Source organism: Panthera leo, chromosome F3, assembly GCF_018350215.1.
Source record: "Panthera leo isolate Ple1 chromosome F3, P.leo_Ple1_pat1.1, whole genome shotgun sequence".
NCBI lineage: Eukaryota > Metazoa > Chordata > Mammalia > Carnivora > Felidae > Panthera > Panthera leo.
Genome location: NC_056696.1, coordinates 50,369,363 through 50,946,078, shown reverse-complemented (window position 1 = coordinate 50,946,078; position 576,716 = coordinate 50,369,363). Strand labels below are relative to the sequence as shown.

Here is a 576,716-nt window from a genome sequence, read left to right as displayed (position 1 = left end):
TTAAGGGTGTGCCTGAAAGTTCTATTCTCCTTTATACCTTAAGGGAGAAGACCTATGGAAAGGATCCAAGTGAGTCAAGCAAACTATTGTCTCAGCTTCTGTGTATTTGTTAAATATAATCAAAATATTAACAAAATTAACCATTCCTCCACATCACTTTATGTTCATGAACATATATTTATTAAAACTCTTATCAAGTACTCATAGACTGAAGATATATATACATAATCAATCAAAACAAAATGACAAATGATGATATATAAAATTCTCAAACAGATATAGTTTGTAGTTTGTACATCATATATACTCTTATCTTCCCTGAGGATGAGGTATAAAGCAAATTAAGTAATATACATGCAATACATTTTATAAAATACAAAAGGAGGTCAAAATGACACATACAAGTTAATGTTATTCTTCATTGGATTCAGCAAAGCATTCGTCACCTCCTTGATGATCCTAGATGTAAGCAAAGAAGTTTAAAGGACTAAGGTACACTTAGACCTTTGGACAACCCCTTTCCTTAATTCAAATATATGCATTGTGTATTTAATCCTCTAATATTAATCAAAGAAAAGTTATTTTGGAAAAAAAGAAAGCTTCTAAATACTGGGTAAATTAACCCTTTGTGACTATGTCTTCTCTACTTTCATAGTGTTGAGCCAGAATATATTATTGAAACAAAATTATAATTGTTACCAGAGCTTGATCTTAAAAGCCAAATATTGTAAGAGGAGTGAAATGTTGAATTTCAATATCACAGCAGATGGTGGGGGGTCTGTTAGTATTGTTCTCTACTGCTGCTTCAAGTCAAAAGTAGAAACTCTCATCCTTTTCTCTGTGTTATCCTGGCTTTGGTGAATTTTTCCAGTGGTGGTATTTTCCTTGTTCTTGGTATAACAAGTTATTTCTTTTGCACCCTAGACATTTTGAATATCGTGTTATCAGGCCCTGTATTTCATTTAAATCTTCTGTTTTATCAAGCCTCCTATAACACCATGCCTGTAGGGGGAGAGGCAATGTCTCATTACTACATGTTGGGGTAGAAGTTGAGGTTCCTTACTTTGCTCCTTGACATCCCAGCGGATGCCAGGCAGGGTGAAATTCAGGTTCTCCATTAGACCTCTGCTGACATTATTATTAGAATTTTTATGAGAAACAATAAGGATCTAAATTTGGGGAGTGGCTTTGGGAATGATAATCAAGGGGTGGCTGTAAAAATACTGGGATTCCAGGAACCCTGGAGAGGACAACGGAAGAGGACTCAAAGATGCCATCCAGATTTATGTTTTGTGAGTCAGAGATTAGTGATATTATATCAAAGAACACAGTTTTTGTCATATTTACAACTTAGCAATACTATTATATACAATAATACTTATCTTTAATAATGTATAACTACCTACTGTTAAAGCACATGGAGGTTTTTATTTATTCAAATTATTCGTATGTTTTTCATTTGGTCTGACAAACACAGGTACACCTGCATTGATCTTTTGGATTGCATGTTCTATACATGTTCCAAAATGGTCTTACTAACCTGGAAAAATGATTTACCTAAAACAGCTTGGAATATATCACATTCAGTTACAAATACCTTCAGTAACTCATTATCTTGTATTTATATGGATTATACATTTTGATATTTAATACAAACATAAAAATAATACAATATAGGATGTGACTAATTTTATTTATTTATTTTTGTCTACAAAAACAATAGCCTTTATGGCTAATAGCCTTTATGGAATCTTTATATAGTCAGTCATATTACATCATTATTGGTCAGAACATTTTCTCAGATCAAGATTTTTAATTGGGTTGTATTTATGTCTGAAATCTTTAGTCTGTTATCTATTTTTTTTTTAAGTTTACTTTTACTTATTCTGAGGGGGAGATAAAGAGCAAGCAGGGTAGGGGCAGAGAGAGAGGGAGATAGAATCCTAAGCAGGCTCTGTAATGCCATCACAGAGCACGGTGTAGGCTCAAACTCACGAACTGCGAGATCATGACCTGAACAGAAGTCAAGAGTAGGATGCTTAACTGACTGAGCCATGCAGGTGCCCCCATATCTATTCTTTTTGATATTCTACTTGTTGAAACTGATTTGGGAGAGTAAATAATTCAATTTCTCACAAGTCCCATTCATCAAAATAAATTTCAGATTTAATAATTAATTAAAATTAATTACTGTGTTTAATTAAAATATAGTAAAAAGTATCCTGAAGCATAAAATTTAAATGTAGAGAGGTAAATTTGAATATACAAAATCTAAAATATAAGATACATCTATAAAATAATAAGCACAGTAAAAGGACAAAAATAAAATATGTAAAGTTTTGCTTCAAATATAGCAACAAGAGCTAACATTTAAAAAAACAATTGCCAATAAATAAAAAATAACCTAATTAAAATTGGGAAGGAAATATAAATAGAGAATTTCTAAGAATTTAACTTAGAGCTAATACACTTATTGACAAAAAAATCTTTCAAAGTGTGTTGAATTCCTTTATTTGGAATTGTCTTTAGATCCATCGAAACAATTTTATAAATATCATAATGGTAGTATACAGTTATCCTTTGGTACTGGGCTTGGTTTTCTGAAACCACACAAGATAGGCCTGGAAATAAGTGGATAAAGGAAGCCGTTAAGGAATTAAGGAATTAAAGGTTATTGAGAAATAGACAAGAATATCATCTATTTTCAGGAACGATGTGTAGTCGGTGAGATATTCATATGCTGTTAAGTTAGTAGAGAGAGAAAACCTTTGTCAAGTACATTTAGCTCATCCTGAATTGCTTCCTGGCCTTTTGGCTAAGATCAAGTGTAACTCATCCTGTGGATGGAGTGCAGGAGAAGTAATTATCCAAAAGCAGCAAAATTTGAGCTGAATCTGGAACAATTAGTTTGAAGTAGTTGACTAGACAAAAGTTGAAGTAAGGTTCTTGGCAGAAGAAGTAACATGGAAAAACATGGAAGGCTTCAAAGTTGATGCACTTTCGAAGGAACTGTATGTAGCTAATTCTGGCTGAAAAGGTAGTAAAACCTTGTGAGTATAATTTGTGAAGTATCATTTGTTCTGAAAACATGCCGGTAGTCCAAAGCACTTGTATATAAAAGCAAATTTCAAGAACCATTGGTTCAGTTGTGGTCATGTGACATTCAGTGTCATGTTGCAAGATATTGCTCGTTTATCAAGTTAAAATTTAGAAATGCTTGCTCAGGGGCACCTGGGTGGCTCAGTCGGTTAAGCATCCAACTTCGGCTCAGGTTGTGATCTCACGGTCCGTGAGTTCAAGCCCTGCATCAGGCTCTGTGCTGAGAGCTCAGAGCCTGGAGCCTGTTTCAGATTCTGTGTCTCCCTCTCTCTGCCCCTTCCGAGCTCGTGCCCTGTCTCTCTTTGTCTCTCAAAAATGAATAAACGTTAAAAAAATTAAAAAAAAAAAAAAAAAAGAAATGTTTGCTCATCTTCTGGAACACTTACTCAAACAAATCCATGGCTTTGGAAACATTTTTGGAAGGAAAGCATATATGTTGTTAAAGTTAATCCATTAGGAAGCTGATACAGTAAGCTGAGAGAGAAACATTTAACATTTTTCCCACCTCAAAAATTTGTGTCACATACATACTATTTTGTATTTTCTTTTGTTTTTTTTTTCAATGTTTATTTATTTTTGAGAGACAAAGTGTGAACAGGGGAGGGTCAGAGAGAGGGGGACACGGAATCTGAAGTGGGTTCTAGGCTCTGAGTTGTCAGTCCAGAGACCTACATGGGGCTCAGAGTCTCGAACTGTGAGATCATGACCTGAGTCAAAGTCGGACGTTTAACCAACTGAGCCACCCGGGCGCTCCTGTATTTTCTTTTAATCACATTTAACCGTGTATTTGATTGACAGTTTCTGAAATAGTCAAGGGTAAAGGAAAAATACAAACTATCCCAACTTCACATTTTTTTCCCTCAGAAATACCCAAGTAAAATTATCTTGACGTCCTTCTGGATATTTTTCTTTTTAGATTTCCAGCTGTAGCTGATTCTAGGCTTCACTTTTTTCCTCCTAAGTTTACTTAACCAGAATCACAACTCTGTTGGTTCCTAAAACACTGAGGCAGATACTGAAATATTATAAAATACTGAAAAATATAGTTATATATATTTTAAAATGTGGTTGTCAGAAATGGACTTTCAGAAGAAAACTGGAAGAGACACTCATCACCATTTGCGTTGCTTGGATTCTCACCAGATGCAGAACTCTGATACAGATGGACAAGGTGGGCAGGGCAATGAAGTCCTCTACCTTTCTCAGGCTCTGGCACCTGGTTGGGACAATCAATACACAAATCATGTACAATATTTTCTGAAGCAATCTTACCCAACTTAGGCTTATAACCTTGACCTGTGTATTCAACTTTCTTTTCAATTTTCTGAAAATGTTTTCTTTTGGTGATAATTTAGGATCATCCATTTTAGTAGATATCATTCATTTAGTATACTAAGTGGAAGGGAATAGGATTCAATTTTTTCTCAATATTTGTCTAATATTAGAATAATTCCCCTTTGTATTGGATTTGTTGTCTTAAAGACTTTTTTAATCATAAAATTTTGATGCAACTAATGGTGTGTAAATTAGAAAACAGAATGTTACAAAAATTTCTTTCTTAACTCATTCTTAAGACTGCCTGAATTATGAAGTATTCATAATTCTTATGCCCCAATCAAAAGTAAGTGCTCTGCCTCAATTTACCCTCACCCCTCCAGCAGCTCTTATCTGGAATATTGTATTTACCATTTCTTGAATTTATTTATGATTTTATCACTAACCCCCTATGTTATAAAGTTTTGCTTGTTTTTAAACTTTACCTGCTCAGATTCACATATCTAAGATTAAAAATGTTAGATATTGGAAGGAGCGTCTGGGTGGATCACTAGATTAAGCATCAGGCTCTTGATTTCAGCCCAGGTCAAGATCTCACAGTTGATGAGTTCAAGCCCTGCATTGGGCTCTGTGCTGACAGTGCAGAGCCTGCTTGGGATTCTGTATCCCTCTCTCTCTCTCTGGTATACACTGGTAGGTGATTTATTTTCTATGTTGAATGTTAATATATGAAATATACCACTGTTTAGTTTACATTCTCCATGAGCATTTGGGGTACTTTTATTTTTTTATATCATAAATTATATTACCATAAATGTTTGTTAAAATATCTGCTAACATACATGTCTACATAGTATAGAACCATTTATAGAAATTTCAAGCCAAATAACATTAGATATCTTTACAAAGCCAACCTAATTTCTTTTTTAAGCTTATTTTTATTTATTTTGAGAGAGAGAGAGAGAGAGAGAACGCGCGCAGGGAGGAAGGAGCAGGACAGAGAGAGAGGGATACAGAATCCCAAGCAGGCTCCACTCTGTCAGCACAGAGCCCAATGCAGGGCTTGAACTCATGAACTGTGAGATCTTGACCTGGGCTGAAATCAAGAGTCTGATGCTTAATCTAGTGATCCACCCAGATGCCCCTTCCAACCTAATTTCTAAAATATTTTGCCAGTATATACTCTGACTTTGTAGTTTTCAATTTATGCTTTTGAATCTGATGTGTGCAAAATGTATCACTTATTGGTGTGGGTACATTTCCCTGATTAACTGCTTCTGTATTAGATACTATTTTTAAAACCCAGTTTAATATTCTTCATTAACCATGTAACTAAACCTTGGTTATCCTGTTCATCATCATTGAACTTTTCTAGTGGGTGAAAGCAAACTGTAGGTAACTTACCTGGGTAATTCACAGCCTGGTTGTTTGTCCCCTACCTTACACTTGCTCCTGGTTTCAGTTAATAATGGCTTTTCTTTCTGTTTGTGGGTCAGGGAGGCTTAAAGCATCATTTCCCTTTATCTTCCCCGCTGAATAGTTTCCTGCCATGCTTTACCCCTGTGTCTGTAATACAAAAAACATCCGTCCTACCTAAATTACCATTCAAGTGTAATACCTTTTTTATTTAACCCTGAGTGCATGACTGCTCCCTTTAATCCTACTCAATCTACCCTGAACAGGGAAATATCTAAAGGAGAATTTATGGTCCCAAGCTTCAAATGCTATTTCTCAGTGTACTTGGAAATGGTTTCAAAATTGATGTTCACTGAAGTTTTAGATCAAAAATTGAGCATAGATAAAACCAAGGTCATGACTACTCAGCTCACAATTATTTTTGTAAAAGCTTACCTAGGGAGAGTAACCCTGCTGTGCTTTGTATCTCAAATGTTGAATTAGCATGATAAATCGAATTAAAGTATTATGGAATATGGACCCATGATCTGGCCAAAAAAGTATTCAGGCATGACCTCACAAATTAAGCCACTAAAGCGATATGACAGACAGGTCAGACAGGTTTAAAGAATGTCTAGAACTCAGATAGTAACTGGGTTCAGGTGAACATGTACAGAGCAAAGGGACGAGTACAGCAATAATTTTTGTATTTTAAAATCAAAAGTCAAAACTGTTTTCATGGGTTCTCTAGAAAGTTCTCAGCAATTATGCTCCCTGATACTAGAATATTTTCCTCTTGTCTAGACAGTTGATAAGCATTCAGTACTCATTTCCCTCCCAAGTCCACACTTTCCAATGCTTGCAAGGCAGATGTGGTAATGTACTCATTTACATACCTTCTGTGGTTGGAAAGGTGGTGCTAAGCTCTAACCCCTTGTCTAATATGTAAAGAACCAACAAATGATCCCTAGACCTTACCTTTTTTTCTATATGGTATATTTCTTGTGTTTTAATGAACTTATATTAATGCCTACATAAACATATATACAAAGCTCAAATTTATCTTAAAATTTTAATGACAATCGTATGTCCCAAGATGTCAAATAAATATAATTTGTGGTTATAGAAAAGGGAAATGAGGACACTAGTATCAATTACTTTCTAATGTTTGAATTATTTCATATTCTAACATCCTCATTGCAGAGAAAAAAAAACATTTATTTTTTTAATAGCACATTGTATCAGTTTTCTTTATTCTTCACCATATTTTTTTGCTCAGAGACTGACAGCTTCCTAAGATGTGTGTTCCTTGACTCATTGTGAAAACTTATCAAGCACATATTTGTCTGACCCGTGAACTGTAAAAAATCATTTCTGACTTTTTTAACCCAGGTTTGAGATATGGATCAAGCAGGGACAAGATATAGGCAAGCCCATAAATATAGCAGTGCAAAGTGCGAAGAGCCGAATGAAACTGAGAAAATGATCAAATCAAAGCCAGTTCTCATTGTGTTCTATATCAAATGTACTCACATTAAATTGAGGGAAAATATGAATGTCAAATACTAACAAGGCAAGCCTAAGTTTGATGTTATTGAAGTGAGCTAATTACCGTTACAGAATGTGCTTACCATGTTCTGGAGGTTGAAAAAATAATGTAATTTTGTAGTTTTTGCTATAAACCCACACTTTCCCCACTCCGTAGAAGTAAATGAAACATTGAAAAGGCTGGATTCTAGCCCTCACATTAAGTCAGTCTATAAATGAGATGACAAGCCTAGAGTCACTTTGAAAAGTATAAAAATGACTGTGAAATATTTACAGGTTTTAGGTGGTTTCATAAATTGCAAAATAAATGTATTAACCAATATAGCAAAGCTTTGATGAGTTAACTATGGCTTTTCCTAAAAGTGAACCCAATCAAGGCCTGGTCGTCTCCAGTTTGTGTATAAACAAAGACCACCCCCCCACCCCCATTGGCTGTGGGACACCTTCCAGACTCTGCAACATTTCTACCAGTATCCTTGATGGGGTGACCCTCAGGCTCATCACCCACCACCTTGCAACTGCTTTAGACTTTCCCTCATAACCTTTGAGCTATTCACTCAAAGATGCTAGAAGACTTTGGAAGATCTCGGTGCCTTTGGCAAATAAGTCTAGTCATAACAAGAGTGTGTATGTCCCTTTTATGCTCAGCTCACACACTACCTTTCTGATGAAACTTTCCTGACCATGCAGATAGCACTTATTTTTTCCTCATGTGAGCCTTTACTTCTCTTTGTACATATTATTACATTAAATATATGATGTTTTAGCTTTGATTTGCTACCGTGTCTGCATCTTTTCATTAGGCAAAAAACACTTAAGGGCAGAGTACATTTCAGAAGATTTTCCTATTCCCATTCCCCATGGTAGCCTAGCCACAATCATATTTTATGGACTGGACTCTCTGTCATCATGAATAGTACTCTCTTTTCTTTCATAAAATAGTATTATGGCTAATCTTAAATATAGTAAACAATAGAGAAAGTTACTATGCAAATAAAACTTACTGGCAAATAAATAAAAATGTCCTGTTGGAATTAAATAAAAATTTAGAGTGCGTGATACCTCCAAAAATATTGCTAAAAAATATGTTATTTTCACATCTACTTTGACCTCGAGGAGCTTAAAACCTAGCCAATTAGATACTTATGAGATTCTTTATAAACCAAAACAGAATAATCTATCATGTATGAGCTCTTTGAAAGTTAACAATGATGAGAATATTATCAATTTAGAGACTTCAGATTAAAATTTTTATCCTGAGTGACATTCAAGATGAGATTTAAAAACCAAACTGATTTGGATGCATAGAGTACATTTCATGATTGCTGGGATATACTGAGAATATAGCTTGTATCAATGCCTATAAGATTTCAAAAGTCAAAGTAGCATTTTGTACGTAAGTTATTAAATAATGTCAAGCTAGTGAAATTTTAGGACTAGAAGAATCGGATCATCAGGAATACACATTTTGGAAAAATTAAAATAAGTTGCTGCATACAGAGGATTGTGAAAACATGAGTAAAATGCCAAAGGGCGAGGTAAGGACAAATAAACAATGACAACAATACTGAACTATGACTTGAAACAAAGTAGTGGCAGTGCATTGGGAGATGAAAACGATAAGAGACCTAACATGGATGGATGTAGACTTAAATGATTTATCAGCCAACTCATTCATAGAGAGCAAGGGAGGAATTAAAGATGAATCTAAAAAATTGAGCCTGGATAACTGGAAGGATTGTGGGCAAAAAACAGGCTAAGAAATTAGTGAGAAAGATGTTTTTGAAAGAGAATGATGAGGACATAGTAAGCAGTTACATAATGATTATAGCATCACACATTCTACAGTATAAATCACAATAGTAGTACTTTCTCTTTGCATTACTTAATCTTTTCTGCAATACTGAAAAACAAAACGATGTTACTCATTTGTAGCTCAAAGATCTATGTAACTCATTCAAAATTACACTGCCATTAGGCAGGCAACATTCAAATCCACCAAACTTTAAACTTTCGAAAGGACTCCCCGACTCCTCCCCCGAAATGATCTGCCATTTAGTTTACATGTTTAACTGGTGGCGTATGGACAGTAGTGTTGGGCAGCTGTCATTTAGAATAGGCCAATAATTAACATATTAATTCTTCTAAAACCGTAAACTTATTTTTATGCTAGATAATAAACAAATCCATTAGTATAGCATTTTCAGTAAGACGAGCAAGTGAAACAAACAAAATAGGTATTTTTCTCTGTTCTCTTATACTTTACTTGATGGGTAGCATAGAGCCACTTTCATGAAAAATAAAAGCATTAAAACTAAAAAAATTTAGTCATCCCAGCCACTACTACCTTTTGTGTATAGAATACCAATGAATCTAACAGACTTTTTGCAGTAAATTTACTGAGTTGATGATTATCCTGTAACTGAAAAGGATGCTCAAGTGATTACTTTTGTTAAAGTTTATCCCTGCCTTGATATTGTTTGATGTAAGTCAAGTAAGTAATAAGTAAAAATAGAAAATTGGTCTGCACTTATTTATTGTTTATTTTCTATTTAAAAATGCAATTCAATGATGAAATACTGGGTATATTCGAGAAGAAATAAAATTTTCTTTTGGAAAAAAAATCATTGTGTCATAGAGAGTTCCTAAAAGTAATTCTTTTCATGGGAAAAAAAACATGTTTCTAGATTTAAAACCTAAATAATTATTCTTTCACTTAAGACATTGCTTCTAATAAATGGTTATTTCACCTATGTTTTTAAGTGACTTACTAAAAACAAATTTACAGGGTAAAAGAAACTTAACTGAATGACAATAAAGAGTTAATTTCCAATTACCATAGTTTCTTATTGGTTTTTCCTGATGATATTTATATTAAACCCATATATATATATATATATATATATATATATATATATATATGCCATTGATTTATACTATATGAAGTTAGTATAAATGTTTTAAAATAAATATTTGCTAGTTTAGAACACTTGGTTTTGTATTGTTAAGTTATAGATACAAAATGATATTTATTATATCAAACATGTATTTATGGCCTCTTGGCCTGTTATTATGTGCAATGGGACTACTTTGACACAATTTATTGTTAGAAATTTTTCAACTTCACTTGTGTCAGGACCTGCTGAATTCTGCGGTCTGTAAATACCTCTTTACACTCCTTTATTTAGCAATCAACATTAAGCACATATTTCTTGAGTTCTTATTCTAAGCCAAACACTATCTGAGAGAGAGAGATACAGCAGTGAATAAAACAGTAAAAATCACTGCCTTTACCATGCTTGATATCACTTGCCCTAGAATAATGCCTGTGTTAATTTACACCCTCAGGAGCTTCATGGGTGAAATCTGAAACTGGCTGCGATACACAGAAGGCAAAGAGAGACTGAAGAAAGAGACAGAGCACTCCAAATCGGTAAGTGGCTTGATAAGCAAGTGAACTTACAGGCAAAGGCTTGTCTTGGGCAGGCACAAGGTGTTGTCTGCACCCACCCAGCAGAATCTCAAAGTTTATATAGAGGCCTTAACTGAGTTTAGTCACCTCCATAGAAGGCCTTAACCATACAAAGTCTAGACTGTCTCAGCACCACATCGTTCTCTCAAGGCTGTATCCTTGGGGCAGCTTCTGGGAATGAAGTCAAGTAGAACACACATTCTAAGGACAGGGGAGCGTGTGAGGAGCTGCCTGGGTCCAGCTTATTTGTCAAACCAGAGGTCTTATCTTCTGGTTGACTTCCTCCATAACTGGCATCAGCCAGAGAAACAAGGAATTCTAACTTGGGCCCTCTCTCTGACCTTTAGTATTAATTCACCCCTTAATTCTTGTCTGAGACCAAACTTGTACATACCTATATTAGCTGAGCTTTTGCCTTAAACCTGAGAGCAAATCGCTTACAGGTGGCCAATTTCTCATAACTAGCTCACACTAATGGCTTCGGCTTCTGAATCCTGGTTGGGACAAAATACCTAGCAATTCAGATCCTCCAGTACTAATGTTCTTTTCCATCATCTTCTTAGGAATAGGAATCCCATCCATAATCACACAGTGGAGAACAGGCTTAAACCCCTTACAGACAGACCCTGCTAACATGTGTTTACTTGCCTTGATAGAGGCAGATTTCTCCTGCTACTGAAATCATCTCTGGCAACCCTCCACTATAGGAACACCCATTCCTTCATGATGTAACTGCTTTTTACTTTTGCCAAGACCAATGATTGCCTGCTGGCCTTCATGTCTTACCACTCCTGGCCATGCTTCAACTTAATAGTCAATATAGTTCCAGAGTACTATCTTTTTCATTCAACCCCTCATAGAATGAACTAAGTTATCTGTGCCCGTGTCAAAATCTATAACAGCTTAGAATGAATGGTGGAAGATATCAACCAAGACATTGAGTAGGCAAGGGAAAAGCTGGAATAACAAATATGGAAATCTAAGCCCAACTTTCTAATTTGTTGACAGGTTTCCAAAGCAAATGAGTTTAGAAACTAGACCAAAAATTTGCAATCAGTTCAATAGGAGTAGAATAGAGGAGATGTAATTACATTAATCAAGTTTCACAATGAGTTTCAATAATTAAGGCATTTTTCTCTAAGCAGATCTGAAAGATTATGACAGGGTCAGTCAGACAAGCCATCATGAAAAGGAACCTAGGAGCAAGACACAACCACTGTTGAACTGGTAACTTACCAGCATCTATCAGGCCGGCTTCTTATGCGTGATGGACAAGCACTAGCAGATACAGGACCAATGATACGAGACACCAAGTTTGGAGGGATAAAGGGGTACTCAGATACATAATTACAAGCATAATAGCATTGTAGTTTGGAAAGACAAATAGCATGTGATTTCACTCACACGAGGAATTTCAGAAAGAAAACAAATGAACAAAGGAGACGAACCAAAAAATAGACTGTTAATTATAGAGAACAAAGTCCTCTGGTTACCAGAGAGGAGGTGGTTGGGGGGATGGATGAAACAGGTGAAGGGGATTAAGAGTGCACCTGTCTTCATGAGCGCCGAGTAATGTGTGGAACTATTGAATCACTATATTGTATACCTGAAACTAACACAACATTCTATGTTAACTACACTGGAATCAAAATTAAAAAAAAATTATTTCTATCTTCAGATAGAAATTATATCTTCAGATAGAAATCTCCCTCTTTAAAGAAGGGAGATATGAAGGTCTTCCTTTCTTTTTCTTTTCTTCTCTCTGTCTTACTTCTTCCCTCTTATTCTTCCAGCCTCTTCCCCTTCATTCTTTCTTTTTTGATTTCAGAGATATTTAAGAGAGTTTATCATGCTCCTCAGTGCATCCACATCATCACCAATGGTTTTTCAAGGTCTTTGCTTCATATAAATTATTATTATTATTATTATTATTATTATTATTATTACCTTACCTACAATACTTACCCAGCTCCTCTAATCCTCTCAGTATATATATGCATATATATATACATATATATATATGTGTGTGTGTGTGTGTGTATGTATGTATATATATGTGTGTGTATGTCTGTTCATATATGCACATATGTGTATATGTATATATGTGTGTGTATATTTATATATACACACATACATGTATCTTAATAAACTAATAAATGTTTTGTTTTTGTAGCCATATGAAAACCTGTGTATTTATATAAAAATGACATTGTGTTATGAGAATAACATTCTTTCTTAGCACTTAAAGACAAAATTTTGAGTGTGAGAGTGATCTGGCTCCGACATCTGTCAGCCCATTGATTTCCCAGATTGATGCGGTTGATCTGGCTGCCTAGGAAGGTATCCCCTTCCTCCCTCACCGTTTCATGTGTGTCTCTGAAAGCTACATGCTCAGTAGAAGAGGACGATCTTCCCAGACAGAGGAGTACTGGTCTTCAGCCAGGAGTGAATGTGTAAGCTGGGATTCTGTGCTAGCAGCTCAATACAAGCTCTCAAGGTCCATTTGTTAGAGGACATAGGATAGTCACACTTCCAGAGTCTAGACATATCCAAGTGAGGTGCTGTATATGGCAATATGCCTTTCTTAAAAAAATTAGTTGTATATGAGTACATATTTTACTGTTTCGAGATGTTCTATAACATTGTACTGCAGGCTTCCTCCACATTTTGCCGCCTGTTTCCTACAGATAGACATCTAAGTCGCCTTCATAGGTAAGTGCTAACAATAACGTTCCTGCAAAGATCATTTTGTGTACATGTTCCTCATGGAACTGTACAAGCATTTCTGGGCCTCATTCAGGATTTGTATTGTAGGTCACAAGTTATACTCGTAATTAATTTCACCATTTCCAGCTATCTTCACAGTGGCCTTACCAATTACACTACTTCCAATACTGTATATGTGTTTTCATTTCCCTCCATCTACATCAAAGAATTTATACAATCCAATTTGCTTTTCTAGTCATATCAGTACAAAATGGTATATCATTTTTAAATTTCAGTGTATGACTACTGGTAAAATTGTCAGTCATTCATGTGTCCCATATATAAGCTGCCTATTTATATACTTTGTTCCTGTTTCTCCTATTGGATTTTGTGTCTTTCATTTTATTTCTGTGAGGGAACTTTTTTCTTATGGATTATTTAAACTTCATTACTTTACTATTTCAAATATATTCCCACAGCGTATCACCTACTAACTTCTTAAGTTCTGTGTTAATTAAAATTGTTAATTTTAATACAATAAAAAAGGTATTTTATCCCATTTGGGGGGGTTGGTTTCAGAAAACTTGTCATGGATAACTTTTTCATCTTAATGGTTTTTACTTAGTGTATGTCTGGGTTCACTTTATATATATTGTGAGTCAATTATTCTTTATTTTTCTCCATTTAATGCACCTGTTCATGAACAACATCCACTAAACAATCTTTCCCCTACTAATATTTGGCTTCATCTATAAAATATCAATATGGGTCTGTTTCTGAGCACTGTATTTTATTCCATTTCTCTGGGGACAGAATAACACAAAGTTAATTGTTATGGTCTAGTTGCATTTTTAAAAATCTGTCCTAATAAGCCCTTCTTTAAATAAAACGTACTTAGGTATTTCACCTTTAATCTTTCATGAAATCTTTATTTTTCGAATGACCTTGCTGAAATTTGCATTGACATTGCAGTGATTTTATAAATCATTTGGATAAAAAGACAATTTTACGGGGACGAATTTTGTCTCTGCATTTATTATACTTTAGATTTTTATTCTTTTGCATTCGGGGTAGGTTATTTCCTAGAAACATGGTTTTTGTTGCTGTAAGTCTTACTATGTTTTTTAGTTGACAAACACCATTCTAGAAAGACATTGTTAATTGCGTAAGTTGATAGTGTACTTCATCACCTTCCTAACCTTTCGTTACTGCTGCTGCTACTACAGCAGCCCCAAATTCCTGCACCCAATTGGCCCTCTGGAGTATTGAAACTAAATTTTAATGAAGGCCATGAAAAAGAATTGGTAGCTTATCTGAACAGCACAAACTCAGCGAATGCAAGCTTCCACCTGTGTCTTTCAACCCCTTTACAAATTTTCGCTGTCATATATGTTTAATGCATCCCTAACTCCCTGTGCTTCAAGATGGGCTTCTTAGAATGTGGCAAAAGTGAAACTAAAACCTCATCGTGTCACTACACCAGGGCTGGCGTTTCCTCCAGCTCAGTGTCCTCTTACTCATCATTTAACCTCTACTCTGTGTAGCATTTATCCAATGGACAACTCTTCACCCCAGTCCATAATTAATTGACTTGTTAGCCTTGATAAAATGACAGTCTTTAATTAACCATGATTTACAATGTACTTTTTAAAAATGCTGATGAAAAACAAACATTTTTGAATGCACACTATGGTCACACATTTTGCTGAGTACATTAAATGCAGTGGTTTCAGTTCACCTTATAAAAAGCTTAAATATTGTTGCAGACTCCTGCTTAAAAATCAAATAGACTGATTTTTGAGCTCTTAATAGACTTTAAGTGGCAACCTTCCATTTTCTTAGCAATCAGTAATTTGTATCCGTCACCAAATTAAATTTATTTATTCTCTCTTACTAGCTTGCTTTACTGTAATGGAAATACTTTTTTTCTTAGTAAGTCTTCTTTTAGTATCAATGGTCAGTAGTTTCTTTATATCATAATAAATACATCGATATTTTCAAATTACGCAGACTTTAGAAATGCACTAGATTGTTGAGATATGCATAGGCCATGTCAACTGATTGAACTCATTAAGAGGAAAGAAATCTGAAGCATTGAATAGTCTTTAGAACAGAATATGATCATTATATTAAATTTCAAGATATGAGTTTACTTATTATTTAATTTTATCTGCACTATTAAATCTTGTTTGAACATGAAAAAAATGAATCAGTTATTTAAATTGGAAAGAGAAAGTGCACAAATATTCCTGAGGAAGCTTATGCTTGCAGTCCTAAGCTTTCTGTTGGCAAAGGGCCCAAAGCTACAGCTATAGGAAAAAAAAAACCACAATGGTAAAAAAAAAAAAAAACACCATTAGGGCACCTGGGTTGCTCAGTCTGTTAAGTGTCTGACTTCGGCTTACATCATGATCTCACATTTTGTGAGTTCGAGCCCCGTGTTGGGCTCTGGGCTGGCAGCTCAGAGACCGGAGCCTGCTTTAGAATCTGTGTCTCCCTCTCTCTCTGCCCCTCCCCGCTCATGCTCTCTCTGTCTCAAAAATAAATGAACATTAAAAATAAGTAAATAAATAAATAAATCACCAGAAATACCAACTAAAGAAAAATATGAATTATTGTATGATTATTTAGATTATTGATTCACTGTAAAACTGTAGTCTTAAAATAATTCAGATTGCAACCAAATGGAAAGATTTCAAAGGAGTCTAAATAATAAACTTGGACAGTATAACCAAAAAAGTTAATTTTCATTTGTGTTTTCATTCACAACTTTTCTACTAGCTTCTCCACCATATTCATTTTTAATGAAGAGATCAATTATTTTTAATGAAGAGATTGGTTATTTATTTCAGTCTTTGTATATATTCAGTCTCTATCAAAACTTTTGATTAGATTCTTCACTTGATCTTAGCCAAAAGGCCAAGAAGCGATAAAACTTTTGATTAGATTCTTGACAGTTGAGAGTCTTGTGAGCATAGAGAGGGATATTTACTATTACTTATACATTCTATATTTCTTTATAAGTATTATAAATATGTTAACAAGTGTTTTGCATATTTAAACTTTAGTTATGCAACAATGGATAAAAATCAGTAAAACTAAAACAAACTGAAAAAAATAATAGTTGCTGACTAAAAATAATTAAAAGCCATCTGGAGCTTTAATATATAATTACAAAGTTAACATAGCTTTAAAAAAATTTTTTTAATGTTTATTTATTTTTGAAGGAGAGAGAAACAGAGTGTGAGTGGGGGAGGGACAGAGAGAGAGGGAGACACAGAATCCGAAGCAGGCTCCATGCTCCGAGCTATCAGCACAGAGCCCGACGCGTGGCTCGAACTCACAGACTGTGAGATCATGACCTGAGTTGAAGTCGGACGCTCAACCGACTGAGCCACCCCGAGAATCCCTACATGGCTTTTTAGAAGAATAGTTCACACATATTAAATAGATAAAGGATAAAAAATATCATAGTATTCATTATAACACATTTGTGTGAAAATAATATCAAAGATCTAACTTCTTCACTATCTCCATATGTTCTAATAGGCTCTCAGAATTCAGTATATTAACACATATTTATTTCTCTATTTTCTGGATGATATTAGCATTATCAGTCCCGAGAAAACAAAACAAAACAAAACAAACAAAACGAAACAAAGTGAAATAAAACAAACCCAACTACTCCCACTTCATCCCATGTTTTAAGTTATGGGTTACTAACTGATTCCTGGGGAAGATGTGACACTTGCTAGCAAACATAAGCCTATCCTAGTCAGCAGACCAGCTTGCTAGAGTTAATGCTCTGGGGGCCCTGGGTGGCTCAGTCAGTTAAGCAGCTGACTTTGGCTCAGGTCATGATCTCACAGTTCATGAATTTGTAAACCAGGCATCAGGCTCCCGGCTGTTAGCACAGAGCCCACTCTGTCCCTCCCCTGCTCACTCTCTCAGAAATGAAAAAAACATTAAATATATGTATTTTTATACCAATGGGTTTTTTTTTCAAGCTCATAGCTTCTACAAAAGTGTAATTCTCTGGAAACTTGTTCTTTTTTATTGTCTCCTTTTAGCTTTGCTTTCCAGACATCACCTGGTCAATTGGCCTGTCACTTTTTTCATATTGACCCGGTAGTTAGTACTATTGATAAACTGTACTGATTTAGGTAAAGCACATTCTAATTGACAGCATAATTATGAAATTTTATTTCCTAGGTCACAATACATTATGTCGACAGAGCCAGCTTCCCCATTTAGAACATTCTGCTAATCCATAATTTCTGGAAAACACGGTTTGACCCCCTTCCCTTTGTTTTTATTTTTGTTACAGGGTTTAAAGCTCACAGAAAAAAAAAAAAAAATGTCCGCAAATTATTTACTACCTTTGTCTTTAACAGATGGGCCCGAATTCTCCTCCTCTTAAGTGTAGCAAAACTTACAGGCTTGTTCCTAACAACTTGAATAAAGTGAAAGTGGTGGTGTGTGCCTTTGGAGGCGGGGTTATAACTAGGCCCTGCGGCTACCATGCTGATCACTTTATCTCTTGCTCTCTTTGGAGGAAGCTCACTTTGGGGAAAACCAAGAATCAGAAGCAACTGAGAAGGTCTCCAGTCTAACAGCCCTCGGGAATGGAAGCCTGCCAACACCCATGTGGATTAGCTCAGAAGCAGATCTTCAGTGAGACAAACCTTGAGGCGACTACAAACTAGGGATGAACAGAACTACCCTCAGAAGCCACACCTAGATTCTGGCTCCTTTGAAACTGAAATAATAAATGTCATTGTTAAGCTGTTGAATTTGGGGGTAATTTTCACACGGCAAGAGATAACAATTACAATGACATTGGTATTGATGAATACGTAAGACTGTTATGACCATGGATATACCTGCTAGTTCTTCCTGTTTGGGTGCTATTTCCCACCTTTGCTAGAGTTCACCTTGAAAAGAAAATATAAAACATATTGTATATCATGTATTTTATCTAGTGTGTGATATTACATACTTTTATATATTATACAATTTTAGTGTATATGATATCTTATATTTTATAAATATGAATTATATTTTGTCCTTTCCATGTATTTGCATTATGAGGTAGTCGTGCCTTTTGATGGATTCAACATATTATTATTATTTTTTCTGATGCCCAAATTACTACAATTTTGCCAAAAGAAAGCTGAATTATTTTTGGTCTTTTAGCAATAACCCAAATGTTGATAATTTTATTCTTCTGACTTGAAATCACTAAAAACTTCTAGCAACAGGTGTTTCAAACACATCCTATCTTATTATTATTATTATTATTATTATTATTATTCTTTTTGAGGAGGGGGGCTATGTATATGAAAAGGTATATATGCTTCAAAGCTGTATTGCTTTGATTCCTCTCAGGCCATAGTCCAGACACCTGCCTGTCTCTTTCCTTCTCCTCAGTCCAATGCAAAATTTGGCCTCCACTGAAAGACTGTCATGGCTTTCCTATCTTTAAAGACCCCTCTCATCAGCAATTTCAATTCTCTTTTCTTACGGTGCTTACGTAACCATATGTGAGATTAATTATAAAAATTACTTGTACCTTTTTGTATCTTGGAGTTTGAAAATACATCTTTTAAAAATTTTGATCTTTGAAAAAATGTATTATATTTTTTTCCCAATAGGTAAATCAATTTAAACTAGGAAGCAAATGTTTTTTACTCTCTCTCTAAAGTTGTCTAACAACAAAGTGGATGATTATTTCATCGCTGAGACTAGTTGCAATTCTAGCTATTATTATTTAACATTAAGAAAATTCCCTAAATCATTTCCTAATTTCCTGGCCTAAGCTGAAAATAACAATAGCTAAGCTTTATTGAGGACAAACGATGTGCCCTGTACAGCACCGTATGCCTTTTGTGTAGTCTTATTTAATCCTCAAGATTACCCTATGAGGCTGCCACCAGGCTTAGCCTCATTTTAGACTGAAGGGAGTAAATCAGAGGGAGATGGAGTTTCTGGCCCAAGGTCACAGAGTCAGGGCACAGTCAGACTTTGAAGTTAAACAGTTGGAATTCTTAAATTCATGACCTTGACTACAATGCTATACTAGTTGTCTACCACAAGATTTCTGGAAAAATCTATTTCATGAATGTAACATAAAATTTGTGACACACTTTGACAGGCACATTTTTAATTTATTATTCCTGTAGAAATCTAATTCATCTAGAAATAAAGCACTTACAGAAATTTCAAGTAAAGAGAAAGTTTTTGTAATTCAACTATGCAGAAAAAAATCTTCAAACTTGGACTATACTTATACTATACTAAATGCTTGTGAGGGAAAAATTAATATGCTTCTTAGTAGTAGGATGATGCTAGGAAAAGAGGTCCCAATTGACTGGCTGCGTCAACATGAAGACAACATGGTTGGGGGATTTTTATTCTTATTTTTATCCATAGCTTCTTAAAATTAAACTTATCTATGTATTTGCCTTGTTTATTATTCACATTTTGTATAAAGTAACAGCTGTATAAAGTGTGTGTGTGTAAATATGTGTAACGTGTTTCAAAAAGTATCAATATTGCAGCCTAGAAAATATGAATTAGTTTAACCAAAAGATCACTGTGATTTGAGTATAAGTTTCTAAGAACAATCTTAATTCAAATTTTGGAATGATCTCTTGGCTGATACTTGTTTAGCCCACATGAAAGAATACATTAAACTTGAAAGCACAAGATATTTTGTTTGTCCTCACATAATATTACTCTAAATTTTAAGAGGTTTATAAATTATGTTGCCCTTTCAATATTATTATTTTCAGAATACATTAGACTGTCAGTTCTACAAAGTTGGGTTACAAGTGTTAGAAGTAATTTTTTTTAATTTAATTAACTTCTCTGTTTTTCTTATCTTTCTGTCTTTTTACTCTTTTTCCTGAACTAAAAAGACCCTTCATCAGGAGTTTGATAGGAAGAATATAGGGCTTAATACATTTCAATTTTATCTTTGAAATGCAAAACATAAAGGTAAAAATGAATAATTCAGTGCATTATCTACTTGTCTTGAAGATATCTAGTTATTTACATTCACTTGGCCTTAGTTTAGTCATCCACTAGAAACTTCCAGAAAAGGGACTTGGAAACAGAAAAGATAATTTCTTTCTTCTCTCTCTGTCTTTCTTTTTCTCTTCCCTCCCTCCATTCTCTTTCTCTAGTCCTTACTATCATTTCCCTGTCCTCTCTATAGTTTGGTAAAGATATTGCTTTCCACTTATGTAAGGAGTTAATCATCTCTTTTTGATGATTTTAATCAAAAGAGACTTGCTTGGGACGCCTGGGTGGCTCATTTCGTAGAGCCGACTTTGGCTCAGGTCATGATCTCACGGTTTGTGAGTTTGAGCCCCACATCGGGGTCTGTGCTGATGGCTCAGATCCTGGAGCCTGCTTTGGATTCTGTTTCTCCCTCTCTCCCTGCCCCTTCCCTGCTAGTGCTCTGTCTCTCTCTCTCAAAAATAAATAAACATTAAAAGAGAAAGAGAGAGACATGCTTAACAGAAGGAAATAAAAGAGCTGGTGGACAAAGTCCCATGGCATTTGCATATTTTAAAAATTATTATAATTTTTTTAAATATTGTATTAGATTTTCAAAACCTACAATACTTCTGTATCCAAAGGCAAGTCATAGAATCCAAAGACAAAGTCATCTGGATACTGTTTTTTAACTTGTCTTATTCATGACCATCCTGTTATGGTTTAATAAACTGAAGCAAATTTTGCATCAATCCCACATGCACATTAGAAATGACTAATGAGGACATTTTTTGTTTGTTTGTTTGAATTTATAGAAACCACACTTAAGGCAAAAAGACATCATCTCCAGTCTCAAGAGCAGCAAAAGAAAATCTTTAAAAACATTTCCTTGTGAACCTGCTGCATCTACTTTCTCCACCAGTCTTGGCTCACCTGTCGTGGGATGATTTCATTCTACCTGGAGGAGGTGTTCTGATTAGCCATCCATGGTTTGAGAAAGCTCCATCCTCCTGCTGGATATGAAGGTTCTCCTCTTATGCACATCCACCTTCACACTGAAAATTCCTTGTAAGGTATCCATTTTACCTTTTTCATATTATACATGAATCCTACTATAATTTTCTTTTGAGTTTCTTTTTTTGATGTAAACCAAGATTTACTAACGTGCAAAATGTATATCAGCCAACTCTTGTATATAAAGATGTGTGTTATTTCGTGTATTGTACCCATATCTATGACAACATAGTCATAGAAATTCATATTATAACAAAGACAATTATCTCTGGAATCTGGCCCCCTTCTGTTCATTTCTATTGTAAGCTCTTAGTTCAATTTTTTTTCTTGTCTAAATAATCATAAAAAATGATTTTAACTATTTTCCGTATTGTGTATATTTCCTTACTGTAATGCCTAGGGAACTTCTTGAAAGTCTGCTCAAATAATGGCAAGTTTCCACCATACTTTAGAGGGAGACAAAACCCTTTGGCCTAATAGGTGCATGATATTTGTCTACATTTGATATAACAAGCTTCTCTACATTTATGAAGCAACCTAAATTGCTGAATAACCTGGGGTTATGCTACTAATTGCTTCCACCATCATGCCTTTCTTCATGCTTTTCTCCAAAGAAATCATTGATGTCACATTTAGTCATTTCCTTACCTCCACATTTTCAAATACTGTATATTCTAAAAAGGTAATGACACCCCCCCCTCTATGAAGTTCCCCTAAGTAACTAGAATTGCTCTCTTCATCAGTGCTCTGATAGTACTTAATTTATAGCTCTCTAAAGCCCCTCATCACTTTTTACTGTCTTTGAGTTATTTGTGTTCATGTTTTACTTCTCCCAATAGACACATATTTGAGAACCAGAATAATTTATTTATGATTGAATCACCCACAGAGCACAGTGCAACATCTTATACAGAGTGAGATCTTTGTAACCGTTTTTTTTCTTTGAGGGGAGGTGGCATTAATGGATTATGCTTAATATATCCAGGCTAAAGTAAGATAATTAAAGTAGAGAAGTAAAGAAGAAGAAAAGTAGTTCAAGAAAAAACTGTTCAACATTTCAAAAATAGCTTAAAGGCCATATAACAACTGATGAACATTTCATTTAGCAATTTTTAGTTCATTTATTGATATATCTAGAAGCCTAAATACAGTGGACAGGACATCAGAAGGGTTGACATTATACTGAACATTTATTATGTACCAGGTCCTTTCAAGAACTTTAATTAGATTAATTCTCACTAGAAGCATGTGAGCTTGGCATTATCCCCCCCCCCCCTTTTTTTTTTGATAAGTATACTGAGGCATGGTGAATTAGAATAATTTATTTAAGGTTACATAGCCATTATGAGAAGGAACCAAATCCAGGTATTTTTTTTCAGGCTCTAGAACATACCCTTATAGGTAATGCAGCCAATGTCTGCCTGAGTATAAAAATATGTTCTCCCACAACAACTTTTCATGATAAAGATAATAATTAGGTTGACTTGGATAAATTATAACAATAACTATTCATAGGAGCATAAAAACAATTTTAAGAAAAGTGGCAGGAAAGATATGAAAAGTAAAAATTCACAAATGAAGCAATAACATTGACACTCAAGTGTATTTGTTGACAAATTAAAGAGGATAATTAAAAAAAAAGATATGAAATAATTATTGAAAAATGTGTTTGCTTATGCAGTTTTCTAAAGACAAACAAAGACTAAGTGGGCTCTTCTCAGGTGGACTCAAAAGTCTTCAACCTGTGGAAAGTTGAATGAGCTTGCTTTCTTGATGAAACTGGAATCAGAGTCTCCAAATAATCAGACATAGATCCATTTCACCAGATTAAAGTTTTTTATAAAGAAAATTATATTTTTGTGCACCTTGCCCCACCATTGACACACACAAAACAAAAAAGCTCTGTCTTAGTCCACTCAGACTGTCATAACTGTAACAGAAGTACCATAGACTGGGTGGCTTGAAAAATTCATTTCTCATAATTCTAAAGGCTGGAAAGTCCAAGATTCAGTCATCCACAGATATGGTGTCTGGTGAAGAACTACTTCCTGGTTCACAAATAGTAATCTTGTCACTGTGTACCTACGTGGCAGAATGAGTGAGAGAGCTCTCGTGGATCTTTTTTTTATAAAGGTGTTAATTTCATCCATGAGGGAGCCACCCTCATGACCTAATAGCCTCCCAAAGGTCCCACATCCTAATACTGACACTTTGAGAATTGGGATTCAACATATGGATATTGGGAGGATACAAACATTCAGGTGATAACATCTTGCAAAATCTCTGTTTGCTTGCTGTCTACCTGATTGACAATTGATAAATAAAGAAAAGAGATGGAAATGCAAGATGTCTAAAGAAAATCTTGAAATTTTATAAAATATACATACACACACACACACACACAGATACATACATACTACTTAGGGTATCTATCCAAACTACTCATTTCCAATGGGTTATTGTTAGTATGAATTTCTGCTGTAGGAAGGTTGTTGAAGTATTTGTGTGTAACTTTTTGATGAATAAATCCACTAAAGAGTACAGGAGAAGCAATATCCATTGGCCGTAGGCATTAAGAAGAATAAGACTTTGTAGAAAAATTTAAAAAAAATAATAAAACTGCCTAAAATCAGTCATTTCTTTCATTATCTCCATGCACTGGAAATTTTAAATAATGTCAATGACACAGCATTTCCCTGTGAAGTTTTTTTTTTTTTTATAAAATCAAGATAATCATGTAGTTATCATTGTTTTATAATGTGATAACAATTCTAATTCCTAATTTGCTCAATTTTATTACTCCCTTAAATAATCTATGTATTCTACATAAAAGTTAATTCTGAAAACTCTCAGTTACATGGTCAAACTCTACTCAAGCAGTTCAGCTAAGAAGTAAGTTTCAAAAGGTTAGTGGTAGTGGTTCAGAATGAATCAAACTGATTTTGAGTGCCAGTCTTGTCTACAGCTACCATATAATTATATATTCCTCCCTTTAATAGTAGATTTACAATAAACCATGAAAGCACAGTGATTGTAAACAGGCAGAAACAAAATTAGTTACATCTATTGTCACTCTATGTGCAAATTTTTGCCTAAACTTGGCAGAAGAATTTCACCAGGAGCTTTTCCTCTGGTGTATTTTCCCTTTTTCCAAAAATAACGTGAATGCAAAACACAACTGATAAAGAACCGCTATTTAAAATTACAAAGAACTCATAAGGTTAACAACATGAAAATAAACTCGATTAAAAAATGGCCAGACATCTTAACAGACACCTCACCAAGAAGATATGCAGATGGCAAATAAACACATGGAAAGATGCTCCACATCACATGTCATCAGGGAAATGCAAATTAGAACAATGAGATGCCCTTGCACACTTATTGAAATGTCCAAAATCCAGAGCATTCATAACACCCAATGCTGGAAAGGATGTTGAGGAGCAGGAAGTCTTATCCTGCTTATAGGAATGCACAATGGGAGGGACGCCTGGGTGGCGCAGTCAGTTAAGCGTCCGACTTCAGCCAGGTCACGATCTCGCGGTCCGTGAGTTCGAGCCCCGCGTCAGGCTCTGGGCTGATGGCTCGGAGCCTGGAGCCTGTTTCCGATTCTGTGTCTCCCTCTCTCTCTGCCCATTCCCCGTTCATGCTCTGTCTCTCTCTGTCCCAAAAATAAATAAAAAAAAAAAAAAGTTGAAAAAAAAAAAAAAAAGGAATGCACAATGGGGCAGCCACATTGAAAGACAGTTTAGCAGTTTCTTTCAAAACTAAACACACTTTTACTGTATGGTCCAGCTATCATGCTCCTTGGTACTTACCCAGAGGACTTAAAAACATAGCAACACAAAATCTGCACATGGATGTTTATTGCAACCATATTTATAATTGCCCAAGCAATTGCCAAAGCAACCAAGATGTACATCTGTATCTGAATGGGTAATGCGCTTCTAGGACATCAAACAATGGAACATTGTCCAGTTCTTAAAAAATAATGAACTATAAGTCATGAAAATATATGGAGGAAACCTAAATGCATATTACAAAGTGGAAAAAAACAATTTGAAAAGGCTACATACTGCATAATTCCAACTATATGACATTCTGGAAAAGACAAAACTATGGAGATAGTAAAAGGATGTATAAATAGGCCGAGCACAGAGGATTTTAAGGGTAGTGAAAATGCTCTGCATGATCCAAAATGATGGACACATGTGTTTATGTTGGTCTGAGTCTATTTATCGTGATGGTATTGCTAGGAATGTATGAAGCACTCTCCTAGACCTGTACTCCTTACTTGCAGTGAACCACCTTAGACATTTCCCCAACCAAAGTCAATGTTGTGGATGGACCGACACATGTAGCATAGATGTACCTCAGCAACAATCATCAGGAACTTTGAAATAACAAGAATTTTTACTGGCAAGTCCTAAAGAATACAGAGAAAGGTCAGAAAGATGGAATGAACCTGGGGTTCTGCCTTTAGTGGGGTCAAGCGTAGAGTGCCTAGGGTATCGGGTTCATTCTTTTTGGTCAATTTAAAACGTAAGAGAAAAAAATAAAATAAAACATAAGAGGAAGAATTAAAACATGGGAAGGGAAAAGCGGGGTCATTCAAGTGGTCAGTTAGGTCACCGAGGGTTTTCTAAAAGAGGAAAATCATGGGTGAGTCGGCCTGGCCTTTAATCCAGTTGTGTGGCTGGCAATAGTTTATCTGAAATACATGTTTTTTGAAAAGAATGCCTTGGCAATCAAAAGCTTAATGTTAGGCACTTACATTGTAATCAGAAAATCTAGTTGTCAGGCACTTACACTATATGTATGTCATTGAATAACTGTCCTAACCTATAGAATGTATAACACAGAGAGTAAACCTTAACCTAAAGTATGGACTTTGGGTGACGATGATGTGTCAGTGCAAGTTTTATCACTTTTAACAAATGTATCGTTCCAGTCTGGGATGTTGACAGTGAAGGAGGCTGTGGCTACTTGAAGCAGAGCCAGGGGAATATGGAATTCTCTGAACTTTCTGCTCAATTTTGCTGTGAACTGTAAACAGCTCTAAAAAGTAAATTCTATTTTAAAAAAGGAAAAAATTACTTTCATGTAACTAAAAAAAATGTTTTTTATTGACTTGTCTATACATACAAATTTTTATAAAATTTTTACTATGTCTTTTATAGCTATTATTAGTATTCATTTCATGAATAATAAATTTCAAAATCTTACAGTATAGAGAAGAACATATTTAAAAATGATCTGTTGCAGGTGTTAAATTTTATATCAGAATACAACCGTTGGTACTTTGCCCCAAGGCGGCCTTCTTAAAGTCATCCATTCCTCAAAAGCTAACCCCTTGCTTTGAATCAAATGAATATACCTGAAATTTATGTCCATTTAAGATAAATTTTTTTGCTGCTCCCACCAGTCTACCAGAAATAGTTATGCTACTTTAAAGAAATTTTAGAGGCTGTGTCTCGAATATTTTAAAGAAATAGTTTAAGAACAACAATCTAGTAAATTTACACATGAAAACATTTTTTCCCTTAGATTTTTAGTTTGTCAGGGTTACTTAAAGGTATTGATGCAGATTATAATTGTATGGGTGCTCCCCAAAGCTGTTCTGTGGCATCCTGCTGAAGTTCGGGCTCTTTATCTCAATGTCCCCCAATATTAAACAGCTTTCTTGTTATAACTGAAAACAGAAATGTATGAAATACTTTAGCTCATTGCACAAGGTAATAACATAGTAATGGCATTTATTTTTCACAAGGAGCTTTTTGATCCCAATTATTAGAGAAATCTGATTTTATGGTATCAAGGCAAGTGCATTTTATTCTAAGTGCGTATGGGACTGAAATATGCAACCATCTGTCTGCCGAGCAATGTAGAGGCAGTGAATCCAAAGGTGCATAGGCCGTTTATTAATGAATCTGAAAAGGAAGTAAGAGAAAGAAGAAATTTAAGTAACTTTTACCTGATTTCCTACTCTCTATATTTATACACTTTTTCAAACCTCGTTTTGGCTAGATTATTTGCTACTGATTTTGTATTTATGTATTTCTGCTGGTGAGTGCATGAAAATAAAACATTTCGTTTATTCACAGAAAGGACTCAGAATCTGTATCAAGTGTATATTACAGCATCCCCTGCAGGGACTCATTAAGGATAAAAAACTCTCTGTCAAGGAGCATTCAATCTTTCCTTGCATAGATATGACTTATATATATAATTTTAGCTGCTATTGTAGGCATTTATCATTCACCTTGTTTCCCATTTTGTTTGATTAATAAAACTTCTAAAATATTTTAATTGGTTCTGAGAATAATTGTGTTTAAATATCAATAAAGAAATAGATATCCAAAAATACTGCATGCATTTGCAAATGTGTTTTTCTAAATATATCACTAGAACCCAGGAAGAAGAGAGAAATATAGTTTATAACTGCTACTAAAATAAAGTCAATTTTATCTTTGTTTTTGTTACTATTTAATTTGGCTAGTTTTCTTTTTTTTTTTTTCTCCTTAATGTTTCTAAGGTTTTCTTACCACTCAGACTGTGAATTTGTAGGTTATTCTGAAGGGGATTTAATTATTATGTTTTCCAACAGAGAAGAGTGGAGTTCTTTCTTACTGGTATTCTTTTTGCAACTCAAAGAATTTAACACATCTGTTATGTGAATATGGAATTGTGTATCTGATTAGAGGCACCTGGGTGGCTCAGTCGGTTAAGTGTCCAACTCTGGATTTCGGTGCAGGACATGATCTCACAGTTCATGGGTTCAAGCCCCACGTCAGGCTCTGCACTGACAGTATGGAACCTGCACAGGATTCTCTCTCTCTCTCTCTCCCTCTCTCTCTCTCTCTCTCTCTCTCTCTCTCTTTCCCCCTCCCTCGCTGGCATGCTCTCTCTCAAAATAAATAAATTAAAAAAAATTGTGTATCTGATTTAAAATACTTGATTAGTGGTGTGTTTGGGTGGCTTAGATGGTTAAGCATCTGATTCATGGTTTTGGCTCAGGTAATAACCTCATGGTTCGTTAGTTCAAGCCCCACATCTGGCTCTGCACTGACAGGATGGATCCTGTTTGAGATTCTCTGTCTCCCTCTTTCTGTGCCCTTCCCCCTCTCACTCTCTCTGTCTCTCAAAATAAAACCTTAAAAAAATACCTAATTATCATTCATACAGAGTAAAAATATAATGTTTTTAGAATTGATTTGCCATTATGCTTATTTTTGTGTTGTGCATTAGTTCTAAATTCATCATTACAAAATTGTTGAAATGGAAGAATTTTTGCAAGCAAAAATGGAAATGTAGAAAAATGGAAATCGTAGAAAAATAGTTTATTAAAGACAAAATTGGGATATTCTTGGGGTATGTAGTGCTGAAAAACAGAAATATAGGGGCATCTGGGTGGCTCAGCTGGCTGAGATCCTGACTTCAGCTCAGGTCATGATCTTTTCCTTTGTGAGTTAGAGCTCCATATCGCATCCTTTGTGAGTTAGAGCCCCATATCGCACTGGCTGCTGTCAGCACAGAGCCGGCTTCAGATCCTCTGCCCCCTCTCTCTGCCACTTCCCCGCTTGCACTCACTCAAAAATAAATAAAACATTTTTTTAAAAGAAAATAAAAAGGGAAATATACAATAATATATACACACACATTTTATATCGTTCCTACAAAAACACATCGTGTATGTGCAGCAGGGAGGGTGTCTGTCTTTCAACAAGCATTGACCTACATTCTATAAGCAAGACAGTTTGAAGCAAATAAACATTTTGTAAATGAATCATGCTATTTAGTGAACTCATTTGCTATAGTACATTTTACAAATCTGCTGTGGATCTTATTTATTGGATATGATTCTGTTACTAAAATTTAAAAAGTATGAGACTTTTTGAAAAATTTTAGCTAGACTAGTTTCACACATTAGAATAAATATCTCCTTAATTTTTATTTCCTGTGATATAATACCAGGGTGTAGGCACACATAGAATACACCATACCAAAATGGTAAAATTTATTCAAAATGGAATGGATTAGTCAAGTATCATGTATCTTCACTGAAATGGCAAATGTACTCCTGATACGGCTAAACTCCATAAGTTGACATACTAACTCCTATTCAATACCCAACAGGTCAATTAACAGATTTTTCTTTTATGCTGCCCTGAGATTTTATAAAATTTAAAATAGATTTTGAATATTCTGTGCACATGGTGATGCAAGAATATTACTGTGAAAACCATGTTGAATAAATATCCAACATTAATTAAATTAACCCTCTATAGGTAAGGTTACAATTTTGCATATATAAAGAAAGAAACTGTAATATTTTCAACACTCAAAAATTTCTATTCATTCCTCAGTTAATTTTTTTCCCATTTAAACAGTAAATTTCAATTTGTGTTTTCATCTTGGTATTACTCCTAGAATAATTGGTACTTTGTCATAGTTATTCTGCTGGCAATAATTAGAAACACATAACTATTTATCAAGTTCTTACAAAACAAGAGGAAATGTATTTTACAAATTGCCAATTTCAATATCTTAATTATTTTCTGAAGAGATTTTTAAAAATAGTACACATGTGGATGTGTTTCTGTGAAAAGCAGTTGAGAAATATATACTTTCTTTAGACATTTTCTATTTTAAGGATAAAAAAAAGAGTTAAGTACTTTAGAAATAATAGTTTAAATATCTAGCATTTAAAATAATAAATCACTCTAGGGTGTCTGGGAGGCTAAGTAGGTTAAGCATCTGACTTCGGCTCCCGTCATGCTCTCAGAATTCACGAGTCCAAGCCCCCGTCGGGCTCTGTGCTGACAGCTCAGAGTCTGGAGCCTGCTTCAGATTCTGTGTGTGTGTCTCTCTCTGCCCCTTCCCAACTTGCACTTTGTTTCTCTCTCTCCCTCTCTTAAAAATAAATAAAAATTAAAAATAATAATAATAAATTACCCTAAAATCACATTCATGTTTGGAATCCAATGACAGTATATACTTTTAAGTCACCAACAGGTGTAAAATAACTCATAACAATAGTCAGTATTCCAGAACACAATCTGTGAATGTTTCCCATGTTTTTGACTAACTTTGGTAAGTTAATTATTCATTTCTTCTTTTAAATGTTCAGAAACACATCTAGATTTTCACATATTTGAATAATATTCTATGAACATCTGAGAACACTGTTAACATTTTGGAGTTCTTCCTCTCAGGAAATAGCATTACAAAAAAACCCAAGTATGTGGTTGATAGCATTGTGAAAATTGTGCCTCTGTAGTTAAAATTGCTGAAACCTCATCAAGTTTTTAAGCTGGCCACACATCACAGTCAGATAAACTCTGATTTTCTGCCCCTGCAATTTCATCATGTCCATCTGAACATTAATGAAACTGAAGAAAGTCTCTGAAAAAAAAAAGTCCATTTTTGTGCAAGTATCTTGAAAAATGGCATCAATAAAGGTTAATTTTACATGAATTTACACAATTTGTACACGTCTTGAAATCAAAAGAAGAATGTTGTTTCTTCCATGTTTTTCACATCTGAATTCTAAATCTCTAAAACACTGTGTTTAAAATTTTTTTAATAATGGCAGACTGATTACACCATTTATCCATTCATTCAACATAGAGTTTTGGAACACTGACTATGTGCAGGTAGGTGATTACCAGGGGTATAGCAATAGAGGGAAAAATCCAGACAAGAACCTTAACCCTTAACCTTTTACAAGTTAAAAATCTAAAGTTGTGATCAATTATAAGATTAATAAATTAAATATCTAGCAATAGTCTTCACATTTTGAGCACACAAAGTTTCTACACTAACCTAAACATTTCGTTATGATTGTAGATAATTGCAAAGGATATAGTTTTGCTCTTTATAAATCTTATCAATATTTTGTCAAGAACTGGAAAGGGTCTAAGATTTTACTCTATTTTCAAGCTGACACGTTAGCATGGCAATGTTTTATGGATGCTGGCAGAAGAAAGACATGAGTCTCCTGAGTCAAAGACAAAGGATCTTCATTATTTCTGGCTGAGAAGAAAGCCCAAGCTTCAAGTTTGTAAATCCCGTGAGGGTTATGTGGGGGTTGAGGGGGCTGGTAAATGCTGTACACACAGCTGAGAAACTGTGACCTTAGGAAATCCCCAATGTTGTAAGAGTGGGCTAGGAAACTGCCCAATGAGTGCTCTGGAGGGAGATGTTATCTTTGTTATACTGTTCCAAACACCAGTGTGACCTCTGTGCTAGAAGGAGATACTGTGTGCATCTTCATGGTTATTCGCTACACAGACTGATTTGGAAAGAGAGTCTGGGACAAAAGCTGTTACAAAAGGTATAGAATTGTTTTACTATAATGTACGGAATCATTGTACTATAACATTACAATAAAATTATTGCAATACTTCTAAACTATCCAATGGAATCTAAAAACTATTATGATTGTATAGCTATTATCGCCCTTTTTTTGCATTGGATTCAAATTTCCAATTATGTGCCCATCAGTATATTATTTATCATGTTTTGTGCAAAACATTATGTAAATTGAAATTTAATTATTTTGTCCATTGTACATAAGACTACCATTTAGTTCTGCATTCAGGTATCTTATAATTATTAGTAGTATGCAATTTATCAAAATAATAAATTTGTTACAAATAAAATATAAATATAAAATAACAAATGCAGTATAAAATTTAAATAAACTGAAGTTTAACAAAAAGTATAATTTTATTAAAGTGTATCTCTTAATGAGATGGGTACCGCCTGTCTCCAATATATCCATTAATGTATATTAAAAACTGATAGATTGAATTGAGTTTCAGCAGCAATTAAGTTTCTTTTTAAGTAATATTAAGTTTAAATGTTAAAAATCATTGTTCATATAAATAAATAGATGAGGATATATTACTTTCATTACAGAGATGTCACTGAGTTATTTGATTTTTTTAATTGTATGCAAAATTAATATAGTGATAAATCAATAAATTTACCTTTATGAGATATTAGCTAACAATTAAATGAGGTCTTCTTCAATTTGTTAAAAGCAAAGATTTGAAAATCAACTGGCTTGCAAAAAAAAAAAAATTGTTAGCATGCCAACAGAATCATTCATGACCCAGTTTCTGGGAAGTCCACCAAAAATGATTTAGCAAGTGTTATCAACTGACTATTAATTACATCTGTTATTTTTTCACCTAGAGACATGTTATTTAATCTTATGTACTCAGAAAGGGTTATGAAAATTGGAATACTTTTCATTCTAATTTACACTTGCCAATGCAATATTTGTTAATAATTTTTTGATCCCCTCACACAACCCAATTAAGACAGCCGGTCTTCATTGTTAAACTAATTAAGCAAATCACAGTTGGTTTCTGTCAAAATAAAAGCCTACCTTCATTGTATAGTTCAAATACATATGCTAATCCAAAGTTCAAGATATATTATGAAACCACTGTGAAAACTAATTGGCATGTGGCCACAATATCATTGCATTATTTGTTAATAACCGAGAGAAAGCATTAAGCATTCCATAAAATATTACTTACCCTTTGAAATAAATTAGGACTTCCCATAGTATCTAATATGAATATGCTATGCGTGCTTGAAAAGAATGCTTTTCTGTGTGTTGGGTGAGGTGCTTGTTTTGGTCAGTCCAGGCTGCTAGAACACAATACCATAGTCTGGGGGGGGGGGGGGGGGGGGGGGGCTTCAACAACAAATGTGTAATGAAGGCACATGCTCTGGTGAGAGCATTCTTCCTGGTTTCCAGAAGATCTTCTCTCTATACCCTCATGTGGCAGATTTTAATTGCTTTTTGATGTGCCTTGTAACTTTTTTCTTGATATCTGACATGATGTACTAGGTAAAACGCCCCCTGATTATGTCTTAGTCTTGAGGTGAGCCTATGCCGCTAGATGGTGTGAACTTCCTAAGTGTTTCTCAGTTTTCTTTATTTTCCTCCCCTTTGTGGGGGGGGGGGGGGGCAGGGTGGCTAGAGGGAGCAGGAGTTATATTTATCTCTTCCAACATGTGAAAGCTTAGAGCCTGCTAGAACTGGATATTTCTCTTCCTCAGTTCATTTAAACTCTAATAATACCTTAGCAGTTAGGCTCTGGTTAACTGCTGTCCCCTAAGGGCAGGGTTTGTTAAGGAAACTAGATCGCTCTGGCATATTTCAAAATGGTGCCTTTCTTTTCCTCCTATTAGGATACTGACAAGATTTTTCTCGATTTTTCTGAGGGAATCAAATCAAGCTCCTGGAGGTAAATCTCACTATACTGTGAAACCCTCTGGGTCCCCCCCAGAGTTTTTAACTCTTGGGGTTATACATACTGAGTTTCTAGCAATTTCTTAATACAGTTCAGGTTTTCTATCCAATGATGGTTCCCTCAACCCAGTTTCTTCTAGTGAGTCTGCTCCATTAAACCATGGTACCTCATATTCTCCCATCTCTCCATTCGAGGGGTCAGTGGCTTGCCCTGTGTCCTCTCCTCCTTTATGGATCCAAGAAGCGTTGCTTATTTTTCAGTCTGTTTAGCTTTTTACGTGTTGTAAGGATGGAGCAGTAACTTCTAAGCTCCTTTTACATGCAAAACTGGAAACCAGAACACTTGGGTCTTTTTTATTTCCTATTTTTGTTTTACATTGCTAGTATTCTCTTTTCTATCCTTACAAAATAATCTTATGTTTAATTATGTTTAATTATTTGTCTTTCTCTTTAACTAACTTTCCTTTGGTGAAATATGTTTTTCAGATACAATAAAACCTCGGTTTGTGAGCATAGTTGATTCTGGAAACATGCTTGTAATCCAAAGCACTTATATATCAAAGCGAATTTCAAGAACCATTGGCTCAGTTGTGACCGTGTGACATTCGGCATCATGTCCTTCTCATATTGCAAGACATGGCTTGTTTATCAAGTTAAAATTTATTAAAAATATTTGCTTGTCATGTGGAGCTCTCACAGAACAAGTTACTCTCAATCCAAGGTTTTAGTGTATGAATGTGTATTTTATTTACAGTCTCTAGTTATGTAGTTTTAGTCTATAGATTTGTGCTTTCAGTGCAACAAGCTATTTTGATAAGATTTGTCATGGCTTCCGTCCATGAGTGAAGAGCAGGAGGGGATAGCCTCAGAATGGTAGGCTCCAGTCACTTCAGAACTAGTGTGGTCACTGTCTTGCTCTCCTTCCTCAATACTTTTTCTTCCACAGGCAAACTCCTTTGTTCTTAGTTTTATCTTCAAATTTTCAAGGAGTAACAGCATATGCGGAAACAATTTCCTGGGTACAACTTACCCAGGGAAGGGAGAATTGAAAGCTCAAGAAGCAAAGCTCTAAACAGTGGACACATTTTTAAATCAACTCTTCACTCCGCCAAAACTTTTTGCACTGCCTTGATATCCTGCAGACTCCACTATCAGCTGGTGTTGCTGATTTCTGCAGCAAAAGGTCAGGCAATCATTTTTCCAAAACAACGTGGGGAGTAAAAGCAAGAGCCAATTTTTAAAAGACTTACTTCAACCTAACCTCTCAGGGCTGCTTCTAGCTGCCCTCTGATCTCAGCCTGAAGCTATGCATCTCCCACAGTCCCCTGTCTCCTGCATTGTCTGAATGTACAGCTTATTGTTTTCATTTGTTTCTTGAATTTGTGTTCTCTTCTTGCTCTTATACGTTCTTCAGTTTGATTTTGGGTGAGAAAATCTACTTGCCATACAACATATCCTCCTGAGAGTAACTAGATTTCACTTCCTGAAATCTCCATGATTTTTTAAAATATAATGCAGACTTTTGTTACAATTTTTTTTTAATGACAATTACTGAGAAAGAAATCCTGAGGTGTGACAAAATTACTGCATGAATGGAATGTAATCAGAAATGCTTGCAATGAAGGAGGCAGGGATAACCAAGTTTGGAAATGAAGAAAGGTGTTTTCAAGGTAGAATTTCAGTTTCAGCAGAACACGACACTGGTAAAGTAGAGAGATACCAAACAAATATCATCAACAAAGTGATGCTAAATGCCCTATCTTGCATTACCATGTTTATTAAAATGTACAACTTTTGCAAACAGCCAGCAGAAATATGAGTTAAGATTCACAAATTACAAATTTGATAATCCTGTACTGGTACCAATATTTTAAGGGAAGTTTTGGTCCTTTTATCTGGAAACCTATTTTCAAAATACAGTTTATCTTTCACTGTAACTGATTGAAAGTACAACTTCAAAACCATTGTTTCTAGGGGCATTTGGGTGATTCAGTCCTTTAAGCTTCAGACTCTTGATTTGGGCTCAGGTGAGCATCTTAGGGTTGGTGGAATCAAGCCCCCTGTCAGACTCTGTGATGATGTCAGTGGAACCTGCTTGGGATTCTCTCTCTCCCTCTCTCTCTGCCCCTCTCCTGCTCACAAACTCTCTCTTTCAAAATAAATAAACATTTTAAACATTGTGTCTATTTTCATCTTAATGTTTTATATGCAAACTGATGCACATTGGTTTTTATAACAGGTATATTTTAATGATAAATAAAATGCACACATTATGCACAAAGTTCCTTTACTGAGCAATGCGTCCAAACAAGACTAAATGCTTTAAAGCTCCAGTTCCATAGTTGTTGCATTCATATAGCAGAATACAGAGGCAAAGTTATTTCAATTTTATGCTATGGTGAAACTTTGATTGCAGGTCTACTGATCTACTTGGTAAATTATTTTAGAGAAAGGAAAATATTTGCATGGTTTTCCTAATGAAAATTCCAATAATTAAATTTAAATAATAATGCTAAATTGACTTGAAAGTTAGAACTCTGAAATAATTCTAGAAATTGTTTTCCCAGCCATCTGCTGTCTTTACAATACCACAGTTGGGCATCTTCCCCAGTCTGGACGTCGTACTCTACATAGCACTTAGGGCGTGCGCTGCATCTAAATTGTCACCTAATTAGAGAATTAGCCTGAGGTTGCTTAGTATGAATCAATCGCTTCTTCCTTTGAAGACCCTGCTGCCCCTGAAACGGAAAGCATAGATCCAATGGTATGTCCTGTTTTTGGCAGTGTTTCCAGAGAAGGCTATGTTGTCTTTCAGTTAGTTATTACACTTGTAGGCCTTTCAGCTTTCAAAAGATGGATTAGATTGAATTTACAGAGCGATGGTTTGGATTATAGAAATTTACATGTGATTTAAAGAATCATAGCCATTGAGGAAAAACAAATCTATCATACAGCAGTGGCCTCTGAATCACAAGTATGGATTTGTATAATCTTTGTGTATCCAGGGACACTTCTATCTAAAGTGCCTTTACATCTATGTTTTAAATTTTGTATTATCATTTCTACAGTTACTTTCATAAATTGGCTTTTCAAATAGAGATTTTAAAGAATTTGTAGGGAACCTTTGGATTTTCTTTCTTAAAACTTGTTGAAATTCAAAACTGCCTGAAAGAAAACAAACATGTACTATATAAATTCCAAACCTTCAATCCTAACACCTTCAGTTTATTTTGTCTTGTAACATGCAGTGCTAACCAATAGTAAAATCTCTCTATGGAAATTCACCTCCTCAAGCTATGGTGGTCGGTTGATTTGTCTCTGAGTCTATCTGACTCAATTCACAGTTTAACCTTTCCTTTCCGACTTTTTGTAAGTGGCCATATGGGAAGAATATTCATGATTTCTGCCCTTACCGCAAAAGGAACTCAGTAAAATCATCAGATAAAGTCTTGAGTTGAACACTACCTACTCTCAAGTAATGGTGGAGCTGAAAGAGACTACTTGAGGTTGGCACTTGAAGGACCTGACCTTGAAGCAATAATGAACTGTGAAGGACATGTTGAGTTTTGGAACACTGGAAATCACTGACATAATTTTTTCAGTTTCAATGAATATTTTAAAACGTTTCTATTATTTTCTGGAAATTCTGGAAGTTACTCTGTTATATATAAAAAATTGTTGAGCAATTCACGAATGCCACAGAACTCTGGTTTTCTTAAGCAAGCATTATAAACTTTGTCTAGCCTGCTTTTCTGTAGGCGTTGTTTCTGAGATCTGACAACACTTGAATATAAGCTCTCATTGTGATTTCACAGACTAGTTACTGTTAAAATGTTTAGGCATGGACTAGAGAGCTGGAAATATTTTTCCTGGGAATTTAACAACTATTTTCTTAGAAAGTTTGGGGTAATATAACAAAATATCAAAAACATGTTGCCTTATAGACAAAATCAGGGTGCCAGTGCAGTTAGGTTTTGGTGAGAGCCATCTTCTGTCTTACAGATAGCCATTTTCTCATTGTATCCTCACATGATGGTGAGCAGAGCAGAAGAAGCAAACTCTACCATGAATCTTATATGGACAAGAATCCCCTTCATGTGGGCTCCTCTCTCCATGTCCTCATCTAATTCTAATTATCTCCCAAAGGCCCTACCCCCAATACCATCACATGGTGGGGGGTGGAGTTTCAGCATGCAATTTTTTGGGAGGGGCACACAAACATTCATTCTGTAACAATTATGCATGAAAATAATGATCTGTTTAGGAAGACTGTGTGCTAAATTTTTAGATATGTATTCATTAATATTATTCTAAATGCAGACACATGGTTTCTGGGGCAAAGCAGATTTGTATTTATTTACAGTCAATAACCATGCTGATTCTCCAAGCCCCAGTTTCCTCTTCTAGAACAACATGATGAACAGGAAAAAAGATCACCCACAAACGCTGGATGGAGTCTGTGCTGTCGGCAAGAACCCTTGAATATATGAAAAGAGGAGATTGTGTAGAAGTGAGCCAACTCTCCTTTCCTCTCTTCCTTAAAGATAGGGAGGGATCTTTTGCTCCTAATATAAACAATTCTTTTGGGAATTCAAAAGGCAAGGATCCTGGGTTCTTATCCTTGGGATACAAATTTATATTTCCAGGGGAAAAAAATCAACTACTCCCCGTGGGCTTTAGAACCCCTGGGATAGCTCAGTGGTCTTTGGGTTATCCCCCTTGAAATGTAACTGCATATATCTCTTGGGGCAAATCTCTATCTAGAATTTTGTATCTAGTAGATCAAAAATTTAATTTTCAAGGCTTTTTAGTCCACAGAATTTCAGTAAAATTTTCACAGAAAACCCTATTTATTTATTTATTTATTTATTTATTTATTTAAAAAAATTTTTTTAAATGTTTTTATTTATTTTTGAAGGAGAGAGAGACCGAGCATGAGCAGGGGAGGAGCAGAGAGAGAGGGAGATATAGAATTTGAAGCAGGCTCCAGGCTCTGAGCTGTCAGCCCAGAGCCCGACGAGGGGCTCGAACTCACAAACTGGGATATCATGACCTGAGCCGAAGTCGGACGCCTAGCCGACTGAGCCACCCAGGTGCCCCAGCCCTAAGTACTTAAAAACATAAAAAATACTTTCTCTACAATCCCACCCTAGGTTTTTAGCTAAAATAGATAACACAATAGTCTTATAAAAATAATGCGTTCTTTGTCATTTCATTCACAAAAGTGGTAGAAATTTGATAAAACATAATGGAAAACCTTCATAAAATGAAAACATATCAAATAAATATTATCCTTAAATTATTTATTATTTTTAAATTTTATTTATTTATTTTTGAGAGAGATACCAAGAGAGAGCTAGTGCAAGGGGAGGGGGAGGGGTAGAGAGAGAGGGAGAGAGGGAGGATCCCAAGCAAGCTCAGCTAGAAGCCCTGAATGGATTCAAGAGCCTGACCTGGGACTTGAATCATGAGATCATGACCTGAGCTGAAACCAAGAGTCAGATGTTTAACCTACTGAGCCACCAGGTGCCCCTCCTTAAATTATTTATAAAATTGCTTTAAAAGCTATTCAAGAGAGGTGCCCAAATAAAAATGATGTGATCATTTGTTTTTGTTTTATTAATAGAATAGGGGAATATTCTAATGAAAAAAATTGACAAAATTATTTTCATAATATTTTATTATTTGATGAATAATCTTAAACAGAGATTCAAACTCATGATAGTTAGGTTTACAGTTTTGTTTTAGTATATTCATTAATGGATGAAATATCTTGTAATTCAAAAAGAAGATATACCTCAGGAAAGAATACAGGAAACAATACAGTCATCACGTATTACTCTTTTTTTTTCAAATTTTTAAAAATTTTTTTTTAATATATGAAATTTATTGTCAAATTGGTTTCCATACAACACTCAGTGCTCATCCCAAAAGGTGCCCCCCTCAATACCCATCACCCACCCTCCCCCCCTCCCACCCCCCATCAACCCTCAGTTTGTTCTCAGTTTTTAACAGTCTCTTATGTTTTGGCTCTCTCCCACTCTAACCTCTTTTTTTTTTTTTTCCTTCCCCTCCCCCATGGGTTTCTGTTAAGTTTCTCAGAATCCACATAAGAGTGAAACCATATGGTATCTGTCTTTCTCTGTATGGCTTATTTCACTTAGCATCACACTCTCCAGTTCCATCCACGTTGCTACAAAAGGCCATATTTCATTCTTTCTCATTGCCACATAGTATTCCATTGTGTATATAAACCACAATTTCTTTATCCATTCATCAGTTGATGGACATTTAGGCTCTTTCCATAATTTGGCTATTGTTGAGAGTGCTGCTATAAACATTGGGGTACAAGTGCCCCTATGCATCAGTACTCCTGTATCCCTTGGATAAATTCCTAGCAGTGCTATTGCTGGGTCATAGGGTAGGTCTATTTTTAATTTTCTGAGGAACCTCCACACTGCTTTCCAGAGCGGCTGCACCAATTTGCATTCCCACCAACAGTGCAAGAGGGTTCCCGTTTCTCCACATCCTCTCCAGCATCTATAGTCTCCTGATTTGTTCATTTTGGCCACTCTGACTGGCGTGAGGTGATATCTGAGTGTGGTTTTGATTTGTATTTCCCTGATAAGGAGCGACGTTGAACATCTTTTCATGTGCCTGTTGGCCATCCGGATGTCTTCTTTAGAGAAGTGTCTATTCATGTTTTCTGCCCATTTCTTCACTGGGTTATTTGTTTTTCGGGTGTGGAGTTTGGTGAGCTCTTTATAGATTTTGGATACTAGCCCTTTGTCTGATCTGTCATTTGCAAATATCTTTTCCCATTCCGTTGGTTGCCTTTTAGTTTTGTTGGTTGTTTCCTTTGCTGTGCAGAAGCTTTTTATCCTCATAAGGTCCCAGGAATTCACTTTTGCTTTTAATTCCCTTGCCTTTGGGGATGTGTCGAGTAAGAGATTGCTACGGCTGAGGTCAGAGAGGTCTTTTCCTGCTTTCTCCTCTAAGGTTTTGATGGTTTCCTGTCTCACATACAGGTCCTTTATCCATTTTGAGTTTATTTTTGTGAATGGTGTGAGAAAGTGGTCTAGTTTCAATCTTCTGCATGTTGCTGTCCAGTTCTCCCAGCACCATTTGTTAAAGAGACTGTCTTTTTTCCATTGGATGTTCTTTCCTGCTTTGTCAAAGATGAGTTGGCCATACGTTTGTGGGTCTAGTTCTGGGGTTTCTATTCTATTCCATTGGTCTATGTGTCTGTTTTTGTGCCAATACCATGCTGTCTTGATGGTGACAGCTTTGTAGTAGAGGCTAAAGTCTGGGATTGTGATGCCTCCCGCTTTGGTCTTCTTCTTCAAAATTACTTTGGCTATTCGGGGCCTTTTGTGGTTCCATATGAATTTTAGGATTGCTTGTTCTAGTTTCGAGAAGAATGCTGGTGCAATTTTGATTGGGATTGCATTGAATGTGTAGATAGCTTTGGGTAGTATTGACATTTTGACGATATTTATTCTTCCAATCCATGAGCAGGGAATGTCTTTCCATTTCTTTATATCTTCTTCAATTACCTTCATAAGCTTTCTATAGTTTTCAGCATACAGATCTTTTACATCTTTGGTTAGATTTATTTCTAGGTATTTTATGCTTCTTGGTGCAATTGTGAATGGGATCAGTTTCTTTATTTGTCTTTCTGTTGCTTCATTATTAGTGTATAAGAATGCAACTGATTTCTGTACATTGATTTTGTATCCTGCAACTTTGCTGAATTCATGTATCAGTTCTAGCAGACTTTTGGTGGAGTCTATCGGATTTTCCATGTATAATATCATGTCATCTGCAAAAAGCGAAAGCTTGACTTCATCTTTGCCAATTTTGATGCCTTTGATTTCCTTTTGTTGTCTGATTGCTGATGCTAGAACTTCCAGCACTATGCTAAACAACAGCGGTGAGAGTGGGCATCCCTGTCGTGTTCCTGATCTCAGGGAAAAGGCTCTCAGTTTTTCCCTGTTGAGGATGATGTTAGCTGTGGGCTTTTCATAAATGGCTTTTATGATCTTTAAGTATGTTCCTTCTATCCCGACTTTCTCAAGGCTTTTTATTAAGAAAGGGTGCTGGATTTTGTCAAAGGCCTTTTCTGCATCGATTGACAGGATCATATGGTTCTTCTCTTTTTTTTCGTTAATGTGATGTATCACGTTGATCGATTTGCGAATGTTGAACCAGCCCTGCATCCCAGGAATGAATCCCACTTGATCATGGTGAATAATTCTTTTTATATGCCATTGAATTCGATTTGCTAGTATCTTATTGAGAATTTTTGCATCCATATTCATCAGGGATATTGGCCTGTAGTTCTCTTTTTTTACTGGGTCTCTGTCTGGTTTAGGAATCAAAGTAATACTGGCTTCATAGAATGAGTCTGGAAGTTTTCCTTCCCTTTCTATTTCTTGGAATATCTTGAGAAGCATAGGTGTTATCTCTGCTTTAAACGTCTGGTAGAACTCCCCTGGGAAGCCATCTGGTCCTGGACTCTTATTTGTTGGGAGATTTTTGATAACCGATTCAATTTCTTCGCTGGTGATGGGTCTGTTCAAGCTTTCTATTTCCTCCTGATTGTGTTTTGGAAGAGTGTGGGTGTTTAGGAATTTGTCCATTTCTTCCAGGTTGTCCAATTTGTTGGCATATAATTTTTCATAGTATTCCCTGATAATTGTTTGTATCTCTGAGGGATTGGTTGTAATCATTCCATTTTCATTCATGATTTTATCTATTTGGGTCATCTCCCTTTTCTTTTTGAGAAGCCTGGCTAGAGGTTTGTCAATTTTGTTTATTTTTTCAAAAAACCAACTCTTGGTTTCGTTGATCTGCTCTACAGTTTTTTTAGATTCTATATTGTTTATTTCTGCTCTGATCTTTATTATTTCTCTTCTTCTGCTGGGTTTAGGCTGCCTTTGCTATTCTGCTTCTACTTCCTTTAGGTGTGCTGTTAGGTTTTGTATTTGGGATTTTTCTTGTTTCTTGAGATAGGCCTGGATTGCAATGTATTTTCCTCTCAGGACTGCCTTCACTGCGTCCCAAAGCATTTGGATCGTTGCATTTTCATTTTCGTTTGTTTCCATATATTTTTTAATTTCCTCTCTAATTGCCTGGTTGACCCACTCATTCTTTAGTAGGGTGTTCTTTAACCTCCATGCTTTTGGAGGTTTTCCAGACTTTTTCCTCTGGTTGATTTCAAGCTTCATAGCATTGTGGTCTGAAAGTATGCATGGTATAATTTCAATTCTTGTAAACTTATGAAGGGCTGTTTTGTGACCCAGTATATGATCTATCTTGGAGAATGTTCCATGTGCACTCGAGAAGAAAGTATATTCTGTTGCTTTGGGATGCAGAGTTCTAAATATATCTGCCAAGTCCATCTGATCCAATGTATCATTCAGGGCCCTTGTTTCTTTATTGACCGTGTGTCTAGATGATCTATCCATTTCTGTAAGTGGGGTGTTAAAGTCCCCTGCAATTACCATATTCTTATCAATAAGGTTGCTTATGTTTGTGAGTAATTGTTTTATATATTTGGGGGCTCCGGTATTCGGTGCATAGACATTTATAATTGTTAGCTCTTCCTGATGGATAGACCTTGTAATTATTATATAATGCCCTTCTTCATCTCTTGTTACAGCCTTTAATTTAAAATCTAGTTTGTCTGATATAAGTATGGCTACTCCAGCTTTCTTTTGGCTTCCAGTAGCATGATAAATAGTTCTCCATCCCCTCACTCTCAATCTAAAGGTGTCCTCAGATCTAAAATGAGTCTCTTGTAGACAGCAAATAGATGGGTCTTGTTTTTTTATCCATTCTGATACCCTATGTCTTTTGGTTGTCGTATTTAATCCATTTGCATTCAGTGTTATTATAGAAAGATACGGGTTTAGAGTCATTGTGATGTCTGTATGTTTTATGCTTGTAGTGATGTCTCTGGTACTTTGTCACACAGGATCCCCCTTAGGATCTCTTGTAGAGCTGGTTTAGTGGTGACAAATTCCTTCAGTTTTTGTTTGTTTGGGAAGACCTTTATCTCTCCTTCTATTCTAAATGACAGACTTGCTGGATAAAGGATTCTCGGCTGCATATTTTTTCTGTTTAGCACACTGATGATCTCGTGCCAATCCTTTCTGGCCTGACAAGTTTCAAAAGAGAGATCAGTCACGAGTCTTATAGGTCTCCCTTTATATGTGAGGGCATGTTTATCCCTTGCTGCTTTCAGAATTTTCTCTTTATCCTTGTATTTTGCCAGTTTCACTAGGATATGTCGTGCAGAAGATCGATTCAAGTTACATCTGAAGGGAGTTCTCTGTGCCTCTTGGATTTCAATGCCTTTTTCCTTCCTCAGTTCAGGGAAGTTCTCAGCTATTATTTCTTCAAGTACCCCTTCAGCACCTTTCCCTCTCTCTTCCTTCCTCTGGGATACCAATTATGCGTATATTATTTCTTTTTAGTGAATCACTTAGTTCTCTAATTTTCCCCTCATACTCCTGGATTTTTTTTATCTCTCTTTCTCTCAGCTTCCTCTTTTTCCATAACTTTATCTTCTAGTTCACCTATTCTCTCCTCTGCCTCTTCAATCCGAGCCATCGTCGTTTCCATTTTGTTTTGCATTTCGTTTAAAGCGATTTTCAGCTCCTTGTGACTGTTCCTTAGTCCCTTGATCTCTGTAGCAAGAGATTCTCTGCTGTCCTCTATACTGTTTTCAAGCCCAGCGATTAATTTTATGACTATTATTCTAAATTTCTTTCTGTTATATTATTTAAATCCTTTTTGATCAGTTCATTAGCTGTTGTTATTTCCTGGAGATTCTTCTGAGGGGAATTCTTCCGTTTGGTCATTTTGGAGAGTCCCTGGAGTGGTGAGGACCTGCAGGGCACTTCCCCTGTGCTGTGGTGTATAACTGGAGCTGGTGGGCGGAGCCCCAGTCAAACCTGATGTCTGCCCCCAGCCCACCGCTGGGGCCACAGTCAGACTGGTGTGTGCCTTCTCTTCCCCTCTCCTAGGGGCGGGATTCACTGTGGGGTGGCGTGGACCCTCTGGGCTACTTGCACACTGCCAGGCTTGTGGTGCTGGGGATCTGGCGTATTAGCTGGGGTGGGTAGGCAAGGTGCACGGGGGCAGGAGAGGCAGGCCTAGCTTGCTTCTCCTTAGGTGATCCACTTTAGGAGGGGCCCTGTGGCAGCGGGAGGGAGTCAGATCCGCTGCCGGAGGTTTGGCTCCACAGAAGCACAGAGTTGGGTGTTTGCGCTGAGGGAGCAAGTTCCCTGGCAGGAACTGGTTCCCTTTGGGATTTTGGCTGGGGGATGGGCGGGGGAGATGGCGCTGGTGAGCGCCTTTGTTCCCCACCAAACTGAGCTCTGTCGTCTGGGGCCTCAGCAGCTCTCCCTCCCTTTGTCCTCCAGCCTTCCTGCTTTCTGAGCAGAGCTGTTAACTTATGACCTCCCAGACGCTAAGTCGCTAAGTCGCGCTTGCTGTCGGAACACAGTCTGTCCGGCCCCTCAGCTTTTGCCAGCCAGACTCGGGGCTCTGCTTGGCCGGCGAGCCGCCCCTCCGCCCCGGCTCCCTCCCGCCAGTCCGTGGAGCGCGCACCGCCTCGCCGCCCTTCCTACCCTCTTCCGTGGGCCTCTAGTCTGCGCTTGACTCCGGAGACTCCGTTCTGCTAGTCTTCTGGCGGTTTTCTGGGTTATTTAGGCAGGTGTAGGTGGAATCTAAGTGATCAGCAGGACGAGCGGTGAGCCCAGCGTCCTCCTACGCCGCCATCTTCCCTCTCCGATCTCACGTATTACTCTTAGAAGAGTCGTAAGTGCATAAAAGTCACTCTCTATATATGGAGATCCCTGCACAGCATAGGGGTGTCCATATGAATATAATAATGGCATTTCTCACCAAAGAAAGAAGAGGTTTTAGAAAAATAAATTTTGGAAGGTTTAAAGGATATCTTATGAAAAAAATTTCAAAAATGTAAAGGATAGTGAAGTAGAAATTAACAACAACAACAACAACAACAACAAACACTTGGTTGGTATAACATTAATACATTTTTCTGTGTTTGTAACTGACATTATCTTGATAATTCAAATATATTTTTGTCCTCAGGTACCTCATTAGCTGCTGTTTTTGTATAATATCTAATTTGCAAACAATGGAGTCATGCCATGGGATAAAAGGAAACAATGAATTGCATTTTATTCTTTCAAAAGCAGTATCAGAATAAACTTTATGAGGCAAGAGAATCATTTTAAAATCTTTTTTTTCTGTAAGTATATTAAAGAACTTGTATGCAATGTGCAAGAGAGAAAAATGAATCTTATTCAGTGTTACTTTAGACAAGTAACCAAATTTCAAATTGCATTATGTAACTGCATTTATAATATAGATGGTTTTGATTGATAGCTTTATTTTGCTAAAAAAATAAAACAACAAAAACAAAAAACATTATACCAATGGGAAGATACAGATAACTTATGCCCTGTGAATAATGCAGATACAATACACTAGAAATGTGGATACACACAGCTAAGTAGACATCACTACCTTTCCTCTGACTACAATTTTATTTATTTATTTGTATTAATTCCAACCAGGTATGTGCTGTGAAGAACCCAATCTATACACTGTGCTCTTGGTGAATGTATGGATTCAGTATTCATGTATTCTTTGTCAGAGGTGTGCATTAGCATACTGATGAGTCAGCTTCTCAATCTCTTGAATAGAATATTGCTTTAAATGTTAGTAAGCTAACTTGATTGCCTTTTTATGTTTTTAATAGGTTAGCTTCAATAGCTTCATAATGTCAATAGTCATTTAGAAAATGATGTTATTTGGAGAGAATGGTGATCTCCCTTTCCCTGTTGGCATCTTCAGGCCAGACTTCCACAGCAAAGTGATGAGGAGCTAGGAGGCAATTAAACAATAAATGTGAAGTCAGCCTCCTCACTTTTCCTCAGAATTGGACTAACTCCACCAAACAGATTGGGCAAACACAACTAAAGCCAAAACCAGAGGTGACGATTCCAAAGAAAAGAGGGTATTCCAAAACTCTGTACATGTGCTCTAGACCATAGGCCAAAAGGAGAATTTTCCAATGGTTTATGTGAACGTATGACTCTCTTCATTCTTAAATACATAAGTGATTGCCTCTGTCATTCCTTCATTTCCTCTGTTCATGGGAAATCTGGTACACTTTCTATTTTTCTCAAATTGGTGATCCAAATCCAAGCTAAATGAAATATAATAATTCAAAACTGTAAGGACAGGTAAACACAAAATCATCATTACAATTCATAAACTTTCCTAACCATCGATGCTTTCTCTCATCCTTGTGAGTAGAAATACTATTTCGTGTTGTACAACCTGTGAGAAATCTGTTTCACTCCACCTTTAATCTGTCAGAGTTAACTGGCATCTTTTATACCATCACTCTGACATTTGTAAGAGAAAATTTGTGCTTTAATGGAAATTTATGCATGCCTATAGCACACTCTCCAGGTTATCTGAGTCTGATATTATGAGAACACTTTTATAACTTTGTAAGTTGTTAGATAACTGATAGCAATGCAAAATAATTGTTTTCTATAGACATACAAGTGATCTCTCTTATGAAAAGACAACTGTGGGGGAAAAAGAAGCTTTGCCTCTAAAATAAAACTAAAGTGTGCTCCTCTTTACATATGTAGGAGGATCATGATTTTGTTCTTTTTTTTAAGTTTATGTATTTTGAGAGAGAAAGAGAGAGGTAGAGAAGCAGAGAGGAGAGAGAATCTCCATGTTGTCAGCTCAGAGCCTAATGTGGGCTCAAACTCATGAACCATGAGATCATAGCCTGAGCTCAAAGCCAAAATCAAGAGTTGGTCACTTAACCAACTGAGCCACCCAGGTGCCCCTCTTTTTTTTTTTTTTTTTTTTTTTTTTTGAGAGACAGTGCATGAGAGAACAGGTGGTTGGGGTAAGGGGAGTGAGAGAGAATCTCAAGCAGGCTCCAAGTTTAGCCTGAAGTGGGGCTTGATCCCACAACCATAGGATCATGACCAGAGCTAAAATCAAGAGGGTACACTCAACCTACTGAACCACCCAGGTACCCCTCTTTTTTTTTTTTAATTACCTTTCCATTCATGTTGGCTCCGTCATAGCTGGTATCTCTCATGTGGGATATCCTCTGCCCAGTGTTCCCCATTTTATGCAGCTAAATTCACCAGTACTGCCACAGGCAGAATAAAAAGACATTTAGGATCCAATCCAATGTTTGATTAATTTGTATGGTCTCTGATCCTTTTACATAAGACTAAACATCATTTTAGTTTTATAAATCACCTGTGACAGCCAGGTTTTTAAGTTAGTCAAGAAAAAAAAATGTTGATACCTGAAAACCTTCAAGATAAAGGAAATAACATAACCAAGTTCAAGGAGGTCAGAATGCACTGAGTAACAATAAGGACATCAGATTCACAGGAATTCTGACTAAATACCTAGGAGAACCAGAAGGCAAACTGTGAAAAAAATCCAAGGATATGTTTTGAGGAGAAAGATGTGATCATGTTTCCCAGTCGTACTCAATATTTTGTCTTAAAAAGTGTCATTATATTTGTATCTGAATAACTCAAATGGTGAGTAACTTTAATTATACTCTTCCTTTATATGGAAAAATACTGAAATTAAATTAATTTCTCAAGGAGCTGATATACTGTGTGTGTTTTTGCCTTCTCAGATTTTCTGTTAGCTGTAGCATTACAATGAAACAGGTATATTTTGAATTAATATATGAAATGCATTATCCAATAATTCTGACAATATTTGGTTAGGGGAATCATGTACAAATGGCTAATTATTTCAATGTTCTTTAAATAATGTATATCATCTTCATTTTTTCTTATTACATTTCTTGAGTAATAATTATTTTCTGTTATTGTCCTTTAGTAACCTATACTTCTGAATTTTCCTAACCCTGTAACATCTGTAATGTATAGTGACCCTACAGTGTGGCACCAAGATGTTCATGAAATGCTGCTCTCAGAAATGATAAGTGAAAATACACAGTGACAAGAGTAGACTCAAGCAATGGTGAGATTTTTCTTTTTCTTTCTTTTTCCCTTTCTCTTTCTTTCTCTCTCATTATTTAATGTACTCTGCCCTGGGGATATTGCTCAGAGAAGGAGCAGCCAAAATTGCTTCTTCTTCTTTTGGCTCAAATGTCTTGGAAAAATTGAGAACCCCACAGAGCTCAAAGGAAGAGTACCCAGAGCGTTGTGCAATTTTCTCATTATAGTTTCCTTTTCCTTTGTTATGGATCTTTAAAGACTAAGATTTGTTGTAGGCTTTAAGTTTAAGGAAAAAGCATTTCAAAGAAAAGCAAAACATTTGTGAAATGATAAATGTTATGTTTATATCTTGTTAGTGAGTTTCTTGAAAGTGCTTATAGCTTTGAGGTAGAGTAAAGAATATTGGGTAAATAATATTCCCTGCAGAGTGAAAGTTGTGCATAGAGAGAAATCATGCAGAGAAACTTAGAAAGCCTACATCGTAAGAAATGCTTTTCAGCAAGGAAGTCTCCCTCTGAACTTACACATAGGTCAGAATGACAGAAAATGCTTCTTTATTGATAATGACAGAAGTTTAAATAACTTTCAGATGACGTCTATACAAAACCTATAAATTGAATCATAATTCAAAGTTTCAATTTGATCCAGTAATCCTACTTCCAGAGCAGAGAACACTCCTGATGTGATAAATCAAAATGGAGTACAGAGTTGACACTGTTTTCCGGCAAAATATTGGATTTTTCTCAGAGTACTACTGTTTACAAATTGGCAAAAAAAAATATGAAACTGAAACTGACAAAAACTATTTGTTCAACAGATATGTATTACATACCTACTGTGTGTTGGAATGGTTCTAGGTGCTGAAAATACAATAATAACAAGCATCTGTTCATCGTAAGTTACATTCTATTGGAGAAGACAGCTATAAATATATTGACAACTGTATACATAATACATATTCAAAGAGTAATAAGTATTATGAAGAAAAGGAGGTATGGTAGTTATAGGGAAAGAATGTTCATGTAATTGAGGAGTGGAAGCTACTTTGACTAGGATGCCCAGAAAATTCTGAGAATGGTAAAATTTGAGCAGACATTCAGATAATAAGAAGGATTTAAGTATTTAAATATCTAAAGCACCAGAATCCAGCGCAAGGAAATAAGATACCCAAAGGTTTTGAGACTACAATGAGTTTACATCTTTTGGAGATGGAAAACATCCAGGGTGGCCTGAACATCGTGAATATTGATACTGACAAAGGGAAAAGTAGAAATGAGGGAAGAATTGGCTTTCTTGGGTAACCATCTAAATTGCCAAACATCCAGATAAAATTAGGGAAATCGGGGGAAATGTGGAATTTGGTTAAAAAAAAAAAATCTCCCACCTCCTCCAAAATGCATACCTAATCAAAACTAGGAGACTTCTTCAATTTTTTTGTTTATCTATATGTGATGGTTAATTTTATGTGTCAACTGGGCTAAGGGATGCCCAGAGAGCTTGTAAAATAATATATCTGTGAAGATGTTTCCAGAAAAGGTTAACATTTCAATCAGTATACTGAATAAAGAAGATCTTCCCTCACCAAAGTGACATGAGGATCTTCCAATCTGTGAGGGTCTGAATAGAGCAAAAAGGCAGGGAAAGGGTGAATTCCTCCCCCGCCAACCCCCCCCCCCTCTTTCTCCTTGAGTTAGGATATTCTACTCCTGCCCTCTGACATTGGAGTCCCTGGTTCTCAGGCCTTCGGTTCTAGGACTTACACCAGCAGCTCTCCTGGTTCTCAGTTCTTTAGGATACATATCCTATTTCTATGTTTCTCTGCAGAACCCTATTGCAAATATGTAAATCATATTAGAAAACAGCAGTGCCTACTCTGGATTCCTTATTGTTTCATAGAGACAAGTAAAAAGTGAAAATAAGGAAAATATAGCAGAGTCCCAAGAATGGATACATGAGTAATATCACCTGCAGAGGCAAAAGTTTTGACATTGCAAGAGGTTTTGAAATGGTCCAAGAACCAGTGGATCAGATCACTGACTACCAGGGGACCTAAAGGCATTGTTGGTAAGTGCGTTCACAGTCACAATAGTGTTTAGAAAAAAAACAAATTGGAGGGCCAAAAGTAAGGGTCTCATTACAAAATCAGATTTACCAAAACTTCTCTATCAAAAAAAGATGCCATGTATTTAAGAAACTGCATTTACCTACCAACAGGAAAGGGCCCCTAGAGGTTAACCTCTCTTTAGAAATACTTGTAATTGTTGGTGCAGAAAACACACACACACACACACACACACACACAAATTAAAATGAATGGGAAAAGGCAGGCATCATCCATAAAAAGAAACAATGAGTGTAAAACAGGAAATAATCAATATTAATTAGTAATAAAAATACTTCCCAAAAATCCAACCACAAAGGGTTCTCCCTTATATATAACACAATATTTCAAAATTAATTAATTATAATTAAATAAGCAATGAAAGATATAACAGGATACCACAAGTCAGAAATTTAAAAACTTAGAATAGAAGTATGGGGTGCTTGAATGGTTCAGTCAGTTAAGCAGCTGACTCTTGATTTTGGCTCAGGACATGGTCTCGTGGTTCGTGGGATCTGGTCCCATGTCGGGATCTGTGCTGGAAGTGTGGAGCCTGCTTGAGATTTTCTCTCTCTCTCAAAATAAATAAATAAACTTAAAAAAAGAGAGAATATACAAAAAAAAAAAAAAAAAAGATCTGTGAAATCAGGGTTGATAGCACTCAAGAAAAAAAAATTAAATAAGAAAAAAAAATAATCTCCAAGAGAAAAAACTAAATCAAAACATACCAAAGGATCATATTTAGTGAAGTGTAGGGATGTATGTTAGAGTAATATAAGTCTCCGTTGCTCTTATGGTCACAGGATTATATGCAATTGGCAAAATATTTCAAAGTGTTTATCTAGATTGAGTGCATTTTATCACATGAACACAGGTTTCAATAAAGAAAAGTAAAAACTTGCACTTTCAGGTGGTTTGTGGTAGATTTCAAGATTTTCACACCTACAAAAATGAATAAGGAAAGTCAGATAAATTATAAAAATTATATCTTTCACTCTACATCACACCTGTGGAGACTAGTCCTTCCCAGGTGGCCTGTTTTCCCCTAGGAAGTATTTGATCCTGAGCATAAGCTGAGATTCCAGTTTGCCCCCCCAGCAGAGGGACAGACACTGTGGGAGAGCCACACCAGCGGTGCGTTATGGTCACACAGGACTGTTATGGTAGCATGAAAACTGAAGGAACTTCAAAGGGGACAATGCATTTCCTACTATTCTGACTGATTTCTGGAGCAGACGGTCTGGTAAATCAGCATGAAATCTCTTACTGTGCTCAGGAGACAAATGTACTCAGAGGAAGTAGCTGCCTCAGACAGGTTACCAGGCGGCCCAGCAAGACATCTGCCAAATTTTTCAGCCACAGGAATACTGGGTGAAAAATTAATTTAGAAATTGCTCATGGGCAAACCTGAACTTCACAGTCTTTCAGGGCTCTGGAGACAGAGATCCATCCTGTTCTCAACCAAAACCCGAGAGGGTCATATTCAACAAAAGGAAACAAATCAAATGGGGAATAAGTCTCAACCAAAGTTGAAGCCCAGACCTGCCTTGACTCTATTCCTGACAGGCCTGAAGCAGTCATTCCCCCATGGGGAAAAGGCATCATTTGAAGAAGTCTCTATGATACTATGATGCGACTGTCAAGCTAACAGTAAAAAAAAATTATTAAATATAGGAAAGTCAGGAAAATATGGCCAATATCAAGACAAAAAATAAATAATAAAGGCAGGTCCATAGAGAATTCAGATTTTTGAGTTAGCAAAGACTTTAAAATACCTCTAAATGATCATTTTTTTCCCAAAAAGATAGAAAATGGTAAACCATGTAACCAGAAAGAGGCCCTTTCTCAGCTTTTAGTGTCCTTTGCGTGCCTTCTATTGGCACAGCCAAACACTATGCCAGCTTGCAAAAGAAATGGTTACAGGGCCTACTTCAAGCGTTGCAAAGCAGGGCAAAACAAGGTAAATTTGGGTCAAGAAGTGATAAACTGATAACTGCAGAGTAAATGATGCTGAACTCTACATCATTTTTGAGAAGAACAATGAATCTAGGTACATAGACTTGGGGTTGAAATTTATTTTATTATTGTGACAAAATTGATACTTTTCTAAAAAGGCACAAATATTTCCAATGCACCTATCTTTAAGCAATAGAAACTACAATTTATATTAACAAAATACAATTAGCAAAATACAATTTATACATAGCAAAGTGAGATAATACATACATAAATATTTTATGAACTCACATAACTAAATTTCAGGAAGAATAATGGTGGAAGTTGTCAAAAAGATGATTATTGTAGAAATCCCTATCTCTCAGGGTGCCTGGGTGGTTCAGTAAGTTAAGCGTCTGACTCTTGATATCGGTTGAGGTCCTGATCCCCTGGTCGTGAGATCAAGAGCTGTGCTGGGCTCTGAGATGAACTCAGAGTCTGCTTGGGATTCTCTCCCTTCCTCCCTTTCTGCCCCCTCCCCCATTCCCTCTCTCTCTCTCTTTCTCTCTCTCAAAATAAATACATAAACTTAAAAAAAATTTATATCTCTCACATATTATTCTCTTTTATTTATATATATTTTCTTTCTTTTCTCACATGGTGGGAGATGCAGATTTGGCAGTAACAGGCATGTTCATATCCTTAGATCTACTTCTTTCGGAAGTGTGATTAAAAATATTCTAAAGATTTTTGGTTTGACATGTGTCAAATTATCCAGTAGGATCTCATGCTGCAATCAAACGAATAAAACATTATGATTCACTCAGCGTGGGTCACGTGAATCCTGCTTGGATTCATGGTTACAAGAAAGGATGGAGATGGTCCTTGAAGACTAATTATGAGCCAGTTAGCCATGTACATTCTGTGCCTATTATAAACAGCATTAAAAATAACTACATCAAATTGCAATTGGAGATAATATCACATTTACTATAGCAATAAAATTATAGGGTCTTTAAAATAAAACTAGGAAGAAATGTGCAGGATAGGTATAACCACTTCTACTCTCTTTAGTGGCTATTTATAACATTTTCTTTATTGTTTTTAATATGTTATAACTTCTCCACGGAAACTGCATATACCTAGGGGGGTGGTTATTCTATTTTTGTTGGTTGGGACTTGTTAAATTCTTTAAATTTTTGGATTGCTATCTTCTATCAGTTTGGGAAAATTTTAGTTCTTATTTTTTCACACATTATCTCTGCTATGTTATGTATCTTCTTTCCTTGGATCCCAACTCAATGTATATTAGATCTTTCCTGTATCTATTAAGCTTATTAAATATTTTTTAAATATTTTCAACCCTTTTGTATCTGATGTTTCATTCTGGGTATTTTATTCTAGACTAGCTTCCAATATAATAATTCTTTATTAAGTTATAGCCACACTCCTGTTAAACCACTAAATTCTAATTTTGCTCATTGAGATATTAAGATGAAAATTTTTACTACGGATCTTTAAAAAATCTGCTTCCACTTTATGCAGTCTCCAGGTACTTGTTGGAGTTTTAAAATTTAGCTTTTAACGCTATGATCACACTGACCATGCTTGTTTTACAATCTTTGTACATTAATCTAGTACAACATGTCTTGTACTGCGTGTTAATCATCTTGTCCTTTATCCTAGTGTGCTTGAGTATCTTTGATTGTATGATAGACATTAAGTCTGAAAATTAAAACAATTACAGAATTAATTAGAGGGTAAATTTATGCAATTTTTTCCATAGAGTCCTTGATTTTTATTTTGAATTACTCACCTCAATCCAGTTTCGAATCTTGAAATTTTCTAGGCAGGGACAATAATTCTAAGCAGGACTGAAATCCTTATGAGGGAAAATTTATGTCTGATTTGCACTTGCTGATTTTAAGGTAGCTTGCATTTATTTTTTCAGCCCTCTAAGACTGCCAAGAGCCCTCTTTATCTTAGCCATCTCTGGGATTCCACCTTCTTCCCTCCTCTTGTTAAAAGATGGTCCCGTTACTGGGTCTACCTCTTGAAAATTATTTCTCAGTATTGTGGCCAGTAATTTTCAACTATTTGTTAGCTAAGTGATATTTAAAATATTAAAAAAGTATTTTCATCCATCTATTTTTTCAGTTGTTTTTAGTAGAGTACTTTTCTAAAATTGCTAAATTCATCCATCCTTACTAAAAGTCATACTCTCTCCTGGTAACCTTCCAGTATTTTTTTTTTAATGCATCTGCTTATTTGAAGGTCAGTCTTCACTTTTTAGTATAAACTTATTCTTTTCAGAAGCAAAGGTGTTGATTAGCCAAAAAGCTGGCAAGGGACGCACGGATCTTTATTAAACAAAGAGTTTAGGATACAATTAAAGAAGACTGTAGCATTAAATACTGACTAGTCCAAAACAACCCTAACATCATTTGCTGGCATGGAAAACAAAATCAACACAAATAATATTTATAAAGTAATAGTGTTTTCTTATACTTTAAGTCAAGCAATATACAAACATAATCTTCACAGGACAATGTAAGTTTAGTTATTATCTTTGAAAAGCACTTGAGATGTTATTAGAGTTCAGGATTTTGTTCAGTGGTTTCTTGGTTGGTTTAACTCCACTCTGTTATAAATGAACTCAATTAAAGGAGACTATTAATTGCTGCATTTGTGCCATTTCATTTACAAAGAATTACCAAAGCCAGTACAACACTGAAGAGAAGACATTTTTTTCCCCCTCAAAGCAGCTGGTCATAGAGAAGGATTGTTCCCTCAAGAACCATAAAATTCTTCCATTTGACAGCCAAGCAGAAAAGGTGAGAACAAAATAAACAGCACCACTAACAGGATCTGTCACCATGATGAATGCTGATGAGCAGTAATTAATGTGGATTCTTTTAAGCAAAGCCCAGAGGTCTAAGCTTATGCCCACTCACTTAGAGATGGGGAGGCAGGATAAAGAATCCAAGAGTGAAGAAACCAGAGGAAACACTGTTTGTTTGTTTATTTGTTTGTTTGTTTGTGTCTTTAATGGTAAGGAAGACTATTAGAGCTGTGTATCATGTCTGACCTCTTGCCTTTTTTTAGCTCTTGAATATTATTCAGTTCCAGAACCAGTATATAACAAATACAACCTTTAATATATATGATTTCTCTGCTGATATTTATTTACTTGTCTACTATTCATCTTATTCATAAACTGTAGGACAAACACTTATTGACCATAAAGCAATAGACAATTTTGAAAAATTAATACTTTCTTGTTCTTTTTATACTCTACAAACTTTTCTACCCTGCAAAAGTGTTTTTTTCAACCTTACACTAAATTATTTCAATAAAAATCTGAAGAAAAATTGTACATTAAAAATAATGGTGAATATTGCCATGTTGGTGTAAATGAGATTTCATAAATATTTTTATAACCACATCATCTTACGCCTGAGGCTAGAGATAAACTCTAGCATGATACTTGCGATGTTATCAGGCATTAAATTTCTTCAGCAGATCATTCTTTGGTAAAAAAACAACTTCCATAAATTATCCTCCCCAGGCTTAGACTTACGTCTTGGATTACTGCATATTCGCCATTAATCACTACCATACAGGTGTGTGTGATACATTTAGCATGTCAGGCATCACACACAAAGCAGGGTAGCATTTTCCAGTATTACTTTTCCAGCCATGTTCTGTCAACTCAATAGCAGCAATCTGTGTACCTTTATTGTAATCCATAACATACCTGCAAGGAATTCTCAGCAATCATCTTTTTAGGGGCTGGAAATGTTATGTCAGAAAAATACATTTATGATGAAAAGTCCTTTTCAGCATTGAGGCAACCACCAGACATCATGATCAGGCAATTCTTTTCTGGAAATGTAAACACAGTTTTCCAAGTTCTGGTTTTCACCAGTGGAATTCATGTAACTTATCATTTCAAGCTTAACCTTTTTTTTTCTTAGTTTAATTCTTCTCTAAAGACAGATGGTGGTTATTTTAGAACCACTTGATTTTTGGTTTCTCATTTGTAAGCTAATTAGTCTTTATAATCCTTTGGTAAGACAGGCATTTCCAAACTGGAAGGAAAAAAAAAAGTTGCTCTGCAGGTAAGAGAAAGGAAAAAGGGATGAGGCATCCAAGTTAGTACAAAGATGCCAATGTCACGGGTCAACTCACAACCTCTTCTGGGAATGACTGAGACAATTCTCTCTGAGCACTCTGAATACCATAAATTCTCTTCCACTGATCTAGCCTTGGCAGAATCCCTTTTGGGTCATTGCAAGTCTAAAACAGAAAGCTGAACCATAAAACCTTTAAAATAATTGCCTTATCTTCTCTGACAGCCATTTTCCCAAGATCTCTTTTGTGTGCATGAACACACACGTGTGTGTGTGTGTGTGTGTGCACGTGCACAAAGATATGCAAATAATTTTTTCATATGTATTTGCTATTTTTGATATTTTCCCCGAATTGTCTGTTAATATTTGATTAATTTTTTTCTTCTGTGATGCTGGTTATTTTTTTTACATGTTATTTAGTAAACAAATATTGCTGAGGTCCAATAATGTTCAAAACAATATTTTAGAATTTTTTTCTATTTTTCTTTTTTTTTTTTCCTTTTTTGGGAAGTGTCATTGGTATCTTGATAGGGACTTCATTGGATCTGTCAACCTCTTTGGGTCATATGGCCTTTTTCATAATATTAATTTGTCCAGTTTTGTATACTGATTCTGTATCTTCCAACTTTACTTAACTCATTTATTAGTTCTAACAGGTTTTATGGTGGAGTCTGTAGGGTTTTGTGTATACAATATAATTTCATCCGCAAACAGAGACGATTTTATTTCTGTATTTCCAGTGTAGGTGCTTTTTATTTCTTTGTCTTGTCTATTTGTTCTGGCTGGGACTTCCAGTGAACAAGAGTGGCAAGAGTGGATGTTGTTGTCTTGTTCCTGATCATAGAGAAAAAGCTTTCAGCTTTTCACCGCTGACCATGTTAGCTGTGTGCTTGTCATATGTGGCCTTTATTATGTCGAGGTACATTTCATCTAAGTTCAATGTTTTGAAAGATTTAAACATTTTTTTCAGGTTTATTGTCATATAATTGACAAATGATATTAAGTGTTAAGAAGTGTAAGGTGTACAGTGTAATGATTTGATACATGCATATATTGTGAAAGGATTACCATAATAAGGTTAGTTAACACATCCTTCAGCTCACATAACTGCCATCTTATTGTTGCTGTTACGGTAAGAACACTGAAGAACTACTCTTTCAACAAATATAAAATCTACTCTTGCATATATAAAATACAGTATTGCTAACTAGGTCTCTATGTTGTACATTAGATCCCTGGAAACTATTCATCTTATGACTAAACGTTTATACACTTTGACCAATGTCTTCCTATTTCCCCTACTTCTCAGCCCCCAGCAATGATAATTCTGTTTCTATGTTTCTATGTTACTCTGTTTCTATGGGTTTGATGTTTTACACTCCACATAAGAGATCATATAATATTTCTCTTTTCCATTCTGTGTGTTGCTTTTCATTCTGTTGATTGAATTATACCAAACTAAAAAGTTTCTGCACAGCAAAATAATAAACAAAACAAGAAGAAAACTTATGGAATGAGAGAAAATATTTTTAAACCACATGTCTAATAAGGAGGTAATATCCAAAATGTAGAAGATACCCATATAACTCAATAGAGTAAGAAAGAAAGATGAAAGAAGAGAAAGAAAGAAAGAAAGAAAGAAAGAAAGAAAGAAAGAGAAAGAAAGAAAAGAAGAAAAAAAGAAAGAAAACAAACACCAAATAATCCAATTAAAAATTGTCAAAGTACCCAAAGAGACGTGCATTTATCCAAAGATATTCAGATGACCAGCAGGTACATGAAAAGGCACTCAACATCAGCAACATCAGGAAAATGCCAATTAAAACCACAAAACCACAATGAGATATCACCTCTCATCTATTAGCATGGCTATCATCAGAAGGATAAAATATAAAAAGTGGCGGCAAGGAAATAGAGAAAGGGGACCCCTGTAAACTGTTGGTACGAATGTATATTGATACAGTCATTATGGAAAATAGTATGGATGTTTTTCAAGAAATTAAAAATAGAACTATCAATCAGAAATTCCACTTCTGTATGTACATCAAAAAGACGCGAAATCATTATTCCAAAGTGATATTTGCACACCGTGTTCCTTGCAGCACTATGTACAATAGTGAACATGGAAACAATCTAAGTTCAGACAAATGGGAAAAGATGTGTTTATATGATTATGTATTATATATTATAATGTATTTTGTATACACATATATACATTATATATTATATATAATATTTTATGTAATTATATATTATATTACATATATAATATAACATTATTCAGCCATAAAAATAAGAAAAGTCTGCCACTTGTAACATCAAGAAATGACATCGAGGGCATTATGGTAAGTGAAACAAATGAGACAGAGAAAGACAAATACCATATAATTTCACCTGTATGTAGAATTTAAAAAGTAAACTCATAGAAACAGAGATCAGGTTGGTGGTTGCCAGAGGTAGGGAGGTGTGGGCTGGGAAAATTGGGAGAATGTGGTCAAAAGGCAAAAGCTTCTAGTTGTAGATTAAATAAGTTCTGAGGATGAAACATACGATATGATGACTATAGTTAACAATGCTGTATTGTACATTTGAGGGATGATAAGATAGTAGATCTTAAAAGTTCTTATCATGAAAGAAACAATTTGTAACTATGTGATGTGATGGATGTTAACTATACTTCTTGTGGTGACTATTCCACAATAAATACATATATCAGATCATGTTGTAAACCTTAAATTTATGCAATGTTATGTGTTAGTTACATCCCAATGAAATTGGAAAAAATGAACTAAAAAAAAAGAAAGAGAACATAACTAAAAAAAAAAAAACCTTTTAGAGAAAAAGTTTTTTAAAGTAAAATAGTTTTTAAAGAAAAAAAATAAATTTATGTGATGAAGTCACGCAATAATGTATATGCTTTTAAGAATATGATATCAAGTGATAATAAGCTTTCAAATTAAACATAATTACTGTAAAAAATTGCTAAATTGCAAACATTTGTGGCTGACAGCACAAAGAAGATAGTGAAGTGACTTCCAAAATCTCAGAAACAAGAGAAATGAATGACAATATAGTGAATCAATATAACGAATCATATCAAATACAGAAAAATCAATTTATAAGTGATAAATGGTTCCAAGCATTGAAATACATTTGTATAAAAATATTCCAAATTAATTTAATTGTCATATAGCTGGGTTTTAATTTTAAGAATTATTTATGGTTACCCTAAACTCCAGAAATATCCAGAGCTCCTAGCACAAGCCCACTATCACTACATGTAGAACAGAGTAACCTCAGGGGAAGGATTCAAGGCAGAGAGATTTAAGGTGCACAATTAATTGTTAAGAGCTTGGGGCATTAAAAGGACAGAGTAGTGTTCTCCAAATGGTGCTCCTCAGCGTGTAGAGTTTGTGTTTTACTCATAGGTAGAACAATTGCAGCAAAAACAAGTTGTACACATATACACAGATGCGTGCGCACGCACGCGCACACACATAGTTCAACATACGTTGAATTAAAAACTATGAAACATTAAAAATAAGCCATTAATAATATTGGTATCTGCAACTGTTAACAGCCTTTGTATTCAGGCATCGCAAGCCCAACATAGATACCGGCAGGGGCAGGTCAATGGCATCCAGTAGTTTAGTGGGACATTGGGAATTGATGTGTTCAATGTAAACATTGACATTTTGAACATTATATAATACCTCACGGTAATATCTTTGTGGTTTACTCAATAACGCTATTTTTGGGGGGGACTGGGGGCAATAGAAACATACCATGTACATGTATAAGGGGCTGAGTAACAAAGGAGAAAAATGATAGATCCCATGATAGAGTCAAGGGGACCAATTTGAGGAGCAAACGGGAAATACCACTAGGTTCTCTAAAAATAAACTTGAGGAAATTGGGGGTCAGCATGCAGTGCTGGAAAAACAGTGTTTTATAGCTATGGGTTTGGTTGGGTTTTTTTTGTTTTGTTTTGTTTTGTTTTGTTTTGTGTTTTTTTGGTGATATTTGTGAGATCTTTGAAAGGACTTTTATGTCTTAAAAAAAAGAGAGAGAGGGGCGCCTGGGTGGCTCAGTCAGTTAAGCAGCCGACTTTGGCTCAGGTCACGATCTCACAGTCCGTGAGTTCGAGCCCCGTGTCGGGCTCTGTGCTGACAGCTCAGAGCCTGGAACCTGTTTCAGATTTTCTGTCTCCCTCTCTCTGACCCTCCCCTGTTCATGCTCTGTCTCCCCCTGTCTCAAAAATAAGTAAAACGTTAAAAAAAAAAAAAAAAGAGAGAGAGAAACACATTGACAGTCAGCATTGTAACGTAGTACTCCACGAAATCCTGTCTCAAGGGCTCAACTGGGTTTAGAAGCATTTCTATGTGGTAGAGGCATGTGTACTGTGCTCTCATAGTTCATAAAGCTTAAAGTATATAACTTAATTTTTCCAAAGTTACACTATGCTTTTCCTGAAATTCTGTGGCATAATAGTCATCATCCCTTTTAATGTGAAATGTCTTTGAAAGTACAGAACGTGTGTATCTTTTTTAAATATTACATGCCCAGTGCATGACATATAGGAGGGACCTAACAAATATTGGTTGGTAATTTTTTTTTCAGTAAATAAAGTACTTGCCAAATGACACAAATCTCTTGAAAATTACATTTTTCCTGTTAAATTGGTCCTCTGGTTTATCTATAATTCAATCAGTTTAGTTCTAAGTCAATTTTTCTGAGTCTGATCAATTCAAAGTTCTAACAAGATCAATTTTGTGAACCCACAAGGTTGACTGTCGTCTCTAGACAATGCTCAAATCATTGGTTCTATTCTGGGATGCCTCCTAATGTCCATCTTCACTTCCCACAGTAACATGTTTCTTTTCCTAAAACTCGTCTTTCAAACAGTTTCTGGTTTTTAAAATCCATTTTTTTAAATTGATATATCTTGACACACAATGTTAAAAAACCCAATTTTAAGAAGGGATAATTATGTGCTTGACAAGTGTCGGAAATCATTTTATAAGCTATTTCTGCCACCAGCTCCTGGATTGAGTAGTGACTTTGATTAGTAAAACAATTCATTCAATCAGTTTATTTATTAAAAGATTTAATCTCTTCTTATGGGAAAAATATGAAATAGAAAATTAAATTGATACTAGAACTTATGAAAAAGTTGGTCATCTATACAAAACAGATGAAAGCTCTCTCCTGATTTTGCTCTCCATAAAATAGATTCACTGAGCAATTTAGTCTATCACACATTTAGTAACAGGTTAATGACTAGAAAATTCCATCAAAACAGTTAAATCGATGTGTGTATATAGACACCATCAATAATTGAACATCTTTAGATTTTTTAAATGAACTGAACAGGACTCATCTGAATAAACATAGTTGAAGTTATATGTGTTCAACGGGATTTACACGACTATTAAGAGAAAACTCTCATTAGCAGTTTCATTAAGAAACAAAGAAAACAAAAAAAAAATTTTGAAAAGTTTGCTTAAAAGAAGACCTTAAGAGAGACCAGGATAATTTGATCAGAGAGCTTAATTGTCCCATATCAGGTTCAGGAAATACTACTTAAAAGACTATTATCTAAACTAATTAAGAAAAAATGTTACACACACATGAATTTTATATGATATAATAAAGAGCATTGGACATACGAGGAATTTTGAACCCTGACGAATATATCGCATCCTTAATTTCTGAAAAATAGAGTGCCAAATATGACTCCACTATATCAAGTGATTTTTGATTGATTATGTCTGAGTTTGATTATGACCTCCCCGGAGAACCTCTTCATTTTAAATATTTATGTGAATATCTAAGTACAACATTTTTACATGCCATACATGCTATTTACAATTCTCTATAGGCAGCCCTATCCTGAGTTGGCTTCATTTGAAATAATTTTCCGCTTGAAAAAATATCCTGCAGAAAGTAGCAGGGAAAAAACATCACTACCTAAGTGCTACAATAGTTGCTTTATATGAGCTATAATTCAAAAAGGAATAAAAAAAAAACTTAAAGGGTTGTATTTCAGGAATTTCTCTTGGGAGACACTTAGATAAATATCTGAATTATCTAAATCTAGATCTAATACAAATGTTATATATTGAGGACTAAAGTATTATTAAATATATGTGTCAATAAATGCTTAGGAGATACTGGATTTTAAATATCACTAGAAAAATATGTTTTAAACACTTCACCGTTCACTAAAAAAGTTGAGAGATATGTCTGATAGATATGTATTTATATATTACACAACCATTAAATAACTCAGAATTTATTACTAATCTAAACATTTACAAGTATTAGCTCATTTAACCTTCATAGATACCATTATAACCTTCATGAGAGAGGTATAATTATTAAGTGGATTTTACAAATAAGTAAATTATAGTAAAGAGAGGTAATAATTTATCCAAGATCATTCCATTAGAAAAGTGGCAAGGTTTTTATGCAAACTCAGGCTGTCTGGTTCAGTTTGAAGGCACAAGTTTATTTATAGGCATCCTGGGGAAAATACTTGGACCAAGTAGGATGAACTAGAATGTAGTAGATTATCTCATTCCCTTTACCTCGATTCCTTTATATCTTTATATCTTACAGTCAGCCTCATCAACTCCTATGCCTGTCTTTCCCCATTGGTATATACTCAGTTGCTTTTTTTAGGGTAGCCAGGAACATTACATTCTTTCATTCGCCAGTCAGTAACTTCCTAAAAAATCAACTCTTGGCAATAAAACTGCAGTTTATGTAGGAAGACAAGTCACTTCCTATGTGGAAGGTCACAATGAAAAGAGAGTGGAACTGAATAAATTGTTGCGACAATATACCCTGGGATTTATAGTTCTCATTTACTTTTTTTAAATCAAGAGACCGAACACTAAACTGCAGACTCATTCATATTATTCAGAAATGAAATCCAATCCTGAACATTTCTAATGGGATTAGAAATAGATTCCTTTTTAGAGGAGTCAATTCATATACTAAATAGACATCTGGAAAAATACCTGAGAGTTTGCTGTGTATACTTATCAGCCTACCAGAAATTGTCAGGAGGGAGGATTCGTAAAGCAAACACATATTTAGGAAGTGAAGATAAGATAATCCATACACCTATTTATGGAAAACATCAGGCCTGACTAGTTCTCTCATTCACAGACGGATAAACAGGGCTAATGAAAAATAAAATCAGAATGGGTATTATGGTATGATCCTACAACATAAAGGAAAATACACCTTTGACATTATTAATACATAGCTGTTGTATTTTGAAATAGATTTAGTATTGAACACAGAACAAATAAAAAAGTTAAACAAATTAACAAAGTAAAAAACAAATTAAAAAGTATCTGCTTGGCACATTATTAAATTTTGGAAGAATAGATTATATATGATAAGAGAGGAAAAAAGGTAATAAGAATACTGCTGAATTAAAAGAGAAGATGATTGAGAATTAGGAAAAAAATAAAAACAAAAAATGGTAAGGACTTAGTTTAAAAAAACAATATAGTTTTAGAATAAATATTAGTGTTATTAGAAGTTTATGTTGGAAACAACATACAGAAAAAAATGTGATGTAAAAGATATACTTACCCAGAATTTAGAAAAAAAAAATAGATTAAAACAACCAGTGAGAAGATGACAGAAACACATGTCAGAAATGGAGATATAATAAGCCATTACGTATATTGATTTTAGAAGACAAAGGAAAATGGAATTGAAGAAGTTTACATACAACAGGAAAATAGCTCTGAGCTAAAGAAATATCATATTGCATGATTTAAACACTCTGTTGTCCACCAGAAAAAATCAATAGCCTGATACATACACATTAACACACAACTAAATGACATTTTTTCATTTTGATGATAACATTACCTAAGCAACAAGTATCAGATTTACTCTAAAATGAAAAACTGTTCCATGTGGAACAACCCAAGAGGCCTTACTTTGAGGATCGCATGTTAGTTAGGAAGGATGTATGCATGGCTGCAAAATTTCTTTCTTGCACCTTTTCAAACCTCCAAGTTAATTTAATAAAATGTTTAATGATGTCAGGCTCCTATCTAACAAGAGTTTTGTCGTAGAACTGGTAGAACATGTATTTGTTCCAAATAAATTGGAGACAAAAAGGAATCAGTTCATATCTCAAAAGTAAAACGGTACAAAACCATGCCATGGTTATGGAGTACAGTAAACTGGAAAAGTAGCAGAATTTTAGATTCATGATTCAAATGTCCTTTAAGATTGGACACTGGTGTATCCAGCCATCAAAAGGAATGAATGCTTGCCATTTGCAGTGACATGCATACAGATAGAATATATTATGCTAAGCAAAATAAGTCAATCAGAGAAAGGCAAATACCACATAATTTCACTTTTATGTGGAATTTAAGAAGAAAAACAGATGAACGTATGGGAGTGAGGGGAAAGAGAGGGAAGCAAACCATGAGAGACTCTTAAAGATAGAGAACAAACTGAGGGTTGATGGAGAGAAGTGAGTAGAGTATGGGCTGGATGCCTGATGGGTATCAAGGAGTGTATTTGTGATGAGCCCTGGGCATTGTATGTAAGTGATCAATCATTGAATTCTACTTCTGAAACCAATATTGCACTGTATGTTAACTAACTAAAATTTAAATTAAAAAATGAAAAGATTGGACACTGTGGAAAGAAACAAATGACTCTGAGCCAGAAAGCACAAAGAAAACTCTGAAGACAGAGACAATCCTGTGATTGTACATTAAGGGTCAATGTAAAAGATCATTATTACAATTATTATGTAATTCTATTACATAATTATATTTATTCTAAAGTTAGATAAGAAACTGGTACATCACTGAAAGCCAACAGTTTCATTGAGAAATTTCCAAAATTATCATTAGCAATTGTTGGTGATCGAAATAAGTATTTACCAAACTACCTATATCTCATGGGGTTGCAGTGTCATTAATGGAATTTGGTCAAATAATATAAAAAAACTTCATTGTAGAGTTCTCCTTTAAACATATGCAACACATCAACAAATTAAAACTTTTTTTCGTAATGATATGTATTTTACTTTCCATTATTTTAATCTTTTTTGGCATTTACTGGTTAGTATTCAGTAGACAAATGTTTACCAGAAATCAATGATAGTAAAAGAGAGAGAGAATAGTATACAGATCAGAAGGTAAATAACAATGGAAACTTACAGGAAAAATGAAGTGCTTTGGAAGAGTTTGAGGATTGGCATTAAGTCTTCTTTAAATGTTTGGTAGAATTTACTAGTGAAGCTATCTGTTCCTAGGACTCTTCTCCCTTGGGAGGAGACCAAACTTGGGAGGTTTTTGGTTGCTGATTCAATCTGTTCTGTTCAAATTTTCTATTTCTTTCTGACTTGGTTTTGGCAGGCAGTATGTTTATACAATTTTTTTTTTCATTTCTTCTAAAATTTCTTTTCATTTGTCAATGTTATTGATGTATAGTTGTTCACAGTAGTCTCTTATGAGGCTTTGTGTTTCTGTGCTGTTATTTGCGTTCTTTCTCCTTTTTTTTTCTTGGTTAGTCTAGCTAAAGGATTGCCAAATTTTCATTTCTTTTCAAAGAATGAACTCAGCTTTGTGAATCTTTTCTATTGTTTTCCAATTTTCCCCTTTAGTTATATCTGCCCTAATCCTTATTGTTTCCTGCCTTCTGTTAAATTTGGGCTTAGTGTGTTCATATCTAGTTCTTTTAGATAGATAAATTAGGTTGTTTATTAGAGGTCTTTATATTTTTATTTATTTATTTATTTTTCTTTATATTTTCTTTTTTTAAATTTTTTTGATGTTTATTTTTGAGAGAGAGAGAGAAAGAGAGAGAGCAGCACAAGCAGGGGAAGGGCAGAGAGAGAGTAAGACAGAATCTGAAGCAGGCGCCAGGCCCTGAGATGTCAGCACAGAGCCTGACGCGGGGCTTGAACTCATGAATTGGGAGATCATGACCTGAGCCGAAGTCGGACGCTCAGCTGACTGTGTCACCCAGGTGCCCCTGAGATCTTTCTATTTTCTTAAAGCATGAGTTTATAGCTCTAAACTTCCCTCTTATAACTGTTTTGCTGCATCCTATCAGTTTTAGAGCATTTTGTTTCCATTTGTGTTTATCTCAAGATTCTTTTTTCCTTTTTAATTAATTTTTTAAAAACATTAGTTGTTCAGTAGTGAGTTGTTTAATTTCCATGTATTTGTGGATATTCCAATTTCCTCCTGTTATTGACTTCTAGTTTCATATACTGTGGTCATTAAAGACACATGATATGATTTCAACCTTTTTAAATTTGCTAAAACTTGTTTTGTGGCCTAACATACGATCTATCCTAGAAAATGTTTCATGTGGTGTCGAAAAGAATATACATATTTTGTGGTCATTGTATATAATATTCTGTATATGTCTGTTAGGTCCATTTGATTTATAATGTTCAAATCTACTGTTTCCTTGTTGATTCTCTGTCTGGATAATTTACCCTTTCTTGAGAGTGGAGTAGTAAAGTCACCAACTATTATTGCATTGTTCTTTATTTCTTCTTCTAGTTCTGTTAGTATTTGCTTTATGCATTAATATGTTTAGGTGCTTTAGTGTTGGTGTATATTTACAATTGCTACATCTTCTTGAAGGATTGACCCTTTTGTCATTAGATAATAACCTCCTTTGTCTTTTTTTTATAACCATTTTCAGCTCAAAGTCTATTTTGTCTGCTATAGGGGCAGCCAGCCCTGCTTTTTTTTTGTTACCATTTGTTTGAAATGTCTGGTTCAATTCTATCACTCTCGGTGTAGGTGTATCTGTAAAATTAAAGTGAGTGGATCATTAGCAGCATATTGTTGGATCTTCTATATGTGTGTTTTGGTGATGTTTTTGGTAGCAATATGATCTGTCTCCTTTATCTTAATCTTTTGTGTAACTTCTACTGGTTTTCCTTTGCAGTTATCTTGATACTTTGCATTTATAATCCACTACTTTGGGCTGCTATCATCTTAAATTCAATAGTATGCCTAAGTTTTATACTTTTACTCCCATCCCTCTCACATTTTAGGTTATCGATATTACAGTTTACATATAGTTTTAATAAATTAAAAGTTCACTTAAATAAATTAAAGTTTACTTATTTACTGTCAGAGAGAGAAGGAAAAACTCTTCAACTGGCTCAGTACTGTCAGCACAAAGCCCAATGTGGGGCTGGATCTCACAGACTGTGAGATTATGACCTGAGCCAAAATCAAGAGTCAGATGCTTACCTGACTGAGCCACCCAGGTGCCCCTACGGTTTACATATTTTTTCATATGTGCATCCAATAACAAAATTATTATAGTTATGGTTATTTTAAATTTGCTTTGCTTTTTAAACTTTTAAACTAGATTTATAAGGGTATTATACACCATTACAATATTAGAGAATCTGGTTTTTACTATATATTTACCATTGAGTAAACATATTTCTTTATCAGTGAGTTTTACACATACATTCATATGTTTCACAATTTTAATTAGTATCTTTTTATTTCTGCTTGAAGAACTCTCCTTAGCATTTATTCTTTTTTTAATATAATTTACTGTCAAATTGGCTTACATACAACACCCAGTGATCATCCCAACAAGTGCCCTCCTCAATGCCCATCACCCATTTTCCTCTCTCCCCCATCCCCCCTCAGTTTGTTCTCTGTATTTAAGAGTCTCTTGTGGTTTGCCTCCCTCCCTTCCTGTTTGTGACTATTTTTTTCCCCTTCCTGTCCCTCATGGTCTTCCATTAAGTTTCTCAAGATTCACAAATGAGTGAAAACATACGATATCTGTCTTTCTCTGACTGACTTATTTCACTCAGCATAATACCTTCCAGTTCCATCCACATTGCTGTAAATGGCAGGATTTCATTCTTTCTAATTGCCAAGTGGTATTCCGTTGTATATATAAACCACATCTTCTTGAACCATTCATCAGTTGATGGGCATTTAGGCTCTTTCCACAGTTTGGCTATTGTTGAAAGCTCATCTTTAGCATTTCTTCTAAGACAGGTCTAGAGATGATGAACTCCTTCAGCTTTTGTTTGTCTAAAGAAACCTTCATCTTTCCTTTATTTCTGAAGGGCAGCTTTACCAAGTATAATAATCTTGGTAGATAGTTTTTTTTTTCTTTCAATATTTTTAATCTATCATCCCCTTTTCTCCTGGTTTGTCAAGAGTCTGTTGACAAATCTTCCTATAGTCTGATGGGGCTACACTGGACGTAATGTGTCACTTTTTCTTTGCTACTTTCAAACTTTTTTCTGTCCTTAATTTAATTATAATGAACGTCAATATTGCCATTTTTAGGTTCAACCTATTTGTGGTTCTGGATGAATCAGTGAGTAGATTCCTTGGGCAGATGGGGCTTGCTATTTGGGACTATTCTGGGGTGAGACAAGGGGGGTGAGCTGCTGGCTGGGAACAATTGGATAGGACTGCTGCCTCAGTTTCCTGCCTAATCACAGTGCCTGGATGGGCTCTGCACTTGCCTGGATTCTCCAGTCTGGCTTCCTAGTTGGGTTGGACTGGGTAATAAGCAAAAAAAATAATTAAATTAAAAACTAAGGATATCTTAGTACAGACAACAAACAGCATTGCTACAACAGAGGAATTGGAATAATACTGGTCTTCAAATAATACAATGAGGCCTCCCTTCCAAGATTATGATTTACTAACCATGGAGGACCATGGGGAAGCAATGTAATTCTCTGAGTTCAGTTTTTCTCTTGTGCAAGTGGAGAGTGTTAATTGTTGGCCTCCCTACACACCACTGTTGTTCAGCTAATGATGTTAATGGATATTGGAGTAATCTGAGAGATTATAAAGACTACTCAATTTTGTAATGATTATATTTACCAATGAACACATTTATTGAGCTTCCTTTCACTTTGTATATAATTCTGAAATAATGTATTGATTTTGGAGGATGGTAATACAGGAGAATAAGAGGAATATAATCTATTTTTTTAGCATTGAGCAGACAAATCTTTATGGCCTCCTGAAGAATATGAATAAGTAGGTCACAAGGGGGGTCTATCTGTTCATGGATAAATTTTACTTTTCTTTAGAGTCTATTTAATCTAGTCTTTGCTGACTTCAGATTAATATGCAAATAAAGAATAGAAAATTAGTTAATAAGTATTTATGAATACATATTTAGTCATTAGTGTATTCATAAATGAATAAGCATTTAATGCTTATGTAAAAAACATATAAGATGGTGTTCTGTTCGCTGTAAAGCAATATTCTAAAGTTAGTTATGTTTTTCAAATGTTTATTTATTTATTTTGAGAGAGAGCACATGCAACGGAGGGGGAGAGAGAGAGACACAGTCCCTGAAGCAGGTTCCAGGCTCTGTGCTGTCGGCATAGAGCCCGATGTGGGACTCAAACCCACAAGCTGCAAGGTCATAACCTGAGCTCCAGTCAGACACTTAACCAACTGAACCACCCAGGCACCCCTTAAGTTAGCAATTTTTCAACCTATACATTTTCCTATTTGCTCCATGATGTATTCATTCAATCTTTACAAAAACAAATACTGAGTGTCTGTGAGTTTTCAGGCTGTGAGATATGAGGAACACTGCTCACATCTGCCTGGTTTTCAAATAGGGACAGTTTGGGATGTAAGACTATCAGAATCAATGCCCACAGAAGATATTTACCTACATGGAACTAAATCAAAACTGTTTTTCAGTATCTACCTACATAGAAGTTTTTTTTTTAACTTCTAGAACCCAACAAATGATAATTTTGATGAATGAATTTACAAATATATGAATAAGTATAGGAATACATGGAATGAAGGAAGAAAAACATGAAAAAGTTATATGTCATAACCTTTCTTCTTGACATGAGCTTTTTCAAAAAAATTAAAGTGGTCAATAATACTACTTAATCTTAAGTACTAAAGTATTTTGAATTCATATTCCTTGTCTTTTAACAAAACATGTGCTTAAATTCTGATTAGTAACTTATGGGTTGGGGATTTAGACATGGAAATGATAAAATAGTCAAATCAATAAATCTCGGTATAGCTATATTCAGTGAGAGATTTCGTTATTTTTATAAGCAAAGCATCAAAAACACCATTATTTTTTTTAATCTCCAAACTTTGGGCCTTTGAGCATGCACACAGCATCCGTGTGTTTTACACAGTGGCATGAGCTGTAATAGTCATTTATCTTGCAGAGAAACAACACTTGCATTGTGTGTAACAAAATATGGAGAAGCTGCTTCAACAGATATCTTAGTTGTCAAATATGACAGTCCGTGTGTAGAAAAGCTGTATTCCGGGGCGCCTGGGTGGCTCAGTCGGTTAAGTGTCTGACTTCAGCTCAGATCATGATCTCGTGGTTCATGAGTTCAAGCCCCACATCAGGCTCTGTGCTGACAGCTCAGAGCCTGGAGCCTGCTTCAGATTCTGTCTCCGTCTCTCTCTGCCCCTTCCCCACTCATGCTCTGTCTCTCTCTCTCAAATATAAATAAAACATTAAAAAAAAAAGAAAAGCTATATTCCAACACAAAGCAGAGGGAAAAAAAACTTAAAATATAGAATGAAAATTAGATACAAGAAGAAATCTTTAGCAGGGAATACCAACTATACAACCTACATACTTGTGTCAGTAAACATATACTGGCACACAACATTTTCGTTTGTTTCCTTTCAGTACCTAAATTATTTGAAGTCTGTAATGGAATATGTATCTAATAATATACTATATAATTTATGAAGTGATATTGAAATTGGTATTCTATATTTAAATACCGTCTTTCCCTTTTCCACATCTCAGCAATATATACAAATTGGAAAATCTGTTGTGTCTGACTTTGAAACTACAGTAAATCCTTACTCTTGTATTATTTACTAATATGTAATTTTCGGTGATTAAACAAGTTTACTTTGGGATTCTCCTTAGACAATGAGTACTTGACAAGAAAATTTTCAGATTTAACAAAATTTCAAACTACTTCTAAGACTTAAACTCTTTATACATTTTAAACTTAGACTTAAACTCTTTATACATTACTATATATATATATATATATATATATATATATATAGTAATTATATATAGAATCCCACTTACATCTCAAGTTTAATCTGCTGTATTATATTGGTCTTTTATTTTTGATAATTAATTGCACAGAACTATAATAATTATGCCTTTTTTGTGAATTAGGTACATTTTTATGATCGAATGTGTAGAACAGACCTTTATCCCCGAATATTAAATCTTGGTTATGTTGTCATGAAGTGTCTAGGATTTTACTCTCAGTGTAAGATAACAAGTCAACTTATCTTCTAAGGTTGATTGCTCTATAAACATCCTTGGAAATCTAGTCTGTAATAAAAGCTGTTGGTGCCTCTGCTTACAAGATGTGCGAAAATACTAGACCCATGGAGGATTATCTCCCAACACAGAACTTTTATCTTCACACACTAACGTTTAATCCATTTTTGAATTTAGAACATTTGGACTAGTTATTTGTATCAATCATTTATTGCTGCAGTGATATAGAGTAGCAATCATTTTAAACTTAATATCTTAAAATATCAAGTGTTTACTACTTGGTTCTGTGTTTACAAGGCAACTGCTGCACTTTGGCCGATCTAGGCTGGCTTGGTTTCAGGCTCTTTTTGTTGGGTTAAGCACATGCCTCTGTCTGAGTCACGGACTGAGTAACAGCAATTGCCTGGAGGATGTTTTAGAAACCAAAAACTGGCCAAATCATTGGAACGCACTTTGATCCTTTGTTCACATTATTTCTCCCTCATACTGTCATCCAAAGTAACTCACATGACCAACCCCAGAGTCCTTTGGACAGAAAACATGTCTTTCTCCAAACAGAGGGAAAGTTGAGAGGCTATTTGTTGAATATTCCAATTAACCCCAACATTATTTAAAGTTGTTTCTCATTCTCAATGAATATGGGTTGACTTTACATCTGCTAATTATGGCAAAAATAGAAAGAAATATTCAAAGTTTTATAACACTTGTTGACAGCTTGAGTGAAGAGCCAGTCATGTTTATAAAAAGACTGGCCGATAATATTTCAGTCTCTCTGTGTTTATAAAGAAGTAATATGTTCCAAAAGCCAGTACAAATAACATGTTTATAATTACTCCACAATATCTTGAAGGGCATAATATATATGTTATCACCATCCAGAACAGAAGACAAATAATAAGAACAGAAACTAACAGTGTACATGATTTTACAGTTTTTCTATGCATGAAATTTCTTGGACTGCCCCAAAGAACAATGGAGATGGAAGAAATGAAATTGTTAGTCCTCATTTTTCTAACTAGGATATTAAGGTTTGAGAGGTAATTTACTATGGCCATACCATACAAACTTGGGCTCAAGCTCTCATCTTTAGAACCACGCTGAGTAATTCACCTTAAAAAATTTAGCAGCATGTCATTAATTAACTTTTTTCTTATATTAAAACAATATGTTCAGCTAGAAGACATTTTGTTAATCAGGTTTATTAAGTGTAGAATTAGTATTCTTTCATAAAAAATCTGTAATTCAGAATACATCATAGGTTTTTATTGACCTTAAACTGATTTATTAATGTTTTAAATATGTCCAATGACTTTAGGGTGTTTTTTAACCTTAACTTAGTTTTCACTGTAACTCTTCCTTATATTTATTTATTTATTTTTAATGTGGCATTAAATCTCTTTGTAAATTAAATCTAACAATGATGCTTTCACAAAGAGAGATTGCATGAAAATCTGAACTTCAGAAAAGCCCGTGCAATTGAATTTTAAACTCTGTGATGATTTCAGTTGCCTTTAGCTTACCTTACCTTTTACAAATATCTTGGAATCCCTAAAACCCACCATGCATAAACATTTTAGACTTCAACCTTCATTTTGGTCCTACCACATCACAAATCAGTAATTTATTCTGTGTAGTTTTATGCAATAAAGTTTTTTTTTTAAAATTTAATATTTATTTTTGAGAGAGAGACAGAGAGTAAGGAGATGAGGGGCAGAGAGAGGGAGAAAGGGGGACACAGATCCAAAGCAGGCTCCAGGCTCTGAGCTGTCAGCAGAGATCCTGAGGCAGGGCTCGAACTCATGAACCATGAGATCATGAACTGAGCCAAAGTCGGATGCTTAACCGATTAAGCCAACCAGGCGCCCCTGCAGTAAAGCTTTTAATGTATTCAGAATTATGAAATACAACAGAAATGTATATCTATTTATCTGTGTATACATAATTCAGATTATATTACAAAATAGCCTTTTCCCAACTAACGGGAGAAACACAACATACTTTGCCAAGTAAACTTTACTATTATCTAAATATTAATTGTGATAGATTTATGCCCTGTCCACATCCTGGTCCCCAGAATTTTTTTTTTTCTTTTGGTCTGCAGCTGTTGTCCAATCTTTCTTGTCCTTTGTTTTGCATTTTAAAGTGCTTCATTCAGTTTGAAGTTTCTTTCATTAAGTTTTATTAAGCTCATTAAGCGGAGAGAGTAAGTGGCAGTTGACACACGCAAAAAGAACAAGCGACACAGAAATATTTCACCAAGAGACTAAAAAACTTACTATCGTTACTGTCCATGCAATAATTCTAGGTTTTTCTATAGTGAAACAAATTAAAATCACACATGAAGAGACTAAATAATTTACCTATTTGACTACATAATTTTTCAAAATGTTTTATTTGATCAAATTGGCCAAGCGTATTACTTGCTTCTTTTGTATATTCTTTCTTAGTTTATGTTTTAATGTTTATTTATTTATTTTTGAGGGGTAGGGAGGAAGGGGCAGAGAGAGGGAGGCAGAGAATCCGAAGCAGGCTCTATGCTGTCAGCACGGAGCCTAATGCGGGGCTCAAACTCATGAGCTGCAAGATCGCGACCTGAGCCGAAGTCAAGAATCAAGAATTAACCCATGGAGGCACCCAGGTGCCCCTGTTATTCTTTTTAAAAATTATATCTTGTTAGTAACAGAAAAGTAACTTGAACCTGGACAACCAGGAGTGGTGTTTGCACAGTTCAGTGTCCTTTGGACACTTTGTGCCATTTGAATGCAATTCTGACTCGGAGCTCGTTTCACTCATCCATTGAAGCTCATAAATACCATGTGTTCTCCTTATCGTGTCCACTTTTTTCAATATTGCCTCTGAATTCAGGAATGTTGCATTTCCTATTTTTTCTAATTAATATTATGACATATTTCTACGAATTATGATCAGTACTAACTAACTCCTTACGTATTTCTGGAATTTCATTTTCCTGTAAAAGCTAGCCTCCTTTTGCATGTCTCAAATCTTTTTATTTCAAACAGTGGTATTTACAAATCATCTGTACAGCTTATGCTTTAATTTCGGGGGAGATAAAAGTATACAAGAGGTCAGAAAAAGACCAGATTAAATATTTTAATGGCCATCTTATTCCAATAACGTGACATGGATGGATTGCTTGGCTAATTTAGATCGGGAGGACCCATTTTATTATGAGCTAGAGAATTCTGGATGTTCTCTTTTGTCTGGATCATCAGACTTTGAAGTGCCTCTGGGATAATGCCCTAAATCTGAGCTCAAACAGATTTGACATAACAGCAGAGTCTGGGGAAATACAATTGTTTCTGGCAAGAGCACTCCTTTGTGTGTGTCGGGGGGGGGGGGTTGCGGGGGGGAATACACACGCACACACACACACACACACACACACACACACACTGTAATTGGAAAACCTTAAACTAAGTTGAGTCTTAAACTTTTGTCTTCAAAATGGTTATTACAAAACACTCAGGAGCTAGCTGATATCAAAACCAGAAGCAGAATGACATTGCTTTACTAGTTATAAATCTTTTAAAACATTGTCACAATGTGACATATATTTATCTTAAATGTTTAATAAGTTTTAGAATACATACATTTAGAATGCAGCTTCTACCTAAATTACTGTAATTTATCTTACCTTTAAATTCTCAAAACTTTTGGAGCTTATATTAACTGTTTCAAAAAAGTAGGATACAACTTATTACCCACTCCATATCCATATGTTTTCAAAGACCTGAACTCATGAAAAAAAAAAAAAGATTGGGATGCCTGGGCAGCACAGTCAGTTAAATCTCCACTCTTTTTTTTTTAATATATGAAATTTATTGTCAAATTGGTTTCCATACAACACCCAGTGCTCATCCCAAAAGGCGCCCTCCTCAATACCCATCACCCATCCTCCCCTCCCTCACACCCCCCATCAACCCTCAGTGCTCAGTTTTTAAGAGTCTCGTATGCTTTGGCTCTCTTCCACTCTAACCTCTTTTTTTTTTCCTTCCCCTCCCCTGTGGGTTTCTGTTAAGTTTCTCAGGATCCACATAAGAGTGAAGCAATATGGTATCTGTCTTTCTCTGTATGACTTATTTCACTTAGCATAACACTCTCCAGTTCCATCCATGTTGCTACAAAGGACCATATTTCATTCTTTCTCATTGCCACGTAGTACTCCATTGTGTATATAAACCACAATTTCTTCATCCATTCATCAGTTGATGGACATTTAGGCTTTTTCCACAATTTGGCTATTGTTGAGAGTGCTGCTATAAACATTGGGGTACAAGTGCCCCTATGCATCAATACTCCTGTATCCCTTGGGTAAATTCTTAGCAGTGCTATTGCTGGGTCATAGGGTAGGTCTATTTTTAATTTTTTGTGGAACCTCCACATAAACCTCCACTCTTGATTTCAGCTCAGGTCATGATCTCATGGTTCCTGAGACTGAGCTCCATGGGTAGGGCTCAGTGCTGGTGGAGCCTGCTTGGGATTCTTTCTCTCCCTTTCTGTCCTCCCGCCCCCCCTCAAAAAAAAAATAATTTCCTTTTATTGTTTATATCACCTACGTTTTTAAAGGAATATTATGTAGAAAACTTTTTTTCTTTTAGTGTTATTTATTTTGAGAGAAAGAGAAAGAGAGAATGAGTGGGGGAGGGCAAAGAGGAAGGGAGAGAGACAACACAAAGGAGGCTTCGAGCTGTCAACACAGAGCCTGACATAGAGCTCGATTTCACGAACCGCGAGGTCATGACCTGAGCTGAAATCAAGAGCCAGATGCTTAACTGACTGAGGCACCCAGCAGCCCCAGAAAATTTTTAATTGGTGAATAAATGTTAAAACATAACCAAAAATATTTTTGTTATGTATCTCATATAAATAAATTATTTGGATTGCAATAAAGTATAACAACAATTTAATGGTCGTACCTAAATAATATTTAAAAGAAACTAAACTGTGGCTTATGCACTGGATACATATGGTGATATGTCATATCTATCTATAGATTGTTAATAAAGAATCTCTGGGCAAGTTGGCTGAACAAACACAGGAAGTTCCACCTCACTCTCCACATATTTAGAAATGCAAGATACAATCAATAAATATACTTTGGAAGATCTAAGGCAAGAAAGAAAATTTCTGGATATCAAAAATTAATAGCTATACCACAGCATTGTTATCAGAAGTTACCACATTTTATCCGGTAGCAACAAAGATCAGATACACTCTTTGATAGCTATGACGGCCATCATGCAAACTGCAGCCTAGGCCACAGGAGTTGAGCTGAGGCCAAGCATTTGAGTAAGAGCCAGAAAAGATCTATTATACCTGTAAAAGGGAACTTGAAATAGCTTTCCATACTCCTATTATTGCTGGATGTTAGTCTGTGGGTAGAAAAGGATTTCTCTGTGAGAGATTACAACCCCAAACTGTGTCTCAAAGAGTTGAGGGACATGAGAAAATTAATATCATAACAAGGTACAGAAGGACAAAAGAAAAATGGCAATCAAGGAAAAAAAAAGAGATAACGAAGTAAAATAAAAGATGCAAGCAATGCTTATATTTAAAATGTTCCATCAAGTTTAAAATATAAATTGATAAAAAAGTAAGAAAATCAAAATATAGAATTGGCAATATAGAATTGGTGAATATTTGAATGATCAACCTAAAATAGAAAATAAAATATTTTGAAATTTGAAAAATATTGTGAAAACTTTAAGAAAGGTAGGTAACTGAAGGAGTAAAAATTTGTATAAACATTAAAATCTTTAGCTTTATTTAAACTATTATTTAATTTATATTCATTCATGTATTAATTCATTACTGGTTTATTCTTCTATACATACAATATACACAGTTATTAATAGCTGTGGCTAGCATTAATAAAATACGTGTTTCTTCTGATTTAAATGTAAAACCTTTAAAATTATGGTGTAAAATACAATATATAATATGCATATATTTTAATATTTTTTCCAAAACTCTTTTTTTCTTATGTTTAAATATATTAACAATATAAATGATATATTTTTATATAATGTAAGGAAAAATTCAACTTTATTTCAGGTGGACAGCTAATTATTTTTTAAAGCAAGCATAATTTTGGGGGAGCTACTAGGTGGCTCAGTCAGTAAAGATTTGGGCTCAGGTTATGATCTTACAGTCATAAGACTTAGCCCTTTGCTGAGTGTGAAGTCTGCTTAAAACTCTCTCTCTCCCACTCTCTCTTCTCCTTCACCTTCCCCTCAAAATAATAAAATAAAACAAATATAATTTTCTTACTGAATTATATAAAAAACTTTTGTTATATACTAAACTTACAAACATACTCAGAAACCTATGATTGGTAGTATAAGGAAACAAGAAAATTCAGTTAAAGGAGAATAGAGAATCTATTTTTAAGCATTACATAGAAATGAAAATAAATAAAGAAATCAAAATGATTGAAAACTATAAAACATATATTAAAGAGTTTTTCTACAATATATAGAAACTACTTCTATCAGTTGTTAAGAAAAGACAATAATGCCAAAAGAAAAGTGAACTAATGAGATTTGACAAGGCAATTCACAAAACAAACATGGCAAAAACACATTTAAAGATGCTCTCAACATCTCCGGTTGTCAGAAACTTTCAATGTATATTAAAATTAGGAGTTTACATATACAAAAGCCAAACAATTTTAATTCTGGAGCTGTATATCAAAAAATGAATTACACCATTACCATAATTCAAGGATGATACATATTAGATTTAGGCAAAGTTCAATTACCTCATTAACATGAATGGGACAGGTTTTTGTCCAGTAAATGGTAAATATTTTCATGTGACATTGTGTATTGAGGAAGAAATTAAGTTCTATATGGGATGATTCAATATTTGTAAAGTACAAAAGGAAACAATCCTTTATTTGTGTGTGTGCATGCATGTGTGTGTACGTGTGTGTGTGTGTGTGTGTGTGTGTGTGTGTGTGTGAAGGGCATCACTACTTGGAGTGATAGAAGACAGGAAGGAAGGAAATTGGCAAGGAAAACAAAAAACAGATTGCAGCAAATGTGAGAGCAAAACTAGATTAATTCTAACTGAAGATAATATCAAAATATTTTTAGGAAATACATAAACATTGAATATATATATTGGCAAGAATTACAAGTTGAAATTGATAAAAATGTTTGCTGAGATAACCAGAAACATCTGATGCAGTCCTGTGAGTGTAGTCTTGGACTTTCATCATCTTACTGCAGTGTTTACAATTAAACTATTATTTTCACTTAAACAAGAGTCACATAATTTATCATTCATACAACCCATACTCAAACATCTTGTTAAATAATTATATCTATTAAATATAGCCAGAAAAGTTACCTAACAGAGTTTATTAGCCTTTCAAGGTCAGCCCAATTCCAATAATTAGTCACTTTGGGAAAAATATTCTATTGTTTTTTCATCCTGATAAAGATGTTCATTCAAGTTGTCAGCTAAGATAGGTACAATAAGAAATCAATTTTAGCTGTGAAAATACAGTTTTATCTTGGCAGTGGTCTAGGATATCACTCGCTTCATTTGTAATTCTAAGATATCTACAAGATATCACTTGATATTTGAAATGCAATGTATATCAAGGAAAAAATCTAGATCAGATATGCCTGTATTCTAACATATAACTACCGATTGCAATGAACTGGTTTTGAACTGAGTCATTAACTAAATGATGTCATCACATTAAATTATTAAGTAGCTTCTAACTCTATACAGTTATGCTTACTTTAACATTTATGCTTTTATTGAATTCATTTTTTCAATTACAAAATAATTAATATTGTAAAAGTTTTGTGTAAATTTCACTGAGTCTGAAAAATAAATTTTTATTGTTATTTCTTGAAGACAATTTTCCATGTATCTTATGTGATTAATATATTCATGACTTGTTTTCAAGTTTTTCCATTTCTAGAAATGTGTTCTAAGGAAATAATTAGAAATACGAAAGAAATTTGCCAACAAGAATTTTTACAACACGTTATATACTATAATACAAAAGGAGAAATTAATACAATGCATTTAATTGAGTATTTCATGCAGCCATTTTATAGGATGTTCTTAGGTGTGGCAATATAGAATAAACTTTTGTTCAAAAACTATGCTAGTTAAGGGGTGCCTGGGTGGCTGAGTCAGTTAAGTGTCCAACTCTTGGTATTAGCTCAGGTCTTGATCTCAGGGTCATATGTTCAAGTCTTCATTGGGCTTCACGTTTAGGTGTGGAGCCTACTTCAAAAAAAGGGGAGGGAATGCCTGAGTGGTCCAGTTAGTTGAGTGTCCAACTCTTGGTTTTGGCTCAGGTCATAATCTCATGGTCATGGGATTGAGCCCCACATGGAGACTGCTTGAGATTCTCTCTCTCTTCCTCTGACCCTTTCCCCTACTTGTGCTCTCTCTCTCTCTCAAAAATTAAAATTAAAAAACAAAAGTTAGTTAAAACCAAATGACATGCTTTTTTTTTAAATTTTCAGTTCAAATATCCCTAAATTCAAAGCAATGAATCTAATTGGTAATTTGAAAGAAGTACAATAAATCAATAGCTATCTAAAAATAAGGAAACATGGGAGAGGTGGAGTAAAATTTGAAGTATGCTATCTGGGAGGGATAATTTTAAAAGAGTTACCCCATTAAACATCTAGCAATTGTTTCATCAAATTGAACTTTTCAATAATACCTTCTCCATTATGCCACTATTTATTTCCATTACCTGCTTCCCAGATCATATGCTGCAAGTATTTCTACCTTCCATCTGCACTAATTTGGCCTTTACAGTGCCAACCTCTCAACACAACAAGCTTCTTTAAGTGCTTTTATGCTAGGAAATTCTGTAACTTTGCAAATTAGGCACACAGCTTCTGCAATCCACTCAAAAGCTGTTATGTGTAATTCTTGTTATTTTAATGTGAACTTTTTTTTTTAAAAAAGCATAGAGACAGAGATTTTAACTTCTAAAAAGTGACTTTATCCCCAAACTACACACCTCTTCTGTTTCACCAATGTCTACCATCATTATATTAGATACATGTAAGCGTGTTATTTATTGTCAGTAATCAATCCCTGCCAATTTCTGCCTCAAACTAATTCCATCCAGTTACCAGCTGAAGCAACTGATGAATGCAAACTGGTGAAAAAAAAAAAAAAAATATATATATATATATGTATATGAGACTCAGTGAGACAAAGAAAGAAGAGGAAAATCAGATGGGGAGATATTATCAACATAAAAAGAAGTAAATTCCTATTCTTGGATGTCAAGCATCTGAATATTGTAAGATTTTCTCAACTGTGCAGCACACCAATGTAGGAAGATTGGTATGCAATTACAGAATACTAGAGATAAAATTTACAAACTGGAGAAGGAGGGAGAGAATATTCTCTAGTTGCTAAACTTATGGGATCCTCACAAATCCTGCATAAACAATCATCATGACGAAAGTGAACAGTTTGTTGACACAAATTTCCTCAGAAAACATTTCAGGTTTGATTAAATGTGTGTAGCTGTAGGGATAGAATTCTTCATAAGTGACGTAAACTGGCCAGACAGAAGTCATTCCTGAACAAACCGGCACGAGGAGCAAAGCAGAGGATCTGCAAAACCTGTACCTGCCTAGAGAACATCTGGACACAAGTCACTGGGAAGATAGGATTTAAAGTGATTAATAGAAGTACATGGCATAGTAACTGAGTTTGGGGAGGTGTGTGCGAATGTGCTTGTACATCTGTAACTATGCTTACCTGTTCTGAAACCAATATCATTACTGTTTGATAATATGATTTCATTAATTCTTATAAAATCATTTAGTGTTCTTTACAGACTCTCATGATGCACAACTCGTTCAGATACCGTCAAGTGCAAAGTATAACCTGAGAAGACTGAATACTTGACATCAAGGTACATTTTACAAAATATTTATTCTGCCTTATTTGTGTGTGTGTGTGTGTGTGTGTGTGTGTGTGTGTGTGTGTGTAAAACATCCATTTAAGCAAGAAGCATTTCTGGCATGTTTAAATAATTAATTAGTTTTGAATTATAGTTTAAGTCTTTGTCTAAGTGTGCAGGAATAAGACTCCATTGGATTATTCTAACTTGTGGAAAACACCATTTGGAGTCCCTGGTTATTCTCCACTGTATATTATATTTATTCCACGGCTGTGTCAGTGCTCTAAATACTTTGCCATCTTGTATAGTATAGATTATCTTCACAGGATTTGAGTGCCAGCTGGTGGTCTGTTTTCTTCGGACAAGACATTGATGGTAATTGCTCAACTGTCTTGCTTTGCTGATGAGGCTTTCCACCTCCGTTCTAGCTGGTGCTGCTAAACTTTAAATACTTATCTGAGTTCTTCAGTCTCATGCTTCCGAGAAGCAGGCAGGCACATAAAATTTGCTCCTCAGCTACCAGTGTTCTTTCCCTAAGGGTTATTTGAAAGTAAATGTATCATTTCAAACTGATACATACCATGGGGAACAAGAAGGGTGTTGGATTAAGTTTTATCTCTGCCTCATACATTACTTAGTTCTCTCTGATTTAATATGATTAGTCCCATATTGACCTAAGGCTTCTCTGAGAAAAACGTAACCTCCAAAGTCTCTGTCAAGATGTGAAGGGATAGGTGCTATATTAGTTTGCTAGGATTGCCGCAGAATGGTACTATCGACTGGATGGCTTAAAAAATAGAAATTTAGTTTTTACGGTTCTAGAGGCTGGAAGTCCAAAATCAAAGTGTTAATAGGTTTAGTTTTTCTTGAGATCTCTGTTCTTAGATTCTAAGTGGCCACCCTGTCACTGTGTTCTTGTATGGTCTTTTTTCTGTGACTATGTATTACGGGTGTCTCTTCGTCTTCTTACAAAAACACTATTATATTAGATTATTGCCACGTCTTTACGATCTCATTTAATTTTATTTACATATTTAAAGACCCTATTGTCAAATAGGTCAAATCATATTGGAAATTATGGCTTACATGTGTGAAATTGAAGAGTGGTATTTAGAGGGGGGAATCTATAATGAATCCCAATGTCCTCAATCACTCAAAGCTATTTGGATATTTTAAAACTCCAGTGATGCAGCCAGTGACCTGCCTTACACATTCCTCAGTGAACAGTCACTTCTGTAAGTCCTCTGAAAATTCCAAATCTCCAGGTGCCAAATTCTTTCTCCAGAATCTTCTCGTCACTCCATGCTTCAGTAAATAAACTTTTGATCCTGACTGCTTAGGGCCTCCTTGACCCTATTCCAGTTCTATGGTGAACATTAGGCCTGGTTGATTAAGATTGATCATATTGTCCTTCTTCTCTGAAAAAAAGGATTTTAACAAGAGGTTTAGATGATATATATACTACCTCAGATGACAAAATGTTTAGAGGAATTAAAACATCAATAGAATAAGTATAAAATATGGTAGGTGATAACGAATGCTCAGTGCTATTCCAACGGCCTGTTTAAGCAAAGACGGAAAGTAAAACCCAGAATTAATTAAGTAGCTAATTAACAAACCAGGAATACATAGGGTGGTTGAATGCATTAAAAACAAAATCTATCTGATGCTTAGCAGAGACTCACTTTCTCTTTAGGAAACCATTCAGGTTGAAAGTAAAGTAATCAAGGTATTCCATATAGTAACCAAAGGAAACAGGGTGGTTATACTAATATCAGACAAAATAGACTTTAAGTGTAAGAATGTCACAGAGACCAGAGAAGGCTGTTAGATAATGAGAAATGAGTCAATTCATCAAGAGGAATCAATAACAGTTATAAATAAATATGCACCCAACATTGAAACACTTAAATATATAAAGCAAATATTAACAGAACTGAAGGGAAAAGTAGACAGTAATACAATAATAGTAGGAACTTCAATATTCTATTCTCAACAATGGCTGGATCATCCGAACAGAAAATCAATCAAGAAACAGAAGACTTGAATAACACTTTGCCCAGATGGACCTCTTGGACATGTGCAGAAGATTCCATCCAACTGCAACAGACTATACATTCTTCTCAAGTGCACACAGAATATTCTCCAGAATAGATCAGATGTTAGGTCACAAAACAAGTTGTAACAAATTTTAAAAGATTGAAATCTGGGGCGCCTGGATGGCTCAGTCGGTTGAGTGTCCGACTTCGGCTCAGGTCATGACCTCCTGGTCTGTGAGTTCAAGCCCCGCGTCGGGCTCTGTGCTGACAGCTCAGAGCCTGGAGCCTGTTTCGGATTCTGTGTCTCCCTCTCTCTCTGCCCCTCCCCTGCTCATGCTCTGTCTCTCTCTGTCTCAAAAATAAATAAAACATTAAAAAAATTTTTTTAAAAAGGTGAAATCATATCAGGTATGATATGATTTCTGATCATAACAGAAAGAAACCGGAAGTGAATAACAGGAGGAAAATTAGAGAATTCACCAATACATGAAAATTAAATAACACATTGCTAAACAACCAATGAATCAAAGAGGAAATCAAATGAAAATTTTAAAAAAGCCTTGAGACAAATGAAAATGGGAGCACAATGTACTGAAACTTGTAAGATGCTGCAAAAGCTATTCTTAGAGGGAAGTTTATAATAATAAACACATATTAAGAAAAAAAGAAGCATGTCAAGTAAACAAGCTAACTTTACACCTCAAAGAAAGAACGAGCAAAGCCCAAAATTGGCAGAAGGAAATAATAAAGATTAGAGAAGAAATTAAAAGACAAACAAACAGAAGTCTAGAAAGAATTAACAAAATTGACTAACCAGAAAAAAAAAGAAAGAAAGGACTCAAATAAAATAAAGTTTTAAATAAGAAAGAAATTACAACTCATGCCACAGAAATACAATGGATCATTAGAGACGACCATGAACAATTGTACACCAAAACAGTGTGGAACTGCCATGAAAATAGACGTATAAACTAATGGAGCAGAATAGAGAGACTAAACTAATCTACATATCTACATTCAACTGATCTTTGACAAGTGTGCTAAGAATACTCAATGGGGAAAGACAGTTTCTTCAATAAATGATGTTGCAAACGCTGGATATCTATATCCAGAAGAATTAAATTGAACTCTTACCTCACATCATGTGCAAAAATCAACTCGAAATGGATAGAAGACTTAAATGTCACACCTGAAACTGTAAAACTGCTAGAAGAAAACAAAAGGAAAAGTCTTGACATTGATCTTGGCAAGGAGATTTTGGATCTGGTAGCAAAAGCAGAAGACGCAAAAGTGAAAATAAGCAAGTGGGACTATGTCAAACTAAAAAAACTTATGCAAAATGAACACAGTGAAGACACAACATATGGAACATGGAAAAATATTTGCAAACCTACAGGGCTAATATCCAAAATATATAAGGAACTCAAATAAGAAAAAATCAAAAAACACAAAAAACACAAAACAAAAACAAAAACAAATAACCCAATTAAAAAATATGGGAAATGAATAGATGTTTCTCAAAAGACGTACAAATCACCAACAAGTATATGAAAATATACTCAATATCACTAATTATCAGAAAACATACATCAAGACCACAGTGAGATATCACTTCAAACCTGTTGGAATGGTTACTATCAAGAAGACAAAGTTAAAGTGTTGGTAGAAAAAAAAAGTGTTGGTGGAAAAGGAAACCTTGGTACCACTGTTTGGCGAGAAATAAATTGGCATAGCCATTATGGAAAATGGCATGGGAATTCCTCAAAAACTAAAATTAGAACTACCATATGATCTAGCTATCCCACTTCTGGGCAGATAATCAAAAAGAAATGAAATTATTATCTTGAAAAGATATCTACACTCCCATGTTCATTGCAGCATTATTCACAATATCTGAAGTATGAAGACAACCTAAATGTTTATCAATGGATGAAGGAATAAAGAAAAAAGTGGTATATACATACAGTGGACTATTATTCAGCCTTAAAAAAAAGAGAGATCCTGCCATTTGCAACAACATAGATGTCATTATGCTAAGTAAATAAGCCTGACACGGAAGTGTGAATATTGCATTTCACTTCCTGTGAAATCTAAAAAAGTAGATCTCATAAAAGCAGAGTGGAATGGTGGTTGCCAGGGAATGGGACTTGGGGTAAAATGAGAGATGTTGGTCAAAGTGTAAAACATCTTAGTCATACACAATGAATCAAATCTGGAGATACAAGGTACAGCATGGTAATTATTGTTTATAATACTGTATTGATATTTCAAATTTTCTGAGAGTAGATCTTCAGTGTTCTAACCATGAAGAAAAAAAATAATTATGTGAACTGATGGATATGTTAATTACCTTAATTGTGGTAATCATTTCACAATGTATACACAGATCAAACTTCATGTTACCTCCTTAAATACATACAAGGTCTCCGTGTCAATTATGCCTCAATAAATCTGGATAAAAAAAAAAAAAAAAGACAGTCCCTAAAGTCCACTCTAGCACTCCAATTTCTCAATGAGTCAGAAAATTGACTTATTTAACACTCAGTCACTTGTACCCAGGATAACCTAACAGGTGCAGCAGGGCAATATGATTTCCAGAAATTAAAAACAACTTTAATATTTCAAAAATATTATTCCTGTTGTAAGATTCTATATGAGAGCAAACACAAATAATCCTGGGCACTAAAATGATCTATCGGTTCTTTGTCAAAATAAACTCTTTCAACCCAAAAGATTTATGCTTAGCAGCATGAACTTTTTATGGGACAAGTGCCTGGGTTATTTATTTATTTTTTCCTATTGATTTTGTTCTTTTATGAGTATTCTAAGAATTAAATATGATAATATTTGTAAAGTAGTTACAATATTGGCTGTCATGTAGTATGGACTCAATAAATATTACCTATTTTTATCTTTATTAAGATGAGAGTATGCTAATTTTAAGATTATCATGAACAATAATTATAAGAAATTATGTATCTTCAAGTATATATCCACAAACCCACCACAAATCTGTACAATTTGAGAAAATACTAATTTATAGAAAGTTACCTTAGTCCAGAAATAGCTGTCTAGCAGGAGTTGTGCTCCCTTTTCTATTGTGTATAGTCATTTTTGGGAAGAGGCTATTCAGACAAGGACTCCAAATTCCAATTGCCCTAAAGTTTAAATGGTATTACATGACTATTTGTCACAAAAAAAAAGAAAAAGAAAAAAGCACACACAACACCACCACCACCACCAACAAACACATTAGTAGAAGTGATGTTACAGTGTAGTAAAGAATTTAACCTTGCTCGAAGAATGGTCTAGGCTTTGTACTTGCCTCCGGGGAGATGATCTCTAAACTCTCAGAATGCTTTGCCTTATAAACGTTCCTTAGTATTCCTGGGTGCTTTGGGCCATAGTAGGTAGTCTAACAATGTGATTTAGGGTGGGTTCTCTGGGTTACATTGTATGAGCTTGAACTCTGGAGTTGGGAAATGAGTAGAGATCAGGTCAGTCATGTAGGCAGCGAACCAAGCCTCTGTGATAAGCCCTAATAAAAATTCTAGACACTAAGGCTTGGGTGACTACCCCAGTGACAAGATACCTCATGCATATTGTCACACTTTCTTTCTGGGAAACAGCATTGTCCGTGACTCCACCGGAAGAAGACAAGAGGAAGCTACACACATAGAACATGCTTGGACTCCTCCTCACAGTCTCTTCCCTTAACTGTATTTAATCTGTGCCATTTTCCTATAATAATTGTAACTGTGAATATCAAAGCTTTCAATTAGTCATATAATTTTTTCTGTAGTGAATTATTGAAGTTGAGGCTGATCTGGGGGCCACCAAATTCTTTAGGTATTCTCAGAGATGAGAGTGGACTATTCTCTAATTTCAACACCAACTTCTGACTTTGGAATTTAAGAAGTGCATGCACCTTCTCTAAGTTTAGAGAATGTTTGCAAACTTGACCCAAAGTATTTTGAGGCCTTGGCAGCTAATATGCTCTCAGAGCAAAAGGAGTCTGGTCCACAAACCAAGCTTGTGGGTAACTTGTAGAAATTCTGTGCACTAGCCGGTAACATCCACATGGCATCGTTTCATGAGCAAAAGGTAAACTGCCATTATTTAAGTAATTGATATTATCGCCAATATTATCATAGTGTTGCCAGAACTAATATATCTCTCATCAAGTTTTTAATCTTTCTTTGATTGAGGCATTTTCTTTGAAAAAATGACTTGTAAGTTTAAACAAAAAGTAAACAAGCTTATTGCAAATATATCAAATAGTGTTTGTCACTATAATATGTTGAATTTTGAATCCATATATTCTGGACTCTTTATGTTTGCAGTTCTGGTAGATGCTATTAGGAGTATTTTGAATAGCAAAATTATTTTACCAGTAATGACTATTCCCATTCAACTAAAAAGTATACCCATCTTATAACTTATTGTTTTATTATAAATATGCTTCCACATTATAATATGAATGAGCAAAAGTTACTACTTCTACATCCTCTACAATTTACTTTAAAGGAACATAATATTTTGAAATTTATTTAAAGAAACCAAAACATCTATTTAAAATTAGTTTTAGAATTTAGCCCCACTTAATTGTTTCACTATTTCAACCTGTATCAATTGCCATTTAATCTACCTTAGCTCTGTTTTCCTCTTATTCCTATTAGAATCCTCTTTGAAATTTCCTGGCCATTGAAATACAGCCCCGGGTTTCTGCAGCCAATAGTAATTCAGATGTCAATACTACAGGTTTGAAAGATCAGTTTCATTAGCTTGAAAAAGGTAATTTATTTAGCTCCTTTCTAGCAATGTTGGACATTCAGTATGTGTTGAAAATCTGCAAATAAAATAGCATGCTTCTCTACAATGACCCTTGAAATATTTTTTTTTAACTCAACAGGGTTAAAAAGTAGCTTTTCACACCATATTTCAAGCTTTTACAGGAAGTATTGGCTATTAGAAGATGACTTTTTAAAAAAACAAAAAAACAAGAAGAATATGTTTTGATCCTATGGGTTTATGTAAAAATCAATTTAAAGTTTTCAACAGATGTCCATCTACTTGATGTTACAACATTTTGCCTGGCTTAAAAATAATAAGCAATGGGGTGCCTGAGTGGCTCAGTCAGTTGAGCAACCGACTTCGGCCCAGGTCATGATCTTGTGGTTCATGAGTTTGAGCCCCATGCTGGGCTCTGTGCTGACAGCTCAGACCCTGGAGCCTGCTTCCAATTCTGTGTCTCCCTCTCTCTTTGCCTCTCTCCCACTCATGCTCTGTCTCTGTCTCTCTCAAAAATAAATAAACATTAAACAAATTTTTAAAAAATAATAGAAAGCAATGTGTATCAAATAAAAATGAGCAATCTACTTTCTGTGGTTCCTTTTTACAGTCAAGTTATTTAATAGGAATTTAAAAAAAAAGTAAATGTAGGAAACAGAAAACTTCTGAAGCAAGTAACAAAAATATTTTTCATTTCCACATTTTATGTGAATATGATACACAACCCTAGTTGGGAATTTGATGTTGATTTTGTGAAGACAAAATTCATATCATGCCTCTGGGAAAACATATTCAATCATTTTGTCCCAAATGGAATCCTTTTGGAAATATACTATTATGAACTTTTATTCATTAAGAAATTCTTGCACATTCTCATCTTTTACCAAATTATTGATATATATATCAATGATATCAAAGTTTGACTAGGTTAAAATATGATTCAAGCCCGTCATTAATTCTTTTTGTTTCCTTGTAATTTTTCTCTGTTACACTCAGTCTGTTCATTTCAATGAGAAAGGATTTCCTTCAGAAGGCCTGAAGCTTTGCATCCACAACTAAATTAAGAGTCACCTAAAATACACTTTAATCGTAACAAAACAATCCTCCCAAATGCAACCCTGCCTTTTAACAATACCAATTATGGATCAGCACTTTTGTTCTCAGGATCATTCAGGATATATCTCTATGTGTCCACTTGCTTTTAAATTATTTCCTCCACACTCCTAATTTCATTATTTTTTTCATTTCAGAATCTTGTTGTCTGTAATTAAACTGGAAATGTTTATGTTTACAGTTTCACCTCTACCAAATTCTTAGTTTCTTTTTTATTCAGAGTTTACCTTCATTCTTTCCATTGGTTCCTTATCTTAGCCTATGTACATGACCATGGGCTTTCCCGTTTACAACTGCACGATAGCAATTTTACTATGACCCCTCTCTTATATACAGGAACCATCGCATTCCTTCCTAAGGAGTACTTAAGGAGTAGATCTTCCTCCTCATACTCTGGTTTCAGTATTTTCCCAATAGGTTGAAAAATAGGGAGGCTGTGCCAGGGAAGCCAAAGACCAGGAAAAACATTAATATTGGTACAAAGGCAAAGTAATAGTAACATGAGTTAACTTATGCTGGAAGATGTGCAGACAGTCATATATGTTTTATTCTGTGTCCTTCTCCAGTTCTTCATTTACCAGGAATGCATTTAAAAAGCATCTGCAGACTGCATTTGGCACCTTTGACAACCCATGTGAAGATATCAGGAGGCCAGTGCAGATGAACCGTTAGGCTACATCACATAGCCAGACTTCTTTAAGAAGAAACTACGTTTTCTAATTTTTACCTTATTTCCCATCCCGTTTTAAAATAAGTAAGAGCATCGTTCCATCGGGTTATGCCTTGGAAATTCTCTTGCTAAGATCATAAGCATGACAATCTTTGTTCCAGCAGCTATCCATGGCCTATGACTTTCCTGAACACCCTCTTCTTTTATTTGTTGATTTGTAGGAAGAAACCAAGTTTTCCCATTGTTTACATTATTTGTTGCCACTTGTTTTGTTTTTGTTCCCTCTGCCAGTTTCTTTTCTTGTACGTATTTGTTCCGAGTTTTATCTGAGATACTTTTATGATAATGCATATTCATTGTGCAATAGTTTGTGTCCCTTGGATAATTTCAACTAAAAGTTTTCTAGGAGTGTGAATTTCAGTGTGGCCAAACTAAACCCCTTATCCTTTTTGCCAACCTTCTCTTCCTGCCACGTTGCCTATCCTATTGATGATAATACCCCTTTTGATCAGACAGTCCGAGATAGACTGTTGGAATTAAATCTAAGCTCCCAATTCCTCATGACTAATTTAAAATAAATTTCCCAATCCCATCAACTCTTATGTTTTTAACCTTTCCTCCTCTTCTTTCTTTATCTTTCTAAATCTGGTCTCTACCCTACTACCTATTCTTCTTGACTGAAAAAGACAATTCTAATTATTTTATTTCTCTGCTTAAAACTGAATCACATTTCTATGTCCAAACTAATTTCACTCCACCTGCCCACATGGATTGCCATATATGTATATATGTATAACTATGGTTATTTTCATGTGGTATTTCCCATATTATTTATCACTCACACGACTAGAAAATTTCTGTTGAGCATTCAGGTCACAGGTCACAGGTTGGATGTTTTCTTTTCTGAGACCCTTGTTATTAAACCTCCATTTTTTTACTTATAATACCACTATTCATCAATTCTTTGTATCAGTGTTATAGTTTCAGTTTATATTCAATTTTTATTAGTTTTTGGGCTATTTGAGGGATAGAATTATGTTATTTCAGCCTTGTGTCACCAACTTGAATCACAGGGACTGACATATATAGACTTTAAAAACATCTTGGGTAGTGACAGCATTGTAGAATAGGTAACCCCACACCTTCCTTCCCCATAGAGACAGTGACTTAACAACAACACATGGACCAATCGACTTGTTAGAAACCCAGAGAGCAGTTAAGAGTTTCCCACCTTTCAAGCAAGGGATAGCCAAGAAGATCTGCACTGAATCTAGTAGGAAAATCGGTGGCATTTACATGCCATGCCTCTTCCTCTGACACCCTGGTACACAATCAGGAGAAAACTCCCAATTCCTGACTTCTTTCTGAGGATAGAAAAAGAAGAATGGGACACATGTCTCATGTTCTGTGTTTAGGGGGAGGCTGCCTGAAGATTGGTTTCTGATTTGCCTCAATCTAAATGCTGACACGAATGGGCACCGGCTCGGTGGCCACTGAGTAAAGAGGACTTCACTATGGCTTGGTCTAGGACCGGTGTTTGCAGAGAATTACCACACATAGACACTAGGGGAAGCTCCATGACCATGGCTTGTTACAACACCAGCGACCCTTCAGTATAGTAGACTCACACCTGAGTAGAAAGAAACACACCTGTTCAACTAGGGGGTTATATGCGCAAGCCCAGAGAAGATGCATTACCAGAATGGGCTTGAGAAGTCTCCAGGATTTCTAGCCAGGCTGACTACACACGGAAGACAATGTGAAGTCTGAGGCAGAAATTGGAGTGATGGTTGTGGGAGCTAAAATTGCAAGCAGCCACCAGGAGCAGCAAGAGACAAAGAATGGGTTCTCCTCAAGAATGTCCTCAGAGAGTATGGTCTTGTTAGCACATTGCTTTCAGCCCAGGAATAACGATTTCTTACTTCTGAGCTTCAGAAATGTAAGAAAATAAATTTAAATTATTTTAAGCCACTCTGTATGTGGTAATTTGTTTCAGTAGCCACAGGAAAATAACACGGTTACTAACTTCACATGGATATGAGTTGTGCTTTGAATGCAAACACACAAATAACGGAATGAATGATTGATGTTGACTGAGTTAAAAAAAATGTAGCTGGGAAAGAAAAAAGTTAAGAATTAAGGACCCAAGGGATATGGTTAGCATTTGAGAAAGTAATTTGGTTATAGTTTTAAGTATACAGTAATTTACATATGGCTAAAGGAAAATTAATTTCCAGAGTTTTTATACTATCATGTGTAAGCACTCAATTATTTTAAGTAAACACAAGTGCAACAAATGAAGTAATTGAAGTGAATGGATAATTAATGCATTTTAAAAATTAGCTAAAATTATTGTTCTGTACCTAACAACACGAGTCATCTATGGTCCCTAAAGGTTATTTATTTATTTATGAAGAAATTGAGAGTATGATTGAAGTTGCTAAGTTTAAATGCATATACCATATTGCAATTTTTTTAAAAAGAGATTAAAAGTATGACACTTAAGAGCATAGAGTTTGGGACTAAAAATGCCACTGTTTAAGTCTGATTTTATTATTTGCCAGTTGATTGACCTTGAGTATACTATTTTACTTTTCTGTGTCTTAGTTTATTCGAGCTGTAAACTAGTGATTTAAATAGACTTCACTGGGTTGATCTATGAGCTAAATGGATTGATATTTATATAATACTTAGAACTACACCAGGCATTTGGTACTTTAAAAATGTTTTTTAATAAATAAACAAGGTAGGGGTGCCTGAGTGACTTGGTCGGTTAAGCGTCCCACTTCGGCTCAGGTCATGATCTCACGGTCCGTGGGTTCGAGCCCCACGTCGGGCTCTGTGCTGACTGCTCAGAGTCTGAAGCCTGTTTTGGATTCTGTGTCTCCCTCTCTCTCTGCCCCTCCCTGTTCATGCTCTGTCTCTTTCTGTCTCAGAAATAAATAAACGTTAAAAAAAATTAAAAATAAATAAATAAATAAATAAATAAATAAACAAGGTAAACTTGAGATACTTATCACTCTGGGCATGAGCTAAGTTTATGATCTTTAATAAGGCGCAAGTGATTTTAAGAAATTTTGCCAACGTTATAATTGTGAATCCATTCAGATTATTATAACAAAAATACCATAGAGTGGTGGCTTAAACAACAAACATTTATATTTCACAGATGTGGAAGCTGGAAAGTCAAGACCAAGGTGCCAGAAGATTAGTGTCTTAAGAGAGTCCATGTACTGGTGCATAAGTGACTGTGTTCTACCTGTGTCCTCACATGGTAGAAGGGATGAGGGAGCTCTCTAAGGTCTCTTTTATAAAAACACTAATCCCATTCATGAGAGCTCCACCATTATGACCCAATCACCCAAAGGCCACACCTCCAAATACCATCACATTGGCAATTAGGTTTCAACATATAAATTTTGAAGGACACAAACTTTCAATCTATAGCAATAAAAAATTGCTAGTTTTGGAAAACCAGAACTAAAAATAGGTACTACCATGTTAATGCTTCTTATTAGGAGTAACATGTTTCAGAAATGTTAACATGGAAAACAAACATTTAAAAGAGGAAATAGGGGCACCTGGCTGGCTCAGTTGGTATAGCATGTGACTCTTGATTTCAGGGTTGTAAGTTTGAGCCCCACATTGGGTGTAGAGATTACTTAAAAATAAAATCTTTAAAAAAATAAAAGAGGAAATAGACTGATCAGGGCAGGTATGCTTCAGGATGGTTTGGAGAACTATGGATGAATCATGATTCTGGAGCTCCCCTTTCTTTAGAACCCATATAGGCAACTTTACTTTTATTGAGACATTCTGCCTTTGTAAATGGCAATGCAATTGAAAAGCTTACAGCCTTCTTTTACATTGACCTATTTATTTTTTGGTTTTTGAGAGAGAGAGAGAGAGCATGAGTGGGGGACAGAGAGAGTGGGAGAAAGAGAATCATAAGCAGGCTCTATGCCCTGCATGGAGCCCAAAACAGGGCTGGATCTCATGACCGTGATATCATAACCTGAGTCGAAATCAAGAGTTGATTGCTTAACCAACTGAGCCACCTAGGCACCACTACATTAATCTATTTTGAGGACCTTTTTTTTTGTAAAAAGAAAAAAAAAATTCAGAATACACTGGTGAATCTGTTATGTGTTGATTTTAAAGGTTCATCTTTTTGAAAGATATCTCTAAATTTTATATATACTTTTTGGTAATCCCTGTAACGAACATGACTAAAATAAATTTTCAAGAATTTGGTTTATTGTACAAAGTGAATTAATCTGATGAATCATTCTTTGTATATTCTTTTTATTCCACCAGTCATTATGGTACAATTATGGTTTTAGCAATTGCTGTATTGGCAAATTTAACTGTGGCTGTGTTACTGCAAATGCCAAAATATATCTAATTGTGCACAGAAAGTCTTGCCAGTGGAAAATGGCATTAGTTTTTCAATCTCACTGAACAACTGAGTAAACCACTGTGTTTATCAGTCTTAAAAAAATGTTATATTTTCTTAAAAAAAAAAAAAAAAAAACATATTACCCCAACCCATCCAGTTTATTCACAACGGCCTAGAGTAAACTATGTATTCAGTATGATTTCTGATATTAATGATAATGAGAGTAATAAAGTCAGTTGAAGTGGAAACAGTATGTAATTTTATATGTATCAACAGTTTGACATAACTGACATCAACATTAATTAATAAAATTAATGATTCATTAAATGAAATCAAATATCAAAGAAACATGTTTTTATATAGCAGGGTACAATGAACATATGCTCAACCATATTAAAAGAGTTTAAGATCACTTAAATAAATAACTTTCTACGAGTCTACCTATTCAGTTTTAATTTACATCTCAAGAAAGTAAACATAATGATAATAAACATTCAACTATACGGGTATTGAAATAAAATAAAGGCAAATTTACAAGGTGGCCTTTTGAAAATGTATGTATGGAACACTTGGCATCTGACCAAGTGCTCTAGCGAAGAGACTAAAATTTGCAATAACTTATACAAGATTTCTATTTTTATCTCTTATGATAATGAGGAAATAGGTAGCTAGACCAGGGATAACGGGTAGCTGTTCCATTGTCATCTCTTTTACTTCTGCATTCATGGCTCTTTCAGGCCTTGATCTAAGTTTTGTATCCCAGCAAGTGCAGAAGGAAGAAAAGTACAAGGACTATTTAACCGCATTCTTATTAAGAGGCTGCAAAGTCAGATCCCAAGGCCTCAGCAGATTCCAAAGGTATCTCGTTTAGAAGGGTCCCATGCTTGGGACCAATGCACCACTGCCACCATCTTGAAATTCTTAATAATTTTTAATAAGATCCCTGCATTTTTGTTCTTCATTGAACCCTGCAAATTATGTATCTGACCCTGAGAGAATGACTCAAGTACACATTCTTTCTTTTCACCTCTTATTTGCCAGAATGTGGCTATGTGACCACAACTTATTCTAAGAAAACTAAGGACTGTAATATCTTGCTGGTAGCCAATGCCAGCTAAAACTCAGGAGTTATAATATTAAAAGAAGAAAATAAAGAATGTTACTTATAACCAGTGTACGTAGCCACATGCCCATATTTTCCCTTGTTTATTCCCAGAACCTAGCAATACTATAGGCACATGGTTGGTGTTTAACATGCTTTTTGTTGTTGGTAGCTCAATGAATATATGGTTCAATAACTGAGTAAATGGAGGTAAAGCAAACTAAAATCTTTCCATTTTAGGTAGATGCATGTCATCAAAGCCATTAGGAAAATGAGACCATCCCAAACTAGTAATATTTAATGTTAAGTACACATTTCCAAAGATTAGAAAATACACAAAATCCTTGATACACAATAGGCAAAATTAGGTTAGTAGTAGTCCTGTGGAGTTCTATTTTCATAAGTATAAATCATATTTGATCAAACCATATGTTCAGAGGTACAAAAATCTCATGTTCTCTAATCGCTGAGTGTATCAAATGACTCTTGGAAAATAGTCTTAATTCAGGCATAGTTTGGTATCATAACTTCCTTTTTGTAACCACTAAGAGTAATACATAAAAAAAAAAAAAAAAAAGAAACAGTGTTAGGACAATTTCATGTGATGCTAGGTACCCAAATGATAGGCTAATGTTTGTGAAAGTGACATAAACACAAAAATTATAGCAACATCTAGTCCTCTAGTAGAGAGCAAAACAAGCTTATTTCCAAAATAATCACTATGTTTTATACGTTATTACAACAGCCTAAGATAACTGATGGTCATTTTGATTACTTGCTATCTTTGTATAAGGAATTTAGAAAAAGCTCAATCAAAAGAATAACAACAAAACAGTTTGAGGCCATAAAAGGGATGTTAAGGTTTGTATATTTGGAAAATATTCTTATAAAAACCTAAAAACATTTTTATATCTTGTACATTGTAAATTTTTTGCCCATTTCTATAAAAACACATAATACTCAATTAAAGGATGCATTGGAAAGAAAAAGTAATGCATAGAGTGTGTTACTGTAGTTTAATAAAAGCTAAACAATAATTTTAAGAAGATTTAAAATGGAATGACTCAAAAAAGAGAGAAATGAATTCTTCTCTTCCATAATATATAGTATGGGTACGTAGGGTCTGCTCAGAGTATTCATTTCAGAGTAATTAGGGGCTCTGCTGCCCTTGAAACATGATTTTCCAGGCAGCTCCATTAATGACCATTCATAGGCAGGGAGGAAAGTAAGAGTGAGTCCAGGCTAAGTTTCTTTTTTCTTTCTTTTTTTTTTTTAATTAAAAAATAGTTTTATTTATTATTGAGAGAAAGAGAGAGAGAGAGAGTTTAAGAAGGAGAGGGGCAGAGAGGGAGACACAGCTGTCAGCACACAGATGAACTTAGGGTGGAAACTTACAGACTGTGAGATCATGACCTGAGATGAAGTAGGACACTTAACAGCTTAACCCACTGAGCCACCCAGGCGCCCCCAGGCTAATTTGCTTTTAAGCAAGTGAGGTGGGAGCTGCTGATAGGATTTTCATTCACATTTCACCAGTTGAAAATTTAGACATAATCACACTTACCTACAAGTGAGGCAAAGAAATGCTGTCTACCTAGGAAGGTTTGTATTTAGGGAAAAGTAGATTAATTTGAGGTGATAAACAAGAATTGTAGCAACACCTCATTTAAGAATCGAGATTTTTGGGGCACCTGGGTGGCTCAGTCGGTTAAGCGGCCGACTTCGGCTCCGGTCATGATCTCGTGGTCCGTGAGTTCGAGCCCCACGTCGGGCTCTGGGCTGACAGCTCAGAGCCTGGAGCCTGTTTCAGATTCTGTGTCTCCCTCTCTCTCTATTCCTCCCCTGCTCATGCTCTGTCTTTCTCTGTCTCAAAAATAAATAAACGTTAAAAAAAAAAAGAATTGAGATTTTTGTTTGAAAATTATTTGTACTTAGGAAATTTTGAGCAATAGACTGAATGTCTTAATGGACTTATGTCTACAACAGCTTTTACTTAGAATAGATTTAGATTTATGGAATAATGATGAAGACAGTGTTCCCATATATTCCACCCCCAGTTTCCCCCGCTATGAAGACTTTATATTAGTATGGTTACAATGAATAAATATTGTAACATTATTATTAACTAAAGTTTGTATTCTATTCAGATTTCCTCCATGTTTACCTAATGCCTTTTTTTCATTGCTGGTATGTAAGAAAGAACTGACAGTGTTAACTTTGTAACCTTGCTTTGTTAGTGGCTAAGGCCTAGCCACAGTAACAGCTCTGTGGCCATGAGCACATCCTAGCGCCCAGATCTTGATTACTAATGCTTTTCTCCAGTAAAAGGAAAGGGAGCTGCTTGGAGAAATGGCTAACTCTAGGACCAGGATAGGAAATATATGTGAGCTGAAAGCATCATGTAGTGATAGAGAGTAAAAAGGTGCTAAAAAACATAAACAAAATCACCATGACACTGACAGGCCAAAGGCACGCAGAAGTCACCTTAAAGAACTTTCATAGCCAAAGCTGAGGGTAAAGTAAGTAATGGCAGGTTATAAGGCCAAGTATAAAATAAATATTGATGATTCCATACTGACATAAAGAGATGAGGGACAAGAGACTTTCCTCCCATGCAGAATTTCAGTTAAGTTTTGTAGCTCCTGTATTCTCAAGGAGGTTGAGCATAATTACCCACTCAAGTGTGTGGGGAAGAAAGTAACTTCCTTTCAAAGAGTATAATAAGGAAAGGGGGAAATAGTAAGTTTACAGTGCACAACTCTTACAAACACTACTTCAGCTAGATCATCAAGGCTGACATCAACACCAATAATTCAAATGGATAGTTTGTACCCTTTATATGATGTAATAAATGCCAACACGTGGCTTTTTCCCAAAAGTACAGAGCCCCAGTCTAATCATGTTAAGAACATGTACTCCACTGTTGCTGGATGGAGTATTCTATAAATGTTGATTGGAACAACTTGATTGATAGTTCTGCTCAGGTCAACTATATTTTTATTAATCTTCTGTCTGCTTGATCTTTTAATTACTTGGAGAGATGTTGAAGTCTCAAACTATAATAGGAGATTTGTCTAGTGCTTTTAGTGCTATCAGTTGTTGCCCTATGTATTTTAATACTCTGCTCTCAGGTACATACATGCTAAAGCTGTTGTGTCTTCTTGAAATTGACCACTTTTTCATTACACAATGCCCATCTTTATCTTTGATAATTTTCCTCCTTCTGAAACTTGTTTCATCAGTGATTATAGTTACTTCAGCTTTCTTTTGATTAGTGTTAGGATGGTATATCGTTTTTCATTCCTTTATTTTCAAGCTATCTGAATTTCTATATTTAAAATGGTTTCTTTTAGATAACGTCTTGTTTAATTGATTAGGACAATCTGACATTTAATTGGTGTGCTGACACTATTCACTCTCTTATTGTTGATATACTTGTAGTTATACCTACTATGTTTCTAATCATTTTATATTAAGTGAATTCTTATTTCTGTTTTATTTTTCTGTCTGTTTCTGCCTTCTCTGGTTACTTGATAACTTTGTTATTATCTTTTATCTCCTTTCTTAACATATCAGTTATATAGTTTTAAAAAATATATGTACAGTGGTTGCTCTAAAATGAGTAATATATAGGTATATATGTATACCTATATATTACATATATATACATACACATATGTATATATATACACATATACAAATATGTGTATATATACACATATACACACGTGTATATATGTATAAGTGTATATACATATGTGTATATATATGTGTGTGTACATGTGTATATGTGTATATGTATATATATGTGTATATATATTACATATATATAATACATACATATATATATGTGTGTGTGTATATATATATATATATATATATATATATATATATATTTATATTTATATATAAAACTGTCTTAATTCCAAGTTCAAACGACACTATACAACATCATGTTAATTCAGGTAACTTGTACCAGAGTATTTCTAATACCTTTCTCTGATCTCTTAAGACATTGATCTCATTTATTTCACTTACATATGTGCTATAATTATCTATCAAATTGTTGCTTTTTAGAATTTAAGCAGTTATTTTTAAATCAACTAACAAGAAAAATAAATTATTAACCTAAATTTTTCTTTTATCAATGCTTTTCTTTCTTTACACAGATCAAATTTCTGACTGATATAATTTTCTTTCTCCCTGAAGAACTTTTTAAAAACATTTTTTGTTAAAAAAGATCAAATTTGCTAGTAATTAGTTCTCTCATTTTTGGGGGGGGATTATAAAGGAATAGACTTTAGACATTTTAAGGAATAATATAACTGGGCATAACATTCTGAGTGTGTCTTGTTTTTGTTTTTGTTTTCTCTCAGAACTTAAATATTTTATTCCTCTTTCTTCTTGCTTGCATGGTTTGAGACTAGAAGTTTAATTAATTCTTATTCCTCTTTGATTAAAGTTACCCACCCCACCCCCGTCTGCTTTCAAGATTTTATCTTTGTCTGGTTTTCTGTGACTCAAATATGACTAATCTAGGGTTAGAATTTTTGATATTTATCCTATTTAGGATTTTTTGAGCTTCCAGAATCTGTGGTTTGTTGTCTATTGTTGGTTTTGGTGAGTTCTTTGTCATTCCTGCTTCAAATATTTTGTTCAAAAGTTCCTGATTCTTCTGTTATTATGATTATCTGTATGTTACAGCTCTTGAAATTGTTCCATAGCTGCATTAGCTGGATAAGGCTTTCCTAAGAAAGTACCACCAACTTGGTGGCTTACAGAAGAGAAATTTATTTTCTTACAATTCTGGAAGCTAAAAGTTAAGGTGACTGTAGGATTGGTTTCTTCTGTGGCCTCTCTGATTGCCTAGGAGGTAGCTGTCTTCTCCCTGTGTCCTCACAAGGTCTTCACTCTGTGTGTCTGTGTCCTAATCTCTCTCTTCTGTTTTAAGTTTATTTATTTATTTTGAGAGAGAAAGACAGAGAGTGAGAGGAGGGGCAGAGAGAGAAGGAGAGAGAGAATCTCAAATAGGCTGTTGACTCTCAGTGTCAAGCCCGATGTGGGGCTCGAACTGATGAACCCTGAGATCATGACTTGAGCAGAAACCAAGAGTCCAACGCCTAACAGACTGAGCCACCTAGGCACCCTGTGTCTTAATCTCTGATACGGACATCAGTTATATTGGATTAGGCCCCATACTAGTGATCCTCTGTTTTAGTTTAACCTCTTTACGACCCTATCTCCAAAGTCAATCACATTCTAAGGTACTGTTGATTAGGGCATCAACCTATAAACTTTGGGAGCACACAGTTCAGTTTTTGGATGTTCAGATGTGTTTTTATTTATTTTTTCATTCATTTTTTTTCTCTTTGCTTTTCAGTTTGGGACATTTCTATTAATGCATCTTTAAACCCATGGATTCTTTGATTCTTTCCTCAACTGGATACAGTCTACCAAAAAACTGATCAATTAAAGTTTTCATTTCTGTTAGGGTGTTTTCATTTCAACCATTCACCGTTGGTACTTTATTAGAATTTCTGTCTCTTTGCTTACATTACCATTATGTTCTTGCCTTTTGTCTACTTTCTCCAATAGAATTTTTAACATGTTAATCAAAGCTGTTTTAAATTCCCAGTTAAAAAATCCAGTATCTTTCTTTTTTTCCCTTTGGAATGCCTTGTAATTTTTTTCTTGAAATGTAGAGACATTGTATCGGGTAATTGGAATTGAGGTAAATGTGCCTTAGTGACTAGTGATGATGTTAATCTGGATGGCAGTTGGGCTATTTTTAAAGCCTTCTGTACCTACAGATGCCCGGACTTTAGTTCTCTTGTTTTTGTCTCCCATGTTCAGTTGGTTCTTAGTTCTCACTCCCTCTTGGAAAGAGTCTGCTGTTTCAGCTGTGATCCACAGTTACTGTATTGGAACCCTATTGCTATCATGGTAAGGCATCAGGGCAAGAGACAATGCATTCTATAATCTTTTGATTAAATAGTAGTCTCTTAGTGGATCTCTGCCTCTCACTGTGACCAAGTGTTTTTTCTCTAGTGGTATTCCTACCTTGTCACCCTTTTCACAAGACAAGTGGGCTAGTGAGACCAAAATAAGCAGAATGCCCTTCCATAATGTGGTATAAACTCTGGCAAAGGTTTTCTCCTGAAGAGTAATCCTTTCTTAAGGAGAAATCTCTGGGCATATTTCACAATAATTCTCTTCCTCTCGTTCTGTCAGACCTATGTAGTCATTCTTTTTGATCTTCACCATGAAAATCTATTGGTGTTCCTAAAGGTAAAATTCACAAAGGGCGTGGGTAGTGGGGAGGCTAAGAATGGCCCCCAGGAGACTGTTAATTTTGTGCCGGACCAAAATCAGCTTTCAGCATTTCATAAAATTACCATGTAGGTGTTCCCATCAGTTTATGGCGCCAGCAGCTTCTGTTCCAGAGAGGCATATCTTGGCTTTTATTCTCTGGGTTCATTTGTTTCTCCAGACTTTGAGGTTGTGGTTTGATCTGCAAATTCAAGTTCTTTAGTTCTCTGATTGGTTCAATAAAAGTTAATGATTTTCAGGTAGTTTAGTTTTTCTTATTGTATGAAGAGGAGTGATGACTTCCAAGCTCTTTCTATGTCACCATTGAGTCTGAAGGCCAGTTATGATGTTTTATTTTGTATATTTAACACATTATATTTTATTGTATATCATTTTGCTATTAACATATACAATTTATTAAATAACATATTTAATTGAGAGCATATTGCGTGATTTTATTTTTAAAAAGTTTAGAAAATTCCATCGGCTTTCTGCATGAAACTAGATGTTTATTATAGTCAAGTTAAATTATATAAAGTAAACAAGATGAAAACCCAGACTAGAAAATTAAATTTCTGAATTGTCATTAATTTTGTTACTATACTTCCACTATCCCTTTCATTACAGATACAAAAGTAAAAGAGTAAAAGCTCTCTTGACCCTACCTTTTTCTTATTTATGTATGTTTGTATTTATTTATTTATTTATTTTTAACATACTCAGGTCCTTAAGAGAAGTGATCACATTAAAAATCTTTGTACAATCGATACCTAGCACTGTCTATGACACATATAGTAAATTTTTATTTGGTAAGTGAATAACTGATTGAGTAAATACTGATAGAAATGGGATAACTTAAATATAGGAAAAAATAAATGATAAGCAATAATCTGGAAAATGAATGATCAGGGCTTTGAAACTGTATATTAATCTAAATTAATTTTAAATCAATTAAATTTGAATAAGGAAGACATGCTACAATTTTTTTAAATTAAAAACAAGCAAGTAATTTATAACTTTAAGTTTATGCTATTAAAATTTGTAACAATATTTCTAGAAAAAAATCACAGATAGTACTAAGGCAAAATAGATAGTACAAACATGCATGTTTTTTCCTCCTTATTTTCTTTTTTTAATCCAGCCCAATATTAAATAATGAATTTGGTGATTTTCCACCAAATATGTTTTATTAAAATAATTAATTATATTAGCTCTGTTGTATGAAAATCAAGGAAATGAATTTTCTTGAAAGAGTTACTCATTTTCCAATCTTTTCTTTTTGTGTCAGGTAGCATAGATGTCTTGCTAAGGGAAGGTCATCTAAATTTATATCTGAATAACTGCTTTAATCATCACCCTTTATTACATACATATTAAATGATGATGTATCTCAGGTAAATGATACCAAGCTCTAGCAGTGGAATCAGCCACATTTTGCTGATACAATGATGCTGATACATATTCTGCTGATACAATGATCAATGAATACTATTTAAAGGATTGAATGATCATGTTTAAATTTAAACAAAAACATAGTAAATTGCTCATTGTGTACTGTTCACTCTTAAGTCTACTGATTTCAGATTTAGTATAATATAAGGAATGCACAAGGTTAAAATATTTATTAACGTCAATCTTTCAAGGAATTTTTTTAGAATCTTTCAATTCAGAACAACCTATCCATATCAGTTATTCATAGAACCACCAGTTATTGAACTTAAAAAAATGTGCTGGGTAATAAAGACATTGATTTCCGCATTGTCAATAACTGTAAATATTAAAAAATATGAGTATGTACAGCTTCTGCTTTCTAAAAATCTACAATCTAGGGTCACCTGGGTGGCTCATTGATTGAGCATCTGACTTTGGCTCAGGTCATGAACTTGCGGTTCCTGAGTTACAGCCCCACATCAGGCTTGGTGCTATCAGCCTGTCAGTGCAGAACCCACTTTGCATCTTCTTTCCTCCTCTCTGTCCCTCCCCAGCTTGTACTCTCTCCAAATAAATAAATATTCAAAAAAATAAAAATAAAAATCTACCATATAATAGGGATATAAAAATTAGTACAGTAAAATATCAAAAAAAAAATGTGTATTTTTACCTAGTTGCAATTGGAGTATAAAAGGAAATAATCCATTTTACCAATGGAAAGAGGAAAAATAAATTCAAAGATGAGATAATTTTTTTATCTGACTCATGAATGAGAATTATTATTACTTTGCTTTTTAGAAGATAATCAATGGTAAAGGGTGGAAGAATGTTGCAGACAGAAGGCAGGAGGCTGCATAAGAAAAAGCCTGGAGGCATGAAAGAACATGTCACACACACGTATATATGTAGATTATAGTTTGACATGAAATAAATACTTTGAAAGAAGAGGATAGGGAAATAGCTAGGAGCTAGATTAAGAAAGGAATTACATGCCAAATAAAGAGTTAGATCCCTATCCTGTAGAGAGTTGTGTAACATTACCATTTTAAAAGATTTATAATGTAAAAGTTCATGCTGGTGACTAGACAAAAGATGGATTGGAAAAGTATCAAGAGGAATTAGAAGAAGACGAATTCTAGACTTGCATCAATACAGAAGACTCAGCAATTTGAGGGGATAAAAAGATCCTTAACAAACATTTAAAACTGACAAATTAAATAAACAACTATGCAACTGTCCTTTTAAGCAGAGATAACAAGTAAGAAAGCAAGAGAAATTGTCAAAGTCCACAAATTAAACATAAATTGAAACACAGAGGCTGCTATGAACCCTGGGATCAAGTAGGAAGTGTAGAGGTAGGATAATGAGGAGCAGTTGGTGAGCAAGCAGAGTCATGCTAATCAGTTGGTTCAGATTTTAACCATCGTACAACATAGGAAAAACCATAAAAGTATTTATTTTTTTATTTTTTTAAAAGAAATTTTTTTTAACGTTTCTTTATTTTTGAGACAGAGAGAGACAGAGCATGAATGGGGGAGGGTCAGAGAGAGAGGGAGACACAGAATCTGAAACAGACTCCGGGCTCTGAGCTGTCAGCACAGAGCCCAACGCGGGGCTCGAACTCACGGACCTCGAGATCATGACCTGAGCTGAAGTCGGACGCTCAACCGACTGAGCCACCCAGGCGCCCCAACCATAAAAGTATTTAAATAAAGATAATGAAAATATTCACACAAAATCTTATAAAATGTAGATAAGAAAAAGTTTAATCAAGGTAACAGTCTCCCACCTAGAAAAAGTGAATTCATAGGTCAGGCTGCTAAGGGAAAACAGCAAGAATGAGGGTCACAGGTTGGAGCTGCACTGTCAAAACAGTATCCATTGACTACTTGTGAGCCCTAGAAATGTGGCTAGACCAAAATGAGATGTAAATGTAAAATATATGTCAAGTTTCCAAGAGATGATACCAATAAATGATACAAATGTCCCACTGATAATAGTTTCTTGTCAATTACACTTGAAAGTATAGTATCTTAGATACACTAGTTTAATTAAAATATGTTAAAATTTCTGTTTCCTTCTACTTTTTTAATGTATATTTATTTACTTAGTTTGAGAGACAGAGGAAGGAACAGAGAGAGAGAGAGAGAGAGAGAGAGAACACCAAGCAGGCTCCCTGGCACCAGCATAGAGCCTGACATAGGGCTCAAACTCATGAACCTCGAGATTGTGAGCTGAGCTGAAATCAAGAGTCAGAAGCGTTAATGGACTGAGCCACCCAGCTCCCCCTCTTTTCTTCTACTTTTTAAAAAATAGATGGCTATAAAAAAATTTAAATTACATGCATTCCTTGCATTTGGGGCTCAACTTATCTTTCTATTGGACAGCTCTGCCCTAGGGGATGACCTTTTAGCACTAAGATCTCCCAGTTAGTAACTACATTATTTTTTGTTTATATTGTTAACTTCCTAGGACACTAGAATTTAATTTGGTTTTTGCTTTTGCTTTAAAATATAAATTTGATTAATGAATCTCCTTTTCCAAATAGAAAATCAAATGCTCCAGCCAGTATGACCACCTTCCCCTTAAAATGGCAATTTTATCATAAATGCCATTTTCACACCTTTTATATTTCTTGATATTACATTTTTTTCCACCACTTATACATTCTAATGTCTTTTGATAGAAGTTCCCACTGATTGGTCTTATTTTCTTATTGATTTGTTTGTTCAAAACCATTAGTTTCTCCAAACACGTTTCAAATTATTGTGTTATGTTTATATTAATAAAAGATTCCATTAAATCTTATTTAACTGGAAGTAAACTTAAACATTATTTTGGAATGAAGTTTACATCTTTTATAAGAAATTTAGTGTAATTTTCTTTCTTTCTTTTTTTTAAATCAGAGATCTTGTTTACTTTTTTTAATGTTTACTTATTCTTGAGAGAGAGAAAGAGAGAGAGACAGAGAGAGAGAGAGAGAGAGAGAGACAGGGCTCGGGGGGGGGGGGGCGAGGGGTAGAGAGAAGAGGGAAACACGGAATCTGAATCAGGCTCCAGGCTCTGAGCTGTCAGCGCAGAGCCCAACACAGGGCTCGAAGCCCAGAAATGGTGAGATCATGACCTGAGTTGAAGTCAGATGCTTAACTGACTGAGCCACCCAGGAGTCCCACTGATAACATTATATGTATTTCCCAGACCATCAGTTTTATTTTGTATTTTTCTTGATAATATTTTAAAATTTTATTTCTTATATTTAACTAGTTAAGCTTCTGTCTTTTACATTATAGTTTCTTCTTATGCATTAAGACTTTTTCAAACTCTGTTAAGAAAAATATCCAATTATATTAGAAATTAGGGTCTAATAGCTCATTTTTGCTATAAAAAATAAAAACCCTTTTTGTTCCCATTACACACTCATAATTGTTGGTTTAGTTAAAAGCATTTTAAACATTTATTATTCTTATTTTCATAATATTTTATGTTAATTACCCTAGATCTCTTAAACACTAAGTATAAAATCTACATAGCTGAGAGCATATTCACTCTATGGAGGTATTTTTACTAATTTTTCCCTTACTTTCATGATTTGAAATTGGTGTATTTTTAAAGAATCTGCCCACATTACTATAAACGAACAAACAAAACTATAGTTTTGATTCAAAAATCAAGAATATATGGGATGCTTTTTCAAATGCTTTGTGTAAATCGTGAAGTTGATTTCAGTTTTCTGTTGTATATAGTTAATTTTTAAATGCATTACTGTTGACATTTTGAATGTCATGTTCTGTATTATTGCTACAAATCTTTTTTCTGAGCCCCTTTTTTTTCTTTCTCCTATTTGTTCGTCATTGCACTTTTGAAGATCGTTTCAGGACTTTTTTACACCCATTGTAATGTTGGTTAGAGGGAGAGGCAGGTCAGGTCACTACCTTACCTCGAAATCTTTGTATTCACTATATATACCCTCAGAACAGTGCTTTACTCATGGTAAGTACTGCACAGGTATTTAATTCATCAAATAGAATATGGGATAGTTATTATGTGATAGCTATACTCCACAATCACGGAATGATATAGTACCAGTCATGAAATAGTCTGCCAGCAGAGGAGATAATTTCAAATGTGGGATGTTTGCTTCAGATAGAATTTCATTTACGTGTGCTAACTTACCACAATTGACTGCATGTCGTCAATATCGAATGATTTGATGTGGGTATTCCAATTCATCAGGCACTCATGATTCATTAAAATGGGTAATGTTAAAGATAATGGAGATGTTGGTAAACATTTCCACCTAACATGGACTTACCAATGATTGGAATATTATGGAGTGATTGAATTATGATTTCTATTTCTATGTCCAGGAAAGCCTGCAGGTAGAAATATAAATCTGATCACGTTGGTGGAGAGGCAAGTGGAGTCAATAGCAGCAGAATAGCAGTGCAGTGAACGGGCATGGCAAAATAGAAGCTGTCAGATGTCAAAACTTCAGCTGATTGCACAATTGTTGCCTAAGAACACCACAAGTTTACCATCTGTGACTCTGTGGTTTCAAATTATAAACACCATACTTATGACCAAAGGGAAAATGCAGTTTTGCTCAAGGATCATCATTCTAATTAAATGATCTAGGCACCATATCAGAATGAAATTGCTGTTACAGCTTCTCTGAGCTGGATTTATGTAAATTTTTTTTTTCGAGTGCATCGATTTGAGAGACCTATGTGTAGCTTTTTAAAACCTTAAGCAAAGTCTATTCCTTAAAATTAAGTTGTGTGTTCTACCAGGTTTCCAAAATTTCAACTTTCCTTTCAGTTGAATTTCTATATTTTGTAAGTTCCATTTAGCAAATACACATAGTTTTATTTTGTTCTCAAATTGTTTTAAATGGTGAATAAATTTTAGGTCTGTTTATACAAAAGGGTCATCAATATCCTCATAAAAAGAATAGGGGGCTCATTCACAAAGAAGAAACATAAACTATTAGAGAGCAGTACCTGGTCCTGGTTCCTCCAAAATATTTTTTTCTTATTTCGACAAGAATCACCAAAAAAAAGGAGAGAGAAAATTAATTTTCTTGCATTATTTAAATGCAGTTAGAGAAGGCCATTAGCTACTTTAGTTTATTTTTTATTTATTTATTTTCTGACACTGATCGTTTGACTATTGATGCAACTTGCTAAAACTCAATTTGACAGAAATTCCAGGGATAAGGAGGCAAGTCAAATTAAGATAGTCATCAAAATAACTATAGCACTAAGAGATGTTTCTGGAGGAAATGTATTCTCAGTAAATTTCTGATTTTCAGAATTTCAAGTTTCAGAAAATTTATTAAATTCAATTACAGTAAAACCTTGGACTGTGAGTACCTTGTTCTGCAAGTGTTCCATAAAATGAGCATACATTTTTAATACATTTTAACTCAATAAAAGAGCAATGTCTTGCAATTTGAGTAGTACCTGATGCTGAGTGCCACATGATCACAGCTGAGCCAATGGTTCTTGAAATTTGCTTTAATATACAGGCGCTTTGGATTACAAGCATGTTTCTGAAACAAATTATGCTTGCAAACCAAGGTTTTATTTTAGTCCTTAATTTAGAGACCTAAAGTAGAAATACTGAAAAAGAAATAAAATACCCCATCGTTTATTTTCATTTTGTTGTTATTTTTTTCAGTTTACTTATTTATTGTGAGGGAGAAATAGCACGAGTGGGGTAGGGGTGAGAGAGAGAGAGAGAGAGAGAGAGAGAGAGAGAGAGAGAGAATTCCAAGCAGGCTCCATGCTGTCAGTGCATAGACCGATGCAGGACTTGAACTCACAAACCATTAGAACATGACCTGAGACAAGATCAAGAGTCAGATGCTCAACCTACTAAGCTACCCAGGCACCCCACCCACCTTTTAAGATATGCTTTTGCATATACACCTCCTGATATTTTGCTCTGGATAAGATTTTGACAATAAAGCTATATTTATTTTTTTTTCAAATTCCTAAAGTAATAATGAGCAAAAATGTTGCATATAAGTTAATTCAGGAAAAATGAAATGTTTACAGGCTATTTCCCCATACACTGGCAAACACATTTTGTATTAAACTAGATTATATTTTCTATTGCTTACTGGACACTCTCTAATAGCTGGTAACACATGAGAAATAGAAATATAAAAATGTATGCTGATTATTTATCCCTTAACTCTGTAAAGCACTCTAGAATTTGTTTGATGTGTTTACTTACAGTGTATTTATGTTACCTTAGATAAAACATTCAGAGAAATGCATTCATATCACTTTTCCACCTTGAGGGGGAAAGCTGACTCAGAGATATAAAGAATTCACTGACAGTGTTACCAAGACTGTTGGAACTAAGATAATTTGATCATATCCAATGGGACTTTTGTGCCAACTCATACCAGGCACAAGAAGTCCCAGGACTTAGCCTAGTTATGTACTTTCTTACCTGTGATTCTAGAATCTTCTCTTGCCTGAGCCAGCTACGTCAGAGTGAGCTGAGCCATAAGTCACATTACTGACAAATTTCCTTATGTTCCAAGGAGTGATTGCTGTTCAGAGTCAATTGGTGACCATGCATGTTGCTTGGTGGTTTCTAGGTTTCTAGGCCCAGATATCTGGGCCTCCAAGACTCTTCTGGAAAAAGTCCTGTGGCAATTCTTGACTTTACAGTGAAAATATTTTGAAACACATTGTTTATATTTGATAAGATTGGTCATTCTGTAGATGATTGATGAGGGATGATAAATTCTTGTTTTATTTAATTGTTCAAATGTACTCTGAAAGTATGTGTTTTATAATGACTTAGACTTCAATTTTGTGAGTGATTCTTATTTTGCCATAAGTCTTTGCATATAATGGGATTAAATACAGAAATAAGATGATTCATTTAAAGCTCAGTGATGCACTGAAAAGAAGATAGATTCATTCCAAAAGAGTCTATCTTGGAGTCTTGGTCTTTCAACTTCTTGGTTTGTGATCTTGAGGAATTTGACTAACAACACTGAGCCTGTTTTTTTTGTTTTTTTGTTTTTTTCTACCAAGAAAATGGATATAATAATCCATAACCTAGTGGTTTTGTCCAAATTAAGAGAATGTCTGCTATGATACCAGAAATACAGCATTTAATGGGTGTGTATTTTTTTTATTCATTAGCAGAAAAAATTAGGTGAAAAATGAAAGATAATCAGCTACTCAGATAACAACGGGTGGAAAAACACAAAAAACTTCCATGCTGTTCTGCCATCTTGGCTCCTCCTCAATGGGTGGAAAAACAATGTCTTGCCTACGGTAAATTAAATAAGCATTTGCTGTCTGAGCTGTTGTCTAAAATGCTTTGGAACCAAAAACAAACAGCCCAAGAATCTAGAATGTCTGTGTAATGTTTTTGTCATCAGTCTTATCTTTTTCATTCATGTCATAGGTTCCTTTCTCTATGCCCTGAGAAATACTCCATGAAATCAACAGGAAAGCTGGCCTGAACAGTGTTTCAATTATAAGAAATGTGTGTAGGGCACATGGGTGACTCAGTCAGTGAAGCAACCGACTTTGGCTCAGGTCATGATCTCACAGCTCATAGTTCAATTCCCACGTTGGGCTATGTGCTGACCGCTCAGAGCCTGGAGCCTGCTTTGGATTCTGTGTATCCGTCTCTCTGTGCCTCCCCCATTCGTGTTCTCACTTTCTCTCTTAAAAATAAACGAATGTTAAGAAAAAAATAAAAAAAAAAGAAATATTTATAAAATATTTAGACAAGTGCTGAGTGACAAATATCATAACCACACTACAGATACAGCTATGTGTCTAAACAAAAATTCAATTTAAATTTCTAGAAAAAAGTACAAATTATATATCTAATATTATATCATGTGTAATATGGGAGGTCAACTTAAATTTCAAGCCAAAACTCTGAACGAAAATCAGTTTTATACTGAAGGAGTTTAGTCTTCAAAATATACTTTAGTAATAGCAGTTTCTCTGAGAGAAAAACAAAATGTCTATTTACATTTGAATTACTTATTTGCTTCTTTATTTTATACCAACACATTACAACTTGTGAATTCTAGAAATGTTATTTTACTGACTTTGGTAAAGTGCTGGAATAACTAGGGTTTTCAGTACTTGAAATGAAAATGATTATTCAGAGTATGCTGATTATTGGTTATTAGAATTTAGAAAGAAAAGCAAGACCAAAGCACGTTGCTAAGGAAATAAAGGGTTTACTTTCTCCATGAGCTTCTAATCACACTGACTCTTCTTTATGTTTGCCAGAATGTTCTCATATTTAGTTGGGAAATAGTCTATCTGTTTATTTTAATAATGATGGTGTCTCTAGGAATGATTTATAAGCACAGGTAATAAAGTTACCACTGCCATTCTGCTGTCGACCACGAAAATACAACTGAATACTAAACATTCTACCTAGTTGGGTTCTCTCTAAAGGCTATTGAAGGGGACCTTCAAATGTTAAAAAACTCTTGGTGAATTTTCCCCAGGTTCTAACAAGCTGCATCAAAATAAAACTCATTTCATGGAAAAAAGGAATCCCACAGCACTTCTTTTTAATAACTGTTCAGCTACAAAATTTTATTGGTATCTTTTTATGTTCCCTCTAGAGGATGTAATGCACAAAAGCATTGCCACGGAACATATAAAATTACAAATGAAATTTATTGTAAAAAGTAGAATGTCTTCTAGACTGGTGTCAGTATTTATTTCATTCATAAACCAAAACTGCAGTATAATATATTCATTGTCAGCAAGTTCATGTGTGTAAATTGCCATCCAATGTTATTGACTGATATAAGACAGATATTGAAAAGACAATTTAAATGTACTCTTCCAAACATAAACTGTTCCACAAAAGCACTGTAAAAACTCCTTCAAGATTTTGGGTTGTGCTTGACATTTATGGTTAACTACATAATTTGGTCGTGTCATAATCCACTGTGTTTGGCAATTTGGCATTAAACGCCTGCAGAGCAGATTGGATCCTCACCACCTCACTGGTAGACAGCTTGAGTCTATGACGAAGCAAGCAAGAGAAAAGATCTAGACGACGCTGACCAGGTGGGGAGAGTTTATTTACACGGTCTCTTATCTCTAGAAGTTGCAAAAGTGCTGAGTCCTGGGATCCCTGAGTATAGGGGTAGTCCAGCTGCAAAATCAAGTCCCGAATTGCTTCAGGGTCAAAGTGCATGCTGTAACCAAACACTTGAATGTTATTGATTTTCATATAACCCAGGTTCCGGGAAGGGTCAATGAATTCCAGAGGTTCGTAGTAAATGCTCTCATTGCCATTGGGGCCGTTTGACTTGATGCGACTCCTCAGGTAGATGTGCACTGTCTCAAAAAATGTCTTCCATTTGTTCCCCAGAGTCAGCGACCAGTTATAACACTGCAGTGGGAGGTCCAGCTTAGTCCGCTCCCAGTCTGGAAAGCTGTTTTCATTCACAGGCATAAACCAGCTCTCTGAGTGGCTGCCTCCGAAGGGATTGACGTAAACAGCCAACACTGGCTCCAGGGTGCTGTTTTTAGTTAAGCAAATCTGTAAGGAGAGACCCAAGATCATGTGGACCAGACTTGACTTGTACTTGTTGCTCTTCAAGGTGAGGAGCATCCGCTTGCGCCAGGAGGGGTCGAACCAACTATTGAGGCGCATGTCGTTGCTGATAAAAATGGCATGGACTTCTATTCGTCTGTCCGTTTTCTGCAACAGGTATTTCATCTCGAGGTCCTGCAGGTCGGTCTCGAAGCCGATGTAGTGATCGGTGGACTCGGCGACCTCCGGCTTGCAGAGCCCCTGGCTCAGCATGTAGCCGGTGTTGCAGGTGCCGCAGCGGGTGCGGTTGTCCGGGGCGCAGGTCAGGCAGGCCGAAGCGTCGCCCACCGTGCAGGGCAGGAACGCGGTGCACACCACCTGGTCGTTCGGACACGTGCACGAGTGCGTCTCTTCCGAAAAGCTGCCCAGGAGGCCGTTCTCGTTGCAGTAGAGAAAAGACTGGATGCGAGTGAGCCAGTAGGTTGAGGTTCTAGAAACACAAAACAGCACGGCTCCGTGTAAATACAAAGACATGTTCTTTGTGTACCGCAACAAAGTTAACCTTAGCTCTGAAAGCTTTATCATTTCTTCAGGTTATTTCCAGTTACTTAACTGAGGTAAAAGAGCTATACGGCTTATGATGGAAAACGATACATATTTATATAACATTTATATATGTTATATATATTTATACTGTATAATTGTTTCCATTCTTCACTGCACAAGATTAGATCTAGAATAGCCCACGGGATACCTTCCAATGAGATTGCATGCCATTTCACTAGGGTACTCAGAGGCTGACTGTGAACGTAATTGGGTCGGTTATTGTTTTGAAATGCTATCCAGCAACAGGAAATAAAAGTGATATTATCGTAAAATATCTACAGTAGAATTACAGCGTATACATGAGGACGGCTCATTCATTCACTCTTAGCTTCATAAAGCACTGATGTGGTAGGCAGCTAAATAGAAAGTAAAATAAAAATGAAAGAAAAATAAACAACTCTAAAATGTCAATCAATGTATTTAAATCCCGGGGTGTTATCAACATTGACAGAACAAGTACCCACTGAGAGGGAAAATATTATTAAAACGTGTTTGGCTTTATTCTTACAGGCTGCTTAACAATATTGTTGAAAATATCTTGTTAAAACCAACTACAAGTTGTTAAGTGTGCCAGTTTGACGTGTTTGATTAGAATCATTAACATTTTTTTCTTCATGATGCAAATGTCAGATTTTGCTTTTCCCTGTTTTCCCACATTATTCAAACTCTTTTGGTGTGTTTAAAATCTCAGTAAAATAACGAAGTGAAATGTGTGGCCCTGTCATCAGATAATTCTTTGTTTTTATCATGCTGCTATCTCACACTAGCCATATGATTAGGGAGAAGTTGAAGGGCGTCTGTAACCTGTCGTTCTCTCACGTGAAGAGTGGGAATAGTGATGTCTCCCATATTGCATTCTTGGGAAAAATAGGCTCAGACGGTATGCTTGTGTTTAGAATATTTCACAGTGTATCCATCTTTAATATTCTTATGCTTTTCTGGTGTTCATTATTTAGTACCTATGAGATTTTCAGCGAAATCTATTACACTCGATCCTTTATACCTGTATGCTGCTGCTGTTTAAAGAATTTGTTTATGGAGACGATTGGTAAAGCACAGGTATTAATCTGTGCAAATAATCAATAAAAGCAATCTATTAAGATACTCAGAACAATATTTGAGCTATTTATATTACATAGTCATTTTTGGTCCCTGCCCAGCCTCCCCTTGCTATGCAACACTTACTTTTTTTAAGTGAGTTTTTCTTTGTTTTCCCAAATAAATTAAATGACTCCTTTCTTCCCTCTGATAACACTCATTTCTTTTTTTCATGGTACCTTTTTTTAAATATTAAATTTTATATTACTGGTACCTACTTGTCCGTACTCTATTTCCTCTGTCAAATATAGTAACCAGCTTGCCAGAACCCTGTAGGCCTATTTATCAGTATACAGCACAGTACCAGGTAGCATGCTAGGAGATCACAGCCCGTTAATGTTTACGGAATCTTAAGTCAAATGCACAGATGAATTAAAAGACATTTTCTTCGTAAGTGTAATTTTGAGTGAAATTTAAAGCTCTAAAAAGAACATTTAATTCAATTGTAAAGACCTAGCTAGGAAGTGGAGTTACACAACGTACACTTTGACATTTCCACAATTAAATATATGAAAAGCCTTTCTTTTCCACCTTTACTAAATGAAACTGTTTGCTATAGACCCAGAAGAAAAGAAGAAAAATAAATAAACCAAACTCAACCAAAGCATAAAATACTGTCCTCTTAATTATTTCTCACACTGAAAAACACTGACAGCAAAACTGAACCTATTAAATTCACTTCGAACTTTCTCTAGATAATTTAAAAACAAGTTCTCAGAAAAAAAAAAAAAATTTCCCAGGAGTACACTCAAGAATTGTGAATGATGTGAGGCTCTTTGGCACTTCATGAGTCAGACATCTATATATGATGCTTCTTGTTTTCTTCCCACAGAAGAAATGTGCAAAAAGCCTCCTTTTGTGGTTTATGAAATAACTTGATTTATTTCTGTATTCAGTCTAGATACATAGAAATTATTACTAATTTTTAATATGTAGTTACTGATACATATATTTCATCAATTTTCTCTTTCACAGGCCATTAATGTCTTGCCCTATTGACTTCTCTCTATCTCTTTCTTCTCTCCCTTTTCCTTCCTCCCTCCCTCCTGTCTGTCTCTCTCTCCTTCCTTCCTTCTTTCCTTCCCTTCCTCCTCCCTTTCTCTCTCTCTCTGTCTTCTGTAACTCTACTTTTGTCTTTCTAATATAAAGAATATAAAATATATATCCTATCTGGATTGGAAATTATATTTTCCTCCCTGAAACCAAAGCATAAATTCCCTTAGCCAATTCATCTTTCACTGTAAGCTCTAATCATGTTTCCAAATCATAAGGACAAACAAACAAACAAAAAAACGAAATAAATGGACCTTAAGGCTAAAGACAGAGCTCACAAAACTAGGGCACTGTAGAGAGAAGCATTTGGACACTTTAGAAAAGCAATGGCTTTTTCAGCTTTCAATCTCCTCCAATCCTTTTCACATCCCCACAGATGCATTACTGAAGGAATGTGTTTCAGCTTTGCGGGTTTCAGCTTGTCATGTATGAATATTGATAACTTGGCACGCTGTCAAAGCTCCCGTACCCTGGGCTGGAAGAGTTAGCATGTGGATTTTCTTCTTTTTTGCTTGTCCTTTCTCCCCTACTACCTACCTTTTGACTATTTTACTTTATTTCACAAGTAGGGAATAGATTTTTAAAGGAAAAAATAATCCTGGCAAAATCTAGGCTAAACAAGGAGCCAAAAATAAAGAGAGAAGCCTACCCTGGATTTTTCACTTACCCAAAAAACCACGTACCTTTATTTTTCCCAGCAAAGAAAAATTTGACTGCTTTTTCTTTACTTTAAGCAATTTTAAATTGGAATATAAATATAAATTTATAACATAAATTTATATTTAATATATATTTAATATAAATATAAATTTTAAATTTATTTTAAGTGAGTTTAATGGTTAAATTTATAAATTAATGTAATTAATGTAAAATAAATGAAAAGTAGGCTGTATTGAGTATTTTTTTAAACACTGTTTAAAAAATACCTAAATGTTTAAGCAAAAGAGTACCAATTTTTTGTTTTTTTTAAGTCTGGTACACAGCTTTTGTTCACACAAGCTATCTGGTGTCACTAGGGTTAAGGATAGAGGTTGCAATGCCAGAAGATGGGCTACTGGCAGGCAGGTCTTTTGCTACTCTTTGTCAAGCATGTGGTGTTGTGTATGACATCTACTTAATTGCACTTCAATAAATATTTACTAATACAGGAAGTAAGAAAGGAAAGGAGAAAGGAGGAAGTAGAGTAAGGAGGGAGGGAAAGACAACTTAAAGTGAAAGAACTATGGATTATGGAAGAACAGAAGACAGAAATAGTAGAAGACAGCATTGGGGCACCTGGGTAGCTCAGTCAGTTAAGTCTCTTACTCTTGATTTCAGCTCAGGTCAAGATCCCGGGGTCGTGAGATCGAGCCCCATATAGGGCTCTGCACTGAGTGTGGAGCCTTCTTAAGATTCTGTCTCTGCTTCTCTCTCTGCCCCTCAACCCCACTCCCTTGTTCTCTTAAAAAAAAAAAAAAATGAAAGACAACATTTAAAAAAGCCTTTGACGTGTGATAACTACTATGATATATAGCATTTCAGGAAGGGGAGGAACTCCTTATCTATCAGGAACAGAGTTTGCATTTTGAAAATAATTTCTACAAAGCTTTTATGGGATAGTATTAAAAAGAGAAAACTGCCTTCCAAAATTAAGTGAAAATGTAAAATTTAAGTTAAAAGCCTATAGCATGTTTATATTTGAGGAATCCCGTGGCATCCTAACTTGAGAACTTTAGACAGCCGTTTAAGCAGTTTTCCCTGTTTGACATGTGATGTTCCCTGTGTATTTAAGATCTGTTCTTCTCCACAGGATACATGTTATCTGAGACTGGAAGATGGATACCTCATTCTGGGGCCAGAGTTTACCTGGTGATCTGGGACGGGTCTGAATCTTAAGCAGAGGCTCAAAAAAACACTGGTTCAAAGTTTGGTTCTGTGTGACCCTGGGGACTGCAGATAACTGTCTGAACCTTCATGCTTTAATGTGTGACTGCACTTGCCAGCCTTTGACCAGGGTGAAATGATGTAACATATAAACCCCATCATCACTGTGTCACACACAGTAGCTGCTCATAATAAAACAGTATGAATGAAATGCTTATATCTTTTGAATGATAGTAAGTGTGATTGATGAAACAGATTCCTGGGCCTCACTCCAGAGATACTATAAGAATTTCTAGGAACAGGGCCCGGGAATATGCAATCCCAGAGGACATTATGTACACGTAGGCTGTAAGAAAATTAACAACCCAAATATCTACAAGGGCTCTTTAAAAAGAAGCTGGCCATCAGCATGTAAGAATATGTCCAAAGGGGGCACCTGGGTGGCACAGTCAGTTGAGCGTCCAACTTCGACTCAGGTCATGATCTTGTGGTTCGTGAGTTCAAGTCCCACATTGGGCTCACTACTGTCAGCCTGTAGGTGCAGAGCCTGCTTTGGATGCTCTGGCCCCTCTCTCTACCCCTTCCTCACTTGCGCTCTCCCCAAAAGAGGTAAGTATTAACAAACTGTGTCCAAAAAGGTAGAGAAAAGTTAAGATTTCTGTGGAGAAGAGTCACCAGCAAATGACTTTGAATTTACATGTATGTGGGGCTTGTGGCCACCATATACACTAAAATTTGTAAACCTTACATTAGAAAAATTTGCCATGTGCATTCACTGAAGACAAAGCAAATACTAAATCCTGCCTTAATAAATGAATTCTACTATGTTACAGTAATATTAATTATTTAGTGAATATCTCCCATGTCATGGGCCAGCTACTTTGTATTCATTATTGAAAATTCTTCACAGTTGCTTCTAAAGGTTAATGTCATTTTAATATTTAAAAAATACTGAGGTTCGTAGTTTCAATGACTTTCTCCATTACACATCTATTAACTATTACAATGAAGACAAACTCAGAGAAGCAAATTCAAATATTATTTTTTAAATGTTGTCGAAAGTGTTCCATGGGATAGCAAGAAAAAGTGCTTAACAAATGACTTTACGGAAAGTATCTATGTTTTGCTATAGGCAGACAGCATCAAAAATAAAATAACTTTTAATTATGATATAAAGTTTAGGTTTTTGAGTCACACAACACTATATTGGCTTCAATCGCTTCTGGGGAGCCAACTATCAACTTTGAACCTTGTTTCACTTACCTCATATGTAAATTGGGAATAAAATATAGGTAGTTGTAAAAATTAAAGTACAATTTCAAAAGTACTTAAGAGTGCCTATGCACAGAATAAATGGAAAATAAATGTAAATGCTTAGTCCTATTATCGCTGTTATTACTAGTGTTATCTTTTAAAGAAATGTCGCTGTATGCAGTTCCTTTAATACAAATCCTTTTTTCCTCCAGAAAACTGAAGATTTTATTTCTTCTATGACAATTCATGCATCACATGCATATTACACTGTATGTCTGTGTTTCACCTTTATCAAAATAGACCTAGTTATTGATAACACAATTAAGACTGTATTTAAAAGTATATGTACAGCCTCTTTGTGACGGTTTTGAAACTCTAAACCATGTGTAAAGGCAATATTGCTCAAGTTCAGGACATATATTGTGATGTATAATGGTTTGCACTGAGGTATTAGAACATATGTTGATACAAAAACAATTACCTCCTCTCACGGTTAAATCCTCTCTGAGCACTAATAATCTTATTTCAAAGGTCTCTTATTTCAACCTTCTAATCTTTTATTGCTCTCCAAATCTGTGCAATGTGGATCCAAATCTTAAAACCTAAACAATATAATTTCAGCATCTTTTTGAGGTTCAATATCAGTTTTTTGCATAGAGAATTTTGTTTTAGCCTTCATAGGTTTGTGTTTCTCAGACTCTAATACCTTAAACTAAATATGAATTTGGTATTAAGCACCCACGGCTATTTAAACAATCATAAGCTGATTATTAGCTCAGTCACAGGCAGGTAATAACCAGATAATATTCTGTCACTCGCCGTCTTCCATTTCTGTTGTTCTGGCCATCTCAGCCTTGGCGATGGGGCCTGGGGCTCATGGTGATGCCTCCTCCAACACATAATAGTAGTTTCACTCTTGGAAACAAGTTTACACCCCAAGAAAAAGAATGTCATCATCAAAAAGTCCCCAAGGAAGCATCTATATACTACGTGGGTATATCGATATATATCTAGAGACCTATGGACACATATATACACACATTTTGATTTATTAATGTAAACTGAAGTATCTACTAATAATTTGGCTTGCAGGAGGACAACGAAGAAGTGAGTAGAACAGTTGTAGGTGTTTGCCGTATTCTAAAGAAATTATTAGCTGATAAGTAACGTTCATCGAGGATTTATCAGAAATACAGTACGTTAACAGGCGTTATTTATTTACTCCTCATGATTCTCAGTACTCACAGTAAGGATGCTTACTGCCCCAATTTGTAGATAAGGACATGCCTTTTAAAGCTGAAATAACTTAAACCTGCCCCAAGTCCAACAGCCAGTAAGTGATAGAACTGAAAACACATCCCTGGTCTTTATTACTCCCCGTGATTTTGTTTTTGATATGACATCAAAAGCACAAGCAACAAAAGCAAAAATTAATGCATGGGACAACATCAAACTAAAAGGTTTCAGTCTAACTAATTTGTAATTCATTTGGTTGAATGGTGTAACAGAGACCAATCTGCTTACTTCTTAGAGAGCGACTGAAACGCTTTGTCCCCAAAGATGCTGCATTTGATACTATAGTTCAAAAAACATCAATAAATATGTTTTTCTTTTACTTGTGACATAAAATATGAAAAGAAACAGGTCAACATTCAGGGTGTGAAATGTGAAGCACGTGAAAACGAACACAATTACGTTATTATAAATAAAGAGAAGATATTACCAAAAGAACCCCAATATTTTCTTCATTAGGGTTCACATTTCATTTTCTTCCAAAGATTACCAAAAATTGGAATACCTCGCTCATTAAATCACATTAGATACTAAGTTAAAAAGATTTAAAAAGTGGGGCTCCTGGGTGGCTGAGTCGGTTGAGCATCTGACTTTGGCTCAGGTCACGATTTCAAGGTCTGTGAGTTCAAGCCCCGCATCAGGCTCTGTGCTGACAGCCCAGAGCCTGGAGCCTGTTTCGGATTCTGTGTCTTCCTCTCTCTCTGCCCCTCCCCTACTCACGTTCTGTCTTTCTCTCAGAAATAAATAAACATAATTTTTTTTTGAAAAAAGGTTTAAAAAGTATTTATTATGTGCAAGTTCAGCTATTAAAAGTGGTTAGTGTAATTGATGAACATTGACACAAATGTAATTATTTCACAAAGATGGGGAAATCTAGCTTCTCCTAAGTGCACCCAAGACGTCCTGGTTTTCATCCATTATAATGCCCTTTACACTAAGTTATTATTACCAAATAATTTATGTCTGTCATTATATTACACATTCTGTGAAGAAAAATATATATTTGCTTACTTCATCAATACATGCTAAATCAATTTATGATGTCTATGATTAAATTCCCCCATTAAAACCTTCTAAACCTTTATTGGTCTTAAAATTGTGCATTATGGATCTAAATTTGAAAATCTAAATAATATAATTTAGGAATTTAAAATAAAATACTTATGAAGAGACCACTCCATTTCATACTTCACAGATGTGTTCATCTCTGATCCTAATACTTCAAATGTAATATAAATTTTACATGAGTGAATAAATTAGTGAACAAGAGAGTAAGTTGAAAGAGCAAATTTAAGACTAAATTGGAAATGTCCATTGTACTTTTTTGTTAATATTTCATATGTTTTCTTGATATCCAGTAAGTGATGAACCTTTAAAAAATGTCTTATTTTTATTATATCTAGTTTTTAAATATTTTTTAAAGTTTACTTATTTTGAGAGAAAGAGACAGAGAGAGAGAGACAAAGAGACAGAGAGAGAGAGAGCATGAGCAGGGGAGAGGTAAAGAGAAGGGGAGATAATACCAAGCAGGCTCTACACCCAGTGGAGTCCCATAGGGGGCTCAATCCCACAACCGTGAGTTCATGATCTGAGCTGATATCAAGAGTTGAACGCTTAACTGACTGAGCCACCCAGGCACCATCCATAATATCTTTTTTTTTTTAAGTATGGTTCATGACCAATTTCTTACCAACTTAGAGAACATCAATAAAATGTTCTCTACTAACTCTACTATTTAAATGATTTAAAAGATTTTAACATTTTTTTCTAAAACTAATAGCATACTATTTACATTTAAGGCATATTTTTCAATTAAGTAAACACAATATAATTTTCCCAAATCTGGTGTCCATCTATTCTTATACCCATGAACATAATTATGACACGAACTGTCTATGATATACCTGTGTTTGTCTGGGGAGCATCCTTCCAAGTAGAATGTCTCTGAACTTACCATTTTCTTCTCTCTTAATACAACAATCACTCTTATCTGCAATGGTGGATATCAGCTTAACCCTTTGTGCCCCAAGTAAAGCAAGAACCTGGTTTTTAGAAGCCTTGCACCTGCTCTTTTTGTCATTTTATTACATTTGTGTACTAGCAAACTACCCTTAAAATTGATCCATTTTTAATTGCATGACACCCCAATTTTTTTCATATATACTATGCGTTTTGCCTAATTTTGAATCCCTTTACGAACTGACAACACTTAACTTTCATTGTTCAGTTCAATATGTCCTCCATTTAGGCTGCTCCTGTTTCCTTCCCTAAATATATGATTCGCGATTTCAACTACATTGAATTTTCTTGTTTTAGAATTGAATGTCCTTTCTCCTCTGCTTAACCAGCTCAAGATGCAAATTGGACCATTTTTACTCTAAACAGTCTCTTTTGGACAATCTAATTAACTACAACTTAATTCTTTGAACAAATGTATCAGTTATCTATATTACTGTATTTGTAATTAAACCATGTATAAACATATATTGTGGTTTAATAGATTCTTATATCATTTCAACTGAAGTATACTATTTATGATAATATCTGTAATTTTCTACATGTCAGTTTTCTCTTTTTTTTATTTTTAATGTTTATTTCTTTTTGAGAGAGAAGGAGAGAGAGAGTAAGTGGGAAAGGGACAGAGACAGGGGGAGACACAGAATCTGAAGCAGGCTCCAGGCTCTGAGCTGTCGGCACAGGCCAATGTGGGGCTCGAGTCCACCAACCATGAGATCACAACCTGAGCTGAAGTCAGACGCCTAACCGACTGAGCCACCCAGGCACCCCTACATGTTAGTTTTCTTAATTGGAATATAAGCTCCTCAGAAAAAAGAAAATGCATATTCACTGCAATTCCAGAGACCAATAAAATGCCTTCCTGACCCTCCCAAACCAAACTGCTAAATCAAAATTGAATTATGGACTTAAGTCTGTGGAAAAACTCAACACAAAATGGCAAGTAATTCTGGCAATAATTATTTTTAATGCATTTATGATATGGAAAGTAAGATGCAGTAAACTTCAGAGGCTGAAACTGAAATAAAGAACAATATGAAGGAAGATGTACATTTGCTTGATCTGTATCAAAGACAAAGTCTGGTACACTTGAAAGGCAAGAAGTTGAATTAGGGATCCACTATGTTTGGAAAGACAGACACTATGGATTTAGAGTCAGATTAAAAAACAACAAAAGCAATAGCAATAAACATCTAGTGAAGGAAGAGAGACAAATGAGTGCTTGCCCTCACCTTATTGTTAATAGAAGGGAAAAATGCATAATCTCTACATTCAAAAACACAAAATAATTACTTTTTTATTTTTTAAATTTTATTTATTGTTATTATTATTACTATTATTATTTATTTTAGAGAGAGAGTGAGCAGGGGACAGGGCCTGGAGGAGAGAGAGAATCTTAAACAGGCACCATGTTCAGTGCAGAGGCCAGCATGGGCCTCTCTCCCAAGACCGTGGGATCATCACCTGAGCCGAAATCAAGAGTCTGTTGCTCAACTGACTGAGCCACCCAGGTGTCCCCTCGTACATGTATTTTCAGCTCTTTGTTCCCACTTGGCAAGAACTTAACCCTGATTATCTCGATAATAAAGGACAAGAAACTGGCAAAATCATGTTTTTATTACCACACGAAGAAATTTGAAAATCTGAAAGCACTATAGTTATAATTTATAAGACATCAGTATTACATATATTATTTATGCTTCTCAAATTATTGAACAACTGTGAGTAGTATAAGAATGACATTGATTCTATAATGTGAATACCAGTGCTGTACTCTAACTACAAAACTGAAAAGGTTTCATTGAATTTATGGCAATTACAAATGTAATATTGCAGAGGATTATTTTCAGACTGCTAATTTAATTATTAATCTGTACTACGGAGACAAGATAGATATGAAGTAATTTTGAAAAAAACAAAAAAGATTATCTCCTAACTCAGAAATTGGAACAAAAGAATGTAACTTCAGACTCAGTAATTGCATTTGCATATGTTTAATACTGTTTATCTAAATAAAGAGGATGGAAACATGAGGACAAAGAAAGCTGGGGATTCAGTATAGTGATATTTAGCAATGTTTATCTAGCATTATCTGAGCATGAGGTTGCCCTGACAGAACGGTGAGTGGACTCAGACCTCTTGGTAAATTAGCATTTGTGACCTTAATGTATCTAGATGTCAAAATGCAATGCCATTAGGAAAGAAAGTCAATCAACTAAATCACTTGCTCTTATTCCATGATCACTAAGAACTTTTATGATAATAATTTGGATTCCCATATAAGTTTCTTAAAGGAACAAATCTGACTGACCAAATTATAGAAGATTTATAAGTTATATAACAGCTAGGACAGCAAATAACAATGTAGCCTTCTGGATTGTATGTTATTCTTTAAGAATTTTGTTGACTGGACTATGATCCCCAAACTGGTCATCTTTAAGGTGTTAACGTAAATGGCGATTCCGGAGCTTTATCGTTGTCAGAAAGTAGACCATTGGGGGAGGGGGTGGGAAACACCAAAAAAATCGCCTTCCAGAGTTCTGTTATCCATCAAAACTGTCTCAGAGTCACATGCTCAGGGCCGTGGCTTTATATGAACATTGCCTACTGTTGGAGATAAAATACTATACTCTGAACCATAGATATAGTTAATGATTATACCACAATCTCAGAAAAAAATGGGTGCTTCTGCCCCTAAAATGTCACCTTTTATAGGAATAAGGAAATATTGTGGTTTGTGTGTGAATGTGTTAAATGTTGCAAAATTTGTACAATGATGTAGGGAATAACTATTTTAAAAAGTTGGCTTACTTAGCTTGCTAATATAACTATAACCTGTGGCCCTATTTCACATAATTTGGTTCATCAGAAAGAAAAGTATGCAGGTATTACAATGGACCAGATGTGTATATGCACTCAAATTTTATATGTTGAAACCCATTTCTCAATGGATAGTATTAGGAGTTAGGAACTTTGGGAGGTAATTTGATAATGAGGATGCAGCCATCATCCATGGAATTAGTGCCCTTAGAAAAGGGATCCTAAACAGCTGTCTCACCTTGTTTCCATCATGTGAGGACACAGTGAGGAGATGGCCATCTATGAAGGAGGAAGTGACCCCACACTAGACACCAAGTCTTTCAGCGCCTTGATCTTGGTCTTCTAGCCTCCAGAACTGTTTGACATAAAAGTTCATTGTTCGAGTCACCTAGTCTATGGTAATTTTGTTATAGCAGCCCACATTGACTAAGACAGGTATTATCTCCTAATTTTTCTACCAACTTAATATCACATTTAAGTCTGTGGAAAAGAAACGTGGAGCAAATGACTGTTTAGAAAACAGAAGCAACTCAGTAAGTCTAGCCTTCCCCGGCCTCATTGTTTTCCAAATGAGACTACAGAAAATGATGAATTACCTCAAATGACCATTCCACATCTATTCAGAAAACAAATAGTAGAGCAATCACTTTAATCCTTGGGTTCTCAAGCAGACTTACATTATGTAGAACATCGCTTTTTTCCTCAGCGCACAAGACGTTCCATTAACCAAAATATCATCTGATAGGGAAAAAAATGAGTCACTCTGGAGGATATCAGCAGTGACACAAATCAAACGGGTATTCAAAATGTATGGTTCTCTTACTTGCAGGGTGAACCACAACAATACAAATGGGAGCTTCTTATCAATTGGCAGAAAGACAGAGAGAAACTTATGTCACTTCAAGAGCTTAATCTGTTCTGTTGGCAGGGGGAAAAATCCACAAGTTTATTCCTTAGTGCTGCAGGTTTAGCCTTAATTTAATTTTTGAACCATAAATCCATGTTGAAATTATTTGGAAATTAGTTATTATTATTGTTTTGCTTACAAAATAATTTTAAATTACCTTAGTTTTTGTTTTCATTTATTACCATTGTCATTTATTATTTTTTAGTAGCAACAAATTTATTTAGTAAATAAATAAATTTAATCTTCCAAACAATCCTTTGGAAAATAAAAGGAAAAAGACATTATAATGCAAATACCTGCTGAAACCATGATGTAAAACAATCAGATAATTGATTCTTTTTGTGTGGCTATATATGAGACATAGAATAAGTACCTATTCTAATACAAATAGTATGACCTTATAAAATCATATGTAATTTGCAAGCCAAGGGTTAACAAAGGCCATTCCAGAGCTAGTTGGTCAGATCTACAGAAAGTGTATATACTAGAGGTCAAAACCACATTCTCTTCAGGCCTCAGAGCCACCACCATAATCACACATCCTCATGTGCACGATTAAGTAATAATCACAGATACATAAAGAGCACTTACTATATGCCAAGGACTGTTTAAGCATTTTACATATATACATTAACATTTAGCCCTTGCAACAAGTCTATGAAGTGAGTACTATCATTTTCCACAAGGAACCTCTTAAGCAACAGCACACACTGTCTATAAAAATGAGCAAGCATCCATGCTCTTCACCACTCCGTTATTTTATCTATGATGTTATGGACCCGATAAAAGGCATATATGAAAAAATGTCCAGAAAGTATATTTTTCTAGATAATTATTATTTCAGTCTACCTCCTCAGGTGACAATTGTCTGAAATGTTTGGACAGTTCACATAAGCTTTGGAGAAAATGTGAGCCACTAAACTGTTTCTGGATTAACAAACAGAAAGTGAGATGAAAACATAGTTCACACTGACATCTTAATATCATCATAGTGTTTATAATAATCTTAAAACCATTATTTTATAGATTATGTTAAAGCCATGTGACAGTGAAAAGGAGTCATGTTGTACAAAAGAGATTTTTTTTAAGTTGAAGTTTTTTTGTATTTCTTTTAACTTTATTGTGTGTGTGTGTGTGTGTGTGTGTGTGTGTGTTTCCTTTTTTTTTTCAAGTTCATTTATTTTGAGAGAGACAGTTCCAGTGATGGAGGGACAGAGAGAGAGAGGGAGAAAGAGAGAATCCCATGTAGGCTCTACAGAGCCTGATGCAGGGCTCGAACTCCCAAATCACAAAATCATGACCTGAACCAAAGTCAGGCACTTAACCAACTGAGCCATCCAGGTACCCCATATATGAAGGATATTCTGAAGTAATTTGGATCAGTGTGTCTCAGAGCTGTTCTATCACTAAATTGAAAAAAGGGTAGGTCCTACCTCAGCTTCTGTTTGGAACAGTAATAAATAGACTTTTAGGTCATATGTATCTTCCATGAAAGAGAAACAACACCTACGTGGATCCAGAACTAAAACCAACTTGTCTTTGATTCCGGAAGTTAAATTGTTATTATTTAAACATTTTTAGTCATGTTTCCTTATTCTTCTAGCATAGGATAAGCCTATTGGAGAATAATCATGAACTGTTTTCATGGAATGTTTCACCTAGGGAAGGGGATTAGTTTTATCATAATCACATCCTTATCTAAACATAGTAGTTTATTCAAGATTTCTTTCCATTCTGAATTTTTTTTTTAAGGGAGGTGGTTTATTTATTTATCTTGAGAGAGAGAGAGAGAGAGAGAGAGAGAGAGAGAACACAAGCACAAGTGGGGAAGGTCAGAGAGAGAGAGGGAGAAAATCCCAAGCAGACTCAGAGCTGTCAGCACAGAGCCCCACATAGGGCTTGAATTCACAAACTGTGAGATCATGACCTGAGCAGAAACCAAGAGTCGGACACTTCAAGGACTGAGCTACCCAGGCGTGCCTATTCTGTTTTCACTTATGAAGTTATCTTAATATATATCAGATGTTATAGCATCTGGTTGTGTAAGAGGCAAAGTCAAGCTGTATATTTATATATATACACTATATAAATTAAGAATGGATATTTTATTTGCTGTTAATTGCCTATGCAAAATCCCATGGGTCCCTTATTTCTACAAATAGAAGCTTGATTTTGTTCAGTGTGCCAAAAATGACCTACTTTCTCAGTTTTCCTTGAGGTTAGCACTGGGCCCATGTCACAGTTCTGATACAAACAGAACTCTGAGGTGGAAGAGCCTGAGGTAGCTTCTATTTTCTGAAAGAAGTCAATAGCCATGGCTCACCACACCTGTTCTTGCTACTGATCCTGAAAATGATTCTGATGTCGAAGCAACAAGAACTGTCCCATGGTTTGAAGACAACAGACATGCAAGAAAGGTTGCAGGGAAGACAAAAATAAAAACCAAACAAACAAAAGCATGGAAACTGGTCCCATAATCAAGAACCATCAACAACAGCAACATCTACAACATCGAGTTGCAGAACCATTGCCAATAGCGACTTTCTACAGAATTCCTGTTACTGGAAAAAAAAAAAGGAAAAATCTTTCCTTTTAGGGTTCAATTCACCAAGTTTTGTGTTACTTGTAGCAGCATATTGATTACTAGTAACAAGATGAAAAGTTTCAGAGAAGCATGTAAACTTTGAAACACAATAATTCCTTGATCTTCTTGTTCCTGGGGAAAAGAAAGAAAGAAAAAAAAAAAGAAAGAAAGAAAGAAAAGGAAAGGAAAAGAGAAGAAAAAAGAAAAGAAAAGAAAAGAAAAGAAAAAAGAAACCAGTTGCACTTAGGAATGGAGGGCTATCTTAGGGTGGAACAACTTTAAACAACAAACTTACAAATTGTGTACTAACTATAACAAAGTTTTAGAAGGAAATTCAACAAAAAGTGACTAATTTTTAGCAAAACTAAAATAAAACCCAAGCAAGCCAAATTCTTGGAACTTATTGGAATCAAAATATATAAAGACTGACAATCTGAAGCAGAAAATTGAATCTACTGGCTTACTGGACAAGTGATTTTATGTCACTGAAAAAAGACGGAAAACACTTAACAATCAACAAAAGTATTAACAACTTGGGAAAGAATATGGATTCTTTAGGCTTTATTGAATACACCTGAAAGATTTTCAATGCTTGTCTAAAATAAAACCTGGACGTGGAGGTATGTAAAAAAAAAAAAAAAAAAAAAAAATTAAGTCAGGGGCGCCTGGGTGGCTCAGTTGGTTAAGCGTCCAACTTCGGCTCAGGTCATGATCTCACAGTTCGTGAGTCAAGCCCCGCATCTGGCTCTGGGCTGACAGCTCAAAGCCTAGAGCCTGCTTAGGATTCTGTGTCTCCCTCTCTCTCTGCCCCTCCCCTGCCTCTCCCCCCCTCAGGCTCTCTCTCTCTCTCTCTCTCAAAAGTAAACGTTAAAAATTTTATTTTAATTAAGTCAGTGCTTTTAGCCTCAGCCATATCCCTATAATGCAATTATTTTTGAAACAATGTCAAATGAATGTTCAGAGTTTATTTTGTTTTCTTAGTTCGTGAGGATTTAGTAGAATTTCAAAAAAATAATAAGTCATTAACTGATATTATTGAAATGATTGGCTATTTCTATGTATTAATATATTCTGACCCCTTTGACTGTGCCACCACATAAGCCAAGTCGAATATTCTATATATTTTGGAATGCCTTTTGTTTTGCAATGAAAGGTTTGGAGAATCCATGTGCAATTCTAGATTGTGAAACAAAGTAAACCAATAAATATGTACCGAATTTTTAAATCCAATGTATGCTTTTCCTTTTTCAGTGAATCAAAAGTGTGGTTTTAGTGTCTTCGATAGTAAGTATTTGGACCCTTACAAGAAATGTTTTATTTCTCACTTCAGTTTATTCCCACATATATTACTCCCTCAAATGACCTGAAGTACAACCTCTTCCTACTCCAAACTGAAAGGCGCCTGTCACCATATATCAATGCCACAGTTGTTTTGGTGGGAGTTGTGCTCAGGCACTACATTCCCCCAGGAAAGAACCCAGGATTAAATTAAATCTACAACTTCCATTTCAATACTCAAGGCATGTTTTTCAGATGAAAAGAAAATAGCAGAGTATGTTTTCTTCCTAACAAGTATTGAAAACAATTGGGTCAAATTCATCCACTCCTTCTCCTGCTCTCCTCTAAGTGCCTTTGAATACATTATTATTATCTAGAGAACAGAGGGATTGAGGTGGCACTGACTGTCTCTGTGAACATTTAGTTCCCAAATTCTTCTCTTCTGATTACATTGTGATTCCATTAACGCCTATGGTAGGATCATCACCCCTCAGATCAAAACCCTCCAATCATCTCATTTAGCATAAAAGTCCTTAGAGTGACCTCTAAGATCCTGCATAACCATGCCCCCTAGCACTTTCTAACCTCACCAGGATTTTGTTCCCACACTCTAGCTCCACATCTGCCTCACTGCGTCCTCACCCCTTCCTGAACAAAACACTCCTTTACTCCTGCCTCTGGGCATTTACATTAGCTTTTTCCTAGTCCTGGGACTCCCTTGATCATACATTTGTTTGGTTTTTTATTTCACCTCCTTCAGATGTTTAAACTTCTATTCTCTTAGCTGAGGCTTTCTGCAAATATCCTGTTTAAAATTGTTGCCCACCCCAGTCCTCCCTATCACCCTTCTTTGCTTTATTTTTCTTGGAGTATTAATTTTCATGTTGTTTTAAATGTCTCTCTTCACCAGAATATTAGCTCCAGGGAAGGTAGGAATTTTTATGTCATTTATTTACAGTTTATTCCCAGAAACACTATCTGGCTTATAGTATGCATTCAATAAATTATACTGACAGATAAATGAACTAATTCCTTAGAAAATTTATAAAGTGAGAGGCATATTTAGCAGACACAAATACGCATAGCCTGTTCAATTTGCCTATCTTCAATTTTCAGAAGGTTCTTTTAGATACAGTATCAACATTTCTCAGCAAAGTAGAAATACCTTTGCCTGAAAATTATTACCCATTTCTTTTCCTTTTGTTCCCAACTTTATGTTCTATGCTTCAACAATCAAATTTCACTCCATTTAGTTTTCTTTTGTCAAGCACAGGGGTATTTGGAATAAAAATCCCACTTGGGGAAATGTTAGAATAAAGCAAAATTGAAGAGCAAAGAGAAGGGTCAATCTTTGAATAGATTTCTCACCTATAACTTGACAAATATTTCTAGATCCTAGCTTCTTATAACATGCTCTAGAGAGCATCTATCTGCCTTTCCCCTGAAGAGTCAATGGGTATTACTTCCATCCATATCAAAAATCTCTTATTTTATCATCAATATCTGAGTTTATTATTTACTGCATTTCTTAAAGAAAAGAAGAACATGGGAAAGAAGCTTAATGTTTTTATGTATTAGCAATAGAAGTCAAGGTTGAACAATTAAATCAAATAACTTAGGATGACTTAATAGCCCCCTATGCTCAGTGCTTTCTGTACACAGGGAGATGTAGAGACATTCAGACTACGAGAGAAGCCTGCACATCACAGTCACGGATAGCTGCAGAAAAGCAAAGGTGACAGTTTTTTATTGTAGCTTTAATATTTGATTTAGTAATATTTTGCTTAATGGCTCTGATTACATATAAAACACAGTAGACAAAATTAATTTTCTGAACACGTTCTAATTCAGCTTTCTATTTGGCTTCCTTACACATGAATGGGGAAATGAGATTTGAAGTAAATGTATATGTTTCTCTGAGGAGTCTTCTGAGAAACAAAGCAACTGTATTATCCCAAACAGCTGACAGCCACTGGGGGAGTTTTTTGGTGCATCTTAACTTGCTAAACCATTCACTCTATTTCTGTTCTTTTCCTTCCATTCCACTAAGACCAATAATCAACATTCATTGCTTCCTGTGTAGTGTCAAATCAGAGGCAAAATGAAGTTGTTCCCTAAAGCTGTGTACAGTACTGCTTATACTAGGTAATTTTTATCTACATGATGCTACATTGCAATGGATTCTGGCAGCCATAACTTTCTCCTCAGAATAAACTTCATGTTGCTCCCAAAAAATACTAATTGGAGGTATCTGCCTTTCACAAATGTAGTTAAAAGCTGCCGTTAATAGCTGAAAATTGATTGAAGTAGACAACATCTGCTTTTCGAACCAAAGGCTCCAACAAATAATATGGTGTTCTGGCAAGTGGGAATACACACATTTCAGATATGCTATGGCATGTCACATACTCGAGAAAATTAGCTTTCAAAGTGGTATGTCAACATTAATTTTCATAGTTTTGTAATATCTCTAATCATAACCAATGGGGTTAGACAAAAACACCTGCTGTCTTTTCTGTTATTTGTTTGACAAATTAAATTCAAAGTAGCATGACCGCCATATAACTGGATACCCACCCTGGTGTAAGCCCATCAAACGTTCTTGCAATGTCAGCAGTTGCTGTAAACATAACATTCTAAAGGGACTAAACACAATTTCAAATGAATACATTTCCATTACCTTTCTTAATAGGTTTTCTGATTCAAAAATTAAGTGAGATAAATATGAGATCTTATTTATGGAGCAGTTACCTGAAGAGAATTAAAGGGATGACCTGAAGCTATATTTAACTATCTACATATGAAATACTTTTGATACATTCATGTTTGCCTTTTGCTCAATGAATTTGAGAGCTTTGTGTTTCCTGAAAATTCTGTACACAAAGACAGATTTCTGGTTTCCTGTATGATTGTTAAAAAACAAACAAACAAACAAACAAACAAACAACAACAGCAACAAAAAACAGTGTTTTGGGTATAGGGATGCCATAATCCTTACAGTTATTCTCCAACTTAAAAAAGATTATTACCTCTTTAAATCAAGTCAAAGTTGGCTAAAATGGAGCAATTGTCGCTACTTTGGGTATTTAAACTCCTACTCTATGCAAAATATAACAACCTTTTCAATATAATGCTTTTGCAAATTGTAGAACTAAAGGATCTAAATGCCTTTGTAATCCAATTGTTCTATCCTAGTGCTTTTTCATTGTTATTCGGGGTAAATTAAGAAGAAACTTCTTTTTAAAGGTTTTAAAATTGTAGTATCCACCTTTAAACTTTTTTGTTTAACACATTTCTACAAACATCTTGTGTTAGTATAAACTAAAATGTGCACATAACAATACATGCAATTTGATAGCTATTTAAGTTCGTACTCTGTAAATTGTTTGAAGTCCGGAAAGACATACTAACTAATCTTAAGGACGCTACAATCAATTTTTTAATTAATTTTAAACAATTTTCTAGTTTGAAATTTTTTCTTAGTTTTTTTTTTTAATGTTTATCTTTATTTTTGAGACAGAGACAGAGCTTGAGCGGGGGAAAGGCAGAGAGAGAGGGAGACACAGAATCCGAAACAGGCCCCAGGCTCCAAGCTGTCAGCACAGAGCCCGACATGGGGCTCGAACTCCTCAACTGTGAGATGATGACCTGAGCCGAAGTCGGAGGCTCAACTGACAGAGCCACCCAGGCTCCCCAAATTTGAAATTTTTAAATGCACACCAACAGTAAGAATTCCACTCAAGTTCTAAGTATTCATTCATTAGTCAGCCTCAACAACTACCAACATTTTATTTTACATATTTTATCTACCTCCTCCCATTTTATGAGGGGGGTAGGTTGGGATAGTTTAGAAGGTTTTAAGGCAAATCTTTAATTTCACTCTTAAATACTCTGTGTGCAATTCAATATGCATCTCAAAAATTAAAATGTTAGAAGAATATTAACTTACATAATCACAATTGCAGTTATCACATAACAAAAAGTAACCATAATTTATTGACAGTGAGTAATGATGAAGCAGCCTGAGGCAAGCTGACAGGCCGCAAACACTCCCCACCCCCAGGTGGGATGTGTCTGATACTCCTTGGGCACTCTTGGCTGCCAAAGAACAAAGGAAAGGGGAAAAATAAATGGTCAACTGATAGAGATCATAGTCCTGCAGGACCTGAGTCTCCATCTATTTATAAATATTTTAGTAAATTACAAGAAAAAGGCAATCTTATCTATAGCCTAATCTCCAGAAACCTATAGACTCCGTTTCCTGGAACCCCAACATTACCTCTCCATAGTGATGTGGGAAACAAAGCCAAAAGGAAATGGAAGATAGAACTCAATTTCCTTATAACCTGCAGCCCATTGACAAATACTTGAGGCTGGCAGAGTAAAACACGTTGCTGTACTCAGAGAACTCTTCCAGTCTTAACTCTAATGCTTTGCTAGAGGGGAAAACAACCTTAGCTTGACAATAGCTAGGCCTCCACTATCCTGGGAGTCTTCTTTAGCATATCAAAATCCCACTGGAAACTTCCTTTGGACTCTACCTCCCCCAACTCCTTAGTATATAACCAGTCTCTCCTCATGGTCCCAGGGCAGCTCTTCTAGCCCACCAGTCCTGTCCCCATGCTTTAATAAAATCATATTTTTGCACCGAGGAGGTCTTCAAGAATTTTTCTTGGTCATTGACTCTGGACCCCGGAAGCCCCACCAACACCTCAAAAACCTTATCAACTAATACCCAGGCTATATTCAAATTCCTCTGAAAGTCTATATATATATATATAGTTAAAAGAATATCTATATCTATATCTATATCTATATCTATCTATCTATCTATATATGTTATTAAAAATCAGGATTCAAAGAGATTCTATTCATTTCATTAGACAGTTACTTCCCTTAAATCTTTTCAGTCTTTCTTGGTTTCTCCCCATGCCATTGACTTTTTAAAGACATGAGATCAGTTCTGTAAAATATCCCATTTGGAATTTGAATAATAGATTTCTCAGTGTCATCTGATGGTGCCATGAAACTTGTTCTTCTATCCTTTATTAATTACCTGTATGATTAATTGGCATCAAATGTATGATTAAACTCAAGTACATTGTGTTTTGGGGCACAGGATATAAATCTCATAAGTGATTCTGAATATTCACTGTTTTTATCTTTACATTAATATTCTTCCTTCAAATCATAAATGCACACACACAAACTCACAGAAATACAACTCAGATTTCAAACCAAGCTGTGTTAGGATCTAAAAAATTTTCATTTAGAAACAGCATAATTAAACCAAACCAGGGCATTCTGTCTAACCCTAGATTTCTATTTCTTCCTGTGCAAATAAGAAATAAGATGTTATATGGTAAAGTATACAACTGGAATTAGGTTAAGAAATGAGTTTGTAATAGACACAGCTTTTCACAACGGGCCTTCACAAGGGATCTAAGAGAGAAGAGAAAGATATATAACTTTATTAAGTAGCTATTTTAGTCACTTTACCTACATACTCATATAATTCTCACTACTCTGAAGTAAATGGTATTAACACTATTTTTTTTATAGAGCAGATTACTGAGACTGTTTGAATAACTTTCCTAAGGTCATATAGATAATGAGTAAGGGGGGGTGGGATTAGGGATTTGAGCAAAGGTCTTCCTACTAACTAGCGCAAACTTAGAAGTACATAGATGAGTATGAGCACAGATCTTCCTCCACTTACGATGGAGTTCTGTCCTCATAAACCTCTCATAAACTGAAAATATCATAAGCCAGAAAAGCATTGAACAGTGCTGAACATCATAGCTTAGCCTACCCTAACTTAAGCATGCTCAGAACACTTACAGTAGCCTACACTTGGGCAAAATATCTAGAATACAATCTGTATTATAATAAAATATTGAGGAGTGCCTGGGTGGTTCAAGTCATGATCTCATAGCTCGTGAGTTTGAACCCCACATCAGGCTCTGTGCTGACAGTTCAGAGCCTGGAACCTGCTTTGGATTCTGTGCCTCCCTCTCTCTCTGCCCCTCCCATGCTCATGTTCTGTCTCTCAAAAATAAATAAACATTAAAAAATTATAATAAAGTGTTGAATATCTCCAGTAATTTTTTGAATCCTGTACTGAAAATGAAAAACAAAATGGTCGTATGGATACAGATTGCTTGCTCAGTGTATGGGTTGTTGAAGCTCGTGACCATGTGGCTGACTGGGAGCTGCCCATCATCATGAAAGTATCATACTGTATGTGGCTAGTCTGGGAAAATAGAAAAAAATCCAAATTTTGAAGTACAATTTTGACTGAATGATTATTCTTTTCCTACCATTATGCATCATGAAGTCAAAAAATCATAAGTTGACGTGGGGGAAAAGCTTAGGCATCCCACAGGCTTACACCAATGGGTGGTTAACAAGGCATAAAGAAATACAAAGTCATAAAATGCTCCCACCCGACTGTGGGGAAATCAGATTGGCACCCCAAGAATAGGGGGTGCCAAGACATCCCAAGAATAGGGAGGCACAAAGGTGTCAGAAATAGGGAGGTGCAAAAGCACCCCCAAATGAGGAGGGGTGCAGAGCTCCCCAAAAAAATAGAGAGAGAGAGAGAGAGAGGCGAAGTCCTGAAATAGAAACAGTGCAAAGGTGCCCAATACATAGGAATAACAAGATTAGATATTCAGGGTGAAAGCACCCCCAATTTAGTACTATAGCAGAAAGTTGCTTTCATAGGAGAATAGGGCCAGTTTAGGTAAATTAGTGAATTGGACTATGGACTGCTGCACTGCAGGCAAAGCAGCCCAGGGCTGAGATGGTTAACAAAAGAAAAGGTGCCTTGTCAACCCTGAGGTTATCTCCCCTACAGGTGTCTTCCCCTAGGTTAACTAAGGTAAACAGCGATGCTGCCTCATGTCCGCTGTAAGCAACCTTCTTCCCAACTGCCCAGCGCCCAGATTTTGTTTTGTATTAAGCCAAACCCTAACCCCAAGTATCCTTATGACCCCCTTCCCTTACGTCCACAAGTTAATGTTCACAGATTCATTGTCCCTTTGTGCACATCCATCGCCATGTCTGTAAGCCTTCTGATCCTAATAAAAACGGGGCAAGGACTCTTATTCAGGGCTCTTATCTTTTTCCCAGACATTAGCCATCTTTTGTTTTAATCCTGCATCCTCTCTTTTGCTGGCCAAAAGAGAACTTTAGACTTAGAGTCTACAACAAGTTGAACCATTATAAATCAGGAACCCTGCTGCAAATAAATTGCTTTGCTGTTTGTAATTCTTTCATTAGAAAACATATTTCCTTGGATAAGAAAGAAAGAAAAAAAGAAAGAAGAAAGAAAGAAAGAAAGAAAGAAAGAAAGAAAGAAAGAGAGAAAGAAGGAAAGAAAGAAAGAAAGAAAGAAAGAAAGAAAGAAAGAAAGAGAGAAAGAAAAGAGCTAGTAATTCAAATGAAAATTATGAGAATATAGTACCAAGACTGCTTATTATAACAGAAAGTATTTGGTTTTGTTCCCAGCTTAACTGCAAACTACTCTTAAGTTTTCCCTAAATTTTAGCCTTAGAATAATTACTTTGGGTATAAACAAAGGTAGATTTATTAACTGGTATTTATATTTTAATTTTGAAATAGGTAAGTATTTTTATAAGGGTTTAATTTTACCCTAGTGGATAGTATGCACTGCCTACTATGTTCAGGTACTTTCCTAAACACCTTACCTTTATTAACTCATTTAGACTCAACAGGAACCTAAGATAGGGACTGATAGCTTCTCCATTTTGCAGATTTGGAAAGTGAATTACAATGAGGAGTGAAGTAATTTTGAATATGAACACGGAAATGGCTGAGCTGGGACTTAAACAGGCAATATGATACTCTTATGCACTACTTAATACTGCATTTCCATAAAACTGGCTTCTTTTAAAAGGCACAATGAAAGGTAATGACATTTCCTTCAGATAATTAAAACCTCAATCAATTCTAAGAGACTCATTGATACATGAAAGAGGTAAGAATGTATGCCAGTACCGAGGAAGAGGCGATGGAGAGGAACACTTTTTAACAGAGAAATAGAGAAAACCTAAATTATTCCGTTATTTGTTGATTCATGAATCACTTACTGAGCTGAGATTATTTATTTCTGGCAGATTCATCAATTCAAAGCATCTTCCAACAGGTTATCTCAGGTCCTTTTTGGTTTGCTTATTTGTGACAAAAGCCATTGCTTCTACATTAATAATAAGAGCTAAAATCTGAATTTTAAAAACTGTTGAAATTGTATTTGAAATAAGAAGAGAAAAACAAGATAATTGTTGTTTATACTCTTCTGATTTTCTGGTGTGTAGCTAAACAAAAACAAAAATTCAATTAGATTCATTTCCACGGTATTCATAGGGAAAACTCTGCTTTAAGATGGCTGACAGGACTGATAGGGGAATTTCAGTCCCTGCCCAAAGACTCCCCTTCCAGGTTCTTCTTCCTACCCTGCTTGCTGCTCTTGCCAAATTACTACTAATGAGGAATGAGGAAGTAACAGCCTATAAACTGTCCCCTCAGCTTATGCTCAGGACTCAGATCTCTGGAGAATGATCTCCTCTGAGCCGACCGGTGTAAAATAAATCCCCTGCTTTCCAAGATCTCTGAGTGCTGCTTGGTTCTTCTGCCAGGTGATCCAGACCAGGTTCTGTAACAGTACCATTATCAGAATTAATATAAAAGTTTATATCTTTTACATGTCAGTACTTCCTGATAGTCTCTAAATTTTTAAGATATTACATTAGAGTAAACTCATTTAAAAAGAATTTTCCTTCTATTTTTTTAGACATTTATTATCCACAAAGTTTACTTATACTGAATGCAGATTTCAGGTAATTTTATCATGGGGTTTAAAATTATGTGAGGGACAGGGAAAACAGCAATGACAATATTGAATAGTAGTTTATTCTGATTGATTAAAACCTTACATATATCTTCTTATGCTATAAAATCTTCTAGATAGGGGTGCCTGTGTGCCTTGGTCGGTTAGGTGTCCGACTCTTGATTTTGGTTCAGGTCATGAACTCGCGGTGCATGGGTTTGAGACCCACGTTGGGCCCTGTGCCATCAGCGAAGGAGCCTGCCTGGGATTCTGTCTCCCTCCCTCTGTGTCCCTCCTCTGCTTGCTCTCTATGTCTCTGAAAATAAATACAAATAAAGGCCCCACGACCTGGAATGAGTAGCACTCAAGATGGAGTACTTTTATGCTGCCCGAAGACCTTGCAGCTGGGGGCCCCGCAGGTCTCACTCCTCAGTGCTGCTGTGGTGAAGACGGGTGCCAATACACGCCATCTACTAATTCTCAGCAGCTCTCTGTTTGCCTATCACTTAGCAATAAACTAATGAGTCACTTTATGACTCCATCAAATCTAGAAAGTAAATATCTCACTGCTGCATTTCCTTGACTCTTCCTTCCAATTGTTAGTTCAGTTGTTTTTATTTTTAGTTTTTTACTTATTTTATCTTTGCAGGGAAAGAAGGTTGGTTAACGGCTTTCTCTGACCATTATGAAGGGTACATTTGAAAAAGCCTGAAGGCTAGTGATAAGAAGTGAATGACTCTGAATTCTAACAATAGAGAATTCTGAAAAACTCAGTTCTCCCTCATCCTTCTTCAGCATTAAAATAATGCTGCAACCTTACTTCATTGTACCTTATTTCTCTACTGCAACCTTATTTCATGGTACTCAATGCACGATGAAGTATTTAATAATAAAATCTTATCATTCCATGAAAAGAGACTAGAAAAGAATGTGTTGTATGGAATTTGTGGATTAGAAAATGCAACATATCACAAAGAAAACATTCAAAAGCTTCTTCCCCCAGGACATATAAATATTGTCATTATAATTAATGTTTCTCATAATGGCAAGATTTAAATACAATTTTACAAAACTGCCTTTTATTAAGTATAGAATTTACCTAAAACTGGTTGTATACAAAAGATAGTGCCTTTTGGTTTTTCTTTTATTTTTGAGAGAGAGAGAGAGAGAGAGAGAGAGATGCACTTATATGTGTACATGTGTGAGCTGGGGTGGGGATGGGGGAGAGGGAGGGAAAGATAGAATCATATCAGTTTCCATGCCCAGCACCCAGTCCAAGGTGGGGCTTGATCTCACAACCATGAAATCATGACCTCAGCTGAAATCAAGAGTCAGATGGTTAACAGATCGAGCCGCCCAGGTGCACCAAAATATAGTGCCTTTTAAAAATAATATTTGAGGGGCGCCTGGGTGGCTCAGTCGGTTGAGCCTCCGACTTTAGCCCGGGTCACGATCTCGCGGTCCGTGAGTTCGAGCCCCGCGTCGGGCTCTGGGCTGATGGCTCAGAGCCTGGAGCCTGCTTCCGATTCTGTGTCTCCCTCTCTCTCTGCCCCTCCCCCATTCATGCTCTATCTCTCTCTGTCTCAAAAATAAATAAACGTTAAAAAAAATTAAAAAAAATAATATTTGAATTAAGTACATACAGTAGCCACAGATAATGCGTCTCTAGGTCTGTAGACCAAAACTTAAGCTATAATACAGAATTAAAATTAAACTAAGGAAAATGCAGACAAGAGACCATTTTTAGTATAGTATATGTTGTCAACTAAGGTGAAAATGCCATGAAATCAAATTAAATGTGGAATGAAAAATAGATCAGGCAAATTTGCAAAACTGAAAAAAAAAGCCTTGAAAGTTAACCTTCTGCTGAAGCAGACACACAGTGTGCTGGGCTCGAACTGTAGTTTGCTTTGTTCATGGCAGACTGTTACTAGTATAATCTCCAAGATCATACAAAATGTGTTTCATTATTTGAGGATATGAAGATAATGCAAATGGTATATTAATATTAGAGATAAAACAAAAATGTTTAAAGTCAAAGTTGGATAAATATCAAATGCTGCTTAAAAGCAATTTGCATACAGAAACTATTGAAATCTTTTCATATACAATTCTTAATAAAAATAATATTTCTATAAATAAATGCTAAAACTGGTATTACTTTGTTCCCCTATTTTGAAATACTTTAACTTGTACACAAAATCTGAATTAGTCTACTTACAGAAAACTTGCATAAACATAAATATGGAAGTTTAGTAAGTACTTATTACGTTCTAATTATGTGTCTGGCATCAATTTTAGATAATAGTATGTGAGCAAAATGGGAATTAAAAAATAGTTTTTTTGTGAATTTCAAGTGCCTCTTATACTAGAAATACAAATATATAATAAATATATAACTTAAATAAAAAGCAAAGCGTAGGTTATGTTCATAATTGTAGGAGAAGTTATAAAAATACAAGTTGTGTGAGTGAAAATAACCAAAAAGAGATGGTCCCTTAGCTGACACGTAGAGAATGAATAAAATATGGGTAAGCAAAGGGAACACCAGGGTAATATTATTGAGGAGAAGCATATATTACATGAAGTAATAAGTAGTAGAGAGATAACACCCATGTTTTTTCCAACTGACAGTGGGTCCTTTTACCTTAAGTCCCATTAATCAAGTTAAATCAGCATGTCTAGTATTGAATCCTCCTATAATATTTTTTTGCAGTTGGATCCATTGTTCATCAAATTATATGGTCTTGAATTCATTCATTTGTTTACTCATATTGATACACATATATGCTCATGAGCTAGACATCGATACAGATGTTATAGCGGATTATGTCATTCCCCCCTCAAAAAATCATGTCCCCCTGGACTCCAAAATGTGACTTTATTTGGAAAGAGGGTCTTTACAATTAGTTAAGCTTACAAGGGTCTCTGCTGGATTTGGGTAGGCTCTAAATCCAAATGCAGTTGACCCTTGAACAAGTGTTAGACCCTCAGTCAAAAATCCACATACAAGTCTGATTCCTCAGAAACATAACTACTAATAGACAACTGTTGACTGGAAATCTTACCCATTATGTAAACAATCTCTTAATACTTATTTTGTATATGTATTATATACTGTATTCTTATAACAAAGTAAGCCAGAAAAAAGAAAATATTACGAAATCATAAAGAAAAATAAATAAATTTACAGTACTGTACTGTGTGTATTGAAAAACATCCATGTATAAGTGGACTCCCACAGTTTGAATCCATTTTTTTTCAAGGGTCAAGTGTATGAGTATCCTTATATAAGAGATGACAGAGAGACACAGGCACACAGAGGAAAGAAGACCATGTACAAATGGAGGTAGCGATTGGAGTGATGTAATTCCAAGCCAAAAGTTGCCAGTAATAATTGGCAACCATCAGAAGATACCAAGCCGCAAGGAAGTATTCTTCTCCAGAGCCTGGGGGATCATGGCCTGTGAACACCTTGATTTCAGATTTCTGACCTAGAGAGTGTTGAGAGAATAAATGTCCTATTTTTTTTTTTTCAGTCACCCAGATTGTGGTAATATGTTAGAGCAGCCCTAGGAAGCAAATAGAGATATAGGTATAGATAACAGATGAAAGGTAGATAGATGATAGATAGATAGATAGATAGATAGATAGAAAACTATTGGGTCTGGTGCCAGTCCCTGAGATCTATAAAACGAGTCTGTGGTCATGCTCTTCCAAACTAAAAGTCCAGGAAATCACACAATCAGTTTGGGATTCTGTTTGAACATAGTCACCATGGGCCCTGAGCTTCCAGCACATCCTTTTTGAGCATGCCAGGATGCGAGGGTTATCTGTATCCTGACAATAAGCATTTCTGTAGCTAGTCACACAGGTGGCTAAGTAGATGAAGACTACTACAGCCTGATGGGAACTACTTTGTAGCTGTCCCAGGGGAAGGGGGACAAGCTTGTTTACTGATTATTATCATGATTGGTTTTTCCTCAAAAGGTGTTAGACCCTTGGTGCTACATTTCTCAGCTGTGATGAAATCTTACCACTTGTAAAGCATCCATCTGGACCCATCACATCCTTTCTGTGTGAGTTTCAGGCAAGGGGAGCTCATGCAATTGAGCTGATGTTTACTCTGCTTTACTTTGCCCTGAGTAGTAATAAAACCCTTTGTGTCTGATTCAGGAGTCTTGAGTTCTTTGCCAGTGAGAGGTAAGAGGCTAACATAGTAGCTTGCAAGTAGTATAAAACTTCAGAATCCTACACATTTCTTGAAACTTCCTCCATGTTCATTAATTTACGAAATATTATGGTTTTATCATTTTCACTGTCTCTTAGCCCTATTCATCATGCCACCAAATTTAGCAACTGGATTACTAGAAACACTTTTTAAAAATGTTTTCTAAATGAGCATCCATATCACTTAGCTGGAGGGGGAAAAAAACCACAAATGCATTGAGTCCCCATTGCAAAGCTCTCAATGCAACATTCTAGGCCCTTACAATCTGACCTCATATGGTGCCTGGAATTTGTATTTACTATATGTCTCTAAGCACTCTCTCTAAATATGTTCACTTCCACATCTTTGTTTAATTATTTCCCTTATTTAGATAGCCGCATCAACTTTCCTTAAGTCTTGCTCTTATATTAATGGACAAACATGGTAGGATCCCCAAACTGTCTTCAGCTCCCCTACCTTTTGTTGGTTCTGAAGTCATTTAAAGCATCTTTGTGCTTATATAAAATGTACATCCTTATTAAGCCCCTAAGTAGTGCTAAACTTTTGAGGACTGATGACAATATTTAGGTTTTAATTCTCTTTTTAAAAACTTTTTAATGTTTATTTATTTTTGAGAGAGAGAGAGCACGGGTGGGAGAGGGGCAGAGAGAGAGGGAGACACAGAATTAGAAGCAGGCTCCAGGCTGTCAGCTGCCAGCACAGAGCCCGACATAGGGCTTAAACTCACAAACCACGAGATCATGACCTAAGCCAAAGTCAGATGCTTAACGGACTGAGCCACCAGGCTCAGGCTCCTAGGTTTTAATTCTTGAAGGCCAGCAAAATGTGCAACATATAGAAGCTGCTCAGTAAATATTTCCTTACAGTGAAAATAACATCATGCATAAAAATGATGCATGGATGATATTTAAAGAAATCACTCCAATTTAAACAGTTTGAACACTATTTTAGAAAGCTCATTTGTTTTTGCTATGTATTTGAGAAATAGTCTGAACCACAAAGCATTACATATAACTGTTGGTATAAAAATTAATTTGACACCATTGCACAGCTTATCAAAGGAGGCAGAGATGTGCAAAATTGATGTAAGAAGAAGAACAAAGAAAAGAAAAAGTTGTTGTCCTATGCAACTAGTGTACAATATCATTAATTCAACACTGTGCCTTTCAGGAAAGCCCAAATTAGTGTTTATATTTAACTGAAATCTTTATGTATATACATATCAGCCTTTTGAACATCATGAGAAAATATATTCCATTGAGTGTCATGAGAGTGACTAAGAAAATTAATTAGATCAGCATTCACAATGTACCATGAGTCAGAATCATGGAAATTAGAGCAGGATAGGACCTTGGAGATCACCTTGTCCAACACCTTCATTTGGCAGATGAGGAAATTGAAACTAGATTGGTAAGGATAATTTCCCAAGGTCGCACAGATAATTAGTCGCAGAACAAGGCCTTGAACATAAGTGTTCAAACTCCTAACTGGGGTCCTTTCAACTGAATAAAGGTCATGCTGTTTCAAAGCACTAAAAAATAAAATAGAATAAAGGGCTCCATCATCAAACACATTCTCAAAAAATAAAAGTGAACAGGTAAAAAATATTCGTATATAATATGTTATAGAAAGACATGTAGATATGTACATATATCTTTGCTCTTTTTAAAAAATTCTTTAAAATGCATGTTTGTTCTTCTTAAAGAATAGGTTTCACTTTTTATTTTAACAATTATTAAACATGATGGTTTTGTTGATAATGATGAAGGCGTAAGCAGTGAGAATGAGGTTGCTATTCAGAATATGTAATTGATTTTCTGCACAGTTCATTTGATTATATCTTAAAGAACCTGCTCCATTTCCAGAAATGAATCTAACACTTGAAAATTACAGTCATGATGGTATAGTATGGAAGAGACCACAACTTGTTTCTTAATATTCATTCCTCCTTTCTTTGTGCAGTAATAAAATTTTTAGCTGAGGACATGGTCACTCAGCCAAAAACTACATTTCCTAAACTTTCTTGCAGCTGAAGTGACCTAAGAATAAGTTCTCGTCTCTGGGTTGTAACAGAGATGATGTATATAACTTTGGGGTTAGTCGTTCAAAGGAAAGTAGAGTGTTCGTTTTTCCATGTCTTTTTCACTTCTGCTCAAATAGAGTCACCACAGAGATAGCTGAAAGCCATCATGAACCCTGGGGGTGTGGGAGATGGCAGAGCGACAGCTGGAAGAAGGTGGCTCTCGGACGTTGTGAAGCCATGAAACCAGTCCTCGAAGTCCTACATGGTTACTTACAAAAGAGGGAAAGACACTGGTAGAATCTGTAAACTACCATTTGAGTCTTTCCTTTCATAGCAGCCTATCAGATATCCTGCTTGATACCAATGGAATTTATTTGACTGGGAGGCTTCATTGACCATGTGATGTATGGAATATTTGAGAAAATTGGACTAAACAGTGGGCCTTGAAATGATTCATTGCAGAGACACATTGATATTAAAAAAAAAAAAACTCTCATTTTATTAAATTGAATTTCTGCATTTTCCACATCTTAACCATGGGTTGACAGCAGTAGCTACTATTTTACGGAGTCAGTTGCACATTCCTAGCTCTACCACAGTCCACTTTGACTGCCTCTGCCCTGTGCTTTTCTGGATATCCCGGAGGTATATCCTGTTAATGTACCTGTGCCATAAAACTTATCAACTGGTATTATAATTGTTTATTTACTTATCTGTACTTTCCATTGAAGGCAGGATACCTCAGTGTTAGATCTTTTCATCCTCAGCTTCCAGACAATGCTCCATGTCTTGCATTTGCTACATCCTTTTCTCAGAACTCTATGGCCAAGCTCTTACTCCATCCTTCTTGTCTTTGTGCAAATCTTACTTTTCAGACACTCTATGGAAAATGGCACTTTCTTTTCTAGTCAATCCTTACTACATCCACCTGTTTACTCCCTTCATAGATTTCAATCTTATTATTGTCTTATGTATTTGTTTGTTGATTGTTTATTTTCTGCCTTCCCCTTGCCATCTTCAAGAATGCACATTACATACAAGAAGAGGTGCTGAGATTCAGCAATCTCAAACATGTACACGTTTTCTACTTTAATTGGATTTACAGGACACTGAAGAAAACATTTAACAAAGAATTACTAAGGTAATCATTAAGAGGGTGGTGTGGCTCTTATACAAAGTGTTAAATTTAATCAGAATCAGACTTCATTTGTTTCTTTTTTTAATGTTTCTTTTATTTATTTTTCAGAGAGAGAGAGAGAGAGAGAGAGAGAATGGGAAGGGCACAGAGAGGAGGGGACAGAGGATCCGAAGCAGGTTCTGCACTGACAACAGAGAGCCCCATGCAGGCCTTGAACTCAACAAGAGAACTGTGAGATCATGACCTGAGCCCATTAGACGCTCAGCTGACTGAGCCACCCAGGTGTCCCAGAATTCACTTGTTTCTTAAAACTATGAATCATAAGCTCACTGAATCTCAGCACTGTACACAATATGGTGTAAAGCTACAAGTATTCATAAATCAGTAACTTAGAGTGTTATGAGTCTCTTCTAATAAATTGTAATATAGATACATTTTATATCTTTTTACATGAATTTATTTTTGTTCCTCAATTGAAGGACTTACAATATATTTGAATAACTATTCCAAATTTTGTCCTTGAAACTGGAATAACATTAATTTTTTCTATGTTTACATGAATAAAGATTACCTAATGAAAATAAAGATTACCTAATAAATTCATTTCAAATGTTCAAGTATTTGAAAATATTTTTAGTTACTCATTCATATAAAATATAAAAGGTTGGGCTATGTAAAACATTTTATAAAATAAAAGACCAGTCTTTTTCTAAGTTATATAATCAAATGTCAGTACTGTCAACATGCATTTGACTTTCATAGTGTCTTCTTTGTTTTTTACAACTCTGAGCACTTTCTCTAAAAGTTATACAATTTTGTTTTTGTTCCCCACACAATCATCTGACTGAACAACTAAATACTTTAGCATAGCCAGTTTGACACATAACACGGACCATCACAGTGGCCAAGTGAATTTATTTACCGATCGGATGAGAATAAAAGTGATGTATGTCACTCCTGAAAGGAAGACCTAAAAATGAATGCGCAGTTAAGTATTGCATTTCCTGCCTCAGCAATAGTGAAAGTATGCGCCCAGGTGGGCTGCCAATCAACCTGGGTATCTGAGTAATCACAACGAACAGAGAGCCTGCTAGCTCTTTCTGTACAGGTAGAGTAAGAAACAATCTTTTGTCGTGTTACATCACTGACCTTTAGAGTTTGTAAGCTATAGAAGTATAACCTACTCACCATGTCAACATGAAGTCTCCAAGGTCAATAAGGTAGAAGAAAAGCTGGAGGGTCATTCACTGACTTGTAAATGCTTTGGTTCAGAGGTGACACACACCATTGCTCCTCTCAATCCATTAGCTATAACTAGTCTTGTGGCCTCATCTAACTATAATGGAGCTTGAAAAAGCAGATGGGAGGGAGAGTCACATGGATACTCAGTAGTCAGTAAATGTTTCTATTTCAAACCTCATACAGTCATGAAATTTTTATAATGTACTTCTTCGAACTTTGTTTCTCCCTTTACATAAATGGAGAAATAAATAACCACTTTATACCATTGTGGTAAGGATGACATATGTAAGAGATAATCATATGGTAAGTCCCCAGCAAGTATTAACTGCTTTTCTTTAAAGAGTTTAGACTCTAGGAGCACTTGAGTGGCTCAGTCGGTTAAGCATCCGACTCTAGGTTTCGGCACAGGTCACGGTCTCATGACCATAGTGGGTATGGACTCTGCTCTGGCAAGGCAGAGATTGCTTGGAATTCTCTCTGCCTCTCTCTCTCTGACCCTTCACTGCTTGTGTTCTCTCTCTCTCTCTCTCTCTCAAAATCAATAAACTTAAAAAAATACTTTAGACTATAAAATGGCTTTTAGCCATATTATTTTATAATTCAATTTCTTTCTACAGATTGGTAGTAAGTAACTATTATGTGTCATGTAGCTGACAATTCAATTTTATCAGCCACAGATTATTTTTTGAAGCTTCTAATTAAAAAATTACAGGAGTCTGAGTGGCTCAATCGGTTAAGCACCTGACCCTGCCTCAGGTCATTCTCTCGCAGTTCTGAGTTCAAGCCCCACATCAGGCTCTGTGCTGACACCTCAGAGCCTGGAGCCTGCTACAGATTCTGTGTCTTCCTCTCTCTCTGCCCCTCACCCGCTCATACTCTGTCTCTTTCTCTCTCAAAAATAAATAAACATTAAAATTTTTTAATAAAAAAATAAAAATAAATAAATATCAATGGACAAGAATTGGTTAATAAAGATAATCCTGTCTACTGATTTCCTGAAACTTAAATATCAACTTGGCTCACAACTAAATATCTTACAAGAGAAGTCTGCCTGATATGTGCCCAAACGGTCACACTGAACACACATCGTCTGTTAATAAAATAGTTTTCCAGGATTAACTCTCGCTTGATATTTTCCATGGCTTACCAGTTTAGCAAATAAACATTGAAATGCCTTTACCTATGTCTGAAGAAGCAGATAATCAGGAGGAAGACTAACCCACGCAAACCACATTGTCCGACATGTGTGAGGGAGGAGGATATTGGATAAAACATGAATATATGGCTTGCATCTGGCAAATCCTTGCTGAATCTGCTTATTTATCAAGGCTTGACTTACACTAGATCAATAAAGGCTTTTATGTCAATTCCAAATCTGCAACAGAAAGTACAAAATGCAAAAATAATTGAAAACTTTAAATTGTGTCTGATTATCATTTCATTAGAATAAACACTTGGAAGTTCTGACCCGATTGGATAAGTAAGTCTATCAAGTTTATACATGGAATTCAGAATAGAATTTTTGTTAGGCCTTCTTCATTTATACATAGCTCAATTTCCTTCAAAACACTGAAAACATCAGATTCAATTTTATATGATGACCTTATTCTCGCAAAACTACTCTATTATTTTCCTTTAAATAAGGATCAAGATAAGGGATAGGAGTGTTAGAAGGTTAATAACGAACATACCCTAACCCTTCATTCTCTTCATTCTTACTGACAGTTTCCTCTATATAAACCAATTCTAAAATTTATCCAGCTCAGCCAATAATAAAAAGCAAGTATCTTTAGAAGTGAAGTGATAGTAACTTCATTGTCTAGTAGATGAAGAGTGAGCAGACATATTTTCAGTCATCTACATGCAAATAAGCATTGAATTATAATTTTAGTTTGTAGTGTTATATTATTTACCAGTTCTGGGGATACTTGTCATTCATGCACTAGATAATTACAGCATTATGTTCTTTAAATACCAGTAAAAAGAACAGGTGCAGTTTCTGAACACTAAGGACAATAAGCCAATCTGTGTTCTGAGCAGCATGCCTAATGTGAACAATGAGAATGCTATTGACATCATACTTTTAAACTGTAGATGACGTTAGCAAACAAAGGTTGTTTTTAGCTGCCTAGTTAGTCTTTAATTGTCTAGCATTTTCTGCCAAAAGTCACAGAAGATGTATAGAGAAATGGTTACATCAATTCCATATACTGTAATGAATAACACAGAGAAGGCTATAGTTCTAAAATCAAGATAGAAGAAGAGGCAAATAATGATGGTAAGCATGTGAATAGGAAGCCAGTCCTAATTTTGAAACAATGTGGTGCCCAAAATTCCGTTCTTTAGAGTAAAATCCCTTAGGATTTATGCATCTATTTTGGAGGCATGATTTTATCTTCTGAATTTCTGAATACAGATCCGAGTGTGGTTGTGCTCACAAAGAGGAGTTGCCAAGCAAGGGGAAAGCGGGTCGGGGGAAAAGTAGATCTTCAGGAAAGAATTCTGGAAAGATGTCCAGATATCAACTCTGTTTCTGCCATAAAGCTTTTTGTCTGGTTTTAGACATGTCACTTTATCCCTCTAATTTGCCGGTTTTTCAGAGCAAATAAAGGACTTGACTGACACCTTTGTGCTATTTGACTGCACGTATGACTTTCTCCTTAAAAATAATTAAAAGGAATCTTTCTTCAGTCTTGCTGCCCTGTGTCTTATGCTATCTTTTGAGCAATCAGGTATCTAAACTGGCCAAACTCTTTGCTCTCTTTCTGGTTTGTTGGTTTCTTTTATTCAATTTGTCTTTCATCAAAACATTTTTGACTCCTTCTCATGAGGTAATCAGGTAATTACTCAGATTTAGTGGTCTCAAACCTCTTTAGTTGCTTTTATTTACCTTAAGCCTTAATTTAATCACCTCTTTAACAGAAAAGTGTGCTGTGAAGATCCTAAGCAAAGCAGGGAAAGAGTATGGCTGCTCATAATGCTTCCGTTCAACCTAGTATTTGTTGAGCACTTACAGTATATGAGCACTTACTGGTCTAAGCGCTACATATATAATCTTATTTAATTTCCACAACAATTCTAAAAATTAGCAGGGCATTTTTGGGGTATCACCAGGAAGTGGTGAAACAGCCAGGGATTGCATTTCCCAGTCATCTCTGCATCCAGGTATGACCAAGTGACAAGTTCTTGGCAGGAAGTGGAGATTGAAGAGATAACTAAACTGATCTAAGCCCTTAAGGGGCAGGTGGTAAGTGCTTTTGCACACACTCCTGTCCTTTTTACTGGCTGGACGTCAATGTCTTGGGTAACCTTTGAAGCTACTCATTTAAAACGCAAATCCTCCATAACTCAGGATCCCTGAATGAAGCATAGTAAACAAGTTCCCACAATACAATCCTGCTGTCCATCCCCTACCAACATAGAACATTCTTGGTTTCTTTTAGTGAGGAAAACAAACTCCTATTTTGTTTGTTCACTATACATTGTGGGTCTATTTGTAGCCTTCTATTAGGTAGCCTGCCCTAACTGATATAGGTTATTATCTCCACTTTATAGGAAATGGAACTGAGACCAACGGAAGTTAGGTTAGTTGCCTCAGGTTGCACAGTAAAGGTGATGAATTCTCTAAGTCCAAAGTTTGCCCCCAAAAGCTGTGCAAAAACTCTCACTTACAGTGAAGTGGATACAGAATGTGTTGACTATAACCTTCACTGGAGATTTATGAGATAAAATTTTGAGATTAGCTAGTAATGTATAATCTTCTCATTGAAGATCCCTGAAATAGTTACAATAAAACAGAAGACACCATGTGTTTCAAATATTGTGACCATCCAACTCAGTAAATAATATCTCTGTCAACCCCGGTGCAAAGCTAGATGCTTACATCTTTCTAATTGCTTCTGATTTCCTCATCCTTGCACAGCCTCAATTGCCAAGGTCTTTCTACTCTATTCCTTAAATGTGTCTCATATTTACCCTCTTACTCTGTGCAAATGTTTGTCAACTTTTCCCTGCATGTCCCCTGATTTTATTTCAACCTCTCTTCCTTACTTTTATACTATCACCAAAGTGAACTGTCTAACAAGTAAATCTGGTATCACCATCCCCCTGCTCAAATAATCAATGGCTCTATGTTGTGGGCTAATAAAGTTCTCCATGACATTGCTCCTATCTACAAGTCCATTTTCACTTACCCCAATTCTTCCCCTTGAATTTTATGAGCTAGAAACTGTAAACTATAGTATATCCAGGGCATTATTGAATTTGGATTTGTGTTTTGGTCATTTACAACTAACCTTGGAGCTGTATGAACCGTTAGTCATTTGTAATTGAGATAGTAATACGTACAACACAGTGTGATGGGATGACTAAGAAAGTGCATGCAAAACATGCAGCAAAGGTTTTAACTGTTAGTCTTGGCTAATGTGTAGAAGAAAACTGTTTGCCTATAAAGGAAGCCTTTCAAGTGCCTATATTGATTTGTGACATTCTCTAATATGAAAGTAATGAAGTACTCAGGTCCTACATGTTAAATTTGCCAGGACTTACACTCATGGATTTCCAAACACACTTGAAGTGTTTGTGCTTCTGCACATTGCACATGATGCTCTTTCTGCATAGAACCTTCTACAGATGGGTGGTTTATCTGGCAAGTGCCTATGCAATCACTCTTTAAATCTTAACTCAAATTATAGTTGTGAAGCCTTTATTTTACTACATGGGCTAATTTCACCTATGTTGAAATTATATTGTATTGTGCCATTACAAATTTTGTTATTATTCTAATGTGTCACGTAGGACCATGTTATCCCACATATTTGAATTATATTATATTGGGTGGTAGTGAAATGTACTTCAGTGGATCTGCATTGAGTTATATTTCAAGTTGTTTATTTCATATTTTGTTTTAACTAATTTAAGTCCCTTCACAGCATCAATACTATTTATCTTACTCTTCCCATTATTTAGCCAAATGTTTAGTACAAAGTAGATATTTAATGTTATTTACTGAATCAAAACCAAAAATTAAAAAATAGGTTTACAAGATATAACACTCAATTATAACCTGTGGAATTATAATGATTTTGAAATATGCCTAAAATTGCTTAACACTCTTTTCTTCAATAAGTGGAGCTTAATTCTCTTCTCCTTGAGTGAGGGTTGTTTGCATATAGCAGATAGAAAATTATGAAAGTGACTATCACTTCTGAGAATATGTCATAAAAAGATCCGTGTCTCCTTCTTGCTCTCTCTTGGATCACTAACTCAGGGAGAAGCAAACTGACATACCAGGAGAACACCCATTGAGAACTTTGACAAATCCACTTGTCACAGAACTGAGAACTGCTTCCAAAGCACATGTCAGTGATCCAGCTTAGGAATGTATCTTCCAGGGGTGCCTGGGTGGCTCACTTGGGTGAGTGTCTGACTGCTGGCTGACTCTTGATTTCAGCTCAAGTCATGATCTCAAGGTTCCTGGGATTGAGCCCCTCATCAGGCTCGGCCCTGACAGCCCGAAGCCTGCTTGGGATTCTTTCTCTCTCCCTCTTTCTCTGCTCCACCCCCCCCCCCAACTCATGTTTGCTCTTTCTCAAAATAAATAGCTTTTTTTTTAAGAAGTGTACCTTCCAGCCCAGTCAATCATTGAGATGACTGCAGCTTACCATTCAAAGTCATGAGATACTCTGAGTAAACAACACCCAACTAAGATACTCCCCAAATTCTGACTCACAGAAATTATAAGTATCTATTATTGTAAGATGCTAAATTTTAAAGTAATTTTTAACTAATATTTTATAGTTTATAGTAAGACTATAAACTTATTCTCCAAGAATTTGTTATTTTTTTATGTGGGGCTTTATATTATATGCAGGACAAAAATGTAATTTAAGAGTTTATTAAACAGTACTAAAACTATTAATTTTAGGGGCACTTGGGTGGCCCTTGGTTGATTGGGTGTCCAACTTTGGCTCAGTTCATGATCTGACAGTTCATGAGCTCAAGCCCTGAGTTGGGCTATGTGCTGACAGCTCAGAGCCTGGAGCCTGCTTTGTATTCTGTGTCTTCCTCTCTCTCTGCCCCCACCTTCATGCTGTGTCTCTCTTTCTGTCTCTCTCTCTCTCCTTCTCAAAAATGAATAAACTTTAAAAAAATTAAGACATAATAATTGATTTTATAAATATTACTAAACAACTACTATGTCATGTAGAAAAATATGTATATGTGTGTGGTAGGGCCTAGCAACCCCACTCTTGAGTATACATCACAGGGGAATTTTCCCCAGATTAGAGGCAGAATATGGAGGTGCATGTTCACTGGGGCATAGTGTATGTTTGTGGGTGTTAAAGAGAATTTGGGTACAAATCAGTGAAAAAGTGGAGTGGATGCAAATTATAAAATATTATGTAGCAATTAGAAACCACAAAATATAAATACAGAAGAATGAATGGATTTTAAAAACATGTTTTATGGAAAAAATAATAAACAAAATGTATAAGACAGTAATGCAAAGTAAATATTCGTACTTTAAAATCATCACTACATATTTTACAATGAGAGAGCCACATTTTAAAGACATATTTCAATCCTGGCAGAGAGGGCATCCATCAGAATGTTAGTAGGGATAAAGAACAAAGAATAGCATAATACATATACACATAAAATGAGACTGGGTCCTAGCATAAAAAGAAAATTATGACTATGATCCATATATGTGATTAACTAAAATCTCTGTACTTAGGTTCAATACAAAAAAACCAAACAAAAAACACCTATAATATTTCTTGTATTTTATGATTAAAACTACAATAGTGAGAGAAGACACACAGTCCCATTGTGGGTTTAACTTGCAATAAATAAGTGGAACACTAAACAGGAGACATTCAAGAAGTATAAGTGCTATGAAAAGACTAAAAGTGTAATGTGATAGGGAATAAGGTACAAGGGCTACTGTGAGAAGGGAGCCTTGGGAAAGCTTCCCTGTGGAGGTGATATTTAAAGTGAGAGCTAAATGATTAGAATTCATTATCGTTGCAAAGCTGAGCAAAGAATATGAATTCCAGGCAGAGTGCAAATGCTTTGGCTTGGCATGAAAGGGATAACAAAGATCGTCATGGCTACAGCATCATGAGTTACTGGAGAGTGATAAAACCGGGGCCAGCTCCAGTAGGATAATGTTAGTCATAAGAAGCAGATTTGGATTACAGCTTTAGAGTAAAATAGAAAGCAAAGAAGAAAAAAAATTGTTTTAAGAAACAGCATCCTGGGGCGCCTGGGTGGCTCAGTCGGTTGGGCATCCGACTTCGGCCCAGGTCATGATCTCACAGTTTGAGCCCCTCACCAGGCTCTGTGCTGATGGTTCAGAGCCTGGAGCCTGCTTGGGATTCTGTGTCTCCTTTGCTCTCTGCCCCTCCCCCACTCATGCTCTGTCCCTCTCTCCTTCAAAAATTAACATTAAAAAAATTTAAATTAAAAAAAAGGAAGAAAAGAAACAGTATCCTGACTGCTGCGTGCAGTAGGAATTTAGGAGGTGGGGACAGAAGTGGAATGAGGCAGATCAGTTAAGATGCCACAGGTACAGTATAATTTCAGGAAGATGTGATGGTAGCTCAGGCAATGGTGGCAGCAGTGGGGCCAGAAAGACCTAGATAAATGGAATGTAGATATTTAGAAGTGAAACTAACAGGACTTGCTGCTAGATGGCATACACAGTATGAAGGAAAGAGAGAAAACAGGGACAATTCCTATGTGTTGTATCTGAACAACCAGGTGGATGGGGCCACTGCAGTATGAATAAGTAATGATATATAAAGATCGGTTTAAAAAGATCTTTTGAGTATTTGATCATTTATCTTAAATGAGACCCTGAAACCTCGACAAAATTGAGAGTTAGTTGTGTGTGTGTGTGTGTGTGTGTGTGTGTGTGTATATATATATATATATATATATATATTAGAGCTTTTTCTGTTAACTTGAATAGAGTTGTCAGTAAATTTATAATAGTTAAATATCCCCCTCTCCCCTGCCAGAATTAGAATATGTACACTTTGAAGACATGAACTTAAATATTACAAGTCCTGTGTTCTCACCAACTCTTTTATTAGCTTTTGGATACTGGACAAGACACTTAATTTCTCTTCAACTCTATTTCCCCAACTGTCAATGGAGATAATAATAATACATAACCCGTGAGAATTACACAGGCTAAGGCATGAAAATAACTTTACATAGTGCTTGATGCATAGAAATCTCTCAATAATGTGCCTCTCAAAACAATATAAAAATATAAATAAGATAATATCTCTTTCCCAAAAGATATATTTTCCTGGGTGAAATTGGTATAATGTGCATGTCTGTTCCAGAAAGCATGCTAAAACTTTGATGAAAAAATTTATTGAGCCAAAAAATATTGAGCCAAATAATAAATGGTCATCATACCATTTGGAGTCTACCATCTAACAGGGGAGAAAGATGCTCAAATAGCCATATAAATCATCTAAAATTACACTTGTGAAAGATGTAAAAATTACAGATAGATTGAACCATGACAGCAGGGAAGGGGAGTGGGTTGAATGTGCTAAGCTTAAGGAAGAGAATGTGCAAGGACTTGGTGCTGTGCACGCATATACAGGGAAGACTGGGGCCAATGGGGTGGGGTGCAATGGTGTGGCCAGGAGGAGGTTCCAGACACAGGAAGGGTCATAAAAACCAAGGGGGCTACATGAGGGACTTCAATTTTATCTCAGAGAAAATGAGTGGGAATGGAATTATATGATCTGATTTATAAAATTATAGCTTATATTTTAGCTCATGCTTGTTGGGAGGGGTATTTAGTTTGCATAATGTTCACATATTAAATATATGAGTAATGACGAAATGCCAACAATTAAGATAACTTGTCTTGGAGAGATGGAGAATGAGCCTTTACAACAGGAAAATAATGCCCTGGAGGAGGCTAAGAAAAGGTGAGACCTGGGGTGTACCCCAGGTCTTCTTTATCACAAGTCTAGTGACATGGGTCACAAGCTTAAATGCACATGGAATTCCAGGAAGATTTGACTCTGGAGTAGTAAATATATATCCTTCAGTCAGCATCAGAGGTGGTTGCCAGTGCCCAGCTTGTAAGACCGTGGTCTTGATTAAAATGAGATCTTTCTAACAACAGATTGGTTTCTCTTGAACAGATCTCCACAAGGCATTGTAGCCTTTGTCATTAGAAATATCTATGGAAATTAATCCTTTAGAATCACCGTGAAAGACTGTCAATTTAAACTGAGAATTGGTAATGCTACCATTGTAGAATTGTTAAATAAAACGGTGTTAATGGTATATATTTTGTTAAAAGCTTTCTATAAAGCATTTTTATGAAAATGCTTCTGGGAATGTTCCTTGTTTCAGTTATGCTCTGATGCTTTTCTCATGTGTTGATAGAATTTGGAGTTCATTAGTTTTAGTACTGTGAAGATGACACTTAATTTTCAAAGTTTTTGTCATTTTTAATGTGTGGTTACACTTAATTGTGATGTGTATGTATAGTAATGGGTAACAAAAACTATGTGGGGAAATTAAGGCAATATGGTAGGAGTAACCAGAGCTCCTAACTTTGTATACTTTTTGTTCCATGGAGACAATGCCATGCTTATCACAAGTATGTTTGCGTTTAATGAAGCGACCAATGATGTTTGCATCTGACAATTTGATTTCGATTATAAACCCAAGAAAAACAAGAACTTCAATGTATTTATCTCAAATCATGATATTGGAAAGGAGTAGGAGTAGGTGTAGGTTTATAAATTATAAACAAATAATTCTTTCTGCTTTAGTTTATATTCTTCATTTACCTTGAATATTTTGAGTTGTTTACAATATAAGTGAAAAGCTAGGATGGAATGCAGTATATGCCGTTATATCTATTTTGTTAAAATGTCTGTATACATCTTTCACTTTATTATCTCTACACCAATATATAAATATGTTAATAATATATATTGTTACTACATATTACTCTTACTATATTCTGTATATAGTGTATAATCTACAAACTATAGTTGGTTAAACTCAGTTGGTTGGCTCAGTTGGTTAAACACCCAACCCTTGGTTTAGGCTCAGGTCATGATCTCACAGTCTCACAGTCCCTCACTGCCAGTGCAGAGCCTGCTTGGGATTCTCTCTCTCTCCCTCTCTCTTTGCACCTCCCATGATCACTCTCTCTCTCTCTGTCTCTCTGTCTCTCAAGATAAATAAATAAACTTAAAAAAATTAATATACTAATTATAATGTAATAAATAGTATACTACATACTCTATATTATAGTATACTATATAGTATATTAAATACTCTATTACTATAATATTACGATAGGAGGTATCTCTTGCAGAACAAAGTTACCATAAAATGTTCTAAAAATTAAGTCTAGAAACAAGACAGTTAAGACACACGTGTAACTGTGGGTGTGCATGTGTATAGAGAATATCTTCTATTGGTTCACTTACAGGAAGAGGCACATGCACTAGGTTCTTGTCTTTTTAACAATAAAACAAATACTCTTTTATTTAGACAGAGATTCTAGCATAGTACAATCACATTAAAATAGTATTATTATCCCAGATCTCAAGAACATTGTATTTCTATCATTTTTTTCCATTTTTCTTTAGCTTTGTTTGAATTAAAAGAATGCTACACGATCTATCTGACTTAAAGAGAGTTTTGAAAATGTTGACTTAATTAGCAACATCATCAAAGGTCCAACAAGCATTGCTTAATAAAATCACCATCTTTTGGATCTGTATTCAGCCACTACAACTTGTCATCTCAGTCCCTCTCAATGAGTTCTGTTTTTTCTATTCCCATTGGAATGCACTGGTTGCAGCCTTTACCTAACACATTATGGAACACGCTTGTAACATTTCTCTGTGCCTTCATTCTTTGAATAACTTTATCATTAAAACATTTAACTCCATAAAATAATGCTTCAATATTTTTGTCATCATTGAAAATTTTAATTACCATGAGATTACAGTGTCCACATATTCACTCATTTTTCTCTATTCCATAATCTAATTCATTTTCTTTATATACATATATATTTTTCTTTTTGTTTTTTGAGAAAGAGAGAGCATGCAAATGGGGGAGGGAGGCAGATAGTGATGGGGAGAGAATCTTAAGCCGGCTTCATGCTCAGTGCAGAGCCCCACGTGGGCTTGTTCCCACAATCCTAGAATCATAACTTGCGATGAAATCAAGAGTCAAGCACTCAATGGACTGAGCCACCTAGGCACCCCAAACTTATATATATTTCATATTATTTTCATAAGTCCTATAAATTGAGGAGAATCATTATTCTTATCTCAGTATTTACTGATAAAGAAATTTAGGAACACCTGTTTGGCTCAGTTGGTTTAGTGCATGACAATCTCAGAGTGTGAGGTCGATCCTCACGTTGGGTATAGAGATTATTTAAAGCTAAAATCTTAAAAAAAAAATTAAGAAGAGACTTGTCGAAAGCAGTAGTAAGAAGCCAATTTATGACTAGAAGAACAATGAAAGAGGTGTGTATAAAATAATCATGGTCATTAATTATTGAGCACTTTCTATATATTAGGCATTAATTAGTCAGTTTAAATTAAAAAAAAAACTATTTAATTGAATTAACTCCAAAAAATTGAATGCATATTTATAAAAATGCCTTTTAAATGTTTAGCATATGGTAAATACTCAATAAAACTGAGCTTTTATAAATCCTCACAATATCTAGAGGAGGAGGCATTATTTTTCTCTAATTTATAGGGAAATCAACTAATTTGTAGGGCAGGTGAATAATGACAGGTCCATGACTCGAATATGACTTTTTCTGAACGAAAACACTGTGTCCTTCAGACACTACTGAAGGAGGTTTGGGACAAAAGGCAAGAGGAGATAGTAAATGCTCATATCAATATGATTTTTTCATAACAAACAATGAGGAATTGTAGATAGGAAGGAAGTAAATACAATGCCACATAATCAGAGTTTGATTTTTGAAAGAAAAATGACTCTACTATGCAAAGGACATATAACAGTGATCTGAGACTGGAAGTAGGGAGATATCATGATTGGATATGTAGATATTCTATTAACTGTACTCTAGACTCAGAACCAAGGGAAAAGGAAAACCTCCAATGTGTAGACTGAGGAAGTACATATCAAAACCACAATGAGATACCACCTCACACTGGTCAGAATGGCTAAAATTAACAACTTAGGAAACAACAGATGTTGGCGAGGATGTGGAGAAAGGGAACCTTATTGCACTGTTGGTGGGAATGCAAATTGGTGCAGCCACTCTGGAAAACAGTGTGTAGGTTCCTCAAAAATTGAAACATAACTATCCTACAACCCAGCAATAGCACTACTAGGAATTTATCCAAAGGATACAAAAATGTTGATTTGAAGGGGCACATGCACCCCAATGTTTATATCAGCACTATAAATAATAGTCAAATTAGGGAAAGAGCCCAAGTGTCCATCAACTGATAAATGGATTAAGAAGATGTGGTTTATATACATATAATGGAACATTACTTGGTGATGAAAGATAATGAACTCTTGCCATTTGCAACAACATGAATGGAACTGGAGGGTCTTATGGTAATTGAAATAAATCAGTCAGATAAAGACAGATACATATGATTTCACTCATACGTGGAATTTGAAAAATGTAACAGATGAACATAGGGGAAGGGAAGGAAAAATAAGACAAAACAAAGAGGAAGACGAACCATAAGAGACCTGAAATACAGAGAACAAACTGAGGGTTGATGGGGGTGGGGAGGAGAAAAAGGTGGGGAGGGTTGGTTGAATGTATGACAGGCATTAAGGTGGGGACTTCTGGGGATGAACACTGGGTTTCATACATAAGAGATGAATCACTGAATCACTGTGTTCTAATCCTACAGCCAAGACTACACTGTATGTTAACTAACTTGAGAATAATAAAAAAAAAGCAAGAAGAGTATCAGGGGATATAAGATCATATACATTGAGAAGAGAGGGTTTCAAGAAAGAACAGAAGCTACCGGGTTTTAAAATAAATATTTCCAGGTTGGAAAGGAAAGACAATCTATTGCTGGTTCTTAGCTGGGGTCATTATTTTAAGCTGGAGGAATAAAATGGAAAGATGGAGGGAAAACCATTTTATAATCTGTGGAAGACTGGATGATAGGTAAGGAAATGGAAACTGCTCAAAAAGAGAGGAAATAAAGGAAGTGAATGTGTTTCCCATTTATTAATAAATGTACCAGGTACTATTATGTGCTACGTACTTTATATATGCAGTTTCTTTCAACCTTCACATCTTTCCTGTCCTTGTCTGATAAATGGTGCAACTTAGGTTTATAGAAATGAAGAAAATACTTGACAGTTATTGAATGGTAGAGCTTATTCAAACCCAAACTAATTTCTTTATTAGTATTCTAGGATCCCTTCTCTCAGTGTAGTCAGTTAAACATAGTAATGAGTAATGAGGCAAAGAAGAAGTTACTGCATAAATTAAGAACCAAAGTATTAAATTATTGAAATCACAGTTTGGAAGTGAAACAAGAAATGTTGGGATGCGGGGATTAAGTCAGAAAATGATTTGATAGCCCATCCCAGAGAAGAGAATAGGAGAAAAGCCCAGAAAGTGGAATGCTGGCCAGTGTTCATGCTTTGGACCCTGTGTTGAGCCTGAGTGTAGGTGGTATTCCTAGAGGACTGTGCTGGCACCCCTGTGAAGCTTGGGATCAGTACAAAGGGAGCCAGCTGCCCACTTACACACTTTGTAGGACTGTAGCAGTGTGTAGACAAAAATGTGCCTCCACAGGACTGCAGAACATCCAATTCCTCCTTTGGGTCCAGATGGTCTAAGGAGGGACAAAAACATCTGAATGACTTTAATGTAAAAAGGAGGACGATACAGAGGGTTGTACAGATTTGTCAACCAGAGCCCATGTATGAACCACGTACATTTCAAAGGGAACAAACAGAGACAGGCAAACATGTCTGGAGTTCCACAACAAGGCCATTCTGACTGGGGTATAGAAAATCCATGTTAGGTTGAGAATCAACCCAAAGAGAGGAAGAATCCTAAAGAGAAGATTTTAGAACTTAATACAATGAAAATACAGACAAGAGTTAACTGTTAGATTTAGAAAGAGTAGCCCAAAGATGCTTAGATTAAATTTTTGCATTTGATACAATAGATGGCTAAAAGTCAAAATATTGCATCATAAGAAAAAAATGACATCTTTTTTTTCACATCTGTGGATGTGACTCTCAAAAGCATGCTATGTCTTATTTATATTTACTTTTTTAAAATGTTGTTTGTTTGTTTGTTTATTTATTTATTTATTTATTTATTTTTATTTAGAGCATGAGTAGGGGAGGGGCAGAGGGAGAGAATGAGAGAGAAAGAGAGAGAGAGAGAGAGAGAGAGAGAGAGAGAGAGAGAATCCCAAGCAGGCTCCACACTGTCAACATAGAGGCTGAAGCAAGGCTCAAACTCACAAGCCGTGAGATCATGACCTGGGCTGAAGTCAGATGCTTAACCAACTAAGCCCACCAGGCGCCCCTCTTATTTCCATTTTAAATCTGAAGCAAATCCCATCAAATCTGATGGTAAACAGTATTAGCAGGAAAGATGAGTAGAGTAACTTGAGAAAGATAGTAAACATTTCAAGTCACTATAGGTAATGAGAGACAATGCTAATTGACTGCTGAGTGGTAGCTGGAATCAGCAGAGCCAGGCTGCAAGAATATAGCGCATGGCATAAATCCACACAATTAAGGTTTTCTCCAGTCAATGTGTAATGTTATCTATCTCTTTTTTATACTCAATATTATATCTATTATAAATGTGTATTTAATGTTCATTATGGGAAACAAAAGGGCTGCATAATCAGTAAAACATAATTCTTGTCTCTGAGGGGTTCACATAGCAAACACATAGCAAATAAATATAATAAAAATGGCATAAGTCCTAATTGAGGAAGATAGAGCACAGAAAGGCAATTCTTAACTTGTTGGAGAGAAAGGCGGTTAAGAGAAGTTTTCAGAAAGAAGGTAACATTTCAACAATGTCTTGACAAATGTGTAGAAATTCACCAAGCAAATAGGGGGAGGAAATAAGGTAAAGACACAGGAAAAGAACGTTCAAGTTGGGCTAACTTGAGTATTTTTAATTTTATTCCATGTGGCCATAAGTATTTCTCTACTTATAAAACTTTATTTCTTTTAAAAGCTGTTTTTATTTATGTTACCCTATATAAACATTTTCACTAATATTCAAAGCCATATTGATTTGTTTAAAATTTATTTGTATTAATCTAAAATAAAGATTCTTATATACATTAAAATATACAAAATCTACTTTTGTATGTGATACTATCATCAATATTATATGCTTATTATTGGCATTGGGGTCATCGGCCATGAAAAAGTAACTTACCTATTTGCTTAATCGTATTATATAAAAATGTTCCAGATACAGGACTACATTTGTGCATATTGTTAACTATTATTAACTATTGATCCTACCGCAGACATAGAAGTTAACTGCAGATTAACCAAGGAGTTAATTTTATTTACTAAAACCAGAAATTTTAGGGCCAGACATAACTTAGTTTTGACATTTTCTCAACATCAAAACAAACTTTACAAAAAACATGCTGAAATTAAAGCTGAACGATGTGTTTTCAGACTTGGTGAGATGAAGTGAACCGTATTTCAAAATAACACTTAAAACATTGCGTTAGTCACTCAATTCGGGGATAACAAAATTAGCATTCCATGGATTCGTGCAGCAGAACGTACTGGTTGCCTCTTTACCCACATACTGTAAAGCTATTCATACCAGCAGCTTAAGACACTTGAGTTTGCCAAATTTCACAGGTGCCTCGTGCAGAGAAAGCCCCTACAGTCTGCCACTCCTCTCTCGCAAAGAAACGTCTCTATTCACAAGAGAGAAAAACTTACAAACAGAGGGGCTATTTTTCAAAATCTTTGAAGCCAGTTCAGTTTGGAACTTGAGCAGTGGTACCTCCTCTTAACAACAGGTGCAGAATGGTACACTGGCTCTCTTATGAATATTCTTGAAAGGATCCCTTCGCGTTAGCGTTTTTATTCCCTGTCTCTTTAAATGAGGCCTGCTTTTCGTAGGTCTTTTAATTTAAATGCTCCAACTCTTCATACAGTAACCAGTTTATTTTACTAATAAAAAAAATACCAAATGCCAGTTGGTTTGTGTCTCTTGTGAAAATTTTACCATTAAGATATTAACAAGTTTTTATAGATTTGATGATTTTTTACATTAAAAAATCCCATTTCTTTGTCTACACTAAATTGCTAACACCCTTGGCTATTTTCCAGAAATGAAGAGGACTTTATGTCTGGGATTTCAATCCAAGCTCTCTTGACTGAGACTCTGGTACTTGGAGATGTTTGTTGGCCATGTAGAGAAAATTACACTAGACTAGGGCTATTTGAGACTTATCACCACCATTCACTTACAGTATACTCTTTTGAATATCATTTAATATTTTGATCTTCATTTTCCTTACCTGTAAAACAGAATAATCAAGACCTGTTGTATATCTCAAAGAGTTAATGGGAGGATCGGATATAAGATCAGTTATGAAAACTATGTATATAATAAAAATGCAAGAAATGAATATGAAAAAGGAAAATAATATCAAATATTTTTTAAAAACCCTCTCTTCTCAGAAGAAAACATTGGAAAAAACCTTCTCAGCCTTTTGATTGGCAAAGATTGCTTATGACTCAAAAGTGTTAACTACAGAAGTAAATAATTGATAAATAAGATTTCAAAAAAAATTTTAAATCTGTTCTGTGAAGGATACCACTAAGAAAATAAAGTGGCCAGACACAGGTGGGCTGACTATATTTGTAAATATCTATAGGAGAAAATATTTGTATCAGAATATACAAAGAACTACTACAATTCAATAAAAAAGACACATTTAATGAAAAATGGACAAAATACTTCAACAGATATCTCACAGAACATGACATATGAATAGTCAATAAGCATCTGAAACAATACTTAACATGATTAGTTATAGGAATAGAAAAATGCAGTAGCACTCCAGTCGGAAACCAGAGAAGTGAGAATTTAGATATAACTAAAGCTAAGAACAGAAGTAAGAAATATTTTAAGTTTTATGTACTTGGCTTTCAGAAAGAAATGATGAAATCCATACTATTATTCTGCTTAGGAATTCTATTTTAACATGTATCTGTTGATTTTTGTTTCCACGCTAATTTTAGTGGGTTTTGTTTTTGTCCTAATAGTTTTTAACAGTTTAATAGTTTTTGAAAGGAAAATCTCTTGAAAATATTTTTATACTTAGGAAAACGTAATTTCCAAATGGAAAACTTTTAAATATGGAATTGAAGTACTCTTCAGCCAATTAATCTATGAAAATGTTCACTTTTTGTTTAAGGGATAAACTTTAATAGGTAAATAAAAAAGAAAAAAAAAGAATGAATGAAGTTGAGACCCGAGAAAAAGGAAAGACTGGAAATATGCCTGAGTAACTGTTACCAAAAAAGTTTCCTTAAAGTCTGGAAATAATTTTATTCTTCTTTTTGGTAGTTTAGAATTTTGGCTTGAGAAATCTAGGTTTTTCTGAGAAAAAATTATAGAGGAATAGAGGCTACATACACATTTCCTAGTTTAAAACAAAGGCAATTTGCAAGAGGTTTTCAATAAAAAATTGAAAACATTTTCAAATTTGTGAAGATTTCATGGAATTATGCATCAGCATGAAATGGAGGAAGTAAAAGGCTAGGAGCCCATGGGTTAGTTGGTTATATTTATAAAGATTTTGGGCTCTTGGAGCACAGTGAGATTCTCAGCCCCACATCAGACTATCTCTCACACCCTGGGATTGATGTTGCTCCAGACCATACGTCCACTCACTTCAATTTAATTAAGCCACAACAGATAATAAAACAGAGGGGAGGACCGACAGAACCGGATGAAAACAAGGAGATGCTTCCCAAAATCTGAAAAAAAGAGAAACTGGTTCACCAGTGGCTTAGTCAAATGTAAAGTCTTTCAGCTGCCGCCCAGGAGATGGGCCCCCAAACTACCTAGCTCTGAAAGGCAACAATGTATGTGTCACAGTTCCACAGGACTGTAGAAAACAGTAAAGTTGTTAATGGAGGTGCAAGCACTCACTTCACTTCTGCCCCAGGGCCCAGTGCAGAGAGAGCAGGCCAAAAATACCTACCTCTCAGGATTTCCCTGGAAGAAATAGGAGTATTTTACAGCTGCTGCCTCAGGGCCTGGCTTCTAATTTGTGTGCATTAGGTGCTTGCTAACTGCAATCCTCACCTTCGGGAGGATATATTTGGATAATGCAAAGATGGTTCAACTACACCAATCAATCAATGTAATCCACTGCATTAACAAAACAAAGGCTCAACTTCATGTGATCATGCTAGTAGATTCAAAAGAAGCATTTGAGGAATGCCTGGGTGGTTCAGTCAGTTAAGTGACTGACTCTTGATTTTGGCTCAGGTCCTGATCTCACGATTCCTGAGTTCGAGCCCTACATTGGGCTCTGCACAGCAGAGCCTGCTTGGGACTCTCTCTCCTCCTCTCTCTTCTCCTCCCCCACTCATGCTCTTTCTCTAGGTCTCAAAAATGAATAAACTTAAAAAGAAAAAAAAAACATTTGAAAATATTCAACATCCTTTCATGATAATATTTCTCAACAGATTGGTATAGAAGGAGCATACTTCAACATAATAAGGACCCATATGACAAGCCCACAGCTAGCATCACACTCAATGGTGAAAAGGTAAAAGCTTTTCTTCTAAGATCAAGAACAGAGTAAAAATCTCCACTCTCATCCCTTTTGTTCAACATAGTACTGGAAGTCTTAACCAGAGCAATTAGGTAATAAAAATGAATAAAAAACATCCAAATTGGAAAGGAAGAAGTAATATTGTCTCTGTTTTCAAAGGACATGATATTACATATTTAAAAAATATAGAGATTTCACCAAAATATAGTTAGAACTAATAAATATTCAGTACAGTTTCAGAATACAAAACAAAAATATAAAAATCTGTTATATTTTAATTATGAACTATTATTCATTCTAACAATGAACTATATACTAATAAAGAACTATTAGAAAGAGATATTAAGAAAACACACAGACAGTATCCTTAAAACTTTCTATCTTTCTGGTTAATTTTTCTCCAGAGCACCCATCAACTTCTAAAACAATAAAATTTACCTGTTTATTTTCTTTCTCACTTCACTAAAACAGTAACTCCATATTTCCAGGATATATATATATATAAAACTATTCATATATACATAAATATATAAAAATTCTTTTTATTTTGGAGGCTGATGCACCCCCTTTACCTATAATGTCATTAAATATTTATTTGTTGAGTGAAAAAATAAATGATTACAGGTCTAAGTAACATTAATTTTTAATTTTTTCTTCTTTAATATTTAAGGCATTTAAAACTATAAATTTTACTTGGAGCCCAAAACTTTTTTATGATCTAATAGGTATTGTTATGAATTCTTTCTTTTATTGCTTTTTCTAGAGTTAGACTTTGGATTTCTTTGATCCAAGGATTAGTAAGGGTAAATTCCCAGTCAGGTAATAATGTCACTTAAAATATTGTGCTTCAAAAGTTTCACTTAAAATATTTAACCTCATTAGATTATGATAAAAAATGACCTCATAAGTCTAAATGACTTATGAGAGAGAAAGAGAGAGAGAGAGAGAGAGAGAGAGAGAGAACGAGTGGGGGAGGGGCAGAGAGAGATAGACCCACAGAATCTAAAGCAGGCTTCAGGCTCTGAGCTGTCAGCCCAGAGCCTGACATGACACTGGAACTCACAAACCACGACATCGACATCATGACCTGAGTCAAAGTTGGATGCTTAACAGACTGAACCACCCAGGCTTCCCATGTAACATTGTATTAAATGAGCAACAATAATAATGACTTCGAAGAGTTTGACAATAGTTTGTGCTTAATACCTGTTACCTAATTATAATGGCTCTTGTTAGCAATTCAACCTCAGAATTATCACCCTTTGCCATAACTTGTCCCTGGCTCTGTATTAAAGAGTATTCGTGGCTTCTACCTGATTGTCTCCTCTATTTGCTACTTAGGCTATTTCACTTGGACATGGTAATTTGCAAATTGATCAGCTTTGCCTTCATTTCTGTTTGTTTCCTGCAGTACATCTCTCAAAAAATCTCTCCACATTCTTCCATATGAATTGAAAAATTCTATAACTTCAGGTTGTGATATAGCTTAATTTTCTATGGTAATTTAGATTAGGTTATAAAACAAAAATCAGGTCTTAAGATCATAATCATGTAATTTCCTTTTTATTTTTCTTTTACAGAGAGAGCACATGTGAGAGTGGGATATTGGCAAAGAGAGAGGGAGAGAATCCTACAGGGACTCCATGTTCAGTGCAGAGCCCGACCAGGGTTTGAGCTCACTACTGTGAGATCATGACCTGAGTCTAAATCAAAAGGCAGATGCTTAATTGACTGAGCCACCCAGGTGCCCCTCTCCTTTTGTTTTTAATATATAGATGAGGATGTGAGCATTGTGTGTGTGTGTGTGTGTGTGTGTGTGTGTGTGTGTATGTGTGTGGTAATGATAGGGATGATATAAGTCTACATATGAGTATATATATCCCATAAATTGGCAGGGTTTCATTATATTCTTACTACTCTATGTTTAGATTTGTTTCTAGCTAAGTTTCGTACTTGTATGAAGTAATTTTGCTCCAGCTCAATAAAAGTTACTACCTCAGACTTAATCTTTTTTCTTTCCTTTGAGAAACCTTACACGAAGTCTTCCTGCTGGGTTTAATAGAACAAAGAACACCCACAACAAACTGACCTTCATTTTCTCCTGTTTCTTTTGTCACATCAATGTTCTTTTGTGCTCTTCTATTTGTTGCTGTGTGCAGTGCATCTGGATTGTGAGACAGGGGATTTTGATTGCAATTGGCATTGATTTTTGAAATTTATTCACTCGCTTTATAACTTGTAGTGGCTGTCTCAAATGAAGTGCTTCAAACGTTGTTCTTTTTTTTTTTTCAGTGTTAGGGATTTAAGTTGGTATATATTTTGGTAATATTTAGTTTTATTGATTCATAACTCCATTTGCCTTTAGAAAATAGTATCTTACTTTAATAATACTCAAGGAAAACCGCTCTGGGTTTTAGTCATACACTATTTTAATAGCTTGGTATATATGTTCATGCCTGTGTGTGCATGTGTGTGTATACACATACATACATATGCATGCAAGGAATATATGTAGTAAAATAACAATAATGAGAGGATATGAAGAAGGCTATTTTCCTATTTTTTTGCCCTTAACATGAAGATTATAAAACATACATGAAGATTAAAGATTGCACACTGCCCCTACATGGCACTACCAAATTAAGAATTAGATTAAATTTATTATTAAAACAATCCAAATGAGATTTTCCCTCCTGTTTGATTGTAAAAAGGCAGTGTTTTAAGATGTACTTAATTTTTAGTCTTTAGTTCAACATCGAATTATTTTTTATTAGTTCTGTAATTTAAAATAGTAGTGTAGGACAAATACTGTCTTCTCATGTATTTACTAGTGACAGTTTTAACATAACCAATTCCATTCACACACATTATTTTTTTAAATATAATTTATTGTCAACATCCACACGCATTAAAGTTTCCAATATCACTTGTATGAAAACTGACATAAGAAAAGACTTTCATATAATATGAAAAAAAACACTTTGAGTTATTCTCCTTTTATGTATATACTATAATACTCTTTGTGGGAAAAAAATTGAAATTCTATTTTACTTTAAGTTTGTCAGATCACACCTACATCACAGTGTTTACCTCTCGTTTCGACATTTTACAGGAAGAATATTCAGGGAGAAAGATTCATGGATAACATAATAATTCTGATTTATAAGACAGATTTCTGCTTTGAGATAATAAAATCACCACACCATCCCAAAAGTGGATGAAGTTCAGCTTCCTATTTATTTTGGCAAGTAAACCTGTATCCATTTCTTCCATAATATAAGTAAATGCTTAGAAGTGATCCAAATAGAAATGAGACTGATTCTCAGCCCTGATTTAAACATACTCAAAAATTGAATGTGCATCCGTTCTAAGAATTTGATTGTCAATAACATTGTAGGATTTAGAAAAATATTAGCATCCTGGGATCTGTATTGATTCGTACTTTGTGATCCATATACAAACCACTGATGGTTAATACGATATCAACAAACAATATGTTTATTCTCCTGTACTCCATAACATTTTTCTCTCTGAGATGTGACTCCACGTAATAATTAATCATCACAGCAAAGGGTGCATTTAATGCAAATCTCTGCCTCATGCAAAATATTGGGATAAAAATCTCAGAACTCTTTCTTTTAAAACAGTGTTTTGGTAAATGAAAGCATTTCATTTGTAGGACCATTTCAAGTTATACGTATATAGACTGATGTAGTATAATCTCTAAATCTTTCTGAGAAAGTATTTAAAATGACTACTTGCCAAGAACTGGTACGTAGTACTCAGAAAACATCTGAGAAGTTGAGAAAATAAAGATCTAAAATCATTTTAAGCTCAAGGTAATTAATCAAATATTTTATGGTGATTGAGGTGACTGGATCACAACTGATGGCAATTCTAGAATCTGTAATATTTGGATTAAAAATGATAGTACAGTGTTTTCCAACTGTATACTTTAAGATGTTAACAGTTTTAGGAAAAAAAGCTGTTCTGAAAAGTCCGTGTTTGAACAAATGTATTTTAATTGTAGGACGTTTTAGAGTTTGGCATGTGTATATACACTGTAGATTTCCAAGTAGGGTTTCTAGTAACTATAGTCTCTAAATTTGCTTAGTCATAGCTTCTTTTAAAGTGTGTGTCTATGTATTTATTTCAAGAAACAAGCATTGACATCTCACAAGATGCAAGTTATTTAGTGAAACATAAGAAGAATCATCATCAACTCTTTAGTGAAGAGAAAATGATGACTGATAGCATAGCTGTTTAACCACTCTCTGTTGCATAAACTTAACGGTTGGTATCAAGTAAGGAACTGATTCTGATTGTTTAACAAAGTAGCACTACTCGAAATAGTGCTGTTAAAGGGGTTTCTTAATCTTGGATATTATAGACCTTATGACTTTATTTCCAAGATTTTCCTGAGAAGACTCTTTTTCTTTCAAGCAAGTTAGCATAAGTGTTAAAAGAGTTCTCTTTCAATATAGCTGTCTACACTGTTACTGTTCAAAAACCTGATATTTTAGTCAGGAACTCCAGTGAGTTACTGGGGGGGGGGGGATATGTTGGGAATGACATTCTATTTTTTTTTTTTAATTTATTCATTTTGAGAGAGAGCATGTGCATGCTTGTGTGCCAAGCATGGCCAGGGAAGAAAGAGAGGGAGGGAGAGAATCTTAAGTAGGCTCCAGGCCCAGCAAAGAGTCCCACGAGGGGGGACTCGAACTCACTACCATGAGATCATGACCTGAGCCGAAACAAGAGTCAGACAGACAATTAACTGACTGAACCATTCAGGATCCCCTAGGAATGACATTCTTTATCTTTCTTAGCAGAGTGTTGTAATGCCAAGAAAATAGAGTAGGAGGTACTGAATTGACATTTTCATAATGAACAATATAAAAAAAAAAGAGAAAAAGAAATCTTTTTCGTTTGGAATATATGTTATACTCAAGCCTTGTCCTTTGTTTCTTGGCTTCATTTTCCTCACTTGAGAGAATAGACTGATTGAAAGACAGAATAATACGCCACTATAAGACTTTTACTTAAAACGTGTAATGAGCTGATGATCTGTCATTTTGCACTATTCTCACACATATACTCATGGACACATACACTTAAGTGCACAGAATTTCCAAGAGGAGCAAAGTCCCTTGATTTTATTAATGTTTTCAAAAGCAGCTATATAAAAACACTGCTTCTTTGCCTTGAATTTGGACCTCATTCTAAAGGTTGTGGCTGGTAGAGAGCATACTGTCAATAAAATGTCAAGGTGACAAGATCTTTGATTGCTTCACATCATCTTTTATACATGAGAGAGACAAAAAGGAGCAAGCACAGCACTATAATCTCACAGATTCCATTTTAATATTTTTTAACTCTACCTATAATAGATAAGATTGGGTCCTGCTATGGCTAGCAAATAAAATTTGAAAAGCACAAATAATTTTTATACCTAAATATAACTTAGTTTTAAAATAATTATTTTCAGCTAACTTTGATCTAAATCTAACGAATTAAAAGATCACAAAATGATTTCTAAAATTTTTGTTAATGTTTATTTAGTTTTTGAGAGACAGAGACAGAACATGAGCTGGGGAAGGGACAGAAAGAGAGAGGGAGACACAGAATCTGAAGCAGGCTCCAGGCTCCGAGCTGTCAGCACAGAGCAAGATGTGGGGCTCCAACTCATGAACCATGAGATCATGACCTGAGCTGAAGTTGGACGCTTAACCGACTGAGCCACCCACGAGCCGCAAAGGATCACAAAATGATTTTTGAGCTCAAGGTCAAAGTAGGAATGTTATAGTGAAAAGATAAGGACATTTTATTTTACTTTTTAAAAATTTTTTTTATAACGTTTATTTATTTTTGAGACAGAGAGAGACAGAGCATGAACGGGGAGGGTCAGAGAAAGGGAGACACAGAATCTGAAACAGGCTCCAGGCTCTGAGCTGTCAGCACAGAGCCCGATGCGGGGCTCGAACTCACGGACCGTGAGATCATGACCTGAGCCAAAGTCGGCCGCTTAACCGACTGAGCCACCCAGGCGCCCCAAGATAAGGACATTTTAGAGCCATGAGAGATGAATTATAAACTACACCAAGAATTAAGTAAAAGGAAGTGGCATGAAAGAAACTAAAAATTTGTCTGCTGTGAAATTCGTGTAGAAGTGGCCCTGCGCCAAGAAAGTGGGGAGCATTCTATTTTCTTCCTTCCTTGAAATCTTACATCCCTGGATTTCCTGAATCAGAATCCAATTTACTGTCTGTCACTCTATACAAGTAACAATATGTTTCTTATAGTTTATGTGTTTCTTATAGTTTATATTATTATCTTCATGACAAATTTTAACTATGAAACTCACTTGTTAATATATTAGAAACAGTTACACATAAGAAATTGTGTTTCTGTTTTGGAAAGTTAAAAATTATTTAAGCACTTCCCATGTGCTGAGTACTTATAATTGTTAATTGTGTCTTTTATATTTCCCCATCACACATTGAAGATATCTAAATATTAAACTCTTTAAATATACTGCTTCATTATTACTTAGCATGTGCCTGTGAGTCATCACAGAGTGGCTGAAACACACATACCAAAATAATTTTTAAAAAAGTCTTTTGTAACATAGAAATGTAAAGAAATTAATATCCTGACTTTTCCCTACAGTTTCATATAAAATTGTTCTCAGCAAAAGTCCCTTGTATTAATCATATAAATGCCATGTTTAATTAAATCACAGATTCTACAATATTAAAGGACTTGGAGGCTATTCAGTAAGGTCCTTTTATTATTAGGACAGCAAGTTTGGCTGCAGTAGCATAAGCCAGATAATATTGGCTGAGAAAAAAGTGCAATTTTATTTCTCTCTCTAAAACAGTACAAACATAAACAATCCAGGACTTGGTAGCTTCAAAAGGATTGGGTTTTAATATCCTTAACAGTTTTCTTCATGTTATGATTTTTAGTTCCAAGCCATTGCATTTTCATTTTAGCCAGGGGGAAGAAGAGAAGGCAGGTGACATGTATTTCTATTCCTTTAAGGATCCAAGTCAGAAGTCTCCTGTATTCCTTCCACTTAACGTATATTTTACTAGAATTATCCATCCTTGGTCACGGAAACCCAAAAGGTGCGGTGTAGCATTAGTTCATCTTTAACCAGGGGTTGTGTTAGTAAGGAAAGAGAACTAAAGGAAGAGCATAAATAATCTCCATTGTAGTCCCACAGTTTGTCTTCCAGGTCTGGTATTAGGTCCTTATGAGGAGTTGAAACTGATCTAAGGCAGCATTCTTGGAGTTGTTCACATAGCTCTGGGTGTGGATGAGTGGCAGTGGGGAAGTGGAGGCATGATCCTATGGGCGGTATCCAAGATGAAAACTAGTTCATAGAAATACTAAGGCATTATTTTTCCTTTGCATTGTGTTGACATTTGCATTGATGCCAAAAGCAATGGTGGATAAACTATTGCTGGAGACTTAGCTCAAAGCAAGGCAGTAGAACCAAACTGTGGTACTAGTAGGCATATATTATTTTCTGCCACATACTTGTAGAACAAAAAGAAAGGAAGTTTCACTTAATATTCTTGGTGAAGCAGTATACAAAAGTTTACTGCTCTCAATTTTCAGTACAAATCTGTATGTCAGAACAAAGTGGGAATATGAATAAAGCACTTGTGTTACACAAGGAACTATAATGGTTGCCTTGAGGCAAAACACCTGTGCAATTGTTTTGGTTGCAAGCTGAGGTAAGCACTTCTTCATGGCAAACCACTTTTACTTGAAAGAATAATTGACAGACCAACTAGTTTATTCATGTTTCGATATTTGGCAGATCTGTTATCAAAACTGAAAGAAAGAAAACCTATCACTTCTAGACAAACCACTGACATATTTAATATCAATGGTAAAAGTGTAGTTTTCAGGTGAAAGTTAGAAATTTGGAAAACTTATAACTGCAAGGATGAGAGTGACAGCTTCCCAATACATAAAGATTTTTCTCAAGAATCTATTGATAGTATTAAGGAATGATTTTTTTTTTGTTATTTTATAATGATATGTTGTCAACATTTGGAAGATCTTCAAAACTTAGTGCATCAATATTTTCCAAACGACAGGCATTTGATTTATATGCATGGTTAAATATCCTTTTCAAAGTTCAAGATAGACAACATAACTTATTTTTTTAATGTTTACTTATTTTTGAGAGACAGAGACAGAGACAGGGACAGAGTGCAAGCAGGGGAGGGGCAGACTGAGAGGGAGACACACAGGACCCGAAGCAGGCTCCAGGTTTGAGCTGTCAGCACAGAGCCCATCATGGGTCTAGAACCCATGAACCGCGAGATCATCATCTGAGCCTAAGTCAGACACTTAACCAACTGAACCACCCAGGTGCCCCAAGATAGACAAAATAATTTGATGTAAGAGGTGTCAAAATGTTAATCACATGGTTTTAGATTCCACATTACATCTAAGTGTTTAAAATCAACTACTTGCTGAATTTTGGGTGCAGTATAAAAAGTAATATCCACAGTTACCTAAAAAGCCTATTATAATACTCACTTCTCAAATAAATATGTGTGAGATTACAAAATTACAATTTGCAACCAATTGTATAGAGATATAGCCCTGAGAATTCAGCTATCTTCACTTAGGCCAAATATTAAGCAAATGTGCAGAAATCACTCAAATTTAAATTTATGTATATTAAGATGCAGGGATCTTATTGTTCTAATTATATTAATAAATACATATTTTAAAATTTCTTTTTTTAATTTTTACTATATAAATATTTGTATGTGTATACATATACGTATATATTGGATTTATATCTTTCATACACAAAAACTCTTTCAATTTCTCCATAATTTTTAAGATTAGGGGATCCTGAGGCCAAATAGTTTGACATCTGCTGGTCAAAGTCATTACAGAAGATTTCAGCTAGAGGTTTTGCCACTAAGATAACATAAAAGCTACAATGGAAACATATAAAGCAGCAGAATGCTTTATGTACATGTCACCTGAATATCATACCTGCTGCTAGGAAGTAGAATTGCTTTGTCATTTAAGTTAGCTTTTCTTCTCTTGAGCATAAAGAGGGAATGGTGATAGGATAAAATATGTAATTAAAAGTGAAAATTGCCCTAAGAAAATAATAAAGACTTTTAATTCTGATTTTTCCCCTATTTTAAGCATTGTTAACTTGGTGCAGGGTGTTGCTTCAACCAGTTCATTGGTATACTGTGAATAATGTAATTAAAATAATAAACTTAGATAAAATGTGTTCTTACATCGCTGTGGTTTATTTTTCCAAAGGTCAGTGCAAAGATGACAAGGACGTGGGGCATTTCTTTTGACATACTAAGCTATGGATTGTCATCTCAGGAAGTAGTGTGCAACTTAATTTGACACATTTTAATTTTTGTAGTGATATGGATGGTGTTTCAATTGCCACAATTCTGTAGTCCGAAATCAACTATAAGCAGTTGACCAACTTAAGGATTTACATTACGGATTCATTAGTTAAATATTACAGAATTCATTGATTCTTTGATACTAATTATTTAAATTACGTACCACGATTACCAAAGATTAGTTTAAAATTACATAGTTGAAACCCCCAAGGCAACACTTGAAAACAAATTTACAAAAACTGGTCGAATTGATTGTTGCATATGATAACAAAATAATCAGGAAAAAATGCAAATGGTTATGAAATAGATTTTAAGATAAATACTATGCAAAACAATATAGCGAAAAGAATTAGTTGATTACATTTTAAAACAGAATTTTTTAAGTCTATTTTAAAGTAATTAAATCTTAATTTATAGATTACATAGGCTTTTAAGGATAAGCTTTTAAGCTGCTGTGTATATAGCGCCACTAAAAGGAAACTCTGAATCAGGTTATCAGCCAGGGAGTGGGAAATGAGGGTAGAGCAGCGCAAGTCTGGAATTTGAGCTCAAACAGACACAAACATGGCTGAAGGTAAGTGGAAGGAGTCTTGAGCTTTCAAATCCATATCTCCCAAACAAGAGAGATGGTTTTCTCAACTCACCGTATAGTGTGACTTTTCAAGAACGAAATAAGGGTCATTAAAATTAAAATGATCTAGGGGCGCATGGGTAGCTCAGGCTGCTGAGCTTCTGACTTTGACTCAGGTTATGATCTCGCAGCTAGTAATTTTGAGCCTCACATCTAGCTCTCTGCTGTCAGCACAGAACCCACTTCTGATTCTCTGACTCCCCTCTCTCTGCCCATACCCTGCTTGCACACAATCTCTCCCCAAAACAAACACAAATTTAAGTAAAAAATTAAAAAAAATAAATAAGAAGAAAAAAATGATCTGGATGAAATACACTTCCAACCCAGCCTTTGCTTTTTTTTTGTCAGGGCATAGTACCTAAAATCCTATAATTATTCTTGCCCAAGGTGATAGTAGTCTAAAAAACACTTAAGTATAAATGCCTTTTCTAAGCATATTTAATCTATGCTGTCAAGGAGTAAATACTGTAACGTCATATGTGAATATTTTATCTACTCAAAGTTTGTCTCTCTTCATTATTAAAGAAACAACAAAATAAATCTTTTTTTGTTTGCCAAGATGGTATATTTTAATTCAAGATAAAGATTGTAATCCCTGATTGCTTTAATTGAATGCATGAAGACTACTTATAAAAATGTCCTGTAATGACTTAAAATTATTTTCATTTCTATAATTCTGCTGTTCATAAATTAGGAAGTTGCAATTTATCTTCACAGATTTCCATTTGGTTCATGTTCCAAGTAAAATGTGATTTTTTCCCCAATGTTTAATAGCTATATTTACTTTATATTGTTGCTTTTAATGTTATGTATTTATTAGTTTCTTTATTAGTTTATGTAATGCACCATTAAGACTTGGCAACAACTTATGCTTTTTCACTGCCCCATCCCTGGGGCCAATATTCTCCCAAATTGCCTTTCTCAACATTGTGCAATAATGGTGCATTGGAAGATTATCAACATACTCTAATAATACATGGGCTTTGACAAAATTAACTATCAAAACAAACAAAAAAAGCAAACATATTAATAGAACTAGACTTTGAAGGTACTTCTCTATCTCAAATAAGCTTTACAGGAAAGTAGAAGATATTTATTACCACAGGCAAATCACATCTTTATACTTCATTTTCATTGCTTTTAGGACATAATCAAAATGGATGGAGGTTTTTATTAGATTTCATATTGACTAAAAAGTTCCCTCTTATAATAAGTGAAGGAAACCAACTTGAATTAGTTGATGTTATAAGAGAAAATTATTGAAAGAATAATCTGATATCTCATATACTTGAAAACATGAAAAAATAAAGAGAAAAAAACCTGTTATATGTAATCCTCTAATGCATGAAAAAAAGAAGTTGATCCAATGTGGAGAGACACTATTTTGCAGAAGATAAGTAAGAGTTGTAAATTGATTTTCTAAGAGCACCAAATAAGTCTGCATTAAAAAAAAAAAAAAAAAAAAAAGATTTCGGTAAAAAGGGGTTATACTGAAGAAATGAGGGTCAATAAAGAGGAAGGGTTAAAAGAAGAAAATGGATATTCTGCAAAAGAGAAAGGGAAGTAATAAAATAGGCTGAAAGGGGCTTAAAAGAAACTAAAAGGAAAAACAAATAGGATTTAAAGGATTTTTACACATTATTCCTGTATGTCAGATATAAATGCCATTCTAATTTTCACCTGGAAAATTATAATTTCTATTTTTCTTGCATGTACTATAGAATTGTAAATACTTGGTGACACATATGGGGCAGAAAGAGTCATGTTTCAGTTAGAAAAAAAAAGTTGGATAACAAAACCTTGGAAAGAGAAATGCACTGGATCTAGGGGTCACGTGAAAATTGGATTTGAGTGGTACTTGAATGCTCTGCCCCAGATTGGGCACATGCCAGCAACACTGTCATCCACCATGGATAGAATCCCTGCACAAGAGATGGTTAGCTACCCTTCTCACCCTCACATCTCAAAGTCTTACCGACAGGTAGAGACCAGCCCTGTCAACTATCATCTGATTATTTGTGTCCCCTCAAAATTCTTATGTAGGAATCTTAACCCCCACAGAAGATGATATTAGGAGGTGGGGCCTTTGGGAGGTGCTTAGGTCATGAGGATGGAGCCTTTGTGAATGGGATTAGTATTCTTATAAACAAAACCCCAAAGAGATCCCTTGCACCTTCTACCACGTGAGCACATAGAGGAGAGTCAGCATTTTACAGCCCTGAAGAGGGACAGGTTGGCACCTTCACTGGGACTTCTAACCTCAGAACTGTGAACTGTTTATAAGTCACCCTAGTTTGGGAATTTTGTTATAGCAGTCCTAACTAACTAATACATTGTCTCAGGTCCATTTGATAGAATGGAGGAAGGCATTCACCTGTTTATTGGCAAAACAAAACAAACAGAACCTGGTATGCTTATTGTAACAGGAGATCCAATGTATATAGAGTAGGAAATATTTCACATAAAATGACAGCTCACTGCCCTATGATTCTAGAAGTTGAACTAAAGTATTAGAAAACATATCACAGAGTATATATCAAATATTTATTGAGTACTTGCTGTCTGTGAATTGGAGAGCTGTCTCTAGGAACTCCAGCAGATAGCCAAACAATCAGATTTCCTGTAAACTCTGCCTGAATCTCATATTACCAGAGAGTTCCAGTGGGCAGGGCAATTCTTCCCAAACAAATTAACAGCTATTTCATTTCAACATTTTAGACTTATTTTATCCTCTCTTATCCAAAGATACTGTTAAATCTTTCAAATTCATTTTCCCCAAATGTTCATTTTTGTTGTTGTTATTGTTCTCTTTAGTTCATGATCAAAGTATCATTCTGAATTGTACTAGAATTGGAGATCCAGAGTAGAGGAAGGAGAAAATAGGAAAGTTGGCCAACTTTATGAAATAATCTAATTCTGTATTTAGATACCAATTTGAAATAGCATTTGAATTGAAATCATTTTGATCTATAGGGTTTTAGACTACTCCTATAGGTGTTATATTAGTCAAATTATATATACATATGTATATACATAATGTATATAGTTAATAATCTTATATATTATGTGTATATATATTATGTCTCTATTATATATTTTTATATAGATGTATGTATATATATAAGCCACTGAGTGACATAAACAAATACATGCTCTTATATTCATATATCCATATATATTCTATATTATACATTATAATATGTAATGTAGATGTATATGTAGAGAAATTATTAGTAAAATATTCAATATTACTCCATGAATACTCAGGATTCAAGATTTAATCTAGTTGTATAAGTTCTCCATATGATGAAGATTATTATAATACCCTGTATTTAGCAAAACATGTATTTATAATATAAAATATTTCAATGATATATGAATTAAAATACTTTTAAAGCACTCAATAACACTTTTAAAGACAGAGTATGTTATATTAGAGCAGAGGTTGGCAAATTTTTATTCTGTGAGGAACCAGGTAACAAATATTGTAGCATTTCAGGACTATATAACTATGTGGGAACTCTCTAGCTCTGCCATCATAGTACGAAAGTAACCATAGACAATATGTAACCACATGAGTGTGCTTCTTTATATATGGACATTAAAATGTTAATTCCATACAATTTTCATCCATCAAAAAATGCTATTGTACCTTTTTTTAAGTTTATTTATTTATTTTGAGAGAGAGAGAGACCACAGACAGTATAGAAAGGGGAGAGAGAGAGGGAGAGAGAGAATCCCAACCAAGCCCTGTGCCATCAGTGCAAAGCCAGATACGGGGCTCCAACTCACTAACCAACCACAAGATCCTGACCTGAGCCGAAATCAAGAGTTGAACACTTAACTGACTGAGCCACCCAGATGCCCCTGCTATTATACTTTTATTTTTTTTTCAATAATTTGAAATGTATGACACAGTCTTTCCTTAGGAGCTGATATAAAAGAGGTGGCGGGCCAGTTATGGCCATGAGCTAATTTGCTAAACCCTGTTGTTGAGCATATACAGGAAGTGCATGACATAATTCTTAGATAAGAGTGACGTAGACTTGAACTTATTCTTCTCTGTGACATTAGAGAAGGGATTTTATCATATCCCACCTTCCATTACTAATGAAGAAGAGATAATTTCATAAAAAATGTCTTAATCTTGTTTAGTGGTTTGCTGCTGCCTGCATGTACTAGCTCAGAAGAGCCAATTGTGCATATAACAAAAATAGGCAAATGCTATTAGTTTTTTTTATCCCCCCCCACCTTGAGAGCTGGTGGTTAAACTTTTACCAACACACCTTAAATGTATTTCTATGTGCCCAAGACTGCTCTGTAAATAAGCTTTGACAGCACAAAATAGTGTAGTTGAGAATTTTGTAAGAATTTTGTAAGAATTATTATATGTGAATACTTTTTAATAATTGCTAGAATTGTTGCCCTTCTATGAAGTGCATATATCATTGTAATCTCAACAATTTTAGAACAGCAGCAAAAGGGGACTACCTCAAGAAAGCCAGATTACCACTTCTCAATTTATTCAAGTAAGAAAGAGGATTTTAATGTCACATGACTTCATGAGATCAACAGTGGTGTCAGTGTAAACTTTATGAGATTAATCTGAGTATCTTTTATCTCAAGGAAGAATTATACTATGTATTACAAAGAAAAATTTCAACCTACATGTCACTAGACAGAAAGGGTCAATAAGTCATCTTACTAGTTGAGGTTCATTTTGTAGGTCCCATTTTATTTGTTCTTGTTTATTTTTCCACATTTTAGTGTAACAGACCAATTTTAAGGGTGGGATGAAGTCAAGAAAAAAGCTGAGAAAAATTCCATAAAGGCAGGACAGAAAAAAAAAATCTCAGATGAAAATGAGTTGCAAGTATTGCTTACCTACTTCTTTCAAAAATGTTTCAAAACATACCCCACAAATATTTAACCTCTTTTTTTTTCCACTGTATCCTAACAGACGATAGTACATTGCTGGTTGTTGTCTCCTAGTGTCATTTTATATTACTGTATTAAAATTGAAAAAAAAGCAAAACAAATAAATCCCACATTCGTAGTAAAAGGAAAATAATAATGGGAAAAAATCCAAACTCCGTAAAATCTTTTATCTAGCAAGAAGTCTACATTTCATGTGTGTGTGTGCGTGTGTGTGTGTGTGTGTGTGTGTGTGTGTGATGAGTAATAGTCAATATAGGAATTATGCTAAATTTCAAATATAAAGTCAAGAAAGCCTCTGGTGATATTTGATTTATTTAGCTTAAAAGTTTTAGAAAATAAGAATTTATTTCCTTGGTTTATTTAATTTAGTTCCATTTATTTTCCATTAAATGTAGTTCCAAACACCTTTATTTTATTTTGCTTATTTATTCTGTACACATCCAATTTGAATTGTTTCATATTTTCATGTTTTTCTTATAAATCTTGCACTTCTATGGCATATACGTATGTTTAAATTTTATTTATTTTTGCTAGAAATTAATGAGGCTCTCAAGGTATATTTTATCCCACCATCTGCTCATTTCCAGGTTCCATTTCTCCACTTACCCCGTAAATATATCTTCAGGTTCTGTCTACCCATTTTCCACGGTATTATATTCCATTTCCACAATTTGACATGCGCTGATAATTGCCATCCCGGTTATTCAGATCTCCTCTGAGCTTAGATGTATATATCCTGTTCTAGTTATACTTGCTTAACAGAACATCTTAATAACCAAACTCATCAATTTGCTTCCTAACCTGCCTCATCTTCTTGCATTTCTGATTTTGTTGGAGTGTAGAACCATCTATTTGAGTAGTTTGCAAATTGCACTTAACCCACCCACATAAAGCATAAAGTTCATTATAATTAAATAACAGTTGTTTTCCCTAGCCATGATTCTCTATTAGGAAATGTTCCCTGGACATATGCAGACAGATATATAAAAAATATTCTATGCATAGAGAGAATAAGAAGCTTATAGGATGCATAAAATAACAAAACTCATAGCAGTGCTTAGAGAGAAATTTATAACTGTGAAAGCCTATACTAAAAAAGATGAAAGCATTCAAATCACTAAACTAACTCTTCTCTCTACAAAACTAGAAAAAGAAAATCATGATAAACACAAAGCAAACAGAGGAAGGAAATAATAATGATTACAGTGGACAAGTCAAATAAGGAAAGGAAAATATAAAGAAGATTAAGAAAATTAAAATTTCTTTCAAAAGATCAACAAAATTGACAAACTTTTAGCTGGACTGATGAAAGAGAGAGAAAATGTCGATGAAAACAATTAAAAAAATACATCTCAGAGAATGGAATGGTATATTTGTATATCATATAGCTGAAAAGAGACTGACATTCAAATATGTAACTTATGCTTAAACTCAATAATAAAAATTAAAGAATTTAAAAATAGGGAAGAATTTAAATAGAAAATTCATCCAAGAAGATACACAGCGGACAACAAACACGTGAAAAGATAACCAGTATCATTAGTCATTGGGGAAATGTAAATTAAAAAAAACAAAAATTTGGTGCACCTGGGTGGCTCAGTTGGTTGAGTGTCCAACTTTGGCTCAGGTCATGATCTCACAGTTCATAGATTTGAGGCCTGTGTCAAGGTCTGTGCTGACAGTTCAAAACCTGGAGCCTGCTTCAGATTCTTTGTCTCCCTTGCTCCCTGCCCCTCCCCCACTCACACTCATGCTCTCTCTCTTTCTCAAAAATAAATAAACATTTAAAAAACCCACAAAAATGTACTACTTCACATCCACTAGGTTGACTGTAGTCAAAAGGACAGACACTAACAAGTGGTGGTAAAGTTGTGGAATGATTAGAACGGTCACTCATGGCTGGTGGAAATATAAAATGGTGCAGCCAGTTTAGAAAACACTTTGGCATCCCCTCAAAATGGTAAATATAAAGATATCTTATGACTTGTCAACTTCACTCTTAGGTATACCAAAGAAAATTAAATATATGTACACATTTCAAAAAATGTACACGCATATTCATAGCAGCATTATTCATAGTAGCCAAAAAGTGGAAACAACCCAAATGTCTACCAAGTAATTAATGGAAAGCCAAAATGTGATATACCCATACTACTGACATGTGGTACAATATGGATGAACCTGAAAGCACTCTAAGTAAAAGAAGCCAATCACAAAAGACCACATATTGTATGATTCCATGTACATGAAATTTCAAAAATAGGCAAATTATTGGCACAAACAGCAGGTTACAAATTTCTAGTGGCAAATATCCTAGGGCTTGGTATGGAAATATGGGGAGGGGCTGCTAATTGGTACTGGGTTGCTTTTTGGGACAATGAAAATATTCTCAAGTGGTAATATTTGAAGATGTTTTGAATAGCCTAAAAGCCACTGAGTTCAAAAAAATGTCAATGATTTATTTTGAAATTGAACTTTAAAAATTTTTTAAAGTTTACTTATTAATCCTGAGAGAGATAGAGACAGCTGGAATAGGGTGGGGGGGGGGGCAGAGAGAGAGAGGGAGACAGAGAATCCCAAGAGGCTCTGCACTGCTGAGACAGAGCCTGACACAGGGCTCAGACTCATGAAACCATGAGATCATGTCCTGAGCCAGAAACAAGAGTCAGATGCTTAACTGACTGAGCCTCCCAGGCACCTCTGAAATTGAACTTTTAAAAATGTATTGCCTTCCCCCCCTTTTTCTTCAGTGAAAAAATTTATATCTATTTCTCCTCATGAAGATTTAAGCTTCAAGTCAAAATTCAAGCATTATATATAAGAGACATATAAGAGATTACATAACAGAGATACTTATATAGATGTATTTTTGTTCAATGATATTTTCCTACATTTTCCTTAGCTTTCTATTTTCCTGTATTTGCTAAAATTTCATTTTAGAGAGGGTGTGCGTGAGCAGGAGAAAGACGCAGAGGAAGAAAGAGAGATTCTCAAGTTGGCTTCATGCTTAGCACAGAGCCCGACGCAGGGCTCTGTCCCAGTACCCTGGGATCATGACCTCAGCCAAAATCAAGAGTCAGAGGCTCAACTGACTGAGCCACCCAGGCAACCCAATTTTGCTGTATTTTTAAAATCTAATTTCACATAAATAAATATAGCTTCTCACTGCACTGATCGATCGACCACCCTGAAATAGCAAATCCAAAAACTATGCTTCCCTAAATTAGCTCAGACACAAATATTTTAAGAGTCTGTCATTTTTCATATATATTGTTACAACTTTTACAGCAATTTTCAGAGGTTGATGTAGACCGAAGTTCATTCACGCTTATTCATTTATTATGAGCAATGTTCAAAGAAAATAAACTTTAAATTCTTTTATTTGAAAATTACATATAGAGAAATTTTACTTTGTGGTACTGCTTACATCCTATGCTTATAATATACCTGTAGGGTTTTGTGTTTTTCTGTTCACTGTAATATGGATATTAGTTGACTACCATACAAAACAGTCAGAAGATTTCTTGGTTATGATAATAAAAGAAAAGGAAAAACAAGGAAGTATCAGTATATGGGTTCCCCATTGGAATACTACTTTGGAAAACACTATTTATTATTTTAGGACTTATTGAGAAAATATTGTTTTCAAATTATCTCTAATAATACAAATTATAACACAATTCTATGTATATCACCACATTCACATTTAGAAAATAAATACAGTTTACTGGCCAAACAATGTCCTTAGTTGTCTATATTGCCACATATGTCTTACCTTTGTCTTGGCAAGCTGATGAGGGGTTGTTTATGGCACCTCTTGCTAAGGCTAAAGAGCTTGTGTACAATTTTCTGCGCCTTTAGGAACAGTTGCTTCATGCTGTTCTCCAGTTGTTCATAGCGGCGCTGAAAATTAGAATCCATTGTCCACAAATGCATTATGGTAGATGTGTTGAGGAAATAATTCATGGGTAGCCTTTTCATAAAGAACTTGAATTCATCTGGAAAAATATTGAAATTCAATACTTTAATAAAATAGTTATTTTCCCTTTTCTCCAAACACATTTAATATGTTAATATTAAAAACAAATACAATCTATGATTCTGTGTGTAGCAAATTAATAGCAAGTTGGGATTTTTTTTTTGGTGCTTTCGAATTGTTTTATTTTTTTGTTCCCCTTAAAATAGAACTTTCATGGAAGAAGATAATTAAAATAACTTGTGCTAAAGCAAATAGTTTGGCCTGAAAGTTAAAGCTGAACTTAATGTTTCCATGTTCTCCTTAGATGGTATTTGAATGAACTTTCTCCCACAAATGGTAGTCATTAATTTAACTTTCATTTTTGGCATTAATATTAATAATTCTTTACAAGTGCTCCATTTTAAAGAAATATTTTCATTAACTCAGTAGAGAAAATATATATAATCATTATTAAATGATTTTATTAATGTTCAAAGAAAGAGAAAGCTTTTAAAATAGAAAATTTTTAAATTCAACTATGCAATCTGGTTATTCCCTTTAACTATATTCTAATGTGTCAAGGCAAAATAGTTTGAAACAAAGTGTATACAGAAGAGAAAAACATTAAAAAAAATTGAAGTTCTAATTTTGACTTTTGTTCTGGTGCCATTAATTATCTATCTGAAATTGGTTTTTTTCAAATGTCTGATTAACCAACGGTAGGAACCAAAGTTGATGCCACACTAAAATAAGCAAACATCTAAAAGTTTATTAATTATCTAAACATAAAAGATAGTTGAGACAATAGCCAAAAGATAGAAACAACTCAACTATCCATCCATAGATAACTATATATACTAATTTTGGTAGCATATATAATATATATATATGTATATACATATATATAATATATATATACATATATGTATATATACACATATATGTATATATACATATATGTATATGTATATATGTATATATATTGTATATATATGTATATATACATATATGTATATATATATTGTATATATACATATATATATATATATATATATATATATATATAATATATACGAACAGTATTGACCCATAAAAATAAGTGAAATTCTGATACATGTTAAAACATGAATAAACCTTGAAAATATGTAAGTGGAATAAGCCAGGCCAAAAAAAAGGCAAAATATTGTATGATTCCACTTATATGAAATATCTAGATTAGTCAATTTCATTGGGATAGAAAAGAGATTAGAATTTACCAGGGGTGAGGGAAGAGCAAATGGAACACAATGATTGTATATTAGATACAGAAATTCTGTTTGCAGTGATGTAAACTTTTTGAAAACAAGACAGTGGTGATGGTTGCACAATATTGTCAATGTAATTAATGTCACTGAAGTGTATAGATAAAATGGCAAGTTTTATGTTTATATATATTTTACCTCAATAAAAATATATTTTCACAAAAGAAAAGACATTTCTCCCATGTCTCTTTTACTTCCAAAGTAAATATGAACAAGGACTCAAAAAACAAAAACACCCTTTTTATGGCTTTTACTATTACTTAAAAGCATTGGTTTTGTTAAGAATTCCATGTTGCTTTCATTTCACTATAGTGTATGGCTGAGTTTTGTCCACACAAACACACCACAAAATTTGTAAAGTGTTTTCAGTGGCTTAAGAAGTATTATTGGCAGGTAGAGAAGTGACATTATAGTCACTCTTATACCCACCAAAAAGTTATATGGTACACATTAAACCCTTCCTCTGTACCTTCATTCCCTCCTTTGAAAATCAGAACATTATGGATGATCATAATCTCATTTAACTTAAAATTCTATGATGTTATAAACAATTCTTTAAAGTTCCATTTAGTTTTAAATATCCGATTCAAAAAACAGTTGTTTTCAAATGGTCAGTTGCAGTCATTTTTATTTAACTGAATTTGGACAAAGTGTGTCAATAGCAGTTTCGTGATGCAAGCAGTGTTTCTAACACACTGTTTTAAAACCTCCAAATTATCATTTTTAAACTATGCCACTCAGGCAAAAGAGAATTACACCAACACATATACATATTTAGGGCAATTACTTTATATTCATTTTATGTATTAGGGCTATATCAATATTCAGATCCAAACTATTTCATCAATGCTGCCAAGTACTTTTTGTCAATTAACAGAAAATTACATTCATGAATATTGGAATTGTTATTTCTTCTAGAGCAAAGGAATACAGAGTCCTGGCATCTTTTGGATATTGAAGGTATAGACTTTTACTAGAAGAAGGAAAAATGATTTTTATAGCAAAAAATTATGATGAAAAATTTTTAAAGTTTATTTATTTATTTTGAGGGGGCAGCCAGAGAGAGACAGGGAGAGAGAGAGAGAATCCCAAGTAGGCTCTGCACTGTCAACACGGAGTCCCACATGGGGCTCAAACCCATGAACCATGAGATAAAGATCTGGGCCGAAATCAAGAGTCAGATGCTTAAATAACTGAGCCACCCAGGCACCCCTATGAAGAAGAATTTTGAGGGTATACCCATTTGATATGCTTAAAATAATTTTTTTAAAGTAATCAGGGTATAAATAAGAGATGCATTTTAAAATTCCAATTTCACAGTACCCTACGTTTTGTTTGGTCCCATGTGTCTCTTTGAGAAATTCCTTCTTTTGAATAAAGGAGTTGATGCATGGAAATTGGAAAGCATTTCTTGGATTATTCACAGAGCAGATGCCACTACTTTGAAAACTAATCATTCATTTCATTGTCATCTTTTACTTGAAAACATTTGATAAGACTTTATTGTTTCATGGCTATGCATATTTTAATTATTTTCATTGTTTGTTGTAATACACTTCTGAAAGTTTCTAAATTAGTAAATTTTATTCCAGTTAAATAGTATTTTAAAATAGAATGCATTTTGGATTATCAAAATGTATGTAACAGTGTCTGTCAGCTGAAAACTGTCACTATGTAATTTCTAAGAAACACAGTTTTAACATGGCACTTGAATAATGACTTCATTATGAAGTCATTAAGAGTCACTATTGACAGTCACTCAAAATACTTATTGGACACCTGTTGTGCACAGAACATACAGATGTTTCAGTTTATGAAAGTGAGTGTGGATAAACTTTCATCTTAATTTTTAAATGGCAAATGACACAAGGTTATTTTTGATACTAAAATAATGTCTTCAGTTTCTGAAATTCATTCTACTAGAGGTCAAGAGAATCTCCAGAAATATGCTTCTGGATATCTTTTCTTTTGTACTTGGCAATTAGTAAAATTCATTTTTATAGAATGTGAACACGAAATTTCAGTGATACATTAGAATTATTGCATGTCTAGTGATTTACATAACTACAAAGAGACAATACAATGATTAAAGGATGTCACACAACATTTTAGCCCACAGTATTTTCCAGAAGTCATGTCGAAGATAAAGTACTTTTCAAATGGCAAGTAAACGATGACTAATCATATATTTTGTGGTGAATAAACTTAGAAAACAAATTAAGGTTATATAAAAATGACCCAGAAAAACTAAATTTAGTATCTAGATTATTAGGGAGATATAAGTCTGGAAATACCTGTTAAGTATGTACCAACTAAGTAATTTTGTTCAACATGGTTTTGAGGACTATAGAGAAACAAAATAATACAACAGTAATTATAATAGTAATAAACAACCTCTTGCTGGCAGGAAATTGCAGTCAATCACTGTTCTTAAGAAAACTAGGTCACATGAAGCAAAGAATAACACGAAGAGAAATGTATGGCATTAATGAATCTGTGGAGGCAAAGGGAATTAGGCTAAGTGACACTTTCAAAATAAGTTATAGAAGATTAGCTGGGCACCATGTTAACTCTCTATACTGCTAGTACTTCTCCATTAAATAATATTTTTTTAAGTATAAATGTATTTTTTACAAAACTGTTGGACAAGATTCATTCTCCGCCCCCCTCCTCTGATAGTAACTCTAGTTAACACTTGATATTTAATCAGCTAGTTTTGAAACTAATTCGATCTCTCCCATCCCCATCTCTCTGTCTCTCTCATTAGTTCTTACTTTGACAGGAGCTCCTTTAAGTGCTTTAAATATTAATACAATTCCTCTAATAATCCTTCATGTGAGTTTTATTGGCACAGTTATGGATGTAGAATACAGATGATTTTCATCTCATAACTCTGTTAGCAAAAGTTTTTATTAACACTACTGCATTTACATATTGATCTTATGGATTTTTATATTTATACTCTATTCTCATGCTTCACAGTCATAAATATGGATATCCTGATTTGCCTTTCTGCCTATACTGATGAGCATGAAAAGCATTGACCAATATAATTATATACTTTCAAATATTCAAAATCTATGTTCAGAACTTATTTAGGATATATTTTCAAATGTGTTCTAAAGCATTCTAAATTTTCTAGAGCTTTGAGAAAATACAATTCATTTCCTCAAAAATGTAGAAAAGTAATCAGGTATTTTTCATGATTATTTAGAAGTTACTTCTTCAGTTATAAATCCATCAAAATAATCCAAACCAGAAACTCTTTCCTTTAGAAAGTAGGACTACGGTTAGGAAGGACTGAGGGAGGAAACTGTGCTTTTATGGTTTTTATGAATTCATATCAATGTGTTACTTGAGTAAAATTTAAATAAGTATGGTGAATCCATATAAAAAGATAGCCAAGGGGCGCCTGGGTGGCTTGGTCGGTTGAGTGTCCAACTTGGGCTCAGGTCATTATCTCACAGTCCGTGAGTTCGAGCCCTGCGTGGGGCTCTGTGCTGACAGCTCAGAGCCTGGAGCCTGTTTCAGATTCTGTGTCTGCCTCTCTCTGTGACCCTCCCCCGTTCATGCTCTGTCTCTCTCTGTCTCAAAAATAATAAAAAACGTTTAAAAAAAATATAGCCAAAAAAATACTATCGACTTGTCAATACACTATGTGCATGTCTTATGTTACACATTTAAATAAAATGATCTTATTCAGTTACTTGTTAATATAAAAGTAGAAGCCTGCTGGTTCACATTTTATGCATTGCTTTCTGAATACTTAACCTATTGAGACAATCAAAAATCTTTTCAGTAGAAATGACAATGCTATATGGATGACAATCTTAATTATTATGAAAGTATAGCAATAGTCTTACTACAGTAATAGAATATTGTACAATATCTAACAAAATGTGCAAAGAACAGGGACACAGGGCATCTTAAAATGAAGGAAGCTAATAGGCAAAAAAAATTGTGTGTCAGTTGAATGTGACGAATCTATGAAACATTGTTTTTAAAAAGAAAGAACCATCATTTCTGATTTTGTGACACTACCAATTTAATGCCTTCAAACTCATCTCCTGCTTATGTTTACGAATGCAGGACTTTCTGAAATAATACATATTAATAACAACTGAGTGTAGTAACACAAATTTTCTGTAAGCAATAAGCCAATAAAACAAATAAAGTTCCTTGTACTGAATGCTGTAGTGTACCCTGAACACATGGCAAAATATATTGATTCTATGGCTGTATTTTTATTTATTAATTTGTTTGTTGGTTTAGTCTAAAATAGGTTGATACTTATACTAAGTACTAACTCCAAAGCTGACAGATGAACATGAAATTGTGTTCATCAATGCTCGTCAAAGTTATTGCTCAATCGGAACACCCTGGTATAAAGTTACTTTTTGTTCCTCAAGAGCCAGTTTTCTAGAAAATAGCATGGATTCTTTTATCTTCTGATATTCGCTAGCAAAGATTTGCCCAAATTAATTGCAAACCTTGACATGACAGAAATCATTGCCTTACTTGGTAACATAAAGATTTTTTATCCAAACATTTCATAGGGACTATTTGAATGATTTTTATTAGCTTAGAATTTTCCTAACTTTTACAGTAAATCATTGACATGACTTTGAGTGGCCACATATCATTGCAAGTCTATTCACATCATTCTATGTCATGGGTATAGAGTTTCTACTGAAATTGACAAAATACTATAATGTTGCATAAACTAAATGACAAGCTTGTTCAATAGCTTGTGAACTGGCCAATTTTATGAGGCTACAAAGTGATGGGTACACAACGGCATAAATCTAAAACTGATCCTAATCCCTAGTAGTTGTGTAGAAATAAATTGTGCTTCAGCAAAGGAAACAACCAACAAAACTAAAAGGCAACCAACGGAATGGGAAAAGATATTTGCAAATGACACATCGGACAAAGGGCTAGTATCCAAAATCTATAAAGAGCTCATCAAACTCCACACCCGAAAAACAAATAACCCAGTGAAGAAATGGGCAGAAAACATGAATAGACACTTCTCTAAAGAAGACATCCGGATGGCCAACAGGCACATGAAAAGATGTTCAACGTTGCTCCTTATCAGGGAAATACAAATCAAAACCACACTCAGATACCACCTCACGCCAGTCAGAGTGGCCAAAATGAACAAATCAGGAGACTATAGATGCTGGCGAGGATGTGGAGAAACGGGAACCCTCTTGCACTGTTGGTGGGAATGCAAACTGGTGCAGCCACTCTGGAAAGCAGTGTGGAGGTTCCTCAGAAAATTAAAAATAGACCTACCCTATGACCCAGCAATAACACTGCTAGGAATTTATCCAAGGGATACAGGAGTACTGATGCATAGGGACACTTGTACCCCAATGTTTATAGCAGCACTCTCAACAATAGCCAAATTATGGAAAGAGCCTAAATGTCCATCAACTGATGAATGGATAAAGAAATTGTGGTTTATATACACAATGGAATACTACGGGGCAATGAGAAAAAATGAAATATGGCCTTTTGTAGCAACGTGGATGGAACTGGAGAGTGTGATGCTAAGTGAAATAAGCCATACAGAGAAAGACAGATACCATATGGTTTCACTCTTATGTGGATCCTGAGAAACGTAACAGAAACCCATGGGGGAGGGGAAGGAAAAAAAAAAAAAAAAGAGGTTAGAGTGGGAGAGAGCCAAAGCATAAGAGACTGTTAAAAACTGAGAACAAACTGAGGGTTGATGGGGGGTAGAGGGAGGGCAGGGTGGGTGATGGGTATTGAGGAGGGCACCTTTTGGGATGAGCACTGGGTGTTGTATGGAAACCAATTTGACAGTAAATTTCATATATTAAAAAAAATAAAAAATAAATAAATAAATAAATAAAATAAAAATAAAAAAAAGAAAGAAATTGTGCTTTTCCTGTTTTCCTTTTCTCTGAAAGACACAACATATTTTCATATTAAAATACTTCAGTATGGCGAGCCAATTAGTTTGCCCTTCTTTAGATGATCCTCTTTATGAACTCCTTTTCAAACTTTTGAGAAATTACCCAAACAGAGCATAAACTACAGAACCTGAAAGATTCAGGTCTTCACTTTCCCAGTCCCCTTACAGATAGAGTGGGCGCATCATGAAAGCTATAGGAATCCAGTGTGCCCACCCAGGTTTTGAATCTTAAGCCATTGATGCAATAGCAAAGAGGATGCCCAGAGCAATTCTCTCAGGCAGTAGTGGTGACAGCAGTGATGGTAGTGCCCGGAGCAATCTAGCATTTATTGCAGTTACTGGTGATGACCTCACTAAGTAAGTCTTATGCAAGATTTTTTACTTTATCCTATGTATCCCAAAAGTATGCTTCTCCAGATTTCTTGATGATTCCATATGCTATACAATATCCTCCAATGAATTCCTTATCAGATTAGCTCAACTAGAGCCTGTTTTCCTTACTTGCAGCAAAGAATCCGGGCTAATAAAGTACTGGTATCAGAAGTGTTTTGGCAATAGCTCTCCTGGGGAATTGGGACAATATATACTTGGTGTCCTCGACTGGTTGAGACATGAAGCTTTTTAAATCTATATGGTATTATGAGTGGAAATTTGACAACAGAAATTACCACCTGTGCTCATCTAGAATGCTGTGGAGACAGCATTTGGGACTATGTACCCACAGAACTGAACGAAGAACATGAAAAATTCAAAGACTGAGGGTGAATTGGTTACTGCAAATAGAGATGACTTGCTTAAAGAGCTCAAATCCCTGCACTTTCCTCTCAAAGAACGGAATGAATGTTGGAGACTTTCAAAGAGTGTGCTAAAGGAATCTTTTATCTCTTGCAGCTGTAGGGCTTCAAAACAAACTTTGATCCCAAGACTGAATTTAAATTCCTGCTAGATCTGTTAAATTAAAGTTAGAAAGAACGCTGATTGGGAAGGCATGGGAACAGGGTAACTGCAAGGTAGGTATATGGAAGGACTGAAATTAACTCAGAATAATTCAAAGCATTAATCATTAATACTTGCTTCCTTGACTCCAAGAAACAGCACCTTCTTCTTTGTCTGATTAACTAATGCTGTCTTGCTTTCAGCCGTTGTAATAATCTGAATCAAAGGAATGACCTTCACTGGGAAGCCAGAGTTCATCATGCCCCACTTCCATCAGCCATTATGCCCCAGGGGAGTGTATTGAAACTAAGACTAATTTTCCAATAAGCTATCACGAATTAGCGAATTTTTATGGGAGAAAAAAATTACATGCATTGGTGAAAGACAAAGCTAACATCTCTGCTGAATAACGTGGCTGTTTTCTGTAGGGTAGGGATACCAGTTAGTGTGAAAAGCTGTGTGAAATCAGGAAAATTCTGATTTCAATGAGGATACAATTAATACTCTGATTGAAGCATAGGTATCATAGTATACATTAGGTCTAGTGTGCTACTTAGAAAGGTCTAAACAGTAGGAATTTTATAGTTTATTAATCACCTCATGGTTCCTAGGGATTTAAATACAGGACTGGTGCCCTGAAGTCCTATTCGATTTGTATAATTGAAAAAAAATTAAATCTGGAGACTAAGACCTGACTTGAGTCATCATGAGAGAGAAGAATGAGGCCCTATTGAATTCCCAGTCCTGAATCATCTCAAAGACTCGGAACTCCTGTAACAAGTTTAAGTAGGCCAAATCTTTTCTGTACATTGTGAATTAATTCTTAGGGCTCCTGAATGCCAGAATATTCCAGGAATCAGTGGGCAGCCTTATAGAATTAAGATAGTAAATTGGGTTTTCCGTGAATCCCCCTCAAATTAGGTCCAGTGGGAACTTAACTCATGCCTCTTTATTTTCCCAGTCCCTGGGTAAAGAATTAGAAGAGAGGAAGAGAGGAACATTGGCTCCCTAACGTATTATGAAATAAGACCTATTAAGGTAAGAAGAATACAATGAAGCTTTCCTTTCCTACCAAAAGACTAAATCCAAAGTGATACTGCTTATTTTGTTCTGTTTGACACAACTGCAGGAATTATAGATCCGTTCAGTGTTGAAAATTGTGAGGATAGTATTCATATTCCATCTCCAATTAACTCATCATGTTGGCTACAGCTTAGCCATAGAGCAACTCTAATTGAAATGCTATTCCAGATGTGGCAGCTTACTGGTGGGATGACTCCTGGCACTAGGGATAAATCCTCTCTTGTGGCACAAAGTGTTTCCTCTATCATTGTAAACAGAGAATATACCGGAAGCAGTTTTCTTTCAAATGTCAGGTACAGAAGGTAAACATTCTCATTTCTCCTTTCATTCTAGGATTCAATCATTTCACAGTCTCCGGGATATGATTTATTTCATGGGAACGTAGACCATCTCATCATGCCCCAGGACATATTTTGTTAATGACATCATACTGAAAAAACTTGGAAACCCAGGTAGCAGAGATCCTGGCTGCTGGCCCGTACCTTTGCCATGTACAAGGACCACAAATCAATCTTATGAAAACGGAAGCACTCAATGCCTGAGTGAAATTTCTAAGTTAGTGGCCCCAAGCACATTTGGATATTCTCTCCAAAAAGAGGAACAGGTAACTGCTTCCTCAACTCCCTTTACAACAAAGATATACAAATGTTGGAAGTTGTGTGAAATGAATTAACGATGAATTCAATAAGCTGTTTTGGGGTGTCAGATGTGCCAGTTGTAGATTCTTTTGCTTCTCGACGTCCTCAAGAAATCACACTTGCTATGTGATTTAGGGACTGGGCCTGGCATAGCCTCTGAGCCAGAATGCCTAGTCCTCCTGCAGATTCCGTGAGCCGTCCAAGCCATGTCTTTAAATAAATTCTTTTTCTACTGCAGTCAGATTCTATTTTTGAAAGAACATTGACTGGTAGATACAGCTAATAAAGGCCTAAGGTAATTACAATCTAGAGGTTAACAAAAGTATAGCAAGTATTTATTAAATGTCTACAGCATGCCTATCACTGTGCTAGCTGTGTTAAAACTACAATAAGAATCATTATTGTAGCTATAACAATAGTACTTTCTTCATAGGTTTTCTGTGTAAATGAAATTAGATAATTACCATGAAAACTTAATAAAATGCCTTTTTCGTAATTAGTGATAAATGGTGGCTATTATTTTTCTTCTTACAATTTATTCAGTGTTTCTATGCATGCTGTGCTGAGCACTTTACATGGATTATCTCATTTAATCCTTACAGCAGTCCTTGGGGATGGGTGCTATTATATTCTGCATTTCACTGTTGAGGAAATGTACCTTAGCAAGGTTCAACAAATTGTTTAAAGTGACACAGTTATTAATTAGAGCTCAGAACAAACCAGCTCTGAAAAATGCATGATTTCTGTCTTAACAAACAGGGGTAATGAGGAAAAAGTTACTATTCTCTATATTTAAAAAATACCTTTGTTTGGTAGACTTCACAAATGTTATTACATCCAACCTCATAACAGTGCAGTAGGACAGACCAGATTTATTGAGATGTGATGTGAAACTAATTTGAATTTTGGAATTATAGCACAGAGCCAACTATGAGAAAAGAAAATGAGGAAAATAATAGACTCAAGGGAATATAAAAGGAGTGATAATTTTATATTTCTCTGAGTGTTGCAGCAACATTTTATTTTTCTTTGTATCTTCCATTTGCAAAAGCCTAACACAGTACATTACATATAATATGAATTAAGTATATATTTTTAACTGGCTTAACCAATTGACAAGATCCAGAGAGAAATGGTTGAAGCTAAACGTAAACATATACAGAATAATTCATTTGGGAAAGGAGAGTTTGAGTTTAGTCATATAAAATATGAAACTACAAGTTAGCCATGTGGGAAAACAGAATGGAAATAATATAAATATTATAATTCTAAGCCTGAATATTGCTATGGAAAAAGGGAATTCAGGTTGAAAGCAACATTATAAAATAAAAACATAGATCAATTTCTTAATTTATGGGTGAGAAACCGGCAAATGATTTTCAGGTGGTGAAATTACAGTATATGTAAGTTTCAGCGTATTGATAAATATTCAAAATATCCTGCAAAAATGTAATGATGGGTTAAAAGCAAAACTAAAACTACGTATTCACGATTGCTTACGGAAAATTTACATTCAGTGTCTTTTAAGTATCAAGTACTGCTCTAGGCACTTACCTCTTAATTCTACACAATCGTTATTGCTGTGCCCATTGTATGAATGTTAAAACCATGATTTAGAGATGTTACATAAACCCCTCCAGATGTGAAGCCTTGCAAGTAATACCTAGAGAGAGACTGTGGAACCCACAGGCAATGGAGCTTATTAGAATGGATATGGTTATGGACATGCTTAGGATATGGAGCTTATTAGAAACCACGTGCCTACTGTCAGAGAAACCTGGGTGAGGGTAACTAATGGTGGTGAGAAGTGAGAGATTTTATTTCATATCCTTTCACTAGCCAGCAATATGTAAAGAATATTCACTTTCTCTTGAAGTTGGAAAAGCACATCTGACACCACCTTCCCCTGTAGACCAGTTGTCCATTTTTTTTGCAGCGGTTTCTCTTCTTTCACAACAATGAAAGAGGAGGCCAAAAAAGTGTAGTGCTTTCCGTATGAGCACAGGTCTACAGAAAAGGTGAATTAGTACTTAAGTAACTTTCAGCCATAACTTGCATTTTATATACTGTGTTGTCATCTTAAGTATTATTAAACATACATAAAAATGTATGATACTTATTAAAATAATCCTGATTCACATATTATTGAACTATTATAAAGTGTTCTCAAACAAGATAAGTTTTAGAACTATAAAAACAAAATCACCATTTCTTTCTTTTTTATTAAGACCCCTTGAGGTTTTTCTTTGCTTGTTTGTTTTTTAATGTTTATTTATTTTTGAAATAGAGACAGGATGCAAACGGAGGGGCAGAGACAGAGGGAGACACAGAATCCGAAGCAGGCTCCAGGTCCCAAGCTGTCACCACACAGCCCAATGCAAGGTTCGAACTCACAAGCTGTGAGATCATGTCCTGAGCCGAAGTCAGAACCTTAACAGACTGAGCCACCCAAGTGCCCCCACAGAGTCACCATTTCTTAACAATATTCATGTGGGTGACTTATAAATAAGCTACCAATAAACATATAAGATATTACGCTATTCTGATATCGTTTACGCCAAGTATATTTCCAAGTATAGGTAGGACTCTCGATGCACTATAGAGAAATTATCTGAGTCCCTGGTCATTTGATAGAATCTTAATACATTGTTTTAAAACTCTGGAAAACCAAACTTTAACGAAGAGTAAATATACCTTTCAAATACTGAAACCTCTGAGAACAACAACAAAAAAAAGCGACCAAGATTCTGTGCAAAAACAACAGGTAAACTATCAAGACAAGGAGACTACTCACGCAGCCACATAGAATGTCTCTACACACAACTAGGAAGGATGGAGAAGTCAGGCCACTATGTGGCTGTATGATATTCATTTGAAATCTGCTGTTGTTTTTCTTCCTTTCTTATAAAAATCTTACATGTATACCAGTATCTGTTGGTATAAAAAATATGAGGGAATGTTCAGTAAGACCTAGTCAGTGCCTGTGGCAACAAATAAATGTGTAAATGTACATTTATATGTATCTGTGTGTATAAAATTAACATATATATATAATTATGTATGTAGGGATTACTGTGTATAATATAGTAATTAAGGATGTATAGTTATCCTTAACTCCTTCCTCAAATATTTATATATTAGCTTTTATGTAGAATTGAGATGTTGTATTCTCTATTTTATGATGTCATGAATTGAAAGTATTTCCTGATATTTCTTAATATTTAATATTAATATTTGAAGATTTTTAAAATCTGGATTCAATTTAACCAAGTGTATTTTATATCGTGCTCCTCCAATACATTTTTTCACCATAATACGTAAGTTTTTCAGGACCTTAACCTTTTAAAGTAAAAACAATATGTGATTCTGCCAACTGTTCCTGCTTATTCTATTTATTCCGAATTGAAACATCTCTGACTATGGCATTTTCACATCACAATAAAGTCAATCGTTTATTATGAACTTGGAAACCATCATCACTAGACCAGAGCTGAGAGCTCTTTCCCCAAATCCCTTTCTTTGGACGGCTCCAGGTTAGAGCATGTGGGTGAGAGAAACTTGCGCCAGGCGGAAGGAGGATATGAAGTGGGAACCATTATTCTCGGAGTTTATGGCCATAGACATGTGACAGAAACAGTCCGTCCGTAAATTCAGTGACATGGTGGCTTCTACAGATTTAGCAGCTTCCACAGAAATGGCAGCTTGCCCAGAAACAGCAAGTTCCAAATACCTCTCCACGGGCTCCATCGTGACAGTGGCCAGATACATGCAGCCTCGTGGACTTGTCCAAGGTGCCAAGCCTCGCTTTTCCAAGCCATTGTGGGGCTTCGAGATTAAGTGGATTTAGATACTTCCTTAATTTTCTGTTTATCCCATTAAATCCCTCCCTTTCCAAGTTCTTTCCTCATGCAAGCACGATTTCCCATTTCAAGCCCCTTGTTCACATATGCTTTAGTGGTTTTATTTTACTCAGTTCAGGTAAAGAAAGTAGGTGAGGCACCAGTGGCTAGTTTCCTCCCCAACCCATTGTCCTCTTACAGAACATTGATTTTATTGTTGACGGCAATGAACAGATATGAAACGGCTTGTAGTCTCTAGTGGATACCTAGCATTCCGGCCGGGGTCACAGAAGCAGCAATCTGCGGGGAGGCGGGGCAAGGGGGGGGCCAGTGTAGGGATTAAGTCTTGCTTTTCTAGGTATTTAGGTATTGTTCTTCTTCCTTGCAGACTTTTCCTGCATCCTCCTGAGCAAAACGAAGATCTTAAGGTGTTGCAACTATGCTAGAAAACCCAATGGCAAGGGAGAGACTTTGTTTTATGTCCTCAATTCCTCCAAGCACAAGCACTACTACCTTACTTCTGTAACACACAGATTATTGTAACTGAGGATGGACAAGGAAAAGCGTGGACTGATAGTTCCTCAACTTCTTATCTCGAGGTAAGAAAAGTTCTTGTTTCTGTGGGCTATCTCATAGGTCTTTACCATATTAAATTAGATATTTATTTTTTTATTCATGTAAAATAACGGTGATGGACACCTCACATATAAACAACATACTTTGAAAAATACCTATGTTTTTAAGATGAAATATATTTCATAAAATATTTTCTTTATTTCATTTTTTTGCAACTTCTTTAATGTCTCACGTAAGAGAAAACATCTGATGCTCCTGTTTCTGCGTTCAATCTATTGCAATATCATATACCACGAAGCTTCCAGAAATCTCCACTATACAATCATAAGAGAATGAAAGTGTAAAAAGCAATAACATCTCAATAATATTATAACAAGAGACTTGATCTTGTGGACCCCCTGAAAGTGTCTCAGGGACCCCCAGGTGTCCTTTGAGTACACTTTGAGAACTGCTGCTCTGAAGAATAACATACATATAACCTCTTGTATTCAAAGTCTATATATTAGGTAGTGAACGCATATAATATGTGACTAATATATAAAATAACTATATAGTTTTATTTGTAATAACATTAATATAATACTGATAACAAATGGGACCAGTTTCACAGTATGAAGCAATATCATATTTTACGTGTTTATCAATAGAAGATGGTTATGCTATTAAATTGAAGAAAAAGGAATTTGGGATATCCACCCCCCAAGAATGTACATATAATGTGTCATTTTTCAAACAATCTAAACAATAATCAAAAATAAAAATCACATGTTAGTTTAAATTTAATAGCTGCTGCATGCTTTCAATAATTTTTTTTGTCATAGGTTATCTTAGAATTACATGGGGCAGAAAAACAAAACTGACACAGCTATTATTTGTTTTTCCCCCAAAAAATGTACTGCAAAGTTTCAAAACTGGAGCATCATATTTATTTGATCTGGTACACTGGTAAGCTTCTATGATCATAGCTCTGAAAATCACCATTACTATTCTTAGTGGAGAACTCTGAGAGCCAGTCATAAAAGATATAAATGATACCATATGGTCTGAGAGCCTGATGCTTTTGTAGAATCCTGGCATTGTGTGTAAGAAAAGTGGTCTAATAATAAAATCATGGCAATATTACTTCTTTCTCACAACAATATTTTCAATAGTAATCTAAGCAATAAAAGTAATAGCAGGTCTAACACCACTGGCAATATTAAATTGAAATAGCAAATTGCAAAGCTGGTAAAATTGTTATCAAAGGAATTGATCTACAATAAAACAAATATTTCAAGCTCCCAAATAAATGTTCAATAAAGTGATGCTTCACTATTGTGCAAACATTATGATAGCAATTTACCAAAGATATATTACTTAAAAATATCTTGCTATCTTTCATATACTGGGGCAAAACACAAAGAACAAAAATGAAAATACACTTATTTTTATGTTCCAAATGATTTTTGTTGTTCACAATACTTTACTTAATTTCAAGGAATGTTTACTTGTATTGGAACCCATGGAAACATTAGACCTTGGCCAGAAATGTTTCTTCTCTGTACAAATAAATGCAGTCAATGTAATTATTCAAGAAAGGTTTAGGGACAATTCTCATATTTTCCAAACAAATTGTAGTTTCCTTTTTTCTATTGCGTATTAAGGAAACATAAAAAATAATGTATAATTTTTACTTTTTATAGGACACTAAAACATTAACAGAAATCTATTTTTGTATTTAATATCAGTATTATCTATCTGTCTATCTATCTATCTATCTATCATCTATCATCTATCTATCTTCTCTTACATATCTTGTAATTGTCAGAAGAGACTACATTTCGCTTCTATAAAAATGTATCCCCAAAACCTACATGTTTAAAACAACAACAACACTTCTTTTTTGCTCACATTACAGGTCCACTGGATCAGCAGTGGGTTCTACTGGATCCCAGGATCACAGAGGCTCTACCTCCTTCTAAGTACATACCCTGGAACATAAGACCTTCTTGATCTTCACAGTGGAGAAAGAGAAAGTGACATGTGTTTTGTTGTGTTTACTGCCTTAGTCCGTAAATTATACACTTTACTTGCCTGATCCTTTATTTGTTAAGACTTGTCACTTACACCATGTAACTAGAGAGGACCAAGAAAAATAAGGAAGCAAATGAAGTGCTGGTTGAACATTACTATCTCAGGAGTCTACCCTGCTGATCATCAAATATTCCTTTCCTTCTACTCTACTCTTCCCAGGGAAGATGAAACAAATATCCCATCACCATATCAAGTGCAAAGGCCAAGTTATTTGAGAGATGTGGACTAATTTATTAATCAATTTCAGATATGAATTCCATTGGTCTTCAAGTCAAATAAATTAAAAAGGTGAGTTATTTATTTGCTTCTTATACATACTATAAATGCTGTAAGAGGGAGAAAGTAACGACAGTAATCACTACCATTTGTGAAGAGTGTGAATAGAAGACACAAAGAAGTCACTGTTCACAACCATCCTGAGACCCTCCATGGCACACTATGAACTCCTTACTCTGGAAGTGGAAAGTGTTCCTTGATTAGGCCTTGGTTTAACTTTCTGGGAGGTTCTTCCTTTTATGATTCCCCTTTACCAGTAACTGAACTCACAGTTCTTTTCCAGAGATAGTTCTTAGATCTGCTACATTTCTTTACCTTTGTGCCTTTCTGCCTGTCTTAGATTTAAAGGAGACTGACTGCCTTGAAGCTACCAAGATTTTAACGGAAGACCACATCCTTATTCTGATCTTTTACAGAACATGTGTCCCTTGAGCTTTCTCGTTCTTCACTTTGTAATGCTTGGACACTAGAAGCAGTTAGCTCTTTTAAGTCGGAAAGCCTGAAATTTCTGGACTTTGTCCCTTTCATGTCCCCCAAAGAGCTTATTCTTTTCATGTCCTAAAGGGAGTTCATCTGTTTCTTTAACAAATGGCCAAACACAGCCATTTGCCATCAACACGTAACATGAAGGCTTTGCTTTTTAACTCCTTTCCCTAGAGCTATAATTGCATGAAACAAGTGACCTCCCCTGTAAATAGGTACAGATGACAGCATTACCAAAAGATCACATAGGCTGACATCTTTCCTTACTATCCATCAATTTACCACTAAGCCAATATCAAATCTGTTTCGTTTGTTTGTTTGTGATTTATCAGGGAAGTATACCTCTCCCAAAACACAACTTCTGTGGCTGTCAGGATGGACAAGGTTATGCAGTGATGACAAACCCACGCACAATATAATGTATTCGTTACTGCCATTATTTTGGGTGTCAATGTCAAGTTATTTTTTAGAAAAAAAATCCATAATTTTAATGTATAATTCTGATAATAAGTAAAATTATCAAATAACAGAAAAACACTGAAAATAAAGCATTTTGGTGATAAATTCCGCAAGCCCATATTTACAATACTAAATCCCAAGAAGTTCTAAAATTCAAATAGGAATTTATAATTAATTTGACAACCATGCTCGATATTACCTAAGTTCTTTAAGAAACAAATCTTTCTTGAAAAAGGTGAGTCTACAGTTCCAGACAAGTTGGAATGTTATGTAATATAAACATTTAAAAAAAATCATATTATTATTCTAAAAGCTGAGATACTGTAAGTTCTGTAATACGTATTCCCCAAAGGTTTTGCATATATTACTAGGGACCTATAATTCCTAAGTCACCAAAAACAATAGGATATCATGAGGTAACTGCTGGTACATAATACTTTGGCACACATTATGTTTCCCCATTTTAATTATATTTAGATTTGTAAATTTTCCCATATTCAGTATGTGTATTTTTTTAATAAATACTACTGTGTGCTGTCATTATCGTTAGTATTATAGCCATATGGATTATAAAGATATTCATACAGAGTAATTGCATTTCATATAAGCTAGTTACAATATCAAACTTTGCAGGTATGCATTTTAATTCATTAAAATATAACATCTTATTATTATTTATACCATCCAAGAAAGGGAGGAGAAGATATCTAAGGAATTAGGTTAAAATGTTGATGGCAAAAATCTGAATACCGATTCTATATCCTTCTTGCTCACTGATGAAGATTAATTACATCTCAGAACACCTATAATTGTTTTGCCAACACAGTGACGGAGATTGAATTTTATCTCTCTTACAGCCCCTACCTGTTACTCACATAGTGTCTATAAATGTTCGGAAAACCGCTATGGAGATGAAGGAAAATGGATTTGCTAAAAAAAAAAAAAATATTAAACAAATTGGGTGAGTCAAACGACAAGACAATATCAGAGTAATAAAAAAAAGTCCAGAGAAATTGAAGAATTATAAAGGAGGTGATATATTTAAATTTTGTAACTTTTACGTTGTACAAAATTGTTTGAAATATTTCCATGATTGAAATTTTGTTATCAGCTTTGCAGGAATAACAATATATGCCAAACTGAGCAGACATAAGTAGAATTAGATCATGCCTACCTTTCTCCTTTCTTTTATTACAATGTCAGGATAATATTTAAAATGTCTCAGCAAACTCTTCCCTTCATGACTTTAATAAGTAGATTTGCCAGGTGCAGCACTAGCAGGAGGCTCATAATGTATTTAAGTTTGAAAATGAGGCAATTATATTTCAAAGTTCTGATTGGCTACATTTTAATTTCGGAACCATGAGATGAACTGATTTAGCTGGTGGCTTTCTGGAGTAACCTCGTACATTTGCACCTGTTCATTTTATTAAAACAGAAACACCTTGCCAGAGATGAGAAAAGGATATTGGTCACAGAAACCATGACAGCTTGGTCCCTTTGCTCTTACTATTGATTACATTTCTTGACAGTCACATGGGAAGTTAATTACTAGGAGGCAATTAACACCCTTGCAAAATAATAAAGAAAACATAATTATATTGAGAACTCACAGAGACTGTTTGTAATCTTAAATGTGATATTCCCAGGCCTCTGAATATCTATGGCAACCCAGGTCCTGACACTCCTTTTTGTCTACACTCCTAACCCAGTCCCTGTTCCTGACAAAAAGTGGTAATTATGAATACTCTGTTGCCTTATTTTAAATTATTAAAAAGAATCCTGAATTTTCATCAATCCAATTAAAAGTTCCCCAAGGGATTGCTCAGTGAAAACAAGAGAAAATTTGCTTTGCATACAAAATGAATCATCTTTCTGGCAAAATAGATCTACTGTCAGAAAGACTCAGGACACCTTATCTAATATTAGTTTGTGATCGTGTTAAATTAAATTGCTGCTTTCTCCACTACAGAAGGGAGCTCAATGAAGAGACTCTGGAGCAGTCTATTTAGGCTTTAGTTCCCTCACTGCCCTCCAGAAACTATATGACCTTGGGAAAAATAATTTAACATATATGTTTCCTATTCTGTTAAGTGGAGAAATGTTGGGTTTGCAATATTCACTGTTATTACTTTTATCCTGAATGAGCACATGAGGTGTTCTGGTTCGGAGATAGATTTCTTATGGAATATCTCACTGTAAATAATGATGTGTCAGCCCCCTTCGCCCTAGTCCTTACCTCTGGAGTGACATGATGAAGGTGATAATATTTTTTTCTCCACAAGCAGCCTGACCAGGGTCCAGGAAAAATGACCTTTTCTGTTCACAAAGAAGGAGGCAACAATCCCTTTCCCTATCTGAAGACATCTCCTTGGAAATGAATGGGGCTGAATCTGAACTCAATACTGGTACATAAATAAAATCTCTCCAGAAATCAGACAGCCCGTATGTTTCAAATTTTACACTATTTTCTGCGAATTTTGGATCTTCATCTCCCCTTGAAATGTTCAGATGCAGGGAGAGAGTCTCTGCTGTCTTCCTGGGGATTAAGCAAGAAACCCAGTGTGGGCTGTAACCACTTGGCCCTCTTGGGGAGATAGAAGTTTTATTTTCCTTCCAGATCACAGCAATTAGTTACTGAATCAGGGAGACAAATCTAATTCTTATAGTATGAGAACATGTTTTTCAGAGACTAAGAAATTTTGCAGAACAGGTAAGAAATCGAGGGAAGTTATGTTTTCTCACAAGTAATAATAGTAACACCCTAACAGGATTTATAAGGTTAAATGAGTTAGTGTGTGAAATTACTTAATAAATCACATATAATTAGCTCAAAATTACCAGAGTCTAACTCCAACTGATTCTTCAAGGACTTTAGAAGTTAAGGCATTATCTATGTTTTTTAAATATAAGGTAAACTCCATTTAACACACCATTATTTAGTGCTAAGCTCCCTTTATTTAAATTTTTTTATTTCAAAATAAAATCTCACAGGAAGCTACAAAAATAGTACAGACAGAAACATGTGTACTTTAGATTCAGTTATCTTAATGGGTACATTTTTCTACCAATATAGCACAATATCAACACCAGAAAACTGACACTGGTACAATGCATGTGTATAGTTCTCTGCTGTTTTATCATAAAGAGATATATTAATTCTCACCACAATCAAGATACTGAACTATCCTCTCACTGCAAAGGTATTCTTGTTTCTTTTCTTATAGCCAAGCAATCCCTCTTCCTCTGACCATCACTAACCACTGGCAAACAATAACCAATTTTGAATCTCCATAATTTTTTTCATTTTGAAAATGTTATCCAATGGAATTAGACAATATGTGATCTACTGAGGGTGTTTTTCTTTTTTTCATTCAGCATAATGCACTTGAGGTTTATCTACATTTTTGTGTATACCAATACAGTTACTAGTGCCTTGTTCTGGTGAGTAGAATTGCAAGGTATAAATACACCACAGTTTGCTTAACTACTTACCTAATGAGAGACGTTATGGTTGTTTACAGTTTTTGTCTAATACAAGTAAAGTAAATCGTTTTCATTTCATGAAATTTATCAATGATATGTGAAGGATTAACTCTGCCATTTTATTTTTTTAAATTTTCTCTTTTCTACCCTGTTTTCCTTTGTTTCCTTTTTTACTGCCTTTCTGTGCATTGCATGAACATTTCTTAGAATTTTATCTTATCTATAGTATTTCAATGCATTTCTTTGCACAAGTCTGTTTTAAATGGTTGCGATAGGCATGTATCATGCGCACATAACTTATTACAGTGGGCTTGTACAGAGGTTTTACCAGTTTGAAAAAAGTACAGAAACACTACCTATGCCCTTTAAATTCTTTTACTTTCCTCCTTTTAGAATATAATTGCCTTAAATATTTTCTCTGCATACATAGTGAATCACATTAGGCAGTATTATGGTTTTTCCTCTTCGGCTATCAAACATAATTTAGAAAATGTGAGAGGAAAAGGAAAGCCTATTGTTAACTATTTTCACCTATATGTTTACTGTTTCTGTTGTTCTTTCTTCTTCTTGCTGTTTTGATTCCTTCTTTTATTATTTTCTGTTTAGAACACTTCCTCTAGTCATCACTTCAGGGAAGCTCTGTTGGTGAAATGTACCTACATTTTTCTTCATCTGAGAATGTCTTAACATTTCCTTAATTCCTGGAGGATATTTTTCATATTTATTGATTTCTGCTTAACATTTCTTTTCTACCGACACTTGAAAAATACTGTGTCACTTCCTCTGGCCTCCATAATTCTTAAGAGAAGTCATTCAAACCATGTATCCCTACAAGTGAAAAGTTATTTTGCACTCTTTGCTATATATATATATATATATATATATATATATATATATATATATATATATCCATAGTTTTCAGAAGCTTGACATGATGTGTGTTAGCGTGGATTTCTTTGTGTCCATTCTGTTTGATGTTCTTTCAAATTTTTGAACTTGTAGGTTTTGTGTCTTTGACCAACTTTAGGAAAGTTTCTGCTATAATGTCTTTGAATAATTTGTGCCCTCCCCTTCTTTCTCCTCTACTTGCAAGATTCTGATGACAAGAAAGTTAGATCTTTTGTTAGAGTACTGCAGTTCCCTGGAGCTCTGTTTGTTGTTTTATAAGTTGGTCTCTGGTGTCCAGATTTGGTAATTTACATATTTCTAGTTTCCAGTTCAGTGATTCTATTATTGAACCCATCTATTGAGTGTTTTGTTTTAGTTATTATCTTTTTCACTTCTAAAAATTCCATATGTTCTTCTCTAAAACTTTTATTTTTTGTGGAATGTATAAAATAAAACATTTATCTTTGCAAAAAGAAAAAAAGGTCAGATCTTAGCTCTAATTTTCTGGGAGGAAATATTTGTCATGCTTGATGGCAGTATCTTTCTTTTCCATGGAGCCTTGAGTTATGACAGATTGTCTACCATGTTATTTAGGGAGGGGACTAATCACACAAGATAATATTTAGGATGGGATCTGACCACACCAGAAAGACTAACAATGTGGTAAAGTGTTGAAGATTTGGCTCACACAGTATCAGTTGACCTGCGGACTGAGATCAGAGGCATGAGCAATCAAACAATTATGCCTATGTGATAGAGCCCCAATAAAAACTATGGACACAGAGGGCCACCTGGGTGGCTCAGTCAGTTAAGCATCCAACTCTTGATTTGGGCTCAGATCATGATCTCATGGTTGGAATTGTGTCTCACTTTAGGCTCTGTGCTGACAGCACTGAGCCTACTTGAGATTCTCTCTCTTCCTCTCTTTCTGCCCCTCCCCCCACTTATGCACGCACTCTCTCTCAACAAAACAAAACTATGGACATAGAGGCTCAGCTGAATTTCCCTGGTTAGTAACAAACACACCATGCATATTGTCACAAATCAGTGACAGGAAACTAACGCATAATGACTCCATGCAGAGAGGCAAACAGAAGTTCCAAGTTTAGAAATTCCTAGGACTCTGCCCTATTCACTTTTCCCCTGGCTGACTAATCTGTATCTTTTTCTTGTAAATAAGTATAACCATGAATATAATAGTTTTCAGTGACTATTCACTTTTCACAGGAAACTTTATATATATATATATTTTTTCATTTGTTTTAAGCATGTTCATAAATCCTCAGTCAAACATTTTTGCAATAGTTGCTTTAAAATCTTCATCAGATAAATCTGTATCATTTTGTTGTTGCTATATGTTAATGGTCTTATTCCATTCAAGTTGAGATTTTTCTGATACTTTATATGGTAAGTAGTTTCAAATAAGATGTGAATCTTGTGAGTATAACATTAGAAACCACTGGGTCTTATTTAAATGTATTTTATCAGGTTGCTTTTGACACTGTCACGCATGGAAAAGGGCATCATTTTGTTAATGCCAAATCAGGGTAAAAACCCAAATTTCAATCTTGTCCTACATGGAACCTCCTGGAGAGAAGGACTTCTCATTACTGCTAGAAGGGGTGAAAGATCAGTTTTCACAGGGTGTCCCTGCTGATAGAGTCCTGCCAGGAAGGAATAGGTGTCTCATTACTGCTCTGCACATACTCTTCTCTGACACTGAGGGACTTGGCCTTGTTGGTCCCTTGGTTGGGACAGTCCTGGTTGTCCTGTAGGTCCCCTCTGATGCCGTGAGAAAGAGGGTATTGTTACCACACAGCAGGACTTATCGCTTGGTCTTTTATGACACACCCTAAGGAGGGAGTTGGAAGAAGCTCATTATAGCCTGGCGAGGTCAGAAATCTAGATCCCAACTTAGCTTTTGTTGACAGGGGTGGGTTAGGACTTGAGATTTCTCTGGGGTGTTCGGCTTGAGTAAGGAAGTTAGTGTCCCAAAATTTTCTCTTTCTAGGTTCCCCTTTCCTGGTCCTTTGCCTAGAGAGAACAGCACTTTCTTGGAACTGCTTTTGTTTGCACACATTGTTTTGAAAAGCAGGTAACATAATAAGGGCATTCAGAGACCACATTTCTGTAACTCAGCTTCACAGTAGATTTGTAATAACAATTGGTTGTAAACTAGTGAAATGACTTAATGGACTTTGAAAAGAAAAAAAGAAACTGTCAGTATGGAAGGAAAAGGGAGAGGTGATAATATGAAATAAATTTGGGAAAACATAAAAATAATTTGGAAAAGAGTAAAAGGATATTTGGGAAGAGACAAGAAGTAATGTAGGAAGCCTAAGCAGGAACTTCTGCATTTGAGTCCTGTGAGTGATAAAGCGTTTCAAAGGGTGTTAGGAAGGTTTACTTGATGTTTGTACTCCCTCAAATATCTGAGTTATCAAAACTTTTTAAGACATTTGACTATAAAGACAGTTACCAAAGTTATTCACTATTTTAGTGTTGCAATAGAAAAATGTGCTCCCAAAAGATATCCACAAACAAAATATATCCAATCCCTGGAACTTATGTTATTTTAATTGGAAAAAACATATTTGCAAACATGATTAATTTAAGGTACCTGACATTGACCAAGATGGCCTTAATGTTCCCCTCAGCGTACTCAAACTTAGACAGGTTTCTTCCTAAATACAGGCTCTTAATATGGTCTGAAAGTTTATGTCCAATGTTGAAATTCTTACCCATAAGGTGATGGTATTAGGACTGGGTTTCCTGCTATAACAAATACCTAAAAATGAGGAAGCAGGACCTCACCAGACACCAAATGCACTGGCACCTTGATCTTAGACTTCTCAGCTTCCAGAACTGTAAGAAATAAGTTTCTGTTGTTCATAATAAGACATACAGTTTTGATATTTTTGTTACAGCAGTCCAAATGGACTATGGCAACCCCTGACCTCTCTTTGCTCAGAGCATTTACTTTAGAAAACTTGGAATTATAAATTCTTCCTCTGACCCTTTGAAATGTAAATCTTATCCCAGCCCCTGGTTAGTTTTATGACCCAGGAATTTCTTTCTCAAGAACCTGGGAACCATCCCTTTGAAATATAATCATTAGAGGCACCTATTTCTCATGTTCTCTGGGAAGGTAGGAGCCTAAATATAGGCAATAATTAGCAAGCACCTATGGCCTATTAACATTAATAAACCTCCCTCAAGACTTGTATTGTTCCATACTTTCTCACTAGCTCACCCCTGTTTAAAAATAGCCCCACCTCTGGGGCCCCTGAGTGGTTCAGGTCATTCGAGCATTGGGCTCTGTGCTGGAAGCCTGCTTTGGATGCTGTGTTTTCCTCTCTCTCTCTCTCTGCCCCTCCCCGACTCGTGCTCTGTCTCCGTCTCTCTCTCTTTCTCTCAAAAATGAATAAACATTAAAAAAATAAAAAAAAAAATTATCCCACCTTTTGTTAAAGGAGAATTGAGGTCCATCTCTCTCTCTCTCCTATTATAAGAGTTTTGATTAAAATCTTCCTGCCTTTTTCTAGTGTGATTTTTTTTTTCCTTTGATAACATGAGATGATTCATCTGAATTCCTGACCTGGGTTCTAAACACCATCATAGCATATCAAAGCAATATTATAATAGAGAGGTAGAGGCTGACCCCATATACATAAGAGGAGAAGGAATGTGACCACAATGGCAGAAATTGGAGTGATGCAAGTGATAAGTCTTTAAGAAAGGCTGGTAGCAACCAGAAGCCAGAAGAGGCAAGGGAGTACTCTCCTCCAGAGTATCCAGAGCATCTGACACCCAGAACTGTGAGGGAATTAATTTCTATTGTCTTCAGCCAACAAGTCTGTGGTACTTTATTTTGGCAGCTCTAGAACATCAAGAGAGTGATCAGAAAACATTGTTATTTCAAAGTATCTTTTTAAACTTATAATTAAACTATTGTAAAATCATTCATCACTTTGGAAACATTTTAGACTGATACCACTCTGATTAAGGTGATGCCATAAAAGTACTCTGTGTTTGACAACTGTATACTGTTTTCATAAGGAAAAGTAGTAGTAAGGGAAAGCCATAGTGATAGTTTGTTTTCATGGGAAATGTGAAATATTTTTTGGTTTTGTTTTGTTTTTTTTTCCCTGAGTACTATTGTTAAAATGATAGAATTGGGATAAGCCACTTAAGCACCTGTTTTTAAGGAGAATGTTGTTTAAATAGATTAATTCAGCTGGAGCCCTGGAGATACTAATGAAATTCACCAATTTAGGATAAACAGCTTCAGTATGGATTTTTGATAAGAAAACAGCTGCTCATCTAGAAGTAGTAGTAGCTAAAGTCTGAAGGCCATGAGATTTGTCTGTTTTGGAAGATATGATATGCAAAGAACAGATGGTTAGCATAAATAATTCAAAATAGCTCTCCAGTCACTTCTTTGGGTAAAAACAATATGTTGAACTATGTTTACAAGGTTACTTGGAACTCTAGATGTACAATGTGTCTATTTCTTTTCCATGATTGGTTTCAGTTTAAAAACAAAACAAAAATTTTCATCATTTAATTGTTCTTCTTTCAAACTCATACAAACAAGGACATCACATGATCATATAAAACTATTATGTGTACATTTTATGCCCAATCACGATTAGGTATACCTAGGTCTCCAGCAGAAATTTTGTTGAGACTAGAATGGTATTCACTTTTCTCACATGTAGATTCAATTACAACCTGAAACAAATATCAGTATTTATAACAATAAAAAATAAATAAATAAAACTAACTTTTGCATAGTATTTATAGTTTACATTTTCTTAATGTTTCATCTAATTTTATTTTATTTTATATATAAAAATCCAAAATCATTCCATCAGTTAAAAATATATATAGTGCTAACCTCATAGTTTTATAATCTTATTGGATATTTGCATTTTCTAGTAAAGTTTTTTATATATTCCTTGTTAATTATTCTTGAAAATCCCCATTCCTCCTCTTGAAAAACAGAATTAAAACTTGAAAAATTTATTTTCTTTTACTTCAAAATTTCCTATGTATTACAGGTATGAAGAATTCCTTTTCTCCTATCTCATAGAAAAATATATGCATATACTTATGCATATACCTATGTCCATCGATGGCCACAAGCCCTAAAACATGATTCATAATCCCCTTTCTCTTGGTTGATTACTTCTTCTCTTCATTGTTTCATCCCTTTTAGGTGTGAGAATAGCACTTGTGACTTTGTTAATCAAATAATGTTGACCAGCTTCTTTGTTTTCCTCAGTCCTCCACACTAAGGTTCTCTCTTTTCATAATAAAAGTTCTTGAAAAAAAAATAAATTTGTTGTGTCTACTTTTCTTTCTATTCAATTATTCTTATGCTCATGTTCAGCTACACATCACTAATGACTCTGTATTTGGCCTCCTTTCTCAGTCCAAAACATTTCATGTCAAGTAACTATTGTAGACAGTTGCCAAGAAGATGTAAGCATGAGCTTTTTCTCTAGATCCTAAGGAGGCTCTCATAACTCCTCTGGCAACTCTCCTGTATCATTCTCTAACCAAGATTTATTAGTGTTAACAGTTTCTGACTCTACAAAGCAGACTTCGACATCAGTCACTAATATATTATCCCAACCCTACCTTCCAAGTTTCAGTCATACTTCCTTAAAGAGATTCCGTTCCTTCAAGACCACTACATTTCCGCTCCCCCACCAAGAGTACCCTGTCCCCTTCTATCGGTGTGCCATCATTAGTCAGGTATGTTACCAGCTGAAGCATATAAATTTAGTCTTATGTGCTATAAATCAAATAGTCAAATTGCTTGCTCAATACCAGAGAGCTATCCAACTATTGTGAGATTTAGTAACTTTCTGGATATTTCATATGAATATTGAGAGGGCCTTGGAACTATAGTATACATCTTACCTCCCAAAATATTTACACATGTATTTGTATTTCATAGTCAACAGTAATATAGAAGTTTCCTGAACTAAAAATTCAACAGAGAAGCATCCAACCTAGGTTGTGATATTGAGACTTGAAAAGGAAGCTATAGATAAATCTAATCGGAACCCAAGTACTTCAGTTATTTTTTCTCCATGTCTCCACAATGGTTGGCACATTAAATGATAGTTTTGTGTGTTTGTTTCTGTTCTGGCTATGTCTAACCTTTAGGAAAATTTTCAGGAAAAAATTATACTTTGTATTTCAGAAAGAATAACTTAATTCTAGTCAACAGTGTTTCTAGAAACATACTTGACTCATTTAAGGAGGCTGTTCTGTGAATGGAGTCTAACTAATCCCTGGGAAATTATCACGGGTGTGATTAACTCTGTAATTTCTCTTTTAAACAAATGCAAGCAGGGGTAGGCCTAAAATACATCCATTGTTAGAACAAACAGAACTTTAAATTGTATGTTTTCAAACTGGCATCTCAATGCCTCATTTTAGATCCATTTTATTCTTATTCCATTATCCTTAGGGATGCAATGGACTTGAGAATAATCCTGAAATGCTGTCTTTTGCACCACAAAGTCTGAGGCCAAGGAAGAGGAGAAACAAATGCTCTACATCCGGTAAACCAGAACATTTTCCCTCAACTTCAACCCCTTTGTCTGCAGTGAGTATTTCAGCATTATGCTCCTGGCCCAAAACAGAATTATAAGGCTCCAATCCAGTACTTCTGGAATATTTTGGGGAAAAAAAATCTTTCTTCCGCAGGCTAAGCTAGTAGGATAAAATTCAGATGATGCTGGTAGCCATCTTTGTCACAATTTGGGGGAAAACTGACCAAGATGAGAGTCAAAACAAAGAAAAGAAGAGATGAGAATTAAAGTGACAGACTCCTCATAAATTCAACCTGCCCTTCTGCTCAAAGCACAGTCTGCCTAAAATGAAACTCTAGCCCCATCTCTTCTGTTTTTTTTTTCTTTTTCAAAATTTTACTTCAATATCAATGCAACCTTTTTAGTATAGAAAAAAAAAACTTTTATCATGTGATAAATGGATAAATTGCCTTGTTTTCTATCATTTCCCCTTCTATTTTATAATTGGGTAGTCCCTGATCAGGAGTTAGCCTGGCTAACTTTTCCTTATTCTTTGAGGGGTAGCTGAAGTGTTCACTTCCCCATAAGCTCTCCTCACTTCATCTCCTCAACATATCAACCTTTATATTTCTTCCTGTACAAGCACCACCCAGAGCCTACCTGAGTCTCATATATTTTGGCATCACCGGTTGAAATCTGTTTTCCCAAAGTTTGAATTCTTTGAGCACACAAGCTTCATCATTTTATCTCTTCTGCTTAATCAGTACCTATTCCTAAACAAATAGTTACTGCTTGTAAATCATGCCTACATTTTCTGAGCCTTCTTCCTGGATCCAAAACTCTGCATTTCATCTTGAGACAATTTCAGACGTGGGATGAATTTAGAATTTAACAGGAGTGGAATATACATCATATGGTTCATATATTTGTCTCTATCCAGAGAAAGCATAGGGTACAAATGGAGGACAAGTGTTGGATCGCCCTCCTAGACATGTAGACTTGCAGGGAACATTTATTTATAGATGGGTCTTAGCAAATTAGATATGTCTGCTGAGACACTGATATAGTTCCTAAATCTCAAATTTTGATCAATTAATCATCTGACAATAGAAGAAATGTATTACTAACTGTGGGAGCAATTTACTCAACAAGCAGTATCACTTACAAAATGCATGAAGAGATGCACTATATTTAGGTATTATGATGGTAAACATGGCCTAAGCAGCTACAATTTTAACAATCTTCCCATGGGCTTAGTGATTTCTGAAATATGTGTTACCATACTAACTTCGTTCACTCTTCTTTGATTGTGTACCAGGATGATCTCTGCAAAATTCTACTATTCAAATTTTTGTATCATTCTTTCTCACCTAAAGTATTATTAGAACTTCCAAGACTTTATTGTTGTTGCAAGATGAAGTTATCACTGACATATTATAGAAATAAATAATACTTTTAGGGGCACCTGGGTGGCTCAGTGTCCTACATAGGCCCAGTTGATAATCTCACAGCCCATGGGTTCGAGCACCACATGGGGGTCTGTACTGTCATAACAGCTCAGAACCTGGAGCCTGCTTCAGATTCTGTCTCCCTCTCCCTGTGCCTCTCCCCAGCTTGCGCTGTCCCTCTCTCTTCCTCTCTCAAAAACTAAATAAACATTAAATAAATTTTAAAAAGAAATAAATAGTACTTTTAAATGTTGTATAATTCATTAAGGAAAAAGTGTATATATTCAAGTATGTTTTGTATAAAAAATTTGCATAGGATTCTCCAAAAAGGAATTTGGATGGGGTGAAGTTAAGATAAAAAGAGAACAAAGAACATTTTTAAAAGAAACATATTACAAATGTATTTCTCTTTTAAAAATCTATTTCTTAGAACTTCAACTAACTAGATTCCACTACAGCTTTCCACCCTCCTGGGAAGGATTTTCACATACTAGAATGTTATCATCAAAGCTGGCTTGGAATTTAAAAACACTAAGAAGTTCAAGCATTGTTTTAAAAATTGTAGAACAGATGTAGCCTCTCCTTGGAGACCTTATTGATGGTAAATACCTTGTATTTCATCTGAGAACTTCAAAATACAAGTATGCATTTTTAGCAGAAAGTAAGATATCAGGGAAGAAAAAAATTATCAAGGATGGAATCTGAGGACATGTTAGCATTTTATCTGTTGCCACTCTTATTGGATAATTAGAAATACGTGTCAAACTGAAGCATTGCCGAACATTTTTCACATAAATAAGACTACCAAATCATAAATAGTATAAAATAGTGTAAATTGCATTTATAATAAATACTGGGCTTGAAGGCATTTAAATGCAATTGCTAATTACATTCTATAAAAGTAATCTCTTTTTTAAATTAAACTGTTAAAATGTTTGGGTATACAGATATCATTTAGGATTCGGTATTAATTTGAAATAAAATGTAATTAATTAACGCAAATTGATATTGAATAAAAGCTATTTGAATGTTGGCTTGATGAAAGAGACCTCATCAAGACTTAAACTGTCAGGAAATACTCTCTAGATAAGTAAGATCCAAATTGATTTTTGTCATTCTGTGCAAAGTAAGTTATGCCTAAAATGTCTGTAAAACAAACCTTAAGAGGAGAATTAAGAAATAGATATTAAACAGGACAATGCGGAAATTTAAAGCTGCCTTACAAGGGAAAGAAAGGTAAAGTAACAGGAAATATTTAGCCTCTAAAAATAAGACACTATGGTAATAAATCATTTCACTTCAAAAATAAAAACTAAATGGAAAAGATACTAGGATTCATTATGTGTAGCTCCAGAGGACAGAACTCGTGTGAGTGGGTGGGAATCCAGTAGATATAGATTGGTGGAGTTTAATGGGAAATAAAAATGTAATGCTATCTAAAAATTGAAGTGGCTATTTTCAAAGAGCATGAGCCATCTGATCACCTTAGGAAGCTCACCCATCAATGCTCAGAGTCTTAGAGAGGAAGAATTCAATTACTGGATGGGTAGGACATACTATTTGATCTTTCATATATTTAACCACATTGAAAGATTGTGAAACTAGGAGGAGACTGCAGAGTCTGTCTGCCAAATAACCCAAAGTACCCTCAACCTCACAGCTTGTGATTTTCTTTGCATCGATTTATATAATCCACAATCTTAGGAGTTAGAGATTCATTGGGAATAGCAAGTAACCTCTCTTAAAAATGAAAAGAATTCCAATAATATTTAAGAACTGTCAGGTTTTAGACATTAAGCATGGATCGATTCAAGCTGGTTGTCTTTCTTAAACACTGACATCAGCTGAATTTGATGCTGGTGCTGTCCTTCTAGGTCTCTCTTTTGCCTGCCAGGACCATGGGAAATGTCTCCTGGTTCAAATGAGAGACTGTTCTGTCAGCGTGGGTCTCTGACGAGTAGGAAGAAGCAGACAGCTGACGTATAGTACACATAGAGCGCAAAGGATAAATAAATGTATGTTGTTGTAGAGCTCTGAGATTCTGAGGTCATTTGTTACCTTCCCTGTCCTTTCTGATATGAACAGGAGTTGGGTTAAAGAGTATTCTGGGCTTTATGCATTTTCAGAAGCAGACCATGTCCCTGAATGGGGAGAAGAAATGATGAAGTCAAAGTTGGGGTATTTGTTATATATGAACTTACAAATGTTATTTAAAATGTCAGGTGTATGCTAACCGAACTTCCAAATATGTTTAGGGCCAGGCTTGCAGCCAAGAAAAGGATATATCTTTTTCCTCCAATTTCCATACATTTTGCTTCATGACCCTTTGCTTCCAAACCCACAACAAAATTTAATACTACAGTGACACCATGTACCTCTATCATGAGCCTCAAGGACTTACAGGAAGAATGGAATGCTGCAATAGTATTTTTCTATAGGAAAACTTTACATTAAGACAAATTATAGATAATCACTAAGTGCAGAACCAGAGGGTAGAGAGTAGCATCAGACTAAAAATACATCCCTATATATTTGTACTTAGGTGGTTAAGTTTAACCATGGTCTAGAGCAAGATCATCCAGAGCCGAAAATAATCTTGTAAGTGTGCCATTTCAAATTAAGGCTAAATTAGGACCCATTATTTTACTCAATGGATTCTATGTAAAAACACAGAAATCATGGAATGTTATTTTAGGTATACCAAGAATGAAGTGTAAAAGGGCAATGTAAAGTACTAAAATCAATATGGAACTATTCTCAAATTCCAGGGAAATCCTAGTGTGGTTTCTGCTAGTGGCCCTTTTATGTTAAAACAAACAAACAAGAAACAGTTAATGATTCAACGATTAATGAGAAAGCATAAAAGACAACTTTAGTCCATGACGCAATCAGAATCCAAAGAAAGTTCAAGGGTTCAGCAATGACAGAAATACTAAAACAAAGTGAAGTCCAGCATTTATTAAAAAACAAAAACAAAACCAAAAACCTATGTGCATGCGTGTGTGCACGTGTGTGTGTTAAAATAAAAGAGAGGGGATCTGATTTACAAGCAAATTATGTGAAAAACTCTTAGAAATTTTGCTTACAACCCAGTATGTGTGAAAAGTATGACATAGATGTTAAAAAGTGAAAAGATTCTTAGTCTGCATAATGAAAGAGGTAATTACTTATTTTATTTATTTATTTTACATTAATGAAACCACATTGATAGCACTGTGTTCAGTTCTGATTTCCACTGGCAAACTGAAATTATCCCAAAAGGATTACGAGAACTGTTCATGGTTTGGAAATAAAGAGCTATCTAAGAAAGTGGGAATATTACATTTGCTAGAACAAACACACAGGATGTGATAGTTGTACGCAAACAGCTGAAGGCTGTCCTATGGAAGAGAGAGGGGACATTTGTACTACCACACAGAGGAAGGCTAATTCTCTTAGAAGTAGAGTTACACATATTTTAGCAATATCATGCTATTGTTGCAGAAAACTGAGGAATTAATAAAATTTCAAAATAGATAAGAGTAATCTTATAATTAGAGCCATTCAAACTCATACTCTTCAGCTTCATGATACACTGAGCTCCCCATCGCTGGACATAGAAGTTAAATAATCAACACTATATTGTATGAGGCAGAGAATTTTTCATTAGGTAGAAGGTTTGACAAACTGGCCGATAAAGTACCTGTCAGGTTTAAGAGTTGAGGCTTGTCTTCATGCTTCAGTGGTGCTCGGGGAAATTTATCTTGTTATTCTATGTGTGTTATCTTGCATAGCCAGTGCGACAAATTTGGTCAACCTTCCTAAGATGATACCTGTTCAGAGTTCACACAACACAGCTACCTGACAATCTGACATAACACCACACATTTGTTTTGCTGCCAATTAAGTTCAAGATCTTTCCACTAACACTTTGTCAACTCCTTAAATGAAGCACTGACTTTTGCCAACAGAAGGGTTATTTCTACTTCACAGCTAGCTGTTAAGATCATACTAGCAAGATAACAAAAATTAAACGAGACTCTCCGTGACAGGCCATTTAGCCGTGTGGCAGATGCTATGTGCATGCTATGGGTGTCACTATAAGAGAATGGAGAAGGTTGAAGGAATTATTGGTTAAACCAAAGGATATATATCTGTTGCAAACAGATTTAATGCTTGTTGTGAGTAATCTGGCTATGCTGCACAAGCTCGCAATAATCAATGTATATAAAATCTTGAATTATCCTAACAGTAAAGAACAAATTGTTCTTTTTTGCGGGGGTGGGGGGAATCAGAGATGTAGAAATACTACCATTATAGTTAGTGTTACAGCCTAGATTACCACCTTTAAAAGTAATTAGAGCCTTGCTGAAATGTAGATAGCAAATATGAACAGAGACTGAAGACACCCTGCATGGAATGCAACTCACTCTAACTAACAATAGTATCTCTTGGCTCTAGAACTTTCCATCATTCCATAATAAAATTAGCAGTTGATGATATACGAAATTCACTGTGAGCATTTAAGTGAATTTAAGACATATGGAATTAGTTATCAATATCATATTTCATGTCAATACATGTAACACACTATGACAATGCCATTTCCTGTGCTTGTCTTGTACATTGCCTGCAGGTATTCAGTTTTGATCATAAGGGGCTTATTGCGACCTCTAGCTCATAGCTTGCATTCTTACTTTGCCACAAATTAGATGTGTTGAACAAATGACAACATGGGTTAGCCCTGGCTTTCTCATCCATAAAATGAAAGCAAAATACAAATATAATGTTAGTACTTTGCAGGATTATTTGTTTGCTTTTATTTATTTATTTATTTACTTACTTTAGAGTGAGTGAGCAAATGGGGAAGTAGTAAGGAGAGGGGGAGATGGAAAAGCATCCAAAGTTGGCTCTGGGCTGACAGCACAGAGCCTGATGCAGGGCTCAAACTGATGAACCGTGAGATCATGACCTGAGCTGAAGTCAGATACTTAACTAAGTGAGCCACCCAGATGCTCCTGTAGGATTATTTTATTTATTTTTGTTATTTTTTTTTAACATTTATTTATTTTTGAGACTGAGAGAGAGAGAGAGCATGAACAGGGGAGGGTCAGAGGAAGAGGGAGACATAGAATCTGAAACAGGCTCCAGGCTCTGAGCTGTCAGCACAGAGCCCGACGTGGGGCTCGAACCCACAGACCGCGAGATCATGACCTGAGCTGAAGCCGGACACTTAACCGACTGAGCCACCCAGGCGCCCCTCCTGTATGATTATTTTAAAGAATAGAGTGCATAAAGTCGAAAATGTGCCTAAAAGGTCTATATACTTTCTATTAAAACCATTCAACAATAAATTTGGAAAATATAAGAAATACTTATCATGATTTCTTATAGAGAGCAATCAAACTGAGAGTCTCACAATGTTACTTTTTAAAAGTAGATAAATAAATCTTAACACCAATCTCTATGTTTCCTTCACTTACAGTGAAATACCAAGTCTTCTCATATGTAAGTCAGCATAGGCTAAGTTTTTCCAAAATAACAAACATCACTAAAATATTGCTAGATTTCACAACAAAGATTTATTTCTTGCTTATATCCCAGATCCACTACAGGATAGCTGGAGTGAGTTATACTGTCCATTGTCCCTTTAGTGACACATGTTGTCAGAGTCTTTACCATCTGAAACAGCATCCATCGCTTTGGCGGAAGAAGCAAACCTAACAAATTGTGTCTGGCTCAGAAAGCCTTCCTCTAGAGAATTACATTATTTCCTCTTACATTTCCTTCATCAAAACAAGTCACATGGCCATATCTAACTTTAAGGGTGATGCAAGTCAATTTTCTTATGCATCCATAAGGAAACAAGCCCAAAATATTTGCTGAAGAGCATGAATGACAACTTTATATTACCTATCAATTTCATTTGCCAATTTGGAAATTCTGTTATATACCTTAAATATCTCTTTTCTTTTCTTTATATATCTAATATATATATATATATATATATATATATATATATATATTGTGTGTGTGTGTGTGTGTGTGTATATATATATATATATATATTCTTTTCTTTTCTTTTCTTTTCTTTTCTTTTCTTTTCTTTTCTTTTCTTTTCTTTGTAATGTTTATTTATTGTTGAGAGAGAGACAGAGTGCAACTAGGGGATGGGCAGAGAAAGAGGGAGATACAGAATCTAAAGCAGGTTCCAGGCTCTGAGCTGTCAGCACAGAGCCCAACGCAGGGCTCAAACCCATGAACTGTGAGATCATGAACTGAGCCAAAGTTGGACACTTAACCAACTGAGCCACCCAGGCATCCCATATCTAATATTAAAGATCTGATGACCACATAAAAATTTTATGGGATATACCTTGACATTATGTTAATTTCTAATGTCCTACCATTAGATTATGTGCATGAATCCAATAACCCAGGTTAAAATTCCACATATTGCTGTCTTCATTTATCAGTGAAATAAATGGCAAAGCATTTCATGTAAAAAACAACAAAATTCACTCTACATCCATATAAAGAGTTGATTCGTTTGCTTCAGCAAAATAATGAAATTCTAAAACACAAAGGACAATCTCTGAAAATGGATGAATAGAATTACTTGTTAGTTTGTAATAATAAGGGAATACCATCTAGACATTAAATGTATACAATGGAATAGTTAATATAGTTATATATAGTTAATATAGAAGTACTTAGTATACAACATTAGAAGATTTTAACAAAGTCTATGTGACCATTATGAGGCAACTGTAGAAGGTATGAATGCACTGAGTGGTCAAAGCCTTTGTCCTGTTTTCCTAAAGTTTCTATTTGAAATGAATGACCATTTTTATCAAAATGACCCAAATGGTAGCATAAAGTGCACACAACCCTGAAAGGTCATCACATATATTCTTATAAAACTGGCCATACAGTAGCGAGTAAAAATTCCCTGAACACACAGTATTATTTATTAATCTCTCTTTGCCACAGTCTATGTCTATATGAGAAAAACAAACAATAAAACACTTAATGAAGTCACTACTATTTTGTTTTTATGATACTGAATCAAAGCCTTGAATGATTTGTTTTAGACTAAACCAGAGAGATGACCAAATTACGAGTTCTAATAAATACTGACTATGATAGCTTTAGAACAAACACATGTATATATTGAGAGATAATTCTTCATAACAAATAAATTCAAAGTGATGGAAAAAGCATTACATCTTTGTGTTCTGGTGCATCTATATAATCTATCATCTTATTATGAGGGGAAATACATGGCAGTTGTTCACACTCTTATTCGGATTTGAGTGATCGGAAATAAGAAAAAAAATTCCTAAAATACCTGGGTAAAAAAGAAATACAATATAAGAGGTAAAGTATTTTTGTTTTTTAGAATTGTTTTTCAGAGTTACCTTTTGAAAAGATGAATAGTCTTACAGTCACTGTGACATTCAAGAGGCAGTGAATGAGGTAGATCGAAATAAATTCCTGGGCAATGTCTGGCCACACATATATTTTGTTATCTCATTCATCAATCAATCAACATATACGGTGATGTATAATGTGTCTTCTAAATATAGCACACTTTACTAGTTTTTTGTGTAATGACAAAAAGAAATATGATGTTCTCTGCCCTCAAGGAATATCAAACTTTTTTACACAGTTGGGATGATGACACTGATCTAGGTATGGAAATACATCAAGCGAACTAGAACAGGTAGATTGCATTTGGCAGACGGCCTTTTGGGATCTAAATCAGGAATCATTACATAAAACACCTGCTTGGCACTCTACAGCCATCTTATTTCAGATGATGTTAAAAAATTAATTGAAGTACAGAATAAAATTTGGTAATGGCAAAGGTGATATTTATAATATATTAAATATGATACAGCCAGGCATTGATGAATCAGAGCAGAAATGCTGACCAATCAGAACAAACAGCAGTGAAAACCAAATTGATTTTGCTGTATCAGTCTTGAAGCTGAATACTCTGTCTAATTCTCTAGGCTATCTCTAAGTTACAGTATATCCAATAAAAGATTCTCACAATAAATTAAAACATACCTAGATACTGTGAGAATTGCAATTGAGACTTCATGTTGTAAAAAGCTTATTTTCTTTCCCCTGCTCTTGTAGTCTAGTCACCAATCCCTTTAAAACAAATACACTATAAATATAAGAATATGATTGCCAAGAAGCTTAACCCATTAGAAGGCAATATTATATGTGATAGTCAATTTTGAATAAGAATTTTATATACAGTTCCTTTAATCTAAACAAGGCAACTGAATGACGAATGAGGTAGCGAAAATTTTAAGGGATTAAATGACTTGCTAATGATCACATAGCTTGTTGCTAAAAATGTATGTTTGTTGATCTAATGTTCAGGTATTTAGTTGGGACAAAACAATAGGTGTAGTGGACTGAATGTGCCAAAGGTCACTTAACAATATGCACATCTCCTTTCGCTGTTAATACAGAAGACTGTAGAATTTCAGATAGCAAGGGCAAAATATATATTCCCACCTGAGTATCAGTTAGATGCCACAGAATATGATTTTTTTAGTTGTATCTGAAAAACAACTGTGGCCGATATTTTGGGTGTTCAGAAATATTCTAGATCCTCTTCTTTTCTGGGCATATGGTAAAGTGGCATTTCTCTGTTTCCTTTGAAATTAGTCCTGGCAATGGAATGTGATCATAGGTAATGTGCGTTGCTGGGAATTAATATGAATTCTCAGCAATTCACATAAGAGCCAGCGACGATTTACTGCACTCTTCCCGCTGCCTCCATAAGCAAACCACTCCAGGTGGCCACATGCCCTTCAGCCTCCATCCAGGAGTGAGGACAAGGCAGTGCCAATACTCCCACTAACCTGTGTGGGCATGCTGTATAGGCGGGAAGTGACCTCTGTTTATAGCTGAGATGGTAGAGGTTTGTTGTTGTAGTGTTACCAAGCTGATCTTGACTTACACGAAAATGGGAGCAAGGAATGGAAAGGGGTGGGGTGGGCTGGAGAAAGCAAAAGCCTACAGTTGTGACACTGACTTAGTTGATCAAGAATGTGTCAAGGCCACTTTGCCAGAGCTGGAATGATGACAATCCAGGTTAAGCAGTGGGAAAACGGCTAGTAAAACTCTTGCCCGTGGTAACTGGGGATGAAGATCATGTGACCAATAAGCTCCAAGCGCCAGGGAAAATGTCATAAAATAGAATGTTCGATTGCTAATGGCTGCTTCTGGTAAGGGATGGCCAGGTATTGTCCTCCGTCTCAGTGACACATTGCTCCGGGCGGAGGCTGCACCGTCAGCCCAAGGCCTGGAGTGAAGAGACATACAGGAGACCCTGCAGCCCACTCACGACGCACGAGTGGTATGAGGAAAAGACAAATGGTAACGTCACACTTCAACATGAGCTTTGGATTGTGCATTTGTATAGCATTGCCTAGGTTTTGTGTCTGAAGTACTACCTCAGACTTAGAAAAGAATTAGGGAGTTTATAAGCAGAAATAAAAGGGAATAAATACAGAAGCAATGAAGCAGGTAGAGTTTGAAAGTGGGAACTGCTTTTCACCTCCCAATATTAAAATGAATGACTCTGTTACAACGATCAATGTCTCATGACAAATATAACGTTTATTTATTTTTGAGACAGAGAGAGACAGAGCATGAATGGGGGGAGGGTCAGAGAGAGAGGGAGACACAGAATCAGAAGCAGGCTCCAGGTTCTGAGCTGTCAGCACAGAGCCCGACTCAGGGCTGGAACTCACGGACCGTGAGATCACGACCTGAGCCGAAGCTGGATGCTTAACTGACTGAGCCACCCAGGCACCCCTTCATAACAAATATAAAATTTAGTATCTGGCCTCACGTTTTTTTTCACAACCGCAGAATAGATTAATGTGTCTTACAGAATTTGCCCAAAAAAGGTGTAGCACTCAGCACATATTCTTATTTGGACAAGGCACAAGTAAAGAAGTATAAGAAAATCCCATGATTCAAATGAGAGAGGTAGGAAAGGAAATAGGATGGAAAAGAAAAGAAAAGAAAAAAACAAATATGGAAGGCATCTCTAGGAAAAACTGCGGGTGTGGCTGTTGGCCCATGGAATTGATTGAATTCAAATGGATAAAAGAGCAGCAAATTTTTACATAAGTTGTGCTGCCAAAGAACCCATGAACCCGGGTTAAAAAAAAAAATGTGCAGTTTAAGATTTAAAATGACCTTCCAATGTTTGGGCAGAAAGCAGACTGAGAAAGTGGTTCCCCAGTCACATTTTCTGATTCTCACCTCACATGTGACTAAGGAGAAAATGGAATAGAAAGATCACACATACTTTGGAATTTGGAAACAGTCAACAAGAGAGCCACTCCCAGAGGTAAAAATTGAGGACCAATCAAGGGATATTCTCAGGTCTGGGGCCCTCAAAATGTCTTCGGAATAGAATTTCATCATTGGTACCAACAAGATTGTTTTGTGTTCCCTGTTTTTCCCCTTTCTAGGTGGAGGTGCTCACTATAATTATCCTGGTTGATTCTATCTTGGTGTATGGTATGTCTGGGACACATAACTTGCTGTTTGGTTCATGTCTCTGTAAAAAAAGAAACCACATATGGATTGGATTAAGAGGTTGCCAAGTATCACTCCTCTGAGCTCAACACAGTAATAGATGGGACTTAGGTTCTGTCTTTCATGGGGATGCGGGTTCTGCATCTGAGAAGAGGAGGAAATTGAATATCTAGTAATCAGAACAATGGAGCGTGAAATCATTATAACTTTTTATAAATATTAAGGATCTCTTTTAAGGAAAAAGATCCCTCTTTAGGTAGGCAAGGATAACTTGTTTTGACCAATGAAATTTAGCATTGGTGTTATGTATCAATTTTTGGCTAAGCTTTAAGACTTAATACATGCATCACCTGCCATGTTATTTTCCTTCTCTGTGGTGATCAATCTTCCCCATGGGGCCTGGTCTGTCAGCCTGAGCCTTAGAACGAGGGCAGAGAGCAAAATTGCCATCAAAGTTGCCATAGTCATGTGAGGAAGAAATAAACATTGATGTTACAATCCAAAGATATTTGGGGGTTGTTGATTACTGCAGTTATTACTAGCCTGTCCTGAATGGTAGATCATCTCAAAGTCCCTACACAATGAAGGAAGTTTACTGGTTCATGTAACTGAAACTAAAGAAAAGGTGACCTTGAAGCAGGAGTGATTTAACAGCACAACAATGTAACCAAAGAAATATATTTTTCCGTCCTGCATGGGTCAAGCAATTCCTATAGTTGCAAGATGGCACTCTACAGGTCTTATGACTATGCTTTTCTTATCTAAGAAGAAAAATTAATAACATTCCCTATAGCTATAGTGGAAAAAATAGGCATCTTTCATCTCCTTCAAATACTCCTGGGAAATATATTTCTGGGTCTCATTGACCCAATTTTTCATGTGTCTTAAACTGATCTATGTAGCTAAGGGAGTGGATTCTGGTGATTTGCTTGCATTAATCAGAGTGCAATTCTGGATCTCAGTATGAGCGAAGTACCATACACGGCAATACTAAGAATGGGAATGGGGACAGTTCCTTAAAGAAAATTTGAGGCTCTTTAGTGGTGAATACTGAGCAGCAAACAGTAAGATTTCATTAAAGATTATAACATGTAAACTGGACAGTTAGTTAAAATTCAAGGGTTTTATTCAGATGCACTTATTTTCTCTGGAAAATATTGTTTTTCTGTAAAGTTATAATTAACTATCATCTGAAGGAGAAACTCCTCTGGGGAAAGAAAATTAATAATAGTCTATATTTAAAAAAACATTTGTAAATAAAGTTAACCCAACTTTTACAGTCCATACAATTTCTCTTTATAACATTAGAAAGTTTATCCATTTTTCAGATGAAGTGTCAAATGGACAGTGTTCTCTAAAAGTAACACCTAAACACTTTCCATTACAAGGTGGCCTCCAGCTGTCATTCCTGGTTTATTAAACGAATATCCTTACATTTAATAGGACATGATTCTGATCGAGATTTATGTTGACAACATACAATACACCTTAGATTTCCCACATACCAAGTGATGACACAATTTCTCCAAAGAGTAAAGATGTCATGTCAAAAAATTCTAAAAGATTTGTGCTGTATGTAAAGCCCTTTATTTTTTTTAAGATTAGTTACTACTTAAAGATTAGCTATCACTTGTATCATTATATTCCATAGTTGTAGCTTAAATAATTAAGTTTCTTATTCATCCAAAGAAGAATTAAGGATAACTTAGGATATTATATGGAAAAGATGCTATATTTTTACCTAGACAGTGGTTATTTTTCTAGTAATTTTAGTAAATGATGGCATGATCCAAATCAAAATAAATTTTAAGTTTATTTATTTAGATACATCTCTAAAACTGTAAGGTCTTCCAGGTTTTTCATTAGGATAGAATTCCTGACCAAAACCTGGGTAGCAATTGGCAAAAATATTGTTTTTTTCAAATTATATAGGAGACATCAATGTTTGTTTGGTTACTGTTACTGTGTGCACATGTTTCATTTGCTGTCTGCATCTATATCTCCCTATGCCTTTCCCTGTATCTCTATCCTAGATCCTTTCTTTCCCTGTATCTCTATCCTAGATCCTAGATAATTGCTGTTGCATATATGCCACCAGTGTTTCTTATTGAACAACATTAATTTGTTTCTGAAAATATAAAGGTAGAGAATAAATACATTTATTCAAATATAGTTCTTACAACCAAAATTCTCTCAGGTTGCAAGATATGAAAAAAATACATTCTATTTTGAAATTATCTGACACCTTTTTGGCAGGCTGTAAAAGGCATGTTTTCCAAGACTTGTATTACAAAACAAAATGAATCATATATAACCAAATATAAAAATGGCTTAGCAACGTACACTAATCTGGTCAGCTGATTTAATTTTATACTTGGTGATAAGAGAAAACACACAAAACAGAAACGTATTTACAAACAAGTTATCCTGCTCCAATAGAATCTGAAATGTATTTTTTCTTCAGCTTCTATAAAAATATATGTTAGATTCGTTAATTGCTTGCATTAGAAAGTTGTCAAGTAAACTTAAATATTTGAAAATCACCTTATCATCATTCTTAATCAAAATGATATAAGTTGGTGCATTTCCTTACAATCAAAGTACTTAGAATAAAGTCTATTCACTTATAGGAGCCTGTGGGTGATGAGATCATTTGAAAACCTTTTCCCAATGCAATATCTGCCTCATTACTTTTTATGTTTTGCTTATGTCTAAGAGGCAAAAAAAGGAAATTTTCTTTCTCAGGAAAAAACTCTTCTCAAAACTATCAAGTGTGCCCTTCCATACATTTCACTAGTTTTGAAAGGAGTCCAGTAAAAATATTTTACCTGTTGTGTGCGTAAGTGAATGTGGTTTTACCAAAGATGTAGTGTGCTAATAAAAAGTTTAGATTCATTCTTTATCTTTATATTGAAATTGAAAAAAAAAAACACCTCAATATTATCTATCATGAATCAAAAAATTACAGCAAAGTAGGGTCACTCTTCAAATTAAATTTGATTCAGCTAAATAAATACACTATATACCAATTGAAACAAAAAAAATATGTTTTGTCAATATTGTAAATAGTTTCAGAAATATCATCCAAACATAGATTGATTCAGTAAATCATTTTTTTTTCAACATTGACACAATTGAACCAATATGGTAAGAATGTGGTTTTAACCTGAGATGGACAGTACACACAGGAGTTAAGATGAAAAAGTCTGACTTTTTTTTTGTTTGTTTGATAGTGGTGGGGGTGAAAAAGTCCGACTGTAATTAGCATTAGCTTTTAGCTAGTAGTTCAGAGCCTCTGGCCATTGAATATTTCTGACTAATTTTTCACCAATTACATATTTTGGCACATAACATATAATGAGCATTAAAAATGTTTACTTTGTTCAATTATTCTGGAAGTATGTCCTTCTGATTATTTACATGCCAGGATTCTTGCTCTTAATTTTTAATTTGTATTAAATTATGATATAAATAGAGTAAGATGCACATATCGTAGGAGTGAACTCAGAATTTTCAAAAACGGAACATGCCATTGTAGCAGCCTCCGGAGTGAGGTATAATGACTTTTTAGCACCAAAGAAGCACCTCAGACCCTCATCTGTCACATCAGCACTTGCCTCAGCAAAGGAACTGAAGCCCCCACTTGGACTAGGATAGATGAACTTTGCTTATTTTTATACTTCATATAAATGGAATCACATAGTACGTACACTTTTGCTTTTGGTCTTTTGCTCAATTTGATACTTAGATTTATTTATATCATCCTGGGTAGATCATTTATTCACTTAGCTTCATAGAATTCCATTGTGTAAATGTGATTTTTTTTACTCTTTTCCTCTTGATAGGCATTTTGGTATTTTCTGCTTTCAGAGTGTTGAGAATAATGTCCCTTCCCCTTCTCTTTCCCTTTCCCCTGTCTCTTCCCCTCCCCCCACTTCTTTCTCTTTTTCTTCCCCTTCCTCTTCCCCTTCTTCCTTTCTTTTTTTTTAATTTTAGCCATTCTAGTAGGCAAGTAGTGCTATCATGAGTGGCTTTATGACTCTACTTGCCTTTTTTTTTTATTACTAATGCTATTGAACACTTTGTTGTGTAATTATTTTCCATTTGGAGTTCCTCTTTTTCAAGGTGTTGAAATATTTTGACCATTTCTTTATTGATTTTTTTAATCTATTAGAAGGATTTCTGTATATATTATCCATAGGAGTTTCTTGTTTGACAAATGTCTTGCAAATATGTTCTCCTTCTATATAAATTGCCTTCTCATTTTTTTTAAGTTTATTTTTTTATTTTGAGGGAAAGAAATAGAGCACAACCAGGGAAGGGGCAGAGAGAGAGGGAGAAAGAGAATCTCAAACTTGTTCTATGCTAAGAACTCAGAGACTGATTTGGGGCTCAAACTCACAAATCACAAGATCATGACTGAGCCAAAACCAAGGGTCAAATGCTTAACCAACTGAGCTAACCAGGTGCCCCTTGCCTTCTCATTTTTAATGCTGTTTTTAATTACAGAAATTTTAAATTTCTTTTTTTTTTTGTATTTTACTGTCAATATTTGGGATTTTATTCACAACATTCACTAAATTTTGAACAGGTTTCTTCTTGACTACAGGCCCCTGATTTCCCTTTTTGTATGAAAATTTGCATTGGTAAATTCTTTCTGTGTCCTTTTTAAGATATAAATCCTTTATAAACCATAAAGACTTTCTCAAGGATCTGGGAGTGACCTCTTGGAAATGTAATCATCCAAAGAAAAGGAGATAGTACCTCTATTCTCCAGCCTCTGGGGGAAAGTAGAAGACAAACTTAAATAAGGGACAATTAGCAAACACAGCTAGCTTAATCATGTTGACCAGCTTTCCTGGTCATGTTTTCTTGTACTTTACCATGAGCTAATCCCAATGTTTAAAAAATCCTCCCTCATTTTGTTTCAGAGGATTTGAGTTCAACTTCTCTTCCCTACTGTAAGTCTCTCTCCTTAGTCTCAATTTTTTTAATGTTTATTTATTTTTGAGAGAGAGAGAGAGAGAGAGAGAGAGAGAGGCAGATAGAGATGGAGACAGAATCCAAAGCAGGCTCCATCCAGGCTCTGAGCTGTCAGCATAGAGCCCCACACAGAATTCAAACTCACAAACTGTAAGATCATGACCTGATGCTTAACTAACTGAGCCACCCAGGCGCCCCAATTACAATAGTCTTAAATAAAGTCTAAATTGACTAGTTAACTGATGGGGTACAATTTTCATTTTGTAGTTCATATAAATTAATACTTATATTTCTGTTGGATTGACTGTTTTATTAGCATAAAATATTTTATTTCCATTAATATATCTTGTATTATAAATTAGCACTTTTAGCTAGGTTTACATTACATATTTTTTTCCACCCTTTAACCTCAATTTATCTATGTCCTTAGCATGTCACTAGTAAATAACAAATAATCTCTTATTACTATTATTGTTATTATTATTGCTATGTTATTTTAACCAGTCCTGTGGTCTTTTATTTAGAATATTTAATGTGATAAGAAAAATATAATATTTAATATAAATAACCATTATAGTGGGATTATATCTGACCAGTTACAATTTATTGAAAGTACAATCTAAACTTATCCCTTTATAACTGGATTATCTACTTGATACAGATGATTCTTCTTCTATTTTCTACTTTATTGTCTTTTGTGGGGGTAATAAAATATTTTTATTTGATTTCCTTCTTCTAGATTTTAAGCATTTTTCCTTATTTTAGAATTATCATAGAGATTATGAATATATGTCTTTGATTGATTTCACTCTAATACAAATTACATCACTTAACACATCCTTAGCAATAGGAGCACCTTGGAATACTGAGAATATTAACTCTTTCCATTCATCACTCATTATTATACTATTGTAATATATCAAAATTCTATATACATCTATATTGTTTCCACATCACATTATAATTATTATTTTGTACAGTTGATATTCACTTGTATTCACTCTCATATATTTGCTTACTCTATTATTCCTCTTCCTCTTTGCATTTCTATGTCTTTACCCAGCATTTCTTGTCTGAACACATCTTTATTTTCAGCCTCAGTTTTGAAAAGCTGTGGACTGGTAAATAATTATAAATCAATAGTTATTTTTTTATTTTTAAAGATGTCAAAATCTTTTGTTTTTTGGTGAGTCAGACCTATTATTACTCCACTGAGAGTAATGTCTTTTTTTTTCTCTAATTATATTGAAAACTATTTTCTGCCCTTTTCTCCCCAAAAGTTTCTCTATGATGTGTCTATCTGTGATTTTCTTTCTATTTATCTTTCTTTGTGTTTGTGTTTGCTGTGCTTTTTTATCTGTAGGTTGACTTGTATGGATTCTTAGTTAAAAACAAATTGTATCCATTATGTCTCTGCATATCGTTTATGCCATTTTACCACCTACTCCTCCTATGCCTCAGATTAAAAAATATGTTAGACCTTGTATGCATATCTCCAATATTTTGTGATTGCTTTCCTCACTGCGTCCATTTTGTCTGTTCTATTCATCTGTCTTCACATTCACTAACCTTGCCATCCATTGTGCCAAAACTCTTATTAAAACTCTTATTAAAAAGACTGAGCTATTGATTTCAGTTACTGTACTTTTATGTTTTAGAATGTCCTTTAGTCCACCTCTGTAGATTCCAAATCTTGGTGAATGTTTCAACATCTTCATCTACACTATCATTTCTTTCCTTTACTTTTTTGAACATTTTAATAACAATTATCCGAAATCTTTTCTACTAATTTCAATATTGGAGTCATCTGACATCTATTGTCTGGTTTCTTTTCTCTTTGACATTACCTACAAGGTCTTGTGTGCTCACATATGTTGTAAATTAGGGTTTTATGTCCATCATATATCAAAAGAACTGCAGACTCTTTAGAAAATCTTTCAACCTCAAGAGGCCACCCTCTCCATATTTAACAGATGCTATGGGATTTAATTTTTTCAGGGTCAACTCCTTAAGATCAAGATTTAAACTGCATTAGTGCTGGGCTATAATTGTATAGGACTCAACCTACTTCTGGGTCTCCCCTGTTGTTAAAGTGCGGTTCTTTCAAACTTTCAATTATCCACCTTTTGAGCATTTGCTTCTTCAGGTCTGTAACACTGCAAAGATTCCATTTTATCACTGAGAGATTTTAGTTTATCTCTTTAGTCTTCTGCCACAGGTAGATTCAAAATAAGACAAACATTTTTAAACAGGAGACTGGCCATGAAATTAAAAGCCTTTAAGTCTCCAATATTCTCTCTGTGATCTACACTAAATGCAAAATATTCTTCTGGTTTCAGTGTTCTGGAAGAGCAGCATTTTCCAAGAGTTAATCCTAGGTTCTCAGCTTCTAGCTCTGACTGGAACTGATAAATGTGCCCCAGGGAAAAGCAGCTATAGAAACTGTGTCAATTCATCATTTTCTGTAGGGGTTTTCCATCCTTGCCAGTTTTATTTTCAAGCTCCTCCTTTTTGAGAGTTTTTGTCTTAAGCTTTTGAAAGTCTGTGATTAACTTCTTTCCACTTTCAGAGACTTTTGAATCATTTTATAGCATCTAACACTGTCTCAAATTCAGCAAATACCTTGTATTAAAACTGAACTTCTTTAGGTCCATCAGATCTAGAATTTTGTCACTCCGATGTCCACAACCACTGAAAGTTTTGCAGGTTTATCTTTCTTCCTTCAGCCACTCTTTGAGTGGCTAAATGCACAGTCCTCAGAGTCTACTCTAAATCAAGAACTGTCAAATGTTCACAGAACTAAGTAAATTAGTGAATAAAAGAAAGGAAGGAAAGAAGCAGGGAGGGAAGGAGGGAGGGAGGAAGGGAGGGAGAGAGGGAAGGAGGAGGGAGGAGGGGAGAAAGAAAGGAGGGAAAGAAAAATGTGAATCGCCAGCTTATACCTCCAGTCAGAAATTTTATTTCAGTTAGTTTTGTTGCTTTTGTGACCTATTACATGCGTAAAAATATAATTTAAAAAATTATTTACCTTCCTAGCACTATCAATGGAAGTGCTGCCTTACTTCAATATACTACATTCTACCTGGAAACAAAATCCAAATGCTCTTTTGGTGATTTGTATTTTAATAAACTTTGCTTTAAAAAAATTTAATGTTTATTTATTTTTGAAAGACAGAGACAGATGAGAGCGGGGAGGGGCAGAGAGAGAGACACAGAATCTGAAGCAGGCTCCAGGCTCTGAGCTGTCAGCACAGAGCCCAATGTGGGGCTTGAACTCATAAACTGTGAGATCATGACCTGAGCTGAAGTCAGATGCTTAACTAACTGAGCCACCCAGGTGCCCTCTATTTCAATAAATTTCCAAGGCAAAATAAAAAGTGTAGCATTCCTGTGTGAATTCCACAAATATACAGAGGCCCAGAGGATTCCCTGATCTAACCTATCATACACTGTACTATGAAATGGAAGTTGTTGTTTTTTTTTTTCATTTAAACCCAGGGAGACTACCGTATATTATAATTTATCTAATAGTGCTGTAGTCCATAATTATTTTTAAACATTAGATGGTATGCATGAATAAAACATTACAAATGTCTCAGGCATGGTATCTGACTATTCTACCAGGAAAATTAGAAAGAAAAATTTGAGATTAGAAATTCATTAGGTTTATTCCTAGATAGCTTATTGGTTTTGGTGCAATTATAAATAGGATTGATTCTGTAATTTCTCTCTCTGTTGCTTCATTATTGGTGTATAGAAATGCAACAGATTTATGTACATTGGTTTTGTGTCCTGTGATCTTACCAAATTTTTTTTATCAGCTCTAGCAGGTTTGTGTGTGTGTGTGTGTGTGTGTGTGTGTGTGTGTGTGTGGAATCTTTTGGACTTTTTATAGACAGTATCATATCATCTGCAAATACTGAAAGTTTTACTTCTTCCTTGTTCATTTGGATGCCTTTTGCACTGTTGGTGGGAATGTAAACTGGTGCAGCCACTTTGAAAAACAATATGAAGACTTCTCAAAAAGTTAACAACAGAACTACCCTGTGAGCCAGCAATTGCACTACTATGTATTTACCCAAAGAATAGAAAAATACTCATTCAAAGGGATACATGCACCTCAATGTTTATAGCAGCATTATCTACAAAGGCCAAATTATGTAAACGGTCCATGTGCCCACTGACTGATGAATGGATAAAGAAGATATTGTACTCAGTCATAAAAAATGAAATCTTGCCATTTGCAATGACGTGGCTGCAGATGGAAATAAGTCAGTCAGAGAAAGACAGATAACATATGATTTCACTCATATATGGAGTTTAAGAAACAAAACAAACAAAAGGGAAAAAAAAAAGAGAGGAAGGCAAACCAAGAAACAGAGGAGTCTTAGCTATAAAGAGCAAACTGATGGTTACCAGAGGGGAGGTAGGTGGGGGATGAATTAAACAGGTGATGGCTATTAAGGCGTGCGCTTGGGATGAGCACCCATTATTGTATGAAAGTGTTGAATCACTATACTGTACACTTGAAATTAATATTACACTGTATGTTAACTTAGTGGATTTTAAATTAAAACTTAAAAAAAGAAAAAAATATATAAACTGTAGAAAGAGAGATTCATAAGATTTTCCAACAATTTCAAGGGGATAAGGATCTTTGATTCTAAACAGTTCTTCCTGTTTTTATAAATAGAAGTATTTATATTTGAAAATATTTATAATTAAAAAGTGTTACTTATTAAGCACTATTTTGATCAAAATATACCTCAAGAATTTCTAAATTTATCAATCCTTCCTACATTTATTTGCCTACCCTCTTATTTTATAATTTGGTGGTTCTATTCCACAAAAAAGATGATTTGTTGCAACCATCAATTGTATTGTTTCTTATCTGATGTTAGCTGTGGACTTGTCCTAGATGGTCTTTATTTTGTTGAGATATGTCCCTTCCATGCCTAATTTGTTGAGTTCTTTTATCATGAATGGATGTTGAATTTTGTTGTCACTCTTTAAGTATGTTTGGCTAACCCAATCACCAGAAAAATTCTAACACTCAGTCCTATAAGTCTGGCCTCTTGGAAGTTAAAACCTCTTTTGCCCATTTGAAAGTTAGACATGCCCAGCACTTTTGAGTAATAACTATACAATTATGCTCACCATAATCTAAGGATTTTAATTATTCTTTTATCTTGTATTATTATATATGCTTTTATCAACATTTTCAATTTTATGTTGACACATCCTTAATCTTTTATTAAAATTCAGTGCTTTATGAAATGAAAGCTATTACAGGCTATGTAATCAATAAGAAACAATATTGAAAGCACATATACACACTCATAAAAATTCAGATATAACAAAAACAAAAACCCACAAACATAAATCAAAATTGATTTAAATTTGATTAAAAAATAAAGAGTTCAGTGAAGGTGCACATTCATGAAATTCATGTTAATGTAAAGAAGGTATAGGACAAACAAGTGCTCTCTGCGTTTTTGCCTCACAAATGAAACCCATGGGCTATTAGAAAAGGCTAGAAATATATCAGAGAAATCAGATGATAAATTCTTATATCGAGAAAGGCAAAAGCTTTCTTTCTTAAATGACTAATACATGAGTTCAAGAGCAGGTTAGGTTCTAGTGCCCATGGTACATAGCAATACACAAAGCACAATATGTTTTCAGTAAAATACAGAATCATTGGTAATAAAAGTGATATAGATGTCTATTTGAAGCAATAATAACAGAAATTAAATAAAAGGCTTTCCAATTATGTAATAGTTTCTTCCAAAAAGAAAGTAGCCGTTTCAGTATAGTATTTTTTGTTTTATATCTGACCAAGTTTAAGTGTTGCATTAAAACTTATCTTACCTGATTCCTCAAAGTCACCGTTGTAGGCTTTCCAGGTTTCAGTTATTCGAAGAAGATTCTCTTCCATGGCTTGAATGTCCATGGAGGGGCAGTTGCATTCTGGAAATTTGGGACCACATTGACACCAGCAATCATTGTCCTTGCAGATGAACTCTCCCTCTGAATTGCAAGCAATGTAGCTCAAAGCCGCTTGTACAAAACGCTCCTGAAGATAGTCTGGAAGGAGGACTTGCAGCCCTGAAAGAGCATAACATGCAAATAAGTTGTTTTTTGTTTTTTGACAAAGAAAAAAGGTATAACACATATTTAAAATCTTCAAAAAAGGCCAACAATTTAATATATAAGTCATGGATTTAAAACAATCATTAGAGGGGTACTTGGGTGGCTCAGTTGTTTGAGCGTCCGACTTTGGTTCAGGTCATGATCTCACGGTCTGTGAGTTTGAGCCCCGCATCAGGCTCTGTGCTGATGGCTCAGAGCCTGGAGGCTGCTTCAGGTTCTGTGTCTCCCTCACTCTCTGCCCCTCCCCCGCTTGCGCTCTGTCTCCCTCTCTCTCAAAAAATAAACAAACATTTAAAAACAATTAAAAATAGGGGCGCCTGGGTGGCTCAGTGAGTTAAGCAACCGACTTCAGCTCAGGTCATGATCTTGCAATTTGTGAGTTCCAGCCCCACGTCAGGCTCTGTGCTGACAGCTCAGAGACTGGACCCTGCTTCGGATTCTGTGTCTCCCTGTCTCTCTGCCCCACCCCCTGCTTGAGCTCTGTCTCTCTCTGTCTCAAAAATAAATAAAAACATTAAAAAAATATTTTTTAAACAATCATTAGAAAATTATCTAAGCCAAAAAAAGAAAGAGAAAAAAAAAAGAAAGAAAAAAGAGAGAAAATGATCTAAGCCTTCAAAATTGCAAATATTTGTAATTCTTTTCAACATGCGCTGATTCTGTGCACTGTCCAAGAATCCCAGAAATGATAGAGGTGTTTAATCCCTCAGATTACCTGATTTTTTAAAAAATTTAATTGGCTCTTTGTTTCTTCATTTATGTAAAAAAAAGTTTTTGAAGTTTTCATTTTATTTTTTTTATTTTTAATTTTTTTCTTTATATTTTATTTATTTTTGAGACAGTGAGAGACAGAGCAAGAGTGGGGGAGGGGCAGAGAGAGACGGAGACACAGAATCCAAAACACGTTCCAGGCTCTGACCTGTCAGACCAGACTGAGCCACCCAGGCGTCCCTAAAATGTTCATTTTAATTCCAGTTAGTTAGCATACAGTGTTATATTAGTTTCAGGTGTACAGTATAGTGATTCAACACTTCCCGACATCACTCAGCGCTCATGTCAACAAGTCCACTCCTGGAGCCCCATCACCTATTCAACCCATCTTCCCCACCTCCGGTAACCATCATTTCGTTTTCTATAATTAAGAAAGAATCTATTTCTTGGTTTGTCTCTCTCTTTCTCTCTCTGCTCATTTTTTTTTTGTTTTTTTAAATTCCACATATGAACAAAATTATATGGTATTTCTCTTCCTTTGTCTCCTTAACCTAATTGTTTAGAATATTTAGTTATTTTTACATAATGTAGGTAGAACCTACCTTCCTATACCTTTAAAAAGAGATGCATTTATTTTCCACCACATGATTTCAAGTAGTTTTCAATATTTTCTTTTACTTTCAGACTATTAGCCCACATTTACATAGATATCACAAGACAATGGGTTGTGGCAATGGTAAAGGAGTTACAGAATGTTGATGATAATGCTTATCTCTTGTTATTAACAATGCATAACTTATCCAACCCTGTTATTCAGGAGTGATCATTGAGACTACAAGGAAGCAGATGGACTGATTTCCATTGTTACACAGTTCATGTCCTTGCCATGTATTAAGACAGCTCTATGATATGATTCATTACTTGTCTACATGCAAGTTTAGTGAATTGATATCTCTGAGGAAAACATTCAAAAATGAAGATAAGTCTATATGATTAATATTTAGGGTTCTTTACTTGTTTAGTATTTATTATGATACTTCAAGAAAATAGTTTCAATTTCAGCCATCTTGTTACATAGGAAAATTTAATAAAAAAGGTAAATATTCAAAGTGATCAGTATATAAAAAGAAAAAGAAAAAGAAACATCTGGCCAATACCTAATTGCCATTTACTACAAAATTGGATTTTACAATTATGTTTATCTCTTTATCTATCTATCTATTTATCTATCCCTGCAAGAAGAAAACTGACATTCTGTAAAAAGTTTTTTGGGGGATGGGGAAGAAGTCTAGAGACAAATCACTCAAAACCTTTTTGAGTTTTTTAAGGCTCTCCTGGGGATTTTTTTTTTTTTTAATGTACAGGAAAAATAGAGTAAAAACACCAAAATACTAATTACAGAAGGTCTACTTGGCACTGAGCCATTGCTTAAGGAAGCTGAGTTCTGAGCCCAGGATGTTCTGTTAAAGGGAGCATATGAAACAGGGCACTGGAAATTATAAATGATAATCTAATGGAAATTCTGCAAACTGAAGTTAAGAAATAACTGATGGACTAATAGCAGGCTAGAAATAGTTAAACAGATAATAAGCAAACTGTAATATGTCATAAAAATATTGAATACAAAGTAGTAAAAAAAAAGGCAAAAGAATATAAAATACAGAAGACAGTATAAAAGATATATAAGTCATGACTAAAAGGTCTAAAAATATATTTAGTGGAACCCCAGAATAAGAGGTAAGAAGGAAAAAAGCAATATTTGATGAATAAATATATTAAAATTTTTTCAAAATTGATGAGACACTAACAAAGCTGTAATGTGCAAATATATGTTCTGGCAAGGCAAAATATACTTTCTGGCAAGACAAGCAGCAAAGTGAAAATGACCAGCTGACTAGTGCTCTTCAATGCTGTTCATCCAAAATAGTGTGAAAAACTAAGGAATTCCTTGGACATTATCAATGTGCCATCTAAAATTTTCATCACATATTAAATAAACCAAGAGTAGCAATTTGTTGCATTATAAATATTTCTCTTTTGGGGCACCTGTGTGGCTCAGTCTGTTAAGCCTCCAATTTGACCAGGTACATGATCTTCTGGTTCATGAGATCAAACCCCTCAATGGGCTCCATAGTGAGAGTACAGAGCCTGCTTGGGATTCTCTCTGCTCTGTCTGTCCCTCCCCCAGCTTGTGCTATCTCAAAATAAACACAAAAGCATTAAACAAACAAACAAATAATTCTATTTTAAAATAAAAATATTACATTGTATTTCCTTATGTAACAATGGATGCATGTCCTGGCAATTTGGGATCTAATAACATCTACTAGAAAGAATTTATGAGTGAGGTGTGTGTATGTGCATATGTGTTTGTTAATTCATTTCACGATCCCTACATATTTTTGTCCTAATATATATTCACTAATAAGCATCTTTCCTGACCTCAGTCACATATCACTGCTATGAAAATAAATAATTGATGATGTGTGTATATTTTACTGACAAGTAGAGATAACATAAAATTTTATGGCATAAATTATACAATACATGCTTTTCTTTTGTTTAATTTTTTAAGTTTATTTATTTATTTTGACAGCGAAAGAGAGAACACACAAGCAGATGCGGGACAGAGAGAGAGAGAGAGAGAGAGAGAATCCCAAGCAAGCTCTGTTCTGTTAGCACAGAGCCCAGCGCCAGCTCAGACTCACAAACCCTGAGATCATGACCTCAGCCAAAACCAAGAGTCAGATGCTTAACCAAGTGAGCCACCTGCACTTCAATATGTACTTTTCTAATAATGAAAATCTTCAAGCTAAAGAATGTTAGTTCTCGATGTAATCATTGTAATTACTGGTAACACACAACTCAGTAGATTTAAATTTAGTACATGTATTGGTAAATAATCTTTAAAAACAAATGTTACCATCTTAATGAAAACACAGGATTTTAGTGACTTGATAGGGTTTTAGTGTTTATTAGTTTATGGGTTTTTTGGCTAGAAATATATGTTAATAAAAATCATTTTCCTGCTTTTCATCCGTATATATGTTAAGCTCTAAGAAATCTGTTCCAGGGAAGTGGGCTGGCATCCAAGCCCCTGCCATTGTGAATCTGGCGGGAATGGGAGCCATCAGAACGGCCACCATGACTGTGGACAAGAGCAGCACGATGCTGCAGTACATCGACTACAGGATAAGGTGCATCCCTCAAGACTCCCGTATCTTCATTGGCACCTTCAAGGCTTTAAACAAGCGTGTGAATCTGATCCTCTGTGACTGTAATGAGTTTAGGAAGATCATGCCAAAGAATTCAAAACAGGAAGAGAAAGAAGGAAGTCCTTGGTCTGGTGCTGCTTGGGGAGGAGAAACTGGTCTCAATGCCAGGAGAGGGACCTCTTCCCAAAGATACTGACATTGTCTGAGTGACACCTGCTGGACCTGCCAGAGGCCCAGGGATTAGCAGAGCTGATGACAGAGGAATCCGAGGTGGTGTTCCAATGCCCCACACTCCTGCAGGACTTTCTGTGCCCGGCCGAGGGGTTGGTGGGCCAGCCCAACAGGTGATGACCCCCCCAAGGAAGAGGCATTTGGGTTGCTGCAGTTGCTGCTATAGCCAGTATTGCCGGGGCCCCAACCCAGTATCCACCCGGCTGTGGTGTCCTTCCCCACCTAAGGGTTGAGAGGAACCCCCTCCAGGCATGATGGACCCACCACCTGGCATGAGGATTCCCACGGGTCCCACAGTGAGGATCCTCATGGATGAGGAAGTCCAACGAGCATGCCCCTTTCAGGATGCAACAGCCTTCCAGGGGGATGAGATGCTTTATTTGACCTGTGGCCACAGAGATATGGATGTAGTCCACAAAGGCATGGGCCCGATTGCCCGGGTCCAAGTTACCACAGGCCTGTTTGTTTGTTATGCCTTTGTTCTCAGTCTCATGAAGTTGTCTGGTTTCCCTTTGGTGGTCTCCTCCCCCGGGAATGCGCCCACCAAGGCCCTAGACTGTTCTTGCCCTCCTCAGCTCCCTGCCTGTTTCCTGAAATGCTGTACATAGTCCTTCTATTTCCTTATGGCCTGTGAAACTAGTCTCTAATAAACTCTCAAGAATATTTAAAAAAAGAAAAAAGAAAATTTGTTCTGATACATCAATAAATAAAGAAAATAGGAAATAAAACAGTTTTATGAGGCAATATCATTAAATTTTTACTATAAGCAAAACAAAAACAAAAACAAAACAAAACAAAACAAAACAAAACAATTACAGTGACCTATCAGTAAATCTCCTATTTGATAATAAACCAGTCCTCTGTCAATTTTGTTGAAATAAAACATTAAGAACCAACTGATCTGGAAAAGTATTTGTTACTCAATCATATGAATCATTCACATCTCAGTTTCTGGGAATTTTACCAAAGAGTTATTACCAAGACTTAATAAATGACTTTTCATTACTCCTTTACCCTTTCACTCAGAAGTACTTTGTTTGATATGTTAAATTAACCAGGCGTTGCAAACATTGGAATGTTATTAATATATTAATATGAATATATTAATGTTAGTATATTTGTTAACACTTTCTTATGAGTTACTCTTTGTCATATATTACATGTATCATCATCAATAATTTGGAGTTGCAGGTATGGCTTTTTCAAGTTTTGAAGTGTCTGTTTGTAAGCTAACCGGTGAAGCCAGATCTCGAGGACAAACAAGCAGGTAAACCTAGCTTCCTCACTGCCAGAAAACATTTGATTTCAGTTTTTTTAGGTCAAAATTAATGTTCTGTGTGCATCTCTTTGACATCTCATTTCAGAATGTTCATTCTAATATAGTGAGGTCATGGAGTTTTGTTCTGAATTTGTTGCCTGATGCTTTTACCTTGAATAATTCTTATTGATGCTTTCCTTGCTCTGATGAAATTCTACTTCGAGACACCAGTGTTTCCACTTGTCAAATATAGTGACCTAAAATCTTGTATACATTTCAAAGGAATGTATCCTGGGAATGTTGATCCAGAATCAACTAATGCTTTGCTGTTGTTGTTGTTTTTTTTTTTTTAAGTGGAGAAGGGCTAGTATTAATGGTGAGGTTGAACAAGTAAATCAACATAAATACTCGGACTCTCAATAAAGATGAAGTCTCAGAAAGAACACATGGGGAGTTGAGGATTTTGATATTAATTTCCTGAAATTATCTTTGGAAAGGTCTTGGCACCACAGGGGTACACATAAAGTTGTGGCAGACAATTGAAAATAGAGGCCTGGAAAATAGAAAAGGTGAAAAATAGAGATACAGGTTTCTGCATTACTCACAGAAATGGTAAAAGGTTGAAACAATAATTATTCAAAAAAGAAGCGCTGCTTCACTTATTCCTGTGCTAATTGTTTTTCAAGACAGATAAGAGGTTGAAGCTTTGCTTTTATAATATAATATTCTAAAAACTAAGCACAGTGATTCACAAATAAAAAAATAATAACTCATGTTAATAAATAAATTTTAATAATAAATCAATAAACATATGTCATATAAATATTCCAAATCCTTTTCTATTAAACTTAATGTTCTGATGACAAGTTAATCCATACATTAGAAAAGAGTAAGGAGTAGAGAATTACATGTAATATCAGTAGAGTACATTTGTTTAAGTAAGAAAAAAATATTTCAATAACTTTATATCCAAAATTGATAATGAGAAATTGGATGGCATTCAAACTTTAAATTTTTAAGTACTTCCTTTTTCATTTGTATACAATTGAAAAGAGATGAGATTCATTTATTATTTAGGGTAAATTTAAGTAACCCAAAGCTATTACATTTTTGAAAATTGAAGTGTTGAGGGAAAATGTCTGAATTTCTGGAACTTTAGAGCATTCTTAGGTAAAACTGAATAATGTAAATGCAGCTCTAACTTATGTAGTTAGAGAAAAAAGTAGACGAGAGAAAAGGTAGACTAGAGAAGAGTGACTGAAAATAGATCAAGTTGATCAGTCAACTTAATTTAGATAATATGTCCCCACAAACAAGGCCTTTCTGAACTTCTTCAACTAGTACATGTTTAAACACGTGTATTCATAATATTTCCTGTCATTATAAATAAGTAATAAATAAGTACACACACCAATGACCCATTTGAGGACAGTATATATATGTTACAAGTTATTTAAAAATCCTCTATTGAGTTTTCTTACAAAATATAGCAATAGAAAACAAAAGGCAAATTATTACCATTATCACATAATCTATCTCTATGATGGAAGTAATGCAAATATAAATATTTTGTTAATATATTCTCAAATAAGTGTCTATCAGAGGACAAACTCAGCTCTATGTACCATATTAGGCTATGTTTGTTTGTTTAGTTATTTACTTATTTTTAAAGTTCATTTATTGATTTTGAGAGAGGTAGAGACAGTGCAGATGGGGGAGGGGACAGACAGAGGGAGAGAGAGAGTCCCAAGCCATGGGGCTTGAACTCACGAAAATGTGAGATCATGACCTGAGCCGAAATGCTTAGATATTATGTAATACTTAAAATGTCAACAGTTCATGCTACTCTGTGCATTGATATGGCTACAACTTTTACTAGAATCTATAAGGAAAAAGTCAAACCCAGACAAACCTATGAAAACACAGCTACATATTGAGATAAAGATTACTGTATAGAAGTAAAATATCATGATAAATTTTCAATTGCCACAGATTACCTAATTTAAGAAGTAAAGTGAATTTTAACATTTTCTTCATCTGGTATAGAATGTTATTAGCAATTAAAAATAGGAAATTAGCATTTTGTAAGAATTTTAACAGCCTAGTGCTGCATATACGGCTTGTGAAGAAGAAGAAGAAGAAGAAGAAGAAGAAGAAGAAGAAGAAGAAGAAGGAGGAGGAGGAGGAGGAGGAGGAGGAGGAGGAGGAGGAGGAGGAGGAGGAGGAGGAGGAGGAGGAGGAGGAGGAGGAGGAAGAGGGAGGGGGTGGGGGAAGGGAAGGAGAAAGAAATCACAACTGGGTAATTGTTATCCAGACTTGTAGAGAATTAATGAAGTTTTAGCTACATACCTTGCAACTGAATCTTATTCTCAGGACTCTGAACCAGAACAGAACTGACAGAATCTAAGTTGTCATAGTTACTGCAGCCAAGAGGACCAGTCCGTGTTTCTGTTACCTGACAAACAAAACATCAACTTTATTGTATAAATCAGACTTCACCATGTTCTTTTAGCTCAATGTAGCTGTCACACACTGATATTATATGTTTGACAGTAAACATCACTGAAAGGCATAGGATCTGATACATACCAACAATACACACACCTAAGCACAGAGAAGACAAATAACTCCCTTTGTCTTCAATTCCATTCTCTTTCCTTTGGCTAGGCATAAATCTTCTGGGAAAATAATAGAAAGCCCTTTTTGGTCAAAAGCATCACTCACCTAAGGTCATTGATTTTAACCAAGATATGACAAGGCCATGCCCCTTTAGATAGAGAGCAAGTTCTGACTCGTATGAGAATTGTTTTTTGTTTGTTCATTTTTCCTCAATAAATCAGACCCATCTGTCAGGCTACTGTCTAAAAACTGATTTTATTATTTTATTCTACTTAAAAATCTGTAATTTTCCCATCTTTTATGGTGCCTTCAAAGTCCAAACTCTTTTGCTTGATTTCCATCTGTCCCATTTATCCCCAACACACATTAACTTGCTTTCCAGCTGGACATTCTTAATTCTATGCCTTTGCTCATACATCCTCCACCCCCATCTTTCTTTTCTCCCCTTTGACTAACTTATTTTATCTCTCCTCAAGATTAAGCACATTTTCAAACACCCACACAAAATATTCCTTACTGACTTCCACTTGTATTTTTCCCATTTCTATAAAGTTGGGGTTTGCAGTGCTCAGCCATAGCACTGAATTATGGAATCACATGTTGCAGACTAATTTTTCCATGGGTCTCTCAGGATGTAGAGTATTAGAAGCTGAGGAGGAGTTTAGGAAATAAAGAGAAATTAAATTTATCCTCAGGATAATTAAAAAAAAAACCATAGTTTGAAGCAGGGAAATATTGTGATGATCTTTGTATTTTAAAAAAAGATACTCTCCACAGAACAACCAGAACAGTTTCCAAAATTAATTCACATCATCTCATTTCACCATTCACAACTCCATGATGGCTTTCCATCTTACTGAGGGTAAAACCCAGAACCCTTCCTAGAACTAAACAAATGTCATACTATCCAGTTATCCCTGTTACCTCTCTAAACTCATCCCCTCTCCTCTTTTCCTTGTTCACTCCACTCCAACTACACTTACCCTTTGCGAACATGCTAGTTATTTTCCGACCTTGGGATTTCTGACCTGCTGTTCCTGCATCTGGAATGCTCTTCCTCAAAATATTTATAAGCTCACTGTTTCACTTCTTTCAAATTCTTGTTCAAATGCCACTCTCTTAGGACTACTTGGACTAGCCTATTTTCAATGAATACACCTTCCCACACTTTTGAACCACTATTTCCTTTCCTCCTTACCTTGTTCTACTTTTTCCAAAGCAGTTTTCAGCTTCTAACATGCAGTATAATTTAATCATTTATCATGATTACCGTTGACACCTCTCATCGGAATGCAAGTTCCACAAGTGCGGGAAATACTGCCTATTTTGTTCACTATAGTATCCACATCACATACTAGGTTCTTGTATAAGCCCATGATGAAGTGAAAAAGAAGGGGACATACTAGGTTCTTGTATAAGCCCATGATGAAGTGAAAAAGAAGGGGACAGTTTGAGGGGGAAATCATAACAAGGAAGACAGTAAGGTCGTTATTGAGATGATAAAGCCTGAATAAAGCCTGGCAATAACATTTATCTGAAGACGACAGATTATATAAAACAATTGGACCTGGCAAGATTAGGAAACACTGAAAATATACACAGTGGAGAGAGGAAAAGGAAACTGAGGTTTCGAGCATAAGTGATAACATTATGATATGTTGCAAATAGGGTCCACTGTGGAGAACATGTAAGGGATTTGGTTTTGAGCATTCTGACTTCTGAATGGAATAACATTTTCAGCCAGAAACATCCAGTAGGAGTAACAGTGCAGATCTCTTTCTTAGAAGTTATGTCAAAGATGGGATTACTAACTTGGGAGTCAAACACTTGTAGGTAATAATCAAAGACAAAGGGATAGACATGTCAGCTCAGATGCACTGAGTGAAGGTATAATTTGTACCATGACAGCTCTATGATATTTTGTAACAAGTCCTTTAAAACAATGTATATTGACTATGACTACAAAGCAATAGTTGAGAATGCAGCTTATCATGTGCAAAACAATACGTTTTCCCTAACATCACACCAACTTTGTCTACTCCCCACCACTCTATTCCAATGGTGATACTGACCATCTCTTATTTTTTTCAGGGAAATCATATCTAATGTTGATATGTATAGCATACATGTATGAGTATGAGTGTGTATATACACATGACATTTAAATATAAATAATTAACAAAAGGGTAAAAGGAGGATTAAAGCCATCAAAGGAAATACTTAAGGTTTCATATAACTTAAATCTTCATGTTGTCCTATCATGTAGTTTAACTACTGCCCACCAACACACACAGACACCAAAATAATAGAAACAAATTCCAGCATTTGTCATTGTAAGGAATTTTTAAGAAGTAAAATCGGCTTGGGGCACCTAGGTCGCTCAGTTGGCTAAGCGTCCCACTCTTGGTTTTGCCTTAGGTCATGATCTCACGGTTTTATGGGTTTGAGCCCTGCATCAGGCTGTGTGCTGACAGTGCAGAGCCTGCTTGGGATTCTCTCTCTCTCTCCCTGTCTGTCTGCCCCTCCCCTACTCACACTGTCTCTGTCTCTCCCAAAATAAATAAACTTAAAAAAAATAAATAAATAAAAAGAAAAAAGAAATAAAATTGGCTTCCAGCACACGTTTATTGAGATATGAGATCTTGGAATTTAGAAGGCAATCTTCTGGCACTTAACTTTTGAAAGAAGATCAATGGTAGTATTCCATCTCTTTACAGACCTTCAGTTATATTAAGTCACTGTGTTTTTGAGAATAAATTCAGGAAATTTAAATAATGGGTTTATAAATTTAGAAGTTTGAATACCTTTCTATATCTACAGATTGATTTAATCTCTTGCCTTTCACAATATACGATAATAAAAATCTAGCAGATCTTATTTATAATTTTATTATTTTTAAATTATTATTTGTTTTTGAAAGAGAAAAAGAGAGCACAAGCAGAAGAGGGGCAGAAGGAGAGGGAGAGAGGATCCCAAGCAGATTCTGTCCTGTCAGTGCACACACAAACCTCTGAACCGAGAGATCATGAACTGACCTAAAACCAAGGGTCAGAAGCTTCACTGACTGAGCCACCCAGGAGCCCCAATTTATAATTTTATTTTGTTTATTATCACTCAAAAGTGAATTCGCTAATACTTTTCTGATTTAATATAAAAATTCACAAACTCTAGCACAGTCAAAATGCAAACCTCTTATTTTCAATGGTTTCATATTTAAGGCTCTTACATGTCTTATTGCTGTCAACATTAATAAATGCATCCATCCTTGTTTCTTTAATACTATCAAGGAAATGAAATGAAAAGAAACTAATAAAAGCCAATTTATTCTATAAGCATTTCTATAGATATATTAACTCTACCAAAAATGAATTATGTGGTGGTACCACAAATAGCTTGAACTTCTGTTCATCAGCTGATAGATGAACATCTGGTATAGAGGTCTTCATATATAATCTAAAAATGGAAGAGTGATTAAACAGGTAAACATAAAAATGAGTAAGACTAAAAAAAATGAATGCCGACTGACAACAATCCAGTACTGATAGCTTTCAGTGTTTTGAGAACTGTGATATCGAATGAGAAAATATTTTTTTTAATTTAGTTTATTCATCTATTGGAAGGAGGATGTTGAAAGCAAGGGAATGTAGTCCTTAGTATCCAAAAATGATGCCCTGTCTGAGGTGTCACAGTGGTTTGTGATTATATCTGAGCACTATGAAGAAAACTGTATGTGTTTGTGGAAGTTGAAGGACCAGTGTGGAGTAGCAAACACAGAAGAGGCGACTTTACCGGGAGAGAAAGAAAAATCGAACCTTCTGAACGTATTTAGGACAAATATGTCCTCAAAATATAACAAATGCGGTGTTTATTTCTATCATTGACTTATGTGAATTGTGTTTTATTTAAAACAATTTTTTAAATGCTTATTTTTGAGAGAGAACAAGTGGGAGAGGGTCAGAGAGAAGGAGACAAAGGATCCGAAGCAAGATCTGTGCTGACAGCAGGGAGCCTGATATGGGGCTTGAACTCACAAACCACTGGATCATGACCTGAGCTCAAGTCAGAGACTCAACAAAGTGAGCCACCCAGGTGCCTCTATGCAGATTGTGTTTTAAATATATTGTTAAAGATCAGAGCGGATACAAAAGATCCTTCAATTTTTCCTATATCGTTCCCATGTTGTTGCAATAAACTACTGCTTACTATTTCCACAGTTGGGAGAATTTTACAGTCTAAAAGAAGAATATAGAACCTTCTTAACTCAAAGAAGTTCCTTGGAAGTAATTATATTAACCAATAGTATAGAGTCACGTTAATTTAGATTAAAATAAAATGGTACAAATATTTCACTCGGAAATAAACCATCTTTATGATTTTCTATCAAATTTCTCTACAGTTTTACATAGTCTAAAGATGATATAATGCCACAGCGATGCAGTGGAGTAATAAAATCAATTCAATGAGAACTAGTTGAAGAAAAACTATCTGAAGCAAATTTTTTAAACTATTAAAACAGTGAAGAAAATGGGACAAAAGAGTAAACACAAAAAAAAACATGCCACATTCCTAAATGAAATTGCACTATTAAGAGTCCATCATCTTCAAACTCAGGCATTACATATTTAAAATACTTGCAGTCAAAATCATAATAATGTTATATATTTTGAAGAAAACAGACTTAAATGAACATGCCCAGGTCACGACTGTAGCTCCACCAACTTAAGCTATTTAAGCTTCAAGTTTCTATTGGGTGGAATGACTAAAATTTTCCTAGAGCACAGTGTGCTTGGGAAACAAAAATGAGCTGATCCATAAACAGTGCTTCCCATGTGCCTGGGCCACAGTAATTAATTCAAGGTAAATGTAAAGTATGTGTAAATGTTTACTATTAAAAAGCAAAGGCACAAGATGATCTCAATTCATGTGAACTTATTGAAATTATCCACACTCTACCTCTCAATCAAGGTTATTAAGATCACAATACTTTTTCTGATATCAGTGCTGAATGCTAACTAACACTTTTCTTTGTAGTTAGAGACCAGGGGGCTGAATTTTAAACCATCCTAAATCAAACTCACCCTTGAAAGAGACTAGGTAGAAATTTTGTACAAAATCACATCAATACACAATTAGAGCACAATATAGTAAGAATAATCCACAGGTTAAGCTAGAAATATTGGTATAGGAAAAAATAGTTCAATTACATAAAATGAAAAAAACAACAGTAGCTACAAGAAGAATAGAAAAAGTTTTCTGATCTGTAGTATTGAAGACAATCAAGGAGTCTCTCAAAACAAGTATGATTATATGAGAAAATCTTCATCCATGTTGAGGGAAAAAAGCAAAAGAAAATGAATATATACTTCGTAAAATTATACACACACATCCATTATATACATAGCTCTGTGAATGTGATATTGCTCTAGGCTTTTTACAGAATGAAGCAAAGCATTAGTTTGTCATTTTGGCTAAACTGATTATTGTTTATCGACAATTCAATAAAATGCATGATCATATGAATAATATATCTCTTTATCACAGATCTATAAATGCACATTTAAAAAAAAAAGCTTGTAATGTTCCTGGAAAGTTTATCTGAAATCAATAGGGGGACTTTTTTTTTTTATACCTCTTAAAGTATAAAACAGATAAGAATCTGTTTATTCTCCATTACAATGGCTTGTCACTTGTGAACTATTTATTGACCATGTGATAAGAAGAAATATGGAATGGCAGTATCCTTTTTGTTCCAATGCGTCATTTTTAATGACAAAAATAATAAATGTTTATGTTGGAACTTCAAACAATAAAGTGACAACTGCTTTTCTCCTCTGTTCTCATTTATTTGCCATCTTCCGTTTACCAGAAACAAAAATCATTGAAACTAGAAGAAACGGCTGTTCAAGACCATCTTTTATTCATCGACCAAATTTTCATGAACTTCAAACTTTACAGCTTTTTCCTCCTATTTTTTCTTAGATTTCATTTGCTTCTAAGTTATATTAGAGTACATTGAAGTAGTTTTTTGGATAATTTTATATCATCATTGATTGTGCATAGAATAATGCACAAACAATGGAATACTGATAAGTACAATGTAGCTCTTTTATAAGGAGTTTTTAAAAATCCAATCCAATCCAATCCACTTTTAATATTGAAATGTTATATTTATTTTGTTTTTGTTCAAGGCCACGGTGATGACTACTCTATGATCTAAAGGATAAACACATGATAAATCAGTCTTCCACTAGGAGTAGCATCCTTATTTCTTTTTTTATTTTGTTAAGTACTCATAATTCAAAAAGCACAATTATTTCTTATGAAAAGCAATTAGCCTTTTCCTAATAAACTCATCAGTGAGTAGCCATGAGAAACACTATTTCCCAAGAGTAGAAAATTGTTTTAGGGAATAAATATACTAAGAATTGGGAGATTAACCTTCTCAAGATATTTTAATAGCTTAATCCTTTATTTTATCACAAAGTTTTCTTTATGTTTTGTTATGGCCATTATAATTTTTTTAACGTTTATATCTGAGACAGAGAGAGACAAAGGATGAGTGGGGGAGGGGCAGAGATAGAGGAAGACACAGAATCCTCAGCAGGTTTACCCCAGGCTCTGAGCTGTCAGCAAGGAGCCTGATGCCAGGCTTGAACCCCAGAGCCATGAGATCATGACCTGAGCCGAAGTCGGACGCTCCACCAACTGAGCCACCCAGGTGCCCCTGGCAATTATAAAATTACACTCGTCTGTTCACATTATTTTCTTCACTTATTGAACTGTAAACTCCCTATTCATAATTACACACAGTACTTCACACATGGTAGGAATTCAATGATTGTGAAATAAATTGGTGGATAAATATGTTAGTTTTAGTTCGAAATAACAAAAGAATATTTACATTCATTTATTCAACTTTTCTGAGAACCTCTTGAAGAAAATGCAGCAGTGACAGCATACAAAAAGTTTTAGAACTATCAGGAGTCTTAGAAACCATCCAGCCTCACCATCTCATCACACAAATGAAGTATCTGGAGCCCAGAGAGGTTATGGAGCATGCTCAGTATCATGTAAGTGAAATTAGAGCTGGAACTGGGTCTTAAACCTCCTGACTCATCAATCAAAGACCCATTCTGAGCATCATACCGGCTTTCCAAGTTCTATATGTAAGGGTTTTAAACTTTGTTTGCCTTCATCAATTTAATTAATTCTCCCTCTACCTTTCCCTCTCTCTTTAGCAATAGAGTTACAGTAAATAAAAATTTAACTGGTCTAGATTGATGTATAGGTCAGTTAGAATGGGGTAGTATCTTGGGTCATTCTCATGAATAACAAATATTGCCATGAATGTGATGGTTAATACAACTTTACCATGTGATGGTTAATACAACAATACAACTTGGCTTTTAAAAGCCAAATGAATTACCTTTTACGCTAAGTATTAATTTATTAAACACTTGAAATATAACTTCCCACATGTTCTTATATTATGCTACATTAGACTTTTAAAGAGTAAAATACAAATGCTGATTACTTTTTATTATGTCTTAATATAGGATCTTTTACAGTTGTATATGGTTAAACCTATCAAAATAACAAAAACCTTTAGACAATACCAATATCAAATATATATATATATATATATATATATATATATATATATATATATAAATTTATGTATGGTATAATATATATGTTGTAACCCATTATTTATAATCAAATCATGATAGGATACTAAAACATACATAATTGTATATATGTAACTATATAAGTCTTAGATATAAGTTATAATTAAATATACAATAATTTTATCATATGATATTCATTTATGATATTATATAATTTTATGATATTATATATGGTACTTGATTATAAATTATATATAATAATTAGAAATTACATACATGCATCATTTCTGTTTATTTTCAAATGTGAATATTAAGTTTAAATGTATTTTTACCGTTTTTTTTCCTCTGCCAGTCATTAATTCTTATTTTAACCTTTTACTGAGCACTTAATATCAAACTACAATTCAATATAGTCTGAGTTCTTTATCCTGCTGCAATATTTCTGGGGCTTAATATTTAATTAAGAAAGAATTTTCAAACATGTTGTTAATTACAAAAAGCATATGAAAATGTTCATATTGGAATAATGATATTCTAGTAGCAAGAACATCATTTATTTTTAAAGTTACTTTGTTATTTATACTAAGTTTTGTGGGAAAATTACAAATTCATATACAAAATGCTATATGTCCTCAAGTGAAACATACATGAGTAGATCAATGTACATGAATAGATGCAAAATTTAATTGCATTTTCACATTATAACACACATTACACTTAGTGCATTATACACAATTAATATCATGATTTAAAATATATTGACATCGTCAATGTTTCTTGAACCTGTTCTAGCTGTTTAAAAGAAGTTTAAAATAGTACATGATATATAATCAATGCTCAGATGACTCATATATTTACATAGGAAGCACAAATACGAATCAAATACAAATTGAATGTAAAGGAGCATACACCATTGTTGAATTATTTATCTATGCAAATAACTTTATGCTGAAAACTATTTCTCCGAATTTTACTCTCCATAATTTCAATAAATAACACACTTTTAAATATTAGAATCATCCATTTATAAGATTGCATTTTAAAAAGCTATCTGGACTTTATTCTACAGGAGGAGCAGTGATACTGTAAACAGGATAAAATGTATGATCATAAATAATAAGTTATGTATTTTCATAACGCATGTGCAAAATAAACAACAGAACTATGAATTGTAAAATGTAAAGAATGAGACACAATGCAGATCAAAATATAGCATGCGAAATAAACTATTAAGTTGTGAAGAGAATAATACAAAAGACAGGGTACACTTTATTTAGGGACAAAACAGAGTATGTCTTCTTGGAGAGCAATTGCTTTAGTGCAGTTTTCATTTACACCTGCCACCATGAGTCCAGGCATGGCTATAATGATTGACCTATTTTTTTCATACCCCATAAATCACCCTCCATCACAGTTATACACAAACACCCACATGTAAACCTGTTGAGACAGTCCATGTATGTCCTTTGGTACACTTAAAATATAAAATTACACATGAGGCTAGAAAAAAGAAATTTTCTTAAAGTGTCTATTCAGTTTGATATGGAATAAGGTAAAGTGGACACAATTTAGTCACAGCAAGGTTGCCAAATAACATCAGGACTCCTTTGTGCTTAATCCCAGGTTACCATGGAATTTCAGTGTGTGGCACTTGATTGGTCTTAAAGAGGCCAAATCTATAAGCTCACTCCTACAGATGCTGTTTGATTTATTTTATAAATAACGCAGAGATTAAAATCACAGCAATTGGAAGAAACTATATAGAAAAAAAAAAGTTTTCATTAGGTTCCTAACTACATATATATACACACTTAGAAAATTGACATTTTCCTAAAAGCTACATTTGTGTACCTGTAACTGATCATGTTACATAAATGGGAACTTTGTACTTCATTATATGAAGTCTAAAGGAATATTGTTATTACACTAGAGTTGCCTTAGAGTTTTCTGATGGATTCAGTATTAATAATTAAAAAACAGAGAAGTTTCACTGCCACAGGGCAGCTACAAACAACAAAGAGCTTACAACCTGGTTTGGGGCCTGGGCATGTCACCTGCATTCTGGTGAGAGTCCTTAGGCAGGCACCGCAGTTCTTGTGGCCGGTGTGGACCTGAATGCCACTTCCCCCAGACCAAAGAAACTACATTTGAGGGAACTCAGGAGCCAGAGGTTCATTTCTGTGGCTTCACCCAATAAATAAAAATGATCCAAGGCAGCATTCATTATATTTACTTTAAAAATGAAAGCAAACAGAAGAAGTAAAATATTTAAAAATGATTTTATTTTCTGTTTATTCTATGAATTGCAATCTCATTGCCTTTTAGTTATTGAATTTACTTCAAATGATCACAAACTCTAAAATACAACAGTAAAAAAAAAATCTATTTCTAAACCCAAGTTCAGAATACAAATATTATGGGAATCATCACATAAAACTAAGAGTGTTTTACAATCATTTTCAACAACAATGTTGTCAGCTGTCCCTTTTAAGCAAAAAAACAAAATTAGGAGTTACACAAAAGGCTAAATTTAATATAAAAAAGAATTGGATTCGAAAAGGGTCCTTAGCCTTGGAGACAGTCATCTCTAATTGCAAAAGAACATGCACGGACTATCCCTTATGGTTTTTGTTATTCCTCTTCCAAATCTTTTCTATATGTCTAGATCCAACCACTCCAAGATATGCCTCTATCTTTAAGTGTTCTCTCTTCTTCGATGGAAAAAGTAGAGAAGCAGTTAGATTGAACATATCCAAGATGTTATACACTGTCACCTAGGACTGAGCAAATGCCACTGAGTCCACAAACAAGACGTGTTGCCAGGTTGAGTGAGCAAAGAGTTACACTAAACACAGCCCCTCTCTTCATTTATCCCTGTTCTATAATTTATTTTATCAGCATATTTCTAAATCTACCCATTCTGTCCATTTAGTACTCACCCAGAGTCTCAGTCAAGTAGTTAATTGTGAGCTGAGGCTCCATATAAGATAAAAATTTATCAATTGAATTATCTATTTTGCTTTCCTTATCAAAGTAACTAAAAAATGTGCAGATGCAGGGGCGCCTGGGTGGCTCAGTCTGTTAAGTGTCTGGCTCTTGGTTTAAGCTCAGGTCATGTTCTCATGGTTTATGGGTTCTAGCCCTGCATTGGGCTCATGGCTGGCAGCGTAGAGCCAGCTTGGGATTCTCTCTCTCCCCCTTTCTCTGCCCCTCCTCCCACTCTCTCTCCCTCAAAAATAAATAAACTTAAAACAAAATGTGCAGGTACAAATTTCAAGTACTGGAGTGAAAGAACCTAACACAATATTGGAGAAAGATGGCAGCAGATTCAAGGGTACTGTCAATCCACCATGACAAGTAGTGCATACAAAGCACACCTTGGGACAATCTGTCACTAGCAAAATGCCAATTGCAAAATGCTCTGCCATACTGGGATACTAAAGCAAGGCAACTTATTAGATATAGGCTTTTTTTGTGCTTAAAAATTAATCTTGGGGCGCCCGGGTGGCTCAGTCGGTTAAACGTCCAACTTCAGCTTGGGTCATGATCTCACGGTTCATGAGTTCAAGTCCCATGTCGGGCTCCGTGCTGACAGCTTGGGGCCTGGAGTCTGCTTCAGATTCTGTATCTCCCTCTCTCTCTGCCCCTCTCCCGCTCACACCCTGTCTCTCTCAGAAATAAATAAACATTAAATTTTTTTTCAATTAATCAAGCTCTTTCATTATTTTTATTTTTTATTTTCTATTTTAATTTAGGAGCCAGTATAGGGTATTGTACCATTTTGCACAGATCCCACTCTCTTATTAAAAAAAATACCTTACCAAAAATTTTTGTATCACTCCTCTAAAATTCCATATTTAATATCACTATTCTGACCTACTTATTAAAACATATCTTATTGCTTATGATTAAAAATATAAAACTTTTTATTGTAGCCTTTTGAAGTTTCAGCAGTATTCAATATTTCTGAATTCCTTAAGCATGTCAAAATCTCTGACTTCAGTTATCTTTTTATACTAGACAACTAATGCCTGTGCACAGACTAGCTAAACTTTCATACTGTAACTGTCATATTCTTCCATTTGTCACCCAATTAAACAAGCGCCCGAGAGAACTGATAAGCACACCATTTCAAAACTCCACAGACTCAGGAATAATTAAAAAGACAGAAGTGGATTTCTTGTTTCAACTGGTCATTACAGAAACAGTTCTGCTGTCATTTCTTTTCCTTTCTTTCTTTCTTTCTTTCTTTCTTTCTTTCTTTCTTTCTCTTTCTTTCTTTCTTTCTTTCTTTTTTTCTTTCTTTCCTTCTTTCCTTCCTTCTTTCTGTCTTTCTTTCTTTTTTTCTTTTCCAAAAAATAATTGGCTTTGCCCACCAAAAAAAGTTCAGATAAACCCAATTTCTTTAGTAACTGGTTATCACGAAAAGTCACTAAGATGACTTTTTGTCATCTTACAAACAAAATTATATGAGAAAGAAGAATCTTATAATCAACATGAATTACATCCACATTAGTAAAATTCTAAGAGCTGGGGTGAGGAATAAATTGAACAAATCTCTCAGTAATATTGCAATCACATTCTGTAGGGCTGCACCCCTCTGCATTATTGTTTCAAGTTGAAACACAGGCTGAAGAGTGTAATTAATATAATCATTTATCATAAAAAATTAATGGAAACATTACAAAGGTGAAAAGGACCCAAAGCTTAGTCATTTTTAAATCATGTATGTATCCATTTCCTGGAATAAATTCAGAAATAAAATAACACAAATTTGGGGCACCTGGGTGGCTCAGTCAGTTGGGTGTCTGACTTCCGCTCAGGTCATGATCTCCAGGTTCGTGGGCTCGAGCCCCACGTCCAGCTCTGTGCTGACAGCTCAGAGCCTGGAGCCTGCTCCAGATTCTGTGTGTGTGTTTCTTTCTGCCCCATCCCTGCTTGCACTGTGTCTCTCTCTCAGAAATAAATAAACATTAAAAAAAATTTAAAGAAATAAAATAACAAAACTCCAATGTGGACTCACACTGCATTTTTGTCTTCCTCTTCCATTACCTCTTTCCTAAATGCTAATCCTTGTTATATTATTTCTTCCCATTTATTATCTTCAGATATCAGGTTTCTTTTTTTATTTAATTTTTTTTTTTACATTTTATTTATTTTTGATAGAGAGATAGAGCACAAGTGGGGGAAGGTCAGAGAGAGAGGGAGACACAGGATCCAAAGCAGGCTCCAGGCTCTGAGCTGTCAGCACAGAGCCAGAAGTGGGGCTTGAACTCAGGAACCATAAGATCATGACCTGAGCCTAAGTCGGACACTCAACTGACTGAACCACCCAGGTGCCGCTAGATATCAGGTTACTAAAGGGACTTCTATATCTCCATGGTGCCTCTGGGACTTCATGGAGCTTTGTTAACAGCAAGCATTTCTCAAAATGCAGTCCAAAGACCACATGCACCCATGGTTACAAAGCACCAAGTCTATTAACTTTGAATCTCAGAAGATACTTTTTAGTCATACAACCAGGTGATTCTTAGCCACAGTAAACACTAAAACCCACCTAGCTAGTAAAGAAAAATCTTAAAAGAAAAAGATAGGGGTGCCTGGGTGGCTCAGTCTGTTGAGTGACTGACTTCGGCGCAGGTCAGGATCTCACGGTTTGCGAGCTCGAGCCCTGCCTTGGGCTCTGTGCTGCCAGCTCAGAGCCTGGAGCCTGCTTCGGATTCTGTGTCTCCCTCTTTCTGCCGCCCCCCTCTCATGCTCTGTCTCAGAAATAAATAAACATTAAAAAAGAAAAAGATAATTCCTCAGTGGGTATATAATTTCGAATTATGTTTTTTTTCCCCTTTTCCTTATGAAAGATTACAAAAGCAAACCCCTGTTCATTCATATCTCATTCATTCAACATTGCTAGGGAAGAACTTTCAAAGGGATTTCTTCTTGACGATCCAACTTTGATTCACTGTTCTTTTTTTTAAAAGTTCATATTGTAATTATTTTCTATGAAAAACTTTCAAAAGTAAAAAATAAACTAATCTGCTCCTTAATCACAATTTCCTCTTTTCTTGGTTCTATTGATATACCAATTATCTTTATAACATATTGAGTATAAAGGTATTTGCCTCTGCATTGTGGGACCTGCTAAAAATGACTGAGGTGTTATTCAGATGTATTTTACTGAGGTGTCATTTGGCCTGTTTGGTTGGTTTCCCATCCCCTTATCTCACTATAACTGTAATCTATTGATATAACTAGGAATCCAACTTCCAGCCCTTTTTGTCTTCCTGAAAATCTACTACTAATCTGTTACCAGTGAGGAAATCAGATAAGTAAGCTGGGTAGATTTGTTTTTGAATGGTTTCTAAGGGAAAACCTGGAAGACTCCCTCTTATTAAAAAAATTAAAATAAAAATAAAAACTTGGACTTTAAGATAAAACCTACAAAATCCCTTTAGATTGCTTAGGCCTCTTCTATACTTGCTTTTAAGTTTTCTGACATATTACAGTTTAAGCTATTGAAAAATGACATTAAAATTTCCAAAAGGGCTATATTTCAAGTCAGAAATATCCATATTATGCTTAACTATAATGGGACACTAGATTTTCAAGCGTAGAAAATGAAACAATTTTGATTACCAAAAGGGGAACCAAATTGCAGTTATGAAATTGGTTTCTATTTCCAGCTTTGTCCTTTGCTTATGGTGTAAATATCTTCACATATAAAAACAAAAATACCTGCATTACTTAGGGAAAAAGAGATTATATATATATATTATATATATATGTTATATATATAATATATATATATAATAGATGATAAGAGATTAATATGAACAATTATATGCCAACATATTGGATAACCTAGAAAACATGGATTGAATCCCGGGAAGACACAACGTTCCAAAAGTTAACACAAATATAAAAAATCTGAATTGAGTTATTACAAGTATTAAAAGTGATTCAATAATTTAATGTGTATATATATATATATATATATATATATATATATATATATATATATAAACACACACACACACACACACAGGCACACGCACATACACACATGTGTATGTTACTTAAACTCTGTTAAGCTCTGTTTTGATCACTATAGCTTTGTAATATAGTTTGAAATTTTGAAATCAGGGAGCTTGAAGCCTCCAGCTTTGTTTATTCTTCTTTCTCAAGATTGCTTTGGCTGTTCAGGGTCTTTTGTGGTCATATACATATTTAAAATTCTTTGCTCTAGTTCTGTGAAAAATACCATTGATATTTTAATGAGGATTGCATTAAATCTGTAGATTTCTTTGGGAAGTACAGACATTTTAACAATATTATTTCTTCCAAATTCATGAGCAAAATATATTTTATTTCATTTTTTGTGTCATCTCTCTCTCTCTCTCTCTCTCTTTTATTTATTTATTTATTTATTTATTTATTTATTTTTTTTTTTTTTTTGTCAGTATCTTACAGTTTTCAGAGTACAGGACTTTTACTTTCTTGATTAAATTTATTGCTAGGTATTTTTTTTTTGATGCAGTTGTAATTGGGATTATTTTATTTCTCTTTCTCATAGCTCATTATTAGCATATAAAAAGGCTACAATTTTCTGTGTGTTAATTTTGTACTCTGCCACTCTACTGAATTCATTATTAGTTCTAGCAGTTTTTTGGTGAAGTCTAGCATTTTCTATATACAGTATTATGTCATCCACAAATAATAATAGTTTTATTTCCTCCTTTCCAATTTATATGCATTTTATTCCTTTTTCTTGCCTAATTGATATGTCTAGGACTCCCACTACTATGCTGAATAAAAGTGGTGAGAGTGGGCACCCTTGTCCTATGCCTGGTCTTAGAGGAGAAACTTCCAATTTCTCATATTAAGTATGATGTTAGCTATACATTTGCCATATATAGCTTTTATTATGTTGAGGTACAAATGTAATCCCACTTGGTTGAGACTTTTTATCATAAATGGCTATTAAATTTTCTCAAATCTTTTCCCTGCATTATTGAGAAGATCATATGATTTTAATATTTAATTATTTTTGAGAGAGAGAACACAAGAGAGGGGGAGGGGAAAGAAAGAGGAGACAGTGCAGAGCCCAAGGAAGGGTTTGAACCCTGGAACTATGACATCATGACCTGAGCTGAAGTCGAAAGCTTAACCCACTGAGCCACCCAGGTGCTTTCAAGAAGATCGTATGATTTTTGTCCTCTGTTTTGTTAATGTGGGATCATGTTGATTGATTTGCAGATGCTGAGCCATCCTTACATCTCTGGAATAGCTCCCACTCAATTTGGTATATGATCCTTTCAATATATTGTTCAATTAAATTTGCTAATATTTTGCTGAGGATTCTTGCATCTATGTTTGCCAGGGATAATACCCTGTAATTTTCTTTTATTGTGCTGTCATTGTCTAGTTTTAGTATCAGAGTAATACTAGCTTCAAAAACATGAGTTTGGAAATATTCATTATTCTTCAATTTGGGGAGTAATTTGAGGAGAACCAGAACTAACTCTTCTTTAAATGTTTGGTAAAATTCACCTGTGAATCTTTTGGTCCTAGATGTTAGTTTTGGGGGAGTTTTAAATTACTGAATTGCTTTCAATACTTGTAATCACTCAATTCAGATTTTTTATATTTGTGTTAACTCTTGGAATGTTGTGTCTTCCCAAGATTTTATCCATGTTTTCTAGGTTATCCAATATGTGGGCATATAATTGTTCATATTAATCTCTTATCATCCTTTGTATTTCTGTAGTGTGAGTTGTAACTTCTCCTTTTGAAGTAGGCCTGTATCACTATGAACTTCTATCTTAGAAATTCTTTTGTTGCTTCCCATAGGCTTTGAAAAATTGCATTTCCGTTTTCATTTATGTCAAGGTAATCTGATTTTCTCTTTGTGTTGAGAAAACTGAATGAAAAAGAATCAAAATGGACCACTACTTTACTCCATATATGAAAATAAATCCAAAAGATATGAAAGACCTTTAATGTAAGACCTGATAAAAATCTCAGGACAAAACATCAGCAGTAAGCTCTTTGACATTGGTCTTAGCAATTTTTTCAAACCCAGACAAGGGTAACAAAAACTAAAAAAACAAATAGGATTATGTTAAACTCAAAACCTGTCACACAGTGAAGGAAACCAACAAGAAAACAAAACAAAAACAAAGCAACTTACTAAATAGAAGATATTGGTAAGTCATACATCCAATAAGGGGTTGATATAAAAAAATATAAAGAACTTACAATTTAATGTAATGTAAATAACAATTTAAATGTAAATAACAATGTAAATAACAATTTAAAAATGGTCATATAAATTAGACTTTTTTCCAAAGAAAACATACAAACAGGCAGACTAAAAGATGCTCAACATCGCTAGTAATCATGGAAATTCAAATCAAAAACCCAATAAGGTATCATTTCAAATCTGTCAGAATGGCTATTATCAAAAATAACAGATGTTGGTGAGGATATGGAGCAATGGGAACCTTCATACACTCTGTGTGGGAGCATAAATTGATGCAACCACTACGGAGAAGAGTACTGAAGTTCCTCAAAAAAAAAAAAGTGCCATAAAATTCAGAAATTTCACTTCTGGGTATTTATCTGAAGAAAATGAAAACAACAATTTGAAATGATATATATACTCCTGTAATTCACTATACCACTGTTTATACTAACTCAGTTATGGAAGCACCATAAATACCATCCAAGATGAATGGAATGGATAAAATAGATTCAGATATATTCAGACAGAAATATACAATGGGATATTACTCAGCCATAAAAAAGAATCCAATCTTGTCATTTGTGACTGCATGGATAAACTTAGTGGGCATTATGCTAAGTGAAATAAATCAGACACAGAAAGAAAAATACTATATCATTTCACTTTTATGTGGAATCTAAAATCATAAAACAAAACGAAAACAGAAACAGACTGATAGATACAGTAAACAAACTGTTGGTTATCATAGGTGGGAGGGGTTAAAGGGTGGGTGAAATAGGTGAAGAAGATTAAGAGGAACAAATTTCCAGTTATAAAAGAAATAAGTAATGATAATGTAATGCATGGCATAGGAAATGTAGTCAATAAAATTGTAATAATGTTTTACGGTGACAAATGGTAACTAGACTTATCATGTGGATCCTTTTGCAATGTATAAAAATATTGAATCACTATGATTTATGTCTGAAACTAATAGCATATTGTATGTCAATTTTGCTTCAGTAAAAATAGGTAATCCCTATACAAATATAGGTTTTTGTTTAGAAAAGGGAACAGAGGATTTCAAAGTTTAATTCTCAAATTAGTAGTTTTCATTAACAGTGTGGCAAAGTTCCTAACTATCAAAAATAATGTATTTGATCCATATTGATAGATCTGGAAAGAAGAGTTTCACATAAAACCTGCATTTGATAACATAAGAGTACTTAATATAAAACATTTTCTAAAAATAATAGTTTATACAGATATAGATAGATGATAGATGACAGATAGAGATAGATAGATAGATAGATAGATAGATAGAAATAATTGAGCATCCTATTGAAATTTAGATCCAATTCAGAGAATTTATTTTAAAAAATTATATAAATTGAATTTAAAGTAAACAAACAAAAGTATGGGTTATACGGAAATATCTGAGTCATGTCTCATGACATAATTTTAAGACTGAAAGCCAACATAAAAATATTCAAGTTTTTCTAAAGTTTACACCTCTTTATTCATGTAGAACCAAAGTGATTAGTTTCTAGTCCTGAATATCATACACAAAAATATCGTATCAAATCATGTTTTCCCCTATCAATATTTCTTGAACTTTAGAACTTAAATTAAAAAAACCTGAGTTCTAGTCCTACATCTAGTCCTTCCCTTTCCTAGAAGAGATCATTCAAAATCAATTGGTCTTAACTTTCTCACATACAGAAGGAGATAATTTTAAGAAATGTCTTTTAAGGAATGTCTAAATCCCTTTCAGGAACCTGGGTGGCTCAGTCAATTAAGCATCTGACTTTGGCTCAAGTCATGATCTCATGGTTCCTGAATTTGAACTCTGTGCTGACAGCTCAAAGCCTGGAGCCTGCTTTGGATTCTGTGTCTCCTTCTCTCTCTGCACAACCCACCCCTCACCCGCTCCCCCACCCGCGCCCCCGGCGCCCCCGACCACCACCACTTGTGCTCTGTCTCTGTCTCTGTCTCTCAAAAATAAATAAATGTTTAAAAAAATGGTGAAGCAGAAGGAGGAGGGAGTGAATTGCCCTTTCCCCTTTTTGCTGTCTTTATTTCTTACTAGTCTATGTTTTTTGGCCTCCCACTGTTCCCCTTTACAAATCATTAATTAAAATATAATTGTATGTATAATTTTTTGAGATAATTAATATATATGTTAATACCTTTACATTGAAAGGTACTGTAATTTCTTTATTTAGAACATTGATTTTTTTAACCTCTTTTGCACATTCAAATCACCAGAGATGCTTTAAAAAAAATCACTAATTAGAAATTTTGACACCCTCAGTCTCTTGTTGGAGCTTAGGCACTGCTACTTTTAGAAAGCTATCTGGAGATTTTTATTCTTTTTAATTTTTTTAAGTTTTTATTTAAATTACTAGAGAATTTTAATATGCTGCTAGAGGTGTTGAGAACCACTAGTTTCAAAATACCCTTGATGTTATTATTAATCAACTGATTTTAATTAAATCTAATTGATTTTTTCTTTTGTTGCCTTTAGGTTTGACTAACATTGACTGCTGAAATTTATAGTGTCTTTTCAGCATGCATTGATATGATCCTGTGGGTTTTTCTTGATAAATCACTTATTTAGTTTTCCAATAAACATTTGCTGTTAAGTGTGGACTTTTGGGGTCTTAGGTTTATGGGAATATCCCTACTAGACTCCCTATCTTGAATAGTAGTTGAACTTTATCATTTGTAACTTGCACCCCATGAGACTAATCCACAAAGAGCTCAGATCCATTTAATTCAGCAAATACTATCAAGGCAGAAGCCTATCTCAGTGTCTCCTGCTCCATGGTTTCTTTTTCAACATCGCTTAAGAATTTCTTTCTTGTCAATTTCATAGAAGAATGTGTTGTTGTTAATTTCACCCACCACTTTCAGTTATTTTCAATTGTCAGTGGGAGATCTGAATTCCCTTTTGCTATATTAGAAGAAAGCTTTGACATTCTTTATCAACTTGTATTAATTTGTTCTTTCTAATAGTCACTCTATTGTTTTATTTACTTTTTTTTTGGTTTTAATGGGATAATAAAATCCATTCACATTTGCCTTACACAGATATTCTTTTTTTTAATATTTATTTATTTTTATTTTGAGAGAGAGAGAGAGCTAGAATGTGTACATGAGTGCAGGAGGGACAGAAAGAGAGGGAGTGAGACAGTCCCAAGCAGGCTCTATGTTGTCAGCACAGAACCTGACGTGAGGCTCAATCCCAGGAACTGTGAGATTATGATGTGAGTTGAGATCAAGAGTCCAATGCTCAACCGACTGAGCCACCCCAGCACCCCTACACTGATAGTCTTGATTCAAATTTTTCTTTTTTTAACGTTAGTATTGTTTCTTTTTTCTTTTGCATTTTTTTTCCTTTTTGTCTCATTTTTATTGACTTAGTCAAGTTTTTATTATATATTTATTTTTTCCTTGTCTGGTATAGAATATCCTGTTTCACCTCTGTCTTCCATTAGTGTTTAGCTTCCATTTGTTGATACTCATAATTACGATTTCTTTCTCTGTTGGGGCACCTGGGTGGCTCAGTCGGTTAAGTGTCCGACTTTGGCTGTCATGATCTTGCGGTTTGTGAGTTTGAACCTCGCGTCGGGCTCGTTGCTGACAGCTCAGAGCCTGGAGTTTGCTTCCAATTCTGCATCTCCCTCCTTCTCTGCCCATCCCCTGTTCACACTCTGTCTCTCAATAATAAATAAATGTTAAAAAAATGGAAAAAAAATTCTTTCTCTGTTAAAACATGAAAAATATATTTAACCATAAAACTTTATTCCAACAAAATGAAAACAAAACGTTTATTCCATAATGACCCACCCACCCATTAACATATCTTTTGAATAAACAAATGAGATGAAGAGTGTATTAGAAAGAACTGTTAACAGAGTAGATCAGAAGAAAGAGAGAATAAGCAATATGGAATATGGAAACCTAGAAATGATTCAGGTGGAAGAAGAGAACTAAGATTTTTACACAAATGAAGAAACCCTATGAGAGCTATCAAACTCCATTAGAAGAGCCAAATAAACATAATCTGTATATAAGAAGGAAAAGAAGAGGACAAGAGGCAGAGAAGTTATTTAAAGAAATAATAGTTGATAATTCACAAATCTTGGGAAAGAACTAGACATACAAGTTAATCCATCACCTTACTACTTTAATGTAAAGACACCCTCTCCAAGACATGAAGCAGTCAAATCTCAATGATAAAGAAAGAATCGTAAAGGCAATCAGGCAAAAAATAAAGTACCTAAAAAAGAAATCTCCATCATCAGAAACTCTGCTGGCCAAGGAGAAAGTAACATGACATATTCAGTGTAATGAAAGATTAAAAATTGTCAACAAAGAATTCTCTATCCAGCAAAGTCATCCTTCATACTCAAGGAGGGATAAAAATTACCCCAGACAAACAAAAGCTGAGGGAGTTCACCACCACTAGGCCAGCCTTATAAGAAATGTTGAAAGGAGCTCTTCTATCTGAAATGAAGACACAAAAACACACAAAACCTTGAGTAAGAGGATAAGCAGAATCAGAAAATTATAACTCTTTTAGAATAAGGTGTTAAACACTTATTTACTGCATATAGGTTAAAAGAAAAAATGTGTTAAAATAACTGTAACTGGGACACCTGGGTGGCTCAGTCGGTTGAGTGTCCGACTTCAGCTCAGGTCATGCCCCACATCGGGTTCTGTGCTGACAGCTCAGGGCCTGGAGACTGCTTCGGATTCTGTGTCTCTCTCTCTCTCTCTCTCTCTGCCCCTCCCCCCCTCATGCTCTGTCTCTCTCTTTCTGTCAAAAATAAATAAACATTAAAAAAATTTAAGAAATAAATAAAATAAAATAAAATAAAATAAATGTAACTATCACATTTTTGTAACAGACTCAGCATAAAAAAAGATAACTAATGACAACAAAAATAGAGAAGAGGAGGAAAATGATGAGACTTTCATGGGCAAATGAAGATAAATTTCTATCATCAGCTGAAAGAAGACTATTTTATCTATGAAATGTTTTATACAAACCTCATGGAAACCACAAGCTGAGAGTCTGGAGCAAATACATAAAGCATTTTTAAAAAGCGGAGAGAATGAACAAATGAAGAGAGAAATCCACCAACTTTAAGAGGTACTAACACTAGGAAAAGAAAAATGGAGACACAAAACAACTAGAAAAAAAAAGAAAATGGCAGCAATAAGTTTCCATATATCAACAATCACCTTAAATATAAATGGATTGAACACATCAATTAAAAAGCGAAAAGTAATAAGAGACAATTATATGTTGCTTTCAGAAGACTCATCTTACCTCTAAAGAATAACATAGGCTCAAAGTGAAGGGGTGGAAGAAGATATTCAAGCAAAGAAAGCAGGTATAGTCATACTTTTATCAGACAAAGTAGACTTCAAGCCAAAAATAGTTGCAAGAAACAAAGGTGATTATATAATGAAAAGAGGTCAATACATCATGAAGATATAACAGTTATAACTATATGCAATCCCAAAATTTGAGCACCAAAATATATCAAGCAAATATTAATACATCCTAAAAGAGAAAGACAACAACAATAATAATAGGAGCTTCAGTATCCCATTATCAGTAATGGATAGATCATCCGCAAAGAAAATTATCATATCAACATTGGAATTGAGCCGCAAATGGACCTCACAGGCATATATACAACATTCCATCCACTAGCAGCAAAATATACATTCTTCTCAAGTGCACATGAAATATTCTGCAGGATAGGTCATACGATAGACCGTAAAACAAATCTTAGCAAATGTAAGAAGATTAAAATCATACCAACTACCTTCTCTGCCAGTAATGGCATAAAATTAGAAAACAACAAGAAGAAAGTAAGTAGTTCTTCAAATATGTGGAAAGTAAACAACACATTTCTAAACAACTAATGGGCCAAAAAAAGAACAAGTAAATAAGAAAATATCTTGAAATAAATGAAAATGAAAATAAAACATATCAAATTTTGTGGGATAATGCAAAAATAATTCTGAAAGTTTACAGAAACAAATGCATATATTAATAAATTAGAAAGACTTCAAATAAACACCTTAAAGAACTAGAAAAAAATTAAACCCAAAAATAGAGGAATAAACTAACAAAAATCAGGGCAGAAATAAACAAAATAGAGATCAGACAAACAACAGAAAGGATCAACAAAACTAAAAGGGTTCTTTGAAAATATAAACAAAATTGACAACCTTCTAGCTAGATTAAGAAGAAAGAGAGAGGATTCAAATATATAAAATTAGAAGTGAAGAAAACAGGGGCACCTGGGTGGCTTAGTCAGTTAATCGTCCAACTTTGGCCCAGGTCATGATCTCACAGTTGTGAGTTCAGGGCCCCTCATCGGGCTCTGTGCTGACAGTTCAGATCCTGGAGCCTGCTTCAGATTCTGTGTCTCCCTCTCTCTGCCTCTCTCCACTCACGATCTATCTCTCTGTGTCTCTCAAAAATAAATAAATGTTAAAAAATTAAAAAAAAAAAGAAATGAAGAAAACATTACAAGTAATACTACAGAGATGTCAGATAATTACAAGAGATTATGATGAACAATTATATGACAACAAACTATATACCTAGAAGAATTGGATACATTTCCAGAAATACACAACCTACCAAGACTGAGTCAGAAAAAAATAAAAAAATTTGAACAGATAAATAACAAGAGATTGCATCAGTAGTCAAAATTTCCTAACAAAGAAAATTTCAGGAACAGAGAACTTCACTGGTGAATTATACCAAACATCTTAAGGAATTAATATCAATTCTCCTCAAACTCATCCAAAATATCGACAAAGAGGGTCCACTCCCAAACTCAATCTACGAAGCCAGCATTACCTTGATACACAAGCCAGACAAGAATATCACAAGAGAAACAACAACAACAGCAACAAACCTATAGACTAACACATCTCATAAATATAGATGCAAACATTCTCAACAAAATATTAGCAAACCAACTTCAAGAACACATCAAAAGAATCATACCCCATGACCAAGTGGGATTTATCTCTGGCATGCAAAGATAGTTTAACATACACTAATCAATAAATGTAATTCACCACCTCAATAAAATAATATCAGATCATCATATCAATAGACATACACCAAAAAACATCTGACAAAATGCAATATCCTTTCATGATAAAAACCTTTAGTAGCTTATATGTAAAAGGGAGATAACTCAAAGTAACAAAAGCCATGTACAATAAACCCATTGCTAACATACTCAATGGAGAAAAATTGAACAGATTTGCTCTGAGATCAGGTAGAAGATAAGGGTTGCCCACTCTTGTCAGTCCTACTCAATATACTATTGAAAGTGCTACCTAGGGCAATTAAGCAAGTGAAAGAAATAAAAGGCATCCAAATCAGGAAGGCAGAAATAAAATTTTTACTATTTGCTGACAATAAGGTCTTATATAGAGAAAATCCCCCCAAAATGATCAGAAACCTGTTGGAATTAACCAATGATTTCAGTGAAGAGACAGGTTACAAGATCAAATCAACTTACAGAAATCAGTGATACACCTTTACACTAATAATGAAACATTGGAAAACAAAATTAAAAGAAAACTATCCCACTCACAATAGCATCAAAAGCATTGAAATACTTAGAAATGAATGTATCCAAGGAAGTGAAATATCTATACAATGGAAACTACAAAACTTTGCTGAAAGAAATTGAAGATGTCACGAATACATAGAAAGACATCCTGTGTTCATGTATTGAATAAATATTGTTAAAATGGACATTTTACCCAAAGCCATCTATGGATTCAATGGAATCGCCATCAAAATACCAAAACATTCTTCACAGAAATAGAAGAAACAATTCTTAAAACTTGTGTGGAACCATAAAAGACCTGGAATAGCCAAAGCAATCCTGAAGAAAGATCAAAGTTAAAGGTATCACACTTCCTGATTTCAAAAATAGTATGGTGCTGGCACAAAACCACACACTAGACCAATGAAACAAAATGGAGAGCACAGAAACACATGAAGAACAATGAAAATGGATCCCTATCTCACATCACTCACAAATATTAACTCCAAATGGATCAAAAAATGTACAAACTTATAGAAGAAAATATAGGGAAGAAATTCATTGATATTGGTCTCGCCAATAATTTTTTGGAACGCCAAAAGCACAAAAGAAAAAAATCAACAAGTGGTATTACATGAAACTCAAAAGCCCCTGCACAGCAAAAGAAACAATCAACAAAATGCAACAGGGAGATGATTTTTGTAAGCCGAACATTGGATAAAGTGTTACTATCCCAAATATATAAAGAACAAACAAAATTTAATAGCAAAACTAAAAACACTTTGATTAAAAAATGAGCATAAGAACTAAATAGAGGATTTTCCCAAAAGGACATCAAAATGACCAACAGGCACATAAAAAGATGCTCAATGTCACTAATCATCAGGGAAATGCAAATCAAAACTACAATAAGATACCACTTCACTCCTGTTAGAATGGCTATTATCAAAAATAAAAGAGACACAGGTGCTGGCAAGGATGGGGTGAAAAGTATTTTAACACCGTTGGTGCAAATGTAAATTCGTCCAACCACTGTGGAAAACAATATGGAGTTTCCTCAAAAAAATAAAACATTGATCCACCATATGATCCAATAATTCCTCTTCTACATACATACCCAAAGGAAATGAAAAATTGGATTTCAGGGAGATACACGCACACTCATATTTATTGTAGCATTATACACAATAGTCAAGATATGGAAACAATGTAAGTGCCCCCAGTAGATTAATGGATAAAAAATATGTGGTGTATATACACAATGGAATGCTTTTCAGCCACGAGAAAGGAAGATATTCTGCCATTTGCAACAAGATAGATGGAACTTGAACACTTTATGCTAAATGAGATAAAACATACAGAGAAAGGCCAGTACTATATGATATCGCTTATATGTGGAATCAAAAATGTCAAACTTTACAAGAAAACAACAGAAAGTAAAATGGTAGTTACTGGGGTACTGGGGTGTCAGCACAAGATTGATGGTGCTTAAGGATACAAGTTTGTATCCTTACAAGTTTGTATCCATACTACTAGATGAGTAGCAAGTAAGCCATAGAGATCTAATGCACAGAATAATTTAGTCAATAATACTGTACTATAATAATGTAATATGGTAAATATTGTTTCAACGGCAATCATATTACAATATATAAGTGTATCAAAGTAGCATGCTGTATACCTTAAAGTTAGAAATTGTAACATGTGAAATTTATCAAATTAAAAAAAAAAAAAAAAACTACGAAAAGCCAAAGGCATGGGTAGAGAATTGAGAAAAATAATTCAATTTATGTCTTTCTAACTTTGGTAAACAATGCTTTTCACAAATCAGTCACAAAGTTCTTCAGACACACTGAAATTCTCTACTTTTTTTAGTTTTTGTTTTTGTTCTTGTTTAAAGCATGCGTCACTCTCACATTTCAAAGCGTTTGCCTTCTGTCTGGACTTTCCCTTCCATGTTACTACCCTGCTATTTATCTTTCAAAACCCTGATTAGATATTTCTGAGCATTCTTACCAGCTCCCTCAGGTAGGAATCGATGAGTGTCCTTGAAGCAAATTTATTTTTGCCATATTGCCTTTCTCTGTTTAGATATCTGCCTCACTAGATTAAATATCTCAAGGCTAAAAATCGTGTCATTTCTTTTTTATATAGGCTTAATATCTGGCAGTGCTGAGACATCACAGGTACTAAATAAACATTTACTAAATAAGCAAGTTAATTGGGTAATTTGTAAACTTTCAGGCAACCTTACTCTAATGTAGGACACTAAACATTGTATTAGACCAGAAATTATAGCTTCATATATTACGTATACATTTTGCTTTAAATTCCAATTTTATTAATTCAACTGAGTAATTAAATGCTTTGACTAACACTATGAAAAAAAATTTTCACCTAACGATTAGTTGATAAAAACTAGCAACTGATTTCCATCAAAATGTGCAGCAAGAAAAGTGATTTTTTTAAATTTAGTAAAAAATGTATATATCAAGTTTTAAAAAAAGAATTATTTTTAAATTTTTATCTCCTTTCTAGGTCATAATTTTCACTGGGCATGATTCCATTTTAGATGAGATTTTTCAAACTTTAACTTGGACCAAAGGTGAACTTGCTTGAGAGTTTGAACTAAATTGCTTCAGCCATTCTTGACTTATGTGAAGGTGAGAGTACATTTTTCATGCACCTAACTAAAATAGGCTCCAACCTTTTCTACTTACGTAAGTCACAAATGACTAATGCTATATATTTTAAACTTGACAGTATTATTACATTTCTCAAAGAAACCTCTAAATTTGAAAGAAAATATCTAATCATTTTTAAGATGACAAAAATTTTCCATTTATGATCCAAAAACTGCTAATAGAGGACTGTGGTTTAAAAGTAAAGGAAATACAATTAAGGTCAGCTCAGATTTCTATCTAGATTAGATAGAAAAGAGGATATAGGACAAATATCAAATTAGTGTAGCATTTCAGGGCAGAAATATTAGGAAGCTAATGCACTTTAAACTGCACTTTAAAATGTAAAAGTAATTTAACCTCAACCTTTTACAATCCAGCTGGAGGCAGAAGCAGCAATCTGAAATATAAATTCTATGTCCAGCACATCCTCTAGTGAGTTTCGATCACTTAAACTTTTAGCTCCTCTTTAAGCAGTGTGATGGGGAAAATGTCCATTTTCAAGCAGAATAAAATAAATGTGGTATTACATATCACAAATAGCTTTTTAAACCTAGCTAAGTCTTAATTAATTACTTGGGCAAAAGTGTTCCAATGTTAAGACGAAGGAATAATATATTGACTGTTTAAAATGTTGAAAAGGGAATATGCAGTATATTTTTAGAACTTTACATTTATATAGATGTCATCTTTTTGGATTTATTTAGACTCCAGCTTACTGAGATGGTTTTGGATCTCTATTCACTTCCTTTGCAGTATCTACCAACTGGTAATCCTGTCTTTTCTGTCAATGTATGCAAGTCAGTGATTAAATGGATGAATAGGGAAGACAGGCATTGCATCATTCAATTCTAGAGGCCATTATCTGTGGAGTGTTATATGTAACAGGAAATAAGAACCTCTCCAAGTGTTAAGCAACTTTGTAGTATGGTTCAAGAGAGTATTGCAGACGGCTTATCTGGAATTGGCATGCAGCCTTCTTTGGAAAATAATAAAATGAAATCAGGGAGAGTAACTAGAAAGCTTTACAATGGGAAGTGCCTGATTTAGGCTCCTCTCAGGAATGGAAAAGAAGGAATGGGAACCAGAGACATCTGCAGAACCCATTCATCGATAGGTAGAGAGAATAAATGGAGAGAATGGCATACAGACAGCTTATCTGTAACCATTTAGAATTTGATGAAAATGTGATAAACAGAAGAAAGTATTTTAGGTTATTGAAAACATAAGAAAGAAACGGATTGGAGGAGGAGAATGGGAGTGCATCTTTAGGAGTTGTCAACAAAGTTTGGCATTTGGTAAAACATGAAATACACAAAACGGATTTTTTTGACATTTCTTATAGCCTGATAGTTCTATTAATAAAAGCTTATTTCAAAGGCACAATTGTTTATTAACAAAGTCCTTCCTATATTGAATTAAACTGAGAGTAACTGGTATATAGGTCATTTAGGTCCTCATACCATACTTCATGCCATACACTTTTCCACAAAACTGCAAATATTTGTCAGCAAAATGTTTATTTTGCAGATAAACTTTCTTAAAATTTTGCTTGTTTTCTCAGCCAGTCAAAAATTGCTATTATTTAAGAGAGGAGAATCAAGCTTTCTCCTATCTCTTTAGTCATGAAAAACAAGTCTTTTGGTAAAAAGATAAAGGGCAAGTCAAGGACATTTAGACCCAATAATCCCATTATCCCTAATTAATGGTAACAATATGGGCAAAACTGAATCTGACCACTCATAAAAATAAAGATTTTTAAGTTTGGGATTCCTGAATTATTTTTATTCCCTGTAATTTGAAAAGGAGAATTTTGCTGTGTTCTAAAACCTCTTTCCCCAACAGTCTTCCAGTCATTATGGGAAACACATAAATTCACCAGGGCATAGCCTCCATCTCAGGTTCAATGAGTTTTCATAAATTCCAATAAATGGCTTATTATACTGCAGGTTAGTTCTAATAAGTAATCTGCCCTTTTCTACCCTTTGATTTGGTCCTTTCTTTAATAACCAACTTCATTTTGGGGCACCTGGGTGGAGCAGTTGGTTGAGCAGAGGAATCTTGATTTCAGCTCAGGTCATGATCTCATGTTCTTGAGAACAAGCCCCGTGTCAGGCTTCAAGTTCAGTGGAGCCTGCTTAAGATTCTCTCTCTCTCTCCTCTCTCCCTCTGCGTTTCTCCCTTACTCTTACTTTCTTTCTCTAAAAAAAAATTTTTTTTTGAAATAATAAAAAATAACCAACTTTTTGGTAAAGGGTAAAGAGATTCTGGCTTATTTTTCCTCTTTTCAAATTATTTTTTCTTTCTGTATGAGAGCTTGTTTCTGAGCCCTTTGTTGATCTGTTTCATAAGCATAATTAATAAAGTTAACATTTATATAGTACTTAACATATGCGGGCAATGTTCTAAGCACCTTTAAATATAATAACTTTTTTCATGACAGCCATATAACATAAGTTCTATTATTATCTCCTTTTTACAGATGATTAAAATGATAGAGCAGATAACTAACTGGAGCAAAATCACACAATCAGTAAATGGGGACCCCAGCCTACAGGCGTGTGACTCCAGAATCAGAACTTGTCACTGCTCTGCTCTCCTGGCTCTTTTAGACATTATGTGACATGCTGATATGTACAAATATGTAGAGAAAGGGAAAAGAAAAGATATTTTTCGCTAAAGTTTTTAATTCCACCTCCAGAAAGGCAATAGAAGAAATTGAGAAAAACACACAATGTCTCACAAGGGCTGGTTATCATCTGTTGGCAGGTAGATAAATCAATTTCAGAACAATAAGGGAGAGGTAGGATGCAATTTATTTTTTTCTGTCATTTAAATCGACATGATATTTAACGATATCTTTTTAAAAATTATGAAGATTGAAAAGATCAGTGGTTGCTGGTGTCTGTGGGGAGCAGGAGAGAAGGAATGAATAGACAAAGCACACAGAATTTTTAGGGCAGTGAAAATATTCTGTATGATACCATAATAATGGATATATATATATATATATATAATTATACATTTTTAAATATTTTTGTGTTCATTTATATTTGAGAGAGAGAGACAGGGAGAGACAGAGCATGAGTCAGGGAGGGGCAGAGAGAGAGGGAGACACAGAATCTGAAGCAGGCTCCAGGCTCTGAGCTGTCAGCACAGAGCCCGATGTGGAGCTTGAGCCCACGAACCAGGAGATCATGACCTGAGCCCAAGTTGGACGCTTAGCTGACTGAGCCACCCCAGGTGCCCCCATATCATTATACATTTATCCAAATCCATAGGATGTATAACACCAAGAGCAACCTATAATGTAAACTATGGGCTTTGGTCATTATGATGTGTCAATGTCCATTCATCCACTGTATCAGAAGTACCACTCTGGTGGGGGATGTTACTAATGGAAGAGGCTATGCATGTGTGATTGCAGGCAGTATATGAGAAATCTCTGATCTTCCCCTTAATTTTATTGTAAACCTAAAACTCCTCTAAAAACACAAACTCTTAATTAAAAAAAAAAAAAAAAAAAAAACAACACTGAAGAGCTCATGAACCATGCTCATACTTTCCAAAAACTAACAGTTCCTTATTTTACTTTCCAGAGCTATTCTCAAAAGTGGGAAAAATAATCCCGTGTGTCTTGCATTCAGACATGAATGATTAATAAAAAGATAATTAACACAAAGAATTGGATTCTTATTCACCCAATAAATGAAAAAACACAACTCTCTCCCTAAAGAAGGGCTGTCAGACTTACTGTGAAACAGATTCAACAGATAGTCAATCTGTACACAGTTTTAGAAGACAGTTTTTCCTTTCTGAGCACCTTTATTCCTGGCAGCTGGGATTTCACAAATTCAACAAAATACACTCAATAAATATTTGTCAAGTGTCACCGTGTACAATCCTGCATGTGCTCCAAGCTTAGGGCGGCAGGCAGTTCAAAGATGAGGAGTTTCTGCCAAAGAGTTTTACAGTTAGTTACACTGATGAGATTTCCTAGCTGAGCTGTGCTGTGATCGTGACGATTTGGAGAGCAGGAAGAGGAATACATAGAATTATTATAAAAGGGCAGTTGTGTGCTCTTATTAAAAATAAGCACTTCCAAAAGAGGGTTTTGAGTTTTCTTTCTGCTTATTAGAAAAGCTATTACTCTGCTACTGAGAGGCAGGAGAAATATGAGGATTTGAAAGATAAAGGACTACTGGGGATTCCTGTGAAACTTTTCAGAGCTGTCTCAGCATCCGTGCTATAGTTGCCACCACTCACCTAATTTTAGCTACGTGAAACTCTGGGGTTGCTGCAGTTTCTGATTGCTACAACATCATCAATTCTGCTCATGCTGAGTTGGGTTCATTTAATTCCAATTAGCATTTATTGAGCTCCTATCTTGTACTGAGCTCTGGGTGGAGAGATCAGAAGATAAACAAGCTACTCTGGGAATATAATAAGGGCTCAATAACTATATGTTAAATACTTATAGATAACACTTTTTGGCATTTTCACATGCTAGGCATTGTTTGAAAAGCTTTTCAGTGTAACTCGTTCAATCATCACTATTCTGCATAATCCCTATTCTAGCAATGGTGAACCTAAGTAGGGGAGAAGTTGAGTGTTTTAATTTGTCCAGGTGTCATGACTAATGATCAGCTGGGATCTGTACTCAGGTATTGTGATTCTAGAATTTACATGTTAAGTATTCAAATTAAGGAGTGAGTTGATTAATGAATGGATGCATACATGCTTTAAATGATTATGTGAAAGATACTGAGTAAGGAGACCTTTGGAACATGAGTTAAATGGAAACATTTTAAGATAGTATGGGAGAAAACTCCAGTAAGAAAGAAAAATATGAGCAATGAATTTGGTTCTTTAACCCTAAGTATTTACTAACAGAAATCTTGGTGGGTCATGAGAGAAAGAAACTGACAAACCAACAAAAATAATTCCTGATCAGGTTTCTTGCATACTTTTCAAGGCTAATAGGTTCCTGAAGAGATCTGCAACTCCATACATTTTAGTCTTTTTAAAAATATTTTTATGTTTATTTATTTTTGAGAGAGAGAGAGAGAGAGAGAGAATGAGCAGGGGAGGGGCAGAGAGAGAGGGAGACACAGGATCTGAATCAGGCTCCAGGCTCTGAGCTGTCAGCACAGAGCCTGACACGGGGCTCGAACTCACAAACCGTGAGATCACGAAGCTGAAGTCAGAAGCTTAACTGACTGAGCCACCCAGGCACCCCCATTTTTGTCTTAAATTGAGGGTTGTCAAAAAAAAAAAAAAAAAAAAAAAACTTCTGATGGTTGGTTAGTTCCATTCTTCCACACATTATAATCTCACTGACTTCACCCTCCCATTTGGACTTCATCATTATTTCTACCCTGATGCTTGGCATTTACTCCTCTGTAACTGTAAGAAACAGGGTGTGCAATTCTGTTAAATTACAGTTGTGTTATAATTTAGAAAACATCCTACCCATTTTCTGCTTTTTCTACATATTATGAATAAAACTGAAATTTCAATTAACATTCAATTAACATATACATAGTATAAACTGCCATTTTTTTCTAATGGCTAACAAAAGACATCTTCTGCATTCACAATGGGCATATTTTATAAAGGCATTGATACTTTTTTTGTTGTTGTTCTATCTTTCCTTTCTTCTTTCTTACTTTCCTAAAGGTTGCCTTACTAATGTTGCTGGAAAGTTATTAAGGTGATGAATGCTATCCAAGTCCCCTCCTCTGTGGTGGCCCATATATCTAGAATATATGTTTTGTACCTGACTTTTAGCATATCTCTTTCATAGGAATTATATAAATATAAATAGATTTAAAAAGCAGCAGCATACAGTAAGAGACTATATTTTTTTAATTATCTAGAATTTTTGCAGGAATCTATTTCTTTCCCAATCCATGTCTTAAATTCTGTCACTTTTATACTACTGGAAGTCAGAACAGTATCAAATGTTGAGGTTTGATCATCAGAGGGAAAGAGAAGATCTTGAAAGAGTCTGTTTTTATATGTTATAAAATAAAGGACTTAAAATATTTCCTTTTATAACTTATTCCTAAGCTATTAGAATTTTTCGCTAGTTCTTATAATAATTATCGAATAATTTCATACTGGTTATTAACTGCAAAATTTGTAAATGTTAAAGATGTTTAGATTATGGAGGAACAGTACCTAGAGTTGCCACATACATTATTTAAAATGCCTACTTGCCAACAAAAAATTGTGAGGCATTCATAGAAACAACAAACTATGACCCATATCCTGGAAAAGAAGCAAGAATACAAATTACTTGTGAGAGAAACCAGATGTCAGATTTGACAGAAAAAGACTTTAAAATAGCCATTATAAATCTTACAGAACTAAAAGAAAGAATGACAAAAGAAGTAATAGAAAGGCAATGTCACATCAAACAGACAATATGAATTTTAAAAATGGAAATTATATTGGGGCACCTGGGTGGCTCAGTCGGTTAAGTGTCCAACTTCGACTCAGGTCATAATCTCACAGCTCATGAGTCTGAGCCCTCCGTCGGGCTCTGTGTTGACAGCTCAGAGCCTAGACCCTGCTTTGAATTCTGTGTCTCCATCTCTCTCTACCCCTCCCTTCTCGTGCTCTGTCTCTTTCTTTCTCAAAAGTAAATAAACATTAAAAAAATGGAAATTATAACACAACCAATTGGAAATTCTAAAGTTAAAAAATGCAATAACTAAAATAAGAAAAAAAATACTGGAGGGGCTCAATTATAGATTTAAATTGGCAAAAGTAAGAAATAGCAAACCTGAAGATAAGTCAAGAAAAATTATGCAAACTAAGAAAAAGAGAATAAAAAAAAAGCCTCAGAGAAATGTGGGACACTTTAAGTGTATCAAGGTTTACATTCTGGGAATACCAGAAAGAGAGGAGAGAAAAAAGCAGGAAAAAAAGAAGTCCATAGAAGTAATGACAATAACGTCTCAAGTTTATTGAAAACAACCTACAGACCCAGGAAGATCAACAAACTCTAATAGACACAGAGATCCACAAGTTGACACATCATAATAAAAAGGCTGAAAACAAAAGACAAGGAGAAATCTATAGTTGTAAATGCTTAAATAAGAAAGAGAACACTGAAAAATAAATAACTAAACCTAAATGAGGCAGAAGGAAAGAAATAATAAATATTTGAGTGAAGATTAATGAAATAGAGAATTTTTTTAAAAAACAAGAATATCAAGGAAATCAAAAGCTGGTTCTTTGAAAAAAACAACAAAATTGACAAACATTTAGTTGGATTGACAAAGATAAAAAGAGAGAAGAATCTGGAATCAAAAATAAAAAAGAGAAAATTATTATTAACTTTATAGAAATAAAAAGGATTATAAAGGATCGCTATGAACAAATGTGCATCAATATAGATAATTTAGAGGAAATAGAAATATTCTTAGAAAAACACAAACTACCAAAGCTGATCAAGAAGAAACAGACAATCTGAATAAACCTACAAGTGCACAAAATAAAGTAGTAATAAAAAACTACCCACAAGAAAAACCCAGGCCCAGATGACTCCACCACTGAATTCTACCAAAAATTTAAAGACTAAATACCAATTTTTCAAAAACTCTTCCACAATAGTAGAAGAGAAAGGAACACTTTTCAACTCCATTTATAAGGCCAGTATTAGCCTGATACCAAAACCAAAGATATCACAAGAAAACTATAGACTCATATCTCTGATAAATATGGGTGTAAGGATCCTCAACGAAATACTAGCAAATCAAACCCAGGATTAGAAAGAAATGCACATCATGACAAGTGGAATCTATTCTAACAATGCAAGGTTAATTTAATACATGAAAAATCATTTAACTTAATGTATAGTATCAGTAGAATAAAAAAATAAAAACATGCTTATCTCAATAAACACCGGAAAAGCACTTAACACAACACATTTTCATTATAAAAACACTTATGAAATGGAATTGAAAGGAACTTTTTTCATATATCAAGAACATCTACGAAAATCAAGAACAACATAAAGATGTTTCTCTCACGACCTCTATCCATCATTATAAGAGAGGTCTTAGTTAGGGTGACTAGGCAAGAAAAAGAAATAAAAATCAAATCAATTGGGTAAGAAGAGTAAAAGTATCTCTATTTGCAGATGACATGATCTTATGCATAAAAAAATCATAAAATCCACTAACAAGTGAACTAATAAACAAATTCAGCCAAGTTTCAGGATACAAAATCAATTAAAAACTCCACATTTGCTGCAATGGTTAATTTTATCACTGATATGTGGGGTACATAGATATTTGCCTGAACCTTATTTCTGGGTTTATCTGTGAGGGTGTTTCCAGATAAGATTAGCATCTGAGTGAGTAGACTGGGTAGAAAAGATTACTCTGCCGAATGTAGGTGTGCATCACTCAATCCATTATGGGCTTGAATAGGAAAACAAAAAGTGAACCAACGAACAAATGAACGAAAAAACGAACAAACAAATGAACGGAAAGAAGGAAGGAAGGAAGGAAGGAAGGAAGGAAGGAAGGAAGGAAGCAGAGAAAGGAAGAATTTGCTCTCTGCTTGACTGCTGAGATGGGATATACATCTTACCCTGCACTCAGACTAGAACTTACATCATCAACTTCCTTGCTTCCTTTGCACTCAGACTGGGGCTTATGTCACTGGCTCCCTGGTTCTCAGGCCTTTGGGTTTTTACTGGAAGTGTTACATAGTAGCTACATATGAGCAGTGGAAGGAAAACCAGAGGAATGCCCCTGTGGCAACAAAATGGGCCAGCATCCTCACTGAAGGATGTCATAGCCTACAGGGACTCTCCCTAAGGAGACACATGCATAGTCCAGAGAGAACATATTCTCATCTTGATGGATAACTAGTTATACATTCATTAACATAAATTAACATTGTGGTTATAGCCCCCCCACCCCCATGGGGAAAGGCTGCCATGATGGTTCCAGCACAAACCTTGTACTGTCAAAAGCTTCCCCTCGCAATTTGTGGGATGAGTCCCCCAGATGACTAGAAGCAGCCCTCATTAGAAACCACCCTCTCCATGAAGCAAGACCCTGCCCACCTAAAAGGAAAGATCCTTGTAGCCTCAGAGCAGTTGCCACCTCTGAGTCCGCCCTCTCCCACCTTTAGAGCGTACTGCTGTTTAATAAAATTGTCTTCTGCTTTCACTTTGGACACCGATCTCTACTTCTTTAATACATTGGTGCCAAGAGCAGAGACACAAACACTTTTCATGCTGACAGAACCAAAGCACCAGAGATCAAATAGTAAGACAGTCTCCATACTGCACCAATTCCTTATAATCAACCTATTTCTCTCCCCCATCCTCCCCCCACCTCTCTCTCTAAAATCTCTTATTGGTTCTGCTTCTCTGGAGAACACAGACTAATTCACCTGCTATGAACAATCCCAAAATGAAATTAGAAAAAAATTCCATTCATGGTAGAATCAGAAAAAAAAATCTTAAGAATAGATATAACAGACATTCAAAAATTGTATGTTGAAAATTACAAAATGTTGAAATATGTTAAAGGTCCAAAGAAACGAAAAATCATACCCATGTACATATACATAGACTGGAAGACTCAACATTGGTAACATGGTAATAGTCCCCACACTGATCTACAGAGTCAAAGAAATCCCTATCAGGATCCCACATTTCTGTTTTGTAGAAATTGATAATCCTAATTTAATATTCATATGGAATTATAAAGGACCCAAAAGAAGAAATCAACTCCAAAGAAGAACTAAGTAGGGGCACTCATGCTTCCTTATATCAAAAATTACCACAAAGCAATAGTAATCAGCACATTGTGGTATTGACACAAGGGCAAACATTAAGATTAATGAAATGGAATTGAGAGTCCTTGAATAAATTCACACATGTATAGTCAACTAATTTTTGACATGGATGCCGAAAAGATTCAGTGGGGAAGAGTAGTATTGTCAAACAATGATGCTGGAACCACTAGAAAACCACATGCAAAAAATAAAGAAGTTTTGGACTCTGACCTCAGAAAACAGGAGTAAATTTTTTTAATGTTATTTATTTTGAGAGAGGGAGAGAGAAGGAGTGGGGGTGAGGCAGAGACAGAGAGGGAGAGAGGAAGAATCCCAAGCAGACTCCACGCTGTCTGTGCAGAGCCTGATGAGAGACTTGATCTCATGAATCTTGGGATCGTGACCTGAGCCGAATGCTTATGCTTAACTGACTGAGCCACCCAGGGGCTGCAAACAGGAGTGAATGTTAAGACCTTGGATTTGCCAAAGGATTTTTAGATATATTATCAAAAGCTCAAGCAACAAGAGAAAACAAAATAGATAAATTGGGTGTCATCAAAATTAAAAACATTTGTTCTACATCAGAAAAGTGAAAATGCCACCCACAGAAAGGGAGAAAACATTTGCAAATTACATATCTAATAAGGGAATTCTATCTAGAATACACAGAGAACTCTTACAACTCAATGATAAAAAAAGAGACAAAATCCCAATTAAGAAATGAGCAAAAGATCTAAAAAGACATTTCTGTAAGGAAAATATACAAGTGACCAACAGACATATGAAAAATGCTCAGTGATGTCATAAGAGAAGTGCAAAGCAAAACCACAATGAGATACTATTTCATACCCACTAGCATGTCTGGAATCAAAAAATCAGATTATAACAATTTGTGGCAAGGTTCATAGAGAAATCAGAGTCCTCAGATGTTTTGGTGGGAGTGTAAAATTGTGAAGCAGTTTTGGAAACAGTATGAAAGTTCCTAAATTAACTGAGTCATTTCATGGCCCAACAATTATACTTCTAGGTATATATCCAAAAGAAATGAAAACATATGTCTACACAAAAACCTACACACAAATGTTGATAGCAGTATTATCCATAAAGGCCCAAACAACTCAAATACTCATCAACAGATCAGTGAATAAACCATGTGTTATATCCATACAATGGAATATTCTTCATCCATAAAAATGGAAAAGTGCTGATTCTTGCAACCATTTTGATGAACCTCAAAAAACATTATGACATGTGAAAGAAAGCAGTCACAAAAGCCCACAAATTAAATGATACTATTCATATGAGGACCCCAAATAGGGATATCTATAAAGACAGAATAGAATAGTGTTTACTAGACAGAACTGGGTACAGGTGGGTAGGGCAGAGGGGGATTGTAGCTAAATGGTCTTGGGGTTTTTTTTGTAAGGTGATGAAAAATTTTTAAATTTCCCTGTGGTGATGATTGTGCATATATGTAAAAATACTAAAAACACTGAATTGGATTATTTAAATGTGTATATTATATGCTATATAAATTATATCTCAATAAGGTTTTTAAAATGAGCATTACATTACATAAGACCACACCACCTAGTACTTTAACATAGCTAGATCTTTTTAGTGTAATGCACTAAATTGGGGAGAGACTCAAGGAAGAGTTATAGCCTCCATTTGTTGAATGTTACGGTATTTCTAAAATCACTCACATCCTGCTTTAAAAATAAAAATACATAAGAAATAAAATCAAAGTTCTCTTTGTGCAACCCACAAAATATTTGAACTAAATATTGCAAAGGTTTTTTATTCTTTTATACTTATTTTTTATACTTATTTTTAAAATGTATTTTAATTTTTGGAGGAATATTCATATGTGCACATTGATGTTCATTTCAATATTCTAGGGCAGTTTGAATTTTGTAGATCAGATCACTTTGATTGGTTGCAGGGAAACGAAAACCTGGGAGAGTATTAGTTAACATTTCAGAACTCACTTAATAAATACTGCCAAACACACACACACACACACACACACACACACACACACACACACACACATAGAATGCAGTTAACACAAGGGATAAGGAGTGAAAGGAGCTCAAACAAATGCATCCTCCAGGTGGTTTTTAGATGTCTTTAGTTTTTCTGCCGATAGCTTCCAGAATGACCAGGCTATGCAAGAATGGTGGGAAGCCATAATGGGTTCAGTGAAATGGAAGAATCCTTTCCTGGTGGTATTACTTGACATTTGCTCCTTCTATAGTCCTTTGGAAACTGTAAGTTGAATTTATACGTGGGAAGAAATAGAGTTCAAGAGTTTATTGATTTAAAGTATTGCTTGTGAGAGTCTTTGTTCCAGATCATTGTTTCTAATAAACCAGTTCTGAGTTCTACTAGAAAGACATGACCCCTGACACAACACTATTGAGTTTTGTTTCCAATCTCTAAAAAAAGGTTAAATGACAAACAAATATTTGCATAAATTTAGTGATCTGATATTGATAGCTATATTGAAACAAAACATAACAAAGCAAAATCAAAGCAGCCTTGTTTTCCTGGTTGATGGTAGGGTGATTATGATCAACATTTATTATATTTTTTAAAATGTCATCTAATTGCTTTTCATGGAGGAGATAATGCACTAGGTAATAAAATAGATTTATTTAGATGACAATATAATAATAAGGAAAGTGGTCATGTTATATACGGAGGATTACTTTGAGAACTTTGAGGCACTGGTTATATTCAATCTAAGGAAGATGTCCTAGAAGTTTTTGGAGGAGAAAGCATATTTTACTTCGCCTAATATTTCCTTGACAAGGTTTTGTTAGGGTTACCTGATGCCCTCTCATAGTCCATCTCCCTCCCACATTCAACATCTTCCGTCAGAGAGAAAAGAACATTTGATTAGTGCTATCTAAGGATGGGACTGTGCATTCTCAACTCTGCTCTTTCTGAAATATCACTCGGGTAGATCCATTAGAGAAGCTATAATTCTGTCTGTTTTTTTACAGGTTGTGCTGTTGGGGGCAGGTGCTGCCTTGAGGGGGAGTGTTAGTTATTTAAGTTTAATTGGAGAAGAATTGTTTGGAAGCCTATTGTGACTGCTTCTTTTCCATGATGACTTGAAATATATAAGGCTTATAATTTAACTTCAAGCTTAGTGATTTCTACAAGTACTTCTTAATTGGTTCTAAAGTTTCTAATGAGGAAAAAGGTATAACACTGGAGCCCATGCACTTCACCAGGAAGTAATGCTAGAAAGGTAACACAGTATATAATAGAAATTTGAAGTGTCTTAGTATCTCCAGGAAGTCTCTATGGCCTTACATGACAAAAGAGGCTAAAGTAATACACTATAGCATTTTGAACAAATATATATACTTATCATGGAGAGAGGGAAATAGGAATAAAACAGCAGATGCTACAAGGAAGGACTTTCAATTCTATTTAGGATGTAGGAAATCAAAAGAGACCATCATTCTTACCCTAACAGTGAAAGTAAATCAGATAAACTCAAATTAAAAGTTTTTGTTTAACTATAAGAGAGCAGTGGATGCTGTAAATGAACTGAAATCTAGGAAATGATTAGCTCTTTCAGGGAAGAAAGGGACACAAGGCTGCTCTCATCAGCAGATAAAACAGAGAGGGAAGAGGATAAATCTGTAATTGATAAGACAAAGAGAGACTGGAAAAAAAAGTTTAATGGCTGTGTTTGTGATATGATAAATTAAAATACCAGAAAGCCCCAAAGTGAGTGTCCCCCGAACCTGGCCATGAGACTTCACTGAGTAGTGCATAGGTGGCCTGATGCAAAGTAGCAGAGCTGAGAGAAATACTGTCTGAAGCATACAGGGTTTCCCCAAGGATAAGCTGTGGCAACCCAAAGTTTGAGCATAGTAACAGAACTGAGAGAAACCCTCCAAGGTTCTTTTGACTTTCACCAAGTATCGGGCACAAAATGTAAAGATCTGGTAAAGATGCCTATGAGGCATTCCAGCCTTTAACCAAGTACCAGACATTGAACTTAAAAAAAATTTTTTTTAATGTTTATTTACTATTGAGAGACAGAGAGAGACAGAGCATGAGCATGGGAGAGGCAGAGACAGAGAGAGAGGAAGACACAGAATCTGAAGCAGGCTCCAGGCTCTGACGTGTTAGCACAGAGCCTGATGCAGAGCTCAAACTCACTGCGAGATCATGACCTAAGCCAAAGTCAGATGCTTAACCAACTGAGCCACCCAGGTGCCCTCAGACATTGAACTTTTAAAGGCTAGGGACAAAACAATAAGAAGGAAAATAATCTTCCAGTATACAGAAAGACAAGACAAGACCAGAAAGCAAAAATAATTCTGCAGGATCCAAGAGATTGGTAGTTAAATCTTAAAGCAAAAAGAGATTTCCCATGATTCAGAAAGCTGATAGTTAGGTTGAAAAGAATGTGGTAATCTGAATCTCAATCTTGGTCAGATCCTAAACCCTTCTAAATGTAAAGAATTGATACTGCCTTCAGACTATTTTAAGCCAGATGTCAGTAGATTGAGTTAAATTTTCAAGAAAGCACAAGTCTACCCCAATTCTAAATTAGTTTGACTCAGCCACACATAATGGAAGCCTAACAGAAGAAAGGGTATACTTATTTTCATAGGAAATAACATTTACTTTGATGTCTTCTGTATTGTTCTGTTTTTTTTTACACACAATGGTAAATAACAATAATATGTGTATGAAAAGGCAAGAAATGTAAATCCAATGGGAGATATAGGAAATAGTCAATGGAAGATGACTCAGATATGAATGAGAGGTTGAAATCACCAGATTTCAAGGACTATGATAATGACTCTGCTAAAATAACTAGTGGAAAAGTTAGACCCAGTATACAAAAACAAATAAGGGATTTCAGAAAAGAAAAACTAAAAAAATACACAAATATAAATTAATATAAATATAAATTGGTTGGCTTTACATTAGGCTGAGCAAATAAGAAAAAACATGAATAAACTCAAGACAAGTCATTAGAATTTAATCAAACTGAAAAGCAAAGAGAGAGAGGAATAATAACATGAAACAGTACAAGATTGTAAGGACAATATCAAACAGTCTAGCATCAGAGTCCCAGAGGAGAATTCCCAGAAGGATAAATAGGAAAAAACACACCAAAGCATATTATAGTCAATCTTTTGAAAGTCCAAAAGAAAATGTAAACTTTAAAATCTGCCAGACCAGGTGAAGCATTGAATTCAAGATAAAATTTACAATTATGATAGCTAACTTCTCACTAGGAAAAAATGGAAGTCAGAAGACAATAGAAAGATCAAGAATGACAGACAGACAAAGAGAAAGGATAGTTTGAGTGATGGATATATGCATATGAGTATACACACATGTATTGTGTGCATGTGTGTGTATTTAAAGTAGAATAATGAAAATATTAAAATAAGCAATAATTAGGTTTTAAGTAATTTTTTTTTTTTTTGGTTTTCAGTATACAGGAGTCAAATCTTTTATAAATTTTAATTTCAACTACTGATTGTCTATTGCCAGTAAGTAGAAATACACTCGGTTTAATAAATTAATCATGTATCCTATAACTGGTAAACTCCCTTTTTATTTCTTGTACCTTTCAAAAAGATTTCATTAGACTTTCTACAGGTACTCATGTCTTCTTCTGTGAATAAAGAAAGTTTAATTTTTTTGGAAATCTGAATGCTTGATTTCTTTTTATTGCTTGATTGTATCGGCTGGAACCCATAATACAATATTTATTACTGTCATTTTGGTATATTACTAGCAGAATATTAGTATTATTCTACTACAATAAAAGTAGTGATAGCAGAAATCCTTGTCTTGTTCCCAAACTTAAGGAGAAAGCATTTACTTTTTCACCATTCAGTATCATCTGAGCTACATAAAGGTTTTTCAAATATGCTTTTTATTAAGTTGAGGAAATTCCTTTCTCTTTCCAGTTTTCTAAGAGTTTTTTTTTTTAAATCAGAATCTTATGTCAGATATTTTCTAAAGATTTTTCTGCATTTCTTGAGAAGATTCTACCTATCATATGTCTATCTATCTATCTATCTATCTATCTATCTATTTATCTATCATCTGTCATCTATCTATCTATCATCTATCATCCCTATATTTACCTTGTTGATATGATAAATTACATTGGTTGATTTTTTAATGTTATGCATCTTGAACTTCTAGGATAAATTCAAAGTAGTCATGATGTGGAATACCTTTGATATGTTGTTGTGTTCAAACTGCTTACATTTTAAAAATACTTACCTCTACATCAATAAGAGATATTGGTAGTTTTATTTGCTTATAATATCTTTGTCTGGTTCTGATATCAGAGTAATGTTGAATTTAAAGAATTGTTTGGTCATTTTTTAACCCTCTTGAATATTCTGGAAAAGGATGTGTATATTGTTACTATTTCTTCTTAAAATGTTTGCTAGAATTCGATAGTGAAAACACTTGGCCTTAATAAGTTTAGGACCATGCGGATTGTTTATTTTCAAGTGAGCTTTACAAATTGGTGTCTTCCAAGGAATATTTTCACTAGTTTTCAAATTTATAATTACAAAGCTGTTCGTGATATATCCTTGTTAAATTTATGTCTGTGTCATTTATAGTGATATGTGGTTATCTCTTTCATTCCTGATATTGGTAATTTGTATATTCAGTATTCTGTTTCTTGATAATTCTGGCTAAATGTTAATTAGTTTTATTAATACACTTAAAAAACAGCTTTTGGTTTCATTTTATTCTCTATTGTTTTTCTGTTTTCTATTTTAATGATTTCTATTTTGATTGTTTTTTCCACTCTTTTGATTACTTTAGGTTTCATTGCTCATCTTTATCTTTAGTTTCTGAAGGAGGAATCTTTGGTCATTATTTTATCACTTTGTTCCTAATAAAAATATTGTTTCTGGCAAATATCCCCCTAAGTACTCCTTTACCGATATTTGATTGATTTTGATACGTTGTATTTTCATCATTTTATTAAGTTCAAAATAATTCCTAATACCAATTTTTTACCTATTTTTTTAAAGTTTATATATTTATTTTGAGAGGGGCCAGGGGCAGAGAGAAGGAGACAGAAAAATCCCAAGCGGGCTCCGTTGATAGCACGGAGGCCCATGCAGGGCTTGATCCCAGGAACTGAGAGACAATGACCTGAACCGAAATCAAAAGTCAAACACTTAACCTCCTGAGCCACCCAGGAGCCCCTCATACCCTTTTTGATTTCTTCCCTGAGTCTTGGGTTATATATAAAATTTGTTACTTGTTTTTAAATATTTAAGGATTTTCTAGATGACTGCCTAGTATTAATATATACTTTGCAAGGCTTGATAGATAATATTGTTTAAATCTTCTACAGACCCTGTTCTGTCAAGGATTGAGAGAAGGCTGTTAAAATCTCTGACTGTAATTATGGATTTCTTCATTACTTTCTTCTCTCCTATAAATTTTTGTTTCATGTATTTTGAAGCTATGCTACTAGGTTCATAAATGTTTACAATTATAAATTCCTCTGGATTACTGACTAATTTATCATTATGAAACTACCTTTTCCCTGGTAATGCTCTTTTCTGAAACACATTTTTCTTATATTAAAATAGTCACGCCAGTGTTCACATCATTTTACTTTTAACTTATTTTAAAATTTCAAGTGATTTTCTTGTAGGTAACATGAAGTTGGTTATTCCTTTTTTTAATCTGATGTGATGATCTGTGCCTTTTAATAGGAGAGTTGAGGTTATTATGTTTTATGCAATTATTGATAGAGTTAAAGTCTGTCTACTTGATATTTGTCTTCTATTTTTCCCATCTGTTCTTTTTAACCTTTTCCTTATTTTCCTGACTTCTTTTGGACTAATTTTAAAATAATTCTATATGTCATTTTTTCTTATATCAGCTCTATTTTGTGATTTTAGTGGTTGCTTTAAGATTCATAGTATACATTCTTATCAACTACCTTCAAATTATATTATACCATTTCACTGATAACACAATACCTCACAAGTATATTCTTCCATTTCTCCTTTTTGATCTTTGTGATGCTGCTGGCATACTATTTTTCTATATATACCATAAACTTCACAATATATTAATTGTGATTTTGTTAAAGAATAATAAAAGATAGAATTACCCATGTTGGTGCCCCTGCTACTTTTCTTCATTCCTTTGTGTAGATCCATATTTCGAACTGGCATCATCTTCCTTCCTGACCGAAAGATTTCCTACATCATTTCTTCAGTTCAGGTCTGTTGGTGAAATTCCTAAAGATTTCATACATCTGCAAATACATTTTCCTTTGTTTGGAAACATTTTTTCTAAAAAATCAACTCTAAGTTGGCAGGATTTTTTTAATACTTTAGCGATCTCACCTCCACTGGCTTGTCACTTGCCTTGTTTCCAAGAAGTTTGTTGTCATCCTTTTGCGCTGTTCCTCTGTATCCGATGCATTCTGATTTCTTCCTGATGTCCCTACCTCATTAACTTACATCTAAGCACTTACAGTGTTAGTAAGCTTTATATATGAGTAGAGATGCCTTTATCTGTGCAAGGACTCTTTGATAACTAATGAAAATTAAGATATTCCCTTTAAAATTGGTTCTGCACCATTTGATTATGAAGTGAGTCGTCATTTTCTTGAGGTTTCTAATGTTTGGTATTTCTTGAGTTTCTTGGATCTGTGGGATTTAAATCCTGATCGAGTTTGGAAATTGGCCATTAACTCTTCAAATATATATATATTAATATTGTCTAAGGCAATTTCTAAGGTAGCCCCCATGACAACTTTCTCAGGATATGTACCTTCTTCTGTAATCCTTTCCCGCTGAGTATAGGTGGGGACTGTGACTTGTTTCTGAACACAGAACATTGTAATATTTTATAATGACTCTCCTCCTTGCTGAACTTGAGGAAACAAATTAAGTTGTTGTGAGCTGCCATATAGTACAGGTTACTTGGCAAATCATTGAATGTCACCTCCCACCAAGAGCCAACAATAAACTGAAACCCTCACACTGGCAAGGAACTGAATGGTGCCAACATCCATATAAGCTTGGAAACAAATGCTCCCCAAGTTGAGAGTCAGGTGAAAAACTAGCTCTGGTGAACACCTTGATTGGAGAAACTAGCTAATCCATACCTCTCCTCCCCCCAAAATTGAAAAGATGATAATGTGTTTTATTTTAAGCCTCTAAATTTTATCATGATAATATTGTTACAGAGCAATAGAAATCTAATACATGCTCCCTTCACCCTTTCTTCCTTGGAGACTCTAATTACACATATTTATGACCAGATGAAACTGTCCCACAGCTCACTGTTCATTGTTTTCTCACATTCTTTTTTCTCTCTCTCTTTCATTTTCGAGAGTTACTATACTCACAATCTATGTCTCAATTTCACTAATTTTAGCTTGTGCATTTTTGCAGGTGTTTAATCTTATCTTTTGTATTTTTTAGGTCAAAGATTAAATTCATCATCTCAGTAAGTTCCATTTGGGTCTTTTTTTATATCTTCATGTCTCTACTTTATTTTAGGAAATACGTAATGCAGTTATAATACATATTTTAATGTTCTTATCTGATAATTCTAATGTCTGTGTTCATTGAGAGTCAGTTTTATTTGTCCGAATGTCCTCTTCATTATTGTTTGTGTTTTCCTGCTTCTTCATTGCCTGGAACTTTTGACTGAATAACATTATGAATCTTCCTTTGTTGCATTTTAGGCTTATTTGTTTATATTCTTATAAATACTTCTTTAAAATTTTTAATGTTTATTTTTTAGAGAGAGAGTGCAAGAGTTGGGGTGGGGGGGGGGCAGACAAAGAGAGAGAATCCAAAGCAGCTCCCCACTGACAACACAACACCAGATGCAGGGCTTAAACCCATGAACTGTGAGATCATGACCGTAGCCAAAGTCAGGTACTCAACCCAATGAGTGCCCCAGGCTCCCCTATTCCTATAAATATTCTTGAGCTTTGCTCTGGAAAGCAGTTCTTGAAAACAATTTGTTTATTTTGGGTCTTGTTATTATAATTTGTTAGTTGAGTCCAGAGAAGAGATCCATCTAGGTAAAATTACAGGTATATTTCATTTGATTGTGCTTTATTTTATTGCACATCACAGACGTCACAGTTTTTACAAATTGAAGGTTTGTGGAACTCTTGGTGAGCAAGAGTATTGGATGCCATTTTTCCAATAGCATTTGCTCACTGTATCTCTGTGCCACAGTCTGGTAATTCTCACAATATTTCAAACATTTTATTATTATTGTATTTGTTATAATGATTTGTGATCTGTGATCTTTGATGTTACTATTTTAATTGTTTTGGGGGGATCACGAACTGCACTCATATAAGGCCATAAACTTAATCAATAAATGTGTGTGTTTTGACTGTTCTACAACTGGCCGTTTCCCTGTCTCTCCTTCTCCTCATGCCTCCTTATTTCCTGAAACACAACATTGACATTATGCCAATTAATAACTCTGCAATGGCCTCCAAGCCTTTAAGTAAACGGAAGAGTTGCACATCTCTCACTTTAAAATCAAAAGCTAGAAATGATTAAGCTTAGTGAGAAAGGTATGCCAAAAGCCAAGCTAACCTGAAATCTAGGCCTCTTCTACCTAACAGCTAAGTTGGGAATGCAAAGGAAAAGTTCTAGAAGGAAATTAAAAGTGCTACTCCAATAAACACCTAAATGTGAAAAAAGCAAAACAGCCCAGTGCTGATAGAAAAAGAAAGTTTGAGATCAGGTCATGATCTCACAGGTTCATGCATTTGAGTCCTGCGTCAAGCTCCGCGCTGACAGTGCAGAGCCTGCTTGGGATTCTCCGTCTCTCTCTTCTTTGCCCCTACCCCACTCACACTCTCTCTCTCTCTCTCTCAAAATAAATAAACTTAAAAAAAAAAAAAAGAAAAGAAGCCTTTGTATAATAAGCACAAGATAAAGTAGCAAGTGCTGATTTAGATCCTGCAGCAAGTTATCCCTAAGATCTAACTAAGATAATTAATGATTTAGTTTTGCTACACTAAATATAAGATTTTCAATGTAGATGAAATAGCCTTGTATGAGAAGAAGATTTCATCTAGGACTTTTATAGCTAGAAAGGCAAAGTCAATTCCTGGCTTCATAAGATAGCTGACCCTCTCGTTAGGGGCTGAAGCAGCTGATGACTTGAAGTTGAAGCCAGTGCTCATTTACCATTCAGAATGTTCTAGGGATCTTAAAAACTGTGCCAAATTAACTGCCTATGCTCCAAACATGGAACAACGGAGCTTGTAAGACAGTACATTTGTTTGCAACATGGTTTACTGAATATTTTAAACTATTTCCCTACTGCTCAGAAAAAAAAAAATCCCTTCAAAATATTATTGCAGGATCAAAGAGTAACTTTGACTTTCAAGACTTATTATTTAAGAAATACATTTCAGAGGCTATAGTTGCCATAGGTAGTGATTCCTCTGATGGATGTGGACAAAGTAAATTGAAAACATCTGGAAAGGACTCACCATTCTGAATGCCATTAAGAACATTTGTGATTAATGGGAAGGAATCAAAATATCGATGCTAACAGAAATTTTGAAGAAGTTGATTCTGACCCTCATAGGTGACTTTTTTTGTTTTGGGGTTTTTGTTTGTTTGGTTTTAGTTTTGATTTGGGTTTGGGTTTTGTGTTGTTATGTGGAAAGATGAATCCAGTCCTTGTTTTTCCATCTTGGTTAGAAGCAGGGATATATCTATCTATCTATCTATCTATCTATCTATCTATCTATCTATATGGGATATGTATGTATATGTATTTCCATCTTGGAATGTATTTCCATATGTTTTTCCATCTTGGTTAGAAGCAGGGATATATATATATATATATATATATATATATATATATACACACACATAATTGTATATATATATGGGATATGTATGTATATGTATATATACATATATACGTATACATACATATATATGTATAGTGTTTTAAGAGATACAGTGGGAGAAAGTCAGAGAGAGGGACGGAGAGGAGAATCCCAAGCAGTCTCCATGCTCAGCACAGAACCTGACATGGGGCTCGATCCCATGACCCTGGGATCATGACCTGATCCGAAATCAAAAGCCACCCATGCACCCCTACTTAGATATTTTTAATTTTACTTAATATTAAATACACTTCTTGATAATATTTTTCAGGCTTTTTGACTTTAAATATTTTTTGTAAATGGAAGAGATAATTTAGTCAGCATTCTGAGATAGCACAGAAAATATAATTATAAATAGTTTATTACAAGAATATAAATACAAAGCAGGTCTTGACTGAAGACAATATGACAATTGAGATGTTTTAAGGAGCAGAAAACAAATCAATATTATAGACTTAGGACTATAGATTCTGTCACAAGAAACAACAGCTAACACTAGGAACACAGCTGAAAAAGTGCAGTGGAATGAAACAGATGCAGAAAAATATCACAAATAGAAGTTTTAATTTTTTTTCAGATTTGTATAATTATGATTTAGAATACAGAATTACTGAATCATATATTGTACACCTGAAACCAATATAACACTGCATGTTAATGATACTGGAATTAAATTTTAAAAAATAAAAAGAATTTAACCTAAACAGTAAAGTTTAATTTTATTTTTCTAATTTACCATTTGGTAGTTACTATATATAAGCTATTTTGATTAAAAATGGAACAAAAATAAAAACATATTCTGCTTTTGCTCTCTAGAAAATTAGGACTTTTGTCAAAATAGAGAAAGCTCAGCACAAGGAAATGAATGCCTACAACAAATAGTGGAAAATTATTATCAAGAATATGAACGTCGACAGGTGCCTGCATGGCTCAGTGGGTTAAGCATCCAACTCTTTACCTTGGCTCAGGTCATGTCTCATGGTTTGTGAGATCCAGCCCTTCATCAGGCTCTGTGCTTACGGCAAAGAGCTTGCTTGGGATTCTCCCTCTCTGTCTCTCTATGCCCCTCCCCCACTCTCTCTCAAAATAAATAAATAAACATTAAAATGTATGAGAGTTCTAAAAAATATATGAATTTTCTAAATATTTAAAAATATTAACCTTAATTATTCTGAGATTGTTATGAATTTAATCATGATACTATATTTATATATTAATCTTCTGGAATAACATATTATTCCTTTAGGATAAAAAATATTGTGGGCAAGGAAATATGTATACACAAGAAAATGTAGATACACTTTTTCTCAATTTGAAAAAAAATTGCCAAATTTGTTAAATGTACTTGCATTGTACCCAGATGGTTAAATTTGTGTGTAAGTTAAAACATTCTTTTAAAATCCTGAAAGAGTTTGTTAAGAGAATCCTTTCTGAAAATGAACCTAATATATGAAATCAATCCTCCAATTATTAAGAATGGCTTGCAGGTAAATTTTGTTGTCTTGTGTCTTCTTTAAGCTTTTTTTGAACATATAAAAGTAACATTTAAAAATTAATTGTGAGGTTTTACTGATTTTTATCTCACAGAGAAAATAATTTACATAGCAGAAAAGCTTCTTGGAAAAGTATTATCAGGCCTCATATTATAAATAGCTTTTCAAATTTTAATTTAATGGATTTTTATAATTACAGAAATGTAGATACAAAGTTCTGGAGCCTCTTCTCCAAATCACCTGCATCACTCTTAAATAAACCGAGCGGCACTAAGACATCATTTATGAACGCAATTTTTAATTGGCATATTAACCTTTAAGGTAACTTTAACACATTATTTGTGTTTCTTCCTAAATTTTTTAGAAAACATTTCTAAACACTATAATTTTAAAAATCTATCTGATCGGACTCCTGGATGGTTCAGTCTGTTGAGTGTCTGATCTTGATTTCAGCTCAGGTCATGATCCAATGGTCAGGGGATCAAGCCCCATGCTGCACTTCAAGATGAGTATGAGACCTGCTTGAAATTCTCTCTCTCTCTCTCTCTCTCTCTATCTCTCTTTCTCTCTCTGTCTCTCCCTCTGCCCCTCTTCCCCGCTGATACTTTCTTGTGCTCTCTAAAATAAAATAAAATAAAATAATAAAATCTGTTTTTTTTTCTCTGTACAAGAAAAATGCCAGAAATACCAGACATTAATCAGTACTTATTTTGAGAAATTAATAATAATTTAGTTCTTTTAAGATTTTTAAGTCCTTAGGGGTGCTTGGGTGGCTCAGGTGGTTAAGCGTCTGACTTTGGCTCAGGTCATGATCTCGTGGTTTGTGAGTTCGAGCCCCACATCAGGCTCTGCTGACAGCTCAGGGCCTAGAGCCTGCTTTGGATTCTGTGTCTCCCTCTCTCTCTGCCCCTCCCCTGCTCATGCTGTCTCTCTCTGTCTCAAAAATAAATAAAACATTAAAAAAATTTTTAAAAAATGTTAAGTCTTTAATAAAAAATTTAATCTTACTCACCATGTGTAAACTGATTTTTAAAATTTAGGCTACTGGGATGGCTGGGTGGCTCAGTGGGTTAAGGTTCCGACTCTTGATTTCGACTCAGGTCACCATCTCACATTTTGTGAGATCCAGCCCCACACAGCCTCTGTGATGACACCACAGAGCCTACTTGGGATTCTCTCTCTCCCTCTCTCTCTGCTCCTCCCCTGCTCATGTTCTCCTCTCTCTCTCTCTCTCTCTCTCAAAAATAAATTTTAAAAAATCCTTAAAAATAAAATAAAATAATTAAAATTTAGAGTACTAAGGAAGTTTTGTAAAATGCACACACCACATCAGGTAATAGATTAAAGTTTCCCAATATATATTTTCATTGTCAGTAACATAATATTAAATTTATTATACTATCTCATAATAATCCTAAAGAACAGGTCGGTGTGATCTTTTAGATAAATTGAGTCAATTGAATTGGATCTTCTGAAAATAATGGCCAATTCTAGAAATTGTATTTGACATGTTATTGCATTAAAAACAATATGGAAAATAATACTTTATATAAATGCCGTTAATTGGAATAATATGGCAGTTAATTAAGCTACATAGGTGTTAGAGCCTCTTTTTTTATTTCCAGATGTGTTAATGAACTGCAGCCTACATTTATATTCATAATTGTAAGAGATAAAAACAACATCATTCTATCCCATTTCCTAGAAATTGGCTCATAGTTAACACTATTTGTCCAACTCTTTTGTGTTTTTGCAAGAACTAACATGATAAAAGCAGGCACAGTTTTCCAGATTTAATTATATTTTTGCCGTTATCTGTTAATGATCTTACTTGATGTTATTTTTTAACAATACTCTGTTTCCTAAATTCTGTAAATCAATGAACAACTTCATACATTTTTTTCAAGAAATTAAACACCTATTACATGGCACTTCAAACACAAGACACTTGGCCTTATCAAAGAAATTGTGGCTCTCACTACGCTTAGTTGAAAATTTTAAATATATAAACAGAGCATTAAACCTTTAGGGATTTAGTAAAGGAGCTCAGCTCTTGATCCAAATATACTACAAAAGCCCTTGGCATTGAACTATGTATTCAAGTGTGAAGAATTTCAGTAGTTGAATGACTTTAAATTCCCCTTACACCTCCCACCTCATCCCCAACCCCAGTCCTTTTTATTGTGTTAACTTACATCTAAGCAATTATAATCTTATAATTGAGGAGGGACACCTTTCATCTGTGTAGGGACACACTTGATAACTAATGAAAATAAAGGATACTCTTTCCAGAAAAATGCACAGGAACATACAATTGTGCATGTGAGACAGGAACCTGTAGACCACCTCAAGAGCTTACCCCTAGAGCTTTCACAGTAACACAGACAGCAGCTGACCCAGCACCAGAAAATCACCAGTCACTTAAAATTACTACTGCCTCGGAAGAGAACTCCATCCAGACCTAATTAAATCCTGCAAAGTCTGATAGTCTACCTTTTTCCCATTTCCAACTACCTCACCCTTGCACTCCCCATGTAATTCTGTGATTATATATTCTTAGCCATGCTATTGCCATTGGCACATACCTCATTTCCTTTTTTTCCTCAGTTATAGCACAAAATATGTTTACTTCTCTTTACTATCCATCCCTGTATCATTCCAATATGGTTCTCTGCTTCCTCTCCCTGATCTAAAGCCCCACTTCTCCTTTCCATCTTTACACTTTAAATATGTCCATTATGTGCCCTGGAAGGCTCTCCCATGGTTAATGGATAATGAGCATTCCAGCATTCCCTGTAGCTCTAAAGGTGAGGCTGTTCACTCTCTCACATTCCGGGTTACTCCTTCCTCTTCCTCAGAGCTTCTCTGAGGTGACTTATTTAAAAGTCACTTCTTTAAGGGCGCCCTGGTGGCTCACTCAGTTAAGTGACCAACTCTTGATTTCGGTTTAGGTCATGATCTCACAAACCTGTGAGATCGAACCTTTCTTTGGGCTCTGTGCTGACAGCATGGAGGTTGTTTGGGATTCCCCCTCTCCCTCTCTCTGCCTGTCTCTCTCTCAAAATAGATAAATAAACTTAAAAATAGTCACTTCTCTAAAGCTCTCTTCTACCACACAGCTAGATTATGAGTTTCATGAAGACTTCCCATTCCCAGTTGTATCACAGAACGGAAAAACAATGCCTGTGTGCAATACTTACACCATTAAAACATGTTGATTTTTGTGATACAGACTCTGCTTGCTTGTGGGAGAACAGAAGTACATACAAATATCCATAAGTTTTTTTTTTCTTTTTTTTCCCCCAATCCCTAGCACCTGAACTGCTCCACATGCAGACGGAGTATACACCCCTTTATCAGGCCTGGGACAGCTGGGCCCCCCAGACCTGTGGAGCTGGGGCCAAGTACCAACCACCTGCACAGGTTCCAGTAAGGAGGAGGCCCACCCCCCGTAAACTACCCTGAAGTGGCAGCTACAGACTGACAACAGTCAGTTCCCATTTGGACTTGTTGCCTGATGGGGTCCAGGGCTTCTCCAACAGCTAGGAGTCCCTGGTGTCTCACTAAATGAAATTCCAGCCAACCAGCAAATCCCTGTCCTATGATGGCAGGCCAGTATCCTCCAGCTCTGTCTTCGTGGGGGGATACACACCTCTGGGTAGTTTACTACTCGGAGATAAGCAGATGCCTTTTGTCCCCAAGATCCTATTCCTGTGACCAGGCCTCTCTAGACCCACGTCCTAGTCCAAGTGCCTAGTGACCCTCCATTAAGTTTTGACACAAAATGTGAATGAATATTTCTTGCTGAATAAAGTACAAAACTCTATTACAAAATTCTACTTGGTGCTGAGAAAAAAAATCAATAGCCATATAATAAACATACTTACAATAATGATGTCTTCTATTAGAAAATACGCTTTAAGTTACTGTTTATATCATTGAAGTTGATTTCTGAGAAAGTCTCTGACTCCTCAGAAACCTCTAGCTAAATATCTCTAACAGTATCCTATCTTACAGTATTTTTAAATTAACTAAAATATCTGTATTCATGTTGGCTACATTTTTATCTAGACAGCATAAATACTATTTATATACTTGATTATCCAACATAACTCCTATAGTCAGAAGTAGACTAATTATAATTGTGTAATTTACATCTACAGAATTCTTTTAACCAACTTCATCTATTAGCGATCTTGAAGACAGGTAGTATTATGTATGTAACCCATATGATAAAGATATTTCTATATCACATTTTATTCTCTCCTGTATATCTTGAACAATATATACATGGTGCAAATTTTCCATAGCATTCCCAAAATACTGAAGTACTAGTTTTTCAATTAACTTACAAAACAAATTCACACATTAATTTTAAAATCATAAAGCAACAAAATGATATATTTAATGAGAGATTTTTACATTAATTACGAAATGTTACAGCTGAAACACTAAGAAATGCTCTTTGTATTTTATTTTGCTCTTGTTAAGTTAGTCTAGGATGACCTTATCACATTGCAATGGGTTTGTTTGTTTTGCAGTGGCCATTGAACAAACACAACAACATGCTGATTTAAAATTGCCAGAGAAATGTGTCAAAAAATCTAATGTTTTTGAAGTCACCATCTGTCTGCCTGTCTGTATCTCTCTCCCTCTGTCTCTCTCTGTTTTAATTAAAGGGACCTCTTGGGGTGCTTGGGTGACTCAGTCGGTTAAGTGTCCAACTTCAGCTCAGGTCATGATCTTATGTTTCGTGAGTTTGGGCCCTATGTCAGGCTTTGTGCTGACAGCTAGAGCCTGGAGCCCGCTTCGGATTCTGTATCTTCCTCTCTCTCTGCCCCTCCCCCGCTCATGCTCTGACTCTCTCTCAAAAATAAATAAACATTAATTTATAAATAAGTAAGTAAATAAATAAATAAATAAAATTAAAGGGGCCTTATTGTCACTTTCTCTCAGTTTTGATAAAGTCATACATAGTATAGTCAGAGGCAAAAAATTCTAGTGAATTCATGGAATTTACAAAATAATTCTAGATTGTGCTATGTCTTGACTTCTAGGAACTTCTATCCAAATACTTGTACTTCTTAATTGTATTTTTAAAATATTGGGGGGGAATATTCCTTAAACCAAGCTGCTTGATGACTTTTGTGTCACTGACACAAAATGTTCTCAGAATGTTTTTAACTACGTACTGTAAAATATGAATATTTGCAAAATAAATTAATATTATTTTAAAAAGTTTCATCCACATACACACTGTAAGGGAGTCTGTGTATCCAGTGCATTTCAATTAACATTAGGGTATGAAAAACCTCGACCCAATTATCAAGTAAAAAAATTACACTGAGATAAACACCATTTCATTGAAATACGTTTCAAAACTTATGACAAATGAAAATGTTAAACTGTTTTTTATAATGTAATTTTTTACATCAGTGAGACATGCAAAGATAAAAAGATGCATTTTAGACCTAGGAATAATAATGGTATGATATCATTTTAGAGTAAAGTCCGTCATACCTTTATGGCAGTGGATGCAATTTGAATGTGGTGAAGTCTCCGAAGGGTGCTGTCCCTGTCAATGAAATAGGAAGCGGCTAGTTGATGTAGCGTCTCCAGAGTGACCAAAGAGCTATTGGTGCTGGAATCACTTCCTTCAGATCTTTTGCTCAACTTCCGCTTGTCCACAAAAATTGTGAGTGACTCCTCTCCTGCATTAATAATATTTAAAATTATTCAATTTTCCACTTAAAATCAATTTTTCATTTATCTGCAGGTGAGGAAGTGTAGATTACAGACATAATGAAACAAAAGACTGATAAGTAACAAAAGGGCAAGTTTTACTTTTGTGTCGCTCACCTGGTACCTAGAAAGGTACTTGAGGTATTGAAGGCTGTAAATACTGACTAGTAAATGGTGAAAAACTCGCTTTCGTGGGACGATTTCTCTGGATTTTTTTGACTTTCATATAGTTTAGCTTACCTAAAACCCCTGTGGCACAAAAGCAAATTAAGAATGGAAAATATGTAATATGAACTTAAGTGTGGTGCATGATACAAAGTTGTATTTACTCAGAAATCTTTACTGTAGATCAGCATGACTAATGGAAACATGACCAAGCATATTACTAAACACTAGCCATTTATTAAAGGTTTTAATATTTTAGTAATCTTTATACCCAACGTGGGGCTCAAATTTACAATATCAAGATCAAGAGTCACATGCTCCACTAACTGAGACAGACAGGTGCCCTTAGCCATGTTTAAAGTGCAGAGAAAACATACACAGTAATACTTTGGATTGCACATAACTTGTTATGTGAGTGTCACACAAGATGAGCAAACATTTCTATCATTTTTAACTTGATAAATGAGTGATGTCTTGGAATACAAGGAGTAAGTGATGCCAAACATCACATGATAACAATGGGGCCAATGGTTCTGTGCTCTCTCTCTCTCTCTCTTTCTCGTTTGCTCACTGAGGGATTGTGGGTGATCGTCTCCCATACTCAGATGATATTCAATCTCAGGCCATGGTGTTTGGCAGAAATCAGTGATTTTTCAGAACGTTAGAAGGTTCCCACAACAGGCACTAGTGTATTTTTTGTCCCTTCAAAGCACCTATGGATAGCCCTTTGCTTTTCCAGAAAAGAGTAAGCTTAAGAATGCTTTGCTTCATTCTAGGTCAGGCTGCCTGCAGATATAGACCCTTTCCTCTGTCTTCTGCCCTTTTGCCAGTTGCATTAAATACAGTATATGTCAAAAGTTTATTAATACTATACTGTAGTCAACATCTGTTGGTGATAGTGAAAGTTGTCCTACACAATAATCCTCCTCTCTCTTGTCTCCCTCACACTATCCACGAAGGTTTTCAAAGGTAAGTTCAAGTTAGTTTGTTTATTTCTTTATAAATAAATTTCTTTATATTTCTTTACTTTGTATTTTCTGTATTATTTTGTATTATGTTACAATATTATAATCATTTTATATGAAATTTTGGGGGTTGTGGGATGAATCATCTGTTTTCCATTATTTCTTATGGGGAAATTCACTTTGATATACAAGTGCTTTGATTTAAAATCATGTTTCCAGAATGAATTATGGTCGCAAATGAAGGTTTTACTATATACAAATATAGTTATGTAAATATATGTATTAAATTCAGAGGTTCCTGACATGTGGCATTATATACAAATATTATGTGTTAATAAGCTCTATGGAAATCACTAACCTCAATGGAAGATTTAAGTATTGCCAATGGATTTTCAAAGGTGAAATTTAATGTATAATATAATTAAGTTGCAATTTTCAATGTTCAAATGTTTATAAAAATATCAATGTTATTTAAGCTTAACTTTAAGAACTTGCTATCTACGGATTTCCATATTCTTGGATATTCATCTAACACATAATTGTCAGAATTGATGCTTACTCTTATTCTTTCAGTAACCCACTGTTTAGGGGGCATTATGCCGGCTTAGAAAGTGACAACCCAGTTTTAGAAAATACCAAATAAATAAAATAATATTAATTTTAAAATGACATATCCTCGGAGACTATTCAATTCTAAGTAACAGCTTATATTTATCCACAAGAGAACAGGTCAACTGATATCAGAAATAAAGTATTAACAGTGTTATTTCTGAAAGGTCACATTCTCAGTTTGTATTTGGATCCTAACAGGCAGAGTAGAAATAAGCAGCCTAACTATAGCAGCTGAAAAAAAAAAAAAAACTCTCAAAAATATGAATGAGTAGGTCCAATTATGAACAGCATTAGGTCATGTGCATGATAAATGGCTTTCAGGCGAGAACATCTGGAGGAGAAAAGTGAATATATATGTAAATTACTAAACAAGCAAATAAAAAGTCCCCACTGACTACTTACCCCCAGAAAAAGAGGATTAACTAGTGTGGAAATTTGAGTGAATGTATCTCAGAAAGACCAGTGAATCGTAGAAAAAGAAAATCACCTATGTGCCAAGCTTGGGAGAGAATACCAAAACAAACAACATCCTGTACATGGATGTAGAAAAAACAGTTCTGTGGTAGTCTGAGAACTCATAATGAGGGTGTATCACAGATGCAAGTGCTATGGTCTGAATGTTTGTTCCCCTCAGAATGTATATGTGAAATCTTAGCCCCCAAAGATGAAGGGATTAACAGGTGGTGCTTTGGGGAGGTGTTTAGATCAGAGCCCACATCAATGGAATTAGTGCCTTTATAAAAGAAGTTCCAAGGGAGCTCCCTTGCCCCTTCCGCCACATGAAAATACAAGACTATGCAATACTGAAAAGGGCTCTAACCTAACCATGATGGTGCTTTGACCTTAGACTTCCAGGTTCCAGAAGAGTGAGCAATAAATTTCTGCTGTTTTTAAGCCACCCAGTCTGTGGTGTTTTATTGCAGCCCAAATAGACTAATACAGCAAGAGGCAGGTCTTACGAAGTAAGGTTAAAAACAAAATGACAAAGATCTTGGTAAATGTAAATTAAAAGAAAACAAAGTTAACAATCTTGATATCAGATATTGTAGAATTCGGACCAAATATTAAGAAGTGAGAAAAAGAAAAACACTGCATAGTGAGTACTAAAGACTGAAACTTGTCAAGTTGTTTTAATGACAACACATTTAATAAAGCAGAAAATACCGGAGATATAGGTTAAAATAGTACAAGAAATGCAAATTCAAAATATATTGATATAGCACTTTGCAATTACGGAATTTGCCCAAATCCGAAAGTTTGACAACCTTGCCAAAGATGTTGGCAAACTGGAAGGAAACATGCCCTCTGATATATTGCTGATGGTAATGCAAAATGATGTAACCAGAGAGAAATCTGGCAATAGTTAGCAATGATTGACTCAGCAATTCTACTTTTAAAATCTATCCCAAAAAACACTGGTTAAGATATTCAAAAAGCTTCTTACTGTGGCTTTATTTGAAATATTTGTAGCAACCCAGAGACCTCATCAGTAAGAATAAACTATGTTGCATCTACAAAGTAGAATACACTGCAGCCACAAGAAAGAAGTGAGAGGGGCGCCTGGGTGACTCAGTTGCTTCAGCCTCTGACTTGATTTGGGCTCCATTCATGATCTCCCGGTTTGTGGGTTGTCTGGCACTGGGCTCTGCACTGACAGTGTGGGAGCCTGCTTGGGATTCTCTGTCTCCCTCTTTCTCTGCTCCTTCCCTGTACACATGCTCTCTGTCTCTCATTCTCTCTCTCTCTCTCAAAAATAAATAGACATTAAAAACAGAAAAGAAAAAAAAGTGAAAATGACTTAAAACATTTATTCACATAAGTAAGTTTTATGAGTTTAATATTATGACTAAAACAAAATTGTGGATGATTTGGCAGTTCTCAAGGGATTTTATTTAGAAAGTACACCGAAATATCCAAGTTTAGCCTCCTTGCATTTACAGTGTTTTCTACAGATTCCTGTAGATGGAAAGAAGCGTAACTATCTATTCTTTGAAATAATATCTAATTTTTCTTCAATTCAGTGATACATTAAATTTAAAATGTTGGTTCAATTGATTTATTAGAAATTAGTTTTGCCTTCTGGAGATTCAAGAAAGCCTTTTAAATACGTAAGGAGAGTCATCCTCACGGTCTCTTTTTGTATAGTAGTGACTTTTCTTATTACTGGAGCTGTCCAACATGAATTGAAAAAGTATACATCATTGAGCAGAGGAGATAATTAGACCACTAGAATGGACTCTTTCACTGAATTATGAGGTACTGGAAGGAAGAAAAATATAGAATTAATTGTTATAGTTTCAATGTAACTATGCCAACTGCTAGTGCCAAACAGATTTGAGCTTTAATACTGGCTTATATTTAGTAACTGAATGACCTTGAATTGTATAACTTGACTCAATTTCCTCTCATGGAACTTGAGTATAGTATTCCTTCTACTAAGAGGAGCTATAGGCATGAAACAGATAACATCCATAAAAGGTTTAGAATACGACTAGACTGCAGTAAGAATTTGAAAGTTGTTGGCAAGGTATTATTCTCTTTTATTCACCCAATTTCTTAAACTTAAAATAAAATAACTCATTCCATATCTGCACATTTCTAGTAATTTTAGCTGCATTGTCATATTTGTGATGGACAGAAGCCTCTATTTCTACTTCTTTTACATATCCATGAATCCTGGTCCTACAATTTGTATCCACACATAGAAAGTAAATATCTCTCAAAATAGTCCTTTAAATACTGTATCCCTCTATATGTCTTCACTCTTCTGATGAAAACTCCTTAGTAGGAATTTTATTAATTCCTTCGTAGGCCCTCAGTTGAGTCATATCTCATGCAAAAAGAGAGGAGTAGCATAAACTTATTTTAAAAGCAAATTAAAATACGTGATTTAAAAATATTTTGCAGAGAGGTGCCTGGGTGGCTCTGTTGGTTAGGTGTCCAACTGTTGATTTCAGCTCATGTCATGATCCTGTGGTTTGTGGGTTCCAGCCCAGTGTCAGGTTCCTGACAGCTCAGAGTCTGCTTGGGATTCTCTCTCTCTCCCTCTCTCTCTGCCCCTCCCCTGCTTGCACACACACTCTCTCTCTCCCTCTCTCTCAAAATAAATAAATAAACTTAAAAAAAAGAATATTTTGCAGATGTTAGAGTGCCTCATGATAATTTAGAAAATGACACGTAACAAAAACTAAGGATTACTATTTCAGAGTGGTCCTATGTTACAATATGAATGATAACAAATACTAATATAAGTTCAAACAATCAAAGATGTGCATAGAAAAACGATGGCCCATAATCATCATCATGAGTAACAGTAGTTTCCATTCATTATCTACTGGAGATTAAAAAAATATATATCTCCTTTGTTTTCCAAAGTGTCTACATTTGCTTGTAAGGTATAGGTCAATGTGTTTTCCTCCTTCTATCCTGAGAGTAAATATATATTATAGTGCACAGAGACAATCAAAAGAAAAATATTGTAAATATTAATATACATTTATTACTAGTTTTACAGTTCAATCTTTGTTGTTATTAACTTGAAGGAATTATGATGTAATATGAGAAAGGAAAACATGAGTTTTGGAATCAGCTGTATAGGAAGGTAAATCCTGACAGCCCATAGGCCCCTAACCTGATGACTATGGGTCTTTGGTAAAGTTATACATGCCCTTAGCCTTCCCATTTCTAAAAGACAGGCAATAGCTTACTCTCACCTGTTTGAAAAGACTAAGCAATATAATTCCTCCATAGACCCTGGCAGAACACATCTAAGGTGTATAATAAATGTTGGTTTCCTCTATTTTCCTTTTTTTGTTTTTTTGTTTTTTTTTTTGGTTAGGGCCTAACAGCAAATGAGAAGGTTTTAAATTTTTATAAGTTAGCATTTCATAGATATTGTATTTCACCACAGGAACCTGGACTTAGTCAAAACTGGTTTCTACTGGATCTTATAATCAAGATATATGGGATTATTAGAGATAGCAGTTGGTTATTCTTTCTAACAATTGGATAAAGGGAATCCATTCAGAAGCTGCCCATAGTTCTTGTCTGCAGTTGAACATTAATCCACGTATGCAGAAGCTTTCCCTGCAGTGAAGCATGAGAGGCAGTTTAAATTACCCTAATTGTTCTCTCATGAATACCTTGTTTTAAACCCTTAGTTACAACAGACAACATTGCGATGTAAGCTGGGTAGTTTATGCTAAATTTCAAGTGTTATAAATCATGGATTGTTAAATATCTAAGATATTTTAACAAAGCTACTCAATCTACATTGAAAATAGGCCTATTTCTTTCCTCTCAGAGATCTGGTCTTTTTAGGTTATATATAACTACCACGTTTTGAGGATGTTTATGGTCTTCACGTTCTTTGAAACTTTCACAGTCAGTTTTAAGGAAGAATGCATTTTGGATTTTAATTGTAACTTTTTCTTAAGTGTTTGATTATAAAAGTTCATCCAAATTCTACATAAATAACACAATATTCAGATTTGAAAACTGAGATATTATTCAATCAACTAAAATTTGTGTTCGTATGCCATTTTTATTCATATTTTTTTAAGCCAACTGTAGCTCATAAGCATGACATGAGTACCAAAGGGCATCCACACATTTTGTAAAAACTAAATGTGATTCTGAAAATGATTCAACATTCTGAGTTTGTTAGAAAGTGAAAAGGATTAATGACTGTGGATATAAAAAGATGTGATCATTTCACACAGAAATCATGCAGCTGTGTCTTTTACAACTAAAATACTGTGGTCATTTATGGACATTAAGAGCACATATTGAAAAATGCTTTTAGGGAGAATGCAAAACAGAAAACAATAAGACAATAACAAAAAACAATCATGACCTTAATGTCATCCTATGATTGGCTCGTAAGAGGTGATGAGGTACATTTGATACGCAATGGACCTCATAATAATGTATTTTTCTGTCCTGATTTTCAAATCATCTATGTTATGTCCATGAAGAAGAGAAACTTTAAAGAACTTTTGCCCTATTATATTTTCCTTGGATTTTCTCAATCTGCATTCTCATATATATATATATATATATATATATATATATATGGTTATTGAGGATAAAGGTAATGCTTTCAAAAAGTCAGAACAAGTCAGAAAACAATGGATAATAGAATGAGTAAAAGCATCCTAAGGATAAATAAATAATGATGATGCAGGAGATTGCGTTATCTTTGTAATTATTTTCTGCACTATCATGGATGCAAACACGCATACATGGATCAATGGTAAATTGTAAAGAAGAACTATAAACAGTTCATGGGTGATTCCCTTTAAACTGGAATTGGAAAGGATAACACTCTGGTCAGTAGAATACATAAGAGCCAGTAGGTCATGATCTAGTACAAGTTTTTGAGAAGCATTGCAAAATTACACAAACTCTTTAGCTTTTTGTCTCTGCCAGGAGGACAGCGTGTTCCAAAGAAAACGTTCTTCAGCTTGATTCTTGGAATGAGGAGACAACCAGAGCAGAATCATGGAGGATCCACAATCAAAGCATATTAGGGAGACACAGCTATTATAGTTAAAGTCCACTGAGGGTTGTTCATTTGTTTATTTTGAGTTTTATTTCTTTAATATGATGACAATAACTCTTATATGTTGACTGTATTTTATGTTATCATTGTTCTGCTTTTGGGTTAGTGTACCAACCTATAACATATAACATTCTGTTCAGACAAACACATACACACACACGCACACACACAACTTTAAACTTATGGCAGATGTCTGCCTGGTCATTCAATTTCCTTACACTGGAAGATCTGATCGTGAATGTCTGTTTTGCTTTTTGTCAGGTTTACTTATAAAGAACTGCCATAAAAATCTTTCTCTTAGGAATAATCAGTGCAAACACAGCTTAATGTAATTGTAGGTTTTACTTTTGATGTAACATTTTAACTGAAAAACATTATCCTACTTTTTGGTAATGAGAGATTACATTATTTCTTGTGCTAAAATATGATAATATTTTGTTCACTATGAATGAGCATTCTTTCTCAGTTTAACATGTTAAAAGGTAAACATCTGATGATATCTTTCTACTAATGTAGTGTTCTTGAAAAAAAAAAAACAAAACCACTGGTTCAGAAACAAATAGATATTAAAAAACATCAATCTGAGAAAACTAGGCTTCTGACAAGAAGCAGAGCCAAATATATAAAAGAAGTAAAAACAGACTTGTTGGCTTAACACCAGTTGGCATCTGCAAGATATTACGGAAAGGAAATAACTGGTCTTATAGAGCTTCAACAAAGAAACATAATGTGTTTTGCAAAACACTCCAAATGAGAGCAACTGACTTTATGATTATTAACAGTTATCCCCCACAACATCTGAGAAAATTCTAAACAAAATTACCCAGATCATAATATTCTCTATAGAACAATGACATGAAAGAACTAGAAATAAATAGTTCCCATGTCAGATGAAATTGAATCGACCCTGAGTGAAATGCAATGAAGTCCCCTCTATGTTGGGAGTTGTTTACAAACTATGTTATAATGAACATTTTTGTTACATATATAGTTATAGACTCCTGTTATTATTTTGGTAAGATTAATTTTCAGAAGTGAGACTTCTGGAAGAGTTAAGAACACTCTAAATTTATATAGATACTCTAAACAGTGCTGTTCATACTTAATGTGTATATAAATCACCCACAGATCTTGTTAACATGTAGATTCTGATTCATTAATCTGAGATGGAATCTGAGACTCTGCAGTTCAAACAAACTCCAAGGTGGTGCTGGCTGTTGAACCATGAACCACACTTGAGTAATGAGGCTCTAAACCACAGTAAACTTATTACCAGTTTAAACATCTGTATTTATTAGTCACCTGTGTGTTCCTTTAAGGAAGGTCTTGGGTCTTTGCATTGTTCTAGGTAACTCAGTACGTGTTTGTCAAACAGTGGACATTTATCTACCTTACCAAACTGCTATGAAGAGGAAAAAAACAAACAATATAATTTATAAAATTCCAAAACTTAACATTTATCTTTTGACTTAGTTGCCAGTAAGGTCATTATTAAGATCAATCGGCATAGCAATTTTAATCCCATTTTCTTTTGTGTTATATATATCATTATTTACATAAACGGCTTCAAAGCATTTCAATAGATAACTTAATTAACTTAACTTAATTAATTAACAATATTAATTAAAACTTAATTAACAATATTGCTTTAATTTTCACTTTTAAAACATTTAATTTATCAGAGAAATAATATTAGAGATACAAGGTGAAAGAGAGAGATGAGAGACTGAGACAGAGAGGAATGGATATAACTAATCTTAAGTAGCATGAGTATGTACTTATTTCTAAAAAACAGTATGGCAGGTTTTTTTTAAATATTTTTTTTTCCTTTTCAATACCATTAGCTTAATGATTCCCTGGGATACAAGTTTCAGAAAAGATTGCTTTTCCTTTCAGTTTTTTTCTTAAAGCAGACTATGCATTCTAATAGAGGAAATAGTTCCATGCATTTTCAGTGAGTATTTCTTTTTGCTCAAGAAATAAATTACATATATTTTTTATCAGATTTGCTCCTTTAATTATGTTATAGTTAAACTAAAATAAAATAATTTATATTTCCTAAGATGAGGCCAAATGAAAATGAGAAACACAGTCACTAATCGATTTTGAAAGAGGGTTGTATATGATGTAGAGTTAAAACTATCCGTGGACACTTTATACAGAATGTAATTTACATAGAGAAGAGTGAGAATCGAGTATTTCTGAAATTAAACAAGGATATTTGGAATCTTACCCTCATAAGGATGCAAGGAAATTTTTAAAAATTGAATTGCTGTTCTACCTATAGTGTATGTTACTGTCTGACTCTGCTCTGTTCTTCTTGAAAGAAATACACACGCCAGCAACATATGGTAACACTTTTCAAGCTAGAGCTTTGCAACCATAACAACTTATATACTAAGTGGTTATTGAGGTAGTATTCATTATTATAAATTTTTTAACACTTATTTATTTTTGAGGGATGGAGAGAGACAGAGCATGAGTGGGGGAGGGGCAGAGAGAGAGGGAGACACAGAACCCGAAGCAGGCTCCAGGATCCGAGTTGTCAGCACAGAGCCCGACACGTGGCTCAAACTCACCAACTGTGAGATCATGACCTGAGCCGAAGTCGGATGCTTAACCAACTGAGCCACCAAGGAGCCCCAGTAGTATTCATTATAATAAATAACTATGCTAGTAAGTTAATGCTACTGTGGACATTCAATCATGTGTTTTTCCATTGTAATAACAAAGCAAATATTTTCTTTATATAAAAAAATTATATATCTGATAAAATGCTTAAGTTGAATAATGGGGTAATGACAAGATATGTTCTCATAAGAAGCACTTGAACGAAAAAAATTAATAAAAACCACACACATTAAAAAAAAAATATAACTATTTCCACTAAAAATTTAATCATGGCTTTTAAAACTCTGTGCATTCAAAGCCAGTAGTCAAACAAGACTTGTTTTTATGTTACTGAGAGTGAAAAATATTTTCCAAAGTTGCAAATGAACAAATCTTAATAGATTATCTAGTTGCTTCTAGAATGAATTTCAGTTTCAGTTTTTAAAACTATCTGTATCAAGTAAAGAGTACTTTTTCCTGCACTCCTCTTCCTGGGAAGGTATTTTTCCCAAACAATCCTCATTGTCCCTGCATTCCTGATTCTGCCAGAAGAAGTGCAGTGAGTGAGTTAACAGAGAGGTTGGTGTAGGAAAGCAACTTATGCGAGTAATCCCACCTCTTCCTCTTTCTCTACAGGTTGTGCTTGTCAGGAGAGAGCACAAGATTTGTTCTCCTCTTCAGTGTGTTAGGCTTTAGAGAGGCTGGGTTGATAGGGAACCACACATATGCTCTTGAGACTATATGTGGCTCAGGGCTGTAACAATGACTCTTACACAAATCTGCATAATACTGGAGATGGGGATCAGGTCCCATTTAAAATTACTATAGGGGTACAAGGGTGGCTCAGTAGGTTGAGTGTCAGACTCTTGATTTTCGCTCAGGTCATGATCTCACAGTTCATGGCATCAAGCCCCACATCGGGCTCTGCACTGACAGCACAGAAGCTGCTTGGGATTCTCTCTCTCCCTCTCTCTCTGTCCCTCTCCCATTAGTGCACTCATGTGTGCTCTCTCTCTCTCTCTCTCTAATAAATAAACATTAAAAAATAAAATCACTATAAACATTTTGTTACAAGGTTTTATAAAATTTTAAGTGCAATTTTTGGGCTCCATCTTGCATAGTCTTTTGTCTTTTTCATTTGGTGCAGAACCTAGGTTTGTTGCTTCATAGTGGGCACCCTCCCTCTCCCGTCAACCCAGTAGGTTTAAGATCTTTCTTTTTTTTCCTATTCTCATTTTTTGTTGTTCTGTATTCAGTACACAGACACACTTTTATTTCAGTGTTTGTCATATATTGTATTATAATGAAATATATTATAAAAGCAGTCATGAAATATATTCCATAGCTAGAAATCAATATATCCCAGTAGTGCAATCTTTTTCAAGATTGATTCTTCAAATTGAGTAGCTTAGTTTAGATATTTAACCAGTGATGGAGTTTAGATATCATTATCCAAATAGAAGCAAGCTGAATTACTCTATTGATAAATAGTCTGGAAGCTATAAGATGAAATAAATGTGGAAAATGATATAGATTGAAGAAGTTTTTTTTATAATTTATTTTTCCCTATAGGGAGATAATTCAATCACTGGCTTTATCTATCATAAAATATCCCATTAAAGGCTTCAAATATGCTATCCAAAGTTTTATGTCTAAGTCAATAATATGATGTACTAAATAACTCAGGGAAAAAAAGACATTTTTCATTTATTTGTTTTTCATCACCTTAGTACTGACAGTGAATATTTTATACTCAACTCGTTTTTAAAAATGTTTAAATTTAGTTGAAGATCTAGTTACTTAAGAAGCAAAAACAACTGTCTTTTCATTTAAAATGTTTACTTATATACATAACATCCTCAGTGTGCTATTATTAGGGTTGTTACTTACTCAGTTAAGAGAGAGAATTAGCTCCAATTAAACACCACAAATCTCATTTTTTAATGGAAAAACACAATTTCATGTTCAACTAGGTGAAACATGTAAAACTAAACTATACTTACAACAACAAAAAAGGCTTAGTGGAATTACAACAGCAATATTTAAAAAATTGTCTGAAATCAAGCTGGTGTACTTGTTAATTGTAAATAGTTTATATCCTTAAGCTACGTAAATAATTTCATGCATTTTAGCTAAATTATTAACGTCATCCAGCAGAGATTCCTGGAAAAAAACATAAGTAATATTTACAGAAAAAAAAAGAAAATTCCAATAGAAAATATAAGGAACACTAAATCTAAGTAATAGTCAGAGGTTAGAAGGCTAGTGAGTATGGCAATTCTATTTCTTCCCCTTCTTCACCCCCCAGCCCCACCTTACTCCACTCTGCCTTTAAGAAAACGCTTGAATAAGACTTAAATAACTAAAGAAAAGCAATTTTAAAAGACTATATTATCATCATTGAATAATCAACCTGAAGAAAAGACTTAATCCCACAAAGGATTTTTGAACCATGTTCATAAAAACAAATAAAAACATACACAACAAAAACCAATCTGAAGGCCCAAATGTGGCATTCACAATGCCAAAGCAATGAAAACAATTAAAAAGTCACCTTTTTAATTTCTGTCTCTGCCTTTCCCCTGTTACTTTCTTCTTTTATTATTTGGAGAATATATTTTATATTCTGAAATTCTTCTCCACAATGAAGCCTGATAGAAGTATAAGACTACTGAACTTAAAAAAAAAAAAAATTAACGTTTAAGTATTATTGAGAGACATAGAACATGAGCATGGGAGGGGCAGAGAGAGGGGGAGACACATAATCTGAAGCAGGCTCCAGGCTCTGAGCTATTAGCACAGAGCCTGAAATGGGGCTGTAACTCACAAACCATGAAATATGACCTGAGCTGATGCCGATATTTAACTGACTGAACCACCCAGGTGCTCCCAAACCACTGAACTTTTTAAAGGAAGTTAGACAGGGTGACAGGATGGCTCAGTCAGTTAAGCATCCAACTCTTGATCATGGCTCAGGTCATAATCTCATGGTTTGTGAGTTAGAGCCCCACATGGGGTTCTGCATTGACAGTCCAGAGCCTGCTTGGGACTCTCTCTCTCCACCTTTCTCTCTGTCCTTTCGCCATTCATGCTCTCTGTCTCTCTCTCAAAGTAAGTAAACTTAAAAAAAAATAAATAAATAAAATAAGTTAGAGTAATGATTTTCACTTTTACTTCAGATTTTATTGTATTAATAATCATTGACCTCACTAACCCATATAGATGCAGCTTTCACAGAATAAGTTTTTAAAATTATTGGGACATTTTATAATTATTTCTATCTGCACTGCTGTAATAACAATAACATGAGTGCATTGCATGTTTACATCATACCATACATTGTGCCAAGAATATTTTCCTACATAGACATTAATCTTCCCATGACCCTACCACACAGATATTACTCTCCCACTTTCTCCTAAAAACAACCTAAAATCACAGAAGTTACTTAGCATTTTTTAACAATTTCACAATTAGTTCAAAAAAGGTGGGGGAGTTAATTTTCAAAACCAGCTTTGTCTGATCTCTTCATCATATTACTTAGTGTATTGATTTATGGAGGACAGAGATAATGAGTTTTCATGGCTGACCTTTCTTGTCTCCCTGAACCATCTACATCTTCCACCTGTAATTCCTTAAGGCCACCTGACACTTATATTTCCTCAATGTGCCCAGGAATTTCCTTTACCAACTTCTCCATGCCTTGCTCACCTGCTCTTGCTTGCATCCTGATTCTCTCCAATTCTGAATCTTTGTTTAACCGACTGTTTTGGTTCTTTGTGTTTGCTTTTCATTCACCTTTCTTCTTGAATTAGATCTCGGTTACTCTCTGTGTGTATCATATTTTTGACATCTATTTGGTGAACTTGAAAACCACAGCCTCTAAGCAAAGTGTAATCTCACATATTAATTTAACAAATATTTCATAAGTAGAAAGGGGGAGGGGCAAAGTTGGTGGAGCAGCATGGAAATTTTCTGTTTCTTTCATTCTTGAAATGCAGCTATGTCAGCATCAAACCATTTTGCACACCGAGAAAATTGATCTGAGCACCGATCAACAATCTGCATAACTTAAGGCACATAACTTGGCAGGTATGTGGCACAGAGAGGTACAATGGGGAAGAGAGAAGCTGCAGGGGTGTGGAGAGTTGTTTTTGTTTGCAGAGACAGGACCGAGATGGAGCGGGGGAGAGTACAAGAAAAGCACTTTCCTCAAAAGCAGCTGGAGCAAAAGAGTAGAAACACTCTCAGGAACTGAACCAGCAAGGGAGAAAGGAGAAGTTTTGTTGCCTTTAGGACTCTATAAACAGGGGAGCGCAGAGTTGGAAACTCTGCAGCTGGATACCTGGCAGTGCTCTGGTAGGAAGAACAAATCCCCAGGAGCAGACAGCAAGGTCCAAGGGGTCCTCAGGCCACACGGGGAAAGATGGTTCCCCGGCCAGGAGGACATTTGGTAGAGGCCGTGCAGTGTACACACAGGAAAAGGTCCCAGCGGACCCCAGATTACAGCCACACTTGCTGGTGGAACAAAGATGCTAAGGTATGAAGAAGCCTGGCACCAGATGTGTGTTGTGATTTACCATAGTCCTTGAACCGCTGCTGCTACATGATTGTGTGAAATTTTTCTGGGACATTGGGCATCTACAGTGGTGCAGTCGCATGACTGTTCTCAGGGTGGCCGACAACTGGCCCCGACTCCACAAGACCCTTCTCCAGAAGGTAGGAGCAGGTTCAAGCTACAGGACCTTCAGAAGTGAAGGGTTTGGAAACACAGCCCCATCTCAGATAAAACTTGGGAGGTAGGTACCACTTGGCAGGCTGACAGCTTGGTCCCAGGCAGTGGAGATGCAGGTAGCGGATGGAAGCTCCAGACAAAGGAGAGGTGCTTGATTGCCATTTGGTGAGAGCACAGAGATTTGATGCTAGAGACTGGGAAGATGGAAGATGTTATTTTCACCTCCCCTGCCCATGCGCATAGGCACATAAGCATGCCACACCAATGCACCCCAATAAGCTAAGCAGTAACACCTAGTGGAGTATAGAGTCATTAAACCAAGTCCTGTCCACCTACATCAAACATGCCCTAGAGGCACCACAAGTTTCCCCCCCTGCTTTGTGCTTAGTGTACATACTATAAGTACATACTTCATAGTTTGATTTCTAGGGGAAACTGCATGTAATTTTGTTAGGATTCCATTCTGTCAGATGGTCCATCTAATTTTATTTTTCTTATTCTTGGATACAAAAAGAGACTTTTTTTTCTGTTTTTATAAAAAAGATTTTTCTTTATTTTTCTACTATATTTTACTACTTTTTGTACATTGTTTAGTCTATTTTACTTTATTCATTTCATTTTATTCTATTTTATTGTATGACTTTTTTTAAATCTTTAAACATATCTTACTTTTTTTTCATTTTTTTTCTTTTATTTCCCTTTCTTCTCTCTTCTATCAAGCTTCTTTCAAGAACCAGAAGAAAACACACCTTGGATCTAGCTTTCTTTATTTGATTTTTTGTGTGTTCTTTTTAATTTTTTTTTTTAATTTTATTTTTAATTCTATGAACTCTTTTCTTTCTCCAAAATGATGAAATGAAGGAATTCACCCCAAAAGAATGAACAGGAAGAAATGACAGCCAGGGACTTAATCAACACAGATATAAACAAGATATCTGAAACAGAATTTAGAGTCACAATAATAAGAATACTATCTGGGGTTGGAAAAAATCATAGAATCCCTCTCTGTAGAGATAAAAGTAAAATCTAGTCAGGATGAAGTTAAAAATGCAATAACTGAGATCGAATATCAAATGGATGCCACAGAAGGAAGGGTAAATGAAGCAGAGCAGCGAATCAGTGATAGAGAAACTTATGGCGAATAATGAAGCAGAAAAAAAGAGGGAAACGAAGGCAAAAGAGCACGATATAAGAATTAGAGAAACTCAATGACTCATTAAAAAGGAACACCATCCGAATCATAGGGGCCCCAGAAGAGGAAGAGAGGGTAAAAAGAGTAAAAGGTTTATGTGAGCAAATCATAGTGGAAGACTTTCCTAACCTGGGCAAAGACACAGACATCAAAATCCAGGAAGCACAGAGAACTCCCATTAGATTCAACAAAAACTGATCATCAACAAGGCATATCATAGTCAAATTCACAAAATATACAGACAAGGAAAGAATTATGAAAGCAGCAAGGAAATAAAAAAGGCCTTAACCTATAAGGGAAGACACATCAGTTTCACAGCAGACCTATCCACAGAAGCTTAACATGTCAAAAAAGAGTAGCAGGATATAGTCAATGTGCTGAGTTGGAAAAAATATGCAGCCAAGAATTCTTGATCTAGCAAAGCTGTCATTCAAAATAGAATTAGAAATAAATAATTTACCAGACAAACAAAAACTACAAGCATTTGTGACTTCTAAACCAGTTTTGCAAGAAATTTTAAGGGGACTCTCTGAGGGGAGAAAATATAAAATAAAACAAAAAAGACCAAAAGCAACAAAGACTAGAAAGGACCAGAGAACACCACCAGAAACTTCAACTGTACAGGCAACACAATGGCAATAAGTTAATACCTTTCATTATCCACTCTTAATGTCAAAGGACTAAATGCTCCAATCAAAAGACATAGGGTAACAAAATGGATGAGAAAACAAGTTCCATCTATATGCTGTTTACAAGATACTCATTTTAGAGCTAAAGATACCAGCATATTGAAAGTTAGGGGATGGAGAACCATCTATCATACTAATGGTTGCCAAGGAAAGCTGGAGAAAGCCATACTCATATCAGACAATCTAGATTTTAAAATAAAGACCGTAACAAGAGATGAAGAAGGGCATTGTATCGTAATTAAGGAGTCTATCCACCAAGAAGGTGTAACAATTGTAACCATTTATGCCGCAAATGTGATGGATCCAAATATATCAATCAGTTAATCACAAACATAAAGAAACTCATTGACAATAATACCACAATGATGGGGGACTTCAACACCCCACTTGCAGCAATGTAAGCAGGAAATCAACAAGGAAATAATGGCTTTGAATGATTCACTGGACTGGATGGGCTTAACAGATATATCCAGAACACTTCATCCTAAAGCAGCAGATCTTCTTGAGTGCACATGGAACATTCTCCAGAATAGAGCACATACTGGGACACAAATCAGCCCTTAACAAGTACAAAAAGATCGAGATCATACCTTGCATATTTTCACACCACAACACTATGAAAGTCAAAATCAACCACAAGAAAAAATTTGGAAAGACAACAGATACTTGGAGACTAAATAACATCCTACTAGAGAATGAATGGGTTAACCAAGAAGTTAAGGAGGAAATTAAAAAGTATGTGGAAGCCAATGAAAATGATAACACCACAGTCCAAAGCCAAAATCTCTGGGATGCAACAAAGACGGTCATAGGAGGGATTTATATAACAATTCAGGCCTTCCTAAAGAAGGAAGAAAGGTCTCAGGTACACAACATTAATGTTACACCTTAAAGAGCTGGAAAAAGAACAGCAAATAAAACCCCAAACCAGAAGAAGATTGGAAAAAAAAAAAAGATTAGAGTGGAAATCAATGCTATGGAAAACAAAAACAAAAACAAAAACAAAAACAAAAACAAAAACAAAACAAACAAACAAAAGCAGTAGAAAAGATCAATGAAACCAGGAGCTGGTTCTCTGAAAGAATTAACAAAATTGATAAACCCCCTAGCCAGTTTGATACCCCAAAAAAGGGAAGGACCCAAATAAATAAAATCAGGGATGAAAGAGGAGAGATCATAACCAACACTGCAGAAATAAAACAAAAATAAGAGAATATTAGGAGCAATTATATGCCTATAAATTGGGCAATCTGGAAGAGCTAGACAGATTCCTAGAAACATATAAACTACCAAAACTGAAACAAGAAGAAATAGAAAATTTGATCAGACCCATAACCAGTAAAGAAAATGAATTAGTAATCAAAAACCTCCCAGGGGCACCTGAGTGGCTCAGTTGGTTAAGCTTCCAACTTCAGTTAGCAATCTGTGAGTTCAAGCCCCGCATTGGGGTCTTTGCTGACACCTCAGCACCTGGAGCCTATTTCAGATTCTGTGTCTCCCTCTCTCTCTGCCCCTACCCTGCTTGTGCTCTATCTCTCTCTGTCTCTCAAAAATGAACAAATATAAGAAAAAAATCCCAAAAAACAAGAGTCCAGGGCCAGGTGGCTTTCCAGGGGGATTCTACCAAACGTTTAAAGAAGAGTTAACACCTATTCTCTTGAAGCTGTTCCAAAAATAGAAATGGAGTAAAAACTTCTAAACTTTTTCTATGAAGCTAGCATTACCTTGATTCCAAAACCAGACAGAGAACCCCCCACTAAAAAGGAGAATTATGGACTAACTTCCCTGATGAACATTCATGTGAAAATTCTCAACAAGGTACTAGCCAACTTGTTCCAACAATGCATTAAAAGAATTATTCACCATGATCAAGTGGGATTCATTCCTGGGCTGCAGGGCTGGTTCGATATCTACAAATCAATCAATGTGATACATCACATTAATAAAAGAAAGGGCAAGAACCACATGATACTCTCAATAGATGTAGAGAAAGCATTTGACAAAATATAGCATCCTTTCTTGATAAAAACCCTCAAGAAAGTAGGGATAGAAGGATCATACCTCAAGATCACAGCCATGTAGGAGAGACCCATTGCTAATATCATCCTCCATGGGGTAAAACTGAGAGCTTTCCCACTAAGGTCAGGAACATGACAAGGATGTCCACTTTCACCACTGGTATTCAACATAGTATTGAAAGTCCTAGACTCAGAAATCAGATAACAGAAAGGAATGAAAACATCCAAATCAGCCAGGAGGAAGTCAAATTTTCACTCTTCACAGACCACATGATACTCTATATGGAAAACCCAAAAGATTCCACCAAAAAACTGCCAGGACTGATCCATGAATTCAGCAAAGTAATAGAATACAAAATCAATGCACAGAAATCAGTTGCATTTCGATGCACCAAGAATGAAGCAACAGAAAGAGAAATCAAGGAATGGATCCCATTTACAATTGCACCAAAACCATAAAATACCTAGGAATAAACCTAACCAAAGAGGTGAAATTTTTATACACTGAAAACTATAGAAAGCTTATGAAAGAAACTGAAGAAGACACAAAGAAATGAAAAAAATATTCTATGCTCATGGATTGGAAGAACAAATATTGCTAAAACATCAATACTATACAAAGTGATCTACAAATTTATGCAATCCTTATCAAAATAACACCAGCATTCTTCACAGAGCTAGAACAAACAATCCTGAAACTTGTATGGAACCAGAAAAGACCCTGAATAGCCAAAGCAGTCCTGGAAAAGAAAAACAAAGCTGGAGGTATCACAATCTCAGACTTTAGCCTGTATTACATAGCTGTAGTCATCAAGACAGTGTGGTACTGGCACAAAAACAGACACTCAAATCGATGGAATAGAATAGAGAACCCAGAAATGAACCCACAAATGTATGGCCAACTAATCTTTAACAAAGCAGGAAAGAATATCCAATGGAATAAAGACAGTCTCTTCAGCAAATGATGTTGAGAAAACTGGACAGTGACATGCAGAAGAATGAACCTGGACCATTTTCTTATACCGTACACAAAAATAAACTCAAAGTGGATGAAAGACCTAAATGTAAGATAGGAAGCCATCAAAATCCTCAAGGAGAAAGCAGGCAAAACCCTCTTGACCTCGGCCAAAGCAATTTCTTACTCAACATGTCTCTGGAAGCAAGGGAATAAAAAGCAGTAATGAACTATTATTGGGACCTCATCAAGATAAAAAGCTTCTGCACAGTGATGGAAACAATCAGCAAAACTAAAAGGCAACCAACAGAATGGGAGAAGATATTTGCAAATGACATATCAAATAAAGGGTCAGTATCCAAAATCTATAAAGAACTTACCAAACTCAACACCCAAAAAACAAATAATCCAATGAAGAAATGGGCAAAAGATATGAATAGACACTTTTCAAAAGAAACATCCAAATGGCTAACAGACACATGAAAAAAATGCTGAACATCACTATCAGGGAAGTACAAATAAAAATTACAATGAGATACCACCTCACACCAGTCAGAATGGCTAACTTTAACAACCCAGGCAACAACATATGCTGGTGATGATGCAGAGAAAGGGGGACTCTTTTGCACTGCCGGTGGGAATGCAAGCTGGTGCAGCCACTCTGGAAGACAGTACAGAGGCTCCTCAAAAAATTAAAGGTAGAACTACCCAATGACCCAGCAATTGCACTACTAGGTATTTATCCAAAGGTTACAGGGATGCTATTTCAAAGGGATGAATGCACCCCAATGTTTATAGCAGCACTACCAACAAAAACCAAAGTATGGAAAGAGCCCAAGCATCCATCAACAGATGAATGGATAAAGAAGATGTGGTATATACATACAATGGAGTATTCCTCGGCAATCAAAAAGAATGAAATCTTGCCTTTTGCAACAATGTGGATGGAACTAGAGGGTATTACACTAAGCAAGATTTCTCAGAGAAAGACAAATGTCACATTGATTTCACTCATATGTGGAATTTAAAATACAAAACAGATGAACATAGGGAAAGGGAAGCAAACATAATATAAAAACAAGGAGGGAGACAAAACAACAACAACAACAAAAGACTCATAAATAGAACAAACTGAGGGTTGTTGGAGGGGTTGTGGGTTGGGGGATCGCTAAACGGGCAAGGGCCACTGAGGAAGACACTTGTAGGGATGAGCACTGGGTGTTATATGTAGCAGATGAATCACTGGATTCTATTTCTGAAATCATTATTGTACTATATACTAACTAACTTGGATGTAAATTAAAAAATAAAAATAAATAATAAAAAAATATTTAAAAAAATTAGGATCCAGGGACACCTGGCTGTCTCAGTCAGTAGAGCACGTGACTGTTGCTCTCAGGGGTCGTGAGTTCGAGCTCCATGTTGGGGGTAGAGATTATTTAAGAAAATAAAAATAAAAATCAGGATCCAAATAAAACAAACAAACAAAAAAACCAAAATATTTCATGAGGATATATTGTGTGCTTCTAACTATGAGAGTAAATTGATGACAAATATAAGCAAGTCCCTTTTTTTCAAGGAAATACGCAGAAATTACAGATAATAAATAAGGAAACTAATGAATAAAATATCTCACATAAAAATAAATACTATAAAAAAGGTGCCTGAGTGGCTCAGTAGGTTAAGCATCCAAGTCTTGATTTTGGCTCAGGTCATGATCTCATGGTTTGTTTGGGATTCTCTTTCCCTCTCTCTCTCTGTCCCTCTTACACTTGTGCTCTCTCTCAAAATAAATACTAAAACATGAAAAAATAAAATAAATACAATTAAGAATACAAAGTAAGATCATAAAATAGTAGAGACTATTGGTGGACAACTGGGCACTGTTCCTGGAGGTATGGACAGGAAAGCCCTCTCGGGAAAGTAACCTTTAAGCAGAAATACTGACCAGAAACACTTGAAGGTCATTCTCACTGAAAAAAACAACATGATGAGGAAAGAGCAAAGTTGAGGTCTGTGATGAAAGTCAGTGCCAGATCACTCATGTAGTGCATTATAAGCCATAGCAAGACATTTGGATTTTAAGTGGCTAGTTATAGGTTTTAATTGACACAGGGAATTATTTGACCTGATTCAAGTTTTATAAGGATCTGTGTGGAGCATGACCTTAGGAGTATTCTGGGAGAAACATGATGACTTGGTCTAGGGATGTTCAAGTAAAAGTCAGAAAGGTTTGACATGGGATATATTTGAGGGGGAAATACTGGCACGACTTACTGACAGACTGGACTGGGAGGTAAAGGAAAGAAATGACTCATTTTCTAAGATAGGAAAACTGAAGAACTTAAGTGGCCTTTCACACCACCTCCCCATTGGTGTGAATCAGTTTGCCCGTATTTAGTAAACTTACTGGGAACTGACAAGGAAGCAGGAAATCCCTGTTTCCATGGCTTTCCTACTCAATTATATTCAGTGCTCTTCATTATAGGAAAAAGTAACATCTATTTCTAAATAAAATGGCTGGACATTATTTAAAGTCCTGCAAGAAATGAAATACATGGAATTCTGGGATACTTTTAAGTTTTAGGAAAATTGTATTTTCCCTATTACATGTTACCTCCCCAAATATCATTTAAGTATATTCAAAATGCTGAATTATACATCACTATGATAAATAAACATATTTAATGATGTTAAAACCACCGTTTTCTTAATTTTTAAACATTTATAAATTGAAGAAGTGACTTTATTAATCTTTACTTCTACATTGTACATCATAATTGACATTTATTGATCAGTCTTTTCATATCATATATCCACCGCAATCAAAAATACTAAAATAGTGCTACAAATATAATTTTAGATCTTTAAGGTTTACTCCAGGGAAATTTTCCTGCTCTCTGCAACCTGAAGTGATGACTTCCACTTTGTGACTGGACTGTTTGTTATTCATTTTTTAAATAAAATTTGTCACATCACCTTGCATTTTAAAGTGTAATAACTAAGACTATATTTAATGCATGTTATTATATTGTAGGCTGCGTTCAGGTAAGAACTAGGTAATAACCATCTGCCTCACCATTGGGAACACCATAAAAGGCATTTAGTAATAACTCAGTAAACATATTGAACAAATTAGTGAATGAATTCTAGAATTATTCAAACTGCAGCTATCTGAATTAATCAGCACACATTTACTTGGTTTATACAGTTTTACACACAAGCATACATAGGCGCAAATATTTCAAAGAGTCGTACCTCCCAGAGTAGCAGACAGCAAGAAATGTGTCCCATATTTCTTGATAAGGTTTTCTGTGATTTGCTGCAGGGTAGGTCGGCGTCCCAAAAGTCTTATGTTGCGGAAGAATTCAGGAGCAAGAGGCAGAGGAGAGCCAAGGAAATTTCTCCTCTCGACTGCAAGGTTATTTACTTTCCAGCGGCCAAACTCCCTGAAAAGCAAATTTATTTTTATTCATAAATACACAATCTACCTGAATGTTTTCATTTGAAAAGTTCACTTGGTAGTTTAGCTGGGGTCACCACATTACAATGAGTCTCGCCTGTAATAATGTGTCATGTGCTATGAGTAGGAGAAGCAACATTTATAATTTATGTAACTCGAGTGAATATTCTGAAAACCAAATCACATAAAGGAAAAACAAGTCACGTAAAAGAAACAGCTTTCCCTGATTCGTTTTTTCCCAAGGAAAGACGTACTCATAAAAATGATTTCATTACGCATAGAATATGAATGTAGAGCCATTAAAAAACACTAAGATAATATTTTATTATTTTTGAGGGAAATTGAAAAAAGAGAATGAATTTATTTTCATAACTCTAATGATTCCTTTCTTTATTCACTTTAGCATGGGACCCTGTAAAACACTTCGAGAATATTATGGCGCTGTGGAAGAATTTTAAAAGCATAACCAAAAGAGAAATATTTTTACAATAATTATTGTTTACAACCTATTTTGAAACCTAAATTCAACTTGCTTAGCGATTTCTCTAGATGCAAATGACATTTCAGGTGGATTCGGCCAAATTAGGGAAATGGAAAATATGGTTATAAATGATTTATACATTTAAACAAAGATTTATACATTTATATTGAGTTAAAATCAAACTAATAACACTTCAGAAAAGAACTATGGTGAACTGCATCTCCTGATAAATGTACAGAATTATTCTGAGTTGGTCTGATAAAAATCTCAAATACCTTCCACAGGAAAGAATTCCTTCATCCAGGCTTAATACTATTAGGCATGTTATTTAACTCAATTACTATTTGGCAAATAAAATATTAAGTAATATTGTATAAAGATGTCCTATATTTATTTATATTTTTCCCCACAAAATGCCTGTAGTGCACCAACAAACAGTGCATGATAAGGATACATCAGTAAAGCAGACCAATACTGTCCATGTCCAAATGGAATTCACATTCTAGAGAAAGTTTGAAAAATAAATAAAACTGGGTCACCTGGGTAGCTCAGTTGGGTAAGGGTCCAACCCTTGATTTAGGCTCAGGTCATGATCTCATAATTTGTGAGTTCAAGCCCTACATTGGGTTCCTCACTGACAGTGTGGAGCCTGCCTGGGATTCTCTCTGTTTCCCTCTCTCTCCCCACCCCTGCTGCTCCTTCTCTAGCTCTCAAAATGAATAAATGTTAAATAAATAAATAAATAAATAAATAAATAAATAAATAAAACGAAGACATTAAATTAAATTTTAAACACATGTCAGAGGACTGTAAGTGCTGAGAGCTACCAGAGACAGCCTGCTGTGATGAGCCATCTGGCTGTGGACAGTGAAGCCCCATTTTATTTTAAGTGACCAGGATGGCAACTTTTGGAGAGGTGATATTTAATATTTAGGCAGTCCCTGAGGGGAAAAAAAAAAAAAGGTTGCTAGAGGCGGGGAAGTGGGGAAGAGATTTACACAGAATAAAGAAGAGTAAATACTTGCAGAACAAAGAGGCATCTCTCTGACAGTCTCTAACTATGAATATTTTGCTTGTGTGACACACATTTGTCAGCCCAACAATCCACCCAGTCTTTTGGAGATTAATTAGAAGATAAGATTCACTAAGGAATCTAGGGAAGACTCGGCCTTAGAATAAGTCAATTTAGTGTTTCTTTCCTTCAGAAACTCTTGCTGTCTCCTCTATAAATCAGCTGATCTAAATAGTTTTGTTCTACCGGTGGTTCTCAAATTTTAGCACCTAGTAGAGTCACATAGAAACTCTACCCCAGAATTTTCTGATCCATTAGGACTGAAGTGGGATCCAGAGTTTGCATTAACAGACAACACTAATGCCGCTACATTGAAGAAAACTATTAGACAATTTAGTATATTGTGTCCAAAATTTTCTGTGTTCTGTTTTCAGTAAATACAGGATTTTTAGTGACACTATGCTGGATTTATTAGTTCATGTTTCCTCAGAAGAGAGTAAGAATGTCTTTTTTTCCCCAAACCTGGGTTGATATTAACAATTTTTATGTCTTTTCTTTTTATAAAAAATTACCTAAATTGTACCTGTGTATTATATATACACATATGTATATATAATATTATATATAATACATATATAATATAAGTGTATATTCAAAATGGTGAAGAAGAGCATTTAAAATAAAATATTTAAGTTTTGGGGCAACTGGTGGCTCAATTGGTTAAACGTCTGACTCTTGATTTCAGCTCAGGTCATGATCTCAGGGTTCCTGAAATCAAGTCCCCATTGGGCTCTGCACTGATAGTGGGGACCCTGCTTGAGATTTTCTCTCTTCCTCTCTCTCTCTGCCCTCCCAACTCATTCCCTCTCTCTCCCTTTCTCTCTCTCTCTCTCTAAATATATAAATAAATTTAAAAGAATTAAAAATAAAATATTTACATTTTAATATTTTGTGACATATCTCAAACTATATAATCATATAATACTTCTAAGAAGTAATTTATTAAACCAAGATGTAAATAATAGTTGTTCAGTTCCAAACTTTATAGACTTACCCTTGAACATTTATTTTTTTTTTATTTGCTGAAAAAACGTTATGATCTTGTCAAGAGAGTGACATGAACCTAGAATTTTGGCATATCTTTTTCAATGGTTTAAAGTGATAAATTTATAAACTCATATGCATGCATTCATAGACCAATATGTGAGCTGCTAAGTGAATTAATTGGACTTTAAATAACCAAGAAGATTGATTCAATTGTGGTATTTTACATACCATATACACTCTTTTTAAATCATTGAGTATTTCAGGCTAGATGACTATGCGTAAATACATATTTGAAGAGCACAATTCTAGTCTTTCTTATCTTTAGCAGCTAATGAGTATTCAAATCAAATCCCATGATCTATTCTGACTTGATTTACTACTTTCTCCTGTTTCTTCCTATTAAATTTGACCCAAAAACCCCAAATAAAAAAAGCAAATAAATAAATAAATAAATAAATAAATAAATAAAACATGAAAGATCTAAAACAAACATGTCATTTCCTGAAATCAATTTCTAGCACCAAATAAATAAAAAAAGTATTAATTGTTCACTATTGTTGTTATTACCAGAAATCTTGCTAGGCTTATAGATGAATGTAAGAAAAACTGTTACCTTAAAGGCTCAAAGATTATATTATTAAGCAAGATAAAATGGACATGAATATTCTAACATTTCAGATGGACAAAACACTTTGCCGTCCCTTCTGATTATTCTGCCACGCAACAACCAAAAGTAAAGGACAGATTCTTTGAAGGTATCACCCAATGAAGACTAATACTAATGCAAATTAAACAACCCACTAACTAATTTAATTAATTAATTAAAAAAACATTATTGTTAGTAATTACAGCAAATTCTTATCTCAAGAGCTCCATCTAAAACCTTTTTTCTACTTTTTCTTTTATATTTTATATACAGATGAAGTAATGCTTTATACTTTCATTATGTATATCCGAAAGTGTAATTGTGTGTGTGTGTAAAAAACACAAATATTGATTTGGGCTATGAGATCTCTCATTTCCACTCTCCATATTATCGGTTTGTATTGTAATGACACACGATCACTTTTACAATCTCTACAAATTTTTTGTGAAAACTCAGATGGAAAGTACTGAAATAATCCTGAGAAGTGCTGATAACAGCACTTTAAGTACAGGAAGTCCTCTCTGGACAGTGAAGTACCACACTGTGAGTAGTGAACGCTAGATATGAATACAAATACTCAGCGTCTCTTCATCCTGGGCACAGGATAGGATTGCAGTTACTGGTGTCCTTTAAAATCAGTGTGGCCATGTGACTTGCTTTCACTGACAAAGTGTGCCCTGTATGGTTATGCTGGCCCATCAGCCAGGGGCCCTAATGAACAATGATGATTCAAATCCCCATCCCCCAACCCCAGCCTTGCAGCTTGTTGGGATGAACAAGTGCATTAACTAAAAAGAAATTTTGTCATGAAAAGCTATCAAGATTATGGGGTTATTAGTTGGTTCGTTTTCTTGCTTTCTAGTAATGTAATCTAGTACATAATAAGTAATGCAGAGTGTTTTGACTTTGGGGTAACTTGAGAAGGCAATAAGGAAGTAACGGTTGTATATAAATTGGAAACTTATGGGTGCAGTTTTTTTCATCCTGAAGATACAATTCACCTCAGTTGCAACTAGACTATGCATTCATTAAATTTTGGAAAAACAAAGCAATGGAATGCTGAATTGATAATGTGCTGTCGGGTATGATTTTCATAATGAGAACATTTTACCTAAAGGATCCAAGGATTCCATCCAGATTCATTATGTTTGTATTAAATAAGAACATTTTGGCATCTAAGTGAATGTTCCATTCTACCTGAAGCCTTCACAGTACATAAATATCTTCTCATCATAACCTTTGGAAGCCTTTAAATAAAAGAGGCACAATCATTAGAGTTTAATGTAACTCAGCCCTTTTAGAAGCAGCACTATTTTGTGGAACACACAAATGGGCTATAAACAGTTCAGCCAGAACATTACTTTGAAAATGCTTTTGTTGGCTCTAAGAAGCCTCTATCAGTTGATTAGAGTTGTATGTTTGCCTGCTAAAAAGTCTGACTTGCAGGCATCTATTATTATGTATGTCTATGTAATGTTTACTTTTCTACATTTATTATAACTTCATCTGTGCCCATCTCATGTAAAAGGTTGGAAAACAAGAATGACATCAACGCATTCCATTTAAATAATGATTACATCATTGCCATATTGCCATTGACCTTTCTTATTAGTATTTAAATTCTATGTGAATACATTAAAGTACTTAGTGTATTTAAAATATATTAACTACCGTAATTTCTTTCAAATTACACATGTATATCCAGTTCCTGAAAAATATAGACTCTGTCACTGTTCAGTACCAAAGGAAGAGCAGCATTAAAAAAAAACTGACCAAATCAGATGATGCAGTTGCTGAAAAAATCCTTAACTGCTAATGTACACTAAATAAAGTTGTTTATCTATGCCTTAAAAGGCTATCATTATATCACTTGTCACAATACTACATTTGTTGGCTTATAAGTTTAATTCCATAATTTTAATTAAATTTGCATACACAACAGAATAGTAAAACAAAATGTATTTCCCAAACACTAATATACACCAAACAAATTCACCATAAGAATCGTAAATTGACTTGCTGATCTTCAGTAGCAATAACCTTATTACATCTGTAAAATCATACTGGTCTTTAAAAATGCCACTAACAATCAATACTAGTTCCTCATACTTTTATTATGTGTAACTGTTACATATAGGAAAGGTTATTTGGATGTGCTTTCCTTAAAGCTTTCACATCCCACAGATGATGCTGTTTTCCATTTGGCCAGTAAAAGGGAAATGTTCTAACAGCCCGGATGACTAGCTCTGAAGCTAGTGTTTTTAAAACAGCTGAATGCTAAACAGTTGGCAGGATAGTGATTCCACTTTCTTTTGCCCTCCTGCCCCTTGATATAAAACTTTTAAAAAAAAATTAACAGTAGTGGAGGTTTTTTTTTTTTTTTAATATTTATTTGTTTTTAACAGAGAGAGACAGAGCATAAGCAGGGGAGGGGCAGAGAGAGAGGGAGACACAGAATTCAAAGCAGGCTCCAGGCTCTGAGCTGCGAGCTGTCAGCCCAGAGCCTGACACAAGGCTTAAACTCATAGACTGCAAGATCATGACCTGAGCCTAAGTCAGATGCTCAGCTGACTGAGCCACCCAGGCACCCCAGTAGTGGAGTTTTTAAAGCTTGAGAGATACTTTTGGGTGAGGCTAGGAATTTGGTACCATGAATCTAGGCAAATAAAATACTGAAATAAAAAACCCAATGAAAAATAGGACTTATGTAAAATGTGTACATGCAGAATTTTTGAGAAGCACCATTAAGGACTGTAGTATTTTGCAAGAACTGCCAACACATAGTAGATTAAAGAAGACAAATTACCATGATTGCAACAAAATATCATCCCCAGTCCAGAAAGCAACAAGAATTGTAGCTGTAGCCTCTTTATATCATTGAATTACATAAAGTGGAGGTGGGGGTTACTGAGAATCTTTTAAAGAATGATTTGTGGCTAGTAATGTATATTTCTGATTATTAAAAAAATGTTAAATTTTCAGAGCTATGAAATGACTTAAAATTAATTTTACCTTACCTAGCTTTAAGTTACTTTCTGTAATTTAATAGATAAGGTTCTATCCAAATTTTAAGAGACACCACATAATTCAATTACTGTAGTCAATTTCATTATACCAAAAGGAAACTTATTTAATAGAAATATAAGGGTACTACATGTTTGTGCCTACACAGATATATACATAATAGAGAAATTTGTTATTTACATCTAAATTAAGCCACTCCTTTGAAGAGATGTTAGCAAAAGTATTGATGTAAAATATATACACATATGCTGTCAATGAATGATCTCTAAGTTGAAGAGAAGGAATTAAGTAACAGACAAAAGCTTTTCTTTCTAAATTTTGGAACTACAATTTAACTTCTGTTACAATTTAACAAAATTTTCCATCAATCACATTGATATAATATACTGATTTGGTAATTATTAAACAGTGTAGGTAAGCCAAGAGAGAGATACAACTGAGCTAAAATAAAATACTCTGAATCTCTCTGAAAAAAAGAAACAAATATGAATGTCCTTTTTTTATATTTATAATTCAAAGGGTATTTATGTTGGTTAATTAGTAAAAATATCTGCATTTCACACAATAATTTGAGTACTTTAGGGAGGCAATATTAGTTTTCAAAAAAAAAAAAAAATAGAAGTCAGAAAGCTAAAGTTTCAAGTCCCACCAGCATCAATTCAATTCATAGAATTCAAAGCCCTGTGAATTTTGGCAAGTTCTTAAAACCTCACTGATGTCATTTCATTTAGGAACGTATGTCTAATAGTACTAACTCTGTAGAGATTTAAAGAAGAAAATGTGTAACACTTTTTAATTTTTTTTTTAATTTTATCTAAAACCAAGTTAGTGAACATGTAGTGTAATAACGATTTCAGGAGTAGAATGTAGTCATTCATCACTTACATATAATACCCAATGCTCACGGCAACATGAACACCCATTTAGCCCATCCCCCTGTTCAACACACCTCCAGCAGCCCTCAGTTTGTTCTTTGTATTTATGAGTCTCTTATGATTTGCCTCCCTCTCTCTTTAAAATGGTGCAGGGGACACTGTTTATCTCTTAGCAAATTTTGGACATGTATGCTTGTGGAGTCATGATTTTTTGTTCCAAGATGTTAATTCTTTAAATATATATAAACATTGGTCAAGGTAATAAGCCTTAGTAGAATTAAAGAGTAAAATTAACAAAATAATTTATAAATAAAACCATACTCCAAGTATCTACAAATTGTTCTTCTTTGTCCGGGAGCAGACTAATAAGTTAAATGCTCAGGAAGAAGGTTATTGCCAAAAGAATAGCTATTTGCTAATGAAAAATTAATCTGCTTGGTGAAAATGTCTTTGAACATTTAAGTAATAACTTCATTAAAATTTCTTGATGGTCATCCTTTTCCTACCTTAAATATTGGAGCAAACACTCATAAATCATGATTTATGACAAGTAACTAACCAATTAAATATTTGAACTTGAAATAAACTATAAATTCATATGTTGCTTCATTTTGAGTAACTTAAGGTTAAAACATAAGATGAAGTATTATTCTCTTTTAGAGTAATTACAATTTTTAGAGACAGTGAATACAAAGTTAATTTTGAATGAAATCTTTCCATATAAAAATTAGTTTTAAATAGTAACTCAATTTAATAGAATATTTATTTTTCTTTAAATAAGTTTTAAAATGTACTTTAAAAAACTCTTCTTAAAATAGTATGTTTTTCCCACATAATTAAGGGAAATAAACTTGCTATTAATTTTATGTCTTTTGCATCAAAATGTGGAAGAGAGACCAGATATGATCTTTTATGAAAAACTTTCAGGAAAAAAAAAAAGTGTATACTCTTAAATTTACAAAGTATAAATGATTATTCCTCAAATTATAACCTTTCAGCCTGATTCAGGCTTGAGTTGTCAAAATATCATTTTACACACAAAAAGCTTGTGAAACATAAACTGGTAATGTCACCTTTCTCTAGACATTACCCTCAGAATTTATGGATTACAATGTGAAATTTAGTATTTAACAGGCACTTGGCTCTTCCTGTCTTCTATGCTTGGAATTTATGTAAAATAAATGTATTAAATATCACCCACTATATACAAACTTCAAAGACACCAATATCACATGGAGAAACTGTAGTCTTACCACACCAAGCCAGTCCCCAAATAATTGTTACATATACTCATAACTGAGTGTTCTTTTCCTTCCTAGTAGTTAATAATTTGTGTGGTTGCTTGATTAGTATCTGCCTCTTCCATTATACAATAGGCTCAACACAGACATGTATTATGCTTTCTTTTTATGGCCATATATCTTTTTTTTTTTTTGAGTTTATTGATTTATTTATTTTGAGAGGGACAGACAGCATGTGTGGGGGAGGGGCAGAGAGAGAGAGGGAGAGAGAGAAAATCCCAAGCAAACTCCGAGATGCCAGTGCAGAGCCCAACGTGGGGCTCAAACTCACGAAACTGGGAAATCATGACCTGAGCTGAAGTGGATGCTTAACCACTGAGTCACCCAGGCGACCCATACATTCACCTTTTTGCATGTGCATGTCTAGTCATTCCAGCACCATCTGTTGGAAAGACTATTTTTTGCTTTATTGTATTGACTTTGCTTCTTTGTCTCTGCTTGGGTTTCAACATCCCTAGACAGTCCACCCTCTTCTCTACAACTTTCAAAGTCTTCTTAGATTTGTTTTATATGTAATAACCAGGTTTTTTAGTTGTACTGAGTAGGAGAAATCAAGAAAGCTACATTTAATTTATTTCCTTGGAAGTACAAGTTGCTCTAACGATGCTAATATTTTAAAATTACTTTCATTTACTTAATAATGGATAGTAAATACGTAGTTGCATTTTGAAGCGCAAAACACTGCTAAGAGGTTAGTAATCCCACTAAATTATTAGAAGGAGTTACTAAAGTTAATACAGGTGACTTGAAAAACGTTGAGTCAAAAATCCTTTCTACCAATTTCATATATCTTTCTGAAGGTATGTAGAAAAAATAAAGAGAAAATTATATATGACATTGAAAATTCTTTTAGAGCTTTTGGAAAGTATAAAAGAGGCTGGTGAAGAAATAAAGTCAGGTGGAGAAACCATCCTTTTGTAATTACATAGGAAATTTAATTTAGTGAAAGTATAATTAATCTTGAAGGAGATTTCTGTGTTCATTTAAGGGTAGGATTTTTGTAAGTATTTATTGAAAGGCCATGTGACTATAGAAAATGCTATTTGTCCGGATTAAAAATGGAGCACAAAACCAGGCACTTTCCAAAAAAATCTGTATTTAATTACATATAATATAGGTATAGATATATTGATATTGAACTCCATCTTTCTCCATTACACTTAGAGAAATGATTTGTAAATCTATACATTTTCCTGTAAATATATTTCTGTATTGAAAGTGTTTTTGGTGATATACGTGTATAAGCAGAAGTGTTTTTTTTTTTTTTTTATGACGAAAAATTGTGGCAGAGATTGTCAAACTCGCTTTATAAAACAAACAAATATCACATTGTAAGTTTAAAAAATGAAGTCTGTGACAAAAACACAAACCGAAACCAATTACAACAGCAACATCAAAATTTTGTATATATTATGACATGGCTTAGTTACTTACTCCTCACATTTTAACTATTCTTCATGTGTCTCATAGATTAGACTTGCTCCTGTTGGTTGCTCAGGCCATAAATATGAAAAATAGGCAAGAATCACAGGGCCATAGTGTTCCTCTAAATAAGAATATTTTTTAATAGTTATATGTTGTGTGTCTTCAAATATAACACAAATATTTTCTCAGAATGCAGAGGATATTTAGCTCCTATCTGCTGAATATTATTGTGCTTAATAAAACACAAAATTAATGATGACCATAAAATATATTTGAATGTATAGACTTAGAACAGTGTTCTTTACTGAATCAACTTGAAATACCTACAAATTTAAATTTTAACTTTTAAAATTAATAAATTAAAAACGCTTAAAATCAAAATGGTGTGGGAAAATTCTGAGGCCTTATTTTTTCGTGGAGGCCATAATGATAACTATTAATTAGATAACATTTTAATTTTCCAAGTTTGAGCATTAGCAGCAAATGGAAATCATATTTTTGTTAAATTTAATAGGAAGATCATGGCAAGGAGATCCCCAAAGAATAATTAAAAATAAATCTTGTAGAAACATTAACATTTTGGTGTCTCTGTAAACATAAGTTAAGTGGTATAATGATCATTCTGATGATAATTGAACTACAATATTTAAAGGAAAGAAATATTTCAGATGGGATTCGGGTAGCTGTTAAGTTGAAGGTGACCATGCTTTTTATGAAGCTGATACATTCTAATTAGAAGGCTACAACTGAGTAACACAGATAAAATAGTCAATAAATGTTGAGAAGGGAGAGATAAGAAAATATAAGGTAAGTGTCATGAAATCAGGCTACAATGTTATGGAATTGCTACACTGATGACACTGAAACGAAATGAGCTTTTACGACCCAAAGTCAGCCATTTATTTCATTTATTCGGGTTAGACTAAGATGGCAATTAAGCAAGTATTCTAGCAAGTGGTCTTTACTCATGCTGGTTTGAGCTTGAATAACTATTTTATAAATTAGGTATCAGGACTTTTCTGAAAGAACTCGGTCAATTAAAAGTTAGTAAAGCCAGAAGTCCAGATGGCACTGAATCCACGCAACTAAAATTAACTACCCTGGATTTGGCTCATTCTCATTATTCAATTATTCATGTGATATACATGAAAATCTGGCAAATTGGAAAATTGCCGGTAATTTGCCCCGTCAATGGAAGATGACTCATTTCTCCTAATTACAGACGTAGACACAATAAGTATCTTCTCTTTTCCCTTAGGTATTTTAAAAGGGACAGACTCTATAAAAAATTATCAATCAAAAGAAAATCACGGGTAATTTATTTCTCTCCACAAGTTAGTAACTCAAGTAACCATTCATAACAAAAGTTACAAGCAGTCATCTTATAGAGAAGTAACAATCTGTATTAAATAAACTTCTAAATAAACTTAAAAAATATTAATTAAATAAAGTTCTAAAAATAAAAACTTGCAAAGAAGAATTATATACTCATATGTTTCTGCACTAAATTGTTTTATGCCCTTGAATACATTACTTATCACTTAGATTTTTAATTTTTTACACTACAAAATTAAGTGCATGGGCTTTCAAAATTCAAGTGTCTTTTTTCTAGATTTCTGATTTCCCACTTGAAATGTATGTAATTATGTAGAGGAAAATGTTCACACTTAAACTTCTCAAGATTAAGCATATCTCTAAACAGCTAGTATGTGATTCACATTATTTTACATTGACCTACATTAATTCTTCTATATCTATACCTATGCCATTGTATCATATGTATATACTTTAGTGATAAAATGTTGCTCATTTGCTTGTTTCTTTTTCTTTGCTTGTTTTTTTTTTTTTGGCAATAATCTACTGATAATATGTGAAAGCAAAAATAACTACAATCAACCATAACTTGTTTATCTATTTCCTCTCTGAAGAATCACAATCACCCTGTAAGGCACGTATAATTATTTTCACTACTTTATAAATGATGGAAATAAGACAAAGTCAAGTTGAAGCACTTGTCCTAACTGTAACAGTTTATAAGCCAGCATTACCCAGTAGAAATATTTTGTGAGCCACAAATGCTATTGATGGCATCTGAGCAGGAGGCTGACATAATCATTGAGAAGTGAAAAGAAGGCTGAGGTGTTGAGGCTGGAAGGGAGTATCTGAATTTACATAAGCCATTCTGGAGGCCACTGGAACACTCTGGTTCCGAGAAAAGTCCAGTCAACAATCAGAATGACAAGAATGAAAAGAAAATAAGGAATTTGATAAAAAACAAAAAGATACGATTTTGGCACTTATTAGTAATATTAACATAGTGAAAAACAATATTACCTCTTAAAGGTAATAAAATTCTTTTTGGATTAAAGCCACAGATGGGAAGGGGGCAACTGGGAGGCTTGGTCAGTTAAGTGACCGACTCTTGACTTCAGTTCAGATCTTGATCAGGTTATGATCTCACTATTCCTGAAATCAAGCCCCACATTGGGCTATGCAACAGCATGGATTGGGATTCTCTCCTTTTCTCTCTGCCCCTGCCCCACTTGTGTGCATGCTCTCTCTCTCTGTCTCTCTCAAAATAAATAAATAAACATTAAAAACAAAAAGGCAAAGTTGAGGATAGAGGAAGGTATATTATTTTAGAAAAAATGGTCATGATCTTGGTCTAATGGACCAAGTTTGCAGCACAGCAAATTGGTGAATTGTTTTTATTTTTTGTGCTAGAGCTCACTTATTTTCGCACAGATAATCAACATTCATAGTACGACAGTTACGGTTATAGGTAGACACAAGAATGAGACAAAGGAACCAGGTCAGGATAAATGGTTTTTCTAAATGTTGCATTTCAAAGGCAGATGGGGTAATTCTTATGCATAAAATTTATTTAAAAATTTAGGCTATTTAAATAGCAGATAATATTATAAAATAATATATTACCTTTATATTTATGATTGTTCAAATTTTATAAGCTTGCTTAAGAGTAAAAATTACAGTTGACAGTACTAATTTCCTAAACCATAAATCATTTTCATAGAAATTGTATGGTATTGAGGAGCATGGATTCTTTGAATCCTAGAGTGTCTATTGAGTACAGATCACTCTGTGTATTATATAGCACATTTTTTCATTTTACAGACTTGGAAACCAATCCCTGATTAAGCTAGGCTAAATGACATTTTGAGGTTGCTAAATTCAAAGAGTAATAGTTAAGAATAAGAATTAATAATTAAAACCTAATTTTATATTAAAAGTTTTAGTTTCTTATTTGTTTAGTCACACTTTGATGAACTGAACTTTCTATTAAAAGCATCTTATAGGAGTGCTGATTCATAGGGGCACATGTACCCCAAAGTTTATAGCAGTGCTTTCAACAATAGCCAAATTTTGGAAAGAGCCTAAATGTCCATCAACTGATGCATGGATAAAGAAGATGTGGTTTATATATACAATGGAAAACTACTTGGCAATGAGAAAGAATTAAATCATGCCATTAGTAGCAACTTGGCTGGAATTAGAAGATATTATGCTAAGTGAAATAAGTCAGTCAGAGAAAGACAGATATCATATGTTTTCACTCATATGTGGAACTTGAGAAACTTAACAGAAGACCATAGGGGAAGGGAAGGGGGAAAAATAGTTACAAACAGAGAGGGAGGGAAGCAAATCACAAGAGACTCTTAAATGAAGAGAACACACTGAGGGTTGATGGGGGACGCAGGGGAGAGGGGATAATGGGTGATGGGTATTGAGGAGGGCACTTGGGATGAGCACTGTCGGCTGTATGTAAGTGATGAATCACGGGAATCTACCCCCGAAACCAAGAACGTATTGTACACACTGTATGTTTGCCAATTTGGCAATAAATTACATTAAAAAAGTAAAAAATAAATAAAACTAAATAAAAGCATCTTTAAATAGTCCCTAAAAGTGAGAATAATACTATCAGTAAAATCTAGGAGGAGAAATATGAGTTATTTCAAAGAAAATATTTTTCAGATAGTATAAATTTTACTCATCAATAATGCTAAGCATAGCTCACTCCTAAAGTTGAAAAAAAAAAAAACCCTCAGTATTTGGAAATAGCTTCCCTCCTTCTCCTTGCATCTGTGCTTTGAAATAGTAACAAAAAGAAAATTAAAAATAATGAACAAAGTTTCCATTTGTGGTAGGTGGTAGATTGTCTCTAACTTGAATATAATTAAATATGCTAGATTAAAATATTTTAAAATGTGTTGAACTAGCAAGAAAATTATGATTGTTCAAGAGCAAAAATCTGAAAAAGCAAAAACATAGGAATGTATGAAAACAAATAAGGAAGTATTTAGAACTTGACAATGCTGTGCATTAGTAACTGTTAGATATAGTTAAGTAGTTATAAGGATGAAATTATCTCAAATTCTTACATTGGAAATTCAAAAAAGAATGAAAATTAGATATACACTTGTAAGCAAAATAAGTAAGTAAATAAATAATTAACAAATCAAAAGCAAGAAAGAGGAAAGGGGACAAAATAGAGAAGAAAGCAATAACAGAGAAAAATACAATCAATAATGACAGTAATCAGTTCTTTGACATAGGCAACAAATGTAAAAATAGCTAAACTGAACTACACCAAAATGCAAGATTTTGTCTGTCAAAGGGCACGATCATCAGAGTGAAAAAACAATTTATAAAATGGGAGACAATTATCATGTATCTAATAAGTAGTTAATATCCAGCATAATAAAGAACTCCCGTAGGTCAACATTAAAATGGGCAAGGGAATTGAACAGACATTCATCCTTGGAAGGTATACGAATGGCCAACAAACATATAAAAAGGTATCTATCATCACTAATAAAGTCAAAACTACAATGAAATATCACCTCATCTCCATGGTGATGCCACAAGGTGGTGGCTTCTCAGAAAATTGAAACTAGAATTACAACATGATACAGCAATTCTACTTTTGGGTATGCACACAAAAGAATTAAAAGCACGATCTGAAAGAAATACACGTACACTCAGGTTTACAGCAACGTTAGTCACAATAGCTAAAATGTGGAACTAACCCAACTGCCCATAGACAGATGACTGGAAAGCAAAATGTGGCATAAACATACAATGGAACATTAATTAGCCTTAAAATGGAAGGGAATTCTAAAACATGCTACAACATGAATAAATGTTGACATTATGCGAGGTGCAATAAGCCAGTCATACACACACACACACACACACACACACACACACACACACACTCACACAGACACACACACACACTATATCATTCTTATTTGAGATCCCTAAAGTAGTGAAATTCATAGAGATAGAAAACAAAATGGTATTTCCTAGGGGCTGAGGAGAGGGGGCAATGGAAAGTTATTGTTTAATGCATACAAAGTTTCAGTTTTACAAGGTGATGGATGATGGAGATGGATGGTGGTGATGGATACACAAAAATGCGAATATATTTAATTTAATACCACTGAACTGTACATTTAAAAAAGGTCAAGAAGGTAAATTTTATGTTATGTATATTTTACAACTATTTTATGTATTTTTAATTTTATTTTTTAAAGGTTTATTTATTTTGAGAAAGAGAACACAAATGGGGAAGGGCAGAGAGAGAAAGGTGGACGGAAGATAGGAAGCGGGCTCTGTGCTGATAGCAGTGAGCTCTGTGAGGGGCTCAAACTCAGGAGCCCTGAGATCATGACCTGAGTTAAAATTTAATGCTCAACCGACTGAGCTACCCAGGTTCCCCTACAACTATTTTAAAAACTCATTTTTTTAAGTATGGTCCAGATGCATATCTTCAGAGAAGTGTTATCAATTTTTCTTAGAGTTACAACAAAAAATAATTTGGGAAGAACGTTTCAAATGACTGGTATGGCTGGTATTAAACTCACTGCTTAAGGTTTTTATTGTACAAATCTTATTCTAATAGGATAATATAAATGGGGTAAGAAAATTTTGTTGCTTAAAATGAGATCTTGTTGCCAATGAATCATTTGAAGGATATCTATTTTCATTTTCCAGTTTTTAAATAATTCTTAGATTACTTCTTTTCTTTAACTTTATTCATTTTTAAGAGACAGGGAGAGAGAGGGAGACACAGAATCTGAAGCAGGCTTCAGGCTCTGACATGTCAGTGCAGACCTTGATGTGGGGCTCCAACCTATGAACCATAAGATCATGACCTGAGCCAAAATCAGACACTTAACTGAGCCACCCCAGCTCCCATTAGATTACTTCTATACAAGTAACAGGGTTTTTTATTCTCTTTATAATCTGTTAACCTGAAAATACGACTGTTAGTTAATCCTACTTATGTATATAAAATTTAAATCTCAAAACAAATATTCAGAATGAAAATGAGATACACATCCTAAATTAATCTAATGCATTTTATTTTAATGTTCTAGTGTAGCGATTGTGAAACTTTACCCAGTTTTATGGAAGTCCTTCCAGGGTTTGCAGCTAGAAAGACATTGAGTACTCAATGGAACCAATCTCTAGTTGTCTGTATATCCCCCCTTATTTGTTGCTTTTGTTTTTAGTATATTGGGACCGGGACTCACCTTTATTGTTTCTTTTTTAAGAAAACTGCTGTTCTGACTGAACTGGTTCCCTATTTAAATTAACGCCGAGAAAAAGTCCATAATGAAAAAGGTTATAAGGAAGAGGATGACATAATGAATGCAAAGCATTTGCAGTTGGTTGTACAGGAAATTTTTTATTGTCTTTTGACTTTTGGAGCACTGACAAAAACTCCGATAGTTCATACTCATGTTTATAAAGCATACAGGCTGAGAACATTAATTTGTGATCAAGATAGTAATTCAAGGGCTAGTCAACCAAAATGAATTTAAAGCACATTATGTGTTTTCAATGCTAATATATTTTTATATGACTAAAAATACTTATAATATCATTCTAACATGCTTTATCAACCAAAATTCCTTTTTGGAAGAAACATGATAGCATATGTAAACTGCCTAGTACAGAGCCTGGCATTTAATTATATACTAATGAGCTCCTCTAAATGCCGAAATTATCTGTTACAGACAATTTAAAGCAATATCATAAGCTTGTTCTATGTAATCATTACAACTTTCTCCCTTTGTTACTGTTTCTTCAGCCTTCTTTCCATCCCAAGCCTCTCTAACTCATTAATTGTATAATCATAGAACAACCTTCTGTGAAAATATATAAAGCCTCTACCTTCTCCCCCAAGATTCCCCATTGCTCATCTTCTCTCAAAATTAACATTACTTACCCTATACTTTTTCCCTCTCCAGTCATTCAAAATGCACAACGTGAGAATACATTAAATTAATAGATTAACTTATTTTGCACTACCAAATGGCAATTTAAGTTTGAACACAAACAACATAATTGAAGTCAATAAACACTAAATAAATGCTGGCCAATGTATATTAATTCCTTAACCTTGGTGGAGTATTCCATATTCTATAGCAGAGATAGGGAACTTGCCATTCTTCATTTCCCTTACATCTTTTTATTCACCTAGTAAATGTTTTCAAGGCCAGAGCCTGATCTAAAACCCTTATATCTTTACTTCAAAACCCAAACTTTTTTTTAAGTATATATTTCCTTTAATACATTTGCATTCACAACATGGCATAGAAGTTGGTCATACCACCTTAGCTTTTGGTGACAGATTTTTACTTCTAGCATAGGGTTTCCATTTTATACAAGCAAATAAGAAAATATCATTTTGAATGGGTTGATTATTACCTCAACCAGAACTAGAGGCATCAGATAATAGCATCTGTACCAGCAATGTAGTATCTTTTAAAATCACCTCTACTTATTCGAATGCAGTATTTTCTGAAAGATTCCACACATTTTAATATTTACCCATGGACACAACCAGGCATTTCCTTTTATCCTGTACTTTCTTTCTTCTTCGTTCTAGGCTGGAAACAGAATCCTAGTGAGTTTCCACAAACTAAAATCAGTGAGTGCCAAGTCTCACATATCATGAATCTTTTTGGTTTGTAAAGGTGGGACATTTATTTTAATCTTGATTATTAGGGAAAGCTTCATGGAAGACATAGCATTTAAACTTTGTCTTGAAAAGTGACAAGAATTTTCATATGTGAGAAATGTGTGAAAAGCATTCAAGGCTAAGAGAAAGACCTGAGAACAGACTTGTGTAGATGAAAGTGCAATGAATGTTGATGAAGCAGAGAGTAATCCTAGATGACAAAGATCACTGTTAGGAGGTACGTAATTAAATTTGAAAACAAACAAACAAACAAGCAATTGTGTCAGGAAAGGGTAATGATTAAGAGTTTGAGGTTTGGAACCAAAAAGAATAGGAATAAAATAAAAATAATAGTGATTTGTTTGAGGATTCAAAGAGTAATGGTAATAATAAGATCATCACAGATCTAGAAAATGGTATTAACAAAATGCTACAATTAATTTCACTCTTATTCTGAATAGATAAAATAAACACTGCTTTACCGTGTAAGAAGTTTAAATCATATAGTTACAAAAAAAGGAAAGGAAACAAAAACCTACCTTGTGTGAAAAAGAAATTGATTTGATCTATTAGGCAAAATAGAATTATAAAAAGCTGGTGACACGGAATACATAGGTAAAGAACCAGACGAAGAGCTAGAGATATAGAGATGATGGAACTAAAGACATGGAAGAAAAACAAAAGAAATGTAAAGTCTACTTCCACAGATCCAAACGAGTTTATAAAGATTGAACACAGCAAAACATAAAAATGGTGCCAGTGGATTGAAAGCTCATACGCCTTGAGGCGTGTTCATCATATTTCTTGATATGTACAGAGCATGTGGTCTCGTAACTGGACAGAATGTTTAAAATCAAGATTGTCCAGAAAAATCAAGGATATATGTCAAGTACATCTAAGGCCACTTCATAGATGAAAACACTTACTAATGAAAACGTTTTTGCGTTTAAGTTACTCACCACATTTGAAGTGGTGCCAATACTTAATAGACAATTATGATCTTTTATAAATTGTGTTATTGCAAATTTGAATACAATAGTCCACAAAATTCCTGCATAGTTGAAAATGAGCTATAATATAGAGATAGTGTGAAAGGGAACATATATGTATTTCAAAGAGCTAAAATAAGTCTTGAAATGGCATAAAAACAAACATGAAAATAAGTCAAAATATAGAATGTGTAGTAATACATTTATATGTTCTCCACAGGTATTTGGGAAAACAAATGTTTCTCAGTGATATCCCAAATACATCTAATCCACCATAGAGTCTTGAATAGAGCAGTCTTTCCTAGGTGTTCAAAATACCTTCGCTGTGGATCCAGTTATAAGTTGCCATTATGTCTCCAAATAGGAAATGAAATAGGACTTAAGGTGTTTTTAATATGCTCAGCCTTTCTTCTGCAAAGATTTTTCCAGAAGTAACTGAGAACTTTCAAATGTGAGAGGTACAAAGGTTTTGAAAAGTAGAGCAAGATAAAATTTCTTAAATTAAAACTCTGAAATACTGATCTCAAATCTTAAATTAAATCTCATTTTGTATCATCAGATAACAAAAGATAGCTAAGGATATGGGTGATATTTTGCAGGAAATGTCATAGTGTATGTGAAGGATTATTTCTTTATAGTCTCTAACATTTAATTGGCAATCTTTGCCAACTTGCAGATACAATAACCTATTCTGGGAATATACGGTTTATGGGCTTGAGCAAGATTGGCATTCTATTCAATTTGAATTAAAACATTCATTTCAAATTCACCAATGTATTCTTGTAGTAATCACCATTGTTATCAACCACAAACTTTGTGTTGCATAAGGGTTTTTAATTTACAAATTATTTTAATGCATGCATTGTCAGGTCAAGATGGGGGACACAGATTACAAGTAATTTACAACAATTTTAAAAAAATTTACAAATATAATTGGTTGGACCTACTTGAGTGCTGTGTAATTAAATTGTTAGATAAATTGGTTGTCTAGTTAATTAAGTACAGAAGATTGGTACTTCCAGAACGTTTTGTGTGTTTTTTTCCTTTTCTTTCTTTCTTTCTTTCTTTCTTTCTTTCTTTCTTTCTTTCTTTCTTTCTTTTTTTTTTTTTGAGTGTTCCTCAAGAGAAGCTATTGAGATGCTTTATAAATCAAAGCAACAAAATTTGGTAGTGTCTTACCCTAATTCATTTATATCAAGTCAATAGGTAAGATGAAAGTAAATGTAAGAGGTAGGGGCACCTGGATGGTTGAGTTGGTTAAGCATCTGACTCTTGATTTTGGCTCAGGTCATGATCCCGCGGGTTGATAAGATGGAGGCCTGCATAGGGCTCCGTGCACAGTGTGGAGTTTCTCTTTCTCTGCCCCTCCCCCACTTATGCACTCTCTCTCTCTCTCTCTCTCTGTTAAGGTAAAAAAAAATATCGATATTGATATCAATATTGATATCAATATCAATACAGATATAGATAAAGTAAGAGGTAGTATAGGTGAATCAAGTACATGAAACAAAAGCAGGTCAGAGTTGGGGACTGGTGAGGAGGGCAACGTGAGAGTGGTAACTGTGGTAAAACAGGATGCACAAAAACAACAGGAATTTAACAACAATAATTTAAGTAGAGAAGGCTCTCTATGTAGAGAGAACTACAAAGAAAAGCTCTACCAACTATGTGATACTGTGGTAGAGTCCCCTCCCTAAGGAATATGGTGAGAAAAGACCTCAAGATAAGGGAAGGCAACCTTGGTACATTACATCCATCATGGCTCTGTAACATGAGATCACCCAATCAGACTGTATGTCTTTACATTACCCATATATGGGAGACAAAGAAGTTGAAGATGCATAAAAGACTAAGCCATGTGGCGTTCAGGGCTCAATTTTTCAGTACGAATCCAACTGAGCCAGTACTGGCACAAATAAAGTTGCTTCCTGGAAAGAAAACCTCGGTGTCAGGACTCTCTGTGAGAATCCTGCTACAACATATATTTTCATATTAATCACATATAAAGTATTTCTATCTGGTTTGACATGTGTAACTTTTTTGTTCTTATAATAACATCCTCCATAGTGTAATTGAGACATAAATATGTTCCAGGCACTCTGATAAGTTCTATGTTTCATTTTATTCTCATAACAACCTTCGAGGTAAAGTGAACTCTTCCTATATGACAAATGAGAAAACTGAGATATTTAGAGTAAATACCACAGACCCACACAAAGAAAGGCAGGATTCTAGTCTACATTCAACTGATCTTGATAGCCTCTTAATGTTTTAGTTTCATTCTTCTGTTATGTTGGTACTCTGTAAGCTTAATGTATAAAATACTTTTCAACTCATAGTATCAAATTCAGAAAAACTATAGCTAAGTACTTTAATGTCTTGGCTGACCTTTCCTCTGTCACATGCAATTTTATGAAATAAAGTATAGCTGAAAGAGATGTTAAGAGCCACCTAGCCGGCTTACAGATCTTGTATTTTTCACTTCAATTATCTAATTTAGTTTCGACCGATAATGGATGACTTATATAAAGAGAGCACTGTGGTAGACATTTTGATATTTAAAAAAGTATTTTAAACCTTGATTTTATCTTGGACTGAACTGTACTAAAAACTATATTTTTAATGGAGAATAAAATAGCTTGGAAATGCACACACACAAAATATGCTGTAGAAATGTAGAGAATGGTATAATTATTGGTAGCTGAGGAAGTTAAATCTTAAGAAAGTAGGTAATATCTCAGTGGGTTAAAAGATTAACATTTCAGTAAATAAAAAATGAGAAAAGAGAATTCTGTGGAGAAGCCAGTCGACTCTGAAAACCTCATTGTACTGGATTTCTCACCTGCAGGATGGGAATAAAAATCTCAGGGATGGAATCTCCTGAGTAAAGATCAAGGTTGGAAATGGATATAAAGCTCATGTAATATTTGAAATAATGTAGACATTTTACTGCTATTAATATTATTGTTGTAACACAGAATACAATAGGCATTATGCCATGAGTATTTGAACATACTTGGAAAATACATTTTATAATGATATTTAATAATATATCACTTTGTAAAGAATAATTGAATATAGTATGGCTTAGGAATAGAGTATAATTAAATTCACTAGAGAAAAAAGAATGACTATTAGATATAATCTGAGATACTTTTAGAAAGAGAAATTTAGGCCAGATTAAAAAAAAAAAAGATCTTTTTTTAATTGTTTTAACGTTTTATTTATTTTTGAGACAGAGAGAGACAGAGCATGAACGGGGAAGGGGCAGAGAGAGAGAGACACACACACACACAGAATCGGAAGCAGGCTCCAGGCTCTGAGCCATCAGCCCAGAGCCTGACGCAGGGCTCGAACTCAAGGACCGCGAGATCGTGACCTGAGCTCAAGCCGGACGCTCAACCGACTGAGCCACCCAGGCGCCCCGAAAAAAAAAGATCTTAATAAAATGCTATAGAATTTGAAATTTATTTCTGGACTCATTGTTAGGACTAGGTTTTTGAGAATTGAGAAAGTATAAAGAACAATGTGTGATCTAATAATACTTCATTTTCTATTTACATAGATAGGCTTGTCAATTAACAACATGACTTTATGTGTTTTAGCTCATGTTATTATTGGATAATGTTGGGAGGTAAGACACATGATATTTTGAATAATTTTTATTTAAGGATATGGTGACTTGATAAATTAACCGGTTTCCATATCATTAGTTTATTGGTGGTAGAGCTAGGATTTAACTCAACACTCTAACCTTAAATCTTGGCTCTCTGCACAGGGTATCTATTCATTCATTTAGTTTATTTCTTCAGAAATTCCTGTGTGTATGAGAATTACAGTATTGACTAATACACAGCCAGCCCCTGTCATCATGCAGTTTTGCCTGCTAGAAATAGACGTAGATAAATATTTAGGCTTTGGACTATAGTATATCGTGTAATAAGTGATATTTAACCTTTAAAAGTAGAAGTATTGTTGGAAACACAAGTGAAAATCAATAATCTAGAATGGAGAGGGAATAAGAGAAGGTTCCTTGGAGAAACATATACTGGATTAGGCACATTACTCCCACCTCCTTCCAAATGTCTACATTCGACTCCCCTGAACCTGTGAATTACCCTAAGTTCTGTGGCAAAGGGAGAATACAATTGCTAATCATCTGATTTTATGATGGAATGATTATCCGCATTAAGCAGGTGGGCCCATTATCATCAAAAATATCATTAAAAGTAAAGGAGAGAGAATCAAAAGAGAATCAGATGGCAGCTTAAGAAAGACTTGGCCTGACCGTGCTGGTTTGAAGAGGGAGGAATATGGCTGGAAACCAACAGATGCTGGTCACCTTTAGAAGCTGGAATAGTGGAGTGAAAATTAATTTTCTTCTAGAGCTTCCAAAAGTAATGCAGTGTTACTGACATCTTGATTTTAGTATGAGATTCATGTTGGACTTCTGGCTCCTGGAACTAAAAAGTAATAAATTTGTATTATGTTAAGCCACCAAGTTTGTGGTAATTTGTTACAGCAGGAATAGAAAACTAATACAAATTCCTAAACTGAGACCTATGTACTAAGGATCTTGCATTTTTATGATAAGTCAAACTAGCTCACTATGACGTGCACATAAAAACATGTGGACACCTGAGAAACTGGAGAAGACAGAAGTGTGTAAGGGTGCCATGTGGAAGGAACTTTTATAACCCAAAGCTTTATCTTTCCCCTGGTACTATGACCCACAACCTGCTTGTAGACTGAGAGGTCCAGCACCTTGTCTGAAGCCCGAGAATGATATGAGGGAAAAATTAGAAGCCACATTTACACTCGATTCCAATCTGAGGAAAGAACAAGGCACATATAAGGGAATACAAATCTTGGAGGACATTGAAAAAGAGAATTTCAAGATTTTTTCTTGTACAACCTATCTCTTCAATTAAGCATACAATCATTTCAGCCCTTTTAAAAAAAGGTTTTTTTTAACTTCAAAAATATTATTCAAAATGGAGAAAAATTGTTAGCAGTAGAACAGAATGCATGTGCAAGACCCAGAGCTGAGAGCATGTTAATTATTGTTTTTAATAACATTATTAAAATGAATTATATATATTGGAAGTGAAAAGAAAATATAAGTGGAAAAATATAGTGGAAAAATGCAATGGATAAAAGCAAAAGGCGAGGGGCAGTTCCTGGAGGGACCAGTTAAATATGGGCAAGATAATGGACTTCATCTCAGTCACAAGAAAAAGACATTTAAAAGTTATAAGCAGAGGACTGAAAAAAATTCATTTAAGAAAGTAAAACTAGCATAAGATGAAGATTTAGGAAATAGGAGTACAAGGGGAATCTATGACTAAAGGAATTATTAAATTAATCATTTACTACGAAGGAAGTTGCTAAAGACTGATGATCTTTCCAATTTTTTTTCTTGTGGCTGACTTCTAGTTTCATAGCATTGTGGTCAGAAAAGGTACATAGTGTAATTTTAATTGTTTTGTATTTGTTGAGGCCTGATTTGTGAACTAATATGTGCTTTTTCTGGAGAATGTCCCATCATGTGCACTTTTAAAGAATGTGCATTATGCTTTTTTAGGATGGAATGTTCTGAATGTATCGGTTAAGTCCATTTGGTCCTCTGTGTCATTTAAAGCTATTATTTCCCTGTTTATTTTCTATTTAGGTGATCTGTCCATTGATGTAAATGGCTGTTAAACTCCCCTACTATTATTGTGCTATTATTAATTAGTTATTTATGTTTGTTATTAATTGTTTTATATATTTAGGTGATCCCATGTTGGGTGCATACATATTTAAAATTGGTATATCTTCTTATTGGATTGTAAACCTAACCAAAGAGGTGAAAGACCTGTACTCTGAAAACTCTAAAACACAGATGAAAGAAATGGAAGATGACACAAAGAAATGAAAAGACATCCCATGCTTATGGATTGGAAGAACAACCATTGTTAAAAGGTCTATACTACCCAAAGCAATCTACACATTTAATGCAACTGCTGTCAAAATGCCAACCCCATTTTTTACAGAGCTAGAACAAACAATCCTAAAATTCATATGGAACCTCCAAAGATCCTGAAAAGACAAAGCAACCTTGACAAAGAAGAGCAAAGCTAGAGGCATAACAGTTATGCACTACAAGTGATATTACAAGCTGTAGTGATCAAAACAGTGTGGTACTGGGACAAAAATACACATATAGGTCAATGGCACAGAATAGAACACCCAAGAATGAATCCACAACTATATGGTCAACTAATCTTTGACAAAGCAGAAAAGAACAACCAGTGGAAAAAAGACAGTCTCTTCAACAAGTGGTGGTGAGAAAACTGGACAGCAACATGCAGAAGAATGAAACTGGACCACTACCTCACACCATACACAAAAAACAAACTCAAAATGATTGAAGGCCTAAATGTGAGACCTGAAGCCATAAAAGTCCTAGAGGAGAACACAGGCAGTAAATTATTTGACATCAGCTAAAGCAAATTCTTTCTAGATATGTCTCCAGAGGCAAGAGAAAGAAAAGCAAAAATAAACTATTGGGACTTCATCAAGATAAAAATGTCTAAAAAGCAAAGGAAGCAATAGAGAAAAAAAAAGGCAACCTATGCAACGGAAGAAAATATTTGCAAATGACATATCTAATAAAGAGTTATATCCAAAAAATATAAAGACTTTATCAATCTCAAAAGCCAAAAAACACATAATCCAATTTAAAAAGTGGGCAAAAGACATGGATAGACATTTTTCCAAAGAGGACATACAGATAGTCAACAGGCACATGAAAAGATGCTTAACATCACACATCATCGGGGAAAAACAAATTAAAACCACAGTGAGATACCACTTCACACCTATCAGAATGGCTAAATTTAACAACACAGGGAACAACAGATTTTGGCAAAAATTAGGAGAAAGAGGAACACTCTTCCACTGTTGGTGGGAATGCAACCTGGTGCAGTTACTCTGGAAAACACTCTGAAAAACGTTTGGAGATTCCTCCAAAAGTTAAAAATAGAACTACCTTATGATGCAGCAATTGTACTACTAGATATTTACCCAAAGGATACAAAAAAAAAAAAAAAACACTGATTCCAAGGAATACATGCACCCCAATGTTTATGGCAGTATTATCAAAAATGGCCAAATTATGTAAACAGCCCAAATGTCCATTGACTGATGGGTGATGAAGAAGATGTGGTATATACATACAATGGAATATTACTCAGTCATCAAAAAGAATGAAATCTGGTCATTTGCAACAACATGGATGGAGCTAGAGAGTATTATACTGAACAAAATAAGTCAGTCAGAGAAAGACAAATAACATATGATTTCACTAATATGTTGAATTTAAGAAACAAAACAAACAAGCAAAGGGAAAAGAGAGAGACAAACCAAGAAACAGGTTCTTAACTATAGAGAACAAACTAATGGTTATCAGAGAGGAAGCGGGTAGGGGATGGGTTAAGTAGGTGATAGTGAGTAAGGAGGGCACGCCCTAAAATTAAAAAAAAATCAAAAAAGTAAAAAAAAAGAAACTGGAAGTCACTCAACATGAAAATATAGAGGAACTAAAAAACAAGTATGCCATCTGTGTAGTCCATATGGATATTTAAAATAGCCCTGGATGTTAGAGCAAGTTTTGGCTGATGAAGAATGTATAGACCCCAGTGATAGGGTCTTCAGTAAATGTCATGAAATTACTTTTAGTTCAATAGATTATAGTGGTAAGAAGAGGGCAGAGAATAGAATGCTCTGATGGTTTAAGCTTTAAAACAGCAGATGATTTTATTCAAGGGCAGAGGAGAAATTGATAGTTAGGAAGTAATAATATGATAATAGTATAGGGGAGCAAGTTTAAGGTAAGGAAGGGTATGTGAGAATAAGCTTCTTCTTGATTTGCCTGCAGGGGAAATAGCTTCAGTGGAGTGGTAGGTCATTTATAACACCAGGGGGTAAAGATGATTGAGAGGAGAAGCTTACAATGTGGGTTATTTATTCACTATGAAATCAGATGTTCCAGAGGCATGGGGGAAATGACAGGTAGGGAGGAGATTAAAGGGAAGTTGCTTTAGGAAAGAGCACACTAACATCTGAGAGAACAGCAGAAAACAAATAATGAGTAGCTTATGTGGTAACACTGGGGTACAATGGTTCTGGTGACAATATGAAGAGTGAATACAAAGTCTAGAAGGAGAAGAAAGGAAAACCTGCCAAACCCTATTTTAATAGACTAAATAAAAGGTAAGTAAAACAAAGTCACAGAAAGAATTTAAAAAAAAAAAAGCATTAAGAGAATCACTAAATATTCAAATTTATAAGATATAGCAACTACACCCTAAAGGTAAGAAAGGGAAACGAGAAAATTCTGATGTTGCTATTCTAAAAAAAAAATAGGACAATGACGGTACCAATGTAGAAATACATACAATAAGGAGTAAGTTTTGGAATACAAAGTATTCACTTTTTTCATATACTAAGCCTAAGCTACCATGGACATCCCAGAGGAGGTATCTACAAAATAAGCTATATTTTGTACTGGAGTTCAGAGGAAATAATCAGGGATTATGTAGATTCTTCAAAATAATCAACACAGAACTATAGTTATAGCTATGTGAACTATATGACTGCCTACAGGGAAAGAAGTTTAAGGAGAAAAATATGACTAAGAACAAAACACAGAGAGAAGGAATGAGAATAATACAGCTAAGTTTCATAGAACTCAAATTTTCTTTAAAGCAAAGATACCAAGAGATATCATACAAGGTATCTAGAAACTGGAGAATTTGGATTCCAAAAAAATATGGTGGTTGAGCTTGATAATTTTTCCTATACCTCACTCAGTTCTGGGAGTGGTGGATAGGAGAGGTAGATAGAAAAAGTTTTTGTAAGTTTGACCATCTGAGAAGAAGCTCAGTCTACATTCTTTAAATATGGTCCAGGAAAAATGGCAAGGACCAGGAATCCCTTTACTCCCAGATCTTCAAGGTAACAAAATAATATTCTGTATCGTATGTTAAAGCAGACAAGCCTAAAAGTGCTCCGCAGGGATCGGAATGTTTCCTATTCATGATAGAACAGCATGAATGTGACTGTGTAAGCAGACAAGACCTGAACAAAAGTGAATGGCTTTCTCATGCTGAGAAAAGGAAATATTGTACAGTGTACTCTCTCCACTAAGTCAGGTGGAGGTACAGACATCTCAGTGGATGCCAACATAAATAAATGATGATCCTGACAAGCAGAGATAGTCCTTCCCACCAGCTGTCACCAGGTGCCATGTTAATCTTTCCAATAGTCCCATGTCAAAGAAAGGAAGTAGGAACCTGCACTGATCGCACCGACTGAGATTAAATTTCTGCCATCCAAGCTAAGTGGAAACACATATTAAAATGCGAATCTTCTCATAAAAATAAAGTTACATTTCTCATAATGCTGTAAATGTGTGATTGTTAGCTATCACCATCAATCACCATCATCATCACCGTCATCATCCCCGTGCCCTGAGTGCTCACGCTTGTTAATTTTCAAACAGTAATGAATTGCTTCACATTAATCATTTCATTTAATCCGTTCAGTTCCTGTAAAGAATAGGTGATGTGACTCACATCTGTTTTACATATACCAAGATCAGAAGAATTGAGTAACTTGACCAAATCATACTTTGAAGATCCAAGATCTTAACTAGGAATATAGTAATTCAAAACATTAATAATTTCTTGTTTAAAATGTTAATTAGTTCTAGGTGTCCAGATCAGCTACCAACTGAAGTACACAGATAGTCTTCCGTATGGTAATTAAATCCTTTTTATATATCTGACCTGCTCAGTGAGAATTTAATAAGGAGCAAAAGTAAGGAGAAAAGCTATTTTCTGCCACAAATATTACCTTAAGTTGGATTTTTTTGGGGTTGTTTTGAATGATCATTTTTTTTCTGTTAAACGTAACTGGATACATGTTAGAAGGAATATTAGGTCCTTTTTTTTCCAGTCTCGAAGAATATTGGTTATCAAATGATCGCTTAATTTTAAAACATAGTTGACATAGTGCTCAAATGGGAGCAATGGAGATGCTAAGAACTATAACATTTACAAAAGGAAAAAAAAAAAAACTCCATCGCAAATCTTCTCTTGAGGAATGAAGTATGTTGTAGTAGTTTAATTTTTTTTATCTGATGAGATTTACCCAACTGAATGAATAAAATAATAATACATGATTTAATATTTAACAGATAACAAAATTGTTTGTACTGCAGAGACATGCTTCAAGGAATATGGAAAGTTTACACAAGAATTTTTTTCTCATCTGCATTAAGACTGGTTATTCAACTACTCAGCGTGGCAGAATATTATAACTCATGTCACTGAGATTATACAAGAAAGCAAGGCAAACATGACAAGCATGACAGAATCATGAGACAGCTGCATAATTACCACAAATGAAAAGCCTTCCCTTACACATAAGAAACTGTAAGAAAAAAAATCCCTTTGCAATTTAACAGCTTAAGTGCATGAAAGTGCTGAGTGATAAATTCTTATCCCTTTTGAAAGAAATATCTACACTTACACAACTTGAATCCTACATAGATACTTAGATGAGATGATAGATGATAGATAGATAGATTAGATAGATAGATAGATAAAAAAAGTGTTGTTAAAGAAAGATAAACTAGTTGAAGAGCACGCTTCTAGTATTAGAAGATAGGAGCTTTCTTTTTATTTTTTAGTATATATTTTTAAGTTTATTTATTTTGAGAAAGAGAGAGAGAGCACGAACGGACGAGAGACAGAGTGAGAGAGAGAGTGAGAGAGAGAATCCCGAGCAGGCTCCACACTGCCGGCACAGAGCCCGGCGCGAGGCTCAATCCCATGACCCTGAGATCATGACCTGAGATGAAGTCAAGAGTCAGACACTTAATTGACTGAGCCACCCACAGGCGCCCCAAAAGATAGGAACTTTCAACAAACATTAAATAAATACAAATGACTACTTCATGGCCATTTACTGGGTAAGAGCAATTCAAATTATTTTGAGCATGTTTCACAGGGTGAAAAGTGGAAGGAATATGTGGAAGACATTGGTAAATCTAGTTAAACCATGTTTTTCATTATAATACGAGCTTCTCATTTGGTTTGGTAAGCAGCAAGGAGGAAAGATCATGTTCTAACATCTTGGTTATAGAATTTGTGTGATGTCCCAAAACTAGGAAGCAAGGAGAAAGATGACTTAAAAAGAGGGGTTAAATATGAATAGAGTGAAAAGTGACATGGCATTTTCCCAAATTATGTTCTATCATAATTTTTGGAGATTGACACCACATTTATCTGTCTCTAACACGTAATGAAGCTATATTCTAAAACCAGTAACTTCACCACAAGCCACCTAACACAAACTTTTTTTTCCCCTAGGAAATTCTTGAATGTTATCACTAATAAATGTGAAGTTATTTGAGGGGGAAAATCTAGTTTTGATTAATCACTGCAAAGTGTAGTACTTCAATATATTTTCACAATATGATAACAAATATTGCTTTGAAACATTTGCCAGTGTTTGATAAGGATTTTTCTTGATTTGTCTGTTTTTTTGGGGGATGGGGAAGGTTTAAATTGTTTCACCAATAACTTTTATTGCTACTAATTATCAAATATTTCTATAAATATAATTTTTAATATTTTAAAGAATAGGTATCATTGTTTATATAAATAGCTATACAAAAATACTTTGTAACCCCAAAGCAATTATTATCTTGATGATATTATCTGTCATAAGTTTAGTGAAATAAATTACTTCTAACTAATTGGAGCTAGGAGAGGATGAAGGAAGCAGAAAAAAAGTAGCAATATTGATGGCTTTTTAATAATTGCAGTCTCTTGTAATCATTAGGTTTCCTAGAGGGAATAAGATTCAGAAATATGTGGAGCTCAATAAACAAAAATCTGATAACAAACATTTTTTAGAGGATGAAAACAAAAGGTTATTATATCATTAATTTGTGGATTTTTTTCAGTGTGTGTGCGTTTTAGAATAAAATGATTAAAATTAAATAAAAGGCATCTCGGTAGAACAAATACAAGAAAATCACAAATATCTAGCATTGATGTATGAAGGACTCATACTCGAGAAGAAGTTTAAGTAAAATGTTAAAGGGAACAAAAATAAATTTTAAAGTTATGTTTTGAGTATTAAAGGAATTGACTTTAATTCTTGAATTAAACTCAGAAAAGTTCTTGACTTGCTTACAACTTCCCTAACAAAATATTTTTTTTTCTGGTTTAAGCAGGAATGAATTTCACCAAAGTAAAATTGTGGTAAGCAAGGGTTTAGCTTCCAGCACATCTGGAATATTACTGGCTCCACTAAACAAGTTTACTGACAGAATGATCGGAACCACGTCGGCAAACATTGTAAAATAACGAAGCACAGCAAAGGTACCAGAAAGTCTTAAGAAACAACTTACCCTGACTTCCAAAGAAGAGGAAGTGGTAGCAGGAAGATACTGAAACTTTACACCGAAGAATTTGATATTAACCCTTGCAAATTTGTAAGTCAGAATTGTGAATTAATGGCTTAGGTGTAAAAAAAGGAGCATTTACCGGGAACTGACAGGAAGCCTAGGCTACTCAAGAAAGTTATTCTGAGTTGCTTGATAATACTCAAATAATTTAGGCATTTATGTATTCAGAAGCCAGTTATGTAACATGACTTTGAACCGGTAGACTCAGAGATTAGTTCTTGTGTTGATCTGACATTTTTTTAAAATTTAACATTCTAACATATAAAAATATTTTTTATCATTTCTGCATAGACACAAAAATTATTACTTAGGACTTGTCATTTCCATTTATTCAGAAATATCTAGTTTATACAACTAAAATGAATCCTATTACTCAAAAATTTTAAAAAGAAAAATAAAAACTAAACTATTTTATAAAACTCAACCCTCTGAGAGTTCCCTGAAGGTCAAAAGAACTCATTAAAAATAATGAGTTCCTCTTAATTGAATGATGTATAATCCCATGGACTTTTCTTACCTATTCATTATAACCACTTGAAAACATCTTAATTTAACTATAAAAGCTTACTTCATCTACATTTTATAAACTAAAGTTCGTTTGTTAGGATAATAGTTTATTGAGGACTCTTCATTATGCTTTTAAGATGTCTGATTATTATGTAGCATATGGTAGAGTCTATTAAGTACACACACACACAACTGCTTTCTGTTCCTCCTGGGCACATGCATAGCCTATCTGGTAGTCAGAAGTGGCTATGTGACTGATTTCTACCATCAGCTAAAAGCAGCCATGGTGTGTGGCCCCTCTGAGAGCTTGGCCTGTGACGATCTAGCATCTGAACTTCCAAATGATCTTTTCCTCTTCCAGCTAGCTCAAATGGAGTTGACCCCCAGGTCGACAATGGAAGTCCCATATTGAAGGTAGCCAATTACTCAGCAGTTCAATCAGATGTATGAAAAATAAACCCTATTTATATTTGAATCCTGGGTTTTGGTATCTATTTGTCGCAGCAGTGAGCAGACAGGTTGAGAGCTTAAATTCTCATAATTCTAAGAAAAATCCTTTTGTTATCAGTACATCATTAGTATTTTCTTGTTTTGGTTGTAGTCATTAATTCTGTCTATTCTTGTTTTTTGATAATAATTTTCTTTTAGTCATCACTATGTTTTTTTTTTTATAATTGGTTTGGTTAACTCAACTATTTATAATAACATTTACATCAACCCTGTTTTGAACTATAATTTACCAATAAACTAGATTTTAAAATATATACACATTTCTGTTCACATGTTAAATATTAATAACATAAACACCTATGTCAAAGAAGAAATACATGAATGTGTATATGTGTGTGTATGTGTGTGTGTCTTTCTGTGAAATTCCCAAATCAGTTTGTGTGTATAATGCCATCTCTTCTTCATCTCCAGTTATTTTACTACTGGAAGTGGGAGTAAGTATGGTAGATGCATGCCAAAGGGCAAACTGCCCCAACTAAAGGGTCCATCATCAAATCAAAGAACTCATAGTTGGCTCAACTGGTATATTGTATGGTAACGAAATATGACTTATTCTTATTACATAATGACCACCGCTAATGTCCATTTGACCACATCCCCCAGTATGCTCCAGCTGTTGATTTAAATTTACCTATTTTCCTTTGCCAGTGTGCTCTCACCAATGGGAAGAGTGGCCGAGTTTGGACTTGTAGCTACCAGCAGTCTGTGATGTCTTCTGGCATAATGTCACCAGGAAGACAGTCCTTCTGGAAAAAATACACCCTTCTGTTTGTTTTGCCAATTTTACATCTTTCATGTTTCCTTTTTGGAAAACTCTGGCAGCAAATAAAGTCATATATCTATATACAACAAGGCAAGGGATGTGTTCACTGTGATTTACTCCACTATGATTTCTCTAATGGCAGTTCATAAAAATGAACCAGATAATCCTTTACTAAAGTATTTCTCTGAATAAAGACAGAAAAGGAACATGATAGAATATATGCTTCTTGATTTAACGAAACATTTAAATAAGGCTACAATCAATTTGGGTATGTTTTCTTAGTGAGGGATTCTCCAGTGACTTACTCTACTTTTCTTTTATATTTATCTGTGTAAAACCATTTTAAAAACAGCTTCATTTTATACCATTTTTGCACATAAAACTGTTTAAAATTTTTGTGTGTAAAGATGAAAAATCATGTTTTTATCCTTAAGCAACTTTTAAGTACAGGCAGTGATAATTATAATATCAAGTATTATCAAATAATAGCTGTAACCAGAAGGTTATATCCAAATTTTTTTGGTAATTATTATAAGCCTGTGTTAATTGATTAGCATAACGTTTAATTGTTATAACAGCTAAAGTAACTTTTCCCTATAATTTAATAGATAAGGAAACCAAAGTACAAAAAAATTAAAAACTATCTCTAAGTACACAGCTTTAATTTTTAATTTTTTTTGCTTTTTCTTAATGTTTATTTTTGAGAGAGAGAGAGAAAGTGTACACGAGCATGAGTGTGGGAGAGAGAGTTGGGGGAGTGGCAGAGAGAGAGGAAGACAGAGGATCTGAAGCAGGCTCTTTGCTGTCAGTGCAAAGCCCGATGTGGGTCTTGAATCCACGAACTCTGAGACTTGACCTACGCCAAAGTCAGATGCTTGACTTAGCCACCCAGGCACCCCTCAGTACTCAGCTTTTAAGTGGTGAACCTAGGATTCAATGAAACATAATTTTTTGAAGCTTTTTTTTCTGAAGTAAACACGTAGGCAGTATAGGTACACTGATGACATTTGTTAATGGTCCTAAGCTTAATGGAGCAGCTATGCAATGGGTGGCCAAATCTTAACTTATTAAAACGTCAAATGAGTGAAGAATAAAGAAATAAAGATAAAATAAAGTTAAGTAGAATAACTGCAGCATATGCACATTTTAAGAAATACAGTTGAACCTAATACTTCTTGCTAATGATCATATTATGACATCACATCGTGAAGGCATTTTTTAAACTATTTTTACCATTCTGTTTATGAAATGCTTGCAGGATTAAAATTGAATTTAAAGTGATACCTTACAAATTATTTTCTAAAATAGGAATTATCTTAACAACATTCACAGCAATTGATCATCAATGTCTACTTAAGCATTTCCTGGGAAAAAGAGATCAATTCCTCATAACAGAGCCCAATCTATAGTGTGTGATCTTTCTGAAATCTATCCCACTTCTTTCGAACTTCAACTCATTGATTCCAGTTCTGTCCTCTGAAGAACACATAATTAATTTACTTACTGATTCTTCTTGGCAGCCTTCAAATATTTATAGGTTTCCATAATGACCCCAATGGGTTTCTCATTTCCAGAAAAAAACCTCTTAGTTTAGATGCATAGTATCACAATTAACACAATATTATGAAGGAAAATCCTTCTTTTCCTCCTACCCACCCACCGACACACACACATGCACACAAGGACATATAAGTCTTCAGTTAAACAAATAATATGAATGGAAATTAGAAAATATAAAAAGTTGAAAATCCTAGATACTTACAATTGTAAGGTCACTTTACAAATGAAGTGGACTAGCCAATAAGTAACTTGATTTTGTGCTTGGGTTTCACTTTTTCCTTGATTTTTCTTGTTTTCTAAGGCCCTTCCCAAGCTGTTTTCAAGAGTAAACTCTTCTCACTTAAACATATGGTCAAAAATAATAATTAGTTTTTTTTTAATTTCCTCTATCACAATTGAGAGAAAAATCTGGATCTTTTCAAGTCTTTTCTATAAGAAATGCTATTGTGAAAATTTCCATTTCCTTCATAGTTGGCAGGTTTTATTGTATTTTATTCATTGTATTATATATTATATTATATTATATTATATTATATTATATTATATATAAGTATTGTGCACATATATACATGTATTGTATACGTGTATTGTATATATGATTTTTGGGAGAGGAATAGAACTAGGATGTATTTGCTCTTATTTATTAGAATTACATGATTTTTCTGCTCTTGAATATGATGAGATTCTACCCACTACACATGTTATATAAAGGAAAATGTTCTGAAAATGGCCCTTTCTATATTTTATGTTTGAGCAAAACTGATCTCTACACTGCATTTTATTTAGGTGGTGATTTTTCTGGATCTTTAAATGACAGATAATTAGGTCTCCTAAAGCATCTCTAAAATGGGGACTCTAAAATAATAAAATATAAAATTGCTATGACAATTTAATAATGTTAAATGCTTGTACTATTAATCCTTAAATATGAGCTGACATTTGATTTTATTTGGGCATGCCCAGACAGGAAATTTCTTAAGGTTAGTAGTATGTGAAAAAGAAGAAATAGCAGTCTCTGTAGAAAAAGAGAAACATCAGAAATAAAAAAGAAATAATCTCTTGAAGAGACTTCCTATGTTGGGTGTGGCCAATGGGCTTGATGAATTTTTATATTTTATATACAGCTTAAAGATATATCCTCTTTTACAGTCTAATTCTTCCATATTATCTCTTTTGATTTCTGTAAGTCTCCAATAAAATTTAGTTAACCATAATTATCCTTTTAGTTAAAGCAGGGAGGGAAAGCAGGGAGAATTAAGTGAAAGATTTGGGCAGAAAGATCTACATCAAGATCTGGTCATGATAAAATAGCTAGAGGAGAATGCAAGAGCAGAAATTAATAGAATGAGCTAAACATCCACAACAATACCACAAAACATTCCCCAGGCATACATTTTTTTAACGTTTCTTTTCTTTTTTTTTTTTAAGAGAGAGAGAGAGAGAGCTGGGGAGAGGCAGAGAGAAAGGGAAAGAGAAAATCCCAAGCAGGCTCCACACTGTCAGCACAGACCCCGATGTGGGACTTGATTCCACAGATAGTGAAATGAAGACCTGAACCAAAATCAAAAGTCAGACACTTAACTTATTGAGCCACCCAGGCGCCCCCCTTCCCCAGGCAAATCTTAAGATATTTATTTCATCATTCACATAAAAGATGAACTCTAAAGTTACATTGTTTGACTATTTCCCTCAAAGGATGAGTAATTCCAGAAGAGGATTTTGCATCCCAAAGTTACAAATGATAAGATACTATATAAATAATTTATCATACACTAAATAATGATAATAATAATAATAAAATTAAAAATTACCTAATTTGATAGTTTTTAATAACATAAAGATGTTTAAAATAAATTTTTATATTATTGAATGGGTTAAGCCTCAGATTGTTAATAAAGAGATTTTATGTTGACCAACTATTTCGTATGAGATGATATAGATATGTTTCTTGTGTTTAAAGCTTGTATGAAATCTTAGTCCTAAATACTTTGGTATTTCAAAGAACATGTGATTCAGTTACACATTATTATAAATTTTAATAAAAATTACCAAATGTTTTCAAAGTATGATCAAGATATTTTCAGGAAAATAATTTCAACAGGTGAAAATATAACTATCTATTGGATATCTTCATTATATATGAAATTTAAAAGTTCTTGTGAAGTCTGTGCCCTAAACTTGTCTAGTTCCTCTGTATCATGTATTGAAACAATTAAAAGCTTTTTGCCCTATGATATTTCAGTAGGCACTCTCTAGGAGCAGTGAGAGCTGAAACCTTTTATTTCTCTCAGATGTGATATCTGATATCCAGTAAGTAACAGAACTACTTGGTGATCCCCAGGGGTACAAGACCTACATAATAACGTAGTGGGACTATCATTGTGGGAAGTTGGGCATTTTACAACCTGGCTGTGAGATAAATATTAAGGCAAGTGGTTTAATTTCTGTATCCCCAAATTATAATTATATGGTAACCATTAAGATTCTGTCAAGCTATTATATTTACTGATTCCATAATTACTTTCCTTTGTTCTTTGAATTGAAAGGTCCACAACTCCAATAGTACACAATTGCATAATAGTTCTTCTGAACATTATGCTTGTAGTTGTAGCCATAGGCTTTCTGGTTGGTCCAACTAAGTTATACTTATCATTCTTTAGATGGGTAAGGAGGGGCTCCAAAGAAGAATTCCACATCTACCTTCCTCGAGCAATAAAGTTAGAATGGTTACCTTGTTTTTGTTTACTTATTTTTTTTAAATTTTTTTTTCAACGTTTTTTATTTATTTTTGGGACAGAGAGAGACAGACCATGAACGGGGGAGGGGCAGAGAGAGAGGGAGACACAGAATCGGAAACAGGCTCCAGGCTCCGAGCCATCAGCCCAGAGCCCGACGCGGGGCTCGAACTCACAGACCGCGAGATCGTGACCTGGCTGAAGTCGGACGCTTAACCCACTGCGCCACCCAGGCGCCCCGTTTACTTATTTTTAATAAAGTATGTTATGGGTGGGATACTTGCATGGTTTCTGGAAGAAAGCCATATGGATCTACATTACCATCAAGGAAATTAGAATATCATAAGAGAAAACCCAAAGCACAGGTGTAAAAATGACTATTCTCCAATCAAGAAAATATAAATCACTTTGTAAATCAAGCCATGCATATTTAATGAGATTTTTAGTTCAAGACAAATATTACTGTGTATGTTATTCACAAAGGAAGCCTACTTTTTAGGAAAAAGTGTTCCCAAATGTGAACATAAATTAAATCTGGTGTAGACAAAATCACACATAAAAAGCCCTAACAAAATATGCTTTTTCTAAAGCATATCACAGTGAATAATAAATAACATTCTAATAAACTGAAAATAATTCACATAGTCACCTTTCTTTCCCTTTCTCCCCCTCCCCTTCTCACTCTTTCTTTCATTTCTCATAAATGGTTTTACCTAGAAAAATATCCACAAAGAACACAATGGATATTTGATGAAATAACTTTAGAATTCTATGAATGTCAGCAGAAAACATGAGTTACATGTAATATTAAATTACACTAATAATAACATCAGGCATCTTAGAAGGAGAGAAAAATTTAAGTCTCTGTGGACTATATGTCTAATATAGAAGACCGTATGCTTATGTGGTAGATTTCTAAATATTCAAAAAAAGTCAGGGCACGTTGGTGGTTCAGTGGGTTAACCATCCGACTTCAGCTCAGGTCATGATTTCACAGCTTGTGGGCTTAAGCCCCGCATCGGGCTCTGTGCTGACAGCTCAGAGCCTGGAGCCTGCTTCAGATTCTGTGTCTCCCTCTCTTTCTGCCCCTTCCCCCTCAAGCTCTCTCTCTCTCACACTCAAAAATAAACATTAAAAAAAAAAGAAAAAAAAAAGATTCCCTCTGCTCCCCACTCTTGCCCAAGAAAAAGGAATTAAAATAAACTGAATAAAATCCTCCAATTTCCTATGCCTGTCAACTTGTTAGCTTTGTTAACTTCTGTTTATTCACTTGAATTTGGGCTTAGACTTGAACTCTATCAAAGGCCATACTTAAACTTTCTTTTTTTTTTTAATTTTGTGTTTTTAACTATGACAGTCTCTACTTCTGGTTATACTTCCACGTGAAATAGTTTCTGCCATATGAAAAAGGTTTTTTTTTTTTTTTTTCCCCTAGTTTTGCCTTCATTTCTTCAGGTCTGCATTGATAGTTTCAAGTAGAATCACTCTGTTTTGTATAATAAATGCTTGGTCCAAGAATTCAAACTTGATATGATGTCCAGGAACAGTATCGTAAATTTCAGTGCCACATATCAGTGATTTCAGCAATTGAGGCAGCATCCAAGGTGCCGATACACACAGTGAAATGCAACAGAGACAACTTTTCTTCTTTTTCTGTGGTGTCTGAGGCTAGTAGGAAACTAGAAAGAATAAAATGTCTAAGGCGAGCTCTAGAGGAAATGTGTTTTGTTTCGTTTTCAAAGCAGTTAAAGATTAGTAGAGAAAATTAGGAGTTTATACCTTAGACATTGAGAGGAATACAAATTTTGTGCATGTTGACGGCATGATTGAAGAAGCAAACTTTAAGAATAGGGAGAGCTCAGGCTTATTTATCCTTTCAGTTTTCAATGTCCAGGACAGAAAACACTGTACTTATACCAGAATTGCTAATGGTTGTGATCTTATGCACGTATATCCTACTGACATATTTTCAGGCCCGGAATATGTAGAGAAAACAACAGATCCACATCAAGACATGGGATATTTAATTGACATAAACTGAACACATGTTAAACACATACTTGTTTTTATCTATCAGCTTATGGTACGTTTGCAGTAGTGGTGTTTTTTCCTGGTGGGTTGTGCCTTGCTTACCAAGAACTCTGAGGAAGTGATGACAGTTCATCAATTTTTAATGCAAGGTAATGTAATTTTAGACTTAGGAATGGTTAGTAAGGAGCTTTTAACTAAGAAGAATGGAATTGAGTGGCGCCTCCATTTCACAAAGGGCTAAAACATAGTGAGCAATATATTCTTGCCTATAGAGAAGAATAGTTTCGTGCACAGTTGCAAGGTCTGATCATTGACTAAAGTAAGCAAATGATTTGTGTAAGCAAGTATACATTAGGAGGCCATCTTAATTTCTTCCTGTATATTTTCATTTTATGGAGCAGAGTATGGCTGATCGTGAATGAAAAGGAAAAGGAAGATTTTTCTTCAGCTTTCAGTGCAGAACCTAGGCAGCACATCTATAATCTTGAAAGAATGCTCAGCAACAAACCAATTTACCTCACCTTCCTTAGGATAGTGGCCTTTCAAAAGCTTCACAAAACTGGTTAATCTGCTTTGTCCCTGTTGCTCTTAAAGCTTCACAGGACCCTTTGTGAAGCAGCATCTATACGGCAGATAGCCCCATAGAGTCATTAAACTTGAGAATATCTTTGGGAAAAAAAAAAAAAAACCGTAATCCTAGACTGAAAAAAAAATCAAAATCAAATTCTTCCCTCTGTGTCTGGTAGAAATCCTGATAACACTGAGGACTCCCACACGTCTTTTAATAATATTTGTACAAGTTGCACCAAAATCACAACTCAATTCATTGTGCCAGTGACCTGTGAGAAAATAAGAATATAGCTCAGGAATCCACTCTCAAATGTAAAGGAAGGTCAGGCAAAGCAGTGGATAATGTTAGAGTAAATGAAAATCTGTGAGGAGTGGCTCGTCATTTTCCATTCAAACGGCAACAATGATGGAAATGTTTCTTGTGTAATGATTTCATTCAGAGGGGGTCATCCTCTGTTAGATATTTGTATTGATCCTGTCTTAATGGCCTGTCTGCTAACCTCCTCCCCATACTTTCAAAAAAATATGAAAATTATCCAAACCCTTTGTCTAATAACATAGTTCAGTTAAGCATTTGTTCTATGAGCCGGTGGGTATACTTTGAGCTCTTCATTTTTTATCTTCCAAAGTGAATATTTTTACTTAGCTGAGGTGTATTTTAGATCAATACTTATAGACACTGTCTTGATATTTTTTGTGAACTGTAATTTAAGATAGCAAAAGACATTAGATTATTCTTCTGTGGAAAGACATATCTTTCAAACTAGATTTCTTTGTCTATTGGTCCAATTATTAAATGGGTGCCTTATGACAAAAACATAGGGAAATTTGCCTGGCTAGACTTCCTAGATGTTATTGAGTAGTGAGAGAGAGAGAGAGAGAAGTTAAAATGGCTATTTTATAATCACATTTAAAGTGACTCATTCTATTATTTTATACATTGATTCTGTAAAATGTGGGGGAATAAAAGGTAAATAAAATCCTTAGATAAGGAAAGCTCTCGATACAATCTATTTTGAGAGTCCTGACTGACCTCTGAGTTAAGTTATATTCTGACAGCAGACAGGGAGAGGATTTATTAACTTGAAAGCAATAAAGGATTGGAAAAGTGGAGGACACTCCCCAAGGGACATTTGTCAAACCACGAGTGAGGCTTTAGGGACTCTTTTTCTGTGCTGTCTGCCCAAAAGCCAAGGTTCTCTTTTCCATAATCAAGTATTTAAGGATTATGCCCCAAAACACAGTCTTTGAAGGCATTACTTTTTTGCTTTAGCTCAACGATATTGCTTTTTGCTCTGCCTGTATACTGATGAGTTATCTGTCCACGGATTTATTACAAGTCCTTAGAACTCAATGGGAACGACCCTAAAAGCTCTGAGAGATGAACGACCCTTATAACATATAAGATTGACCAGTCAAGGCTAAGTATTTCTGACACATTCCAAAACTAGAAGTCTATTCACTTGAGATTCAGTGGTTATACTGGATAACATAATGCAAGCTTTTATTCCCTTTCCATATATTGGATATCAGAATAAAATCTTTCTATAGATGAGATGACAGATTCTCAATGTGGAAATGTGCAATGCAGGGCGGATGCTGTTATCAATGCCAGATACATGATCCTCAGCTCATTCCCTACAGCCATTCTCTAAGAGAAGGCTAAGAGTAAACTGGGTTCTGAATTGGAGACTCCAAGGGAGTAGATGCAGATAATATACGCTTCTGATACTTATTTGTTAGTTCAAAAACATTTTTGAATGTGTAGCTCTGAAAATCTATCAGTTAATAGGAAAAATGAAAACCTCTGGTCTCATGCAGTTTACACTCTGTTGAGTAGAACTCACATTCACGTTATTAGGGACACAAAGGAAACATTAATATTTTTATCTGTTTGAGATGATGCTGGCTCCAGCAGTACAAGGTACAATCTGTGATCCAGGTATCTGAAACTCAGAAAACCAATTGCCATTATAGTCCTTGGGGAAGCAGTCAGCCACTGGTTAGTCATCATTGTTCTTCACTTTGGTTAATTGAACAAATATGTCATCCTTTTTCATGTTAACTCATGGAGGACACTTGCATAACCCAATACAGATAACTTACACATGAACTAAAAGTTAGTAGGAGAGACAACGCATCCTTTTAAGATTTTGATTAGTGCAAATCTCCAACTGCCTTTATTACATGTGATCTTCTACGATGTTTACTATCCTTTATGTAACCACCATGCTTCCTTTGTAAGAGCTCTTTAAAATGTATTGTTCTTTCAGTGTGTGTTCCCTGGTACAAGGTATTCCAAAACACAATGTCATCATTAATGTGTAATTAATGCCACCCAGTTCATAAACATATAACAAATAACATATAACATACAACAAAATATATAACATATATATAACACATAGTACATGTTATATATAACGTAAAAAATATATATATAACACATATATAACATATAACAAAATATATAACATATATAACAAAATAACTCTGAAGTCAACAACAACAAAATAATCAAAGAATAAAGAGCATGCATATATTCATAGAAGGGAATATCACTCTAGATTTCAAAGGTGTGACTTTTGACCTCATCTTACAAAATAACATTATTTTGAGATGGTGATGGAGATGAGAAAAAGACACAGACATAGAAAAGGTACAGAGTTGGAAACAAACAAACATGCGGATACATACATAAATACACAGGCACAAAGTTCACACGGATACAAACCCATGAATGTGGGCCACTGTCACAAAGTAATATTAACATTTCCATTCTTTTGCACCGTATTAATTTGCTATTTCTACCATAACAAATGACCACAAACTTAGAGGCTTAAAATCATATAAATTTATTTTCTTTAACTTTTGCCAGTCAGAAATCTAAAACTGGCTTCACTGAGCTAAAAGCAAGGTGTTGGCAGGTTTGCTTTCTTTCCGGAAGCCAGACTGGAGGATCCACTTCTGGTCTTTCGTAGTTCCTAGAGGCAGCCCACGTTTTTTTGGCTTGTCTCCCCCTTCTCACATCTTCAACGTCAGCAAGGTTGGACCAAGTCCTCTCAAATCTGCCATTTCTCTAGCCCTTCATCATCTGCTCTATCTTTTGCTCTATCAGTTGTTCCTTCCATCCCAAGGGTATTCAACCTTGAGCCAGCTGCTCCCATTCAAAGGGTATTGAAACATATCCTTTGAGTAAAATGTTTGTATTCCAGGTAGGCACTTTCTCCCTTCTCTTCCTGACACGTTTTGTTTTTGGTTTTTACATTCCAAAAGATTTGTTCATATTAGGGAATCAAGGTTTCTCTCCCCTCAGGAGAGACTAGCCCCTGGAAAACATGTAGCCTCTGTATATTTCTAGATACATAATTTTGGGGTCCATCTCCTGCAGTACACACTCTTCTATATGCATCTGATGTCTCCCTCATGGTGTCATCCAGGGGGTTGAGGTAAGGGAAATAAATCAATACGGTTATTCCTATAAGTAATAATAACTCTGATGTCCAGAAACCATATTTCTGTTCAGGGAAAAAAATGAATTAATATAGATAGGAAAATCTTTTTTTTTTAATTTTTTTAACGTTTATTTATTTTTGAGACAGAGAGAGACAGAGCATGAACGGGGGAGGGTCACAGAGAGAGGGAGACACAGAATCTGCAACGGGCTCCAGGCTCTGAGCTGTCAGCACAGAGCCCGATGCGGGGCTCGAACCCACAGACCGTGAGATCATGACCTGAGCTGAAGTCGGACGCTTAACCGACCGAGCCACCCAGGCGCCCCTAGATAGGGAAATCTTATAAAGAATGTCCAGGATGACAAATAGTTGTATTTGGCTGGTACATAGAATATAGAAGTCTAATAGGGGCTAGAAAAAAAATTATGTCAGGATCAAGTGATGAAAGGATTTGAATACAAGTTTAAAACCTGTGGGCTTTATTCAGTATGAATTGGAGAGCCATTGCACATCTTTGATTAGAACTGTCCTCTTTAATTGTATTTTCAGAAAAAGAAAATCTATCATCAGTCAAAGGATGGCTTACGTTAAGATGAACAGGTAGAGGAGTCAGCCAGGGACTGACTGAATTAAGAGAAGAAACTGGTAGATGCATGAAGAACGACCAGGGTTAGATTTCAGGACCGGGGGGCACCTGGGTGGCTCAGTGGGTTGAGCATCCGACTTTGGCTTAGGTCATGATCCCATGGTTTGTGAGTTCGAGTCCTTCACCAGGCTTTCTGCTGTCAGGTCTTCTGCTCGCCCACTTCAGATCTTCTGGCTCCCTCTCTCCCTGCCCCTCCCCTGAGTTTGCTCTCTCTCTCTCTCTCTCTCTCTCAAAAATAAACACTAAAAATTTAATTAATTAAAAAAAGACTTCAGAACCAGAGAAATCATAAGAAATAAATATTTTGACAGAAAAATAACGTAGCATGTATTTGGAGAGGTAAATATTTACGTGTTTGTGGCAAATAGAGATAGAAAGAAGTTGGACATTTAAAGCAATGATTTGTGAGTAGATAATGACAAAGATAAAAGCAAAAACTCTGCACAGTCACATGACAGCAAAATGTTTTCCCAAACCAGAAAAAAACTGATTTTGAATATTAATTCTGCTACGTACTGTGGCATCTTAGGAAATTCAGTTAAACACTCCAAGCCTCAGTTTCCTTAACTGAAATATGGGAAAATAATATGCAGTTTGCATAGTTATTTTAAAGGCAAAATGGTATATAAGTATGACAGTAAGTATGTAAATAAAGTGATTATTTGAATGCCTGGTATGTAGTGTTTGTTCAATAAGGGATTTTACTTCCTTTGGTATCACTACAATGGGAAGAGGGAGGAAGAGGAAGAAGAGGAGAAGAAGGAGAAGAATCACAATCATTATCATCATCATCATCACCATCATCATTATCATTATTATTATTATTATATATGTTAGTCAGTTTGTTTAAGGTGATACAAGTAGGGAAACTGATGAAGCTGCCAAGGGACAGAGTTTCTACTACCAGTCAATAAACTGCTTCTATATGTGCCCTTTAATTTCCCTTATGCAATCAAAGAATAACAATGAAATTATTTGCACTCAAAAGTCAAATGGGAAGAGTGATACTCAAATATCAAATAGAAATCAGATTTTCCCCTTGTGAGTAAATAAGCATAAACTTCTTCCCCTAAACTTGTTAATAAGTCCATATGGCTTGGTAGACTGTGTCCCAAGCATTTACTGAAATAATTTAATCATAATATCAGAACAAAACACAATGTAGCATGATACACCATATCATGAGTAGATTTTGTACTCATGAGCAAATATACAGGTAATAAATATCACTAGAGAACTATCCACTGAACATGTAGTAAAACACACTATGTTCAACAAGAGCAAATGTGGTGCCCCTCAATCTGAATTGTAAAAACATCTTCAGCCATCACTGAATTAAAAGAGCTCTTTTTGAGAATAAAATTAGAGAGTAACTACTGTATTTGAGAAGTTTCTGCTAGGCATTGTGTCAATTGCTTATGTGCATTAATTTATTTCTCTTATGAGTTTACTTTAATATTGCCAAATTTGAGCTGAGTAAACTGAGATGTAAAGGAGATGAGTAAAGTTCTCTGAGGTCACAAAGTGGAAAGGTGCTAAGATTAATATTCAGGCGACTTGACACTAAAAAGGTAACACTTCAACTACTATGGCTAAATTAAGCACCAACAGTACCAAAATCTTTGAGTGCAAATATAAGCAGCAAATATTTGACTGTCTATTATGGCTATGGTCTGAATATTTGTGTCTTCCCTAAAAATTATACGTTGAAACTTAATGCCTAACATGTGGATCATGGGAGGTGGGAACTCTGGGAGATGATTAAGATGAGGCTATGCCCTCATGAATGAGATCAATGTCCTGAAAAGAGAAGGTCAGACAAACCTCTCATCCCTTCTGCAAAGTGACATAAAATGAGAAGGCCACAACCCACAAAAGGGCTCTCACCTGACCATTCTGTCATCCTTATTTCAGACTTCTAGCCTCCAAGACTATTAGAAATAAATTTATGTTGTTTAGAAGCCACACATTTTGTAGTATTTTATTGAAGAAAAACAAAGACAACTACTATTTTAAGTTCATGATTTTTACTCAGTAGGTTTTTTTTTACTTATTAATAAAAAATAAAATTCAGCAATCATAATCCTTGCTATTTACCCAAAGAGTTGAAAATGTGTTTCTCCACAAAAACCTGACCACAGATATTTATAGCAGCTTTATTCATAATTGTCAAAATCTGGAAAGCAACCAAAATGTCCTTTAGTAGATGAATGGATAAGTAAATAGAAGTACTTCCAGACAATGGGATATTATTCAATCCTTAAAAAATGAGCTATCAAGCCATGAAAAGACATGGAGAGAAACCTTAAGTGCATATCACCAAGTAAAAGAAGCCAACTGAAAAGGCTACATATTGTATGATTCCAAGTATATGGCATTCTGGAGCAAGCAAAACTATGGGGACAATAAAAAGATCAGTGTTTGCCAAGTGTGGGGGTGGGAAGAGACGAAGAGGCAAAACACAGAGGATTTTAGGACAGTGAAAATATTCTGTATGATACTATACATTTACTCAAACCCATAGAATAGACAACACTAAGTGAACCCTAAGGCAAACTATAGATTTTAGATTACGATTCACCAATGTAGATTCACCGTTGGTAAAAAAACGTACCATTCTGATAAGTGATGTTGATGATGGTGGAGGCTATGCATGTGTGGAGGCAGAAGGCATGTTGAAATCTCTGTACTCCCCCCCACCCCCAAGTTTGTTGTAAACCATTCTAAAAAACATCTTTTTGGCTCAGGTCATGATCTTATGGTCATGGGATGAAGTCCCACATTGGGTTCCACACTGTGTGTGGAGCCTGCTTAAGATTCTCCTTCTCTCTCCCCGTCTGCCCTTCTCCCCTACTCATCCCCCCCTCTCTCTCTGTCAAATTAAAAATTAATTAATTAATTTTTAAAAATAAAATCTTAAAAAGTGAATACCATCTTCATGACATTCTTAGAGAACACTTTTCCTGATACTCCTGGTTTTCCTCTCCATCGTGAAAAATTTTCTAAGAAATCAGACCACAAAGGAAAGAATGTGTATGATATCAAGTGTTCAGTGATCAATCATATGTAACACTTTTAGCTATGAAGTAGTTTAAAAGTTTAACATAATAAATAATCTAGCTTTAAAATGATAGTAGTAAGTATAGTATTAAATTATTAGTAGTCATAGGATAAAGTTCAAATATTTCAACTACTTAACATTATGTTAACCTATGCACCACCAGTGACCTTCTGAGAGTAGCAATTCAAGAGAGTACTATGACAAGAAGTTAAGGCTATACTAACTTAAGGCAGAAACAGTGAGCACTGTGAGAGTTACATAATTGGGTTTAATATAATTGTATTGAATAGACATTACATACATAGTAATAAAAATTGTCACAAATGACTAATGGTTTTTTAAATCATGGTATGAATTTAGATCACTTTATTAAGTCCATTAACCCACACAGTATTTTAGTCATGATCTTGGCTCGTTTATATGAACATTCCATGCCAGATTCACTTTGAAAGTTGTAAACATTTGGACTCACATCTGGAAAGGTCCCCAAGAAGTCCACTTGTTTCTCACCACTCACACACCAGTTGTGCATTTTAATCATTCCAGAAAAAACACTTAGATTTTCTCTGGAGAAGGGATTCGAGAATTCCAAATCCAGACTATTTAAATATTAAAAATTTTAAACGTGCCAATTCATCCATAAAATAAGGCAAGAATTCACAGCTCACAAAGGGAATAAACCAGGAACTGGAGTCAGAAAGATATATGGAGGAAACCTTAAATTATTTCCTCTCTCCTCCTTTATTTCCTTTCAGTCTTTTAATTAACTTTTGTTTGGAAATATGATATTATTAATTAAGTTATATGTATGTATGTATGTATGTATGTATGTGTGTGTATATATATATATATATATATATATATATATATAGCTATATATAGCTATAGCTTTTTATAAAAGCTATCTATAGCTTTTATAGCTATATATATATATATATATATATATATATACACATATATATCCTTTTCATTTATACCATAATGTTGCTTAATATAGAAAATGTTAATTTAGAATTAGAAAATATGAAAAAATTTATGCAAAATTTGCAAGTCAAATTGTTTAGAAGATTATTGATAAAACTATGTAGCTTAATTTGGAAAATTTGTCATGAAAGGAATTAAATTACCAAATCAAACACAGAATATTCATTTGCTCTCAGAAAAACAATAATTTTAAAATATGTGCAACTCTTTTTTATCATCTGTCCCCTCAAAGCAGTAAATAGTAAAAGGATAATTTATTAGTTTAAATTAAGTAACTTTTTCTTTGAAACGTTCATTGGAAATCATTTCCAAATACCTTCACATTCTAAAATTAATTATAAGTATGTAAATGTACATCTTCTCTGTGGAAATGATCAACTCACCAATAGCAGAAATAGCCAGTTTGCTTTAAAGAATGTTCATATTGAAATAAATGTAATAATTATGACTTGCACAAGAGAAAGATTAAATAAAATGGAAACTAATAACATTTCAGAGTATCAGACACTAGAACCACAAAATAGCTAAGAAAATGTGGCATTCTTAGCAGGTCTATCCTCTTAACATGCTTTCAAAAGCAGGAACAGAAATTCATGCTTTGGTAGGAATAACCATCAATTGTACTGAAATTATTAAGCATAAAGTAATTTCTGTATAGGCCCCTAAGGGAATATCCTGCAAAAATCAAAAAAGCAGTATTTCAATAGAGGTAGAAGAATATTGCCAAAATATATAATAAGAAAATGTGCAGATTGATTCATATGTATACTACAACTATGGTAGGAAAACACTAAGAGCACCTCAAAGCCATGGCTATAGAGTGCTAATTTCATGCTTGTCAGGGGCTCTGTTAAGACTTAGGTGATTATATGCAACAATTCCTGAAACATTTTTTTTTTCTTTTTAGATAACAAGGCATTTGTTTTCATCGTTGATTTATTTTTATTATCCTCTATGATCCCCAAATAACTTCTCACTGAAAGCCTTTGGTCACAGGCATTCCTATGCTTATTCACAGCCCAAGACTACTCATTACTTGTCAATAGCTATCTAATAACTGGTGGGCGTGAATCTGAAAATTCTAGTCAGTATCTCTTAATCTGGGCTTTCTTTATAGGTTTTTTCTCTTCCTAGAAGATCCCTTTTAATTGTTCCCCCACATTCTACCTGACAAACTCCACTTCAGTGTTGAGAACTCAGTGTGGAATTCGTGCTCCTTAGTAGCAATCTCTGAAATGTCAAAGACTACTTATTTCTCTTTGATTAGCTTAAAACTAACACAGTGCAAACTGTGTTAGAACTTATCATAGTGTTTATAAAACAGGCTATTGTCCTGGACCTTCTCCCAAAGAAAGTAAACAGTTTGAAGATTAAAACCTTATGTGCTTATTGTTCTATTTACAATGACAAGCACACAGAGAGCTCTCAATAAATAAATGTGATTCATTAAATAAATTTTACAATCAATCATTAATAAGAATGGTGAATAAAGGGCAGGAAAACATTTGTATCCAACAGCATCAATTACCACACACAAAGTCAGTAACAATTATCATCATAACAGCTATCATTTTAATGTTTGCCTTGTGTCAAAACTCCATAGACACTACAGTGTCTATCAAAATTAATCAAAATTATTAATTTATATCTGAAAAGATGGAGGCTTTAAGGGGCAAAGTAATTTACCCAGGCTCTGGATCTTGCTGCCTGACTCCACCTTTCACTTACTATGCTATACTTCTTTGGTTTCCTATGTATTTCCATTTTGTTTATTTATTTAAAAGTAATGATTGAGTACCCATTATGAATTACCTGCAAACATGGGAAGAAATAAACACAAGAGGGTTGAGAGATGGCATAACAGTGGAAACAGAGGCCAACACTGAAAGCATCATATCATAACTTTAAGGTGACTAAAATTAATGTTGCTATTTTCAGAAAAGTAAGGAATTATATACCACAAGTTATTTTCCCAACTTGTTTGATCCTCCCCCATTATGGGTTTCCATAATTCATGTACTTGTTAGAAATCCATACTTTCTTCCGACTCCTTCAGAAAATTCTAATAAAGCCAAGATTTAAATTTGGTATTTTGAAAGGCATGGGAATTTAATATTTAAAAAAATATATTAAAGTAGGCTCCTCTTTACTGCATTAGCAGATATTTCAGTTAAAATCAATTTCCAAAAAAGGTGCACTTTGCATTTAGGCAATTTAAACCTTGTGCTTTATACAATTTTAAGCTGTTGCTGTGTGTGTGTGTGTGTGTGTGTGTGTGTGTTTCTAACCTCAAAATCGATGCCTCCCACCGACTTCTTAATGAGGAAATCAAAGAAAATCAACAAAATAGCTAAAAATATATTATGGAAAATGCCTTAATATAAGACTGGTCAGTAACTTTCCATTAATGATAAGAATAAAACATGTTCTTATCTATATCTCCTACTAATCTCTAAATTTCAGGAAAGAACATTTCTTATAAATCATTTCTGCTTCCCACGTCTTAGCACATAATAGGAATTCAATACGTATTTGCTTAAAAGAAAATACCTATTTTCCCCCGATTTTGCAATTTCCAGAAACAGGCACAAAGAATATATATATATATATTCAATATTCAATATTCAATATTCAATATTGAATAGTGAATATTCAATTCATATATATATATGTATATATATATATTTTTTCTCCTATAAGGCACATTAAACAAATAATGAGGAACTTAGAGGTTCAGCCCATCAGATGTAATAGCTGGGCTTCTGTAGGTACAATTTTTCCATGAAATGGCATGCTGATAGACCAATGCAAGCATACTCAAAAATTCATCACCTTAAACTCTCCACTAAGAGATGGGTATTTCAACAACTGATTCCAGAAAATGATTCCCATCCTAGTCTAAGTTTTGAGCTGATTAAAATGCCTCCATTATAGTACAAAGTGAATGAAAGTACTATTTTCCCCTTATTAATTTCATAAGCTACTTAATTTTACCTGTTTTTAGATTCCTTGTAGGAAGAATAGTTGTTGGAGATTATAAATGGGAGTAAAAGTACAATGTGGGTCAACAAGGAAGTAAGAAGAGGAAACAGGAGAATTTAAAAAAGGATAATTTTCTGGAATGTCTTAAAGTAAATAACTCTAAATTCATATGGTAGATAGATAGCTCCAGAAAGAGAGTTAGTTAGGTTTAAGAATATAAATCTTTATCTGCCTTGGTTAGTGTCATTTAGAAAAAAATATCAGAGGTTCTTGGGCAATCTAGGCCCAGGGAAACTAAGGCCCATGTCTTATTAGGTTCATTATGATTAGAATGTATGACAGGATGGTTCTGAAGAAGATTAACACTGTTTTGGGGCCTTGTATTCTTATGCCACAGAAGCATGTGAAACCTTTCTTCCATACATCAGGAATGATATTCTTAATTTGAAATGTAAGGACTTCATGTTTTAGAAACATGTATATTCCTGTCTCCATAAAGGTACAACAGGGAAAGAAAAGGCCCATCCTTAGATATACTTCACCTGAAACTGACTTTTCCTATATATTAAGATCATTGTGGAAAACAAAAGGGTGTCCTCTTCATGTGTGGCCAGCAGAAAACCTAAAGAAGGTTGACCTTGTAGCTCTTGATCTGCTACGACTTAGACTAAAGATACAATAAGGTCAGACAGTCTATTAGAGGTGGGGGAGGGCAGGAATTCAAGGGAAAGTGGAGGCAGAACTAATAGTAGAATTTTTCTTGGAAACCATAAGGTTTCCAGACTAAATGGGATGCGGAAAAATAATAGAGCCATATTCTTAATCAGGAGCACTATGTTCATCAGACATTCAAGCTTACAGGGTCATTGCAGCACAAGGCCAAAGCAGACAAGGAGATAACATAAAATTAGTTTTATTCAACACCTTACAAACCTCCTTAGATATGGAATCACTGTTATATTTTGGTGGCAAAATGTCCAGCAAAGACTCCTGTTTCTTGCTTTAAGTTACTGGTGGATTAAATATTTGTGGGCTTCCAGAAAGGCTCCTAAAAAGGACAAACTGTTGGCAAAGCCCCTTTTGTCCTCCTCACTTCCATCTTCCTGATGCCTGAAATAATGTCACAGCAGCCAGCACGCTGGTAGCACAATGGACAATAAGGTGACCTTGAAAGCTGGACACCAAGCACCAGAATGGTAGAGGCAAAAGACAAAAGGAGTGAAGTCACTAATGACCATGTACACCCCTGGACTGCTAGCTTTCCAAACAGCGAGAAGAATAAACTTGCAGTTTTTCCAACCACTGTGAAGTTAGGTTTTATTTGCTTCTTTGTTCTTAATGTAGCTCCGTCTAATCTAAATGAATTACTAGTTTCTCTTCACAGTTTAGAAGATATGACAATATCTGAACCCATGCTTGCAAGTGATGTAGTCGGCAGGTTCCTGATGACCACCGGCTGGCCACATAAAGGATTTCTCTAGCCAAAATTAATCAAGTTTAAGGCCTGTTGCTTTTGGCATTTCCATTGGGACTATAGCTACAAAGTAAGCAAACAATGCCACTTAGACAATAAAAATTTTGCTCATTTTTAGATTGAGAGAGAGAAAGATAGAGCATGCTAACATTTTAGGTTTCCATTATTCATATTTCAGATATTCAGTCCAAGCCATTGGACACACCAGGCACAGTGATTTATATTGGAAACATTGCCAATATATGTCAAAACATTATGACAGTTATTTTGCTTAAAATTTGAAAATAGTTATAATTTCTGTAATAGTTTATTTTACCAATGGATATTATCAATAATTTATGAATGTTTATGGAGTCATAAAAATAAAATTCTAGCAAAGCATATTGGGAAGAGTAGTACCTTTATAATATAAAGGTACATTTTGGCATTTGCAAAATATACATATCTTGTACAATACTAAAATATACTATCTGGCTGGGAAAAAATGCAATTTCAAAGGAAAATATACTTTTTTCCTTGTTGAATACAGCACTGTATTTCTAGGCTCTTCAACCTATAAAGCATATATTTCAAAAAAAATAGAAATGAGGTTTATATTAATTTCTGGCTATTTGTGGGCTAGCATAAATTCATACAACTTGGTTGAAGAATTTTAGAAAGGATCAGCAATTTCTCATAACAAAAATACTATCTAAAACACGCTCTTTTTGTACAGATCCAATCCAATTTTTACCATTTTTCAAATAAATATATCAGTGTAAATGAATTACTTGGTAAAAAAAATTAAACAATTATCTTTAATATATTAATATGCTTGAAGTTCTCTTGGAACCATGGTTTGAATTCACCTTGAACAAACTAGATGTAAAGGTTTCTGACAATTGTAGATTTTTCATAGGAAAAATCCTTTCTTTTGATATGTTAAACATAAATCATTACTTCTCAGTAATCATCCAATGGAATATGATCAATAATAAAAATCATTGCACTTTGTTCCAAGTTTCAGGGGTAATTTATCAGACTGATAATTGAAAAAGTGAAAAAAATTATATAGAATAAAATGTATCCCCTATGGAAAACACAAAAGTTTGGATGGTTAGAACACTTATAATATGGCTCATGCATCATTTGGCTAAAGAAAATTTGATTTAGACCTTCAAAAATATAGTCTAACACCATTCTCAGGATTCAGGAACTTTAATATGTTTGGGTGATCCTATTCCATTGGGAGAAACTTAGGAATTTATAATTTATTTCATTCTTGTTTTTACGTGCAGGGAGGATGTCAAAAGTGGAAGAGTGAATACTAGAAGTCAGTTGTTGCTAAATATTCTGCCATGAAAGGAATAGTATCACATAAGGTGATGTTTTCTGTTAAAATATCCACAATGTCCCTGCTGAGAAAACAATGATTGATCTACATGTTAGATATAAGTATGGCTAAACGTAGGGCACCTGGGTGTCTCAACCTGATTTTGATTTTGGCTCAGGTCATGATCTCATGGTGGTCAGATTGAGCCCCACATTGGGCTCCATGCTGTGCATGGAGCCTGCCCCCTACCTCACCTATGTGCTCTCTCTCTCGCTCTCTCTCTCTCTCCCTCTCTCAAGAAAAAAAAAGGCTAAACTCAATGATTTAAAAAATATAGAGACTGAAGCTTTTACTAAAACAAAACAAAAACAAAAACAAAACCCACTAAAAACAAAAAGCAAAACCCCATTATACCTGTCTTTCTACTAGTGCAAGAAAGGTGGTACAGAATTTCTTTTTAATTCCAAAATATCTTTTTTTGCAAGATCTCGATACTTCTTTTTTTTAATGTTTATTTATTTTTGACAGAGAGAGAGAGAGAGAGAGCGAGTGCGAGCAGAGGAGGTGCAGAGAGAGAGAGGGAGACACAGAATCTGAAGCAGGCTCCAGGTTCTGAGCTAAGCTGGAACCCAGGAACAGTGAAATCCTGACCTGAGACAAAGTCGGCACCCAACCTACTAGCCACCCAGGCACTCTGGGATCTCAATGCTTCTTAATCTAATTTATATTCTTTGCCCTATTTAACACACCATTCTATCATGCTTTATTCTGAAGCATTTCTACACCACCTTCTAGCACCCCAATAAAACCGATTCTTTTATGACGTTCATGCTAAGATATAAATATTACAATTTTCTCTGAAGGGCAATCGCGCTGTGACAAATATGCTAATCTCCTTTTCTTTCTCCCTTCTCACTTTCTCTCTGTCTTTTTCAATTTAAAACTACAAGTTAGGGGTGCATGGGTGGCTCAGTCAGTTAAGCGTTGGACTCTTGATTTGGGCCCAGGTCATGACCTCACGATTTTGTGAGTGAGGTTTGAGCCCTGCATCAGGCTTTTTTGCTGACAGCGCAGAGCCTGCTTGTGATTCTCTCTCTCTCTCTCTCTCTCTCTCTCCTCCTCCTCCCTGCTCACACTGTCTCTGTCGGTATCAAAAAATAAATAAACTTAAAAAAAAAAGAACAGGTTGCTTTAAAAAACAAAACAAAGTGAAAACTAGAAAAGCTAGAACTCTATGTTCAGAGCATTTTCTAGGACATCCAAACTACAGAGCGGACAATATGTGTGGCTGTTACTCAGGAAATAGGCATTTTCTTGGCTGTCCATGAAAAAGTAAACCGAAATAAAAATCTTCATTTGTCAAACATTTTAACTAAAATGATATATGCAGGCTCTCAACAGAGCACAGGTTTCGTTTTAAATCTATTCGACATTTTACACATTGCTGGGCTTTCTAAATAACAAGATACATGGCTTATCAGGCTAGGAAAGAAGTACAACGACGTAAGAATAAAACTGCCAATAATTAGTAATACAAAATGCACAAAATGAAGAGTCAAAAGGTTACCATCATTTAGTATTCTTCAGCATGATGTAAAATGTGTCCCGTAATAATATTATAAGCCAAAAATTCATCATGAATGCCACGCTGATTAGTGGCTTAGTAAGACAATGGATTTTGAAAGTGAGATGATACTGGAAGTGTGTCGGCAACATCACTTCACATTAAATCATACAATTTCGTTTGATTAAAATTTGACTGTAGCTGGTACGTAAAATGATCATGGTGACTTATCAAAATTAAACTCTTATTGTCAGCAGCTATAACTGAAACATGAATACTACAAAGATAATTCAAATGAAATTGGTTATCGCAAGTGTTTTTTTTTTGTTCTTATTTGATGCTATGTACTTACACGTAGGTGCATTGCTGCCCATCATTACATTTCTTTCTCTTTAAAAAAGAAAGTGTGTTGCACATAACCAATCACCCTATCCAGAAACCTCAACATGTTCTCATCCTTCTTCCATGTCCCGCCATGTCTAATTTGTCACGACATCCTCTGTATTACAACCCATAGGACTGTCTCTGAAGTGCATCCCTATTTATTCATCTTGCCTGTAGCTACCTTAGTTCAATGAGGTCAAGTGTCTTCATTTGAACATCCTCTAAATAATCTTGCAAGTGAGAAAGAGGGAGGATCTCAAGCAGGCTCCGTGCTGTCAGTGCAGAGTCCATGTGGGGCTCAAACTCATGAAACCAGAGATAATCATCTGAACTGAAATCAAGAGTCAGACCCTGGACCTACTGAGCCACTCAGGTGCCTCAGTTGTGTTTTTTAAAACATAAATCTGACCATATTATTCCCTCTCTTGGAATCCTTCAATGGCTCCTCACTGCCTTCACAACAAATCCAAATCTCTTAACAGGTAAGTCACTTACAGACTTGGTCATGACCTATTGATTAGTCTTTTTTTTTTTTTTAATATGAAATTTATTGTCAAATTGGTTTCCATACAACACCCAGTGCACATCCCAACAGGTGCCCTCCTCAATGCCCATCACCCACTTTCCCCTCCCTCTCACCCCCCATCAACCCTCAGTTTGTTCTCAGTTTTTAAGAGTCTCTTATGGTTTGGCTCCCTCCCTCCCTAACCTTTTTTTTTTTTTTTTCTTCCCCTCCCCCATGGTCTTCTGTTAAGTTTCTCAGGATGCACGTAAGAGTGAAAACATATGGTATCCGTCTTTCTCTGTATGACTTATGTCTCTATCCACAGGTCCACTCCTCTCACCAGAAGCCCAGGTGCTCTGTGACCCCCTGCTCCCACTTTGGCTAAGCTGCACTACTGCTCTCTCATAGTAAACTTTGTAAGTTACAGTTTTCTATTTATTTGTTCCCCCTAATGTGCTCTTAAAGGTGTGATTCTCCACTGAGGATGATTTTGCCCCCAGAAGACATTTAGCAATAGATAATGTTTGATTATTACACCTGGAAGTGTAGTGGTACTGGCTTTACGGGTAGAGGCCAAGGGCACTGCTAATATCCTACAATGCACAAGACAGTCCCTAAGCAAAAGAATTATTCAGCCCAAAATTTCGTGGTGAGGAAGTTGAAAATCCCATTTCAAGGCAGAATGACATCTTTTATGTTGAAATTCTAAGCATCTAACAGAGGCCCTGACTCTTAAAAGACCTTTTATAAAACACACTAAACGAATGTACATACAGATATAGTCTTTGAACTATGAAAATTAAATACTAAGATGAGCTGTTTGGATAAGGCTTTAAAAATTAATTTTCCATAGTTTATCCCTTCTTCTGTTCCTAAGCTCATATATCCTTTGCTTGGATATCCTGCTACCCCTCACACATTTCTAATATTCCACCAAATATTTTTTTTTGTTCTACCTCTAAAATATATCTCAAATAAGCCCATTTCTGTTTCCACTGCAACCATCTTCCTAGGTCAAAGCCACTTCCCATTCTGAGTGGTCTTCTAAGGGTCTTCTTCCATTTATGTACCCCCTTCATCTGTTTGTATACAGAAGCCAGAGATCATTTAGGGAAACTAAACTTGATCATGTTACTCCTCTGCTTAAAATTTGGCAGTTTTTCCCATTTAATTTAAGATAATAGTAATTTTTAAAGCTCTAATATGATATTCAAGACCCTATGTATTCTGTTCTATGTTTAGTTCTGCCTCATCTAATTCAGCTACTTACTAGTTACCCTAGTCTTTCTAATTTCTTCAGATTTTGTGAACATGCAATTAGAATTCCCACCATGTTCAGGCATCCCTGAAATCATAAATAATTATCTAATAGTCTTTATATTCTCCAGTCATTATTATGGAAATGTAAAATATTTACTGAATAAAAAGAAAATATTAAGTTTAATATTTCCAAGGACTGTAGCCTATAGTAAATATTCAGAGTGGAGAGCACCAGTGAATAGCACCCAGCAGCATTTGAATAACATAACATTCAGATCTCCTAGTAAGGTCAAAAGCCATGCACAGAATCACTTGCAAAATTGCCAAATTAAGGATTTATTTTGCTCCAGACACTTGACATTTCTTGGCACACTCAAAGGATTTGTATATAGTGTGTACATAAACTTCTAAACACATATTTTATTTGTGAGAACAGCTCACCTTTAGCTGTATACAAACCCAAAACACACAGTATATTGTGGCAACACCTACAACCAAGACTGACACACAATGGATTGTGACCACTTCTTTTCTGCTTGTAACTGTCCTGGTTCCCCAAACGGTCGCCTTTAACCTTCCTCTATGTACTTTGGCATTTCCTGTCCATGCATAGAAGTTTGTCTTATTTTTCTGATTTCCCAGCTGATTGTTCTCAGGACCAAGAATCAGAAAAACATATCAATTTCTTAAGAAATACCAGGAAGAAATTTCCATATTGGAACACTAAGCCATACAGTTATTCTTTGTGAAATTCATGGCCATCAAGTTGTTCCCACAATCCAGAATTTTCGTATCTGCTCCCGCTGCCTGGGATGCCTTTTCCTACAATCTTTACAGGATTCCCTTGAATCATTTTCAAATCATAGAGGGAATGTCCTGCCATTCTAAGCCACGTCCCCAGTCATAATCAAGTCTGTCTGTCTGTCTCTCTCTTTCCACCTATCTACCTAGGTGTGTTGCTTCAAAATATAAAGGTAGTATATATTATATTTACTTCTGTGTTCACTTGTTCAATATCTGTTTAGTAGGTAATAGTCATTTGACACATTAGCCAGCAAGAATGATCCCCATTAAAGCTTTGATTTCCATAAACAAAAATTTGTTCCACTCTTTTCTCTAAACCATTTGGAATTTTAACTGAAATTATGTGTACTCTGTGAGGGACACACACCATGATTATTATGTTCAATTCTATCTTTTGGTTTAATCAGAGTCCCTGAAACTTGAGAGGCATTGTGTAAGTATTCTTTACATGAATGAATGGTGAATGCCTTCTCATTGTCTTTTGTAATCTACCTTCAACAAAAATAGAAAATCTAATATTGTCTTTTGCTGCCTACAGCCTGATTAAAAGCTCAGGGCTTATCAGACTTTTTAAATAACAGGTCTTCCCTTCAGGCTCTGTGGGTAGTCATTAAAAATGTAGATGAACAGCAGCAGATACCAAGTATATTAATTTCCTATTGTCGTTGTAACAGATTACCAGAAACTTAGGCTTAAAATAATACAAATGTATCCTCTCAGAGTTCTCGAGGTCAAAAGTCTGAAATGGGTCAGCATGGCTGCATTCCTTCTGGAGTTCATTGTGGACAATCTTTTAAATTCCTTGCCATCTCCAGCCTTCAGAGGCTGACTGCATCCCTTGGCTCATGGCCTTTTCCTCCATCTTCAAAGCCAGGAGTGTAACATCTGAAAATCTCTCTTCCTCTCTTACCTCTAATACTATGGTCACATCTTGTCCTCCGATTCTCACTTGCCTACCTTTCTCATGCAATTAGATGGGGCCTATGCAGATAATCCAAGAAAATCTCTCCATCATAAGGTCCTTAACTTGATCACATCTATAATGTCACTCTTGGCATGTAAGGTAACATCGTCAGGTTTAGGGGATTAGGACATAAACACCTGTGGTGAGTCAACACACCAAATAATCCAGTTCTCCCATTCGAATGGAAAGTAATCACTCATTCATTTGTTCGCTCATTTAATAAACATGCAGTTTACTCCAGGACCTGCACTAAGCAAGATGTGCTCAGAGCATTAGAAAGGGAAAGATGACAGGTTACATAACTAGGTTACTTATGGAGAATGACAGAGTGAGAAATGTTTTCATGGAGCAATGGGAGGGGCTTTGGGAATCATCAGCACTACTTCTTCTAATAGTGTTGATAAAAACTCTCCCTCAGGATGTCTGGGTGGTTCAGTTGGTTAAGCATCTAACTTCAGCTCAGGTCATGATCTCAAGATTTGTGAGTTGGAGCCCCACATTGGGCTCTCTGATCTCAGCACATGACGTGCTTCAGATCTCCTGTCTCCCTCTCTTTCTGCCCCTCCCCTGCTCATTCGTTCTGTCTCTGTCTCTCAAAACTAAACATTAAAAAAAGACTCCCTCAATTCCTTCTCCCTCCCTTTTTTTTTTTGGCCACCAAATTATAATTTATTTTAATGCCCAAGCTTCTATTTTATATCCATATGGTTAGTTCTGATAATTAATATAACTATCAATTTGCAGCACAATTGGCTGCAAAAAAGAATCCTGTGAATCTTTTTAAAGATATTTTGAAACTGACCTCATTGAGTCAACTACTTTACCTAGATTTTAATTTGACTGATGATTACGGTTATAAAGGTTTTATTTTTAATTAATTGGTATTTTTAACATAATTTCCACAAGTACTTTGATTGCAGTATCATTTCACTAACATTTCATTTTAACCTTCTATGCTTAAATAGAGATTTTTGAGTCTTTTTAGTTTACCATTTCCACACTTAGACACTGAATTTACAGCCTTGAGGTATCTGTACTCAATGTAGTATCTTTTAAGAATATCAGAATGCAAAAAACTTGATGTTTAGTAAAGAGTTTAACCTTGACCAAAAAGAATTCTAGCCTTTGCCCTTGGCTCCTGAGAGGTGATCCTTGTCTGCCTGTACTAGCCAGACATTAACAAGGTGACTTAGAGTGAGGAGTGGCCACATCAAAAAACACTAACGATGTGGTTTAGTGTCAAGGCTTTGGGTCACAAGGTATCAGTACACACGGAGGCTGGGAACCACCACATGAGCAATCAGTCAATCATGTCTACATAATGGGGCACCAGTAAAATCTCCGAACATCAGTGCTCCTGTGAGTTTGGCAATTCCCTGAATTGTGTGCATGTTGTCACACACGGAAGCTAGGAAACAGCATGACCCAATTCCACAGGGAGAAGACGATGGAAGCTCCACAGGTGGTATAGTTCCTCTGATTCTACCCTATGCAGTTCTGCCTTTGACTGATTTTAATCTGTATTTTTCTCTGTAAGTAAACATAAAGTGAGTAGAGTTTTCAGTGATTTTCTTGGGATCTTTAACTGAATCAAACTTGACAGTAGATTTTGGAACCTCTGGACTTGTAACTGGTGTCAGAAGTGAGGGTAATCTTGTAAAGGACCATGATCCTTCTGACTATGGTGTTGACTGAAGTCTTCACACTCCCTGACATTGTGTGGATGACATGCAAATTTCCTTGAGTTAAGATATTAATAAGGCTTTTACCGAAAAGATAGGAAACTTCAAGCCATAAAGCATTAAATTAAAAAAAAAGGTGGTAATAAGGTTGTCAAGTTGTTGATTCTTTCCACAATGTAAGGGGAAACTAAATAAAAAAAATACGTTTGATCTTACTATTCAAACTCTTTTCAAAGACACTCTGTTCTTTTAACAAATGTGAAATAATCAGTAATACTTTTCAAGCCTTAGTGTTGTCCTTCAAAGTTCTGTGTGGCATTCTAATTAAACCAATAAAAGTTCCTGTAATCAGGGTAACTTTATAATTATTGCCCAAACCAGAATACTTCTGATATTGAATAGGAATTCTATTAATAATTTCTACTAGTAAAACAGGCATAAAACAGGACCATCGGAACAAAGGGTGATGTATGGTCACTGTACCCCCATCATAGAAGGGAGGCAGATTTGCCTCAGAAACCATATTTAGACAAAGTCAAAACAAAACAAGACTCAGGGATATCATGAGTAGATTTTGTAAAGCATATCTAACACTGAACTTTAAAATTTGAAAATGAGTTACATATGGATCCTTTCATTGCTTCTGGATTATGCAAACTGCCTTTTAAAAATATGAATTTCTCAAAGACTCTTATTTTTGCATGTAACAAGACTGTTACCCATACGATAATCTTCAATGAGGAAGTGTCAAAAGGTGATGAGACTAATTTTTTTTCCAGGTTCCATCATTGCCTTGGTGGGAAACATGTGACTTGGGTTTGTCTATTCCCAGCTGTGTTTTTCATGTTTTCAAAAACAACCAGGCAGTGTGTCAAGCTCTGCAGTTATAAAGAAAAATAATCTGTGGTTTAGTCAGGGAACTTGCAATCTAGAAAAAGAGACAGGGAAGTAAACAAATCATTATAATTTAATGTGGCAAATGTTATATATCTACACAATATTATAGAAGCATAAAGAATAGCATAACTAACTCTGGTAGTGCTGTCAGGGAAAGTGCCACCCAAGACTTGAAATGAAATTTTTCAGTAGGTGGGAAGAGATGAAGAATATTTTAAGGAAGGAAAATGTGTGAAAATCTTTCAAAGTATAAGGGAAAAACCTTGTTCAGAGAATAATGAGCAACTACATTTGACCAAAGCGTGGATGCCATGGTGAAGGGAGGAGGGAGAGGGCTATCTAAAGACACTGAGGCCAGCCTTTAGGAGGCTGGGTTTAAATAAGCCATCAAAGATTTTGAGGTAAAGAGATAACATTATCAAGGGGTAATTAATGAAATAACTCTTACATAGTTGCAAAACCAGTGAGATGTTGAGGTACATACTAATATACCTCATATACCTGCAAAACAGAATGGATATGTGAACTAGGAAAAAGTAAGACCAGATTTGCAAAATGCTCACAGATAGAGTCAACAGGACTCTGGAGATCTCTGCTTGTGCACGTTATGTACAAGGATGCTGCATGTCAAGGTTGCCATTCACAAACTAGACACTTAGAATTTTTACATTTGTTATTTTATGACATGTGGTAGTAAAATATTTAGTTTTAATAAAAGCATTAACAAAACTGTGATAATATTCTACAAAATGAAAGCCAAGAGTCCTGAGTATTAGGTGACATTTTCTACTACTTGCATAGGTGTCTTTTGACCCTAACTAAATGTAAAATTTGTGACAGAAGGGGATGTCAACAATGGATTCCCATTTCTGGTTTGTAAGGCAGAGCAGATAAGCCCTTAATAGATCAAATCAAGAAGAAGGTAAATAAGATGAGTCCTAATTTGAATATTCAGTTTGATATGCCTTGGGTTGCATTCAGTGCTGTCTGATAGTTAGAAATAAAAGGCTAGAATTTAGGAAAGAGGAGGGTTTTGGAAACATAAGTTATGTTAAGCAACAATATCAGTCATATGAGGGAATAAGGCAAGGAATTCTTTGGAAATTAAGAGACATGAATCCGAGGACACAACCTTTAAAATGTTCAGTGACCAATATTCAAAGGAAAGGAAGATAAGAAAGGAAATAAAAAGGAGAGGTCCTAATCAGGTAGCAAGTAATATATTCAATAAAATGTGCTGTGAAAGAAGACAAAGCAATGGATAGTTTCATGAAGAAGGAGTGATCAACGTTATTAACAGTGCAGAAGATCATTTAAATATGTCAAAAGCCAAAATGACATGTCGCATTAAGAAATTAAGTCAACTTTGGGGCACCTGGGTGGCTCAGTTGGTTGAGCATAGACTTCGGCTCAGGTCATGATCTCACGACTTGTGAGCTCAAGCCCTGCGTCAGGCTCTGTGCTGACAGCTCAGAGCCTGGAGACTGCTTCGGACTCTCTGTCTGCCTCTCCCTCTACTCCTCCCTGCTCATGCTCTGTCTCAAAAATAAACATTAAAACATGTAAAAAAATAAATCAACTTTAACCTTAATGAAGGCCATATCATGAGAGAGATAAAAGCAAAAACAAGTCTGCAGTGAGTTGAGTGAGTGGAAAGGCAGGAAGAATAAAGAACTCTTTCTTCTCTTTCAGTAAATCTGATGGTGAAGAACTGTCAGCATCCAAGAAAGACATCTGTTGCTAATTTTTTAAAGGTAATCAACAGTTATGTTTACTTATTCAACATTTACCAAATACTTAATAACAACCACTAAATGCTGAGCACTCTTCTACTTGAGGAGAGAACCAAAGCACACAACTTGCTTTAATGGAGTGTAATACAGTGAATCACTGTAGGGTTAAAAATAGGAACTAATGAAAACCACATTGAAATTATCATACAGTAAAAATATGATAGGGAAAGTTTACCAAATAAGATCGAAATGGACAGAAGAGTTTGTCGTGGGGAGGAGCAAAAACATTCTTCTCTAAGATAGCCGGAAGGAATTAGTAGAGGTAGAATACAGGTAAACTAAGAACACACTTTGAAAAAAACAAAAAGGTAAAACTCATAAACAAAGAATAGGAGTGATTGCAGATTTTGGTCAAAGGATACAAACTTTAAGTTATAGGATGAATAAGGCTGGAAGATCTAATGGGTAACATGGTAATTATAGTTGGTAACATTGTATTGCCTCACTAAAATTTGCTAAGAGAGTAGAATTTACCTGTTCTCACCACTGACCCCCAAATAAGTGCACATATCCAAAAAAGAATAAGCTTTGGAGAAGAGAGTATATGTCTTTCTTACTCACTATTTTTTTAAGTTTATTTATTTATTTTGAGAAAGAAAGAAAGATAAAGAGCATGAACAGACAAGGGGCAGAGAGAGAAAAAGAGAATCCCAAGCAGGCTCCACACTGTCAGTGCAGAGCCCAACACTGGGCTCAAACTCAGGAACTATGAGATCATGACCTGAGCCAAAATCAAGAGTCCATGGCTCAACCAAGTGAGACACCCAGGCATCCCCTTTCTTACTCACTATTTTAAACTTACTTTCTAGGGGCACCTGGATGGTTCAGTTGGTTAAACATCAGACTTTTGATTTTGGCTCAGATTATGATCTCGGAGTCTGTGAGATCGAGCCCCGTGTTGGGCTTTGCACTAACACTGTGGAGCCTGCTTGGGCTTCTGTCTCTCTGCCCCTACCCTGCTCTTTCTCTCTCAAAATAAAAATAAACATTTAAAAAATACATGAAAAAACAAAGTTACTTTCTAACATGATAGTGAATAGTAAATATTCAACAGATACTTTTGAATAGACAAATGAATATTTACGCCTCATAGTTTTATTTTGATCTCAAAATGAAGCAAGATGCTATGCCTTATTTGTTTAGCTTATAAAATTACTATTGTTTAGTAAATACAAACATGAACACACACACACACACAATGAACTTTGGGGAAAACATAAGTCACATTATTATATATATAAATATATATATATATATAAATATATATATATATATAAATATAAAATAAAATATAAAAAATATAAATATAAAATATATATAAAATATATATATATATAATATATATAAAATATATATAAAATATAAAAAATAAAATATAAAAAATATAAATATATATATATATAAATATAAGTCACTTATTATTTTTGTTCTTCATGCAGGTCCTGCTGAGATAATTTAAGAAATTACTCTTCTTGTCAGAAGATAGTGGTTTAAATAAATCCAGGGGGTCCACAGCAAGAAAATAACTAGCCTCTTTAGTTAGGAAAAAGGAAAAACATACAGACAATATAATACACAACTCAATGATTGACAATTTCAGTACTGTAATGCTTCATCCTGACTAACTGAACTGTTTCTTTAGCTACTTCTGACCGTTAGAACTGTAGGCTTTTAAAGGATTGTTCACCTGCAGATATACTTAGAGGTGTATCAGAATACCTTTGGGTTTTAGAGGATCTGTATAAACCATGAGTAAAGAAAGCATCCAAATAATTCTAAAAAAAGCAATACATTTAGCCCATTTAATAAAACTGGAATAATATTATATAACCACATCAGGTAAAGAAATATTTTAAAATGCAAAAAGTGTCAGGGTGCCTAGGTGGCTCAGTGTTAAGTGTCTGACTCGATTTTGGCTCAGGTCATGATCTCATGGTTGAGATCAAGCCTCAAGTTGGGCCCCATGCTGACTGTGGACCTTGCTTGGGATTCTCTCTCTTCCTCTCTCTGCCCCTCCCCAATCTCTCTCTCTCAAAATAAATAAAGAACATTTCAAAAATGAGAAAAGTTCCTGTACTTAGACGAAACACAGGGAATAGTTAAATTCCCTCCATTTCCAAAGGTGAATTTATTTTTACAATTACATTGATAGCTTTAATTTTATTTCAAAATGTATGTAACATATTTGACATTTAATATTACACAATAATATATGGTATGTGTATCTTTGTAGTAAAAATATTTTCACATTTTATGTCTCTCCTGCTTCGCTTAAGCCAATCCACTCAAAGCAATAAACATTTTTCAGTGTTTACTGTCTTTAAACAATCTTGTTGGGTTCCAGGGACATAATGATGAATAATGCACAGCCCTTTTCCTCAAGGGTCATACAGTATATGTGAAGGGGTCAGTGAATTAGATAAGAAAACAAATAATATAATAAAAATAAATTGTCTCTTCAAATCAATTTTTTACTTAACATCCCAGCATAATTATTATCTGATGCTATTATTTTCTACAATATCATTTAATGAATACATTATTTACTGTTGCTAATATATAATTAGCATGACTAATCCCTTACCATGGAATCTTCATGTCTCTCTATTTGGGATTTAGGCTACAATGTTATAATTAAAAGAAAGATATTTATCCCAGTATTTCTGTACCTCTCCAGACCTCTGGAACCAGAGCAGGTTAAGGAATATTGAGCTTACTTTGTGTACTAATTCATTAATGAAGTGGTATTGTCAAAGTTAAAGTTGAAGAATTAAATTATTTAGAAGGGTATAAAGTAATATTACAGCATAGAAAATAGTTACTAATTGAATAACAGAGGTCAAAACAAAAGACATCAAATATGATGAGTTTGACCCCACAAGACTAGTTCAGTTAAAAGTATTATTGAAAGGGTACTAGACACTTGTATTACAAAAAGGAAGAAGTCACCAAGGAGGAAGAAGTCAACTCCTGTTGTGGAGTGAATATATCCCCCCCAAATTCATATATTGAAGCCCTAACATTTCATGTGACTGCATTTGGATACAGGTCCTTTATAAAAGTAATTAGGGTTAGAAGAGATCAGAGGATTGGTTCCCTTATGATGGGATTAGTGCCCTTGTAAGATGAGGCATCAGAGAGCTCTCTTTCTCCCTCTCTCCCTCCCTCTCTCTCTCTCTCTCTCTTTCTCTTTCTCTCTCCCTTTGATCACATATAAAAGGTCATGTGAAAACACAGCAAGATGGAGGCAACCTACCAGCCAGGAAGAGAGATCTCATTAGAAATTGACCATGTTGGCATCTTGACTTTGAACTTCCAGTTTCCAGAATATTGAAAATATAAATGTCTATTGTTCAAGCTACTGTCTATGGTATTTTGTTATGGTGGGATCAGCTGACTAATAATCTACCCTTGGGAAGCAAACTAATAAACAGTCTTAAGTTAATAAGACTCATGCTAGGAGACATGCACGCATAGTATACTATAAAAGCAAGTCAGAAGAAAACTTAGCTAATCCTGTGAATTCAGGGAAAGCAGTTATTCTGTAAAATATTATGGCTAAGTAAAATCTCAAATGATGAATACAAATCAACCAGGAGCAAAAGTTAGGAAGGAATGTTTCATCAGAAGAAATAGCACGAGCAGGAATATGAATATTTGCAGCAAATCCACACTTGTTGGGTCTTGTGATAGGGCAGAATTCTAAGTCAGCCTGTCTAAGATTTCCACTTTATTATCTTGGCTCCAGAAAGAAATTCAAATCTTTATGAGATGTCACTGCTATGATTAGGTTATTAATCAATTGACTTTGATTTCATCTGGGCATACCTGACCTAACCAAAAAGCCCTTGGCAGGATCTGGGGCCTTCCTGAAGAAAGAGAGATTGAAGTATGAGAAGGCCTGTGGAGGAGGTCACAGGGAAGGGAACTTAGAGGAGCCTGAAAGAGCTCAGAGCAGTTTCTGGCCAAGAGCCAGCAAGAGAATGGAGACCTCAGTCCTACCACTGCAAGAACCTGAATACTGCCAACAACCCAGTGAGCTTGAAAGAGGACACTAACTGGCAGAAAAAATGCATAGCCCAACCAATACCTTGATTTCAATCTTTTGATAAGTTGAGCAGAAGACCCAGATTCAGACCCATGGAAAGTCAGTCTCTGTTGTTTTAAGTGACCAACTCTGGCCACTTGTTAAGTAGCTGTAGAAGCTACTACATTAGTAGAGACCACAAAACATGAAACTAAAAAAAGCAGGATACAGTACAGGTAGGTAGGATTTCATGAATCTTCTGAAGCCTTTTAAGGAACTTGGCCTTCATTATGTGGATTATGGAGACATCTCTGAATGATTACAAGCAGGGGCATGGAGGGTCAGATTTCATTTGTAAAAGGTTGCTCTGGCCAGAGCTTGGAGGAGAGGTATGTGGGAGTTACTGCCGACCACATACAAGGCTGCCACACTCAACCGGCAAACAGGTGAGGAGAGCTTGAGGAGAGTGGAAATAGAATTGAGTGAAGCAAAATTCATTAAACAAAATTAACAGGAGAAATGACAGGCATGAGTATTATGTGGATGTCAAGGATAAAGGCACAAAAAATTGCCTAGAATGATTCCAAGATTTCTATCATGTACGTCCAGGTGAACCGTGGGCTGCAATCTTTAATGGAAACACAGGAGGAGGTACAGATTTGACTTGGTGGATGGGAGAAAATGATTAATTAAATTTTAAAATATGGTATTTGGGGTGTCTATAGAAGAAAATGTGAAGAAGAAATGATGTCCCAAATCTGTTGTTCCTTTTTGCGTGAAGAGTAATTCATAACCTTCTTCTTGGAAGAAATTAACATTTCTGATAAAATGTTCAAGCAATTTCAAGATACACTTTTAATGGTATTCACACTGATTCTGGGAAATGAATCCCCCTCCCACTCAGTTGTCAATCAAATAGTCTAATGATCCAAGATTTTTTTTTCTGTTTTAATTTTGCATGGGTATTCTATGACTCTTTTTTTCCCTTTAGATGTGTCTCACAAGCATAAACCTGAACTGGCCTGTTTCAGGAATCAGCCCTTGCATCAAGTTTCAAATAATACTTTCATATATGGTCCTATCCAGATATTCTGAAATTTTTATTCTAGACAATGAATCTGTCAGGTAAGGAGTAAGTTATATCGGTCTCCATACTGTGGAAAAGATCAGACTATGAGACAGGGAGAGTGGAACCCAGGAAGGAGACAGAAATGTGACAATCAAAAAGCTGAGATCCAGAAAAACAGAAGCAGCTTGTTGTGTGAAAACATGGACTAAAATGTAACTATTATATGTTGTGACAGTTATGATGGTAAAGAATAACATTTATTAAATATATTATATTTATATAATAATTATAATTTCAATAATTTTTGAAAAACTGCCTTTGTAAATATCTTTTATAGAAAAGCTTAAAACCTAGAATGGGGCTTCCAATCCAACCAAATTTTTAAAAAATAGATTGAAAGAAGAGAGAAAGGAATGATTGAGTTATAAGACTATCTAAAAATTAATTTGCCTGTGTATAGAATCTCCCAAAAAAGAACTGGCTGATGGCTCTGTGGGCTGATAACACTTGAATTTAACCCAGAATTGGTTTGGCCAAAAGTACTTCTACTTCAGCTGAAAATAAAGGTGACGTGGGAGAGTGAGTGGTTTCCTTCACCAAAATCAAAGCTGTGTTGTGAGACATCAAATCACCAGGAGATCCTGATCACAAAGTCAAATTATTTGGGATTTGACTGGTTATCAACTTTAGTGAATATGAATATGTTAAAAAAAATCTCACACAAACCAGACTCCTGCCTGACTCCCGAGAATGAAGTAGCAGTGAAATGTGAGGCCGTCCCATCCCATAAAATGAGAGATGACCACTCGGAGAGAAATGTTGGTAGTTGGTTGGTAATGTTTGTGCTCCTCCATCCACCTATCCATTTACATGTCCATTCATGCATGTGTAATGTGCTTACCTTCTCTGCCTTTACTCTTCCAGGTGTTGAGGATACATGGTGAACTATCCAGATAGCATTCCTGTCCTCATGAAGTTTACATTTTATCAGGGGACATGGATATTAAACAAATATTATAAAATTAATATTTCTAGTACAGTATCATACATGCTACAAAGAAGACAATAAGAGAGAAAGAGAGGGAGGAAATTATCCAGGTAGGTAGATGATAGATGATAGATAGATAGATAGATAGATAGATACACCCTGTCAAATTTTGAGAGATGAAGGAAAGCTTCTTTGAAGAAATTTGGGTTGACCTATGAAGAACAGAAGTAAATAACTAGGAAAAGGGGGATAAAATGCTTTCCAATGAAAGAAGCATGAAGGGTCATGGCCAGTGTATCTCGCAAACCCTACACACCAAAAGAGCTTGTTCAGAGAATCTGCCCGTGTGATGGGAAAAGACTAGATAAAATAAATTGACATTTTGTTACATGGTACTTTGTCCCATGTCAACATTCTCATCTACAAGAATATATGCATCATTGATAAATAGAAAATATACTTATTTTTAAGATTTTATTTTTATGTAATCTCTACGCCCAATTTGGGGCTTGAATCTACAACCCTGAGATCAAGAGTCACGTGCTTCTCTAACTGAGCCAATCGGGCACCCCAAGAAATATACATTAAGTGTTGAATAGATGGAGATTGAAATATATTTTTATGTTATTGCAATGGGGACTCCAGGGTCATAGTTCAGTGTCATAGGGTAATAGAGTTGTCATAGAATTAATAATAACATATTATTATCATGACAGAAATAGCTTTTATCAACTATACAACAGACCATCTTGGAAAATAAGTCTAATTAATGCTCAGGTTTTAATTTTTTAAAACCATAATTAATATAAAGTTTTAAAGATGATCATAGAAACATTTCAAAAAACAATGTTAAGTTTTTAGATTATCAAAGTTTTCCAAATTAATATTAAATATATATTCTGAGTGTCTGAAAAAACACGCCCCCAAGAAAGACAACTTTTTTCTAAAATGCTTTAGTTTGCATAGATTTGTGTAAAGTGCTTGTGATTTTGAAAGGCATTTCACACCACTGTAGCTAGCCTCCTTGAAAAACGTTTAGTCCAAGACAAGTTTTACATGAATTATGGGTGTACTGACTAGAATATTTGAAAAATTTTCAGATCTAAATTTTGTTGTAATGCTTCATATTACTAAATATATTATGGTTTTATGACAGTGTTTGAATTAACAATTGAGACACTAATCATCACTAAAATGGATCCTGAGCGAATATGCATTTAGACCTCTGTGAATAATCTGATATATTAACTATTTTTAACTCTCCCTGGAATTTATTGCCAAAGATCCCTCTGCTTACTTCATTTCTACTATTATGCTTCTCACCTTGCCAATACGCATGACATTCCTTTGACCATCTGGGTGAAGAGATTGAACAGAATAAGGGGGACAGAAAGGAAGATACTGCAAGAATGATTCCAAGCCGATCCCATCCCTTTAACATTTTCATAATTGTGTAACTATTAAATACACACACACACACACACACACACACACACATATACACACTTGCGTAAGGTGAGTCTTACAAACCACTAGTTAATCTAATCAAGAAACATTTATAAAATATATATATATATATATATATATATATGTACACACACAAGCAAGAAAGAAATAACCATCAAGATGCCTGGGTGGCTTCATCAGTTAAACATCCAGCTCTTGGTTTCAGCTCAGGTCATGATCTCTTGGTTCGTGGATTCGAACCCCACATCAGGCTCTGCACTGAGAGTGTGGAGCCTGCTTGGGATTCTCTCTCCCTCTCTCTGCCCCTCCCCTGATCATGCTCTTTCTCTCAAAATCAATAAACACTTTTCTAAAAAAAGATGGAAATAATCATAGATACAGAAGATTCTTTTTTTTATTATAAAATACCACTTTACACAACTCTGTAGAAGTAAATTTAAAAGCCGAAATAAAATGGATAATTTTCTAGAAAAATCTAATTTACCAAAATGAACTCAAGAGAGTTATATAATTCTAAACAAACCATAGGGAAAGCAGAATATCTGGGGGTGACAGGGAACAAGTCTGAAAATATACACGACAGTGGATTCAGAGGAAAATATTATCAAATACGGATCTTTCTATGTTTATGCTTTTATAAAGCTTTTGCGAAGCAAATTTGTGTTAAAAATAACTGGGCTTGTGAAGAAATGGGTCACAGGATACTGGGGCAGTGAGAAAGCTGGCATGGTTGAGGCAGGGTGGGCTCTGGCTGGAGAGGCCTCTGTTCCTGGCACAGAGCTGGACCAGCCACTGACCGGGACAGCTGCACTGATCTTAAGAATCACAGTTGAGTGTGAGGGAGCGGGGGATTGAATGTCAAGGCCCAAGACCTGAAGGCTTCCAAAGGGTTAGGTGCCACTCAAGCATCACCGCCTTTGAATAATGGCTGTGAGTGCCTGGTTCCCCCTGTCAGGGATCTGCAACAACTTATTTCTTTTTTCAATGTTTATTTTTGAGAGAGAGAGAGAGAGAGAGAGAGAGAGAGAGAGAGAAAGAGAGAGAGCGCTGGGGAGGAGCAGGGAGAGAGGGGAACAGAGAATCTGAAGCAGGTTCTGCACTGACAGCAGAAAGTCTGATGTGGGGCTAGAAACCATGAACCGTGAGATCATGACCTGACCCGAAACCAAGAGTCAAACACTTAACTGACTTGAGCCACCCAGGTGCCCTGAGGGTTCTGCAGCAACTTAATTTGCAGCCCCTCACTTCCTCAAAACCCCATCCAAAGGGTTAAAATGCCACAGATGGGAGACTTGGCCACCGCTCCAGTCGCTGCTGGTTCTTTACCGGTCTGTGAGCAGGAATGTTGGAAGAGCAGCCTGGAGTGACAAAAGCACGTGTCTGAGGCACAGAGGGGAGAGGTGAAGGACCGAAGCCCTAGGGGGCTGAGAGAGGACACTCTAAAAGTCTAGACCCAAAAGACATTCAGACATCACTGAATTTGAAAGGATGAAGAGAGGCCGACACCATTCAGCCTGATGTCTTGCACTCTGCCCACACTCCTGCAGCCTCTCTGACCAAGTTCAAGGGAGTGCCATTTTCACTGCAGGCCATGCCGCTGCATTCTGCAAGAGCTTCTCTGTCAGCACGTCCTGCCTCACCTCCCCAAGGTGTTCACCGACTGGAATTGCACACGTCAGCTGGCCGTTTACACACAGAAGGGGTAGCTCTGTGATGTTCAAGTCACAGACCATATACAGTTCAGGAAGGGTTCAAGCTGTCACAAGATCAAGACCTGTACCAGCTGGAAGGCAAACAAGAAAGTGCCTCTGGAACAAGAGGTGAATGCAGGCATCTCTGTTCACGTAACTTCCCTTCAGCTGTTGTTATTTAGTGTTGTATATCCTAAATCCGCAAAAAGAGGTTGTGCACGAACTAACGTGACTCCTGCATTTTACTGTCATAATCCCCCTGTTTCCTAATTGTTTATTAGGTAATTTCAGTTTCTAAAACATGAATTACCTCAAGACAGAATGTTGTAAAGAGCAGATAATTCTACATACTATTTAAACTACTCCAGAGAATATATTTGCACTCAAATACTTTTTATGAAACAAGTGTAAATCATTAGGAAAAAAAAAAAACAATTGCAGAAAGATTGTACAAATACTTCACAGACCAATCTCTGTCTTATATCAATTAAAAATGTAAGTAAGATACTAGAAAAGAAGTTCCAGGACCTCATTTAAATAGTATTTTATTAATAGTAACAGAAACATTCTAAGAAGTCAGAGAGATCATGGAATATTAAGAAGTTTATTAATATAACTCACAATATTAATATATCTGAGAAGAAAATTCAAGTGATCTCCCTCTTGGTCACTGAAAAGAAATTTGTCAAAACTCAATACTACTTAATGGTCAAAAAAACACTGAATAAAATAGAAATTGATGGATAATTCCTTAACATAACTTATAAATGTCATTATACATTTATAATCCTTATTATTTGATCGTTCTGTGTCTGCAATTTCACCATCTGGCTAAATTTATTCATAACCCTGAAATTAATACTTGGGGCTTTTTCGCCATCATTCCAAGACATGCACACACGCAGAGCGGTGAAAAGTTTGGTCGTCCAAATGTGCACTTCCCCTCTGAGGTCCAGCAAGGTGCTGCTTCTCTCTGACTTCTCCTTTCTGCTCTCCCACAGAGATGACCACAGGATGGGGACAGCAGGGGGCAGCACAGTGTAGTACAAGACACTCTGGCTCTCCGGCCAGTTATGCAGAGTTAAGTCTGGTACTGTCAGTGGGATGGTCATTTAACGCTTCTAAACCTTATTTTCTCTTTTGCAAAATAAAGCAAATATAATCTACCAGGATGCATTGTTTTAGGAATTAAGATCATACGTGAGATATGTCTCTATCTACACACACACACAAATACATACATATACACATATTACCCCTGGGAGCAATGGTTCAATATTTGTTAATTCAGGGTTTGTGGTGACTTCATAGACTATAATTAGACCAGGAAGAATGAAAATCGAGTGTGTGTGTATGGGCGAGTATTATACACACATACATAAAATACATTTATAATACTTGAAATACATATGTATGTGCATATACATACACCTATATAAATTTTATATATCTGTGTGTGTATTATATATGTGTGAAAAGTAAGCATCATATACACGGGCTAATACTGAAGGCCTTAATGCTAAGTCAAGAAGATAAAAGTACTATAATCACCTTTCTGTGTAACGCAGTACTAGATGTCCTCACCCATGTGACTGGTCAAAAGAGAGAAATTAGAAGTGTAAACACTGAAAAGGAGCACTAAAAATATCAATATTTGCAGATGATATGATTTAAACTCAGCAATTCCACTAAGCTTAAGTGAAAAACTTCTACAAAGAAAATAATTCAGTTCAGTGGTAGGATGTGAAATTAAAATACAGAAATCAATAGCCTTCATGTATATGCAAAATGACCGATTGAAGATATAAGAAAAAAGATCTTATATTTTAAACAAAAAAAAAATCAAAATCTGAGAAAAAACACAAAGTATGAGAAAAATCTACCTGAGAAAAAATTTTGAGCATTCTTTTTTTAAATGTTTATTTATTTATTTTGAGAGAGAGAGAGAGCGAGCATGAGTGAGCAGGGGAGGAGCAGAGAGAGAGGAATAGAGAGAATCCCAAGTAGGTTCTGTGCTATCAGCACAGACCCTGACATAGGGCTTGATCTCACCAACCATGAGGTCATGACCTGAACCAAAATCAAGAGTTGGACTCAACTGACTGAGCCACCCAGGTGCTCCAAATTTTGAACATTCTTAATCACCAACATAAAATGAAATAAATGGAAATGTATACCATAGAAAGACAACCTCATAAAGGTGTCATGGATAGGCTACATGGAAAAACAAATAAGCATAAATGTCCAAGAAACCTTTAGAAAGAAGAGGGACAAGGGCGGTAGCAGTGACAAGTTAGGCTTATTAAAAAACAAAATAAAAAGAAAAATTAACTTAATGACTTCCAGATAAACAGACCAACGAAATAATGTTTCAGAAATAGACCCACATACATAGAGAAATTTACTATAACCTAGAGATAGCATTTCAAATAAACCAGGTGGTATTAGAATTTTAAATCAACAGTGTGATAAACTGGGTTGTTATTTAAAAAATAATGGGGTTCAATTGATATTTCATTACACACTAAAATAAATCCAAAGGATTTAAAGATACATGCATTCACACATGATTTATATATATATATATATATATATATATATATATATATATCCAACAAAAATATAGAAGATATGGTTACTTACTTATGAATATGGAGTGGAAAATGTTGTTTTAACTTTACGTTAAAATCGAAAATTCATAAAATAAAATATTTATTTCTACTTTATATAAATAGGAATGTATGCTTCACCACACTGTCACTCCCCAAATCATGGCAACCAAAGGCAAAAGGCATAACAACTGAACAAAATTAGAATTCACAATACATATAAAAAAGCTAACATACCTAATTTAGCAAAAAAAAAAAAAGAACAACTCTATGTATCAATAAAAAAAAGTTTAATTCAATGGGAAATGGGCAAAACATATAAATAGGCAATTATATATATTGAGTAATAAGTTAATCACTCATATAACTGTAATCCGAAGAAACAGACTTTCTTGCTAACCTAATTATATTTGTTCATATACATGTTTGGAAAATTCACTTTAAAATTCCCCTCTCCTTCTCTCTGCCCTCCCCCACTGGTGCTCTGTTTCTGTCTCTCTCTCAAAAATAAAGTATTTTTTTTAAAAAGGCCTTCTGAAATATTTGATACCTGAAACATTGCCATTTTGAGACCATAGAAGTAAATAAATATGTTAGGATTTTTTTCCATTTTATATAATGAGAATTTTTAATTCCCCTCATGGCCTTCTTAGTTTTAAGTAAAATGTCCTCATAATAAAAACAAGAATATCCTCAGACATGATGTTTTTCATAGATTTTTCTGATAACAAAGATATCTTTGTAATTTAACCAAAAACACATTCTTCTGATGACTGTGGGCATCTTTAAGTACTAAGGAAGTCAAAAAGTTCCAAGCCACAAAGTATAGCTACAATATTTTTTGTTTCATTTTCATAACAATCGAAATAGTCAAAGCTATCATAGCCCCACTGTATCTATGAAGAAGCAGAGGATTACAAATCTTGTCCCTGCAGTGTTAAATATGCATAATACTCTACGAACATGATTTCTCTTCATACAATAACAGCTCACTGAGAAACAAAACCTATACTGGCAAAGTAACTGTTTACCTTTGGGTGTTCTGTGACTTTTTCATCCAGTAATTGTTTTGATGAAATGAAATACAGAAATAGCATCAAATATAGAAAGTTCAGAATACTCAAAGAAATAAACATTTAATAATTTCCATGTTAAATCTGTGAATTTTATTCAGAATTTGAAGCAGGCATAACTAAATTAGAGCTGTATAATGAAACCATGTTATCATCTATCTGCTTATCTATTTATAACCTGTTTTCATAAATATCTCTCTGTGATTCAGAGTAAGCATTTCAAATGTGTTGAAATTGTGTTATAAGCTTTATTTTCTTATTCTCATAACAATACAAGTAGTTAAAAATATCTTATCCCGATAATATCTATGAGGAAACAGATGATTACAAATATTCATTAATCTGTTTTGAGGTAGAATACAAATAAGAAATCTGGCATCAGAGCATAATTTCTTAAACACCAGACCATATTGTCTGCCCAAAAATACTGTCATGAATATTCATTTATAACAAATGTATTTTGTTGAACTTCTGACATAAACAAACGCATCTAACTTGCTTGAATGCTAATTGATTTAAGTACGTTACATTAGAAAAATAATTTTCTCTCTTTAAAGGCTACTGTTGATATTTCTTTTCCTATTTAAACTCATTTTCTCTTTCTTAGCCATGAAAAAGGAAGAAAGGCAGAGACCAACACACAGGCAGGATTTAGGTTAATGCTGTAGAATTTTCTGCCATCATCAATTTGTTCTATATCTCCATTGTCTGATATGGTAGACACTAGCCACAAGGAGAGAAAGGGTGAAAGTGTCAAAGGGTATAAGTCCAGTTATAAGATGAATAAGTTCTGAGGATACAGTGTAGAGCATGGTGACTATAGTTAACTGTGCTTTATTGTATACTTGAAAGTTACTAAGAGAATAGATCTTAAATATTCTCACTACACACACACACACACACACACACACACACACACACACAGACTATGTGAGGTGGTGAATGTGTTCCACCTCACATACATACATCAAATCATTAAGCTACAAACAAACATACACAATGGTATTCATCAACCAAATCTCAGTAAAGCTAGAAGAAAATGTTAAATTTTTGTTATAAATGAAAAAAGTGATTAACACAAGTAAAGAACTAGACTCTTTTTTTTAATTTAATTTTAATTAATTATAATTTACAATAGCTACATGTGACCAATAGGTGATGTATTGGACAGTGCACCAGTAATGTCTTTGCCAAACCACCACCCTGTAATGATATAAGTCCTGTCATCCTACATTCAAACACATCCCTAATCTGCTTTTTTTTCCCCCATCTGTTAAGCCACCATAGCAACAAACATTATAATTTCTTTCTAATTAGAAAACCTGCTTTTACTCCTGGCAGTCCCTTCTCCAGATAGCTATAAAACTAAGTATTTAAAAAACTCAAATTAACATAACATAATAGGCAATGGTGAAAGATTGAAGGCTTTTTCCCTAAGATTGGATACAAGACGAGGATGCCTGCATTCACCACTTCCATTGAACATGGTACCGGAAGTTCTAGCCAGAACACTAATGCTTGGAAAAAGAAATAAATGGCATTCAAAATAGAAAGTAAGAAGTAAAACTATCTCCATTGTAGATGAAATGATCTTATATAGGAAAAAACCTAATGAGTGCATACACACACACACACACACACACACACACACACACACACACACAGTTAAAGCTGATAAATTCAGCAAAGTACAAGACTCAGAATCAACACACAAAAATCAGTTGTATTTCTATACACTGACAATGAACAATCCAAAAATAGTATTAAGAAAACAATTTCATTTATAATAGAATAAAAAAAAAACAAAATAGTCAGAAATTCATTTAGCTGAGGAGACATAAGACTTGTACACTGAAAAGTGCAAAACATTACTGAAAGAAATTAGAGAAGACCTAAATAACGGAAATACATCTCATGTTTATGGATTAGAAGACTTACTATTGTTAAGATGCCAATACTATCCACTGCAATAGACAGATTGAATGCATACCTATCAAATTCCTAACAGCATATGTTCATAAATGTAAAAACCCAACCTAAAATTCATATGCTGTCTCTATGGAGTTGAATAGTCAAAACAATCTTTTTTAAATTTTTTTTAATGTTTATTTATTATTGAGAGACAGAGACAGAGCACAAGCATGGGAGGGGCAGAGAGAGAAGGAAACACAGAATCTGAAGCAGGCTCCAGGCTCTGAGCTGCCAGCACAGAGCCCAACGCGGGGCTCGAACCCGCAGACGGTGAGATCTTGACCTGAGCCGATGTCAGACACTCAACCAACTGAGCTACCCAGGTGCCCCTCAAAACAATCTTAAAGAAAGAATAAGGAAGTTGAAAGTATTTCACTTCCTAATTTAAAAATGTATTATAAAGCTATAATATCTAAAATAGTATGGTACTAGCATGAGATATTCAAGTAGACCAATGGAATACAATTGAGAGCCTAGAAATAAACTCTCACCAACTATGGTCAATTGATTTTGTATAAGGTTTCAAGGACCATTAAATAGGGAAAGAACATTATTTTCAACAAATAATCCTGGGAAAATTTTATATCCACATGCAAAAGAGTAGGATTTTACCTTTACCATATACCAGATACAGAAATTAACTCAAAATGTATCAAAGATGTAAATTTTAAAACACTATAAAACTCTTAGAAGAATACTTAGGGGCAAATCTGCATGACCTTGGATTTGGCAATAGTTTCTTAAATATGATGCCAAAGTACAGGAAAAACAACAATGACAAATAGGTACTGGACTTCATTAAAATTAAAAACCTCAAAGGACACAATAAAGAGAGTGAAAACTCAAACTACAAAGTGGGAAAATATTATTTACAAATTGTATTTCTGAAAAAGTTTAATATGCAAAAAATATTAAAAATTCTTACAACTCGACAACAACAACAACAACAACAACACATACAATTCAATTTTAAAAATGAGCCAAGGACATGAATCGACATTTCTCCAGAGATGATGCACAAATGGCCAATAAGCACATGAAAGATACTCAATAGCATTGATCATTTGGGAAATGCAAATCATAAACACAATTCAATACTACTTCATGCTTCCTAGAATGGTTCTAATTAAAAAAAAAAAGGAAGGAAGGAAGCAGAGTGAGAAAGAGAGAGAGAAACAAGCAAGTGCTGGCAAACATGGAAAAATCGGAATTCTTGTACATTGCAGGTGGGGATGTGAAATGAGGCAGCTGCTATGGAAAGAGGTTTGACAGTTTCTCAAAACTGTATACATAGAACTACCAAATGACCCAGCAATTCAACTCCTAGGTATATACCTAAGAGAACTGGAAACAGGGACTCAAGCAGATGACTGTATATCAGTGTTTATTACAGCATCACTCAACCAGTCAAAAGGTGGAAACAACTCAAGTGACCATCAATAGATGAACAGATGAACAAAATATATATTCATAAAGTGAATATTATCTAGCCAAAAAAAGGAATTAGATTCTATTATATGCTACAACATGGGTGAATTTAAAAACATTATGTTAAAAAATAGATAAACAAACAAACAAACAAACAAAAACACTATGTTAAGTGGTGCCTGGGTGTCTCAGTCAGTTGAGCACCTGACTCTTGATTTTGGCTCAGGTCATGATTCCAGGGTTATGGGATTGAGCCCCATGTTGGACTCCATGCTGAGTGTGAGGGTGCTTAAGATTCTCTCTCTCTCCTTGTGCCCCATTCCCACTCCCACTTTCTCTCGGAAATAAATAATAAATAAATAATAAAAACGTTATGTTAAGCGAAATAAGCCACACACACACACACACACACACACACACACACAAAGTATGTGATTCATATAAAAATATTTATATGAAATATCTAAAATAAACAAATTCGCAGATACAGGAAATATATTAGAGTTTGCCAGGATCTGGGACAATGGTGGAATTGGAAGTTATTCCTTACTGGGTACAGAGTTTCTGTGTGGGTTGATAAAATTTTTCAAAACTATAGCAATAGTAATGGTTGTACAGTATTGTGAATCTAATCAACGCCACTGAATTTTATGCTTAACATTGTTAAAATGGCAATGTTTGTTATGCATGTATGTATCTATTTTAGCATAATTATAAAAAGTAAAATAACAAAACCTCAAACTACATTTTTATAATTTTTTAGAAAAAATATTTATTTATTTTGAGAGAGACAGAGATAGCACAAGTGGGGGAGGGGCAGAGACAGAGAGGAAGACAGAGAATCCCACACAGGGTCTGCACTGTCAGCTTGGAGCCGGATGTGGGTCTTGAACTCCTGAAACCATGAGATCATGACCTGAGCTGAAACCAAGATTCAGACGCTTAACCGACTGACCTACCCAGGCACCCCACATTAAAAAAAAACCTCTCAAATCATATCATTCTGTCATCAGAAAATCCCCCAAATAGATGCTCATTATTTAAAAAATAAAATCCAAATTTCCTTACCTAGGCTTTCAAGCCCTTGTGTATTTTGGCTCCTGTCTACTTCTCCAACCTCATGCCATTAAATATTCCTATATCCGTTTCTTGAACATGTTAAGCTTATTTCCACTTTAAGACCTTTATACCAGCTTGTTTGTCTACAACAAGCACATGTTGGCTTTTCTATAAATTTAATTTTATTGCAGTTGAGAAGGTAATTGCATAGTGTCCTACTTAAAACCATGAATTCCCTAGCTGGATTACTAAAGTTTAAATCCAAACCTCACCACATATTACCTACATGACTTGTAAGTTACTATGTCTCAAATTGCTCACATGTAGAATGAAAATAATAATAAAACCTACCTTTATGAAATTGTATAACATATGTTTTGGGTATAACATTAATTACTAGAAGTCCTTAGACTAAAGTCTGGCTCATGGTAAATGTTACTGTGTGTTCCATTTATTATTATTATTATTATTATTATTATTACTCAAGAGTTATCATACCTTCTTCCTCCTACCTCTTGCTCTTTTTTTTTTTTTTTTTTACCAAAAGAAGACAGTTGATGTACTTATCAAGCAGTGACCTTCTCAATGGATGAAGGTCTTATACCCAATTTTGAACTAAATCATACATGAGAATTCCCTTCCTGCTTGACAGTTTTTGGTCTAGAAGTAAAGATATGATCCAGTTCTAGCCAAGGAGTCTTAATAAAATGTCTCCTGGCATCTCACCAGGAAAGACTTGCATCACTAGAAAGAAAGAAAGAAAGAAAGAAAGAAAGAAAGAAAGAAAGAAAGAGAAATATAGAAAAGAAGTTACAAGAAAAAAGGCTGTATACATGGCTCTGTTCTTTCCGCCTTGAAAAGAATTGTGTGAAGACATGATTCTGGACCTACAGAAGCTCTCTTGCAACACCAGACTGTTTGGAGGAAATTCTCCATGGTGTTTCTATTCCTACTGTGACAGCTTTTTTTTTTTGGATTATCTTTCCAAGAAAATTTGCATGGAAAACAGTTTTGAAACTTGGAAATAGTATTTCCCTTGAACAAGAGAACATTTGTTTTCTGACTAGGATAATTAAGACAATACCCTCCTCTGGTACAAAGGTGTGGGCATGTTTGCCAGCAGCCTACTTCTAACATTTGGGATTTCCTACCTGGGGGTTACTTATCCGTGAAACAACCTGAGTGTGTGTGTAGCGTCCATCGGAGCTGATGCAGAGTAGCTCTGAGGGGCTTGCAGGACAAACAGAATCAATGTAAACATGAAATTCATGCCACCTCCTATGCTAAGATTCCTAAAGTCTTCTCTGTTTGTCTCTGACCCAGAAGTTCAAAGTCTTCTGCCAGTATCTCTGAAGCTGTAGCAAGATAACTACAGATAACCCTTGAACAATGCGGGGAGATAGGGGTGCTGACCTCCATGCAGTCAAAAATCCATGTATAACTTTTGACTCCCCCCAAACTTAACTACTAATAGCCTACTGTTGACCAAAAGTCTTACTGATAACATAGTCAATTAACCCACACTTTCTATGTTGTATGTATTATATACTGTATTCTTACAATCAAGTAAGCTAGAGAAAAGAATGTTACTTCAAAAATTGTAAGGAAAATACATTCACAGTAATGTACTATATATATATATATATATATATATATATATATATATATATATTTTAAATCTCTATTTTTGACCGACAGAGAGAGAGACAGAGACAGAGCATGAGCAGGGGAGGGGCAGAGAGAGAGGGAGACAGAGAATCTGAAGCAGGCTCCAGGTTCCGAGCCATCAGCCCAGAGCCCGACGCGGGGCTCGAACTCACAGACCCGAGATCATGACCTGAGCCGAAGCCGGCTGCTCAACTGACGGAGCCACCCAGGCGCCCCTATAATGTACTATATTTATTGAAAAAAAAAATCCTGTATAAGTGGAGCCACACAGTTTAAACCCACGTTGTTCCAAGGTCAGCTGTACTTATTCTGTAAGTAGGGTGAAGTTTCAAACCCTTCACAGTTCCTGACAAACACAAGTTTAAACACAAAAACCAGCTTGTTGAAAACAGTAGAGTAAAAGATAGGAACTGCTTAACCGAGCCACAGTACCAACCTCTGAGTATCTACCCCTAGATTTATTACAGGATTAAAACACACACGCCCAAATAGAATACTGTTATTCAAATATTCAGCTGATGAACACATTGTATCTAAAAATATGAAAATTTTTCATGAAATTCACTCATTTTCATGGTGAAAGCAACATTGTCATTTGCTGATTTGAGTATCAAGAAAAAAAAAAGACTGGAATACCTATTTGAAAAGATGCTCTTTTACTTACCCTTCCCATACTCCCTGTAAAATTTATTATAGCACAAGTTCAACTCTTGCCACTGTTCTTGGCAATGGGAATATAGCTGTACCAAACTCAGATTGAGACATTTCTTTTGTGGAATTCACCTTCTAGTGAGAGATGCATTGTAAAGACAATAAATCAGTAGAGAAATGCCATAGCAAAATAAGCAGCTTGAGAGTAGTGTTGTGAAGAAAAAAACATGCACAATCATTTTGAAATAAAAAGGAACCAGAGAATCCAGTTTGAATACAGCAGCCAAGAAATGCTTTTCTGAGGAAGTGGCATTGCAGGGCTGACTGAAAGGTGAGAACAAAGTGGCCATGACGAAGGCCAAGGAGACATATTCCAGAGGAGATAAATAGTGTGAAGACTTGGGAAGAGTGCTTGGAGACAAGGTAGCTAGACAACAGTGAGAAGGTAAAGAATTGTGTAAGAAAAGATCAGAAAGATGGAGAGAGCAGGTTCATGAAGAAATCTGTGGGTTATGGGAAGGGATTTGGAATTTGTTCCAAGAACAAAAGAACAAATATCACTGAATATTTTTCATTCAAAGGATTGACGTAATCTAATTTACACTGCTGAGGAATCACCCTGGCTACTATGAGTGAATTCACTGAGCCCTGCCAGATGCTTGTAAGAATTGTTCAGATCAAACATTATGGTATCTTTGGCTAAAGGTGAAATATGGAATGCAACAAGTGGATGGATTGGAGATTAAAGGTGTTAATGGATTGAATACGGTTAATGAGGGAAAAGGGGGTATTAGGAATAATCCATAGAGTTTTCATTTGACCAAGTAGCTGAGTGATGGTGAGGAAATAGGAGGAGGATGAATTTTTGAAGGAATATCAAGAGCTCCATTTTCAAAATATTAATTTTGAGATAGCCTTTTAATATCCACAATAAGATGTCAAAAAGCAGACAGGTATTAGAATCAGGATGGATTTCTGCAGAGAGATCTGGACTAAAGAAACAAATGCTATATATCTACATCAGTAAATGCTTGTATTTAACACTATGGGTATTAAATGGGTGGGACTGAATGAGATTCCTTAGAAAGATATTTCATTTTCGGAGGAAAAGATGTACTAGGACAGAAATTTGAGGCAAGAAAACATTTAGACAAGAAGCATTAGACCAGTTATGGTCAATTAAAACATCTCCAATTCAAACTGAATTAAGAAGGAATCTTATCAAGTAGCAAATACTTAAATTAGAGCTAAACTGCACTTCTCAGGGTATGGATTCACCACTTAAATGATGTTGCAGTCTTTAAAGATAGTTGTTAGAGTTTACCTTCTTTACAGATAATAGATCATCAGAGAGAAAAAAACAACTTGCACATGGTGGCATAATTAATTAATAGAGAAGCCAGGCATTAAAGTCTAAGCTCATTTCCAGCACACCACTCTATCTGTCACAAAAAAACATATTTAATCTTCTTCATTATGATATTCCAACCCCATGAAGTTAGGTTGATAAGTCCAGTTATCCCCATTTTCTTATCAATGAAAAATATGAGCCTCAAAAATCTTTGATAATTTGTTCAAGGCCACCCTGAAAATTAGTAGTCATGGTTAGAGTTCAAGTGTCAACTCTTACAAAAATGCTCTCTTCCCCATACCTCAGGATGTCAGGTTTCCTGTCTAGTCTTGGTCCCATTATAAAAAGAATCTTTACATTTCTTCATTTACCTGCTTTCTTAAATTTATCATTTGAAAATCTCCAAGTATGTTGGTCCTAGTTCCTCATTTTGGCAATACATTGCTTCCTTGACATTTTCCTCCACCAAAAATGCACTGGCGATATGGATAAGGTTCTCAGTATCTGTGGAAGCACAGGCTTTAGCTCCTTACAGTCATGTGCTGAGCCAGCCTTGAGCTTCAGAAGCAATACCCACATTAATCTTGATATGTGATATGACTAATTTACTTCTTTAAAGGGAAAAAAAATGAAGGAAATATAAGCATGCATTTATATTTCTTATCTCTATTTTTAGACCTTGATATCTCTAACTTTACAAGATCTTTAAAATTTTAATTGATAACATACATATATCCCAATGACCTTGAGTTTTATTTTAGCCATCTTTTCTTTTACTCTAAATCATATAAAAATATTCATAAGCTTCTACCAGAGATTCATTAATTATCAAATAATAATAATGTAAATGAACGGTAGTGAATAGCATATTTCTCATTAAATCTATCAGCTAATTCTCATTCATGCTCCAACCCAATTTCATTCACCATACACTGATATCTTATTGGTCTTAGGCATATGGATCAGTACTTATTTTCAAGACTATTTCAATATTCTTTGCCTTTTCATAAAGATAATTTGTGGAAATTAACTTCCTCAGATTTTATATGGTAATTTCCTTGTTAAAAAGTTTTATATTAAGCTTAACTCCTCTGGGTAAAGCTTATGATGTGTAAATTTGAAAGTAAAAAGACACAAATAATGAGGAATAGTAGAAAATTATATGTGCACATACAGAAAATGGATGTACGTATTGCTTAAGGCCATTTATAACTTGCAGAGAACATGTGACTCTTTTGTTTTAAAATGTAATATTATTTTCTACTTCGGGAAACCTAAAAATTTTCATTAACATGAACCTTTCAGTTCCATTTCACCTTATCATTGACATGAAATATAAAACTGAAAAACAAAACAAAAACAAAAACAAAAACAAAATCCCAAGATGCATGTACATACTTCTAAAGAATCTTGAGGGTTTTTTTTTTTTAATCCTCTCAACTTTTCCTAATTACTTCATACTTAGAAATCCTGTCACATCTTTCCTTGTCTACACAAGTGGGATTTACATTCTCCCTCCTAATACACCATCACAAATGAAAACATTGTTTTTGGTTCCAACTGCATATTCAATAGTTGCCGAAAAAATTAGAGATGTGTACTCACTTAATGAGTCTTACAAAACTCATACTTCAACTTAGTTGTGTAACAAGTTGGGGAAAAAAAAAACAACTATAAGTTCTGTAAAAAATCACCCTGAGCCAAGAATGAATTTATTCAAAGAGGGGAGTCAGGCTCTAATTCTTTAATCTTCCTGAGAAAAGGACAGTCTACCTTTGGCAAATACTGAAGTACAGTACATATTTATTAAACTCTTTGTCCCTTCAGAACAGGCCGTTCAAAGGTGTCCTTCATCTGACAATTCAGATGTCCTTCTAACGAATTTCACCTGCTCCCAGATCTTAAAAATTCCCTTTCATTTAATATTTGCTTTCATAAAATTACCAGCCACTTAATTGGCCAAAGCGCAGTCCTAATAGGTTTGTCTTGGTTGTGAGATCCAAATAAACGTGCCTAGTTCTGTGGACCGTGAGGTTCAAGCCATGTGAATGAGTTACCCAACCCAATCTGGAAAGGGCAAATGCTGCAGTCATTTCAATTCACTGCAGTCTTGTAGACCCAGCCTCATTCTAAATTTCCTCAAGTGCTTTCATCACGTGGGGTTGGCAAATTGACAACTCAGAATAGATACAGTATTGATTTGTGTCTTCTCAGTGGTGCAGGTGGAACAGGGATATGAAAGGAGGCCCTTGAAATTAGTATATTGGCACTCATCCATTCCTGGATGTATTTTTTTCTTCTCTATTCATCTCGGGAAAATATCTAACTGGGTGTTTTGTATGAAGTCATTCACAAAGTAATTCCCTAGTTTTTTAACATTTTTAGTGAGCCATTAGATTCAGGAGAACTTAAATTTCATGTTTTTGTATTAAAATGACAATAAAACCTGACTTCTGATTTATTGAAGACATTATTTGTCACCTTTAGGTTGCAATGACACAGCATTTGGTAATTATGAGCACATATAAAAGGAGGAAGCATCACGATTAAGTTCCAACGTTGTATTTCCCTTGTAAAAGCACAGTAGTCAGTGTAAATATCTCCCACTTAACAAAATCTATTGTCTGAGTTCTAGATATTTGATCCTACTCCCTAAAAATTTCCAGAAAATAATGAATTGTAAATCAATTATATAAGATTTGTGTCCATTAGTACTTTTAGAATGTATTTCATAGTATTCGAGAGTAAATCATCTTTTGTTGGTGAGCGAAATAAAGGATGAATCATGAAATTTAAATCATAAGCCCTTGGAATAAGTCCTAGTCATTTAAAATCTATTTAACCTGGAAAAGTTACTCAGCACTTCCATGTTTTATTTTTCTTGACCCATAGAGTAAGAATAAGAACACTTACTTGAGAAGATTATGTGACTCATTAATATTTGTGAAAAATATTTAAGTTATTAAATATTAAACAAATATTAACTATTTTTATTCTAATAGGCAAGTGTTTTCACGTGCTCTCAGATTATACAGACACATAAAGTAATACATGCTATGGATTATTAAGGGATTATTAGGAGCTCGTTGTTGTTATTAGCACTTTACATGTAGTAACTCATTCAATCATTAAAGTAAGCTCATTTTCTAAAGTATGGTTACGATTTGTGGAGTAAAAAGTAAACATTTAAAATAGCAAATGTTAAATATTTGTGCATTGCAAATGGCAAGATTTCATTATTTTTTATGGCTGAGTAATATCCCTCCGTGTGTGTGTGTGTGTGTGTGTGTGTGTGTGTGTGTGTGTGTGTACATCACATCTTTATCCATTCACATGAAATCTTGCCATTTGCAATGACAGGGATGGAGCTAGAGTATTATACTTAGTAAATTAAGTCAGGAGAAAGACAAGTATCATATGATTTCACTCATGTGTGGAATTTAAGAAACAAAATCAATGAGCAGAGAGAGAGAGAGAGAGAGAGAGAGAAACCAAGAAGCATATTGTTGACTAGGAAGAACAAACTGATGATTACCAGAGGGCGGACAGGTGGAGGGATGGGTTAAACAAGAGATGGGGATTGAGGAGTTCACTTGTGATGAGCACTGGGTGATGTATGGAAGTGTCCAGTCACTATATTATACACCCAAAACTAGTAGTACAGTGTATGCTAACTGGAATTTATATTAATACTTAAAAACATTTGATGAAAACATTTGATAGACAATGTTCAGAGAGAAGTTTATGACAAGGAGGAAGTGCAATGTAAATCATCTAATCTGTATCATTGGGAAACCTCAATATGAATATTTTTGCCTTATTTGATAAATATACAATGCCCAGATAATGAAAAACATTTGTCTATAGCTGCTTCTTTCCATATGTGGGGAAAAAAAGATAATTTGAGTTAAACCGAAGTTTATCAGCAAGTACATTTCCTTTAGGTTAATAGTAGAATGTTAGTTTGAAGACAATGTCTAACCTGCTTCTACCCTTAAACTGATACATTGTGCATCAATACTGGTCTGTCAGCCTCTAACATTGTGGTAAATTAAACTCTCCATTCTTATGTAATCAATCATAGAAGTTTTCTTGTGAAGGGGCCCAGGAGCATTGGTATCTTTAACCAGTTTTAGGAATATAGGAGTCACGAACTCTCTTTTAACAGAAGTAGCCACGTCAACACTAAGAGAGTCACCTCATTAGTATGTGAAAAGGTGCAATATCATATCATTCCACATTATGTTACTGATGGAAAACTTCTGGACCTGAATGCCTTTTGCACAACTTTACCATTACTTTCATTTTTTGAACTTTTATTTTTGAGCATTTTATAAGTATAAGGTCATGTATATGTAGCCATCAAAGCCGAATCTTTAAAAAAAACTATTTCTCATAAAACTTAAAGTTGTATATAAAATAAAAAGAAAAAACCCTTCATTTTTGCAAAAGTAAATCCTAGGACATAAATGAGTTACAGATCTCTTCTAAGAAAATCAAATTGTAAATGTCATTTCTTACTTTAAGTAATGAAAAATGAAAACTCTGATCTATATCAATGTAATTAAATGTGTTTTGTAATGGCAAAATTTTAATGGGCTCTGGAAAGAAATTTCACATGTATATCAAGATGGAATAAACTATAAATAGGGTGCCTGGGTGGCTCAGTCAGTTAAGTGTCTGACTCTTGGTTTCAGCTCAAGTCATGACCTCACAGTTTTGTGGGTTCAAGCCCCACATTGGGACCTGTGCAGGCAGCATGGGACCATCTTGGGATTCTCTCCCCGCCCCCCCCCCGCCCCTTTCCTGCTCATGCTCTATCAAAATAAATAAATAAACACACAGAAAAACTACAAATACTTTCTGTGCCACATGTTTTAGTTTCAGAGGCATATCTATAGGCAACCTATAGAAATAATGGGATCATTTGCACAAATCTAAGGGTAAACATACTAGCTCTTAGTTTCCCGACAGCATTCTAAGCTTTTTCTGACACTCTTTTACTTTACCCATACGCCAACTCTGGGAAGCTGGTACTGTTAACTATATCATTTAAACATAAGCAACCTGAAGCTTAGAGAATCTAAGTAATTCACTTATCAGATCACTATCACATGGAGCACCCTGCATTAAAGTTTAGGCTTTATGATTTCAAACTACTATATCATAGTGGCTATAATTTTATAATGGATATTATCAGCTTTGTTTAAAATATTTAAAAAAATATTTAGAAGCAAAGTTAAGTGACAAGAGGTTGATAAAATAATAACCCATCCTTTAAGTATAAACAATGTAACTTAATTCTTACAATTATTTAATATTATATGTTTATATAATTATATAAACTTAACTGTTGCTATGGGTCCATTCTCTTTGGCATGGAAATGTTTTCAGGGTATGTTTTTAAGTAAAGACAAAAAAGTCAAGTTTCAAAAGTATTTATGGGGCACCTGGGTGTTTCAGTGGGTAAATGTCCAACTCTTGATTTCAGCTCAGGTCATGATCTCACAGTTTGTGAGATGAAGCCCCACATCAGGCTCTGCGCTGAGCATGGGACCAGCTTGGGATTCTCTCTCTCTCCCCCTCTCTCTCTGCCCCTCCCCTCTCTCTCTCTCTCAAAATAAATAAACATTAAAAAAAATAAATAAAAGCATATATGTAATAACTATTAAATTTTTTATTGTCTATATAAACATATATACTCAAAAATGTGCAAAAATACAGCTCAAAATATTCATAGTAACTTTATCTGATGATGAGATTACTTGTGGTTTTAATTTTACACTGATCTCCTCAGAATGATTTGCAAGGAGGGAACAGAACCTGCCAGATAAGTGCAGGAGCTCTGGAGTCAGATGCCTGGAATAATATATCGACTCCGTTTTTTGAATGATGATGACTACTTGAAGAATTACTATATTCACTCCTTTAAGCCTCAGCTTCCTTTTCTGTATAATGGAGATGTTAATAGTATCTAGTTTAGAGTTTCACTAAGGATTAAATGACTGACGATCTAAGTAAGGAGCTTATAATTTATATCAGCCCATAATTGCTACATATTTGTCAACTGTGTTAATAGAGGAGAGTGGTTTTATTATGTCTTTATTCTCTAATTATACCATAATAAACATTATTATTCTTTTAGAGTGAGAAAAAAAGTCAGAACTAATCATTTTGATTTTATAAATGTTTTGCAAATACCAGCATCACCAACAACAAACATCATCCCTTACCATGAAGAATCAGTGGTATTCTTTGCAGACATTTCTAATAGACAGCTACAGACTTCATCTTTTCTGATACTGATGAATTGCAGAAGGCAATTAAAGTATGCTTATCAGGTTGGGACAACACATCTAGTTTAAAACTGTAACTATTTTATTTCATTGTTGAATCAAGAATGAGAATAAATTGGAAAGGTGAAATCAGCTGGAACCAAATGATGACATTAGTAAGTATAAATGTAAATTTCTGGATATAATTTCTAAAAATCAATAGTAAAAGTTAAAGGAGGGAGGAACCTTGGCTTGAAAACAGTTCATATGTCAAGGATCTGGGGATTTTCAGTTAATCAAAGCAAATAATGTGACAAGCTAGCAGAAGCTAATTTAATCCCAGGCAGCATTAATAGAGTTATAGTGTGCTTATCATGGGAATTGATAAGCTCACTCTATTCTGCACTGTCAAAATGAATTTGGAACACTGTTTAATTTTGGATACCAAAATTTAAGAAGGGCAATGGAATCAAGAGACCATCAAAAAAGATTCAAGATGAGGATGAGTCTGTAATTGAAGCTGTATGAGAATTCTTGAGGAAACTATAATGTGTAGAGTGAGTTAGAGTTGCAGGACACTATACTCTCCTTAATATCCTACTTTACTGGCTACTTTTTTTTTTATCTCTTTCATTAGTCTCATTTGTTTGCTTGTCCTCATTTCACGATCTCTAAGCAATGGAATGTTTCAATGCTCAGTCTTGACTTTTTTTTTTTTTCTGTTGACATTAACCTCTTTTATCATTTCATCCAGCTTCACAGCTTTAAATGCCATCTTTACAATGACTCACAAGTTTGTATCTGATCTCTTTGCTGAACTTCATGTTGCAATACTTAACTATCTTCTGGACATCTTTGCTTGAAAATATAATAAATTTTAAACTCAATAAATTCAAAATCAATTTCTCCCCCAAAACATAATTATTCTAAATAATAATTCCTCTTTTTCTAAATGAATGGCATCTTCATCATTGCTGTTGCTTAAATAAAGTATCTATTGTCATCTTTGGCAATTCAGTCCTTTTCACTTCACCTCCAATTCATCAGCATCTTCAGGAGTATGCATGAGGTAGCCACTTCTCACCATCTCCAAGACTACAACCTTGGTACAAGTCACCTTCTTCTCTCATATGGATGAATACAACAGACTGGCATCCTTGCTTTGGCCTTTGAACAGCTGAGTCACTTCCCAACACAATGGTCCCAGTAGTACTTTAAAATAAAAAGGGTCGTCTGGATGGCTCAGTTGGTTAAGTCACCAACTCTCTTTTTTTTAATTGCATTTTGAAAGCTTATAAGCAATTGACACTTTATTTTTTTTAATTTTTTAATGTTTATTTATTTCAGAGAGAGAGAGAGAGAGCAGGGGAGGGTCAGAGAGCAGGAGACACAGAATCCCAAGCAGGATCCAGGCTCTGAGCTGTCAGCACAGAGCTGATGAAGGGCTCAAACTCGTGAACTGAGTCCAAGTCAGACACTTAACCACCGAGCCACCCAGGCACCCCTTAAGTGATCAACTCTTGATCTCAGTTCAGGTCCTGATCTTAATGGGAGTTCGAGCCTATGTGGGGCTCTGTACTGACAGTGCTGACCCTGATTGGGATTATCTCTATTCCCTCTATCTCTGCCCCTCCCCTGCTTGCTCATACATGTGCTTTCTTGCGTGCTCTCTCTCAAAGTAAATAAATAAACTTTAAAAAATACATTAAAAAATAAAAAAGTATGCTTTCACATATATTAATTTTCATTAATTATATGCATATATATTTATTTATATAATTGTATGTACATATGTATATACAATGTATAATAACAGCTGACCAATTAGTAAAAATAAACCATTCCCAAAAAATAAATTCTCCTTTGTCATTAATGTGCAAATACAGGTTGAATAAACATATCTTAACATAAATCATAAAAGAATTATTTCTCTAAATCACCATTATAAATGAATAGCAAAATATCTTCCCTTTATGAAATTCTAGTATTTCAGATTATGTAGTAAGTTACTATATACTTCAGTGTCCATGGAAGGTGGAGGAAGTCACTCTATCTGTTAGTCAACAATATTTTCTGAGTTCCTGCAATATTCCAGGCACTATAGGGTTATCAGGATGATTTATGTTCCCTAAAAATATGGGTCTAAGTCCTAACCACTAGTACATGTAAATGTGACCTTATGTGGAAACAGAGTCTTTGTAAATCAGGTCATACTGGATAGTATCAGTCCAATGATTGGTATCCTCATAAGAAGAGAGAAATGTAGAGACAAAGACATACAGGGAAAATGCCATGTGATGACAAAGATTGAGATGCACCTATGAAGCAAGACACATCAAGAATTGTCAGCAACCACAAGAAGCTGTGAAGAGATTAGTAAACATCTTCCTCTCAGTCCTTTGGAGAGCATGGCCTACTGACTCTTTGGTTTTGGACTTCTAGTCTCCAGAACTGTAAGTCAATAAATGTCTATCATTTTATGCCACCCAGTTTGTGATTACTTGTTACAGTAGCCCTAGGAAACTAAATGACTAGCTACTGGCAATAGAGTGGTAACAAGTCATAATCACTATGCTTACAGTCTAATGGCAAAGTCCATCAAAGATGAAAAATCACAATCATGCAACAGTGCTATGAATATATACAGAATGTTATAAGCTTATATGCCCAGGAGATGGTAGGAAAGATTTTCCTGAAGTAAAGGTTCTATGGAGGCTTTAGCTTATTTATTGAATTTAGGAAGGTACTAGCACAGTAGTTGATGCTTAATGAATGCTTGAACAAATAATGAATGAATGTGTTAATGTATAAAGTAGAAATAAGGCAAAGCGGGCCTAGAAGAATGTTCGAGACTAAAAGAACACTGTGTACCAGGCAAAATTACTTTTTGCACAAAATAAAGAGAAAAATATGATAACATGTAATATTGTAATAAGTATTTCATTATATTTTTATATGCTATACGTTTGTATGAGTAGGCAAGTTTGACACCCTTATACACGATACAATCCTCACCTTAAAAAAGCAAAAATGAATTTAAAACTGTTTGTAGTGATCACTTCCTATTTTCCATTCCCTTTATTCCCTCATATTTTCTTCCTAATAAAATCCTAATTTTTTTAAGTTTATTTATTTATTTTAAGAGAGTGAGGCAGAGGGTCAACGAGACAGAGAGAATTCCAAGCAGGCTCTGCACTGTCAGCATGGAGCCCAACACAGGGCTTGAGCTCATGAATCATGAGATCATGACCTGAACCCAAACCAAGACCCTCAACTAACTGAGCCACCCAGGCTCCTCCACAATTCTAATTTTGATCAAATATCAAATCGTATATCATATGGCTCATAAATGTAAATATATATATATATATATATATTTTCCTACTCCCAAGAATAGATTTTGATAAACAGACACCATTATATTGCTTTACAAATAACTGGCTTAAGAATGAAGGTTTAAGTGGTCAACATGTCAAAATGACTATTATGAAGGGAAACAACCTAAGACTTAATTTGACCCAATCATATTGATGTGAAAGACTCTATTTTATGAATCGGAAGAGATATTTTCCTCTCTTTTGGGAAAAAAAATCATGAGCTTGAATCATATCATTTGGCACTTTTGATCATTTGTTTTTCTCTGAAGCATTAATAAGGCTTCAGTAAATGGAAAAAAGGCATAACTGAAATGGTCAATTGACCATTGATTTTCGGAACATGGGAATTCCTGGCGAAGTTGGTAAGATTGCTCAATGGTGTGAGTGTGTTAAGTCAAACCCTAACTGGGATGGACGCAGGGAAAATGGAAGCAATATTGGCAATAAAATGTATATAAATTGCTTTTGATGACTTTTACTGTTCAAAAGTGCAGAGAAATGGGCAGTCATGGGTCAATAGAGTCATTTGTTGTTTTTGTTGTTAATTGATATAGAAGTGATAACAGTTTGTTTAAACACTGATGAAAATGTTCCTGTAGAAATGAGAAAGACTTCTTGAATGAGCTTTTGGAAGGAAGGGGATATGGATTATTCATTTCTAAAACTTCACACAGCCTCACAGTAGTGTCTCAAAATAGATACCTAGTAAACTATATGTTGTATTCCATTTGCTGATACATAATTGCTACTCCATACTTGGTATGATTAGCATTTGAATTTGAATTAGAAAAAGCATGTATATTATGTTGACAGATCTAGGATAGCAACTTGTTATCATGATAAATAGCTAGTCTTCGATTAGCCATTAGAAAACAAACAACAATTATATATTATATAGAACAATAGATTTTAAAATAGCTCTATTTAAATAGAAACTTGAAAAGAGTAAATTGACTTTTAAAAAAAATCTTATAGGTTTCTTAGAGAGTATAAGAAATAGAAATGTTCTTTTTAGACATTTTCTTCCAGGAACTAAGGCTTCCTGTGGTGATTCACAGGTAGGAGGATATGATTGAGCTGTAACCACACTATAAATTAAATTTAATCTACTGATGCTAACATCAGAACAGGGTTTGCCAAATTCTTAGGGTCAGTGATAGAGACCAAAACATGCCTGCCTTCATCACCTTAAGGATTAAAGACAGTTAACTTTATCACTTTACACTCCATACTTGAAGTAGGACAGACACTACTAATTAATTTTCAGAATCTGTCCTCTTCAGTTTTACAATATTTCACTAGATGGTAATGTGTGCATCACCCTAATCTTCAATGCATTGCCATTTTACTTGGTTAGCACAGCAGATGGTATGAAGTTAAAAATGGAATAAGAGATTAGCTTGGTCAAACACCCTAAACTTTGTAATTAAAAAGAATCTTCTGGAGATTAGTTTCAAACATGTTTTGGTGCCAGATGATTAATACTCCTCTTACAGTGGCTTTAAAATTATATTGTCATCTGCACAGTTTCATAATATAAACATGAGATTAAAGTAATACAACTCAACAAATATTGCCAAACTGGACAATCCTAATAATTGCAATAGTACAGATGATGATGATGATGATGATGATGATGATGATGATGATAATGTTGTCTAAAATGTTCAGTCCCTTACTAAAGACCAGGAACTAAGTTGTATACATGGAATTTATGTCACTTCTCACAACCAATCTGTGAAGTAGATACTATTATAATTCCCAATTTACTGATGGAAAAAAGCTGAGATTAAAAAAAGTAGGGTAACTTGATTAAGTTTACCCAGCTCCCAAGTGGTATAATTGGAATTCTCAGATTGCCTCTCTTGCCCATAATGCATTATATTGCTATGGTGCAGGTAAGGGCAGCACGTGTTTACAATGATTTCCCTGAAACGCTCACTTTTGTTCCTTCCCAATATAAACGTTTCTTGAAAGAAAAGTAAGATAAACCCAACTTGTAATACCTTACATTCACTTTGTGCTTCACACTTTTGATATTTTGTTAGTCACAGTAAGAATGAAAAACTTAAAACTCTATCTCCAGTAGATCCAAACCTATACCCAGTTCCACTGCTATTCTATATTGGGTATAGATGTATAGACTATATCTATATATAGATACACACACACACACACACACACACATATATATATATATATATGTATATATATAATATATATACATATATATATACATATATATATATGTATACATATTATATATATACATATATATATATATATATAGAGAGAGAGAGAGAGAGAGAGAGAGAGACTGGGTATATTGTAGGAAAAAAATCTCATTTCTCAAAGCAAAAAGAACAAAAAGGAAAAAAACAGAATTTGGAGATCAGGAAAACAAAGTAATTAGAACTTCTTTGACCTAAGTTTTATGACTTTTAAATTGTTTGCATTGTCTTGGAAATGCTGTTAATGTAACAAAATCCTTGTGTTACACTTAATTATTCTGAGTTTCTTACTATAGTTTCGTTATACATTGTTTGTAGTTATGAACAGGCTGAGATCACAAGATTAGAAATGGGATATGCCTAAATAAAAGACTACCAGTGTGAATAGTATTTTGTCAAGGATCTAAGTAGACTTTTCAATAGCTGAAACTTCTTTAATTATACTATTAGGATAATATTGTATTTAGTACATGATTCTAATTTTGTTTTATTTATAATATTTACTCAAACATTAACTGGGAGACTCTAAAACATTTTATATGCATTAAATAGGTTAAACACATTCATATGTATGCATATATATGTATTTATATGCATATTCATATATAGTACAGTGTGTGTCAAAGGACCAGTAAATGTGATTAAGACTGCTACAAAGTTCTCTTAAAATCAAGGTAGGGATAGGCATTATTGATACCAACTTAAGCTATTGATTGATTGATTTATAATGGGCTTCTGACTTCAGTGCAATTCTAAGAAGGATACAAGTGTGTGAGACCAGGTTTGATGGGAAAGAGAGCCCTCCCTGTGGAGAAAGGGAACCACAGTAGCACGTATGAATAAGCATGAAATTTTTATTCTTTTAGGAACTTCAGAATAAAACCTTGCTAATACATCAATACACTTTTCATCAAATACACAAACAGTATATGATAGAAAATATATATCAGGGGTGCCTGGGTGGCTCAGTCAGTTAAGCATCTGACTCTTGATTCTGGCTCAGGTCTTAATCTCAAGATTCATGAGTTTGAGCCCCACATTGGGCTCTGTACGGACAGCGTGAAGCCTGCTTGGGATTCTGTCTCCCCCTCTCTATCCCTCCTCTGCTTGCTCTCTCTCTTTCAAAATAAATAAAAATAAACTTAAAAAAAAAGAAGGTATGTATGAAGTTCATTTCTTCAATTCATATAAGGACAATGTATGGAAAGCTGCAGGCTCTTAATACATACATATATTTTTTTTTAATAAAGCAATAGACATTAAGAAAACCTAAGACATATAAAATCACATCCTTCTGTATTCCCTCCTAATCATCTAGTAAAATCATGTACTTAAGGGAGGAATTCAAAATATACTTTACATTAATTTTCTTATATATAGCTCACATCTCAGAACTATTAAATCTAAAAGCATGTTGAAAAACCTTGAGTGCATGTATTACTCTGGAAATGGTTGCTAGAATTTGCATTTGATTATGCTAAAATGAATGTTATGGCTAGTTTTGTGCACTCACTGCAGAATTTCAGTTTTAAGAAGTATTTTAATGTTTCCACATGCCCTAAAGCTAAGCCAAGGGAATAGGGAATAAGTAGAGAAAATACATTTAAGTATTTTATTTTAAATTTTCCCTCTGCATTAAAATTACTATTTTGCTTGAGAATATACTAAGTAGCCAGTGTTTTATTCTTTAACTCAAGCTTAATCCATACAAAATATTTAACATCAATTCTGTTGTATTTTGAATCTCTTATCGTTTAGGTAAGTGAAGTATTGTAAGCAAATTGCTGATCATAATTTAGTGCTTGATTCAAAGAAACAAATTAAGCCAGGATACATGCACATGATTTTAAAAAGTGCCAAACCTTTCACTTCTATAACATTTTATAATAGTTTAAAATATTTCTCTCTCTCTTTACTTATGATTATTTAGTCTCATTATTATGGAGTATTTAATGAGTCCTCAGAACAAAATATAATTTCCTTTTTTAATAAAAATGGATTTTTTAAACAGAGTAGCACAATTAAAATGTCATTATTTCCTGTAACACTGATTCAGCTGAAAATAGGTTCCTTGTACTCTTTTTCAAATGACTAATTCTCTTTTCTATAGAGAATATGCATGTGCATATGCCAAAAAAGGCAAAATCTCTAAATTCATATTATTGCAAACTATGCTATTTTCTTTAATCAGGATATTTCAAATAGTAATCTGAGGGGATTTATTCTCTTAAATTAGGTAGTTAAAGTATCATAGGTCTCTTACTACAGAGAGAGATATTAAAACTAAAACATAGCAAAGAAAATTAAGAAACACATTTTAATTAAAAGTAAGAAGAAACTGTACTTTGTTATCCATTATTTCTTTTTTCAAATATTATATTCTGTGTTCACTATAATATATAAAGTTTGATATAAACTATGTTTACTTAAATATTTATTTTATACCAAGATTCGCATACTTGGAAAATATATTCTAGGGACATACATCTAAGTTAGAGTTAAATGATAGGATAATAGACAGCCCAGCCATGAAAAGTCTTTCTCCTTTTGGAAAGGGGAAGATACCTGAAAGAATGCAGAATTACACCATTTCAAAGAGATGTCTTTGCAGTATGTTTAGAATGTGTTACTTTTAAAGCAGAGATTTAGTAAAACCACTGAAGAAATCTTGTACATAGTGATTTTAGTGGACAAAATCTCATAAAATCAAAGCATATTGTGATGTTTATAGTATTCTTATCTATCAATGGCTTAGAAGCATTTATTTATTTTTCCTATCATTTTGCCAGAAATTGCTATGTGCTACCATAAGTAAAAATTAATCAAAAATTGTATTTTGATTTCCTCCTCTAAATACATGGTTTTATCAGGTTATCACTGAGAATAAAGTAAGAGGAGGTGTGGCCTCATCTATGTGTAAATTTTTCTAAATCCAGTTGCTTAATAGAAGGAAAAACGTGCTGAGAGTCTTCTATTGGTCATATGGGTTGAAAATAGCAGTTTCATAAGCAAGGCTAAGAGAAGGAAAAAATAATTTCAACAGAGAAAATAAACTTTCCATTTAATGATGCTTTTTACACAATCCAATTCTCTATTAAAACTATTAAATACTTTATCCAGTTTTTCTGATATATTTTAATTAAATACACCATAGTTTTTATCCTAATGCTTAGTCGTTGCACCCAGTAAGCATTGAAAAAAATATGTCAAATTAACACTTAAGAAATATATATTATTTGTAACATATAATTGAGTTATATATGATATAATATATAGTCCTTTTCAGTATTTAAACATTCCCCTTTAGGTATATTTTCTGATTCTGTAGGCATAAAGCTTTCACACTTCTCTTTTCTTTAACCCCCTTCAAAACAAAGGGGATGTGTGACCTTTAATAACCATGTGGAGTTAGAGGATATGTGGAGGTTCAATATGCAGTAGCTGCTGTGTTTGCTCCTATGAACTAATACTCAGTTGGTCTTAGGACTTTTCCTTGGAGAACATGGTCCTTACCTCTTACCTTTGGACTCAAAGCTGAGATCTACTTTGGATTTTTCACTTGATTCTGATCTTCTGCCACTCCACTTCTCACCCTTCTGCAGCCCCTTAACAGGGCAAGTGTTATTTGTGGTCCCCTGCAAACCACTTGCAAGCCATGGGGAACCAAGAATGGTGCCCAGGTTCATCCCTCTAGCCATGTTCTACTATCACCAAGACACCCATGTCATTTTGGAATTGTTCTTTGACAGGCTTCCAGCCTTCCCCAATAAGCAGTGAAGGATGTCACTATGCCTGCTGTTCTTTAACTTTCCAGAATTTCTAACTCTCTCCTTCCCCACTTCCCCATACATTTGGACTCAGGCATTGGACTTATCTCCCTCACCCTTATTTACTGCCACCTTGTGGGCTGGAAACAATGAGTTTGCCATGTTTTACTTCCTTCACGCCAGATCCTAATTCTCTCCACACTGAAAATATAGTGAAACTATCTAATCTAATTAGGATCTAAATTTTGTATTCCCTGAGTCAGCAAGTTTGGAACCCAACTGAATATCTGTTTGGAGTTTGAACACAAAGGTTGAGTTTTAGGCTTTCACTAATTATCCAGGTGTGTAATTTAGTTATCTGAATTTAATTATTAAAATTCTCCCCACAATTTACTAAGAAAATTATCTCATGAAAAGGAAGAGGTAAATACTATTTTAATATTGAATATTACTACACCAAACATAATTTATTATATTTTCTCAATCATTTTTTATGTATGAGATGATTTTTACAACCTTTTACCAAAAAAGAAAATTAATATATGAGTCTGTCAAATTTTGCCTAAATGACTCTATAGTATGGGATTAATATCCTGTTCAGTGCAGATTTTATTTTTTAAAGTAAATTTACTTGGGACACATGTTAAAAGAAGTATTTTTTTAAGCCACAAAAACAAAATTTGATTTGATTTTGAAAGATTCCTATCAATCAAACTAGTTTTCAAAATATCACATAAATTCAAAGAACCCAAAAGTCATGTATTTTTTTTTTCTTTGTGAAAAATTTTGGAGGATAGACAAGTTTTCCTTTAATTAATGCTCCACTTAAGTTCACATTAATATTAGCTCATGTCTTGAGCACAGAGAGGCTGTGCAATTTTCTTTAGAGATCAAGAGTGTGAAGGATCATATGTATGTTTATAAAGGAGAGAAAGCATTAGCTTTAAAACCCTCACTGACTATCCATATATGATTAACAGAAAGTAGACAGATGATTTACGTAGAGTCTACTTTGAACATTTAAATGAATAGGTGTGGTGACTCAAAGATATGGGTGGCGGAAAAGATAACCTAATTTCACAAGGGGGTTACTTCTTACACATGACTACCTCTTGTACGAAGTATGATGTTGGAAAAAAATAATGAATGCACCTTGTATAAATCTGGATCGAGTGAATCTAAAAAGCCTAGTTGCTAGCCTATTTTTGTATTGAATATGATCCATGAAACACTCTATGCTAGACACTCTGCAGATTGATGCAGTACTTTGTGCTAAAAATGAGACAAAATCCATTAAGTCTATTTCTCTACAAGTTTTACCCTTTGAACACCTGCACCAGAATCCCCTGTAGTACTTACTAAAAATCCACATTCCTAGGTTGTAGACAAGGCCTACAAAAAACAGACTCCTCAAGGCTCAGGAATCTGCACTAAAACAAACACAAGCAATTTTTAGATAAACCAGAATTTGAGAATGTCTTTTCTTATATAAACCTTTGTATGTGAGAGAATTAAGTTAGTAGTTGTTTCATTCATTGCTTGAGTTAAGGATTTAACTCTTTTGGCTTAAAATCTCATTTCTGAGATATAAACAGGGGGAGAGAGAGAGAGAGAGAGAGGGAGAGAGATCCAATTTATGTTAGCAAAGAGGCTAACTAAGCAACATAATTTTAGTTAAAAGAACATTTTTCTATTAATCGTCTGAAATATAGTTAAGTACAAATGGAAAAATGGTTCACAATTATTGGACACCTACCAAATGCTAAGCACAGTGTTTTATACTTACACTGTATTCTAATTTTATAACATTTATGAGGTAGATATTATTAACATTGCAATAACTGGTGAGGAAATTACGACGAGCACAAAATAGGATGTTGTCTCCTCCCTAGTACACCTCTGCTGCCAAGTCCTCCACCATCGTCACTTAGCAAAAAATGTACCTACTTTAAAACTAAACTCTTTCAAGAGGACTTCATCATCCCTCTCTTTCCAGTCAGATATGTCTCTTATAAAGAGTAGTCATGGCCATGAAAACATGCTAAATGTCACCAATCATCAGAAAAATGCAAATCAAAACCACAATAAGAGATCATCATCATTTTATCCAAATGGATAAAATCAAAAAGACAAGAAGTATCAAGTGTTTCCAAGATACGGAAAAAAAAGGAATCTTTGTGCACCACTGGTGATAACATAAATTGGTACAGCCACTGTTGAAAATAGTTCGGAGTTTTCTCAAAAAAATTAAAAACAAAAATACCATATGACCCAGCAATTCCACCACTGGATATTTACCCCTAGAAAACAAAAACAGTAATTCAAAAAGATACATGCACACCTATGTTTACTGGAGCATTATTTACAACAGCAAAGATATACAAGCATTCCAAATTCTCAATGATAGATAAATGGATAAAGAGGATATGATATACATATTATTACACGGCCATAAAAAAGGAGATCTTGACAACTGCAACAACATGGATGGACTGAGAGTATATAATGCTAAGTGAAGTAAGTTGGACCGAGAAAACAAATATCATATGGCTTCACTCATATATGGAACCTGATAAAACAAATAAATAAATAAACAAAAAGCAGAATCAGATCTATAAATACAGAGAACATACTGGTGTTTGCCAGAGGGAAGGGAGTGAGGGGATGGGCAAAATGAGTGAAGGGGAGTGTGAGATACAGTCTTCCAGTTATGGAACAAATAAGTCAAAGAAATGAAAGGCACAGCATAGGGAATACAGTCAATGATATTATAATAGTGTCGTATGGTGGCAGAGGGTAGCTATACTTGTGGTGAGCACAGCATAGCATATAGAGAAGATGGATCACTATGTTGTACACCTGAAACAAATGGAACATCGTGTATCAACTATATTCAAATTTGACAAGTTTAAAAACTAAAAATAATAATAAAATAAAAAGTAATCATACGTCACCCCTGGGCAGGTTTCGGTGTTTATGTCTGTTTTTACATCTGTTTCTTCTAGAGATTATAAATTTTTTGTGGACAGGAATTTGTCCTAATTTATATGTCTTGTCTAGCAGAAGGAACACTTCAGCTACAAGCTAAATTCTGAAACACTCTTAAGACATGCTAGATACATGTGAATTAAGATGACTAATTTTATGGCTTTCAGCTCAGAAGAGGCAAAGGGGTGAATGTCTTTGGTCTTCCTGAATCCAGGTTCATCTGACACCAGTTGCCTCCACCATGCCACCTAAGTTCAACCCCAATGAAATCAAAGTTATATACTTGAGGTGCACTGTGGGTGAGTCAGTGCCTTTTCTGCCCTGGCCCCAAAGATTGGCCTTCTGGGTCTGTCTACAAAAAAGGATGGTGATGGCATTGCGAAGACAATTGGTGATTGGAAGGGTCTGAGAATTACTTTGAAACTGACCATTCAGACATTAAGCACAGTAGACATATCACTTTTGATGAGATTTTCAACATTGCCTGACAGATGCAGCACCGATATTTAGCCAGAGAACTCTCTGGAACCATAAAAGAGATCCTGGGGACTGCCCAATCTGTGGGCTACAATGTTGATGGCCACCACCCTCATGATATCATAGATTACATCAATAATGGTGCAAGGGAATGCCCAGCTAGTTAAGAACTACAAAGAAAAATACTTCAATATTGACAACCAAAAAAAAAAAAAAGATAATTGACTTAATATATTAAATATTAAATATATTTAATTAAAAATACACTGTTGCTTGAACAACAAATATCTATTCTTCCAAACAAAGAAACAACAACAAAACAAACAAATAAACAAACGACAACAACAAAAACCCAGTAGTGCCTGTAGAAAGGAAAGATAGCAATACTTCCAAAAATTCTGTGTGCGTGTGTGTGTGTGTGTGTGTGTGTGTGTGTGTGTGTGTGTGTGTTCTGAGTTACAAAAGTCCCTGACTAAAAATAGAAATCTTCTCAAGGGAGCTAATTTGTGATCCCATGTGTCTCTTCATCAGGTTACAATGGCTTCCAGCTAAAAATGAAAGTGACACTACTTGGGCATGAAATTGAAGTATAGCTTTATAAAGTACAATAAATAGTTCTCATTTAAAATTTCCCAGGGGTTTCACAGATAGAAAAATTTAAATAGGTATACTGTGCTCTTCTGTTCATTACTAGTCTACTGGTATATATAGGTACAAGTGGAACAGAAAAAGAAGCATATATCACATAGTATTTCCCTATGTTGAATACGATGTACAAACACAAACAGAAACTATTTCTACTTAGAAAGATGATTCTTAAAGATTCTCTGACTGTAAAAAACCTCCTCTCCTGGACTGTCTACCTAATCAGATGTTCACTCTACTAGACTCTTTGGGATCAAGAACAAGTCACAATTAGTGTTATTCACTTTTAAAACTGCTAAAGCATGTCTGGGTCACCTATATTCAGCTGTTCCCTATCTTAAAGATGAATATACTGAGTCTCAAATTTATTTAAGTGGAGAGCATAAATACATACATCCTGATGATAGTGGTCTTATCACTTCCAATCTATTGCTCCTTATATCAAACACTACTAGTCTTCTTTTCTTTTTTTTTCTTTTTTACACTATTTCTATTTCTATATTTCTATTTCTATTTCATTATCACATAAAAAACATTTGTGGATTTCCCAGAAGGGTCAACATCTAAATCCTAAATGGTCAAGATGTAAGATACCACAGGTGAAGACATTTCAAATCCATGTAAGTATTTGACTAAAATATCTGGTGTGACATAGAAGAAAACTAAAAAATATTTTGTCTATTTGAATTTGTAACATATCTCCATTTATCAGGCATTAGAGATTCATAGAATATCATATCTGAAAAGGATAATAGAGATTACCACAGATTTTAAATAATGGCAATTCATGTAGGTTAAATTAGAAGTATAAATGTCATATAATTTAATTTTGAAAGGTCACAAGACAATCTTGAATACTAACACTCAATCTCAAAACCTGTTAGCACTAGTTTATGAATTCAGAAATTTTCAGGATACAAAATCAATATACAAAATCCCATTGTATTTCTATATACTAATAACAAACTATTAGAGAAATTAAGAAAGCAATCCCATTTATAACTGCATCAAAAAGAATAAGATGTCTAAGAATAAATTTAACCAAGGAGGTGAAAGACCTTCACACTGAAATTACGACATTAAGGAAAGAAATTGAAAAAGCTACAGATAAGTGCAAAGATAACCCATGTTCATGAACTGGTAGAATTAATATTGTTAAAATGTTCATGCTACCCAAAGCAATTTACAGATTGAACTAATCTCTGTCAAAATTCCAACATCATTTCTCATAACACTAGAATAAACAATCCTAAAATTTGTATGGAAACACAAAACACCTTGAATTGCCAATGCAATCTTAAGAACAGGGGCTCCTGGGTGGTGCAGTCAGTTACACATCTGACTCTTGATCAGCTCAGGTCATGATCTCACCATTCATGGGATTGAGCCCCACAAGGGGCCATGTGCTAACAGTATAGAGCATGCTTGGGATTTTCTCTCTCCCTCTCTCTCTGCTTTCTCTCTCTCTCTCTCTTTCCCTCTCTCTCTCTCAAAATAAATAAATAAACATTAAAAAAAATAAAGAAGAAAAAAACTAGAGGTATCACAATCCTTGATTTCAAACTATATTACAAAACTGTAGTAACCAACAACATACAAAATTGGCATAAAAACAGAAACATAATCAATGGAACAGAATGGAGAGCTCATAAATAAACCCATTCACATATGGTCAATTAATTTATGACAAAGGACCAACAATGAGGAAAGGACAGTTTCTTCAACAAATGGAGTTGGAAAATCTGGAAAGTTACATGCAAAAGAATGAAACCAAACACTATCTTACACCATACACAAAAATTAGCTCACAATTGAATAAAGACTTGAATGTAAAGCCTAAACCATAGAACTCATAAGAAAAAAATAGTAGTAAGTTCCTTGCTTTCAGCCTTGGCAATGGTTGAGTTTGACACCAAAAGCAAAGACAACAAAAGGAAAAATAAGCAGGTGGTACTATATCAATCTAAAAAGTTTCTGCATAGCAAAGGAAACCATCAACCAAATAAAAAGACAACTGACTGAATCAGAGAAAACTTTTGCAAATCATATATTTGATAATAGACTAATTTCCAAAATATATGAAGAATTCATACAATTCAATAGCAACAAACAAACAAAAATCAAATGATCAATAAATTAATAAACGGTCAGAGGATCTTGGGACACCTGAGTGGATCAGTCTGTTTAGTGTTCAGCTTTGGCTCAGGTCATGAATTTATGGTTTATGAGTTCAAGCCCCACATTGGGCTCACTGCTATCAGCACAGATCTCACCTGGGATCCTCTATCCCCCCTCTGTCTCTGCCTCTCCCCCACTTATACACTCACTCTCTCAAAACTAAATAAAACTTATAAAAATAAATAATAAAAAATGGACATAGGATCTAAATAGACATTTCCCCAAAGAAGATATATAGATAGCCAATAAGCACATGAAAAGTTTCTCAACAGCACTGACCATCAGAAAAACACAAATCAAAACCACAATGAGATATCACCTTGCACCTGTTAAGAATGGTTATCATAAAAAAGAAATAACAAGTGTTGGTGCAGATGTGGAGAAAAGGTAACATTTGTGCACTATTGGTGGAAATGTAAATTGGTGCAACCACTGTGGAAAACAGTACGGAGATTCCTCAAAACAGTAAAAATGGAACCACCACATGATCCAGCAATTTCACCTTCAAGTTTTATCTGAAGAAAACAAAAACATTAATTCAAAAAGGTATATGTACCTTCATGTTCATTATAGCATTATTTACATATAGCCACGGCATGGAAACAGCCTAAGCATTTACCAATGGATGAATGGATAAATTAATATAATATAATATATATATATATATATATACACATATAATGATGATATATATGTATATATATATATACATATATATACATATAATGATGTATTATTTGGCCATAGAAAATAATGAAATCTTGATATTTGTTTTTGTTTTTAATTTTTCAACATTTATTTACTTTTGAGAGAGAGAGGCAGAGTGTGAGTGGGGGAGGAGCAGACAGAGAGGGAGACCCAGAATCCAAAGCAGGTTCCAGGCTCTGAGCTATCAGCACAGAACCTGACTTGAGGGTTGAACTCATGAACCACAAGATTATGACCTGAGCCAAAGTTGGATGCTTAACTGACTGAGCCACCTAGATGCCCCAACATTTGTGGGGTTTTTTTTTAATGTTTATTTATTTATTTTGAGAGAAAAAGAGCGCACATGAGTGGGAAGGGGCAGAAGGAGAGAGGGAGAGAGAGAATCCCAAGCCAACTCCACACTCAACGTGAAGCCCGACATGGAGCTCAAACGCAGGACTGTGAGATCATGATCTGAGCCAAATCAAGAGTGGGACACTTAACCCACGGAGCCACCCAGGTGCCCTGAAGTCTTGCCATTTGTGACAACATGAATAGACCTCAAGGGCATTACATTAAGTTAAATACATCAGAGAGAGAAAGACAAATACACTTATATGTGGAATCTAAAAAACAAAACAAAACAAAACAAAACAAAAACAAAACAAAACAAAAAACAAAAAAACAAAACTGAGCTTCTCAGTACAAAGAATAAATTAGTGGTTGCCATTGGTGGGGGTGGAGAGGGGCATAGGCAAATTAGGCATAAGTGGTCAAAAGCTATAACACTTCTAGTTATAAAATAATTAACTCCTGAAGATGTAATGTATTAACTACAGTTAATAATACTGTCTTATATATCTGGAGTCCAATCTTAAATATTCTCATCATATGAAAAAATTTATAGCTATGTAGTGATAGATGTTGACTAGACTTACTATGGTGACCATTTTGCAATATACACAAATAGAGAATCATTATGCTCTAAGCCTGAAACTAATTTGTTAGAGTATATGTTGATTGTACTTCATTTTGTTTTAAGAGAAGTATAAATAAATCATATAGCTTAATTTTGAAAGAGCACAGAACAACCTCAAAATGTTTTAGGTTTTTGTGGAGCCTGGGTCACTCAGTTGGTTAAGCCTCTGACTCTTGATTTCAGCTCAGGTCATGATCCCAGAGTTGTGGGATAGAGTCCCACATTGGGCTCTGCACTGAGCGTGGAGCCTGCTTGAGATTCTTTCTCTCTCCCTCTGCCCCTCCCTCCCACTTGTGCTCTCTCTGTCTCTGTCTCTCTCAAAATAAATAACATTTTAAAAAAATTAAAAATGCTTTAGGTTTTCAGGGAGCCTGGGTGGCTCAGTTGGTTGAGCCTCTGACTTTGGTTCGAGGTCAAGATCTCATGGTTCATAGGTTCGAGCCCCGCATCGGGCTCTGTGCTGACAGCTAGGAGCCTGGAGCTTGCTTCTGATTCTGTGTCTCCCTCTCTCTCTGCCCGCCCCCCACCCCTGCTCACGCTCTCTCTCTCTCTGTCTCTCAAAAATAAATAAATGTAAAAAAAATTTTTTTAAATGCTTTAGGTTTTCAAAAACGGCTGAGAGGCAAAATCAATTCTACTGACTAGTTAATGTAAAGAAAAATAATGTTACTGGATATTGTGCATTAAATAACTGTAAAAAAGAAAGTTTAATCTAGTAAAAACTATTTTTTAATGTTTAGTTTTGAGAGAGAGAGAGAGAGAGAGAGAGAGACGGGAATGAGGGGCAGAGAGAGAGGGAGACACAGAAGCAGGGTCCAGGTTCTGAGCTGTCAGCACAGAGCCCCACTTGGGGCTTGAACTCAAGAACCATGATATCATGATCTGAGCCGAAGTCAGAGGCTTGACCGACTGAGCCACCCAGGTGCCCCAAAACTCTGTATTTTAAGAATAATACATGTAGTCAAAGATTTATTTTACCAACTACTTAGATGTGATTGGTCACATCTGATTTCTGCCATTTTTTATGGATCGGTTTGTGTATAAACACATCTTGGTCAGTATGTGAAAACAGTAGTAGTGTTTGCTAGAGGTGGCCAACCAGTGCCATCCACTTCCTTCTACCATCATAACAGAACACTTGCTTTGTTACGTTGTCTATCCCATTCAGTGCAGCCCCTGTGACTCAGAAAAGCAAACCTTACCCATAACTCCATAAATAAGCCCTGATTAGTATGGGCTGGTCAAGGGAATCACAACCCCCTTATCAGTAATATTAGTGCAAGGACACTGGCATAAGTCAAGCAGATCCTATAATTCCCTGGCAACTTTTATTTGCTCAGAGTTTGGTGCCTGACTTATGGTGGTCCAGTCAGTTCTAACAAAAGACCTTATATTCCATGATTCGGGAGAAGCTTTCTCTCTCTTTTGTTGAAGGTGAACAAGGAAGCTTTCTGCCTCAGTTGCTTCCTGCAGTCATATTATAGCCCTGAGGGCAGCCTACCTCACAACAAATCCAACATGTTTTGGTATAGCACCGAATGGAGAAATACAAGGGAAATATAAACAAACTAATTGAGGGCTCAGTTATGTCTTGGAGTGTACCAAAGTTCAGACTGTTTAACGTGTCTTTTTGTTTAAGCCAGAGGTGTTTTAGTGTGCCTCACGGCTAGCAAGATAAGCCTCGGGTGAGAAATTGATTAAGATGTGAATCCTGGGTCCCATCCCAGACCAACTGGATCAGGAACTTAAGAGTGTTGTCTACGGATATGTGAGGGCTGTACAAGATATCAATGGCATTTTCAAATGCATCAAAGGTTAAGAAGTATTAATGTGAATATGAACCACTTTTGAGTCAATATTTCTATTAATCATAGTCAAATGTACTCTAAAAAAAAAACCAATCGTTTCTATCAAATGTGCCATTTATACATATGTAGTCACCAAAATAATGCTCTATTTTAAAAATATTTTTAGTAAATTTTCATTAATTTTAATGGAACCTATTTAAAAACCATAATTTAAAATTATACTATACATCTATATTTTCAATCTGTAAATATTCCTTTCATTCAATGAACAAAAAGAAGGTCCAGGCGTATTTCACCAATAGTAGTTAAGAAAAATATATTGATATCTGCTTCTGGTACCTAACACGGAGTTCCTAAATCCCTTGAAATATCCTGAGTCATAGGAGTCCTGGGAGCATTTTTTTTTTTTTTTTTTTTTTTTTTTTTGTAATAAAGTGACTAGGTATACGTGTGGAAGAGGATTGGTCACCAGAAAAATCAAGTCCTTGTTAGAAGCTTGGAATTTTTAGTCCCACTTTTACCCTCTGGGAAGGGCAGAGGGGCTGGTCATTGAGTTAATAGTTGATCAAGCCTATGTGATGAAGCCTCCATAAAAATCCATAAACTATGAGGTTCGGAGAGCTTCTGGTTTGGGGAACATATCCATATGTGGGGAAGATGGCCCATCCTGACTCACCAAATACAGAAGCTCCTGGGCTTGGAATCCTTTTGGACCTTCCCTTGTTCTGGCTGTTCGTCTGTATCTTTTATCATATCCTCTATAATAATCTGGAAAAGCATAAGTGAGTGTTTTCTGGAGTTCTGAGAACCACTACAGCAGTGTATCCAACCTGAGAAGAGAATCATGGGAACCCTTAATATTTTGCCAAGTTGACACAAGCGTGGGTAACTGAGGGATCCACTACTTGTGACTGGCATGTAAAATAAGAGACAGTCTTATGGAACTGAGCCCTTAACCTATGGGGTCTATACTAACTTGGTTGTTAGGACTGTAGGACCCCAGATGGTGTCCGGAGAGATGAAAAATTGGTTGGACCCCAGATGGTGTCTGGAGAAATGGGAAATTGGTTGGTATGAGGGGAAAAAAAACCTACATATTTACTGGTAGAAGTGTTGTGGTGTGAATAAAAAGAAACCATAGTATCCTTATAGTAGACATGTTTTTTTCTAACCAGTCTATCATGAAAAAATCTAAATAGTAGTTAATAGTAAAAATACATTATCATAATGACTAGGATATCAATCTTGAGAATAAATCCACATGAAACATTCTTAAATGGATGCTGATGTCATGTGTACAAGTATGTATATTTGTATGTACGGTATATATTTTTTTCTCTAAAGAGACTTAAAGAAATTGAAGTAATATATTTTTACATTAAAAAAATTACATGGTTGATTATGGTTTCATTTGTGAAATTATAGGCAATTTTAAAAATTATAGAAATATATGCAATAAATATATTCATATGCTCCTCAGCTGGAAGACTTTTAAACACATGAACATTCAAATGTTAATGTTCTGTAATAGCTCCTTCTTATTATAAATTAAAATTAGTTACATTATCTTTATACTTAATAGCAACTATCAATTTTAGAAATCCAATTTACTTTAAAACATCCTTTCAGACTCTATGCTAAAATTTCTTTGAAGGTGTCTCCAGAGAAGGAGGCTTTGCCATTAAAACCATCCAGTCTATTCACAGAACAGATGAAAGAGTCCTAGGTTCACATACTGATGCTGGACATACTAGAAAATCAGAATCAAGCTTTACACGCATCAGAACACAAAGTTTAATGTTCAACCTTGACCAGTCTATAAAACAGGCCAAATGAAAAATTTTGAAGTCTCAAAAAAAAAAAAAAAAAAGAAAAGAAAAGAAAAGAAAAGAAAAAAAAGCACCCTAGTCACAGTGATCTGCTCAACTTTTCTGCCATGACTTTAAAGGTGGGCTTACTTTGAATTGTTTTAAAATATTAGATTTCTTTTTATTATCAAAACATTTTTCCTACTGTCCTGAAAACATAATCTTCTGAATCAATAAATTATACATGCAAATTATCTGAAAATTGTTCAATACTGAATTAGCCTCGCAAGTGTGAACCTGAAGACACAAAGTAAACAGCCTATAATCTAACTTGATGTAAGTCAAATTACAGTATTCTGGCTCCATGGGAAAGATTTACTAAATTGGTACTCAGTTAACCCATTAAGTTCTGCTGGGTGAATCACTTGAATTCTTTTTTTTTTTTTAATGTTTATTTTTGAGAGAGAGAGAGACCAAATGTGAGCGAGAGGGAGTGGGGGGCAGAGAGAAAGGGAGACACAGAATCTGAAGCAGGCTTCAGGGGCCGACACGGGGCTGGAACTCATGAACCACAAGATCATGGCCTGAGCCAAAGTCGGATATTTAACCAACTGAGAACCCAGGCACCCTGAATCACTTGAATTCTTAAGGCAAGTCTGCATAGCACCCGCATTTGGTTCTAAGTTTCTAACAGGGTGAAAACAGAATGAGTGCAATTAAAATGCCAGCCAAAATCATACGTGGAGAGAAGAGAAATCAACATCACCATCAAATAAGCAGGGATGAGCCAATTGTCTTCACTGCCTAACACAGAACAAATACATGTACATGAGTACATGAATAATTTAATAATTGCAGGAGGAATTAATCAACATATCAGTGGATCACAGTATGAATAAGAAATGCACTCTCTAAGGGAAATTATGAACTAAAGGGTGATTCTGTAGATAAATTGAAAAGTATTGAGGTTCTTCCAAGTTTTGGAGCTCTTTCTTTAAATTCTCTTGGTATTTAATACTAATTCTCTTTAATGTAATCCTTCTCATCACTAAATATACTGATTTTGAATCATTATCCCCATCCCCACAGGTAATTGCATAATATCTCCACACCCAAGTGAAAATCGAAGAGGGAAGTTTTTGGCTCAGAAAGCAATGTGTATTTTAAGCAGACCTTCTTAAGGGAATGTGTGAAATATATCTGAAATCATTTGTACTCTACAATGTGCCAGATAACATATCTACCTTATCTCATTTAATCCTCAAGAAAAACTCCAGGCGATAGTGATAATCACTCCATGTAACCACAAACTACCAAATCTGAGCAGAAGAAAAAGTAAAATTATACTTGAACCCTGCCTGTGAACACCATAGTCCATGCTCTTTAAATCAAATTACTGGCTATACTGCAGTTTTGTTTTCTATGGTTTTGTTATTTGCAAGTTATCATTCTAATAAAACAAACTTCAGTCCTTCGCAAACCAAAATTAATAGCAGTAGCTATTGTGCAGCCAGGAGCACAATCTGACACCTTTGAAAGGTTATTACAGAAAGAAGGAAAATGAATCCACTGAAGAAATCCATGGCCCAGGGCTGAAATTTAATAAAAGTTTATATTGTACTTCTAGAATAATTTTGTTTGATGGGCAAATGGAACCATGCTAAAAACATGTGGTCACTTTTTCTTAATAAACTTATAGAGGCTCACAACTTCATAAAACAGTTATTTATTAACGTATTTACTTCCTTCACTTGGAAAAGAATGGCAATTACTAAAAATGTTCTCATATTTGCATAGCAACCAAGACAGAAGTAATTAACCAATGGGTAAAAACTATCTTTAGTGAAAAAACAATTAATGATAATAGTATCTTAAATTTATAAAGCACTTTATAGTTTTCAAGGCTCTTTCATACACATTATGTCATTTAGCCCTTCAAGAGCTTGGTGAGATTGCCAGGGAAGATAAATTATTAACCCAGTTTTATGGGTGAGCAAAGTAAGGCTCAGAAAGATTAAGTGTCTTACCTAATAATACACATAGTTTTATGGTGGCATTTATATATTATTATTAAAGTCAAGTGTCTTTCTGGATTTTTGGGGGTCCTCTCTTTTAACAGCAATGGTTTTACTATCTGGGATGGAGTTTTACAGTTTCCCAGTTTTCAAGACGGTTTAATCTAAAAATTATAACTGAATAGTTTCCATGAAAAAAAATAACCATAACATCCCATAAACATGGCTTTTAAAAATCCCGCAGTAATATTAGGTTAGTATATTTCTAATACAGAAAACCAAGAACATAAACAAATGAACCAAAAAGGAAGCAATTGTTCTTCGGCTTATTGAAATAAAAAGGGCATCCATGCCCTGCATCAACAGTTCCTGAATTTTAGGATTAACACTACCACATTCTTAGTTTGTAGTAATAAAAAATATTTTCCAAGAATCATCGGCATGTCACGTTCTTTCTTAGCATGAATAACGATGAGCGGTTTTGAGCTCTAATGATGCTGCAAGATCACAGAGAATGCAGCTTGGAGGCTTACCATAGAAATTAGTGCAGTGTCACATTAGCAAGCAAGACACAATCAGAGAAACAAATTCAAACTGAAGGAAACGCATTGCCAGGTATAATTCTCTGAAATAAAGCGAAAACATGCAACAATATTGTTTTAGTTTTCAGTTTAAGCTTTCTGAATTCCAAAGGTGGATTTGGGGATTTCATTTGCAATCATCCTTTACCATGCTAGATTTGCTGCTGTCACTGTATAAGATGGACAAAAGAGTAGCAAAATTAATCCAAATATATTCAGGTAATAGGACTGAAGACTAATCAGCCAGATCGATGTGTCTTTTTCATCATTTTTCTTAGGTGATACAGCGTGCCTAGGAACGTTCAACGAATACCTGATGATTTGGGCTGTTGAGGCAGCTGGATTTTGCCCATTCCTTCATTTGCATATTTTAAATTTGACTTCCAAGTTGTCTTAAGTACTGTGAAACTGTTAGCTGCTAATACTACAACAGCTGCAGAAGTAAAACTGTAGAAATGGCTATAGGGCACTGATATTAAACTCAGCTCTACCACTAAATCTTTATGTTTCCAGTTCTTAGGCACAACTGCTGTACTGGCTGCTTTCTTTCATCTTGCTGAGAAATCAGCAAGAATAATATAAGATGCTTCAGAGTAGTCACCTATCCATCATTATCCTTTAATATGTTATGGACCATGCTTTATAAGCTTAACACAAATCACATTATCCTACTATTTCTGCTAGACCTGTATTTTCACACCACTACAAGAATAAGAACTATCTGGATGAATCTCCTGACAGATCAGATTTTAATCTCAAGTGATATAAAATACAATGCATTTTAGTTTGGCTTTTTCCTCTCTTATTTTGCAATAATTCAATACAGCTTTGAGATGAACTGAGATACATGCTGCCGGGCTGTGATATACATCCAGTTAATTTATAATATGCAAGCATCGTATATGCTGAAAACAGTTTTGTCATCATGAGCCAAGAGTTTCCTCAAAAAACCTTTAGGATCTCCTGTCTAATTTCCTCTAGAAAAAAAAAAAAAGTGCCCATGAAAACTCTACCAAATCTAAATAAAACAAAACCAAAAACTAATAAAGTTTAAATGAAAATGATAAAACAGTTTCACTCACTAATTAATTTAGTTACTTTTATAGCTAATTCACTTTAATCAAAGCCTTGAAAGTGAAGGGAGATCAGTACAAACTCAAAGGTTTCACATGAATATTATCGAGGCTTTCTTTTGGTCAAATTAGATGCCAGATTACAGCCAATCTTAAAATATTTCAGTCTAAGGTACTAGCCATGTTCCTTGAACTGAAACTCTTTGATCATTACAGGACAAGTTTTGTAGCAGCAGCAAATCAATTTATTGAGTAAAAAAATTATACATTGTTTGAATTTTGTCAGCAACTCTGAGGGCCACGCCCACAAAAGATGGGTGTTCTTGCAATTAAAAATCAACACAGTTCTGGTTTACCACCTTACATAATAGATTATCAAATCCACCTATGTTATATGGCAATCTAAAATATTTGAATCCCTCTACAGTCAAGAAATGGTATTGGCATGTATAGTTCTCTCCATAAAGTATAAACTTAAAGGCATTGCTGTTACCCAATTCTTTGGTAAACCCTGGCGGAAAGGAATGATGTTCGAGAAAAGATTTATGCATCATACAATTTATACATTCAATGCATTAAAACTCTAATTTATATCAAGTTTAATATCTGGAAATGAGAACATACTGACATCATTAATATAAAAAATTAATAATTTATATTTTTAACCAAACAAGTACTGTTTTAAATGTTATGCTTTTCATATTTATTCAGAGAAAATGCTGTGCATGATATAGTTCCAACCTCCTCAAAAAATGTCTGTTCTTTTCTATGTTTATGTATTTTTTCACATTTTTGTGATTTCTTTTTATTTTTTCTATTTTTTATAAAATCTTCTTTTAATTATATCAGATAAAACTTATTTTAAAAAATTGTTCTCCACCTGATCTTGCATCAACATTTTATTGTAGGTGTTTTAATTGCTTAACCTATAAAACTAGAGAGCTGGACTATACCCAAGGGTCATTTCCATTCTAAAAGCTCTGATTTAAAGATATGAAATTATCAATTAATTAATAGAAAAGATTGGTCTTACTGATGAATTCAAAGCACAAAGGTCAGTGAAGTTTATTTACTACTACTTTTTTAATTTTCTTTTGAAAAGCCATATATGTAACGTCTTTTCTATCAATTATACTAGACCATCAATTCTCAAGTGAGTGATTCAGCCCCTCCCCCCGCCACGAGGCTATTTATCACAGTCTGCAGAAATTTTGGTTGTCAAAACAGCATGGAGTTTAAGCTATCAACTTCTAAGTGTTAACCGTATGGGTTAGAATGGTACAATATTGCTGCTGAAGACGGCCTTGAGAAAATAGTCAAATTAAATCAATGGTTCTGGAGAGTGGGAGGATCTCACCCCCAAGGTACATTTGGCAGTGTCTAAAGAAAGTTTTGGTCATATGACTTGGCTTAGGAGTTGCTAATGGCCTTGGAGGTAAAAGCCCACCATGGCATTAAACATCTGAAAACGAACAGAATGGCCACTCACAATAAAGAATTACCTAGCCCACAATATCAACAGTGAAGTTCTGAGGCTGAGAAACCCTGTGCTAGATGGAAAAGGTCTCTCTGTCCTTAGTTTGCTCTCTATTTAGATAAATATAAATATCTCCATAAAAAGCACCATAACTATAAACACAACCTATTTTAGAAGAAAGCAAAACACTCCATTTTTTATTTAATATATCTTCATCTCTTTCTAAAATGTAGTCTAATATTTTAGCTCCTTTTATCTTAACCTACTAGCGAAAGATGTTTTGCATATCTTATACAATGAAAAAAACTAAAACCTAAAGGATTTTTTTTTAGAAAGTGAAACTGATATTCTGTTTCACAAACTGATAATTCTTTGGCAGAAGTTTCAAGTAATTTCCCTTTAACTAAGCATCTTCTAAAGAAAATTGATGTGAATGTCTCACTTTGGAAGATAGAAACTGAGAATTACACTGAATATTATTCATGCGACACACACTTAGTGAGCACTCTTTGCATGCCAGGATGATGTGAAGGAGTAGACCATATGAAAAACTGAAGAAATTAAAATTGAAATGCCAAAAAGCCTAGGATTTGGGTATGGAGAATAATGAATGAGAGAGAATGATAGAAAACGAATCCTGAGAGGTAGGCAGGAGTAAAAATGACATGAGGCATGGAAGGTCATGTAATGGAAGCCATTAGTATATTTTAAGCAGTAAAATGCCAAGAATTGGTCCCTTCCCCTCTGATTTATTCCCTTCTCTTCTTTATTCCTGCCTCCTCCTTTCGTTTTTCTTCTTTCATTTTTCCTTTCAGATTTCTCTGGCTCTTAAGAAGAAAATAGACTGAGGAAGTGAGAAATGGTAATGACTTGGACTAAGTTAGTAGTGTTAGAAATGGGGGAAAAAAAATGGTTGCGTGCCGGATACAGTAGTAAGGTGAAACTCATAAGATCTTCTAGTGGATCAGATATGAAGGTCAAGAGAGTACGCCTCCAAAATTTTGGGCTGGAACAAGTAAATAAATAGTATTGATTGTCACTAAAATAAGAGACTGAAGAATAAGTTTTGTTTGAGCAATTTTTGTCATTTGCTTGCTTGTTTTGGTGGGGGAAAAATCAAGCATTCTATTTTGAGCATGTCAAGTTGAGGGTGTCATATAAATACAGATATAAGACAATATTTGAGAATTATGGAAAAGTTAGAGGTTGAGTTATAAATATGTTGCCATCAGCACATAGGAGGACATAGGTAGTATTTAAATTGTACAAAACCACCTGTAGAGAATATAAAAACTTGAAAGAGAAAAAGAAACAGGGTAGCACACAGCATTTGAAGACTCAGTGGTCAGGAAGATGATAAGGGATCAGAAAAGGAGAACGGGAGCAACGGCCAGTTTTAGAAAAGGAACCAATAGATAATGTTGTCCTTAAAGCAGGTGAAGCAATGTTTCAAGAACGAAGATCTGAAAAGAGTCTAATGCTGTTTGGAGGTAAAGTGAGGGGAGCACAGAGAATCAGCCATTGGATATAGTGAGAGAAAAATTTCCAGTTTTAACAAAAATTATTTCCATGAAGTGCCTTAGGCAAAAGTCTGATTAGGAGTGGATAAAAAAATAGAGATTTTTGGAAATACGGTCTATTGAACAAGTGTCTATTTTTTTTTTCCATACTGAAGTTTTGCTAAAAGGACATTAAGAATTTTTTAAAGGTATAAATTTACAAGGTGGAAGACCAATTACAGAGGGTACAATAATAGCAATCAGATCTTAAAACACATTTAAGCATCTGGAAAGCAAATGAATTGAAAACCAGTTTAGAAGTGCGAAGAAACTAAAACCTAAGTGCTTGAAGGGATAAATGTAGAAAAAGCAAATCAGTTTGCTCACAGAGTCACCCAATATGTGACAAATGGAACTGGGAAAGGCATATGGACACAAGTCTGTTTATACCTCCGACTCTTTCTACCATTAGCCCCAAGCCACTACCTACCTACCTCGTGCCTTGCATATTCCCCTCATGTCCATATCCTCTCTAGGAAATCTGGGACTGACTAGGATAAAAGAGCACTGAAAAAGTTCCTGAGTTTATAACACCTGGCACAGCAAAATTCATGAAAAAACAATAAACACAGACCAAGAAAAAGTTAACAAGGATTAGGGAAGATAAGGGATGGGATGAGGTTTGTTTATCATATAACTGGGTAACATAACACCTAAAAATGTGACAGATTTTAGTTGTCACATTAAATATAGATGGTTATTTCTATAATCTTGTGGTAAAGGAAATGAGAAAATCATATACTATCAATAAAAATACAATTAACATTAAACAACAAACTAGGAGAATATACTTTTGGGATATATATAACCAAAAGAGGTTAATATCCCTTTTATAAGTGCTTTGCAATTAAGTTAAAGGAAGTTAAATAGTTTCACGGTAAAATGAGCAAAGAATGTACATAAGTAATTTACATAAGAACTATATTCACCTTTAGTAATAAAAAATTTAAATTAAATTTAAATTTAACAAAATTTAGCACAGAAGCCGACAGGGGCCTGGATCCCGTGAACTGCGAGATCAAACCTGAGTCCAAATTCAAGAATCAGATGCTTAACCCACTAACCCACCCAGGTGACCCCAATTAACAAAAATGCAATAGATTAATTCTATCCACTATTGAATGTGTAGTAATAATTTTTGAAGGGCTTTCTGATGTATTTTCACATTCTCATGTTCAAATACTTTGATAAGCCAATGTTCAGATATTTTGAGTGAGCAAAAAGAAAGATGTGGAGAGATGTGTGTGATTGTTTTGTTGTTGTTTCATTAATTCAAAAGTCAATGAAACTTAAATGCCTATCCTGGGGAATTGATAAAATTAAGTACCATGTGTACACATGCAATCCTAATCTCTAGAACCTGTAAATGTTTCCGTACAAGGAAAAGTGTCTTTGCACATATGATTAAGGATCTTGACATGGACAGACTTTGCTAGATTCTCCAGGTGGGCTACAAATTCACTTACAAGTGTCCATATAAGAGAGAAGCAGGCAGCAGAGGAGAAGGCAGTGTTACCAGCAAAGCTGAGATTAGGGTAATGTGGCTACCAACCGAGCCATCAGAAGCTGGAAGAAGCAAGGAGCAGATTCCCCTCTAAAGCCCACAGAGGTAGCACAACTCTGCCAACATTTTAATTTGGGTCTAGTGATACTGAACTTTAGAGATCTGGTCCCCAGTACTGCGATAGACTAAATGACTATTGTTTGAAGCCATCAAGATTATGGTAATATGCTACAGCAGTCACAGAAAATTAATTCACTACTGTAATGGTAAAACTCATATTTTTCCTTCCTGAGCGGGGAAAACCCCAGTTATTCCTTACTTTGTGTTTCTCTCCTGTGGGTCTCCTTTACTATTCACACAAAACCCTTCATTTTTGACACTTCTGGTCATCAAGTATTCAGAGGTTTTTCCCCACACCAACAACTGATTGTAGGACACCAACAGGGCGTCCAGGAATTTATAATTCTGACATTATCTACCCAGAGATAGCATCGATTCCATAGGTTCAGGGCTCAGTCCTGCAGGACTCCACCCAACCCCCACTTCAGATGTCAGTTGAAAACCCAGGTTGTTTCCTGTGCTTCTGACCAACGAGTTATAGATCTGAGGTTCCAAAAACCCCTTCTTGCATTCAATTAATTTGCTAGTTCAGGAAAACGCTTACTTATAGTTTATTAAAGGATATAAAGAGTACAGATGAATATCTGGACGGAAGAGATGCATAAGGCAAAGTATGAGGGAAGGGGCTGGGAGCCTCCATGCCCTCTCTGGGTGTGCCACTCTCTCAACACGCCTATTTGCTCACTGATACAGAAGCTCTCTATATTTTGGGGCCTTTATACAGGCTTACTAACATGGGCGTGATCAATTATTAACTTCATTTTCAGTTGCCTTTCCCTTTCTAAAAACGGGGGTTGGGGACTAAAAATTCCAAGCTTCTACCCATGCTTGGTCTTCCATGGTAAACACTTCCCATCCCAGGGTCGGTCGTCTCATTAGAACAAAAGACGCTCCGAGTGCTCCTATCCCTTTGGAAGTTACAAGGGTTCTAGGAGCACTGTGTCAGGAACCAGGGACAGAGACTAGATAATATTTTCTGTGATCTCAAACTATGTTCACTGACAAGAAAAAAGTACCTAGGTTATATTGTTAATTGAGAAAGGCACTTTGTAAATAATGCATATCCCAAACTGCATGCATAAATGCCTGAAAAAATATATTAACAGGAATTATAAACGAATACTGAGAATATTGGTAGTTTATGATTTAAAACATTTTTAACCTTTACACTGACACTATTATTTTTTCAGGTAAAAATAATGTTATTTTCACTTTAAAGTCAAAATTAATAACATTTGCTTATCTGTCTGAGCACAAAACATCCCTATATCTAATCAAAAAGGCTGAAGTGTAGAGTCCAAGAATCTGTACCCATGGGTATTGAGTCCAATGAAATGGCATGTCTACCTGAATTAGTTTTCTTATTTATGTAATTAATAATGTTTTGAGGCTGAATTAATCTGTTTCTCCTTTCCTGTGTATCGTTTAGGAATCATATTTGGCTGCTAATGTCAGAGGCCTTCGATCAGTTCAACATATCATAGGTTTATTTTCTCCCATATAAAATTAAACTGAAGATGGGATATTAAAGGCTGGTGCAGCAGTGCTAGAAGTCACCAGGAGAACAGGTATCTTCTGTCTTTTTATTCCGCCATTCTTAGCGCATGGTTTTCCTCCCAGAGGCATTAGGGCATCATATGGTAGCTGCTGGACCAACATTCTAGGAGAATGAAAAGGGGTAAAGAGGAAGACACAGCTGAACCTCTGTTCTTTTAGGAGGTATGATTTATAATATCCACTTATATCTAATTGATTATCCCAATTTGCCGTGAGGCAGCAAATCATAGTCTTATAGATGAGCGCAATGTTTTTAAGGCAGAAGGAAGAATGGATATTGGTTTGACAACTGGCAGTGTCTTCCATACCCATGGCACTAACAACTAAAGATATCACCGAGGGGCACGTGGGTAGTTCAGACAGTACAGCATCTGACTCTTGGTTTTGGCTCAGGTCATGATCTCACAGGTTCGTGGGATGGAGCCCCACGATGGGCTCTGTGCTGATAGTGCAGAGCCTGCTTGGGATTCTCTCTGTCCCCCCCTCTATCTGCCCCTCCTTCGTGCATGCTCTCTCTCTCTCTGTATCTCAATCTCTCTCTCTCAAAATAAAAAATAAACCACAAAAAAATAACCACAAAAAATAAAAAGATAAAAATGTCACTGAGAAGCATTAAAATCAAGATCCAAGAGGCTTCACTGATGTGACATTTATTGCCAACCATCTCTTTAGGAAGAAAAATTAGACAATAAGACTGTTTCATGTTGAGACTAAAGAGAGACCCTGCCACTTTCTCTTTCTTGCCCACTTAAACTATAAATAGACTAGTTTCCTATTTTACATTCTTGATTCAAAACTATTCAGTTTGTTTAAGTTATATAGGCAAGTTAGAGATTATTAAATATGAATTTAAAATGTTTAATTCCAAATTCATCTTTACTTTGTGATACTATAGGGAAGCTGCCTGCCAAGGACCCTTAATCCTTTTGCAACAACTTGCTGAGCAGTTCTTTTCTAATACAGCATCGGCTGAAATGTAAGTTTGTTCATTAAATAAATCTACTTCATGAAGTGCCTGCCTACCTAAATTACTACCAAATGAGATATGAAATCAAAAGTCTCTAAATAAAGAGACCACACATTCAAGAAAAATGACAATGAACGGATAACTTTTGTGTGACTGAAAGCTATCAATTTTCAAGTCCTCAATTTGTAAATTACATAAATTAATGGTTAGTATTTAATTGCTCCAATTCTAGTGATTCATGATAGCCAAATGAAGCAAAGTGAAAAAAGACAAATCACAAATGAATACTAAACAACCCACCAGTGAACATTTTTCACCTAAATAAAATTCTCACTTTTTTACATGAAAAGATTACTCAACAGATGAATATGAGCACAATATAAAGGAATCTAAATATAATTTGATTCAGTATTAAAAAAGATCTTCAGACAATGTTCTCTTTCATACACATCATCTATGTTTATTGTACACATTTTATTCTACTGTGTCTCAGTCACATTCAATGTATTCCTAAAGTTAAACCCAATTTTGGTCCCTGTTGAATGTCTTTTAAATTGATTTCTATAGAACACAATATAAAAGTGTGATTAAACAATGAGCAACTCAATACACAAATTCATTAGCTTGTCTAAAGAACTATGAACCTCTTCAAAAATTTATCCCTATATATGTGTGTTTGTTTATATTATCTCCACATCCATGGTAGGTGAATATTTAGATACATATATATCAAGCTAAGACATAGTTCTTAGCTCTGCTATAAATATGTACAAATTTCTTTCTCTGTATTTTTAACTTGCTCAGTTTTCAATCTCTTACCTAATTAATAAGCACCCACTGGATGCTAATACTGCTTATATACCCCTAGCCACCTCTTGCTCAGGAGTACCATGAGAGAAGGAATTTTGATTTATCCCAGGCATGACTGCTGCTCCTCTAAGAGTACCTGGCACATTGTGTGTGCTTAGGAAATAACCTGGACCCAACAGCATCTGTCCTTCTATCTCTCGCTTATTTCACTTAACATAACATTCTATGAGTTTATCCATGTTGTTACATATGGAGGGGTTTTAAAAGCCTAAGATCCATTAGGGAAAGCCCCACTTCCTTCTAGAAGAGGAGGTCTCACTTCTGCATGACTGCACTTACATGAGGTATCTAAAAGAGTCAAATCCATAGAAACAGAGAGCAGAAAGTTGAAGGACAGTGGTTGACAGGCAATGGGGGCGGGGATGGGAAGTTGTTGTTCATTGGGGATAAAGTTTCAGTCATGCAAGATGATTAAGTTCTAGAGATTGCTGCACAGTCTTGTACCTAGAGTTAGTAATACTGGATTGTACACGTAAACATCTAAGAGGGTAGATCTCATCTTAAATATTCTTACCACAACAAAAGCTATTGAGATTAGAGACTAATTCATGCTCGATGAGTGACTATTAAAAAAACAAACATATCAAAAAACAAAAAACAAAAGTGAACAAATAAAAACGAAATAATCTGGAGTTCATTTCAATTAAATTTCAAAACCAGAAGTAGAACATAGACCTACATGAGCATAATATTTGAAAGACTTTTGTACTGGTGCATATGTCTACCAATGCTTATAACAGCCCACAGCTTATTAAAAGTCTCTCATATGAATTTGAGGAAAGTAATAATGATGCAAAGATTAACTCCCCACTAAATATACTCCAGTCTCTGTAAGTACCTTACAGTCATTTTCCCATGTAATCTACACATTGTTATTATAATCCATCATTTACCAACAAGGAACTTAGAGAATATAAACCTGTTTTGTCCAAGATTTTACAGCTATTGACATACAGTTTTATTACACAACTGGAGTATTTAGCCTTGGGTTTACAACTAGAACCTGTGAACATGGATAACCTCAGTAAGCAGAGACACCTGCAGGGTTTTCTTCCATATCAAAACCATATAGATTACCTTTTTCTCTAGATTCATATCTGTTGCTAAATCAGGAAACTATATGTATGAGATTAAGCACAAAGTAAGATTAGTTTTATCATGCTCCCCAGTTTTCCTATTGCAAAAAAAATTACACTTCAGAATTGTGTAAACTGCCCCTAAATTCTAGTGCACAAAAACAGTTTTCTGAGATATAGTGAAATATCTATTAAAATGGAATCACAAACTAAGGTAAGTAAAACTCACTTAACAATTTTTTTTTTTAATATTAGATATACCTATTTATTGACTTAAGGAGGGCACTTGTGATGAGCCCTGGGTGTTATATGTAAGTGATGAATCACGAAATACTGCTCTTGAAACCGATATTCCACTATAAGTTACCTAATTAGAATTTAATAAAAACTTCTGGGGCGCCTGGGTGACTCAGTTAAGCATCCGACATCGGCTCAGGTCATGATCTCATGGTTCGTGGATTCGAGCCTTGCATCAGGCTCAGTGCTGACAGGTCAGAGCCTGGAGCCTGCTTCCGATTCTATGTCTCCCTCTCTCTCTGCCCTTCACCCACTCACACTCTGTTTCTCTCTCAAAAATAAATAAACATTAAAAAAAATTTTAAACTGAAACAACAAATATATATACAATTTACTATAAAATGAATTTACAAAACAAGACTATATCATTAGATTTCATTCTCAAAAAAATCAAGTATAGGATTACACATTTTGTGATTTTTTTTTTCCTGAGCATATATTAAAGTCTTTGGTAGAACTCTTCTTATACTCTAAGTATATCTGATCAACATAATATGCTTATTGTTTATTAACATTCATTTAAAAACCCTATTCAGCAACACACAGGTATTTCAGTATGAATGCTACTCATTACTGATATTTCTGTTGCTAATGTAGTAATACTATCTAGCAGGTCATCTACCAAAAAATCGAAATATTTTTAATATAACCACATTTTGCCTTTCTTATAGCATAAGTTTGGGGTATTTGTTTGTTTCAGTTTTTTTTAAGTGCTATGTAACTGACCCTTCTCTAAAGTTAAAACAGAAGGATTTGAGTAGCAAACAATAAAAAAATACAAAATATTCAAAAGCATAACTTATAAATACAAAATTTATTTCAATATGAGATATAAAAACCTTATATTCCTAGACAATAGAAAAGAATATGCCATATTTGATGACATGGTGATGATGCTAGGGGTGAGGGGGAGAAATATTGAGAAGTATGGATGGGCCATTCTTTATAACAATTGTCACAAAAAAAAAATTGTCTCCTCTTAGAAAACAAGATTATAGCTATCATTCAACTTGGTTCTGACCCATTAACAAAACAACCAGATAAAATAAAAAGCATAAAACCAGAAGTTTCCTCTCTGAATCTAGAGAATTAATTATTAAGTGTACCAGTTTTAGAATAAAACGGAATTGTAATCGGTCCCATCGTCAAGCATCTAGTTCTTAGGTTAAGCATACCTAATCCCTAAATGATATCAGCACGGTGACTCACCATATTAGTTCCCATTACTCTTGACCTCCCAAAGCCTTCAACACTATTGATCTCATTCTAGCTAAAAGTCTTAGTGGTATGGTTTCTCCTTTCTTCCTAACTAAATAATTCCTTATTCTTCATCCCTACAATGCGCATTGCAGGCATCCTTACAGAGATTCTCATCATCTTGTGATTCAACTATAATTTACCTCCTTTCAAGATATCACCATTTAATGTCTCCTTGAATTTCAGTCCTCCCTGTACAGAGCAAAGTCCTAAAACATCATATAGCCTATATCAAAGCCTTCAAAGTATTTAACTCTCCCCCAATGCTCATTGCTTATGGACTCAGTGTGTGTGTGTGTGTGTGTGTGTGTGTGTGTGTGTGTGTGTGTTGGTGGATGGTGTGTATTATTACTATTATTATAATTATTATCACTATTTTATATTAAGTTTATTTATTATTTTGAGACAGAAAGAGAAATAGAGAGAACAGAAGAGGGACAGAAGGAGAAAAAAATCCCAAGTAGGGTCTGCACTGATAGCACAGAACCTGAGGTAGGGCTTGAACCCACAAACCATGAGATCATGACCTGAACTGAAACCAGGAGTCAGATGCTTAACCGACTGAGCCACCCAGGGGCCCCTGTGTGTAATATTATTAGTTAGATTGCCAATTTCTTGAAGAAAGGCTTGAATAGGAGCTGCAATAAATAATTCTTCTCAATAATGAAAATTTTAAATGTAAAATTACACATCTTTTAAATATCATAGCTATTTACCAGGAGGGGGGGAATCTAAAGAAAACCTGGCTGATGAAGATAAAAGAGAAATAGATTACAAAGTTTTTTTCATGCTCTGATTCACACTTATTTTCTCATTCTTTTTTAAAATTGAAATGTCACTCAGCATCATGTTGCATTTGTGACCCTGTATAACACACAGATTTTCTACCCTATTTGTTTATAATTCTCCTTTCTGTATGTTTTTGCAATTTGTTTTTCTCTATTATGTGAATTTTTATTTTCTTTCTTATTGCAGATTTATCTGAACACATGTTAAATATTGTACTGTGATCTTTATGATAAAAACAACAGCAAAATGCAGTATTTGCAGTATTTGTCCTTCTGTTGATTTCACGTAGCATAATGTCCTCCGGGTCCATCCATGTTGTCACAGATGGCAGACTTTTCTTTTATAAGGCTGAATAATAGTCCATTATATATATATATATATATATATATATATATATATATATATATATATATATATATGTGTGTGTGTGTGTGTGTGTGTGTGTGTGTGTGTGTGTAATGTATAATATATATACACCACATATTCTTCATTCATCTGCTGATGAACACTTGGGTTGTTTCCATATCTTGAGTACTGTGAACAATGTTACAATAAACATGGAAGTAAGGATATCACTTTGAGATCTTGATTTCATTTCCTTTGGTATATAACCAAAAGTGGGACTGCTGGATCTAACATCAGTTCTATTTTTAATTATTTTTTTGAGGAATCTTCATACTGTTTCCAATAGCTGCTGCCTCGTTTTACATTTCCACCAACAGAGTACAAGGCTTTCATTTTCTCCTCATCCTCAATAACTCTTGTTATCATTATTATTCAATGGGTCATCCTAACAGGTACGAAGTAACATCTCATTGTAGTTCTGAATTGCATTTCCCTGATAATTAATGATGGTGAATGTCTTTTCATATAACTCTTTGAATAAAACTACCCAATATTAAATCTTTGAAAATTAAATCCTTTTAGATATACCCTATCCTACAATTAAATAGATTTCTGCTTTTTTACACAAAAGTCTGCAAAACAGAAAAACAATATAGCAAAAAACTGAGTTCTTATTGGTTTTAATGGGTCAGAACCAAGAATGCTATCTATATCTCTGTCTGGAATAAGTTTGAGAGGTGTTGTGGAAGGTATGGAAGGAATAACCCCTAAAGTCTAATTGAGTAGACACTGTCAAGAATAGTGACTTATTGTGAGCCCTGTAAGGTTCTCATCTGCCTTCCACCTGTCTGCCTCGTCTTTTGCTGCTTTAACTTGTGAGTCTCAAACCTAATACAAGGCCAGCCTCTTTATGATCCTCTACATCCAATTCACAACCTGACTATGATTAAAAAACAAATGGCACCCTCAACTTACTCATTATATTGCTGACAAACCTAAGTAATGCCTGATGGGTCCCCATTGAAACTGTGCCTGTAAGAGTTTACTTTTTCTAAAAAAAATAAATCATATGATTTTTTTTTGCCATATAAATTACCCTTTCTAAAGTATTTGTGCCCCTGATATTAAAGAACGTTTATGGAAAATTAAAATAATTCTCTTTTTCCATATGAGCACCCACTTGAGAGCCAGAGGCTGTTTAGCTTTACTAAGGCTGTTTAGCTTTTACTAAGCAAATCTTAAAATCAATATTCGTTCCTTAGTTAAACTTCAAATATTAAAAAAAACCTAATTACATGAGTTCCTTTATGATCAAAAGTGAAAATGGAAAACTGAGTGTTTTGACAACGTTACATTTAGAAATGTAAAATGAATCTCAGAACTCTGAAACCAGTTTTCAAGAACAAAAAGTCAGTCACTGCATGCTCACCAATTTCTTATTGAATTAACAGAGTTAATAAAACTAAATCCCGTATGTTTCTTGTCATTCTTTTTGTTCTACAAGGACACAATGCAAAATCTATATGAATTTTAAGTTTAAATCATTGGTCACCCTTACAAAAATTCTGTTCAGTAATATTTATAATTGAGTTTGAAGACAATACATGTATTTATCCCATGAGTATTGTATCTAAACTTGTTTTAAAAGTATTTTATTACAATGAACGGATACTTAAAATAAAACTATACATAGAAGTATTTTATGTCAGTTTTGGTAACTGATGCCAAGTGAACAAATATGGCAAGCCCTACTCCCTCCCTTAGTTTTTCATATGCTCTTTGTATGGTTCCTAGTCTTAAAGATTATATGTGTACATACATTTACACACACACACACACACACACACATACATATTTCAGGTTGCTAAGAAAGTATAAAGAGAACAATGGTGATGAGAAACAGAAAGTTAATGTAAGATATTGGCAGACAGACCTTTGCCAACTATAAGAAAAAAAATTCCCTACTTAGAAAAAAAAAATTCCAGGTCAATATGCAAATGTCATTTGAAAGCATTCTGTTTTTTGAAATAAGCTGTTTCTTTTAAGAGGTTTCACAAATATCAGCTGTGTTGGTATAATATGTTTGCAAGCAAACCAGATTTGGGGACCAAAGTAGATTTCTTTAAAAAAATCTATATATGAATCTTAAATATGATTCCATGAGCACACAGATGGTTTTGCAGGTGGTAATGTCTTAACAACTGAAGCTCTTCAAGAAGGAGCATGTGTTAGTGTCTTGAAGTAACAATGGACACACACAACTGCTCTAATTCTCCAGTCCATTGAGTTGACATCTTCTGTCAATCATTTGGCCACCATTATGTCTCCATTGTCACAACATGTCACAGTCACTCAACAGTCCTAGTGTTACCTTCCTTGAATCTACAGCCCAAAGAGGTGTATAGGACACGTGTGGAAAAGGTTAGAGATTACCAGACCTAGTAAGGATACAAAACCTGATTCCATCCCCCGCAAAAAAGCAAAGCTTTGATAGTAAATGCAGTTAGATCAGACTTCCCACTTTCATCACAAGAGGAAATCGAACTTTTAACAATCATTCTGTTGTAACCCTGAATTAGGCAAATTGACTGATTCTTTTATCTCTAAAAAGTGTCACGTTTTGTAGACACAAGCCGAAGTTTCAGCACTAGACTATTTATAATTAACAGATGAATTGTTCACAAAACTTTAGTCAAGTGTTAGGTTTTGATAAATTTCTGTTTAGAAAAATGACTTTAGTCCTCTGATTTTAGAAAATGTCATCAAACCATCATCCTTGACAAAATTCTTATTATTCTTTAAAAGTGAAACGTCGCAAATCCTGTCACTTATTCAGGCAACGTCAGTTATCTCATTCAAAGATCCAACAAAGACAGCTGAGATTTTACAGATTTCCAAGTCTGAATGAGGATGTTAGCAAAAGACGGGGCTTCCAGTGCGATTTTGGCCCTTTCACCATCTAAAGGTTTCTATTTTATTTATCAGAAAGAGGTCAGAACAAGCTTGTTCATTGAAACCTCCGGAGTGAAGAGGTGTTACTTTCCTGCCCTTATGACTTTAGCAAATATAATAGTTGCATGACTCTCACTTAGTATGAAAGAATGACACAAATATCATCTTGGTATTAGCTGTTGTACTGACAAGTGCACAAACCTTTAACCTAACACTAATTGTAATTAGAAATAAAATTATTCATACTGTAATCCAATAAATTGCTAATCAGTAGACTTTTCATATGCATTCCCGACACTTGTCCTTTTTTTAAATCACACGTCTTATATTGTGTACCAGATGCAATTAAAATGTTGTAATGACTAGCCTATTCATGAAAAATAGTAGAAGGTACTTAAACAAGATCTTTTTTCTTACAACTATTTGAAGTTGTATAGGCTATTAGGGAAACTCTGCCTTTCAGCAGATTCCTTAGTCCATCTATGACCCATGAACTAATGAAGATGTAATCTTCAAAAAAATGATACTGAAGATGAATCTCTACATTATTTTATTCAATTTTATGTAGAAATGCATCACTATATATAAGTTGGATGAAAGGAGATTCTCCAACCATGATAAAGCATGGTCACAAAATATATTTCATGAAAAGTGATTCCCTATGATACAAATCTTAGCTCCATTTCTTGAAATTTGTAACATATGTGATTATGCACATAAATATCATTTTCTTCTGTTTAGACTCCACACAACATAAAGGGAATATAATAATGATTAGGATTTCATGAGACCTGAAATCACTCTACCCATAATTTGTAATCTATGTAAATTTTTTATCTCTAACGTTTCTAGTATTCCTAGCTGATCCTCACATAAAATCTTCTCCATCCCTTTTATGATTATCATAGTCTTTTCTGCACCAAGTGATGTTTTCATCCATTGTGCCTATCACAATTCCATACATTCTTTTCATAATTTTTAAAATATGGCTAATTTTTTAAATTTTAGTTTCAAAATTCTTATGTTAAATCATTACAATTTTAATGTTTTCCTGACGTTGTTCCTATACAAATGATGGGTCGTAATCAGTGGAAAACAATCTACGGTGACACAGTTAGGTGAAGAGATTTCTGAGCAGGACCTACATTTAGAATAAACATAAGACACTTGAGTCAAGCCTAGCTGGGTGGGCTGTGTGAGAAACACACTTGAATAAATAACATAGACAAAAAATTATGTAGGCATTGGAGGTAAGGTTATATTTTAATTTTGATACTTTTTGTATTTTTACTTTTACTATGTGTTGCTGGATTAATAAAAGTATTTTGTAGGAAGTTCATTCTGGGATTTCTATGAAGAATGGATTGGAGGTATGATATAAAACTACTTTGATTTCTATATGACCTTTCGATGAGTTTTTTTTTTTCCTAGTCATCCACTTAGTTTTCGAACCCTGCGTCCAACACACAAATACCTATCCACCTTCTCTACTTTATTTTTTCTTTACAGTAACAATCACCACACAACACAATATGTATATACCCATTCATTTGTTTACTATACACCCTCAATTACAGCATAGTTTCCATAATGTAAGACTTTTTTGGTTTTTGTTTTTTTCCCACTGTGGTAATCCCAGAAAGCAGAATTTTCTGTAGCAAATAGCAAAACACAATTAATAGTAGTCAAATAACAAGAAGCGTGGATTAATGACTGATTTAAGACAGAAATACTCAAATGCTTCATTAAAAAAGAATTTGTAATAACGATATCTCAAATGTGATCTAAATAAATGTATAATTATATTTAAGAATGTCAAATTTATAATAAGAGGGACTTTTAACTCTTTGAAGGGTATATGTATTTATGTGTAGGAGCCATAAAACTACATATTTACATTGAGTTAAACCTGAACTCTGAGCAGAAAGACATTCCATTTTAAATAACTATGAATGAGAAAATAGATTTTTGGGTTTATATGCTGTTTTTTTTCCTTCTGTTGAGTAATAATGCCTGCTAATACTATTGGAACTTACAAAAAGATTAATACACATGAAAATTACCTCACATTACCCCACAGATTAAAATAAACGACTCCTAGAATTTTGGCACATGCATTCAGGCTTTTAAAAATAATCTTGAAAATATAGTTGTAATCCAACAGCATTAACAATGTTATTATATTTATTTTTCCTTTGTCTATATTATATGTATATAACATTATATATCATTAATATTTCAGAGGTCATTAAAAACTCAGCATTTCTATTTAATTATATTCTTTATATTGCCTCAAAAATATTGTGCTTTCTTTTGAAACTTGGTAAGTTCCAAAGTTTTCAAAGTTTCTTCAAGTTATTCATTCAGCCAAAGTGTGGAAAATATTTTTGGAAGTCTTACTATGTGTCAGACACTCTGCTGTGGTGGTAAAACTGAACAAAAACCACATTGGGCCTTTCACACAGACAGTAAGTTTTCATATGAAATGGGGTAGATGTTAAATATTATACAATGAAAGAAGAGATTACAATTATTTCTATGAAGGACGGAGATAGATCCATGACACTATAACTGGAGAATATTAAGTGTCCTTGTAAATATAGATTTTATAATAAAGGTAAAGGAAGAAGTTTCCAATACACATATACAATTATTTATAGCTATCTATATATTTTATTATTTGCTATTTAAGAACTTAAAGTATGGATATGTGGTTATGTGAACATCAGCATTTTAAGACCATCAATATATGTATTAAAATATTATTAGATCTGGTAATGTTAGGAATAGTGGTAATTTATGGTGAACATCATGAAAATACTTCTAACACATGAGTGTTATAAAAGAAAATTGTGCTTGAACAAGCATTTTCTTAATGTGTAATCTAGTTGTTGTTTTGCACACATATCTATTCTCTTGTCAAAGATCATACTTTTGAGAATGTTCACATACAATTTCTGCATAATAATATGATTCTAAGACATTTTTCAAAATGTGCACATTTTTATCATTTCTTCAAGTATATCACCTCAGAAACAATTTGTTCTTCATTTAAATCACAGAGTATACACGCTACTGAATTTAGGGAAAACATATATTGCTTATGACAGCATTTATCTTAATAGTTGCAAGATTTTATGTCCTTGCTTATATGATTTAATAACATGTGAAGACTTTAACAAGTGTGTGTGTAGGGGTGTGTGTGTGTGTGTGTGTGTGTGTGTGTGTGAATATGGTGACACATAATTTCTGAATACATGCCTGATAAAGTTAATTCATATACGGGAACCCACAAATTGGAGGCCACCCCAGTGGCCTGGCCCATGTCCCATGTCTCAGATCTAATTGTAAGTCAGTCTGCATTTACGGGAAACACTTCACTGTTAAGGAAACAGAACCCCAATCACAATCCTCCAACTCAGCCTTAGCTGAGCTTAGTTTTAGTCTTATAGGGAAATTGCAACCTCCTAGCAAATCATGTCCTCTTTGTTTCGTATTTCTAATATTCTATAAGATTAGCTCTTGCCCAAAATCCCTAGGGAAGAGTTCTCCACTGCTTGTGAGGTGCTGTATTCCCCCAATCCATGGATTATCCCCTCTAGGATAAAGGACATCAAACTCATTACTATATTATTTAGGCTTTGTCATTTGATACGACTAATTTGTTTCCTTGTTTTAGTTTATGTGTTCAAATTGATACAGATAATTTTCAATTTTCATAATTGGAGAAAAAAATCTAAATATTTAGTTTTCTAGGGTGCCTGGGAGGGCTCAGTCAGTTAAGCATCCGATGCTTGGTTTTGGCTCAGGTCATGATCTCAAGGTTCCTGGGTATGAGCCCCTCATCTGACTCACACTGGTAGTACAAAGCCTGCTTTGGACTCTCTCTCTCCTCTTTCTGCCCTTCAACCCACGTCTTAAAATGAATAAATTAAAAACAAAACTTTAAAATAAAATCTTTATATATTTAGTTTTCTCATTTATTCATAATTATCTTGATTTTCAAGTTTGATCCACATAAAGTATGGAAGAAAGTAAAATCTCTTAAGAGGTTAATAACAAATATGACTAAATTTTTATCATAATGTTTTTAAATATTTATTTTTTTGAGAGAGTTAACAAGCAGAGGAGGGGCAGGGAGAGAGGGGGGAAGAGGATTTGAAACCGGTTCTGTGCTGACAGCAGAGAGCTCAATGTGGGTCTTGAACTCTTGAACCTTGAGATCATGACCTGAGCTGAAGTTGGACACTCAACCAACTGAGCCACCCAGGTACCTGATTTTTTGTTTTTGTTTTTTAATATCTGCTTTGGCATGTTAAATATTGCATGATTACTTGCAGTAATAAAGAAAATTCAGTTCTTTAATAGTGAAAATAATGTAATATTACCACATAATAGATGTATCTAATTTGCTTAAATGTAATTCAATATGGAATTCCATTAGGAGGTGTGATATTGTGATTTATAATAAGAAATATATGTTTGGTCTTTGTCCCTGTTTCAGAACTTCCAAAGGGATAAACATGTCTTTTGTAAAGTTAATGAGATGACTTGGAAAGCGCCCAGGTAACCAAAAGATGGGAACCCAACAACATGTCAGTTCCACCCTCCTCTGTTCCAGCTCCAGGGAGACAGGAAGGGCTAGAGATAGATCAATGGCCAATGCTTTAATGCTTAGCACTGAAACCCTCATAAAAACCCATAAGGATGAGGATCAGAGATCTTCCATGTTGGTGAATATGTGGAAATACGGGGAGAGTGATTACCTCAGAAAGAACAGAAAACCTCTGTACACTTAGTCCACACCTTGCTCTATGAATCTCTCTCAACTGGCTGTTCCTGAGTTATAACCTTTGCAACAAACCAGTAACCTAGTAAGTAAAATGTTTCTCTGAATTCTGTGAGCTGCTCTAGCAAATTACTCAAACCCAAGGAGCCACTCTAGCAAATTATTCAAAATGAAGGAGGTCCCCTTGGGAACCTCCAACCTATAGCCAGTTGGTAAGAAGCATAAATGACAGCCTGGAATTGTGACTGGTGCCTGAAGCAGGCAGTCTTGTAGGACTGATTTAACCTTTGGAATATGACACTATTTCCAGGTAGACAGTGTCAGAACTGAGTTGAATTACAGGACACCCAGATGGCTTCTGAGAACTGCTTGGTGGGTGCTGGGGAAACCAACTCTCCCACCCACACCTGTCAGAATTGGTTCTAGAACCATTCAGAAGGCAAACGACAGAGTCATTCAAGGAAGAAAAAAAAAGAAAAAAAATTAAAGGATAAAAAATTTAATCATTTTTAAAAGTTGTTTCTAAAACTTTAGCAAACATTTAGATATCATTTATGTGCATAAAGTCCCTGATTAATTCAAAATTCAACACAGTTGTAATTAAACTGCATTTTCAAGCACACAAAATTAAATGAGGTTCAAGAGAAAATGTAATATCACTACAATTATAAACATCAAGCCTGGGTCCAAAGTCACAAAGTTTTTAAGAAGGGACAGTTAATTAGAAGGCTTATTACTCTAATGCTTGCAAACAAGAGTTGTATTCTCTCTCTCTCTCTCTTTTTTTAAAGAAAAAGTCATAAATGTCTGAGAACTTTTCATAGACATATAGTCTAATAGACAGTGTTACTCCTACTCACTTGTTCTGACTCCTTATACATATTATTTAACTTCACTAAGCTGCAACTTTCTCATCTCAAAAATTTACTATATACAGTTCATGAAAGAGTCAAATGTGATGCGTGTGTGGTGTTAGCATAATGTCCACAAAGCCAAAGTCTCTGTTACCACTTTCACTACTCATAAGTTTTTTCCATGAATATTTATTACATTATTTTCTTTTTCTTTGTTATTTTTAAACCACTTTACCCTTTATCTTTTTCTAGCTACTCAATGAATTGTCCATTTATCACTCATCTGTAGAAACTGTTCCTTTCCTGTCCATGTTTCCCAAGGAGGCCTTACATCTCATCAGATGATTGTTCTCTGCCACTTAATAGCTATATGGCCTGGGGTGAATTTCTTAAATTTTTACATCTCAGCCTTCTTATCTGTAGAGAGAAATCATAATGTGATATTTAACTCACAGTGTACTTTGAGGGATATATAAGAAACTGTATGAAGCATTTAGACCTATGTCTGTAGCCCTTAACTGTGACCAATGTGATAATAAATGAATGTGTGTCCTTGTTCTTTTTAAATCTGGTTGACAAGTCATTTTCAGGATAGAGGTAGGTAACATATTTTGAATATATTAAATAATCTAGAACTGTAGAAATCATATTACTCAGATTCGCTGTGAACCTCAGAAAAGACACCAGAAAATTATATTCTATATTATTAAATTATTTAAACCTTCAAAAATCATAAAAGTAACTGTCAGTGAAAAATGACACATGCTGTAGGGGAAGTCAGCATGAGAAATGACACATTCAGGACATACGCTGCAAATTCACTACGAACATTCTCTGATGTGATAGGTAACTCCAAACATACTGATAACCAGAGCAGCGGTAGGATTTCTAGAATTTATAAGCGAATTATTCCTCCCATAAATACCACATTTTCTAAGCCTAATTTCCTAAAATAAGAGCTAAAGTCCAGATTTTGGGGTAGTGGAATGGGAGGAAGGAGTGAATTTAAAATCTTGACTCTCATACACAAACTAAAGCGGACGCTGAGTATTTTTAGTGTTAAGCATTTATTTTAAGTTTGTGATTTTTTGGCTAAATCAAAATAGCTTTTCTATATTAAAAAATCTTTTGACATATCATATCATTTGTAAAAGATACTAACTTTCACAGAAAAAAACTAAAATGCTAGGGTATTATTATCCTGTTTCGACATCTTATTTTGTCTATTGAAAGCAGTCTTTGAACTATTAGGGTTTCTTAATCTGATATTTGGAGGGTGCCAATTTTCATTTGTAGCTCAGGCAGGCAGCAAGCTTCCACCGATCCTTCTCTTTTGAGGGGAAGGGAGAAGTTTCTAGACCCTCATTCCTTTCATACTGCCGTTATAGATGAGCAGTGCCTTATGCTTAGGTTAGCTCCAGCTTCCTGTAAGGAGACAGAGTTTCTGAGGCAAGTATTCCCCTTCCTGGGGTGTCATTACAGCACCGACTCTAGTCATTAATGGTTAAATTTGTTCCACAACCTAGTATGGGGGGTTCCCTTTTCATTGAGGAAAGCTGAACCTCTACGTCCCTTTCATGGCTATATGTTTCAATTCATGGACAACAACTGCAAAAAATTATCTGACATTTCTGTGCTTTAGGAGTACAGCGGAGCCTTTTGAAGGCAGCCCAAGCCACTACATTGACTTGAATTCCGTCTGTTTATTTAGCATAAAATTGGAGAGAATATTGACCAAATATTGTAGATATTTAAAATATACTCATATCATAGTGTAAAATTTTTCCTCCATCTATATCATGAATTGACAGCAGGCAGATTACTCTTACTGTATGAAAAATTATTGCATCTTTGTCTGTTTGGCAAATTGACAAGAAAAATATTGCCAATCCTTTTAAGTTTTACTTCTACTTTATACTATATTTATGCATCCAAATATACCATAATTTAAAACATTTTTATTTATTTATTTTTTTTTTTTTTATTTTTTAATATATGAAATTTACTGTCAAATTGGTTTCCATACAACACCCAGTGCTCATCCCAAAAGGTGCCCTCCTCAATACCCATCACCCACCCTGCCCTCCCTCCCACCCCCCATCAACCCTCAGTTTGTTCTCAGTTTTTAACAGTCTCTTATGCTTTGGCTCTCTCCCACTCTACCCTCTTTTTTTTTTTTTTTTTCCTTCCCCTCCCCCATGGGTTTCTGGAAACATTTTTAAAATTAAATCATTGCAAAAGAGTGAAATATTGCCTTTTGATATTTTCCCATTTACAAATGAATTTGTCAAACTTTTGACTTCACACATTTCTCTCAACAATTCCACCCCCAAACACAGCATATGCACATACACTTCCTATCACTGGTGCTAGACAGAAGGATTTTATCTTTGATTATTGTTATGGCAGCTTTTATCTTTCTCTCACAGGGAGTTTATAATTTTATATCACCAAAACCTAATTTTGAACAATGTGAGGTAAATTTATGTTAACCTAGTTTCAGTGTTGCTCCCAATCTGTTCTTTTATAGGCTTTGCATCCTGAATATTAAATTACTTTCCATTTCTTCGTTGGTGAGAGTTCCATAAATACGCAGGGTTGCTTTTTTTAAGTAGGTATATGTGCAATCTATTTTGGGATTTGTTCCAGCTTATTAAAAATTTTAAAAGAGAGTTCTTCTGCTTCTTCCCATGAAAGAACGTGTGTGTATATAAATTCTTCAGCCTTAACCTTTATTCTAAATTTTGCTTTCTTCCATTCTATTCTAAATTTTACTTTACTATTTTCTGAATGTGTTGTTACACAGCCAAAGGATTAAAGCCCGCATAGCATATATTGGTAGTTACTACCTTACAATCCCTCAAAATTGTAAGTATTGCCCCTTCCCAGTCTTTTCATACTCATTCAGAAACATTCCAGTCTCCCCAAAATAAAAAACTAAAAACAAACAAACAAAAAAAACTCTGATATTGGCAGAGAGGCATTTTAAAATGAGAAGCAGAGTCTTTGCACGAAGGAGTACAGTCAGGGAGAGTAAGGGAATTAATATTGTTATATTATTACAGGTGTTATAGTCAAGTCCTTCATCATTTTGAGTTAGTTTTTGTGTATGGTGTGGCTTTTTTTTTTTCATGTGGCTGTCCAGTTTTCCCAGCACCATTTATCAAAGAGACTGTCTTATGAATAGGCACTTCTCCAAATAAGACATCCAGATGGCCAACCGACACATGAAAAAATGCTCAGCATCACTCATCATCAGGGAAACACAAATCAAAATCACAATAAGATACCATCTTACACCTGTCACAATGGCTAACATAAACAACTCAGACAACAACAGATGTTGGCGAGGATGAGGAGAAAGAGGATCTCTTCTTTTGCACTGTTGGTGGGAATGCAAACTGGTGTAGCCACCCTGGAAAACAGTGTGGAGGTTCCTCAAAAGACTAAAAATAGAACTACCCAGCAATTGCACTACTAGGAATTTATCCATGGGATACAGGTGGGCTGTTTGGAAGGGACACATGCACCTCATGTTTTACAGCAGCACTACCAACAATAGCCAAAGTATGGAAAGAGCCCAAATGTCCATCGATGGATGAATGGATAAAGAAGATGTGGTATATATATACATATATGTATATCTATATCTATATATAGATATAGATATACATATATGTATATAGATATATATATAGATATATCTATATACATATATGTATATCTATATCTATATATAGATATCTATATATAGGTATACATATATGTATATATATATATAGATATATAGATATATAGATATATAGATATATAGATATATAGATATATACATACACACAATAGAGTATTACTGGGCAATCAAAAAGAAGGAAATCTTGCCATTTGCAGCTATGTGGATGGAACTGGAGGGTATTATGCTAAATGAAATTAGTCAGAGAAAGACAAAAATCATATGACTTCATTCATATGAGGACTTTAAGAGACAAAACAGATGAAAATAAGGGAAGGGAAACAAAAATAATATAAAAACAGGGAGGGGGACAAAACAGAAGAGATTCATAAATATGAAGAACGAACTGAGGGTTACAGGAGAGGTTGTGGGAGGGGGGATGGGCTAAATGGGTAAGGGGCACTAAGGAATCTACTCCTGAAATTATTGTTGCACTACATGCTAACTAATTTGGATGTAAAAAAATAAAAAATAAAATTAAAAAAAAAAAGCAACAACAAAGAGACTGTCTTTTCCCCACTGTCCTAAGTATCCACTGACGGATGAATGAACAAAGAAGACGTGATATGCTATTCAGCAATAAAAAGGAATAAAATCTTGCCATTTGCACCAACATGGATAGAACTTAAGAACATTATACTAAATGAAATAATTCAGACAGAGAAAGACAAATACCATATTATCTCACTTATATGTGGAATCTAAGAAACAAACCAAACAAGCTCTTACAGAGAACACATTGGTGGTTGTACAGTGGGGGAATGGGGCAAAATGGGTTCAGGGGATAAAAAGGTACTAACTTCCAGTTATAAAACAAATTAGGGACGCCTGGGTGGTTCAGTAGATTAAGCGTCCAGCTTCAGCTTAAATCATGATCTCATGGTTCATGGGTTTGAGCTCTGCATCGGGCTCTGTGCTAGCATCTCGGAGCCTGGAGCCTATTTCTAATTCTGTGTCTCCCTCTCTCTGCCCTCTCCTACTCGTGCTCACTCTCGCTCTCTCACACTCTCTCTCTAAAAAATAAATAAACATTAAAAAATGTTAAATAAAAAAATCATAGGGGCATAATGTACAGTATGTTGACTACAGTTAATAGTATGATGTTGCATATTTGACAGTTGCTAAAACGGTAGATCTTAAAAGTTCTTATCACAAGAAAAAAAAAGATACAAATTTTTAAAGCAATGAATAGAAATGGATGTTAACTAAACTTATTGAAATCATTTTGCAATGTATACATATGCTGAGTCGTTATGTTTCATACTTGAAACTAATATGCCTCAATAAAAAAAGAAACATAGTTGACCCTTGAACATGGAAATTAGGGGAACCAACCCCCCCATATCCATGTAAAACTTTTGACTTCCCAAAAATGTAACTACTAAATAGTCTGTTGTTGACCAAAAGCCTTACCAATAACATAGAGTCAATTAACACATATTTTGTATGCTGTATGTATTATATACCACATTTTTACAGTCCAGTACACTAGAAAAAAAGATGTTATGAAAATGAGAAGAGAAAACTCATTTATAGAACTATGCTGTATTCATTTAAAAAAATGTATGTATAAGTAGGCCCACACAGTTCAAAGCTATATTGTTCAAGAGCCAACTATGTATTTATTATAGGGGCTTTACATATTCATACATTCTTTTAATTCAGGTTATTAAGGCACCATATGATGTCTGAGTGAAGCATTCCAACTCCACACCATTAAGGAATCCCTGATAAAAACTTTAGTCCAGAAACGCTGCCCAACAGATTACCTTCTTGTTGTACATACGAGAAAGGAAAATGGTGACAGCAAGTCTGGTAGAAATATCTGTAAGCATTGAGTCTTTTTAGAACTCAAAGATTAGGTCATATTACAATACAAGAGCTCTAAAAAATGCCACAGATAGGGGTGCCTGGATGGCTCAGTCAGTTAAGCGCTTGTCTCTTGATTTTGGCTCAGGTCATGATCTCACGGTTCATCAGACTGAGCCCCGCATCAGGCTCAGCCTGTTTGGGGTTCTCTCTCGCCCTCCTCTCTCTGCCCTCACCCTGCTCTCTCTCTCAAACTAAAGTTTAGAAATATATAAATAGATTAATTAATTCATTCATTCATTAAAAATGCCACAAATAAAGAAGCTAAATCTAGAAGTTTCAGGTATGTTATCTATAGGAAGTCATCTGTTAAAAAGATGTCCCTTTCCAACATCAGAAGGAAATGCCAGTACTGTGCCAATAATATGCAAAGAAGCATCTAAGATGACAGTGTCTCTTTAAAAGAGCACATCTGGAGGTGAGGAAGTCAGAGAGAGAAAACAGATATGATTACAGGAAAGATGGATGAGATATGGAAGGACATCAAAAAACCTAGAATTACAATAAGAAAATAAAAATCAGATGAGAACCAAACCCAGAGAGAGCTGACACTTCAAAGCTGTAGCAAGAAAGGAGGAAAATATCAAGAAAAGAATGCTAGAATGGAAAGAAAAAGAAAAAAGACGTTTAAAATAGTAAAAAGCAAGGTGACAGTTTGAAGGACCAAAAACAAATATGAAACCTATGAATAGAGGTCCTATAGAGCAATTTACACACATGGAAAATGATAAAAAATTAGGATGGAAAAAAATTCTTAATGAGTTGAAAATAGGTTTATGCTTGTAGACAGAGACGAGGTAACAATTTCAAGGTAATACCAACCACTTAAAAACTGAACAGACAGCTGTTGGCAAATACATAGCTACTGTCTCAAAATAAGCATGGCCAAACTCCTAAACACAAAAGGACAATTCTTTCACATCTGCAATCAATCTTCAGCAACTAATTTATTTCAACAATGGGGAAAACAGAGAGTGTACTAGACAAAGAAAGTGAGTGCCAAATTACTTATTTCAAAGAAATTTGGATTTTTAACTTGCAAATAACAACAATTCCTTCTATTATAAGTCACCATTAACATACTTAACAAGGCAATATGAAAAAGGGTAACATTTCACTCATTGCCCTAGGAATATAAACTGTAAGCCAAATAAAAGAAAATGGTTCCTATGAAAAGAGACTTAGGCACTGTGTAATGTTACACAACAGCTAAGTTGGCAAAACCTTTGCTTGACCTTAAAGAACTATACTTGTTAGAATTATTTCCAAATCAATAACCATTAGACCCAAACAATGTTGATTTGTGCCTTTCTGAAAGGTAAATGGCTCAAACCAGAATCATTGCAATAAAATCTTCCTCTCTAACAGTATTCATTTCAAGAGGAAGCCAATAAATCTGACTTTCATGAAAAGCCAATAAATAATGAAAAGCCCAGCATTTTATTTTTAATCAGCAAAAATTTAAATGCATTGGCATATACAACGTCAGTATTGCAAAAAAGTTTCACAATTATATATTGATATGTATAATACATAGCTTCAAAAGTGAAGAAGCAAGCATTTTTTCAATATTGTAATATAACCTGAGGATTGTAAAAGTTTATATGTATCTTTTAGGTTGGAAATATGTACTAGAAATATTTACCTAAATCCAGAGGATAATTTTCAGGATCATCTCTGAGGGAAAAAATAAAATATTCCCAGTCTCACCGTAACACCCTCCAGCCCCCTCATAAAATGAAAATAATAAAACATAAGTCTATGGCGACATTAAATGTCTCATATAATGTGTACGATTACATATGGTATAATTTCTGACATTCTACCTTCTTATACCTTATAGGAGAGCACAGAACCTAATTAAATTGGATGCATTTTTTAAAATATCACACCTATAAAGAATGTACTAACAGAATTATTTATATTATAATGTTTAGGAAAAATTAAGATTAAGAATATATAATCTCAATTGTAAATTATGCTTAGAAAAAATACTAGAGGGGCGCCTGGGTGGCTCAGTCGGTTAAGCGTCCGACTTCAGCTAGGTCACAATCTCAGGTCACGATCTCGCGGTCCGTGAGTTCGAGCCCCGCGTCGGGCTCTGGGCTGATGGCTCAGAGCCTGGAGCCTGCTTCCGATTCTGTGTCTCCCTCTCTCTCTGCCCCTCCCCTGTTCATGCTCTGTCTCTCTCTGTCTCAAAAATAAATAAACATTAAAAAAAAAGCTTAAAAAAATAAAATGTTATAGTCTTAAAATCAAATATTTTTAGTTTGTTTATTCCATAACATAAAAAATTTGTATGAGTTTTGAAAACACTTCTATACCTCTCATCTACATGTGTGGGAAGGAAGACGTACTTGTAAATAGTGTTAGCCAAAGGAATATTGTATTCTTTTCTGTCTAGGCAGTATGCTTTTGTTTTTTAACTTTATATGGGCATAAATAAAAACAAGCAATTACATCCTCTTATAAAAAAGAAGTTATCCTAAATTTCAAGTTATTTAAAATACTGTCTGTATTTGTAGGTACCCACTTAGAATTAATGTGGAAGAAAAAAAATAAGACCCATTGAATCATTACATGTACAAATGAGAAATAAATCATGTAGGCAAACTCAATTCGGAAGCCTTCTTTTGACAAGAATCACTGTCTATGAAGGACATAAAATACTTTAATTTATATCACATTTATACAATAATTTTAATTATTTTTAAATAGGATATCTTACCTCTAGAAATATAAACTAAAAATTGTTTTGTTTGAAGCCACTAAGTTTGTGGTAACTTGTTACAGCACCAATAAAAAACCAATGTGTCTATTGATACTAAAATATATTATGAACAAAAATTTTTGTGGCTTTAATTTGGGAAAAGGATGGCTTCTAGTTCCATCTCTTCCTCTCCATTAATACCTCACAACCAAAATATATACTCATAATTTATACTAAAAAAGAAAAAAAAAAAGCTTTGCTCAAATTTGTCTCACTCTCTTTTCTTCTTGACCCTCCAGAGCTTTTGTAAATGTTGTCTGAAATCTCTGCCTTCTTTCCATTCATTAAAAGCAAACAAACAAAAAAAAACCCAAAACAAAAAACAAACAACAAACCAACAAACAACAACAACCAACAAAAAAACAGCGCCTGGGTGGCTCAGTTAGGTTAAGAGTCCAACTTTGGTTCAGGTCATGATCTCATGGGTTCTTCAGTTTGAGCCCCTTGTTGGGCTCTGTGCTGACAGCTCAGAGCCTGGAGCCTGCTTTGGATTCTGTGTCTCTCTCTTTCTCTGCTTCTGCCCCACACATGCTTTGTCTCTCTCTCTCTCTAAAATATAAATAAACATTAAAAAAAATCTTTACTGAGGTATAGCTGATATAGTAATGGACATATCCAAACACATCCCAGCGTTTGTTGTGGGTTTTTTTGTTTTGTTTTGTTTTTTGATGTTGCTTATTCTGTTTGTTTTTGTTTCTGTTTTTTTGTGTATGTGTGTGCTAAGAACACTTAACATGAAAACTATCCTCTTAACAAATTTTGAAGTGCACGTTGTTGCACTGTTAACTATAGGCACTATGTTGTACAGATCTCTAGAACTTACTCATCTTGCATAACCAAAACCTATGCACGTTGATTAACAACTCCCCATTCCTCCCATCCTCCAGCCCCTGACCATCACTATGGTATTCTCTCTTTCTATGAGCTTGACTATTTTAGATAGCTCATAAAAGTGAAATCATGCAGTATATGTCCCTCTGTAATTGACTTAATGTAGCATAATGTCCTCCACGTTGTTCCAAATGGTAAAATTTTATACTTCTTTTTTAAAAAATGTTTATTTATTTTGAGAGAGAGAGAGCATGAGTCAGGAATAAACAGAGGGAGAGGGGGAGAATCTTAAGCAGGATCCATGCCCAGTGTGGAGCCTGACGTGGGGCTCAACGTGGGGCTTGATCTCAAGACTATGAGATCATGACCTGAGCTGAAATCAAGAGTCAGTCATTTAACTGTCTGAGCCACACAGGCGCCCAAGATTTCCATCTTGTTTAAGGCTGAATAGTACTCCATTGTGTGTACATAGCACTTTTTTTTTTTTTTAATATCCATTCGTCTGTCAACATACACTTGAGTTATTTCCATATCCTGGTTATAATAAACAGTGCTGGAATGAACAAGGAAGTGCAGACATGGTGTTCTTTTTTGCACAATATATTATTGGATTTTAACTTTGGAATAGTTAACAGAAGGGTTTCGAAATCAGTTTGCTGTTAAAGATTTAATCAGAGTGATAACATAATCAGAACTGTAACTAAGAAACACTCATACCATATCTAATATGATAGCCTCCAAAAATAGAAGCACTCATTAAAGAGATGACAGAGGGATAAGGCAAGAAGCTCTAAGAGTTATCAAAGAAACGGGAGGAAAGCCAAGTGCCTACAACTATAGACTAAGTAGAAATGAGTTTAGACCTTGAGATGTGGTCAAGAGGAACATATGATAGGTTGACAAGATGCCAATAATAATCATAATTACAGAAACATGACTTACTTTATGTCAGGCACTACACTAAGTGTTTTCTGGACATGCATTATTTAGCTGAACCCTCATATAAAACCTGTAAGGTAAATACTATCATTACCTGCATTTTACAGATGATGATACGGATAATTAGAGTTTAAGCGACTTGTTCAAGGTTACAAGTTATTGAATTGACAAGACCATAATTCAAACCTAGGCCATGCTTTTTAATTATTATTCTATTTAGTTACTCCCATACTGCCACTAAATTGAGAAGAGTTCCCAGGATCTGGTAATTAAAAGATCACTCTTCCTGAATTAAAGCCAATAGATTTTGTGAAGAGCAAAAGGATAAAATACCAAATCTATTTTCCTCTCTAGACTTTTTAGTTAAAATACTTCTCTTCATAATTTTTATGTTGGATAGAATTTTTAGAAACATTACTTCAGTTTCATACTGTCACCTTTACTTCTTTAAACATGAAAGTTAAGTAAAGATAAGGAAGAGTCAAAAGTCATGAACGAACGGTTTTCGGGAAAACAGATAAGATTTGTAAGCTTACTCATAATAAAGACAAACAAGTTTAAAAACCTAAGTATCATTCTAACCTATAAGGCCACTGGAAGCAGTATCAAATTTCACATGTGTGTAACTTTTCATCGAATAATGCCATGGATAGGCATTTTCTCTACAGATATGTTAATGCATGTGAACAAAGACATATGTGCGAGGATATATTTCATGTCAGTACAGATGGTAAATAATCTGAATATCAACAGCAGAAGATGGGCTTGACAAATGTGTTTCTCACATGTAGTGGGAATAATTTAACCAGCAGAAAAAAACATGGTAGGTTTATACATACTAAAACTGTATCCGTCTGTAATAAAAACATGAGAATTAGTGCACAGAGGTTCAAAAGTAGGATGGAGACTTTTCACCATATTTTCTCTTGTGCTGTTTGAATTTGTACTGTGTTTATTTATTATTGTATATATGTTTAATTGTAACAATTTATCTGAAGAACTTGTAAGCAATTTTAATTATGTCTAACTGTTTTTTAAAGGGCAATGTTAGTAATGTGCATTTGCATATCTTAAATATATATTTAAGGAACAATACAACAAAATTTTTGACAAAAAATTCTCGAAATCTTTTATGTCAATATGTACTTTCTTATTGTCTGGAAGTTTTAGGCACATTTCTAATAAAATCTGACTTCACTTTAGCCTGATTTCTTCTATTTTTCTTTATAATGATGTCTGCATTGATCACCAAATTTAGATGTTTACTTTAAATTTGACTTTTATCAGAGGTTAGGTGAATCATAGAAAGAAAAGATTTTCAAACACCTCCAGTCAGTTTTGCTTTTTTGTTTCTCTTCCGAGTTTTTATTTAAATTCCAGTTAGATAATATAGAGTACAATATTAGTTTAACGTGCAGGATTTGTGATTCATCACATACATACAACACCCAGTGCTCGTCACAAGTGCCCACCTTAATACCTATCACCCATTTAACCTATCCCTCTGCCCACCTCCTTTCCAGCAACCCTCAGTTTGTTCTCTACAGTTAAGAGCCCCTTTTATAGTATGACTCTCTTTCCCCCCACCTATGGTCCTCTATTTTGTTTCTTCAATTCTACATATGAGTGGAATCATTATTAGTCACTTTGCCAGCAGTCTTATTTAAGAGTGAGGGACAGATATTAATGCTATGACCTAAACTGAAAATGATGGCAGAAACCTAAGTACCATTATTGCCCATTATGGTTATTATTTACTCTTATAAACAAGGCAGAATCCCAGCCACCAGAATCTGAATATGTGTAGTTCAAGTTGAACTGGAAAAAGAGGGGGTAAAGGCTCAGTCCTACAATGTAGGACTATAGTCATAGATATACATATATGTATATATGTATATGTACATATATATGTGTGTGAATATATATATGTATTTTTTATTGGGCTAAGATTCATAAAAGGGAGGACTATGCCTACTACAGATGATAAAGGTCAAAGGGTCTCAATTTTGGGGAAAGGAGAAAAGCAGATATAGGAAATAAGTCAGAATATCATAGCTAAATTATACACCTAAAATATATTTTAATTTTATATATGAGTTTCTCTTATCTAAAATTTGCAACTTCAACCATTTAAGGGAATTTCTAATTCTCAATGACATTTAAAGATCATCAGATACACAACAATGATGGCATAGCACATTTTCTTCTTAGTGTGGAATGCTGAAGTATTGACAAAAAGCCATAATTTAGCTTTATGAAGCAAGGAATTCAATTGTTGTGGTTTTCGCTGTTGGAGCCAATCTATAAAATGAAACAATTCAATCCCACTGTATAATTTATAAGAAATCAAATTAATGGTGCTGTAAACTAGTCAAATATGTTTATCCTGTTCAAATGATAATTGTACAAGACTTTTTTTCTCAGAAAACTTATTCCTGAGTCATATGTCTAAGAGAACTACAGGATAATGGGGTAGCTAATTATTAGGTCTCAGGAAATAGAAAATTTATGACATTATATAGGTATGTATGTCCCTTTAGCTAAAATGTTAGTTTAAGCAGCCATGTCTAAAAGTGCAATACGCTTCTGAATTCTATTAACATTATTAAGTTTAAATTAAAATATATCTGGAATTTTATTAAAAATGTTGTTTAAATAATATATTCAGTGTGGCTATTACTTAATTATTTTATTTTATTTTATTGTTTATTTATTTTTGAGAGATAGAGAGAAAGAGCAGGAGGGACAGAGAGAGAGGGACAGAGAGAGAAACCCAAGCAGGTTTTGCACTGTCAGTGCAGAGCCTCGTGCAGGGTTCGATATCACCAACCATGAGATCATGACCTGAGCCAAACACACGAGTTGGACACTTACCCAACTGAGCCACCCAGGTGCCTCTAACTAATTCATTTTAAATACATTTATATTCATTAAAGGTTGCACTTGTATTTATATACAAGTTTAAGAGATTATTTCAGTTACGTATACTTATATTCATAAATAATTTAACTGAAAAAGATGAGGCTTTCATTTTCCATGAAAAAAAATCTCATGGGAAAATGGATGCATTCATACTCATATGTTTTACACATAACCAGTTTGTTTCAGTAATTTCCTACTGCATAAGTATTTGTTTTTGTCATATTATGCAAATTAAATTAATATTAATCCACAACGTAATTAATTTTCTTCCAAAATATCTTTCGAAAATTTACTTGCATTGCTGAAAAAAATTGAAAAAATAATAATAATTTGCACATGAACTTATGAGCCCTAATGGACATTAAAAATGGGCATTTTTAGGGGCGCCTGGGTGGCTTGGTCGGTTAAAGCGTCGGACTTCGGCTCAGGTCATGCTCTCACGGTCCGTGAGTTCGAGCCCCGCGTCGGGCTCTGTGCTGACAGCTCAGAGCCTGGGGCCTGTTTCGGATTCTGTGTCTCCCTCTCTCTCTGACCCTCCCCCATTCATGCTCTGTCTCTCTCTGTCTCAAAAAATAAATAAACGTTAAAAAAAAAATTTAAAAAAAATGGGCATTTTTAGTATAAAATAAGAACTAAATAATGGTATTAAGAGGAATGTACTAAAGGTAATAGCAGAACACAGTGACAAATTATGTTCATTCATACACAAGTGTACATACAAATGGGAAGAGTGATGTACTGGAAATAATCAAAACTACAAGTCACAAATATATAAATCCCAGCAGTTTCCTATAAAACCTAACCTTTCTATCCACATCTTACTACTGCTCTCATTCACATGCAAGTCAAATTATGCCGTACTTAACATGGCTTTGATACTTAAAGTCCAGAAGTCACACGTCCTAAACACAATATTAAAGTCATGGAATTGTACTGAAATTGGAAACAGTGGAATATCCAGCTTTGCTCTGGTATACTTGTACCAATCCTTGGGTGAACCATTCCAGACCTAAAGATCTTAAAATTTATATAGCTAACAATCTTCCCTGAAAGGACAATAATCCTGTGATCTTCTTAAATAAAAATTACCATGACTGTATCAGATAAACTTATTCAAATTAAATCATCCTACCTAAAAACAAAAACAAAAACAAACAAAAAAAGATCCAGATTTGCCTCTGAACATATCTGAATTATAAATGGCAAATATGTGACACATAATGGTGCTTAATAATTCATTTAAAAACTATGTTCTTGAAATTGTGTTTTCAAATAAAATTATTTGAATAATTAACCTCCCGCAATACACCAAAAAAAGTCAATACAGAAAAATAGGTTTGTTTGCAAATCATCTCAAGAAAACAGTATCATGACAGCCGCATCAATTGTCCTTGGCTGAAGATAAGCATTTGCCTTGGTGTGAACTACACTCAGTGCCGTCTGGTACAAGCTTCTTTTGTACTGTGATTGTGTTTATTGAGCGAATATTATGTGCGAGACCTTGTGCTACACGCTAGAGCCATGGTAACAAATAAAACATCACGTTTACTCTCAGGAAGCTGATATTCTCAGGTAATTGTCAGGCAATCAAGTAATTACAATATAAGATATGTAAATGTTACCATGTCTACCCATTTAATGAAGACAAATTTCACCTAATTGAGAACTGACTAAAGCATTTGGTAATAATCAGTATTGTTTAAAGTGGCTATTTGTTTTTATAGAGTTTTTCATATTATTAAATTTTTATTAAAAAAAATTAAGTGACCTCATTAAGTTTCCTCAACAAAATGCCAAGATGGCACATTATATGTCAAAATACCTGGGCTCTATTCCTTTGTCTCCCAAATAGATACAAATTATTTAATCTTTCTGAACTTTCTTTTGGCCATCTCCAGTAAAAGCATAGACTTCTGAGAAGGTATCATCTCTATGCAGTTTACTATCTCTATTAACATCCACATCGGCATAACTTTATAATTCCAGAAAATTCTTATTTAGGAAAATAAATTTCAAATAAGTTTATTGCTCACTCCAGAATCTTCCTGATAGGCTTATAGACTCTTCAAAACAAAGCAAACAATAGATTTTCACCAATATTGTTTCAACCCCTGGCCTCCAAATCCATCCTTTCCTCCATTCAGTCATCTTAAACTGTTACATCCAGGGTTCTTATCCAATCCTAATCAAGCCTCACACTACCCACATTGATGGACCCATATAAACAAAACTAAAATCTCAGAACTGTTCTAACTTTACCTTCTCCTCTCTGAGACACTATTTTGTCTCTGTTGTGGAAATGGTGGCAGTGATAATAAATCATCTTTGTTATCAACAGATTATTTTGATAATACTTTGGGAAGCCAGAATTCAACAATGTTATTATTTAGGTAATTTTTAGAATTATCTTTTAAAATGTTTAATGACCTCTTGGTATACAATTTAACTGTTTAAAATTATGTGGAAATATAACTAACTCATTTAATTTTACATTTATGGAATTGTAGACAATAAAATATATTCAGGATAAATGAATATTTTAAAGACTAATGTTCCACAGGATTTTGTTATAAATTTTTCCTTGAAAGATATGTAGTGGAACTACAAAAGTAATGCTGAAATAAATATTAATACAGAGGTTATTTTGCAAAATCCTGTCCTTCATTCTTCAAGATTTCACTGTAAAATCAAAAATGTAAAAGGAGGAGCTTACAAATCAGTAATCCTTAAGATATCTTCCAAGTGCAAGAGTTATTGTAGAATTACTCTTTGTTCATTGTATATTATTAAATACAACTTTTAAATGTTTTGGCAAAAATTATAAAAGTAACTAGAATATTGTGGTTTTGTTATAAAACAATGTTCAACAGAACCCTAAATATTATTTTTAAAGCATATACCAGATGACCCTATCAACAGTACTCTCTCCCACGCTCGCTCTCTCTCTTCCTCTAACTTATCACCCTTATCTGTATGCAAACTATGCTAAAATCAAGACCACACAAATCTGTATTATTCTGTATTAACAAGATTTTCAGAATTACCATATCAGAAAGACATACTTCCTGACTTCGGGGACATTTACATTTTACCAATGGAACTCCATTGTTAGATTAAACTGGTAACCTACGTTGAGGATGAGGGCTTTTTCTAAAGAACTTTTTTTAAGTTTATTTACTGAGAGAGAGAGAGAGAGAGAGAGAGAGAGAAAGAGCAGGCACAAGCGGGGGAGAGGCACAGAGAGAGGGAGAGAGAATCTCAGCACAGAGCCTGTCAAGCCTGGAACTCACAAATCCTGAGATCATGACCTGAGTTGAAATTGAGTCAGACACTTAACCGGCTGAGCCCCCAGGTGCCCTGAGGTTGAGGGCCTTTTACATGAAATCTCATAAGCACCTTAAGATTTAAAGACAGTGGAATGATTTTCACAAAGGTTTTACATTTTGAAAATAGTGGTATATACTACATCCAATTTCATAAGTGATTTGTGAATAGCAATTTTATTTGAACTGTGGCCTAGGTCAAAGATCTATTGCAAAGGAGGACACTGGGGCACCTGGGTGGCTCAGTCAGTTGAGCATCTGACTCTTGATCTCAGCTCAGATCTTGATCTCAGGGTCACGAGATCAAGCCCCTTATTGGGCTCCAAGTTGAGCATGGAGCCTAAAAAAAAAAAAAAAAAAAAAAAAAAAAAAAGCAGAGAACTAACCAAGGAAGAGAAACTATTTTCTCCTAAGATGGCCTAACTATGAGGTGCTTTCAGGTATCAAAGAGTGTAATAACAGAAGCAAAGGAGCAGAGGACAGGTTAATGCCAGCCCTGTTCTGGGACTTCCTTCTTTCTCTTCATAGGATCCACCAATCTCAGATTCCAGGAGCAACTCCACTGGTTATTTTGAGGTTTACCTATACTCATGTTTGCTCTCTGCTTGCCTATGGCAGAGTAAAATTGACCAGATCTTTCCTGATTTGATATCACTCCTTCTACCTATTCTGGTTTTTTTCCTCCAAATTTTTGTTTAAATTCCAATTAGTTAATATGCAGTATAATGGTTTCAGGTGTAGGATTTAGTGTTTCATCACTTATATACAACACCCAGTGCTCATCACAAGTGCCCTCCTTAGTACCCGTGATCTATTTAACCCTTGCCCACCTCCTTCCCAAAGCCCTCAATTTTTTCTCTATAGTTAGGAGTCTCTTACAGTTTGACTCTCTTCCCCCGACTCTGTCAATCTGTTTTGTTTCTTAAATTCCACATGTGAGTGAAATCATGTGATATTTGTCTTTCTCTGATTGATTTATTCTGCTTAGCATGATACTCCATCTATCCAGTCTGTAAAGGTATTATTTTCAGAACTATGTGTATGTGTGGGAGATGGGACAGAAGGGGAAGGGAATGCAAGTAAATATATATCTTCCCTTTTGGCTGTGAAATAATTCAGGGCCACAGACATAGTGAGTGACTTACTCTATATTCTACCCTCCACTATTCCTATGGGGGAAAAATATATTGCCCCTAAGTAGGTATAACACTCACATGAATATATAATAAAGAAAAATTGAAGAGTATTTCAACTGAAATTGAATATGAACTGAATACATTAACATAAAGTGTTTTTTATATAATGCTAGTACCCTAATGTGGTTTGAGTTTCCCTTTTTAATTTATTTTGAAGTTTAAAGTCGCACAAGCATAGCATAAGACTCTCATATTTAATGAAATAAGGCAGGTGTTAAAAACCAGATCAAGGGTGATGTACAGCATGGTGACTAGAGTCAATACTGCTGTATTGCATATATGGAGGTTCTGAGAGGATGGGTCTTGAGAGTTTTCTTCACAAGAAAATAAAATTTTGTGAATGTATGGTGACAGACGTTGACTGGATTTACCGTGGTGATCATTTTGCAATGTATACAAATACTGAACTATTTTGTTGTATACCTAAAACTAATATAATGCTATATGTCATTAGACTTTATTTTTTTTTAAAAAAGACTTATTCCAATCCAGGAAAAATACCAGTCTATTATTATTTTTTATAATAAAGCCTGAATTTGTGTGTGTGTGTGTGTGTGTGTGTGTGTGTGTGTGTGTGTGTGTGTTGAACAAGTTAATGGCAGACAGATGTTGAACTGTGTGATGATCTATTTTAGGAGTATTACTAAGGCCAAGAAACAGAAGGCAGATAACTTGATAAACCTGATACCTAAAGCATAAAGTTCAACAGTGAACAGTACTAGGGAAAAGACTAAAGTACGAGCATGATGCCAGAAATTGAGGTAGAGAATCTCAGTCTTTACAAGATATAATATTAATGTCATATTATATTGACAATGATCCTGTTTCCTCTAACAAGGCAACTGGAGTCCATAAATAAGGGCAAAAACAAGATGCAAGATGTTAAGTTCCTGTAACATGGACAGATTTTTTTATTGTCCTTTTGAATTTTTTTCCATTGGTGAAAGGAAAGAATACTCACAATACTTTAGTTCTATTTTTTTTTTCAGAAAAATACTTTGAATAACTGCTTTAATCTAAAACGTACTAATACAACATTCAAGAATCTTACTAGATGACATTTATTCAGGCAGATATCAAACATCATATTTTTGAAAGCTACAAATTATATAAAATGCATTAAGTGAATTTAAAGTTTGAAAATAGGAAACAATTATTTGGAAATTTTATAGAGTAAAAAAAAACTCTATTTATATGACTTACTAAAATCAAATTATCATGGCTGGGTCAATAGTGGATTTTTTATTCACATATCTTACATTACTTAAGTTTCTTTCTTTCTTTCTTTCTTTCTTTTGTTCTTTCTTTCTTTCTTTCATTTTATTTTAGACAGAGAGAGAGAGTGGGGGAGAGGATCAAAGTGGGAGAGAGAAAGAGAGAAAGAGAGAGAGAGAGAGAGAGAGAGAGAGAGAGAGAGAGACTCGTAAGCAGGTTCCATGTTTGGAATAAACCCCTACGTGGGGCTCCATCTCACGACCCTGGGATCATGACCTGAGCTGAAATCAAGAATCGGATGTTCAACTGACTAAGCCACCCAGATGCCCCCTCATTGTCTTTTAGAAGCAACTAAGATTGCTTATCTTGAAAAATTACACTTAAATTTTAGAAATTATTTTCTAGAAAAATCTGAGATCTTTATATTCAAACATGGTACTCACTAAGTAAAATTCTTTAAATCACAAATCTATATTCAAAACAAATTCAAACATTAATCCTAAAGAAAAAATATGCAAACAGTTCCATGGCATATTTGTACATTTACATTTAATTTCTATATGCAGTGATAATATCCTAAACAATTATTAGCATTATAAAATAGCTTCTGTCAGAAAAATGACAAGCGAGAGCTTTGCCTCAACTGAACCACAAAGTGAGAAAGAAACTTATAGATTGTCTTGTCATTACCATTTGTTAAATGAGGATTCAGAAGCACAGAGTGGTAATGTATAATTTTACAGGTTTACACAAAAGGTAAATGATAGGTACAGGCCTGAAACTTTAGTTCTATAATGCCAATTCATTTTTTGTTTATCCTACCATGAGTTGCCTTTGCCTGGGTGGCTCAGTCGGTTAAGCGTCTAACTTCACCTAGGGTCATGATCTCACGGTTTGTGAGTTTGAGCCCTGCATCAGGCTCTGTGCTGAAATCATGAAGCCTGATGAGCCTCATTTGATCATGAGCCTCATTTGGAATCTGTGTCTCCGTCTTTCTCTGCCCCTCCCCCACTTGTGCTGTCTCTCTCTCTCTCATAAATGAATAAACTTAAAAAACTTTGTAAATATAATGTCAAAAATAAGTAATTTAACTCCTTAAGTTAAAGGTCAACTAAAAAAAGATTAAAATTAAAAACTTTTCAATAAAGCATAAGAATCACAAGGTCACAACCTAAAAAAAAATTATGAATATAATTTCAACATTTAAAATGAAAAAGGAGGGGCACCTGGTGGCTCAGTTGGTTGAGCCTCCAACTCTTGATTTTGGCTCAGGTCATGATCCCAGTGTTGTGGGATCGAGCCTCGTGTTCGGTTTCACACTGAGAATGGAACTTGCTTGAGATTCTCTCTCTATCTCTCTTTCTCACTGTTCCCCACCCTCTGCTCATGCTCTCTCTCTCTCTCTCTAAAATAAAAAGTTAGTTTATTAATTTAAATAAATTAAGTGTCCAAGATTGAATTTTTAATATGTTAAGCTAAGAATAGAAAAATGTATTGAATCTCCTTGGATGGGATTGTTAACCTGATAGATGAACAAATCAGTTGGTATTCTGTGCAATTTGTGAGGGTTACCAGGAAATGTGTTGAAGAGAATTGGGGTTTACTTGATAACTGGTGTGAGCCAGACTCCTTACAGATGAGCCTGGGACCAGGGGTCTCTGGCACCGGGGGAACACAAGTATTTCTAATCACAAAATGATGCTGCTGCTTCCATATAACTCCTAAGATCCCCGGAGACAGGTCTTTCTCTGGGAAGAGTGGTCTCAACAGCAAGTGTCTGCAGCCTGATTCCCCTGTTCTCTGAGCCACTCCTGACACTGAACATGTCCCAGCCCATCCTCTCCTTGGCCCTCCATTTGGACCTGCACATATTCCCCATCACACACCTGGACAACAAAACACACCTTGTGGGATCCAACTGTGCTGTTTGCATTTAACATGTTCAAAAATATTATCCAAATGCAAAAGCTAGAGAAAAGGTTAGGGATTAATACAGATCCACAATGCTCTATCTGAAGCATCTGAATTCAGAAATTCTCAGATTTTAGAGAAAAAATAAGGTAGACATTGCGCATGTTTTGTATATCTTCAGTGGATAAAGGCATCAACCCATATCCCTGCAATGCAACGTATGAATATTTGCATCAAGCACAAAAATAAAAACTATAAGTAGTCTCACATCTGCCCAGGTCAGGGCCGGTTTTCAAGTCATGTGTACTAAAAGAAAATGGCTCATTTTCAGAGCTTTGAGATTTTGAAATTGTTGATAAAGGCCTTCGAACATTTACAAAGAGTTGAAATGTATCTAGTTGTGTGAGGGTTTCTCATGATGTGACTGAGCAATCTATTTTTACTCTTACTCAGCTAAAATTATCAGCAATGCAAATGAATATATAGGATACATTCTTTTCAAATGTGCAGATTTGAAATAAAACAAGGTATCAGATTATAATGTTGAAAAACAGAAAATTTTTTACAGATATGTCAGATGGTTAAAAGTGCTTTTGTATTACATTATAGGAGATAGGAACACACATATCAAACAATGACATATAAAAAGCATGCAGTAGAACCAAAATATTTGAGTCGATGGATTTTAAAGGCATTTCTTATCATTAGAATCTTGTACATTAAAAAATATCACTTCTGAAAATATAATTCAAAAATTCTTTTTGTTTTTTATAACAAGGAAAATGTGTAACTGTGTGTAACTTTCATGTGTGATGAATTTAGTGATGACTGAAAAATCACACTTCATATAATAGTTAATCTTTTAAGGATACATTTTGTGAGGAAATACTTTATACAGTTCAATGAGGTATGTCTCTTTAAATATAATTTTCTATTATGTTTTGCACTTGATAGTAGTACATGCCTTTCAGATAAGATAGCACACCAGGCTGCAGCAAAACAGAGCCTTCGCTAATTTCAGGCTGACAGAAGAGATAGTTTAATTAGTTAGCTGCTAATATCTATTTAAGTGAGCAGCCTGGGAAATGTCTGCTAGAAAAAGGACACGTAAATGCATGGTAAGGCCATTCTCTTTGCTTCTCTTCACTTGTGTCAAAAAGGAAGAGAACAGGTACCCTGCACATCCATGGAAAGAGGAGGAAATTACTTTAAAAAAGGGAAGGCTGACACAAAAATAATTCTATGTCTGCAGTGTGTGTGTGTGTGTGTGTGTATATATATATATATATATATATATATATATATATATATATATATAATGTATATACAGTTGACCCTTGAACAATGGGGGAGGGTTAGGGGCACTGATTCCCTGCAGAGTTGAAAATCTGTGTGTAACTTTTGACTTCTCCGAAACTTAACTACTAATAAATAGCCTACTCTTGGCTGGAAGCCTTACTGATAACATAAACAGGTGATTAACAAAGCATTTTGTGTGTTTTATGTATTATATACTGTATTCTTAAATAAAGTAAGATAAAGAAAAGAAAGTGTTATTAAGAAACTCATAAGAGAAATTACATTTATAGTACTTTACTGTATTTATTGGAAAAATTCTTCACATAAGGGGACCTGCACATTTCAAATCCATGTTATTCAAAGTTCAACTGTACTTTCAAATATTGTGGAATCTTCTGTTTCTACCAAGAAAACATTCAGATAATTTTTAACAATTCTTTAATAGTAACTGAAGAACATAAAAATTTCTTTTTTAACTCAAGGCTATTAGCTTTTACACTTAAATATACTTAATAAATAGTATGCTTTTTATATTGCCTTTGTTTATTGGAATATGTAGAGAAATAGATGAAAGGGAGATTAAGAATATATAGGTAGGTGACCTGAACAGGCAGTTTTCCAAAGAAGACATACAGATGGCCAAGAGATACATGAAAAATTGTTCAGCATCACTAATCATTGCAGAAATGCAGATCAAAACCACAATGAGCTACCATCATCTCATACCAATCAGAATGGATAGTATCAACAAGAAAACAAACGTAAGTGTTGGTGAGGATATGGAAAAAGGAAACCCGCATGCACTGTTGGTAGGAATGTAAATTGATGCAATCACTGTGGAAAACAGTATGGAAGTTCCTCAAAAGCTTAAAAATAGAACCACCATATGACCCAGTAATTCCACTTCTGGGTATTTATACAAAGAAAATGAAAACACAAATTCAAAAAGATATGTACACCCCTATGTTTATTGCAAGATTATTTACAATAGCCAAGATATGGAGCAACCTAAGTGTCTATCAAAAGATGAACGGATACAGATGTATACATATACAATGGAATATTAGCCATAAAAATGAAATCTTGCCATTTGTGACAACTTGGATGGACCTAGAGGGCATTATTCTAAGTAAAATAAGCCCAACAGAAAAAAGCAAATACCACATGATTTCATTTATATGTGGAGTCTAAAAAACGAAACCAGAAATAGACTCATAAATACAGAGAACAAACTGGCGGCTTGTTTTCCAGAGGGAAAGGGGGGTGGGGAGATGGGTGTAATAGGTGAAGGGGATTAAGAGGTACAAAATTCCAGTTATAATACAAATACATCATGCGGATAAAAAATACAACATAGAAAATATAGTTAATAATATTGTAATAACTCTGTATGGTGACAGTTGGTAACTACATTTATTGTGGTATTTCATAAAATATAGACTTGTAGACTATTTTGCATACATGAAACTAATACAATATTGTATGTCAACTATACTCCAATAAAAAGTATATATGTGAATATTCTTTGTGTAATTTTTTCTACCAAATTTGTTGAATATCTACATATTATCATATGCCACTTGAGTCTGAGAGGCAAATTTCATGGTTAAATACTACTAATTAATTGATGGTAAGCCTCTTCTCTAAGCTGAATGAATTTTATTGGATAATTCTTACATTCTAAAACAAATTATGGAATTATGAGTCTAATTGAAAATAATGGGAAAATAAGGAATTTATAGGAAAGTAATCTCAAAAAATTTAAAATGTGCTACTTCTATAAAAGAATGGTTTAATTATATATATTAATTACATAAAACCTATTACAAACTATAAGTACTCAGGACAAATTTCAGCTTTTTAGAAAGTACAATTTGAAGGTACAGGTCTAATCTTTTACCATGATTCACATTACATGTTTATTAAAGTAAAAGAGATGATATCCTAATCTTAATCATTTGACTTATATTTCAAAAGTTGGCTTTTTTTTTAATATTTCAATTAAATGGCAATTACGGTAATTATTTTGTGTTAAGACAAGAAAAGGCATAATAAATGTTATTTAGGACCTTTTCTTACTTACAATAAAAAATGCAATGCAAATGATTTTTAAAATAAGAGTCCATTTAAATAGGTGCAATACAAACACAGTCAAGAAAAAAGACAAGGAAATCCTTGTAAAAGTATTATTACTCATTTTTTCCCCTCAATTTTTAAACAGTGCATTTTTTGAATAGGGCTTGGTAAAAAAAAAAATACATATTAACAATTCAAAAGTCCCAGAATAGCGACACCAAAAGAAAACAACACTGACAATTTTGGCAATTTTGTTTGGAAGAAGATCACAGAGATGATGACAGTAAAGAATTAGAATGTTTGGTAAGGTGGAACGGGAGAGGGCAAAATAATCAAATAAATTATTTGTTTGAATGACAAAAAAATCATAAGTGTTATTTCCTCTTCTGTAAATAATAGTGTAAGCTGGCAGTCCTGTTCATTTTCTTGTTTTAATAGTTACAAACATGAATGCACTATTAGACTAAAACTTTTACTTACAAATTACAGAAATTATGATGAAGCATGTCTTTTACTTATAATCATGAGATTGTATACAATCTCCATTGAAAACGGGCTTTTCTGAAAATCCATTATAATTCCTAAACCCTTGAATTAATATTTCTATTTTATTCCTTACTAAAAGTTTCCAGATGTCAGCTAAAGTACACAAAGTATGAATTCATATGTGTATTCAATTGTGAATTAGACTTTACTAATAAAATTGTTAATTTATTATATGGTTTACTCTTAAAATTAGAGATATAACTAAATAGAGTTGTTGAATAAATATCAACTAACAAATAATTTATGGCATTTATGTATAAAATCACTATCTAGAATACTCTCTCTAATTTATCACTGCACTGTAAAGTGTAGCAGACAAATGAAATGATTTGTAGAAAGTCAACCAATTGGGAAAAATAGCTTCCTTCCACTATAGCCTCTTCAAAAGAACATAAAGAAATAGAAAATAATTGGAATGGTGGGTAGAGGGGAAATTATTACAAAATTGATGTTTAAGTTTGCATAAACACAGAATTATATGAAATGTTTAGATATTATGTTTCTAGAAGTGTTTATAAGTGACTTTTGCAAAATACAGAATAATACAGATAGAATAATTAACCACAGTTGATTTTTTATTTAATGCTTATCTATTTGTTCTGATATTTTTCTGCTCACTTTTGGGATTACAGGCACTGAATTTTATAATTCAAAGAATCTTTAGAGGTCTAGTGCACTCTTAATTTTACAAAAATGATACTGAGATGTGAGAAATTAATTTATAAATTTGTGGTAGCACAGTTGGTTAGTGGCAAAGACAGAAAACAATTCATGTCTCCTTACTCACAGTCAAGAGGGGATCTTTTCAATGGCATGAGCATTGGCTTTGAAAACAGGCAGCCCCAAATGTAAAGCTGATGCCTTTAATGGGAGAGCAGCTGGCTCACTCAAGGAATATAAAGATGGATAGAAATATAGAAAGAGAATAATATACGGAATATAATAAGAGGTGCCTGGGTGGCTCAGTTAAGCATCTGACTCCTGATTTCAGCTCAGGTCAGGATCTCACCATTCATGAGTTCGAGCCCCATGTTGGGCTCTGTGCTGACAGTGTGGAGCCTGTTTGGGTCTCTCTCTCTCTCACCTTCTCTGTCTCTGTCCCTCCTTACTTGCTCTCTCACTCTTTCAAAATAAATAAATAGATATTATAATAATAATGTAGAAATAAAGTAGCAAGATGGAGAATTCCCACCTTCAAGGCATTCATAGTTCAGGGAGTCAACATGTGATTTTAGTGCAATGGCATAAGTGCAATGAAAGAGATATTTGGGAATACTAGGAGTCAACAAAAGGACAATAGCTTTATGTTCTTGTTTGTTAATCTGTAGAATAGGAATTCTTATATTAGGGTTGTTTGGGGATTAAATAAAGTCACATGTGAAAGTACAATCACATAATGAAAATAAAATATTTAGTTCCATCTCTTTCTTTTTCCTTGTCTACACTTTATGTTCCATAAACCAGTGTTGACCGATTTTATAGTTCTTTGTGACATAAAGTTGTTTTATTATAATTATTTTGAAAATAGGTGTGAAGACGTACACTCTTCTTTAAAACTTTTTTAAACTTTTATTTAAATAATCCTGATTAATACTAATAATTTCACTGTTAATTATTTGGAAGTTGTTTTTCAAGTATGTCTCATCTTGATATTTTAAATGATATTAAATATCTTGCTGATCACAGATTTACACATACTTATTATAGAAACTATAAGAAAAATGTACAAAACTTTCCAAGGAGAGATAAAGCAAACATTGAGATACATTTACTTGTAGTCTTTATGCTCTGCATGTTTGTATTTTTAAAAAGTAAAATCATAGAGAAGTCATTTGAGCTCCATTTTCTGTTTTTGAGTTTTTGAGTTTGTTTGTTTTAATACTTCCAGTTTTATTTAAATTCTAGTTTACATATAGTGTAATACTAGTTTCAAACATAGAATTAGTGATTCATTACTTACATTGATTCCCAGTGCTCATTACAAATGGCCTCCTTAATACCCAACACCCATTTTTAGCCCATCTCCCTGCCCACCTCCCCTCCAGCAATCCTCTTGTTTGTTTTATTTAACTCGGCATTTTTAAAAGTATGAAATAATTTCTCATTGTATTAAATATATTTTAAAATAAAATCATATTTAACACCATTAAATCTCAATTTTCAATTTGATGAGCAAATAGTTGAATTAAGATCTTAAATTAATATAGGGGCGCCTGGGTGGCGCAGTCGGTTAAGCGTCCGACTTCAGCCAGGTCACGATCTCGCGGTCCGTGAGTTCGAGCCCCGCGTCAGGCTCTGGGCTGATGGCTCGGAGCCTGGAGCCTGTTTCCGATTCTGTGTCTCCCTCTCTCTCTGCCCCTCCCCCGTTCATGCTCTGTCTCTCTCTGTCCCAAAAATAAATAAAAAACGTTGAAAAAAAAAAATTAAAAAAAAAAAAAAAAAAAAAAAAGATCTTAAATTAATATAGAAAGTAACTAGTTTTAAGGCTATATGGTAAGATTTCAAAAGCTCTAAAATGTAGGGATACATTGTGCTGAAAACTTTTGTGTGGACTAAAATAAATATATACACACATATACATAAACTTATAAATTAAATATTATAAATTCCCCATGTATATGTTTAAGAAGTATATTACATGTTTAGCATATACAATTTTATTGTGATACAATTATGCTAAATTCAATACTCAAGTTACCTGCTTTTTCCTACGCCTACACTGCTTTTTTTGGTGTGAACTATTTCATCCATCAATAAGAACGGTAGATTAAAATTTCATGACAGCTGTTTTTTTTAACTCCCTTTAGAAGATCTAGTATAATATACCTTTCATTAGATAGTATTATATGGATAATAAGATAATTAATTGATCACCTTTTTACCTCTTGTGACCTTTTGTTAGGTATAATTTTGTTTTGGGTAACTTTGCTATGAGTACCATATTCAAATAGATGTTTTAATCAAAATACAATAATTATGCTTAGACCTTGAAATATATACATTCATTACATTAACCTTATGTTTGGTGTTTCTGCAGTCACCTTGTCTTAAGTTACTTTACTATCTTCTTTTTTTGACATTTTATATGTTTGTTTTTGTATGTAGCATTAGATTTTAATATAAATATACTTTTTGTATTCACTAGTTGTTACCCTTAAGGTTTGCAATAACATTTAAACTTATTCTTTGAAGTTTCTACTTTCAGAGTTTAAATAAATACAAATTTTTATTCTTAAAATAGTTTTTAAGACTTCACTCAGTTTATAATAAGACCTTTCTTCTAGGTATTTATTTCTATCAAATGAACTTATCAACACAGGTATTTAATCACTGCTTGTCATGTTAAATATTATATCCTCCAAGAATTATACTTTAACACTTCCATACAATTTCATAAGCATGCTTGCAATTTTTACACTTACTGTGTGTAACGGTTTTTAATGTAGATTTTATTCTTATTGCTGCATTTATTTGCATTATTACCCAATTATTATACATTATTTTACCCAATTCTCTTTTCTTTTCAGATCATATTTTCCTTACCGTCTCTTCTGTTTGGTAGACTTCACAGTTTCTTACAACCTACTGAGGAGACAAGGTGTACATGTTTGTAATGCCTGTATATGTGTGTATTGAGGAGGATCGTAGAGGCCATCTCTTCTGAGTTTTTTTTTAAGTTTATTTATTTGAGCTGGAGAGAGAAGGCAAGCAAGAGAGGGGCACGGAGAGAAAGAGAAGGAGAGAGAGAGAGAGAGAGAGAGAGAGAGAGAGAGAGAGAGAGAGAGAGAATCCCAAACAGGCTCCACGCTGTCAGCACAGAGCCTGACTTGGAGCTTGATCTCATGAAACATGAGATCAAGACCTGAGCTGAAATCAAGAGATGGACACTTAACTGACTGAGCCACCCAGGCACCCTGACACAACACTTTTTTAATTCCACTATTATATAATTAATTCATGTTTAGCTAGAGCATTTTAGATTTCAAGTAACAGAATTGTGAAATCATGACCTGAGCCAAAAATCAAGAGTCAGAGCTTAGCCAACTGAGACACTCAGGTGCCCCTCTCCCACTGAGTTTTTATGGTAATTTTTTTAATCTTTTTTTTTATTTGTTCTTTGCCTCCTTCTGTAAGCATGCTTTACATGGTCTGTGAGCGCTACAATGTGATAGGCACTCTGTCATATACTGCAAACCCAAAGGTGCTATTACTGCCTTATTTTATTTACATGATGTGGAATGGAGAGCTCTATCAATACACAGATTTTGCTAAGAGACAGTGTTTGAGTCACTCTTTTTTCCCCACATGCTCTTTGGTTTGCTGAAGATGTGTAGAGGTTTGGGCTTAACTGTCAGTGTGTGGCTATCTTCATCGAATGCAGTAGTTACCCTGACATTAATTTCTCTGACAGGGTGAACAAAAAAACGTCCATGAGAAACTCTATTGATTATATTCTTTTCTTATTCCTAATTTACTTCTGAGAGTCCTTGTCCTTGATACAACATCATCAAAGTCAGTAATCACTTCCCCTCATAGAGTTACCAGATAGAACAGATAAAATACATGACAAGCAATCAAATTATAGTTTAAATAAACAATTAATTTTTTTTAGTGTATGTATGCCCCACATATTGTATGGGTCCTACTCAACTGGCAACTCTCTACCTATAGTATTATTCTTAGGAACTACCATCTCCAAGCATGGTAAGAAAGAGAGAAATCATGTAAGGGTTGAATCACTAAATTCTACACCTAAAACTAATACTACATTGTATGTTAACTAACTGGAATTTAAATTAAAACTTGAAAAAAAAATAAAGAGAGAAATCAATTATGTGTACTTGGTTATATCACAAAACAGAGTCTTGCAGCTGAAAGAGGGCTGCATAGTTTTACCTAGGTGCCAACTCCGGGCTTCTGAGTAGGTAGTGATAATGATGTAGTTCCCAACTGTATTTAAGGTATCACCTTTGTCAAGACTATTTGGCTTAATCTATCTTAAGCATTTAAGTATGTTTGCTAATCACTTATGACTATTGAAATGCCTTTCATAGTCCAATACAATGTGTGTCAATCTCAAATCCTGTGTTCTTATCAGTTTTCATTCTCCTCCAAAATCCACTCCCTTTCATAGATTCACAGTATTTTAGTAGGAAATTTAAAGTGATTGTGTAGGAATTGCTGTTTGGATAGGAGAGATTTTAAGCCCAAACCCCCTTAGTTTCTATTTAAAAAATGTATGCATCCTTAAATAAAGAAGCACTTTATGATAAATGTTATCTTTACCATTTCATATTACTTATGACACCATTAATAAATACCTGTCCAATCTGTATTCCTGATGAAGAATACTTTTATCAGTTACATATAATACGTGGAAACCTTCTGTAAACTTAGAGGCCTAAAACAAGATTTTATTGTTGCTGTTAATGATTCTGTGAATGAGTAAACAATATTGGCTGAGCCCAGCTAGAAGGTTCTCCTGGTATGCCTAGGGTCACTCATATGATGGCCATCAGGTCCAGAGAGCAGCAACAGCTGCTCCATGTGTCCTCAGCTCTTCTACTGGTCTAGACTGAACGTCTTCACAGAGTAGTTGCAGGTAAGATTCAGGGCAAGCCCAGTGCACCAGCACTTCGTAAGATACTGCCTGCATCATATTTGCTGATGTCCCATTCACTGAGGCAATGTGGCTGCCCAAGCCCAAGTCAGGGATGGAGGTAATACATAAGGTCGTTGAGATGGGGAGGCCTGATATATTGGGAACCTTAAATGCAACAGTCTAACACAATTTTGTTAGGCCTCTGGCAACAGAGAATGTATATTAGAAGGATATATTTACTGAGCAAAACTAATACACACGAACACAAAGACAAGAGTGGTGCAATGGAGTTGGGTTTTGAACAGCAGAAAGATTTAGTCAACTATCTATGGGGGCTTTTGGTTTTTTTTTTAATTGTGGTAAAATAGTCATTAATTTGAATTAGAAATATAAGTTCTTTTAATGTTTGTTGTTTATAGACATATTATTTAAAATATCTATATGTTGGCTTTTTGAAATTTATGTAATAATCCCATCAATGAAAGGCTATAGTAAAACTCACATATAAAAATTATGGTTTTTGTAAACAAAAATCAACAAGAAAAATTTTATTATTGCATATTAATGCATGTATAGATACTAAACTATAATGGAGCATATATTGCTCATATCATTAAACATTTCTATAGAATTTATAAGAGCTTAATAAGCTTTAGTAGTAAATATTGAATTTGGGGTAATTCAAAGGGAAGAATTAATCTATTTAATTTGAAGACTTCAATCTTTCAATTCAAAGCTGACACAATACTACTATTAAAATTTTTTATATTGTGAAATATAAAATGCTATATTAAAAGTCTAAAATCTTTCTTTCTTTCTTTCTTTCTTTCTTTCTTTCTTTCTTCCTTTCTTTCCATTTTTATTATTTATTTATTTTTGAGAGAGACAGACAGAGTGCAAGCAGGAGAGGGGCAGAGAAAGGGAGACAAAGAATCTGAAACTGGCTCCAGGATCTGAGCTGTCAGCACAGAGCCTGATGTGGGGCTTGAACTCACAAACCATGAGATCATGACCTGAGCCAAAGTCAGACACTTAACTGACTCGGTCACCCAGGCACCCCTAAAACAAATATTTAGAATCTAAAGAACACCAGTGCAACAACCATCCACTTTAAGGAATTGAGAGTTGTCATTACCTTAAAAATCCTTCATATTCTGCCCTAAAAATCCCATCCTTCTTACATCCTCATAGAAATAACTGTTATATTGATTTTTGTTTTAGTAATTTCCTTGCTTTTCTTTAAGTTTGCCCACTATCTTCAGGTGTGCATCTCCAAACAATACAATTTAGTTTTGTGAATTTCATATAACAGAATCATACTGTGTGCAAATCTTTCCTGTGTTAGTTTCTTTCACTTAATATTCTGTTTTGGAGATTCATCCATGCTGCTACCGGTGGCCAGATTCCTGTTAGTGTGTGTGTGTGTGTGTGTGTGTGTGTGTGTGTGTGTGCGCGCGCGCGTATATATATATATATGTCAATATACCTGAATTGATCAATATTTGTTGATGTGCAATGTTTAATGCCTGGTGAAGAAACCCGTACAAACCCCAACATCATGAAAGTATTTTCCTCTGTTTTCTTCTAAAAAGTTAACACTTTTGCCTTTCCTATATAGATCTTTATTCCATTTAAAGTGGATTTGTATATATCAGAAGAGGAAGGAATGTGATTTCTGCTTACCTCATATGGATACTCAAATTGCACACCATTTACTCAAAAGCTCACCCTTTCCCATATACAATTTCATATACCCCTATCATATATAAAATGTCCATACATTTGTTTATTTTCTAGACTATCTTCTCCTCTGCACACCATTTTTTAAGTATTTTTTTTTCAGAGAATATGACCACCAAGACCAATAAGGCACAACATTTAACATTTATTTCAATTGTTTCCTATTCTCATTCAAATTTTGTTTTGAAAAACTGCTTTGAGGAAGTAAACTAAGTTGTGGTAATATGCCATATCTTTATATTATCTTGGAAGATTTTAAGAAAAGCAACATTATTTTCCTTAATGTTAACCTGCACATATGCTTAAACAAAGAATGGTAGAAGCTTGGTAAAGCAAAGAAAGGATTTTATAGGTTTTTGTTTTGTATCACCATATCTGAAGATCTACATATGCGAAATGTCTCTTTTATGGAAATAAAATTCACCTTCCTATGACCATAGAACTTATAGATGTGATTCAAGATAATTCTAAGTTTGAGTTGCTAAAAGTGAGTCCCTTGTCTGGAACTCTTATAATTTATTAAAAGAATAGAAGGGGCACCTGGGTGGCTCAGTCGATTAAGCATTGCACTCTTGATTTCAGCCCAGGTCATGATCTGGTGGGGAGATTGAGCCCTGTGTAGGGCTCCGTACTGGGTGTGGAGCCTGCTTAAGATCCTCTCTCTCCTTTCCTCTCTCTGCCGTTCCCCCACTCATGTTTGCTCTTTCGCAAAATAAATAAACATTAAAAAAATTATCTCTCTTCTTCCTCTCCCCCATCCCACTTGCACTTTGACTCTCTTGAGAAAAAAAGAAACAAAGAAAGGAAGGAAGGAAGGAAGGAAGGAAGGAAGGAAGGAAGAATCTCCAGGACTGAAAGAAATTATGCATTTGCTGGTGGCTTACTGCTTATGGGCGTTTCTAGAGCATAGTAACCAATCACAAGGCTCCAACTGATTAAGGCATCAAGTGTGCTCCTATTCTATGCCTTGCAGCACACAAAATTTCTCCAAGCATAATCCTTTTTCTAAAACTGAGGATACTTAAAATGCCTATGCTTAGATTCTATTATCAATCTTCAACTAAGAGGGAAAGATGGCTAAACACCCAACTATTAATGTTAACCAGATAAGTTAAGTGTTAGCAAGTTAATTCTATATCCTCCAATTCAACGATCTACTGATAAAATAACCATTTTTAATTGATTGTGTTATTCCAGAGCAAAAATCTAAAATTTCTTTATAATACACTTTAATTTAAAAATACAAATATGGGCCTCATTAATTGACAAAAATGTATTTTGTCAAAAAAATCATGGCACTTTTTTCTTCTTTAAGCCTTGACTGTGATCTTAGTAATGTTTAATGGTTATGATTTTGCTGTTTTATTTTTGAGGTGAAAAGAAAAGTATGTTGCTCGAGAAGGATATAAAATGAAGATAACTGAAAAAGATCTGACCTAATTCTTTTAATAGGTTAATACGTTTTACATTTAGAACTAATACCTTGCAGAAACTATATCAGTGCAATACCCTGCATGAAGGAGCTTATGACAGTAATAATAAACATAGTAAAATTTGGCTGATCATTCTTTGAAATTGGTCTTTTTAGAATGATTAATCTAGTGCTTAATACAAGAAATGTTAATTTTCCACGTATGTGCCTTAAATTCTGTATTTCAAGACAAATATTTATAAAAGACAAAGTCTCTAATAATTAGCTTTTAAGACAAATACTTTTTAAAGTAAAAACAACAATAACAAAAAGTCATTCTAATCCTTCTATTTGAGATTCTCTAATATCTCAAAAACAACCTTAACTTCACAAGGAACAGTGCAGATCTATTGCATTAGATGCATAGGTGGATAGAATTATCTGAAATTTAGATAAATACTAATTGGATAAATGAAATATCTCACTGTCCAAAAGGAATCTTCATAAATATATTACACTGTTCATTACATATCAACCATCAACGAATATCATTAGGCAAGGTTTCAAAGGTAACATAAGAAGTTATAGCCTTGTCTGGGCTGGGGGAAAGGGACACTGTATTCCACTGTTTATAAATAAACAATTCCCATACATGTTTATTCAAGCCACACAGATAAAGACATAGGAAGGATGAGGAGCATAGGGGTAAAGGAGGTCTTTAAGAATACAGTTCCATGAAGATAAAAGGGTATATATGAGCCTTGCAAACACATCCCAAGGCACTGTTTTTCATTACCTTTCACTGTGGTGATCCAAATAGTGTCTCTTTCATTCAACTTAGAACCTCTGAAGACATGTCAGGCCATGTTTCCAACTCACAGCTGATCGACCCATAAGCTGAGCCAAACAATCACACACTAGTCAACACCTCAGACCTCCCAATACAGATGCCAATAGATCATGGAGACATGCTCTGGGTTAGTTGGTTTGACAGACTGTTAAAAATCCTCGTGCAGAATGCTGAAATATTAGACATTCTTACAATCTTAAGTTCAAGTAGCTTCACACAATTTGTAAAGGAAATCTGGCTAAACCAACAAACACATGTAAAAAGAATGAAGCTGGAATTATATTATATTGACTGTTTCCTGCTGCATTTCAGAAAGAAAATCTTTAATACTTATCATGTCATTTTTTTAAAAATAGAATAAGTCTTTTTGCAGACTTGTGAATGTGCCCTGGCTGCCTGGACTAAGGGATTTCTTATTAAACAAAAGCATGTGCACGCACGTGCATCCAAACACAGGGAACAATGTGATTTCATGAAACTTGTTCAGTACCTTCAGTCTGTTCTGTAAATATGCATTACTGATAGGATTTATAAATTTCTCGCAATGATGTATAATAGACTACATACAGACCAGAAGCACAGTGCCCTCTGGTGCACATACAACATAAAATAAAATATTTATATAATAGTATCTACATAGAATCAGACACAAAAATACAATATTAAATTTTGCTTCTGCATAAATGCTAAACCAGCTGCTGGGAATTGTAAATTTCAATCATGAAGAAACAAACCAAACTGATAACCTTACATGAAACATTCTTTATGGCAAAGATCAATACAATCTAATCCATTCAGGCAATCATTTGTACACTCCTCTACTTAATGGATTCACTGGTTTTGGGGGAAGCAGGCAGTGTGTTGGATTTAATATATGACTCCTTTTGTGTAACTTATTTATATTCAAATATATAACAAGGGTAAAAGAAAAGGCCATATATCTCCATCCCTTCCTTTTTCTTGGCCTTTGCTATCATGTCACATTTATCTGCTACTTCTTTTTAGCCCATTGCCATTTTCTTCAGCTTCTGAATGTACAATTACCTTTAAGGGAAAAAAGGATCAGGAGACTCAACTTCTCAGCAACTAGAAGATACCATTTCTATTTAAGCTAAAAAAGGTAACATAGCATGGTATGAGGTAGAAAGGAATCTCAAGAAAATTCACTTAAAAATTTGGCTATTTAAAATGATAAACTCAGCTTCAAAGTTAGTTGAAATTTATATATATTGGAATATACAATATATATGTATTGCATGTACAAGAAATACTTTTAAATAACCAGAAAACAGTACTATTGTGAATAGTAAATAATAACCCTTCTGAGAATTACCCTTTCCCATCTGAAACTTTCCCTTAGAGAAACTTAGTCATACACAACCTTCAAGGAAGATATCTCTATAATTGCTTTCCCTTTGCTTCATACCTGTATATCTTGTATCTTGTGCTAAATCCCTGCCGGCTTCTGTCCACAAAATCTGTGTATTCCTGTGAGCGATGGAAGGGTCCCTTATCAGAGAGGAGCCAGTCGAAGGGGCTTGTGGCATGCTGATCCGAAACAGCAGCAACCGCTAAAACCCAGCAATGAAGACTCAAGGCTATCCACTCCCATAGAGCCATCAGAGAGAACAATTCAGCACCAGCTCTGCTCCGCCATATCATGCTTCCACTGGGGATTTAGAGCCTTCATTCTCTTAGCTTTCCCTCAACACCTAGACAAAATACACAGGCAATTAGTTAGCCCCTAGAAGAGTCTGTTCTAGCAATTAAGGTGCTGAGGTGGCAAATTCTTTTGTTTTTTTTTAATCTAATATCATTGTTTGAAATAGATGATAGCAAAAGTAAATAATAAGTAAAACAAAATGATTTCTTTTTTCTTTTCCAAAGCTGTGTGCCCTGCAGACTTTGTGTCCTTTTGCATTTATTTGAAAAACAGTCACTGAGTCATAACAAACTTGGTCATGACAGTGTCATACAGCCACGATCAGAAGTTTTGACGAATACTTCTTTTCTGCTTAAGTGTTTATAACAATGGTCACTTTCAAGGGAAATGTTGATATGCTTAATTATTCCATACGTTATGTTATAAATTTTAATGTTAGGTGTATTTTATTGTTTATTTTAGTTGTTTTAGAATAATCTCTAAGAAATGGATCAAAGATATTCAGGTAGTTATTTTCATAATATAGAGACTAAATGGAATAAAATTGTGCACTTAAGAATACATAAATATATTACTGTGTTTATATATATATATATATGTCTATCATCTATCTATTTCTATATATAGATGGATGGATGGATGGATGGATGGATGGATGGATGGATGTGCAGGGGTGATGGATGGAAGGGGAGGTGTGTGTGTTTTCTCAGACTTTTTTCCCATTATTCTATTATGGACAAACTTCTCTCATTATTTAAGCAGAATTATAATGAAACTAGTTCTAGGACCTTAAAAACATGTAAATGTGCATCTGTGTCTTATTCTTCAGATAAACAGGCATATCTGCAAAATTCATATACACACAGAAACAGACAGATGCAGATTATACGTAAACTATGAAATCACATACATTAATATTAGAAGCATTCAAAAATAAAATACCCAGAGGTGCAATCCTGGTATGGGAGAATATAGAGGACTTCACACAGAGCAGCGAATGCAATGTCTATATGTTACACAAAATATTCTACAAATATTTGAATTCAATTGTACTTTCCAACCTTCACCAATCTTTTCCAATATCATTATTTATGCCACCTAGAACTATGCAATATATAAATCTGACTAATGAAAACATTTTGATTGCGAGAGTTTTTAGTCAGGAAAATCTCTTTAGAAGGTGATCAAAATGCACAGTATTAAATAAAATATTTTAATTATAATAGTTACCATATTTCTCTGGTGTTTGGATAGGGTGATTGATATTTTTAATTTGCTTTCTAGTTATGACTCTATAATTCACAATTTAATCATATATTTATGATTCACATATTTATACGTGAAATATTCACATATTCACATATTTATACGTGAAAGGTATAGAACAATAATTTTACAACTATAAAGTATCTCAAACAGTGATGCAATATGACTGACCTAGGTCATCAGATTCTCAGTCATACACACTATACAATTAGAAAGACAATGCCCACATACTATACGAGTTGCCCCAATGATGTGAGTTCTCCGCTGTCATTATTAAACAATGCCCTCTTTTGTAAACAACATAGGAAATCTGATAAGTAAAGACATTTAAAAAAGTATTTTTCACAATGAAGAATAATATCATATAATAGACAGATTTTGGAATATAAGTTGAGAGTTTCTAGATCGCCATCAATTACTTGTATAAATGTAACACTGTCAAATGATTCAATACATAACTTTTAATTATATCGTTTCTTCTGTAGGAACTATACCACTTTTCTTAAAATTAGTACATTTCATTTATATTCATAAACTGAGGATTCTTACTGTGTGTAATGGTATAGTATAATCCCATTATTACTAATAAATATTTATCTTTGTTAACACATATTTTTTTTTAATTTTATTTATTTTAAGAAATCTCTACACCCAACATAGGGCTCGAACTCACAACCCCAGAATCAAAAGTCACACATTCTTTCTATTGAACCAGCCAGGCGCCCCAGTTGAACACGTATTTTCATTCTGTTGATCTAATACATTTAAATAAGAAACATTTAATCATCACTACACTACAAAAAAGTCATATTTTCTTACATAAAGACCTAGAATAGTGCCAGGAAGTTGGGAGGAGCTTAGGAGTGCTTCAAGGTACATTTAATACTAATATGAAACTGTGTAATTATATACCATAAAATTAAGCCAACTCTTTATGTTCCAGCACATGAGTTCGTAAGAAAGTAGTAGAGGAGAGCACCCGGCTGGCTCAGTTAAGCAGTCGACTCTTGATTTTGGCTCAGGTCATGATCTCATGGTTTGTGGAACTGAGCCCCATGTCAGGCTGTGCACTGACAGCGTGGAGCCTGCTTAGGATTCTCTCTCTCCCCCTCTATCTCTGCCCCTCCCCTGTGCAGAAGGATGTGCTCTCTAAACAAACAAGCAAGCAAACAAACAAACTTAAAAAAGAAAGTAGCACATAACTGACCTGGCATTTAAGGTCTCTAAAATTCTATAGTTCTCCAATATTTAATTAGCCAGAACTACTGTTTTTATTCTTTTCTTTACCAAGTGTGTTGAAGATGTTTCATGGTTGTGATATTTCATAATCTTAACACAGAGAAAAATGGAAAGATTCTCTTAAATTGTGTGTAGGAGAACTACTTAAAAATGTTAGTATTATGTTTTCATTATTTCTGTTTCTTCTACTTCTCTAATTTGGGTACATGCTCCCACTTCTGTTTGAAAGTGGGTTTTTCTGAAAGAAAGTTCATTAGCACTGGGATAATGAGAGAATCAATCCTGTCCAAATTTGTATTAATTTGGGGGAATCTCTTGAAATCATAATTATAAGGTCTTTTTAAAGAGATGAACAATAACCAAACTATGATATCCAACATTTCCACTGAAGTCACCTTTGAGAAATCACCTTTAAGAGTTAAAAAGCAGAGGGAAAAGTAGTGTCAGAATACATTAAGGCAAGATGTATGCTTCCAAAGATTCTTAGGACAAGTGGCCATTAGACTCGATGTTCACTTAAAAAAAAGTACTTCTTTCACCTAGTTTGTCAAAAAAGCAGGTAAATGCACATTTGTAAATTTTAAATTATTACCAAATGGCCTGCATTGGTTCCTTTATTTGATTCGGATTAATAACCACATTTGTCCTTGTGTGAGAGATGCCTTTATGATATAGCATGCCAATTTCAAAAGTATTGGGTAGGGTTCTCTTGAAGTTACTTGGAAGTTACTACTGAAGTGAACAGCTGTATTTATAGGTGTTACTAAGGAAGGGAAATCATGAGGTCCGATGAAAGAAAGAATTATTAAACTGAGAAGTGAATTTGCTAATGTCACCCTCTGGATTGTGAGGAAATGACAAAATTATCTTGAATTTACTATTTCTAACTAAGTATTTAAGAGGCCAACTAAGGAAATGACAATGTCAATGCACAGCATGTTCTGAAACATGTGAGGGTGTATTTTATGAAGAACAAAAAACAACAAAACATTAAAAACAAGGCAAAAAAAACATGAGTTCATATTTAAAAAGTGGTATTCAATTAAAAATCGCACTGATCAAGTTTTTTATTTTCAAAAATTAAGAGGAAGCAGTAAATATTGAAGTATCATATTGTTTAAAAAATAGATATTTAGTACATGGCCTTCTGTCATAACCAATCCTCACAAAATAAAATTCAATGGGAGCATTACCAAATGACACAAGTTTATTACTTGCAAATACCCAAAAAGTCTATGCAGAAGAAGCACACCAAAGGATGTTACATATATAGTAATAAACACTAAAGCATGTAATAAATACATAAATAATAAGAGACTATGTAACATAATATATATAGTATGTATTCTAGTATATAATAAATATTCCCCATCATTAGCTCTTCTTAATCCTACTGCAGGATGGCAATGCATTATTTTTATCCAAAATAATGACATATCATATTATTTGAAATTCATAAAATATTGGAATTTATGCAATATTTCCTATAATATTAAAAATAAATTTCCAGTATAGCTGAAATTACAGAGATAGAAAGTAGATTATGAATTACTGACTTAGACTTAATATCCTTTAGACTGAAGGGTCGTGTCATAGAGGTTCATCTTTTAGAGCGCATTATCTCATTATTTAATGTCTAGTTGAATGCTGAATATTAATTATTACTATTTGTTAAACAATTAACATTGCATACTATATAATTGCTTCTTTTAGGTTTGCATTTGAACTGATTTTTCGCTAGCATGTTCAAAATAGTTTCTCAGGGAATAAAACCCATTTACAATTTTGCATATGCAAAGAAGCTTCAGAAAATAATTGTGTCAAAGAGATTCCTTTTTTTTTTTAATTTTGAAAATTGTAAAACGCACAGAAAGTTGAGAGGCTAGTACAATAAACACATATATCGTTCAGCCACATCTACCAATTGCTTACATTTTACCACATATTCTACACACTCTCTCTCTCTTTCTTATCCCTTATACATGTTTTTTTGTATGAAGCAAGGATCCAAGGAAAACTGATTTGCTCCAGGTCATACACCCATTTTCCAAATTCCTCATCTTCAGCAACTGCTACATTGCTCTATGAAATAGCTCCTCAACAGTCATAATCACTAAGATTGGAATTTATAAATATAAAAAGTTAAGTCTTCAAAATAAAGTCTCTAACTCCCAAATGATTACATTTATTAAAAAACCACATTCTTCCTTAATAATTTAATGGAAGACATTCTACCAAAGCATAAATATTAGAATCATTTTATTATTATAAAATAAATATATTTGTATATAATACTCCTAGAATCTATTAAAATATATAGCATATTATTATATTACCATAGATCATATAATATATGGTATTTTATTATATATTGAACAAACATTAGCTCTGAAGTAAATATATACTAAACACTGTATAAGTAAATAAATAATGGAAGAGTTAACATATTTTTAACTGTAAATTTTCAATAGTCTTTCTAAATAGCAATTATTTATATTCCTTTTTGGTAGGATTACTAACAAAGAAATCACACGATAAAAAAAGTAAATATTACTTATCATCTACAATGTGCAAAATACCCTAACATGTTTTGGTATGAAGCTGGATCACAGGTATCACTAAAACTGCTGCTTTGGTCTTCAGAATCTTACAATCAAATGAGGAAAGCTTTATGTAAGGAAGGACACATGGCCTATAGGGTAGTCTCTGTTAGAAACCAATACCTCTGTCAACTAAAAATCAACATTTTCCATTTTTTTCTCCTTCTGGTTTCTTTATCTCATAAACGATACTTCCATATTCTCAAATCTTTAACCCCAAATCTTACTTTCCTCTACCTTCTCACTCATTGCACATATCCAATCAATTCCCAAGTTCTTCCCAAGAATCAAATCTAACACTTTCATTCCACATGCACTTGACTTGAGTGGGTCATTCTGTACCCCCAATGCTACCACCATAGCTTCTATTCTGGGTCGCTCCAATAGCTTCATAACTGGTCTTCCTAATACCCATGTGGCTCTCTCCAATTTGTTCTTTATACTACAGAGTTATCTTGATATAAAGTTAAGTTTGAACCTACAACTCTTTTACCCCCGCTTATGATTTTGTGTCATTTACCCTCTGGATAACATCCAAACTTTTCAAGATAATTTTTAAAATGATCTTTCCTTACTTAACTCTTCCTCTGCATCTTTTCTCCCTATATATAACACTACAGTTATCAATCAAACATCAACCATGCTGCAAGCATAATTTTATTCCTCAAATTCATCTCCCTTTCTCCCTTTCTTCAGCATCTTTGCATATGCAGTTTATTCTACCTGACCTATTATTTCTACTTGAATCCCTTCACCTGCTCAATCCTTACCTATATTTGAATTTCAGACTAGACTGTCATTTCTCCATGAAGCTATCTGTGATCCTTTGAGATTGTTTGGTCTTCATGATCCCATCACTTCATCTATATAGCACATTTATATTGTATATTTATACATATATTTTGTCTGTTTGGCTACATATCTCCCCTGACTTCAATCAGACTTAGTTTTAGGGGACGATAATTGTTCGTATTTTAATGACAACCAGGTACAGTTAACAAAGTACCTGAAATAAAGTTTCTTAATAAGAATTGGTTAAGTGAATGAATAAATAGTGGGTAAGTAAGTAGTAAAATGAGGTGTAATTAATGTGATGTGGATGACAAGATTAAGAAAACTCATTCTACATGGAAAGAAGAAAGCTTTACAAAGGAGTTTGCATTTGAGCTACACAGGATGACCATAGTTTTATACTTGAGAAAGGAGGGAAAAGGAGTCCTGACATAATGGTTTAGATGTCCAAATCACAAACATAAGTGACACATTCAAGTAGTATCAAAGCAAAGCATTCTTAATATTCAAAAATTGTTAAGAGCAAGGATATAAAACTATCATTAATTATTAGCTTTAAGTATAATTATAAGGGAATATAATGATCATGCATATAAACTTAGGATCCTGTCATTTATATTTGTTATTCATAGTTTCTAAAGATAGGTCACATGAACACGAGGTCAAATGTAAAGTCAAACATAAGATCTCTTTTCATTATTAAGCATAATGTATGTTATACTGTGTTGTCATTCTGGAATTTAATAACAGAAACAGCAGTTGAATAGCTTGCTCCTCCCCATTTGAAAGGTCATATACTAGGGATAACTTTAACTCAAATCCTTCCAAAGTTTATTGGGGGGAAAATAGACAGTGATGATGAAAATGACATTATTTTCTTCCCAATAAATTACCTTTATCAAGCTCTTTTGGTATGCCAAAAATTTGCCAATATTTCTGTATTTCACCTCATAGCAACACAACGCAGTATATATTAATATCACCATTAGCTTGTTTAGATGACTGAGGTTCAAGGTGAATAAACATGCAACAGAGCAAGGACCGAATGGCATTAGTCTTGAACCCATATTGAAAACCATGTTCTCCCTATGATACCACACTACAACCTAATCAGAACTGATTGCAGATTGAAATTTATTTATTAGGAATTTTGTTACCACTTAATAAAATGCTTTTGAACAAAATAAAAATTTTAAATGGAAAATATAAGTAATGGAAATAGAAAATGAAATAAAAGTTAAATGTGATTCAGTTTAATATCTTTAAAAACAGGTACTATAAACTAAAAAATTGCAAAACTACTTTTTTTCAGATTATGTGTGCTATTTATTGGGTTAAAAAGTATAATCATGGTCAGAGTGATTTAATTTACCTATTTGCTCTTCATAGAAATTGCAAGATTAATCCAGTAGGTTTAATGACTCCATATTATTATAAATTGCTTTATAATGAAATGAAAAAAAAAAACAGAGTTGGTGTCTCAAAATGGAGACATAATAAAATTATGAGATTATTTTAATATTTTCTGAAATGCATTATAAATTTTTAACCAAGGTAAGTTTTCTTATGTTGTCAAAAATGCCAGATAATTACATGAATACTAGGATCATCTTTCACAAGTATTATTTTAAGGAATAATAGTGTGAAAAGTCAAGACTACAACTAAAAATATATATTTTAAAGTATTATTTGGCAGGATAGATGAGTTATGAGGAAAATCATTTCAAAGGCATTGCTTTTCTAAAATGGCAAACTCAAGTATTACATTTGGTGAACGTATTCAAAGATATGGATAATATAACACATCATCTTCCTATATGCATATACATATACACTTTTCACCGTTGAATATTCATGACCTATATATGGTATATGGTCAAATAAATAAAAGAATAAGAGTTCCATTATTCAATGATTTACATCATTACTTCAGTAATGATGTATTAATTTACGGCTTTAGTTAAATGCCAGTTATGTTCTATAATTTTTTACCTCAAATGACCTTAAATTCTTCTTCCTTATCTAGACATTGTTTATATAAAAGTAATGAATTTTTAAATAGCCTAATGGAGTAGAATTTGGCATTTTATTCTATAAAGATGTCAAGAAATTCATCAAGATATAAAATCTTGCATACGTTACATAATGCGTGCCTTTTTCCACACAAGTAGGCAGAATTTTGCCACTCTCTCTTTCCTGCACTCCACCAGGAGTATACAGAAATAGTTGCTCTGCCTTTGTGCACCTGTTGAAATAAATAGTAACATGTAGAAATGGGGAAAAAAGTCATTCTGACTTTTAGCCATGCAGTTTGTCACTGGGTATATCTGGAAATTATAATGAAAGGTTTTTTTTCTTTTCTTTATGCACTAATAATCCTTTCAATATCTCTCAAAAAGTAAAACAAATATATAAAAAGCCAAAAAGTTGTGATAATCCCCAAAGCAAAAAAAAATATCATATAACTCTAGGCATCACAGACACCTAAGGTTATCCAATCAGCGACTTAAAAAAAAAAAAAAATGGAATGTGTTCTTTATGTGAAATAGCAATTCCTTTTGAATTTTAAAAATGAATGGGGGGGGGGCGCCTGGGTGGCTCAGTCGGTTAAACATCCGACTTCGGCTCAGGTCATGATCTCACGGTCCATGAGTTTGAGCCCCGCGTCGGGCTCTGTGCTGACAGCTCGGAGCCTGGAACCTGCTTTGGATTCTGTGTCTCCCTCTCTCTCTGACCCTCCCCCATTCATGCTCTGTCTCTCTCTGTCTCAAAAATAAATAAACATTAAAAAAAAATGTTAAAAATAAAAAATAAATAAAAATAAAAAATAAAAAAATAAAAATAAAAATGAATGGGGATGCCTGGGTAGCTCAGTTGGTTAAGCACCTGACTCCTAATTTCGGTTCAGGTCATGACCTCGCAGTTCCTTGAGTTCAAGCCCTGCATCGGGTTCTTTGTTGACAGTGTGGAGCCTGTTTGGGATTCTCTCTCTTTCCCTCTCTGTCTGTCCCTTCCCCACTTGTGCACATTTTATCTCTCTCAAAATAAATGAACTTTAAGAAAAATCTAAAAACAGGGGCATCTGAATGGCCTAGTCAGTTAAGCATCCAACTTGACTTTGGTCATGATCTCGCATCTTGTGGGTTTGAGCCCCATGTTGGGCTCAGTGCTAACAACTCAGAGCTTGAAGCCTGTTTTTGATTCTGCGTCTCCCTCTCTCTCTGCCCCTCCTGTGCTCATTCTCTCTCTCTCTCTCTCTCTCTCTCTCTCTCTCTCAAAAAAAAAAATAAACATTTAAAATTTTTTTTAAAAAAGAAAAATTTAAAAACATTTTTCCTGGTGGGTTAATAACTCTTTTAAATCCTTTCAAATATGTTGTTTTTAAAATTATTAAAATAACTACAGACTAGATGGATTTCCATTCATAAATCTTCTAAAATTTCACAATATGCCACTATTATCCTTTTTACCACCTTTGTTCATATGAAGTTTGTGAAGGTCTTGCTGGCAGAGATTATGTTTTAGTAATCCCTGTGGCCCTTAAAGCTTAACAAACTGTCATGTACATGGCAAATTTCTGGAACATGTACTGAATGCCATTTTTTCTTTTGTTTGTAGGCTATTTCATTATGTCTGCTTAAACCAGAAAGAGATTGTCATTATATTAATCTGTTAGTAATCCTTTATTTTTATATTTTTTCACTTTATTTTTTTAAATAATTGAGCTTTCTCATTTTAAATCATGTTGTATAGGTTAAGACTAGCCTGAGAAGTGAATCTTTCCAGTGATTTAACTCTGATAAACCTACATTCCAGAGGGTCCTTCTCATTATTTATTTTAGCTGATCAGGCAATACAGTGCCTCTGAATTACAGCTTTAAGTGTTTTCCATCCTAATGAGGGTTAGCATTCCTCTGAGGAGTATATACTGCAGAGGGAACTAATCTCCTGCTTGATCCTGTCAATACAATCTTGTCCTACCAATAAAGAAGAAGTTAAATGCTACTACCTAATGGTGGAGCTGATTAGAAAAAATGAAGAGAAGGGGAGTTCCGTTCCTTAATTCTGTCCAGCACGTAGGGAGCATAATTCTTAAATGCCCAAAGTGCAAGAGTCATTTGGCTTATTTTTTATATTTTAAATGTGAAATATCTTGGTGTTTCAACATAACTGATTACATAACAGCACATCTTGGTGAGATTCAGATTGTATTTCTTTTTAATTCATAAGGAAAGAGTGGTAAAAGAATAAAGAATAAATTTCAGATGCAAGATGTTTAGAATAGTATATTTAAATTGCAAAATCTAATGTTAAAGTATGAAAAATGCTTTTGAAAATTGATTATAAGTATCTTTGATTACCAAAACAATAAAAGAGGAGACAGCTTAAAACAAAGATATTTTTTCCAGAGGAGTCTGGGTGACTCAATCAGTTAAGCATCTGACTCTTGGTTTCAGCTCAGGTCAAGAACTCACTGTTTGTGAGTTCGAGCCCCACGTCAGGCTCTGTGCTGACAGCTTGTAGCCTGGAGCCTGCTTCAGATTCTGGGTCTCCCTCTCTCTCTGCCTCTCCCCCATATATCTCCTCTCTCTCTCTCTCTCTCTCTCTCTCTCTCTCTCTCTCAAAAATAAAATAGACATTATAATAAACAACAATTTTTTAAAAATAAAATAAGATTTTTTTCCAAAGAAGACATACAGATGACCAACATACACATGAAAAGATGTTCAGTATGACTAACCGTCAGGGAAATACAAATCAATCCCACAATGAGATATATTACCTTATACTTGTCAGAATAAGTAGAATAAAGAATACTAGAAAGAAGACAGGGCCAGAATATAGAAAACAAGGAACCCTCATGCACTGTTGATGAGACTGCAAATCGCAGTCACTGTGGAAAACAGTATAAAAGCTCCTCAAACAATTAAAAATAGAAATACCATATGATCTAATAATGCCATTACAGGTTATTTACCCAAAGAAAAGAAAAGCACTAATTTGAAAAGATATACGCACCCTTATGTCTGCAGCAGCATTATTTACAATAGCTTTGAGTGTCCACGCACAGATGAATAGATGAAGAAGACGTGGTATATATACACAATGAAATATTACTCAGTCATAAAAAAGAATGAGATATTCCCATTTATGACAACATGGATGGATCTAGAGGGTGTTATGCTAAGTGAAATAAGTCAGACTGAGAAAAACAAATATTATTTAATTTACATATGGAACCTAAAAAACAAAGCAAAACATTCAGACAAAAAAGCAGACACAGATCCACAAAGACCGAAAACAAACTGATGGTTGGGGTGGGGGAAAAAGTGATTGAAAGGGAGTGGGAGATACAGGCTTCCAACTATGGAGTGAATAAGTCACAAGGATGAAAAGTACAACCTAGGGGATATGGTCAATACTATAATTAATTAATTAATTAATTAAAAATAAAGATTAAAATAATCTACATGTACATACAGAAATGGAATGGAAATCATGGTTACAGACATCTGTATTTAGTATGGTCACTATAACCAGGAAAAAAATTCTGTTGTTTCTGGCACAGTCTGATAATAAAGCACCCTGGATAAAACAATTCTGGTCAGTAAAAGACTTTTGTCACATAAAGGCAAATTTAAAGAGAATTTGAGGAAATAATTTTTAAAAAAGGACTATGTGTAAGTACTATGCAATACAAAGACAATAAACATTTCTCCCTCACCTCTATGGAAAATGACCTCAGTCACAGTTTTGAAAGGCTTTAGAAATATTAAAATAAAATTTTTAATAATGATCCTGGGTAAAAACAAAGTATAATACTAACTTAGACTTTCAACAAAGGCATTTATACTTATTCGAAGAGTAAGACATAATGCTGGGTTGAAGTGTAGAAATGCTGGAGTTTGGAACCAAATGGACAATGAATCCATTGTTCTATAATAGGACCAAAACTTATCTTGGAGTTAACCAGGGCTACAAGGTAAAGTAGGCTATTTAATTAGAAATTATTATATGAAGAAACATAAATAGGAGTGTATCTTCTGAGGTCACACACAAAGTAAACATTACATTCAAGGAACTTAAAAACATTTTTTTTAAGTTTTTATTTATTTTGAGACAGAGAGAGAGCGCGTGCATGCGTGCGTGTACACACACGTGCCTGCACATGGGCGAGGGGCAGAGAGAAAGGCAGAGAGACAATCCCAAGCAGGCTCCATACTGTCAGTGAGAAGCCCAGTGCAGGGCTCAAACTCCTGAACCATGAAATCGTGACCTGAGCCAAAATCAAGAGTCGGATGCTTAACCAACTGAGCCGCACAAGTACCCCCTACATTTAAGGAATTTTCAAAGAAAGTCCAATAAAATTGTTAAAGTTTTTAAAAAGGTTCTGATTATTAAGCCAAAGGAAATTCTTTTTTAATCTCAAAATAATAATCTTCAGCTTCTTTTTATTCTTTTGTAAGGAAATGAAAATGTTGAAGTGTTTTTAACCTAGAAGCGTATGGTTAGAAATATTGCCAGTGGAGTCCTAAACTTGTCTTCTAGTCTTGGTTACAGATACCACTAAATTCACAGGATAATTCTTGTAATTATTCAATAATTCCTGTAATAATGTAATACTTACTGCAATTCCAGTGCAAGCAACACCAGGCAGGGATTGGTATCTGTTTTTATTCACTAATGCATCTGTAGCACTAACAAAATAACATGGCGTGGAGAAAGCCCTCAGTACACATATGATGGAATAAGAAAATTAAATTTGCAAATTCTTACAATGTTAATCGTTTTTTGTTCATTCTAGTCACTAAAAAACAAAAGCATAACACATTGGAAATGTTTCCATTTAAAAAAAAGCTAACATTTAAAAACAAAACAAACCGTGATAAAACATCAACTAAGTCAGTCATCACTCTGAGAATTGTTATGGTTTTACCTTCAGAACTGTCCTGGTTCCTTCATTTGCCTTTAATAATTATCCTCAGAACTCTGAATGGAAAATACATTCTTTACTGACCTATCTCTATCCTGAGAAATATGACATCCCTCCTCTTTTCTCAAAGAGAATTGTATTTATAATATCAAAATTGGACATGTGTGAAAACAAATAGTGGCCAAGCATTAAATTTGCCTTTGTTCATTAACTAAAACAAAGTGTACTACACAAAGCAAAAATAAAAATTGTAAACATCTTATGAACAACTGTTATATCTTTTCATTGTTATATTCCCAAGGTTCACTCCATTGCACACCACTGATCATACATCCAATAAATGTTTAATTGTTTTGTTTATTTTTTGAAAGAGTAGGAGAGAGAGATCATGTTGAGGATGGACAGAGAGAGAGAGAAACCCCAACCAGGCTTCATGCTGTCAGCACAGAGCCCGACATGGGGCTTGAACCCATGAACTGTGAGATCATGACCTGAGCTGAAATCAAGAGAAAACGCTCAACCAGCTGATCATCCATGTGCCCCCAATAAATAATTTTTTAAAAAACCAAAATAACAATAAAAAGAGGTGATCTACAATAAGCAAACCAATCCAACATCAAGTAGTTAATTTTTTTATCTACTGTTCTCCGTGCCTTCTGAACTACCATCCAAGAAAGCACATCAGGGGCGCCTGGGTGGCTGTCGGTTGAGCGTACTTGGCTCAGGTCATGATCTCACGGTTGGGGGGTTCGAGCCTTGCGTCTTGCTCAGAGCCTGAGGCCTGCTTCGGATTCTGTGTCTCCTTCGCTCTCTGCCCCTCCCCCGCTCACGCTTTGTCTCACTCTGTTTCTCAAAAATAAATAAATGTAAAAAAAAATTTAAAAACATGTTTATTTAAGAAAGCATGTCAGGACTCTCCATGTTTCTAATCAAAGAATGCACATCTTACCTCATGGCCAGAAATGCTGGAATGGCCAATATTTTCACACGGTAGCTAGCCATATATTGCCTGGTTGGTAATATATTCCAGCTTGTCTAATTAAGCTTTTTTCTAACAATATGTTTTATTTTCCCCCAACATACAATTTTGAAAACATCTGACATTTTCAAGGACCATTCTTATCACTACGTTACTTTAACTCTTCAAACTTAGAAAGTTATAAGGAACATAAGATATTAATTTCAAAAGAAAAGCAAAGTAAATCTATTTGAAAAAATAATTTATATTCTTGAAGAGAATTTTTATATTAAAAAACAGCAAGATCTTGAAGGATATTATAAGAAAGCATAAATAAGACATTACTATGTCTAATATATAGAAACTATTGAGTATTAGCTATACCCAGCACATTATGTACACACTGGTCGTAATTTTTTAAATCATGTTGTCTGAACCTGTCAAGAATTACCTTCTAAACAATAATCATAGGAATCAATGTTATGGGAATTATCTGAGAATGAAATTTGGTAATAAATAATTTTTTTAAAGTTTATTTCTTTTGAGAGAGAGAGAGAGAGAGTCAGCAGGGGAGGGGCAGAGAGAGAGAGAGAGGGAGCAAGAGAGAGAATCCCGAAAAGACTCCTCAGTGTCAGTGCAGAGCCCCACGCAAGCCTCGAACTCACAAACCATTAGATCATGACTGAGCTGAAGTCAAGAGTTGGACACTTAACTGACTGGGCCACCCAGGTGCCCCAGTAATAAATAAATTTTCATGAACAGTTAGCAACTGGTTAGTTTCAAATCCTGAGTCAATAAATTTTCATCTTCAGTTTAGACCTCTAGAAATCTATATCAAAATTATAGTAAAGCATACTAAATTTTTGTCACTTTTGTGATGAAAGAATCATGTGAAGCTAGATAAAACTTGTTTGTCTTACTGACTCAATATTATTGATAAGAAAGAAATATTTTTGCTAGTTAATCACAGCCATTTATATGAAGTTGCTGATTCTTACTCTAAATCAAAATTGATTTTCTTAAATAGCAGAAGTCAGGGATAGGTTTTAAAAGTAATAATGACATAAGTGATCCTTCTTATTCATTCTGGCCTATTTTTGCATGATTGTAAAATGTCTTCATTTCATGGATGGATGAAAGAAATGAAAACACAAATGAAACACAAATGAAAACCTGCTAGAGTTCTGAGAGGAAACGTGGATCCTCAGTTATTTTTCCTCATGGTTTTGTCACTAGTCAAACATAATCAGTGTTATGCTTTTAACCAAAATATAAAGATAGCTACATATTTAAAATGTCAATAATCTGTCCTGATCTAAAAGTTCTCAAAAAAAGGAGTGATACATTGCAAAAATCTGTGTGTTGGAGAAAAAGAAGTTTATAAATCCATAAGCTATATCTCCACTCAAAGGTGAGAAAGATACTTAAAGCAAGTCCTTTAGTCAAAAAAGAAGTTTTAAATTTAAATTTAAGATATGTGGAGTGACCCTTAAGAAATTTCTCAGGAGTCCCATTTTTCTTAACTATGGATTTTCTTTCGACTCACAGAGAAGACTGGATTCACTTCTCTTAGTTCACAATGTAAAAATGAAAACACTGTTTTTGGGTAATTGTTAAAATTTTTGACATGTACAAAAGAGTAAATTTTACACATTGGAAAACACACCCCCCATAATAATTGCTTTTTTTTTTTACTTAAAATTAAGAAGTTGTTTAAAAACTCCATTTGGACAGAAATTAGTAAAATGGAACAAAAATATATACTTTCTAGTTGTTACTGCTGTTGATTGGTAATTGGGAGATCATTTTCATTCTCTGGAAACTTTTTGTCTTCCACATTATTCCTTAGTGTAATTTCCAAAATACTACTTATCACAGTGATAAAATATATTGTAACTTTGTTTTTGAATATTAGTGACAGGTCAGAATGAATAATCAAAAATTCAATTACTTGTAAACCTGAGTCATTCAATTTAAATGTTTTGTGTAAGTTAGACTTGGTCTATATATTGATATCTTTGGTATAAGAAAATGTTGAGAAAAGCATGAGTTAATTATCTAAAGAGATCACTTTATGCAACTTTGATGTAAGATTTATTTAACCTTTAATGATTTTCTTCTAAAAATTTCAATTGTGTTTATTATTATTTAACAGTTGTTTACTTCTGAAAAAGACTGTTCTATCATCTCTTTATATACATTTAAAGGGCTGATTTTTCAAACCATCAGAAATGTTACCATACTAAAGACATGAAAAACACTTAAATGTATTATCTACACCAGGACTTCCTGATTTAATTAATTTTGTTCTAGATTTACTTTAGCTACAACAGAAGAAGCTTCTGCACACAGTATTAAGTTGCATATCTGAAAGCAGTTAAAATATACTTGTATCTTTAAAGGATGTGCCTATCAAAGATATTACAAATTACAAAAAACACATTATATGCAACACATGGGATTCAGTAATATGATACTTGATTAAACCCATGCTTGATTTTTTAAATGTAATTTTTGGTTTGATTTAATCACCTTTTCCAAACTACCTTGTATTTGTGGACATCATCTGGCATGTTTTAAAGAAAATGTTTTTCAGTTGTGAGAATGAGTGTTTAATGAATCTATAAAGTAGCAGTGTGTTTATATTCTGGCCACTATTTGACATTGAAAATCTAGCTTCCTCAATTCTGCTCTTCCCAAGGCAAGATTGTTTTTTAATAGTGCAATATTCTAGAGATAGCTTTTAAAATTAACAAAATGCAAGACTCCAAAAAAGTTAATAAAAAACAGCTCAATCCTGATGAGGTTGGCTGATATTCACAGAAATCAGGAAGAATAAGTCTATCTATAAGTATTCTTTCACATAACTCTATAATGGAATTTAAATGAAACACACCATTATGAGACAATAATTCTTTTAGAGCAGAGAACTACAATACATTTGAATGTAATGTTAACATATTTATTAATTTAATCAATAAATGTGTATTTTATAGATTTAATTTGCTGGAACTATATCATGGGAACTTCTTTATTAGCTATATAAGGGAATTTGTTATGCTTTGGGTGCTTTCAAAGGCATCTATATCTGAGTAAATTAGGGTTTAGGCATTAAAACAAACACTCTCAAAATATTAATTTTAAATAAAAATAGGTCACACAGGGAAAATACACTTTCAACTGTAAATTTAATAAAAATTAAAATTGTGTGAGTATAAATTATGTTTAAGAAATAATAATGAATATGGAAGAGTAAGAATCTATAAGACTTCTTACATTTTTAGGTTGCATGTCATTTTTCCATATGTGAATTTATACTTTCTTGGTTAAAAATAATCATTTTAAAAATCAACACAAACCATTTATTTCATGAAAAATACCTGGCAATCCAGTCAACTCTTTAAAAAAATATATTTGTTTTATCTTTCAATCTTAGGGGAAAATAAATTGTTAGAGAATCATAATTGGGTTTATTTCAATTATGGAGCATCAACTAGTTATTCATGATTTGTTACTCTGAATACAAAATTGAGAAATATCCCAGAACTGTATGCAGGAATACTTCATATCATATATTAAGTATAGAAAAGTGGATTCATAGCTTTAGATATCATTAGCTACAGATACTTTGTAACTGGATAGGTTTGCACATGAGTAAGTGGATACCAATATTCTTAATAACTCATCAAATATGCCTTGAAGTGACAGTAATGAAAGCTTTAAAATGTTATTGATGACAGTATTTGATGACCAGTATAAAATTGTTACAGTGGCTATTTGATATCAGTTTAAAAAAGAAGAACAAGAAGAACAAGAAGAAGAAGAAGAAAGAAAAAGAACTTCCAGATAGATTTTCAGTAGAAAGATCATTAGTGCTCATGATGAAAGTTCATCTTTAGAGATTCTTTTCCTCTTTTCTAGAATAGAATAAACATGATTATACTATTCCCTTCTTTTAACAATCACGATCATCCATTAACAGCCAATAATTTTCAAACACAAATTATTTTTTCTTTTGTTCTCCTTTAGAACTTATAAATTGTAAACATTAAAATCATAAAACCATATAGCAGCAAATGGAGAAACTGCTCAATTACACACCTAAATGTCTAAATGAAAATATCCACATAGTTGCTAAATTAAAACAGCAACAATGCCAGATGTCTCCTAATTAATTCTGGTTAGCTGAATATTAGTTTATAAACAATGTTCAAAATTTAAAGTCTGACATTTTTTGACTTACTCCATTTTTAAAGTTGCTACATAAGAACAGTTGACCTTATTTTCAATTAAACTGACAGGAATCATCAGGTTAATAACAAAAATTTGCTAAGAAATCAGACGTTCCTTTCACTAACTGACACTGAAAAGTTAATGAAGAATAACTACTTTTGTAAATGTGACTATAGTCCCAGAAATACACTAAAGCCAAGGTAAATATAATGTAATTAAGAATTAGTGTGCCTCAAGGAATGCATTCTTCAACTTCTGTTTTGTTTTTCAGCTACACAATATCAAAACAAAAAGAAAACATTATTTAAATTCATTAGACACCGTGACACCATATACCAAGAATATTTGATACTATCATTAAAAAAAAAAAAAAGTTGTCAACATCATTACTTCTTCATGGAAGAACTGTATCCAAAAAGGCCAAAAAAAAAAATAATAATAAAATAAATGTAAATGCTATCTTTTTCAAAATATATTTTGTTTTCAGAACATGTTTGTCTGTTTAAAGCATTTTCATCTCTTATGTCATTTATCTATAACAACACTATAGATATTATTTTCCCCATTTGAGAGTTGAGGAAAATAAATGAAGAGTGGTCAAGAAATTTCACTAGGATCATATTACTGAGGTAGAGCTAGAATTGACACTGAGGAAGGAATCCTAAACCCATCTCACTCTACGTATCACAATAACCCCCTGCTAGGAAATTAAGAGAAAAATATTAAGACTCTTAGGAGCTTACGTCATTAATCAGAAGTCATAATCATAATATCCAAATACCTTTGTGGTATTTTTTCATGAAAGATGAATTTATGCTCAACTTGCCACATTGGTGTTACATTTCTGTTTGTGTCTGAACTTCAAACTAATACCCAATTTTCTAGATTGCTAAAATTGCAGACACTTATTCCAGTCAGTAACTGCTCATTTTAAAAAGAATATGGAAAAAAAATCAAAATAGCAGGGAATATAGGAAACTGAAGCATAGGTTGATAACAAAATATCAAAGTTTTGAAGTCCTACAAGTTAAGTTCTTTGCACTTGTAGAGGGAAACACACAAAGACACTATTCTGAAAATAAATTCCACTTTTATTTAAAGAACATACAAATCTAGTAATAAGGTTAATTTTATATATGCATGTGTGTATATATAATCCATACAAGCGCACTGCGCGCGCGCGCACACACACACACACACACACACACACACACACACACACACATTCTTTTAGAATCCCAAAGGTTTCTTCTTATTTAGATTTGATTTAGTTACCTATATATACCAATCATTTTGCATGAAGAAAATCAAGATGTACTGTATTTTATTTAAAAATCTACATTTCCACTGTAATGTTGAGTTTAAGAAAATATCTTGTGAGAGGCTAGAATAACACATTATCTGATTAAATGATAAATGAAATCAATCATATAGGTATTGTGCATATTTCACTTCAAAAACATTATTAAAGCAATGTATATTTAAATAAATACTTTCTCCACCCACCCAAAAGTGGGCGTGTACACACACACACACACACACACACACACACACACTGAACATGTTCACTACGATAAAACTCTAGAGGGTAAAATGCAAAAGAACTGAGGAATTGGGAAGAATTGAAGAATTGGAATTCATTGACAAATTACTTTCTCCAGTGGAGTAAAAACTACCTCTTGTATCAAACTCCCTTTTAAGAAAAGCACTATAACTTTGCAATTTTATGACCCAAAGTGCAATTATCCTTCTTATATCTTCAAGATGTTATCAGTGAGCCTTACAAGCAGAAAAATTATTGATCAGAAATCCACATCAATAAATGTAAGTACTAAAATTATTTCCAGGGAAAATCTTAAAGAATACAATTTCTTAGAGAAGAGAAAGTGTTAGAAATAAGTAGGATAGTTTTAGAATTGGGTTTCACTAATTTTTTGCTTCATTATGTGGGGACTCCAGACTCCTTCAACATGTAAGCAAAACATTACAAAACATTATCAATACTAACAAAACTTCACACATTCAAAACATGTGTTGTCATTTTAATTATTTTTTTGTTAAATCTAATAGTTGAAGAAATCTATTAGCTGCTAAAATTATACATCTACAAAACTTAAAATTTAAAAAAAAAGGCTTTATTTATGAGAGATTAACTATAATTTTCTAAATTTGCTTATTTTTCAGTTTGCAACTAGTTTTCCAAGCCCAAAGATTCCTATACTGGGGTTATATGAAACATTGCCTTAGGGCAAGCTCCTTTCTTAACCTATTTGAAAGCCCAAGCAACCCCCACCCCAATAATTGTTTTTTGAAAGTGAGAAAATAATGGGACTATAACCCATTAAACATTTCTCTCAAATAGTCAGAATTAAATTGGTAGTTCAAGATGCCCTTAATAATCTCCAATTGTCCTTATATTAAGGTCTGTGACCTTAACAAGAAGCACAATTTCAAGGCATTTCTTCAACTACTATTTTACATACTTCATCAGGGTAATGCATCCCTCCCTCCAACTCTGTACCCTCCCCATTTCTTCCTTTGACCTCTGCCCAGTTTATGATTTTTGTAGCATTGTTACACATTTCAATGAATGCAAGTTAAACATTTAAATTGATTTAAACGGCTCACGAATATGAATACCACGAAGTTATGCATCATAGGAGAACCATCTGAAAATACATGTATCCCATCTCTTGAGGCAGAAAAAAGATTATCACAGGATTGGTCAAATGCAGGTTACATGGTTGTCAATAAAATATAGACCTTCAGTCCTTACCTGCTTAACTGCATGATGACAAATCTAAACAGCATGCAAAAAAAGTCTCAAAATTCTGAATCCTCTGTCTTCGAGGCTGCTGTGACAGTTTTATACCCTGATGCTTTCTTCTTTGCTTACATACATTTGACTGGCTAGAATATCTGTAAGCAATAGTGGGGTTATTTTGCAACCCCAGTCACCTCTTCCTCTTTTCAAGCCTCTGGTTGGCATCTCACACAGCTCTAAACAGGCATCTTATCTTCGGAGGCAGAGCCTCCCCAGCCTTTTCCAGACCGATCCCCATTAGAAGGAGGTCCCTGCTCTAAAGGGTTGATCACGTTCTCGACCCGGTGCAGAGTAAAACGCTCTCTGGTTCAACTCCTGGGGACTAGGAGAACAGCCATCAGAGACTTAAACTCTCTGCCACTGCCTGGCTGCAGAACCAGCAGTAACCAGCGGCCAAGAAGCACCACCCCCTCCAGGACAGCGGAGGGGAGCGCGCCCAGTCCCAGATCCTCCTACCTCCCGCCCCACCTCCAGAAAGGGGGAAACAAAAAATAAAAGCCCAACTGGAAAGTGGGCCTAATATAAGCCACACGGCTCCCAACCCCACTCTTTGCTTTAACTTCAACCTTATATCACAAGCTCCATCTCCAAGTTGAAATTCAACTCTCTCTCCTCCCCCGCCCCCCCCCCCCCCCCCCCCCAGATTCTTGCGAGTTGGTGAAGGCAGACAGGGAATGACGGTCAATGATACTTTAACACGGAGCCTGAGAAGTCAGTTAGCAAGTGTGAGTCCGACTAAGCAGGGGGATGAAGAGGGCGATTAGGGTTTTACAAAGCGGGCGTGCTGAAGAGCCGTCATTTATTAGTCTTAGATATAGCTCATTAAAAAACATAAATAAATAAATAAATAAATAAATAAATAAATAAATGCAAATGCAGAAGGGCGTTGATAAGAGAGTCTAGAGCTCCCAAGTCCGTCCTCTCACGCAGAAAAGAGGTTTTGCTCAAGTTTGGCCTGAGGCAGGCTGGAAACGGAGCATTGGGCACGGACGCAGCCCCCCGGCGCGCCCCGCGCTCCAGGGCTGCGGTTGCCCACACCGAGCACTGCGCGCCGCAGGGGCTGAGTGCGGAGCCTGCGCTGGCCGGGCAGAGTGCGGGACACAGTCCCTCCCCGCGCCGCCATCCCCACTCCCAGCGCCGAGCCTAGGGCCAGCCAGGCCACCGGGCACCTTGTCGTCCGCGCTCTCCGCGCCCAGGTGGCCTAGGCGTTGCCAGGAGCTGCGGAGAAGCCTCCAGGCACAGTCGCCTGTTGATAGCCCTCCGGTTAAAGCGTCCTTGGCGGTGGCAGAGCCTTTCAAACGTAAATGTCCCCTTCCCAAGCCTGAGTTTCAGGCTAGAATATAGCAAAACGCACTTACCTCAACAACGTACGTCTGTGCTTCACTGGAGTAGACTAGGTTAGGAAGAAAAGATCTGACTGCACTGAAAGTTGCGTTTTTTGGTTTTGTTTTTAGGTGTTTTTGGCTTTTTTTTTTTTCCCCCTAACCCCCCTCCTGCACCCTTGCGCAATAGCAACAGTCCTCCAAAGAGGGTATTTGAATGGGTGAATTATGCGAAACCCTCGTTTCTTCAAGTAAAGTCAGGGCTGCTGATGGCACTTGTCAGGACGACCAGACTGGGAAGGAGACCAGGTAGAAACTAGTGACGGGTGAGGGGCGCCAAGTGGTGTGGACCACAGTCTCAGCCCTGCTCTGATGGGCTGCTGGTGGAAGCCAAGGGGGGAAAGCCCTTGAATCCTGAGACTGGGGGATGGGGTGACGCTGCAGCTGGAGTACTTTTATGTCTGGAAGCTAAAAGGGCTTTTGAATTAAAAAAAGCATTACTTAGGTCGTCGCGTCAGCCATCAATGAGGGCAGGAACAGTTCTTTCCGAGAAATTAAAAAACAAAAAACAGTGACAGAGAGAGCGAGAAAGGGGGAAAAAAAGAGAGATAAAAGGAAAATGAAGAACGAAAAGGCGTAAGGGAAGTAAAAAGCTTAAACAATAGGTTCTCACCTCCATCCATCCCAGTAAAGAGAAATATTGTAGAATCCAGGAACTTGTTCTTAAGGGGGGCTGGGCGGAGGAGAGGGGGTCACAGAGAAAACCCTCAAACCTTAGTATGCACTAGAGATAACTAACACACGCAGGCTTGGTATTTAATTAATACACTGTCTTTGTCAATATGTGAAGTAAAAGCTAAGATTTAAATGTTCCTCAACATACCTATACTTAAAGGGGAAGTGATAATCATAACTGTCAGTTAAGCCCATAAAAAATGTTCATAAAAGCCAAAAACACTGCCATATTAACATACTTATTAAAAATTGAGTCTGGGGGCTGAACAAGTGTGAAGAGTGAGGTAATTAAATTTTTCATATGAGGTCTGCCCCTGAATTTCAATTTATTAGAACGAAGATAATCAGTGCTTCCTTCCGATGGCTTTCTTCCTCTGAAATGAGTACTGTGTGTCCAATTAGCTGTTCACTAGCTAAATTCATAAAATCAGAAATATACTAAGTATGATGCCTGTATTGAAATACAATGCCCAAAATAATATGTTCATGTGTGTTTGGGATACTGTGAGAAAAAAAAAAAAAAATGGTTCACTTAAAACTCCCACTCTTCTTCTTACCATAGAGTGGCTATTAGCACTTAGTGTCCGGCTAAACCCATAAAAATACACTTAACAAAAGTCCTCCTTCAGTCATGTAATTGCTTGCAATGAACAAATGCTGACCTGAACAACCTTCGGAAGATCAGAGACTAGTGAACTTTCTCAGACCCTGAAATTTTCTTGAAGGTTTCTTTTAAGCTTACTCTTAGACAAACATATAAAATTTGACCTTTCAAATGGCACAAGAATGTGTGCCAAGAAGCATTAATGGGAGGGGGGAGGGGTGGTTAATGTTTCCTATAACCTGTAATATAAATGAGGACAGAAATAAATAATGTAAAAGGTGATGGGATAATTCATCACATGGGTTGTATCTTGGTAGCACAATTGCAACTAATATACTAATCAATTAACAGTCACATAGATGTTTGAGTTCTGAAAGTAACAAAAAATATTTTTTTAATGAGATATTGTCTCAACACAGCTCATTAAAAATAACACTAGCAATAAGTTTCTAATAAAATGTAAGGAGAATAACTTACCAGAGGACATTTCAGGAAGCAAGATGACTGTGAGAAAAAGATATCCAGGATTCAAACAGAAATTCCATGATCTTCCAAATTATGGTAGTGATGAGCTGCAGGGTGGTGGAACTTTGAAAAAATCAGCAGTTCCTGGTGGCATGTAACCAACTAAAAACCAGTTACACAGAAAGCCACGGAACCCCCAAGGAAAAGAAGCAACATGCGAAAGAGGTGCCTTTTATTTTGGGGGGTGGGAGGCTTATTTGTGAAGATCCTTGGGCAGACAAAGTGAAAATTTACTGACTGTAACATGCCCATACAGTGGGGAGAAATAGAAGCGGTGTAACCCCAGAGAACAGGAGGTGAGATACAGATAAATCTGCAAAGAGAAGTAAAAGGATGTGCTGAAGACAAGAGATAAAGAGAGAACTAGTGAGCAGGGCTGTAGTCATCCTGATAGATACAGCAGCAAGAATGATTTAGGCTGCTGGGAAGGATCCAATGAGAATTCAAGAGGGCACTGCTTCGGAAATCCTGCTCTGATCTTCCCACTCTCAGTTCTTTAAGAGTTACCTGCGTTGGGCACATTATTACTAGGATTAATAGTTTTCCATCAGTGTATTTCACTAGGATTTCCCTTGAACTCTCTCACTCGCAGCAACTGAGGGAGGCGTAGTAAGGAATCCCAGCACACCCCCCCCCCCCCCAAATAAGCCCCTGTGGTCACTTTAGGACGACCAAATCATCAGAGGTTTGCACTGGGGCGGGGGGGGGGGGGGGCGGGTAATCGAGGGGCTGAAGATGCGGAGGAGGCCGAGTGGCCGGGCGCTTTCGGGGGCGCTGTGCCGGAGGCTCGGGCGCGGGGGCCTGGAGCGGTTGTTAGCAGCTGCAGCGGCGGCCGCGGGAGCCCTCCCGGGTCCTGTTTTCTCGGAGAAGTCTGCAGCCCGCGACTCAAGGCAATTCGGTTCCACCCGAAACCTCAGCTCCAAATGCCTTGTTTTAGAAGCTGGGGCTTTGGAGGTTCTGAGGACCGTTCCTGGGGAGGCGGGTGACAGTCTGTGAGGTTCTCGCGGCCCCTCTGATTCCTGCACAGTTACCGAGGGAGAGAGTGCTAGAAATGGCTTTGCTGCCGAATGCATTATCTTGCCATTTTCGTATCCCGATACAGCACACACGATCGCCTGATCGATCGGGTAAGATTAGCTTTGTTCCTTCTCTCTTTTGCTCTCCACGGTCCCATCCCTTCTACAAGCCCAAACCCCAACCCAAATCGCAGTCTCTCGTCTCTCTCTCTCTCTCTCTTATTGTCTCTCTCTCTCCCTCTCTTTCAAGTGAGGAACTTCCCTTTCCTCTTTGAAACCTACTTCCCCAGGGGATTGCTTGTGTGACTAGGGGCTGGTAACTCTCTTCGTAGATGATTTGTATTTTGGCTGTGAAATGATTCGCCCCTCGCCACCCTCGTCCCCTCCTTAGGGAAGGTCCCTCCCTCCCCATGGGTTCCCTGTCTGAGCTTGGCTCTGGATGAAGAGCGCTGTGGGAGTCTTTCGCCCTCTGCTCTACCTTCCTCTGGACCCTGAAGCTTAAGCATTATCCGCCTCTCTCTCTTTTTTTCAGAAATAGGAGGGAAAGGTAGAGTGGAAATTGATTTCTTGCAGAGACTGAGGCGCCGAATGATAGAGGGAATAAACATTTGCCCTGGATAAAAATGTTCTTGGTAAGTAATCTTATTTTCTGCGGTTGAAAAAGAAACACATTGCTTCTCACCGGCCCATCCCCCACTCCATTCATTTATTTGCTCTCTGTATGTAAATCACGAGCTGGGTCAGTGGAAATTTTCTTTTCCCTCTTCCTAGGAGAATAGCAGCGTGTAAGGGTGAATTTGAACTAGGGGGCTTTTAAGGAGGCAATATGAAGGCTTTAAGGCGCTTCAGTTCTTATATTCCAAACCTACACACAGGTAAAGCTGATTCCCACTTGCTCGTTAGAAGAGTATTTAAATATCTCCTTTATTTCTTACTAACACTTTTCTTTCTCAAAATGAAGAAAATGGGTACTGTAGTAGCTCCGTGTCCATGGTTTTCATATATTTTGGCCATGTTCTAAAATATGATATTCTTTCCACTCCAGAAATAAGAATGTGTATTCAGCTGAAGCTTAATAAGTCAGCTTTAAGCTAAAGGTAACTTAAAGCTCTCATACCCCTTACTAACCTGTACATCTTTGTTCCAACTCTTGTACCAGATACAAATTATTAGCATCCAAGATAGCTATTTGCATGTTGTGGTGATAGCTATAAATTCAGAAAGCCCTCTGGTTTTCATGAGTCTATAGCACCCCCAACCTGCATTTGCTCATTATGTGTAAAAGAGGGAGGAAGCCAAACACCTCTTGATTGTGCTTACATCATATGTCACTAAGTGTGCAGAATAATCCACCTTGCAAATTGTGTGAACTTGGTTTATCAAGCGTAAGCTGACTAGTGTGGATGTGAAAAACTAAAGGAGACTTGCTCTAAGAGAAATTATTGCAATTTTGAGTTACAGATATTTTACTGGTACAATATCTGTATTATTTTTTTCTCCATTGTTGTCGTACCTTACACTGTACACCCCTTATTCCCAAATTTTAACGATAAAGAATAAGCTATTCCTGATACAAATAGGATGGTTTTAATTTCATCTAAAGTATCTGACATTAAAATTCCATTGATAAGAATAGACTTTATTTCAAGTCATCAATTTTCTAGAAATCTCTACTAGGAAATCCCAGAAGAGAGATAGCTAAGTGTCATATTACAACATAAAGGCAAACTGTGCATGTGCACAAGTATCTGTAGTCGTTATTACTATCAACATTGTCCAGGGAAAAAATTTCATGTGTGTGTATAACTTTTCTTTTCTTTCTGTTCTTAGGCTGTGTTCCAGCCCTAATAAGGACCTAGAGCAGAAGTTTTTCTTCAGTGATCTAATTTTACCCAAAAGCTCATTTCTGTGTTATGTCTCTGTTTTACGCAGGCTGACGAATGTTGGTAGGGGGATGGATGCCCCGAATTAAATTTGTTACAATCTCAACCTTAACAGTTGTGATATATTAGACAGCATATTTTTCATGTAAGATTTAATATGCTGCTAAACTTACTTACCTAAATTGTGATTCAAAGAAATACAATTGTTTTTTGAGGACCCAACTTGACTTAAGTTAGAAAGTATAATATTAAAATTTTTATTTTATATGTAAAATAAATGCAAGATTTGTGTTCTTTTAAATATTTGGAGAATAAAAAGTACAGGATTAAAAAATATTAATTTTGTGACCCATGTTTCCTTAACTTTAACATAGTTAATAGCACTTAAAGTTTATTAAACTAGCTAAGTCTTTGAGCATTATACTAAATCGTATGATTAAGTGTGATGAACCTCAAAATGGAGCCATAGGCTTTTACCTCTGTTAGCTAGCTTTTACCCTGTTTGTACTTAGATCTGTCTCAAAAGTTATACATTATAAGTTTATACTCAGCATATCTTTTCCTGGATCATCTCAATGCACATCTATAATGGGTATCTAAGCACATTTTATATTACTGGTAATATTTTTATTTGCTATCCTGGCTCCTTCTTTTTAGTGGTATAGGTACCACCTGATATATTTGTTAACTATTAATCCACAAAAATGTCTAATCTAAAAGCAATATTCAAGGTATATTGTATTGGGGAAATTGTGAGTCAGTTTGCTTTGTCAATAAAAATGTCAATATGCTTCAGATTGTTTTAACCTTAAATCAAAATTATAACAAAAATGTAGAAGATAAGTAAATTCAAACTGTTCCTTGCATATGAAAGGGTCATATCACACACAGGTATGCATATATAATTTCCCTCATTAGAATATTTAAATTTCTTTAGTCTCTGTTATATGTTTATTTTGGTTTTAGATCTTTCTCTTTGAAAGTGCCTAAAGTTTCTTAAATACCTAAGTGTGCAGGCATCTGCTTGCCTTACTCCATAAAATGAATGTGCTGCTAAATAAACTGAGCCAATATATTTGAATCTCAAAAAAAGTACAGCAGTGTTCCCCACTTATCCACAGGGGATACATTCTAAGACTCTCAGCAGATGCCTAAAACCATGGATAGTAGAGAACCCTAAATACACTATGTTTTTTCCTCCACATACACACCTATGATAAAGTTGAATTTATGTATTAGGCACAGTAAGAGTTGAACAATAATAAAATAGAACAATTATAAAAATATGGTGTAATAAAAGTTATGTGAACGTGTGTCTCTCACGTATCGTATTGTGATGTGTGTATTGTACTATACTCACCTTTTTTCTTCTTGTGATGATGTGAGATGATAAAATGCCTAGGTGGTGAGATGAAGTAGGGTGAATGACATAGGCACTGTGACATAGCGCTAGGCTACTGTTGACCTTCTGACTGCTTGTCAGAAGTTTCCGGAAACTGAAGCTGCGGGCAGGTAACTGAAACCGGGGAGAGTGAAACCAGAGATAAGAGGGGACCACTGTATGTTGGAACTTGAAGGAACTTTAATGGCCATTGAGTCTAACTCCTTCATTATGATGAAGAAATTGAGAACCAGAGAGGTTAAGTGATTCGTGTAATCATTCACTAACCGGTAATCCAAGGAACTTTAAATGTAGTTTTCCTAACTTCTTAGGTAGTATTCATTGTAAATCCATTAAACTGTAACACTAGCTGTTAAAGCAGCTATTGTTTAAGATTGGGATAAGGAATAGATGAAAGAGAAGGTAGTACAAAGATGAATAAATTGCGTCCTTATTGGAGTTTATTTTGTTGACAACTAATACTCTCCATTGTAGAAATTTTTTATTTCCCTATCATGGTTTATATTCCCCAGTTCCCCCCCCCCCCCCCGCCCCACCCCATCCCTGCCCTCAATGGTTGGGGAACATTTCTTGGTGTAATTTTACTTTCTCAGAAAAGATTCTCAGTGTTTTTGTACTTCACTAGGTTGTTCCCTAAACTATTACCAACCACCCCCTATACAACCTTAACGTATAGATAATTCCAACACCCGCAATAGCACATTCCATCATGTCACCTGCAGTTCTACTTTTAAATTTCCCTACCGATATAAAAAATAGAAGTGTATCGAGAAGAAAGCCATCATCTCAAAATAAGAAGGTTAATTAAACTTATATCTGAAACCACACACATACACACAGACACACACATGTACAATAGGAAAAAAATGCAGAGACTAAGACAATACATTGTGATGGAAACATTATTATGCAAAAATAAATCCATGTTCCATTAACAAAGAGCTTTCTTACTATGAGAAAAGTTATAAAACTTCAGTGGTTTAGGAATATTCAGTTTTCTGGAGTGACTGAAGCCATTCTTCTTCATTCCTTCATAGACATCAATATTTGAGTAACACGCAAGTTACTTTTTTTGGAAATAACAAACCTAAAAGACAAATATCAACAACGAAATCCATTGACAGTTATTATTCAAAGGGATTATTGTTCTTAGATTAAATAAGAATAAAAGCAAATGTGAACATATTTTTAAATGTATACAATGTGCTCTTATTCACACTAATCTGAAATATTGCAAAAGATGGAATACATATGAGAAAGAATATATATTGGTTATTTTACATTTTAAAGATCAAAAAAATTCTAGTCTTATTTAAAACCTACCTGTTGTTGAATAAAAATTTCTAATTGTTAAAGAGAAATGTAAGTAGATTCATAGAATATTTTGAAGAACCTAGTATAGACCTGCCTCTTCAAATAGGTTATCTCAATATCTACTGTGCAAGTTGGTTACAAGCACTTCATATACGCAATGACAGTCTCAAAGAGCTTCATTAATTTGTCCAAAGTCACAAACTAAGTAGAAGATTCAGAATTAGAAATCAGGTCTTATGACTCCAAAGTCTAGGTGGATTCCCGTTGCACTTTTCTATCACATATAAATTACTGGGATACTAGAAGCATTCTGGAAGCATTTGTTAAATAGCATCTGTATTGCTGTATGTGTTTTTGTGTGACTAATAATGTCTTCACAGCCATGTAATAGAATTCAGAGCCTAACCTATTTCAGAAAAAAGCTGCCTACTATCAGTTTCATGAAGGAGAAACCATGACTGTGTTTTCATATTTATGCTCGCCCCTCTTGCTTTGAATCTGCACCAGTTAGTACAAGACCTTACATAGAGAAGAAACTCAATAACTGTTTATTTAATGGATGAAATTAAGTACTAAGCTTAACATTCCATCTTTAATATTCCTACAAGGACTTACTGTATTTAATTTTTATCCAACATTTAGAAATGTTATTACTAAGTGGCAGCATTTTTCAAAATATTTTCAGAATATTTGACATATATTTGGCCTTAGTAAACCATTTTTAAAATGATGACCCCTCCCTATTCCGTGAGACTTTGTATTTTTATAAATACCTTATTATCCATCACACTAATTTATCCTTTCACCATGCTGTATAAATTAAAGCATTTCATTTATTTGAGAATAAGGGAAATAAAGTATGAAGAAATTAAAGCACTATTATTGATTACTAAAAGAAACAATTAAGCTGTTTTTATCCACCATATTATATTTCCTAACTTGTTGGAAATAAGATATGTGTTAGTAAATTCTTCAACTGTCAACTTTTGCAAGTAAAATATATTTATAGAAGAGAGAAAAGTTTCTAATATTGTGAGCTGAATCATAAAACTATCGGTTTATATAACATTTTGCTAATCAGACTTCTTAGAATTAAGATTTTTGATATTCACAAAAATGATTGTTTCTAAATTATTTATAGTTCCAAAATCTATTCATGAGTACAATGACCAAAATATGTTCATTGGCGTAGTGGTCATATGGATTAATGCATTATCAACTGACATGAATAAACATCACTGTTTTAAAAGTTTTTTTAATGTTTACTCTTGAGAGAGAGAGCCCACCCAGGCATGAGTGGGGGAGGGGCAGAGAAAGAGAGGAAGACTCAGAATCTGAAGCGGGCTCCAGGCTCTGAGCTGCCAGCAGAGCCAACATGAGACTCAAACTCAAGAACTGCAAGATTACTTCGCGACCTGAGCTGAAGTTGGATGTTTAACCGACTGAGCCACCCAGGTGCCCCAAACTTGCACAATTTTTGAAGTAACTTATAAAAGTAACACTTTTGAAAACATTCAAGATATGATAAGATACAGCTTCCTTACAATCCTTCCTTGTATCTGAATTTCAATGATTATTTGGTCTGATAGAAAGAATATAATTTCCCAAAACATCCACATTCTAATTCCCAGGATGTGTGACTGTGTTACCTTGCGTAATTTAAGGAGTTTTGTAAATTTCACAAGGGTAAGGACCTTGAAATATAGACAGCAGCCTAGACGAGCTGTGTCTCCCTTATATAATCACAAACATCCTTATAAGAGAAAGGCAAAAAGGATGGAGTCAGAGAAAGACATGTGATGACAGAAACAGATGGAAGGACGAGGGACCATTAGCCAAGGAATGCAGTCGAGACACCCTCTAGAAGCTGAAAAGGGCAGGAAACAGATGATACCCTAGAGCTTTCATAAGAAATTAAGCCCTGCTAATCCATTTTAGACTTCTGACCTACAAAATCGTTGAGTTAATAATTTGTGTTGTTTTTTTTTTTACCACGTTTGTGGTAATTTGTAACAGCAGCAACAGGAAACTAATAAAGCCAGTCATGCAAAGAGTTCAAAAATAAGTAGTATGTTCTCTCCTCTCTAGGAATTTTAAGATTTTACAGCAAATTCTTGCTTCATGGGCATTCCATTCCTCCAGGTATTGAACAAACCACTGTCTTTCATCAGGTTGAAACTTGATTTCCTCAAAAAGCAGGGTGATTCATCCAACATGGTTACATAGAGAGTGAATAGAAACCAGGGTGGGGACAACTAGACAATAGCTCTAGTCTCCGGAAATAAACTAAAAATTTAAGAATTTATAATAGTATATGGCTTTATTCATTTACTACATACTGCTAGCATAGAGTCTTACACATATTAGCAGCCAATGCATGCTGATTTGGTTGTAACAAATATTGATGCAGGTAAGAAAGTAAATAATAATCATTACATTTGAAGAATATATGAAAATTAGATGGTATGAAGAAAAGATACTAAGCATAATATAATAGTAAGTGCAGAAGCCAGTGAGAATTAGCAAAATATTAACAGAAATGTGAGATAAAAATGAGACCACAACAGAGTGACTGACAGGATGTAGGAGGATTTTTATTTTCATGGAAAGATAGATATGAAACGATTTGATCATTTTCTCCTTGTATTTTATACAGTATTGCAATCAGGGAAAGAACCTGAACATTTACCTAATTAGGATGCATCATTAATTTTACTGTCTCATGAACTCCTAAGGCCTTTCACCCCTTGTAGAAATAAAAGAAACTGAGCTACTTGATTGCCAATTCTCTTGGTGTCTCTAAATCTCCGTAATGCGTGTACTTCCTATTCTGAAGAAATACATACCTTGTAGGAGGAAGAAAAACAATCCTTCACATTGATCATGGAGTTTTGCCTCTGAGGAGAAAATATGAATTTACAGACAAAAGCAATTTTAAAAGACTATATAAAATGAATTCATTTCATATTTATGGAAGGAGACCAAGCCTAAAAGTCAATTCAACAAGTATTTATTGAGCATTTATTCAACAATCATTTATTGATAGTATTATATATAAGAAGCAAGGTTCTAAATGTTATAAGGACATAAAAATAAATAAGTTACAGTCTTTATGTCCTAGTAGGTGGATAAGGAGAGTATACTGATAAATATAAAGGTACTTTTGACTCTATCCCACATTCTATTCACATCATCAATCATCCTTTTATTAGAAAGAAAAACAAATTTATTGTCATCTGTGGGCCAAGTACATCTTAGGATAATATGCTGAATAAGATAAGCAAAATCATGGACATCAAGCCTCTTACAAATACTGACGGAATCATAACAGCAACACAAAAGAAAACAATAAACTGACATTTGAATAATTGCTGGTGTCTTTAGGCATAAGATCTCTTCAGCAATAAGTATATCATGCTTCACTTATTTACATTACTTACTAGCTTCTGACAGCATGTAACTGTTTTTACCTGTTGCCTACATTTGTTGGCAGGAGGAGTTTGCTTAGTGTTTAAGGGGTGACAGTTTCAGCAGAGTGAATTTTTTTGTCAGTATAAGTTTAAAATTAACAACTCCAATGCCGTTAATTCAACCACACTTTTAATTTTGTCTAATGCACAGTTTAGTGGAGTCAGCAGAATGGGTGCAACAATCTGATACACAGCAATTCAAGGATCCAGACACCTTCTATCCCATGACCCGTTGTTTCACTAAGTCCTCTGATATTGGCTATTCATTTGGTAAATGTGGGAAAGACCAAAAGTTGAGGGAGAATTACTTAGGAGATTTTACGGGCCAGATCCACAAGTGGTCCATATCCTTTCCATTCACATTCCATTGACCAGAACACATTCTTATGGCCGCATCTACCCGAAAAAAAAGCTGTGAAATGAAATAAAATTTCATGTCTAGAAAGAAGAAAAGAACATGAATAGCAATCTGCTGGACTGATATTCTCAAACATTGATTACACTGTCAGTCCAGGACAGAGACTTTAACTTTGTTTGTCGTTATGATCATGTCAGTATTAGAAGAAGGAATTTGATGGGTAGTGCATTGCTAGGTAATAGAAGGAAATTTAGTCCTTGCCAGCATCTAGAATGGGCTCTGCAAAAGGTTGATACATAATAAATTTTTGTTAATGAATGAATACCTCTGGCTTTGGATGTTCCCATACAATATCCCTATACCCAAAATTGGCACTCAATTTTATATCCACAGATCTTAAAAGTTTTTGCAAAAATAAACTCAAAATAAATCTCAGACCTAAGTATAATATGCAAAACTATAAAGCTCCTAGAAGTTACTAGGAAGAAATCCACATGAGCTTGAGTTTGGTAATTACTTTTTATTTTATTTATTTTATTTTTATTTTTTTAATTTTTTTAATGTTATGTATTTTAGAGCGACAGAGAGAGCATGAGTGGGGGAGGGGCAGAAAGAGATGGAGACACAGAATCCGAAGCAGGCTCCAGGCTCCCAGCTGTCGGCACAGAGCCCGACGTGGGGCTGGAACCCAGGAACCGTGAGATCATGACCTGTGCTGAAGTCGCATGCTTAACCAACTGAGACGACCAGGTGCCCCAGGAAATCACTTTTTAGATACCTTTTGGTCTGCCAAAGATACCATTAAGAGAATGAAAAAGCCACAGACTGGAGAAAATACTTGCAAAACACATATCTAATAAAATATTATTATCCAAAATATACAAAGAACTCTTAAAATGCTACAATAAGAAAAAAATTAAAAAATGGATGGGAGATCTGAACAGAGACCTCACCAAAGAAGATATAAGATGGCAAATAAGCATACAAAGATGCTCAATATCATGCGTCATTAGGGAAGTACATATTAACAACAAAATACCACTGCACACATACTACAAATGGTTAAAATTAAAAAAAAAAAAATTAAAAAGCTGACAATACCCAATTGTCAGAGGATGCAGAGTAATATTAACTCTCATTCACTGCTGGTAGTAATGCAAAATGGTACAGCCATTTTGGAAGAATATTTGGCAGTTACTTACAAAAGTAAGCATAGTCTTAATATGATTCATCAACTGTACTTCTTATTTACCAAAATGAGTTAAAAATGTATGCGAACAGAGGAGTGCCTGGGTGGCTCAGTCGGTTAAGCGTCTGACTTGATTTTGGCCCAGGTCATGATCTCACGGTTCATGGGTTCCAGCCCCAGGTCAGGTGTCAGGCTCTGTGCTGACAGTGTGAAACTTGCTTGGGATTCTCATTTTCTCCCTCTCTCTGTGCCCCTCCCTGCTCGCTCTCTCTCTCTCTGTCTCAAAAATAAAACAAATAAGCTTAAAAAAATGTATACCTAGAGAAATACCTATAGCTTTATTCTTACTTGCCCCAACTGAAAACAACAAAGTTATCTTTCAAAAGGTAGATGGATAAACAAACGGTTGTGTATCCATGCCACATCATATTATTAGTTGATTTAAATAGTGTACTAACACAAAAAAGACATACAACTTAGTGAAAGAAGCCAATATGAAAGTCTATCCACTGTACGATTTGAACTATATGACATTCTGGAAAAGATAAAGTTATGAAGAGACTAAAAAGATTAGTGTTTGATCAGTGGTTGTGTTTTGTTGGTGGGAATGAAAAAAAAAATAGGAAAAAAAATAGGCTGAATAGATGGAACACAGGGGATATCTAACTTAATGGTCAATTCTTGGTCTGAATCTTCTTTGACTAATCAACAGCATTTTTCACATTACTCCTCCTTGGAAAGGTTTCTATATTTGCTTCCAGCACAGAACAGTAATTGATCTTATTTCTACGTCTCTGGTCACTGCCTCTCAGTTAGTTTCCCTAGTTTATTCCCTAGTTTATGAACTTGTGAAGTGGAAATTCACTAAGGGACAGTCCTTGAACTTCTTTATATCTACACTCAATCTCCTGGAGAACTCATTCATTTCCACGGCACGCAATATCATCTGTCTACTGATTACTCCCAAATTTATATTTTCAGGGTAATTCCTTGTAGATTTTCCAGAGGCTACAGACATTACTATTTAATAATTTATCTTGGAAGTATAATAACCATTCTAATTTTAACATGTTCAAAATTCATCTGCTGTACTCCAGCACCTCTCAAACCCATTCCACCTACATTCTTCCTCAACTTAATGATAAGCTATCCTTGAATATAGTCAGGAAAAAAACTAAAGGAATCTTTAACTCTTCTCTTTCTCTCAGAGCTCAGACATGCATAATCAACAAATCATCTTGACCCTACCTTCAAAATAAATCCAGCCTCTGACTACTCATCCGTTTTATTGCTAACATTCTAAGCTAAGCCACCATAATTTCTAACCTGATTTACTGCAACAGTATCTTCTTTACTCTGCTCTTTTTTTTCCCTGTATTTAACACAGCAGACATTATAATCCTGTTAAAATAAAAGTTCTCATGCAACTTCTGTGCTAAAAAAATTTTGCAATGGTTTCCTATTTATCTAGAACAAACACCAAAATCATTGCATGTCTCCCAAGATCCTAAAATTTGTAATCCTTCTTTTATCCCCTAGTCTATTACTACCATATCTGTAGTCACTGTCCTCCAGCCACACTGACCTCTTTGAAGAAATTTTCAGTCGTGTTCCTTCTTAAGCCATCGTATTGAGAGGAATTTCCTTTTTATACTTACGTGATCTTAATCCCAGACTTCACTGGGTCTGAAAGCAGCTGTCCAGAATGATCTCCCTCTGGAAAACTGGATATTCTCCATCACACACACAGTCCCTGAGAAACAAAGTGATACTATTTTAGATTCCTTTTCTTTCTAAAATGCTACATGTAAGCTTTACTATACCTTGGACAGCACCCACTGCACGTTGTCTTCAAAAATTTTAGGAGAAGAAAGGAGCAGAAATCTCTGTCTTTGAGATTTCTAATTATTTCTGTTGATACTCATCTTCCATCTGGCTCTCCCTTTCCTCTCCTTCTCCACCTTGGCCAAGAGAACTTTTGTTAACTTTATAAATAAAATTACCCTTTATCTAGTGCTCTAAATATCAGAGTAAAAATTCTCTAGATGAAAATTTTTCTACTAGAGTAAAAAAAAAAATTGCTATGAGTCCAATGGCATCCCATTTTCACAGGGAGGTTTATAAAAATCACTATATTTAATGTTTACCTCTTGCAAACAGGAAATACCTTGGTTTTATACCATAAAGCCAGTTGAGACTGAAAACAAAAACTAAACACCCAACACTTTAATTAACATTGTTTTTTCCTTGGCAGGGAGAAGGGGTCAGGAATAGCAAACAACTCCTAAATTGAAATATACAAATATTACCCCATTGTATTAGACCAAGAATGGACTTATGCAAAACCTTTATGAGAAAGAGAAACATGGAGTGATGAGTTTGAGTCCATCTACATGTAACAGTGAGTTTTTCTTTCATCGTAAATATTTTTTTCTTGGTCTTCTCTATGATACTTTCCAGTATGCTATCTAATGAATGTGTCATAGCAGTGTTGAATATTTGACTCAGGACAGTTTCCACCTTCAAAATCTGGATGCCTCCACTCCCACTCTTTTCACAGTATTAATTCAACCAAGCATCTGTTTCTTTATTACTTTAAAAATTGAATCTCAAATTGGGTCTGAATTGTCGGACCTAGGTCACACACCTGTACTGCGCTATAAAAAAAAAGGCAAAAAGGAAGGGAAGTTTGAAGCTGAAATTCTCCTAAAAATGTGTAGGTTAAATGCAAAGAAGCCACAGTTCATTGCAAATATCCACCAATTTGTATATAGTTTCTATAGCTAAAAGGTGATGACCTTCATAAGTTAGTAAGGGGACAATAAGGCAAAATAATGACTATCAAAAATTAAATTTTAGTTGCAAGATTATTGTAAATATCTTATAGAGTCATAGGATATTTTTGATTGATTAAAATTATCCTGCAAATACATTTAAAAGAAGTTTGAAATGTAATCATCTTATGTTCTCTTTCTCATACAAATTTTGTTTTTTCAGCAGCTTCCTTTTAATACTCAAACCCTATATTCAGTTCAGAAAAAATCCACAAACATTGTCCAATCTAACTATTCCTTTTTGATGAATTCTAATTGAGTTCTAGGAAGAATTGTAATTGAACTAATGTAACAGTTCACTTTGTTACCTATACTATTGGCCAACACATTAATACATATAATTAAACATTTGAGATTAATTACAGGAAAATTATTTTTAATCTAGGATGGAAAAGGGAATAATTATCAAAATTCTAAAGTAAGACAATTTTCCTAATAATTATAAACTACAATGTACATTAATAATATTTCATGAACTATGTTTGAAATCAATTTGTACATATGTGCTATAGTCTCCTAAGTTAATTTTCTTTTTTTTTAAGTTTGTTCATTTATTTATTTACATTTATTTATTTTTGAGAGACAGAGAGAGACAGAGCACAAGTGGGAGAGGGGCAGAGAGAGGGAGACACAGAATCCGAAGCAGGCTCCAGGCTCTGAGCTGTCGGCACAGAGCCCGACACGGGGCTCAAACTCACAAACTGTGAAATCATGATCTGAGCTGAAGTTGGATGCCTAACCAACTGAGCCACCCAGGCATCCCAAATTTTAGAGAGAGAAAAAGAGAGAGAGAGAGTGGAGGAAGAGGCAGAGAGAGAGGAAGAGTGAATCCTAAGCAGGGTCCCGGCTGTTAGTGCCGAGTCCTAGGAGGGGCTCCTGAGATCATGAGCAGAAATCAAGAGTCAACTGCTTAGCCAACTGAGCCACCCAGGCACCCCTCCTAAATTAATTTTCTATCCTGTCCTGACTCAATTGATGATATTCCTTAGGGCCAAAACAAAAAGTATTTTAATGTAAATCTTGTTTACATAGATAATATTAAAGGCCCTAAAGACTTCTTAGTTAAATAAAAGAATACATATAGTCAATTTTTTTTCTAGATTTAATTATGTTTTGCTTATATGACATAGAAAAGCAATATAATTAGCTAAAATAAAGAGAGGACATTGAGAGAGGACATTGAGAATGAAAGGTAGAAGCTTTGGTCACAGATAGTATGATATGTGTATATTTCTGGTAAAAAATTATTTTAGCAATTATTGCTAAATTCCTTTGATAAGGTCTTAATTTGTTTTGACAGGCCCATTAAACATCTCATTCACTTCTAGAAAATAATGCAGTATTTGCTGTTAATCTTGAGTAATAATAGTAGATTTTTGAAAGTCACCATTGTCTTAAATGAATATAAGGAAAATGTATAACTTCTCAAAGGGCAATTATATTTTTGCAAATAAATATGTATATAATATAAAATAATGTAAACTCAATATATTCATCATGATGCATGTCCCACACATGGATATTAGCAGGTTTTAAAACATTTTAATGATTTCATTATTAACATATATTTATATAAAAAAGTTCTTATTAAATATTCTCAGTAATAAATTCTGCCTAATATATAAATAGGTGGTTTACTTATAATAATATATACAATTCATTATTGCATTAGAATTCAGAAAATATATTTATTTATGTATAGGTAAATATGACTTGTTTTGTTTAATACAGGTCATTTTTATTCTATGGATTCATAGAGAATTCTTCAAACATTATCATGGTATTATAATATAACTACTGATCTTTGTAGCTCTCCATCATTCAGTCAAAGTTGGAAAATGCGAGTCTTCTCATCTTTTCCTAAAACTGCAGGGAGTACAAAATCAGTAGAAGGTAGACAGTGCTTTAGTCTTCTCAGGCTCCATTAAAAAAAACACCATAGCCTGGGATGCTTAAACAACAGGAATTTTTTTCTCACAGTTCTGGGAACTGGGAAGTACAAGATCAAGGTCTCAGCATGTTGGGTTTCTCCTGAGAGCTCTCTTCCTTGCCTGTAGAAATGGCTGCCTTCTCACTGTGTTCTCATATTTTGGAGAGAAAGCTTTGGTTTCTTCCTCTTTTTAGAAGGGCACCAGTTCTATTGTATCAGGACATCATCTTCATGACATCATTAGCCTAGACTACCTCTTTAAAGACCTATGTCCAAAGCAGTCACATGGAGGGAAGGGGTTGTTAGGGCTTCGATACCTGAATTGGTGTGGGGGGGGGGGGGAAGGGATCCAATTCAGTCCATAGTAGATAGACTGTGCTAAAAAATAATAATTTGCCTCAATACTAATTCATCTTTAAAGTCACAGTCTTTGATTATTTTTAGCCATCAGTCTGGCCCAGCAATATTCACCACTTTCTTTTTGCCTTACTAGAGGTGAAAATGCTCACTTGCAGAGTATCATTAAAAGAAAGGACTCCTGAGATAAACTGCTTGTTATACATAATTCCTTATTATACTCCAGCATGAAAGCAATCACGGAAGGGTAAACTCAGGTTATTAAGTCAATCAAACAAATACACAAGGATGTATAGGGACAAAAATTAAGGATTGTCACACTGAAATCTTTCTGAGACATGTTTGGCCATATAAGAATAATTATATAGATGAACTTCTACATGGAAGCATTTTCATTTTCTCAACTATATTCTCTCCTTAAGAAATTCTTAAAATCTATTACATAGTCAGTATAATGCCTGGACTGGCCTGGACATTTGTCACAATGTTGCTTGCTCATTGTCTGAAACCCATTGCTATGAGTGAAGGACTCTGCACTGAATGAGACCAGTTGGGCTGCAGAGAAGCTACAGAGATGCACATTTCCAGCACAGGCATATGTTCTAGGTTGGATAATCAGGTGCACATGCCTAGCAATTTGAGTCTCCAACTAGGAAGACAAATCATCACAAACGTTAAAGGACTCATTTTCACGTTAGCAGCAGGCACAACAGCAGCTTCTCGTTTGCAGTCCCAGTAGCAACAGCAGTGCTTGCAATATCCAATATCCTGTGGCACAAAGGGGTAGGAGGTGTATGAGATGGGGGTATCAGTGTTCTCACCAGATGGGCTCGGGATTTTTTGCTTGGATTTAGCCACCTTGCATTCTTTGCTCTTAATTGTTTTCTGAGCCTGGTTCTGTGGTCATATTAGAAAACCCTTGTCTAATAAAAATCCTTCCAATAAACACACACATCTGCTTAAATGATCCACAGTTGTTTCTATTGCCTATTTTTGGGAAACCTATTTGCAATTAAATGGAACATGTGTACTACCGTTCCAGACTTCTCTGCCTGGCTTCTGATTGATGTGTATAACTGACCATAAAATATCTCCTATTAGAAGAATGTCACAAAGCATTCCAAATCAATAAACTCAAAACTGATCTCACCATCTTTTTCCTTAAACCCTATTCTTTTCCCACTGTTCCCAATTTCAGCGAATTGTACCACCATCCAACTGTGTAAGTCATTCTTGAATTACTTTCTTACACTTCTTCCATATTCAATCATCAGCAAGTACATGCAACACTGTAAACAACTCTGTTCTGATCAACTATTTTTGACTGTACTACCACAACCTTTACCCAAGATATCATTATGTCTCATCTGAACTACTGAAAACACCTCCTAACCGCATCTAATCTGAATTCTCTATAACATAGTCAGAGATATATTGTCGAAACTCATACAACCGTGTTGTTCTCCAAATTATGATTCTTTGCCCTTAAAATGCTCTTAAGATCAATTCGCAGTTCACCAGTTTGGTCTATAAACCACATGACCTGGCCCCAACCAAATTCTCCTGCTGCAGGGTGTACAAAACTCTTCTTTATCTTCTTTGAGCAAAACACTACTTTTATTTCATTTTCTTCTGTCATGCCCCCACATGCTTTCGGTCCTTTATGCTTGCTTTTGTTTACCCAGAATAAGATGCCTTTTCATCTATACTTGCTTGATTTCTACTCAACGGTCATATCACAAATTAGGTGTCATTCTCTGGTGAGCCTTTGACAACTCTGACTAAGCAAAATCCCTACCGTAGGCCTAAACAACATTTGTAGCTATATAGGCATGTTGCAGATAGCAATCACTAATTATTGTATAAGAAAATGAATTAGGTTTTCAATCCCATGTAAATCTATAATTGAGTTAACTTCCATTAGGTTATGACATTCTAACAGTAGACCAGTGTACCCATGGTAAAGTGTAATATCATCAAATAATCTTGTCAGCTTCTTTCCTTATTTTTATGAAGATAGTTTGTTGTGAAATGAGAATTAAATGCCTTACAAATATCTATAAATTTTGAGAAGAAAAGGAATAGCAAGACACAATACAATATTCCTGTATTGGCAATTCTAAGTGACCAAAGTAATCTAAAACAAAACAAAACAAAGCTCTTATTTTCTCAAAGAACATAACATAGCTTATTCTTAAATTTGACTATGGAGCTGACTGTACCACAAATGAGAGCAAATGGACAAGTGCACAAATGCCCAGACTGTTGAAAGTGTGATCATTGGGAAAATACACAGGGTTAGCAGTGGTAGCAGGTGTACAGGTCCCTGATATTCTAGTACATATCCAGAAATCTAGCAAGGCACAACATCACACTCCAGGAAAGGGATGCTGATCCTTGGGCCACAGGATCTCTTACGCTGAATGAGTGATCAAGTACCCCCTCTTAAATTTTTTTTGAATGCTTATTTATTTTTGAAGGAGAGAAAGACAGAGCATGAGCAAGGGAGGAGCACAGAGAAAGGGAGACACAGAACCTGAAGCAGGGTGCAGGCCCAGAGCTGTGAGCACAGAGCCCATCTTGGGGCTCGAACTCACAAACCATGAGATCATGACCTGAGCCAAAGTAGGACGCTTAACAACTGAGCCACCCAGGTGCCCCTAAAGTACCCCCTCTTAATTAGATCAGGGTCAAGACACAATAGCAACATAACAGCAGAATTTTGGCCCCAGTCCTATCCTGCCAGTCCAATATTTGTGCACGGAAAAGCACAAACCTTTCATTGGCAGGATCAAGTCTTGTTCTTGACCAAAAGCAATTGTATAACCACTTTACCTTGACAGCTTTCCATGGGGCTCTGCCTGAGCCAGCTTCTTTTCTGGTAGGTCAGCTTCTAGGAGATAAGTTTTGGTCAAGTAAGCATTAACCTCTTACTGAATTAATTAAAATGATGAAGTTTGAAGTAACTCTAATTACTAATTCCTTAAATATTTTCAATATTATTTATAGTGTTAATAGACCTGATACAGTAATATGTCCACTCAGGCTCCTTATATTTCCTTCTCCATCATCCTCATAGATTCCTGTATTTCCTTTCCTGTTAATATATATCCTTTGTAAAAGATCTGAGGTAAGATACAGTTTAAATTCCTCACCAATCTGTTTTACAAAGGGACTTTTCCTTTATTCATTTTCTTTAGAATCAGGCATTTTGAATATATAAATTATGTGTCTTCACATCTGCCCTGGGGATAGGAAGATTGCGTTACCATTTGTTTAAAGAAATATGCATATTCCCCTCTGGACTTCGGTTTTTTGAAAATATATAATGCTGTAAACTTTTAAAAGCAAATTCATACTCTAGTTTTAGGTATTTATATATCATATACATTTATTCAGTAACATATTATTTACATTTTCTCCCAAGTATTATATAATACTTAAAGGCATAAATCTCAAATTTTGGTGCATAATATTACATTACCATTAAATTACAAGTAGAAAATACCATAAAAAATTAAAATTCTCAATTGTACATGATCAAATTTGGAAGTAATCTTAAAGATTTCTGTCTATGGTTTTAAATTTTGACTTCAAATTTTCAATTACTATTATTACTCTTCAAATTTTTTATTAGAAAATGCTGTCATTTTAAATTGAGAAGGAAGCAAAATTAAAATAATTTTTCTAAAGATTCTGAGTGAATTATCCTTAAAAAAAGATTTTAAGTGAGAAAACATGAAAATGTGAAATCCAAATGATTTATCAAAATCATTTAATGATCAAGAATAATGTAATTTATAATACAAAAAGGAAAGCTACAAAAATTATATAAACTGAAAATTCTATATTATATATAAATATATATAATCAAGTGTAACTACATAAAACACTGTATTAAATATGTTGTTATATATGTTTATATCATTTTGAGAATTACATTTCATAATTATATAAAATTAACAGCATGCTTCACGATAGGTCGAACAATATACAAATATATAAAAATGAAAAAGTTAGAGACCATATGTGTGATGATTAAAATCTGAATAAACATTACCTTGATAACTGTTCCATTAAACATTAAAAATGAATACAGAAGTTGCTTCTAATAAAGATATTATTCATTTATTAGTATTATGGATATCAGGATTTTTGCATGTAAAATTAATATTGCTTTATCTTCTCAATATCTCAATATGATGCTGACATATTGGACAAGCACTAGTGGGAAAAAAAAGGAGTTTTGGAAGTGCAGGTATAAGACATAGAGTCAAAATCTGCAGAGGTATTTTGTGATACAATTCATAGAAGAGTGATAATAATGCCTGGAACTTTGTGTATTTTATTATTAACCTTGATGAATGATGAACTTCAAAAACAATTCCTGCATAGTTCAAAGGAAGGAGTGGCAAATACTCCTTGAGTTGGAGAGAAATAGGGTATGTGAAGCTCTTGAATACCCAAGAAAGAGGAAAAAGCCCAAACACTAAAATAAGAAAATCATTAAAGTAAATAAAACAGGCAGTGAGCGATAGGGTGAAACAAGACCACCGGACTCTGGCCCTAATTCCTGGGCACCTAACTCCTACTCAAGGAGGAAAACCTGCTCTATATAAGGAGAAAGCCGAGAACAGAGGCTTTGTTTCCTTCCTTCCATCCTTCACTTCTTCCTTCATTCTTCATTTCTTTGTGCCCTCCCTCTTTCTTCCCCCATTCCTCTTTTTATTTTTCTTTATTTCCATTCTTTTTCTTTCATATATATATATATATATATATATATATATATATATATATGTTTTTTTCATTTTAGACTCAGAAAAGAGGATGGCTTTCAAAACACATTATCACTAGCATTTCAGTACATCAGAACAAAATTGATGATCAGGTATGGTTCCCAAGACAGAAGGTGCCCCAGCATTCCAACATGACATTTGAAGTGACAGATTACATAGCTATTAAAGCCAATTAGTGAATGCATCAGATGGTTCAGTGTGATGGGGAAAAGAACACATAGACTACAGGGCTGAATGACCAGGTAAAGAATTGATTAAGAGTCACAGGAAGTCTTCAGGGAGAAATAACCTGTCATTCCTTGCTCATGAATCCTGACTATGGAAGAACCAGTACCAAATATTGGAAACCGATCCAGAGCATATGAAGCCTTCTGGGGAACTTGGCCTCAAACCTGCAAGTTACTGCCACCTAACCGGTGCTATAATTGAGTCTTCAAAAGGCCATTCTAGCAAACCATCTGCTTAAAAATGCTAGAGAACATGGTAAGATCATTGAATTCCATGAACCTCACTTTATTTGCTGTGAAATTAGTTACTTGATGAGAAGCAATGCTATGTGGAATACCATGATGGTGGGTAAGGAATTCTGTAAGCCCTTAGATGATATTTTTGGAAGAAATATTGGTGCAAGGAAGGCAAATCTATATCCAGACTGTCTACTTGAATAAGATCAAAATACTTCCCTTCTAATATGGAAGCAGTCCAATGTAATCAACATGCTACCAGGTAGCTGGCTGATCAACCTGGGAAATGGTGCCATATGTGAAACTCAGTGCTGATGTCTCTTGCTTGTATATTGGACATTCAGTCACAGCCATTGTCAGGTTGACTTTGGTGAGTGGAAGTCCATGTTGCTGAGCCTATGCATAACCTACCTCGCTGCCAACATGGCCACTTCTTATGTGAGCCAACCGGGCAATTGCATGGGGTGCTGGGGAAAGAGGTTGCCTCGTAACCACAAAACAGGTCATCATTCTGTTACTTTGTTAAAATCCTCCCTTGTTGAGATCAGACATTGATGAACATTCACATGGCACACAAATAACTTCACATTTTTTGCCCATTCAGAGGCATCTATACAAAAACTCTTCTCCAAGTTTCCTTGTCACCAATTTTCGAATTATGTTTTTCCGTGTCTGTAACCATCCAGCCAAACCATTGGCTAACCCCCATGAATTGGCATATAATTGCACATCTGATCCTCTCTCCTTCCAAAAATAAAAAGGATATTATTTGGCAATAAAATGAATGGCAGAATCATGAAAACATAATGCTGTGTGAAGTGGGGCCCACCACAAAAGATGCATACTATGTGATTCCATTTTCGTGAAATACCTAGAATTGGCAAATTCATGGAGATGCAAAGTAGATTGGTGTTCACCTGACGTTTGATGGAAGAGGGGAATAAGTGTGCCTACTAATGGGCATTAAGTTTTCTTTTTGGAATGAGGAAACATTTTTTAAATTAGTGATGTTTGTACCACTCTAAGTGTACTTAAAATGCTGAATTATAGGGGACGTAGGTGGCTTAGTCATTAAACATCTGACTTTGGCTCAGGTCATGATCTCACGGTTTTTGAGTTTGAGTCTCACATCGGGTGAGCACCAGAACCCCGCTTCGGGTGAGACTGCTGCTCTCTCTCTCTCTTTGCCCCTTGTTCACTTGCACCCTCTCTCTCTCTCTCTCTCTCAAAAACAAACAAATAAATAAACAAAACACTGAATTGTACACTTTTAAAGGATTAATGGTATGGATTTAATTAATGAGTTAAATAAATTCAATAAAACAATTTTAGTTTTTTTTTTAATTTTTAATGTTTTTTTTAGAAAGAGAGTGAGAGAGAGAGAGGGAAAATGTGGGAAGGATAGAGAGACAGGGGACACAGAATCTGAAGCAGGCTCCAGGCTCTGAGATGTCAGCAAAGAGCCAGACATGGGGCTCGAACCCGTGAACCATAAGATCATGAACTGAGCAGAAGTCTGATGTGACCCTCAACCAACTGAGCCACCCAGGCATGCCTGTATGTATTTTTTTTTTAATGGAAAAGCATGGAAAAGGAAAATAACATCTCCCATGATTTTTCTTTACAGGTGTGTAGTGTGGGGCAGAGAGACGAGAAAGTGGTGTTGTGAAGGATAAGAAAAATATTGGTGAAACTTAGCTTCTATCCCATTTCCTCCTTGGCTTTTCTACGGTGAGTCAATTATCTTGAATTTTCAATCTCAACTTTGTTAAGGTCATGAACATTGCAAAGTGAAGTTTCTTCCACCACTCCCTAGCTGTGGGACACTGGGCATGTTTCTTGGATCTTTTAGTTTCTGTTTCATCATATGTAAAATGAAACAATACCATGTACTCAGGGCTGTTATGGGGAGTAAAAAAGATTGTATTCTTAATGGTTCAGAAAAAAAATACTTCAATGTTCTAGGTGAGTCAGCTATGACTTATAATGATTTCTTTATAAATTGAATAATACATTTTTTTGTAGCATGAAAAATCATTCCTAATTTTTATCCATTTTGGAAATTCATATTTTTATTGAGTTCAATATGTATATCTGCATAGAATCTTTTTTTTAAAGTTTATTTATTTTGAGAGAGAGATAGAGAGAGAGAGAGAGTGAGCAGGGGAGGCACAGAGAGAGGGAGAGACAGAACTCCCAGCAGGCTCTGTGCTGTCAGTACAGAGCCTAACATGGGGCTTGAACCCACAAACTGCATGAGATCATGACCTGAGATGAGATCAAGAGTTCCACGCTTAATAGACTGAGCCACCCAGGTGCCCGTGCAAAGAATCTTGCTACCAGACTTTCTGGTCTGGTTATCCTGTTCTGAGTTTGTTTGTTTGTTTGTTTGTTTGTTTATCTTTGAGAGCGAGAGAGTGAGCATGAGTGGTGGAGGGGCAGAAAGACGGGGGACAGAGGATCTGTTTCTGGCTCTGTGCTGACAGCAATGAGCCCACATGGGGATCGAACTCATGAATTGTGAGATCATAACCTGAACCCAAGTCTGACGCTAAGCCGACTGAGCCACTCAGGCGCCTCTCTGAGTTCTTCTTGAACTGTTGCTTTGCCCACTAAATTGTTAAGGGTTTAATTTTTATTGTAATTTGACAAATTAAACAGCCGTCTGTTTTGGTAACACTACAATTCTGGAATATTAATCTTACAAATATAATAAATACAGAATAAAAATGGAGACTTAAAATTTACTTTTTCTGAAAGGTAATTAAATGTGAATTGTCAGTTTAGAATAATAGGAAATACCTTTTTATTCTGTGTACCTAAAACCTAGTATAGTGTCTTGCATGTGACACAGCACAGAATTAACTTGTTGAATCAATGCATTTGACTTATCGAATGAATGCATTTGACTCTTTTTACATTTTGTTTTTTTCCCTCTTTCTCATACCTCAAAGATTTAAAAACGTTTAACCTAATATTTTATCATGCTTATTTTATGTAACACTATATCAAGGGTGTCTTCTCATGTTTTGAAATATTCTTTGTAATAATTAATTTCTTATGGCAGCATAACATTTCTTTGGATTATTATTTTTTTTAATTTTTTTTTAAGGTTTATTTACTTTTGAGAGAGAGGGAGACACAGAGTGTAAGTGGGGGAGGGTCAGAGAGAGAGGGAGGCGCAGAATCTGAAGCAGGCTCCAGGCTCTGAGCTGTCAGCACAGAGCCTGACGTGGGGCTTGAACTCACAAACGGTGAGATCAGACCTAAGCTGAAGTCGGACGCCTAACCGACTGAGCCACCCAGGCTACCCATCATTGGATTATTTTTAATCAACTTTACTTAAACGTCATTTGCAACCACTTAAATGCAACCACTCAAGAATATATTTCAAAAAGTTTTAATAAATTTATACATCTGTGTAACCACTACCACAATCAAATTATAGAACGCTTCTCTCACCCCCAAAAGTTCCCATACAAACATTCCTACTTCTCCACCTTACCTTGGACCTGGAGACTGCTGATTATAGACTATACCCATTTTTGTCTAAGTTTTCTAAATTTTCGTATAAACAGAATTCTACAGTCTGACATCTTTCGTTCAATGTAATGTTTCTGAGATTTATTTGTATTGATATAGATACAGTAGCTTATTACTTCTTATATTTGAATAATACTACATTGTATGAATATACCACAATATGTTTATTCATTTTTTTGATATGCACTTGAACTGTTTCCAGCTTTATGCTCTTATAATTATAGCTGCTATGAACAATGATGTACATGTCTTAGGATACAGAAATGTTTTCATTTCTCTTTTGTAAATTTCTGGAAGTTATACTGCAGGGTCATAGGACAGATACAGGTTTAACTTTATAATCTGTCAAATTGTTTTCCAAAGTGGCTTTACCAGTTTATATTCCCACAAGCATAAATGAGTATCTAAATTAATCTATACCTTCACCTACACATAGTATTATTAGTCGTTTTAATTTTAGCTCTTAATGAGTGTTTCATTGTGGATTTAGTTTTCTTTTCCTAGATGAATAATCATAAGGACTTTATCAAGTGTGAATTGGCCATTGGTCTATCTTGGTTTCTGGACTAGCTTTTCAAATAATTTGCCCATTTAAAAACCTTTCCTTTGTCCTCTTTTTTTGTTTTATTATTAAGTTGTAAAAGTTTTTTTCATAACCGTCAACACAATTATTTAGTCAAATTTTATGTACAGCTACACATATACACACACATGCACACACATACATAATATTTTTCAAAGATACAAATTTAATTTTGATAAAGTCCAATTTATCATTTTTCTTTTATAGTTTGTGCATTCCATCTCATATCTAAGAAATTTTTATATGTTTAAGGTACCAAAAATTTCCTCCATGTTTTCTCTAAAAGTTTTGTATATTCAGCTCTTAGAGTCTATGATCCGTTTCCATTTATTTTGTATATAAAGAGTTGAGGTCCACTTTTTTTCATATGAATATCTCATTTTTCCAACACTATTTGTTGAAAAGATTAAACTTTGCTTATCAAGGGATTGTGGTGCATGTATTGAAAATCAATTGGCCATGTATATGTGGCTCCATTGCCTTCCTCTGTATCTGTCTTTTTTTTTTTTTACTTTTTACTTTTTAAATTTTTATTTATTTTGAGAGAGAGAGAGAGAGAGAGCATGAGTGAGGAAGGGACAGAGAGAGAGAGAGAAACACAGAATCCGAAGCAAGCTCCAGGCTTCGAGCTGTCAGCACAGAGCCTGATGTGGGGCTTGAACCCACAAAGCACAAGATCATGACCTGAGCCGAAGTCGGACGCTCAGTTGACTGAGCCACCCAGGCGCCCCTCTATATCTGTCCTTAAACCAATACAAAGCTGTCTTGATTTCTGTAGCTTCATATTAATCTGTTGTTAAATTTATCCCCAAATATTTTATGATATTGATGCCACTTTAAACAGCTCACTTCTACATACATTAAGACTTTTATAAATTCTTCTCAGACTAGGTCACCCAATGACATGCATTGTTTTTACCTTTAATTTCTCTGTTTCTAGTGGTACCCATTTTACTGTTGATGTTCCTTTCTCATTCACTAAAATCTGAGATCTTTGAGAATATGGAACAGTGCCTACTCACTGTTGTATGAGTAGGAGAGCAAGAAGATGGTATTGGTTATGAATAAATGAATGAATGGATGACTTAGAAATATTATTCTTTGGGAAGTACAAGGGGACTTACAGTTCATGTTAGTCTAAAAGCTATTAAGAACAATTGCAATTACAAGAAATACCAAAATTTGTTTTGCAGACAAATATGGAACACCCATTAATATGACTTCAGGATTTTGAATGATTCTAACATAAATTATTTCTATATTTCATATAAATGTGAAATGATACTTGACATTTATTTGATCTATACATCTATGAAATTTTTTTGGAACAAAAATGTTTCTATAGATATTTTAGAGTTTAAACAATTTTCTGTTATTTCAAACTATAGGGTTCTACATCCGAAAAGTTTTCTATAAAGCTATTTAGAATCACAATATTTTTAAAAGATATACTTGTGGAGTACCTGGGTGGCTCAGTTGGTTATGCATCTGAATCTTGATCTTGGCTCAGGTCATGACCTCAAGGTTCATGAGATGGAGGCCTGCATCAGGTTCTGCGCTGACAGCATGGAGCCTGCTTAGGATTCTCTCTCTCCTTCTTTCTGCCCCTCCTCTGCTCACACACGCACTTGCTCTCTCTCAAAGTAAATAAACTTTAAAAAAATGCTTATACACAATGGAATACTACTTGGCAATGAGAAAGGATAAAATATGGCCTTTTGTAGCAACGTGGATGGAACTGGAGAGTGTTATACTAAGTGAAGTAAGTCATACAGAGAAAGACAGATACCATATGTTTTCACTCTTATGTGGATCCTGAGAAACTTAACAGAAGACCATGGGGGAGGGGAAGGGAAAAAGAAAAAGTTAGAGAGGGAGGGAGCCAAACCATAAGAGACTCTTAAAACCTGAGAATAAACTGAGGGTTGATGGGGGTTGGGAGGGAGGGGAGGATGGGTGGTGGGCATTGAGGAGGGCACCTGTTGGGATAAGCATTGGGTGTTGTATGGAAACCAATCTGACAATAAATTTCATATTTAAAAATGCTTAAAAGATATACTCGTGATTTATTATTACTTTTACTCTATCTTTTAAAAAAATCTTAATTATTAATTTTATTTTTAAAATCTGGTGGCAATTTCACTCTTCAAAACTGAGTTGAAGATTCAGATTAATTTCATATAATGTTATCTGAGATTCATATAATGTTATCTGAGGTTATTGACCTTGATGTTTTTTATTACAATCATAACAATTGTTCTGTTGTAGCCTTTAATATATTTTCCACTTATTTTTTCAAACTATAGGAAGCTCAACTCCAAAACACATTTGAAATATTTTTTTTTCCTTCCAACCATGCCTCTTGATATTTTTTTCCTTTTCTTTCTTCCTTTTTTTTCTTGCTATATATTTTATAAAATATATTCTGATGCTTGCGCATGTAACAAAATGTGACTTACTGATTGCCAACCCCAGTGTTTTCTGTCAGTCTTGATTTTTCTCAATTTACCAGTGGCCTTGCACACAGTCAATCACAATGTTCTTATCATTTGACTTCATGGGGTAGCAGTGATTTCTCATCTTGCATTTTATCTTTCCAATCATCCTTTTGGCCTGTGTAGCAAAGACACTTCCTAAGATTCCTAATGTGCCACTTAGAGTATATAATTAATGATGAGGGTTGGTTGAAGCACCATGGGGGCACCTCACTCTCTGCTGTGTTCCTGAACTCCCAGTCTATACAGGGCTTTAATAGTAATAGATGCACAGGGAGCATTATATAGAGAAAGAATGTGTCGTTTAATCACAATGTGTTTCTTCATAAATATTCCATGTTCAGAATTCTGGATTTTTGTTGCTGAAGCAGACAGTGGTTTCGATTGCAGAAAAGACTAGACTTTCCTTCCACAGGCCAAGCTTTTAGAATAAATATATGTCAGATATTAACAAATTTAATATAATTAGTACATTGATCTTATGTATGACAAAGTAAAGCTTAATTATGCACTTAGAATGGGTGTAAAACAAGTGTCCACAGAGGGACGCAAAGCATGCCTTGACCAGAAAAAAAGACAATTGTAAGATGGCGTATATTTCCATTTTAAATAGAATATACCATATACATATATAAGTGCACACACCTATTTGCAGGATGTCCTTTCAACTAAAATATGCTGAGTAAGCCAACATCAGTAGTTCAGTTCATTCATCCAGTTTCTTGAGGTTTGCTGAGACAATTCATATCTATTAAGTGATTCAAATGTTACAATAGACATAATTTTGAAACCAATCAATGAAATAATTAAAGGCCTTGAGATATTAGGATTTATCAGAGTTACAAAGTCAATAAAGAATGAAATAGGATTATATTGAAATTTCCTCTTTTCTGTTTGCTAACTTTCCCTATCAATTCAATCAGTAATCCTAAGACATTGAGTTTATTGACCTCTACGGTAGAGCTCATTTTTAAAAATTACATTTGAAGAATTTAATATATGAGAATCATTTTGGAACCACAGCATTTATGAAGTGGAAGGAGCAGATTATAGGCATGAGAAGAACCAGATTTGAAAAACAGTTTCTCCATTTACCAGCTGTATGACCTAGTCCTAAACACTGAACTGTATGTGCTCCAGAATTAAGAGGTGAGCAGTAGATAAAATAATAATTCATATATATAACAGATCTTTGTAAGGATTATGTGTATTTAATTTTAAAAGTTCTTTGGAGTATTATGATAGAACAGGAAGTATAAGGAATTATCCCACTCCACAACAACCAGACCTCAATTGGACATCATTTTCAAGTCACAATGAAGGTAACAGAGGTCTCTAAGGACTACCCTACAAACAAACAAATGAACAAGTAAACAAACATGAACTATGCCCTCGGGGGTCTGAGTCAGACCTTTGTGATCAAGGGGGTAGTTTCCTGTGGCTGGAAGCAAAAGCAGGTGCAAGCTGGGAATGGTGCATAAATCCCTGGGCCTGAGAAACTAGGAAAAGGAGACTTAAGTGGTGGGGAGTCAGAGCAGCAGAGGGTCAAAGTAAAGGTGAACATTTTGGAACTGCAGGAATCCAAAGGCACTGTTCTTCCTTGAGACATGGAGCGCTGCTAGAAGATTTTGAAGTTTGGAACACTAATGTGGAGAATCTGAGCTTGAAATTCCCATCTGAGTCCTATAACGGCTCTTAGTTTTGAGCACATTCTGGCTATTAGAAATAGCTGAAGCAAAGCCGTTCTGGAGGGAAGAACCATGCAGACCCAGAATAAGCTTTATATATAAATACAATTCTTGTCTGTGTGCGCTAGTGGACATCCACAAAAATATTTAGAGTAACACTATTTGCAATAGCAAAACCTTTAAAAGCTTTTTGCCAGAACTGAAAAATAAGCAGTGGGAAACTATATGGTGAAAATGGACCCCATTTACATTCAGCAAGATGGCTGGATTTCACTAAGGTAATATTGCACGTAGCAAATGATTTCTTTCCACAAAGGAAGAGTAGGTAATTCAGACTAATGCTTCCACAGAAAACAGCTAGAAAAGCTGAGTAAAAAGTAATAATCATCTACTGAGGACATCTGAGAGCAAAACAAAGCAGTATAAATTACAGGGACAACAGCTACAAAAATGGGGGGAAATACAACTAGAGCTGTGAGTCTAGCATTTGGGGTCTCTTTTTCTGTAACAGCATCTGCCAATTCTGGAAATTTGGGAGGCTGAGAAAATGAGAAACTACCTGGGGATTTTATAGCTTTTAAATTTAGGGGAAATAAAACATGGGGTCTAGAGTTTTCCAAAAAAGGAGAGGGAAAGAGAGAGATTAAGTGAGAGAGAGAGAGAAACACAGACACAAAGAGACACAGAGAGGCATAGAGAGAATCTGGTTAAACTCCTAAACTAGAGACACATGGTCACTCACAACATATGAACATACGCCAACTTAGAAATGTATAGCCACTTGAAAGTGCCCTTCAAGTATAAATTAAATGAATGTTTGATCAGCAGACACTCTGAAGTGTCTCTTACAGGCAGAAAAAAAAAAATGACAACAGATTCAAGTTCAAAAATGAAGATAGAAATGAAAAAGAATGTAAAATATAAATATGTAGATGAACCTGAGTACATGGGTATATAAAACAAGAAAATATGATACCTTATTCTGAATACGTGTGCACATGTATAATAAAACAATAAGAAGATATAAACTGTGAGAGGAATGAGTAGTTAATACATTCTAAGGCATTTGCATTGGCCAGGGAGAAGTAAAATGTCAACTTCTGGTAAATCAAGTATGTATATTGTAATTTCTAGGATAACCACTGAGGAGTGGAAGAATGACAGCTGTCATAAATTTTTCTAAAAAGTAGGAAATGAATAAATAATCAAAATAAGGCAATCTCAAATATAAACTGCTTATAAGAAACATAACTGATATATACAGCTTAAAAAAGGTGGAAAATAAAATAATGAAAAAAGATACACTGCACAATATATGAGCCAAAATAAAGCTAGTATAACTATGCTAATATCAAACAAAACAGAATTTAAATTAATATAAAAACTGAAATGTTACTAAAAAGTAAGAGGACAATTTATAGAGATATAATTTAACAGTAGTATATAAAAATTATATATTTATATGCATGATACAATGAATGAAGATAAATGATGAGGAATTGTTAAAATTATATCAACAACATAAGGTAATAGATAAGTAAATGTTTAAAAAATGGAATTTCCAAAATATCAAATATGAGGAAATAATTATCGTGCTTAATTATAAACTAAAAGTCCTCATTTAAGACATTGATTCACATAGTACATTGTTATAATATTTAAGCCTTTAGTCATATACCTTATAAATTATTCATGAAAATGCAGAAAAAAACCAAAACTCCTAAGAACATTACCTATATTGATAACTATCATCGTATGTAATAGATACAGATTATCAATATTTATAGAGTATGTAACTGGAGAGAATTAAAAACACAATACTTACACAGAATTATCTCTTTGTATCTATCTAGATCTGCATTTATTTGGTTACCTCTCAAGTAGCTAGCATAATGTCAAATAGAGTTTGTTACATTTTTTATTTTGTATTTAAAAAATCTTTTATTTTTTTATTAAAAAAAATAATGTTTTATTTATATTTGAGAAAGAGAGAGAAACAGTGCGAGTGCGAGTGGGGGAGGGACACAGAGAGATGGAGACACAGAACCCCAAGCAGACTCCAGGCTCTGAGTTGTCAGCAGAGTCTGATGCGGGGCCAGCCATGAGATCATGACCTGAGCTGAAGTCACTTGCTTAACTGACTGAGCCGCCGAGTCGCCCCTAAAAAATCTTTTAAAAAACAAACTAGCACTTGTCAGAGATAACAAATGTCAACTTTGCAACTTAAAAGTATTTTGGCATTTCATTTGTAAATTATTCAAAATATGTAATAAAAATAAAAATGTGGAATAAATTAAAATAATTCTACAATATAAAACATATGTTAATTTTTGCATATTACCTTGGTATTTTTTTCAAAACAGCAAACACCACCATTTACCATCATGATACCTTTTGATATACTCTTCCACCTTGATATTATTTTATAAAATAGTGTTTCCGTATGTTATTAGTAATTACTTTTTAACATATTTTGTTCATTTGATATATATTTACTTACTAAACATTTTAATTATTATCACATATTTGAATATATTTGTAAGTGATTTAAAAATACATATTTTATATGTACTGTTAATTCTGGTAACCTTTTTTCTAAGGAAAATCCATAGGGATGGGATTATTGGGTTATAGACTAAGTATAAATATAATTGCTATTACTGTATAACTTTCCATAAAATTTAATATATTCTTTCATTTTTTTAAATTTTTTAACGTTTATTTTTGAGAGAGAGAAAGAGAGACAGAGTGTGAGCAGGGGAGGGGCAGAGACAGAGGCAGACACAGAATCGGAAGCTGACCACAGAGCCTGATGTGGGGCTTGAACACACAAGAGGTGAGGTCATGACCAGAGCTGAAGTCTGACGCTTAATCAACTGAGCCACTCAGGCGCCCCTATATTCTTTCATAGTAAGTGAACTGAAACTCGATCTAACAACAATAAGCAGCTACTGAATACTTCATGTATAGAATGACAGATCCTGGGATCCTGGGATCTTCTTATCCTGGGATAAGAAAGAAAGAAAACATACAGTTACCTACTTGAAAAATTTATAATTTACTTAGTGGGCTAGAATATTACAGTTTAAAGAAAGAACAACTTTTCTGTTTTGCTTACATGCTAAGAAGTCCATGACAATTTCTATTATGTACTTGCTATTAAATTAGTAGTAAACTTTAAAATTTGTATATGTTTCTTGGGATATATATGTTTTGACATTGTGGATATTTTTTAACTCTTCATCTTACCTTCATCTATTAGTAATTTAAGACATATGACAATTATAAACATATGACAATTAAACAGGAGTTTTTGGTATATCTGGGTTCCTGAAAACCTTCTTGTGCAAAAATCATACACTAAAAATAATAGGACTATGAGAATAAAAGAGTTATTTCCGATCACTCAAAACCTGAGTACCTTATAATCAGAGACTTAAAAACAATAATAATTCCAAAATAGGTATTATTATAGTTAAATCTCCTCTGGAATTTGCACCTGAAATGACAATCTTTTGTACATTTAAATCATGAAAATTGTGTTTCCCATGAGGATTCCAGAAGACATTTTTTTTTTTCAAATAGGGAAAAACTTCATCAAAGTTAATGAATACATTCCAGGAGTAGCCATTTTTGTTAATCATTATTTTAAAATAAAGGGCAATATGCACTTAAGCTTGTCTTCTATATGTGAACAATCCTAAAATAACTTACTATTATTGGAGGGTTTAGCAGTTCAAAGATTATCAGCTATCCACTGATTCACCAAAGAAAGGTGCTTCTGTGGGATGTTCAGTGTTTTTAAAAATTGCTGCAAACATTAATGTGCTGGGGAAAATTGCATGTTTACAAGCATGTTCTTACTAATATCATTCTCTTATTTACCCAACATAGATAAGATAATTCATACAAAAAACAAGTATGTTACAGACCAGAATGCATAACAACCATTCCTTTTCTATGGTAGAACTTTATCAAAATTTGTTTTCTATTGTATACTTTTCAAGTTCCCTTTTATTTGGAAATTAAGAGCTAATAAACCCTCTTTATTTTTAATCATTTAAATCTCATGTATATTTTCATATTTAATGATAAAAATTAATGTTTGCATGTATTATATCATATAATTTTATTGTTCACTTTTTAAACCTTATAATTAATAAGGACCTTATACTTAATACCTTCATTCCACATGTGTATAGCTGCATAAAGTTCTCTAGCTCATTTTCCATTGTTTTCCATTATGTGGAATAATCAATTTTGATATGTAGATTTGATTTACCCTTTAATGACTATATAAGTGGTTTCCTTCCATATTTGTGAAATAAAACTTTGTATTTTATTAAACAAACTATTTTATTAAAAATCTAATATTTGGTAAGTACCTAATTAAAATATCTTAGTAAATCAGCATGCACAGTTGATTTCAAATCAGGAACAGATCATTTCTTTTTTTTTTAATTCTGTAAATAACATTCCAATATTTAAGATGTAATGATACTGTTAGATGAGGTAGATAATAGATGCATGGTACCTGCTCTAAATTCTTACATAATCACATAATTTTGCACATTTTGCAAGAGCAGAATGTTAGTTTTTAGATTATAAAATGAACCCAACTCTGAACTAAATCACAAAGATGCCTTCTGGTCTCTCTTTTTTATTAATTCCTAGCACTTCACTTTGCTTTTTTTTTTTTTTTTTTTTCTTCCTCTGTTATCCAGTTTCCTTTCCATTGCATTATAAGTGAAATAAGACAAAATTCAGATGGATGATGCTTAGAAACCAATAGTTTTATTTAATCAGAATAATAGGAACCTTAATAATACAGTGATGTTGAGAGAATTCAAACTATTTCAGACTGCTATATAATCAAGTTTCTATGAACAAAGCTCAGAATTAAAGGAGAATTCTAGGGAAAAATCTTTTCAACCTGCATTTGTCTCTTCATCTCTAATTTTGAGGATTGGATTTAATATTAGGATTGTTAATTGCTGGTCTTTGAAACACCTATTAAAAATTTTAAATTACAATTGTAAATATGCCAAAATAGTGTTTTGCAAAAGGAACTTTTTCAATCTATTTATTCAGTAATCATGTACTGAATTTTTATTTTATGGCAGTAGTGTAAGGAAAGGAAATTAAAAAAAGAATACAGATGTAAACTGCAAAAATCCTGACATTCTGGGGTAGATAAAGAAGAGAATCTTAGAAAAGGACTAAGGGGGAGATACCAATTTTTCAGACCAGCAGTATCTCAGAAACTAAAAAAAAAAAAAAAAAAAAAAGAAAGAAAAAGAAAGAAAAGCAGGATCACGAGGAGGAAGTTGTCAAAATTATTGAAGATCCCATGAACATCAGTTAAATATAGCTTGAAAAGTTTCTGTCCATTACATCTGTCCCTACCTAGAGAAGGTAGGAATGACCTTCTCTAGAGGAATTAATTGCATGTTAGTATAGATGTCAGACTGCTACTGTGTTAAAAGTGAATGTGTAAAATGAATGCATATAAAATCTGATGAAATTGCATAAGGCCTGTTGTCCTGCTAATAATGTTGCACCAATGTGAAGTTTCTGGTTATGTAAGATAATGCTTTTGCAAGAAGCTGTGTGAAGAGCATATAGGAATATGTGTACTATTTTTGCAACTTCTTGTGAGTCTATAAGTATTTCAAAATAAAAAGTGTAAAAAAAAAAAAAGAAGAATATCCAGTGCAAATTTGAACCCAACACTTTGATTCTATGTCTCAGTGGAAATAGAAAAAATAAACAATTTTGAATTATATTTAATAGTTTGTTTTTCATAGTATTTTGGATGTAGAAATTCTGTAACTATCCGGGCAGTATTGTAACATTAAAGTAATGAGTAAATATATTGACGTTGTTGGGAGCCAGAACCCTCCACTATACAAAAAGAGATTATAAAATATGGAATGAAAAAGGCAAAGGTGGCTTCTGTGGTGTTAGCTTACAATTAGAAATACCAGTCTAGGGGCCCCTGGGTGGTTCAGTTGACTGAAGGTCCAACTCTTGATTTTGGCTACTTCATAACTCCAGCATCATGGGATAGAGCCCTGCCTTGGTTCCACGCTGAACGTGGAGCCTCCTTGGTATTCTCTCTCTCTCTGCTCTCTCTTTCTCTCTCTAAAATAAAAATAAAAAAAGGAAAAAAATGTAAAAAAGAAATATCACTATAAATTCATGATTTCAATAAGTATCAACATATTATCTATACATAGTTCAATGTATAGCTTACTCATACAGTTAATATATGTATATGGTATATGAAAGAAGGAAGATAAAAATATGTAATGGGGTAAGGCATGGAAGATTCCTGATTTTATAATTTGTAAAAGACTGGATGTGTTCAATACTAATGGGAATAATTGTTCCAAGCCTCTTTCACTGGGCAAAGCCAAGAATAAAAAGGTCAATTTTGTCCCATTTATGCCAATTACAAATACAGAGTGTGTGATCATGAAAAAGTTGTTTAAACATGTTCAGGTGTGTGTGTGTGTGTGTGTGTTTGTCAGTGTGTGTGCGTGTATGTGTGTGTGTCTGTGTTAGAAAAGAGTAAGAGCACATGGTAAAGTAAATGTGGTAGAATATTAATGACTGATAAATCTGAGTGATGGATTCATGAATGTTCTTAGTAATACACTTGTCACTCTTCTTGAAGTTTGGAATTATTACAAAATTAACATTAAGAAAGACCAAGCTTGGGTGGCTCTGTCCGTTAAATATCCAACTTCAGCTCAGGTCATGATCTCATAGGTTTGCGAGTTTGAACTCTGAGTCAAGCTCTGTGCTGACAGCTCAGAGCCTGGAGCCTGTGTCTCCAGGATTCTCTCTTGAAATCTGTGTCTCCCTCGCTCTCTGCCCTTCTCCTGTTTGCATTCTGTCTCTCTCTCTCTCTCTCTCAAAAATAAATAAACATTAAAAAATTAAAAAAAAAGAAAGACCAAATATCAGATAATAAGTAGATATGGTAAGTAAATAAACTAATAATTTTTAAGAACTTATTTTTTAAAGAAAGAAGAGAAAAAAAGAATAATTACAGAAGTTAAATTACATGATAATTAAATAAAAATGGGAATGATCACTTTAAAACAGTAACACTCCATCGTCTTTGAATATTCAGTATCTGTCATGTCATGCATTTTCAAAATGCACTTTATGTATTTTTCATTCATTTAATCCATACAAAGTCTTGTGGTGGTAGGTTGTTTCCCAGCGTTACAGAGGAGGAAACTGAGGCATTAGAACTCTTAATTGCCTAACCAAAGTAACTCAGGTGATAGTCGGAAAACTGGTTCAAGTAGAGGCAGTACAATTCAGAGACAGTGAGATCAACCATTGTAGTTGGTGAGGTAAACACTTTCATATAGTGATGTGACATCAAGAACCCGGTGTGTAACAAGGGGTGAAGTCACAAAGGCTAGTCCCCTAGTATAGGAAGAGATTGTGTTTCAAATTACATGTGGAGAGGTTGGCCTCAAGTAGCCTAAAGATTACTTCTCCCATGGTGTCTGGGATTTACTGTGGTGGTTGAACAGGGTGATAAAGATAGTTATTGAAATAATTTGTGTAAAACCTATCTATAAATTTAGATGAAATCATATTACATATCTACTTGAAAAGTCATATTATTGTTGGTGAAGACTAGAAATTTTAGCCTACTTAATGAGCATGGACCTTTCTAGGCAGCTGGCTGCTCTTTGTGTTTACTATAATAATTTCTTGAGCTGAAACGTGCACCTAATATAATATTATTATCTGACTGGAAGTATGGTAAAGAAAATATGGCATTTCATTGTCTTCAAAGTGACAGTAGAAATAGTTTGATACAGGAAGAAAAATACAGATATATAGATTATCTAATTCAATTAGTTATACATATTTTGATTAGCTGCTGAGAAGCAGCACTATTAATTCTTTTAAAAGAATACCACGAGATCATAATGGTATGTGTTCATATTGTATGCTTGTGAGAAAATCAGATAATTTGTTTATATTAAAATATATGTATATAAATGTAAATGTGTATAATAGAGAATATGTGCCATCATTAACAACGCTCAGAACAAATTAAAATTATTTCCACCAAATGCTGATTTCCAGACCTACCAATATTGTGACATGCATTTGATTATTATTATGGCTCCTTATTCTGTTTTCCTGCACATTTCCAAGCCAGGTTCAGATAAACACTTGGGATTATTTTTGTTGTTTTTTGTTTTTTGAGCCACTTATGTAACAACACAATCATGACATCTCTCTGCTTGAATTCTTTTAATCATTCATTCACTCTACCTATAGAGTTTTAGAGAGTCCTTAAACACGCTCACAATGATATTTTTGATCTACACTCTCCTTCACAGCATAGTACCTTATTACATTCGGTCAGTACCAATACTGATTGTATTTGCCTCCTGTGTTTTAGATACCTTCTTAAATTTTTTTTTCAACGTTTTTTATTTATTTTTGAGACAGAGAGAGACAGAGCATGAACGGGGGAGGGGCAGAGAGAGGGAGACACAGAATCGGAAACAGGCTCCAGGCTCCGAGCCATCAGCCCAGAGCCTGACGCGGGGCTCGAACTCACGGACCGCGAGATCGTGACCTGGCTGAAGTCGGACACTTAACCGACTGCGCCACCCAGGCTCCCCAATGTTTTAGATACCTTCTAATGTAGAATATATCTACTGCACATATAATACTGCAGCAATTGCTAATAGCATCCCTCCCTGTGTTGTGTGATATGTGAGGCCTTGAAAATTTTACAAAAAATGTGGACCCTAGAATTTTTATACAGTTTTCAATGGTGCGTAGAAGTAACTAGAATATACTTAAGTATAATTTTTTAAGTTTATTTTTATTCATTTTGAGAGAGATGGAGAGCACACGGGAGAGAGGCAGAGAAAGAGGAAGACAGAATCCCAAGCAAGCCCTGCACTGTCAGCACAAAGCCCCAGGCAGGGCTGGAACTCACGAACCGTGAGATCACGACCACAACTGAAATCAGGAGTCAGACCCTTAGCTGACTGAGCCACCCAAGCATCCTTAGAATTTCTTTTAAAAACATTAACTAGTAATTTTCCGAATACATTGTAAGTTTTCCTACAAGAATGGATACGTGGAACACCTTGAGAAAATATAGTAGTGTGGACCAAGAACCAACAGAGAGAAGTCTGGTGCAGATTAAAAGGAGGTAAGGGGTGTGTTGAGAGAAGCTTTAGTGTGAAGCCATGGCAGGTGAATGAGGAGTGCATAGACCATTGTGTTAATGGTGGGTAGCCAAGAGGACGCACCCTGTACCCACGCGGTTTGAGAGGTCAGAAGATCGAAAGAGGAAAATCTCAAAGAAAAAACTAGTCTTTGAGGGCGGAGGGAATTCTCCACAGGTTGCAGATCATTCAGATATGAACTTCATAATTGCTACCCATTTCGAGTTTTCAAATTACAAGTCTGAATTCAATCTATTCTCAATTGCATAGTGCTTATTTTTGAACAGAACTGCTTAGTTTGTGAGTTCCTAAATCTTTCTGTTTCCTTCTTTTCCCATCTGATTTTCAGGGATGGCTCCCTTGTATCACTGTGATAGGACATAAAGCTTAGTTTATGCTATATTTTAAAGTGGACAGCCTCCTGTCACTAGAGGAATAAATTAAAGTTCTTACACTGGTGTTTGGGACCCAAACGGGCCTCAACTACCACTGCCCTTCAAAAGGGAAAGACAAATTCAGGGTCAAATACCATATGAATACACTTAAAAGTGAAACATATGCACATATTTTGATATAAAATACAGTATTTGTAGCTCAATTTCAACAAATATATTCTAAGCAACATTTTTCAGTTTATAATAGACCTCTCATGTCATTAATGGCTATTAAAATTTGGACTGTGGTCACTGTGCGTGGCCCAGTTGCAGCAGCAATACCTGGGCAAGTTGTGAAAACATATCTTGACTGTTTTTATGCCCTTTTTTTGACATGTGACAGAGATGGAGAATTCTTAGAATTCACGGATTCCAGCCCACATACCCCTTTTGACTTTGCGTCCTTGGAGGAGAGCTATTGCCTTCTAGACTTTGGCATTTATGCTTCTAGCTATGCTTCCCGCCACTGTTTAGAGGAACAAACTCCCCCAGATGCTGAATGTGATGACAGTATGTGAAAGTGTCAGCTGGTGATGTTTTCTGGAAATTTACCTGTCCAAAACAAGAGAACTTCATTGTTTCTCAGCACTTTCTCCAAGCCATTTAAATAGAGAACTGTAAGAATCCTTGCTTATCAAACCAAACCAAACCAAACCAAACAAAAACAAAAATAAAAACAAACAAAAAACAAAAATAGAAGAAGAGAAACACAATACATAAAAACAACCTCTGTTTCCTCTGCTGCCTGTAATATGGTGAATGTTCGAACAGATGAACAGGTACAGACACTTGATTCAGATTACAGGTTCAAACATGCATTCTCAAATTGTGGACTGGTCTGTCTAAATTTAGTGGCTTTGCCGTCTTCCATTCTGCTTTGATAATCTGCATGATTGACTGGCTGAGGATCATTCAAAAAAACTGACCTAGTAATTTTGGTCACTCGTAGTTTGAAAGCTTCAGAAATAATGAGAGTGTGAAGCAATGTTTAAAAAAAATATGTATATATAACACAAATTGTGAGCTATATGATAAGCTAGTTCCCATGCTGTTTCTAAGTGGTTAGTTTTTTATTCCTCTGGGAAAAATAAGTGAAAATAACCCAATGTTATTTTCCTTACTTATAAATCTTAGGGTTGTTTTGATACTTAAGAAATTGGAGAATAAATAAATGGATTATTGCAAATGTCATAGCAGTACTTCTGTGCCTGGCAGGGGCTTAAGCTTTCCAGTAATACATTTGATAGTAGCACACAACTAGGGAGATCACAGGAAATTTGAAGTACAAGTGAGTGTAGATTAATATAAGTATATCTTTATTGGAATAAAATATAACCATCAGATTATATTTTATACAACACAGAGATGGGAAATGATGACGGCTGTGAACTGTATAACACAGAGCAGAACAAAATACACAAAAGTAAGGAACCTACGGAAATATGGTAAACACTTCTAAACGTGAATCCTACCCTCCCAGGTGCTTTTCTTTCTTTCTTTTTAAGCTCTGAAATAGGGCTACTTTACCATATCTAGTTCTAATTGACCCTTCCTCCAAATTCCTTACCAATTTTGTAAATGTTTCTCTTCTATAAGAATTTTGGTGGAATTGTAAATTTTTTTTTAAGTTTATTTATTTTGAGAGAGACAGAGACAGTGTGAGTGGAGGGGGAGAGAGAGAGAGAGAGAGACAGACAGAGAGAGAGAGAATTTCAAGCAGGTTCTGCACTGCCAGTGCAGAGTCAATTTGGGGCCCAAATCCATGAAACTGTGAGATCATTACCTGAGGCGAAACCAAGAATCCTATGCTCAACCAATTGAGTTACTCAGGTGCCCCAAGAATTTTGGTGGAATTGTAAAATAAAGGTTTTGCAATTGGAAATTCAGGTGCCTAAAAAAAAAAAAAAAAATCGAACTTTTATTTGGCTCAACAGTTTTTAACTTATTTATATTTAAAAAATGAATTAAAGAAATAGATTTAGCTGCTAGTACAACTTCTTTAGTAAATAAAATATTCTTACGAAAAAATCTAACTTTATTTTTTTAATAAATGAATTCACTTTACACTTTATACATCTGATTCTGTCTGTCTAATGCACAGCGACACGACGACTTATTTCTAAGGTTGTATAATTTTCGGTTGTTTCTCAGTCATATCAAGTTATGACTTCAATCATATCCGGTAGTATTTTTATTTTATACCGTAAGCCCTTCTGAATTTCATGCTCACCATCTACTGGCTTGTGGAAGTACAGCCATATTGGGGGGAGGAGACTATAGAAGACTCGATATTGGTTTTACTTGATGTAATATTAATAGCATTTGAGATATTCTCAGTTTCATCTGATCCCTGGGCATTTTCCTGTCTTCGCTGAAATATTCTAGGATGTAGACTTGCTTCCTTCAAACTCAGCTCGATAGTTCACACCGCATCTTTCGTTCTGTAGACACCTGTCCTAGTTGCAAATATTGGTACAGGTCCCTCAGCTCTTATCTGCTAACATTATATGTTAGTATGCAGTAGACTGTTCTCTTGCATTTTTCTTTGACCAAGAGTTGTTGGTGGATACTTACTCTGCCCCTTGCTAAATTAATTCACAAGGAAGCTGACTGAGGTGGCTCTAATGCTTGAGTGTCTATGTAAGCAAACAAAAATCCAAGCTTGTAAATACCTCAAGTTTACAAAATCATGATGCTATGGACAACCAATCATAAACAGCCAACTAGACTTTAAGCTATAGCCAATTAATAATGTCTTTTCTTTACTTCCACACCTTCTCTTTATAAGTCTTTCCCCGAGTTCTTGTGGGCCAGAGCATTCCTAATCACTCCTAGTTTGGCACTGACTGATTCTAACTGATTTGTGCTCCAATAAACTCTTAAAAATGTGCCTCATTTTATATTTTGACACCCTAAAGCCCCCTTATAAGACTTATTCTAAGTATGTCTGTAATTCTTTATCTCATTTTGTTTGTCACAGTGGCTACTCCTTCCTATCAAGACGTGGAAACGATTTCCATAACCCCCAGATCTTGGCTGCTTCGTGACTTGCTGTGGTGAGTAGGATGTGCTAGAAGTGAAGATGTATTGGTTCTTGCCTAGGTTTGGGAAAGTTTTCTGTGCTTACCTTTTTGTTTTGTTTTGTGTTCAGATCCTGAGAAAGACCACATGAATGATTCCAGGTGAGTCTGCTGGAGGATAAGGCATCGCATGGCCCATCCATCCTAGCCAAGTGGCAGCCTAGACCAGACTGACTGCTGCCAATTTCAAAGCCTGAGAGGGAGTCCAGTCATATCAGTGGAGCCCTGTTCTCATATCACAGCTGCCCTCAGCTGCAAAAGTAAACGTGGTCAAGACCAGAAGAAACACCCAGCCAACCTGTAGTCTTGTGAGCAATGACAAATGCTCACGGCCTTGAGTCACTGAGTTTGGGGGTGGTTTGATATGTAAGAATAGTTAACTGATAAAGCCTCCCTTATAGCTCTCACCTCTGTTGCCCTAATGCCACCGTGTCACAAAGAACACCTGTAAACTTGCTGACTATCAGACATGAGAACCTGTGAGCACAAATCTATTTCCACAGGAATCGCCAAACCTATCTGTGGGTTTTATTGCTGTCTCCATCCTTTCCAAATTCCTATTTATGAGCTGCGGTGGTTCAGAAAAATCAAATATGTATCAAGGTCTGGGAATAATACCTTCATTACAGACACTGACAATATACATTTTTTTTAATGTTGATTTATTTTGGAGACAGAGGGAGACAGAGTGTGAGTGGGGGAGAGGCAGAGAGAGAGGGAGACACAGAATCTGAAGCGGGCTCCAGGCTATGAGTTGTAAGCACAGAGCCCGACTCGGGGCTCAAACCCACAATCTGTGAGATCATGACCTGAGCTGAAGTTGGATCCTTAACCGACTGAGTCACCCAGGCACCCCAGACAGACAGTGACAATATAAAACTAGTTAGTTAGCCTAGAAGGCCAATCAACTAGAGACAGAACCAATTGTCTTGATTCCTAATTTGTTAAACTGAAACTTATTATTAACATACTCAATAAAAGGATGTTCTTACTCTTATTGGCTCTTTGCCTCTTCCTCCCTCCCATTTTGGTTGGCATATTTTATTTGTAAAAGTCCTCCCTCATCAGCTGCTATTCTGAGTTTAGAACCATTTTTAGTCTCACCTTTAACCTTATTCTGAACAAAGCTTACTTAACTTCCCTTATTTTCTCATACTTGTACAACACACAAAAAAATTGGCTAGCATTATTTAATATCCACCAAACTATCTTAAAATGACTTTTTTAAAAAAATCTTTATTTATTTTTGAGAGAGAGACACACACACACAGAGTGTGAGCGGGGCAGGAGCAGAGAGAGACAGGGAGACCCAGAATCTGAAGCAGGCTCCAGGCTATGAGCTGTCAGCACAGAGCCTGACATGGGGCTTGAACCCATGAACTGTGAGATCATGACCTGAGCCGAAATTGGACACTTAACCAACTGAGCCACCCAGGCATCCCTCAACCATACTTTCTCAAGGTCAGCCTTGTCAGCCTTTCTGTTGCACACACTGGATCCTTTTTCCATGGGAAACAAGACCGGAGGTCAAGTAACCACCATCCCTTTAAGCAACCAACCAAGGGAAAAAAAAACTTTGGCTTTTCAATTTAGATGTAAAATGTTTCCTTAATCTCCTTGTTTTGACTAAGTATGGCATTCTTTTGAGGATACTGCTTTCTGGTCTTTTCAAATATTAACTGATTTTGTTTTTTCCTAACAACTTTATAAACTCCAGGGTTAGGAGATATGGTACATATTCTCCTTTGGGAGTAAACACACTTTTTGAGTCTCATGTAGCCAGAGCAGAGACTTGTCTACCTTTCTCTGACATTACAGTGATTGCTCCCCTGGATCCTCCTCTAAAGACACTGGTATCTGACTCTATCTTTCCCTCTAATAAAAGACCAGCTATCAATCTTGGAAGGTGACTTCATAATGACATAAATGGCCTACTCAAAACCCCAGGCTCAGTTTCCAGTTCTTCCCAAATCCAGTGACTTATCTCACCACTTTTCTCAGTGTAATTGTCAGGGTTCTCCAGAGAAACAGAGATAATAGGGAATATATTAGAAAACCAATTCCATAAGCCCCAGAACTAGTCTTCAAAACTTTTTCTTAAAATTCCCATCTTCTAAAAACATTCTCAATACCTAAATATTATTAGCCAGGATTCCCCAGAGAAACAAATCAATACCTTATAATCCCATGATTATGGAAGCTAATAAATCACATGATATGTCATCTGCAAACTGGAGACCCAAGAAAACCAGTGGTATATTTTGATGTCCTGAGGGCCAGGAGTTCTTACCACAGAAGATCAGTGCTCAAGCTTATTCAGTGAGGTAGAAAGAGAGGGAACTGTCTCTTCCTTTACTTTTTTGTTCTTTTTTTTTTTTTTTTTTTTGACAAGGTATCAAAATTTTTATTTATTTATTTATTTATTTAATATATGAAATTTACTGTCAAATTGGTTTCCATACAACACCCAGTGCTCATCCCAAAAGGTGCCCTCCTCAATACCCGTCACCCACCCTCCCCTCCCTCCCACCCCCCATCAACCCTCAGTTTGTTCTCAGTTTTTAACAGTCTCTTATGCTTTGGCTCTCTCCCATTCTAACCTCTTTTTTTTTTTTTCCTTCCCCTCCCCCATGGGTTTCTGTTAAGTTTCTCAGGATCCACATAAGAGTGAAAACATATGGTATCTGTCTTTCTCTGTATGGCTTATTTCACTTAGCATCACACTCTCCAGTTCCATCCACGTTGCTACAAAAGGCCATATTTCATTTTTTCTCATTGCCACGTAGTATTCCATTGTGTATATAAACCACAATTTCTTTATCCATTCATCATTTGATGGACATTTAGGCTCTTTCCATAATTTGGCTATTGTTGAGAGTGCTGCTATAAACATTGGGGTACAAGTGCCCCTATGCATCAGTACTCCTGTATCCCTTGGGTAAATTCCTAGCAGTGCTATTGCTGGGTCATAGGGTAGGTCTATTTTTAATTTTCTGAGGCACCTCCACACTGCTTTCCAGAGCGGCTGCACCAATTTGCATTCCCACCAACAGCAAGAGGGTTCCCGTTTCTCCACATCCTCTCCAGCATCTATAGTCTCCTGATTTGTTCATTTTGGCCACTCTGACTGGCGTGAGGTGATATCTGAGTGTGGTTTTGATTTGTATTTCCCTGATAAGGAGCGACGTTGAACATCTTTTCATGTGCCTGTTGGCCATCCGGATGTCTTCTTTAGAGAAGTGTCTATTCATGTTTTCTGCCCATTTCTTCACTGGGTTATTTGTTTTTTGGGTGTGGAGTTTGGTGAGCTCTTTATAGATTTTGGATACTAGCCCTTTGTCCGATATGACATTTGCAAATATCTTTTCCCATTCCGTTGGTTGCCTTTTAGTTTTGTTGGTTGTTTCCTTTGCTGTGCAGAGGCTTTTTATCTTCATAAGGTCCCAGTAATTCACTTTTGCTTTTAATTCCCTTGCCTTTGGGGATGTGCCGAGTAAGAGATTGCTATGGCTGAGGTCAGAGAGGTCTTTTCCTGCTTTCTCCTCTAAGGTTTTGATGGTTTCCTGTCTCACATTCAGGTCCTTTATCCATTTTGAGTTTATTTTTGTGAATGGTGTGAGAAAGTGGTCTAGTTTCAACCTTCTGCATGTTGCTGTCCAGTTCTCCCAGCACCATTTGTTAAAGAGACTGTCTTTTTTCCACTGGATGTTCTTTCCTGCTTTGTCAAAGATGAGTTGGCCATACGTTTGTGGGTCTAGTTCTGGGGTTTCTATTCTATTCCATTGGTCTATGTGTCTGTTTTTGTGCCATACTTTTTTGTTCTATTCAGGCCATCATTGGGTTGGATTATGCCCACCCACCATCAGAAGGGGCATCTACTTAATCCAGTTAATCAATTCAATGCTAATCTCTTCAGGAAACACCTTCCTAGACAAACCTAGAAATGTTTAATGAGATATCTGGGCATTCCTTGGCCCAGGCAATTTGAAACATAAAATTAACCATCATAATTTCACCATTTGTCAATTTGGCATTCATAAGCACCTCCTTAAATTATACTTAATCTCAAAGTAGACAAACTAACAAGATCGTAACATGATAGCTATCCTGTGTACAACAGAAAACACACTCACTCTTTCTCCAGAAAAGGAGGTAAAGTCCTTATGATGTCAGCAGGCCAGGTCCAAGGACCTAGAGACAGTCCCACAGGACTAGCCAAGAGAGTCCTTGGCTTCATGAAGGATGAAAATCACACAAGCCAGCATGAGGTGAAAGAAGAGTTTTTTTGAAGATACATACAGAAAGATATATAAAGAGATACAAATAGAGTGTCTGGGAGACTCCAAAAGGAAAAAAGCATGAATCTTATCTTTGTTTGGGGTCTGGTGACCTGTCTTCTTAGGCATCCAGGAACTGGTCTAAACAAGGACAGGGGCCAGATGTCCATCTTAAGTCATCATTCCCTGAAGTCAAGGGGTCTTGATGTCAAAGTGGTTGAAGTCAGTGGTCTTGGAGCATATTTATGAGGACCCCACCCTGTCACTCCTTACATGTTATCTATTGTGCTGTAAGACTTCAAAGATATTATCTCTTTGTCCCTTACAAGGAGTACTATGCTATATGTAGACATATGTAGAATGGGGACGGACACAGTGTGCTGCTTCTAGCAAGAGTAGAAGGCTGAAAAGGAACAAAGAAAAAAAAATAACTTTTTTTATGTGGTCCCTCCATTTTTCCTGCCTCACTTGAGTGTTTTTTTCTTTGTTAACCCATGAGTTAAATACTGTTAGATAAAATTAACAGTACTTAAAAACTTTGATATAAAACCAACCTATCTTATGTTACATAGTAAAGGAACAAGAAACAAAAGAAAACAAAGACATGTACATGCAAAAACCATTTATCTATCTATCTATCTATCTATCTATCTATCATCTATCATCTATCTACCTATATCATCTATTTATCGCCTTACTGTTGCACAGTTGACCCTTGAATTACATGGGTTTATACATCCACTTATAGGTGTTTTTTTTTTTTTGATGAATACAGTACTGTAAATGTATTTTCTTTCCCTTAATAATTTTCTTAACATTTTATTTTCTCCAGCTTACCTTATGTGAAAATACAATATGTAATACACATAACATACAAAATATATGTTAATCAGTTTATGTTATTGTCAAGTCTTCTGGTCATCAGTAGATTATTAGTAGTTAAGTTTGGGGAAAGTCAAAAATTATATACTACTTTTGATTGTGGGGGAAGTCAGCACCCTTAACCCCTGCATTGTTCAAGGGTCAACTATATTATGTTTATTCTACTATTATCCCTCCTCCTTAGTATCCATTTCCATACATGTTCTCCAGATTTTTGTTGGTGTAATTATAATACTCAAAATAGTTCTTTTGGGGTGCAACACACCTCCTATGGGCCATATGTTGCATCTCACTTTTAGGGGGCTGCTGGTGATGGGGTTTTGGAGTTGATGGGGTGTTGGGGTGTTGGTGGGGTTTGGAGACAACTGCCAAGAAAGAAACTTGAAGATATCTTTGGTGCAAAAAGGTGATTTTATTAAAGCACAGGGACAGAACCCATGGGCAGAAAGAGCTGCACGGGGGTTGTGAAGGGTGACTGGTTACATAATATGGTATTGAGGGAGACACAGTCAAGAGGAAGTTTCTTAAAGGGATTTCTATATGCTAAAGGAGACTAACAGATTACTGGAGGCTTAGCTACTGTTAAACTAAGGTTGTTTTACCCTCTAGCAAAGCATTATCATTAGTACAGTAGGGAGTTTCTGGAGATTAGGCTATTGATAAGATTGTGTTTTCTTGTAATTTACTAAGATTTGTAAACTGATGGAGACTCAAGTCCTGCAAGACTGTGACCTCTATCATTTAACCAATGGTTTTATTTCCCTTTCCTTTGTCCTTGGGCAGCCAATGCCTGAGGAATATTACATATATCTCACCTGGGGTGGGAAGCCGGTGTTATTAGCTTGTGTTTTGCACTCAGCTTGCCTTATGCTCCCTCATCACTGGAACTAGAATCTAGCTGTAGGTCAGAAGCAAAGAGTCAGGTGTGGATGGTGCTAAGGAGAGTAAGCATTATGTCTCAAAGCAACTGCCTCAATGGAAGCCCTTATGGTTCCCTCCAAAAAAGCTGAATATATGGTTAATCTTATTATATGGAGGTGAAAAGGCTTATGCTACTATGGATGGAAAGGTCTGATACCACTGGAGTTTTAGAAGCTACTTCCATTGGGTGTGGACAGACCTCTCCTACTAGCAAAAAAGAAAAAAAAAAGAAAAAGAAAAAAACAACTTATTATACTTTAGGATCTCCATATCTCTAGATGCATCAGAATCTCTCCACACATTCCCATTTCAAAATGTAGGTCCCATTCTTTCCAAATCAACATCCTCATTTTAACAGCAAATATCTTGTGAGGCTGGAAGTTCAACAAGCTTTGTAGTTCAGTCAGTCACAGGAGAAGGAGACTCTGGGTTGATTTTCAGCAATCTCATCTTTGCATCTTCAAAAGATAAGGGTCTATTTCAGGGATGTATATAAGCCTTCAGGTAATTTACACAGAGCCTGAGCTGGGACTTTAAATCCCTGAGTTCTTGCTTTTCATTCTTTACTTTGTCCAGCAATATTGGATGCAAGCAGCCAATCTTATTATATTTTTTAGTTTTCTGGAAATGTTCCAAAGTATCATATATACTGTCACCTACCTCCTCTCTTCTTACAAGTGGTTGATTAGAAGTAATAATGCACATACTTGCATATCTCTATTGCCAGCTCACATCACAGACACTATGGACCATCAGTGCTCTCTTTGCTAGTGTAAATAAAGTCATTTGTGTCTGGGGTGCCTGGGTGGCAGAGTCGGTTAAGCTTCTGACTCTTGGTTTCGGCTCAGGTCAGGATCTCATGGTATGTGAGTTCAAACCCTGCACTGAGCTACGTGCTGACAGTGTGGACCCTGCCTGGGGTTGTCTCTCTCTGTCTCTCTATCTCTCTGTCTCTCTGTCTCTCTCTCTCTGCCCCTCCCCTGCTCTCTGTCTCTCAAAATAGATAAACTTCAAAAATAAGTAAGTAAATAAAGTCATTTCTCTTTAAATCTAATCAAATTGGAGAGCTAATTCCAGAAAACCCAGAACTAATTTGGAAAACTCATCTTTAAAATTCTGTTCCTCTAGACCTACACTTAATACCAAAATCTATATTAGGTGTTCTCCAGAGAACAGAACCAATAATATATATTTATATATACATACATGTACATGAATATATATGATTTATTACAATGTGTTGGCTCATGGAGTTATGAAGCCTAAGCCCCATGGTCTGCCATCTGCAAGCCAGAGGTCCAGGAATACCAGTGGTATAGTTTAAAGTCCTGAGAGCCAAAGAGAAGATGTCATGGATTCCAGTCAGAGTCTGAAGGCCTGAGGGCCAGGAGTGCTTCTGTCAGGAGACCAATTTTCCAGTTCGTGTAGTCCAACAGAGAGGATTCAATCTTCCTTTTTATTGTTGTTCTCTTCAGGCCCTCAGTGGATTAGATGATGCCCATGCACCTCGGGAAGGCCATTTGCTTTACTCCGTTCACCAATTCAATTGTTAATCTCTTCCAGAAACGCCCTCACATACACACCCCAAAATAATGTTTGACCAGATGTCTGGGCATCCCTTGGCCCAGTCAAGTTGACACATAAAATTAACCATCACATTCAGTCATTCACATCCATGACCACACTATCTGAAGTCTCCTGTTTACTGACATACTTTTGAAAAGCGGTTTGTACTTCCTGTCTCCACTTCCTCACCTATAATTCATTCTTTATTTCATCCTTTTTTTTCCTTGCCTTTGCCACAAGCAACCTATGTTCCCTTTCCTTCCTCTCTTCAAAACTGAATGTTCACTGCCAAAATTGTCAATTATGTTTTGTTTAAAAATCTGTTTATAGATGATGTGACTATCCTTTTCTGGACCATTAGACACGGTTAACCACTACCTATTTCCTCAAATTACTTTCCTTTCTTGCATATTTGTGGCACCTAATTTTACAAGATTTTCATGGTCATTGTTTCTCATCCTCTTTTACTGGTTTTTTCTACTATTCTTTTTCCTTAAATGTTGATGTTTTCCACACTCCTTTATCCTGAGCATATTCTAAGTGAATGTCTAATAGATTTTTTATAGCCTAGCACCACTTTCTAAACAGTCGGCTTTAAATAGAATCTCCCCAAGGTTTTGTAATGCTGTAACCTCATTTAGTGAAAATAATAAAATATAGCTGTAGAGATTTTTAAAATCTATAAGAGTCTATTACAACAATCCCCTAAATAACATGTCCTATTTAGTTTATCAGTGTTTACAATGTACATGCTAATAGTGATAGCCAAATATTTTATAATCTTATGTCCTAGTCACTTTCACTTTCCATTATAGAAATTTAACAATCAATATACATTAAAACTTTCAATTAACATAAAAATAGATGTGAATTCTTGCATCCTACTTTATATGCCATTACAGACCTAGACCTTATTAACAGATACTTCTTTGTAAATAATAGGTTGTATATTTATTTACTGTATATTGTCAAAGTAAAATATATAATATCCTAAATGGATTAATAGTAGTTTTATAAACTGTACTAAACAAATTTGATAGTATGACAGCACATGAGAAGAAATGGTATTTGCTGATGAGAAAATATTCCTTTAACAGATATACATGTTACCACGTACTCACAAATTTAGTGTAACTTTATGTACTTCTGGGTTGTTTGTGTGTGTGTTTAAATTCAATGTATAAAACCGTTGTTATGAGTTGATAGAAACATGGTAATATTGAAGATAGAATCAATATCTGTCTTTTTTTTAAGTTTTTATTTAAATTCCAGTTACTTAACATACAATGTAGTATCAGTTTCAGGTGTACAATGTAGCGACTCAACACTTCCATACATCACCCTTTGCTCATCACAAGTGCCCTCCTTAATCCCCATCACCCATTTAACCCGTGCCCCTACCACATTCTCTCTAGTAACCCCCAGTTTGTTCTCTACAGTCAAGAATATGTTTCTTGGTTTGCTTCTCTCTCTCTTTTTCCCTTTGCTCCTTTGTTTTGTTTCTTAAATTCCACATATGAGTGAAATCATATGGTATTTGTGTATCTCTGAATGACTTATTTATGTCTTTTCTTCCATAAGATTTTTAATTGTAAACCTTGAAAACTCAAATAGAAAGTATAAAATAAGATTATAAATTTTATATTCATTTAAAATGAATATTGATGCTCTGAAAATGGATGCTATATTAAGAACAATGGCAGAAATGTGTTTTTAACCGACATAAAATTGTATTAAATCTTTGTCATTTTAGGAAAAAATTTCAAAGTATCTTCAATCTGGATTTATTTTTGACATAACAATTTTACTTTAAGCTGATGTAAGTGTATTATAAGTTTGAACCTATGCTCTTGTGGAAGATGGGAGACTACTGAATATTGTCTATATCATTATTTTTGTAGTTTGTGTACTATTCTTTCCAAAATTTGTGCAGTTTCTTGTTACTAAAGTGGACTCTGAAATTATCTAAAGCCAACACCTAAGAAACGATGCCTGGGATAGAATTAAGATAGTATATATATTTGAATAAACATAGGAATGAATGAGAGAGTTTGGGGGGACATCATTATCATTGTTAATGAAGACAGAATTCCTGTCTATATTAAAGTTTGAAAATCTTACCTAAAATATCTAAAGAGTAAGATGATAGACACATTGTTTTATTAAACAATAGCTTTAAGATTCACAGATTTCCTTGTAAATCTTTTGAAATATTCTGATTATGTTTCTGTAAGCATTATGTTAAAGCAATATTTGTTAGATAAAATGAATTAATCACTGGAGAAATAATTTAAGTCATTGAGATCTGAATAACATTCTAGGGAGATGGTATTAAATTGGATGAAATATACTAAAAGAACTTCTTGTTATTTTGTGAGACAATTTCAAAGGAAACTATTTTAGGATTTGCCTGCTAAAGATTGGAAGCTATTTTCAGTGGCTTGATTTGAAATGTTGATTGCTAGCCAACTAATAGATTAAGTCCTTTAGGAACACAGATGAGTCAGTAGTGCAGTAATAAGCATAATAATACTTAGCACTTTTAATCTTCAAAACATTTTATAAACATTATCTAATTAATCCTTATATCAATCCCATGAGACAGATGAATATCATTCTCATTTTACTGATGGGTAGAGCAAATAATACTATGTGCAAATGCCAAGTCACAGAGTAAAAAATGTTAGAATGATCTCTTAGACTTCTCAACTATTTGCAAATGTGAATTTCTAAACATGTTTAAGTTGAGTTTTAGAGATTAAGTATATGAATCCTAGAAAGCGGTACACTGTAATTAGCATTATGGAAATAATTGAAAGTGCAAATCTAATTGTTTATCTTTTAATTGTAAAAGTCATTTACTCTTTCAAATTACAGCCAAGATTCTGAATTAATAATCTTTTTTAGTAGTATGTGCTTTACTATATTTCTTGTTCAACTATCATTATGGTTGATGGTATTTACACTTTTTTCAAACTCATCCTTTTTCTTTGATTATTTTAAAGTTGGAAAGGTAATACAATCTCGCTGTAACAAGTGACACTACCAGTGAAGTTTTCTATCCCAAACCCACCATCCCCATGGACCTATGGCAGCAGTACTGGTAGCCTGGTTGGTATGGGTCTTTCTAGTCCTTTCTCCTGGCTCCTACAAACCTGCATACCTGGAGAGATTTCATTTATTTTCTTGTACATGTTTATATAGAAATAATAACATGTTTACTACTTTGCTTTGTCACTTGCATTTTCTCACTCACTAACTGTAAGCCACATCTTGCCATTCCTTTGATGAAAATCCTCCAAGGGTTTACATTTAAAGTCCCTCCAAATCCTACAAGGTCCACAGGTGCCTCTCTCTGTCTTCTCTCGTCTCAGTTCTCACATCTGTCTCAGCTGCAGGGTCTGCTCCCATCACATTGTCCTCCTTGGAAATCATTTGGCTTGTTGACACTTCTGGGCCTTCAATTTTTATATTTACAGCTCTCTGTATGAAGGATTCACCCTCGGGTGTGTATCTGACTTTTTTTTTGCAACCTAAATTACGGTGGTGATGCATTTGGCCCATAGAAAAACAAAGAAGCATACTTCTTTCTTGGCAAAAGTAGGAGTAATTTGAACTTTTACTGAAGGAGAGATGTTTAAACACATATTCATATGTGTTTCATATTATGTTCATATTATGAGTGAAGAAACATTTCATTCGCTAATCTCAGTTTTGATAAAGTTGGTGGAATCCTTTAAGGTTAATTTCTTCTCTTCTCAGTGGGTTGTTATGAGAGGCCAGAGCCCAGCATCTCAGGGCTTCAGCCCCAACCTCATTTCCTTACTGCTTGAAGAGGCTCTTTCGGACTACTACCTTGTCTAAAAATAAAAGCAAAACAGATCTCTCTTCTCTCCCCTACCCCTTGTACCCTTGCTGTGAACTATTCCTCATCTTAGCATTTATCAAAACCTTATAGATAATATTTGTTGATTTGTTTATTATTTTTAACCAGAATTCTTTTAATATCAACCGATTAATTTGTGTAGATATTTTGAGAAACTTTACATTTCTTTGGCTCCTAAGAAATTGGAGATTTGTTTCATATATGTATGGTCAATAAGTTTTTTATCTATAATTTTTTAATATTCTTTGTCAAAGTTTCAAAATGTTTTCATTTTAGATTTAAAACGTTTGTTGTGTAAATATTAGCTCTTTATCTGAGTTGGATTTTTCTCTTTTTTTGTCACAAAAACTTTTAATTTGCAATATGGCAAAATACACCTGTTTTGTTGTTGTTGAATATAAGATCGGAAGATATTTTTTACCCCATAGTGTACATGTAATCTCCTATCTGGTAAACTTTTAAAATTAATACCTTGGGTCATTTGGTGTGTATTTAAAATTGAATTGTGACATAGAAGTCTGCCTTTATTTTCTTCTTCATTGACGCTCAGCAATACCATTGCATTTCTCAACCCAAACATCTTTTTATTTCACTTACATAAATTCCACCCTTCTCACACACTTACATATACTGATACATATATTCTTAGATTATTACTAATATTTTTTATATCTATAACAAAACAATATAATGATGATTCGACTACAGTGGTTTATACAGATGGTGCTAGTCTCTTTTCATTCATTTATGGGCGGTTCTTGGGTATTAAATTGTCTATATTGTTAAATGAAAAGAGAAGTTTGGGAGTATGAGTTTCGGTGTATTAAATAATCTTTATCATTTTCTTTCTTTTTTTCTTTTTTTAATCCCTGGTGACTTAGCTTGAGTCCTCTATATAACAGAGCATGAAAAAAAGAAAGAACGGATATTTTATTTAGAAGGTGCAAATATACGGTACTAACAGTGGGAAGAAAAGAATAGGAGTAAGGAAGGGTGAGACGCAATGGGGGAAGTGATGCATCACGCACCATGTTAGCTACTGATTTGAAACAAGCCTAAGAAAAACTGAACAGAATACTCCAGAAGATTTTACTGGACACTTAAGGACTTCTAGCAAAGAACATCTTAGAGAAACTCTTTCTTGGTGCAACCCAAAAAAGGGGAATAAGGTTTACTCCACAAATTTATTCCACCGTCTTCTCTGGTTGTCTTACCAGCCTCGTCAATAGGCATTTGGGATTGTAGACTCTCATGTCCTGCAGTGTGGAGCTGCCTCCACCTGTTCAGTGGCAGCTGAGTCATAAACTCTAGGCGTACAACTGGTTGGCCCAGCTATGAATGGGTGGTAAAGGAGAAGAGCCTGATCCTCCCACCCCAAGTGGTACATTTTCTCTAAGAGTAGCTACAACACAGTGAGAAAAACAGTTATATTCGGTCTTTTTTTTTTTTAATTTGAGTATACTTGACGTACAATGTTACATTAGTTTCATGTGTACAACATAGTGATTCAACTTTCCTAAATGTTTGCTATTCAGAATCTTTTCTTTTAATGTTTTTATTTATTTTTGAAGGAGAGAGAGAGACAGAGTGTGAGTGGGGGGAGGAGTAGAGAGAGAAGGAGACACCGAATCTGAAGCAGCCTCCAGGCTCTGAGCTGTTGGCACAAAGCCCAACATGGGGCTTGAACTCATAAGCTGTGAGATCATGACCTGAGCTGAAGTCGGAGGCTTAACCGGCTGAGTCACCCACGTGTCCTTCTATTCAGAATCTTTCAAAGCATCTTTTGAATTTATTTATTTTGAGAGAGAGAGAGAGAGCATGAGCAGGGGAGAAGCAAAGAGACAGAGAGAGAAGGAGAATCCTAAACAGGCTCTACACTCAGCATGGAGCCGGACCTCAGGCTCAATCCCACGACTGTGAGATCATGACCTGACCTGAAATCAAGCATCTGATGCTTAACCAATTGGGCCACTGGGGCGCTCCGCTATTTGGAATCTTTTAAAATAGATGTTTAGTGGGGCGCCTGGGTGGCTCAGTCGGTTGAGCATCCGACTTCGGCTCAGGTCATGATCTCACAGTTTGTGGGTTCAAGCCCCGCATCAGGCTCTGTGCTGACTGCTTGCTCAGAGCCTGGAGCCTGCTTCAGATTCTGTCTCCTTCTCTCTCTGCCCCTCCCCCGCTCACGCTTTGTCTCACTCTGTTTCTCAAAAATAAATAAAATGTAAAAAAAAAAAAAAATAGATGTTTAGTTTCCATCTTAAGTTTCTTTCTCTGCACTGGTCTCTAAGTTTCATATCCCTTATCGTCAAAACACATTTTTACTAAGAAACTATTCATTTCCTCAACACTTCACACATTTGATCCCATCAATTGGTAAGCAGTATATTCTTAGAATCATTTGTCTCTTTATTTATATCTTATATCTTATTTCTCATTCCCATTCTTATCTTTTGATTCCTCTGTTTTTAATATAATAAGAATATTTTCTATTTTGTGGTTCTTTTAAAAAATAATCAGCTTTTGCGTTATTTAACTTTAATTTTTGTTTGTTTTTTCAATTA

At 34.8% G+C, this 576,716-nt stretch overlaps 1 protein-coding gene, 1 long non-coding RNA gene and 1 pseudogene across 2 annotated transcripts; 2 read left to right on the top strand and 1 right to left on the bottom strand.

Moving 5' to 3' along the window:
* Positions 1-112,857: 112,857 nt before the first annotated feature.
* BRINP3 (BMP/retinoic acid inducible neural specific 3) lies at positions 112,858-517,401 on the bottom strand. The gene is made up of 8 exons (XM_042925066.1): positions 517,327-517,401; positions 496,292-496,577; positions 324,312-324,502; positions 301,328-301,518; positions 245,167-245,272; positions 237,121-237,357; positions 185,543-185,765; positions 112,858-114,173 (listed from the first exon to the last, which is right to left on the bottom strand). The coding sequence occupies exons 2-8, from the start codon at positions 496,525-496,527 to the stop codon at positions 113,057-113,059; spliced, it is 2,301 nt and encodes a 766-aa protein (XP_042781000.1). The 5' UTR covers positions 496,528-496,577; positions 517,327-517,401; the 3' UTR covers positions 112,858-113,056.
* Positions 194,901-204,288, top strand: LOC122211703. Its single transcript, XR_006198779.1, has 5 exons — positions 194,901-194,944; positions 195,323-195,593; positions 199,855-200,065; positions 201,940-202,403; positions 204,191-204,288. It is a non-coding gene; the product is annotated as an uncharacterized LOC122211703 (long non-coding RNA).
* Positions 241,258-242,114, top strand: LOC122211702 (annotated as a pseudogene).
* Positions 517,402-576,716: the final 59,315 nt, after the last annotated feature.

Coding starts and splice junctions, on each gene's coding strand:
- BRINP3 (XM_042925066.1), bottom strand. CDS start 496,527: ATGATATGGCGGAGCAGAGCTGGTGCTGAATTGTTCTCTCTGATGGCT. Junction 324,503..496,291: donor ACAAGATACAAGATATACAG/GTATGAAGCAAA, acceptor TTTGCTTTTCAG/GGAGTTTGGCCGCTGGAAAG. Junction 185,766..237,120: donor CGGTGACTTTGAGGAATCAG/GTAAGATAAGTT, acceptor ATATTTTTCCAG/ATGAATTCAAGTTCTTTATG.